Source organism: Meles meles, chromosome 3 (assembly GCF_922984935.1).
Source record: "Meles meles chromosome 3, mMelMel3.1 paternal haplotype, whole genome shotgun sequence".
Taxonomy (NCBI): domain Eukaryota; kingdom Metazoa; phylum Chordata; class Mammalia; order Carnivora; family Mustelidae; genus Meles; species Meles meles.
In genome coordinates, this window is record NC_060068.1 from 101,793,537 (window position 1) to 102,370,252 (window position 576,716).

At 39.6% G+C, this 576,716-nt stretch overlaps 2 protein-coding genes, 1 long non-coding RNA gene and 1 pseudogene across 6 annotated transcripts; 3 read left to right on the forward strand and 1 right to left on the reverse strand.

Moving 5' to 3' along the window:
- Positions 1-34,296: 34,296 nt before the first annotated feature.
- KCTD16 (potassium channel tetramerization domain containing 16) lies at positions 34,297-296,033 on the reverse strand. 3 transcript variants are annotated; one of them, XM_046000218.1, is made up of 3 exons: positions 295,798-296,033; positions 293,912-295,063; positions 34,297-34,751 (listed from the first exon to the last, which is right to left on the reverse strand). In XM_046000218.1, the coding sequence occupies exons 2-3, from the start codon at positions 294,741-294,743 to the stop codon at positions 34,297-34,299; spliced, it is 1,287 nt and encodes a 428-aa protein (XP_045856174.1). In that variant the 5' UTR covers positions 294,744-295,063; positions 295,798-296,033. The 3 variants fall into 3 exon arrangements, with proteins under 3 accessions (XP_045856174.1, XP_045856173.1, XP_045856172.1); XM_046000217.1 differs by having other exon boundaries at positions 293,912-295,059; positions 295,444-296,033; XM_046000216.1 differs by having other exon boundaries at positions 295,444-296,033.
- Positions 296,034-324,334: 28,301 nt separating this feature from the next.
- On the forward strand, positions 324,335-324,463 carry LOC123939409 (annotated as a pseudogene).
- A 6,166-nt stretch (positions 324,464-330,629) lies between these two features.
- YIPF5 (Yip1 domain family member 5) lies at positions 330,630-343,824 on the forward strand. 2 transcript variants are annotated; one of them, XM_046000316.1, is made up of 7 exons: positions 330,638-330,774; positions 330,878-331,001; positions 331,277-331,396; positions 338,137-338,309; positions 339,155-339,300; positions 341,327-341,508; positions 342,851-343,824. In XM_046000316.1, exons 3-7 carry the CDS (start codon positions 331,287-331,289, stop codon positions 343,011-343,013), a joined length of 774 nt encoding a protein of 257 aa, XP_045856272.1. In that variant the 5' UTR covers positions 330,638-330,774; positions 330,878-331,001; positions 331,277-331,286; the 3' UTR covers positions 343,014-343,824. The 2 variants fall into 2 exon arrangements, with proteins under 2 accessions (XP_045856271.1, XP_045856272.1); XM_046000315.1 differs by lacking the exon at positions 330,878-331,001 and having other exon boundaries at positions 330,630-330,774.
- Positions 343,825-343,981: 157 nt separating this feature from the next.
- LOC123938706 lies at positions 343,982-347,872 on the forward strand. Its single transcript, XR_006817763.1, has 2 exons — positions 343,982-344,810; positions 346,214-347,872. It is a non-coding gene; the product is annotated as an uncharacterized LOC123938706 (long non-coding RNA).
- The last annotated feature ends 228,844 nt before the right edge of the window (positions 347,873-576,716 follow it).

Sequence of the window (576,716 nt, forward strand, 5' to 3'; positions counted from 1 at the left end):
TCAGAGACACTTACCAGCTAGCTGTCTGCCGAAGCACCAAACCCCAACAACAGAGATTTGCCTCCAAGCGTCTTTGACTACAAATTCTACACCCTTTCTGTATATCTCCCTATGTATTTAGAAATGCTCTTGTTAAGCTGGTTCATCAAAGACTCAAGCATCAGCCAAGATGCATCATTTGAAAATTAAAATTTACAAGCTGCTGTCAGCTTCAATTAATATCCTACGCCAAGCTAGTAAGTCTAACTTTCAAAGCTACTGGGGAAAAAAAAACAGCTCTTCAGCTTACGAAGTCCCTACAAGAGAATATTTAGACACAAGATCGAATACATGAGCTCTACAATAATAAACATATTGAGGAAGGATCTCTGCAAACAATATCTTGTTTTCTCTGCTTTTCAGAATGTCCCTCCTTAAATGTCTGGCTCAGTCCACTTCAGTTATCCATTCCATTTAGATTAGCTGCTCCAGTGAAAATCATGACAACTATTATGCTAGATTATATGCTAATAACTATGCAAATATTCCCTCAGAAAAACAATAAAGTTTTCCTGAAGATTTAGGATAGAACTATTATAAAATAAAATGTGGAGAAAATGAAGATCATTTAACTCCATGGTGGTGAAGCAGTATTTTTTATCATTTAAATATCTGATCTGGGACTTGTGAAGGTAAGACATAAAAAGGCTATTACTCATATATCAACAATGAAATAAAAAACAGAATAAACATTGCAGCATTCTGTTAAAAATATAATGATGAAAATTTTGACATACAGAACTTGTAACAGGATATATACATCGGCGGCCTACAGGATTCTTGATTGCAATACCATGTCTTAACTCTGTATCTGCAGACATAAGGTAAATATTTTATAAATATTTGGCAAATCAAATGAATGGAATTTTAAATAAAAGCTTGTAATATCTGCAAGACAAGGAGATATTTAAGGTTCAAAAAAGCACATTTCTTTTTCTTTTTTTTTTTGTTCACATTTATGTATTTATTAAGTAATCTCTACACCCAATGTGGGGCTGGAACTCATGACCCCAAGATCAAGAGTCACATGCTCCACCAACTGAGCCAGCCAGGAGCCCCTCAAAAACTACAATTCAATACACAAATTAAATAGAAGACTAAAAACATCTAAATTCTTTATTTGGGTCATGAGAAGTCAGAATACTATGATGGGTAAAAAAATAATTAAATTTTAGAGTCTGAAAAATCTTGATGCAAATCCTAGGACCACCAGTTAACATACATAAATTTTTCACAAGTTACTAGGTCTTTTCTTCATTGTGTGTAAAATGAGAAAATATGACCACCAAATCCTGGCCTCCTGAATGTCTAAGGATTGTGTGGACGGGTCACCCTGGGAAACCCATTGACTTAAAATTCCAATTTGGAAAAGCTGCTACACTGGACTACTTACTTATTTCTGGAAATCATGATTTAATTAAAAGCAGGCAAAACATATTGTATCATTTTGTGACTGCTACACCAAAACCCAAGGAGAAGCCAGCTGGCTTTAAAAGTATAAATGATGTAACTAGAAACACTTTTCTTAGTTGCAAAAGTAATTAACTTCAAGGTCACTTCAGTTAGTTTATTCTCCAATACACCCATCCCTAATATAACAACGTCCCATTAAAGGAAATCCTAGTCTAACCTGAGATTCTGTGTGACCTTAGCCTTAGATCTTATCCACTACAAATTTTATTGTCAAAATTCCAGAAGGAACTTATTATAAGGTAACATTTTTTTCACCTATAAAATAGTCCCACTTCAGAGGCAGCCCCCAAAGATTTTACAGGCTTATCACTGAAAAAGGAATTGATTCCTAAGACCTACAGCCACACCACTAACATCATAGACAAAATAACCATAAAAAACAATAGGCAACTGAGCTAAGTTGAGACAAGCTAGGGAAAAGGATTCCTATAAATTCAGTAAAACATCTTCCTGCTTCTATTACATCTATTGGAGAGAAAGAATGTTCCCTGCAGTAGCCCAGAAAATAGTGGCTATAAACAAAAAGATAGGGCAGGTTGAAATTGGACTCCATGGAAATTCACTTAATGACACTTCAGGTTATTTTCAGTAAATTGGCAAATGTATGAACTCAATCAATCCTTAACAGGGGACCGGATCAAATAAGGAAACACCAGTTCTTGACTTTCATTAATAACTCATGAGAAAGCTTTTTAATGGAACATGTTACTTCCAAGTCCTTGCCTCACTGACAGATCTTCCTTCTGTTTTTTTCTTATCCTAACACTATAGCAGTTAGCACCTGTTGAGCCCAGCTCCCTGGGCCTGAGCTGCCCCTGAGGGGAAAGAGCAGCCTGGGACACTGCCAAGCAAGCAGCTAGGTGGTCTAGCTGATTCCAGCCTAGTGAGGATCACAGTAACCAGCCTGCCTATGGCTCCTGTAGGTGCCTTAACAACTCCGTTAAGGACTACAGAATGCCTTAGAAAACTCCTTTGGGTTTTACATTGTGCACACACCAAGTGAGGAATTTGGGGGGCTAGACTATCTGAGTTGGGATCCAATTCCACTCCTTATCAGCTACTTGAAGTTGAATTAATTTCTTAACCTACAACATGCCTCCATTTTCTCACCTACAAAAGAAGACCTTGTAACTTCATCCCTTGGGGCTGCGGTGAGAATCAGGGGAGACGATATATTCCAGGGCTGAGCGTTGTGCCTGGCACCCTGTGAGGGCTCAACGAGGGTAAGATGCTTGAGGTGGCCAGGGTGGAGGCCATGACAGCAGAGGTGGTGACAGGAGTAGGAGCACTTAGTAGAAATACATTGTAAACGCCATGTGGGCACAAAAAGAGTCAAGATCTAGTCAGTAAGATGAGGACCCCAAGCCTCATTCATTCAAACTTTTGAAAACACTAAGGATTTTAAGGATATCGCATAGCATTTGATAGGCTGTGACTTAGTACAGTGGTACTTAGTCTCCATCTCGAGAAGATAATGAAGACTCCGTGAACTGACTGATTTTCTATTACATGCCACATATTTTATTTTTTTATTTAAGTCTTGAAGACAACCCAACAAGGTACTATCTCTACTTTATGAATGAAGAAACTGAGGGTCAAAAAATGTGGTTTTCTCAGGGCAACAGTCGTAGGATACAGTAGAGATCAAGTTCATAGTGAAGATCATCTGACTTCAAATCTGCAACTATTCCCACCAACCTGCTAGTTACAATCCTTACTATACACAAGCGTGCCCGCTATGAGGCTTGCTCACAGTAGTTACTGAGTGAGTGCAAACTCCTCTCCCTAACCCTATGTCACCCTGGGTGGGTGCCCACGGAGGACTTGCGAAATGGCCAGATATGCCCAACACAATTCACTGTTACCATGCAGGACTTTCCTGATATTGCAGAAATGATTTCTAACTATCTTTATCTCTCTGACATGTTACTTAGTATAACTTAAAGTTATTTTAATATCTACCTACTTTATTTTATATTTACTCTTTTCGTTTCCTTCCCAAACTAGAATACAAGCTCTATGAGGTCAGAGACTGGTCCTTTGCCCTCACTTACACCTTTAAAAATCTTGGTTGGGGGGCACCTGGGTGGCTCAGTGCGTTACGCCTCTGTCTGCAGCTCAGGTCATGATCTCAGGGTCCTGGGACCGAGCCCCGCATCCGACTCTCTGCTCAGCGGGGAGCCTGCTTCCCCTGGTTCTCTCTGCCTGCTTCTCTGCCTACTTGTGATCTCTCTCTCTCTTTCTCAAATAAATAAAATCTTTAAAAAATATCTTGGTCAGGTAGGTGAATACATTTTTTGAAACAGCATTTAGACACCCATGGTGATTTTTTTCCAGGTAATTTATATGGAACACTCTAGCTAGACTATGTGCCACAATTTAAAAATCTTGGTTGACTTCTGGCCCCAACAGAAAAGGTGAGGAATTCTGTAATGTGCTCATAAACTATAGTTTAATTAGAAACCTCCGTCTTGGCAGTGGCTTTTTGAAAATAACAGCACACTTTCATCTCCCTAATAAGTGAGAATCTTTCACTGATTCAGCATGACACACCAGGCAGCTTCTCACACTCATTTTTTTAGGTCAACAGGCAGGGCAGAATTGCATACACAAGCCCCACTTCGTATTCGTTCACAGTTCACTCGCATTATTAACACAGTTGGTTTTCAGCCTTTGGCCTTACAGGGAGAAAGCTATTCCTTTAACATCACTATACCCGGGCTGTGGATTTAGAAAGAATATCTGATAGCATACACAGACTCTCTCCCTGTGGATCCATTTTGACTGCAAGCAGTCAGTTTACTGCATATTTCAGTCAACTTGATAGAGTGCAAGTAGGTGAGTATTTTCAGATGATTCATCAATATCAACTGATGCTTTCTTGTCACACATAAACAGCCTGTGCCATGAATCAATAGTGTGTCAGCAAGACTGTCACAATCCCCCCTAATGTGTGTGCAGCATATTGACAGCAGATATATTACCGTGAATGTCTGCAAATGTTAAACAGCTCAGCTATTTATGGGCCACCACTCCGAGCCTTTTTACAAAGTAGGGCATTTGTTCCGGTGACGGCCAGGGAACGTGACTGAGGCTGGTCTGCATGCGCACCGGCAGACGGCTCCATTCCGTCCCATTCCAGCTGTAAGTTTTTGTTGAACCAATTAGCTGAAATCCATCTAGGCTGTGCGGCTTTGATTACACAGCTGTGCCCAAAATGGCACATTGATGTTTTCATTCACATCAAAGTTATACAATGTCCTGGACCGGGACCCCAGCATCAGTACTCTATATATCTCAACACAACAGGACACCTGCATGCCAAGTGAGAATGCTTTCCGCTCAGATTTCTGGGTCACATAGACTCTCCCGTACGGGTTCCTGTTGCCAGAGCTATCAGGATGACAACTCTAATCCAAACAGAGAAGTCTTCCAGAGCAGGTGGAATCCTGGAACCTGGGTTGACAGCTCCCACAGCCTCTCTAGGGGACAGTACCATGCAATCATTTACAGCTTGGGCTTTCAGATAGGCTAATCTTATTTCCAGTCCTTTCAGTTACTACCGATGTGATCCTGAGCAAATCATTTAGTCTTTGTTTCCTGCTTTTAGAATGGGGTTCACAGTAATAGAACCTGGCTATTAGGAGGGCTTAATGAAATGCTACATGTAAAAGAGTCAACCCAAAGATTGGCACTAAATGTCTTTTCAAAATGTGGTGAGTATTATTAGAAAAAATGAGCAAGATTAAAAAAGAAAAAATGAGAAGGCCAGATTTCAATGAATTGTCCCACTGAAAGAATGAACTGGTGGGCTGCCTGGGTGTCTCAGTTGCTTAAGCATCTGCCTTCAGCTCCAGTCGTGATCCCTGAGTCCCAGGATCTAGTTCCAGGACCAATTGGGCTCCCTGCTCAGTAGGGAGTCCGCTTCTCCCTCTCCCTCTGCCCCTCCCTCTTGTTCTTAACACACACACACACACACACACACACACACACACACACACAGACACACACTCTCTTTCAAATAAATAAATAAAATCTTTTTAAAAACAAAGAAAGGGGCGCCTGGGTGGCTCAGTGGGTTAAGCCGCTGCCTTCGGCTCAGGTCATGATCTCAGGGTCCTGGGATCGAGTCCCACATCGGGCTCTCTGCTCAGAAGGGAGCCTGCTTCCCTCTCTCTCTCTCTCTGCCTGCCTCTCTGCCTACTTGTGATCTCTCTCTGTCAAATAAATAAATAAAATCTTAAAAAAAAAACAAAAACAAAGAAAGCTTGAACTGGTAATGTTGTCCTCATGTGCAAATGAACATATATGCCTTGACTTTATGGGATAAATGCAATCTCCATTCTATTTGTACAGATATTACAATTTTTAATGTGCTTTAGAATATTAGTAGAGCAAAGAATAAAACCCTTCCAGAATCCAAAGCATGAAAGCTTGTTTTAATAGCAACTGCCAGCTGATTGCCATTTGATACCAATTGGTAAGTGTCTTCTTTATTCGCTTCTATACCTTCGTTAACATATAGACAGAGCCAAGGGGTGCCTGGGTGGCTCAGTGGGTTAAGCCTCTGCCTTTGGCTCAGGTCATGATCTCAGGGTCCTGGGATCAACTCTCACATCAGACTCTCTGCACAGCAGGGAGCCTGCTTCCCCCTGCCTCTCTGCCTACCTGTGATCTGTCTGTCGAATAAATAAAAATCTTTATTAAAAAATCATTAAAAAACAAACAAAAAAACAAAAACATTTAGACCCAAGAAAGAAATAAAGCAAACAATAAACTACTTCTGCAAAGGTCCATGCTCCTTCGACACCAAGCTTTTTACCAAAATTATAAATATATTCTTTTAAAAAGCAGGCGAGAGGTGCCTGGGTGGCTCAGTGGGTTAAAGCCTCTGCCTTCAGCTCAGGTCATGATCCCAGGGTCCTGGGATAGAGCCCCACATCAGGCTCTCTGCTCAGCAGGGAGCCTGCCTCCCCTCCTCTCTCTGCCTGCCTCTCTGCCTACTTGTGATCTTGGTCTGTCAAATAAATAAACAAAATCTTTTTAAAAATTTAAAAAAATAAAAAGCAGACGAACACACTTACTTACCTCAAGAACACTCTGAGATAAGTACATGAGGAGGTAATGTTCCCTTTCCTTAAGGGAAAGGAGCAATGCTTACAAAAATGACCTGCCCAAATGCGTAATACTACACTTACAGCCAAGCCAGAGGGGGACCTGGCAGAGAGGGACCTGCTCCGGGTTCCATGCCTCTGAGGGACCTGAGTGATAAAAACACATAACTAAATTTAAGGTTGCAGAGGCACTGAGGCATTTAGAATCCAGCACTCATGCATGGCAACCTGTGACCCCAAAGCTCCACTCTCCTGATTGATACCGTTCAGGCCAAAGAAACAGCTCTCTCCACCTCTCCTGCCCTAGTCCCTCTAAAAAGGCAATTATGTCCCAAAGCTGTGAACGTCTGTGGCTTCCTGCTGCTGGTGTTAGAGACAGGCTGCTTCAGAGGGAAGGTGGGATTTGAGCAGCAGAAGTGCTTAGGCAAAAGGAAAGGCAAATTAATTAGCTCATCAAATCCTTTCTCTCAGACAGTATGAAAGCAGTAGATTCCTGCATTACAAAGTATCCTTTCCCTAGAGCTGAGTCCATTTACTCACTTCAATTCAGAGTTCCAGAGGTACTTGGGAATTAGGGCAGTATTCCAAACTGGTGGCCTAAGGAAGATTGTGCCATATTAAACAACTCCTATTTCTGCTGAATTCCCACAGCATGCTGCTGGCACTTCCCTTGTCAATTAGATGATTGAACACTAGAATTGTAAACAGTGTAATTAACATAAAACTATTTAATAAGAGGTAATTGCATTTTCAAAATGTAATTAAAATTAAATTACAACTTTTTAATTTAAATAACTGTATTTTTAAGCATTGATGTGCATTATTAATAACTTGAATATTCTTTTAATTTTCACAATTTTGCCTGATTTAGAAAAAATTAATTTTGAAGGCATATGGAAAATATTTTCATAGTTCATGACTTTTTTCATTTATTCTAATTTACTTTTTGGAGGAGAATATAATCAAATTGTGGACATTTTGGATATAATCATACTTTTTAACCTTTAAACAATGTCTATTACAGAACAAAATTATTTGGAAAAATCTTGATTAGAACAGCACTGCTAAAAAACAGAAATGGAAGGAAAACTGCCAAACTCATTCAATGAGGCCAGCATTAATTGATCCCCAAACCAGACAAAGACCCCATTAAAAAAGGAGAATTACAGGCCAATATCCCTGATGAACATGGACGCCAAAATTCTCACCAACCAATAGGATCCAACAGTACATTAAAAGGCTTATTCACCACAACCAAGCGGGATTTATTCCTGGGCTGCAAGGGTGGTTCAACATTCGTAAATCAATCAATGTAATAGACCACATTAATAAAAGAAAGGGTAAAACCATATGGTCTTCTCAATTGATGTAGAAAAAGCATTTGACAAAGTACAGCATCCTTTCTTGATTAAAACTCTCCACAGTGGGGGCACCTTGGGTGGCTTAGTGGGTTAAAGCCTCTGCCTCCAGGTCAGGTCATGATCCGAGGGTCCTGGGATCCAGTTCCTCTCTGCATAGCAGGAAGCCTGCTTCCTCCTCTCTCTGCCTGCCTCTCTGCCTACTTGTGATCTCTGTCTGTCAAATAAATAAATAAAATCTAAAATAAAAACAAAACTCTCCACAGTGGAGAGAGAGAGGAAACACACCTTAATATCATAAAAACTATCCACAAAAAGCCCACAGCAAATATTCACAATGGGGGAAAACTGATAGCTTTTCCCCTAAGGTCAGAAACATGGCAGGGATGTCCACCATCACCACTGCTATTTAACATAGTTCTAGAAGTCCTAGCCGCAGCAATCAGACAACAAAAAGAAATAAAAGGCATCCAAATCGGCAAAGAAGAAGTCAAACTCCCACTCTTTGCAGATGATATGATACTTTATGTGGAAAATCCAAAAGACTCTACCCCAAAACTGTTAGAACTCATACAGGAATTCAACAAAGTGGCAGGATATAGAATCAATGCACAGAAATCAATTGCATTTCTATACACTAACAATGAGACAGAAGAGAAATTGATCCCATTTAAAACTGCACCCAAAACTGTAAGATACCTAGGAATAAACCTAAACAAAGAAGTAAAGGATCTGTACTCTAAAAACTACAGAACACTTTTGAAAGAAATTTAGTAAGACGCAAAGAAATGGAAAAACATTTCATGCTCATGGACTGGAAGAATAAATATTGTGAAAATGTCTATGCTACCCAAAACAATCCACACACTTAAGGCAATCTCTATCAAAATACCAGGGGGCACCTGGGTGGCTCAGTGGGTTAAAGCCTCTGCCTCCAGCTCAGGTCATGATCCCAGGGTCCTGGGATCCAGTCCCTCTCTGCTCAGCAGGGAGCCTGCTTCCCTCCTCTTTCTCTCTGCCTGCCTCTCTGCCTACTTGTGATCTCTGTCTGTCAAATAAATAAATAAAATCTTAAAAAAAACAAAAAAGAACCAACTTAAAAAAAAATACTATGGACATTTTCCACAGAGCTGGAACAAATAAATAATCCTAAAATTTATATGGGACCAGAAAAGACCCTCAATAGCCAGAAGAATGCTGAAAAAGAAAAGCAAAGTTGGTGGCATCACAATTCCAGACTTCAAGCTCTAGTACAAAGCTGTATCATCAAGACAATATGGTATTAGCACAAAAACAGACATACAGATCAACAGAACAGAACAGAAAACCCAAAAATGGACCTTCAACTCTATGGTCAACTCATCTTCAACCAAGCAGGAAAGAATATCCAATGGGAAAAGGACAGTCTCTTCAATAAATGCTTTTGGGAAAACTGGACAGTCACATGCAGAAAAATGAAACTGAATGATTCTCCATATACAAAGATAAACTCAAAATGGATGAAAGACCTCAATGTGAGACAGGAATCCATCAAAATCCGCAGGCGCAACCTCTGTGATGTCAACTACAGCAATTTCTTGCTAGACATGTCTCCAAAGGCAAAGGAAACATAAGCAAAAATGATCTATTGGGATTTCAGCAAGATAAGAAGCTTCTGCCCAGCAAAGGAAACAGTCAACAAAACTAAGAGGCAACCTCCAGAATGGAAGAAGATATTTACAAGAGACACATCAGATAAAAGGCTGGTATCTGAGATCTATAAAGAACTTAACCAAACTCAACACCCAAAAAACAAATAATCCAGTCAAGGAATGGGCAGAAGACATGAGCAGACATTTCTTCAAAGAAGACATACAAATGGCCAGCAGACACGTGGAAAAAATGCTCCATATCACTTGGCATCAGATAAGTCCAAATTAAAACTGCAATGACATACCACTTCACACCAGTCAGACTGGCTAAAATTAACAAGATAGGAAACAACAAACATTGACGAGGATGCAGAGAAAGGGGAACCCTCCTACACTGTTGGTGGGAATGCAAGCTGGTACAGCCACTCTGGAAAATAGTATGGAGGTTCCTCAAGAAGTTAAAAATAGACCTACTCTAAGACCCAACAACTGCAGTACTGGGTATTTACCCCAAAGATACAGACTTAGTGAAACGAAGAGGCACCTGTACCCTAATGTTTATAGCAGCAATGACCACAATAACTAAACTGTGTAAAGAGCCAAGATGCCCATCAACAGACGAACAGATAAAGAAGATGCAGGATATATATATATATATATACATATATATAAAATGAAATATTACTCAGCCTTTGGAAAGGAGGAATACTTACACCATTTACATCGATATGGATGGAACTAGAGGGAATTATGCTGAGGGAAATAAGTTAATCAGAGAAAGACAATGATCATATGATTTCACTCATGTGGAATATTCTAAGAAACAGCACAGAGGAACACAGGAGAAGGGAAGGAAAACTGAATGGGAAGTCATCAGAGGAGAAGAACCACGAGAGACTCCTCACTATAGGAAACAAATCAAGGGTTGGTGGAAGGGTGGTGGGTGGGGGATGAAGTAACTGGGTAATGGACATTAAGGAGGGCATGTGATGTGATGAGCACTGGGTGTTATACGCAACTGATAAGTTATTAAACACTATACTGAAACTAATGATGTACTATATGTTGGCTAACAATTCAAATTAAAAAAGAAAAAAATAAAATAAAAAATCTTTAAAATTAAAAAAAAAAAAGCATTAAAAAAAACCAGCATTGCTAGTGCTTTGAAATAAATTTCCTGAAATAAATCAGGGAAAAAGGTTGAGGGAATGAGTATATAATAACTTATTAGTTATGCATGTCTTTATTACTCTCTCACATGTTACTGGCCTATTAACAAAACCCCAGATGTATGCAATAATAATTAAATCCCATCCTCTTTGGTATTTTGAGGACTTCCAGTCATACAAAAACTAAAGCTTTACACATTTTGACATTATCATTATGGAAGTGAAGTTAGGATGATAGAATATATTTTATTTAACGGCTTTTAAGCTTGATTTATTATCTTTAAACGGTAGACACATGGCACACTGACTTCTGTGTACTCTTGCTCCAGGCTTTATAAGCATGAGGGGTGGGTCTGAATGTACAGTTAGTGACTAATTGCCTCAGTGAGGCTCAAACCCTTCAGATCAGAATTCAACACAACCACACACACCTACTATGTGCACCTAGCTAAAAAGCTAGGTGTTTTTTACATTGTTGTACATACAAAAGTCACAGTCATATAGTGTCCAGGCAGGGGTCCTAGGGCTGGCAGAGATCCTTAAGGCCAGTCTCTCCCTGCCCAACCCATGAGACAGAGGTTGGGGCAAAGTCAAGGGCTCCCTCTTTGTAATGGACCAAGAGCCCACGTGGCACCTGGGTTGCTCAGTCATTTAAGTGCCTGCTTTCCACTCAGGTCATGATCTCAGGGCTCTGGGACTGAGCTCCACATCGGGCTCCCTGCTCAGCAAGGAGTCTGCTTCTCCCTCTTCCTCTGTGTGCTTGCTTTCTCTCTCTCTTTCTCTCAAATAAATAAATAAATAAATAAATCTTTAAAAATGAACCAAAAAGGACCAAGAGCCCAGAGGAAAGGTATATTGCTTTTGGTTCAGGTGACAGTAAACAAAGTCCCATCAGGTTCTGGCAAAAAGAGGTCCCCCCCACACACTCATACCTTCCCCTCTGAACTACCCATCCTCATTTTACCACTATCTTTAAAGCAAAGTAACGTGTTCTCTTAAACCCCATATTTACCAAACCCAAACATTCAAACCCATGTGCCAAAACTCCAGGAATTTTTTTCACGATGGCTGTTGTGCCCTGCCTTCTTATGAATTTGCCACTAAAGTGCCAGTGTGGAACCTAGATTTGGAACTCCCAGCCTTGAGCAGAGGCCCAGCTCTCGCCTTGATCTACACCTGGGAGCAGGTCCTCAACTCTCTGATCCTGGCCAAGCCTGGAGCAAGCTTGTAAACTCCAAAGGAGGTAGTTACAGGTACAGCTTCCACTCAATCTAAATGGAACCAAACCCTCTGGGTGGTCTTCCTCTAGAGCAGTACAGATGCTAAATAGATCCTAGGCGCCCAGGGATCTGCTCTCAGAGGGACAGCTAATCAGATAAACAAACACAGTGTTAATACCTGCTAGCATATTCATGAATTCGTTGCTCCCAAGTAATATTTGCATTTTAACAAGAGCCTTGGAAGCCTGACAGGAGGTGTAATCCTGAGGTTGGGCCTTGCAGGCCAACTGAGAGGTGTTGGTGGAGGGGTGGCGCTAGTGGGATAAAGGAGTCTAAAACCACATGTTGCCTCCATAAGCAACTAATGCCTCAGTGTCCCCACACTTAAGTTCTCCCCTAAATGTACTGCCAACACTGAATTATTCATCCTCCTAGACTGGGATCATTTACTCTAACAATTGAGAATCTCTGGAGAGTATTTCGAAAGCCTGATAACCAAGGAGAGAGGCAACTTTTGAGGTCCTGGTGGAGGTACTTAGTTGAGTGTCAGGGTTACTGGGGCCATTTACCTGCCGCCTGCCTGCCAGCTTGCTGAATGGGACACTGAAGCCAGGCAAGCCCGATCTCTGTCTTGAGGTCAGGACTTCAGGTCCTAAGCAAGTGGAATCAGTCAGAAAAAGAGAAATCAGGGGAGTTTGTTTTTTTTTTTTAAAGATTTTATTTATTTATTTGACAGAGAGAGAGATCACAAGTAGGCAGAGAGGCAGGCAGAGAGAGAGGAGGAAGCAGGCTCCCTGCGGAGCAGAGAGCCCGATGCGGGGCTCGATCCCAGGACCCCAAGACCATGACCTGAGCCGAAGGCAGCGGCTTAATCCACTGAGCCACCCAGGCGCCCCATCAGGGGAGTTTTTATTCCAAAAAAAATTATACATTCGCTTTGCAATTGGTAGCTAATAACAGTGAGTGAATTTCATTTCTAAGCAGTCATTTCTCACAAATAAGAGGACATTCTTTGAACATGAAAAATGTCTAAATAATCATAATGATAAAAAATAATGATCAGCATTTATTAAGTGTCTATTATTCTTCTGAAGCTGTGTGCATTAAATCAATAAATCTTCACACAAAAATCTATGCGTCATCTATTTTACAGGCTGAAGAAAGAGGATCTATGGAAAAGTGAAAAATAAAAGCCATCAGGACACTTAGGCTGCAATCCTGGCCCTACTACTTTCTAGCTGTGTGATATCGGGCATGTAAACTAACCTCTCTGACTCTCATATGTAATATGGAGGTACCAGTATCTACTCCACCGAGCTATGATGGAGACTAAATGAAAGAAAATTATAATGGTATCTGATGTGGGAAACAAAAGCAGAAGACAAATTATTAAATTTCCTTTCTCCCTATAGCCCACTGACAAGGCCTTGAAACCTGCAGAGTTACATTCCTCTAGAGACTCAATCACCTCAGTGTAGACACTTTGCTGTGGGCAAAAGGCAATCCTAGCCCAACTCCCTCCCCAACCACCAACAGAATCCTGTAAGTCTACTTTAACATATAAAAATTCCTTTAGAAATTTCATTATTTCTAAATCCCCAAGATATGTGTTGGGAATCATCCCCCAACTAGATGGCCCTCTGATATATATTTGACAGGTCCCATGACTAAGGTTTGATTAGAAGGTAATAAATGACCTTTTTCCAACAAGAGCTCGTCCCTTTAAGGTCTTGGAAACTTTGCTTCCAAAGTTCCTTAGGGATTTACACTATGCCTAATCCCTTCCCAACTTGAAAGTAGATAATGGGCCACTCCTCATGACCCAGGTACTGCTCATTCTGCCCATGGGTCCTGTCCCCAGGCTTTAATAAAATCACCTTTTTGCACTAAAGGCATCTCAAAAATTCTTTCTTGGCCATCAGCTTCAAACCCTAATGTCTTTCTTATATCAGTATTTAGTAAATAACAGATTCATAGTAAATGTTAATTTTATTTCCCTCTCCTTTGTCTCACAAACAAGGGGAAGAGAATTCTAGAGCTAGTAAAGGACTCCAAGTCTCCCAGTGAGTCCTGTGTGTTGCCAAGAGAATCTAGTTCCTGATCATTGGCACCATTCCGTTTCCATCACTCCTCACTGTCTGCTCCTGCTCAGCATCATTTCAGCTGATGGTTCTTCTCTGAGGTTCTTCCATGTGGCCTCACAGGGAGCTTGGGCACTCTCTGCCAAACTGCCTCTTTGGGATAATCAAGTTATTTCTTTCCCACAAGACCGCCATGGCTGGTAATTTTTTTTTTTTTGCCTAATTTGGGCATATCTTAAATGTTATGTGTGTGCTCCCACTCTGCAACCCCGTGCCAAGCGATTTGAATAATGTGGGTTTTGTGCCCCAAATCACTGTAGAATGAACTAAATCATTAGCTGCCCTTCATCAACAAAATGTCCTTGGGGATTAACAACATTTGTCAATGGATGTTAATCTACATACCTGTTTGGAAGCCTGAGCTGAAACTAACAGCTCCCCCAACACACACACACACACACACACACACACACACACCCCTCTCACAACAGCAAATCAACCTCAGCAGTAGTGACATTTTGGACTTGAGAATCCTTTGTTGTGGGGGGACTGTCTCCTGCACTGCAGGATGTTAATCAGTATTAACTGCATCTACTAATCAGTATTAACCCTGGCATCTGCTCACTAGATGCCAGCAGCAAGCACCCCCTATCTTAGGGTCTCCACTGTCTCTAAACATTGCGAGCGTTTCCCGGGGTTGGGGGCAGAGGTGGGCAATATTGGCCCAGCTGAGAACCACTGGCTTACAAGATTTCACAGGACCTTCTGACCACTTGTCCACCTGCCCTCCACAGCCCAGTACTGAGGGAAGATGGGGGAGACATGTGTAACCAATTGCTTCTTTACTTTGAAGCCTTCGGGTATAGGCTGACCTGAGACCACAGAACAGTCCAGTATCAAAAGAAGACTCCAGGCTTTTGTAGGAGAAAAGCAAGTCTCTGAAGGCCAGGACTGTGAGAAAGCCAAAGAGAGCATCCTAAGGGGATGACCTGCCGACACATCAGCCAAAGCTAATCTCTTCTTTCTTCCCTTCCCTTGATAATGGAGCGGGAGAGCAAGCCAGCAAGTGGTGTGGACAGTCAGTCTAAATGACAGCTCAATTTCTTTAACAGTAGAGAGTTTAATATAAGGGGAGGCATGCAAAGGGAAATCAGTGAAACAAAATAAGCAAGCAAAAAAAAAAAAAAAAATGAAGCTTTCAAACCCCATTTATTTTACTGAAATAAAAGATCCGCTTCAAAAACAAACCCTTCCTAAACAAGAACTACATTCTAACAGAACTTACCTCTGTGGGATGGAATTGCACTGGTCCTTCCCATCCTAGGTCACACATTTTGATCTCCTAGGGTTTTATTTTAGTAAGTACACATTAAAGGGATTTAGGAGAAAAGAGGGACATTTTTAAAAGAAATGAAAAAATTAGGGAGACAGTTATCAAAACTATAGTAGCAATTGACACTTTTTTTATGTCAAATGTTCTAAAAATAGGAGACATTTTATAATGTTTGCTAAACTATTGAAGTCGATTTCTTGAGCACCCACATCAAAAAATTGAACACAACAGGCCTTCCAGAAGCCCCCCATGTGGCATCTCCTGCCCCCGCCATCTGCTCCTCCTGAATGAAAACCACTTCCCTGATGTCTAAGAGCAAAGCTTATCTTTCTTTGTTTAGGATATTGCATAATGGAATCATCTAATATGTATTCTTGTTTGTATCCAGTCAACTAAGGAATGGCATTTAGGTTGTTTCTAGTGTGGAATTTATGCTGATACTTAACAGATAATGCTAAAGGGATTTCCAAAGTAGCTCTGCTATACTTAATTCTCCTACCAGCAGTGTATGAAGAGTTCCCATTGCTTTTCATTCTTACCAGCATTTAGGATAGTCTTTTTGGTTTTACTTTTTTTTTTAGATCAATAGTATTAATGAAAAATAACCCTTCACAAAATTCATGTATAATCATATCAAAATATGTTGTAAAAAGGAAATGAAAGTTGAAACATAGTATTTGTATTCTCATTCCTGTAAAATCAATGCTACACATAAATGATTATATATGTTTTAATACATTATATTGTTTATCATTTATTTACATACTTTGTAACTAATTTATTCTTAATAAATATTTTACCCACATGAATTAGATCTATATATCTTTGTGTATCTATCTACATATAAATATGTAGCTATGTATAAACACAGCAAAGACAGTGGAAGAAAGGATAAAATGTTACCTCTGGTTATATCTCATGGTTGCAATTACAGATACCTTTTATTGTCTTCTTTATGTTCATATTTAGCTGCCAAATTTTTACATTGAACATCTTTTATGCAAGGTAAGAAACTGTCAAATATTACTAATCAAGATTTCTGTACTCCAACATGAAGTGTAATTCCACCCACAGGGGTACTGGGTCTTTTTAATTTCTGCTACACAACTCCACAGCACCTAATTGCATGGTCCACCAGAGCCATCCACTTCACACACATCCCTTGACCTTCACCCTCTCCTCCTTGCCCCCAAGGCTCTCTCTACACATCCTGCCAAGCCTTACAGACCCATGCTCCTCAAACCTCAAAGTGCTGAAACTCAGATTCTGACTTAGGAGGAGTGTGTGGGCATGGCCCTGAGACTCTGTGGTTCTCACCTGGCCCTCGGTGCTGCCCACACTGCGCATGCATGGAACAGACTGAGGAGCAAGTGTCCAGAACTCTTTTTCCCTTGCCCTCCCAGACTCTTATTAATTCCAACTGCTTGCTGCCTCTTTCTGTCTTCCCTCCCCCACCCCACCCCACCTCTGACACGCCCCCTCCCGCAGGCTCCTCTGGGAATTTCAGAGCAGAAGCAGCAGTAATGACCAAAGCAGGAAAAGAAGTGGGAGAAGGAAACTTTGATGAGGTTAGGTCAGTGAAGTTGGGTCCATGAGAAACATCCCAAGGTATCATACCTGTAGGAAATACAATTATTTGACCGCATGCTGTTTGCTCTATTTCCCATGTTGCTGTTTGCTCTATTTCCCATGGTTTTTAAACAAATACCCCTGGAGCTCAACACTTGTGTTGACTTCCTCTGGTGCTGCCCTGAGGGTTGTGGGAATACCTTTGGGTCTCCCTGGGTCTGGGTTTTGTGGATTTCTGCTTGGGTGCTTCCGCTATGTGGGGACAAAGAAGATGGAATCTACATAGCCTGCATGTCTTCAGAATCATCAGTTTTCCCCCAACTCAATAAGGAGATACCCCTTGTGTGTTTTTGTCTTTGACTGACATTTATTAGCAAAAGAGTACTAAAAATATGGGAAACAGTTGCACTGAATATGTTCCTGTGTTGTCTCGTTAACTTTTATTCTGCTCTATTTCCAGCGACTCCTCACAGCCTCATAAATACTAGTGTAAGGTACTCGACAACTAACAGACCCATGTGAAGTTACGTTAACGGTGGATAGAAAGGGGAAATGGTGCAAACTTTGCAAAAACCCCTGACCTTTGGCTTCTGCCATCAGAAGCTTTAGATGAATAAGTACGCGAACTGCAAACCTCAAGGTTGAGTCAGGCTTAATCCCATGGCGAACATAGAAACAGGGCTTTGAAAAGGGACGCACAGGTAGCAGTCCCTGAAGAGCAGACCCAGATAAGTATCATGCTATTCATTTACTCCAGCAGGAAAAAACAAACAAACAAAAACCTCTCAAGCCTCCAGTTCATAGTCCTGAGTGTTATTTTCCCTCTTTCCCCCCTCATACCCTCTCACATGTGTCAGTGCAGGTGCCAGAGAGAGTCCCGTGTCCATCTCCTTATTGAAAACGAAGATGTGACAGTTAATTTCTGGGTCCCGAGGTACACTCTTTCCCGGGGGGGGGGGGGGGGGGGGGGACATTTGGATGCCAACTGTGGTGCTCCCATCTCCAATACCCATTCGTTGACGGTTTGTCCACCATGGCCCATCCTTCCCCATCTCTCCGGGTGTTAGGAAAAATGGAAATTTGCACTGGACTTGCTGGGACAGAGTCTGTAGCTCTGGGTCTCACAGGAGATGAATCATTAAACCTGGGCATGTATGGAAATCAGCCGTAAAAGGGCTTGGGTACCTATGCCATCCCCCGGGAGGTCTTCTGACGGAGGGAAGAGTGAGGACAGCCCACGCAGTCACAGCAACTTTAGAACAACACGATCTGGGGGCGCCTGGGTAGCTCAGTGGGTTAGGCCTCAGCCTTTGGCTGGAGTCACGATCTCGGGGTCCTGGGATTCTGGAATCCGGCTCTCTGCTCAGCGGGGACCCTGCTTCCTCCCTCTCTCTCTGCGTGCCTCTCTGCCTGCTTGTGATGTCTGTCAAATAAATAAATAAAATCTTAAAACAAAAAAAAAAAAAGAACAACACGATCTGAAAGGATCCACCTGCATCCACCATACCTCTTGTCCTTTGTTCTTAGAAGACCAGCTGTTTTCTCTCAAAGACAGTCAGAAATGGTTAACTTGGAGGAGCCATCAAAGCCTCTAATCTGGCCCATTCATAACCTCAAGTTCCTAGATGAGGTAGATGAGCCCTGGGCGGACCACGGGCAAACAGGGCACATGAAACACCGCCTCCAAAGCCCTCTTCCGCGCTCCCTCCAGCGCGCCCGCGCATAAGCACGCACAAGCACGCACAAGCACACATGCGCACTCACACGCACACGTGGGGGAGGGGCAGAGACCTTACGTAGGCTCCATGGCCAGCGTGGTTCCTGACGTGGGGCTAGATGTCAGAACCCGGATTTTATGACCTGTGCTGAAATCAAGAGTGGGTCGCTTAACCGGCCGAGTTACCCAGGCACCCCTCTTTCACGGTTCAGCTGAGGAAACTAAGGCGTAGAGAAAAGTGTGGCAGTGGGGGTGGGGTCGTCAGATGTATCAAACATGTTTACTGTGTGTATCAGACTTTTGAAAGGCAAACAGAACAAAAAGAGAAATGCAGAGATGCAGAAGCAGAGACACCAAGAGGGATGAAGGGGAAAAAAAAGAAAATAGCTTTTTTTGTGTGTCGGGAGGCACATGGCGGTTTGGTGATGTTCTGTCTTGGGACGTCGGATTTAATTGTTTCACTTCCACCAGGGATGGTGTAGGCCTGGACAGCACGTTTCGGCCCAGGTCCTTAGCAGAGAAATAGCAAACTCATTTCAGTGTAGGCTGCTATCTTCAAGTTACACAGGGTAATTTGTTTCTTACTACCCTGAACATAGGGGATACGATGAACTAGAAGAACGGGGAATAATAGGCCAAAGACCGAGTTTGGTGCTCAGATTTCCTTTGGGTGCATCCACGACATGGTTGCTAAGACTAAGCAACAGCTCCATGGGGGTGAATCTGGAGCTCTGTGGGATTCTGAAAATTTGGAAAGCCTGCCCTCCTGAGCCGTTGCTGCGGACACATTGCTATTTTTAAGGCTTGCAAGGTGAGTCCCACTTATTAAAGTGACGGTGTTCTGCCTAGCTGGGAGCTGTTACCCACCCCCTACCGGGATAAAGGCCTATGGCGACTTGTCTCTGTGGCAGCTGCCATTAGGGCTGAGATTGACAAGGCTCCCATATTGTGCTCCTCCCCCGGGAAGGAACGCTGCTTTTAGGTTGAAATTGGAGGGGAGGAGAAGTATTGTCTGAGAAGGTGGTATTTTTCCCTATTTTAGTGCCCTCATTCCTAAAGCTGTGATCCTTCCGATCGAGTCCTGTTCAACTCAATTTGTCAGAGGGATGAGTTTCTGGACAGTGGCTGTATGTAACTGCTGGCTCTTTGCAACTTGAGAGCTAAGATGTAGAAGGAAATATTTCACCCAAGTCTCTCCAGAGAGCTCAAGGCGGACTCCTGATTCACCATCAGTACATTCCTGGCTGGGTCCTCACAAACCCTCTTTTTTACACAGGTTCCCCGGCAAGCAGAGAGAGCAGACTCATGTCCTCACGGCCCACATTGTAGTGCTTCTAGGGAGTGATCTCTGGACCCTTGATTTATGGAGAGCCTAGCTGCTGGACTAGGCAGAACAATGGTGACAAATAAATTCCTTGCTGTTTCTCATTCTTTAAAGCTGTAACCTATAAGCCTGCAGCTGACTTTTCCTCTTGACATTGATCCTTCACTTGTCTATATTATTTTGGAACAGTGGAAGCAAAGTCTGCCCTGCAGTGTGCATTTAATGAAGTTTTTGGCTCTACTTAAGCAATTTCTGAGGCAGTGATGGTCTTTGACTTTACAGTTTTTCAATACAGGGGTAGTCCTAAGTTTTTTGGAGGAAAGCTCACAACATCTTACATAATAATTTCTGTAGGGGGGTGGTTCCGGGCTGGCTCAGTCAGTAGAGCATGCGACTCTTGATCTTGGCATCGTGAGTTTAAGACCCATGCTATGGATAGAGATAAGTTTAAAAAAATTTTTTCATAGGAAAATCTCCCCCTCCCCAAACCCTTCCATTACTTTGGTCTATCTAAGCTCTTATCTCTCTGCTGGGCTGAGGGACAGCATGGTCCACCATCTGTGTTATAGCAGTGATGATCTATAATAACAGCATGGGGGGCCCAGGCAGACCCTGGGCCTGCCACAAGCCATCTGGCAGGTGACTAAAACTAAGGAAGGACTGCTGACACTGGGATCTCATCTCTGCTGCTTGGCTTTTGGTATCTCATGTGACTCTTTGGTTCTATGCAGGATGGTTGCTGTGAATTTAGGAAAGTTTTTTTCAAAATAACTCCACTGCTTTTGTCAGTCATCTCATGAGAGTGGTTTAGGAGGACTGTCCCAGCTTGAGGTCATGGATGGGGTTCTAGACCCAGCACCACCATGCCTTGATCACATCCCTTCCTCTCTCTGGGGCTCAGATTTCCCTTCTACTCAAAGAGGACATGGGTTAAATCAGCATTTCCCAAACTGTGTACCTCAAAAGTAGAAGTGTGGTAGGCAGTTAGGTATTTGTGTGAGGCCCCGGTCCCACAGGAAGGGGGCGGGGAGGGAAGATGTTGTGCCAGAGATATCCCAGACCTGCTGTTAGGCGTACCCTGCCCAGGTGGCCAAAGGAATTCCAATACGAAAGCCACAGGACATACACTAGCATTGTGATTAGGTCTGCCCCCTCCTGGTGGGCTTTCTTAAGGGATGCTAAGTAATAGAACCAAAGAACTTCACATGGGCACACCACCACAAGGAAGGAGTCTTCTTCCAGGACTAGTTATCAGGAAGGTCAAAGGCCTGTCCTGACAGTACTCCACAAGGAGCTGGTTCAAACCACACAGACCCAAGATGGCAGACGTCGTGACAGGAAACCCCTCACCAAATTAGGAAGAAAGGTGTGAAAACCTGCTTCCTACCCCAAGTAATGAATATTCCATCTTCTAGTTAACAACTAAAAACACTAGGATGAATTGTGTTGGGGCACTTGAACCTCCACCGCTCACCTGTGTTGTGAGTGTACTCTGTAAATTCTGCTTGCTCATGCTGTTTAGTCTCTTGACTGAATTCTTTCCCATGAGGAGAAGGCTAAAGACGGGAGCTGTACTGCTCAGGTGGTAACAGAAGCATCTTTAGTGAGAGAAGTCTGGAAGATTCTCGGTTAAATAAAGTTTGGAAGTTCCTTTACTGCCTAACTCCCAGAGCTTTAAATATGAGAAAGAACATTTTAAAATTACAGAATGGGATGTGTAGAAAGTTGTATTCCCCAAACTACATCATCTAGTTCCCGTTCTTTTTTCAGCACATATCATGGGGCAAGTGTTCTGCTGAATACCCTTCATAACAGCAAAAGAATAAATTGTTTCTAAAGCCTCTCCAAGTTGTAGGATTCTCTTTTTTCCTTTGTATAACATCCCCTGTTCATTAAAAAATATTGTGCTATATAGGCAATGCCATAAAAGGCTGAAGAGGAAAAAAGAAGAAATATATAGACATATTCAGAGAGTTAAAGGCAAACTCCTCTTTAAAATATGCATTTTGGATAATAGCAATAAGAATGGATAGGGATTATTAAGTAGGCATTTATGTACTAAAGACTGTATTAAAAGCTTTACTTGTATTATCTGATTTAATTCTCACACTAACCTTAGGAAGTATCCATAATTTTTGTTTCCTATATACAGATAAGGAAACTGAGGTTTAAAGAGGCTTGATAAATAATGTGAAGCCACCCAATTAAGAAGAGGCAGAGGCAAGGCCTCCACTCACTGCAATCTCATTCTAAGAATTTTAAATAACAAGTCACAGTCTCCTTCCTTGTACCCCAACCCAGCAAGCTGCCACAACAAACCAGAAATAAACTAATTGCAATGGTAATTACCTTCCATTTAAAATTCTTCAGTTAACATGAAATGATGTTGAATCATCAGTCTCTTATATCTACTGAAAATAGATATGTATATAACAACTAAATGTTACCAAATGATTTATTATGATTGGTGCTAAGTTACAATGTATATGAAATGGAGTCATTTATGGAAACACATAAAAAATAGTTGCTATTTCTGTAATTATATTCACACAAGAATCTGAAATATAGTTTCTGGTCTGCCTTTTAAAATATATCCACAGAATGACTTTTGTAGTCTTCACCACACAATTTTACAATACTGATACTGCACCTGTATCATTTACCATACTAGATGAACTAAACAGAATATGAAAGCAGATAATAGCAAATTAATTTTTTATATCATCAATGATTCCAAAGAAAGTAGTTTCCATTGGCAGTGAAAATAGATGGTAGTAATTAGCATTGTAGATATTGCATACATTGATATGTATGTATATATTTATATGTTGCCTAGGGTCATTGTTCCATTAATAGGCAGGTGCCTTTTAGGTGGACCAATGGTTGCCAAAATGGTGCGCAATTCCATTGGGACAATTAGTAGTACTATCTTTTAAGTCTCTCTCCCCCAAACAAATAGGTAAGAAAGTAATACAGCAGGCTAAAATCTACAGTGTTACATACCAAGGTAAAAACAGTTACTGAGTTATTAGAGTCACAGTAGTTTATGTATATTTGCTATTCACAGACCGCAGACTTTTTGCTGGATAACCGAGCTGCTGGAAATTGACAACATGTAGACATGCATTTGTGAGTCCATAATTAATGATGTTTATACTGTAATAAGCACATTCATTTTAACACCATTCAGTAAACAGATTCCTTTAAAGTTTGAGCTAAATCTGCTATCACAATTATACACAAAAAGAACCTGTAAACAATTTGACATTACACTTATGTACAAGCGAACTGCATTGGAAAGGAGAAGAGGTAATTTCAGTGGGTGTCACTTGGTATACATCAGTGTGCAACAAACTGACCCAGTCATCAAGCACTTGAATGAGGTCAGGAAAAAGTAACACGAGCAAGGCCCCAATAGATCACCACTTGATGTTAGTACCAGCAAAATTCGGACTCCTCCATGTTGACCATCACATTCAAAGCATCAGTAATGGATGTAAGAGGAGCTTGATAATCCCTGGCAAACTATGTTTGGAGATCTCCAGGTAACCTCATGAACAGGGTCTTTATTTGTAAGTGTCGAGGGTGGTACTGATAATATTTAAACAAGTCCATTTACTTTGGACAAATTATTTTATTCTTTAGGTTCAACCCAGTGCTCTGCTGGTTCTGAAAGATGAGGGGAACAAGAATTCAAATGAGATCATGAGTTCAATTCCTTCAGCCAACACAAAGATTCTTGTTTCTACAGAGTACCTTCCTCAAAGGGAAGCAAGCTGGACTCCATCACTAATCTAAATGGTGACTCATTTACAGCAGATCCTATCAACGGCTTTCACTAGGACTCTCTGAAATGCAAGTCCCCTAGGTTTGTGTTTCTACATGTTTTAAGAAGGATACCACTCCAGGAATTCATGAATCCATTTCCTTAGAACAGAAACATGGTAATCAGGGGTTTTGGCACCCCCATTTCTCCACCCCTCTTGATTTACAAAAATATGTTAGTCCATCCTTTTGGACACTAACCAGACTATTTTAAGCAAAATTCTCCTAATTCAACACTCTCCTTATTTATTTAAATAAATAAATGAGAGAAAGTGATAGGGGAATGTAAAGCCAAGGATGAAGTGTTTTCCCCCTCTACTCCAAAAATTTGGGGAAAAACAAACCAATCCTTCTTCAAGTGTTCTTAAACCTAATTAAAGCATCTAGTTGCTACATAATTGATTTTCTTTCACATCCTCTCAAGACCACATCTGCAGGGAGCCTACGGAAAAAAAAATAATGGCCATATTTAACTATTTTGCAAACGCTTCTGATTGTATGAGCAAACCTGACAGGTCCCTGGGAGAAGGAATCTGTGCTTGGACTAGTAGCCGGCTTGTCCCTGGACTCAGAGTCAGACTGCTTCTGAGGGTGTGGATTTTTGTGCATACAAACTGACCCCAAAGAGCACCAGGGAAGCTCTGTTTGCATAGGTTGACTAAAAACAAGTTTCACATTCTCCAAAATATGCAAAGCACATGGTTATGAATGAAAATATACCTTACCATATTCTTTTAGAGTGCCCCAATTTTAGTCATTTGGCTGTTAAGGTCTATTGGATGCCAAAACATAAGCAATATTGTTTTCATTTAACTGTATGTTGTTCCTTCTCTGAGCAGCTACTTTGGTGTCTGTATGAACAGGCTTACTGGGTTATTTGCAGGAGCCTAGAAAGTGTTTGGTTATTATTACGTGCCCTTAAGCTTTAGTATATATTTACAATGTGCATATTATAAATTATTTACTATAAGCTTTAAAATAATTAAACAGATAATTAGCTCCACCTACAAACTGTGTAGGGTCACAGGAACCCCCATGAATGATGAAGTGAAATCAGGAAGAAAGAACAAACCAACCAATAGTAGGTGAAGTACCATTAGTGTAATAACCACTGAATTTGTGCTTTCACAGACCTACGTTTTCTTATTCTTTTCTTCTTAAACATCATCATATTCATTTGGTGGGTTGTTTTGTTTTTTGTTCTTTTGTTTTTTTTTCTTTCCTTTCCTTTTCTTTTGGAATGATCATGTTTGAAAACACATAGTTTGAAATTCCAACAAAAGGTTGAAATAAGAAAGCCAGTTTTTACAAGTTTGGCTTTTCCTTAAATGCACTTTTGTTTGGTTTTGTTGAACCAGGGTATTCTAATCATATTTTCTGTATCATAAATATATACACTCATAGTGGGAGAAAATTTTGAAAAACAGAACTATATTAAACTATCTACGAAACCCATTATAAATAATAATAACCCCTCCAACTCAAAATCCCAGTTTCAAACTATGAGATTTATGTGTGTATTTATGTATGTATAGATATATATACATTTAGATAGATGTACACACATATATACATATATACATGAAATTTATATATAAACACATACATAACACACATGTGCATACATTCTTCATACACGCACACACACATATCTCAGTGCAGTTTCTTTTCTGTAGCTGCCGTTTTTTCAACTTAGAACAGTAATGATGCAATGCTGGGGGCAGCCAATCATGTTTGGATTTCTGACCTGTCTTAAACAAACACCGATATTGTTCAAAAGGCCAAAAGGTGAAAATAGTACATGCACGCACGTACACACATGTGCACGCACAGACACCTATTTTATCTCTCATGAAATTTGACCTGGTAACCTCTAGCCAGCACAGCAAGCGGGCATAGGTGCCACTGTCCTAACTTGGAATCTATCATGCCACGTGGATATGAATACTGATACACATAGGATATCGGCATTCACCAGACACTTGTTCTGTAACATTATTGCCCCTTGATAGGGCTTGCGTCATGAAGTACAGTCTGTAGTAGGCAAAACTACCCCTCCAGACGTGTCTTTCCTTTACTTCCTAAGGAAATGCATGTCTAATGGAGTCTGCAATTTAAAATAGCTAATGACTTTCGGGAAGGGTGTCTGGATGGATTCCTCCTGGCTACCTTTTGGTTAGAGTAGCAGAAACCAGAAACAGGCGAAATCCAGATAATAGAGACATTATATCAGGAGGTGGTTAAGCCATCAGACGTGGAGTCCAATAAACCCAGAGGAAAATCTGGCTCTGCCACTATCAAGTTACGTGCTACTCAACTTTCTGCGTCTCATTGACCTCTGTAAAAAGAGGAGAGTAACAGGCCCTACTCCATTGGGTTGTTACAGGATTAAATGAGATAAGGCATGTAAATCACTTATTAAGAGTTTCTGGCACACATTTCTTATGTGCACACATTCCTTAATATACATTATTTATAACTTAGTATTTAAATTAGAAATCTAGAATGTGGGTCAGAATTACATACAAAAATAATGTAAGTCTAGGATTTGGGTAATCTGAGTTCAAGTTCTGTATCACAAATTTGATTCCCTAGTTTATAATGCTCACGACAGTGACCTGTAAATGGTAGGCATGCAACAAATACCCGTCAAATGAATGTATAAACAAATGAATGAATGACTTAATGTCTCTGAGTTACATTTTCCCTTGTATAAAATGAGGATGTAAGGTTCTGACCTTGATTCCTTCACTGGGATGTTGGTACGGTAAGTTAAAAGAAAAATGTCAAATATTTAAGACACCCACATGTTTCGTATCTTAATGAAGTCAGTATATACAAATTATATAAGGCGGCTGCGTAGTCAAGGTTTATTCTTAGACTTGTCACATCTTTGAAAATAAGGGCATAGGACCACCTGCGTGAGTCCGACAATAATATTGTCCAAGATCTAGGTGTCATCTTTAGTGAGGGGATTTTGAACCTAAAGAAACAAAGTATACAATGAGCAGTTCAAGAGGATGAAATCATTGGCCTATTCTTGGCACTTTCCCTCCTTTTTCCTGTTTCATTTCTGAGAACCTGTTATGTAGGATTGCTCAGCTTGAAAAAAATCCCTAATCAGGTCACGTGAACTGAGAATACTCCCAAGACACTTTCCACACAACACATTTAGTTGTAAGTTTGATGACTTCACTGAAGTATCATTTTTCTGAGGCAAAACGCGACTGACACAGAAGACCACACACCTGCCCCATCACTACTGAGACCTCTCTCTCTAAATCTCAGCATTCACATCTATATAAAGGGACAAATGTATCTAATCTCAAATAAACCCTGTACTGATTTAAGGTACTACTAATTACTATTGTGCCATTTCATCCTGTCCTTGGCCCAGATGTCTTCTCTCTACGTGGTAATAATGCTTTGGAAAATTAGAGCCAACCCTTAACTCAGTGCTATTGACATTTTGGCTTGCAAAATTATTTGTCATGGGAGCTGTTTTGTGCATTCTGGGATGTTCAGCAACATCTCTAGTCTTTACCCATTAGATGATAGTTAGCACCTCTCAAGCCGTGACAATCAAAATGTCTCCCGGTATTGCCAAAAATCCCCGGGGCGCAAAAATCACTCCTGAATGAGAGCCACTGCCTTAAATACACATAACCCACACAAATCAGAGAAGAGTGTTTCCTGAAATTGGTTCTGTCTCTCGCATACAAGAATAAACCACTGACCACTGGCTGCAATTGAGAAAAACTGCTAGTGATCACTGTAAATTCTATGTATATTTTAGCTTTCATGCATTCTTTTTCTTTCCTTTCCTTTTCAATTTTTTTTTTTGAATAAATGCCACTGCCACTAGGGACTATATGAATAAAAATGGGTTTGATTTTTTTACCCAGAAATCTGTAATGCTTAAATTTCACATCAGGAGACCAACTTCACTCCACCTTCTCAAGCACTGACACCCACAGTAGAGACAAACTATTGTGCTGAATTAAAAGCTGTGAAACTTTGTAACCAGACCTCTCCCACATGTTCGCACAGCATTACCACGTGCATTAGCCACTGACCCGACATCGACCTAAAAATGGCATGAGTGTGCGTACACACTCACATCCACTCACACAGAGGAGCAAGTATAAAGCAACTCTTCTCCACTGCTTTCTTGTGCATCAATCCTACTTGTATTTGTGATGGATGGAGCCAACCAACAGCAGCAGAGAGAGTCTGAAGGGATGGTAGTTTTAATTGTGCAAATGCAGGTAAATTAGCTAAAGGTCGATTCTAAGAATACACTGACAAGATGGAAGGGGTTGTTGGAAAAGGGAGACACTAAACCCTCTACTTGGCATGTAAGTTCTTTTAGGAGGCTGATTAACAGGAAAATCACCAGTCCTCATTCCAGGACAAGCCCCTTGAGAGCTGCAGGACCAGGGGACGTTTTTCTTTAGCTTTTTCAAAGTAGATTCCCTAAATAAAGCAAGGGTGACAGTCTAGAAACTAAAAATTCTTTACCCAGTAAATACCACTGTTTGTTCATAAACAAGAGGAATTTTTCAAAGGTTAGGAAACTGGGGCAATAAAGGGATCCCACTTGGGAAGCAGAGGAGGGAAGTAAGCTAAATCAAATTTAACATTTTTAAAAAATCTTGGCCAAATAATCTTAATTAGCAATTCAGGTTTATTAGTTTAATTAGCCATTCTTCCCTTTCCTGTGACAGTCGTCTTTACTAAAATATTCACTGAGGATCACCACAAGCATGTATTTAAGCCACTCATTCTCTATTTCTCATATCATGTGGGAATTTGATATCTGCCTAGTTATTCTGTTATATGCATAGAACCAACTGGATCATTGAAATTCTCCAGAATCATTTCTATCTGAATAGAGTATGGCCTTCCTTTCTGGCCAGAGTGGAAAAATAAAGAACTTCATCTCCTTCTTGTCACTGCATATGAAATATGACCACTATTTTGAATTGACTATTCCTTTCCTTCTTTTATATTTCTCTCATGGGTGTTGCTTGCAGTTTTTAGTTAATATTGGAGTTCAGCATCCTCAGCTATCTGAGAGTTTCATAATCCTGCATGAGTCAGATTGGACAAATTTAGTAATTCAATGACTCAGGAGTTTATTGGTGAAATACAGCTAAATTCACTAATCATTCCATATTAATTTTGGTGGTGTTTGTATGTTCAGTTAATGGAACCACCTTTGGGGCCATACACACCACCACTAAGTTATGGATCGTTCTCAAGTTCCTCTGACTCACACTATACAAGGCCTGGAAATGAACAACTCTCCTTGGGAAAGTTCATATGTTTTCCTTCCTTGATGGATATCATAAGGATATATCTCACTCAGAGATGTGCTCCCATCTACCCAGAGTACCCATAGGTAAAACTATATTGATGCAGGTTTTCAGTTTGTCCAAACTGGAAACCAAAATAAAACAAAATCCAAATGTACAAATACACACAGAATGGAAAGGTGGCTGACAGGAGGATGAAAGGACAGAGGAATCATGAATCTCCTCTGCCCTGGTCCTGGGATGCTCTTCTTTGGGCCTTTCCTCTTAATGAATAATGCAAACTCTGGCTTCTTTGTAGTGGAAAGAAAGTGAAAGGAAGCGAGAAAAAGTGAGCCTCTGCACAGTCAAATCCTCAACAGCAGGATTTCTTAACGGAAGGTCCACAGACCATTTCATCAAAATCATTAGAGATGGTGGACCACAATGCAGATTCCTTGGCCCTGCTCAAAGTTTCTGAATGACTCTCTGGGACTAAGGTAAAGGCATCTGCATTTTTACAAGTGCTACAGATGATTTTTGTGCACGGTGAGTATTGAAAAACACTGCTAAAAAGTTTGCAATGGGGCTCACTACAAAAGCATCTCTGTTCTAATGTATGTTGCAAGATGAGAAATATAGACATTTCAAACACAGAAGCTCTGTGGTTGCATCACAACATGGTGGTTATTAAAGTTTAAGACTCTTTTCTTTCGGCAGGGGTGGAGAGCAATAATCATTTCATCTAAAACCAGAGAGATGAAGGCAATATAAATCAAACCCATTCCAGCAGGTTTCATTTGGTCTAATTTCTCTGCAGATATTAATCACTGTACAGTCCTATACAAATGACATTAATGCCATTTTAACTCATAATACAGAATACTCACTTTGATTCCTTCTCTAGTGTATTATTTTGACAGTATAAATGAAAATATATAAATTGAACAGTGGGCCATCAAGATTGCAAGATGCCAACAATACCAAGACATTAAAGAGAGAAATGGCCCATGCTAAACCTATAACCGAGCATGCAAATTGTTGAAAACATTTATCTGCCACAGAGTCACCAAAGGAAAAAAAATAACTCTCTTCATTTTTCCTATGAAAATGGCTATGTCAAGTGGAGGTGACAAAGAATTCTTCCTAAAAGTCCACAGAAAGACTCTTATTCATTCTAGCAAAGGTTATCTAGGAAGACCAAGGTTATTAAGATTCCACAACATGATATCTAGTGGCAGAAAATACCAGCGCTCAAGCTCTCTGGGTTAAATCATTATGGTAAATACAAAGTTGGAAGATTAAATCTGTAACAAAGGAAAATGTCTAAGAATCAAAGTTTGGCTCCTATTATGGGAGTTGGTGTCAAGCAATTTTGCAAACCACCATATATGCCTTTTCTTTTTGTCACTGGAGCATGTTTTGCTTGACAGAGACAAAGGACCATCAGAAGGGAATCTAAAGGCCAGAGAAGCAGAAGTAATCCAGAAGCACAAGGAGTTGACAGCGAAAAGGACCCACCATGAAGAGCATGCATCTGTGCCTAGGAATGAAGCTGCCTCTGAATCACACAGGGGCACCTGAAAAGTGAAAAATCCCATTTGTTTTCTCCCTAAATTGAATCAGGTGGGGGTAGACATAGCTGTGGAGGAATAAAGAGCGAAGGGAACACATGATTTGTGCATTGTTCCCTTTTATTTTAATTTGCCATGCATGCATTTCCAGTCAGACAGCTGCCTACAATCACAAAGGGTAACACCACTGCATATAGCGGAGGCCACTTCACTGAGTTGATTTCGTGACTACATCTCAGTGCAGCTTTTTCTTAGTGGTGGAGGGAGAGCACACCAACACAGCAATCTCACAGTTTTATTTTCCTCTCTTCCCCTTTTCCTGCTGAACTGTTTTTGATAGTGGGTAGGAGGACTTGATAAATATATTCCTGACTCCAGGAGATCCACATACCTGTAGAGAATGACCTCCCAATGTCACCGGATTTTAGCATTGCAGGATTTCCCAGCAGGCCACCTAATTCAGGGTTCTACATATATGATTCCTCATTCATCTGATCCATCTGCTGCTATTAGTTTGTATCCGCAAATTATGACCCCATCATAATCAATATTCAAGAAGTGAACCACACATATGGTTCTATCCATAAGAGAACTAAAAGTTCTTAAAACTTTTAAGCTCAGGGAAATGAGCATGAATCAGGATTAATAGAGCACTTAATCCTTTAATTCACTTCACTTACCCAGAAATCGTTTTCAATGTGGTAAGCCACCTACACCCTACTTGATAACTTCACTCAAACTAGGACTGAATGTTTCCACTGACTCCTCCTTAGAGCTTTTTACTGACCAGGTCTATATTCATCTCTCTACCAACACCCACACAAATAAACACCTAGCTGCTGTCTTAGCTATCTGGAATATTTGGGTGGGTGTCCGTCTAGAGATGGTCCAGATTGAAAATGTTAATATTGTTTCAATCAGATTTCCTACCACTAGTTTTATTCACTAGAGGGTATAAGGAATACCTAAGCAGAAAAAAATTCATGAGAGGTCAAGGGACAGAAAAAGTATGCCAGGAACATCGTCTTTGTAGTATTCGGGTTCCTGTTTAAAGCAGGCAGTGGAAGTAGTGGGTTGTCTGATATCTTCCTCCTTCTTTAGTTCTTACTAGTGTATCTCTATCTTAATACCATTAGAGTTAGGTCTGAAATTTAAGGAAATTGGAACTTGGCCACTTTATGCAGATGCCAGACTCCAATAAGACCACAAGCATCATCTGACCTATGTAAGTTTAAAGATATTTTATCTATCTTCAACTTCCTTTTGAGCCATTAAATTTTGTGATTTTTGCAGGATTCTCTATTAACAGGATGATGTGGTATTAAGAAACATTGAAAGGAAAGAAGACATATTGGTAGGGCCTTAAAACTATGCTCTAGTTAAGAACAAATGCCTGCTAATATATTAACCCATAAAAGAACACCACTTAAATTCATAAATGATAATTCTCTTGACAACTCAACTTCCCAAATGAACTTTCTTTTTCACTCAAGTAGACCTTTAAATTCCATTTGAGCCTTAGGATCAGAAAACATCAGCTGAGTCTGTGGCCCAGATATAAGGATAAGTATTTTAAAAATTCAGGAAGATACCCATGTACTCATGGTCACTCATAACAGGAACCAAGAGAGAACCTCCTACATAACAAATGTGCATCAACAAAATATTTCAAGAGGAAGCAATTGGTTATTATATTCCCTCCTACAGACATTATCTAGTTGCCTTCATTACCTGTCACACATATATACATACACACACACACACACACACAATAAAAAAAAATTAAGAGTGCTTGGCACACAAATAATGCTTGACAAATTATTTTTTAAGTTCCCACTGAAATGCATGAGGAATGCTAAAAACAAAAACGGGTTTTTAATCTTCATTTACCACAAGCCTATGAAAAGAGCTATTGGTACATGTAGAATACAGAGTCATACGGATAGATGGCTATTAACAGTTTCTGTTTGGCTGTGTCTATACAGGTCAAAGATGTATTCGAGAAAGATAGTTTAGAAAGCCAAAACCTTAATTCTGAAGCTTTAGTTATCTAGTTGGGCTTTTCACAGACATCAGGGAAATGACAGCCAAATCATAGTACAGGCACAGCCAAATCCCAAAATCCCACAGACAAAACTGGCTACAAGAAAGTAACAACGTGGGGCGCCTGGGTGGCTCAGCGGGTTAAAGCCTCTGCCTTCAGCTCAGGTCATGATCCCAGGGTCCTGGGATCGAGCCCCGCATCGGGCTCTCTGCTTGGCTGGGAGCCTGCTTCCTCCTCTCTCTCTCTCTGCCTGCCTCTCTGCCTACTTGTAATCTCTATCTGTCAAATAAATAAATCTTAAAAAAAAAAAAAAAAAAAAAAAAAAAAAAAAAAAAAAAAAAGAAAGTAACAACGTAGCACTGTAGTTGTAAAAAAAGTCATGAGAAATTATTAGGCGGTGTGTGGAATACAATTCCCTCTTAAGGAAACAAAAGGCCGGACCCTTATCCAAGTACTGTGTGTTGTTCTTACTTCCACAACTACACAGGAATGCAGAGAACTGAATGTGGGTCACATGAAAAGACCACACCATTAAAACATGGGTAGTAAGTACTCTGAAAACATTGAGAGATGGAAGGTAACTCAGCTCAGGGTAGAGAAGGCTGAGTGTGGGGTCACTGAGTCATAATTTTTGTGGATACGAATGTTTGTTTCTTTAATACAAAGAATGTTTTACTAAGCTCTTCTCACCCTCTCCTAGTGCAGAGAAAGAGCAAAACTGTAAAATGGAGACTGAGGGTGTTAATTTCAAAATAAGGAAGACAATTTGTTGATGACCAGGGTTACTCGATGTTGGAAAGTGTTACCAAGAGAGGCTGGGAAATCTTCCCAGGAAGGTTTTAAGAAAGGAGCAGAGGCTTATGTGTGTCTAAAGAAGTCAAAGAGAGTGCTGCTGGGAGCAGGGGTGTTCCCCTTAGTATATCCAGGCCCCGGGGACATGTGTGCTCTGTGTATGTACAGACATCGTTGTGCTTGTATTGCACAAATACTCATGCATACGGCATCAATATAAACTGGCACGTAATAGATTTGAGTGAAAAGTCATATAAATCTGCCATTTCCCCCCTTACCCCATAAACAAAAGGGAAAAGGAAAATTAAAAAACCCAAACATATGCCATTGGGCCAGATCTCTTTCTACCACATTCTCATTCAAAGGAGGGAGGTAGAAGATGAGAGAAAAACCCAGTTTGGGATAAAAGACTCCCAAAGCCTCTCAGCTACTCTTCAGTAGCCGGCTCTCATTTTACATAAGATACTCAGCACGTGGTATCCAGTAAACACACAAACAAACAAGGAACCAAAAAGAGATTTTTCTTATCATTCCACATCTGGAAAGAAATCTACCCTGTGGATTTAAATGTTAAGGTGAACTAGGTCAATAGGCAGTAGTATATCAATGGGCTACTGTGTTCTAACAAACATATTGTTAGTTGTTACTTTCCTTTTTGAATACGAATTTCAAATTTCGTTAGGAGGTTTATTTCCAAATGGTGACACGATTCCTTTCTTCTCCCACCCCCGGCCCTCCCCTATAGATGATACTTCCGTAAAAGTTCAGATTGCCAAGGATGTTTTCTCTCAGGGAACCTATCTGGGATTTTGATCTTTAGGAAATCCTGGATGCATTTCTCCAGCTCTTCCTCAATTGAGAGCTTTTCCTTAACAGCTTTTTTTTTGCTGCTCATGTTCGACTCCCTGGAGCCTGAAGTCAGAGTCCGGAGCAGATCGCTTTTCCGCCGCATCTCGGACTGTTGGATCAGCTGCACGGGTCCCTTCTTGATGGGACGGTCCAGAGTCTGGATGTTGGTCTGGCGTGTCACAGGCCCACAGATGACCGTCTCCTGGGGAGAGCTGGCCTCAGACTGACTGTCACAGCTGGAGGTGGAAAGGTCGTTGCAAGATGTGCCGCTCTCCCCTTCTTTGTCACCTGTGGCGTTCTTGCAGCAGCAGTCGCAGTGGGAGGGTGACCACCTCGAAGGCTCACCTGCAAGCAAGCACAGCACCCAAGGGGTTAATGCCAGCCAGCTCAGCCCAGAGGAGCAGCACAGCACACACACACACACACACACACACACACACACTCACAAGTATCCACAACCATATATTTACAAGAAGTGGGGTGGCACACAGGATGGGCAGCAACATGAGCACCTAAAAGTCAAGTGCACTGCAAGAAGGAAGTTCATAACTGCATGCTGGGCTTCAGTTCAGGGGCACTGCAGCCAGCTACTTAGCTACACCATGTACCAATCTTGTCACCTTGGCAGTCCCCTTATATTCTCAAAGCTTCTGTCTCTTCCCCTGGGAGATGAGGATAATCAGTTGCCTACTTCCTAGAGTTGTAGAGAGGGTATAGATAAATCAAGTGAAATTCTTAACAACGTACATAGCACACAGTAAACTCTCAATAAATGCTACCTGATTTTACCATGGCTGGTGTTAAGCCTGGATCCAGAGCTCCACGTTATTGCAGTCCAGTACAACAACAGCAGTCTACAACAGGCAGGGAGGGCTTACTCTGTGCCAGCCCCCAAGTAAGCTCTGTGTACCCATCATTTCATGGGAGCCTCATGATAATTCTATGAGTAGCTCCATTCCTAGATTTCATACAAGGAAACTAAGACCCTGAGAATTTAAGAAACTTGCCCTAGTTTGCACATTTTGTAAGTGGCAGAGCTGGGATTTGAATCAGATTTCCCAAATACCACAACCAAAGCAACCAACCATTTGTTTTTTTCAACTTGTTGGAGGGTAAAATTCCTGCTTTTCTTTAAAAACAATGTTCAGGGTTTAACTTCTCTCTCTGAAGTGTCTGTTTATCTCTCCTCAAAAATATTTATCATTCCCCCTCTGAATTATGGTTTTGTTTTGTAAGTGCCTCTAATATTGCACAAATCACATTTTGTTATTCTTTTTCACTTTATTCATTTCCTCTACTCACCATGAACTCTCCGAGGTGGGCACAGTCAAGTGTCCATTGTTGTAATTCCAGCAAGTGGCTTAGAGTATGGTGTAGAAACTCAGTAAAAGGCTGTATCCTTCTAGTAACGTTTAAGTCCCTGGATTCAGCCACACCTGGAGCTGGTCCTGTCAGTGGACTTTTAAGTTACATAATCCACTATCTTATATTTAAGCCAGCTTGAGTACCTCTCTCCCTATTCCCCTCAGTTTTGATTCACCACACTGTAATCAGCTATTTGGAGGCAGACCCATTTTTCAGATAGACAGCTGGTGGCTCCCTGAGCTAGAAAATCCACAATTACGGCACAAAGCAAGTTCCTAAACATAAGTCACTTCTCCCAGCCTTCTATCCCCTGAACATTCAGTCTTCTTAGGTCATGAACTTGATACTATTTACTTATCATACATTATATGGTAGGGTATTTCATATAGTTCATTGCACTTACGCCATAAAAAATAAAGGAAATGAATCCCCTTTATAATGCTAATATTGAGGACAAGGATAATGTAGTATCTACATATGTTTAAAAGGAGACCCAGTTTGATTTATGCTTACTCATAAACAATGAATCACATTACAGTAAGATCCCACTTTACTGGCACCTCTAATATGGTCAAAGTAGAGGAAACCTAGAATGGAAACTAATAGGAAAGTTAGATCCTGTCTTCTTGTTAAAGGCCTGTCATCCATATACTAAATGATTTAAATATTTATGGAAACTTACATATTTTCCAAAAGGAGTAAAAAGAAGCCCCTATAAATCACAACTCCAAAATTATCTCTAAAGTATATACACTCTTTCAAACCACTTTTTAAAATGTGACTGAGTAATCATTGTATTTATATACCCATTAAATGAAATGCAATAATCCAATTAGCCAAAAGGAATCACCACAGCAATAATGTCCTACTAATCCCTGGCTATTACCAGTAAATATCTTCCATGCAACAGAGAAACTGCTCAACATGTACTAGCTGCTGACTGCAATAGGAAATCTTTTCTCTGCTAGTCCAGATTCTGAGGGTATCATTTTTCTTCTTCCAAAGGCAGAATCTGCCTCTACCTCTCTAAACCCAGCCATCCCTAGACTAATAGGACTTGATGGAGAAATGGTTCCAATGCATTGGGTCAAAACAAGGTAATCATATCAATCCAGACCTGGTCTAGTTTGATCCTTTATGAGAAAAGTTCAGAAACTAACCTAAGCCTTAAAAAAATAGAAGAAGAAAAAGTAAGGAGAGGAAAGAGGAGACAAACAGAAAGGAGAAGAAGACATATCTGCTGAGATATGCCTGCGCATTACCTTAAAACAAGATGACGAACTATTTTGGCCATTACCCTGCTGAACCAGTAGAAAGACAAGTCTGTGTTTTTCTCCCCAAGAGTTACCTTCCCCACTATAAAGTCATTTCATGACTTAGGAAAACCTAAGGCTTTTCTAAAGGGCAATTTAACAACACGAACACCATCATGGGAGGGAGCCCTGTGCATGTTTCTGTGAAAAACTGCACACAATCTTCCACTGCATGTCCAAGGCAAGAATGCAGAGCAGATGCAGCTATCTTCCCTGAACTGCCACGATGATCATGGGTTTAAATGTCAGCTGGGATCCTCCAGCTTCCAGGCTAATAGAAATATCACTTTCTACTTATTCTAGGAGCTATCACTATTAAAGGGAAATTGAACAACTTAATTTTAGTGAAGCCTGTCATACTACAACATGTTTCAATATTTTATGAGAACATTTGAATGTTTTAACATTTTCAGCAAGACAATTCATAAGAAGGCTTCTGAAGTCCATATATTAAATCAAGGAAAAGATGGTATGAATGCAGCTGGAGGTCCTGTGTGAAGAGTCATCATGAAATTTAAAAACAGTCAAATGTGAGAAGATAACCACTCCGTTTTTTTGGGGGGGGGGCACTGTCTGTCTCATTACCCCCTTCCCAAGAACTGGACCAGAGCAGAGGTTTGAAACCATAGCAGAGAAGTAATGTGTGTGGGCTGTGGACCTGTTCGCCCTTGCAGCCGCACTGACATGTGCTCACCAGTCCTGGCAGATGTGGAAGGAGCTGTGAAGGGTCAATTCTGTAACTCAAGGTATTCTAGAATCTCCCCAATTATAGCAAATTATGATCTCATAAATACCTTGGTACTTCAAATTACAATATACTTTTGCTCCCCATCAGCTGAGGTTTCAATACTGACTGGAATAATTTTCTCCATTTGAAGAGAAAACAGGTTACAACTGATTAGCCAGATGTAGGAAAAAAACCATTTCATCCCAAGAAAAGTCTCATTTATTGATATTAAAAGGGCAAAAAAAAAAATCTAATGTCTTTTGAAGGGTTTGTTAACAGGCTAATGGTCAAAAAGCATAATAGCTCTACTTTATTTTTAAATAAGCCACTGCTTAATTTGTTGGATATTATATCATTTTTGGTGCCTGGCACATAACAGAGGTTTGATAACTGTTTGCTGAATGAATGAATGACCCAAACACACGTGTTAAATTGTATCAAAATCATAATGCAGCAGCACAGATTGCGGACTCCAGAATCAGGCCCCACAATTTCTCAGTTTGGATAAAAAATACTTCACCTCCCTGAGCCTTAATTTCCTCATCTAAAAAGTAAGGCTAATAATAGTATCTCTTGGGGTGCGTGCGTGGCTCAGTGGGTTAAGCCTCTGCCTTCGGCTCGGGTCATGATCTCAGAGTCCTGGGATCGAGCCCTTCATCGGGCTCTCTGCTCAGCAGGGAGCCTACTGCCTCTCTGCCTACTTGTGATATCTCTCTCTGTCAAATAAATCAACAAAATCTTTAAAAATAATAGTAGTATCTCCCTCACAGAGGTTTTAGAAAAATGAAACGAGACAATTAATGTAAAGGTGTTTCATGGTTTGAAGCACCCTATAAATGTTCTATTCATTCATACCTATTTGCTCTACTAAAAGCCAGGCACTAACCTACATAAACCACACAAAGGAGGAGGATGTTCAACAGGATTTGGTATCACTGATGCTGACACTAGACTCATCAAGAAAATGTATAATGACATTTAGTAATGCCTGGATTTGCTGTGGGAGCGGAGAGTAACCACAAGCACATGCAGTGTCTGGCACATAGTATGTGACCAGGGGATAGTTTTGGAAAGAAGTTTCCTTTACTGCACAGTGCTTACAATTTCACAAATGGATGAGTCTACTGAAATAAGAATTTGCTTGAAAACACACAAAATAAATTTAAACCTAGAGCCAGGAATAATCTGTATTTTGGATTAAGGGGGGAGGAACAGGACCGTAAATCGCCCTAAGTCCTTAAAGCCAAATCTTCCAACATTTTACAACTCTGAAAAACTAAGGACCAGTCAGGCAAGTTGTATGATTGTACGTGGCCCCTTTGGACCATAGTCCTAACTGCAGATGTCCCTACTGATAAAGAAGGAAAAAAGGGGAAAGACTACAGAATACTTCTCCCCTATGAAAAATTCAAACCCAGCTGAGTGAAACATGACTTAGCAAACTCACAAAGTGCTTATGCATTTTTAAAAGAGGCAGCACTGCAATCTACCCACACTTCAAATTCTCCACCTGCTAATGGTTGTGAACACAATGCACATCATTTACAGCAACAGCTGGGAAAACTGCTTTCCCCTGTCTTCTCTGTCAATGATGTAGGAGCCTGCCAGTCTGGGAGCTAGGTGGCCAGATCTAATTTATTGAGGCTGCTGAAAGACTTTCTTGGTATCCCAGCTGAAAAGTCAATAATGGCCAAATTGATGTTTTTATAATTCTGCTAACCTTGGAGAAGATATTTCATAGTAGAGATTGGGAATAGGCAGGCTGTGCAAGTTTCTGAGAAAATACATTTTCCAGCTTGATAATCATCCTTTCTTGCTTCCTTTCCACTCTTGGACATTTGTCCTTGGATGGGCCCAGCTGGGGCTCTTCATTAAGAGGTGGCAAATTTGGGTAAGAGCAGACGGTTAAAATCATTCATGCATCAGTCAGGGCCAGTCGAGAAAACAGGCATTGTACCTGTAATCTTCATAGGGAGAATTTAATATAAGGAATTGGTAAAACAGGTACTGGAGGGGTGAAAAAGATGCAGAAAGACTGCAGGAGGCAGCTACCACTTCTAGGGCTGGGGAGACAAATCGAAGATGGGGTTATCAGAACCTGGAAGCTTGCAAGAGCCACCATGTGGAGGTTGTGCCCAGGCATCCAAGGAAGGCACGTTGCCTGTAGATCCTGGTATCTCTGAAGAGCCTGGCTCTGCAGGGTACAGAACAAAACAAAATTACAAACTGGGACTAACTACTTCTGGTAATAAAATAAACAAATAAAGGCTGGGTTGATGCTGATGAGCAGTATGCTGACAAGGAGTCCCTCCTCTGCTCCTGTCCTCTAGCCTTCCTCTTGCAAACCCTGTGACAGCACAGCCCCCAAGGGGAAGCCTGCTGGGCCAATGCAAAGTGTGGTTAGCTGAATCCCAGCCCCAGCATCACAAGGCAGAATCAAGAGGTGGATTTGGGACTGAGAGACAACAGCTTAATAAGAGTGTGCTGACCCTGCCAGGGATGGGAAAGAAAAGAAAGACAGTTCTTGACCTGCCAGAACCTGTGCTCAGACACAGGAGTCGGGAAATGGAAACAACAGAAAGCTATCACTGAGTTCAGTTCCTGCCCTGCTGCCCTTTCTTATACCTTAGGGTTTTGTATTTGCTCTCCTTCTGCCGCAAACAGTTATATTTCTGATATTCACCTGTTTAGTTCCTTTTTGTCCTCCAATGCTCAATTTAGACATCTCTTTCTCAGAACAGCCTCATCTCTATCCCCCACCCCAGTTGAAGCCAGTCCCAATCTCCAGCTTACCTCTTCTGCACCATCAACATGGGTAATTATGGAGGTGTTCTACATTTATTTGTTCAATGTCTGTTTCCCCACACCTGACTGTAAAGCCTATGTTTGTTCCTTTCTGGCAAACTTCAAGCCACATACAGACTAGGGTTTCGGGGCACATTGTAGTAGATGCATGACAAATGAATGGGAGAGGAGATGGATAATGGTACAGAAAATAAATTTTGGTTTAGTGTGTGTGATAGAGACAGTAAACCTTCCACACACACAGAGGAAAGAAAAATCTTGACGTGCAAAGGTAGTTAAAATGGAAAATATTTAGACATACCACTAGGCATGTAACAACAATGTGCTGACCAGCATAGGTAACAGCAGGATCCACAGGCATATCCAGAATTGAATCAATGTATATATGTGCTTCTGTGTATACACACATATATAATTTTTTAACTGATCATCAATTATTTTATTGACACAGACACAGAAAAAAATCCTTAGAGGCATTATACAACTTAAGTAAAAATTAACTTTCCTAACCATTCTATCATGGGTCTCTATTCATACCATTTTCCAATTTGGTGATGCTCAGTCATACCCTCCCAGCTCAGAATTTTCAGTTGTGGGGTTTCCCTCTGAATAAAGTAATGTGATGGTGTGCTGTAAGGCAGGACATCCTGAATTCTGGCCTCCTGGCCTACTGCCTTGCTCTTCCAATGTTCCTGGATAACACCCCTACCTCATTTTCCAGGTACTTTTTGCCCTTTTCTTTCTTTCTTCCTGCCTACTGTATTTCCTCCTCCTAGTCTCAGCATTTCTCTGTTAAGATCCTACTTAGTTACTCTTGCCCTCAAAGTCCTCATTGCCCTGTTTCATAGGCAAGTCCCACAGCCCATCCTGATCCCTTTTCCTACCCAGGGCCTCTAGCATGGCCATTCCCTTTTACATTTTTCTTTACTGATTTTTCATAAGTTCGAACTAGGGGCCCGAACAACTCCTCCCCCTATAATGCCTCTCAATCAACATCTAAGGGTCTTCTGTCTCTTAGAATGAAATGTGTATGTCATTATTATAGGGGTTGTTTATCCCCTTTTCAGTAGAAACACCCCCCCCCCTTTTTTTAAGAAAGAGAGCATGAGAGGGGAGAAGGTCAGAGGGAGAAGCAGACTCCCTATGGAGCTGGGAGCCCGATGGGGAACTTGATCCCAGGACTCTGGAATCATGACCTGAGACAAGGCAGTCGCTTAACCAAGTGAGCCTCCCAGGTGCCCAAAATACCTTTTTCTCCCTTTTGGGAACTACCTCTTCCTAACTCCATGTGCTCCTGAAGGGACCGTCACCCATACTGCCATGCCTAGCCACAAGGGGAGGACATCTGACCCATGTGTGAACTTCCCATGTTTCAACCATGGGACCCAAGTTGTGTGAACCTGAGTCTTCACTGAAACTCAGCCACTGGAGTTTATGGGTAATATATATTCTATGATATGGGCTGTTGCCAAGATAGGGGAATGTGAGTTCACTGGGCACCTTCCCTACAGGTTGGCAAGAGGACATTCATGCACAAAGAAGCCAAGCAAGACAGGCAAAGCTGAGCATAGTCAAGAGATAGAACTGACTGTGTCTGTGTTGTCTCAAGTCGACCCCATTCCTAGGCTTATAATTTCATAAACCAGAAATTCTCTTTGCTTAATCTAGTATGAGTTAGTTTTGTCTTAAATATGGTAAGAGTCTTGAACACAACATCACATTCATATAACTGATGTCTAATTTACCTGTGTCATTCTCTAGCACTTGCATAACTCTAGCACTAACGTTGGCCAGTTCTTTAGGGGCAAGTACTCCCACATGGCTAAACTACTTTGTAGGTAAATAGTTTCTTTAGGGAATGGTACCTCTTCTCTACACTAGTTCCAACAAAGTTGACTAACACTCTCAGGAGACGCTCAGGCTCTCCTGCCACCTGTTGTACACAGTCAATCTTGGAGTGGGTAATAGCTATACCTCCAAAACCAGACACTTAGCATAATAATAATAGATATAATTTATTGAGGGTCCCCTTTGTGCTGATTATAGTGCTCAGCACCATATATAATCTTCACAATATTATATGAGGTGGATGTTCTTCTTTCCTTTTTATGGAAGAGGAGATTGTAGGTCAAAGTGGTCAATTACCCAATCCAGTTACAGAGTGGACAAGTGACAAACTGAGAATTCCAATTCAGATATTTTAGTACAAAGCTTCTGCTCTTTTGGGGGAATAATATTCAATACCACGAGAGTTTTCTATCAGAAATATTAAAAATTCTAACAGGCCCAAAAGGTGGAAGTGTTGACTTTAAGACATGATAGCCCCAGTGATTTCAGCACTCAGTCACTTTCAGAGGTAATCAGCTAACTGAACAACTTGAAAATCCACAGGACTGTTACCATTATGCTTATATAAGAAATCTTAATTCTGTTCTCTGAGCTGACTAGAAAGAACTGAAAGCGGCAAAATGGAGGATGAAGTGTCCCGGGTGCTCTTCCTGATGTGTGGGCACACTGTCTCCCTCCACTATGCATCAGTGCCAACACAGCTGCCCTGGTAGCAGTCAGCAGTATCTCAAGTATGTACCAAATTCATACAGGAAACAAACCCTTTGCCAGTTAATTAAGATAGAATAGTTACTAATACTGCTTAATGAATTTTAAATAACCAACCAATATGCAATACTTTCTCAAAAGGGAAAAAATAAAAACACAACAATCTATCGTTTATTGGCAAATGCAAACCTAAACTTCTATTGATCCTCCTGGTAGAATTAAAAAAAAAAAAAAAAAAAAAAGCCAAATTAACCCAGAGAAGTTGTTTACAGGCTGGAGAACCCTGTGAATTTATGAGAATCACAGATAATATAAAAGTGTCTTAAAGATATTTATAAGTCATAAACTACTTAAAAAGGGAGTTAGGTTGGCCAGAAAACTTTAGTCGATGAGAAGCACAGCCAGCCATGAGAAGGATCACTTGGATGATGGTGCAGAGCTCACTGCAAGCGGGCCCACACAGAACCTTGGGGTGTGAGACCTGGAAAGGACCTCAGAGGCTCCTGAGTACCTCGTTTTATAATGAGGAGAAAGAAGGAGCCTAAGAGTAAGTGTCAAAGCCAAACTCAAGTCTGGAGCCCTGTCTGAGATCTTGCCGGAGACACAGCTTGGAAGGTGTGGCGCGCTAAGAGCAAAAATCACCTCCAACTTTTGAGGGTTTCATATCTGGACAATCTTTCATCTGGGGTGGGAAAACTCGCAGGAGGAATCCACTGCTGAGTACAGTCAAGATGAGCACAAGGCAGAAGAGTCTGGAGAAAGCAGATTCCTACCATATGATCACACACCTAATGGTCAGAGAGAGAAAAATGGTAAAGAGAGAGAGAAATGGTGAGAGAGATAGACAGAGAGGCAAAGACAAAGAAGGAGGGAGCATGAATGGTACCTCTACCTGATGATAATGTAGACCTGTGTTTGCATCTACCTCTGAGCCAGACACAGGGCCTGGCCCTTTACCTGCACCATCTCACTGAATCATGATAACCAGTGAAGAGACTTAAGGAATTCCACCACCTAATTCCCACTTCCTGAATAGGAGGCTCCAAGGGACCACACTTCCCAGCTCTCAGGAAGACTCAAATTCCAGAGATTTACTCAGAGTCAACATCTCAAAGGCCTATTTTATTTTTTATTTTTATTTTTTTTAAGATTTTATTTATTTATTTGACAGATAGAGATCACAAGCAGGCAGAGAGGCAGGCAGAGAGAGAGAGGAAGCAGGCTCCCTGATGAGCAGAGAGCCGATGCGGGGCTCGATCCCAGGATCCTGAGATCATGACCTGAGCTGAAGGCAGAGGCTTAACCCACTGAGCCACCCAGGTGCCCCTCAAAGGCCTATTTTAAAGTACCTGTACCCACAGTGTGAGAACAAGTCTGACACCTCAGTGGAGTTAATTTATCACAATGCTTGGACTTGACAGAGGAAGCCTAGGAATTCACAAAAGGCATTAATGAAAAACAAGAACGTACCACGTGTCATGTGCAATGCTAAGTGCTTTACAAATATTTTACTCTAACAACAGTCTAAGGCAAGGTTTCCCATTACTGACATTTGCACAGAATAATTCTTTGCTCTGGGGGCTATCCTGTACATTACAGGATCTGTATCAGCAGACCATCCCTGGCCTCTATCACTACTCTCTACTCCCTTCTTCAGTGAAGAACTAAAAACCTCTGGGTACTGCCAAATGTCCTCTGGGCAGCAAAATCACCCCTAGTTGAGAACTACTGTTCTAAGGTAAGTAGTAGTCTTATTTTATGGTAAGGAAATGGAATTCCACAAATTTGACTAATTTGCTCATGAGTCACAAAGCTAGTAAAAGGTGAAACTAGGATTTGATTTTTGGTAGATCCGACTCCAAGACTATTACTTGTTCCATTGTTATACTCTGATGCTCCTATGAAACGCTGCTTTTCTGAAAGGAGCTTACTGAGCAGAAACAATCCTTCCATTCACAGTAAGTTCCAAAAGAAGCCAAATGAAAGGAAATGAAGAAAACTGAGTTGCCTTTTAACCTTTCATAAAATGGAAAAAACACTTCATCTTCACCAGGCTATGTTCAGATAACAGAGTAAGATTTACACAATTTAGCAGCTCTGTCTGAACGTGTTATCTCTGCTAATTGGCCACTGGTTCATTACTATTCTTTTCACTAGGATTTCAAAATGGGACAATGGTGGTTCCATCCAAAGACTTTCCCCACACAGCTACAGCCTATATTAATAATCATGTAATGATAAGAAACAAAGTTAAATTGAGCATTTAGTACATTCCAAGTGTTGTTCTATACTTTCCTTGCAGAATCTCGTTTGAGATTTAAAACACCCCTATGGGGTAGGCTCTACTGTTACATTTTACAGAAGAGCTAACTGAGGGATAGAGCTGGTAAACAACTAACCTCAATCTTCAAGAGACAAGCTGAGATGCAGGCTTGGAATTTCCATAACAAGTCAGGCAGTAATTAAAACCCTGTGGCTTAGAACTTGGGCTTTAGAATCAAAGACACCACAATGGGGCACAACTCTGCTGGTGATTTGCAGCTTCCTCATCTATAAATGTTAGAAATAACAGTACTTCTCTTGTAGGATGAGAATTAAATGCTATTTGTCCACAGCATGCTTACAGTGCCTAGAATATATTCAATCCCCGTCAAATAATGTTTTTTTTTTAAAAGATAAATTATTATCTTGATACCTAAATTGGCAATGTTGATAGCAGTCACAGTCATGAATATTTAAAAGGTAATTTCAATAATGGTAACTTGATAGGTAACTTACTTCTACTTTTCTTTGTTTTCCTGTTACTTAACCCAGATCTCTGCTTTCTAGTGTCATTATGGGCTGTTTACCAAAGCACTGATCCCGTTTGCACAGATTGATAGTATTTAGGAAAACATCACTGAAGAACAATTAGTAGGTAAGTTCTCATCCCCATAGCTCTGGGGCAAGAATTGCCATATGTGAACTGCAGTGACTCTAAGGGCAGTAAGAATTCCTGAAAGAGGGTAAATCCTCAAAAGAGCATAAAACAGTTAATGGTAGTTCACTGTTACACCTTTATATATGATTTTCCTGTTTCTTTTTAAAAGATTTTAGGTATTAGAAAGAGTTTGTGTGAAAGAAAGACTGCACATGAGCAGGGGGAGGGGCTGAGGGAGAGGGAGAAGGAATATCAGATTCCCTGATAAATGTGGAACACAACCAGGGGCTCATAACCCTGAGATCATGACCTGAGCCAAGATCAAGAGCTCTGTGCTCAACTAACTGAGGCACCCAGGCACCCCTTCCTGTTTCTCTTAAGTCATAGTAATTACATACAAATGCACAACCTCATAAAATTGCCCAACTCACTCTTCTGTGATGGGGAGAAACATCCTTTAATCACAGAGCCCCCCCACCCAAATCATGGAACCCACCATTACCTCCATGGTTAATTCACTTAAAACAGTCTTTGAAGTGGTTTACAGGTATATCCAATATAAATGAAAGCAAAAGCTACCAACATTAATTGGCACTAATGACTTTCAGACAGTAAGGGATGGAAAACAATTCTCCCTCTGATAATCATAGGAAAATAAGGCTGAAAGAGATCTGAACTCTACATTTCTTAGTCTCTGGTTATTAAATATATTCCCTTTTCTTAACTGATCATCAGATCTGCGACAACACATTCTTAATTGTTTACATTTGGAAAATGGCTGGAAAAGAACTTTTTAAAAAGAAATCCCAAACAGGGGTGCCTGGGCACCACAATCAGTTAAGCCTCTGACTCTTGGTTTTGGCTTAGGTCGTGAGCTCAGGGTCCTTTGATTGAGCTCTGCATGGGGCTCTGCACTCAGAGCAGAGTGTGCTCAAGTTTCCCTATCTCTCTGCCTTTCAAATAAATGTGTGTGAGAGAGAGAGAGAGCACGAGAGAGGCGAGCTTGAGCTAGGGGCAGGAACAACAGGAGAGGGAGGACTCCTAGATGAGCAGGGAGCCCAAAGGGGGACTCAATCCTAGGACCTGAGATCATGACCTGAGCCAAAGGCAGCTGCTTAACTGACTGAGCCACTCAGGTACCCAAATAAGTCTTTGAGAAAGAGAGAGAGAGAGAGAGAGAGAGAGAGAGAAACAAAAGAGTGGTAGAGGAGTCCAATTTCATTTTTTTGCATGTCGTTATCCAGTTTTCTTAGTACCATTTATTGAAGAAACTACCTTCCTCATGGAGTATTCTTGGCTCCCTTGTCAAATGTTAGTTGACCATATATATGTGCAGGTTTATTTCTGGACTCTTAATTCTGTTCTTTTGAACTATTAGTCTATCTTTATGCCAATACCATACTGTGTTGTTGTTGTTTTTTTTAAGATTTTATTTATTTGACAGAGATCCATGTAGACAGAGAGGCTGACAGAGAGGGAGTGGGGGGAAGCAGGCTCCCCGCTAAGCAGAGAGCTCCACTCGGCGCTCCATCCCAGGACTATGGGATCATGACCTGAGCCGAAGGCAAAGGCTTTAACCACCTGAGCCACCCAGGCACTCCTACCATACTGTTTTTTGTTTTTTTTTAATTAATTTATTTATTTATATTTGCTTATTTACAGCATAACAGTGTTCATTGTTCTGGCATCACACCCAGTGCTCCATGCAGTACGTGCCCTCCCTATTACCCACCACCTGGTTCCTCAACCTCCCACCCCACCGCCCCTTCATAACCCTCTGGTTGTTTTTCAGAGTCCACAGTCTCTCATGGTTCATCTCCCCTTCCAGTTTCCCTCAGCTCCCTCTCCTCTCCATCTCCCCAAGTCCTCCATGCTACCATACTGTTTTGATTTCTATTGCTTTGTAACATAGTTTGAGGTCAGAAAGCTTGTTCTTTTTTCTCAGGATTGCTTTGGCTATTCAGGATCTTTTGGGACTTTATACAAATTTTAGGATTTTTCTTTTTCTTTTAATTTTAATTAATTTATTTTTTTAAAGTAAATTCTACACCCAGTATGGAGGTTTAACTTAGAACTCCAAGATCAAGAGTTGCATGTTCCCCTGACTGAGCCAGCCTGGCATCTTGGATTTTTCTTTCTATTTCTGTGCAAAAATGCCATTGGAATTTTGACACAGATTGCCTGATCTCAAAATGGATTAAAGACTTAAACATGAACCCTGAGACCATAAAACTTGGAGAAGAAAACATAGGGAAAATCTCCTTGACAACTGGTCTTGGAAATGATTTTTTGAATATGACACCAAAAGCACAAACAGCAAAAGCACAAACCACTAAGTGGAACTATATCAAACTAAGAAGCTTCTGTACAGCTAAAGAAACATTCAGCAAAATGAAAAGGTGACCTATGGGATGGGGGAAAGTATCTGCAAGCCAAGAATATGATAAATGGTTAATATCCAAAATATATAAAGAACACTTATGACTCAATAATTTAAAAAAAAAACAATTAAAAAATGAGCAGAGGAGGTGAATAGACTTTTTTCCAAAGAAAATATACAAAAGGCCAACAAGTACATGAAAAGGTGCCAGAATGAGGAAAAGGTTGGTAGCTAGGGGAAGATAAAGGTAATGAGTTATATCTCGGAATTCTTATGGGCCTCTAGAAGATCCAAACTGATAAAGCCTGATCTCTCTCCTCACAACACTATTTTGAATTCCATTTTTTCCCCATGCTTCTCCTCTAATTCCATAAAGATGTCTGTTTCAACACTTCCATGTGACATGCTTGCATCCATACAGTTGTACAGAGTAGCTTGGTGTAAAACAGAAAAGTGACCTCAGCAATATGAATGTAAGATATTTTACATATTTTATAAGACATTCAATTTTACTCTTCTGTTATTCTTGTCTTTCATTAAAATATAAGTTCTTGGAAAGTAAGCTCCCATTTGAAAGAGACTTCTGGCTGAAAATTATGCTCATTCCACTCTGACAAAGATTTGAGAAGAGTCATGACTTAGCAGGAGATAAATTATGAAACCTACTATTTGTATAATACTTAATAGATTATAGAACCACTTTCATTCATTATACCTCATTTGATCCTTGTATTTATTCAATCAGCACTCAGCTAATATCTGATGGCTCTCAACCAGAAACTGTCTAAGCAATGGGTTCAGACCTACCACAGGGATTCACATTCTGATAAGATAGATAAACAATAGTCAAGTTAAAGATAATAAAAGTTCAGATAGTGTTGAGGGCTGCAAAGAAACGAAGACAGGATAATATAATGTAGAGAGTTGGGGAGAGAGGGTTGTAATCAACAGATGGAGTGGTCAGTTGGCATCTCCAGAAAAGGTAACATTTAAGCAGAGACCCAGCATCCAGAAGAGTCCAGCCTGTGAAGATCATGTAGCTGTCATTATAGGCAAAAGGAGCTTTGAATGCAAAGGTCCTGAGGTCGGAATAAGATGGCATGTGCAGAGAACAGAAAGGAAGTCTGCATGGCTTGATTGTGGTGAGAGAGGAGGAAGTATAGAAAATGAGGTTAGAGAAACAGACTGGGGCCAAATCCAGTAGGACTGCAAAGGCTACAATCAAAGAGTTAGGGTTTTATACCAGGGCATAAAGATTGATGGGTTTTTGTTTTTTTAGAAGACTTTTTTATTTGAGAGAGAGAGTGAATGAGAGAGTCCACGAGAAGGGGCAGAGGGAGAGGGAGAACCAGGCTTCCCAATGAGCAGGGAGCCCAATTTGGGACTTTATCCCAGGACCAGAGATCATGACCTGAGCTGAAGGCAAACACTTAACCAACTGAGCCACCCAGGTGTCTCACGATAGATGGTTTTAACAGAGGAATTACATGACTTTAATTCATCTTTATTACAAGCTTACTCTTCTTGTTCTCTAGAGGATGGATTAATGGTGAGCAAGAATGGAGGTAGGGAAGCCAGTTAGGAGGCTATTCCAGAGTCCAGGCAAAAGATAACTGACTTCTAGGAGTAGAGGTAGAGACCAAGTACTCTATGACATACATTTCTTTATTCTCACTGAGGCTCAGGAAAGCAAAGAGTCTAAGCTGGGTATAAGAGCAGAGAATTTTTCTGTTTATAAATTCAGTTCTTCCCCATTATGCCATGATTGTGTCAGTAAAGACATCCCAATACATAGGTTGTTGAAATCTTTCACAAGTAATCTGTTTTTGACAGAAGATGTTCTCACTGTCTCTAGCCCTATCCTGTGTATCAGTAGACTTCCTTGGTTAGTCCTTCAGCTGATCTGCACCTGCTGGGGTTATTTGATTGACTTCACAAACTGGGAGCCTGGAGTTTAATTCTACAATCAGGAATCATTATATTGTTTGTAAACAATGACAGACTATGATAAATATGCATTCTGGTTAATTACTTCCTTCCCATGTGCCATCTTCACTTTCTCATTTCCATCATCCTGTCACATCTGAGTACCTGATTGTGCTTTCCCTATCAGAGGCAGAGAGAGAATAACTGCAAACACATTGAAATGCAGGAAGACAGCTCTGTATCCTCTGGGTTGTCAGAAACAGGAGCAAAACCTGGAGTTCAAACACCAATGAAAATTAACAGATTTCAACATGTTCGGCTTTATATTATTCCTTTGGTTTGTGTATTTCTATTCAAGAAACAAGGTTCCTAATATATTTCCATTACATCCCAGCCCATGAAGCTGGATTAGTAAAAAAAAAAAAAAAAAACAAAACAACAACAACAACAAAAAAAACAGTAAACCAAATTGCATTAGCATCCAAGACATTTGGCATCTTTCTTTTTTCTTTTCTTTTCTTTTTTTCTTTCTTTTTTTTTTTAACAGCAGGACCAAATAGTAGTTACTAAACATTTTAGGACAGGGTTCCTTCATCTACAGAATAACAGCCTCTGCAGCAGAATTCTTGGAACAGAGGAAGAAGTTGCCATATGGTTTATTAAATACCAACAATTCACATATGGTAGAGTATAGGTGCTGTGTAAATCAAGTGGCAGTTTCATATGGTAGTGAAGAGCTTGGGCTGTGACATCTGACAAATCCCAGTACCAATCACACTTCTACTTACCACTTATGTGACTTGTGCAAGTGCCAAACCTCAGTTTGCTCACCTGTAAAACAGGAGCCATGGCAGTACCTGCCTCATGAGGTTGAGAAGTAAATGCAGAGTACTTTCCTTGGTGTTTGGCCCGTGAACTAAACATATTTGTCATTGTTGTTACCAGTTATTATTATTATTACAGATAATATATTAGCAATATATATTATTACTAACTGCAAGTAATTAATAACTACCAACCTATTATTACTAATTATTACATATTATTCCTTAATCTGTTTCTCTCATGTAAAGAGAATGAATTATACATACAATATGAGTTTTCTTTACCTATCAATGGGGCTGACTCTTCACCCAGTCCTACTCTATTGAACAGAAGTCCCACTGAACTTCCCCACAGATGAAAAGATGGCTGGCCAACATTTCAGAAGGCCTCGAGTAAAGGTGCCTCTGTTACATGGGAAGGTGGCATACTATACTAGCCATGGTATGAGACTTGTGTCCCAGGCCCTGATCTGTCCCAGGCCCTACCGAGTTATAGAACTTTGGCCAAATTCCTAAAATCCCTGTATTTTTCTCATTCCTACTTTTGACAGTATTATTACCCTACTTACACCTTGCTAGGTTCTTTCTCTCAAATGAGAATATTCATGAATATATTTTACAAAATTATAATAATATCACAGCATATAAATTTGAGGTAAAATTTGTATCTTTGGTGTTACCATCATTCTCACTATCAGTCTTCAGGTTGATCTCATTGGCACTGGATTATTCTCCCTAGCAGGACAGGAAATTCTTGACCCGGTATTTGAGCCTCTCCTTAGTTTAGTCTCCTTCCATTGTCCATATTTACTCCTTAGTAAAATACTCATTGACAACTCACATTGTCCTGTTACCTGGATAATTCATCAGGGAAGAGTCAGCTTAGTTGTACCTCTTCAGAAAGTCTTCTGATTTCTACCATAACCAACCCTGGTGGCCCTAGAAATTGAGTTACTGACCTCTCTTTTGTCCTCTCACCTTTCACCTGGGCGCATCTCTCTTGCACTTACAGCACTGTGTTGTACTCTCTGAGTGGATCCTACATCAAACACAGGGGCCCTCACCAGCAGGGGCCATCCTCATTCATCTTCTATGCCCACGGAAGAGCAAAATATTTGGCATATAGCACCACCCTACACTGGTCACTTGAGTGAGCAAATAAATGAAACACCTTTTCATCAATGAGGCTATATGACCACAGATTCATGACCTATTTATTATATTTAAATACATACTGTCTAGCAATCATCACCTTTTCATTACAAGTTTGTATTTCATATGAGCGTAACTTCATTTGTTTTCCCAAATACGTCACTGGTAGCTTAAACTTTTTGTCTACAGTTATGTGCATTTTATTCATAAAATTTCTGTATTCTCCTTCTCTCTGATCTTCAGAGACCAATTATGAATAAAAACAGTTTGTATAGCATAAGGTATAAGAGAATGTTGAGGGAAAGACAATTTTAAAGAGTTGATCTTTTCAAATATTCATCGTTACAGTTATTGTAAGAGGTTGATTTTCTTGTTTGTTTTTACATGCGCCAGGAAAAAAGAGATGTGGTGTAGTCTCAAAGACAGTGTTGCCAACATGAATTCAAAAGCCTAGATCTTCCCAGCTAAAAATGTATCACTCAAAAATGTATTCCCCAGTTAAATGAAATCATTGAATCACGCATTAAGGAAAATGAATAGTAAGCCTGAGACCATGGCAATTTACCTTCCTTAACTGAATGAAAAACATGAAGGCAGAAGAAGTCTGATACTCAAACTGCACTATAATATGCCCCCAGTCTGAGTGTGTGCGTGTGTGTGTGTGTGTGTGTGTGTGTGTGTAGGGGGAGGAAATGACTGCAGAGTCATATCACAAAGTGACAGAGCAAGTCAGAGAGGAAAAAGAGTACATATTGAGTTGTGTTTTCAGTTATAGTTAATTTTAGTTAAAAGCATGCAGAGCTTATCTTTTAAGTTAAAGTTTTAGTGATAAAGATAACAAAAGAGTACATTATTCTCATGCTATCCCTCTTGTTCAAAATCCCAGCAAAATTATACTTTCTTTTTGTGTATGGAAAGGGAAATATATAAATAATTCAAAATAATGAAAATATATAAGGAATTTAAAATTGAATGTATATGAAGAATTATATTTGCCTTTTTATTTATTTATTTATTTATTTTTAATCACTACAAGCCTGGTTTATTTAGTTGAGATTCAAAATGGTAACATTTGCTCTGTCCTGAAGGGACAAGTACCACCATCATCAACATTAATTAAAATACTAATAAATACAGATAATATTAGAAGTTGTCTACAGTTATGATTGAAGAAGGAGTATAAAGCAGCCTGAAATACCATCTTAAAATGGCTTCTTCAATCTGCTGATATCAGATTGAAAGCACAGGTTTTTTATCATGTCTTGTGATGGTGTATGTGCCTTTTTAGTTATACCTAGAGAAAATGCTTAAGTTCTAAAACTGCAATCATGTTCCTGTTACTTGAAGATGACATGTGTACTATATATGAACTGCTATGGACAGAAGATCATGCAAGTTTGGTACAATCTGAAAATGGCATACTATGAGACATGGCAATGGTTTACAGTTTATCTTTTTTTTTCTTTTTCTTTTTTTTTAAATTTATTTATTTTTTCAGCGTAACAGTATTCATTGTTTTTGCACAATACCCAGTGCTCCATGCAAAACGTGCCCTCCCTATTACCCACCACCTGTTCCCCCAACCTCCCGCCCCTGACCCTTCAAAACCCTCAGGTTGTTTTTCAGAGTCCATAGTCTCTTATGGTTCATCTACAGTTTATCTTTAAATCAAGACAACATTTTTAACACATGTAAACCCTTTAATGTTGGGCATTGGTTTCCCTTTTGTGATGCTGTTGAAGGAGAATCAGGTATGGACTCAGGGCACCAACACAACTCTACATGGAGAACTGCACCTGTATTCAGATATTCTCAGAGTGATTCACTCCCAATTTATGGAAGTCCCTTTCTTAAAAATCATAGGCTGTGAAAGCCTCCACTTCAGTGTTTAACTGCTCTCTTTGAACATTGCTGGTCCTATTTAGAAACATTCTTTCTCCTTCCTTCACCTTGTTACTAATCTTCAGACCACTATAATCCCTTGCTCCCCACTAAACCATCCTCCCACTTCAACTCTCTCCATCATACTACTGGTTCAATTGATCCTGCCTTCATGCCATTGTTCAGCCAGAGGGATCACTGGAGGTAGGACATGCCTCCAGGCCCCACACCAAACTCATTTATTCTCTGACTCTTCCCTCTTCTTGGTCTCCAAATTATCTACCACCGTGATCTCTACCACAGTAATAGAATATTCTAATATCTAGTAAAATTAGGTATTACTGCAGAAATTGAATGTGCTTCCCTCTTGCCAAATGGTGCTGGGGAACCACTCCAATAACCAATTAAGTATGGAAATGTATTCTGGCTAACCAGGAGGAGGAGTCTCACTTTCCAGGGGAGGAAGTCATGTAGAAGGAAGTTGTAGAAAGTTAGATGAGACTCCCCACTGACCTCTCTCCCATATGCTCCAGGCTCAGAGGTGTGCACACTCCTTAATGGTGCCATGCTGAAGGAAAGGAGAAGGATCTGCTACAAACTCACATGGAAAAGCTAGGGGAAAGGCCACTCCAGATAGCAGGCACCCTGTGACCTCTTGGGGCTTTCCAGAACACTAAAGCTTATACCAATCATCCCAAAGCTTAAGACCCCTGATATACTTTAGAATATAAGCTCCATGAGACCCAATGGTTTTAATCTTATTCATTGCTGTATCCTCAGGGCTGAAAAGAGTATCTGCCCAAAGTAGACACTAACCCCCAAAATACCAACTGAGTAAATCAGTGTACTGCACTAGTTTTGGCCATTATATATCTCCATCACCACATTCCTACTCTAGGAAACTGCAGGTTGAGTAGCCTCTTATAGCTCTAAATATCCTCAAAGGAGTCACCAAGTATTTAATGATACCTTCTTTTCTTTGGGGGTAAAACAGAATTAAATAGTAACTTTTACCTTAGTAAGGATAAACAATGATCCGTGTGCACCTTTCTCAGAAATATGTATCCCACATAACTGCAACAAAAGAAATATCCAACATTTCTAAAGCTTGCTTGAAAAATATGCTCAGAAGTTCACCTACTTGCCATGTAATGGTTGCTACTGAAGATCATAGAGAGTGGTACTAGGGAATCAAGTGCCTCAAATGAGGTAATGGAGCTCCAAGTGGATGTTACCAGAGCAACTAGGAAGGAGGATGAGAATAGGTCGCCACCAGCTTGGAGGCAGATGCCTGGCTGTGAACAAAATCCCTGAGGGGATTTGGTCCACAGTCCAAAGTCCACATTATCTCATATATGTGAAAAGAAAAAAGAGGAAATCAGAAGCAGATGGTTGAAACTGCTGTGATAACTTCAGAATGTGGTAACCTCCAAATGTGGTACTATAGTGTTGGGATCTATAATAAAGGGCAGCACAATCATCCCCTGGATGGACTCTACATTTTTTGAACATAGGTCTGTTGTTCTTTGTCTGTTTACTTGTCACTATGAACATCTCTCCATCAAGACTATGAAGTTCAGGTGTAACACTTTCTTAAAAGGAATCAAAATGTAGTCTAACCCAGAAAAAAAGACATATCCCAAACTCATGAAGGGGAAAAGGAAACCCACACACCTAGGATAGCATAGAGAGAAAGACAGAAGGAGCTTCCTTCTCAAAATTGAGTTATCAATGAGGGATCTTTATATATGAAAGCCCACGACTTCTACAGAAACTGTAATGATTTTTTTAAAAAGCCTCTGGTACCAATTAAGACCCCAGCCACAAACTTCAACAACTTCTATGAGAAAATATTTTCCAGATTAGATATTTATGTAATTGTCAATACTTGGCCCATATTCAAAATGGGCCCTAAAAACTCCTTAATCTTCTTAAAATGCTGGCTGAAAGAAAAACCAACATTTCCTGGATATTATCATGACAGATGATAGAGTAGTATTAATAATAACAAGTTTCCTATAAACCACAAAGTTAATTTACTCTGTGTCCATATGACAAAAATAAAATAAATAAATAAATAAAAGTTGATACAGGTACCTTTGGTTCTACGAAAACTTTAATTTTATGAAAGATATGGGTAACTTTCTTTAACTTCAGTTTTATTTTTTAAAGATTTATTTATTTTAGAGAAAGAGAGAGTGCACAGCAGGGAGGGGCAGAGGGAGAGGGAGAAAGAGTCTCAAGCAGACTTTGCACTAAACCTGATGCAGGGCTCCATATCATGATCCAGAGATCATGACCAATCTGAAATCAAGAGTTGGATGCGTAACTGACTGTACCACCCAGGTGCCCTCTTAACTTCAGTTGTGTGTTTGTTTGTTTTTTAAAGATATTTTTTAAACTGAAATACAGAAGCTGGCAATTGTTTGCATGGGGGAACTTCCTGAATTCTAAGTTATGTAGCAAAATAATGCACAGCATAAAGATTTAAGATAAATACAGAGTTGACATATGTGTGTATGTGGCCTGGGGTCTACTGATTCACTTTTGATTTCTCCAGTATGGCCAGAACACTAGTTGGAACAATGATGTTTGTCACTGAAAGAAATCTGAGAGGTCAATCCTCCTTGATCCCAGTACATATCTCATCCCCATCAGCTAAATTTACTGAGTTTGGTTGGGCTTAATATTACAGGGATAGCTTTTCTAGGAAGTTATACTGGAGTCAGAGGTGGTCACCTCTGAGACTTTACAGAAATTAATTCTTGTAAAGGTTGGTATAGTTTAATATCTTGGTCCCAGAATGAGGGCAGGCTAAAATCAGTAGAGTAGGTAAGTACTACAGGATATGCTATTAGAATTTTGATGGCAGCACCCCTCCTGTTCTGCCAGAAATACTTCTTTCACTGACTATTCAAGAATTCAACCATGATAAAAGTAATAACCCAAACAATAGTTACTCAATACTCAAGGATTTTATTAGTGGATTTTATATAGCTATCATCACATTTTACTCTTCATCCTGTGAAATAAATGATACTTCCTTCCATTTGCCAAATTAATAAATTGTGATTCATATTAAATAAGGAACTTTTCCAGGGTTCCACAATTACTGTGGACTTAGACTGGGAGCTTCTGACACTAAATCCTGTCATCAGTTCTCTTAAGGCATTTTGTTTTTAAGAACTTCCTCTGAAAATCTACACAGACCATAAAGACATCATGAAGTGGTCAGCAGACAGACAACTCAGGGTGAAACAGCTTCTTTTCAACATCAGGGTGAGAGGAAAACTAGAATGGGATGTATTTCACATCTGTTTTGATGGTGAGGGGAAAGGTGAGCAGACTAGGAAGCCAAAACATGCTGGTTGTTCCTGCAAGTGCTGAACTCAACCTTTATGCTGTTTCTATCATCACAACGATGAAAGGCTGTGGGGTTTCATTGTGGTCCAGTTTTGGCAGCTGATCTGGCAAATGGACAAGCTTAGCTAGTGATTTTCAAATGCTCAAAGTGGATATCCTAAAGTAAACCCCATATTTTAAAAACTGGATACTGCACATTCCTGTAGCAATGCTCCCTCTCCCCTCCTCCCCTCCCTGCCCTTTTCCTCCCCTCCCCTTCCTTCCTCTCTTTCTCTCCTTTCTCCACCCTAGCACCTCTCTCTCTCTCTTATATTGTATTAACAAATAATTAGGTACAACTTCCATGTGACTCATTCCCTTTCTCCTCTCTCTGCCTAGAACAGTTTCTTCTGTGTCACTGTATCAAAACTGCCACCCTTAAGTCTGTATTTAGATTTCATTCTCTTGATTCACCTATCCTGTTTCTTGAGATGGGTTAAATTTTCCATAGTATGTTCAAGCTCAGATTATCTAAGAATTTGCCACATGTTAAATCTCAGGATTATGCTATGTCCAAAGCTCCTCAATACTAAAGTACCTCTTGGAGGATAAAAGAAACAATGTTTCTAAATATGGAAGGGGTGCATCTTTCTAATGGCTGTGGCCAATGGGTAAATACTCAGAACCAGTTAAAGGATTAACTAAGAAATAGGAGAGGTGTCCATTTGTAGCACCAAAGAGAACAGACCTAGAGAAATTAACATGCTGAGACTAAAACATTTTCACTCCTAAATCTAACATCTTTCCCTCTCTCCCTCTCTCCCTCTCTCCTGAATATTCACACTACTAAGGGAGAGGTGTGAGGTACTTCTCACAGATAATGAGTAAGGATGCTCAAGAGAAGTTTCTTAGAATATCTGCTTCAGAGCCACGGCATTGAAATGATGAAACTCCAGTTCAAAACTGCCTCAGGAAATGCAATGCATTCATGTTCCAAGTACAAAGCCCCTCAAACTCACTTTGAAAATTTGCTTGGAGTCTAAATAAATCAAACTGAAAGACTTAATTATGAAATCCCAGAGCTGGTCATGAGGATAATAAAGTGCCTGGGTTTCTGTTTCAATAGATGTGTTAATATTTTAGCAGCCCCTAACTGCCTGTGTTCTATTTCACAATTCATGATTAAAGTTTGATTTCAATAGAGATTCAAAACAAAAAAAAAAAAAAAAGTGAGATCTGTGTTTCAGTCCCTTGTTAGTGCACTGGTTTGTCCTTTCTAACATGTAATTAATGACTCCCTCCTATCCATTATCTCTCAGTGGGGCAGAACCAGCACAGTCAGACCTGAGCCAGATGGGATGGCCTGATCCACACCATACCAAAAACAGACACAGAATCACCAGTTGGCCTATTCTGCATACTCCTGCGCCCTCTACCCCAGGTATAGGTTGGAGAGTCAGATGATTTTGATAAATTAACTACCCTGCTGAAAAAAAAAAAAAAATCCTCTCTCCTTTAATTGAAAATCATAACTTGAGACCTCTACAGAATTGAGGATTGAACGGAGGCAGGTTAAGCTGCTCTGAGAGACTCTTTAGTTTCGCTATTCAGATAAAAAATAAATGAAGAGTAACAGATTCTACAGATCCTTCAATAGAACCTTTTAAAAGGCAACCTCTATTATTTTAGTGGGAAAGTCTCAAACTACACTTACCTTTTTTTTTATTTTTTTAAAGATTTTATTCATTTATTTGACAGAGATCACAAGTAGGCAGAGAGGCAGGCAGAGAGAGAGGGAGAAGCAGGCTCCCTGCCGAGCAGAGAGCCAGATGTGGGGCTCGATCTCAGGACTCTGAGATTATGACCTGAGCTGAAGGCAGAGGCTTAACCCACTGAGCCACACAGGCGCCCCATACACTTACCTTTTTAAAATGTACATATACATATTCACTGTAAGGAAACTGGGAAAAAAGTAGATAAGAACACTGAAAAAAGTTAAAACAACCTGTGATCCTATCACAAAGAGGTAACCATTTTTACTATTTTGGTGTGAACCCCTCCAGACTTTCTATCATCATCTGTCCACAACTATAAAAGATGAATCTATGGCATTATTTTGAACAACTTCATGGTAGTTCACTGGCTGTACTGAAAGTTTATCTTCTTTCAAACCAAGATAAGTTGTTTGGTGTCTACTGGGACTTAATGTGATACAATAAAATCCATAAGGAAAAAAATGGTTTCTCATTTTTCCTAAGGGTGGAAGCATTAAGAAAAGGAGATTTGATTAACAGAATATGGAGACAAATCAAAATCTTTAATCCAGGGCTTAGCCTTTTAGAATCATGATTTAATCTAAAACAGGAAGGCCTCTTAGAACTGTCATTTAAAAAATATGCCCACTCTTGTCTCTGATGCTGCTTTAATGCTACCGCTGATAAGAATCCACTCCTCACAATATCAGAGCCAGACCAACCATATTTTAAAGTGGCAGGTCTAATTTCCAACTGCAGCCTCGGTATTATGAATATAAATCATCACATGGAGAAGCAAACATCCAATACGGGTCCTGGTCAGCAACTCATCCTTCTCAATAAACTTTCCAAAGAACAAAACTCAGTCTCTAGGAATTCCTGGAGATAACCAGAGACAGCTGAAGGCTCACCTCTGAGGAAGAACTGGTTCATAATTTCATAATTTCACGCAATTAGGGTTCAGCAACGGGCTCAGTATGATGCAAGAAAATCTAAATTAACAGTGAATCATCCATTTTTCTTCCCTAATGTTAAGACCATATACCTGTAATAACCTTTAGATCTTTTACCTACAAGCTATATGGTGTTGATCAGGTGAATAGCCATTTTAGGTAGGAGTAATTCTAGGCAGGGGCGCCTGGGTGGCTCAGTGGATTAGGCCGCTGCCTTCGGCTCGGGTCATGATCTCAGGGTCCTGGGATCGAGCCCCACATCGGGCTCTCTGCTCCACAGGGAGCCTGCTTCCTCCTCTCTCTCTGCCTGCCTCTCTGCCTGCTTATGATCTCTCTCTCTCACTGTCAGGTAAATAAAGTGGAGTCTTTGAAAAAAAAAAAAAAAAAAAAAAAAGGAGTAATTCTAGGCAAAGAGAATAGGATAAGTAAAGAGACAAGAGAAGCAATGAATTTTAACACTGTAACTAGTTTGATATGACAGATAAAAGGATTATTACTGGGCTTACCAGTGAATATCAACATGAAGAGTTAGAGAAATCCAAAAGAACTAGATTAGACTGTAAAGGGCCTCCTAGCCAATGGCTCTCAAGCACTGGAATCACCTGGGGAGCTTTAAAAAATGCAGCCACTTGATCCCACCCTCATGATTTCTAATTTAATTGGTCTTGGGTACAATCTGGGCATCAGGATTTCTTTTTTAAGATTTTATTTATTTGAGTGAGAGAAAGAGAGAGCACGAGTCGGGGAGAAGCAGAGAGAAAAGCAGATTCCCTACTGAGCAGGGACTCCAGCACCATGTGGGGGCTCAGTCTCAGGACCCTGAAACCATGACCTGAGCCAGTTACCTGGTTAACCAAATGAGCCACCCAGGCACCCCTTGGTGTCAGGACTGTTAAAAGCACTCTAGGTAATTCCAATACAGAGAGAGTTGGAGAACCACTCTTCTAGGCTATGAAAAGAAACATGGATTTCATCTAAGGATAATAAGAATATACAAAATCACTATTTTTGAAGTATGTATGTATCATATTTAGATTTATGTTTTCAAAGAAACTGCTCCGCAGGATTTGGGGGAAATGGCAAAGGTGACAGCATTATTTTTTAAAAATGTTTTAACATTATTAATGTTAACATTAATAATGTTTAAAATATTTTAAACACTGTGAATACCCCCACACACAGAAAGAAAAGGAGAAAAAGCAGTACATACAGTCAGTTAATTTATAACAAAGGAGTCAAGAACACACAATAAGGATGGGACAGTCTCTTCAATAGTGTTGGGGAAAGTGGACAGCTACACACAAAACAATGAAACTGGACCCTCTACCTTCATGAACAAAAACCAACTCAAAATGGATTAAAGACATATTTAAAACGTCAAACTTCTAGAAAAAAAATATAGTGCGTAAATTTCTTGACATCCATCAAGGCACTGATTTTTTGGATTTGACACCAAAAGGAAAGGCAACAAAAGTAAAAATAAATAGACGGGACTATATCAAATGAAATTGTTTCTGCAAAGCAAAGTATACCACCAACAAAATAAAAAGGCAACCTAGCAACCTAGATAGTGGAAAAAATTCTTGCAAATCATATATCTGATAAGGGGTTAATATTGAAAATAAATAAAGAATTCACAAATTCATGGCCAAAAAAAAATGGATTTAAAGATGGACAAAAGACCTCAATAGACATCTTCCCAAAGACATACAAACGACCAACAGAAGATGTGTTCAACATCACTACTTATGAGGGAAATGTGAATCAAAATCACAATGAGCTGGTACCTCGCACATGTTAGAATACCTATCATCAAAAAGACAAGAGATAAAAAAGTTCTGGATATGGAGAAAAGCTAATCCTTGCATATTACTGGTGAGAATGTGAAAACAACCACTATGGAAAATAGTATGGAGGTTCCTAAAAAATTAAAAATTGAACTACCATATGATCCAGCAATCCCACTTTTGGGACTATATCTGAAGGAATGAAATTAGGATCTGAAAGAGAAATCTGCACTCCAATGTTTACAGCACCACTATTCCAGTAGCTAAGATATGGAAACAACCTAAGTGTCCACCAGTGAATGAACAGATAAAGAAAATGGATATATATAATATATAGTATAATTCAGGATTATTCAGCCATGACTAAGAAGGAAATTCTTCTGTTTGTGATGGCACAGATGGACCTGGAAGACACTGTACTAAGTGAAATAAGTCAGACAGAGAAAGACAAATACTGCATGGTTTCACAGATACGTGGAATCTAAAAAAAAGTCAAACTCATAGAAACAGAGTGAGGAAGGGGTTATCAGGGATGGGGGTGGGCTGAAAAGGATGAAATTGGAAAAGGGTTATTAACTTTTAGCTAGAACATATATAAAGTCTGAGGATCTAACTTGTAACATGGTGACTATAGTTGTTGTTAACACTATATCACGTAAGTAAAATTTGCTAGGAGACCAAAACATAAATACTCTTTAAAAAATTAAATTAAATTAAAATTTTTTAAGATAATGTATTATTTGTTTTAGGGGGACAGGTCTGTGAATCATCAGTACTACACAATTCACAGCACTCGCCATAGCACATACCCTCCCAAATGTCCATTACCCAGCCACCCCATCCCTCCCACCCCTCCAATCCAGCAACCCTCAGTTTGTTTCCTGAGATTAACAGTCTCTTGTGGTTTATCTCCCTCTCTGGTTTCATTTTGTTTCATTTTTGCCTCATTTTTGCCTTCCCCTATGATCCTCTGCCTTGTTTCTCAAATTCCACATATCAGCGAGATCACATGATAATTATCATATGGTAATCATATAATGTCTTTCTCTGAGTTATTTTGCTTAGCATAATACCCTCTAGTTGCATCCACGTCATTGCAAATGGCAAGATTTCATTTTTGATGGCTGTATAATATTCCTGTGTGTGTGTGTGTGTGTGTGTGTGTGTGTGTGAGAGAGAGAGAGAGAGAGAGAGAGAGAGATCTTCTTTATTCATTCATCTGTCAATGGACATCAAGGCTCTTTCCATTATATGGCTATTGTGGACATTACTGTTATAAGCATTGGGATGCATGTGCTCCTTCAGATCACTACTTTTGTATCTTTGGGGTAAATACCCAGTAGTGCAATTGCTGGGTCACAGGGTAGCTCTATTTTCAACTTTTGAGGACCCTCCATACTATTTTCCAGAGTGGGTGCACCAGCTTGCATACCCACCAACAGCATAGAAGGGTTACTCTTTCTCCGCATCCTTGCCAACATCTGTTGTTTCCTGACCTGTTAATTTTAGCCATTCTGACTGGTGTGAGATGGTATCTCATTGTGGGTTTGATTTGTATTTCCCTGATGCCAAGTGATGGTGAGCACTTTTTCATGTGTCTGTTGGCCATTTGGGTGTCTGCTTTGGAGAAATGTACCTTCATGTCTTCTGCCCATTTCTTGATTGGATTATTTGTTCTTTGGGTGTTGAGTTTGAGAAGTTCTTTATAGATTTTGGATACTAGCCATTTATCTGATATGTCATTTGCAAATATTTTCTCCCATTCTGTCCATTGTCTTTTAGGTTTGTTGACTGTTTCCTTTGCTGTGCAAAAGCTTTTGATCTTGATGAAGTCCCAATAGTTCATTTTGCTTCCCTTACCTTTGGTCATGTCTTTGCTTCCCTTACCTTTGGTCATGTTTCTAAGAAGAATTTGCTGCAGTTGAGGTCGAAGGGGTTGCTACCTGTATTCTCCTCATGGATTTTGATAGAGTCCTGTCTCACATTGAGGTCTTTCATCCATTTTGAGTCTATTTTTGTGTGTGGTGTAAAGAAATGGTCCAGTTTCATTCTTCTGCATGTGGTTGTCCAATGTTCCCAATACCATTTGTTGAACAGACTGTCTTTTTTTCCACTGGACATTCTTTCCTGCTTTGTCGAAGATTAGTTGACCATAGAGTTGTGGGTCTATTCCAGGGCTTTTTTATTCTGTTCCATTGATCTATGTATCTGTTTTTGTGCCAGTACCATACTGTCTTGATGATTACAGCATTGTAATAGAGCTTGAAGTCCAGAATTGTGATAACACAGCTTTGCTATTCTTGTTCAACATTCCTCTAGTTATTTGGGGTCTTTTCTGGTTCCATATAAATTTTAGGATTATTTGATACATTTCTTTGAAAAAGGTTGATGTATTTTGATAGGGTTGCATTAAATGTGCAAACTGCTCTAGGTAGCATAGACACTATCACAATATTTATTCTTCCAATCCATGAGCATGAAATGTTTTTCCATTCCTTTGTGTCTTCCTCAATTTCTATCATATGTATTCTATAGTTTTCTGAGTACAGATTCTTTTCCTCTTTGGTTAGGTTTATTCTTACGTATCTTATGATTTTGGGTGCAACTGTAAATGGGATCAACTCCTTAATTTCTCTTTCTTCTGTCTTCTTGTTGGTGTATAGAAATGCAACTGATTTCTGTGTGTTGATTCTATATCCTGACACTTTATTGAATTCCTGTATGAGTTCTAGCAGTTTTGGGGTGGAGCCTTTTGGGTTTTTCACATATAGTATCATATCATCTGCGAAGAGTGATAGTTTGACTTCTTCTTTGCCGATTTGGATGCCTTTAATATCTTTTTGTTGTCTGATTGCTGAGGCTAGGACTTCTAGTACTATGTTGAATAGCAGTAGTGATAGTGGACATCACTGCCATGTTCCTGACCTTAGGGGAAGAGCTCTCAGTTTTTCCCCCATTGAGAATGATATTTTCTGTGGGTTTTGCATACATAGCTTTTATGATATTGAGGTATGTACCCTCTATCCCTACCTGTGAAGAGTTTCAATCAAGAAAGGGTGCTGTAGAGAGAGTCAAGTATCATATGGTCTCACTTATTTGTGGAGCATAACAAATAACATGGAGGACATGGGGAGATGGAGAGGAGAAGGGAGTTGAGGGAAATTCGAAGGGGAAGTGAACCATGAGAGACTATGGACTCTGAAAAACAACCAGAGGGTTATGAAGGGGCGGCGGGGGTGGGGGTGGGGGTGGGGTGGGAGGTTGAGGAACCAGGTGGTGGGTAATAGGGAGGGCACGTACTGCATGGAGCACTGGGTGTGATGCCAAAACAATGAACACTGTTATGCTGTAAATAAACAAATAAAAATAAATTAAAAAAAAAAAAGGGTGCTGTACTTTGTCAAATGCTTTTTCTTCATCTACTGAGAGTATCATATGGTTCTTGTGCTTTCTTTTATTAAAGTATTGTATCACATTGATGGATTTGCAGATGGTTAACCAACCTCACAGCCCAGGAATAAATCCCACTTGGTCATGGTGAATAATACTTTTAACATACTGTTGGATGCTACTGGCTAGTACTTGGGTGAGAATTTTTGCATCCATGTTCATCAGGGATATCGGTCTGTAATTCTCCCTTTTGATGGGGTCTTTGTCTGGTTTGGGGATCAAGGTAATGCTGGCCTCAAAACATGAGTCTGGAAGTTTTCTTTCCATTTCTATTTTTTGGAGCAATTTCAGAAGAATAGGTATTAATTCTTCTTTAACTGTTTGGGAGAATTCCCCTGGGAAGCCATCTGCCTCTGGGCTCTAGTTTATTGGGAGATTTTTGATTACTGTTTCGATTTCCTTGCTGGTTATGGGTCTGTTCAGATTCTCTATTTCTTCTTGGTTCAGTTTTGGGAGTTTATACATCTCTAGGAATGCATCCATTTCTTCCAGATTATCTAATTTGCTAGCATATAGTTGCTCATGATATGTTCTTATAATTGTTTGTATTTCTTTGGTGTTGGTTGTAATCTCTCCTCTTTCATTCATGATATTGTTAATTTGGGTCCTTTCTCTTTTCTTTTTGTTAAGTCTGGCTGGGGGTTTATCAATCTTATTCTTTCAATGAACCATCTCCTAGTTTTGCTGATCTGTTCTACTGTTCTTTTGGTTTCTATTTCATTGATTTCTGCTCTGATCTTTACTATTTATCTTCTCCTGCTGGGTTTAGGCTTTATATACTGTTCTTTCACTACCTCCTTTAGATGTAGGGTTAGGTTGTGTATTTGAGAACTTTTTTGTTTCTTGAGAAAGGCTTGTATTGCTCTGTACTTTCCTCTTAGGACCACCTTTGCTGCATCCCAAAGATTTTGAACTGTTGCGTTTTCATTTTCAATTCTTTTTTAGATTTCCTGGTTTGCCCATTCATTCTTTAGTAGGATGCCCTTAGCCTCCATGCATTTGAGTTCTTTCCAACTTTCCTCATGTGGTTGAGTTTGGTTTCAAAGCACTGTGATCTGAAAATATGCAGGGAATGATCCCAATCTTTTGGTACCTGTTGAGACCTGATTTGTGACTCAGGATATGATCTATTATAGAGAATGTTCCATGTGCACTAAGAGAAGAAGGTGTATTTTGTTGCTTTGGGATGAAATGTTCTGAATATGTCTGTGCAGTCAATCTGGTCCAGTGCATCATTTAAAGCCCTTATAAGGTTCCTTGTTGATCTTTTGCTTAGATGATCTGTCCATTTTAGTGTGGGAGGGTGTTAATGTTCCCTACTATTATTGTATTATTGTTGATGTGTTTTTTTGATTTTGTTATTTAGTGGCTTATATAATTTGCTGCTCCCATGTTAGGGACATAAATATTTACAATTGTTAGATCTTCTTGTTGGACAGACACTTTAAGTATGAGATAGTGTCCTTCCTCATCTCTTATTATAGTCTTTGGCTTAAAATCTAATTTGTCTGATATAAGGATTGCCACCCCAGCTTTCTTTTGATGTCCATTAGCGTCGCAAATGGTTTTCCACTCCCTCACTTTAAATTTGGAGGTGAGTCTCTTGCAAACAGCATATTGATGGGTCTTGTTTTTTTATCCAATCTGATACCCTGTGTCTTTTGATTGGGGCATTTACCCCATTTACATTCAGGGTAACTACTGAAAGATACGAATTTAGTGCCAACTGCACTGCCTATAAGGTGACTATTACTGTATAATGTATACAGTATATACTGTATATTGTATACTGTATATTCTGTGTATATATATATATTGTATATACTGTATATTATCTCTGGTCTATGTTACTTTTAGGCTCTCTGCTTAGAGGACCCCTTTCAGTATTTTTTATAGGGCTGCTTTGGTGATTGCAAATTCTTTTAGTTTTTGTTTGTCCTGGAAGCTTTTTAATCTCTCCTATTATCAATGACAGCTTAGCTGGATATAGTATTCTTTGCTGCGTATTTTTCTTGTTTCATGCTCTGAATATACCATGTGAGTCATTTCTGGCCTGCCAGATCTCTGTGGACAAGTCTGCTGCCAATCTAATGTTTCTACTGTTGTAAGGTACAGATGTCTGGTCCCAAGCTGGTTTCAAGATTTTCTCTTTGTCTCTGAGATTTGTAAGTTTTATTATCAGATGTCAGGGTGTTGGCCCATTTTTACTGATTTTGAGGGGAGTTCTCTATGCCTCTTGGATTTTGATGCCTGTTTCTTTCCCCAAATTAGTTAAGTTCTCTGCTATAATTTGTTCCAGTATACCTTCTGCTCCTCTCTTTCTCTTTCTTCTTCTTCTGGGATCCCAATTATTTTATTACTTCATCTTATGGTATCATTTATCTCTCAAATTCTCCCCTCATGATCCAGTAGTTGTTTATCTCTCTTTTTCTCAGCTTCTTTATTCTCCATCATTTGGTCTTCTGCCATTTATCCTAGCAGTAAGAGCATCCATTTTTAAAAATTGCACCTCATTAATAGCCTTTTTGATTTTGACTTGGTTATATTTTATTTCTTCAGAAAGGGATTCTCTCGTATCTTCTATGCCTTTTTCAAGCCCAGCTAGTTGTCTTTATAATTGTCATTCTGAACTCTAGTTCTGACATCTTACTAATGTCCATGTTGATTAGGTCCCTGGTAGTCAGTACTACTCTTGCTCTTTTTTTTTGAGGTAAATTTTTCCCTTTTGTCATTTTGTCTGGAGAAGAATAGATGAATGAGAGAACAAAATGCTAGAAGTGTAACAATGAACCCAGAAAAATAGACACTAGACAAATCAGAAGAAACCTGAAACGGGGAGAAGAAAGGAAATTATATATATATATATATATCTGAATGATTAGGCTGGTGAGCAGAAGAGAGCCACACACTTGATTTTGGGTATATTTTGTTCTGTTAGAAGAAACTGCCTTCCAAAATTTAAAGAAAGAAAAACATATATATATATATAGATATAGATATAGATATATACACACACACACACACACACATACACACACACAAATAAGAGTAAATATGATGAAGGGATGGAATATGAATATAAAAATGAAAATTTAAAAAGATTTTTAAAAAATGAATTGATAAGATATTGGTTGAAAATGGTAAGAAGAAAAATTTAAAAACAAGGAAATTGAAAAAGAAAAAAATAAAGAAAATTTAAGAGATTAACTCTGAAAGACTAAAGAATCATGAGAAAAATCCATGAATTCTATGTGCTGTATTCCTCTAGTGCTGGAGTTTTGCAGTTCTCATTGATCTGTAAACTCGGTCTTGACTGGATGTTCTTGCCGATCTTCCGGGGGAGGGGCCTATTGGAGTGATTCTCAAATGACTTTGCTGGAGGTGAAATTGCACTGACTTTGCCAGGGGCCAGGCTAAGTCATCTTTTTGGGTTTGCTCTCAGGAGCTTTTGTTCTCCGAAAGCATTCCATACAGCTTCGGAGGACCAGAATGAAAATGGTGGCCTCCCAGTCTCTTGCCCTGGAGGAGCCGCATAAATATTCTCACAGAAAAAGGGGGGGGGGGGTGATTATGGATGTGTTACACAACTAGTTGGGAGCAATCCTTTCACAATATATACATATATCAAACCACTGTGATGCATACTTTAAATATCTTAAAAATTTTATTTGTCAATTATGTCTCAATAAAGTTTAAAATAAAATAAAATCCAAGAAAAAAGAAAATAATGGAAGAAAAACTCACGGACAACATTTATGACAAAACTAGCTGACAAGGTATTCTTGAAAGTAACAAATACAAACAGGAAGGTAAAAACTACCTATAGTTATAAGGCTTGTATGATAATGTTATCTGTGTGGAAAGAGGAAACAAGGTGTGACCTAAAGAACTTGAGAACAGGAAAGTCCAAAAAGAGCCAACACACATGCACTGGAAAGCACAATGAGCCATTTGAGACCAGTAGCAGAAACTGGGAGAGTACCCCCTCTCAGTACTTGAGGAGGGCCCACAGTATAGACTGAACAGACTGGAGCAGTCTAGCTCCTTTAAGCCCTAGTTACTGACCTACCATGACTTCTTTCTAAGACAACTCCTACTGAGAAGAAATTGCTCGGAGTGGAATAAAAACAGAAGAAAACAGAACAAATAGAAATGAAAAAAGAGGAAAGTGCTGGCCAAAATGAGAAGGAAAACATAGCCAGGAAGTCTCAGAAAGTAGTGACCACATTTTTCAAGGTTATACCAAAAACAACAGAAAAGGAGTTCTGTAAAATTAGAACATCCATGAATCTCACCTTATTCTGAAAGGTCAGGAAAGATGATTTTCCATAAAGATAAACAATACAAAACTGTTGAACTCAAATTCTACATGAAGATAAAGAAAGGTGAAACTAAGTGACAGAATAACAATTTTTATAAGATATACAGAGAAAGGAGCAGAATAACCTCCCTGCAGACAGAATTGCACGCCAGAATGACATGCACATAAAGAAGATTAAAGCTATAATTCACTGTTTCAAAATACAAATACATTAAGAAACTGATATAGGAACTAGTAAGACTGGGGATTTTGATAACAGTATTAATGAAAGAATTATAAATTAAAAAATAGGGGCACCTAGGTGGCTCAGTCAAGCATCTGACTCTTGATTTCAGCTCAGGTCATGATTTCAGGATAGTGGTATCAAGTCTCATGTGGGGCTCCACACTTAACACAGAGTCCACTTATCTCTCTCCCTCTGCTCCCTCCCCCCCCACATTGGCTCTTTCTCTTTCTCTCTCTCCCACTCATATAAATAAATAAATAAGTAAATAAAAGCTTTAAAAACTAAGTGAAAGAATAAATACTTTTTAAAATCAAAATTAAGCTAGATAATACAAAAATATAACAGATAACATTCTAGAAATAAAAAGGAAAAAAGGATACTTACAAAAATTTCAAAAAAAGGAAGAAATCAAAAGGATTCTAGAGAAAGTGATAAACACATACTGAATGCAGGCTAAAAAAAAAAAAATCAACAAACAGATATTAGGCATTCCTAAAGAAGAAAACTGAAGCAAGGAACAGTGCAAATGTTAAAAATTGTTAATCTAATAGAATCTATTATTTCAGCATGCATTTATATCTTTAAGGCAAAGAAAAAGCATGTGGCTTTTCAGGGAAATAATATTAAATTATCATCATATTTTTTGACAGCAATGCTTTATGCAAAAAGAAAATGGAACACCATATATATTCAGGGCAAGAAAACATAGGTCAAGGATTTTTATATCTAGCAAAATAACTTATATAGGTTTAAGAGGCAGAAACTGTTATCAACTGTAATAACTATGGGGATATTCTTCTTCTTTTGAAAGCTTTCTGGGAAATATATAATGCAACAAGATTTAGCTAACCAAAATGACTTGAGAGGTGTCAAGATAAGGACTTCTGGTTAACATTAAATACATATTTATTTGAAGGGGTAGTTTATTACTGTGTCAATTTAGCTAAGCTGGAATTGTGTTTTCCAGAATTCTTTTCTTTATATATTTCTAGATTAAATCTATGTATAAAAAAAATTTGCATTAAGATTTATAAAGCAGAAATGAAAGAGAAACCATTATTCTGTGAATGTCAGTACAGGATTCCAAGTTCTACTACCACTTGACCATATAGTTATCCTCTGCTAGCTCACCTTATTGGTCTCTAGCATCAGTCAGATCCTAAATGCTTCAGTTACTATCAAATACCCTTCTTCAACTTCTGTAATTCCTCAGCTAATCATGTGTGGAACTCTTTGGCAAAGGGTACCAGTCTCTTCTAAAGATCACACATTGTTGGCATTATAGGTAATGAGAAACAGATATGAGACCCAGATTCTCTTTATAGGGCTGCACTTTTCCCTTATTTTCCCCTGCTTCATGTACTGTGTTTCTTCACTACTGATCTACACCAGCATCAGACCTAACATTGGAATCAGAGGAACAGCATCCAACAGAATTTTTCACCAGCTTTCACAATTATATAAAATCTAATCCATAAGACCCATCCCTTACACCATACCACCTGGAGTTGTCTGCTTCAGTGATCAAACTCTAAGTTACACACTTATAGAACTAAAATTAAGTCTAAGAGGAACAGAGTATAATATGCACTGGTTATGTGCCATGATTTTTGATATGGAACAAAGGAGATCAAATATCCTAGAGAAGAATCAAGTAAAAAGCCTATAGCTTTTAATCTGAATTAGAAGTATCAATATGAATTAATGAGGTGTTTTATCTTTATATATGTATCTGTATTTTAGCTCTGTCCACCAAAGAGACATAGACACAGGCTACCCCAGTAGCAATGAGTATTCTTAGTACCCAGATTGTGATCTTTAAATGCCATTTCTCACAAAAATAAAGTAAACCTTCTTGGAGAGGATTAATTCCAGGTTCTGATGTAGGAAATATACAAGATGAACCTGAAACACCTCATCATACCTGACAGCAAGTAAATGGTCAATGACTATGAAAGTCATGTTAAAAAGACTCAGCAGGCAAACTGAAGATGCTCCCATTGAACAAATATAGAATAATTTGAGTGTCACAATGATAATAATTGCAATATATGTGAACCCATCAAATAAGTTTAAATCCAGGAGGTGATGGTAATTTTAAAAAATTAGTAACTCATCAAAAGGGAGGAGGACAGGGATCTAATGTGTTATTTTGACACCAAATATGTATAATGGGAGTACCAGAAAGAAAGAAGAAGGGACAGAAAAAATATTTGAGGAAATAATGGCTAAAATTTTTCCATATTTAATTAAAAACAATAGTCACACATCCAAGAACTCCAATAGACTTCAAGCAGGACAAATACGAGATTTAAATCAAGACATATTACTATAAAAGTGTTTAAAGGCAAAGACAAAATGTTGACTGCAGTGTGAGAAAAATGACTCATGTGTAAAGGAACTCAGTAAGGTTAACAACTGACTTCTCACTAGAACAATGGAGGTCAGAATGCAGTGGGAAGCCATAGTCTAAGGGCTGAAATTAAAAACTCAACAAAGAATCCTATACCCAGCAAAACTATTTTTTTAAATGAAGGCAAAATAAAGATATTAAACAAAACCTGAGAGAATTTGTTGCTAACAGATCTTCCACACCAGAAAAACTAAAGAAAGTGCTTCATGTTAAAAAGCAAATGATACCAGATGGTAATTGGAATCTGTATGATAAAACAAAGGGTGCTCCTAAAGGTAATCATCTAGTAATTACAAAAGATAATATGATTATATATTTCATTTCCTTTGTTCTCCTGACTGATTTAAAAAGCAACTGCATTAAAAATATGAATATAATTGTAATGTGGGGCCTTTAATACAAAAAATGTAATATATTTGACAATAACAGCATAGAGAAGACTGGTTAGAACAAAGCTGTGTTGGAAAAAGAAAATGAAACCAGATGGTAACTGAAATCCAAAGAAAGTAATGAAGTTAACCAGAAAAGGTAAATAAGAAGGCTAATATAACAAACTCTATAAATATACACTTGCTTTTTTTTCTTCTTTTAGCTTCATTAAAAGATATGATTATGCAAACTAAAAAGTGTAACAATGCATTGTTGGGTTTATAACATATTTAGACATAATAGTATATATTAGTTTAGCGTACAATAGTAACTACTCAAAAGAGGTGGCAGAAAATGGGAGTTATACAAAAGTAAAGTTAGTATATATCTTTGGAACTGAGAATAAATCTGAACTAGATTCTGATATGTTAAAATGTGTACTAAAAGGCCTCTAGTGGGGCACCTGGGTGGCTCAGTGGATTAAGCCTCTGCCTTCGACTCATGTCATGATCTCAGGGTCCTGGGATCAAGCCCTGCATTGGGCTCTCTGCTTGGCGCAGAGCCTGCTTCCCTCCTCTCTCTGTCTCTCTGCCTGCTTGTTATCTCTCTCTCTGTCAAATAAATAAATAAAACCTTAAAAAAAATGAAAGGCTTAAAGCAACCACTATGAAGATAAATTTAAAAATTATAAAAGGAATGGGGCGCCTGGGTGGCTCAGTGGTTTAAGCCGCTGCCTTCAGCTCAGGTCATGATCTCAGGGTCCTGGGATCGAGTCCCGCATCGGGCTCTCTGCTCGGCAGGGAGCCTGCTTCCCTCTCACTCTCTCTGCCTGCCTCTCTGCCTACTTGTGATCTCTCTCTGTCAAATAAATAAATAAAATCTTTAAAAAAAAAAAATTATAAAAGGAATTAGAATGTTACACTAAAAATTTTACTTGATATAAAGAAGGCAGTAACAGAGAAAAATATTTTTTAAAAATACCTGGGACATATAGAAAACAAAAAGCAAAATGGTAGATATAAATCCAACCCATACCAAAAACATTAAAGGTGAATGGTTTAAACAGCACTGTCAAAGGCAAGGATTCTGAAACTGGAGATTAAAAAAAGATCTGAGTATATGCTCTGTTCAAGAGACATATTGTAATGCAAAGATACAAATAGTAAAAAAGTATAGATAAAGGTATACCAAGTAAACAACAGCCATAAAAGAGCTGAGACAGCTACTCTGTCATGAGAAAACGTATTTTACAAGAATATGAAAATAGTATTATCCTCATCTATAATATGAACATTCTAAAAAAATCCTTCTCAAATAATGAGAGTAGACTTTAAAACAGATAAAAATTATTAGAGATGAAGAAGGATATTTCATAATGATAAAAGGACCTAAGGACCTTGGGAAATGTAGCAATTATAAGCATATATACAATGAAGAGCATAGTCCACAAAGACCTGAAGAGAATTAAATTGAACAATAACAGTTGGAGACTTCAAAACCCACTTTCAATAATGATTAAAACAACTAGAAAATAGAAGACTTAAGCAACACTATACATAAATTAAATATTTAAAAATCTATAGAACATTCTACCAACAGCAGCAGAATGTATTCCATGATTACATTTTCTGAAATGCTTATAATAGGCAAATCTATAGAGACAGAAAGATTAGCGGTTACTTACATGTTGAGGGTGAGCTAGATTTGGATTTGAACTAATTCCTAATGGGTAAGGATTTCTTTTGAGGGGAGACAAAACGTTCTAAGATTAGAATGTGATGATGATTCCACAACTGTGTGAATATATTTTTAAACTTTGTATCATATGATGACTTGTATGATATGTGAGTTATATCTCAGTAAAGGGTTAAAAATCTAATATAATAACTATAAATGAAATAATAGAATTATCAGGTTATCATTTTACAAATCAGAATTAATGAATAGAACGTAGGCATTAACTGTCAATGGCTACTATTCACAAAATGGGAGACAATCAGATATGTGTCTCCATCATCTAGACAAGGAATTTTTCTCTGAGTTAGAGCCAGTCTCTGGTTCCAGCTGCTATTTTGCAGAGGATAGAAAAGTCCATTGAATTACAAGTTTTGCATTCAGCCACATCCAAAACTCAGAGAAATTCCACAGTTTATTTATTTTTTTAAAGATTTTATTTATTTATTTGACAGAGAGAGATCACAAGTAGATAGAGAGGCAGGCAGAGAGAGAGAGAGAGGGAAGCAGGCTCCCTGCTGAGCAGAGAGCCTGATGCGGGACTCAATCCCAGGACCCTGAGATCATGACCTGAGCCAAAGGCAGCGGCTTAACCCACTGAGCCACCCAGGCGCCCCAGTTTTTTGTTTTTTTTTTTTAAGATGTTATTTGTCAGAGAGAGAGAAAGAGAGCACAAGCAGGAGGAGCAGCGGGCAGAGGGAGAAGCAGGCTCCCCACTGAACACGGAGCTGGATATGGGACTCAATTCCAGGGACCATGACCTGAGCTAAGGCAGATGCTTAACTGATTTAGCCACCTAGGCATCCCAGAAATTCCATAGTTTAAACGGTCTGAATTTTCAATGGATTATTTGTAAGTAAAGGAAGTGATGGAGCAATAACTATATAAACATCAAGGAAATAATTAGTATAAAAGTTAGGGTGGCAGTTACTTAGAAGGGCACCAAGGAGTTGTGTTTGGATTGAAGTACATGGAACATGCTTCTACACTAACAGTGTTCTATTTCTTGACCTGGTTGTGGCTACAAAAAAATGTTTGTCTTGGAATACTTCATTGCCCCACATTCTGTTTTGCATAATTTTCTATATCGATGGATTTTTTAAAAATAATTTTATTAAATACATAATTACTCTGGTTGGATGGTGGAGAATAGATTTTGGATTTCAGCAAAACAAAATTAGAATTAAAAAGAACAGATAGGAAGCTAGTGAAGAGACATGGGAAGTTAGGGTATTTATGTAGCTATTTAGAGACAAACTACTGCGATACGGCGACCAAATGAAGTGTGTGAGAAAGAGGTAGAAGAAAACAACTTATGGATTTATGGCTCCAATGAGCATGAGATAAAAAGCAGAAAATTCTGCTCCACTCCTATAGCCTTTGATCATTGATTTTACCTGCTCAATGGACATTCCAATTTGGCCTGATAACAGAAACTGATTTTTCTTGGTGATCTTCACTCTCAGGCCACAGGTTTCAAATGACTGTCTCCACTTGTGCTCTAAGGAGACCCTGGGGACAGAGGACTGGCTGATCAAAGCATAATACGCCACACCACAGTGATGGGTACAGTACGGGCACATTACCAAGCTAGATTTGTTGGAACTGAGAGAATGAGACCAACTCTTATTCTCCTAGAGTAGGAGGTATAAAGCTATAGATATTATTACTGCGGTAAACACAAAATGATAGCGTGCCAAGGAGTGAAGCCAACACAGCAGAAAAAAGAGAGACAGACACACAGAATCCACATGTATGCTCATACTGTTAATGACATTGATTTGGATCCAGTCAGATCTGAAGATAGGCTATTTCCCTACTTTTTAGTTATGTGTGAGCCGTAATATTCCAATTACTACTTTTTCTTTAAAGAGCATACTGAGTTGGATTTCTATCAATTGAAAATGAAAATATATTAACTAATACATTAACTAAAATATATATTAACATTAAACTGTTTCCAGAGTACTCAACCATGTACCTGCTCCAGCCCAGCACTGGCCAACAGAAACAGAATGTGAGCCACATGTGTAATTTAATGTTTTCTAGCCTCCACATAAAAAAAAATAAAAAGAAATATGTAGGATTAACTTTAAATTTTTTTAAAAAGTTTTGTTTATTTGACAGACAAATCACAAGTAGGCAGAGAGGCAGGCAGAGAGAGAAAGGAGGAAGCAGGTTCCCCACTAAGCAGAGAGCCCAACACGGGGCTCGATCCCAGGACCCTGAGATCATAACCTGAGCGGAAGGCAGAGGCTTTAACCCACTGAGCCACCCAGGTGCCCCTATAGGATTAACTTTAAAAATATGTTTTATTTAACCTAACATACATATGTATATATATAATTTCAACATGTAATTAATATTTTAAAAATTATTATTAGAATACATTCTTTCTTACTGAGTACTCTGCAATCTACTGTGTATTTTACTGTTACAGCACATCTCAATTCAGACTAGGCTCATTTCAAGTAATCAATAGCCCTATGTGGTTGCTAACTATCTTACTGGGCAATAAACTCTAGGTCATTCTCTACCTTTTCCTGCCGAAGTCTTTCTGCTTTATCCTGAATTTCATGCATCGTATTTTGGAATTGTCAGATAACTTCAATGTCAAGTGGTCCAAATTCTCATATTACAGATGAAGAAAGTAGTAACAGCCCAGACTGATGAGAAAAAAATTAGTTCCAAGTTGAAATTCATAAAAACAGTAAGAAAAAACAACTATCAGCACCAAATGCACACTATGTTTATTGACACTGGTGGGGTAGGTTTGTTAGTTTTTGTGCTTGTGTTTGGCTATTCAGTATTATCTCCTTCCTAACTGGAAAAAATAATGATATTAAAAGAAAATGTGTGGTGAGCTTACTATATGTCAGATACTGTTCTAAGAAAATTATACATATCAACTCATTCAATTTTCAGAATAATCTTAATGAGGAAAATATCTTAACCAACTTCATTTCACCTATGAAGCACAAATGGATTAAGCAGTGGAGCTAGAATGTAAATCCAGGACATCTGGATCCCAGATTCACACTATTCATCACTGTAGCATTTCTTCCTTTATGGTCTTGTTTGAGGTAGCAGTATGTTTGCAACTATAGAACCCAATTGAAACAGTTACTCTTTCTCTTTGTTGCTGGTAGCCTGAGTATGGGTACTGAGCTTGGGTTTAGCCAACTGATTACTCTCACTCAGGAATGCAAACCTTGGCGAAATGGCACAAATACAAAGGATATGTGAGAATTTATTCACAGTAGAAGCCAATGGCAGCAACTGGGGTATGCTAGCCAGACTGTGCCTATGGCCTAGCCTCCCAAGAACCTGAAATTTTGCTTGTTTCCTAGACTAAATCTATACCCTTCTATTTATCTGAGAAGTCACGGTGATACCCTTACAATAAAGCTTTTTTTTTTTTTTTTTAAAGATTTTATTTATTTATTTGACAAGGAGAGAGAGATCACAAGTAGACAGAGAGGCAGGCAGAGAGAAATGGGGAGGCAGGATCCTGGCCGAGCAGAGAGCCCAATGCGGGGCTTGATCCCAGGACCCTGAGATTATGACCTGAGCCGAAGGCAGAGGCTTAACCCACTGAGCCACCCAGGCGCCCCTACAATAAAGCGTTTTTGCTTAAAACATCCAAAGTCTATCTGTATTATCTACAATCAAGAATGTTGATTGATACCAATAGGAATCATTTATAAACTATTTATAAACTATTATAAACATTTTATGCAGGAGGAAACTAACTGTTACAAAGTTAAATACTCTGCCAAGTATTGCCTAGGAAGTAGTTGGCAGAGTGGAATTTGGACCCAGACTTCTAGTGTCTTTATCTGTTAAAATGGGACCAGATTATAGGTTTCCTGATTCCAAGATCAGCTTTTTCCCATGATGCTAACTCCCTAAACTACAAACAACAGACTTTTTAAAATGAGGACAAAGGAAAAAAATAAAGTATTTTGGGGGTTCTTAAATATGGTTCCTAAAAACCAAATCCTAAGGGGAAAATGTTCAACACTCTGTGGGAAGAGTACAAGAGATATTCAGGGAACCAGATAATCATAATAGGCGTTTGGCAGTCGACTCTACCTGCCACTATACCAGGGCTGCCTGTCCCAAAGTATAAACACTCATTAAAGTCCCACAGGACTTCAGCTTTAGTCCAAAAGAAAGGAAGATTAGAGTCAAGCTTGGACAGCTTCCACTTCAGAGTCACAACTGAACAACTCACCCAGTTAAAACCAAAATGGTTTCCATGGGGAGCCAAACGGAGCAGCTCTACAAATACTCATCTACAAACATAGTTGCTGCTTGCCCTTCGCATGTGTGAATGGCTGAAAGCAATGTCTCAAGCAGTGGAGTCAAAACTACACACACACACACACACACACACACACACACAGCACTCATGAGCATACAATTATACAAAAACAATAACCATCACACAACAAAATCACCTCTATTGATTCTAGCAAATGTGTGGGGAGAAGGGAACTCTTTGCTACTATTAACAGATATGTAAATCAACACAACAGTTTTGAAAGGCAATCATCAATATTCATCAAACTACATCCATAGATCCTTTTTTTTTAATTTTATTCATTTATTTGACAGATAGAGATCACAAGTAGGTAGAGAGGCAGGCAGAGAGAGAGAGGAGGAAGCAGACTCCCTGCTGAGCAGAGAGCCCAATGCGGGACTCGATCCCAGGACCCTGAGATCATGACCCGTGCCGAAGGCAGAGGCTTTAACCCACTGAGCCACCCAGGCGCCCCCATAGATCCTTTTCTTAGCAGTCGCCTTTCTGGAAATGTGGAAGAGTATATGTACAAGGATACTTTTTGTAGAATTTTGTTTTTAATGGTAATAATGTAAACATCCATCAAAAGGGGACAGATACTTACAGTACTTTCAAATGTTGGAACATAAAGTGACTTTAAAAGAACGGGATAGGGGCAGCTCTTTCTGTACGTTAGTTCACTGAAACCTCACAACAAACCTATGATGGTGATACTTTTTTTAATCTTTGCTTTATGATAAGGAAATGAAGCAAGTCAGAGAGAGGTAAAATACATTAACCAAGGTCATAGCTGCTCAATAGAATGGAGAAGGTGAGGGGGCCAACTCTCAGCTTTTCCTTGATACCATTCCACAGGGTTTTATTTTTCTTCAGTGAATGAGCATTTTTTTAATGAAGCTGGGGAAAAAAGTAAGAAAGAAAAACAATACCATGAAAATTTTTCAAAGAAACCAAAAACCTAGGGACCAACAGATCTTACAGTCACTTCTGGCCACCTCCCCACTGACCCCATAACATTTCTCAGCTTCTTTACTCACATGCATCCCTGTTCTACTTTGAAGTGACAGAAAGAACTCCGTTCTTATTTCCTCAGAGGTGATCCCACCAGCTAATAGCCTTCATCATAGGAAAGATGCATTGATATTCAGACTAAAGATCCTTTGCTCAGTTGAATCCCACAATGTGCATTACATTAAAAACGCAGAATAGAGTGTTTTATGTGACCTACTGAATAATAACTACCACTGTGATCCAACTGTGTTATGACACATAATTTAGGTACTGATCAGGCCAATATTCTAATCACTTCAACTGGAAAGAAGGAGTCAGCTTTGGGATTAACTCCTTGTACCATATCCAAAAAGGGTATAACACACAGCATTAAATCAAAACTGATTGAAAAACAGGGGTGTAAGTAAATGAGATGAAGCATGGGGCCAATGGGACTTAATCTTCCCTTTCTGGCCTTTTAAGAAGATTACTATCCTTCACATCAGCAACAGTATTCCATGAACTACATATCCCTCTGTCACTTAACATCCACATGGGAATGTTTTTATGTTGTCTGCAAAATACAACCAATTTAGATATCTGTTCTTGCATTAACCATAAATACATGACTACTTTAACATCAAGTAAAGGGAAATCACTTCAAGGGAAGTCACTTCTCAGCTGGGGAGTGGATTTCAAGTTTTGAAAGAAAACTTGAAATCCACTTCTGAAAGATCAGCCAGAAGGGTAAAGATGCCCAGATGGTCAGCTCACTCTTTAAGGTTAATTACATCAGAAGAGTAAACATTCCTTTAACATTTCTTATTTCCCAGAGATAAGCAGACTGCCACAGGTGAGTAATCTCCGAACTCAACAAACTGACTCAGTGGAGAGTTTTGTTTCATTGAAGAAAGCAATTAGCTTTTAGTGTGCTGGAAAGTGGGAAGCAATTTCACAGATTAGTAGAGCTGCGGGCTCTGTCTGCTGGTGATGTCGGTGTATGGCTAGACCCACTTCCCACATTCTTTCTGGGCCAGCATAATCAGCAGATGATAACACGACACACAGGGCAGCTGCTTCCACTGACAGGCTCTTAATTGACAGAATGCATTATCTGGAAAACCTGACAACAGCAGCTACATTGAAAGGCAATAACGTAAACCACTGCATTGTTTTTCATAAGCAATAGGGAGGGTGTGACACAGTATTCACAGCAGGAAAGACAAAGTTTTAAGGACTTCAACCATCATCATTATTGTAGACATGTTACCTCTATCAGGCTTGTGAGAAGGAATGAGGACACATAATAACAGAAACTGGAGAAGCTTATCCTTCCCAATTGGGAAGAAACGCTGGGTGCCACTTCATATGCTGTTTGTTATTCATTTTTAAATAAGAAGAAATAACCATAGCGGTAGAAAACAAATGGTCTAGAACCCTCATTTGGCTTCCATACATGTTTTAATTAGGTGACAGCTTAAAACAAAATTCAAAAAGCCTACAAGCCAATTTTTAAAAATTAGGAGATATTACCTAAAAATTCAGAGTCCCAACTTTTCTTGAAACTCAGGAAATCTGGTCCCTCTGGATCATTATGTGCTCATGCAGCAGCTGGCTAGAGAGGAGTGATGCCTGCTCCCCAGTTCACCACAGTCTGCGCTACTCCCCACTGCTTTTCAATACCAGAGATGAATGCTGGTTGTATTTTAACACTACACTTGACCATCACTGCACTATTATTTCCTAATAGCAGAGAAATATTTCTCTGTACCCAGTATTTCTCTGTACAAAGTGGGAAAACAGAAGAGTAGCCAAGAGAGCCAAGTAATTTCTTTTTTTCACTCCTGACCTGCTATGCTCATATTTATGACTAGTCTGGCCTCTATAGGTGCTTGAGTTTGTGACACCTGCTATAGTTGGTAAGAAAACATGAGAACAGGCTTTCAAAGTCATACAGACTTGGAAACAACCCCTGGTTCTGCCACTTAATATTGTTTGGCCTTGAATAAATCATTTGATCTCTTTATAAATCTGTTTTTTCATGAGTAAAATGGAAACAATTATGGCAAGAATATATACCCTTTATGTCAACTATAAGATTAACTATATGTATGTATGCGTGTATGTGTGTGTGTGTATACACACACATAGGTGACAACATAAGAAATGACAGAGAAAGAAAACTGAGGTAATTTGGGGGGAATTGGGCTTGACTTACAAGATACAATAAAATTAGATTAGCAGAGGAGAGCAATTTATTTGGATGAACTACAGTGGCTTGGTAATCTAGTTTTTCTCCCAAATATCCAGGGGCTTTATAAGTATTTATATAATCAAGATTTGTTTTGGAACTTGCCACTATGGTATAAACGTGATCTGATATAAAGCATTCTCGTTGGCCCACGTGGACCACTGACCAATTACAGTCACTGATGCATTGAATTTTTTTCCAAAGGAATCATTTCAGCAAGTCCTGATAACATGTGTGCTGGAAAAGGATCATTAAAATGTTAGGTAAAAATCACTTCTATTTCTAGTGGCTACTAGCTACGTGACTGAGCAGTTCACTTCTCTGAATCTGTGTTTTCATCTGTAAAATGGGTGTAATAATTGCTTCTTTTTTTTTTTTTTAAAGATTTTATTTATTTATTTGACAGAGAGAGACCACAAGCAGGCAGAGAGAGAGAGAGAGAGAGAGGGAAGCAGGCTCCCCGCCGAGCAGAGAGCCCGACGCGGGACTCGATCCCAGGACCCCGAGACCACGACCCGAGCCGAAGGCAGCGGCCCAGCCCACTGAGCCACCCAGGTGCCCCTGTAATAATTGCTTCTTAAGGGGTGTGGTGAGGCTCAGTCAGCAAATGTCTGTAAAGCACTTAAAGTTCTTTGCACATAAAAGGAGTGGGACACATTTACCTTTATTCTAATGATTCATTTGAAAAGAATCCGACTCAGATTTGAAAAGAAAAAAAAATAAGACTGGTTTTATTTTTAAATGAAAACGAGTAATTTCAAACATTGATGAAATTGCATTACAATGATCTAAATGTGCATATTTTTAAAAAGCATGTATTTGCAGGGTGAATTAGAATAATAGAAAAAGAAGGAAGTTGCCACATCATCTATTTCATTTTTGTTGAATTATGGAACAACTTTCACAGGATTAGAAAATGAGCAGCTTAGAATGATCAACATATTGAAAAAACATCATATAGGAGATTTAGCTGTGATTCCTAAGACATATGGTTTGGTGTTAACATTTCCCATTCCTTCATGTATTGTGGTGTACAGTGCTCTGCAAAACATTTCTAGGCCCAGGCAATTTTCCCATGATTCATTCAAGCAGGAATAATTCAAGTGAATGAGCATGTATTAAGTATCTGTTGTATACAAGGTACTGCATCAGAATAAAAACAAGAAATGAGCTTTTTTCCTCACGCTACCAAACCCTCTAGTACAATGTTTCTCAAAGTATAATCCTGGGACCCTCTGCAGCAGAATCACCAGAAGAATGTTTTACAAATGTGTATGTTTTGCCTCTTTTCACAGACTCAGGAATTCAAAATTCTGCGAGCTAGACCTGGCAACCTGCTTTTTAATACACCCGGTGATGTGCACGATCCCTGAGGCCAAAGAATCAGTTATCTATGGATACCAATTGGAGCGAAAGAGCTAAACTCCATTCCATTAGCAAATGGTGCACTGGTATTATTTAACTACACACTAGAACTTTAAAAGGATTAGAACTGATGCCAACCTTAAGTCATTCATCCAACCACCTCCTTTAAACCAAGCCAAATCTCTTCACCCTTCTAAAATGACTGACTACTTACCTGCTATCATACTTCCGTGACTGGACCAGTCACTTAAAAAAGAAAAAAAAAATGCCTGATTTTCTTTCTACTAAACAGACTAAACATGATGTCTTTATATGTAGGTGGGCTGCTACTTAGTGTTGACACAGGCAACTTCATTTAAATACACAATGAGTTTTTTTTCTAATTTCACAATACATAATGAGAAATGTTTTGACATGATGATAAACTAATAATGCATTTAATATCAACAATCCTGGAAAGGTTCCTCGGGGCTACATGTTTGGTCTTCAGAAGGACTAAGAAACCCCTCAAATTTCATATAGAACATGGGTATTTATGTTCTTTGGTAGGACATCCGTGGCTATTAGACTCTCAAGGAGGTCTATGCATCAAAAAGCAGGTGCAAACCACAACAAAATGAAAACTGGGAAAGCAATATGCAGAAAAGTCATTCCAGAGATGTTGCCAGTATAGATGGAGAGACCCTCTGGAGGTATGAGAGTCTGGACCAGTTTCTTTATATTCTTCCAAGAAGGAAAAAATGGCTCATCTATCACATGGAAAAATCCGGGCAAACCAATTTCCACCAAAGCATTGCTGATAGCTGATGGCTTAACATGTTACCTGTTTCATGGCTTGAAGTCCCTTTCACTGAATGCAGACACAACTCTTCTTACTGCTAGTTAATCAGAATTATCCCATATGATGAAACAATTTGCCATCCCTGATTTAATTCAATCTCTCTCACTTTAGGGATGAGAAGTTTTAGGTTCAGAGAAGTAATACAACTTGCCTGAGGCCAAATCGTAAGCTGGTGTCAGAGCCAGGTCTAGAACTAAACTACATCTGCCACAGACAAACTAACAAACACTGAGAATGCATTCCCTCACCTCTTCTGAACCCAGCCTTACCCCTTCCCTTATCGTTCTATACAGTGTTCTCTGCCATCTCTGTTTTCCAGCAATTCCCATTTCAAATTTTTCATCTCTTTGTTTTAAGGAAACAGTGGGTTATATCTATGGAATATAACATAAAATTAATTAGTAACTGGAAGAGAAGCATGTTTGCAAAATTGGAAGAAAAAAATGAGACCTCTGGTTTCACTGTTTTGCTTTATTAAAACACACACACACACACACACACAGAGGCTTGCACAAGGACCACATTCCCTGGGATACTGACTAGCTGAACTTGTATATTTCATACTGTATTTCCCAGTTTCCCCCACTGCTATCATTTTAGTCATCTTACAACCTCGTGCATTTGTTGTCCTATAAAAGCCAGGCCTATGGAGTCTCTCCTAAACCCATTTCCTTCTTTTCTCTTTTCCATTTCTCCTTCTTTCTCTTTCTTCTCTCTCTCACTTTTTCTTTGATATCTAGATATTAAAGTTATTTGTGAACATATCTTAGATGCCTATAAAGGATATATGTTCCCCAATGGCAGTATATATCCTGATTTGCCTTATGCACCTTTGTATTATTTACTTTAGTTTTCTTCAATTATTGCCTAGAGGAAGTCTGTCTACATGCCATCCCTGCCATCCCTACTCCAACCTTTTCCTTCTTTCCTTGGAGAATACCTTTTCAACTCATAAATATGGCTATCTTGCCAACCACCAATCACTATACCCTGCCACCAGCCAAAGACAGGTGTGTGTCTCAGATCTGGCCAAGCACAGCCTGCCATCACCACTATGACACATGACTGGTTAAAGGGAGGTATATATATATATGTGACCCAAACTGGACCAGAGTCCTTCACAAGATTGTTAAGTTTGGCTGTCAAATCTTGGCTCTACATCTTCGGTCACTCAAATAAAACAGTGTTAGTTCACTGCCTGCGGATTCCTTTGTTCAAGGAGAAACATCCTATAGCTAAAGAAAATGATACAAATTGCAGAGGGACAAAGCAGCCATAGGGAATCCAGCTTTCTTCTCTTCTCTACATTCTGTAAGTTACACCAGTTTCTTTACAATAAATTTTATCTTTGGCTTAAGTAGGCTCAAGTTGGATTTTTGACTTTCAACCAAAAGTTCCTGACAAATACATTCATTACACTCATAATCCCTTGCCCTAAGTAAATGCTTAATGAAGATTTACTGGGGGGGGGGGGGGTATTCCAGGTCAGTCTATTCTATTGGTCTTATCTCTGCTTTCTCAGACTGTACCTTTTTTCCTGCCCAATACCTGTCTACTCTTCTGTTTTCTCCTTTGGAGAAGCTCTTTAAGTGCCACCTGCTATAGACATTCTCATGCAAGATGTCAGAGCAGGCAGTATGCAGCAGAATACCCAATCCTGAAAAGACATTTCAGGAAAAAAGAAATATTATTCCTGTCCACTGATGTCAGAAAACAAAAGCTGAGAAAAGGGCAGGTGAAGACACTGGGTTCAGCTTAAGAACATCCAAAACAAGTATTTAGGAAATAGCATCTGCTCCGCTCACTGGCCCCATCTCTTTTTCCAGAACTTAACTGTTGCTCATTCAGCATTCCACTGTGTGCATGTCACTGGTGCATTCTTCCCAACTCCAAAAAAAGTGCCTTGGAGATTATCTCACTTTGGAAAATAATCACCTTTTGGCTTCCATTGTCTGGACTTGCTATTTCCCATGCTATATCCCAACAATGGACTCTAATGATTGAAAACAATATTGCTCATTATTCATAGTGTACATAAAGAAGAATGGCTTGCTTTGAAATTTTGAGATAAGGTAGTCCTTGCAAAATACCTATTTGATTTAAGTCATTCACTCAGGCAAACATGGTTCCTGGAACACCCCGCTGAATGACACAAGAATTAAAGTCTTGTGATGGATGAGGGAGCAAGATCTAATTGGTGCTTTAATAAATGTATTCTGACTTGGTAATCCACCTAGATTTATCAACAGAAAATGTCCCTGTCTAAATAAAATTACCGAGTTATGGTGTAAAAACAACGACAAATGCCTTGTAATTGGCTGTTACACAAGTGCTGGCATTGAGAAGACATACTGGTATGCAGAATTGTTTTCGAGATGCTGAGCAACAGAAAAGTAGGAGCAACAGGTGGCTGACCACCATTTTCTCTGTTTCACATGGTTTTGAGTCAGAAGGGGTAGCAATGCATGAGGTAATTGTACTTGCAGTACAGAGCACTGGAAGCTATTGTCACCTAACTTGGTGTCCTTCCACAAGGTCTAAGAAAGAAAAAAGGACCTACTAAATGTATAAATGGAGTAAGCACATCCTCAATGCTGCTATATATCAAAGAGTTGGGAACATCCCATTTGGGGGTATATATTCATTTTTGTAACCTACTTTTCTGACTTAGCATTACACTCTGAGTATCTTCCGTGTGATTATTCTTTTTAAACATGTCTTCATTTTTTTAAAAGATTTTATTTATTTATTTGACAGACAGAGATCACAATTAGGCAGAGAGGCAGGCAGAGAGAGAGAGAGAGAGAGGAGGAGGAGGAAGCAGGCTCCCTGCTAAGCAGAGAGCCTGATGCGGGGCTCGATCCCAGGACCCTGGGATCATGACCTGAGTCGAAGGCAGAGGCTTTAACCCACTGAGCCACCCAGGCGCCCCCATGTCTTCATTTTAAATGGTAACATACTCTTCTACAGAATACCCATAATCTCATTAATAAATTCCCTATTGTTGGGTATTAGCTTGATTTCTCTTCTCCCCTCATTATATAAGTTCCTTTATCATTTATTCAGTAGACAAAGATGATGGGTGAATTTTACTTGTAATGTTGAATAGTGCCACTCACTTCCCCAACCAGACATCCAAATCAAACACATAGGACTGTACTATTTAGAGACAGAACTGAAATGGACCTAAGCCAAGCAATAAGAATAAATAGCACTTGCTGAAATTTTTCAGTACAGCCTGTTGTATTTTTCACGGAAATAGGGAGAACATAAATACTTCCATTTGTGGATCTGTTTGAAATTTTTAAAATGTGGATGTTCTAACTTTCAAGCTGCCTGTGTAAGTGGGAAGATTAGTACATGGCATACCACTCAGATTCCCAAATCAACACACAATCAAACAGAAACAGTTAGATGGAAATCAACAGCTCAGAGAGCCTGGTTCTGGCTTCTCTTACACAAACACTAGACCACAGCTCCGATGATTATCTGCTCAGCAAAGTTAATGGCACTTTCAGGTTTTACATAGCCAGACAACTTGTTTCTAGTCTCATATGCCCTGCTTTGTCACTCAGAAAGCAGAGATTTTAATGACTTTAAGAGTCAGACAATGTGATGAGTAGACAACGGACACTGACTAAAATTCTACCAAGGGACCCATTCCAGGTTTTAGATTGAAGCTTCACCACATATATAGACAAATGTCTTCCTACCCAGGGTTTTTATGGCTCCACCATCTTGGGGCACACATGCCTTTAAGATTAAAGGAGATAAGATTATCCAAACCTTATTCAAGTTTTGTCCACTTATTTTAGGAGGCTCCAGGCATCCTCCAACAGAGTCTCTCTCAGTTACTTCTTTGGGATCCCCAGGGTTGACTCGGGGGTCCAGAATGAATCTATTAATAATTTTCATCTTTATCACTTGTACAACCAATATCCATGCTAGGTATGGTAGCTCTGGATGGCCCCAAAGTGGGAGTTTGTGAGAGCAGCTCTAATGTCTGTGCAAGGACAGAGACAGGAGAGCAGCTCTAATGTCTGTGCAAGGACAGAGACAGGAGGCTGTCTCTCCATTTCTCTGCCACACTCTCCCACTTAAGTCTTTGAAAACAAATCCCTTCGGCTCTGGCTCACACTCTTACTCCACTGACATTCAAACCTAGTCTAAGTAGTCAGGGGGACTACTTATGATATGTCATTCTACCTTGTTCTAAATCCTAGTCACATACAATACTTCTTCCTACTCTTTTACACACAGCAACCGCCCTTATAAGTCAACTCATGCAAGCAGATGCCTCACTGATTCTCAGACCAACAGATTCATACACACCTTAACTATAAAAAGTTTGGGCTCAGAAGGACACCCTCTTAATACACATCATCTCCTTGCAGGGAGAAGTGGAGCTTAAGAGAATCATTTGATTTCACTTTAAGATGAAATGCTTTATCTGATTTTGAAAATCTAAGTCAGGAAACACCCACATTAAATCATTTGGACTTAGGGATTAAAAAAAAAAATTCCTCCCGTATATTTTGAATGAGATTTTTCCAACTAAAAACAAGTAACCAAGACATGCCCATACTTGCTCTTGTGGCCTGCCAAATGACAGCTGGGGAATGGTCTGAGAAACTGGAATACAAAGCAGAGCTTAAAACCACTAAGGTAGAGAAGGGGCAGAGAGAAGCTTGAGATGCTGAAAGAAAGAGATCTCATCACCTCTGCCCAAATCCCTTCCATCGGTTTTTAGATGACTTACATCAAGCATGAATTTCACATTCACATAGGTAAATCCAAACCACTGTCATTAGTGAAGGCTCCTTAAGGGTTATCAGTGAGCACAGAAAGCTGTTTTCACCCCAGTCTGTCTCCTTTGATAGGGTCCCTAAGAATACTGCCTTCCAGGATGCATTAATATTTCATATTATCATATTATTACTATCAGTATGTGTGTATATACATACATACACATGAGGATGTGCTTACTCCAGTATGTGTATATGTATACATACTCCAGTGTATGTGTGTGTGTATATGTATACACATACTGGAGTAAGCACATCCTCATTGGTGCCATGTATATATACATACACACATACTGATAGTAATAATATGATATCATATTTATTTAATATGATATATATATATGATTATATACATATACATACACACACACATATTCATTCTAGGATGCTATATGCCAGGCATTTTCTCTTTGTATGTTAACCAGTCTTCACTGGAGGCACTGCCCATATATACACAACTATGTATGATGCATTGGGCTCTTGAAGTACAATCCCTTCCCAAAATGGGAATTAAGGGCATGTCCCTCCCTAAGAACACCCAAGTATGGATTCAGCTCTCAGTCACCATAAGGAAACTACAGCTGCCCTGTTTTAACCATGGTATCTGGAAGAGGAATACATGTACCCATTTTAGGAAGTCACTTTGGAACCACCTTCCATTCCTCCTATCCTCTTATCTCCCAGATCCCATCAGTCATCAAGGCTTGTCAATAAATATCACCATAATCTACCTCTTTTCTCTCTGTCCGCATTGCCATAGCCCTTAGCTCAAGCTATGGTATCTTTCACTAAATGACTGCAGCAGCCTCTTAAGCAATCATGTCCTCTTCAGCCCATCCTCCACTCTGTAGCCAGATAATGAAGAACAAATCTGGCCAAGATATAGTTCAGCTTAAAACCCTTCAGAGGATCCTCAATGCTTACAGGATGGAGTCTGTACTTCTCAGAATAGCACAGCTGATTACTGCCTGGCCTTTGCCCTCTACCAGCTATGATCAAACCATAGCTCTGGTCACTTCCACCTCTCCTTGCTCACTCCTATAGATCAGGTACTGTAATACCTATAGATCAGGTACTATAATTTCCAGAAATTCCACGTTTTCTTCCATCACCAGGGCTGTGCATACACAAGTACCCTCTGACTGGAATGCCTTTATCACCTGTTTCACCTCTCTTAGTCTTATTTATCACTCCACATGGACACAGGCCAGTCCCCAACTGCTTTCCTGCTTGACCACTCCAGGATGGGCACATATGAAGATAACATTAAATAGACTATGTTTTAGTTGTGTGTTTACATGTATATGTATGCTGAAAAAGGACTGGGTTTTATTTATTTATCTCCAGAGCCTAGGTCAGGGCCTGGGAGGTTATACCAGATAGTTGGCCTGCCATAACAGAATACTGTAGACCAGCTGGCTTAAGCATCAGAAATTTACTTCACAGAGTTCTGGAGGCTGGCAAGTCCAAGATAAAGGTACCCACAAGGTAGGCTTCATTCTGAGGCTGTCTCTCTGACTTAGGGCAGCTGCCATTGCCTGCATGTTCACGTGACTTCTACATATATGCACAGGGAAAGAAAGAGAGCAAGCTCCTCGGTGTCCCCACCTCATGTCCTCATCTACCTCTAATTATCTCCCTAAGAACTCACCTCCAAACACCATCAAACTGGGAATTTGGGGTTCAACATAGGAACTTGGGGGGGGGGGGCACAAACATTTAGTCCATAAGAGAGATGTAAGGATGTTCCATAAAATGTGATGATTAATTTAACAAATGACATCTTTGACTAAATGTCCATTTTTTTTTAAATAACTAAGTACAATTATCTACTCAACCACAGACCAGTGGTTCTCAGGGTGTGTGTGTGTAGAGTGTATTTTGCACCCCCCCCCCAGGAGACATTTAGCAATGTCTACAGGTATTTTTGGCTATCACAACACTGGGATGGGTCTGTTTACTGACTTCTAGCAAGTTGAGGCAAGGATGTTGCCAATCATTCTATAATGTACAGGACAGCCCCTCACAACAAAAAATTATCTGGTCCCAAATAGTGCCAAGGCTGAGAAACACTACACTAGAATATAAGAACCGAGGCAGGAAATTTATCTTCTTCTCTACAATATCACCAGCATCTAGAACAGTGCCTCGTTCATGACACGTGCTCAAAAAGCATGAAATACATCAACGAATGAATAAAAGCACATGGGAGAATTGCACAAAAAGTCATTTGCCTTCTGTCTTGGTAACTCCTCCTCAGTTACTTCTACAGTGCTTCTCGCTCATCAGTTATCCTGGTTGCTTTTACCTACGTTTTTGCTATACATCCATTCCTACCTTTACCTGGTTCAGGGGTCATAAATTCTAAGGCTTCCCTGACGAGAATGGTAGTAACTAGCCTCATGAAGCTATCTACTTTAAATTTAAATTATTTAAAACTAAATAAAATCAAAATTTCAGTCAATTTCCCAGTCACACTAGCTACATTTCAAGTGCTCGACAGCTACATGTAATTAATGGTTACCAAATTAGATAGCAGACATACATTTCCATTTCTGCAAAAAGTTCTCTTGGACAGTGCTCATCTATAGGCATGAAGTGGGTTATTCCCCCTTCATCTTCATAAATAACAACTAGAAATAAAACGCATTTTACTTCTCCCTTTAGGACATTATCCTGACTGCAGCAGAGAAACAGGAAGAAACACAACGTTTGATAACGGTGGGGGAAACTTTCCCATTCAAATTGGACACAAACAAGAGAGAAATATGATGAATTGCCAAGGGTGTATCTTGTTTACCAGAGGACTATTCTACTGGCTGAAGATGGGAAAATCAGCAAATCCCTTTGTGACAGAATTTCTTACTTATTTTTGTTGCTCTGGTCATAAGAAAAAGAGCAGGTAAAGTGGGCTAAAGGGGCATTTTAAACCCAGCAAATGAATTCAGAAAAAGCTTCATGCAACAGAGTGCCCTACTAAGCTTCCAGAGTTTAGTTTGAAAGGCAGTCTGAGATTTAGGCATATTAGGGAGTCAAAATGCAACAGTGTAAGGTTTTTTTGTTTTGTTTTGTTTTGTTTTTTTGTTCTCTGAAATATACTGGAAACTGAGCAAGAAACACATATCAAATGGACACAACGGAAAAAATCTAATCAGGACTACAAAGAGCAGTATTTTAAGTGTCAAAGTGTCTTGATTTGGTTGTTTTTTAGGCAGATCCCTCCAATTCTACTAAAGAGCAGGAAATAAGAAGCCAAGACATGACTAGCTGTATAATTAAAGACACTGTGGTACAATGGAATGATCGTGAGCTTTATAGTTGAAGGATCTATGTTCCAAAGATGACCATGATATTAATGGACTATATGAGCTAGTATCTATGATTTCACCTCATGGTACCTCTTCTCTACATCAGAGTCATTATTCTGTAGGATTGCTGTGCAATTCAGAAATCATAAATGTAGATCTTTGCCAGCATGGTTTAGCACACAGAAAGTAGCAAATGGAAGGTATTTTTGTCATTAATATATTTAACTTCTCAGTTTCTATTTCCCCAGTGGTTAAAGAGAAACAGTAACCACTTTCCTCTTTTTTCCCAACATTGTGAAAAGGAATAACAGAAATAAAATACTTTAATTCATATGTCGAGGCCAACTGACTTCTGGCAAGAATGCCATGACCATTCAATGAGAAAAGCATATCCTCTTCAACAAATGACACTGAAACAATGGATATCCACATGCAAAAAAGTAAAGTTTGACCTTTCCCTCACACAATACACAAAAATTAATGCAAATGGATCACTGACCTAGTATGTAAGAGCTAAGACCAAAACTGTTATAAGAAAGTAAGGGTAAATCTTTAGGTTCTTTGATTTGGCAACAGATTCTTAGCTATAACACCAAAATTACAAGCAAAAGAAAAAATAAGTTGCAGTTCATTAAATTAAAAACTTATCCATCAAAGGACATTATGAAAAAAAAAATGAAGATAATCCACAGAATGGGAGAAAATATTGTGAATCATTTATCTGATATGATTTAGCATCCAGAATATAAAAAGGACTCTTACAACTCAATAACAAAAAACCCAAAACACCCAATTTAAAAATGAGGAGATGATGTGAACAGACATTTCTCAAAAAAAAAAACAAAAAAACACACAAAACACCAAACATACATGTCCAAAAAACACATGAAAAGATGTTTAATTTTTACTAGCCAGTAAATGCAAATTATATGCAAATCTGTATCACAGTGAAGTACAACTTTATGCCCATTAGTGTGACAATAACAAGTGTCTACAAGGATGCAGAAAAACTAGAACTCTTGTGCATTGCTGGTGGGGATGTAAAATGGTTTGGCCACTCTTAAAAACAGTTTGATGGTTCCTCAGAAAGTCAAAAATAGAATTACCATATGACTCTGCAATTTTTCTCCTAGGTATATACCCCCTAAAACTGAACATGTATATGCAAATTCATAGCATCTTTAGTCACAATAGCCAAAAGGTAGAAACAACCCAAATATCAATCAAGGGAGACTATGGATAAACAAACTGTGGTACATACATGTGATAGACTATTTCTCACCCATAAGAAGGAATGAAGTACTGATACAGGCTACAATGTGGATGAACCTCTGCTAAGTGAAAGAAACTACAAACCAAAGATCACATATGGTATGAGATATCCAAAACAAATACATCTATAGACACAGAGTATAGATTTGTGATTGACAGGGGCTGGTGGGAAGGGAAAATTAAGGACAGACTGTTTTTTTGTTTTTTTTTTTAAAGATTTTATTTTATTTATCTGACAGAGAGAGAGAGAGATCACAAGTAGGCAGAGAGGCAGGCAGAGAGAGAGGAGGGAGCAGGCTCCCTGCGGAGCAGAGAGCCCGATGCGGGCCTCGATCCCAGGACCCTGAGATCATGACCTGAGCCGAAGGCAGCGGCTTAATCCACTGAGCCACCCAGGCACCCCAGGGACAGACTGTTTAATTGGTAAGGAGTTTTACTTTGGAGTGATGGAAATGTTTTGGAACTAGACAGAGATGGGAGTTGCACAAAATTATAAATGTACTGTCACTGAACTGCTCACTTAAAATGTTTAATTTTATGTTATATAAATTTTACCTCAATTTTAAAAAGAGTAAAAGAACTTTGTCATTTATAAAAAAAAATGCCAATTCATTTCCTCAGTGGAGAGGCACTGACTTGAACCAATAGTATCTAAAAAAAAAAAAAAAAAGATTTATTTATTTTTTTGAGAGAGAGAGAGCAACACACTCACGTGTATAAGGAGGGGCAGAGGGAAAGTATCCTAAAGCAGACTCCCCACTAAGTGCGAAGCCCACTGTGGGGCTCAATCCCACAACCCATGAGATCATGACATGAGCCAAAACTAAGAGCTGGACACCTTACTAACCGAGCCACCCAGATTCCCCTTGAGCCAGTAATACCTTTAATAAAAATACCTCCATTTTGTACTACCATAGGTGTGCATCAACCAATCTTCATAGCATTCACCTTGGGAGACTATCTCAGAATGATGCTGTAACTTATCCAGGTTTGGGGAGAGTCCAGAATAGACATGGCTGACTTTGGGGCTACTGTTTTCTGTCTTTTTATCTTCCAACTCGAGCATAACTCAATTTACCGGAACAGTGAACCTCAATAAGGAAGAATGCTTGCCTACACCTGTATTTCTCTTCTCAACATTTGGGTTAAGGAAAAAGCTAACTATTTTGGAGATGTACAGCCTGAGTTTGAGTTTTGCTATTGCTTCCTACTGATCATATAACATTGAGGAAGTTACTTGGTGTCCCTAAATCTTAGTTTCCTCATTTACATAACAGAAGAAGTAATAGCACCTCCCTCATAGAGTCTGTTGAGAGGATTAAAAGATCAAGTGTGTAAAAGATGGCATAGAGTATGTGGCTAGTACCTAAGTGATATTTATTATTACTATTATTAAAATTCCACCTACTTTCATTACAAGAGCATCTATATAATCAAAAACTGTCTAAAAAGAGCTTTAATTTCTTTTCACTCAGCAACCAATTGTTCTGTATCACAAAAGTTTCCTTTAGGTCTGAGGTGTGAAACAACTGGGATATTTATTTGAATATCATGAACTTAACGGATTCCAATCAAAACAATGCTTCTCAGCATCATTTGTACTACTTACTTTAAAAATTTTTATAGCTAACAGCAGTAATTTTACATTTCACAGACACTTCAAAATATATTTTTAATTAATCCTCTTAATTACCATGAGAAATGGGGTGGTCTAGGATAATTGGCCCCATTATCAGAGAAGTGCTAGCCCCAAATCAAATGGTAAAGAGTTTATCCATGGATTAGGATTCTTTCCACTATTCCTCAAAGCTTGCTTGGGGTATGTTTCTATGGACACGTTTTCTGTTACAAGTGGCAGAAAATGCAACCCCAACTGTCTTAAATAACAAGGGAATTCACTGGCTCAGAGTTGCTAAGACCAAAGGAACTCTGGGTGTGGCTCAAACAAAGCCACCAAATCCAAGTTCCTCCCCAGCCCTTGGCTCTGACAATAACCTCACCCTCAGAATGCATTTATGGTATTATGTTTGCCAACAGCTCAGACCAACCAACACTCAGATTTAAGATTAGCTCAAATGGAATGGGTGCTTTTGACCCTCACCAGTGTGTTTCAATATAACTAGTTCATATGTCTAGCCAGTTATTGTGGTCACAGGAATACAATGTGCTGACTGGCTAGATATAAATCACAAACCCACTTTTGTTGCTAGTGGAAAAGTGACTTCAACCGAAAACACATGGACAAAGCTTTGGAGAGGGAGTGATATTCCAGAAGAAAATTGGTGTGTCAATAAAACCCATGAATGTCCACTGCCCTGTGATAAATAAAACCTTCCAGATTTAAAATGATTGTTTTTTATACTGAAGTCCGTGTACCAGCAAGATTCTGATATTTATACTGAATTAGGCAAAACTCATGTATTAAGTGTACACTTTAACGTAAGGCCTAGGGATTCAATGATGTAGAAGACATTTTCTCTGCCCAAATTAAACCTATAAAGTGAAGATTTGGCTTAGATAATTTCCTGTCTTCACACTACTACTGGCTCCAGATTTCCCACTGCAAAAATAATGTGAAATACTTTGCAGGGATACATGGGCCATATACTCCTAGTGTACACTGCAGCATAGAAATGTCATCAGTTTCTATGACAACCTATTTGGGTTCTGAGGGTATGTAGCATCATTCATACTATCAAATAGTAGATAGATTATTTTACAATACTCTATAACATTGACCCCACAAAGAGGAAAATATGGAAGAAATAACTAGAGGGACATTGAAGAAATGACAGTTTAAAATACCTACATTAACACCATGAAAAGTTCAGAAGCAGAGAAAAGTTTTTCTAAATGCTGACTTCTGTAACTTTCAACCATATGGATGGCTTTTAAACACCCCCAAAATTCACATAGTTACAAAATGTTTCTCAACCACATTAGCCCACTGGGGACACTTACTTACATTTAATGTTATGAATGGAAGGGACCTACAAGGTCATTGAGGCCAATCCCTTCAGCTCACAGATAGACTGTGAAATTCACATAGAAAAAGCAGCACCCAAGGTTCCACAGACCAAGTGACATACCTCAAACCAGAAGGTGGCTCTCTAGATTTCTTTACCAATGTTCTTTCTACAACACCAACCAGTTACACTCTGTAACTCTGTAACATTCTGTAACCAACCAGTTTCACTCTGATGACCTGTCCATTCAAGGGGGAGTATTTACAAATCTTGTAAATTATAAACTATATGCTCATTCCAAAGCTTATGTTGTAATTTCAGATCACAGGAGTTCTCCATCCTGACCATGCCCTGAAGATGTGATGAATGACTAATACATTACAGTAAGTACCATTTTCCTAATAACTAGATGATTCTCTTTGTTTTACTCCTTCTTATATTCTCTGATCCTCGCCCCTTCAGGGGGTCTTGCAGACTTACCAAGGGAAGCTGGTAACATTCTTGACAACAAACATTGATAGTAAATTCCTAAAATATCCATGTAAACATTTTGCCCAAAATTAATAAAAGATATACCAGGCTAGTTCATAAAAGAATGAATTACCAGTTATCTTCAATTTATTCATTTAAGAAATGGGATAGAGTATGTATTAGTTTGTGAGGACTGTCATAACAAAGTACCACAGACCAGGTAGCTTAAAAAACTGAAATATATTTCCACAGGGTTCTAGAAGCTAAAACCTGATACTAAGACGTCAGCAGGATAGTTTCTTCTGAGGCCACTTGTCCTGCAGATAATTTTCTTAACCTCTGTTTTCTCATGGTTATTTTTTCTTCCGTGTCCTAATCTCTTTTTCTAAGGACTCCAGTTAAACTCCTTTTTCTAAGGACTCCACCCATATGACCTCATTTAACCTTAACCTCTTCAAAGGCTATCTCCAAATAAAGTAATATTCTGAGGTAACTGAACGTAGGAATTTGTAGGGGCGGGGAGCATAGCCCTCAAACACTCAGTCCGTAGTAGAACTATATTTCTTTATCTTAAGAAAAATGTTTGAAGTTATCAGAATTTTACAAATTAGCACAAGAAAGCTTTTTTTTTCCCCCCTGTTCAAGACATGATCAAGGCTTTGAGGGGGAAAAAAAGAAATTCCTGAAATGTCATTTCCCCCACCATGTATGTACTGCCTAGTACCCACTCCCCAATACCATGACAACATGGGCTGAGAACCTGGGGAATATGACACAACAGACCAAGCAGGATAAAAGCCAAATGTCACAAAACTAATGAATAAGCACATGTTATTGGGAAGGGGCACAGTCTGAAAATCCACTTGTGTTATCTGGAGTTATTTTCTATATTCCACAAGGGAAAAAAGGAGAAACTTTCCTACAAACAGTGCCCTGGAATGATCTCAGTTAAGTATGAGGTTATGTGAAAGGTATTATAAAAGTCAAATGAAAGAGCAAGGCAGTACTCTCTTATAGAAATAGACTTCACATGTTAACGTCATAGAGAATAAGTAATTTAACAGCCACATAGACCAATTTATCCCATTCTGGACGTTGTGTCTGCTAAGGCATTAAGGAAGGTCCCCTTTAGGAACCAGAGAGCCAAACAACCTGAGATGACCTCTCCTTTGCTTTGCCAGATCCTTGTGCTCAGCTACATTTCTTAGTCATCTCCTTGTAGGCTCTGTTCCTGCCACTCTAACTACAAAGCTTACTGAAACATGTCACATTCTCACTCCCCTACAGGTCTTCACACATGCTAGTGCCTCTTCCTGGTACACCCTTCCCTTTCCTATCCTTATGTGGGCAACACTACATTCCTGGTCTTGTTTGAACTGTCAGTATCACAGAATCTCCCTGGTGTCTCATATTTGCATTAGGTGTTCTGCCTGCGGGCCACCATCAATAATCCTCCATCGTGGTACTTACCACTATACTCAAATTGGTATTGTTAACTGTTGACTTCTTGGGAATGTAAAAAACCTGAGGCAGAGAAAGTCTTGGTCATTGCTACTACCCCAAAGCCTCACACTATGCCTGATTCTCAAAGAACAGTTGTTGAATGAGTGGTAATCACACAGTTGTCCTAAGAACTACGTCAAAGATTCAGTCATGGAAGCTGTTTACAAATATAAATATGGTATACTTTTGTGTAAAAACTCTTCTATGTTCATAAAGTGAAATAGAATTCATTGGGGGCACAACCAATGTAAAAACTTAAAAGTCAGATGTGAAACTAAGAAATCTGGTTAAATTTTTTCATCTTACAAAAGGTGGCACTGAAGACTTGAGGGTTCTAGAAATCAACACAACTGAATAATGGGAGAGATGGAACAGACCATAGACTTCCAGTTCGTTCAACTATTTGGTAGTATTAAGCACATTTATGCCCCTGTCATTGGGGATATAAGGATGGATAACAGAAGTAAGAATCTCATCCTCATAAAGCATCCCAGAAAGTATGTTCTGGGAGAGAAGATAGAGAATAAACATGTAAAACAGGACCCCCCCCCCCCCGCCCAAAAAAGATAGACAACAAACACACACACACACACACACACACACACACACACACACACACAGCTTGATGCTATACAAAGCAGACAAGGAAGGTCTCTCCAAAGAGGGTACATTTGACCTAAAGTTCAAGTGTCAGCCATGTGAAGATCTAGGGTGCAACAAAATAGGAAGATTGGAGCACTGGAATCAAAGAAAATGAGGACAGTGGGAGTGTAAGAAGAACAAAGATAATTGTGTATGATGAGGCTAGAGCCATAGACAGGGGCTGTGGCACTTAGGGCTGGGAAGGCCAGGGTAAGCAGTGTGGATTTATTCTAGGTGCAGTGGGAAGCTCTGAAACGGACGGAGTAATGTGACTTGTGTATCCCCACCTCATAGGTTGTTTTTTCACTGAAGTATAGATCTTGCTTTATTCTGACATCACTGTTGAACTAGTAAATGAAACAAGGGTGAAAAACTTTTAAGTATTAATAGAGCAAATGAGCCAAGGATTCAAATAGGAAGGTTTTGTGTCTACACACAAATATGCTTGTGTGAAAATTAATTGTGAGAACAATTTGACTGGAGCCTAGGTGCTTAAACTATACAGTGTGGCTTGGCCTTGCAAATTCCACCAAGTTATGGTATCCAAAAAACTGTTCTGATGAGGATGTTCTCTGCCAGGGATGTGCAGAGCCAGTGACTGTTTACAAAGATTATTCAAATACCAGCCCTTCTGCTCTTGGCTTTATGTTTTATCCTAGCTAGTCAATGTGCAGAAGAAAAATGGTGAGAAAAAGCAGCTGAGATCTTAACAACGGCCCTAAACATATCTGGTCACTCAAGGCTCTAAATTTCCACTTTATATTAAACATGAATTCTGTGAGTTTAAGTGATGAATTTCTAAATATATCCAAACTGAAACTATTTTCTGTCTTATCTTTTCTAATATTTTCAACCCAAAATTTGGTGGTGGAATGGGGGAAGAATATTAGCAGAAATAGGATGAAAAGTTTAAAGACTCTGATAACCCTACAACATGCCATTTTCCCAACTGCCTTCCTTCGCCCCACCTTTTCCTATAAAGGCATGAACTTTACAATGAAATGCCTACGCATTCCTTTCCTAGGCTTTGCCAAAAGTCTTCCTCCTGTTTATTCACCTAACCCCAGGCCCAAGGGATCAAAGTCCTAGCATTAAAGATCAACCAAAAACACTGTTCTTGCGACCTGTTTGAGATGGTCAAATAGTGTTTACTGAGAAGGAGTGGCTGGTCAGTTGGAAGTGGATCAGGAATAGGATTTCAGCCTCCAAATCCCAGACAATATCAAGTTTGAGAATGACCAATGAGTTACCCTGCCATATAGTTACATAGGGACACAGGTGGCAGGTAAAGGAAAGCTCCTGGGAGAATTCTGTGTCTACTGGCACATCACGAGTTTAGCTGGAATCTCCCCTGCCTCACCCTGCTGCCTTCTTCTGTTCTCATAGCTTTCACCCTCCATCACCATCAAACCTTTCTTGGTCCTCTACTGGTTGCTACTGAATGGGTGGTGTTGGCCCGGTTTTGTGAAACAGGTGCCTGCCTGATTATTTGCACCAATGTGATGTATGTGTTATCACGAAATGAGATGAGCCATAACTAGTGCATCTGGACCACAGGATAATAAGGAGGGGGAAAAAATCTTGCCTTTTGACAGCTAGGGAGAAAACTGTCACTTATAAGTGTAGATTCTTAGATTATTGAGGTAAGGCCTTCAAAAGATGCCCTACCACGGAGGTGATTTTTAAATCCTTTCCTTAGTTCAACTCAGTAATAACTATCTGAACTTTGAGGACCCCCCCCCCCCCCGTTATTTCCATATTGTAACAAACTAATGTCCTTCAGTGACAAAAGATTTGAGACAAAGTGAGGAACTAACCAATTGTGCCTCGTGATGGTAAAACAGCAATCACTGCCTGTGAGCCACTGCTCAGGGCTAGAACCTTTGTCCAAACTAAAACGCTATGTGTTTAGTGCAAGTTTGTTTTTATTAAGCTGAAATAGCTTTGAGAATTCTCAGGGTGCTTACTAGTTGTCAAGTAATTCTCACTGTAGTCTGGCACAAGGACTAGGATAGTCACATTGTTTGTTAATGCAAAAAAAGCTTTTTTTGCAGGGTACTTACAATGTACTTCACCAGAATGAAACAGAGGTCAACAATTTTCCTACATTTTAGCAAATCTGCCCTGTAAACAGAATCAAGATCAGCTTTGTTTTTTATCTACTCCCTTGAATACTCAAAATTAACTATGACTGCCAGTGGGGCTTAGTACCACCAATAGCTTCAGAGAAGCTACAGGGGAGAGATAAGACTCACAGCAGGAGCAGAGAACCCTACTGTCTTGGGTCTTTCCAGGCATCCTACTGGAGAACCCCACTGCTGCCTTCTGCCATCCCAATCAATAGTGTGAAAAACAGAGCTGTTCACCAACAAAAGCCCAATGAAGCCCGCATCACCAGGGAAGCAGCTTCCTATGGATGAGACACTTGCTAGAATGTGTGGCCCTGGAGTTGCAAGTTCACAGTTACTTGGTGAGCTGTGAAAAGTAGAACCTAAGTTCCCATCTTAGCAGGATGAGGCTTCTCATGTGTTACACAGAAAGGAAACTAAGACAGGGGTCCAAAGAAGTCTTCAGGCACAACGAAGGCTTATTTTGTGGAAATAGTTACCGGCAGGCCACCATCTCTACTGAGGACAGAACAAGAGGAATGAGGTTCATGCTGTGACAGCAGGGATTAAGGCATCCTGGAAAGTAATTTTCTAAACATCACAGGGTCCTAGGAAAGTCTTTTCAGCTCACAATATTCTCACTGGCCTGACTTCACCCCACTCTCTAGCAAATCGTGCTCTGTAGGAAACTATGCTTAAACTTTCTGTTGATTTTCCCCTAATTTCCAGAGCACATTTTACAGAGAAATATATTAAAATAAAATGGGTTTTATTTAAAATGGAATATTAATGTTCAGAGGCAATTACAGTAAGATGGTTTAAAGTTTGGCCTTTGGAGTTAGAAAAGTTGTAGGTTCAAATTCGTAGGTTTTATTATTTTATATCCATGATCTTGGGCAAATTACTTAAGCTCAGTTTCCCAATGAGGAAAATAATAATAATGTGTAAAGGGCTTAAGAGAGCACCTGTTATATAAAGTACTTAATAAATATTAACTAAGTATTATTATTACTATTACTATTCATTTCTGAACTCTACTCATGATACAAAGAAAAATCTGGCTTAATTTGTTCCTGACCAAGAATGGAAGCCAAATGCCTGAATTCCCTGACAGTTCTCTGTGTCCTTATCAGTTCTGTATCTGCTGAAGTGCAGAGAAGTTCAGCCATGAGAGTCCTCCTCCAATCATGTAGATCCAGGAAGACACTGCTACTTTTTTCTCTAGCACAAGTTTCCCCACAAACATGATGAGGATCAAGCAAACCTGTCACCTCTTTACGACAGTGAGATTCTTACATCAGTACTCTCAACATGCAATGATGGCCAAATTCATTGTTGTGGTTTCTCAGCAAAGACTAAGGCCCATTGGTTTTGCCCATTCCATTTTCATCTATAATTATACATTTCTGCTTTTCTCTTTTTATAGCATGCCCACCTCTGCCACCTCAAATGTATTATGGTCTTAGTATTCTTGTGACACAGACAGGAAAAGGAGTTACTATGTACAGATTACATTTGAGGGATATTCCCCATTATCAATATTTATCAACCAGATCATACAAAACTCCAAACTGACAAAAGTGGAGTATTCATTGAATATGAAGGATAGTCAGATAGCCACCTAGAGTGTGGAAAAGACAGAATATAGCTATTAAAATGATGATAATAATACTGATATTAATTGATAGTTTATTGAATGTTTATTACTATTGGTGAGGTGAGGATCTTCTCCACATGCTGTTTTATGTTTCCATATCAGTCCATAGGGAATAGCATTTTTTTTCCTGTTTCCAATGGATGATGGATTGTTGTAAAAAAATTTCTAAACATTTTTTCTATGTTCCTCTCTTTTCCCAGAAAGAAGTGTTATTAAATGGATCCAGTAGATCCCGAGACATTTTTCAGACCCTGTTTTTAAGTGCTGTATCTGAGTGCCAGATATTGAAGATTGGACTCTACTCTGCCTTTCCAGGGTATATCCCATGCAGTAAGACACCAGAGGGATGCCCAAGGCCTGCCACCCAGCCCTAGCCCCTTGTTTCTCATACTATTGAGCTCAGTGCACATGCACGTGGTAGAGTAAGTGACCCCAAATTTGCCCTACCACGTTAGGATTGGGTGGGATATTAGGAAGTCTTATTTATCTTCATTTCCAGAACTACCAGTTATGCTTTGGTACTACTTACCAGAGAGTCCTTCATTGAGAGAGTGGGACAGGAAAGATTAAGCAGTATGTGTGGTAAGTGGGACAGGAAAGACTGTGTGGTAATTGGGCTGAATAATGATCTCCCAAAAATGTCTATACCCTAATCCCCAGAATCTGTGAATATGTTGTGTTACACAGTATGTTATTTTCCTAGGGCTACCATAAGAAATTAGCTTAAAACAAGGGAAATTTATTCTCTCAAAGTTCTGGATGTGAGAAGTACAAACTCAAGGTGTCAGAAGGCAATTTCTTCTCAGAGGAAGACTACTCTATGCCTCTCTTAGCTTCTGGTGGCTGCTACAATTCACTCCTTGTCCCTCCTTGAGTTATGGACATGTCACTCCAATCTCTGCTTCTGTAGCCATATGATTCTCCCTGTATGTCCCTTCTGTCTCTGCATCTTTGCATGGCATTCTCTTCTGTGTGTCTGTGTCCAAATTTCTCTTGTTGTATAAGGATACCAGTCATCGGATTATGGTCCACTCTCACCCAGTATAACTTCACTTTAACTTGATCAGAAAGACCCTATTTCCAAATAAAGTCATATTCACTGGTACTAGGGATTAGGACTTCAAAGTATCTTTTCAAGAGACACAATTTACTCCACATTACATGTAAAAAAGACTGCAAATGTGATTAAGGATCTTGAGATGGAGAAATTATCCAGGATGATCCACATATGCCCAGTGGAATCAGAAGGGTCCTTATAAAGGGAGATCGGGGGGTCAGAGGTCAAAAAGGAGAAAGCTATTTCACTATAAATGGAGACTGCAGTGGTACAGCTATAAGCCAAGGAATACTAGCAGCCCCCAAAGCTAGAGGAGAAAAGGAACAAGCTCTCTAGAGGGATTATCTCATGATCTCTTCTAAACAACCTTTTGCAACAGGTACCCTTATTATTCCTAAAAAAAAAAAAAAGTGAGAAAAATGAGGTCAAGAAATAATAAATAACTTGTAGCTAGCAAGTAATGGAGTCAGAATTTAAACTCATATCATTTTGACTCCAAGACTTACATTCCTCACTATCAGTAAGGCATACTCTTACTCTATTCATCTGTAGTCAAACAGGTGACTTCACTGGACACAGGACATAAAACTTGGTCTACAAATGCTGCAAAAGTGCCACACTTGTCATTTGTCCTTATACAAGAGAAGCAGCCATGTTTAGCCCACCACCTAAGGGGAGGTGGTGAACCAAAGGTCAAGTAAACATCTTGTTGCCACAAATGCTATTGTGAGGTAATCAATCAGTCCAGTAAATCTTTTGAAGCCAATGAGAAATCAGTAGTGCCAGTATCCAACTGGCAGAAGAAGAATAACAGTCTTGGGCACTGCATGCGCCAACAGATTCTGGCTTATAAACCGAACTGACCTTTCCTTCCAAAAACCGAAGATGAGAAAATCATCCTCTCTTTTCCATTTATTTGGACTATTCCTACGCTGGAAGGTTGTCCGGTATAGACTGTAGTAAGCTCCATGAGGGCATTATGTCTGATGCTCACTTCTGCTATCAGGGCCTAACAAAGTCCCAAGTAAATAGGTGCTCCACAAATATTAGGTAAATGAAGAGAATACGAGTCAGCTATGCTTGGATCCATATATCAGTGTTAATTTGAGTAATTCACTTCACCACACTTAGCTTAATACCATATCTGTGAGGCACAGATTTAAAATCTGGGCAGCAATGACTTTGTCTTATGGAGTATTATAGAAATCAGCAAGATCTTCTGTATATAAGTTATCTCTTAATAAGTACGCATAACTGAGTTAATTGATGAAGGGATGGATAAATGGCTGGTAAAGGTAAGGTGGATACATTTTTGTTGCCCCAAAGTGATGATAATATTGCAAACATACTCTGTCTGCAAAGTGCCCAGGAAGTTCTGCATCCTCCACTTGTCAATGCTGCTGGACTCAGATGGCCACAGCTTCCCCAGGGGGCCAACAGTTAGGCCATATTTACATGGAAACAAATTAAAAGTATGATTGGAATGATTTTATCTCCTTTTCACATTGGTTTGTGTGTCTGTGTTTGTGCATTTTGTGTGTGTTTTTTTGTGTTTCAGCTGAATATAGGAAGAAGTATAATCCTACATCATGGAAAATTGAAAAGACAATGCAAGCTTGGAATAGTTCTCCTCTGGAAGGGTGCTCATTTCCTTTATTTCCTATCAACATTCTGTTAAGAATTTCATTGTAAACCCCCATTATGAAAATCAATGTATAATACAAGAGTTTAAGCGAACCCACCTTTAGTAGGAGTGTGAGTATGATGTAGAGGTCAGAGCAGCAGTCAGAGCCTGGGCTATCACTAAACACCTTAGTGAAGGACTAGGGCATTTTGCATCTTTGAATTTCAGCTCCTTTAGCTTTAAAAGGAGGGATTCACACTTGACCTTCACCTTGGCTTACAACATTCCACGATACAGCCTCTACCTACCTTTCTAAACTTTGGCCAACCACTCTTCCCTTAACTCACTCTGCCCCAATCACATGAACTTTTTCTCTGTTCTCACACACAAAGTTTTCTTACAGCTCATGGCATTTGTACTTCTTGTTTCATCTGCCTGGAAATGCTCTTCCCTCAAATTTTCATATCACTGGCTCCCTCTCCTCCACCAGGTCTCAGCTCAAAATGATTCCATACAGGGAGGTCTTTTCCAGTTGCCCAATTTAAAGGTGATATGTAATTACTATCACATGATCTTGGTTTCTTCCTTCCACAGTATATATGGATATATAATACCCTCTTGATATTTGTTTTTTACTCTTTGCCTCCTCTCTTTAGATTATAAGGTCCACATAGGTAGGAACCATTGTCTGTCTTGCCCATCACTGAATCCTAACACCTAAAACAGTGCCTATCATACAGATGGCATTGAATGAATAATTTCTAAGTTTCCCTCCATAAGTAATGTTTTCTACTATGTTAAAATCCACTGCTATTGGGGTGCCCGGGTGGCTCAGTTGTTAAGCATCAGCCTTAAGCTCAGGTTATGATCCCAGGGTCCTGGGATGGAGCCCTCCATCAGGCTCCCTGCTCAGTGGGAAGCCTGCTTCTCCCTCTCCCACTCCCCCTGCTTGTGTTCCCTCTCTCACTGCCTCTCTCTCTCTCTCTCCATTAAATAAATAAAATCTTAAAAAAAAAAAATCTACTGCTACTCATTCCACATCTCCTCCCCGCAAGATCTGTGACCAATAGTAAGAGTAGATAAACACACTGATGTCTTATAGGAGGGTTCATGTGGTAGGAAGTTCCCAGTAGCTGTGCTCTGGACAAGAGATTCTGATACAAGTACTATGTTTGGAACTCCATGTGATCAGAGAGAGTCCCAGGTGGCCACTTCCTTCCTCCATCTCAGACTGTGGATCTCTTCCTTATTTCAAACCAGTAAGGGTATCACACTTATGAGTCACACAAGGTGAGCATCTCTCAAGGAGGCCTCTCTACTGCTCTTCCTTCTTTACTGCAAGGCTCTTGTCCCATCCAGCAGGCTCCCATACCCATAGGAATTCTATCTTGATTCATCCAAACTACCTTTGCCTGTTTGAAACAGAACTGAGAGACTCTTATTATAAGCCAAGGGTGAAAGGGCATCATATAGAGAAGAAAGGGCATCATGCAGCGGAAACAATCAATGTATTTAGAAAGTAAAAATATTTAAAGTGAAGAGACACCAAGATCATAGTTATGTTTATTTTATGGCTATGGCATTACGGATGGGGGATGTGGGACCATAAGTTAAAGGCAAAGTGAAACAAAGTATTTGAACTCAAATTGACAGATTCTCAGAGGAAAAATTCTAGCTCCCAGAATTCCTTCATTCTTTTCTCTGCTATCAGAGGTACAATCAATTTGAGATCTTTTCTCATATGGAGATTTAGAAAATATAGGACTGCAGTATGCATTTGGCACTAGAAGAGGGGTAGAGGATGAGAAAATGAGATGAGTTTAAGAATATCATAATAATTGTTGCTATATTCACGACAAACTCATTTCTATGTATGAAATGCTGTTTGTTCATCTGCCTTATCAATCAGGCTCATGAACATTACAATAAGTGCATTTCACGGACTAGACTGGCTATTAATAAAATATAGTTCAACATTTCAATAAGATTTCAAGAATGAGGAAAATGTTCATAAATTTTCATATATATTCAATTGATTGCACCTCAACAAATGCACTCGTAATTGATATGGCAGCCCCCAAAATGGTAAAACATAACCACTTTGCTCACTGAAAGCTGCTTCTATTTAGAAATGATCAGAGAGAACAAGTTATAAAACCCAAAGAAGCCTAATTACTGTCTCTGGCTCTCTCTGCTTCTCCCTCAGTCTGTCTCTCTCTCTACATATATAATGTTCAGAATTTGCAGTAATATTAGATTCTTAAAATTCCGGGGGGAAATTTTTCCATTTAATGGTGAGCTGCTTATAACTCAAGGAATGGAGGAAATAGCAGTGACTTAGATATAACTTGGGGGCACAACATAATTTCATGTGAATCATCTTATATGTTAGATAACTCTGATAAATCTGAACATGTAGGTCATGAATGTTCCTAAGGCTCAATACGCACAGTGATGGTATCACTTTAATCTTCAGATTCCCCCAAGCACCAGGCATCTTGTTCCATACATAGTAGGAGTTTAGTCAACATTTGCTTCAAGAGAATACGAATCAGCACCCTGTTCCTCTGTATTAGCAAACTTGCTGTCATTCCTCTCTGGTACCTACATACAGTGGAGGTGCACACTGGAGATCTTAATTCACTGGCACCAATTGAGAATACCATATTTTACTTTTATAGCAAAGGCCTTAAAAAGTTATGGTATGTAGGCATAAATGCAAGGAACTGCAGAAATATAACAACAAAAAAATGGTTGTTTGGATTGCCAACCTTTCCTAAATCTTGAAGAAATAAAAATATTCTGATAAAGTAGTACAAATAAACAGTTAAGGTAGGTAAATCCATGTAGGAGTCTCTCTCCAGGATGAGTTTACATAAATGTGTACATATCTGTGCATGTGTAAAACAGTCAAGAGTATTTATACCAGGAGCTTATTTGTATTAACTACTCCAAACTTTTTATGGAAGGAGGCATTTTCACAACTAGTCAAGCTTCAAAATTTGTGAGTAAATTTTAAAAACAACTTGTGGATGTAAGATAACTAGTGTTTTTAGAGCTCAGGCTGGAAGGACTTAATGAGGAATTAGCCATGAAGTAAAGCAATTACCACTTTCTCTTGACAACCTGCCTTATACTCTGGCTATGTATATTAGCACGAGTTTATAATCATGGTAGACTGAAATAAATCAGACTGGACAAAAACATAAGAAGACTGAGGAAAAGAAGGATTTAATAAAACTGTTAAAGTATGTATACTAATAACAGATGCGGGCAGCTCTCCTTTTTACTACATAATATGTTATCACCATTTCACTCTAAGTATGAAAAATATTAGTAAACACATTACTGAATATTTTGTATTCTGTAAAACTATAAATTGGCAAAATACTAACTAAGTACTAGAAAATACAAAGTGAGCAAAATACACTTGATTGGATTGCTCTAGAATTTCCATTGTTTACAAGCACAAAGTCAGTAAGTTCACCAGACAGGCCACTGGATTTGGGTATGAAGAATGTAAAACGATCAAATCCATGGTTTCATAGTTCAGCTATTTTGATTACTTGTTCACCAAACCAGCCCAACTGCATGGTAATGTACTATTGCGAGGGGGAAGGTTGGGATTTAAGGCCCCATGGGACATGTACTATACAAAATGTACATTTTATTTTTTTGGATCATTTCAAAGGGAATCTGAGACATATTCTTACTGGCCTGGGGAATGGGTTCTTCTTCATGGACCATTTGCCTATGTCTCCATCATTTCCAAAATAATACAAGATAAATATTTCTATAAAGTAAATCCAACAATGCTAAAAAAAAACAGCAAATAAATAATAAACAAAGTACTGTACTTGACTGGAAGATGTTATAAGTCAGTTTACATTTCAGATATTGGAAAGCAGGCTAACTTTTCATTCATGCAGGGACACTGATTAACATGAAACCTATCTTGAGCCTGTTTGAAGGAGACAAAGAGATGCTTGGATTTTTTTTTTATTTGCATAAATATTAGGTTTGAGCAGAAAACCTAATGTGGAGTTCAGAAATGACCAAATGTATTATTTAGATAAGTCACCTATAAACAATCTCAGAAAACTTCTGTGCTTATCTCTTTAAATTGAGTATCTGACCCTCCATTACCAACTACACAGGAAAAGTATCAGCTAAGTTTTAATTTAGTCTACAAATAACTTCCTATATCCTTCCCAAATCAAGATTCAAATATGTCATCTGAATTTAACTATCTAAACACAATCATCATTGGGATGTAAATCATTAGTTTTGGCCAAGGACCTCAGGTGACAGCTATCAGACACCAAAATGAAGTACCAAACAAAAATTATGTGTTTCCAAAATGGGTGGCCCAGGTGGGCTTTATGACTCTAGGGCTCCTCACTTTCACCAAAGGAATAAAGATGTTGAACTAAAAAAGAAAGAGAGGACTTTTACAGTAATTTATTGGATAAAATTACTGTCATGTGGCTACCTTCTTTCCTTAAAGGTAAGGGAGAGGTGAATCCTTCAAGGAGACTACCTGGAGAACTTGATAAATCCCTAGAGTTTGAGAGGCAAAGTGGACTGGTGTATGACTTCCCATTTCCTCCTCCTGCTCCTTTTCCGGGTCCTTCCCCTCTCCCACACCCAAGTTCTAGAGCAAGGTGGGCAAACTTCCTCTACAAAGAGTTAGACTGAAAATATTTTAAGCTTTACAATCCATGTAATTTCTTCCATGTTGTAGTGCAAAAGCAACCACAAACTATACATAAGTGAATGGGTGTGGCTGTGTTCTAGTAAAACTTTATTTTTAAAACAGCAGACCAGAGTTGGCCCATGGGCCATAGTTTACTAGCGTCTTAACTAGAGGTTGGCCGATATCTTGGGCAGCAGAGCCAGGAAGAGTGGCTGCGGCCGTGTGGTCAGCCTACTTGATTGCAGATCTTAGGCAAAGATATTTGAGGGTTTCCCAAGGTCCAGATTAGGACCATACTGGGAAGACAAAGCCAGCCTGGAACAGTTTGAATTGGGCCCAAAGGGCTACCTGGGAGGGCATTAGAACTCTAACAGGGAAACTATTGTGGAGAGAACTGCCAGAATGGAAGGATGCAAGTAGGGTGTGTACGCAAGTAGGAGGGTGTGAGTGAGGAATAAAGAACCCTACTAGAGGTTACCCTAAAGCCAGCCTAGCTGGGGTGGAGAGAGGACCTAGCAATTGCACTGAGACCTATTTGCCCTTAAAGTGTCCATAAGATTTTATTGCCTCAGAATACCTCGAGGAGGCCTCCCCATGACCTTTCTGCTCAAGGCAGGGAAGATATTTCTTCAGTGGATACCTTTTAAAGGAAGCTTGGAAAACAAAAATAAATTGGCATTTTGATTACATTTCTCAAGTAATCTGGTTCAATATAAAAGATACAGAAACATCCCCTCCCCAATGGTTATACTTGAGAAAAGAAATTGATAACTGGAACAACTATCTGGGTTATCAACTCAGTTACATAACACTCCCATGGTTGTTGCACCAATTCTCCACTGTCTGCTTCAGTTTAAGTCAGCTTCTCCCATGTTAGCAAGCACCAACATCACCTGGAGGGCTTTTTAAGACACAGATTTTTGGGTCCTACTCCCAAAGATTCTGATTCACTAGGACTGGGGTGGGACCATAAAATGTGCATTTCTAATAGGTTCTCAGGTGATACTGATGCTTCTGGTCCAGGACTGCACTCTGAGAAAGTGGTTTCACCCAAGCCTAGTTTCCAATTGTGACTTGTCATCTCAGGTACAGGACCTTCCAACATTAGTTGGACACACTATAATCCTTTAGAGGTTCACAGGGATCATTAGTCACTTTGGTTCAGTTTTCAGAGAACAGCTATGGCTTCAAAATTATTCATTTGTTTTGCCAACACCATCTATCTCTTCTGGTATCATGGGCAACTTTTCTCAAGGAACCTGGATTTTTTGGCTTTGACTTTCCTTTATTCACATATAACATGAAGGTAGTTGCCTGCCAATATCAAGCATTTTCCACAACATCACCAATCCATCCAGTGCAAGAAAGGATACTGAAAGGAGTTTACTGACATATTGTCTGACATTGTCATGATCCATGAGTGGCAGAAAATAGACACCAGTGAGTAGGCAGATTTCCATCTGGCAAGAAGATGTCTGTAATGAGCACCAATGTGAAATAACAGATAGTAATAGAAACTAGAAAGTCGATGGGAAAATTAGTTTTCCTCATTTCACATCTGCACGACAGGGGGAGCTGCCAATCAAGGTCTCCAGAGAGAGAGGCTTATCTGGGTTCCCAACCACATGCAAAGCCATGTTCTCCTAAGAACCCATGCAAAGCCATGTTCTCCTAAGTTTAAAAAAAAAAAAAAATCATGGGGAAAAAAATAGAATCAGTCTGTTAGAGAGCTTTAAACAAATGTGGGGCTGCGAAACAAGCTGTCACAAATTGGCACAGAGAATGCAGAAAATCAATGTGAAATGAAAGCTGCGTCTCCCAACAAAATAAAGCCAGCAATTAACTCTTCCTGTCCTTGCTGCAGCCTACAAGCCATTTAAACACCAGAACGCAGGTTGGTAGGGAATGGGCCAATGCTTTAAATACAGAACCTACTCTCTCCTAAAGCAGGGGTGAGTGAATGAGTAAGAAATAGGCATGCAGGTAGCACGGAAGAACCAACCTGGCTTTCATATATACATATCTAGATATATACAAATATATACATATTTTTATATATATTTATATACACATGCATATATAAATATATGTGTAAGTAAATATGTATGTATATGTATATATGTATGTACTCACACACACACTGAATGGGCACAGGAGACTAAGAACAGATTTTTTTTTTTTTTAAGATTTTATTTATTCATTTTAGAGAGAGAGAGAGACAGAGAAAGCATGAGCAGGGGGCAGTTAGAGGGAGAAGAAGTCTCCCTACTGAGCAGGGAGCCTGACACCGGCTTGATCCTATGACCCCAAGATCCTGACCTGAGCCTAATGCCAACATTTAACTGACTGAGCCACCCAGGCACCCAAGAACAGATATTTCTTATGCTTGCTGCCTAGAATGAGCAGAATGACACAGGAATATAAAAGCATCTCACATAGTCTCAATATTCACCTACATAAACATACTAATCCACCACTACTTCAAAATACAAATTAAAGGGGTGCCTGGGTGGCTCAGTGGATTAAGCCACTGCCTTTGGCTCAGGTCATGATCTCAGGGTCCTGGGATCGAGCCACACATGGGGCTCTCTGCTTAAGCAGGGAGCCTGCTTCCCCTTCTCTCTCTCTGCCTGCCTCTCTGCCTACTTGTGATCTCTCCCTGTCAAATAAATAAATAAAATCTAAAAAAAAAAAAAAACACCCCACAAATTAAAGAATGTTAAGAATTCAGACTTGCTGTATGTTTGGGTGTTCAGCTGTAATTCTGTCTTAAAGGACATGTAGATGATAACAAATAAAAGGAGACAACTAAAACAATTACAAAAGTGCTTAATGGCACTCATTAAAAAACCAGGATATTGATATATTTCACTAATGTTTCAAGAACAGCGCTCTGAATCAGAATGTAAAAACAAGTGCAACAAAGATAAGCTATAGTTCTACCAACAGAATTCAAAAGGGTCATTCATTGGAATTACCAACATATTTGTAAAAAATGGAAACTAATTAGTATGTTTATATGTAAGCACCATACCAGTCAGGACACTTTCTGCTTCAGTAACAAACAACCTCCGAATCTCAATGGTTCAGTACACAACAAAGGTATACTCTGCTTACACTACTACATCCAGTGTTGGTCAGCAGTGAGACTCTGTTAATCATTGTTATTCAAGGGCTCGCAGTGATGGAAACTCTACGTGGATATGTATTTCCACGCACATCAAAGAAGAAAGAGAGGAAACATAGAAACTCACACATCAGTTCTTAAACTTTCTGTCCAGAAATGACACAAGTTCTCAGTTTCATTGATCAAATTAAGATTTAAGAGCTCATACCTGAAAAAGAAATGAGGAATAAAATCCTACTGCATTCCCAGTAAAAGAAGAGGTAGAAACATTCAGTGAACAGCACCAATGACAACCTCAATCACTCCCACTTCTTGCCGGTACCCCTGCAATAAAACTCTTAACCCATCTACCTGTTTCCACTGCAGGTCCATCTCTAACCTATTCACATAGCATCCAGAGACCATGAAGTTTTTTATTTGTTTTTTAAGACAAATTTTCTGCCCTTATCAGTCTCGTGTTTCAACACCTTTTTTCCCCCCATAGACCTACTTTTTTTTTTATTTAATTTTTTTCAGTGTTCTAAAATTCATTGTTTAACACCTTTCAGTCACTTGGCATTGAACTTACAATGTGACTAAGTATCTTAACCATGAGTTTACAAGGCTTTACATGATCCAGTCCCTGGCTACACATATGATTTCCTCCTTCTACTCATTATGGATCCAGTAAAAGCACTTCCCACTATCCACCTCATTCACAGCCACACGGCCTTCTTTAAGTTTCCTGAATTTATGAAGCTTTGTCCATGTGCTATTCTCTCTGCTATTTCTTTGTGACCTGGCTTATTCCTACTCATTCTGTCAACATCAGGCTTTCACTCACTATTGTATCTAGCTCACAGATCTTACTTTTTTCTTCATAGCATTTAACATGTTTTTAATTATAAATTAATAATTATGTAGTTATTTACATATTTATTTAATATCTCTTTCCCCTCTGTAAATCCCCCAACAGAAAGTATGTTTTCTTCACTTCTAGACACAGCACTTAGCATACTACCTGCCATACAGTAAGCACTCAACTATCACATGAATAAGTGAATTAGACACACTTTTGCTGATGTCTAATAAAATCAACAAATCAGTTAAAACATGTGTAGCAAAAAGCCCTAATCTGGGATTTAAAGTAAAAATCCAAATGTTAGAATTAAACATGACTTTTTAATCTTTGTCTACACTCCAGAATTTAAACAGAAGATTCACATCCAGTCTGACAAATGATCCTTTGAATCCACAGTAGGTAGGTCAGTTAATGAAGTTACCATATCATAGCAAGATACTAGAAGCTGAGAGAAATGAAGAGACCTGCCCAGAATCATACTGCTAGTATAAGAGGCAGAGCCAGAGGTGAATTAAGAGACTTCTCAATGTACATCTGCTTCACTCTGCACACGCCACCCTGTCTCTCGATTCAAGAAGGTCAACCTTAGAAGTATTCATGTGGGACAGTGCTAATGAAAGAAAAATTATTAATATAACATATATATTAGATTCTATATAGATATACAGAGAATGACCTTCAGTCTCACTAAACATTTCAGAATTTGTGCCCAAAGGAACTGGTTGGGCAAAAGAAGAACTTCATCAAGGGTTCAGCTTTATAAATATGTCTCTCCTTGATATCTCTAAGGATTTAGATCATGCCAAGATATATTTCTAAGAAGTCTTTAAGAAATATCTTTGGTATTTGGTAGGGGTTACATATTAAGCTATGACCACATTTATTCAAGAAATATATTTTGAGTACCTATTATATGTCAGAGGCTGTGCACAATGCAATATACCAGGTTACTGGAATGGTCAAGGGGATAGGCCTACTTTTTAATGGGAGCAAGGATTAACAATAAAAGTGCAAGATAGGCTGAGTGGAATCCCATTGGAGAAGACAGAGACAAGAAGTGACTGAGAAGTAACTGTTGGGAGTGGGGGTGGGAGGAGGCTCATAAAGGCACTGGCCACCTTGGAACAACAAGAAGAAACAAGAAAGGAATGGGAAAAGGGAAAGGAGGATGAGAAATGTCACAACTGTATCCCAGATGCAACAAACCAACTTGAGCCTGGTTTGAGAAAAATACTGTTATAGCCTGTCTGAGTTCTTCTCATGAATTTATTTAATGATGTGATGACTGAATTTCTGGCTACTGTACAATTAAGCTCCACTCCCAATTCCCAAGGACAGGTCCTTCCAGTACCAACTGGAGCTAGACCCCATTTCCCTCTTTCTTCTCTCCCAAGGATTCCAAATCCAACCTTCCCCTTTTTAGTTTGAACACATCACCATTTTCAGTGCCTACTACAGGGTGCCCCAGTGCATGCTGCTTCATGTTCTCAAAAAGAAATCTAAAATCACTGTTAGGTAGGCCTAAACCTGAGTCAAAGAAATCCACCTGACTGGGCAGATAGCCATGATAACTCATATACACAGAAAAGGTGCTAAATAGATTGGCTATAATTCCATTCACATCCATATAAAAGAGCTGCATAAAATATTAAATGTGTATAGCCACTTACCTCAGAGATAAATGATAAGACTCATTAGTCTGGACAAAAGAATTTTTTAAATATGAGATTAGGTAATGAATATCCTCAAGAGGCTCTGTAGAAGATAGTGCACATTCAGAGATAGTCTACAAGCTAGAATCCAATTTTAATTAGGTCATTGCTTCAGCAGTAACCAAGACCTTTGGAAGAAAGAGAAACTATTCTCTCTCACAAGCAAGGAAAGGATCAAATCACTTCTGAACCTAAAATCTTCATAACCAGAAAGGGCAACTTGATACAACCAAGAGAATTTTTTATCAGCATGCCTATACTTCACACTCTATACAAACTTTTTACAATTCTCCTGCCTGTCCCTGACTTTACAATGTCTGCTTCTGCCTGTTGTTTATTTGCAATTACTTGCTCACAGAGCAGAATCATCCATCTACCCTGCAACCCACTTAGTCTACTGCGACAGGAAACCCCAGAAGGAATCTGCCTATTGGGAAGGTGGAAAGGAAGTTACCCTCACAGAGGTCCTCCATGACCACCATGTATGGAAAACCTGCATTATGTCCATTATTGACTACCCTACTAGTCTTTGAACTAGCATTATTTCTCTCTATGGCATTTCTATCCTCCTATACTCATACACACACACACACACACACACACACAAACACACGCAAGCACACACACACACACACACATACACATACATTTTTTTTTAATCTATTATATCTACCAGAAAGAAAATTTTATGAGAATGAGGTCTTCGTTTAGTTCATCAGTGGGGTTCTCTCTGTGTTGACCAGTGAACCCCAAACACAGTAGGTGTTCAACAATTATTTGTTGAATGAATAAATGTTTTTCCACAGGTTGCCTCCCAGTATGGGTGGGAAGAAAAGTTAGTGTTACAGGCTAAATAAAGTTTAGAAATAATTTCATTCTACTCAAAATTACAAAGGCTGAGGGACACCTGGGTGGCTCAGTTGGTTAAGCGGCTGCCTTCAGCTCAGGTCATGACCCCAACGTCCTGGGATCCAGCCCTGCATTGGACTCCCTACACAGGGGGAAGCCTGCTTCTCCCTCTCTCACTCCCCTGCTTGCGTTCCTTCTCTTGCTGTGTCTCTCTCTCCCTGTCAAATAAATAAATAAAATCTTTATAAACAAACAAACAAATAAATAATAAAGACTGGAAAATGTAAAGAAAGACCTTTGCATGGTGTGCACAGACAGCTGAAACTGCATGAATTAGATCTCTGGGGTTAAAATAGAAACCGGCTCCTGCAGTAAGTGATGGCTCTTCTTATGGTATCCAACTCTCAAACAGTCCTAAAGTTGAGGATAAAAATCTCAAGAGCATGTATTAAATCCACGACAATATTCAGAGTGAATTAATGAAATAAAAGGTGAAAATTGATAATGAAAGGAAAACAATAGTACAAAAGAAGTTCATTTATTTTAAAAGCTTGATTTGGCTTGCAGGTGGGAAGGGCTTTACAGATGTAGACTATCTTAATCTGATGAGCCTGGGGTTGTCTTTTGTGGTAACAAAAATACCCCCTACAGTTTATCAAGTACTCTCGCTTGCACTTACTCATTTGGATGTAATCTGAGCTTCCACGATTAGTTCTAATTCTATGAGGAATGGTGGGGGGGTCTTTTCCCCCCAAATAAACTTTCAAAAGCATTTTAGGATGTGTCTATTGTCATTCCTTTCTTCCCTCATCCACTATGTAATAACTGAACACCTCTTAGAAGAACCACATTAAACTCATAAATCTAGGAGATATTAAAAAATGAGGATATCTTCCCATGTCCTTTGCAAACACACATATTTATCCATTTAGTAAATGTGTACTGAGCACTTACAATGAACTACACCATCATATGAGGAAACACAAAGTTCAAAGTAAGATGTGTAAATGAAAGTACAAATGTGACGTTATACCATAGTACTACCACAGAGTGGTCAACAGTGAGCTAAGAATACTAAGAAATGTATGTACCAATCTCAAGTCCCCAGTTACCAGCCTTTTTACAATGCCTAGAAATCTCCAGAAATATATGCTCAAGGAACACCTCTGGCCACGAATTTCGCAGAAGTATTCGAGGTTTTCTGGGATTGGTTACCAGTGCAACTGGGATACTTCAGTGGTAGAACAGCCATTCAGAATATGGGAGGTAGCCACTCCAGACACACACTCAATTCACTACATAGGGCCTTTTACAATCAACTGAGAAGGAACGTCAACAGCTATTCAGGCCTGTAGAAGAGAAGAGATTAAGAGATTAATAAATGTTGCTCTTAACTGAGTCTCTCTGCCAATCCAGTAGATATATTCATTGTCTCACCTTCTATGTACTATCTCTCAGTAGCAGCTACATGACGTGAGAACATTATAAGAACAATCATTAAAATCCCAAACAATTACTAGAAAGTGCAGTCTCACTGTTGACCACCAATATTTTTTTTTTTTTTTTTTAAGATTTTATTTATTTATTTGACAGAGAGAGATCATAAGTAGGTGGAGAGGCAGGCAGAGAGAGAGGAGGAAGCAGGCTCCCTGCCGAGCAGAGAGCCCGACGCGGGACTCGATCCCAGGACCCTGAGATCATGACCTGAGCCGAAGGCAGCGGCTTAAACCACTGAGCCACCCAGGCGCCCCACCACCAATATTTTTAATGAAGAACAGATGGCATGTGAAACTTCTGAAAAACAACTTTAGCCTTTTTAAAATAAAATACCCGTACATGATTTGAGTGTTAGCAACATTCTGCACAGCACTGAGCGCTACTCATAATACAGGTGATTGTTTTAGAGGCAGACTCTGTACTCTTGCAAACTTGGGATTGAGATCAAGAGCTGATTCTGTCACTTCTAAGTGACTGGATAACTAATACATGAACTCAGCAACATATGGTGGCCATATTTCCATTGTGGGAATGGGAAGCAGAGAAAATCATTCCATAATGATGGAGTGGCATGAAGCAGTCTAGAGGAAATACAGTGATTTGAGACGAAAAGATCAAATACATGATGCTATTTGGTCCATCCCACCCATAGTCAGTGAAAGTGCAGTAATATTCCAAACAAGAAAAGGGAGCTACACCCAGAAGAAGTAGAAGTGGGTGTGAGAGAAACAAGAAACAAATCCCTATGTCTTGATTCCAAGAATATTACTGACAACTATTTAAAACTTAATATGGAAAAATAAGTAAAAAATTTATAGGTCATGTTTCTGATTATACTTTTGTCATCAAGTTTTCTGGATATTATGCAATATATTCTCTTCACTGCAGTCCTCAGTACCTATGAGTAAATGAAAATACTTTTCTGAATTTCTGCACCTTATATTTTGCCTTATATTTTATTGAAAGGCTATACACTCAATCAACATTTCCCTTTGGTGACAGCTATAATCAAGGCAAATAATTTTAAGCTCAAATAGTATTATTTCACAATGAAATGTGAAGGGAATCATGATTCATGAGTTTGCTGATTGTTTATTCCCAGCGGCAGACATCACCCCCGTCAGCCACAACAAAAACTGCAATGCCTCACTTACCCATGTGTCAGGCTTCCAGCAATGAGTCCAAAAGGGAATGAGCCTCTAAACAGCCAAAACAGACACCACAAAATGTATACAAGCATTCCATGAAAGGTTCAACTTACAATTATAGTGAATCTCACTTCATCTTATTTTATACACCTATTTACTTAGCCATCCTGAAACTTCGAAGAGTAGTCAAGTTACCATCATTAAAAAGCAAAAGCTTGGGGCGCCTGGGTGGCTCACTGGGTTAAAGCCTCTGCTTTCGGCTTGGGTCATGATCCCAGGGTCCTGGGATCGAGCCCTGCATCGGGCTCTCTGCTCCGTGGAGAGACTGCTTCCTCCTCTCTCTCCCTGGCTGCCTCTCTTGCCTACTTGTAATCTGTCTGTCAAATAAATAAAAATAAAATCTTAAAAAAAAAAAAAGCAAAACCTGGAAGACAGAAATATAATCTCAGAAACTGGTCACAATTACCATAAAAGTCTATTAGCTTAGTAGCATTTAGTCTCTACACTAAATAAATAGTGCTACAAATATTAGGAACATCTGGGGCACCTGGGTGGCTCAGTGGGTTAAGCCGCTGCCTTCAGCTCAGGTCATGATCTCAGGGTCCTGGGATCGAGTCCCGCATAGGGCTCTCTGCTCAGCAGCGAGTCTGCTTCCCTCTCTCTCTCTGCCTGCCTTTCTGTCTACTTGTGATCTCTGTCTGTCAAATAAATAAATAAAATATTTAAAAAAAAATTAGGAACATCTAAAGAATTATTGGATGTTCGTCAAACTTATCCCGAGTTATCAGAAAAAGTTATATTATATTCAACACATTTTGTCTTAAGATGATAGCAAAATGGATACTACACATTGAAAGATTTATATTCCAAGTGGAATTTTGTTTTAAAGTTACTTGGAGAATATATTTCTGTTGAACACTTTATTATGATGCAGTAATATATTCAGAAGTAATGCAGCTAGTGCTCCTGTTTCCAACAGATGTTCAACAGAGACAACAGAGGAGAAATTTCAAGCATGGACTACCCAATCTTCTTTTCCATCCTTTTCCTCTCTCCAGTACTTGGAGAGAGCCCTTCCCTTGGACTCCTCACCAGCTTTTCACACCTGCAAGGGTGCTGAAAAGTGCATAGAACTTGTATGTCCATTACAAGGAAATGATGGGGACCCATTTTGAAAGGTCTGAATACATTCAGAAATGATCCACCGTGTGCTACTTGATCAGCATGGAGGAGCATGTGAGAAGGATGTGAAACACAGAAACTTTCCATCTTAAGCCCTCTCCCATTTTATTGGTTTCTCCTTCCAGTTTTTCCCTGGGCAGGGGTGGGAGGGGTGGGGTGGGAGTGCTATTTTCAGATGGTCTTAAAGGCAGATGACGTAACTGGTACCAAATACAGGATGAGAAAGATAACCCTAGCATGATAAAGTCTTTGAACATTTCTAAGGCATGACTCTCATTCAACTCTGCAATGAAAAATTACCAGTCACCATTTACTTTGCAAACACTGATCTGATTTGGGACTCATGTGCTATTGTAAAGTAAAAAACAAAAACAAAAACAAAAAACAAAACAAAACAAAACAAAACAAAACTCCCCTGAGAAAATATTGCAGTTTTAGGAAAGCAATGTTTTCAGCTGCTGTAATCATTCTAATTACTTTAGAATGTTTCCTTTTTTCCCCCTTCACCCTCTAGGGCCTTTTTGCCTTCAAATCAGCTATAGAAACAAAGCAATTTAGCACAGTAAAAAGCTTATTAACACATGATGCAGTTCACTGGCATGAGAAAATGCTACGGAGAAAACAAGGAATCTATCCCATGGAAAAAAGTTAGATCTGAATATTTCAAATAAAAGAAGCTGACCTGAGGAGTGAATAACTCAGTAAGATGTGAGAAGAAAGGTCAAGACGGCAGCTCCAACTGCAGAGAAATATCAGCAACATGGGATGGAAGATGGTCATTTAATTCCTCAACTCACCCAGCAAATGCAATTTATAGCCAAGGTGGGCAATTTTCTAAATTCCCATCTATCATCTAAGAGAGTCCCCAGGTTCTCTTCAACAGTAGTTTCTTCTGCTTTTTTCAAACTCATCTGTATGACACCAGGGAAGGTGAAACAGCCCAATTTATCCTTGGAAAGTGAATTTGAAGGTTTCTGCTTCTCTGCAGAGGTAACAATAAGGAAGGGTGAGGGTACATGCCAAAGCTATCTTATCAGAGTCCAGTCAGAAGAACAACATGATGCTCCCTACCAGAGAATTCTGAGGGTTTGGAACAGAAAGAAAATGATGAATGGAATAGTATGCAGGATGTGCACAAGTGAGACAAAGCATATCCAATTTAATGATGACTTCATTGTCAATCTTATTTTCTTGACCCAACTAGACTGTACTAGGACAACTCAGTGCCCCTCCAAAATACAACATGAATAAATCTCAAGTCAAAGATAGAAACATCAATGGTCTTGCAGTGGATACAGAGATCCTTTGAATCAAGACTTTGTCTCCTTAAGAATAATTATTCATTCCTTCATTCAGCATTTGGCTTTTGTGCATCTACTGTATGTTGGACATGGTGCTAGCTCTGGATATGTGAACATGAACAAAATAAATTGTTTTCTTGGAGCATGTAGTCTAATATGGGAGGAATGCTATAAATCTATTCATTATTCATTCACTCAATGCATGTTTATCAAGCAACTAAATATAGTAAGCTCAGTAAGAGGAGTCTAAGTATTGTCAGAGGAGAGGAGTGTGGGACCAAGGAAGACTTCCCAGAGGTGCTGACATCTGAGCAGCATTATAAAGGTGAATTTTACATTACGATGAATGGCATCCTAGGCAAAGGAAACCACACTTGCAAATGGATGTGTGCATGAAACTGGCACACTGCTGGGGCATAAAATGTGTTTGTGAGGAAAATGAGAAAAATTAAATATATAGACAACTTCTGTGATATAGTGCTTATCGGTGCTGGAAACACTTCAATGACTGGTTTATTCTTTTATCTACATTTTGTTTGATTTGAACACAACTTCCTTGGCATATTTCTGAAAGGAGTGATGAGGATGAAGTTATAACTCCTGATTCACACAAGCTAAAATTCTTGGTATTAGACACTAACCACAGGGAAAAAGCAGAGGTACTATTATTTGGTGCATTTTATAGAGCCTGTCTTTGCAGAACTTTAAACGGAAGGGTGAATAGTCCCACACTGATATTTTCTGTTATACCTGTACAAAGAAATCTATCTGAAAAGCTGCCAATAGTTTTATCTCTGAAAATAAAATAACAATATTCAGGATTGTGGGATGTTCTCAAATCTCCCTAATGAACTCCTTGTCCCTTATCTATCAGGATGATCTCTTTTTAGGTATCTTCCAAAGGAATCTTCCAAAGCCTCTCTCAATAACACACACTGTTTTCTCATGGCCCTTATGGTCACAAAGTTTACTACTGAACACTTAGATTTATCTTAGCATAATTCTACTTCCATCTCAGGTAAGTTTCTCTTCTTCCAGGACATGAAAGATTTCTTTAGTTACCAATATCCTAATTTCATCCAAAATCCAACCCAGTGTATAAACACAGCCAAAATAATGAAAGAGCTTCCTCCCCATGACTTCCTTGTCATCAGTGGAAACAACTGAGGCATGTGGCCACAGAGGCGTCATAAAAATGGGACACCTAATGGGCACATGCCTGTCTGGAGGATTTTAGGATAAACTGAATCTACTTTTTGAGCACAAAACATACTGAGGGCAGAAAGCTCTTCTGGCAATACCTAAAGTATGTATCACTCTCTCCCTGGGTGGTAAATGACCATTCTCTCTGAAACCAGGCACCTAAGAGAAAGCCTGCAATTAATATAGCAAAATCCCATTTCATGGACACTTGCATTTTCTCCCATGATGAATGTTAGTCGGAGAGCAATGCATGTAAAAAGTCATCTAAGTCAAAGCAATCATGTGTCCTTATGCATTGAAGTGGAGAGAACAGGCCAAATAATACATTGGTCCAGCTCAATCTGTGTCTGGCACATTGGCTATTTACTTGAATAATTTAAAACATAAATCTGTTCTGCTGCCCAGACCAGAGCTAAACCTTAATGAAGTTAATCTGCCAGCGATGACACCTGTGAAACGATTTTAATGCACTTAAAACATTTATTTAAATTTCACATTCAAGTAACAAAGACATAAGAGATGACACAGTCAATAAAGTTGGATTCCAAAGATGTTTTAAAAAAAGGAAAAAAAATAGTACAGACTGGCTTTAGCATATCTGTACACATCTGAAACTAAGTAATTATTTCTCTAACTTGATTACAAAAATGAAAAACCACCCTGTTACAAGTTAGCTACAAGCTTTCAGTAGAACAGGAGTACATAATGGCTCAGAAGTGGTACCTGAGAAGTTAAAAAAAAAAAAGATAGATTTAAATCATATAAATCACTTATGAGTAACCTGACAAATAAAGGAAGTAGATTTGGTATATCTTTTATTTGACTATATATTGATTTATCCATATACATATCAGTCTTATTTCACTCCTGTGTCTAGAATTCTTTAGCTGTAAGTTCTTCTATTGCTTTTCACTACAGATTTTTCTTACAGCTCTAAACAATTTCCTGTCTTCAGCCCTGTGGCTTGTAGTGTTCCTTGCCCTGGGGAAGAAGAGGAAAAGCAAAGGAGGGAAGACCATATGTTTCGAAATTCAAGAAAACATCCTTAAAAAATCTCAAACTAAGCATGGAAATCTGGATAGATGTGAGTGGTTTAACTTATTTAAAACTTTTTTCAAGGTTAATGCCCCCCCACCACAGAGTCTATGTGATGACATATGTGTAGGCAAGAGGAGACACACAGGCACACACACATACTTCCCCTAGTTGCAGTGCAATGAGGCAAGGAAAACAAAGTATAAAGAAGAGATGGGGGGGCACCTGGGTGGCTCAGTGGGTTAGAGCCTCTGCCTTCGGCTCAGGTCATGATCTCAGGGTCCTGGGATCGAGCCCTGCATTGCACTCTGCTCAGTGGGGAGCCTGCTTCCTCCTCTCTCTCTGCCTGCCTTTCTGCCTGCTTGTGATCTCTCTCTATCGAATAAATAAATAAATAATGTCTTTAAAAAAAGAGAGAGAGTTAGATGAGAAAGACAATAACTCAGTTAATTATACAGAATCGTGGCATTGTGGAAAGAGATTTACCAAGTGTGAAGGGAGGGAGGGTTTTGTTAATATTGTTCTCTTTCTCATGTCCCTACTCATTTCTGAATCTGGGGACTGAGTGAACCCTAGATGACATTTTTAGCACAATATCCTGTAGAAGACTTGTCAGCAGGACAAGCACTGTGAAAGGGTTGACCGGTATTTAGATAATCTTGCTAGAGGCCTCAACTTAGGGAGGGCTTCTCCCCTCCCTTCTTCAACCTGCAGAATCTTAAAATGCGTGTAGCAGGTTAGGTAAGTTTAGAAAAGAAAGGGTTAAACCAAGGGTCATAAAGCAATGAACTATGGACTGACTCTGGCCCCAGAGATACAGTTCGTTTTTTTTTTAATTATGCAAGTCTATTGAATTAGTAAATATCACATAAAGTTCCTGATTTGCATATTCTATTGAAAAGCGGAGTATCTAGCTACAGTAGCCAAATTCCCTGCCTGGTATCCAACAGCTCAAGTTTAGCATCAGCTTTAGCCAGGACATAAATTCAAAAGATCCCCACAGTCTTCACCACTCCTTTTAGTCTGACACTCAGCTACTTCACTCATGTCTGTTATATCCAAGATCTCCATAAACACTTAATTGGAGGATGTTTGCATTTAAGATGACCAAGGAAACTCAGGGGAACATAAAAAGGAGAAGTTCAATAGTGGATGTCTCTCATGAACAGAGAAAGGCTCTTTGAAGGATGGCCAAAACTGGTGCACAAAGATTACAGGCATATAAGAGCAGGACAGGGAGGAAGTGAGTTGGATAAGAAGAGAAATTATTCCTCAAACTCCACCACCACACCTGATACTACCCCAAATCTGAATGGGCAGGTATATGCATGCAGTAAGGCATCCAACAAAGGATATTCTGCTGGATTTACTCTGTGAGCTCAAGGGGCTAACAGAAGGACTGCTTTATTAGGGATGGCACAAGTAGCCCAGCACTGTGGTCACACCATACCAGTTGTCTCTATTTTGTTAGTGACAACAGTGAAGAAGATGGTGCTTCCTAGTTTATAGACTTTACCATCTCACCATCCTTATAGGCTTCTACCAGAAAACCAAACAGACCAAGAATATTGTAGGACATTTTTAACTGAAAAGTAGCCCTCACAGAAGGATTCATATCCTACTGTATAATGCATTGCATTTGGAAAGATCTCAATTGATGATACATGATTCTTCTCTCAAGAATCCCTGGCTACTCCGTAAATCAGGATCCTTAACTCATTCTACCCTGTTTTTTCCTGTGTAAACCAGAACCCTCTCCTTGCTCTCACTCCTTTATTTCACAGCATAGCATCCTTCTTCTAAATGACACCTGGGTACTAATCTCACGCCTGGATTCCAGAGGCTCATTTCTCCCCAGTGGAGGTCTTATCAAAACATTTTCTCAGCAAGGTCCAGCTCTTACTATAAAGGAATCACTACACCAACTATCAAGATTATAACATTTTCTCCATATCATCACACATGGATCTAGTATATTTCTGTTCGATAAAGACTGTACCTTCTATACACACATATAAAATGAATGCTCTTGGAAAGATGTATCAGCAAGAAGCTAAATCATAATGAAAAGAAGAGTACTGGGATCCAGAGGTCCCAAAAAATTTATAACGAGAGGAGTAAAAAAGTAAAAATGAGTCAGAATGAAGGTTTAGCTAAGAAAAAAGGCTTCATGTGGCAGTCCTCTAATATTGGCCTTAGAAAGCACGTCTCAGGGCTCCATTTCTCCATTTTCAGATGGGAACACTATGGCAAAGTTCTTGGTGACAAAAGAGAAGCTCACACAACTGTCAGAACTTCCTCTCTCTCACAAAAGAGCCGGGGTAGTTGTACTCCATAAGCCTTTCCGATACCCCAGCCCCACCTTGGTGGTGGTTCCACCATCACCTAGAAAGTTGTCCTCTTCTGCAGACCAGCATGGCATTGTCACATCCATGTCCCTGATCAGGGGAACAGAGAAAGACAGGAAGTCCAGGTCAAGCATTTTGCTTTTAAGCAAGTTACTTTCTGCTACATGTGCTTACATTTCACGAGGGAGAATTAGGTCACATTTCCACACTTCTCTGCAGAGAAATATGCAACTGTAGGCTCCCGTGAATCAGCTGAAATTCTACTGTAATGAAAAGAAAAAGGGACAATACTTTGGAAGAGACTGGGAGCAGACTGCTCTAGATCTCAAGAAAATAAGATACTTACTAGAGATCCTGTGCTATTCTAACGATTTTAACATCCTGACCAAGGATGGGACTCTTGTCTCTGTTATCTCTCTCCCTGAAGGGCTAAGCAAAGAATACAATAAATGGACGAAATGAGACCTCAAGCAGTGGAAAAAGAGATTCTAAATTAAATCCTTCCCTAAGAAGGTCATAGTTGGCTGATCTGATATAGTCAATGTTCTCCCCAGGAACAAAGCTGCAATGCATTGAAGTTTGCTGCACAACTGACCTGAGAGGCATTGCAACAGATGCAATATGGCTAAGGAATGACGTAGAAATCAGTGTGGAACAGGAGATGAGAGCAGTCCTAAGTGAAAACCCTTGAGAAGGAGGCTTCAGAGGTTTTGTTTTGTTTTGTTTTGTTTTAATTGGGTAGAAGCTAAGAAAGTAGAGTAAAAATAAACCTGTCCCCAGTGGAAAGGGCAGCACGGAAAAGAGATTATGGTAATGAAGGCTACAGGCGTATCATTCGCATTAGCTGAGTAGAACTTCATCAGGAAAAACAAAAAGCTATTTTGTCTCTTGGGAGAGCATGGAGACCACAAGATTGGCCATAGGCCACTGAAAGAAATAAGAGTCAAAAGTGTTATCATCTAATAACCCCTTGCTTTCCTTTCTACCACACATGGGCAAATTCCAGTTCCACTGGCAAGGAAATGAAAAACTAAAGGTTGTCATGTGGAATCTCATTCTAGTAAAAGAATCTGGATCTATAAAGAAATTTGAATTATTTTACCTTCTGCCTTCCATCTAGTCTGCACCACAACATGTAGCAGATGATTCTATATTACCTTGTGAATTTTTCCATCATTTCAAATACGATATGGAACTTGCTACCCAACTCATCTTCACATTCCTCCCAAAATGCTGGATTTTAATGCCTTCAGAGGTCGAAGTTACTTCATTATCTCTCCCATGTCCCAGCAAACCTAGAAGAATGCACTGGGCATCATCCACCACCATCTCTTTCAAAGCATCAGGTCCTGATTTTACACAATGCTTCCGATCTCAATCATTCCTTACTGGAATCCCAGCATTTCATTTTTGAGATAATTGTCACTTGGAGGGCTGAATAATGCTCCCTCCAAAGCTGTCTACGTTGGAATCTGTGAAACCTGAGGATGTGTTACTTTACATGGCAAAAGAGACTTTGCTAATGGAATTAAGTTAAAGATCTTGAGATAGGGAGATTCTCCTGTATTATCCACATGGGCCCAAATGTTACAAAGATCCACATAAGAAGGAATCAGGAGGGAGAATGTGATTTAATGACTGAAATGGCCATTGGAATGGGACAGCCAGAAGCCAGAGGCCACCAAAAGCCACCAGAAGCCAAAACAGGCAAGAAATAGATTCTCCCCTGCAGCCTCCAGAAGGAACCAGCCCTGCTGACACCTTGACTTTAGCTCCTTAGAGACTCATTTTTGGACTTACGACCTAGAGAACAGCAAGAGAATAAATTTGTGCCATTTTAAACCACTAAGCATGTGGTAATTTGTTACAGCAGCAATATAAAACTCATACATGTAACCTCCCAATTAGCAATGTAATCACATGGGCGTTATAACTAATCTTATTATACCAATTATCACATATAAATAAATCAAACAGGAAGATACGATTTGCCATCTGTAAATGCCTGAGCCAGCAGCTTCACATTTACAAATACTTGCTAAAGATGCTTACAGAACGGGATTTCAAGCATCCATTAAAAAGAATGAGACATAGCTACAAATTTTGACCATGTCCATGCTGTGATGGAGATGCTATACCAGGAAAAAGATAATAGGCAGCAGCATACATACAGGAATTGAGTATATATCTTAAATGGCTTAGAAGGATATGCACCAAACTGGCCAGCATGGCTATCTCTAGCTGGTAGGAGTATAGGATGACCTTCCTTTTTTTTTTTTTCCCCAACTCTATACTGGCCTATATTTCTTTTTAAAATAAACGTTTATTATTTCAACAATCTGAAAAATGCATGTAGATTTTCCTGTCTTGGACAAAAGCCAGGTTTTATTTGCCCACAAAGATTTAACTTAGCACATGATTTTCTAGGATTGATGTACTTGTCAGCCCAGTGTTGGATTCTTCCAGGACCCCACATGTCAAGGTCCTTCTGTTTCTTTCTTTCTTTTTTTCTCTTTTTAAAAGATTTATTTATTTATTTATTTGACAAAGATCACAAATAGGCAGAGAGGCAGGCAGAGAGAGAAGAGGAAGCAGGCTCCCTGCTGAGCAGAGAGCCCGATGCAGGGCTCGATCCCAGGACCCTGGGATCATGACCCAAGCCGAAGGCAGAGGCTTTAACCCACCGAGCACCCAGGCACCCCGGTCCTTCTGTTTCTATCATGTCACTACTAAAAGCATCACCAGGCTGTTTCATGGGAGAATTGAAGGCAAACTGAAGCCAGGAGTGCCAAAGAATTTAAAATAGGAGCCTCCATTTTCTCCCTAGCCCAGTTCTATCCCGTTTTTCCATATGTTGGTCCATGATACCACCATCTACTCAGCTGCCTAAGCCAGAGTGTCTACATTGTCTTTAATCCTCTCTATCCCACACCCCATCATTCACCAAATCCTCCCATTCGATCCTCTCAGTTTCTCTTGAATCTACTCTTTGCCCTCCATTCCCATCATTGTTAGTCAATTTAGATCAGGTTACCAGATCATTTCTTCCCCAAACTAAAGCAAGACACTTCTAGCTGGGTTGATCAAGTATAAATGGTGCTCACCACACTTGCCTCCTTAGAAGCAAAATAAATGAGGAAATAAAGTCATTGCTTCTTTCTTATACCTCCTCACAGGCTCTGTATTCTGGGCCAAGAGCCCCCAAAGGGCCTGGCACAGATTTTAGTGATCTGGTACTTCCAATATTTCCATCTTCTTTTTCTTACTATTCCCCAAACAGACCTCTTGGATCCAGTTGTTAGAATAACAGAGAACTTCTCCCACTGCCATACTTTGAAACATGGAGTTTCTTTGGCTTCTATTCCCATTTGGTCTATCCAGTAACATCCCTTCACCCTTTAGGTTTGGACACAGATGTTGGCTCCTCTGACACTTGAGTTAGGCCCCTTTGTCCCTAAACTCACAGTACCTTGTAACATATCACAGCTGTAGCTGTAAGCTAGAACATCTGCTGTTGTGTTGTAATTAACTGTTTATGGAATCTGCAGCTCTGTCCCTATCCAACATATGAATTCCTGATGAAAACACTACATTCCATTTATTTATGTATCCCTCAGCACATGGCACAGTGTCTCGCACAAATGGGCAACTAATAAATGGCTGCCAAGTAAACAGCTAAGTTTTATTGGAGGCTTACTCTGTAGAAGGCAATGTGTAAATATTTTCCAACTGAATCCTTACAAAAATCCTATTGGATATGTTAATACTCTTACCTGCTCTTCATAGATAAAGAAACTAAAGCACAAATGGGGTTAAATAAATTTCCCAAAATTACCCAGCCAGAACTTGCATGGAAAATGAGACATTCTGACTCTAGGAAAATGACTTGTACATTGAAATGAACAAATGAACAAATCAATGAGCGAATGCATGAATGAGTACCTCCTGACCTTTCCAGTTAGTGTTCAACATGTATAACTCTAGCTTAATTCTTAATCTCTCAGTGAGACAGCTGTGTTCAGTTCACTGTACTTTATTATTTCTTGCTTTGATAATGGAGTGAGAAAAGTGAGGAGGGATGTTATTAAACAGAGCATAAGGTAAGAACCCACTGACAGCTCATGGGAGGAGAGGAAGGGGAGATTTGGGGTTATTAAGGAGTGTTTTAATTATTCATTAACAGTAAGTTGTGGCTCTTGCCTAGCAGCTATCCCATAAATGGTGTGACAGTAAAAAAGAACAGCAATGTTTTTGATCAAGTATTTCTTAAATCTAAATTAAGACAGCCTCCAAGGTGATTTTAATTCCTCACCACATTATTAACTTCCTGGGAGTTTTTCTACAAACATCAATACCATGGAACCTAAACTACAGAGAATGTTTAATTCCAGCAGAGTTTGCTAACTACTTGGTGACATATATAGAATCAGCAGCTTCTGGTTGCTGTGGTTAGTGCCCAAGAATGTGGAACATTTAGGGGCACCTGGGTGGCTCAGAGGGTTACGCCTCTGCCTTCTGCTCAGATCATGATCCCAGGGTGCTGGGATCGAGCCCCACATCAGCCTCTCTGCTTAGCAGGGAGCCTGCTTCCCCCTCCCCCTCTGCCTGCCTCTCTGCCTACTTGTGATCTCTGTCAAATAAATGAATAAAATCTTAAAAAAAAAAACACATGGAATATTTAAGAACCTTCCCTGGTAGATATGCAGAAGAAGCAGATAATAGATCCTCATCTTATAAGAGAGAAACAGAAGGCCTGAGAGGCTGTCATTTGGGCAAAGTTGCTCAGAAACATAGTGCTTGACTCTCAATTCCCAAGAGTCTTGAACTACATGTCTCTCAGTCACGGTAGAATCAAGCAAACAGGGACAGTTTCCATTATGCCATACCATCAAAACTGCTATTTTAGACACGTTTGAAAAAAAAATTATTTCCAGAAACACGTCAGAAGCCTAAACCACTATACAATACAGAGAATTTAGGTCAAGGGAAAAGTAAATAGGAGGCTAGTATTATCCTTCTTGTCAAAGCAGAGCAAAGCAGGAATTTAGGGTTGCAGTTCCCAAAAACCACTACAAACTGTCTCATACCTCAAAGGAAGAACTACAAAGTTTCCATCACCAAACAAAAGGGAAAAAAGGTTAGGGTCAGTCAGAACCAGAGAAGAAACTCTAGTAGAATGCTCTGCTTCCCAAATGATGGAATCCATGAGGAAATGGGCTGTCCTGTTTTTGCTATTAGGACTGTGATGGATAGCTGATGGAATAATGCAACCCTTTCTAGTTTTTCAGGAGCATTTGTATTTTCTTGAAAAAATATTTGTTTTTAAGTCTAATGGAGGTAATGCCAGTGAGCAAGGGAGTTGTTATAGGTCATTAGCCAGCTCACCTTCGATGTTTATTGCCTTGTAAATACAATTTACATTCCCACAAGTAAGAATGTGTGTGATATCTATTCTCCAAATAGATGCCTAAGAATTAGCTGCAGATTCTTTGTTCTTTTTTTTAAGATTTTATTTATTTATTTGAGAGAGAGAGAGAGAGCATGAGCAGGGGGTAGAGGGAGAAGCAGGCTCCCTGCTGAGCAGGAAGCCCAATGTGAAGCTCAATCCCAGGACCCTGGAATCATGACTTGAGTTGAAGGCAGACACTGAGCCACCCAGGTGCCCCTCAAACACCCTTTAAACAAAGTTTTACTAGCAAAGGAATGCAGAAATCCAACTAAGGGGGCTGTAGGAAGAGCAGCTGCCTACTCTGAGCACATTTTCTAGGAGCAGCTATTCAACTATTTACAAATTTAAAATCTGTAGCATGTTATAATGGTTCTTAAGACTAGGTGATGGAACAGAAGAGGGTGTAGCTTTAAAGCTAAAGCATGAGACTGGCAGAAAAAAAGCTGAGGTTTAGAACCCTTCTCTGAGTTTCTTCTCCATCACATATTAATATAGGGTCTGAGGCTTAATTCATTTTGTCTATGTCAACATCAGCATCGGGGTTAGGACATGTGAGGAGGCATCACAAGACATACGCAGTGGTCTGAGCTTTGACATCACCTCTCTGTGAGACCCTGAAGAAATCATTTACTTCTCCGTATTCCAGCTTTCCTGTCTGTAAAGTGATGATGTTGGTCAGGTCCCTTCTGGCACCAAGATTTTGTGAAGACTACTGTTCTATCAAATGGAGCCAAGGTAAATTCTGCCATTGCTAAGTAAATAAGTGCACGGCCTCTTTGCAGGTAAAACAATTCTGGAAGCCATAGTTACTCTCTTAGGCCAGTAAGAATCACAATCATTTTTCCTGCAGTCTGGGTAGAACTAAAAGAAAATCTGAGGGCACCCATATCAGACATGAATGATCTCAAACTTCTCTGGCAGGGGTTTTTTACATCCTGTACTGTGGCTCCTGGCAGCCCTGACATCGCCACCCCCGTCCTCATTTTATTCCTCAAGGGACTAGGATCTTTTTCTCTCTCATCTTCTCCTAGTGCCTTCTTTGGAACTAACCTGATCTACTGAGAAGTCACACTAAAGCAAAGATTCCCAAATATCCATCACCCACAAACTGCCTTCATATTATCTCCTTATCTTTGTACTCCCTATATATAATTTATGAACATAATCACCTGTTTAATATTTTCTTTTCAATGGGCACACTATGACCAACTTAGTCTTACTAGAAATCATATGCCCAATGTGCTATGTTTTCTTATAATTCATACTAAAAATACATAACAATAAAATCAAATGTTCATTGGTGAATCACCTAAATTATGTCACACACCCCCAGGGGTATGAATTTTATACTTGCAAAATGTTTTATTAGAGTATGAATAACAAATGCCTTTTACCAGGGGTATTGGATTTAAGATGGAATGGAAACTCCTAACATCTTTTGAGCTAAGTGCTATTCTCTTACAACAATATGCTTTTTGAAGGTTTCAAGGGAAGGATGGAAAAGGTAAGAAAACATTTTAAAGGACATTAATCTTAAACCAAAGAAATGGAAAAATCCCTTAACCGTGGCCCCAGCCAGTTTGGAGGCAAGGAGCTTTTCTCCACGCCCCTGAAATAATCATATCGTAATGACATGATAATAATAAAAGGAATGGCTGTGTTGACTACTGCTAGGATTCAGAGAACTGCCCTATCTTCCTTTCTTTGATTTGTATTCCTGTCTGCACCACTGGCTGCCATATCATACAGAGGACCTGAGAAACCTTTCTCATGCTGGCCCTTATTTCATCTTTAAAAACAAACAGTAGCGGGGAAAATAGCCAAACCAAACTCGATGCACTGTGTCTCTCAGGCTTCAGCACAAAAACCCCATTTCATGCTTCGGAGCCTTGACTATGACACGGTGCTCAGGTTTTCAGGCAGGGTGGGCACTGGGGCCCCAATGAGCTCCTGCCATGAACTGAGTGAAGCTAAACGGGCCCTTGGGGCAGTCAGCCACATCCTGCAGGTGCACGGCTGCCGTCCGGCTCCTCTTCTCTCCCGATAAGCAAGCAGAGAAGAGGTTATATGAGCTATACACCTGGCATAATGGTCCGTGGGACTGTATCTTCCAGGATGGTGGGGGCAGCTCTCAATTCCATATGGCTAAAGTTTAACATCCCATTTAGTAAAAAACCTGGGTTTGGACCTCTTGCAGGTACAGCTGGATTCTGCCAATTACCGAACTCTATTATTTTAAACCAGTTACTTAGCTTCTCTGAGTCATAATTTCCTCATTTGTAACTGAGAGACTCAAGAGTCTCTCCTTCCTAGGGCCCCTTGATGACTCCGGTGGCATGACTGGAAAGCCCTTAGCACGATGCCAAGTGCACAATGTAGTAGTTTCTATCACTGCCCTAAGTAATTACCAGAAATGCAGTAACTTACAACAACAGATACTTGTCTCCGTGTTTGCATGGGATAGGAGTCCAGGCAGAGCATGGCTCCAACTATGTTCTCTACTCAGGGTCTCACAAACCAAAATCGAAGTACTGACTGCACTGATTCTTTTATGCAGTCTCCTTGAGAGAATCCACTGCCTAGCTCATTCTGCTGGTTGGCAGAATATTCAGTTCCCTGTGGCTCTAGCTCTGAGGTCCCCATTTCCTTACTGGCTGTGAGCTGGGCCACATTCTGCTCCTCGACCCCACCAGTATTCCTTCTCCCCTTTCCTGCTCCAGGCAGCCACAATGCTGCTGGGAGTCCTTCTCAGAGCCCCGTGTCTGCTTTCTCTTCTATGTTTAAGGGCTCGTGTAATTGGGCCCACTTGGATAATCCATAATAACTTCCTTATTTTAAGGTCAACTGATTAATAACTTAAATATCGCTGCAAATTCCCTTTGCCAGGTAACACAGTATTTAGGAGTGTAACATCAGACGCAAAGGTCACAGGGGCCGAAATTCTACCATCATAATTATTCCATGTTAATTATCAGTCATACGCTGGCTCTAATAGGTGCACAGTCCATTTACTATGACTTCCTATAAGACACAGAGATTAAAAAACATAATAATAATCTCTCACTTTGATTTTTACAATAGCTCCTGAGTAGGGGAGGTAACATCATTATCCCCATGCTACAGAGGTTAAGATGTATTAGCATTTAGGACCTAAAAAGATTCCAGGGTGTGGTGAAAAAGACATAGATTTCTTTTGTTGGTGGGGGTTGATTTATTACAAGAACAGAAGGGCTGTGGCCTCCTTGGGGGCACACAAGATGATTTCTGAGACTGATGCATAGCAGTGTCTGTCACAGAAAACCAGATCTCTCAGTCATGGTTCTCCTGGTTGCAAGCAGTGGAAATCCCCTTGATAAAACATAAACACAAAAGAGGAAAATGTTTTAAGACTTATTATTAAGGGTACAAAGGCATATCATATAACCTATAACAAAAGACTAGACACAGGAACAAGAAAGCCTCAGAAATCCCTGTTGGCACTCCTGCATGGCCACTCACCTTTGAATATCTGTTTATCCTTTACTCTTGGCAAATCTGCCATCTTGAAACCCCTGTACCTCCTTCCCCCACAAATTCAGAGTTTACCTGACTATAGTTCAAGTGCCCAACTTGACAAAGGGCTTCCAAGTTCAGATTCTAAACAGGAGAGGGTTAGTTAAGTAGCTGCCCGTCTGTGTTATAATCAGCTATAGCTGAAGCAGCACAGTCATGCCAGGTGAAGGACCTGGAGGACAACTCCCCAAGAGGCAGAGACCATGAGCTGGTGGACACTGCCAAGAGCCTTAGCATTCTTCACAATATAGCCAGAACCCCAGGGACCCACTCTCCCTATGTATTTTCTGAGCAATCAAGTCTCCTTGCAAGTTAGGACCTGACCGAGTCTGACTGCAGACTGAGTCTGACTGATGGGGCATCCATCTGATGAGGCAAGAAACTTGTGCTGAGTAACCTCTAGGTGACAGGCCTACTTTGTAGCCAGCCCACATGTGGCCATTGTTGGTTTGCACTCTCTTCGGTCACTTGTGACTAGGTGGAAGGACTGATTTCCCTCTGGACTCACAGTGTAGACGCCTAGGTTATGCCAAAAAGACCTCCCTCAGGCTCTTTCCTAAACAAAGGGCCACAGATACAGCAGTATTTTCAAGCTTCATCGACTGCCCACAACTGAAGCTGGGTCATTACTCAAGGTATTGGAACTCCAAATTTCTTACTCTTTCACTTCACTCTCTCAGAGAAGTGACTGGAATTCACAGAAACATCTCACAAATACATGCTCTGTTTATGACAAATAATGAGAGCTAAGGATGTCAGGGGACAGAAGACTTGCTTAAGTAATGTCTGGCACAAAAAATGGTGCTCTGCCCATTTGATATCCTTGCACTTTGTGGGATCTCCAGCTCAACAGGACACTGAAGGTAAGTCTTCTAGGCAGTAGTGAAATCTGTACCTCAGGGTACTCAGAATTAGAGATGTTAGCATAGCTTCAGTCACAGGACAGCTTTTACATGACTAATCATAAAAGTATTAATTGCTAATCTTCACTGAGCATTTACTACTATCAGGTACTTTTCTAATCTGTGTAAATGTATACATGGGGTGTGTGTGTGTGTGTGTGTGTGTGTGTGTGTGTGTGTTCCGAAGTAGGTAAAACCTGTATATGTAATTTATAAAGTATACCTCCTTCCATCCCAATCCCATGGTCCCTTCCCAAAGTCCTCCTTTGTCACCAGCATCTTGAATATCATTCTAGCAATGTTTGTATCCACAATCATAGATCAATAGCCCATTATTTTTATACCTATGGCAGGATAATACTCATACATTCCTTCACCAGTCTTTTTTACTTAAAGATGAGAATTGTTTAAACTTGGTATATACAGATGTGCTTTTGTCTTCATAACAAATAGCAAATACAGAAATAAAATTTTAAAAATAAGTTGCCTAATAAGCTTTAACTACTCTACTCCATTGTCTATTGATTGTAACTTGATGCAGATGAACACATTCATTTATATCCTGAGAAACTCCACAGTCTGATTGCTATTCACAACCCCCTACCTTTTTTTTTTTACCAAGATTTTATTTATTTATTTGACAGAGAGAGAGATCACAAGTAGGCAGAGAGGCAGGCAGAGAGAGAGGAGGAAGCAGGCTCCCTGCGGAGCAGAGAGCCCGATGCAGGGCTCGATCCCAGGACCCTGAGATCATGACCTGAGCCGAAGGCAGTGGCTTAATCCACTGAGCCACCCAGGCGCCCCAACCCCCTGCCTTTTATCATTAACTGCAACACAGGGATTTTTCAAGGAAGTAACAGGCTAGAGTAACCCTAAGCAACTAATAAAGAATATTGATCTTTATTGGTTTTGTTCCTGAAGATGCATGCTATTTGTATCACCTGCATTTCAAATGGGAATAGGAAACAAGTAAGAAAAGAAATGTTCACCTGGCAAGGGCTTAATTAGTCTTTCTCTTCCTCTTTTTTTTTTTTTTTTTTTTCACCAACTAGAGAACAAAAAAGCTCCCTATTGATTTAATTAGAAGTAGTGATTGAATAAATAAGTAAATATTAAATAAAGTGCACATTTGTAAAACATAAGACAATTTGGATGACCAGCTTGAGTAAATTAATTATCTTTTCCCCACCCCCTCCAGTACCAAATAAATTAGCAGCTATAGCAAATCAAAATGTCTCCAAGGGAAATCGAAACTCTCCAACAACACGGAAGTTTGGGTATAAACAGGGTTGTCCCAGGAACTGTTAAAAATAGCAAATGGAAAACCTCCTAGGAATGGTAAACTCACTGCTGTGTTTGTGGTAATGACAACTTTTCATCAAGGAAACAAGGGAGATGCAGGGGGAAAAAATGAGGTTTTGTTCTCAATTACCTTTGCACCCAATTTTGAAAGCAGTCACTAATGATAGCCACTAAAAGAGCCAGAAGTAGGATGGAAACCATTCTGCCCAGATTGCTTAAAGTAAAAATAAATAAATAATACATCAAAATAGCATGGAATTTGTCTTGATATGACTGCAGGGCTTCTGATAACTAGCCAGCATCGCCTACCAAATGAAAGATTCATCTGTTTATCTCCAGTTGTTTTCCTTGGAACAATTCCTATCCCAAAATAATTATAAAGCAATTACTTGCCAGTTTTCACTTTATTGGTTACTACTTTTACTCAAAGAATAGTAATTACTACAAATTACTACATAATTACAGTACATGGTTATCTGAACAGTCTTAACTGTGCCTACGAATGATAAATTATAGAGTCAGTGTTGCTCTAATTACATATTCTATAGAGCATAAATATGTCATGACTGTGTTGTTACATATTAATAAGTGCTTCCTTATTTTTCAGAGCCTAGTACAATAAAATGCCATTTGCTCCACTTCCTTCTGGTAATCTCTAGAGTCATGCCCATGGCTGTGCCTGGCATTCTGGAAGCCAATGGACTACAGTGTGCTTTCAGTGTTCAGCTCTCAATCTCATTCAAGTACACTCACTAAGGCAGAGAGAAATTAAAAACTGAGGAGTAAAATCTGTTTCTAACCCTTCTTTTTAGCGTGTCCTTTTTGATGGAAACTCAGCAGCAGTGGCTTATATTCAAGAATCGCAGGTGCAGAAGCTTAAAAAAGTGCCACCACAGCCTTACCTACATATAATCACTGCACCCAAAATGACTGGATTCAAAAGCAGGAGATAAGCTTAGACTTGGTTTGGGGCCATTAATTTGTTATCTTTGTTCTTATAACATTATTTTGGTTGCAAAGTATTTGGAATCAAGTATTTGAGAACAAAGGGTTTAGAAATACAATCTTTTAACAGATCTTTTAAAAAATTTTTCTTTTAAATACAGGACTAGATTTCATAAAAATCTGAATTGCATGAAATAAGTATGTACCACCAAAATAAATCAAGCCCATCTAACTGCATTATATCTGGTTACTACACATAATTCAATTGAAGGGAACACATGGAGAGAAAGAGCTTCAAGGAGGCAGAAGATGGAGGGCAAGAAAATGGTTCTCCCACCAGTTACTGATGATCTCTGAGAGGCACCACACAGGGACTGATCCCAACATGCACATAAGAGGTGGGGATGAAAAGCAAGTAGAGAGCTTAGCAATATGCCCTCCTAGTCTTGGCCACACAGCCTTTTCAGAGGCAACTTTTCTCTGAAACTCACTCCTTTCCAGTTGGTCCCAATGCTTCTGGAGCAGAGATCTGCCAACTTGTCAAGTATTCATGTTGGAGGGAAGAGCCTATCATAAAAGGGCAGGAAAAGGAAAGGACAGAGAACATGTGTGCAGAGATCAGAGCTGAAGCCGCTGAAGCCACAGGGGCCACCACAGCAGGAGGGTGATAGGATAAATCAAATAACATACTGGGGGCTACCCTCCCCGAAGACTGGTTTGAGGTCTGGATTCAGTTCAATACACAGTAAGCATTTTTTAAAAATTAATAAGTAAATGAATGAAAGAGGGTCATTATAGATGTTTTTAGTTAAAGAGCAAAGTAAATCAAAGAATGAAAGGAATTAGGAAAAGAACACTTTTTTTCTTTTTTTTTTGGAAAAGAACACTTCTAAAGAAACTATTGTTAAGTGTCAATCACTTTACATACACAGTCTTCTCAATCTTTGCAAGAACTCCATATGATAGGTATTACTGTCCTTTAACTGATACAGAAGCTGAGGCTAGGACTGATTAAATCCCTTTGCTAAAATCACACACTTAGTAAGTGGCAGGACTTGGATTTGTACTCAAGTCTGCCAGATGCCAACAGTTCATTCAACCCTGACACTTACATTCAACAATTTCAGGTAATACTAAAAACTTCTTATGAATACTTCCAGGTGCTTTACACACATCATTTTATTCAATACTATTAAATAATTGTATTAAATAATCAGCGATAATTCTATTTTTATTCCCAATCCACAGATGAGGAAAACGTGCTTTTAGGAAGTGAACTCTGGCCCAATATGATATAGCAAATCAGTACTAGAGCTGGGATCTAATCCTGTTTGAATGAGCAAAGCCTGTGTCCCTCACTGCCACCCTCTCCTAGTCTTACACCAGAGATTCAAAGGGAAAAGGTGATTTCCTGCTCAAAAGAGGTTGATAATCCAGTGGAGGAGCTCTGGCCTTTCTACAGTAATTCATTGAAATTATATTCAAATGGTAAATGAACACATTTTCCTCTCTTTGTCTGCATCACCTCATACCCCACTGGGTGTGCTGGGGGGCTCACCTCCATACTCCCAACGGAGCACCCTGGATAGGGATTTGTCCTCTTTGCTTACTGGGCCCTTATATTTATGAGGTCTAACATTTCAATTCTTATTTCTGTACCTGCAGGGCCATGCAGGGGACCTGGCTGTACCTGGCTTTGGAGAGATGAATGAGTAAATAAAGAATAAATGAATGAATGAATGAATGAGTAAATGAACAGAAATGGAACCCTACACTGGAAGAGACTTCAGAGAAAATTTATTCCAACTACCTCATCTTACAGAATTATTTCCTTAGATTCAGAAAAATGTTAAATGATTTGTCCAGAAGCAATTTCTAGATAAATATGTAATGCACACTCACACACACACATAAACACATAGACACACACACTAATAACTAGCCTCATAACAAGAACAAATTATATAAAATGAGCCTCTCTTGGGACTAAGCTTTAAACAGATTTTTAATTTCTTACAGGTTTTTTAGCTACATAGGCCACAGATTGTGATGAGAACACACCCTAATTTGGAAAGTGTTTTGTATCCATAATGAGATTTCTAAATGTTATCTGTTTTTAGTATATAAAGATATTCTGAGTAAAATATTTAGTGTAATTTTGGCACTTGTCATACAGTCTTTCCTCCTTCTATACCCCAAAAGGATTACATAGCCCGAGGTGGTAGTTAGCAATGAAGGGGTTCTGTGTATTTGTGTATTTTTTACTCATGAATTTTTTTTAAAACATGCAGTTTATGCCTTAGCAGTGAGAAATTTCTGAAATCACGGAGAGACTTGAAATGGAAGCAATACCTCTGACTAGCAACCTTCTAACTTACCATCCAAACCAGAACCGGATACATCTGAGAGTGAAAGGGGAGGTTATCAATAATTAGGTCTGGCATGCCCAAAGTGTCTCAGGGCAAATATTCACCCTGGAGACATATACAAAGCAATGCTAAATAAGTTTTCAATGAAGGTAAGAGGAATGGTTGAAAAAAAAAAAAAAACAGGGGGAAACATTTTTGGTATGAAAAATGACAGGGACAGAAGTTTTGTGATTTGGCATCTCTGAGGAATTTGAAAATCTGATGGGAATCATAGACCTTCTCCTGCAGACAGCGTACATATACACAGATTTTGCACAAAATTTCGGGGGTCCATAAATTCCTTCACGTCCACCCATAGACTCCGAGACTGTCAAATACTACCTCCATATTAAGCATCCAGGTTCTAAAATGAGATCTCTCAACCTTGGCACTATTGACATCTAATGTTGGATTATGCTTTGCCACTGGGGGCTGTCCTATGCAATGTAGGATGCTGAGCAACAGCTCCAGCTTCTACTCACTAGATCCAAGTAACAGCATCCCAACTCCATTAAGACTCTCCAGGCACTGCCAAATGTCCTCCAGGAGGTACACAGCCCCCACGTGATCACTCTTCTAGAGGCAGGAGCAAGAAAATCTCACAGAGTAAGGGATAAGAAGTGGACATAAATTATACTGGGCAACACAGACAAAATCAGGTAATAATGATAATAATAATAATGATAATATGAAGCAGTGAGCCACAAAAATTACAAAATTTCCACCTTTGATTTTGTTTATGCTGCTAACTCATAAGGCTAATGACACCTACTGAGGAGAATCTGGCTCCACTGAAAATACCTGGGCTATCACCTCACGTCACCATCTGACAGGTGTTGAGCAGAAACAATTCTGCTAGAAACATTCTGAAGTGTTTGTAATGAGGAGAACTTGTAACCTAAACTGTGAGAAACATTCTGGGAGGCTGTTCCATTTATAATCAGTCCTACAGAGACGGGGCATATTAAGCACCTGCCCAAGTGCAGTTTCCAATTCAGTAAGTATTTATTAGGCGCATTGCATCCTTGGCAGGCTCTTCTCAATTGGAAAATGAGCAAATGGACACACGACCTCAAAAATCCTTTTAGCCATAAAAATGTTGTGATCCTATTAATGTGTATGACAGACACAGAGATAAAAATACAGATACAGATACAGCTGTATCTCTCTTTCTAAACCTTCTGAGCCTCAGTTTCCTCTGAATACTGAGGTCAGACAACTACACAGCAAGTCCAAATGTGCATTTGCAGATTAGCACCTGGAGACCTCTAAGATGCCCCCGAGGAATCTGTTAAGGGGGTGTGGGGGTGGGAAGTAGGTAATGAAGTAGGAGGCAGGGGACTGCGGTATCCTTTGTCCCAGTGTCCCGCATTTACAAAGAGCCTCATGTGTTAACTCTTTGCACTATTACTAAGTGAGATTATATATACAGTCATTCCATTTTGAACATGTGTTAAAATAATAAGCTAAATGTAAGCATATTAAAAGACAGAGATTTGTGGCATTTCATATTCTAGGAGCTTCAAAAAATGGGATTAGCTTAAACTTCTCACCCCCTCTGAGTCTCTGCTTATTATAAAAATAAGTATGCCCAAGTCCTACAGGTTTTACTTCAGTACATCTGGGGGGAGCCTAAGACTCTGCATTTTAAGTTCAGTGGGGTTTTGTTTTGTTTTGCTTTTTAATTTGCATGCCCAGCATGGAACCCAACAGGGAGCTTGTACTCACAACCCTGAGATCAAGACCTGAGCTGAGATGAAGAGTTGGATGCTTAACCAACTGAGCTACTGGGTGTCCCAAGACTCTGCATTTTAACAAGCACCCCCCCCCCCAACCCTGTGATTCCAAGTAGATGCCCAGGAGCACCCTTTAACAGGCAGGGTCTTAGCTAAAGAGGAGGAAAAAAGCTATCTTCCCCAGGATATTAGACAAAGGGGAATACAAAGAATTGTGGGCAACTTGAAAAGTTAAAGCTACATTTCCCTTTTCTTCCTTCTCCACCTAACAAACTCTAGCTTATTCTCCCAGGCTCAGCTCAAGTATCACCGCCCTGCAAATCCCTTGGACAAGTCCCTGTTCTATCCATTAATACAACATCCACTGAGCTGCAAGCTTCTGGAGAGACAGAGCATACCTCAGTTATGTCCTATTTATATTGTGCCTGGCATGAGAAATATTCAATAAACTTGATGGCTTATAGTGTTTATTTTATCCTTTTCTTCCCAATTACAATTTGTCCTCAAAGATTCCAAATTTCCAGAAAAGGCCATAGATTCTGAGTCTCATCACATAAGGTTACACATTGGAGCAACAACTGAGGAGAGGGAATTGCCAGCAAGGTCACATGAGGACCACCTGGGTTGCAGATTTCTCACATCCTCACCTCACTGAATGGACTAGGGATCTCTCTAGAGAGTCTTTCTTTAGAGCACTAATTCCAATCATGAGGGTTCCACCCTCATAACCTAATCACTTCCCAAAGGCCCCACCTACGAATACCATCACCTTTGGGGGTTAGAATTTCAAAAGACGAATACTGTGGGCACACAAACATTCAGACCATAGTACATACATATTTCACTGAGTAAGACTGTAGTAGATTTTAACCATATTATGCGGGAATTATAGAAGTATAAGACATAGTGCCTGCTTTAAAGTTTTTGCTATCTTCTTAGTAAAAGGACATTCACATATGAAACAAGAGAGCAATAAACTCAGAAGAACTGAGAACTTAATTGTGTTCTACAAACTCCCTAGAAAGAGGTCAACAAGGGCTAAGATTTTTCCTTTCAATGTCTCAGAAGGTACAGAAATACTTCTCTCAAATGAGCTGACCTTACTAGGCTTCAGCTGATTTAGAAAAATAGATAGGATTTTAATAGAGAGAACAGAACAGGAAGGGCATTCTGGGCAAAGGGAATAGCTAGGGCAGGGTAGGGGAAGGAAGCTAGAAACCGGCATGGTGTATTCCTAATACATGCCTAAGACTGGCCTAAACAAACTAGAGTAAAAGAAAGGAAGAAGCAGAATAGAGAATGATTGTAAAGAACCAATTGTCAGAAACTACAGAAAAATTACAGGTTAAAAAAGAAAAGAAAGAAGAAAAGAAATCATAGGTAGGAAGCTTGAGAACAGTGAGTAGACACTGGGTTGCATTGCTGCCCACTAACTTATGAAATGAAATCAAGGCCTACAGAAGATGAGAGACATACTACGTGATGCAGTATTCTGGCTAGTCCACCATGTGTCCACTACTTGTCCCTTCCCAATGGGTGGCACTCTTCCAGAAGCTTCATATTTCCTAACATAAAAATTTACTTTGATTGTGGAAGGAGCTGAGATGTTCTTCAACAGATGAATGGATGAAGAAGTGGTTCGGCGCCTGCGTGGCTCAGTGGGTTAAGCCTCTGCCTTTGGCTCAGGTCATGATCTCAGGGTCCTGGGATAGAGCCCCACATTGGGCTCTCTGCTTCGCCCTCTCTCTATGCCTGCCCCTCTGCCTACTTGTGATCTCTCTCTTTCTCTCTGTCAAATAAATAAAATCTTTAAAAAAAAAAAAAGAAGTAGTTCATATATACAATGGAACATTACTCAGCCATCAGAAAGGATGAATACTCACTATTTCCACTGACATGGAACTGGAGGGGATTATGCTAAGTGAAATAAGTCAAGCAAAGAAAGACAATTACCATATTATTTTACTCATATGGAACGTAAGGAATAGCATGGGACACCACCGGGGAAGGGACGGAAAATTGAATGGGAAGAAATCAGAGAGGTAGACAAACCATGAAAGACTCTCGACTCCGGGAACCAAACTGAGGGTTACAGAAGGAAGGGGATGGGGGGATGGGATAACTGGGTGATGGGTATTGAGGAGGGCACATTTTGTGATGAGCGCTGGGTGTTACACGCAACTAATGAGTCGTTGAACACTACATCAAAAACTATGATGTACTATGCTGGCTAATTGAATTTAATAATAATTTAAATAAATAAATAAATAAAATAATAATTTAATGATTTAAATATCAAATTAAATAAATTTGTATAAATTTAATAATTTAAATAATAATAATAAATAAAATTTAGTTTGAAAGTTAGTTTGGAGGATATTCCTTAAACATACGTAGCCATCTTCCAAATATTCCTTTTACAAGCCTCTGAACTGAAGAGCAAGAACATAAATTGGGGTTTCATTTTTCTTTTTTGATGTTGTTTATATTTTTGTTTTGATCTGTACAGTCAAGGCCATGTGCACAGCAAAGAACCAGAGAACAACATCTCAAAAAGTATGTTCAATATCATTATCATCTTCCAATCTATAGAACAGGTAGAGAGCAGGCCACGGACATGAAAACAGTAGGTTTATTTTCTGACTCCAGAACTTTCTAGATGTGTGACATTGGGCAAGTCACTTAATCTCTATAATTAGGTTCCCTCATCTATAGTATCAGGTTGATAAAATCACCCAGCTCCTAGGAATGTTGTGGGGACCAAATAGGATAAGGCCTGTGAAGTATAAAGTACTTAATAACGAGCTTGGAACATGCTGAGTCCCCGGTAAATGTTAGTTAGCTATCATTTGCTATAATACCTTCAAATATACCATATTTTAAAAGAAAATTTGGAAGATACGTCCTAGGGTATCAGAATATGTACTGCTTTTTAAGTCTCATATGAAATTCATTTAGCAACTCACTTTGCTTTCTGTTTTTTTTCTTTTTTTAAGATTTTATTTATTTATTTGACAGAGAGAGAGATCACAAGTAGGTAGAGAGGCAGGTAGAGAAAGAGGGAGAAGCAGGCTCCCTGCTGAGCAGAGAGCCCGATGTGGGGCTCAATCCCAGGACCCTGAGATCATGACCCGAGCCGGAGGCAGAGGTTTAACCCTCTGAGCCACCCAGGCGTCCCCTCATGTTGCTTTCTGGTTCACATGGAAAGTTCTTTTTTATATTAACCAATACATAGACTGAGTACATGCTTTAGACCCAACAAAGGAGGAATCCCCACAAAGGGCATCATTTTTTTCAATGAGTGTATTCCAAATTTTGCAATCATATAATCTAGAAGTAATATATTTTAATTTCAACATATATTAAAGTATTGTGTTTTATATTTTATTACTGTCCATATGTGTGATTACATATGGCAGGTAATTTTTGCTGAGTTTGGGAGCACCACAGGTCTTAACTGGCTATAGGTTGTGGGGTGGAGAAGGGCTAGGGATGACCTCCAGGGGTACCATAAAGTCCCTGTAAATTAGGGATGCCTAAATGGGTCCATAGTTATAATTAGATTTTCAAAGGATTCCATCATAATAAAACTTTAAGATCTAATTAACAAAACCAATAAGGGAATAATAAAATCAATAATTATATACACATACATTAGAGTAACCAGCAGTTCTTATAATTAAGTAGATCAATATGACTAATAAAAAGTCTGTGATATATTGTGAGAAAAATGAGTTAAATAATTTTTTTAAGTTGCAGAATGGTGCTTATGATACATAGTTCTGATATATCCTAAACACATGCAGTGTTTCTAAGCAGGCATCATATATAGCAAATATAACATGTTTCTATAAAATAAAGTTAAACTGTGTGTATATGTGTATGTATATATGTGTGGGTGTATGCCCATGTGTGTACCATGTACATATTTTAAAGTGCTTAAAAACATATTACAATGGTTAATAATGGTTATCTTTAGGAAGTAAAACTAATATACGAGGCAAACATTTTTTTTAAAGATTTTGTTTATTTATTTGACAGAGAGAGAAATCACTAGTAGACAGAGAGACAGGCATAGAGAAGGTGGAAGCAGGCTCCCTGCCCAGCAAAGAACCCAATGCAGGGCTCGATTCCAGGACCCTGAGATCATGACCCAAGCAGAAGGCAGAGGCTTAACCCACTGAGCCACCCAGGTGCCCCAAGGCAAACATTTTTAACTACCTTGTTTTCTCAAAGTAAAAGTTGCTTTTTCTCCATATTTTAATATCTATGAAATCAGAATTTACCATATAATCAAAAAATGAATCTAATTAAATTCTCTTTGCTCCTTTCCCCCAGAAAGCTCTTAATTATATATGATAAGTCTTGCAACTGGGGGTGAGTTCAAGTCAAGAAGATATAGCAGGCATATATTCCCAAGTTGCTTAAATTGTTTCCAAGGAGCAAATATTTGTCGTGTTTTTTTTTCTTTAAAACAATGAAGATAAGTTTCAAGGTCCTTACTTTTAATACATGCTGTTCAAATGAACTAGGTCACAGAAATGTGTATCCACCTATAGAAATCCAGTATTTGCATATATTTGCATATTATTCAGTATCATTAAATGCCAGATCCTTACATCTAGGAAAACTCTCCAGTGGTAAAATAGTACTGTCATGAAAGTTGGAGCTAGAGGATTTTTTTCTCCCACCTCTCAATAACTTCACATGATACAAATACGTGATAATACCACATGTGTCATTACAGAGTTCCTAACAGTATGTGAGGCACTGGTCTGAGCACTTTCCAAGCATCATCTTATTTAATTTCCACAATAATGACATAAGTTTAATTTATTACATCCAATGTACAAGTGAACAGACTGAGGCTTAGAGACTGAAAATGATGCTGAGTCCCATAACTAGCATGAAGCAGTGGAAGGAATCATACAGATGTCTGCCTGTCCCCAAAGCTTCATTTTTAACCAGTGCGCTGCTCCCTCTCCACCTCTTCTAGCTCCACTCCTTTGACCAAAGAAATCGTATACATGTTATCTGGAAATAATACACTGTGTTCAGCTGTGACGGCACCAGAATGTTCTCCAAACAGGGGAACAATGGGCAATAACACAGGGCAGATCAGTGTAAGGAATTTATTCAAAGATCTCTCAAACGCTAAGGTGCTGGCTAGGCTCTACTTCCCCCACAACGTACCAGGATCTGACAAGGGCCTTTGGGGCAGACACTGTTTTCAAGGGTTCCCATAGGTTTGGCACAGCAGGTGGCGAACATTAGCTCTGGTCTACATCTTATAAGATTTTTTTGTCAGCCTTGCTCCTATTTAGATTACCAAGGTTTGTGCAGCCTAAAAGGAATATTACCTTCTTAAAAGCTAAGTGGAATGAACAAAGTCTAATTAAATGTGATTTGCTGGTTGATTCAGTATTTATTAGCAGAAAGCTCACTGGCTTCAGAAGTGAGTGTTGGTATCAGTAGAGCAGAGGATATTCAGAGAGGTTAAAAATAAATGGCTGGAAGATAAGGCTCAAAAACCTGTTAGTGCCAAGTTAGATGATTTATTTCCATAAATCATTCCAATGTTCAGATTTCATGTGTTAAAATAATTCAAAAATAATTTCGCACTGCCTTTTGATCTGAAATCATAGCAAGCACTGCCACTGAAGCAGATGAAAAAGTAAGTGTCTTCATTTCTTCAGAAATAGGGCACAACTAAATTGCTCTATCGTAAATTTTACATCCACAACTCAGTGCTCTGTAGGGACTGCGCTCAATTTGCTAGGTTTTGCTACCACGGAAACTGAAGAGCAATTAGCTATAGGACTGAAAACCTGGAATGAAAACCTTGGGGATAGAAAGGACAATCAAAAGAATTTCCCAAGTAGCACCAGTTTCAGGAGTAAGAACCAGAAAGACGGTATGTGTGTCATAGGTATGATAGGAGAGGGTTATCATCTGGCACCTCCAATACCGTTATATTTGCTCAGCTATCATCCTCTGCCTGCATTCCTTCTCTTGCTACCCTTAAAGTTTTCTAAGATCTGCAATTCCTTCTTATTTTCACCCTGTTTACCTTCCCCCTATCCCTGATACCAGTCCCCAAGCCAGATGGAATCAACAGCCCCAGGTTACTTATTTGCATTTTTTGACATTTTTGTATTTTTGAGTAGACACGATCATATATGCTCCTGCTTTTAAACATTTGTTGGCTCCTTATTAACTACAAAATAAAGCTCAAGTGCATTAGCATGGCATAGACAAGGCTTTGTATTTGGCCTTGTACTCTCTTTCCAGTCACTGCTCACTCCTATGTCAAGCCACTCCCTCCTCTCTAAACCACTCTCCAAACATGACACACCCCTTCATGTCCTCAGATCATTGTTCATGTTATTCTTGCTGCCTAGGATCTTCTTTTCCCCACCTCTGCTTCTGTGTCTGATGAGGGCCCAATGTCCAAGGCCCAAGTCCAATGTCAAGTCCTTGGAAAAGCTTCTTGGGGAAGACTTAAATGGACCCTTTCTTTATCCAAAGGGCACCTTAACCATTCACAGTTATTGTGTTTGTACATCATATCTGTTTGTCAGCCAGTCTGAGTAGTGCCTCTGATCACCCAAGAGTGGATGGCCTCAGAGATCCACCCACTCGGATCACCTATTCCTATCCAGTATTGCGCTCTGCATAGGGTGATTAAGATACGCTTATACTTGAGTGAAAGTGAGAGAGATGAAGTCAGAGACAGAGAAGATAAGGATTCAAAGTCTTTTCCATAAAATACTTTGAATGGAAGTAATATGAATTGATCATAAACACTCTCCCATTATCGGTCAGATACACACACTCTATTCCACTTTGCAACCTACTTTTAAAGTATATTTTACTTCGGTGGCACCCAGATCTTAAGTTTAAATTGAAATACAATTGCGTTGATTCCTACCAGTTAGTTTTTCTTACATACCTGGATTTAGGGGCAAGTGTATTTAGTATGGAAAATTTGTGCATGCTTCATGACACTGAGAATTCTCTAAAAAGCAAAAATATCTGAGGGTCTCAGCATAAAGTAGCCACATATAGTAGAGGGGACTAATATAACTGCCGTCTGTGGAAATACCTGGAGAGTGGGGAGGGGGGGAAGACAGGGAAAAAACAAGACAAGACAAGATCTCTATTATTTTTTTTTTTTTTTTTTTAAAGATTTATTTTTTTGACAGATAGAGATCACAAGTAGGCAGAGAGGCAGGCAGAGAGAGAGAGAGGAGGAAGCAGGCTCCCAGCCAAGCAGAGAGCCCGATGCGGGGCTTGATCCCAGGACCCTGGGATCATGACCTGAGCCGAATGCAGAGGCTTTAACCCGCTGAGCCACCCAGGTGCCCCAAGATCTCTATTATTCATGCAGGTTTACCTTAGAAGAAAAATACCATATTCCAATTAAGATGTTAACTGCTTCATGCTGCAAGTAGTGTTTTCTTTTCTGGACATGCACACCCAGGGCTCTGAGTACCAAGATTAAACAGTCAGTGTAGTGGCTAAAATTAAGAAGTATTCAGGGTGCCTGGGTGGCACAGTATGGTAAGTGCCTGCCTTTGGCTCATGGTCCTAGGATCTAGCCCCACATTTAGCCCTGCATCGGGCTCCCTGCTCAGGGGAGTTTGCTTCTCCCTCTCCCTCTGCCATTGCCCCTGCATATGCTCTTGCTTTCTCTCTATCAAATAAATAAATAAATCTTAAAGAAAAAAAAGAAGTATTCATTTACTGGAGGTTTTTTGCAACAAAGAGGGGCAACATGGGGTCAAAAAACTCTCCTACTTACCAAGGAATTTGAGATAAATCATTAACTGTATAATTCAGACTTCTCTTCTGTAAAAAGTTAATACGTCAGTGTGTTATAAAACTGAGAAGCCTTCACCCTGTCTTCATCCTTCTACAGAATTTCTATCAGCTACCTGCATCTAGGCTACGCTCCTTTGTAAGCTCTGGACACTGCACTTCCAAGAAAAGATATTGAGGCTGGTAGGTATCCCTCAGGGCTAATGCAAGAAGGGTCTGCCTTCTATGAATAGGCCTGTGGACCAAAATAAGCACACAAACACAAATCACTATTTCTCAAGCTCCAGAGAGCTACAAACAAAATAAAATAAAACAACTTTGAGATTCCAGACTCTCTAAGTGGTATTTTTTGAAACTTGTCTTTTGATATGAATTAAAGTTTTTTAAAAAGAAAAAGCATGTTCTAAATTATTCAGAATGTCACCTCTTGGTAACTGACCAGGGCCAGATGACTGATAATGGCAAAAACAGATGCTATAGGGCTTCTCAAACTGAGAAAAGAGACCATTTATTTGGGTTCCTCAAACTCTCAAATCTGAGGTGTTGTTTGTACACTGAACAACAGGTTACAGTAACAGGATGAGGAAGACAGGTAGAATATTTGAGAAAAGCACTGAATTCAAAGTCAGACACATAGGCTGGTGATTTGGATCAAGGCACCAACCTAGCGATTTGAGACAAATCAGTGCAGTACAATCCCCTAGAATTATTTTCTTTCTTACCTATAAAAACGGGGATAGGGATGGGGATGATGATGATTGTGACAGTTATAATAATATTGATAAAAAAGCTACACGTCAAGTATCACATGTGTTCCCATACATGCAAGTGCTTTGTTGTGCTAAGAAAAGAGAACACTGGGAGCAGAACAAACATGCCCGGGGGAGATGCTACAGGAGAGGAATCAGTGAAGGGATCTGCTGAGGTTGGGGTGGGAGGAGAACAGATGGAGAAGGTGGTAAGACAAAAAAGATACAGGCATTGGAAGGTGGATAAGTACATGAGTCAGAGAAAAGAATTAAGTTCCTCTCTCACCATAGATACCAGAAAAGGTTTAGATGAAGAAAGTAGGCTAGGCAGCAAATATCTCCTGTGCTGCCTGTGCACACGTGGAGTGTGAGAGGCTAGAACATCGATGGAGCCACTGGGCAGAGAAGACATAGCAGCTCAATGGAGGACTGACTGGCATCTGTCTGGCCACTCCGCAGCCTGGTATATGCTCTCAGGGAGAAGCAGTCCTCCCAGAGGAGAGTTCAGAGAAGCCTCTGTCCCAGGTGTGGCTCTGGAAGGGACACATATTCAGGAGGAAGCGCACACTCAGCACACTCAGGGGATCCTGAGAAAACTCAGTATGGGCCTTTACAATTGCAGTTCCCTCTGTCTGGCATCCTCTTCCTTCAGTTCCTCCCAGGTATGGCTGCTTCTCATCCATCCTTCAGGTCCAACTCAAAGGTTCCCTCCTTAGAGGCCGTCCTAATCACTCTGTCTGAGGTCAGCCTCCCCCCAACACCCCTGGCACATTCCACATTTCCTTCCTGGCACTGATCATAATTCGAATATAAATTGCTTTTACATTTTCTTGTTTAAAGGCAGTCTCTCCCACTAAAACGGTGCGGTCTAATATAGAAGCCATAGCCTTGTATGGCATTTAAATTTCAATATATTAAAGTTAAGGAATTTTCAAAGTTCAGCCACTCAGTTGCACTATCCGCATTTTGAGTGCTCAGTAGCCATATGTGGTTAATGGCTGCTATACTGGACAATGAATCATCCCTTAATCTAACTGAATTGGAAGGCAGCTATGCTCACCACTATACCACCAACGCAATCTAACTGAATTGAATCAATCAAATCACATTGCAATATCGCCTTCATCACAAAAAGGTCCACTGGATAGCGCTGATCTAGAATGCAAGTTTCCAGGAGCAGCACCCTCACCCACTGTGCTCACTGCCAAGAGAGTACCTGCCTTAGATAGGTGATCAGGAAATATCTCCTGAACAAGAGAGTGAAAGAATGAGTGAGGATGGCCCCAAAGTCTTATATCCGTACCGGGTAAGAATAAAAAAATAATGTGGTTGAAGAAAATAGGTATGCAGCCTGAAATCACCCAGGAATTCTCAATATCTAATCTGTATGCAATCTATGAAAATTAATGTTTGACATATGTGTTATATTGCATTTTCTGCTAATTAAACATCTTAACATAATACAACTTAGCAGCCAGTCGCATAGTTCAGATATTCCCAGGAAATCTCTGGAAGGAAGGCGAGGGCAATAATGTATTATTGGAAAACATCTATGAAATGACTTACATAAGAAACTGCATGAAACCAATTCAAAGATCCAATTGTTACACAAAAGTACACTATTAATGGGTGCCAAAGAATGACAGAATAGCACTTACATTTCCTAAGGGGCTGGTCATTCTCAGCTTGTTCATTTAACAAATACATGAGGATACGCTACAGGAAAGTGGGAATGCCCTGAAATCCAACTCTACCTCCTACTGTGCTGAAGAAATAAGGGCTCAGAGTTGCGGAGATCCCTTCTCAAAATGCATTCGATTAACCAGTTAGTAGTGGGTTCTGATTGTTGAAATTCAAGATCAACATGTAAATACTCTTTTGAAGATGTTGTTTGTTTGTAAAGAAACTAACCCACTCTAGCACAGAGTCCTGTTCATTGCATATGTTCAGATCTCTGTTGAAAAATAGAAGGTTCTGAGCTGTGCCCCCAATTCACATCATGGGATGGACTAAGGCATCAGGAGGAATGCTTTTTTAGAATCCATCACCTAATCTCTGTTGTGTATGTCTGATCTGAAAAATATTGTTTCTCCTCAAGTGAGCAAGGTGCAATCGTGTTATTCTATCCACCCCTGTTCCACCCAGACAAGAAATCAAGGATGCTGTCTGTTCCTGTTATCCATTCACAAAAGCCAACTAGTCATGTTGATGGAGACATGTGGACAGAAGCATGTTTGGTGGTTCATGCCTCAGAGCACCATCATTTAGCTCCTGGAGTTCTAAGCCAAGCTCCTCCAAGTCTGCCCTGCAGATCCTGACTTGTAGCATGGCCCTAGGACCCCATCTACCCTGCTTCAAAATGTCTGCTCAGTGGGGGGAACAGAATAGATGAGATTTACCCAAGCCTCCTGCCACCCCTTCATTTAATCTTTGGTGCTACCCTTCTTAACCAACAATTTTGTTCTGTTTGGGATTTTTATAAAAGCCATGAGTCAAAGTTATCTTACCAAGTGTTGACTTGGGGATAAGCATTAAAGCAGAGGCCCAGGTGATAGGCACTGCAGACTGACAGTGGATCAGACACATGTTTTAATTGTAGTCATCTTGTTGTGCATCTTGTCTGTACCTTGGGCATTAGCACAGTATTTGATATGGAACACTCATCTGACAAATATCTGTGGAAGGTAGGAAGGGAAGGAGAGGGCAAGGGGAGAGAGAAGGAGAGGGGAGAGAAAGGAAAATAGACAAAAGGGCTTCCCAACTTTGGGAGTGTCAGCTATTTATTCAAGTCTTTGAAGACACTAGATCACACCTAACAACACCATGTATTTATTGAGTACTTTCTTCCAGCACTGGATCAGACATCACGGAGGAGTAAAAACAGAAAAACAGAAACACTCAGAAGAATGCTTGGCACACTCTATGAGTTCCATAAATGTTGGGAGATTGAGGAGATGAGCAAGTGCTTGGGCAAGGCGGGGAACAGGAGGGGAGAGGTGGAGAGAAAGGAAAGGCAACACACTGGGGAAACTGGGGGAGGAAGGGAGAAAAGGCAGCAACTGAAGTTAATTATGCAAAGAGATGATGTAAAGCTAATTTTAGAGGCTGCAAAGAGCAGTGGGTTTGTAGAAAGACAATCCTGGATTCTGAACTCCTCAGTACTTACGAAGTATACAAGCTCTCTAAGCCTCAGTTTCCTCATTTGTAAAATGAGAATAAAAAGAGCACCTGATAGGGGGTTGCTGAGAGGATCAGATAAGATAATGCTCTCTATAGAGGACCTAAAGTCAGTGTTCACTCAACAGTAGATGGCAACACTCACCAAATGGGATGCTAATCTAGGTTGCTCACACTTGTTTTGTGGATGTGTCAAAGCATTCTTCTTCTCAAAATCCCAGGGGTTAAATAAATGTAGGCAATCTCTTTTCAATGTGTCTCCAGAACACAATGCTAGCAACTCTCTTGTTAACGATCAGGAAATCCATTAGGGCTTTGTAAGTGCCTCTTTGCCCTGGTTCCAAAGGCCATAATAAAAATGAGGGGAATCAGGATCATCCCAATGCATCTCAGGCAGCAGCCCTTTGGCCTTCCACCATCAGAATTCGAGACTATATTTCCAGCTTATTTCTCATCCTTCCTATACCTCAGCCAGCAACATCACTTGAAGTAACTGGTTTTCATCCTATGTTTCCCCATATGCTTGGGTATTCCTATGAAGAAGTCTGGGTTCATGTCATTTTACTGCACTGACAGCCTCTCTCCAACCCTTATCTCTGTCACCTGGTCCTTAAGTCCTTCTCTCGTTCTCTGAAGCCCACAGGATTTTTTTCTTTCCATAACAGACATTCCACTCACCCAAAAAAGAATCACTCGTGCCTTTTCAGTACTACTTATTGTAATTTTTTACATGTCTACTATGTACATAACATACATACACATACACTTTTCAACTTATTTAATTATCTTGCCAACACAACAAAGTCTGGATGAGGCTCAGAAAACTCAAGCAAGTTGCTTAGGGCTACATAGCTCTAGACTAAGACAGAGACTGGATTTGAACTCAGGTCACCCAATCTCCAAAGTCCATGCTCAATCTACTTTGTCATGTTATTATTTAACATGCACATTTATTTCTTATCACTTAAAGCTGCTGGAAGGCTGCTTTTTGGACATGGCAATTTATCACAGTGATTTGATGCAGAAGATTCTTTTTTTTTTTTTTAAGAATTTATTTATTTATTTGACAGAGAGAGAGAGATCACAAGTAGGCAGAGAGGCAGGCAGAGAGAGAGGAGGAAGCAGGCTCCCCGCTGAGCAGAGAGCCCGATGCGGGGCTCGATCCCAGGACCCCGGGATCATGACCCGAGCCAAAGGCAGAGGCCTAAACCACCGAGCCACCCAGGCGCCCCGATGCAGAAGATTCTTGATCAATGTTCATTACAGCATGAAGTAGAACCATAAGCAGCAAAGGTAGGACAGGGGAAAAATGGTGAGAAGGTCACAGTTAACTTCCTCATCTCTTTACCATCCATTAAAAACTCAGGTGTTACTTCCCTCTGATACTCAAACTCCTAAAATAATGATTTTATATGCATTTACATAGTTCTTGATTTTGGCCAGGCATGGTTCTAAGCACTTTGCTTTTACCAATCCTTTTAATCTTCACAAGAGTAGATATTATTATTATCATCCCTATTCACATTCTACTCAAAGCCACAAAGTGGCAGAGCCAGGATCTGGACACGGATAGTTTGACTCTAGTGCACTTATTCTCACCCACTCTTCCTTTTTTTTTTTTTTTTTTAAAGATTTTATTTATTTATTTGACAGACGGAGATCACAAGTAGGCAAAGAACCAGGCAGAGAGAGAGGGAGAAGCAGGCTCCCCACCAAGCAGACAGCCTGATGGGGGGCTCGAACCCAGGACCCTGGGATCATGACCTGAGCTGAAGGCAGAGGCTTTAACCCACTGAGCCACCCAGGCACCCCTCACCCACTCTTCTCTCTAAGAGTTGTTGTCTCTCTAAGAAGCTGGCACCTGAGCAGACAGCTGGATGATGATAAGAAGCAAGCCCAGCCAAGACTTGGGGGGAGAACACTGCAAGGAAACAAACTGTTAATGTCTAGAAATGTCTAACATGGCATAAAGTTGTTAATACCGACACCATCTAAAGGATTTATTAAACTTCAAGAGAAATGTGAAGATAGATAAAGACAACCAAAATAGAAAAGTTATAAACAATGTACATAAAAGAAAATATAAATATTAAGTAGGAAAAATATTCATGTTTCCTATTAATCATAAAATTTAAATTAAGGCAGCTTTGTGGTCTCATTTTACACTTAATACATTAGTAGAACAAATAATTTTAAAGCTGGAGCATACTACTGGGAAAATTCTGGTGATATTGGTATGTTCACACTCCTAGTGACATAAGTCTGCACTACCTATTTTAGAAAGTGAAATGAAAATAATTATTAAGATCTCAAAAGTTTTTCACAGGCTTTGCCCCAATAGTTCTACTCTATGACACTTATCCCAGAGACACCATTCTGCAGCAAACAATGCAAAGATGTTCATTATAGCCTAGTTGATAATCACATATATTTGAAACTGAAATGTCCAAAATTAGCTGACAAGCAAGTGAATTATGATGCACCAACCAATGCAGTACTATGTTATAGTCACTAAGAGAATAACTATGAAGATAATGAAGAAATGGGAATAATGTTTATGAACATTATCCAAACAAAGCAAAATATAAAGTTATATACACAATAATGATTACCAATATGCATTAATGTGAATCTTGAACAGACTCTTCTCCTCTCCTGAGTGTGATGTAACTTTGAATTCCCCAAACCTCAGTAAACTTCCATATACTTTTACAAATATGAGGGGCATATATAAGTGGGTATTGTTTTGATTGTTGGTATGATGTCTTTATCAGCATAAGTGGGGCATGTTTCATAGGGAAGGAAGGAGCATATGAGTGGAAATGGATTTATAACATGTGAATAAGCACTTTCTTGGAACTCTGCTAGAACAGTTTGTCTTTTTCATCTAGAAGAAAGCATAGAAACAGACTTACCAAGTGCCTACACTTGAGACCTGGCAACTTCTTTCATTTACAGAAGTGGGAAATTCCCAGAGTTTTAAACGAACACTCTGGATATAACCAGTGATGACCTCTGGGTCATCAGTCAGGCATGGGACTAGGGACAAAGGCTTCAGAATTATTTTCAGGCTGAGAGAAGCAAAAGATGACATTAGGGGAATCCACAGTGACAGCTTGCTTACTTATTCACAGCATGAAAATGCAGATGCTCTTACTGGCTTTTGAGTTGCCTGACTCTTTCACAACCTGTTCCAGTCTTGGAGGAGTTGATTTTGTGCACAATTGTGGACTGGGGTTCAGGCTTGCATACACCTTCATGCTTTGCTCACTGCCCATACTGCTGTTACAGTGCCAGAGAATGAGGTCAGCAGCTGTGCCAAGAGCTTGTTCATTCAGCATCCTGGCTCCTCTAACACTGGCAAGGAGGAAGAAAAATTAGAACTTTTCCAAAGCAGATTTTGTAGCAGCTCTGCTTTTGCAAGGGCCAGTGCACAAGACAGCCTGTCTGCCTGGATTTGTCAGTGTGGGGATGCCATGTGGTCTCACAGGAGGGTCCTTGCCGCAAGATGGGCACTGGACACTGCCTCAGCTAGTCCTACTGGAAAATAGGGGCAAACCCTGAATAACATGGGTACTGAAGCATTTTACCTTTTTAACTTTTACTTAATGATGGATTTGGGGGTTCTTGAAATCAATGGCTCACATGTTCTAGGCAACATCTCCATTTTCTCCATCAGACCCTTCATGATTTGCACCCTGCTTGCCTCTTAACATTCTTCTCCCATTGTGTCTTCATGCTCCAGCTCTATCCTGCACCTGCTATGGACTGCTCATGCCTCAGCGCTCTGCAAACACTGGAATGGGCTTTCCTACTTTTGTCTTTTCTTATGGTTTACTCTCTGAGGAGCTTCTTCTCATTCTTCATGACACAGCTCAACTGTCACCTCTTCCATGAAGCCTTCCTGGACAAAGCCCCTGTTCCCTACACCCGTATCAAACCAAAGTCAATTTTTATTATAGCCCTTTGCCATGCGCATCATGTGTGTGCGTGTGACTACATTTGAGACCTGGCTGTGTCTGTCTGTCACTAGAACACGAGCTCCTTTAGGACAAGGCCTGCCTTATAGATGTTCCTATCCCCTGAACTTCCTTCATAGTAGATTTCCGAAAAATGACTATCAGACAAACAAGTAAGTCATTTTCATACCTGTAGCTCTGTAGTCTCCTCTCAGTAGCATCATTACCCTGCCTTCCACCCATGGCTATAAGTTATTTACTTCCTTTAGGTATGGGCCACATTTTTTCTTTCTCATTCATATTCTTACCTCTTACTTTTAGCAGTATGCTGTATACTGTAAATGCTTAACAAAGATTAGTAATACCATCACAACCTCGGTTTAATGCAACTTAGTACATCATGGGAATTAGTTACGGGGTCAACAATTAAGGGAGTGCAGAAACTTCATGAGTGCTACCATGTACAGCATGAGAAGAGTAATTAAGAAGGCAGAGTCCAAAATACTAATTCAAACAGATATATGTGCCCATATGTTTACTGCAGCATTATTTACAACAGCCAAATTATGGAAGCAACCCAAGTGTCTACTGATAGATGAATGGATAAAATGGATAAAATTCCATAAAATGGAAATATACAATGGAATATTATCCATAAATTATCCATAGCCGTAAAAATGAATGAAATCTTGCCATTTGTAACAACGTGGATGGACCTATGTGAAATAAGTCAGTCAGAGAAAGACAAATACCATATGACTTCACTCATAGGTGGAATTTAAGAAGCAAAACAAATGAGCAAACAAATAAAAAAGAGACAAACAACAACAAAAAACCAGACTCTCTCAAATACAGAAAACAGGTGGAGGAGTCAAGATGGCAGAGAAGTAGCAGGCTGAGACTACTTCAGGTAGCAGGAGATCAGCTTGATAGCTTATCTAAACATTGCAAATACCTACAAATCCAACGGGAGATCGAAGAGAAGAACAGCAATTCTAGAAACAGAAAATCAACCACTTTCTGAAAGGTAGGACTGGCGGAGAAGTGAATCCATTATCACCACTGCTATTCAACATAGTACTAGAAGTCCTAGCCTCAGCAATCAGACAACAAAAAGATATTAAAGGCATCCAAATCGGCAAAGACGAAGTCAAACTATCACTCTTCGCAGATGATATGATACTATATATGGAAAACCCAAAAGACTCCACTCCAAAACTGCTAGAACTTGTACAGGAATTCAGTAAAGTGTCAGGATATAAAATCAATGCACAAAAATCAGTTGCATTTCTCTACACCAACAACAAGACTGAAGAAAGAGAAATTAAGGAGTCAATCCCATTTCAATTGCACCCAAAACTATAAGATACCTAGGAATAAACCTAACCAAAGAGGCTAAGAATCTATATGCAGAAAACTATAAAGTACTCATGAAAGAAATTGAGGAAGACACAAAGAAATGGAAAATGTTACATGCTCCTGGATTGGAAGAATAAATATTGTGAAAATGTCTGTGCTACCTAAAGCAATCTACACATTTAATGCAATCCCTATCAAAATACCATCTGTTTTTTTCACAGAAATGGAACAAATAATCCTCAAATTTATATGGAACCAGAAAAGACCTCGAATAGCCAAAGGAATATTGAAAAAGAAAGCCAAAGATGGTGGCATCACAATTCCAGACTTCAAGCTCTATTACAAAGCTGTCATCATCAAGACAGCATGGTACTGGCACAAAAACAGAAAGACACATAGATCAATGGAACAGAATAGAGAGCCCAGAAATAGACCCTCAACTCTATGGTCAACTCATCTTCGACAAAGCAGGAAAGACTGTCCAATGGAAAAAAGACAGTCTCTTCAATAAATGGTGCTGGGAAAATTGGACAGCCACATGCAGAAAAATGAAATTGGACCACTTCCTTACACCACACACGAAAATAGACTCCAAATGGATGAAGAACCTCAATGTGAGAAAGGAATCCATCAAAATCCTTGAGGAGAACAGGCAGCAACCTCTTCGACCTCAGCCGCAGCAACATCTTCCTAGGGACATCAGCAAAGGCAAGGGAAGCAAGGGCAAAAATGAACTATTGGAATTTCATCAAGATCAAAAGCTTTTGCACAGCAAAGGAAACAGTTAACAAAATCAAAAGACAACCCACAGAATGGGAGAAGATATTTGCAAACGACATATCAGATAAAGGGCTAGTGTCCAAAATCTATAAGGAACTTAGCAAACTCAACACCCAAAGAACAAACAATCCAATCAAGAAATGGGCAGAAGACATGAACAGACATTTCTGCAAAGAAGACATCCAGATGGCCAACAGACACATGAAAAAGTGCTCCACGTCACTCGGCATCAGGGAAATACAAATCAAAACCACAATGAGATATCACCTCACACCAGTCAGAATGGCTAAAATTAACAAGTCAGGAAATGAGAGATGCTGGCGAGGATGTGGAGAAAGGGGAACCCTCCTACACTGTTGGTGGGAATGCAAGCTGGTGCAACCACTCTGGAAAACAGCATGGAGGTTCCTCAAAATGTTGAAAATAGAACTACCCTATGACCCAGCAATTGCACTACTGGGTATTTACCCTAAAGATACAAACGTTGTGATCCGAAGGGGCACGTGCACCCAAATGTTTATAGCAGCAATGTCCACAACAGCCAAACTATGGAAAGAGCCTAGATGTCCATCAATGGATGAATGGATAAAGAAGATGTGGTATATATATATATACAATTGAATACAATGGAGCCATCAAAAAAAAAAAAAAAGAACTCTTGCCTTTGCAAAGATGTGGATGGAACTAGAGGGTATTATGTTAAGGGAAATAATCAGAGAAAGACAATTATCATATGATCTCACTGATACGAGGAATCTGAGAAACAAAACGGAGGATCATAGGGGAAGTGAGGGAAAAATGAAACAAGATGAAACCAGAGAAGGAGACAAACCATAAGAGACTCTTAATCTCAGGAAACAAAGTGAGGGTTGCTGGAGGGATTGGGGGTGGGAGGGATGGGGTGGCTGGGTAATGGACATTGGGGAGGGTTTGTGCTATGGTGAGTGCTGTGAATTGTGTAAGACTGATGAATCACAGACCTATACCCCTGAAACAAATAATACATTATGTGTTAATTAAAAAAAAAAAAAAGAATTTCTGGCATCGGGATGCCTGGGTGGCTCAGTAGGTTAAGCAGCTGCCTTGGGCTCAGGTCGTGATCCCAGGGTCCTGGGACTGAGTCCCACATCGGGTTCCCCGGTCAATGGGGAACCTGCTTCTCCCCTCTCCCTCTACCTGCCACTCCCCCTGCTTGTACTCTCTAACAAATAAATAAATCTTAATTAATTAATTTTTAAAAACTATCCAAGCCTAATTAGAAAATAGTGAAGCAAGAATCAGCTACATTAACTTCTGTCAATTTGTCTTCCAGGAACTTGATACGATAATTAAGATTACTTAAAAAAAAAAAAAAAGAATTTCTGGCATCTTTTGGAGTCTTTTTTTTTTTTTAAAGATTTTATTTATTTATTTGACAGAGAGAGATCACAAGTAGGCAGAGAGGCAGGCAGAGAGAGAGAGAGGGAAGCAGGCCCCCTGCTGAGCAGAGAGCCTGATGCAGGGCTGGATCCCAGGACCCTGAGATCATGACCCGAGCCGAAGGCAGCGGCTTAAACCACTGAGCCACCCAGGCGCCCCCATCTTCTGGAGTCTTAGTAGTCAGGACAATTATATATGCTCTGAGTATAAGGATTATTCTTTAACCCTAAAAGGCATAACAGGGCTTTCTTGCTTCCTGTATAGCAGTTAAGCATAGTGAAATTTTCAGTTTAAAAATAAGCTGAATCCATCTGCACTAAAGCATTTTTACAGTTAATCATATTCCATTGCTCTTCTATTCTAGTTAACTCTGGGACTTCCCTACTGCTCCTTAAAAAGAGAAAGTCCTCCTAGGATGTTGTTAGGATTACCTCAGACTCTTAATGATATCAATGTTGATGAGTGACAGTTACATTGTACCTTTAATGAAGAGACCTCAATGTCTTCAAGAGAAATGGAGAGGCTATCCACCACCCTTAAGGATACATCACATCCCCAGTTACACATTGTGTGACAGCTGATAACTCTCATTCATCTTGCCCCTGGGTAATTATATCCTCCCTGCTGTTCAACCTATGCTACTGTAACCTGTGTGCTTAAATGGAGACTTGAAGTCTTTTTGCATATTCAAGTAGCAATCACCACATTGCAGAGGGCAGCTAAAGACCAATTTATTGACATTTATATGCACTAAAATCCATTTTGCTGTGTATTCCTGAAACTAGTCCAGTGATGGTGCTATTATCTGGGGTTTGACTATTGCATAAGTTTGAGGAGCTCATTCTAGTTTAAAGAAAGAGTAATGACAGGACCATGCCAGCATCAGTCAACAACACCTCAAGCAACTGAAATAGTACCATGAACTCATTGAGGATTCCATAAACTCTTCTAAGCAGCCCAAAGGAGAAACCCTTAGATGTAACTCCATGCTTCTGCACATGTTCTCCTCTCTTCTTAGAATGTCCTTTCTCTTTCTTTGCCCACAACACTTTTTGGTTATTTTCAGACCCAAGTTAAGGTACATCTACTCAAGCTAGTTCTCTATGGTTTTCCTCTTTATGTTCCTACACCACTTCATTCATTCCTTGGTTATTAAGCATCCCTCAGTTTACTGCTAAGTTTTTTGTTCCTATGTTGTCTAACTCAGACCATGAGCCAGGGAGCAGAGCACTGGAAGGCCAAGTTATAGAGAGGCTAAAAAAGTATGGGCTTCTGGATCATACCAGCCTTTGAATTAAACTTGGGTCTACCACTTAACTGCTTATCTTGGATGTAAACCTTAATTACCTTCCCTGAAAAACAGAGACAATAAGAGAACCTATATCATAAAAGGCTGTTAGGAATACATGTTACAATGTATCTTTTTTAAAAGATTGTATTTATTAATTGATTTGAGAGAGAAAGAGAGAAAGCAGGTACACCAGGAGGAGGGGCAGAGGCACAGGAAGAAAATCTCAAAGAGACTCCCTGCTGAGTTGGAGCCTCATACGGGGCTCAATCTCATAACCCTGAGATCATGACCTGAGTGAAACCAAGAGTCAGATGCTCAACCAACTGGTCCATCTAGGTGCCCCAATGTTAAGTGATCCCCACTTTACCTGACATATCATAAGCTAACATCAGGAAATATTATCTAATATTGTTATGGTTCTTAAGAGTAGAAATTACATTATTCACTTGTGTATCTACTATAGTGTAATGCCTAATATACAGAGAATAAGCAGCAAATTTTAAATGAATAAATGAAGACATACATGAACAATCCTGTAAGAATCAGATTATTTTTATAATCCAGGTAAATAAAGCCCTAGATGTTTTTTTTTTTTAAAAAGATTGAACTATCTATGTAGATTCATCACACTATTCCCATAAATTGAATATCTAAAATGATTGACTTTATTTTTCACTCCTGATGTTCAACCTACTTCTTCAGACTTGGTTGATTTAGATTTGAAGCAACTATAGCTTTGCTGGTAATTTTTGAAGCCATAAACAGTAACACACACCAGAGATGGAAAGCCATGCATGAAAATCTCAACCTCACACCACTCAGCTTCTCTGAACTACAAATGCCCTCATCCCAAAATAGAATAACTATAAATTACACCTACCCCTTCCTAGGGTTGGTGGATTGAACATACGATACACACAAAAATATTTTACAAATTTGTGAGACCTATGCAAATACTTATGTCTGTGTGTTTATTTATTTGACTGATCATTTATTTGTAGAAGCTTATTTCTTGGCACCACCTGAAAATTCCTATCCAACTTCACTAATATCCACATTCCTTCAAATATATCTAACAGATTGATTCCAGGCCACCAACAAAATCTGTTGCTGTTTTGGTGCATAGCAGAGCTTTGTGATTTTCTGTAGTAAAACCCAAGAGGGCCAATAAAATGTTTTCATTGATTGCAGTGTCAGTTTTAGATGCTGCAATGGCTCTGAACAAGAGTCATCTTTTAGCACTCTGCTGTGGATTTACTTTTTATGGTCCTGGGATCTAGTGGGTAAATCTGACTTCTGCATTAACACTAACCTGAAGAGACAAACCTCTCAAGAGGACCATCTCATCTTTATGCTTTTCCAACCCTTGGGCCATAAATCCTATCAGACTGCAGAAAGGAGGTATCCTAAAGATTATGGTGGCACAGAGGTGCTCTTTGAGCGAACCAAGCTAATAAAAATTAAAGTTCAAAGTCACTGGGTAATCTAAGACACTCATTAAACCTGTACTGAGGCAGTCAGGACTGATAAGCTAAATAGATATCAGCCTGGTGAAGAGGGAGGAGAAGGTAAATACCTCCAAGATTCACCTTGTCTCCCCCGGGTGTCAGCTCTAGGGGATATACACAATATTTCAAATAAATGTGCTTTGGAAGCACTGTAAGTTTTCTAAAAACTGCTCTGAGTGTCCAGGCTGGAATATAGATGGGTGGCATATTTACAGATCATTCACTAAAAAATTGGGTGCAGATTAAATGTTACTGTGACAGACCATATGAACTAAGAACGATTGGCGTCAATGAATCAGACAACAAGAAATCAGATGCTGGTGAAAAAAAAGGGCAGAGGGCAGCAGCAAAGGCTCTTAAAGCCATAAGACTCAGAAAGAGGTAAACTCTTTTTACAATGTACAGGACAGAATGATCCCCAAAAAGACCCTGGCAAAGGTCTCCAGCTGTCAGGAGGAGAGGGGAGTAGCTGGGAGTAGCAGGACACACACTTGAGACCAAATGATGGATGGCCTTGATGGTCACATAGGAGAGTTTAGAGTCTGTTAGGCCCTTAGGATCCATAAACAGTTTTCATGGGCATGATGTAATACACGGGAGAAATCACAGCAGGAAACTGATGTTCCAGCACTCTGTCTGGCAGTACATACTCACTGCTTAGGACAAAGAAGAGCATATTCACTCCTCCCTTCCTGTTCCCACCCACACACAATCACCCAGAAGCACATCTGCTGGCCCAGAGGATGGTCCACTCTGAAAGAAAAGACATATAGACTGTATCTGGAATCATCCTTTCTCCCTCTTCCTGACCCTCAAAATAAGATTAATGAGGACATGGCTTGTAACTGCCCAGTGAGTTCACAACCACATTCACATTTTTGCATGAATTATCAAGCTTACCTGAGTGCTGCACTAACATGTGACTTTAATATTACTTCCGACATAACTCTGCTGTGTTAATACAAGCTAAAATATGAGCAGAACTTTCCATTCATCATTTCTTCATTCTACTAATATTTGTTAACACTGCAGTACCTTCAGGGAACAAGAGATAAAATGTACCATCCTACATGCAATTTTCAAACCTTCTAGGTGGCAAGAGAGAAAAGTAAACTAATTTCTATACATCATGTGATACTGATATAGTGTGACACTGAGGTCAAACTTTATAGTAGAGTCAATCTACCAATATTAAATAGGCACATGCCCTCTGACCCCGAAATCTCACTGTTTGAGATGTATCCTAAAGAAATATTCACAGAAGTCCACAAGGCATGATTCTTCATTGCAGTGTTTCTAAAAACAGAAAGTTGCAAACAATCAAAATGTTTCTAATTGGGAGCCTGCGCAATTATAAATTATTTAACACCCATAAAAGAATTAGTAGGCAGCTGTAAAAACAATCTGAAGGCCTATATTTAATAGAAATATATCCAAAATACAGTAAATAAACAACAGTGAAAAAGATTGCCTGAAATATATTTTTGTGTGATTTTTAAAAATCCATCTTTACATTTAGTTACATGTGTATCAGCTATATGCAAAATTTCTGTTTTATGGAAAAAACTCAAGAAACTGTTAACAGTGATTATTTGTAGAAAGAGGGGATAAGGTAAGGATATAAAAACACTAAATACAATTCATTATTTAAAACTACAGTGTGGGGGCGCCTGGGTGGCTCGGTGGTTTGGGCTGCTGCCTTCGGCTCCGGTCGTGGTCTCGGGGTCCTGGGATCGAGTCCCGCGTCGGGCTCTCTGCTCAGTCCCTCTCACTCTCTCTGCCTACTTATGATCTCTCTCTGTCAAATAAATAAATAAAATCTTTAAAAAAAAAAACAACTACAGTGTGGCAGGTGGATACAGATCTACAGTGGATGCCATGGAAACATGGAAGAATTCTTGAATTCTAATGGAAAAGAGACAGGGAAGTCCAACAAAGCTATCCAAAAAAGGTTTCAGTTGAAAAGAGAACCAGCCTTGTATTTGGAGGAGCAAGCAGAAAGGCACAAACATATTCTAGAAGAACTATTTTGGGGTAACTTTTGAACTTTCTAAGCAAATAGTATATGTTACTCATAGCAAGGTTCCAATTGGAAACAAAAAGCTTCCAAATTCCATAAATCGCTAGAGCATGAGCTCTTAGCTGTAGGTCATCAATGTCATGCAGACTAAGAAATAACTGTACATTTCTGTCTGAGGAAACACTATCACACTGGACCTAGAGGCAAAATCCCCACCACTGCCAAAACTGTCATCATTGTTTCTGGTTCTAAAACTTCTGCTTCCATAAATAAATTCAAAACAGATAGTTTAATTCCCTCATTCTATTATGCTCAGTTTTCCTCAAACCTCCTCAACTCCCTCAGATCTCCTAACAATATTGAATTTAATGATATCCTAAGCACTTTAAAACTGTCAAAGATTGGCTATAACATTCTTCTTGGAAACGTAAACACAACTTACTTGTTTTGTAGAATCTATTATTACTGAATTCAAATTTTTAAAATATATATATATATTTTATTAAAGCCCATGAGGCAGATAAAGAGAGCTGGATATTTTTTTCCTTTCTGTGAGTGAATTTGAACTGATTTTCAAGCCAGATGAAAGTCAGGCTGAGAAGCATCCATAAGAATCTCTTTCCTGTCATCCACAATCAAGAAGAGAATAGTGGGAGGTATTGAAACTAGGAGGCATGATATGTTATAAGGTCAATATGATCTGTGACACAAGTGGTTCCATTTCAATTTTAATACTTGAGTTGCATATATTGAGTGGAGTTTGATAAACTGGATGGCAAAATATTTTAACTCATCACAAAGTAGTATACTTGATAGCAAAGGCTTTATTATAAACATTTAAAAAATTACAGTATAGATAGATGTGTTTGTTCCTCTATCAGATAATTATTTTCTATTTTTCTCCTAGCTGGCTCTGACATCCATCATCTCTAATCACACTGATATTCTATATTTATTGTTACTTGCTCAAAGTCAATTTACTTCATGGACCTTATTCTCATAGATATGAGCATCTATCTTAAAGAGAATGTTTTTGAAGGGAGGTATCCCATGGCAACCAATGGGAAAAAAACAGTCACATATTTGTACCATTTGGTGTCTTCCTTTTAAAAACTGCAAAACATTTTATAAAATACAATTGCCTTCATGAATGGCCTTAGTTCTATGAAAGAACAGGGTATTTTACCACATCATTAAAATAACAATATTAAAAACAATTTTTATTGAGTATCTTATTATCATTAACTATTAAACACTTTCTGATAGCTTTTTTAATGAAAATGAAATGGAATATACATAAAGACATTCATAGGTTGCAAAGTCTCTACATGAATTATTTTATTTGTTGAACAAAAATTTACTGAATGCCTACCGTGTGTCAAGCATTATTCTAGCAATAGAGATTTGGCAATGAACCAGTCACAGTTCCTACATTCAAGGCCCACACAGGCAAGGGGAGAAGGGAAACAAACAAGTCAAGAGGCAGTTATGACACAGCATGGCAAGAGCTTTAATGGGGAAGGTATTTGGTGCTCGGGAACCTCCCAGTCAAAGTGCTTCTTCAGGATGTGTTGCCAGAGAATGCTTCTTAAAGGCAGTCATATCCACGCTAAAATCTGAAGAATAGTGACACTCAAAAGGGAAAAGAGAATGAGGAAAGAAAGAAGTATTCCAGTTAAACAGATGAGTTTATTCAAAGGCCTAGAAAGGGGAGAACACATCATTTGGAATTCAGTGTGGCTTTAGTTTGCAATCTGAGAAGGGAGTAGGAGGGAAGTGGGGAGGGAGCATGAAGAGATGGAAATACAGAGCATGAAGGTCTTTGAATGCTGTTGAAGGTCGGATGGTATCCTGAAGGCTAAGAGCAGTCACTGTAGGATCTAGATCTCACACTAGACAGAGGGAGGTTCGCTTGCAGCCAAAGAGGTAGGGAAGTCAATCACAGAAGTCTTGGCAAAAGAGAGTGGTGGGGGGGCGCCTGGGTGGCTCAGTGGTTAAAGCCTCTGCCTTCGGCTCAGGTCATGATCTCAGGGTTCTGAGATCGAGCCTCGCATCAGGCTCTCTGCTCCGCGGGGAGCCTGCTTCCTCCTCTCTATCTGCCTACCTCTCTGCCTACTTGTGATCTCTCTCCGTCAAATAAATAATATATTAAAAAAAAAAAGAGAGAGAGTGGTGGTATGGACTACTGTAGTGGGGTGACGGGGGTGGGGTGGGAGGGGAGAACCATGTGTGCATGCATGCATGTGTCTGTCTAGTGTAAATCACTAATCATTTTTCATCCAAATAATCGAAGTGAAGAGATCTGCTCTATAAAATACTACATTTGCACCCAAGGACAAAACATAAAGACTATCTTTTTGGTGAGTGCTTTAAAAGTCCATTTGACTGGCACTGCTGGAAAATGCAATCATCAGATTGCTTCATAGTAGAAATTAAACATGCACATTATCTCTCAGACTGATCAAAAAATACCCGTTGGGGGTCTGGAACCCTTTAATTCCGGTGCGGCAAATATAAGAGATGGGAGTGGGTCAAGTGAGATGGAATACAGTATTGTCTTCTGAGACCATTTCTCCATAAAGTATTTCCAAATTTCAACTCAGGGAAAAAGCTGACTTTGGAAGCAGGTGAAGAACAAAAGTCACCAGACTTGTTTGTCACTAATGCAGAAAAGCAAATTAAAGCTCTAAGCTACTATTCTGAATCCCCAAACACAGCCACTTTCATTTTAACAGGAGTGAGGCCCTAAATAATATACTACATGAAGACATAATTATAAACCATTAGTGAAAAAATTAAAAGAAAAATAAACCATTAGTGAAGCAGCCCTAACTATAAGTCACAGGTACAACTACTACAAGATCTTTCACTACATATAGGAGAGACTAGAGCACTATGCTGCAGGTAAAGGAATAAATCCCTGGTTACTTAAAGCTTTGAACCGAGTTTCACAACTAAATATGACAATTCTTGTCTCTCTAAACTCCATTCATGATGTATTGAGGAGAAAATTAAGTATTAGTAACAGAAAATAAAGAATTAGGCATAATGCAGATATGCTGAGGTTCTGTCAGCAGTGGTCATCTGGGAACATGAAATATCAAAAAAGGGACTTTCAGTTACTTAAGATTTAGACATAAATGGCAGTTATACAAAGCCCAAAGAAGAAAGTAAATGCACAGAGGCTTAGTAAACGATGAAGAAGTAATCATAACATAAGATTCCAACAAACATGGCTGTTTTGCCCAATACAGAACCTGAAAATAAAAGAACCAATAAAAAGGTTCTTGGTCAGTGCAGTGATAATCAGTTTTGTGGGTGAAACTTAGTTTACCACTGTCACATAGCATAGAGCAATTGTTCTCAAAGTAAAAACCCAGAATCAAGCTCAAAGTACTCCAAAAGATGCCAATCCTTTCTTCAGTTCATGAGGAAATGACACACTCTTCTAATTAGTTTTACATATAACTAAAGATGACCTACTAATAATCTACTTTGGGAAATAATTAGGAATTAATAAAATATGGTATTTATAAACAAAATGAACTCACTATTAGTGTGAGCTGAAGGTTACAAATTGGGCTGCAAATTGCCAAGTTCCTCTTCTGCACACATACCTACAGACAGCTGCAAGTTCCATACTTTTAAAGTGGAACACTGAGCTGTCAGTGTGCCAAAATACTTACCGAGTGCTTAGTATGTGCCAATGATGGTGTTAACCATGGGTGATACAATTGTAAATAAGAATGGCATTGTCTCTGCATTTGTAGAGTTTAAGATCTTATTGGGAGAGCACATCAGTGTTGACTGAGTTGGTCATGATTTTAGCTGACATTACTCCTGATTTTAATTATATTAAAAGTACTATCTGTTAATCCTTTTTATTATCAACACAGGTTATTGTTTACTGATGTGATGCAATGGTACAAATTTTTTTTTTTTTTTTATGTCTATCCTTTTTATTACTAACTTCATTTCAGAAATTTGTTTTTCAGCCCTGAAACTTCCAGGTGGATCTTTCTTTTTTAACTAGATTTCAATTGCCAGTGAAATTCTCTTTCTTGTCTTCTCTGCATCTCTCCTGTACTTTCTTTTTTTTTTCCATTTTATTTATTTTTTCAGCGTAACAGTATTCATTGTTTTTGCACAACACCCAGTGCTCCATGCAAAATGTGCCCTCCCTATTACCCACCACCTGTTCCCCCAACCTCCCACCCCTGACCCTTCAAAACCCTCAGGTTGTTTTTCAGAGTCCAATGGTACAAATTTTAATGATGAGACTGGACCTTTGATTTTTAAACAGTAAGCTAATTAATGGTCAAATATAAATCACTCACACTCCTAATTCTAAAACTTATGTTTTGTTCATAATCGACCCATTCTACTCCACACTCAATGTGCTTGGTAAAGAAAAACACATTGTTTTCACTATATTCTTTCCCCCACTGGTGAATGGCAATGACTGGAGCAGAGGGCCATGAAGACCTTTACTCTTCAGAGTTGTCCAAAATATTTGAGAGACACCATTGTGAAGAAGAAGGAAGTTATCAGGTTCTGGCAATAGCTGTGTCATTCTCAATGGTCCTGAATCAACAGTGGGATAAAGAACAGTGATTCCTAAATCTGAGTGACCACTGGAATTCATTTCATAAACATGCAAATTCAAGGGCCCTGCCATAAACCTACTAAGTCTAAATCTCCTTGCAGAGAAGTCTGGAGATACTCATATTTAACAAGCTACCCAGGTACTTCTCAAATGCTACATTTTGAGAAGCACTGAAAGGAAAGTTCACAACATGGACAGAGAAAATATGTGACTAATTTGAATCCCTAACTGCCATCTAACAATAACGTTTCTCTCACCAACTTCTCATCTGCCCTCACAGATCCTCATACAAGACTGCTCTGAGTCAGGCTAAAATAGGTCATGGAGTCCTACTGGTATATTTTTGTTTTTGTTGCTTGTGCTTTTAGTGTTCTATCCAAGAAATCATGGCCAAGATCGAAGTCATGAAACTTTTCTCCTATGTTTTCTTCTAGAAGTTTTACAGTTACAGATCTTAAGCATTTAATTCACTTGAGTTGGGTTTTGTGGATGGTAGAAATATCCCATTTCATCCTTTTGCATGTATATTCAATTGTCCCTATGCCATTCATTAAAGACATTATACTTTCCTAACTGTGTATTCCAGGCACCCTTGTTCAGGATCAACCGATTATATATTTATGGTTCTGCTTCTGGTCTCTCTATTCTGTTCCATTGGTCTGTAAGTCTGTTCTTAGGCCAGCACCATACTAATTAACTAATTTATTAATATTAGCTTTGTAACATTTTGAAATGAGAAAGTATGATGACTGCAGCTTTGTTTGCTGAAGATTGTTCTGGCTACTTGAGATCTTTGTGGTTTCATATGAATTTTAGGACTGTTTTGCCTATTTCTGTAAATAATGCCATTAGGTTTTGACAGACATTGCCATGATTTATAGATTGTTTTGGGCAGTATAGAAATGTTGAACAATACTAAGTCTATCAATCCATAAACATGGGATATCTTTTCACTTAATTGGTTTCTTTGATTTCTTTCATCAATGTTCTAAAATGTCCAGTGTACAAGTCTTTCACCTTGTTAAATGTATTCCTAAGTATTATATTCTTTTTGATGCTATTGAAATTGGACTTTTTTTTTTCCTTTAATTTATTTATTTTTTCAGCCTAACAGTATTCATTGTTTTTGCACAACACCCAGTGCCCCATGCAATACGTGCCCTCCCTATTACCCACCACCTGTTCCCCCAACCTCCCACCCCCGACCCTTCAAAACCCTCAGGTTGTTTTTCAGAGTCCATAGTCTCTTATGGTTCGCCTCCCCTTCCAATTTTTTTTTTATAAACATATAATGTATTTTTATCCCCAGGGGTACAGGTCTGTGAATCGCCAGGTTTACACACTTCACAGCACTCACCATAGCACATACCCTTCCCAATTGGACTTCTTTTTTTCATTTCCTTCTTCCGTGTTAGCAAGCAGAAACACAACTGATTTCTGTTAAGTCAGCTTTTGCATCCTGCAAATTTGCCAATTCTAACATTTTTTGTGGAGTCTTTAAGGTTTTATACACATAATAGCATCGGGAAAACTGAATATTCACATGTGAAAGAACGAAACCATAACCTTATCTTGCACCATACACCAAAATCAGCTTAATTGTATTAAAGACTACAAGACCTGAAACTGTGAAACTTCTAGAAGAAAACACAGGTGGAAAGCTTCACAACTTTTGTCTTGGCAATGATTTCTTAAATATGATACTGAAAGCACAGGCAATAAAAGCAAAAATGGACAAATGGAACTATATCAAACTAAAAAAACTTGTGTAGAGAAAAAAAAACAGTACGAAAAGCTAAACTATAGAATGCAGAATATATGAAAACCGTATATTTGATAAAGGATTAATATTCAAAATATATAAGGAAATCCTACAACTCATTACCAAAAAACAAAACCACAAAACAGATATTTTGCTTTTTTTAAGGGGCAAAGGACTTGAATAGACATTTCTCCAAAGATGACATACAAATAGCTGACAGGTATATGAAAAGATGCTCAGCATCACTAATCATTACAGAAATGCAAATCAAAACCACAATGAGATACTACCTCATACCTGTTAGGATGACTAATTACCAAAAAATTGTAAGATAACAAGTGTTGGTGAGAAGGTGGAGTAGAAAGCTGGTGTATTGTTAGTGATAACATAAAATGGTGCTGCTACTATGGAAAATAGTAGGGAGAGTACTCGGGAAATTAAAAAAAGATCTACCATATGATCCAGGAATCCCATTTCTGACATTATCTCCAAAAGAACTGATATGATAACCTCAAAGAGATATTTGTATTCTCATGTTACTGTAACATTATTCACAATAGCCAAGACATATAAACAACCTAAATTTCCATTAGTGGGTAAATGGATAAAGAAAATGTACATACACACAATGGACTATTACTTAGCCTTAAAAAAAAATAAGGAAATCCTGCCATATGCAGCATCATGGACGAATGAGCATCACTTATTTCACCTGCTAAGTAAAATAAACCAGTTACAGAAGAACAAATACCACAGGATTCCACTTATGTATCTAAAATAGTCAATTTCAGCCACATGCAGAAGAATGAAACTGGACCATTTCCTTATACCACACACAAAAATAGACTCAAAATGGATGAAAGACCTCATTGTGAAACAGGAATCCATCAAAATCCTTGAGGAGAACACAAGCAGCATCTCTTTCACCTCAGCCGCAGCAACTTCTTCTAGAAACATCACCAAAGGCAAGGAAAGCTATGACAAAAATGAACTAATGGGACTTCATCAAGATCAAAAGCTTTTTTTTAAAAGATTTTATTTATTTATTTCTTTGTCAGAGAGAGAGAGAGCAAGCACACATAAGTAGGCAGAGTGGCGGGCAGAGGCGGAGAGAGAAGCAGGTTCCCCACCCAGCAAGGAGCCCCATGCAGGACTCTGGGATCATGACCCAAGCCGAAGGCAGCGGCTTAACCAACAGAGCCACTCAGGCATCTCAAGATCAAAAGCATTTGCACAGCAAAGGAAACAGTCAACAAAACCAAAAGACAACTGACAGAATAGGAAAAGAGATTTACAAGTGACATCAGATAAAGGGCTAGTATCCAAAAATCTATTAAGAACTTAACAAACTCAACACCCAAAGAACAAATAATCCAATCAAGAAATGGGCAGAAGGCATGAACAGATATTTCTGCAAAGAAGACATCTAAATAGCCAACAGACACGTGAAAATGTGCTCACCATCACTCGGCATCAGGTAAATAGAAATCAAAATCACAGTGAGATACCACCTCACACTAGTCAGAATGGCTAAAATTAACCAGTCAGGAAATGACAGGTGTTAGTGAGGATGCAGAGAATGGGGAACCCTCCTACACTGTTGGTCAGAATGCAAGCTGGTGCAGAGTATGTAGGTTTCTCAAAAAGTTGAAAATAGAGCTACCCTATGACCCAGCAATCACACTACTGGGTATTTACCCTAAAGATACAAATGTAGTGCTCTGAAGGGGTACGGGCACCTGAATGTTTATAGCCGCAATGTCTACAACAGACAAACTATAGAAAGAACCTAGATGTCCATCAATAGGTGAATGGATAAAGAACATATATATATATATTCTTATATATTCTTTATCCATTCACCTATTGATGGACATCTAGGGTCTTTCCATAGTATGTATGTATGCATATGTGTGTGTGTGTGTGTGTGTGTGTGTGTGTGTGTGTGTGTGTGTGTTGGAATACTATGCAGCCATCAAAAAACCTTGAAATCTTGCCATTTGCAACAACATGGATGGAACTAGAGGGTATTATGCTAAGTGAAATAAGTCATTCAGAGAAAGACCATTAACATGCTCTCTCTGCTACGAAAATTTTGAGAGGCAGGGCAGGGATTCCTGTGGGGCAGGGAGGGAAAAATGAAACAAGATGGGACCAGGGAGAGAGGCAAACCATAAGAGACTCTTAATCTCAGGAAACAAACTAAGGGTTGCTGGAGAGGGTGCTGGTGGGGGAGGGAGAGGGTGGCTGGACGATGGACACTGGGGAGGGTATACGCTATGCTGAGTGCTGTGAATTGTGTAAGACTGATGATCTACAGACCTGTACCCTTGAGATAAATAATACATTATATGTTAATAAAAAAAATAAAATAAGTCAATTCATAGAAATAAAGACTAGAATGGTAGTTGCCAGGGTCTGGGAGCCAGGAAAAATGGGGAGGAGCTATTCAATAGGTATAAAGTTTCACTTATGCAGGATAACAAGTTCTAGAGATTTGCTGTACAACATTGTATCTATAGTTACACCGTACTGTGTAACAGTACTGTACAACTGCTGTACATTGTATCTATAGTTATACTGTACTGTGTAACAGTACTGTAACTGTACTGTGCACTTACACATTTGTTAAGAGGACAGAACTCATATTAAGTGTTCTTACCAAAATGAGTACACATCTTTGAATAACAAAATTAAATTAAATCAAATTAATGTAGGAAATGGAATGCTTTGCCCAGAGAGCTAGTTAGCTACCTCCTCCTCTTTACAGTAATGTATTGCCAATCTAGTTTTATGGGTCAGCTTCCTATGAATAGGCTACAAAGAATAAACTGACAAGGACTCACACTCTTAGAAGCAGATATACTTTATTTCTGAGGAGCAGATATACTTTATTTCTGAGGAGCAGATATACTTTATTCTCTTAGTTAACAAATGTTTGACTGTGTTCTAAGCTAGCTTTGTGCTAGGCACTGTATTTAAATTGCAAGCAAAATCAGACATGATCCTTGCTCTCACATGGGAAAGACAATCACTGATTAAATATTCATATGAATAAATGCATAATTGCATACTAACAGAAGCCCTAGCTATAAAAGGAATGCAATTTTATAAGCACAATTCTTAGAAGCCATATTAAAGAAGATTTACTAGACTGTCAGGTCAGTGAAGTCTTACCTGATTAAGTTATTCTTAAATTGAAACCAGAAAGATGAGTACAAAGCAATGAGATGAGGTGAGACATGGGAAAAGTAATCCAGAGAGCAGGAGTACTGAGTACAAAGGCTCAGGAACAGGACAGAGAATGATGCCTTTGATGTAACAAAAGAAACTGAGACAGACCTAAGACTGGGCCAAATATCCTGAGTGATATAAAATTAGTCATTTCAGATCATTTGTTCAGCTGTAGTCTCTAAAAATAGGACCTATGGCTAAAGGCCCCTAATAGGCTTATTCATAAAGTCTTCATGTTTGTTACTATTATCATCATTATTATCATCACTAACAAGTGCTGGGCACTTACTACAGGCCATGTACTCTGCTTAGCACTGTGTGCAGTTTATCCCACCTGATGTTTACATGAAGTCCACGATATGTTATTTCCATTTCATATACAAGGCACTATGAACTTAAGTGATTTGCCCACATTCATATAGCTACTAATTAATAAGCTGAGATTTTAATAGGGCTATTCTGATCCAAGTCCATGCTTTAATCACTATGCTACACTATAGTGATAGTATTTAGAAGAAAGACCTAGTATGTGTGGTGGCTGTAAAAATGTGCCAGCTTCAGGGGAAAAAACTGACCAAGGATCTCAGTTGCCACATTCTGAAATCCATCACCGTCTGCATGCTATAGAATCAATGTCTGAGTACCCCCCATTAAGATGGTATGTGAAAGTGGGGCCTTTGAGAGGTAATAAGGTCATGAGAGCAGAGCACTCACGAATGGGATTAGGGCCCTTATAAAGGAGACCTGAGGGAGCTCCCTTGTCCCTTCCACCATGTGAGGACTGAGCAAGAAGACAGCAAGCTATGGAGCAGAAAACAGGCTCTCACCAGAAACCAAATCTAGTGGTGCCTTGATCCTGGATTTATTAATCCCTCAAATTGTGAGGAATAAATTTTTGTTGTTTATGAGTCACCCAGTCTATGGTAATTTGTTAGGGCAGCCGAAACAGTCTAATACTGTGTTTGTGTACCTCAAGTACACTTTTCAGGGGCTGCTCCCAGCCCAGGAATGAGTACAGCAGGCATACTAGAACTTGATAATTCCTAGGAAACATGTGATTTCTCTCACACCTGACTTTGGCTTGACAACAGTGGACAGCCTTCAAAAATCTACAATAGGACACTTCTACCCAATCTACCTTATTTCCTTACCTTGGGGTCAGCTTTGCATCACAGCCCAATTATACTCCCAGCCTTTTCTGACTCCCTTCCCATTTTCTCTCATGGAGCTTGTTTCCCTAATGAAATTCATACACATTTTATCCTGTTCTAGTGTCTGTTTCTTGGAGGACACAAACTAAGATGGTGTTCAGTAAAACATATATATAATCAAAAAAAGCTGATAGAAAAGGAAAAGGTCCCAAGGCTTTTTAGCACTCTCCCTAAGCTCATACCTCCTAATCTCAGTTGATCAGAGGTACTAAAGTTACAGATTCTAATCCATTTATTTTCAATCTAATCCCTATCAATCTCAATCTTTCTGGGAGAGTTTCAATTTATACCTACTACCACATCATAATATTACCTCTCTTTCCTTGTTGAAATTTCATCTAATGAAATGATGATGTCTAATGAAATGACGATGAAATGAAATGATGATGGAGTTTATGGGATATGAATGAAGCAAGACTGGCCAATGGATTGATGGTGCTGAAGACTGGTAATAGGTTCATAGGAGTTTATTATTCTGTTTATTTGTTATATAGATTCAACATTCTCTATAGGAGAAAAAAAAGTGTCTGATTTGGATAAAAATTATATGGTCACCCTACCTCTAATCCAGGCCAACTAATCTGTTCTACTGGTAAGAATGGAAACTCAGGAGTACCCATGCAAGACCCAGGGCCTAGCACAAAGCCATTGCCATTCTTGGAAACTAATGAGTTAAAAAAAAAAAAAAAATCCACTTCTTTTTTTAAATCTTTAATGTCTTCTTATTGCCACAAGGGTTAGAAACTCAATCACGGAAAAATACAGAAGTACAGAGAAAGAAAAAAAAAGAATATTTTGATTGTTTACCAGTAAAAAAACAACAGTACATGATTTAAGACTTGGTTGGATTTGGGGACTTAAGTTGTCATCAGGAATGGTCTCAGGCCTCCCTCCACCCTTTTTTTGTATCATGGTAGATTTCCCTTTCATGATGGCAGGATGAATGTCAGTTTCCCCAGTTTATGTCTCATGTTCTCTGTATATCTTTCTCAATCATTCTAAAAAAGGTTAGGTTTAGCTCTGATTGTACCAACTTATGTTACAGGCCTCCTTAAGCCAATCACAATTCCTAGGAAGATGGAATATGCTGATTGGTCAGTCCTAGCTTGAGTGTCCAACAATGAATGTTGAAGACTATACCCACACAGACTAAGGGAAATGGTTATTCTGTATCAGGGTGCTACTATAAAAAGAAGGAAATAGATGCTGGACAGGCAGATAGAATTGACAGTAGCCTTCTCATCTGCCTACGAATCAATTGCTTAATCATCATGGAAGTGAGAGGCAGGACCTTTTTTTTTTCAGATGCAGAAACATGACTTTAAGTCTACTCAAGAACTCAAGATAATAAAAAATTCTACTTGTAGAATTATTCTCCTCCCTTGAGATTCATTATAAGTGATAAAACTGCACAAGATTTATATTGCCTCTACCCTTTCTCCTTTGCAAAGACTCTGTTTTGATTTACTTGTATTTTTTAAAAATAAAATGAAACTGGATTTGTACCTCACTAATTAGGTACAATATACAGCAAATTGTGTAGCAAGGACAGAGTTAATAGCAGAATAAAGGAAAGGTTTTTCAATACATGTATTATTCTTTTTTCCTCTGAGAAGACATGCTTGAAACTGAATTTTAAACACTTCAGCACTGGTGAAACAAATTAATAATGGCTCAGACACCGAGGTGTTGCATATTATTCATGATCTTGAAATTATTAATGTAACACTAAGCCATTATTACCACATATTGCCATCACAGTAATTAACACATCTTATCTAATAGAATAAAGCCGTCAAATCAAACTAAGAAGTAATTAAGTTACATAACTACACAGCTGAGGCAGAAAGATGCATGTCAAATGAATTAAAAATTGCAGCTCACCTAGGTGGTTTTGAATAGCCAAGCAGGGTGATTTGTTATTTACTTCCTACTTTACCATTGATAAGTCACTTCACTGCATTATGCCTCAATCTCTATGTACTATGAAGAAACTAGAATAAAGTGATTACTAAACTAGTATCCTTAAGAATTACTGAGGCAGGGGCACCTGGGTGGCTCAGTGGGTTAAGGCCTCTGCCTTCGACTCAGGTCATGATCCCAGCGTTCTGGGATCGAGCCCCACATCGGGCTCTCTGCTCTGCAGGGAGCCTGCTTCCTCCTCTCTCTCTGCCTGCCTCTCTGCCTGGTTGTGATTTCTCTCTGTCAAATAAATAAAAAATTAAAAAAAAAAGAATTACTGAGGCAGCTTCTGAAAAATCTATATTCCCTGGTCTCCCTTGGAAACAGTAATTCAGATGGCATACACTAGAAACCAGGTATGTATATTTTTTACCCCCAGGTGTTCTGAAGTCTGTGAGATCCATGAGCCACATTTTGAGGAGAAAGAAGATTTTCAAAGGTCCCTCTAGTCTTAATGATCAATGATGTGATCACTGCCTTTCCCAGAAATACTAGAGAAGTTTTTGTCAGAAGTTGGCATTTCCTTCATATATGAAAGGCCCATGATCCCCCTTATCTACTTACAGTCTGACCCCTCTCTTCCCTAAAACAAGCATGAAAAAAAGTAAAAAGCAAAAGAAGAGAAAAATAACCATTTTCAGCTTTTAAGAAATGTCACTCAGTTCTGAAATTATTCCAAACCTTAACACTCATGTCCTATCAGAAGTAGTAAATGAGTCACACAGAAGAAATCATAAATGAGAGGAACAATTTATAATTTTAATGAAACTAAGAAAACTCTGTAATGTATTCTTCCAAATGCCTCTTCCCTTTTAGTTCTCTAATTTCACAGAGTCTGGATTACTTATAGAGAAAGCACAAAGTCTGAAATTTAAAAAGATTACAATTGTGGTAAATTAGAAGCTAGTGGTATCCTGAGATTTTCCAAAGATCTGAGAATGGCTTTCAAGAATGTAACCAGGTTTTATTTATCAGATTGTGAGACTTAATCAATATTTAGCCCATTCTTACTGCCCTGGCTAATAGATCATTGTGCCTGGCACAGCACAGACACACTATAAATATAAAGCAAAAAGTGGGGAGGGAAGTTTTTAGTCAATTTAAATGTATAACTGCTCATGAGTAAAATGGACAAAATGAGTTATTTTTACATTCATACATAAAATCACCAAACAAAAAAATAGTATAGTAATTTTAAAAGTCTCTTTTATTTCACTCTGAGTCTTCACATGCACCTTTGACATTCATGGCTTGGTGAACATCAGAGCCTTTTTTGGGTTAAGCAGCACAGCTGTCCAAAGCAGTGTCATCACTGCCATAAAAGCTGTTTGAGATAAAATACTGTTTGGGTCAGCATATGAAGAGCTCCCTGGAAATCTCGGCTTGAAATGTGACATAATGTTCTCACAACACTGGCGGTGACACTGAAGAGGAGTTCTAGGGGTTAAGGGTAGAAGCAGAGACTAGAAGGCTTATCCAGGGACCTCCAAGACTTCACAGCATGTGTGCTGTGCAACCAGGCAAGCTCCAACATAATTTACCAAAGGCACCAGCTTGGCAGCGCACTCATCACCACAGAGCTAACTGAGCTAACCTTTAACGTGTTGGCATATTTTTACCACCCCAGGGAACCCAGGTGGAGCTGGAAATAAAAACCCCATTTTAACTTTTAAAATCTATTATCTAGGAATTCACAGACGTAAACTTGGGGTTTGGTAACAAGGGAAAGGAGACCTGTCACCACTAGCTGGGTGACCCTGCGTAAGTTACCGTCTACGCCTTAGATCTTTCGTCTATAAAATGAAGACAAAATGGCAACTTACAAAACAGAACCAAACAGCATATCGTATAAATACTTCTGGCCGAGTGACTGGGCACGAAATCAGCATGTAATAAGTTTTAGCTACTATTATTATTTGTATTACTCATTCGTTCCATAAATATCTACTAAGCACCTACTACGTATAAAGAATTTTACCGTATCACAGTATTTCCACAATTTGGTTATTGGAATATTCTCAACTAATTTTAATACTATTTTCTTACATTTTCCTTCATTATTTTTTCCCTTTTTTTTAATTGAGGTATAAATGACATAACATTACATTAGTTTCAGGTACACCATGTAAAAATTTGATATTTGTATACATTGCAAAATGATCACAACAGGAAGTCCAGTTGACATCCATCACCACACAGAGCTATTAATTTTTCTTCTTGTGATGAGAACTTTCAAGATCCACTCTATTAGCTACTTTCAAATTTAAGTTTTTCTTTAAATTGACTTTATTTCAATACCTACTCTAGTCTCCTAAACATCAAACCTGCGATATCACAGGTTTTATATGCCAGTTTTACTTTTTTAACACACATAAACATAACCAGAGTACAATTAAATATTTGTAAACGGTTATCCATAAATCACCTAAAATCATCAGTAGTGGGTGCAATTCACTTTAGAAAATATAAAGACAGTCTCTCTCTGTCCTCAAAGAGCTTTTCTCTTTGTCAAGCAATTCTGCAATCACATAGGGCAGGCCTAGGAACTTACTAAGAAGTATTGAGGGTCCAGCTGTCAGGAAGGGCCAATGAGATGCAAGTCCTGATGGAAACATGACTGCAGAAAAATAGTTCTGAACATGAGCAGGATTCAAAAAACTTAAGAGGAGAGCACAGGCTTTCCCTTAAGGAATCTGAAAGTGGCAAGGTAATGCAATTACCCTACTCTAACAGAGACTATCTGCTGTGGCACTCCAAGAATCACATTACGCATGCAAACCAGTACCTGCTGAGAATACACTACTCCTGATGTAATAATCCCATGCATTTCTTGAGCATCACCTGGCTGTCACACAGACAACTCCTTACTGCATTACATGATAGTCTCACTGGCAATATACTGTGAACAGGGTACCATCCACATCAACCAAGTTAGATCAAAGTCTCTGATAATATATACAGGAGATCTTTCCCTCCATCCTAGCTGCAAAGTACTAACGAAGACATGAGCAGGTAACTCAGGGCTATGCCTTTGATCCCTCTTTCAAGGCTAGAAAGAGATTTGCAAAGGTGGCCACTGCAAGAAGCTTCCTTCTTCAATCTCCCCTATCCAGGGCTGAAGGCAAGCACTGCAGCCAGGGAACACATCACAGCCACAGCCAGAGAACATTTATGTCTTCCAGTCTCAGCATGGTAGGAGACTGAGTAGAAAGCATGCTTCCCCCAGATTATCTGTTCACTCATTTCAGCAAATATTTGTAAGCATTATTATTTGCCAAGCATGGGGATAGACCCTAAGGAAAAAGAGATGAATAAAACCCCATCTCTGCCCTCCTGGATTTCACACTGTAGGAAGAGCAGACCACAAGCCAAAGTGTAACTGCAAATTACACACATCTGGATGATGTGTGCTCAAATAGAAATACAAGGTAGAGTGGGAGCCAGGCAGGGAGGTCAGAGTGAAGGAACCCCTTCACTCTGCTTCAGGAGTTAAGTCCAGGAAGGGATCAGAAAGAAGAGAGCACAAGCAGGGATATGAAGGGATATGCTTAGTGGGGCAGGGGAAGAAAAGATGAGGGTGCACATGCCTAGAAGAAACAAGTACAAAAACTGACTACAGACAACAGCATGGCAGAATCAAGCATGACAGGCTGTTTGGGCTACATGGAGAGGCAGGACCAGATCATACAGGACCTTATAGGCCATGCTAATAAGGATGGGCTTTCTCAGGATAGCTGGGTGGCTCAGTCAGTTAAGCCAGTGCCCTTCGCTCGGGTCATGATCCCAGGGTCCTGGGATAGAGTTCCGCATCTCTCTCTCTGCTCAGCAGGGAGCCTGCTTCTCTCTCTGCCTCTGCCTGCCACTCTGCCTGCTTGTGCACTCGCGCTCACTCTCTCTCTCTGACAAATACATAAATAAAATCTTTTTTTAAAAATGGGCTTTCTCTCAGGAAAGAAAAAAAGGCAGTTCTTAATCCTAGATTTATGCTATTCATTTATTCAGTTCTGTTTCAATTTTATAGTGTCAGCCCAATCTCCCATCCTGGGGAATTCACTATATTCGTTAATGTTCATGTTTTGAGGACATGGTTACCACAATTAATTGATATTAGAAAGGTATACAAACTTCATACAAAAGATGCAAAAAAAAAAAAAATCCACAAGAAAGAAATACCTAAACCGGCTTTGATAAACACCCACACACCCTTAGAAGTATGGGGCATGGAAAAAAAGAACAGATTCCTTTCCCTGAGTAACTTCTGCAGGGTTGCCACTCAGCATGCTTGATAATTCCATTGTAAACAAGTTCTCTTAACTGAACTTGACTTTACCAAACTTTACCTCCTATAGGCTCTATTTTGCTCTGCAAAAGTACAGACTAGTGCCCAGGGCAGTCTCTGAGGGCTTAGAGCCAGTAAGCCCGAGGTGTCACTGACCTCACCTGATCCACTGTTTGCTTACCAAGAATCAGTGTCTTTTGTCCCCAAACTGGTTAAAGCCAGTTTTACATTTGTTGTTACAATGACCTAGTTTCTTTTAAAATTATACAAACTGGTAAGATAGAAAAAAAGAGTTGCCTCTATGAAAACTAATTGCTAAAAAACAAACAAACAGAACTTCTGAAGATTTTACCACCTGCTATAAAGTTACAACAACTGAAAATTCTATTATGGGTATGGTTTATTTTAAAAAGGCAAAAGCAAACTGGTGTGGCTATACTTCAGAAATGGCCTTGTTGTTACATCAATGCTTAGGGAATTAATGCATAAATGATGTACACTTTATGTTAAAATATTATGATGTGTACAGTTCATCTTTTATGATTACTTCCTTTAATGTTTTGAATAGGATCCCCAGTGATGAATCCTAATCTTGGTTTAATATAGCAATTAGGGTCTGGCTTTGCCACTGACTACCTACGTGGTATTGTACAAGTCACTTTAACATTATATCCCTCAGTTCCCTCATATCCTAAACTGAGAAATAATAGTATTTACCTCACAGAACTGTGAATTATGAGATACACTTGCTAATGAGTCCAAAAGCTTATCTTGACCCACAGCACTTAACAAATGTTACTTTGATTTTCAATATCATCATAATCATCTTATTTGGGATGAGGTCATTAGAGCCTCCATTTCTAGTTTCTATAATTCTCCATTATTTACATTTTTACAGTAAGCAGTATATAATTTATGCTTGGTAAGAAATATTGTTATATTTTGAAAATGAGCATGGAAAAAGAAAGTTCTCTTTAATCTAGATAAATGAAGATGTTCACAGTACATTAGGAAACTGTTTCAAAAGGAGGAACAGTAGGAAATATAACATATTTGCTGTTTTGAGCTAGTTGAATTTGTTCAGGGAAGATGTTCCACAGTAGGATTTACTGGAATAAAGGTTCGGGAGAGAATGGTTAGAGGAAACTCTAATTAACGTCCTAAAGTTAAAGTTAGGATGTCAGAGGCAGCACACTGCTCTTTAGGAAAAACATGTTGGATCACTGTGCCATTTTATAGCTTTTGTCTTTAAAATACCTTTGACTATTAGAACCCCAGAAAGACAACACAACATGCACACCAATGGACCCCATAAATGACAATGGCTGGACCTTTCCATGAGCCACAAAGACTACCACAGTCTTTAGAATATACCCATGCTGGAACACCTTTGTAGTTTACCACAGATTTCTAGAGAAGCTTTAGTAGGTCAGAAGACTGGGCAGGAAGGGGAGACTCAGAAATGAACAAAGAGGTGTGGTTCTATCCTTCTTTATTATCCCATAGATTTTTAAGGATGAGGTTGCCACAATTTCAGTATTCTATCAATTTTTCTGTGTGAGCACGCACATGTACCCTTATGTACATACATAATCATGCATGTGTTAAGAACACTTCAGCAGGGGTGCCTGGGTGGCTCAATCATTAAATGTCTGCCTTCAGCTCAGATCATGATCCCAAGGTCCTGGGATAGAGCCCTATGTCAGGCTCCTTGCTCAGCAGGAAGTCTGCTTCTCCCTCTCCCACTCCCCTGGTTTGTGTTCCCTCTCTCACTGTCTCTCTGGCAAATAAATAAATAAAATCTTTAAAACAAAAAAAAGAACAGTTCAACAAATGTAACAAAAAAGCTTTGTGTATTCACATAAAACAGTGGCTTCTCTATTTTTAAAAAACTAAGCAAAGAACACAATGTTTTTTTAATACATAATCCCTACATCCTTCCATCCTGCAGTCCTCCCTGCCTTTAACCCCTTGCTCCTATGAACCAAGCCTTAAAGGCCTACCATGACTAGCTGGATGATGAAAATGAGACCTGGGCACAGGATGCTCTCAGAGCAGTTTGGGGTTCAGTCTCTAGCAACAATTTCATGATCAGGTTGCCTGACCAACCTTTCCTAAGCCAAAACAGAATGCACACTTTTAATTGTTTACCAGGTGTATCAACTTTGAGAACAGCAGATGACATATCCTAAAAACTTGTGTGAAAAATTTCCTCTGCCCAAGCCTTCATTACTCTCAAGACAGTTATGCTTTATCACAATTTATTGTGGCTGGGCATTCCCCAATGTTCCAAAGAATTCATTTCCCCCAGTTGAAGGGAAGGGAAGGGAAAGGAATGAGGGAGGGAGGGAGGAAAAAGGCAAAAAGGCAAAAAGGCAAAAAAAAAAAAAAAAAAAAAAAGAAAGAAAGAAAGAAAAAGAAAAAGAAAGAAAAGAAGAACATAGTCTTTCTAGTACCATCCAAATACTCTGGGGTCTGACTATAATATGCTAATAACCTGCACTGGTTAACAAACTTGCTAACTGCCAAACCTCTTTTGTTCCCAGTGTTTTAAAAGTAAGAGGGAAATTATTCAGATAATTCAAGTCTCTTGTGTGATTATTATAAATGGGTCTTTAACTACATAGTGCCAGATATTAGGCTGTCAAAATCGGCTATTTATGTCTGGATGGTCTTAAAACAAAGTAACAGATCCCTTTAAATCTCAGTTTCCGGTCTGTAAAATGCAGAAATAATAGCATATACCTCAATGGGTTACAGTGACAATGAAACAAGGTAGTACATGCCAAACACTAATTCTAGAGTCCTTTCAGAAGGAAAATATCTGACAGTATCTGGCATACTGTGGGCTCAGTAAATGTTTACTACCACCACCACAACCACTACCATTACTACTGAGAGACAAAAATAGTTCTGGAGGCTCTGAATATTCCAGATTGACTACCCACATGGATCAATTTTATCACATAAATTTTCAGCTTGCCACGACAAGGATGTACCATAAAGAAGGCAGTCAACACTCCCTGGTTTCCAAGTAGGGAAGCACAGTACTGTTTATAAAATTTACCTTTATCTTAGTTGGGTACCATCAAATTAAAGTAAAAGCACTCATAAATATGAAGCAGTTGCTCCTGTCACCATAATTTGAAAACAAACAGTAGGTACACTTTCTAAATTTTGATCTACCCCTCTGATAACAGAACTCAGTGATGGGTTTCATATTTTCATGTGTGATCACAGGTGACAATCTAAGGCTCATTCATGCACCAGGGACCCCAAAGCCATCAAAGTAAAGAATGTTCACCTATAGCTTAAGATGCTATAAATAGGCTGTGTTTGACAAAGTTTTGTTGGCAGCAGTTGAGATTTTATGAATGGTTACATCTAGCAGCAGATGGACTCTATAGGAATCTGACCCATCAATGCTAAGGTGCTTTTTTTGGTTTTAGTATATTTAATATTTCTGCTTACTGTTCTCTACTGATCTCTCATCACAGACACATAAAACAAAACCTCAAACATGCCCACTCACTCCCACCACCAATTAAAAAACCATGTTCCACCAGCTTTTCTCAGTGTCCTAAAAACACTCTGAACAGCCTGGAACTACATCATTATACATTGTATATCTTTTCTACTGCGTTCCTCTCTTGTTAGTCTAACCTTCTGCTATCATTACCACATTTACCTTTCCCATCTATACTTTTTGATGTAAGGCAATTGGTGGAAGTATAGTTATTAAAAAAAAAACAACCCTTACACACTGCTTAGGAGACACAAAAGTAACAGCTTTCATTACCACATTTACCTTTCCCATCTATACTTTTTGATGTAAGGCAATTGGTGGAAGTATAGTTATTAAAAAAACAACAACCCTTACACACTGCTTAGGAGACACAAAAGTAACAGCTTTTCCTAAGAGTCAAAACAAGTTTCCTTTGCTCTGTCACTTCCTCTCACAGAAGGGGAAGTTACATTGTCATTGTGTTCCCACAGCAGTTCTAGATTCTGTGGGAAGTACTAGGGAAAGAGATAAATAGGAACCCTCCACACCCCTTCCCACAGAGGCTCCTCTAGCACTGTGCTTACATGCACTACCTTACACTCTTCCTTTGTGAAAGATACCTCATTTCAGGGAGAAAAATCAAACCAAGACTTCCCTCTTCTCGTCTTGTGTGCTCATTCTAAAAAAAAAAAAGAAAGAAAGAAAGAAAAGAAACAAAAAAGGACTGCAAATCGTATTCCATTTGAGGACATATAAGTGCAGTGAACCAAGTGAACTAAGCACCTAGAATAGCCTTGGCTCCCTTCCACAGGTAGAGGCAGCTCCAGAATTTCAATATAGAAAGACACAGGACAGCAACCTGATTGGGAGGGGAGGTTAGGGTGGTGGAGCTGCACTGGAAGTCACTTTTTTTTTGCTTAAATTGTGCATGTTCAATCAGGGTGACAAGTGCTAAGGATGGAGGATGATGGGCATTACTGATGGGGCTGGGCATCTGTCCAGGAGCTTTTGGTGCAGCCACTGTGCACATGGCAGAGGGACATGTGGAAGCAGAAGCCCCAGTTCCTACCTTGATTGACAAAGATAACCAAGTCACATGCATCTCCTTTTTCTCTGCTTTGGGATGATTTGATACAGTCTTAATTATAAGAGAACAGACAGCATCTGTTTTTGTGAGCCATCTAACAAAGGGCCTAGCATCTAGTAGGCTCTTTATAAATATCTGCAGAAGGGAGTCAAATCAGAGAGTGTCAGCAGAAATCTGACAAGTGGTTTTAATCACATATATGTTTAAAAGTTTTAAAAACTGGGGAGCCTGGGTGGTTCAGTGGGTTAAAGCCTTTGCCTTTGGCTCAGGTCGTGATCCCATGATCCTGGGATCGAGCCCCGCATCAGGCTCTCAGCTCAGCGGGGAGCCTGCTTCCCTTCCTCTCTCTCTGCCTGCCTCTCTGCCTACTTGTGATTTCTGTCTGTCAAATGAATAAATAAAAATCTTTAAAAAAAAAGTTTTAAGAAGTAAAATGGCAATGCATTTTCATAGAAGAAAGATTTGAAAATGTTTATTTTTTAAAAAGATTTATTTATTCACTTATTTGACAGAGAGAAATCACAAGTAGGCAGAGAGGCAGGCAGAGAGAAAGGAGGAAGCAGGCTCCCTGCCAAGCAGAGAGCCTGGCACGGGACTCGATCCCAGGACCCTGAGATCATGACCTGGGCCGAAGGCAGAGGCTTAACCCACTGAGCCACCCAGGCACCCTTGAAAATACTTATTAATAGAAACATGCAAATAGAAATCATCTTTTAAGATTTGAAAGTCATTTCTCCCAGATTTTAACATTTTGTAAGATCAGAAGTGATTTCCTTTTTAATATCTATATTTTTTGGTCTTAAAAAAATACTGTTATATAGGGACTACTCATACAAAAACTGGATGATGTATAATATTTTCTTAAGGCATATAATTTTTCAAAACATCTTTCTGTTACTTTTGGTGGATATCCTGCCTGTCTCATATACATGTATTTACATTTGTATTGATAGTTGTATCTATTTTTACATATCTCTGGAAAACAATCAGCTCTTTGTTAAATAACATCATAAACTGCATTCCCTTTCAGGAACCAAAGTTCTTTTATGTCATTTTTAATGGCTTCAGAGCACTCCTTGTAGTGAAGACTTCACTGTTAATTATTCTTGGATGATTCTTGGATACAATGGTTCCCAGTCATAAATAATACTATGATGAACATCTGTAACTACATCTATATATTTTCACATGCATCTCTATGTTTTTAGCATACTTCCTGGAAGCAGAATGTCTGGATCAAAGGTAGGGAAATTTTAAAGGACAATAATAGTCCTTTCACTGAGTGTTAATTATATGCTAGGTATTTACTAAACAATAAGTCAGGTAATTTTTACAACAATCCATGAGTTAGATACTACTATTGTCTCCACTTTACAGATGGGGAGGTGGAGTCTTAAAGAGAATGGCATCTAAAGAGCCTCTGGCAAATCTCAGAAGACCAACTGATCTGGCTTGCCCACATCTACACCAATCAATGTAAAGAGAGTCAGAATTACTGTACTTGACTTGGAGTGGGAAAAGGCACCCTGCAGTGGGTGTTATAATACACCTACAGCACTATTTTAAAAGACCACAAGGCCACCACTGCGGTCTTGTGAGGTAGAGTATAACCTGGCACTGTGGGAAATGTTCTTTTCCACTCCCCAGAGCTGCCCAATGGGACTGATCATTAGGTGGTTGCAGGAGCAAGAGCAAGAGAAAGAAACCCTATGATCAGAGCATTTGAGTTCTGGTAATTCTCGATTTCCTACCAACCAATTCAGCTACATAAAGTGGGAAGGGAAAAAATCCAGACAACTCAAGAAGCTCAGCTCTAAGCTTATGGAACTCCTCTGTATTGGAGAGGTCAGTCATATGAATCAGACTTAATTTCCAGTTTTAATCATTAGGTTTTTAAGTATTTTTTTTCAAAAAACAAAATTTATATTTCCATTGGCTTAAGAAAAAAGCACATTTGGAAAGGAAGGAACAATTTCATAAAAGACCAAAAAGATTTCACAAATTATTTCTTAAATATACACAATAACACCATGCAGAAATAAAAATAAATTAAATTGCACTAAAAAAATTTAAATTGCACTGTATATGAATTTTCCGTCCTCTCTCCTCCCACTCAGTCTTCTGCTTCCATGTTATTCAGTAAGTTCTCCCAAATCAGTGTGTCTCTATATCCCACTAACCACACCCCAAAATATCCATTTCTCTTAGGATTTCCTTGGGAGTATCTCAAATTTAGGGCCAGCATGTGAGTCATTTAAGAAGCCATGGCTTTATGTGTTAGCTAAGCAGATGTGTAGCCTCCAGGCTATGCCTCTGAGGTCTCTCCTGCCATCTGTATCCAGACCTCCAGCGGATTGAGTACTAATATTTTGGCCCAAAACAGTAACAGAAGTTTGTCTGGTCTCATGACTCTGTCATCGGGATTACAAATTGACCTGGCTCATTTCCCAAACTAACAAGGTTTGGAAGACTCAAACGTTACCAATGAAGACGTCATTCAAAATATGCCAAGAATATGTCAACCCACATCACACCTCCTGGGTTTTACAAGAAATCAGCCTGACTTTGAAGCACTATTATCTTTTCTGCCTGAAAAAAAACCTCAGGGGAGATATGAATGCCCTAGGTATTCAGTCAAGAGGATGTTACTCTGGGTGGGTATTTTCCATCCTGGAGTTGTAGGATGTATTGATCAAGAGTTTCAAATTTAGGGTGCCTCGGTGGCTCAGTGGGTTAAGCCTCTGCCTTCAGCTCAGGTCATGATCTCAGGGTCCTGGGATGGAGCCCCGCATGGGGCTCTCTGCTCAGCAGGGAGCCTAATTCCTCCTTTCTCTCTACCTGCCTCTCTGCCTACTTGTGATCTCTCTCTCTGTCAAATAAATAAAATCTTTAAAAAAAAAAAACAGTTTCAAATTTAGGTATTCTAAGATTGCATAAAGTGTTCTGGGCAGTTTGGCATAGAACTATCTATTATACAGTACAATAAAAGAGAATGTATTGATTCTTTCTAAGATCTCACTCCTCTCATTACTAATCGGTTTATTTCAGAGAAGAGACAGTGTGAACTGTGTTCAGAAATCTGACTAGTCCATGGGGTGCCTGGGTAGCTCAGTGGGTTAAGCCTCTGCCTTCGGCTCAGGTCATGATCTCAGGATCTGGGATCGAGCCCCGCATCCGGCTCTCTGCTCACCAGGAAGCCTGCTTTCCCCTCTCTCTCTGCCTGCCTCTTTCCCGACTTGTGATTCTCTTTCTGTCAAGTAAATAAAATCTTAAGAAAAGAAGAAAAAGAAATCTGACAGTCCATCAGAGCAGACAAGAGTAGAACATCAGGATCTGATAGGCCCAGGTTAAATCCCCAATACTTGCAATCTGTGTGACTTTGGCCATGTTATTCACTCTGGCTCTCAGTCTCTGTGAAAAAGGGACAATGAAAGCCATCTCAAAGACTTAGTGTGAGGAGTTAGTGAGACCTATGTGAAAATTGCCGAAAGCAAAAGAGGGCTCAATACAAGTTAATTCTCCTCCTTATTAAAATACAAGACAGGTCAGCGGGGGAGGTTATTACACTTTGTCCCTTTTGGCTTTGACTTCTTCTTCTTCTTCTTTTAAGATTTTATTTATTTGACAGAGAGATAGAGAGAGCATAAGTAGGCAGAGGGGCAGGCAGAAGGAGAGGGAGAAGCAGGCTCTCCACTGAGCAGGGAGCCCGATGTGGAGCTTGATTCCAGGACCCTGGGATCATGACCTGAGCCGAAGGCAGTTGTTTAACCAACTGGCCACCCAGGCACCCCTCTTGTTTTTTTAAATCAAGTTTCTTTCTTCTACCCTTCCCCACACAATTTGATAATGGAGGCGGATTTATCTATCTTTATGTCTGACTGTTTATCCATTAAGTTGAGTCAGCCTCAACAAGAAAAATAGAGAATGATACATAGAATGATAAAGAATAACAGAGATTAGGCAGATAGGTAAATAGATCGATCATATATGCAGATACCAATATACAGATATAGATATAGATCTTCACAAATGATAGGTGAGGGCATTATGAGTCATACCAGTGCAAGATGGGATTCACCAGACCCCAATCCCCCATCAAATGGAACTGGATGTTGAGGTGACATCAGCCTGGAATATCTGGATGTCCTAGCAATTAATTCAAGCAGCCCAATCACAAAAATCAACACCTGCCCACCAGCCTCAGGCAGGCTAAATTTTGCCTGGTTCAAATTAGAATCTGCCCACTGAGCCAACAGAAATAAAGCCAAGGGACAGAAAATTTCCTCAGAATATATGCTTACCTGATTGGTTGGTGGTAGCCATTTTCAGTGCTATGTGTGAAGCTATAACAGGGAACCATTTTTGATGTGGGACTAGAATGTGACCGTGTATTTTAAATGTGCTGATATGGGGTGGGGCGGGGGAGGACTGCTATGATAGAAAGGAAAGGGTCAGGTCTTGAGTGAGCAGAATAAAGGCAGTTAAATTTCTGGAAAGCCTAATCTATTTTTCTAGCTATTAATAAGGCTGCCTCGCTCCCCCTCTAAACCTGTATCTCCTATTATTCCCTTCAGACTAATAGGTATACAGCAGTGAGCTTGCGAGATAGGAAAAGTCTGTTTAAGAGCCCAAGCCAGGCAGACCATCTGTCAGCATGATTAATGTGCTGGTTAACATTCAGTTGTCTTTCCTTAGCATGGCGAATGCATCCAACACACCACCTTTGTTCAGCTACCGCATGGCTGGGCCAAGACCAGCAATGCACTTCGATCCTTAATGACACTGTGGGGTTCTTCATCTCCCCAAACCTCTATTAGGCAACCTTCTTGGCTGGAATTAGAAAAGGAAGTTGGTAGCAAAAGTGGCAGCTGCAGCAACAGCAATTGTGACTGGGGCCATTCTGTGAAATCACCTTAACATAAATACATTTTTAAAATGGAAAGCCTGAGGTACCTGGCTGGCTCAGTCAGTAGAGCATATGACTCTTGACCTGGAGGCAGTGAGTTTGAGCCCCACGTTGGGTGTGCAGATTACTTTAAAAAATAAATAAATAAAATGGAAAGCCTATTTCATCCACATCAATTCAGCATGCATATACTGAGTACTGAAAGTCAGGATTATAGACTTTATATAGACTATATAGACTATATAGACTTTATATAGACTATAGTTTGTTGAAAAATCAGAGAGAAATGGGTTCGAATTCTGCCTCTACCAACTGCAAACAGTGTAAGTTTGGAGAAGTTACTCAACCGCTCTAAGTACAGTGGCTTCCTTTAATAAAGACTGCCTATTAAAATAATGTTTGTTGAGTTCTTAGCACACAGCATGGCATACAGTAAATCTCAATAAATGATAATTATTATTGTAAAAGCATTGAATGAATACTGGGGGGTACATCTACAGGCAGACAAAATGTTATCAAAGTCCCTAAGGAGTTAAGTGAAAGATGCCAAAGTAAACACTTTTAACTGCAATAATGCAGCTGTGAACAAGGCCAGGCTCTAAGAGTTATAAAGACCATGATGGCGGGGCGCCTGGGTGGCTAAGTGGGTTAAGCTGCTGCCTTCGGCTCAGGTCATGATCTCAGGGTCCTGGGATCAAGTCCCTCATCGGGCTCTCTGCTCAGCGGCAAGCCTGCTTCCCTCTCTCTCTTTCTGCCTGCCTCTCTGTCTACTTGTGATCTCTCTCTGTCAAATAAATACATAAAATCTTAAAAAAAAAAAAAAAAAAAGACCATGATGGTAACTCAAGGAGAAGAGATTCATTCCAATTTGAGAGACTGAGCAGGTTTTTATGGAGGCAATCACACCTGATCTGAGATTTCAAAGATGGACAGAAGTGAAAGAAGTGGAGATGAGAGGAAAGGTGCTATAGACAGAGAAAGCTGCACCACCAAAGAAAGGCATGGGGGGGTGGGTAATGACAGAGCAACAGAAAGTGGACTTGTAAGGCTGGTGTGTGGTTGTCGACATGGCCAGAAAGGTGGGCTAGAGCCTAATTAGAAATCTTTGAATATCGTAGAAAGGAATGGGGCTTTATTCTGTAAGCAGTGGAAAGCCATGAAACATTTCAGGGTAAAGGAATTATCTGCCAAGAGGAGAGCAGAAGGGATAGAATTTTTCCTTGGCTCTGGTAGGTATTAAGAATAACTATGTAGGGGCACCTGGGTGGCTCAGTAGGTTAAAGCCTCTGCCTTCGGCTCAGGTCATGATCCCAGGGTCCTGGGATCCAGCCCTGCATCAGGCTCTCTGCTCAGCAGGGAGCCTGCTTCCCTTCCTCTCTCTCTGCCTGCCTCTCTGCCTACTTGTGATCTCTGTCTGTCAAATGAATAAATAAAATCTCTGGAGAATAAAAAAAGAATAACTATGTAATTGAATGGATTTGCCTACCACACAACAAGAACTTCCCACAAGGGAGAAACTCTGACCTCCATAAATAATAGCCAGAGTATCCAATCCTATTCTGGAGACTTTAGAAAGGTTTGCTAGCAAACAGGCAAGATCCTAAGGGAAAGTGGAATTGTAGTTAAGATTCACTAATGCTAACAGTTGGTTCCACACTCAAGGCAGGTCCTCACAGGCCAAGTCAAGCAGAGAATTGAGGAAATGATGTGAGCAATTCAGATCAAGGAAAGTCACTTAGTCCTTACAGGCTTATATATTCAGAAGAGTTTGTAAAGCCCACAGCACAGTGAAGCCAATCCCAGTAGCAATCACTGGCATGAAGTGGGTTGTGAACTTACTCCATCCAACCTACTCAAAGCTCCATCAGTGGTAGTCAAAGGTACAGAAGCACAGAGGGTAGGACAAGACTCATAGTGGCTATGCTGATGGGCAGGGGCAGTAGGGATGGTTCTGGTAGGTGTCCTGTCACAGCAGCCAGGGTGCAAAAGCACCAAATGCTATGACTTTCTCTTTCCCTAAAATTTCCACTCTAATCAAATACAGACCAGAGAATATTGAGAATGATTCAGTAGATCAAGCTGCTGAATTCTGTTCCAGCCCTAGAAAAGCACAATACTGGATCCAGTTACAAACTCCTAGCAAGGGGGTGGGGCACTAAGGTCTCTCTGTAATCATCACCTGCTGTTGACACAGATAATGACAATGATTATAGTGATAAAGCAGATTTATTGTGGTGTCTATTCAGTTCACAATAAACTCTACTTCTCCAAGCACTACACTGATCATCTATATTAGTCTTCCAGGGCTGCCATAACAATGTACCACAGCCTGGCTTAAACAACAGAAATTATTGTCTCGCAGTTCTGGAGGCTAGAAGTCCAAGATCAAGGTGTGAGCAGGCTTAGTTTCTCCTAAGACCTCTGTCCTTGGCTTACAGATACCCTCCTTGTCTTCACATTGTCTTTCCTTGGTACACATGTGCCCCTGGCCTCTTTCTGTCTGTCTGCATCCCCTGTTCTCTTAAGGACACTAGTTGTATCAGATTAGAGCCAACACTGTCAATTTCATTTTACCTGAATAACCTCTTCATAGGCCCTACCTCCAAATACAGTCATATTCTTACATACTGAGCGTTAGGGCTTCAACACAAATTTTGAGAGACACAATTCATCCTATAACACCACCAATGCTGGTAGATTCTCCTACCCAGTAGCTCCTACCTTACCCTGAGATAGTTTATTGGGTCAAGATAAATACTTGCCCCAGGCAAGACATAATAGAATCTCTATCCTGGGCAATTAGGCTTGGATTAAAGAAATGGTCACTCAGTTCATTATCTTGCTCTAAGGGGTTCTAAACACAGTTTTCCACATGCCACGTGAACCACACAGAAATAAAAATGAGGTTTATTAGTTCAGAAAAGGACAGCTCAGGAAAAAAAAAATTCGGATACTCTCACTGGTTTTGAGGTTTCTGTTTTCAGTACCTCAAGAAGACTTTCAGCTCTCATGTTGTGTGAGATCTATCTGTTATGATTAACGGATGCAAACACAAGGTGATGGTGGTTGGGAAAAAAAATGGTGAAATCAATCAAGGCAGGACAGACTGAACTGCTGAAAGGTCCCTCCTTAACTTCAGAATAACCAGATTAATCACTTACCTTTTCTCAATATATGGCAGTGTCTCTCAGTAGATTCTTATAGCATTTATCACCCTATAACATAAAATAATATTCCTCCTAATACACAGTCACAGTTCCACAGCTTTTATTTAGGTTCACTTATTCTGGCTAAGGTCTTCATTCACAAATAGAGAAAAAACTACATTCTCAACATGAAAATACATCCTGTCCCTGAAGAGTAATTAACCCAAATTCTCTTCTCCAGACTAATCAATTCAAATGTCTTTAGCCTTTCATCCAAAGAAACCCTTTTTCATTATTTTAAACTCTGGGTGCCTCTCAGCTTCTTCACATCCCTTTTAAGGGTCACTGACCACATCTGGATTTCCCCATAATGAGGGTCAGACTAAAGCTAAGCACAGTGGGACAATGACTTACTGATGCTGTGAGACGTGCCTTTTGTGCTGCATTTCAGGATTCTGGTGCCTTTTCTGCACAACAAGAATATTCACACTAGCGATTCCCATTCCACTTATATTTAACGATGACATTTTGGTCTTTTTTTATTCTATCTAAACTAAGTCAGGTTCTATCCTCACATAATTTGCTTTGTTCTTTTTTTGCTGAAAGTTATTTCATTTATGTCTTTCATTTCCTTGTTTATTTATCTTCTGGAGAACCAAAAAATTTAGACCAAAAAATAAAAGGGTTGGTAGATCATAAAATCTGTAAGTGGTAAACTGACAGCTATGGCCAAACATTGCCCCTAGAAATACTATCCATAACAGGATATTTTTAAGTGTTTAAGGCTTTAATACCTTTAGGCCAGGTGACATACACTCCAATTGCCCCAGACCTGATTTCTACCTTTTGTCTTATGTTCTTTTCCCAGGTCTCTAATGGCATTTGAGTTTAAACTCCTGAATTCAACCAAGTCATATGAAACAGAGGGTGGGAGCTGGAGAGGGGAAATGACTTCCCAGTATTACCAAGCTACTTGATGGAGAGCCTGAACACCAACCTGGAGCTCAACATTTTCCCTTTCCAACCTACTACACCTATACTGCTTCATTATAATGGTGGGGCGGGGGGTGGGGAGTGCCCAAGAAGGAAGAGTTAAGTAAGGAAGAGTTTTAGGTATTTTAACCAGTATTTTTTTTTAAAGATTTTATTTATTTATTTGACAGAGATCACAAGTAGAGAGGAAGGCAGAGAGAGAGAGAGAGGGAAGCAGGCTCCCCGCCGAGCAGAGAGCCCGACGCGGGACTCAATCCCAGGACCCCGAGATCATGACCCGAGCCGAAGGCAGCGGCCCAACCCACTGAGCCACCCAGGTGCCCCTAACCAGTATTTTTGATGACAACCAAGCAGATACAGATCACCCTTAGACAACACGTATAAAAAGCTCAATCACTTTTGGAACTTTTATCTTTGACAAGGAGCTGAAACTTGAACCATCCCCATTGCCCTTGGCACAGAAACACCCAGAGTTCATTTCCATCTATGAACAACTGATCTCCACCTGGAGGTCCTAGAGAATCTTAAAAGTGCTAATCGAATTTCTGACAAATCATAATGGACTTAACATACATCTCACAGGCCTATAAAACAATGCTTTACAACCACTCTAGAGAAGAATCACTTCCAAGACTCAGGTAACTAATAGCTGGAACATATAGAGGGTTTGCATCTGAAATAGGATTCCAATGACATCTGCAGAAAACAATGGGTTAATTAGAGAAAGCCAGCTACCCTGATGTGGGGACAAAGTTTGCTGACAATCTTAGGTCTCCTTTCTTTGACATGTCTATCAAGATTGCTAATGACCAGCAACCATATGCCTTGTGAAAGGAGGCACTAATGCTCTAATGATGCCAATTATATAACTGAATACTAAATAAAACAGAAGAGAGCAAAACCCATGAATGACAGATAGAGGTCATTAGATTTCCCCTCTATGATATAGAAATGATTTCCATATTTCCCAGTATCCCGCTGCTCATTCTACAGACTGCTCTTTTCCTCTGGTTGTAGCCAACCCAAAGTGATCCACATTAAAAGAGACAGAACAGGGGCACCTGGGTGACTCAGTGGATTAAAGCCTCTGCCTTCGGCTCAGGTCATGATCTCAGGGTCCTGGGATCGAGTCCCGCATTGGGATCTCCGCTCTGCGGGGAGCCTGTGTCCTCCTCTCTCTGCCTGCCTCTCTGCCTGCTTGTGATCTCTCTCTGTCAAATAAATAAATAAAATCTTTAAAAAAAAAAAGAGAGAACAATGAAGAAGGAAGAGGTAAAGGAGGTTTTTAATCATTCTGCCTGTATCAAATTATCAAAAACATTCTATCCTTCATACACTGTGGCATAATCTCTCATGTTATTTGAGAACATACTTTATACACCAAAGCAACTGCTTTTATTGAGTATAAGAATCTCAGGCCCAGAATCAGAAAAACAGACTGCTTCACACTTAAGTTATTCTTTCTTTGCTATTGTATTTGAAGTATGATAACTATTCAGGAAGTCAGAGTCATTTGGTCTGATTATAACCAGAAAGGAAAAATCAGTGGGTGAAGATTTATGATTTTCTTAATTGGTCCAGAAACAGCTTGGGAGTAAGAGAAGCTGCAAGACACAAAAACTATACTCTAAGTGTATGGTTCTTCCACATACAAGGATGGAACCAAGAGCAATGGTGAAGGGCCCTCTTTCACTCTCTGCCATAAATCCTCCTTTGTTTCTGTCCTTTACAGTTCAAGTCATTCAAAAATATTGACTGCACACTTACTGTGACAGCATATATTCTTGTTAATTAACCCAAATTCTCTTCTCCAGGCTAATCAATTCAAACGTCTTTAGCCTTTCATCCAAAGAAACCCTTTTTCATTATTTTAAACTCTGGGTGCCTCTCAGCTTCTTCACATCCCTTTTAAGGGTCACTGACCACATCTGTGTGCTTTGGGCTCAGAAAAGCTGGGTTGGAAGCTCTTCTATCTCTAGCTATTTCCATCTAGCCAAATTACTTAAACTGTGCCCCAATTTCCTCACTTTTAAAATGAGACAGTAATAAAACCTACCTCAAAATGACCATGTAAAAAGTTAAGTGATAAGACATCTCCAGGTACTTAGAAGAGTAAATGCACAGAGTAAGTACTCAATAAATGAAACCCATCACTATCATTAGAGACAATCATAGTAAAATAAAATGAAATAAGTAAATGATTTTGAAATTTTTTGTTTTCACCTCCGTGAATCTTAGAAATACCTAAAACTTTAAAAGCTACTATTTTGGGGGTGCCTGGGTGGCTCAGTGGGTTAAAGCCTCTGCCTTCAGCTCAGGTCATGATCCCAGAGTCCTGGGATGGAGGCCCCCCACCCCAATCAGGCTCTCTGCTCCGCAGGGAGCCTGCTTCCTCCTCTCTCCCTGCCTACTTGTGATTTCTGTCAAATAAATAAAATATTTAAAAAAAAAAAAAGCTACTATTTTGAAGATCCCAAAACATGAGATTCTGATGGGCCAACGTTGGGCCACTTTGCTGCCAAGGGAATTATCCAGACATTTTTTATTCATGGGTGTGATTCACAGAGTGGTAATTTCTACGCTAAAAATGAAAGAACTTTATCAAAGGCAGCCTATCCACTGGGTCTGGACTATATTATGCAAGTACAATTTTTAAGTAGAGGTGGGTTCCTAATCTATTTATAAGGCCTACTGCATATATAGAAATACATGAAGAACAAAGAAAGAGACCAGCAAAACATAACTTACGCTTGATATTCCCACAAGGAGCTTAGGGTTTTGCCAAAGAGTCAAGATACACACTCCTGTCTAGTTCAAGAGCCTACAATTGATCTTACCTCTCGCCTTACTTCTTTGTTGCTCAACCTCCTTGGGGCTCTGATCAAATCATTTCTCCGCCTCAAATTCTTCCTTTAGGAAAAAATTCCACTTCTTCTAGCATTGCTGTCAAGGTCCTTGACAATCTTACTAATTCCATTTTCCTTGCCTCTTGCCCCGCCTTCCTTACCATGTACTACTGTCAAATTCCCTACCATTTCCTGAATATAGTTTAGACTTATTCTGTATCTGCTAGATATTCCACTTGGCTTATCTTTCTCTGCATAACCTAGCTAACTTCTGCTTCATGTTTAAGATGGAGTGTCTAATAACGTGAAACTCCTCTGGAGAATTCTGCTTTACCTAGCCACACTGATAGTAATTACAAGCTTCGATGGTGATATTTTTCACCAGAGTATCAGGACTGTATCTCCTTTATCTCATACCCCGATAATTACCATGATGTCTGCCATGGGATGAATGATCAATAAGTACTAATTGAATGACTCAATACAGAAAGTCAACTATAACTTACACATTACATATATATATATATATGTATATATTGACTTATTATATATATATATTATATATAAAATAAGTTACATTGCAAAATACTTGTGGATTACAAGATGCTTCCCACTACATTATCTCAGTGAAATAGTACAAAGTAATCTGTGCCTTATTAAATAGTACAACTGGTAAGTTGTAAAAAGTGGTATTCAAAATTAGCAGCAGCATTCAAGGAAGGTTGCATAGGTTGGAAAAAAGAGATATAAAGCAAGGATTTGAAGGATGACTGTGAAGCAGAGATGTTTTGTGATGCCCGACACAAAACATCTAGATCTATTTCTGGCAAGCTAGTAACTCACTGTATCAGGAACAGGCTTAATTCCCTACGCTTTCTGAATGAATCTATATCTTCTTTGATTCAATGCTCTCCCATCTGAGAGGCTGAAAACTGTTTTGACAATAATACAAGCATGCATTTAGATCATACAGAGTGTGGCCAAGTGGCTCCATTAATATCAACCACAGCCACTAGGCTTGATGGGGTTAGAAGCACTGGAATTCTCTTGACCATGAAAGAATCTATTGATTTCTAAGACAGCCAGCCATGAATGATTCCTGACCAGTTTTTCCAGGCTACAGTTTCTCCACCTATAATAGAACTTCAGTTTGTACTGATAATACCAGCATTATAGATTTCTTATTTTTCTTGTGAGATAGATAAATACATGTCATTATATTTTTGTTTGTTAAAAATGAAATTCTAATGTTCCTATTATGTTTTAGTGACAAATGCCTTTTCTTCCCATCTAATTTCCTCTCCCCAAACCCTTGGTCTCTATTATTCTAATCCCAGCAAATGCACATTATCCAAAATACTAGGCCAAACAAAGGACCTGGCTGTAAAAAAAACAAAAGTTTATCACTTCTCAGAATTTGTAAGGTTGGAAAGAAAACATGGAACACTTTCTATTTTTCAGTAGATGATTCCAGTGAATCAGATAACCCTTTGACATGTGCATGTTTTCCTAGAAAATGAATTTGTTGAAATGAAGATACTCATATTTGATCGCAGGTTTTCCAAGGTCACTCTCCATAAAGATACTCATATATCCTAACACCATATTAAAATCATATATTGTAGTGATCAGGACCAGCTATGTAACACAAAACAAGTTACATAACCTCTGTAAACCTCTTACCTACTCAATGAGAGTAATAGTATAACAATAATGTCAATATCAAAAGCTTACATAGGATTCCATGATTTGATTTGTGTGCAATACTTAACATGTCAAGTTTTGGCTATCATTTTTATCACCTCTCCCTGAACTCAAAACAAAACTATTCTTTTTTATTCCAAAGAGTAGAGAGAGCTGCCTCCATTCCTCTTGTGAAAAAGCACTTTCCTTTTTTTTAAATTTTTTTAAAAGATTTTATTTATTTGACAGACAGAGATCACAAGTAGTCAGAGAGGCAGGCAGAGAGAGGAGGAAGCAGGCTCCCTGCTGAGCAGAAAGCCCAATGTGGGGCTCAATCCCCGGGTTCATGACCTGAGCCAAAGGCAGAGGCTTTAACCCACTGAGCCACCCAAGCGCCCCTGAAAAAGCACTTTCAAGCCAGCACAGTCTTGGATGGATAGAAGTCTGAAAACTCCCCTGTCTGCCTGGTACTTCCTCATGCCCACATTTCTGAGACTTCTGTCTGTCACACTCTGGTGTCCTTGGTCCATGACTGATATCAAGAAAATGGGCCAAGGGACACCTGGGTGGCTCAGTCGGTTAAGCCAGCTCAGGTCATGATCCCAGGGTCCTGGGATCGAGTCCTGCATCAGGCTCCTTACTCAGCAGGGAGCCTGCTTCTCTCCCCACCTCTGCCTGCCACTCTGCCTGCTTATGCGTGTGTGCACACTCACTCACTCTCTCTTTCTCTCTGACAAATAAAGAAATAAATAAAATTTTTTTAAAAAGAAAGAAAGAAAGAAAATGGACCAAGACTTCCCCTCCAGGAAGTCCTCCTGTTAAACCACAGCCAGAAATGGAATTCTATTCTACTTTGCTCTGTAGAAAGCAAATAAAAGTCTCTTACCTTCCCCTCACATGCCCTGCTTTCCAGTGAACCAAAAGACAAGAGTCTTGGCCTTCAAAGGAGGTAAATGGAAGTCCCAAGTTGACTCACTTAAGTACACATCTCTCTGTTTGAGCTCTATTTGTCCTAAAATAGTAAAAGATCTGAGAAATAAAGGCTTCCAGTTATGGAATGGATAAGTTAAGGGAATAAAAGTTACAACATAAGGAATATAGTCAATGATACTATAACAGCAGTGTAACAGGACAGATGGTAGTCACATTTGTGGTGAACATAGCAATATGTACAAACTTGTTGAATCACTAGGTTGTATACCTAAAACTAATATATATATATACAATTTAAAAAAATATGAGTGAAGAAGTCCTCACATTAAAAACTTAAAAGGTAAAATAATATATTTGACACAAACAGATCTGGATTGTCTTACCAAGTCTCTAGTTTCACTGATTGGTACAGCCCTCTAAGACATAATCAGCAGTACTATTCCCGAAGTATAGGGCACTACCTGACTTCTTTCTGCAATTAAGTGTCTGTCTGAGCACTTTCTTTCAGACAGTACACAAAAAATAAAGTGATAAAACTAATGGTGGATGTAACTAATTCTTCTTTCAAACCTAGAGGACAGCTGGTACAGTTAGGCAGATGGCAAAAGAAAAACAAAACCCAAATGGAGTGCCCATTTACATGAGCAACATTAAAATAGCGTATGAAATTTTAAAGTAAAGATGAATTCATGTTTGTATGGTCATCATTACCCACGGGCAGAATGACATTAAAACCACTGTGACAGAGACAGAATCACTGGGATTTCTTCCTTCCCTCAATTTTTGGCAAACTATCTTTACATAGGTCATAAGGTGTAATTCTAATTCACCAAGGCAGAGGTGGTGGATCTTCATGACGAATAGCAAAGTGGTTTTCATTCTTGGTCCTCTCTGTGGAAGGGAATGAAAAAGCTTAAAGGTTTTGCCAAAGTGTTAGTGACCCATTGTCTAGGATCTCTAGGTAACATCAAATAGCTCAGTGACAGGAGAAAAGAAAAACACATTGCTCCATCTTATTTATTTATAACATTCTGTTTTGTTCCTTGCCTTTAAAAAAAAAAAAAGTCTGCATTAGCCTGTTCCATTACTAAGACTTCACTGTACTGATCAAGATATTGGGTGAAAAGAAAAAAAATGAAAGAAAACTAGAGAGGCTAAATTGATATGTGTAACAGAGAGCTGCATCTGAAGAAGGAAGACAGGAAAAAGGACTCAGAGACACAGGATTTGGGGAAAGACCCAAATACAGTGGGGAGCAGCCTGATAGCAAGGACTGTAAGAGAGATGAAGATAAAGAAGTGAAGAAGAGGTGCCTGGGTGGCTCAGTGGGTTAAGCTTCTGCCTTCGGCTTGGATCATGATCCCAGGGTCCTGGGATCGAGCCCAGCATCGAGCCCAGTATCGAGCCCTGCATAGGGCTCTCTGCTCAGCAGGGAGCCCGCTTCCTCCTCTCTCTCTCTGCCTGCTGCTCTGCCTACTTGTGATCTCTGTCTGTCAAATAAATAAATAATCTTTAAAAAAAAAAAAAAAAAGAAGTGAAGAAGAGTTTTTAGCTTTTTTCAGTGGCATGCAAAACAATTGCCCTGTACCTGCTCTAAGAGACTCCTTAAATTATTAAATTTTGGATATTTGTATACCCAAAGCATTTGGATAAATGCTTGTTTGGATATTGGTCTGGTGTTGCCACTGAACATTAAAATGGCTAACACAGTAGAAAACTATCTCTGAAGGAACTATGTCCCCATAAGGCATCCTGAACCTGGCTGTAACTGTAATCACCACACTAAGCACCTACAACATGATGTGACTTCACTATCACAACAACCAGGGAGGGACCATACCTAGGGGGGTGTGTCCAATATGCCAACACCATCGTTTTACCCTCCTCCTTGCTGGAAGCACTGGCCTCCAATTACAAAGTCTGAAAAAGCTGTTACAAGCGTTCACTTCCTAAGCCTTGCTTGCTGCTTGGCCATGGAATGTGATGTTATCCTGGCCAGTGCGATCATAAGAGAAGTAAGCTGGGATCGTGTGGAGGCAACTGGAAAAGGTTTTACTCCATGGTAAAGGGGACTCACTAAAGTAAGACTCTTCTTCATCGTATGTAGTATACCTGCAAATAATGTCTGAACCTCTGCACTTGACTTGGGACCATGACCAGAGGCATGTCTGGCATGGTCAGTGAAATATGAAAAGCACCTCGGTCCTCAACTGCATCACTAAACAATTCTGGACCTGTCCTGTCTCCTGAATTCCTCTTAAGAGGTCATAAATCCCTTATTCTTTAAACTTGTTTAGACTACATTTTTCTCTGATTTGTAGCCAAAAGCATTCTTATTATTGGATTTAAACCATCTGTTGGGATTAGGTGATCTGAAACCATGTAAAATTTTAGAAATCATGTCCCAAAATTAGGATATTAGCAAATTCATTCCATTATATTTGGTATTTCAATCAGTTATCCTCCTCTGACTCCTGAATACATGGATATGGAATCAGTCACTCACATATATAGATTTTATTCTAATTTAATCATAAGAAAGTCAACTCATTTGGGATTTCTGCCCTGGCAAAAAAGGTGGGAAAAGAGAAAATAGAGAGGGAGGAGAACCATAGAAAAATGGGAAATAATCTTTAGCTTTTTTTTTTTTCTTGACTTTGACTTCTCAAAACATATGCTTCTAAAGGCTTTTCTTTTTCTATTCCTAGGTAGTTCTGTTTTGTTTTTCTTCCAAGCAGTCAAATGCTCCAGAGGATGATGAATTCTCCAGCTGGTTAGTTACAGCAGTTTACAAGTCAGGTACTTAGAAGGCAATGAAATTCTCTAAAGAATTGTTCAATTTTCTGGAGGATTTCTACAGCACAGATACAGCTTTAAAGTTTTTTCATTTTTACTGTGTCTGTAGAACACTTTTACTTTTCCAATCCACTGGCCCCTTGGAGAACCTGAAAACAGGAGGAGAGCATTAAATGCAGAACATTTTGGTTACCAAATACTCTGTTTGAATGGGAACTGCCAACATGCCTCCCTGTGATAAGAAGTTGTTTCTTATATAAGCTCTCTTTCTCAGTAGTTTACATAAATCTGTTGGCTCGTTCATTCATTCAACCTGTCAGTTACCAAATACTTACTGAACACTTTAGCAAACACTGTTGGTGTCTCCCCAGATTTTCTTTTACCATTTCTGAGTTCATTCTACTTTGATGTACCCCTGCCTCCTATTTCTGCACCTATCACTGTTCTTTGGAGAACTTCCCAAAGATGACTAGGGTTGTTGAAACCCCTAGGAGCCTGAAATCCCTAGAAGTTTATGTCCCCATACTAGTTTTGTATTGCTGCTCTAATAAATAACCACAATTTAGTAGCTTATTTATTTACAAATTTATTACCTTACAGTTCTGTAGCTTAGAACTCAGACATGGCTCTCACTGGGTATTGCCCGGCTGTATTTCCTTTGGGAATTCTTTTTTTTTTTTTAAAGATTTTATTAATTTATTTATTTGACAGATCACAAGTAGGCAGAGAGGCAGGCAGAGAGAGAGAGGAGGAAGCAGGCTCTCTGGCGAGCAGAGAGCCCAATGTGGGGCTCGATCCCAGGACTCTGAGATCATGACCTGAGCCAAAGGCAGCGGCTTTAACCCACTGAGCCACCCAGGCACCCCTCCTTTGGGAATTCTTGGGGAAAACCAATGTTCTTATCTCTTCCCAGCTACTCAAAGCCTCCCACATTCCCTGCCTTACAGCTCCACTTGTGTATCCACATTCAAAGTCAACAATATCACTTCTCTCTGACCATTCTTCTGTTTTCATATTACCCTTTCAGCTAGGAAATGTTCTTCACTTTTAAGGACTCATGTGACCAAACTGGGCCCCTCTGGTTAACTCAGAATAATCTTCCTATCTGAAAGCTGAAACCCCTAATTTTATCTTCAATTCTCTTTGACATGAAGGTAATTTATTCACAGGTTCAGGGATTAGGGCATGGAAATCTTTAGGAGCCATTATTCTGCCCACCATAGTCCCTCCTGATGCCCTTAGACAATGACTGACAGTACAAAGATTGACAGCTCTCTCACCTCAGGTTGGGACTGCTCTGAAGGGTAATTTATCCTACAGAGACTCCTGAAGCATTGTTCACCTCCACTTAAGTTTGCTTGAATTCCACCCTTCCTTGGCTTCTTCTACTTTCTTGCTCTGATTTCCCAAATTTGTTACAAGTTTCTCCTGGAAGAACTTCCTTAATTAGTTATTTGCACACAAATCTTATCTTCAAGTTTGCTTCTGAAGAACCTTCCCTGATAGAAGAGTCAGATATGTGCTAAGAAATATGCTAACCACAACAGTGACTGGTCAGGAGACTTATAAGCTAACAATAATATTTAAAAATATCTACCATTTATTGAACACTTGATACATGTCTGGCACTTATCACTTCCTTGGATAATACTGATTTGCATAAATTTACATAAGAGGTACTATTATTACCTTCCATTTACACGTTAGCTCCAAAAACTCGAACATTATGCCTATCCCTAGCAGTATGCATAGTGCCTTCCATATAGTATATGCTCAATGATGTAAGTGAATGAGGGATTGTGTAGTACAGATAAAGAAACTGAGGGGAGGAGAGGTTAAATTAGCATATGTATGTCATAAACAGTGAAGCAGTGATTAGAACCCAGTTCTGCCAACTCCAAAGCCCATACTCTAACTGTGTTATTCTGCCACCTAAATCTACCTGTTCAATTCAAAAAGAACGCAAGGCTGGGACACCTGGGTGGCACAGCCATTAGGTGTCTACCTTAGGCTCAGGTCATGATCCCAGGGTACCCTGGGATCAAGTCCCATGTCCGGCTCACTGCTCAGCAGGAAGACTGCTTCTCCCTCTCCCACCCCCCGACCTGTGTTCCCTCCCTCACTGTGTCTCTCTCTGTCAAATAAAAAATAAATAAAATCTTAAAGAAAAAAAAAAAGAACACAAGGCTGAAGATTCTACATAGAAGAAATGAGGAAAGGTTTCTTTCCCTATTTCAAATCCCATCCTGAAGTGGAAGTTATTTATAAAAGGATTCCTCTACATCTAATAGCCATTAAGACTTTGATCAGAAAAGGCTTATTTATGTGGAATTCTGTCAGTTGTGGACAGAGTTGCAAAATTTGAATCAGATAATCTGATAATGTAGCAAACAAAAATTTCCCCATAATTAAAAATAAAGTTCATGTGCAAACACACCCACACATACCCAGAGAGTGAGGTATGTGGGAATGTGAGGTCACTGAACATCTGTATGAATCTTAGAAAGGATACATCTTATGGGGTGCCTGGGTGGCTCAGTCAGTTGAGCTTCCAACTCTTGGTTTCAGCTCAGGGCATGATCTCATGGTATGAGATCAAGCCCTGCATCAAGCCCCCCATTTGGCAGGGAGTCAGCTTGCCATCTCTCTCTCTGTCTATCCCCCAGGCTCATGCTGGCTCCCTTTTGCACAAGTGTGTGCTCTAAAATAAACAAATCTTTTTTAAAAAAAGAAAAGAAAAGATACAGCTTACACATCAATTAAAAAGTAAGGGGCATTCATGAAGAAATAATTGATAAGTTGGATATCATTAAAATTAAAAACCAGGGCACCAGCCTGACTCAGTTGGTGAAACAGGTGACTCCTGGCCTCAGGGTCATGAGTTAGAGTCCCACCTTGGGTGTAGAGACTACTTAAAATTAAAAAAAAAAAAAAAAAATAGATAAAGATTAAAAACTAATGCTCTGCAAAAGACAACCTGATTAAAAAATGGGCCAAAGACCTAAACAAAAACTTCATAAAAGAAGACACATGGCTGGCAATTAAGCATATGAAAATGTATTCATTATATGGCATCAGGTATATGCAAATGAAAATCACAAGAAGATACCACATCACTACACACCTATTAGAATGGCCACAGTCCATAACACTCACAACACTGCATGCTGGCCAGGATGCAGAGCAACAGGAACTGTTATTCACTGCTGGTGGGAATGCAAAGTAGTATGGCCACTATGGAAGACAGTTTGACAGTTTCTTATGAAACTAAACATATTCTTACACATACAATCCAGCAATGGAGCTCCTTGATATTTACCCAAAGAAGCTGAAAACTTACATCCACATAAAAACCTGCACAGGGATGTTTACAGAAGCTTCATTCATAACTGCCAAAACTTGAGAGCAACCAAGATGTCCTTCAGCAGGTAAATGGGTAAACAAACTGTGGTACACCCAAACAATGGAATATTACTCAGCACTGAAATGAGCTACCAAGCCATGAAAAGACATGGAGGAACCTCAAATGCATATTATTAAGTAAAAGAAGCCAATATGGAAAGGCCACATACTGTATGATTTGAACAATTCAACATACTGGAATGGAGACAGTAAAAAGATCACTGGTTGTCAGGAGTTGTGGGGAGAGAGGGATGAACAGATAGAACACAGAAGACTCCAGGGCAGTAAAAATACTCTGTATGATACCATAATGATGGCTATATGATGGCTATATGGCAGCATGCATTTGTCCAATCCACAGAATGTATAACACAGAGTGAACCCTGATATAAACTATGGACTCTGGGTGATTATGATATAGATTCATTACTTATAATAAATGTACCGTTCTGATGGGGGATGTTGGTAATAGGCAGGTTATACATGTGGAGGCAGGCAATACATGGGAACTCTCTGTAATTCCTGCTCAATTTTGTTGTGAACCTTCAACTACTCTTAAAAAAAAAAAAAAAGGCCTTCATCTTAAAAAAAGAAGGAGCACTGAACTACAAAGTTATCAGCATATCATTGATGGGTATCAATTGAAAGTAAGTTAATAGCTGTTTAAAAAATTCATGATTATCTGCATCAGTTCACTCTTTTATTATTTCCCTCTTAGTGTCAGCAAAAGCAAAATATGATATGACTTATTGGTCTTCATTCAAAAATTCCACAGTTCTAATTTAAGAGGATGCAGGGTTTATATTCTACTTAAATTACTAGATAATCTTCTAAAAAACATTTAACATTATATGCAAAATGTAATTGGCTTCTTGTTTAATCACATAAAAACTGACTAATGAAATGAAATGGATATTTCGTTTTATTAAACTATGCTTCTGTGGTTAGTTTATCATTGAAATTGGCTTGGACTTAAGGGGAATTGATATTCCAGATGCAGTCTGCTAAGCAGGTTACCATCTTATCTGCGTAATATGAATGTTTTTGAAGGTCTCTATAGATGGATCAAGTTTCAGTCAAATTATAAGATACTTCAGAATAAAATTTCAGCAATGGATAGAGTCAGGGACAGTAATGACATAGAAGAATAAAACTGCAGTGCATCTTTTTAAGAACAAACCTTTATATACTGCATGGAGCACTGGGTGTGGTGCATAAACAATGAATCTTGGAACACCGAAGAAATAAAATAAAATTTAAAAAAAACCTTTATAAACAAAAAATTAAATTTCTAGAAAAGCCACAATAAAAAAGGATAGAAACAATACAGACACATACACACTTCTTTGAATGTTCATAAAAGGAACAAATTAGGGGAGCAGCTAATTGTGGAGGTTTGAGGCATCACAGTACACATTTCTAAAAGCTTCAAAGACTAGTGTAAGACTGCAAAATCAAACACACTGGAAAAGAGTCGCACACTATCAGAGAGGAAAACCTTGGAGAGAAGGGACTGCAATGGAAGAGGAAAAGGAACTGGAGAGATCAGAGAACAGTCTTAGTCACATCAAGAGTAGGATTTGGATATAGTGAGAACTGTACAAGTGAGGCCAGTGAAGAGGAATAGCAAACTCCTGATGAGTTAAGTAGCAATGCACTTGGGACTTGGCCTTTAAAAACTCCAAGCTTCTGTACAAAAAGGCAAAGGATATATGCCATGAACATCACAGTATGAGGCCAACCTGGGCCCTTGGTCACTACAAGGGCAGCATAGCTGTCTTCTAAAATATGTACAACCCAGGACCCAGACCACCCTTTGGATCCGGACCCCACAGAGGGTAAATGCTGGCAAAGATATGGGTTTCTCAGAGAGATGGAAAACTAAGAACTTACTATTCTTTCTGATTGCTCCTGCCTGTCAGCCTCTTCTGCCATTCACCTCTCTGTATTGATAGCTTTCAAATCCCTGACTTCACAGTGAAAACTCCACACTGGCATCTAAACCTCCAAGACTTCTACGGTAACTCAAAAGTATCATCAAATTCACTCTTGCTCTTTCCCAACCAAAAGAGCACCCCCTGGGCTGATCTCTATTCCTTCCATTTTGCTTCTTGTGTAGTCCAGATCATTTCTTCATCTTAAATCCTAATGGCAACCATCTTTGATTACGACTCTTCCTCTCACACCTGGACCACAATTAATTTCTAAATGAGTTTGACCCTCTTAATCCATCCTAGGTAGGATAACAAGATGCATTTTCCTAAAAGAATGATTCCACCAAACCAGACTCTGTTCTTTAGTACCCTGGACTGACCAGGCCTTCAATACTAAATCCCTTACCACAGCAAGGACAACCTCCCCATGTCCCAAAATACCATTCCCCTGAACTTGGCCTATACAGACACCACCAACATCCCTCACAGGCCCTGATCTCATTGAGCTTACATCCAAGTGTTCCTATTTTTGTGCCAAATATCCCTTCAGCAATCTGAAGAAGGGTCCATGAACACCTTCTCATATTAAGGTTTTTAAATGCATAAAATAAAATACAAATGGTCACAAAGGAAACCAGTAGTACTGAAAAATAGTTAAAGTTTCCTTTTAAATCTATACAAAAATATATAAGCACATTCACTGATGCATTAAATAGCAAGATATAGCAGCAGTCTAATAATTACCCTAATTTTGAAGAAGTGACCTTAAACAACATTTCAACAATCTAAAACAATTGACACGATAAAAATATATATATATAAGTTCTACTAATGCCAAAATCAGAGATACTGCTAATATTACAATGACTGGTGGCCATCATTAATAACTAAAATAAATATTCGGTTAAAGACAGTTGTTAATAAAAATATAGATGATTTTTTTTCTAAGTCCCCAGACCTCATGGGTTTTATCTCATTTTAATGTCACTGATCTAATGATTTTTAGGTATCCCTCAAAGGAGCCCTGAAAAAAAAAACAAAACTTCCCTAAGAAAGTACACTGAGGTACAGAGGGAATGAACCATAAACTTTGTCTGGAAGAGCCAAGGAAGACAAATGATCTGAGCAAAAATTCAGAAAGTGTGGAGGTGTGGAGGTGAGGGATATTGACATGAGAAGATTTTGGGGTGCTTGAAAGAAATGATGGTATGCAACTAGGAGATTAGTAAATTCTGAAGACCTAATTTATAACACAGTATAGTCAGTAATACTGTGTTATAAACTCCAAAGTTGCTCTAAGACTAGATATCAATTGTTCTCAACACAAAAAAGAAATGATAATTACGTGATGTGAAGTAGGTGTTAGCTAACACTTCTTTTTTTTTTTTTTTAAGATTTTATTTATTTATTTAACAGACAGAGATCACAAGTAGGCAGAGTCAGGCAGAGAGAGAGAGAGGGAAGCAGGCTCCCTGCTGAGCAGAGAGCCCGATGCGGGACTCGATCCCAGGACCCTGAGATCATGACCTGAGCCGAAGGCAGTGGCTTAACCCACTGAGCCACCCAGGCGCCCCAACTTCTTTAGTAATCATATTGTAAAATACAAATGTATCAAACCAACACATCATATACCTCACTTACACAGTATTATATGTCAATTACATCCCAATAAAAAATAAAAAATAAATTTTAAGGATTCTTAATAGTCTAGATTATAAAATGTACAGTAAATAAAAATATTGTTTTATTCTTAATTTAACCTGAAAAAAAAATGACCAGAAGACAAAGATATTATAAACTTAAGAATGCCAACTGAGGAGCCATCAAAGGGTATTAGGCAGTCCATCCTCCTCATTCTGTTTCTTTGGCTCTGAGCCCCACTCATCCTATCTTTGCTATGTATATACTACTTCATCTAGACTTAGACCTAACATCTCCCTTCCCTAAAAGTCTTCACTGACTGCACAAACTCTCAATGTTCTGAATTATTTTAATATCCTCTATCGTTACATCTTTGTATCCACGTTAAACTATGCTGGAATCAACATCACTGCAAATAAATTAGCAACATTTATCATCCTGTGGCTCTATCTGAACAGAAAGATAATAAATAGATTGGCATGAGGTCAGAGTTCAAGGGAAGCTGCAGGCAAGGATGCAGATACTTCAGGGGTCATTTCCAGGGGCATTAGCTGAAATCCTTTAAGATGAAAACTATCTTTCCTGACAGGCATTAGAAGAAAATAAAAATGGCACTTCTTTGAAAGCAAATATCTTGGTTACACTGTGCAAAAGAACAAATCTCGCATTTGTTTATATGGCACATCACTGATGGGTGCTCAGAAGAAAAGATCTTACTGATATAAAAGAACAAGAAATGTTTGGAAAAGAAGTCATTATGGAAACTGCTTCTCCCTGGACACTCACTACTCTAGTAATTATGAGGCATTCAAGCACACTACCCAATCATAAATCTGTTTAAGATGAGCAAGTTGAACAATACCTATGACTGCAAAAGGAAAATTCCAGTACAAAAAATAATAATAACCTTAAACAATAATCTTAATGGTTATGTTTCAGTGTATCTCATCCAAGTCAGTCCATGCAAAAATTTTTCCATAAAGAATATTACAGATATTTTTATTATTTGGTTTTATATGTTTCATAAATGTTCATTAAAAGATAAAATGTTTCTGCTGGTGAGCCATCAGACTGCTGACCTTAAAATAAGAGAGGTTAACATCAAAATCCCAAAGAAGTTCCTCTTTGGGAAAGCAATCATCTGGTAATACATGTTCTCAAATGTTTTCAGGCCCAAGTTTTTCTTCCAGTTAATGGTCCTAGAATCTAGGGTCTCAATCAATTCCAGTAGTTTTCTTTTCTTTTTAAGAAAAAAAAAAAAAAAGATTAAAAGTTTCTATTTGGATTTTCTTTCTTTCCTTTTTTTTTTTTTTTTTAAACTTTTGGTAGCTCTCTTAATTTTATGGTATAAAGTGTATTTCTAGAAAAAAGCTTAAAATATTTATCCTATTGGAAGTAAGGCTCAGTATTAAAGATACCTTATTGGGTAACCACAATTTGATAATCAATTAGGTCTTCAGGAAGGGGTTGCCTCTATCTTACCTGATCCATGGTGAAACAGAAACAGGAAATATTATTACCCTCAAGTTACAGAAAAAGAGATTAAGGCTCAGTGTTGCTAAGTGGCTTTTTTCCTTTTCTGAGATCTTTGGCTGAAGAACACAATGGAGAAAAGAAAAGCATCAGGATAGAAACAGTAGAATGTGTGTGGCAATGCCCAATCTTGGACGAGAAGTATCCCTTTTCTACCAGACACTATTTCCTAGGCAGATAAAGGAAGGGTAATGTGAAACCAGGGATAAGCAATCTCTACAGACAGGTGAAAATATTAATGATAGGCACCTCATGGCTTTAAACCTCATTCCCCTTAAATCCTTAGCAGACAGGCATTGGAGCTGATCCCTGAAATCAGCTTTAGTGGAATGTAGGAACATTAGACACCTAGAGTTAAATGCAGTAAGGTGCCAATTCTGGCACATTCTGGTTCCCATAGGAAGCTGGAGGAAGAGACATCCATTAAATGAAAGTTTTCTTCATCTTCCTAAGCACCCTGATATACTATCACCATTAATTTTTTAAAGGAACCAATAGTAATGCCATGAACAAAGGGGGAAAAATGCACTAATGAAATGCCCTTTCAAGGATTTCATTTTCAAGCCTCCCACATAACCAGCACACTCTCTAAAGCCATAATGTGACTTACTGCAGAACTAGAGAAATTATTCTTTGATTTATTGACTACTTTAAAGATATCCCTTTTCCCTCACCTGGATTCAGATGTCAAATATGCTCACATCAGAAGCACATGACATACCCACAAACAGCCAGGCTCCCAAACCATCCAACAACCCAATCAGTGAGGCCACTGGCTGGCAGCATCACGGCAGGCTGCCAGCACTCCCCCGATTACCAAGCAACACCTTCTCATCTAGTCCAATAGACTTAGGACCACCTGCTGAGCCCTATTTAATTAATTACTGCTGTTACACCATCTCCACTTGCAAATCTGTAAATCTAGTTAGTCATATTTAAGCAACCTGCCTGAGACTTTACAACTACAAACTGGCACAATCAGAACTGAAGCCACTCTTTTCAATTTCCATGCCCCCCATTCTTTCTCTAGAGCAGGGTTTGTGAAGGCCTGACTTAAGGATCACTTGTAAAGGGCCACTAGAGATGGCCCTTAAAAATGTATGTCCCGGGGTGCCTGGGTGGCTCAGTGGGTTAAAGCCTCTGCCTTCGGCTCGGGTCGTGATCCCAGGGTCCTGGGATGGAGCCCCATGTCGGGCTCTCTGCTCAGCAGGGAGCCTGCTTCCCCTCCTCTCTCTCTGCCTGCCTCTCTGCCTACTAGTGATCTCTCTCTGTCAAATAAATAAATAAAATCTTTAAAAAAAAAGTATGTCCCGAAGCTCCACCCCAGACTTATTACACCAGAATCTGCAGGGAGAAGCTACTCATCTGTACCCCTGGGGGGAATCTATGCAGGCTGAAGTTAAAGAAGAACTGCTGTAGATCTCCATATGGTATTTCAGTTTGTCAATCAGTGTAAAGATTCTGGTTCCAACAGTATCAAATACTGTGAAAGTATAACCTTGACAGCTGGTCTAGGGATTAAAAGTATCGAATCTGACACCAGACGGCATGAGTTGGAATCCTGGCTCTGCCACTCATGAATTGCTAATAATGGGCAAATTACTTAGTCTCTCTGTTGTCTTAGTTTTCTCAACTGTAAAATGGAGCTGTTGTAAAGTATGGTGGCTGTGAAAATGTATCCAGACTCCAACCACAGCAGGAGTAATCAATTAAGCTATCGATGACCTGGGCAGCTATCCTGTGAAATCCACAGCACTATGGGCACCACTGCCCAAACTCCCACAAGCCTTTCACCACCCTCAGCAGAACACAGGAAGGATGTTAAGGCAAGTCTGTTTCTAAAAGACATGGGACTTCTTTCAAAATAAGACTAGCTTATTTTTTTTAAGATTTTATTTTATTTATTTGACAGAGAGAGAGATCACAAGTAGGCAGAGAGGCAGGCAGACAGAGAGGAGGAAGCAGGCTCCCCGCGGAGCAGAGAGCCCAATGCGGGGCTCGATCCCAGGACCCTGAGATCATGACCTGAGCCGAAGGCAGCGGCTTAATCCACTGAGCCACCCAGGCGCCCCAAGACTAGCTTATTTTGACTCAAAGACTCCCTGCCCATGTTGCCTACCCTTCCTCAGACTGTTGCCACCTTGGATACTTCCACCAAACCTTTCTTCCCCCTCACACTTGAGGTGAAACTTGCTTCACAACCTGGAAGACCTGTTAGCCTCTCGCTGCTCTCCCCCATTTTATCTCACAGACATCTCTCCTAACAAAACATGTGCCTGCTTCATCCTGTCTTGACATCTGCTTCTGGACAAGGATGGGAGACTACCACAAGGATAAGGTGAGGAAAATCATCAAACAGATTTAGAATCAAACTGTGTCCAAAAGGGATCTGACATAAGATCACCATTACTCTCACTACTGCTACTACTTACTGCTGTTATGATCATGATCATGGGAGGTAGACTGCTCCTCACCAACCATGCTAACTAACTCACAGTGTTATCATTAACCCAATTCTGGGTAACTCAATCTATATAAAAGGACTCTGCAGACATTCTTAAAACTAAGAATAGAGGGGCACCTGGGTGCCTCAGTGGATTAAGCCTCTGCCTTCGGCTCAGGTCACGATCTCTGGTTCCTGGGATCGAGCCCCGCATCGGGCTATCTGCTCAGCAGGGAACCTGTTTCCCCGCCTCTCTCTACCTGCTTCTCTGCCTACTTGTGATGTCTCTCTCTCTGTCAAATAAATAAAATCTCTAAAAAAACAAAAAACTAAGAATAGAAATGATCATTATTCCTCCTTATAAGACTACATTTTGGAGTTATATTTAAAGGACTAACTCTAAGGTACAACGCAGATGTGCATTTGTTATATCATCTGTTTCTCTCACCACCACCCTATCCTTAGGGACAATGTCTCATTCATCTTCACAGCCCCACACCTTTCACAGTGGCAGGATCATTGTGGGTGTTCATAACTATCTGTCAAAAGGAAATGTTAAATTGTGCAGCTCAATCTAAAGCTTCCCGTTTTAGAAGTAGAAGACTATTATCTGTTAAGTGATTTATTTTCCATCACAAAGCCTAGAGCCCTTTAAAACTGGACACTTTGGGGGTGCCTGGGTGGCTCAGTGGTTTGGGCCTCTGCCTTTGGCTCAGGTCATGATCTTAGGGTCCTGGGATCAAGCCCCGTATCAGGCTCTCTGCTCAGCGGGGAGCCTGCTTCCCCTCTATCTCTGCCTGCCTCTCTGCCTACTTGTGACCTCTCTTTGTGTGTCAAAAATAAATAAAATCTTTAAAAATAAATAAAATAAAATCGGACACTTTTATAAATTAAGTACAACCAAGTCACAACGATGCCTCTCCTAGAGAATCAATGGGTCATTCCAGACCTATGACTACACTTACAACTCATTCAATGTGCAATCAAATCTAAGTATAAAGGTTTTTTTTTTTTGAAGGGAAGAAGATATCTTCACTCACACACTGTGATGTATATGTTGCATGATTATGATCTCAAATAAAGTAGCCAGAAACATAAAGAAATAAAGAGAGCTATCTAAAAACAAAACAAAACAAAAATCTCCAAACTTCCAAGTTTCATATCATACTAGGCCTGGCAGTTGGCAATGTTTCAAAACAAAATCAAACATGTTATTGCCCAAAATACCAAAGAATGATGCTAATGATTAAAATCCTTCATCAGAAAATTAGTGTCACCATTAGGAGAAGGCTTAAAGGTGGAAAAAATTAGTATGATAACCATTAATCATATACTTTCCACTCAGGCCTGTGGGTGAAATACAAAAATTCTGTGCATCTAAAAACTGTCCTACCTATTCTGAATTTTGAAGACTTGGGCAAAAACTTACAAACGGATTGGTCCTTTAATAAAAGGTGTGCTGCCATGTCAGGTCATCAGAATACCAATTATAAAATACTATCATTCAAAACCATAGCCTTATGTTTGCAAAATAGACAGCAATGTGTAGTCCAATTTTTGAATTAAAATACAAATGTTTCTTTCATGATCAAGTGGTGGTTTTATACTTACAGGGTGAAATAGCACACTGGAATGTATATATTATGAAAGAGTTTTGGGTAGACCCCAGTGAAAAATCCATGCTATATTTATTCAGTGCTTAGAAAAACAAAAAACTTGGTCAGTGAGTTCCAAAGTATATTATTTGGACCACACCAATCATACTGAGGTCCCTTGACTTTAAAAAAGCCAGAGATAGGGAAAGCTCAGGAGGATGGATGGATGGATGGATGGATGGATGGATGGATGGATGGATGGAGAGATCATTAAGAAAGCTGCGAGTTAACTTTACTTCTGAGATGCTTTCTGACAGTTAAAGATAGCTATGCCAGCTACTCTACATGTCAGACTTCGAATAAAACATGAAAGCATTTTTTTGGTTCTATTTCTTTTTCTTCTTATCCCAAAGATGGTTAAGGACTAATTTTAGGCTCTCAGATTTTCTCAATTGTTAAACAGTCACCCTACCGTTTGTAACAGGCTGAGAGACTTGCCTAAAGCTCTCATCTCTTAGTTCCCAGGAAATTTTCCTTTTCTGATGCAGCTGCCACATGCAATCACATACCACTCCTTGCTGAGACCTTCTTCCCACCCTCCTACAAACTCCCCTCTGATAGGGAGAGACTCAATCTTTTGGGAAGCAGTTTTGCCGCCAAGCTTCTCACCTCCACATCTCTGCTGGCAACTGAATGGTGGTGGTGATTTCAGTAAGGTGCTCCTTTGATGCTGTATTTCTGATGATCACTTAGGGATTCAGGCTGTGACACTCAACCCTGAACCCCTACTAATCCAGTTTATGGTGAGAGATGTAGAAGATGGAAAAGCAGCACTTATAACTTTGAAAACACCTACCTTCTTCTTCCAAATTCTTCTTCAACCAATGTTCTGCTTTTAATTCTTAATATTTTTTCCCTTAGCTATAAAGATGTTGACATTAAAAAGTGCATCTGACATATTTAACTTGAAAAGCAATCTTTCTAACTCGAAATTTGTTCCTTATTTTTTTATAAAACAAAATATAGTAGGTAGCAATTAGTGACACACACAAAAAAGACGCATTGGTCTGTCTTTTGTATACGCCATTCAGTATTACTGGTGAATGACATTTGCTACACATGTCAATGCTAAAATCAGTGACTACAAAAACTCAGCACAGTCGCTTACTCCCCTGGATTGAAGAGAATTGTTACTGTTGGAGTTTTAGAAAATCAGCCTTTAAGCTTTCCTTCTCACACAAGGTAGACTTCTAAGCCACACTGTGAAGTAGGAAATGGTTTCTTTTCACAGCTTTCTACACTTCTTTAAACATTGCCTACATCGTGGAGAGCTCTTGTTTTGCCTTTTTAGAATCAATGCCTTCTTCTTATATTCACAGGACCTCAAATTTCCTGGAGGATTTGCTCCTTCCTTACTTGTAGCCTGTGCTCTATCAAAGGCTGAGCCCACTTCCTGGTTCCAGACCTAGACTTGGAAAATCAGAATAATAATCATTGGCTCAAGGATGGGAATACAGCCCTGTCCAGGACAATCAGAGTAAATCTTCAACTTGGAATTACAATTGTGAGAAAGATCCTGGAGTTGCTTTGAGGAAACATTATAAATCTGAAATTAGTTGTGACCTTACCACATCATGGGAAGAATGTGTCTAAGAATGAAGCCATGAAAATGAGGAAGACAGATTCCTGGCTGCATAATTTAAGTAACTAGATTTAGCCACTTCTGAAGCCATATTCTTAAGTATATTTATTTTTTAATTTAAGCCAAATAGTATTAGATTTGTACGATCACAACCAAAGGAGTAGTTACTGATAAAACCTAATACCTATTGATTTATATCCCCCAGGTAATCCAAGTTCTTATTTGACCTTCCTGGGTTCGGGGACACATATTTTCATGCCTGACCAAGACATGGTCTTCAAAAAGTGAGTCTCTAGGATTCCTTTTTATTTCTGTCAAGGAATTTTAGTTCTCCATTTTTGTTTCTGTTCTTGATTATGATATATGCAAGTGATTATCTATTAAAATGGTGGAAATTAAGGTATAATTGGCTGAAAATAATTGGGTGTTGTACTTGCATTACTTACATATGTTTAAAGTAGTATGTAACATGAGGACTTCAAGGAGAATGGAACCAGCTGAGAAGGAATTTTTTTTTTTAAAGATTTTATTTATTTATTTGACAGAGATCACAAGAGGCAGGCGGGGGGTGGGGGGAGCAGGCTTCCCGTTGAGCAGAGAGCCCGACGTGGGGCTTGATCCCAGAACCCTGGGATCATGATCTGAGCCAAAGGCAGAGGCTTTAACCCACTGAGCCACGCAGGCGCCCCAAGAAGGAATTTTTGACCCAAGTGACAGATAGTGAAGGGAAAGTCTTCTGAGTTGTCCATAGTAAGGATTACAGTGCATTCATGAGGTTATGGTTCCAGCTAAGATGGAGTTAGCTCACTCTATACTTCTCTCCCTCTGATTACAATTTAATTTTCTGAGCAGAAAACATTAAGCAACTATCTGATTACACTAAAAGTAAATAAAAGAACTGGAAGCATGACCAATATGGTACAAACACTGCTGGTTTTTTCCCTCCCCTATCTACCAGCTTGAACTCCATGATATTCTAATCTCAAGACCATGAAGCAGGTGCAAACAGAAAACACTTTAGAGGCATTCTCTTCTCTCTCTTCACGGGTAGAAAACCAGGAAAGGGACCCTCTGTGGGATGGATACTATGAGGGGAATGCTAGTTTATATTTTTTATTCTCCTGTGTTGGCCTAAGTCGAGGCTAAACTCCTCTACAGATGTTTAGATGATCTGAAAGGCCATATTTCTCTATGATCATAGGAACTGGAAAAGAAGGCCTCTGTGTGCTCAAAAGTCTTTCTTCCTACTCTCTTGCTCCTCTGTTACCAAGTCAATCATAGGAGGAGCTACAAAAAGATACGACAAAGACTTCAGAACAAAAAAATTATCAGAGATAAAGAGGGATATTACAAAAATTATTTTAAAAGGGTCAATACACCAAGAAAATATAAAAATTCTAAGTGTATCTGCACCTAATAACATATTCAAAATACATGAAGCAAAAATGAATGCAGCTGAAAGGAGAAACAGGCAAAGCCATAATTAAACTTGGAGACTTCAGCATTCATGTCTCAGTAATCCAAAGATCAAGCAGAAAGAAAACCAACAAGGATACAGAAGTCTTGAATAAGACTATCAATCAACTTGACCTAATTAACATCTGTAACACACTCCAGACAATAATGCACAATACATGCTCTTTTCAAGTACACACGGAACATCAGCAGGATAGATCATAAAAACAAACTTTAACAAAAATTTTAATCTCAGTAATGCAAGTTATTTTTCTCTAATCATAACAAAACTGAGCCAGGAATCAATAACAGAAAGATATCTAGAAAATCCCCCCAAATTTGCAAGTTAAACAACACACTTCTAAATAATTCAGGAGCCAAAGGAAGTTAAAAACACTCTGAATTGAATGACAATGAACACACAACATATCAAAATTTATGGGATGCACCTAAAGCAGTGCTTAGAAGATAACAAACAGCATTTAATGATTGTATTAGAAATGAAGAACAGGGGAGCCTGGCTGGCTTAGTCAGAAGAGTTTACAAGTCTTGGTCTCAAGGTCATGAGTTCGACCCCCAAGGTGGGTGTACAGATTACAAAAAAAAAATTAATAAACTAAAAAAAAAAAAAAGAAGAAAGAAGAAAGAAAAGAAAAGAAACAGCAGCGCCTGGGTGGCTTAGTTGGTTAAGCATCTGCCTTTGGCTCAAGTCATGATCCCAGGGTCCTAGGATCCAGACCCTCATCCTGCTCCTTACTTGGAGAGGAGCCTGCTTCTCCCTTTGCCTGCCACTCCCTCTGCTTGTGCGCTCTCTCTCTCTATCTGACAAAGAAATAAGATCTTTTAAAAAAGCAAGAAAGAAAGAAAAAGAAATGAAGAACATTCTTTTGTTGATAATCAAAATTCTGCACTAAGAATAGCATATAGAATTTAAAGCAAGCCAAAAGAAGTAAAAAATAAACAAGAAAATGGAAAACGGAAGAAAAATCAATGAAACCAAAAAGAGCTCTTTGAAAAGATAAACTTCATTGATAAAAACCTCCATCCAGACTGACAAAACAGAAGGAAGACACAAATTACCAATATCGGAATGTATCACTATGGACATCACAGGTATTAGAAGGATTATAGGACAATGTTAATATTAACTTTATGGCCATAAATTTAACAATTTTGATGAACTGGACCAGTTGAAAGACATGCTACCAAACTCACTCAAGGATTAGATAACCTGAATAAGTCTATATCTATTTTTTAAAGAACTTTAAATCATAATTTAAAAACTTCCAACAAAGCAAATTGCAACAAAAGCAAAGTGAAACAGAAAGTTTCACAGATTAATAATACCAATACATCACAATCTCTTCCAGAAAACAGAAAAGGAGAAAATACCTACTCAATCCCTTTTGTAATGCCAGCATTACCCTGACAACAATCCAGACAAGGGCAATATAAAGAAAGGAAGACTAAAAACTAATATCTTTTATGAATACAGACATAAACATTCTCAACAAAATACTAGAAGTCAAATCCAGCAATATATAAAAAGAAGCACAGACCAAGACAAAGTAGTCTCTCCCAGAAATGCGAGGCTGTTCATGATTAGAAAATAAATCAGTGTAGCGCATCATATTAACAGACTAAATCACATTATATCAATAAATGAAGAAAAAATTTTTGAAAAAATTCAACATCCATTCATGATTAAAACTCAGTAAATGAGAAATAGTAGGCTGTACATCCAATCTAGGGCTTGAACTCACATCCCATAGATCAAGAGTCACAAGCTCTATTGACTGACCGAGACAGGCATCCCTTAGCAAATTAGAAATAGAAGACATTTTTCTTAACCTGAATAAAGATCTCTTTAAAAACATGTAGCAAACCTCATAATTAATGAATACAGAATGAATGTTTTTTCCCCTAAGACAGAGGAAAAGGCAAAGGTATCCACTATCATCATTCCTATTCAATATTTTAGTAAAGCCCTAGTAATTGCAATAGAACACAAAAGAAAAAAATATACATAGATGTTGAAAAAGAAAAAATAACATTGTCTCTACTCACAGGCACTATCACTGCCTAGATAGAAAATTTCAAAGCACCTATCAAAAAGCTCCTAGACCTAATACCTGCCCGCATGGTACAAGGTCTACACACAAAAATCAATCACATTTCTCTACAGTAAGCAATGAACACTGGAAAACCAAAACACAATTTTTTTGCGTGTGGTATGGTTTTTTTAAAATTTTTTATTTATTTCTTATTTTTTTATAAACATATAATGTATTTTTAACCCCAGGGGTACAGGTCTGTGAATCTGTGAAGGTTTACACACTTCACAGCACTCACCATAGCACATACCCTCCCCAATGTCCATAACCACACTCCCCCTCTCCCCACCCCCCATCCCCCCAGCAACCCTCAGTTTGTTTTGTGAGATTAAGAGTCACTTATGGTTTGTCTCCCTCCCAATCCCATCTTGTTTCATTTATTCTTCTCCTATCCCCTAACCCCCCATGTTGCATCTCCACGTCCTCATATCAGGGAGATCATATGCTAGTTGTCTTTCTCCAAATGACTTACTTCACTAAGCATGATGCCCTCTAGTTCCATCCATGTCATTGCAAATGGCAAGATTTCATTTCTTTTGATGGCTGCATAGTATTCCATTGTGTATATATACCACCTCTTCTTTATCCATTCATCTGTTGATGAACATCTAGGTTCTTTCCATAGTTTGGCTATTGTAGACATTGCTGCTATAAACATTCAGGTGCACGTGCCCCTTCGGATCACAATGTTTGTATCTTTAGGGTAAATACCCAGTAGTGCAATTGCTGGGTCATAGGGTAGTTCTATTTTCAACATTTTGAGGAACCTCCATGCTGTTTTCCAGAGTGGTTGCACCAGCTTGCATTCCCACCAACAGTGGAGGAGGGTTCCCCTTTCTCCACATCCTCGCCAGCATCTCTCATTTCCTGACTTGTTAATTTTAGCCATTCTGACTGGTGCGAGGTGATATCTCATTGTGGTTTTGATTTGTATTTCCCTGATGCCGAGTGATGTGGAGCACTTTTTCATGTGTCTGTTGGCCATCTGGATGTCTTCTTTGCAGAAATGTCTGTTCATGTCCTCTGCCCATTTCTTGATTGGATTGTTTGTTCTTTGGGTGTTGAGTTTGCTAAGTTCCTTATAGATTTTGGACACTAGCCCTTTATCTGATATGTCGTTTGCAAATATCTTCTCCCATTCTGTGGGTTGTCTTTTGATTTTGTTAACTGTTTCCTTTGCTGTGCAAAAGCTTTTGATCTTGATGAAATCCCAATAGTTCATTTTTGCCCTTGCTTCCCTTGCCTTTGCTGATGTCCCTAGGAAGATGTTGCTGCGGCTGAGGTCGAAGAGGTTGCTGCCTGTTCTCCTCAAGGATTTTGATGGATTCCTTTCTCACATTGAGGTCCTTCATCCATTTGGAGTCTATTTTCGTGTGTGGTGTAAGGAAGTGGTCCAATTTCATTTTTCTGCATGTGGCTGTCCAATTTTCCCAGCACCAATTATTGAAGAGGCTGTCTTTTTTCCACTGGACATTCTTTCCTGCTTTGTCGAAGATGAGTTGACCATAGAGTTGAGGGTCTATTTCTGGGCTCTCTATTCTGTTCCATTGATCTATGTGTCTTTCTGTTTTTGTGCCAGTACCACGCTGTCTTGATGATAACAGCTTTGTAATAGAGCTTGAAGTCCGGAATTGTGATGCCACCCACTTTGGCTTTCTTTTTCAATATTCCTTTGGCTATTCGAGGTCTTTTCTGGTTCCATATAAATTTGAGGATTATTTGTTCCATTTCTTTGAAAAAAATGGATGGGGTTTTGATAGGGATTGCATTAAATGTGTAGATTGCTTTAGGTAGCATAGACATTTCCACAGTATTTATTCTTCCAATCCAGGAGCATGGAACATTTTTCCATTTCTTTGTGTCTTCCTCAATTTCTTTCATGAGTACTTTATAGTTTTCTGCATATAGATTCTTAGCCTCTTTGGTTAGGTTTATTCCTAGGTATCTTATAGTTTTGGGTGCAATTGTAAATGGGATTGACTCCTTAATTTCTCTTTCTTCTGTCTTGTTGCTGGTGTAGAGAAATGCAACTGATTTCTGTGCATTGATTTTATATCCTGACACTTTACTGAATCCCTGTACAAGTTCTAGCCGCAAAACACAATTGTTAAAGCTCAAAAAAAATCAAATACTCAAGGATAAATCTAACAAAATATGTGCTAAATCTGTTTCTGAAAACTTTAAAACATGGGAGAAAGAAAGTAAAGAAGAATGTGAATAAGTAGAGGGACATGATGTGTGTGGAGACTGGAAACCTTGGTATTTTAGGACTCTAATTTTCCCCAATATTTTAAGATTTTGATTTTTCTCAAATCTCTCCCAAATTTAATCTAAAGATAAAATCCCAACCAAAATTCTAGCAGGACTTTTTTTTGAGATACTGAAAAACTGCTTCTGGATTTCAATGAAAAGGCAAATGAACTAAAGCAGCCCAAACAATTTTAAAAATTAAGAACAAAATTAGAGATCTTACATGCTTTGGTAAAACATATTATAAAACTACAGTAAATAAGACAGTGTGGTATTGATGCAGTGATAGTTGTATAGATCAATGGAACAGAGTACAGATTTCAGAAATAGACACACAAAAAATTGGTTTTTGACAATAACGCAAAAGCAAGTCAGTGGAAAGTATAGTCTTACCAATGAATGAGGATGGACGACTGTATATACGTAAGCCACAAAAAAAGACCTCTAATTATACATCATATATTAAATAAAAATTAACTCAAAATGGATCCTACAGGGGCACCTGGGTGGCTTAGTAGGTTAAGCCACTGCCTTTGGCTCGGGTCATGGTCTCAGGGTCCTGGGATCAAGCCCCATGTCAGGCTCTCTGCTCAGCAGGAAGCCTGCTTCCCCCTCTGTCTCTGCGTCTTGTGATCTCTCTGTCAAATAAATAAACAAAATCTTTAAAAAAAAAAATGGATCCTACATTTATAGGGAAAGCACAGAACTATTACACTTAGACACCAACACAGCTCTTTGAAAACTTAGGTTAGGCAAAAAGCTCTTAGATATGACATCAAAACACAACCCATAAAAAAAAACTGATAAATTTGACTTTATCAAAAATTAAAACTTGGCTCTGTGAAAGACAGCAGAAAAAAAGACTAACTACACAGCTGGAAAAAATAGCCACAAATCACATATCCAACAAAGTACTTGTAACCTGAATATATATATTTTTTTAATTTTAAAATTTAACACAAAGGCAACATATAAGCCAATTTAAAAAATGAATCAAAGATTTTAGCAGGCATTTCCCCAAAGAAGACACAAATGACAAGGCATGAAAACATGCTTAATGTCATTACTTCTTAGGTAAATGCAAAGTCACACTATAAGGCAATACACTACAAACATTAAAATTGCTAAAATCTGAACATTGACAGTAGCAAGTACTGGCAAAAGTGTCAATAACTGAATGTCTTACTCTGGTGGGACTGCAAAATGGTACAGTCACTCTGGTTAACAGTTTGGCAGCTTCCTATAACATTAAATATATACATACTATATAACCTAGCAATCCCACTTCTAGTTAGTCACTCTAGATAAATACAATCTTATGGTCTCACAAAAACTTGTACACAAATACTTATAGAAGCATAGTTTGTAATCACCAGAATTCAGAAACAACCCAACCACCCTTCAGAGGGGTGAATGGATAAAGTAACTGCAGTACATCCACACAAGGGAATGCCACTCAGAAACAGAAAGGAATGAACTTCTAATGTACTAAACAACATGAATGAATTTATTATTTTTATTAACATATATTATTTTCCCCAGGGGTACAGGTCTGTCAATCGTCAGGCTCACACATTTCACAGCACTCACCATAGCACATACCCTCCCCAATGTTCATAACTCAGCCACCTTATCCTTCCCCCCAACCGCCCAGCAACCCTCAGTTTGTGAGATTAAGAGTCTCTTATGGGGGGCACCTGGGTGGCTCAGTGGGTTAAGCCGCTGCCTTCGGCTCAGGTCATGATCTCAGGGTCCTGGGATCGAGTCCCACATCAGGCTCTCTGCTTAGCGGAGAGCCTGCTTCCCTTCCTCTCTCTCTGCCTGCCTCTCTTATGATTTCTCTCTGTCAGATAAAAAAAAAAAAAAAAATCTTTAAAAGAGTCTCTTATGGGGGCACCTGGGTGGCTCAGTTGGTTAAGCAACTGCCTTCGGCTCAGGTCATGATCCTGGAGTCCTGGAATTGAGTCCCACATCATGCTCCCTGCTCAGCAGGGAGTCTACTTCTGCTGACCTCTCTCCTCATGCTCTCTCTCTCATTCTCTCTCTCTCTCTCAAATAAATAAATAAAATCTTTAAACAAACAAAAAAAAATTTTTTTAAAGAGTCTCATGGTTTGTCTCCCTCCCAATCCCATCTTATTTCATTTTTTCCTTCCCTACCACCCACAACTCCCACCCTCACTCTCAAATTCCTCATATCAGGGAGATCATATGATAATGGTCTTTCTTTGATTGACTTACTTCACTCAGCATAATACCCTCTAGTTCTACCCACGTCATTGCAAATAGCAAGATTTCATTTCTTTTGATGGCTGCATAGTATTACATTGTATATACATACCACTTCTTCTTTATCCATTCATCTGTTGATGGACATCTAGGTTCTTTCCATCATTTGGCTATTGTGGACATTGCTGCATAAACATTCAGGTGCACATGCCCCTTCGGGTCCCTACATTTGTAACTTTAGAGTAAGTATCCAGTAGTGCAATTGCTGGGTCATAGGGTAGCTCTATTTTCAACTTTTGGGGGAATCTTAAACATACTATGTAAGTGGAAGTGGTCAGACGTAAAAGGTTAGATTATCTATGCTTCATTTACATGAAATCCTGGAAAGAGTACTACCATTTCAGAGATTCCTAAGTTGTCAGAGGTTAGGGGTAGAGGTCATATTTGACTACATGTGGGAAACATTTAATTTTATTGGAGTGATGGAACTGTTCTGTATCCTAATTGTGTTGGCGAATTTGTCAAAACTCACAGAACTGTATACTAAAAAGTAAAGTTTTAAAAATCTGGTTTATAATGCTGACCTTGACACTATCTTGCTAAGTGATCATGGACAAGATACATCTCCTCTTTCAGATCCAATTTTCTTAAATGGAATATGAAGATGTTGGTCTAAGTGCTTTTCCAAGTTTGGCTTTCTGTGATTAAAATTACATCATACAAAACCCTGTGTAAGGGTGCCTGGGTGGCTCCGCTGGTTAAGCGACTACCTTCAGCTCCAGTCATGATCCTGGGGTCCTGGGATCGAGTCCTGCATGTGGCTCCCTGCTCACCAGGAACCTTACTCTCCCTCTCCCTGTGCCCCTCCCCCTGTTTGTACTCTCCCTCTCTCTGTCAAATAAATAAAAAATCTTAAAAACAAAAACAAAAACAAAAACCTGTGTATTCCCTAACTGAGCTTAACAGGTACTCTACAAAAAGAAGTCATTTAGCTGTTTACAATTTTTCCTTCAGCAAGGATTCCAATCAGTTCACTGGACCATTACCATGATTGCCATCATCATCATCATCATCATCATCAACTTTGAGCTATCGACGTGGCCTGAATTCACCAGATAATTCACTACTTCCAGACTATGAGGCCCACCAAAGAACACAAAGAACTACACAACTGCAAATTATTATTTCTGATCTACAGCAAACTTTTCAAAGAGAAATGAAACACTTAGCAGAAAAACAGTGAGTTTTTGACCCTTCGGGAAGAATAGTGAATCTACAGATAAACAGCAACACTGAATACATGATATTAAGTCCATCACTCAGAGCTCTGCTTTATGCCCTGTCATTTGCACCATGGATAAAACCCAAGATACGGTTTGCACTGTGAGGTAATTTCTTGTGATATTGTTATTTTTTTAATCACACAGATTATGGAACAGAGTTGCAATAGGGAACAAAATCTGTCTTTTCAGGAATCCAGAACCTACAAGTCAGAAAAGGAATGTTTCTGTATCTCTGATGATATAGAAGGCTAGGAGAAAGGGGCAAATTCTTAGAAAATTAGGTTCAGAGTAACTGCATTTCTAAGGATCTACCCTACTATGAACTGAATGCAAAAATATTCCTTGCAGCATTATTTTTAATCGTGAAAAATTATAAGTAATCTAAATGTCTACCATTAAGAGATTGGCTAAATAAGCTATAAATCACATGATAATACAACAAGCAAATAAATGAATTAAAGCTATAAACATCAAAACTGACACCCCCCTAGGACATACTGAGACAAAATCATTTTTTAGAATGAGTTTTAAACAACAGTTTAACAATAATTCTATATATCATCTATATAGGCATGTATAAGCATTTTGAAGGGTACATATGAAGTTCACAATAGAGGTTAACTCCCAAGAGAAGAGGAGGGTAATGGGTTTAGGACAAAAGAGCCTTTCAGGAAAATGTATTCATGTATTATTTGTATGACTAAAAATTACTTTTTTAAAAGATTTACTTATTTATTAGAGAGGGAGAGAGAGAGTGCATGTGCACAAGCATGGGGAGAGGCAAAGGGAGAGAGAGAATCTCAAGCAGACTCCCCTCAGAGCATGGATCCCAATGTGGGGCTTGACCCCCAGACCCTGAGATCACAACTTGACCCAACAGTACAACCAACTGAGCCACCCAGGGTCCCTCCATTAAACATTATTTTTAAACAGAGGATCCAATAAAGCATAACAAAGAGACCTATGGCATCAGGAAAATTTCCCAAGACTACTTAGGTCTGAAGGACAAGACACCAGGAGCATTTCAAAGATGAAATGCTCAGCCTTGCTAGAAGGGCTCTCCTCCCGGGCAGCCTATTTTAGAATATTAACCTGAGTGCTACATTTTAGGGACTAGTAGAAATCACACCATCCTGAAATGATCTCTAACATTAAATTTTCAAGTCTTTAATCTCACTCCCACCACCCCCCTTACTCACAACCCACATTCTTCATCACCCAGTGACCCCAAACCACAAAATGACACATTTATTTTTAAATTCAGAGCGAATTAAAACTAATTCTGTTTTTAAGAATCCCGTAACACCCCCTGGAATAATTAGAAGGACCCTGCAGTGTCACAAAAGCAGAATTGGAAAAGCACTGGCTTGTAATGTTGCCATGGGGATCTGCCTCCTGGAACAATCCAGCTCTAGGAAGAGCAGGAGAAAGGGGAGAAATCTCAGAAGAGCTGCAAATAGGGCATGGCAAGGTTGCATAGTAAATAATACAGTGAGTTAGGAGCTTTGCCCACCCTTCGTCCAGCCACAGGACACAAGAAGGAAGAATGTGGACTGTGTCCATCTGCCAAGAGCCCACTCTGTTCAGATCCATTTCGCAGAATTAAATGGAGGAGGAGGAGCAACTGGGAGGTGGGATTGTTTTCCTCTGGAATTGTCCAGATTCCGTCGCTGACTCCGTGATTATCATGCAGGGAGCCTAGAACTCAGCTTTCCTCTATGCTGTTAAGAACACCAGACCCTCTATGGAGGTGTATTCTGTTTCCCAATTTTAATTTTAGCATCTACACTTCAGCAATTTGCATTTAAATGTGTTATCAGAGAACTTCCAGAAATCTTTAATAGGGAGACCTATTTGCATTTTAATACGCTGTTAAAGAATTTCAAAATACCTTTTTTTCAGTGTGATACACATTACCAGAGGAACGGCCACCCTTAAAGAAATTGTAATTCTGGGTACAATTTAAACGGAGCTGGCTTTCAGAAGCACCGTGACTTTGTTGGACTTTGTTGAAAGTTCTTTGTAAAACAGAGAGTCCAAAAGAAAAAGGAAACCTGATCTGAAGGCCTCAGAGGTAAAATGGATACTTTCCAGGTACAGAAATCTGGGCAACAGTGAGCAGGGGGCGGTTAGTTGTAAGAAAGGAAGATCTTCTGAAGAAGGAAATAGGAAGGTAGAATTTCCTTTGCTGTCCCTTGCAAGTGCCCCGCTCCACTGTTTGTTCTCTGCTGGGGCGTGAAGCCTCTATTCAGAGACAGGTGGAGTCCCAGCAACGTACCAAAAAATGTTTTTGACCACTCTTCTCATTTAATACTTGCACAAGAGTAACTGTGACCCTGAGTGGACACTTCGGTGGCTGTCGATTCTGGTGAAACACTCATTAGGTAATGATCTCATGCCCAGCATAATAAAAAATATTAGACATCTCAAGTCCTCTGCTTCCTCATCCTCAGTGACTCTGGGTTTCTACGCATTAGCATGGCATTGCAAGCCTTCTTGACACTACCCTCTCCCTATCTTTCCAATTATTATTTGCCTCCTTCGATGGTAACCTACCTACCTTATCCTTACACGCCTTGGCCCCCTGAAGACTTCTGACCACAAATGCCACACACTGAGCTGTACTGAAGGAGGAGCGGGAAGATAGAGGAGAAGAAGGGGAAGAGCTAAAAAAAAAAGGAGGAATAATTCAGAAATTCTAACTCTTGAAAATCTTAACATTTTTCTTCCTAAAAATCCTATGGGGTTTAAAATAACGAATGCCTCCTTTTATTTAAGGAAATTGCTTTTGGAAGCCTCCAGATAAGTTTATTTTGCAAATGGTGCTTTAATAGTATTGTTAAAAAAAGGGGGGGGGGGGCGCCTGGGTGGCTCAGTGGGTTGAGCCTCTGCCTTCGGCTCAGGTCATGATCTCAGGATCATGGGATCGAGCCCCGCATCGGGCTCTCTGCTCAGCAGGGAGTCTGCTTCCCTCTCTCTCTCTCTCTGCCTGCCTCTCTGCCTACTTGTGATCTCTCTCTGTCAAGTAAATAAATAAAATCTTAAAAAAAAAGGCGAGAGTCACTGATGCTAACTAAGCCCCACGGCCCCGAACCACGCCTGAAGCGCCGCTTCTGCTCCCCCGAAACGAAATCTCCAGTCTGTCAACCGGGACTCGCCCTCGCTAGGTCGCCTGCCTGACCTCGCCGTGACCAACCTGCGTGTCGTCGGGTCACGCGACGGCTCTGTTCCCGCTCTCTTCGGCCGCAGATGACTTTCCTGCAGTCCAGCCCCTCGGAGCTCCTTTCCACCCGCCAGACCGGAAGTTACCGATTCGAAGCAGGTTTTGTCCGCATGAACTCCTCAGTCTGTCACGTGCCTCAAGTTTCTCTCTTCCCGGTCCCAGAGACAGAAGAGGGACCCCATGGAGCCCGGAGCGACCAGCAGCAGCCAGGCGCAGGCACCCGAGCTGCCCCTGGAGCCCGCGGGTCCTCGAGCTTCTCGCGAGGTAGGGCACGTCCCCATCGGATCCCGGCTCTTCAGCTTTTACCGCAAAGCTCTCAGCCTTTACTGGACCATTTCTTTCTCCCAACTGGACTCAGCAGCTGGCCGCGGTCAGACTGGGCTTGACTGGAAACCGGATGGGGTCTCCCGCCAGACGCGTCCGACTTCAAAGCCGCACGACGTTCGGGCTCACACACGTTCCGACTTAGAGAACTGGATGGGGTCCCCCGGCAGACTGGATCCGACTTCAAAGCCGGGCGACGTTCGGGGTCACACCACTGGGTCCACGTCAGACTGGGTGCGACTTAAAAACCCGACGACGTTCGGGGGTCATACAGGTTCTGGCTTAGAAACCGGACTGGGTCCTCCGTCAGACGCGTCCGACTTCAAAGCCAGACGACGTTTGGTGTCACACTGGTTCCGGCTTAGAGAACCAGACTGGGTCCCCCGGCAGACGCGTCCGACTTCAAAGCCGGACAATGTTTGGGGTCACACAGGTTCCGGCTTAGAAACCGGACTGGGTCCCACGTCAGACCGGTCCGACTTAGAAGCAGAACTGGGTCCAGGGAAGCACTGGGTCCGACGTGGAAACCAGACCGAGTTCAGGGTTGGACCGAGTCCGCTTTCAAGACTGACTGGTTCCGGGGCCCGAGCGGGTTCCCTGTGAGGCCTCCGGGGAGAAGTTCTGCTTGAAGCTGAGGGAGCAGGGGAACCTCACCAAAGATAGTGTTGAGGTACAGGGGCCGCAGGGGGAGCTTTCGCGGCAGATAAGCTTATCCGTTTATAAGGCGCCCTACAGAAGAGGGTGTCTCGCCCAAGTACGCAGCCTGGAGGCTGGGCGGAAACGACTTTTCCTCGGCGGAAGTGTCTGGCGACCAGGCCGAGAACGCGGGGCCTCACGCTCACTCCGGAGTCAAGCCGGCAAGGGTAAGAATTCTCACCAAAGGACGCTCTTCTGTCTACCTGCGGCGCCTGGTCCATAGGGGAGGGCAGAATTTCCCTTCGTCCCTTCCTTTCCAAATCCAGATGGCGGGCGAGACAGAATGTGGAATAAGATCCTGGCCCTGTGACTTGGGAATTCCCTTCCGAGGACGCCCTGGTGGTCGCTCTCTCTCCGGAAGGGTCAACTGCCGCCCTCTTGTGTCTCCTTCTGTGTGCTGAGAACTTAAATTGGCTCTCATGGGGCTGGACGGAAGTGTGGGTTGCGCTCCGCTGGCGGGTGGGGTCCTGCCAAGGGTCGGCCCCTCCCCCCCCCCAATTGTTTAAGTCTTTATTTTGGTTCTCTCCGGGAGCAGCCCTGGATCTCGGGAGGACAGTATCCTTTGCACTCTGTTTGGGGTTGCCCAGGGCTGCCAGGAATATTTACTGTTTGGGCCAGCAGAACCCTAACGAGAGGTTCAAGAGGATTTTCCAAAAAATGGTTCTGTGCTCAGAAATTGGATAAATTGGAAGAAATTGGATAAAATGGTTCTGTGCTCAGGTTACAACAGATTTGTGAACTCAGCCAAGCACAGTGGTGGCAGGGCCTAGCTGCTACAAAGAAGACATGTTTTAGACAATACTCATGTGTATGGGCAAAAAAAACTCGAGGACTGTATTTGTGACTAATTGTATAACAGGTTATTTTAGTTTCTGTTCTGTGGAAAGTGTAAAGCATTCCAACAAAGGGTTTTAATGTAGATTTTTTTTTTGCACCCATGCTGTTGATTGCTAAGTGTAATAGTCTGATCATGACGCTGAATAAATGTGTCTTTAAAAAAAAAAAAAATGGTTCTGTGCTCAGAAATCGGATAATTGGAAGTTCGGAGCCTGATGGGGTTTCTTCTGTAGGTCTTCTCCCCTAAGCTAAAATCAGACCGTGTCCAGAGGGGAGGCAGAGCCTTCTGAAGCCGTGGCGGAAGAACTGACTGAACGTGGTAAAGCAACAGCGTAAATCGCGAACCCGGAGTCTGTTGATTTCCATCTCCGTTCAAGATCTTCGGTCATAAAGCAAACTGAAGAGAAGCTGATGTTGGATGCAGGGGCTCAGTCTCTGTATCATGTGACCCAGGGCAGTCTCCAGTACATAGTTTAAGGGGCGCCTGGGTGGCTGCGTTGGTTAAGCGTCTGCTTTCTGCTCAGGTCACGTCCAGGAGTCCTGGGATGGAGCCCCGCGTGGAGCTCTCCTGACCAGTGGGGAGCCTGCTCCTTCCTCGCGCCTCCGTCTGTGCGCGCTCTCTCTCTCAAATAAATAAAATCCTTTTTTTTTTTTTTAAGCCAGTTTAAGGTTGTTGGTTTAATTGAAAAAGACATGCCTTTACAGCGCTCAGCATTACATATTCTACTTTTATTCTACTCAGGTTTACTAAAAGCCAAATAAGCTCATGTTATCTCTGTCACATAATTTGTCAGCAAGAAAGATAACTGAAGATGATGGCTAGCTGTTTAATGCCTCGAGAAATTTTCATGAGTAACCTAAACATAACTGTTAATAAGTAAATTAAACAGATGTAAGTAAAATAAAAGTTTGTAAATGAAATTTCCACACTAACTGTACTTTATGGTATATCTTAAAAATAGTTTCCAAAATCCTCTTGGTAACTTGAAACCTTAGTTATACTGAGATTAATTAAATGATGGTTATTCATTAAATATCTGGATCATTTCCAAATAAAACAAAATATTGAAATATTACCTACTGAACACAGATTTATCTACCGCTGGCTTATACTTCCAGAGGAATTAAAGATATTTGGGTCTATTAGTAAACATGTTTGATGTCCCACTGGAAAGTTTACTGTGAGAAAGAATATACTTCTAGAAATTACACAGTGTACTTACAAATGTTCCAGTTCACAGAATGCTACTGTAACAGACAGTCCAAAACTGTTAACTTCTTAGCTTTCACAAGGAATTAAGGATTCTAAGGGTTGAAACTTCTAATCAATATGTAATTAAATCTGCTTAGAAATAATCACATGGGACAGAAAGAACTGATAAAGATAATTATAATTTTTATAACTTTTTGTTTGAAACATTGCCGGTTCCTTAATGTTTTGTCTTTCCAGATTTAAGGATAACTTTTCTCTTAAGCTACCTGTGACTAGCAGCAGTTTGGTAAAGTATACCTTTGTAAACAAAGGTGAAACATTTACTTTTTCTTCCTATCTGATCCCTCCAGGATTCAGAAACTCTTAGGTATTCTTTTCATGGGAATATAGTTATTTGCATAAACTCAATAAGAATCTATTCTCCTTTAACAGGACACAATTGGAAACACTGGTTATATTGCCAACACCTTGGCTGGAATGCCATTTGAGACTCAGATATGACCACTTAGCTTTAAGGAATGAAGGCTGACATTATGGAGCCAATAAAGCCCTTTGGAAAAACTACCTGATACCTTGCTTACGAAGGTTCCCAGCAGCCTTACCAAGTAAGTAGAGAAGTTTCCTGGCAGGCCCAGGAAATATAAAATGTTTGTGGAACCTCAATAAGGGAAGAATTTACCCAAATATATAGGTATTGAAGGCAAAGTCTGATGGCTAGTCCTTGGCTTATTTCCTAACCTTGAGAGACTTTAAAGAGTTCAATCTGAGATTCCTCATGAAAAGTTGTAGGAAAGGGATGCCTGGGTGGCTAAGTCGGTTAAGCAGCTGCCTTCATTCGGCTCATGTCATGATCCCAGCGTCCTGGGATGGAATCCCACATCAGGCTCCTTGCTCCACAGGGAGCCTGCTTCCCCCCACTGCTCTCTTTGCCTGCCTCTCTACCTGCTTGTACTCTCTCTCTCTCTCTCTCTCTCTCTGACAAATAAACAAATAAATAAATAAAATCTTAAATATTTTTATAAAAAGAAAAAGAAAAGTTCCAGGAAAGCAGACTTAAAAAGAGCCTATATGAATAATCACTGTTCTTGCTGAACTTACGTAAGTAATATCAGGTCAAGTTTACTGCAGACAAATTAGCTTTACTGTGTTACTCTTTGGTAAAAGTGGAGTTGATTGTAGAGAGAAAAATTATGTTTGTACCTTCATCTGTATTTAAATTCTAATCCTGCTAATTGTCTTTGAGGTTTGTTACATACCTGTAAACTGGTTTGGATACTGAATTCCTCTAGCTTCCTCAAATATCTGGTTATGACTCTCCAAACTTATGTTGCCAATCCTCTCCCACCCTCTGATTGGGAATTATGAAAAAGAAAGACTGCCCTTGAATGCCCTTGGAATGGATGATACTAGGTCCTTCTCACTACACAGACAGTAGTCAAACTTCAGGGACTTGAACTTATGGTTCATATCTCCCAATTAAAAAGGGCTCTTCCTGACTCTTGGAACTGTATGCCAGCTGGAAATCTAAAATTAAAATAGACTAGGAAGGTTTCTCCTCAGAAGCAGACGGCATCTTGAGGTAGGCAGCTTTCCCAAGATCATGGATCAAAATGTTCATTCCCAGTAGGGAACCTTTCTTCTTTTCCTTTTTGCTACTTGCTTTGCTTCTTTGTTAATGCATAGGAAAACAATGCTCCTTAATTCTTGTACCCATCCCTGAATATGCTGATAAAGCAAAGCTGCCCAACAAAATCCCTAAAGTCTCTGATCAGACTTGTTCTTTATAATAGGATATCCCTTGATTATCTTTTAGCTGAGCAAGGAGGCGTTTGTGCTGTGGCCAACACCAACAGCTGCCCTTGGATTAACATTTCTGGGCAAGTTGAGACCCAGCAATATGATATCACTGAACAAGCCAGTTGGCCCTTCAATGGGGTCTTTCTTTGACTTATTTGATTCTCATTAGTTTGGGTCTTGGAGACCAAGGCTTCAAAGTGTACTCCAAATATTGGAAGTTATCCTGCTTAGAATAATCGTTAATAGTCTTCCTGGTGCACTGAATTCTCTCAGAATGCATGTTCACAGGCATCTCTCACAAAGCAAATGATCCCCTGATGAAAAGAATGTTGGAAAAGGAGCAAAGAAAATGACCAACTTAAAGAATGTGAACCTAGAAATGAGCAAAGGGAAAAAAAGAGAGACAAACAAGAAACAAACTCAACTATAGAGAACAGACTGATGGTTACCCGACGGGAGGTGGGCGGGAGGATGGGTGAAATAGGTGATAGGGATTAAGAGTCCACTTACCATGATGAGCACTGAGTAATGTATGGAATTGTTGAATCACTATATTGTGTGCCAAAAACTGATATAACACTGTATGTTAACTATTTTGGAATTAAAATTAAAAACTTAATAATAAAAAAAAAATGTGAACCTGAAGCTGTAACTTGTGAATATCATACAGAGATTCCACAAAAAATTGTAAGAACCCGAGTTTAGCAGCGAGTGAAACAAATGCCTTAAATTTTGGGGACAGCTCTCAGGTAGCCTGAGAATCTGATTAAAGAGGGAAATTGTTGAAAACAAGGAAACAGGCCTGCCCAAAATAGAGTCACCTGTACTAAGTCCTATAGCACAAAAGTGATACATAATTACAATTTTGGCTTTCTGAGAAATGGAATCCTTAACCAGTCAATCAAGAACTGCCTGATCAGTACTAGTTAGGTAACATGCCTGATAGACCGCTACCATCCCCTAAAGGAAGGTAACCTTGAAATTACCAACCTACTTTTTGCCTAGGATAATCTCCTTGTTCCTGCTCTCCCTTATGCTTATAAAGGTCTTTTCATTTTGTGGAGCTCTTCTCTATCTGCTAGATTGCATTCTGCCCAATTTGAAACCATTTTTGTTCAAATAAACTCTTAAGCATTTTAATAGGCCTCAGTTTATCTTTTAACAATTCAAACTGATTTTCTTTTGAGCAGCAGCAAAGTAAAAACTCAAAGTCCTATCAGCTCAAATTGATCACCATAGATTTGTCCCTGGAGGAAAAGAAAGGAATCTAATTTTATAAACCTCCTTTTTGTTTTGCCTCTTCCACTGATCAAGTGAACCCACTGTTGGGATCTCGTATGGAAAACCTAGGGTACAAAAGGACAGCACCAATCTGTTAAATTCAAACTAGTGATGGAAAGCAGATGGAAAACAGAGAAGCTGATATGTCCACAGGTTCAGCGGGGGCAACTTCAGGAAGCACGTGTGCACTTACTCAGTTAATATTTGCGGCATGCCAGGTAGAAGAGCTTCACACAGAAAGTGTGCTAAAATGGAATGACTTTGAGCAGCTGGCTTTGTCAAGTGCTTCTTGCGCTCCAGCCCTGCCCTAAGTGCCTTCCATTTATTCATTTGCTCAATCCTTACAGTAATCTTATGTGAGAACAGTTACTATCTATAGTTAATAAGCAAGGAAGCTGAGACACAGAGGGTTCAAGAAGGTGCTTAATGTCACACCATTCATATGTGGTGTAGCTTAGATTCAAACAAGGGCATCTGACCCAAAGCCCACATTTTTACCACTAAATCAATCCTGTCCATCTTCTCCAAGGATTCACCATCTTTGGCAAAAACTTAGAATCTCTCTCTCAGTGATAATGGGAGTTTTATGAATCATCCACATTTTCCTGCCTATTTCACCTTGTGACCAAAGAAATAGATTTTACTATTAGTGCATGTAAGGTATGTATGTCAAGAAATGCAGATCAGTGAGTGAAAACACTATGAGGGAAATTCATGCTTAATAGGGAGCAGATGGCCTAAAATATCTTTGTCATAGGACAGGGAATATAAGTCAGCAAAGAGGTTAAATAAAGAATTGATTTAATGACTTCTTCCTGAAGATGAGCACAGTGTCCAACTGCTGATATTAAAGAAAAACAACAAACAGAAATCGTGAGAGCTTGGCTGGGTTCATGTACTTTATGCATGCTGCCTGTTAAGCAGGACACTGAAGCTGAAATTTTACACACGAGGTGGGCAATCGTAACAAACTCATTTGTGTGTTACAGATATTTTTCCAAGAAGGGGGAAAAAAAAAACGACCTACGTTTGGAGAAAGCTGTCCAGTCAAAGCCGTGATACTCTTCTATTAAGAACTTTTTAAAGTCCATTAGATGGTCAGGCTTTTGAGGAAATTGTGCAGTTCTTGATAAAACATTACCGAGTGAATTATTTATAAAGCTGCAGTAATCTGCAAACTCTGGTGAACAAATCTTTTTGATGTCCTCATCTCCTGGAGGGCTGTTCTGCTGCTGCCCTCTGCTCCCTTCTGCAGGGATTCTGGGCTCTCTTTGCCTAGGGCTGCTCAGTCACCTCAAAAGGTGGCACAGCTGCCAGAGAGAGGCAGAGGATGGGAAGGAGGTTTCAAATCAAGATGCCCCTCTGAGCCCTTTAGTGCCCCCAGCTGCCAGGTTGCTGGGAGAGGTTAGGCAGCGACAGAATATTGAAAAAAATTGACTCGCACACATGAACACTTGTCCCATATGTGTGTGCGTGTGTGTATACACACGCACACACATTTGGTGGTGGTTTTTTAAACAGCTTAATAGTGTTGATATCTGTCGCTCACCAAAGGTTCTTCCCAACCCTTGAGAGGAAAGCCATTGGGAAAATCTGTTTCACAATCCCAGAAACAAACATGGATCCTTTTTTTTTTTTGGAGTAATGTTACTAGGTCACACAAAAGATTCTAAATATGCACCATTGGAGTTTTCCTTCTTCATATATGAAGCCATTTTTGAGGCAATATAACTCTTTCCATTCAATAGGAGGGGAAAAAAAAAAAACCTGAAGCATTGGCGTCAGACATATTTAGCTTTGAAACCTAATGCCTTCATTGTGTGAACTTGGCACATTCCTTAACACTTCTGAGCCTGTTTCCTCAATGAGACAATGCAGATAATATTAATACAGTTTTAGCTGTTGTGAGAACTGGAGTTGGTATAGTAAATCATAGCACATATTACATCTTGGGTGTTTAGAAATAGAAGCTATTTTAATGATGGCTTGTTCATTCAACAATATTTAAGAGTCTTCAGGAACTGAGCCCTGTTTCAAGCACGGAAGTTACAGCCAACCTCATGGATTCCTAGTCTTTCCTGGGACTACAGTCTTTAGAGTTGTTAATATTCACCAGGTGAAATGAACTGGAGTTTATTTCAAGATGATGGGTTGTCCTCTTAGCTTCATCATGTTTCCTGACAAAGTACTATAACAGATCCTATAATCCAGCCTCTCTTACTTTATATAAAACATCAAAATCGAGTGATGGAGTTGTCATTCTCCTTCTAAATAGAGAAGTCTTTAGTAAGGGAGAGGAAAATGAAACTTGCAATGGAACAGCAGGCTATTATATTGGTGTGGAGTAGTTATTGTTGCTGGTTGCTACTGTGGTTTAACCATGTTGCCTGCTTGTGATTAAGGAAATAATGTTACATCATGCTAATGTTATGCTTTGGGGAACAAAATGTAAATAGACATTTCCAACACGTACACCATTCTTATAAGTAGACAGTTGTTTTCCTGCACCTGTTGGCTTGGTATGGCAATAGAGCCAAAGCCATTGCCTCGTGCTGAACATTAGAACACAGCTCAATCTGCCATAGTTTTAGTCTTCCCTAGTAGGAAGGTAAGTTTGCGAAAAGCTGAAAAGTATATGTCTCTGGCAAGTAAGAAAAGCAGAGGTTTAAGGGCATGATTTCCAAAAGGAAGCTTACTCATCTTATTATAATTGATTGAAATTGTGTGAAATTATGTATTAAAGATATATGTTAAGTTGATAATATTCCATGTATATATTACGTGTATATAAATTTTAAGTAAATTAAACTTTTAAGTACACAAGGGAAAGTTTGATACTTAAAGTGTTTCTATTGTTAATTGTTTCTAATAAACAAAACCATAACCTTTTCATTTCTTTTATGTAAATTCAGATTGACATACATATTAACATTTTGAAAATCAAAATCGTTAATTGTTTCCAACAGTACCAAAAAAAAAAAAAAAAAGGCAACAACTCACATATCAAATGTGGTTTCCCCTGAAGTGTAGTATTCTGTATTTTATATCTTTACACCATTATGTCTTTTCCAGGATCATGTTTCCATAATAAACATGCATAATGTTCATAATGAGAAAAATACTGCAAAACTAAATAAAACAGAGGTATATGTACATATTTATTTTCCTAAATTACTTTAACTTAAATTAATTTCATGTGAATATTTTTTAGTAAATGTGGACCTTCAAGATAGCCACAGAAACAAGGCTGGGAATCATTGCTCTGTTCTAGTTTGCTAAATGTTAGTCATTTGTTACATCAACTCCATGGTTTTTGCCAAAATTTCTGTATGTTCTTGGCATATATATTTAAGTCTTACATTTTTTACTTCAAAAGATTCATTGAAAAATGAAATTTTATATTCTAATCCTACCTGGAAAATGATCATTATTTGCCATGAAGGAAAAGAAAGCACAAAATAAATATAATTAATGTGGTAATATTAAATTCCAAACAAATACCATTTCCTGCTTAAAAGCTCTTATCCTGAGGTTTGTTCACTCTTCATTAAAAAAGTAAGATTAATGGGCTAGAGGAGGTCAAAGATAATCTACCACAAAACTGAGAGATTATCTTTGTAATAATTAGAAATGCTAAAGTAGTATTGAACATGGGATTATGTTATGAAATGTAAATCTATATTATTAATCTTGATGCCCTTGACACCCACAAACACTTCCTATGCTGTTGTGTCTCACATGCTTTGAGAACCATTGGTCTCAATTGGCCAGGGCAAATGCAGTACTAGTGCCTTGGAAAACACCTCTAGAATTACAGAGTTCATACTTTTGCCCGTAATTCATTAAAGTGATAATAAAGTGACCATAGATCCCAGTTCAACACATCTATGCCAACTTTATACTGTTGTCCCAGCATAATCATTCATCACATTCTCTTTTGCACTCAAATGTGTCCTAATTTGGGATAATCCGTTATATTCTCACCAGGTTGATCATTCATCTGCCTATCCTTTTTCTTTTTTTTTTATTAAGATTTTTATTTATTTATTTATTTATTTGACAGACAGAGATCACAGTAGGCAGAGAGGCAGGCAGACAGAGAGAGAGGGGGAAGCAGGCTCCCCACTGAGCAGAGAGCCCCATGAGGGGCTCAATTCCAGGACCCTGAGATCATGACCTGAGCCGAAGGCAGAGGGCGCCCTTGCCTATCCTTTTTTTGAGCACCTACTCTGGACCGGGCTCTGTGAAAATCGCTGAAGTACAAAGGTGAGTAAAATAGTTTCCAGCCCTCAAAGAGCTCACAAACAGAAAATCAGGGCAAGGGAAGCATTTAGTGACAATACAAGTAATAAAAGGTCATGCATAGGTCTGTGCCTTGTGCTGTAGGAATCACAGAGAGACAGGGCAGATGAGACAGGAACACTGCAGCTTTCTCAGTGAAAAGACCAGCTAACCCATTATGTAGGAACTGTTGAATCAGCTCTACAGAAGCAGGTCGGTCTTTCCCTTTTAAGATAATGTTTTACTTTGTGTTCATGAGTGTTTGGGAAACGGTGCGGTGAGGATGAAGGTGAGAATGAAGGAGGAACACAGAGTTTCCGATACATATTTGTTTCTTCATTGGTTAGAAGGCATGAGAAAGCCTGGCCCATAATTCATTACAGTGAGTATCAAAGTGACCATAGATCCCAGTTCAACAGGTCTAGTCCAACTTTGGTGGGTGAATCTTATAACGTGTAGAGAGAGAGAAAAATATTTCAGAGGAAAGATAATCTCCACAATTTACTAGTTTTAAAATATAGATCATGTTATTAATCTGCTTCAAACCCTTCATGGGTTGATCACTGTTGTCGGAATAAAATCCACTCCTTCCCATGGTCCACAGGCTCTGCCCTTCCTCTGAAGCCACACCTCTTGCTGTTCACTTTAGTGCACTAAGTTTTGGTCATCATCCAATATGCCAGGTTCTTTCCCTGGAGCTCTTGCCTTTATTTTTGCTTCCCTTCTGCCTGGAGCACCACTCTTAAGACTCTGATTTATCTCATGCTCCAGGTCTTAGTTCAGATGTCACCTGCTTAGTTAGAGACACCTTCCCTAGTCCATCCACTCCTACCTACCTCACCTGGCTCATCATGTTTATCATCTTCATAGCACTGACCAGTATCTGTTTCTTGGTTATTGTCTGTTTTTCCCATGAAGGAAGGAGCATGACTGTAGTATTCCCTGTGTCAAGGACAGTGAGAGGCAACAAAATAAGAGATTAATAAACATTTGTTGATTGGATTAATAGAACAGTTTGGGAGGAAAAAAAGAAAATATTGCCAAGTACTTATTTAATAAAAATAATTCATAAAGAGCTTTAAAAAAATGTTCTGTCCCCCCAAAATGGGGACATATAAGACAAGAAAGAGAAGGGCTAAAGTCTGGGTTTCCAGGTTTGTGGGAGCTTGGTGAGGTTGAGAAAAGACCAACTGGTAGGAGCCTCATTATAACGATTAAAAATTATTCACCCCTCCAGTGGTACTTGCCACAGGATACAATAGTCTATATCTGCAATGAGGCTGCAAAGTATTTTTGCAATACACTTTGATACACTTTGAATATCCATTTCCAGATTACACAAAGGACTTCTCAGGTGACCTTGAGTAAACCATTTTGGTAAGTTTCTGTGTTACTTAAATGAGCTATCTCTATGGAGAAAAGAGATGCAGCTTGTTAATTTACATTTGTAAAGATACTTTGAAATCTCTGGATGAAAGAACTGTAGGAAAGTGTGGAGAGTGAGGTAATATGCTGGGTCAAACTCTACCCTTTTCTAGAGGCAGACAGGGGCAGTCCTCAGGACACTTAATGGGAGCCTCTAGCATATTATTTTTCAAATTAATCTTTTAAGAAAACACCCTACTTTCAGTACATTGAGTGTTTTAATCAAATGTATAAGTTATTATTCTAATAATTATTTCCTTTAACATATCCCTCCTAAAGTCCCAAGTTTGTGTAAAGGGAATTTTTAGAGGGATTGCCTATGAGGTTTTCCCTCCATAACACTTTGTGTTTGTTTTTTTTTTTTTTTCATTCTTACCCTACATTAGTGGCATTTGGTTCCTAAGCATGAGAGTCTCTGTTGCTGAGCTGATTGGGACCCAAATGAGGTCATTTCATCAATTCTAGACAGATGTTTACAAGTTACAGTCAGAGATTAAAATAAGCTCAGGAAGGAGAAAAGAGAATTTCAAAGAAAGCTGCCAGTCTATGAGTTAATTATATCCATTTATACGAATTATATTAATAGTTACTTAAGAAATAATTCCAATAGAATAGAACATTTCTTAGGATAATGATCGCGTTCAGCAAGGCAAATACAGAGTCAAAGGGAAGACATGAACTATAAAACTGTCAAGGCAAAAGACAAGCTTAAAAAAACAGAAACAGGCAACCACCTCTTCTAGCATGTTACACTGACTTATACTTGTGATTGTGCCCAAATGATCACATGGCTTTCTTTATATTTTTCTTCACCTTATAATTGTGTTTCTTTGGGAGAGAGGTAGGCATTAAATAATTTTGTTACTCGCCCTCAGGAGTAGGAAGGATTCGCCTTACTGCACCTTGCTCTTTCTGAAAGAGAACCAAGCTCCTTGACCCTTTCAGTGGGTTCAGACAAGATATTTGCCCTTGGCACTGCCCCTTGAGATGGGCTGCAGATCTTGATATTCTTTTTCTGTTCATCATATCTTTTTGAGATTTTATTTAGCTCCTTCACCTTTGAAATGTCTTCTTCCTCAGAAGATAGCTCATCACCTTCTAGCTGCTCAGAGGCCATGCATAGCTGGATTCTTTCCAGGTCGAGGGCTGCAAGTTGTCAGTTACCACCCATCAGCTCATTACTGGGTGCATCCTAGACCATATCCATGATTCTGGTTATGTGAATACTGTGCATCGAGCCACAGGAGAGGTTACCCACACCCAGCCTTAGTGGTCAGGATTTCTTCTTGTCTTCTCATACATGGATTGTATGAATGGAGTGGGGACAATCTCCTGGGTGCTCTAAGTCATATTTCTCCTTTGTCTGCCAAAGTTTTCTCAGCTTTTCAACTAGTTATCTTAACAGATGCCTGTCACTTTCTGCGGGCTGGAAAGATGGAATGCACACTCCCTAGGGACTATTCATAAACACCTGTCCCACCCTCCAGTTCATCACCTTGACAACATAGTATTGAACATTATGACATGATAGAAAACAATTGAACTACTAAATTCCTGTGGGTAAGGCATCCTAAACAAGCACTAAAATACTATAAAGAGAGTGTTGGGTATTTTAAAATGAGTAACTTTTTGATGACTGCAGGATTTTCTCTAGCTTTTGACAGGACACCTAATTTTTTCTGTTTGATTGGCAAAGAGCCTGATTATCTTGACTTAAATGAAAACAACTCAGGATGTCATCACCATCTCCTACTTAGCCAGCATCAAATATTTATTGAGCATCCACTGAGTATAAATCATGTTATAGTATATACGCTAAGAAAACACATCCCTCTCTGCAAAGGAAGGCATTCTTTTTTTTTTTTTTTTAAGATTTTATTTCTTTGTTTGACAGACAGAGATCACAAAGTAGGCAGAGAGGCAGGCAGAGAGAGAGGAGGAAGCAGGCTCCCCGCTGAGCTCCTCCCATCGCTTATCCGATGTGGGGCTCCATATCCCAGTTCCCTGGGATCATGACCTGAGCCTAAGGCAGAGGCTTTAACCCATTGAGCCACGCAGGTGCCCAGGAAGGCATTCTTTAAAGGATGAATCCAAACAAATGGGAATACCCAATTTTCAGTCACTTATCTGAGCACAATACAAATAGACCAGAGTGGGGTGTATCGAGAAAGCTAGTTACCAGGTCTGCACCTGGGTATGTATCATGTCCATCTATTGGTTCTACAAGTTGTCTCAGAATCCCCCACATTCAGAAATGGCATCAAAATCCTGAAAATGAAATACAGTATGCCATTTATTTAGAAGAGCATCTCACTTTGATATTCACCAGGCAGCATCTGTGCTTAGGTCTCACCTGCTAACCCATTAATTATTCTCATAATGATAAGCATAATACCTGCTTCAAAGGTTCACTGAAAGTCTTCAGGCAGGAATGTGGCATGGCAAAAGAGTGGGGCTTTGAGACAGAGAGACTTGGATTTGAGTCCAGCTTTACCACTTACTTCCCGTCATCTCTCTGTAGGTAAATGACTAAATCTTATTTCTGTTTCCTCATCTCTGAAATGGATATAGTAGCACTGAATTCATGTAGTCATGCAGGGGAAATGAGATCAGGTGTTAAAAGGCAGACAGCTGTAGAAAGCCTGAAAGTAGTAAGTGCTCAAGAAATAGGAATAACTTTCTCACTTCGCTCCTATTGAACTGAAATCTGTGTGTCAGTAGATGAAGAACACAAAGACTTTTAGCAACTGTGATCAATTTCTCCTCTGAAATTTATGCACGTTGCGTCAAGGTCAATTTTCATTTCATGGCGACTGTGTACAACCATGTATTATCTCTTGTGTTATTTATTGTTTTAATCACACAACTCTTTAATTACATTCTTAACCAAACTAGGTATTTATCTCCTCGGCTGAATGAAAAGTCCTTATGCACAAGGCCTATTAACACCTTGTATATATGTACTTTTAGGGTATATGTAGAGTGTTCACTATATATTTTTCTAGTGACTAAAACTTAAATAACATGCTAAATACCTATGATCAAACCATGATACCATAATTTTTTTTTTACATTTTTAAAATTTATTTGACAGAGAGAGAGAGAGAGACATCACAAGTAGGCAGAGAAGCAGGCAGAGGGGGAGGGGGAGGCAGGCTCCCTGCTGAGCAGAGAGCCTGATGCAGGGCTCGATCCCAGGACCCTGAGATCATGACCTGAGCTGAAGGCAGAGGCTTAACCCACTGAGCCACCCAGGTGCCCCTACCATGATTTTTTTTTTTTTTTGAGGGCTTGAACTATCATGTACAGGTACTTGCTGAAGGTTTGATATAGGTAGGACCTTGTCTTCATAAAGTAGTTCTTCCCATCTCATTGGCTGGTATGTTTTGATCTTACAAATTTTATCATTCCTAGGATGTAGTATTATGTCTTCTTGTACATAGAAAATATTCTATGTATGTCTGATGCATTAGTGAATACTATTAGACAGTATCAATGTTGGTGGAATTGAAACATGGGAATATAATTCCATGAACTGAGAGGGATATACATATAGTCATGAGGAAAATATGGTTATAAATTATCTAAACAACTTCAGGGAATCTAAGTCTTACAGAACTCTTCCAGCCTGGTGGGGCTGAGATATGATACTGTGTCATCCAGGTGAAGTTGGTCCCAAACAGCAGACCATTCATCGTGACAAGCTAAGTCCCAAGAATCTAATAAAAAAACTATATTTAAACCTCTGCTAAATACTCCCTGGGGTAAAAAGAAAATAAACAGTTGTTTGAAATTATTTTAGGATTTGCAAACTTGAAACAAACATGTTGGTGCTAATTGTTCGCTAGTTTTAGGGGTCCTCAAGTGAGTAAGTCCTACCTTGCACCTGAAAAGCAATTAGTCACCCGACTCATGAACATTTATTTACCTTACGGTTCCATGAAATTGTGGCTCTGTTGTTGGTGGCCATGGGAGCATTTTGGAAAGTAAACAATTCCTTAAATTCAGTTGTTTAATGTTGTGCTTTGTGGAATATCAGGGTAAATAATGCACACACTCCCACCCTCTAAGAACTTAGTACTTGGTAGGGATGCAGATATATGTACAAGTAACTCAAATATAAAATAGATGATAAATGAGACACAAAATGTATCTTAGTAATTATGACTTACATATTACTTTACAAAAGGCAAAATTTTGGCCTCACTATTCACCTTGCATATTCTGATTTCTCACTACTCCCCACTTGAAAAGTTTATTAATAGCTTGAAGATTTTAAGATATCAATAAACACCTTTTCAGGTTCTGTATGGAAGATCTTGGTCACACTTACCATCTGAGCCTCTACATAAATAGATAATATCACTGGTGGCATATTAGTCACATGCAGTAGTATTAAAGTCCTAAAATTTCCAGTAAACAAGGAAGTTCCTCTAGCAACATGATGAACAGCCCCAAAACAGCCACTTATGATCCTAGACCGTTTTGGACTTCTTGTTGCTTTGGCAGTTTCTTAAAAAGGTAGTCCTTTCCACCCAGCCTCAGGGGAACTCAGGCAGACAGACTCTCACTATTAAAAGACTCCTGGGGGACTTTCTGGATGTCTCAGCTGCTTGTCTTCACTGATCTTGTGTTTCTTAATGTAGCACAGGAAATAATGAACTTGTGAATGTAAATTTATTCTCTGTTCTTATAAGCTTACCTAGGGATGATTCTGTTTGTGGAACCCCAAACAGATTTACCCCAAACAGATGTTCTGACAGTCTTTCTCTGAGAACCAGACTTTTTAACCTCCTTGATTTATTTGTTTTGTTTTGTTTTTTTCAAATGGAAAAAAAAAAAGGCCCCTACACAAGTCAATTATTTTGGCCAAAGTCACAGTGTTTAGAATGATTGAAGAGTTTCTTTGGTTTTAGACTCCAAATAACAGGAATAGAATGTAGAATATGATGTTTGTATGACTGCAATGAACCATCTTGTACTTTTTTTTGGGGGGGGGTGGGTCCAAATGATGTTGTTACCTATTCCCATAGGTGATTTCTGTTCAGTGAAGAATAGAGTTGGAATTTAGGAAAGGAAAATCTAGATCTGAAATGCTTGGATTCAAACCCAGATAATAGCAACATAATGGCCATAATCATATTTTATCCAATGGACACTTAAAAGCATCTCTGTATAATTTCTGGAAACAAAAAATGGATACAATATGGGCCTGGCATTTACAGTATTAATATCTCCCAACATGATTGCATATGATCCAGGAACCTGCTTTTAGGGATCTAATTCTGCCAATAAATATCTGGATGACCTCACCAAATCACTTAATTTCTCCAGATCTCCATTTTAGCATCTGTATGAAAGTGAGACATTCTCTAAACCTCAAAAATCCTATGACTGTTTTAGGATTTCCTCTTTGCTGAATGTTGGTAGTTTTATATGCCCATCACTTGTCTGAAGCAAAATGAAATGGTTTTAGAATTGAAATCACTTTGAGCTCCAGGAACTACATTTTACCCAAAGTCAAAGGCGACCTGGCCTCTTCACTCAATTATCAGAAAGTAATTGGGGTGAGAGTTAATACATTCAAATGGAAGGAATAAGGTATTATGGTCCGATTGCCAGCTTACTCTCCATCTCAAGGAAAGTAAATATAATGCATGTTGGAAGATACATTTGCCAACCAGATTGGTTTTCACAGAGACCTTCCCAGGCCTCAGATACACTGGTCAGTAGATAACAGGTTGTTACCTTAGAGATACCCATAATCATCTACCTACTTCTTCCTCAAATCCCACATGGAAATCAATGTGATGGTGATTTAGTAAAATCGCACAGACAACAAACCTCTTTTTTCTTTTAAACCCCGAAGGAAAAAAAAAACACAGGAACTTTTATATGACAAAACTGTTTCGTAAATTTCCCACTATAAAACAAACTTTCAGATTCATTAGCATTGAATTTGGTCTTGGTGCACGTATATTTTTCCCCTCTCTTAGAGTCACTTAATCTCTCAGGGTCAAGTACTTTCAAATAGCCACTATTTCAAATTGTAATAAAACACACTTTTTTTAGTAGAAGAAAAAGTCTGCTATAAATCCCTCTCCTGTGGACAGGCAGAACATCTTTAGAAAATGAGAGAAAGATGCTCAAGCAGTCCTCTAAAAAAACCAAAACTCTGATTCTGTTATTTTCTATAGCCATAGGCCAGCAACAATTTCATTTTTGAACAACAACAGCCAAAAAAAAAAAAAAAAAAAATTGGGAGAGGAGTCCAAGGAATTATATAAAGTTGTTCCCTATTTTTGAAGGCAGAATAAATTTAATAAATAAGCAATCAGCTTGATGAGCAAACTTGTATTAAAGACCTGCTTTGTGCTAGTCACAATTCTGGACTTCATAAAGACATAAGAACACATGAAGTATCATAGTCCCCAATATGAGGTTCATTACACAACTCTCACTATTTTCATAGACGTTTGAGGATTATCATATTTTTTTAAAAAGGACTTACTGATATCCAGATCCCAATACTGTGTGACTAGAAGAGGAGTGGTACATAGAGTATCTGTCTGTAATATATAATGATACAGTATATAAATATATGATACCGGTAGATAGGAATCTACTTGTAAGGCACGTTATGGGAGGAGAAAACATGCTAGCTTAGGGATAAAGATGACAAAGAAAAGGAGTTCAATGTGGCACATAGCAAGATGACCATACATCTTCAAGCATAGACTATCCTGGATATAGCCGTGATCCCTTCCCAGAAGGATGTACTATATTATAAAACTTTACCCTGTTTAGGAAGAGAACTAGAAATGGCAGGTGTGGCTTCAAACAGTAGGTCGTAGAAATGATCTACTGAGTTCCTATTGGTTATTGACCAAATTAATTCCTAATCTGAGAGACATCCACTCAGCGAGGAAGGAAAAGGAGGGAGTGGGGAGGAGAAAAACAATACAAAACAAGGTGAGAACAAAGAAGCTGCTAAGACTATGCTTGCTATGCTCTAATCCCTGAGTGAGGGATAGAGATGGACGAAACAGACACATCCTCTGCCCCGAGACTTGCCTAATGTAGCATGATCTCGTTGCATGTCTTTTCCAGCAAAATCTTCAATTAAGATTTTGACGTGAGCCTCCTCATCACCCGAAATCTGAAGAATTCAATGGACTGACTCTGTGTCATCTGGTTGAACCCCACTGAGAGAAAAACTCGGCTGTGAGGCTGCAGATGCTGTTGTCAGCCTAGCCCACACTCATCAAAGGTGAATACCTTGGCTCATTGACTTTTCCTAAGGAAGTGACATTCCTACTTAGTATTCACCTACTTGGAGTTTTCATGAAAACCATTAAAGCTACCTGTGCAAAGTCTGTACCTAGAGAAAAGTGACACACTGAAAATTAATAATGACAGGCAGAAATTAATAATGAAAAGGCAGAAAAGGAAAAAAAAATCAGGGTTTACTCAGATTTGGCTTTTGGTAGCTTTCTCCATTGTGCTGTTCATTAGATGTTGTTCATACAGCCTTTTGCTCACCCAAATAAACGAACACTTGGATTTTAAAAAGAAGATGAATGGGATAGTGGTCTCTTTTCCATTTGGAAAATAAATTAGTGCCAGCATTTTTCCAAAGAAGGACCTCATTGTTTGCTTAAGTTATTCAATGTACAAAAACTCATGTACCTCCAGCATCTTAGGAATAGATTTACTCTGCACTATCTGGATGTATCACAGACCACAAGCGCCAATGGCAGGGCAGTGTATGGAAGTGGTATCTGCACATACCACTTTGCATGCTTAAAATTACCTCCAGCTAGACATTGACTGAATAAATAATGGTGGAAATTCTTAGGAGAAAAACCAAATGTTTAGGGGTTGGAGAAGAGGTTTTAAATATCACATTTCATGGCTGTCTTACTCAAAATACATCACCATGCCCAGTTTAGCTACAAAATAACACTGAAAGTATTGTCTTTTGTTTCTGCCACTTGCAAATTAACTACTCTGTTCTCTTCACATAATAGTAATGATAACCATTTAGTGTTTTCCCAGGCTCCCAGCGACATAATGAACATGTCCTATTTCATAATGCTCCCCATAAGCCTATGATGCAGGTAATATTATACAAATGAAGAAATTAAGGAAGAGAGAAATTATGTAATTTTCCCAGTATCACGCAGTAATAATCAGGTAGTTTGGCTCCAGAACTCCCTATTAAACAGAATACCATCCTTCACTACCTGACCCCATCTGTTGATTTAAATATAGAATCTTTAATTTGTTACTCAAAACACTTCAAGCCTTACTTTAATCAACCCTTCCAGATTTATCTCTTGTATTTCAAAACTTCTCCACACAGATCCCAGACTCTGGCTAAACTGGGACTGGCCATTTCCCTAGACATCCTGAATATTCCCATTTCATGTTTTACTCATAGTATTTCCTCAATTTAAAATGCAGTCATTTATTAAGGGCAGAGGGAGAAATGAAACCATTTAAAAACATATATAGATATATAATAATAAGGCTAACATTTATTGACCAGATACTATTTGTCAAGAACTATATTGATCCACTTACACAAATATATAATGGATTCAATTACATGTAATAATACATTATAATGGATTCAATTACATGTAATAATACATATACAAATTGTTAAGTCAGTGTTATAGAAGAGGAAACCAGGTCTTAGGGAAGTTAAGTATCCTGTCCAAAACAACCCAAATGAAAGTCAACAACCTGAACTCCAAGTCAGTGTGACTCTAATGACCAAGATTTTAACCATTCTAGGCTGCATCTATTCCAAATTCTAATTTTCATTATAGTTGTTTGAGCATAAGTTTTATATCTTCCTACTAAACCGCATACTTCTTGGAACAAAGGCTAGATTCTGTATATCCAACCCTTCCCCTACTCCTCCAAAACACATAGATTTCTGAGCACAGTCAGTCATAAGCAGAGGCAAACTAAGGAAGTGAAGTAAGGAAGGGCAAAGAATTCCAAAGTGTCAACTCTGTGACTTCTGGACTATTGAATCCTTGGGAACAGTCTGCCTCCCCTGCCCCTTGAAGCATCACACCTCTTAATTGGGCCTTATTTTTGCCCCTGGGTACACTGTCATGGAAGCGGATTATTGCAGAAAAAGTCTGTATGCAGTGGGTCCTCTCCTGAACAGCTCTGCCAGAAATAGTCACAGCCCCTCACCTCGCTATAAATGCTGTGGTAAGTGTTGTGGTTTGTGAACACATGGGAACCAACCATTAATCCAGACTTCTCAGAGACTGCAAAGCCCCCAGAGACTTTAAAATCAGGTAAAAATTCTGAAAGGAGCATGTTCTCTGGAAGTTTTTGTATTCCCAGTTATATTCCCAGTAGTCTTAGAAATATGTATATAAATTAAAGAAAGTTATTTAAAAATTCTAGAGCCAGAAGATATTAATAAATTCTGATTTGGGTTCTAAAATGGGAAAAGACTCTAGTCAGCAAAATTTGAGACCACTTCTAATTTTATCTGACCCATTTGGTTACACGCTGCTGCTTGTGACAATATCAGTGCCCATGGTATTACAAAGAACTAGAAAGGTGTGTGGACAGAATGCAGGATTCAAAGTCAAGAGGCAAGAATTCAAGGTCAGGTCAGACTGTCACTTAAAAGCAGAGAAGGCTGGTCCCTTGAGCCTCATTTTCACATGTAAATTGGAGATAGCCAGATCTACTGACTTTGTATTATTAATACACAAACCCCTGTAAAATACTTTGCAACATATAAAGTCTAAAACTTAAAATGCATTAATCAACGAAGGGAGGCAAAATTGTAGTCAACAAAAAGACAATATGTGATACATGTTTTCTATTTGATTATAAGAGAAAATGGATTTTTTTTTTCTCTCTACCTCCTCCTTTTCTTCCTAACTTTATTCACTCAACAAATATTTGCTGATGCCTAATATGTGCCAGACGTTTTATTAGGTGCTGGGACTACAGTAGCAGACTATTCAGATAAGATACCTTGGGGGAGGGCATCGATGCATGGGTAAATAAATAAATGAATAAAATGTGAGGATGAGAAGCACTATGGAGACAATGACAAGGATTCTAAAGAACTGTTTGAGAGGGAAACACAGAGTCTACACTCTGAATGATCACAAAGAGTCTCTGGTGCAGAAGAAACAGAAAACGTGAGAAGAATATTCCAGAAAGAGAGAACAGCAATTCCAAGTTCCTAAGACTGAAATGATCTTGGCATGTTTGAGAGACAGAATCAATGCCCCTATAGCAGTAGCAAAATGAATGAAGAAGAGGGTATTTCAAGATACTTTGAACAGGTAATACATGTAGGAAGGGCCTTGGAGACTGTGGCAAAGAATCATATTTTATTCTAAATACAGTGAAAGCCATTTGATAATTTTAAGCAGGAGAGTGAGTTAATCTGCCTTGCATGGTCAAGATCTTTGATAAGATCAAGTAAAGAGGTAGAGTCTGTTAATATTATAACACTGAAGGGTTTTTTTTTTTTTTGGTTAAGAGAGGCAGGCATTATTTAGCTTTTGAAAGTTTCTTCCACTGTAGAAATTAATGGACATCTCAATCTCAACATTCAAAAATTGAGATTTATTTCTAGTAGTCTTCCTCTTTCAGAAATGGTAATTAAATGCTTCCAGCTTTGGGACGAAAACCATGAGGGCATCTTGGGCTCATCCAATTCATCAGCGAAGCTGGAGACTATTTCTCACCTTCTTCATTGTTGGTACCAAGGCCCAAGTCATACACTACCCTGCCCACATAATTGCAGTAGCCTCCTCGCTGGCCTCCCTGCTTTCCACCTTGTCTCTCTCTCTCTATTTCCAACACAGCTGTCAGAGGGAGTCTGTGAATACGAAAGTCAGATGCTATTACTTCTCTATCCAACATCTCAAATCAAAATCAGGGTCCTCACAATGTCGTATAAAACTTGACTCCGTGTAGTCCATTTGCCTCTCTGCCTGCCTTTCCTGCCAAGTTCCTGCTTCAGCCACAGGGGCCTTCTTGTTGCTCCTTGAACACTCATGCCTGCTCCATCTCAGGCCTTTGCACTTCTGGCCCTTCTGCATAAAATACATTCTGTAGATATACACAGTGACTTCTCATTTGCCTGTTTTGGGACTTTACTGAAATTCCATCTTCTCAATAAGCTCATCTTCAACTACCCTCTCTAAAATGACAGCACTGACCCCAACACTCCCTTTCTCAGCTTTCTGCTTTTCCGTAGTACTTACCCACTTCCACCATACCATAGATTTCAGTTATTTCTTTGGCTCAAACCAGAATATAATTCTCCAAACTAGAATGTAAGCTCTATAACAGCAAGATTTTGGTCTGTTTTATTCATTGCTGTGTCCTAAATAATACATAGTAGGAGCTCAATAAGTATTTATACCTCAGATGAAGAATCTGAAATTCATAAGCCTTCACCTGAGGTCAGTCACTGATCATGGAAATAGCCCAGGCACCATTCTCCAGACCAAAACTGGAACCCTGGGAGGATTGGGAGAGGGGTAGTGGGCAAAAAAGATGGCAGGAAAATTAGAGAAGTGTTAGGAAGGCCTGTGAGAGAAGGCACCCTTGGATGTCCACCGACAACAACACTGATATGGTAAGGAAATAAAGTCATGTTCTACAACATCTCCTAGACTTTATGTATATTCATGATCAGTAAGCTTGGTTTGTTTTTATTGGTTTGTTGGTAATGTATTATATATAAATTATCCTGTGACAGAGGTAATAATACTGATCATGACCATGTTAATAATGGCTAGAATTTATTGAAAATTGTTACAATTATTACTAATAACTATCCCACAATCAGCTTAAAACAACCATTTATCATATTCAATCATAGATTCTACAAGTCAAATTCAAATGGCATACTGGAAAAGTTTTTCTGTGCTTCAAGATGGCGGGAGCCTCAGCTAGGAAAACTTGACTGCTGGGAACTAAAATCAAGTGAAGGTGTCTTTATTTACACAACTGGCAATCAAGGTTGGCTGTTGATTGGGACACCAGCTGACCTTTTGACCAGGCACCTACTTGTGGTCTATCCATGTGCCTGGGCTTCCCCAGCGTAACCAGGATTTTTCCATGGTAACAGTGCTCCAAGAGGGAGTATCTCAGCATACAAAGCAGAAGCTGCAGTGCCTTTCATGACCTAGCTTTGGAAGTCACAAAGCATCATTCCACCATATTCTGTGGCCAAAGTAATCACAAGCCACAGAGAGGACACGAACCTCAGCTCTTGATGTCAGAGAAGCTGGTCACATTGTAAAAGGACATAGGGGATGGGAGATATTGTTGCAGTCACCTCTGGAAACTCACAGAAACTACGGTAAGCATTTTACATAATTATGTAATTTAATTATCATAGTATCCCAAGTTAGATAGTCAGCATTATCCGAAATTTAAAGTAAAAGAAAACTGAACAGTGGGAAGTTCAGTGATTTGCTCAAGATCACATTGTGGACATCTGGTATTCCTGAGAGCCAGGTGACTGTATCATTCCAGAGTTCATGCTCTAACTGATACATCTTCCTCATGGCCAGGGGAGTCTCAATAAATGAAGTGATGTGGGTATGGGGCAATAACTCAAAAGTCAAAGGGACTAGAAAGGGGAGATGAGTAGGAAAAGAAAAAGAAAATCAGTAGGGGCTATGGTACAGTGATGGTACCTGGTCAATGTTCAATTATCATTTACTGATTTGATGTGTTTTACTTAACAGGATATGGAAACAACATAGACAATCCAATTCCTCCAATTCCTCCTAAGTTAACACAAACCAAATATTTAAAATTTGATTAAAAAATCAAGCACCATCAAAGTTCCATACTATCCATTTCATTCCATTATATTTTAAACATGTTAAAGAAAGAATCCGATTGTTTGAGTGCTCTCAATATTTTCCTCTTTAAATGTTTAGTAGATGTAACTCAATGTCAAATTTGGCTTGATTTTATCCTAATGACTTCTGAAAAATAGCTACCATTTATTCATTGAGCAAATGGAAGTAGTCTGATGATTTTTTAATGCTACCTGGAATTACAGTCAGTGCCTTTTCAATAATGTTCTCCTGGGCATAAACTTACAGATCCTGCTTGCATTGAAAAGTTCACATTAAATTACTCTTCTCTGTGAACATAATGGTGGAAAATGGAAGAGTCAACCAGCTGATAGGAAGCCTGCTGGAGACCATCTCTCTGCCCACATGTCACCTGATCTCTGGAATACAGCATCCCCATAATTCTATTCCCTAGCACATTTCAACAGCTCCCCCAATGTCCTTGTGATGAACAGCAGAATACTCACCATGGCCACTAAACCCTGCAGGATCGGAACCTCGCATGTCTCTTAGCCCCACCTGATGTCCCACTTCCTTGTTGCCTCTATTTTCCAGATATTCTGAATTTCTTTAATTTCTTTGAACATGTCAGTCTTCCTCTCATCTCAGGACTTTTGCAAATGGTAGTTCTTTGAACTCCCTATCTATACTTTAAGTCTCATAGCAACCATCACTTGCTTGAGGCCATTTTCCCAGATCTCTCTGACCAGCTCAAATCCTCCATCTCCCCAAATATGCTCTTAAAGCTCAGTCATTTCCTTCAAGGTATCCATCACAGTGTGACTTCGCATTTATTTTAGTGTGCTTCATTGATTAATTTCTATCCCCCTCAGTACACAGTAAGCTCCTCAAGGACAAAGACTGTGCATATTTGCTCTGCAATCCTCACCATCTAGTACAATGCCAGGCCCGATACTTAGTAATTACTTATTAAATAAGTAAATGGAGGAATAAATGTTAAAATGAATGAATAAAAAATCATAATACAGGTTTCTGAGGGTCTCAATCAGCTTTCTTAAAACAATCATCATTACAGTCTTCCCATATCCAGAGCTTTCTAATCTTATTATCTCCACAATCTGATGGCAAGCCAAGATAATATTAATAATACATAATTCACATATGATTTTCACTTTTAAGGAGTTTCACATTAACTACTATATTTCATTTGACTTACAGATAAAGAATAGTAAGTTCAAAATGCCGCAAAAACACAAAGTTAGAATTCTAATCATACCACCAAGACTCCTGGCGGAGCTAAACAAGGAAGGTGAGGAACTGGAAATTGGGACCACTTCTGAAGGCCCATTGGGAAAGATATCTTAAAATAGAGGTATTTCTTCAACCCCAAACAAAACTCAGATTTAATTTACTAAAAGGGTGATTTTGTTAAAGCTGAGATAGATTGGGTCATGTATCTATCTTGGTAGAGAGCATACCTGATAGAGAAGTGTAAAAGTAGAAAAGAGGGCACATGGTGGCTCAATCAGTTAAGCATCTGCCTCTTGATTTCAGCTCAGGTCATGGTCTCAGGGTCATGAGGTCGAGGCCCATGTTGGGCATCATTGTCACTGAGGAGTCTACTTGAGATTCAGTCTATTCCTCTGCCCCTCCCCACCCATGCTCTTGCTCTCTCTCAAAAACAAAACAAAAGAAAACAAAACAAACCCACCAAAAAAGAAAAAAGAGAGAGACAGGAAGTCTATCAGGTCAGTTCCTGGCTTAGATAGCAACTGTCACCAGTTTCTCCTTTATGTACCTTATATTGTACAAGCAACCAACTTAATATAGATACTGCTAGTCTTGATTTGCCTATGTAATGCAGTTTAGCATCCCATTATGCAACTGGCTTTCAGGGTTTCCTGTGAATACTCTTAGTCTCACAACTAAAATAAAAGTTGGTAGGAACTATATTTAAGCATAACTCTGTGCTCCACGCACAAGGGCCTTATAGATCATTTGACCCAAAAACATCTTTTACAGATTCCATAGGGCACCAGTCAATCCCAAAAGAAATGAATAAGAAGCTGAGTACAGATTTTGATACTGTTGAGTTAGAAAGACAAAACTTGGAGTCCTAAGTCCACTTAAGGATGAGGAGCCCTAGAAACTCTCCATGCTTTGCTCTGGGTACCTCATCAATCTTCACAACAGTAGAAGCCCTGATTCAAATCATCTCAATCCTTGAATTTGAGTTAAGGTAATCCAGGACTTCTGTTGACTCTAGCCTCTTGCTAGAAGCAAAAATAAACCCTTTCTGGAGGAATACCATCTTAGAGTTCACTTTACCTTAATAGTTTTTTCAAATACAATGTCTGGAATTCAATAAAAAAACAACTAAACCCAAGAAGAAATAAGAGAAAGGGATCACAAACCAAAAGGGGAAAACAGACAAGATCAATAAACTCGTATGGGATCCAAATAATACTGTCATGAGATACAGACTATGTTTAATATGTTCCAAGAGATGGTACACACAACTAAGAATTTTGATGGGGAACTGAAAACTACCTAAAGGAACCAAGTAGAAAAACATAACCAAAAAAATCTGATAATCAAAATTAAGTACCCAAAGATTTTTAATGTTTCAAGTAAACCTAGCTGAAGAGTTAGTGAACATAGGTCAGAAGAAAATATCCAGAATAAAACATGCAGAAACAAAGGGATTTTTTTTTTTAAATAGAGAAGAACCAAAACAATATGGTCACACTGCATTTTTAAAAAATAACCTTACTGAAGAGGGTGGAGGAAAAAGGTCCTGACCCAAGTAACACTCGAAATGAAGGGAGTCTGTAAGACCAAAAGCTGAGGAAACGGTACATAAGCACTGTACAGTTGTATCCCATGGGGTACAGGTTAACGATTCTGAATTGATGCATACCAGAACTGAACAGTTAAGTAAATGGACAGCAGATAGCAGGAACTGGTTCTCACTGTTAGAGTTTACATATAAGCTAGGGGAGGAAGCTAGAGTGAGCCACATAGTAATGGATTAGAGAACTAGAGTCATCAAAATGAATGCATATTCAGCTTAACATAGTTATAGATGGTTACACAATCTGCATCATATTATATGTATACCATATAACATAAGTATAACATAAGTGTGGTATACTAACCACATATGTATACATATCACTTGGATGATACCGACTAGAAACGGTATCACCCAAGTGGCGTGAAGCACACCAAGCACCCAGATCTTGATTTCTAATACCATTATCCAATATAAGAAACCAATCGTCTTCATAGAAATGGTTGATCCTGGGACTGGAATAGGAAATATTCAAAATAAGCCTGGGAGGAATTTATAGATTTATAGAATGCCAAAATAATGAAGTGTTCACACACACACACACACACACACACAGAAATACACAAATAAAAAACCCACAAGGCTGGTGGTATGTCAAAGGAACACAAAAGCCAAATAAAAGAATTCCCAAGGGCCAAAGCTGGGAGAAATTGAGTAACAAACTAAATAAAGTATAATGCAAACTTGCACTACAACTCCCAGAATAAAATAAATGTCCACAACATAAATAAATGATTGAATAAAGAAATAAATGGGAAAGAAGAGACAAATCTGTGCAGAAGAATTCCAAATAATTTATATAGGTATTCTTCCCTTGAGAAGAAGCATAACTCTTTACTCCTTGAGTGTGGGCTGTGCATGGTGAATTCTTCTCAAAGAATACAGTGTGGAAAGGGGGGGAAAAAGCACAACTTTATCATGGAGAAACCTGATAACCTCAACATAAGCCAATGATCAAGGTTAAGATCAGAGTGGTAAGTCATGTTGATAGTGTGTACTCTTCAGATGGCATGACAAAAATGGCAGGTTACCTTGTGTACTTTATCCTAAAAGCCCACCGTCCTAACCTAATCATGAGAAAAATATCAGCCGAGAGGAGCCTAAGGAAATGAGATGACCAAACATAATCTCGAATTCTAGAACAGAATAAGGACACGAGGTAAAAAGCAAGGGAATCTTAATAAATTATGAACTTTAGTTAATAATATTGTATTACTATTGGCTCATTAATAAATGTGGACTCTATAAATAATTATAATGTCTCATGAGATTTAACATACCTGTAGAATTAAAATATGTGACAATAGCAGAATATTAGATGGGAAAGTGACAAATGCATTACCTAGGGTGAAAAGTAATTGTCTATGGTTCATATTATTTATCTAGTAATAATAATGATGATGATGATGATGATGTTAAAATGGTGTCATGGTGAAATGCCTATCATTTTCTATGAAAAGTCACCTGCTAAGAACTGTATTGTTTTATAGACAAGACTAACGTGACTCCTGTCTGTAAACTAGAATGTTGGTAAGGAGTTCCTGGTCTTGGAAGTACAAACAATGCATCTTGCTTTCATATCTTTTAATACTTAAAATAGCAAGCTTATAAAACATAAAAGACATTTTTTAAAATGTGGTCCCTTTTAAAAAAAAAAACTCTTTAGATTGCCGGCTTTTCTTCTGAATTTATAAATTTGAACTTAACAGTCTTCAGAGAAAGTGGGTAAGGTGGGGTACAGTTGTATACTGATCCTCCCAAGAGCACAATGAAAATCTTAAATTCTCAACTGCAACATGGTTGCCATATCATATCGTAGAAGTGGCACCAGTTAAATGAAGCAAGACAGTGAAATGAGATTCTTTTCACATTTCATAGAACACAGGGATTTGTGGGGGCTTTTCGTGGGGGGTAAATACTGAATGTAATATTTCAATCATACCCGAAAGAACATGAGTTAATATTTCATAGCTAGTTAATCCACTCATTCAGAAATGGTAATGCAAGTGTTCAAATATTTATGCTTCGTAGGCAAAACATGGTACCCTGAATTATTGTATTGTGCTCTCTTATGCCACTGACTTACAATTCATTTCAGATCAGGTAACCAGAAAATCGCTGCATTCAACAGGGGAGCACCAGTGATAAAGTCTTTATACTCACAGTCCTTTCATTTTTATTCACACACAAGCCTTACTTGCCTCCTTGAATAAAATTAAAACATCAACCAAAGTCAGTGATTAAGAAAGAGATTAGTGTAAAAAGTAGCATGCCTTTAATTGATCTGATTGCAATTTCCTATCTGTGTGTAAAATTCAAAGGCTCTTGTGAAAAGAGTGCTTCTACTGTAATATCCTGTTATTCCCAGACATGAGTGCCTTTAATATAATCTTTCCACCTCAACCATAATGAAAGTTGCATGTCTGGTTTTCAACCCCATCCTTTAATGCTCCTGAAAAGTGTTTTGAGGACATGAGTAAGGTCAGAGAGGAACTGCATTATTTGGAATGTTTTTTACTCTTTTAGTGCCCTTCTTTCCACTATCACTATCCCCAGGCTATCAAGTCAGAAAACCATTTCAGACAACAGCTTAGACCCTAGAGTAAATTTCAGAATTAAGAGGACCTCAAGGACCATGCATGACTTGACAGAGGAATCTGTCCTTTTCTACACTGTAGCAACTTCAAAGTATGCACAGTGAGGTGGGGGAGCAGAGCTCATCTCTTCCCATGTCCAACGCCTGGACCCCAACCTAGTTCTGTTGTTTTCAGAGAGGCGTTTCCTCTTCTGTCTCCTCACTGGCTGAAACAATCCAGCAGCATTGAGGGACATTTTAAAACCATATATTGTCATCAAAAACTCTTGGACATGAGACACACCTCTAATGTCACATCACCTCTCCTGTATCCTTTCCAAGAATGCATAATCCCAGTCTAATCATAAGAAAACATAAGACACATTACACAAAATAACTGGCCAGCAATCTCCAAAAGTGTCAAGGTTCTAAGGATGACTTAGTGGCTCAGTTGGCTAAGCTTCTGACTCTTGATTTGGCTCAGATCATGATCTCAGGGTCATGAGATCAAGCCTGGGTCAGACTCTGCACCGAGTATGGAGACTGCTTAAGATTTTCTCTCTCCCTCTCCCTCTATCCCTCCCCACCCCTGCTCCTGTGCATAGGCACTCTCTCTATATATAATTTTAAAAAAAAGTGTCAAGTTTCCAAGACAAGAACAGGCTGAAGCGCAATCACAGACTAGAGGATTCTACAGAGATGTGGCAACTAAATGCACTATTGCAACCTGGATTGGCTGTTAGAACAAAAGAAGGACGTTAGAAGAAAACTGATGAAATCCTACTAAGTTCTGTACATCAGCTAATTGTATTGTACTACAGTTAATGTCTTAGTTTTGGTACACGTTCTATGTTAACATAAAGAAAGGCTAGGTGAAAGGTACTGAGACTTCTTTTTTTTTTTTACTACTTTATTAGATGTAAATTATCCCAAAATTTAAAAATTAACTATTAAAAAGACAAAGAGAAGAAAAGCCACCATATATTGTGATAAGAAAAGGAGGGAGAAAAGAAAGAAGGAAGAAGGAAGGAGGGAAGGACAGAGGGAGGGAAGGAAGGACAGAAGGAAGATTCTCATTTAAACAGATATTCAGGAAGTTTGAAAAATGCTGACAAATTCCTCAGTGGATGTGAGTCATTCATTTGAAACCTTTCCAGCGTACACAGAGTCAGAAAGTGGCGTAATACAGTGGTTAATAACACTTTAGGGTAAGTTATAGCTTAGTTTAAAACCTGGTTTGACCATATATCAGCATTGGCTCTAATGACACATTACTTTATCCTCTGAAACTAGGTTTTCTTATATGTAAAATAGGGATGCAAATAGTACCAACTTCATAGGTTTGTTATGAGGATAAAATGGAGCCATACACATAAAGCTTTTAGCACATGTCTGGCATATAAAAAGCACTTATTAAATGGGAGCCATTAATATTAGCTCAAAAACTGGCACTAAAGGTTAATAATTCCCTCATTCCATTTAACCTTATCCAAATCTTGTCCATCCTCTAAATGCCAGTGAAACCTCAATGTCTTTATAAACCTATGATAAGCTCTCTAACCCATTTTGCTTATGATGTGTATACTCTGTAGTTACCATTCATTATCATTTTATGTGTGGTGCTCGTAGTCCATCAATTAGACTATATGATCCTTGATTATAAAGACCACCTTGTTTCTTCTTATATTTTCCTTGGCATTAATGTCAATCACATAGTCTATGATTATGCTATTTTTCAATGTTTCTAGGGGAATCAGGTACCACCATGAATTTAATCACTGGTAGTTTAGACGCCTCTCAAAACAGGAGTTGAGGAGGTAAACATATCCTCAAAAGCCCTTTAAAAGAGAAATAAAAAGTCTTTGATAATCTTCTTCACTCCAAATGCAAACTAAATTAGATTCTTCACCACCATCTCTGGGGTTCATATCATGTGTTTTTCTCTTGTAAAGAAGGCACGTATTGCATGGAGCTCTGGGTATTACACGCAAACCATGAATCATGGAACACTCCATCAAAAACTAATGATATACTGTATAGTGACTAACATAATACAATTTTTTAGAAAGGGGGAAAAATGTACTTTCAGATAAAGTCTCTCAGGGACTTCCATAGACACATTTCTTTGGCTGAAATCCATTCTCCCAAGAAATTTACCCCAAATTCTTAATAACATCCACATTCAGATACCATGACCACAGACAACACCAGAAAGAAAAACATCATTTCTTCTAACAACTCCCTTGTATAGCATAATGGTTTCTTAAGTGCTAAATGGTTTCTTAAGTGCTTTTAAGTGTTTTGTTTTAATTGATTCTCATAAAAACTCTGAGAGGCTGTCTAGAAAATATTATTATCCCCAGTTTGCAGATAAGACAACTGAGGCCCAGGCTTGCCCAAAATCACACGATTAGGAAGTTGCAGTTTTAGGTCTCTTGTCTCATCCATCGAGCATTTATTGAGTGTCTCCCATAGGCTTTCCTGCACTGTTTGCTCTCCCACCTCACATGCTTGCTTCTGTCATGGCATTGTGCTCATCGGGAAGGATTACAGTCATCTACTTAATCTACTTAATCATCTAAGTCCTCCCAAGCATCTGTCTTGCCCCAGCTTTATTCCTAAGAAGACACTCAATAAAGTACTTGTGGAATAGATGAATGGGGACAAGTAAAAAATTGGTGCTAAAGGATATGCCAAAAAGAGCTCAAATTAATTGTTTTGGATGAATGCAAATAACATCATCCCTTTTGAAGATCTCATCTTATAACCCATCTCTTCCCAACAGAGAGACTGGCTGTTGGGAGATAACATACTGCACTCTTGGGAAGGAGAGAAGCCAACAAGACTAAGCGATCATTGGAGAAGCATGAAATGAAGTCTGGTTACTATCACACTCTCTGTAAAAGCTTGTTATATCTAAGTAAGTTTTAAACTTGATTTTGCCACATTCCCTAGGCAACTCTACCTTCATCCAAAAAAAAAAAAAAAAAAAGGATAGAAGTGACAACTTTTGACTTGAAGTTACCAAACTAAAGGGAATTAATGCTCCTAAATAAAAGCAAGATGATCTCATCGACTCTCAGGATGGCGAAATACTGAAATAGTTTCCTAAGGGATTGAAAAATCAGCCCCCAAAAATCTTCAAGAAGACGAGGGAAATCTATGTAACAAATTCATCCTCATGAGCCTTTTCCAGCCACAGCAGCCTATGTCTTACTTCTCTTCCTACCCTACATTCTACATCAATATTATTGCTCCTACCTCCTTCATTGCAACATCTCCTTTTTTCAATTCATAGCCATTTGGTGGCACAAGTCCTACCTTCAGATCTAGAACCACGAAACATTTGTGGAACTTGTGGTTTTTCAGAAAGTTGGCAGAGAGTTTGCTCTCCATAGTGATGGCATCAATTTCCCTCTGTGGGAAAAATGCCAGTCACTAGTAACAGTATCTGGTGCTAAGCAACGGGAGCGGTTCCAGGAGGCTGTGTGGTGTCTGGAAAGAGCACCAAACAGTAATTCAAAGACACCATTCTGGCCTTGACTCTTACAAACACTTCAGTGTAACCTTGGATGAGTCAACCAGTTTCTCTGATGTTCTATTTTATTTTCTCATCTCTAAGGTCACCGTGGGCCCTGCTAGGTCCTGTGTGCTAAGTTCTGCTGTGCTACTGACAACTTTTACTGGGGATGGAGCAGGGTGGAGGTATGAGATTTGGAACTCTTGACAACCAAAGAGCTTTGTCTTCCAGACTAATTAACAGTGTGGACTGTTTTTTCTTTTGTTCCAGAAAAAGCTGGAAAACGAATAGAACAGGTTGGGAAGACAATCTGGGTGAACATGGAAGAAAATATGTATCAGTTAAAATCAAAGACCTTGCCCACAAAAGGATAAAGAATAAGAAAAGTCATTTGTAATCACTAGAAAAACAAAAGTCACCAAAGAAAAAATATGCATAGTAATTTATATTTAAACTGCTCTAAATAAAAATAACCACCAGATAAGTTCAGTGTTTGGACCATCTGTATCTGATAAGCATAAGTTTAAATCCTGGCACCATCTGCTCAACTGGAATTTAATACCGTATCAATCTGCCAAATCACAATTATGATAGCAAGGACAGCAGCCTCATGGCGTGTGATCTAAATAGTGACCATTCTTTAATAGGATGAGAAACCAGAGCCAAACCAACTTGGATAGAAATTATTTTAGTGCTTTATGTTCACCCTGATTAAAACCAAATAGAGGCATGTAATTGGCAGAGCCAGAAGCAGCCAAACTCTCAGAGCAGGAGAAACATTCTGGGTAGGGTGTCAGAATATACAAGAACCTAGCACTAAAAAGAAGGAACAACCAAGGTAGAGAATCAAAGTAGAGATTTAATACTATATCTGTCCATCTATGGAAAGTTACTCGGACCTAACCACCTGACCTACTGTCATAGATTAGTCATAGGGCATTTTTCAGTGGGGAGCAGGCAAGCCATTAAAACCTAGTCCAGTACGGAGATAGTGATTGCCAACACAAGAGATCCTTAAATTTCGAGGCTTTAAAATAATCTCATACACAAATTTTACAAATGAGAAAACTGAGTCCCATGGGGTTAGGCAACTTTTCCAGGTCACCATCCAGATGGTAGCAGAATAAATCTTTCCCCCTGAACCAATGCTTATCCCATGATGCCTCCCCCAGAGTCCCAGCAGATAAAGACATTTACACAGATCCTCCTCTTCTTAAATATCGTCATGTGATTTTCAAGCCACTCATATTTTTGCCTTTCCTAAATTTCTCCACGTATCTTACTATACTAGAACCAAGTTTCTCTAAGATAGAATCTTTCATAATTTTTACCTCTATTTCACAAAATATGAGTTATTCATACTTTATACTATCTCTACATCACAATGGGAGAGTTATATCCATAAATTTTTTTTTTTAAGATTTTTACTTATTTATTCGTCAGAGAGAAAGAGGGAGAGAGAGCGCGAGTGAGCACAGGCAGACAGAGTGGCAGGCAGAGGCAGAGGGAGAAGCAGGCTCCCCGCCAAGCAAGGAGCCCGATGTGGGACTCGATTCCAGGGTGCTGGGATCATGACCTGAGCCGAAGGCAGCCGCTCAACCAACTGAGCCACGCAGGCGTCCCTATATCCATAAATTTTAAGTAAGTGTAAGCACAGTCTCTATCATACTTGATTCTAGACATACCAGATGAACAACCAGTTCCATAAAACTCCCTAGAACCATCCCTTCAAAGCTCTGTGCACATGCTGTTTGCACCTGCTCTTGCTTCCACCTGAGTGGCCCACCCCATCCCAGAGCTCAGTAAATTCGCTGAAGCTTCTGGGCTAATCAGGAGAGAGAGGACTTTAGCTTAGCCTTTCTTAGCTATGGGCAGGGAGGCTACATGCTGGGAGAGGCTCTAGGACCTCCAAAGAATAGGGAAACAGGAGACTTATATCAACCCAAAGGAACAAATTGTTAAAAGGTTGAAATCACTTAATCAGTAGGCTAAGCTTTGTGCATAAAACCAAGATAATTGCCTATGCAAAGTGATTCCCCCCAAAAGCATAAAGTGAGAACATTTTATTCCATCAGCTGGGTGTGTTTGTGTACTTTCATGGGTTGGAAATGGAGCTCGCCTTTAGTGAGGCTAGTGTGTATATTTCCTGGCAATCATTTATTTATTGCTCATTGGACAGCTTTTAGCTTTCATCCTAAGAGACAGTGATGTATTTCTGTTTTCATTAGGAGAGAGAGGAAAAGGCTGAGGTCCCTTTAGGGAGAGATCGGTTTCTGGCACATCTTATTTTTTATTGTAATAATTGTCTGGAAAAGGGAGGGATTATAATGAGATGGTTTATATATGTATTACGACTTCTTAGTACAGTGCATTATAGTTTGTTGAGTGTTCTCCTATAGACATCATCTTATTTGAGCCATACAACAAGCCAGTGAAGCAAGTACTTTTGTTCCCAGTTTGCAGGAAAGCCAGACTCAGTTTGCCCAGTGGCTTGCCTTGGCTCACAGAGCTGGTAAGTAGCACAACTGGGGTATGAAACCCTAGCCTGATTCCAAGTCTCACATCTTTTACTAAATCACCCACCACGTTCACTGGTGTTAATGGTTTGAGTGAAGTTCCTTAGAAACTACCCCACTGGCTCAGTACATCTTATGTCACCCAAACAACTTGTGATCCCTGGGATGGAGAAGAAATACGTGGTAAATGTAAGTGATTCAACTGGGGCACCTTGGTGGCTCAGTCGTTAAGTGGCTAAGCATCTGCCTTTGGCTCAGGTCATGATGCCAGGGGTTCTTGGATGGAGCCCCATATCGGGTTCTCCCCTCGAGGGGAGCCTGCTTTTCCCTCTCCCCTTGCTTGTGTGCTTGCTCTCTCTCTCTGTCTCTGTCAAATAAGTAAAATCTTTAAGAAAAAAGTGATTCAACCAAGACAGACTGGAGAAAAAAACATTAATAAAATAAAATGTGTGGGGCGCCTGGGTGGCTCAGTGGGTTAGAGCCTCTGCCTTTCGCTCAGGTCATGATCCCAGGGTTCTGGGATCGAGCCCCGCATCGGGCTCTCTGCTTGGCGGGGAGCCTGCTTCCTTCTCTCTCTCTCTCTGCCTGCCTCTCTCCCTACTTGAGATCTCTATCTGTCAAGTAAATGGATAAAATCTTTAAAAAATAAAATAAAATAAAATAAAATGTGTAAGGCTTTTATATATTATACTTCTCACGAGAGAGTTGAAATCTGAACTTTGCTTGTGGAATGAGGCTGGTGAGCACCAGTTTTTGAGATAAATGGCCCGAGTCTCTACTAAATAGGAAGGTTTGAAGAACTCATCTTGACTTGAAGTTGGAACATCCAAAGGCAACATCAAAAGCAAAAATAACACATTCCCTTCCCATTGCTGGGACTTGGCCGCTGGAATGGCACCTGTTTGGCATCACATGAGTGGGGAATGAAAAAGCTTCTGTACAGAAGCAAAAAACAATAATTGAAGATGAGATTCTTTACAATAGATCATCCTCCTACTGTTTTGTTTTGTTTTTTAACCTAAGCAGAAAATATTATAATTGTTTTAAACCTTGGAGATTTTTGTCTAATAAATACGTGGGGTCCTAGGTGTAAAACAGATGCTGCAGAGATTCAATGGGGAGTACTCATTAGTGTGGTTTAATTCCTCCTCTTCCCCACACCAGCTCTGATGCCCGAGCAGGAGACGATTTATCACAACCAGATTAAAACTGGCCAGCACAATGCAAACACCTGGGCAATTCTGCCTTATCTTCCTAGGTAAGCTGGTTCTTTTATGTTCATTATCTGTCCTGTTTACGGAAGATCTAAAGTATAAAACAAGAAAAAAGCTGGCTGTAGCAATGGGTTCCATTTAACATACAAATAGTGTAATAGCACAGTCCTTTGGGGACAGGACTATGATGGACAGCACCTGAAGCCATTATCACTAAACTCTTTGTTTTTTGCAATAAAATAAAAAGAGGTGGGATGGGAAAAGAAAAAGCCCTCTGAATAAGGCTGACATGCAAAATTCCAGGCATCTCTTCTTCCTTCCTTGTCTCTTCCCCAAGCTTGGGAAGAAAGCTGTGATAGACTCCCTGCAGGTTGTAAAATTCAGATGGGAACAGTTGACCTTGATGGTATCAAGCCCTCACAATGTAGATTCCAACATAATAAAGTAATGAATTTAAAATGATAGCATCAGAATTTCTTCTGGGATGGAAGGAAAATGACAAAGATCACAGCCTTCACATCCGCCTACAAGAACAAAAGAAAGACTTTTTTTAAACTTCAACTTTCACATTCACATTCTTTTATTTAACAGTTGATGTGGTTTCCTTTATGAGACTCAAGGCTCACTCATGCTGGAAATATGGCAGGTACCTGCAAAGCACTTACCAAATCCAGAAGACACAGTTCTTTACTGAATGAAAAACAATCATTCTGCCTGAAACAGCATCCATGTTTCTAATTTTGCATTAAAAAGTAACTACAGGGGGCACCTGGGTGGCTCAGGTCATGATCCCAGGGTTCTGGGATGAGCCTGGCATCGGGCTCCCTGCTCCACCAGGAGCCTGCTTCCTCCTTTCTCTCTGACTGCCTCTCTGCCTAGTTGTGATTTCTCTCTGTCAAATAAATAAAATATTAAAAAAAAAAAAAAAAGTAACTACGGGCAGGGGGCGCCTGAGTGGCTCAGGTCATGGTCTCAGGGTCCTGGGATCCCAAACCCCGCATTGGGGCTCTCTGCTCAGCAGGGACCCTGCTTCCCCCTCTCTCTGCCTGCCTCTCTGCCTACTTGTGATATCTCTCTGTCTGTCAAATAAATAAATAAAATCTTAAGAAAGTAACTACAGGGGTGCCTGGGTGGCTCAGTTGGTTAAGCTTCCAACTCTGGATTTTGGCTCAGGTCATGATCTCAGGGTCCTGGAATGGAACCCCACTGTAGGGCTCTAAACTCAGCAGGGACATAGGATTCTGTCCTTCTCCCTCTGACCCCACCACCCCACACTCACACTCTTCTCTCTCTCTCTAAAAAAAAAAAAAAAAAAGCAACTACAAAATCTCAGAGTCTACTGATGAATCTATACATGATGTCAGTGAGCAACAATGATCCTTAAAATGGGACCCTGTAAAGCTTCACTTTGCAAGACAGTAACCATTTAGCTACACGTGGCTAATGAACATTGAATTATGGCACATGTAACTGAAGACCTTGATTTTTGAATTTTATTCAGTTTTAATTACTTTAAATTTTAAAAACTGAGGCAATGAAAAATATGTAGAAATCTATTGAAATGATAATATTTTCATGTATGGGGTAAATAAAATATTTTACTAAAATTCATTTTCTTTTTCTTTTTACACTTTTTTTCACATAACTACTAAAAAAGTTTTCAATTATATACATGACTCACTTTATGTTCCTACTGCCTGGAAGACGGTAGACTCTCCCTCAGGGATAAAATGTACCTTGGATCTAAGGGAGGAATCTATTTTATATTTCCTCAAAAGATGTTTATTTTCCAGGAGGAAAAAGACTGTGATAGCTTGGACTTCTGGTAGCACAGTCATGTGTCATGAAGGCTGAGAGCCCGGGCTCTAGAAACCTGTGTCTCAGGTCCGAACCTCTCCTGTGCTTTTTACTAGTTGTGTAACCTTAGGAAAGTTGCTTAACCACTTTGAGTGCATAACTTTGAGTGTTCGGATAGTGAATGGAATATATTCAGCAAGTAAGTGCTCAGAATATATCAGCTATTTATTACTATTGTTATCACTAGCAACAATTCTACAATACTATGGTTGTTATTTGAAAATTATTAGGAGATGACCTAAAATTCCAAACATGAATTTAAGGAAAATTCTGATCTTATCACATATATGAATTTGCAAGGGAATAAGGGAATAATATCACATATCACATATATGAATTTGCAAGGGAATAATAGTCTATCTTTTGGCAAACCACCAAGTAGCAAAGACATTCATAACTTGAGACTAGTTCCTTCTTCTTAGAGAAGGGTGAATGATATGATAGGCAACCTTTGTCTTTTCTTCGTGTGGTGCTTCCATTTCTGAACCACTCTTGACAGCAGACAGCAATGAAAGTATAGCAGAGGATGGAGAGGGACTTTTTCAACTTCATAGCTTAGCCTAATGCACATCCTATATAGGCAGTATTCACGGAGAGTGATTTAAGCCTGTACTGCTGTGGCTCTTCCAACCTAAATTATAGGAATGCACACCACTGACTCTATCACTAGATTAAAGCGTAGGATGAAAGATGAGTCACAGAAAAGGAATTACAATATTAGCACGAAATAGCAATTTAGGAGAACATACTATTTGTATGTGAATTTGCTTATCAATCTATATCCACACTAGAATATAAGCATTATAAGAGCCCAAACTGCATTCTTCCTGAATCCCTAGTACTTAGAACATATATGGTAGTGAGTAGGTGCTCAATAAATATTTATCAAACACATGAATGAAGAGAATCAGTAAGTCACAAAGCTTAAAGGAAGAAATGTATGATAATGGTGCAAAAAAGTATACCCCAAATCATAGATAACCTTGAAGTGTTCCATAAGCATCAAACAACAGGATATGAATTTTGCTAACACTAAATTAATAGTGCAAACAAAAAGAAGACACTGATGAAAATGTCTTGTGATTCCTTGGTACCTACAAGTCTCTACAGCATCTAGGATCAAGTCCAGTAGCTTAGCATGTCAGGTAAGGCCCTTCACCATCTGCTCTATCTGACCACTCTAGACAGGGCCTTTGATGCTCCCTGTTCCTAAGCTCAAACCATGAGGCTCAGAAAACAAGCCATGTAGCCGTGTTCAGTCTCATTTCCATGCTTTGGCATCTGCTAGTCCTCCTACCTATAATGCTATTCCTTGCATTGTCTGCCCTAAAGCTCCTCAATCTTTATACTTTGCTTTAAAACAAGGCCACCTCAGGGAAGATCCTGGTTCATTCCACAGTGAATTGAATGTTTCCTCTTCTATTGTTTCCCCATACTTGAAACAATTCTATATCATAAAAAATCCCATATATCATATATAACCTATCCCTTCAGTCAAGTATAAAGATCTTGTTGCATCAATCAAACCACAGATTTATATCTTACATGATAGACATTCCCAAAATAAAACAATGTCTTTGAAATACAGTTCTCACATTGTACACCTTCTTTTTTTTTTTTTTTAAGATTTTATTTATTTGACAGAGAGAAATCACAAGTAGTCAGAGAGGCAGGCAGAGAGAGAAGAGGAAGCAGGCTCCTTGTGGAGCATAGAGCCCGATGCGGGGCTCGATGCCAGGACCCTGGGATCATGACCTGAGCCGAAGGCAGAGGCTTTAACCCACTGAGCCACCCAGGCGCCCCTGTACACCTTCTTTTTAAAATTGATTTTTTTCCCTCTCTAATTGAAAACTCACTCAGCTCACTTAAATCCAATGATATGCACGTGCGGTTCTTTGCCTCTTTCAGCATGCCTAAAGATTTCCACCTCTGTTTCAATTATAGTAAATTTATGAGCTATATGCTTCTTATCACCAATATCAGCACTTTCATTCTCTATTCTCCACTCATTCTTTTATCATCTAATAAGGGCAAGACGCACTAAAATACTCCAATAATGATTCAAATACTTTCTTACTGGCAAGGATGATAACACAGTTGCAGTTGAATTATCAGCTGCAATTTCATAAAATACCTTTCATCCTTGTAGCCCTGCACATGGAACACCGCCCCACGGTGATGTTTAGTAGGTGCTTAATGAATCTAAGTTGGTGAGTGACAGGTTTGGTAGGCAAATGACCCAAAGCATTTGCAAGTTCTCAGCCCCCTTAACTAGCCATGGCTTAGAGGCAGAGAACCTTCTCTCTGTAAACAACCAGGCACAGTGGGTGAGATAGAGGAGTCTTACACACTAGATTTAAATCCCAGGGCTGATGCCTCCAAAATGGGGATCTTGGACCTAATTCCCAGCCTCAGTTTTTCTTTGTACAATGAGGGTAATGGAGTCATTATGAAACAGAAATAACCTTAGTCTTGTGCTTTCAAGACAGCACAGATGATCTCTGAATACTCCCAACCCCCCTCTTCTGATGATCACATCTTCCACCACCCCTCCAGCCACATACTTTCGTGGTCATGGCCCAAACTGCATCATAATCAATTTCTTGAGCCCCTGTAAGCCCAATTTCACATGTCCCATCATCTCCTCCTGGCTTTCCCACTCATTTTCTCCAGTCCTGGATTCCAACAACCATTTGACTCTCTAGGGACTTCAGCCCATTAACCTTATACCTTTTCATTGTCCTTCATTTCCTTACTGAATATCTTAGTAACTTAAATTTAATAACCAGCTATTTTAATAACTGTCTTGCATACAACTCGTCTACCCCCACTTTGCAAAACCTCACACCCAATGGTTAGGATCATATCTGGGGCTGCTCCCTACCTGCACCCATACAGCTGGAGAAAAATGCACAATCATGTTAAATGGTTTCACTTTAAATTCATGACCACTTGCTTCAAGTGAGTCCTTAATGCTCCTAGTCAATAATACATTCCTCTAGTTCATTCACTCACCACCATTTTAAATAACCATTTTATACTTTCTTTTCTCTCTTCAAACCTCAAATACTTCCTTCCCCATCCTCAGTCTTGAAGCTTCTTATTTTACTGAAAAAATAGAAGTAACCCAAAGAAGCATCAGTAAGTTCTGACAAAACATATCAACCATGTCTATACCCATATATTCTATTACTATTTAACATATATATTTATTATGTGTATATATACACATATATATTTAATTTTCATACATAGATACATGTATGCATGTATGTGTGTATACATTTACTATTACTATATCTGTTACATATTCATACACCCTATTACTCTGGATGAACTGACAAGGCTCATAACAAAGGATAAACTCTATGCACTCAATCCCATTCCTTCTTACTTATCCAAGAATATCATTCAAGCTATCTCTCCTTTCTCTCCTATATTCTCTGCTTTTTTTCCCTAACAACTGGATTCTTCCTATCAGCATGCAAGTATACTGTTTCTTCTACCATCTTTTTAAAAATCCTATTTTGATCTCACTTTCTATATTACTAATTTCTATCGTTCACTTTATAGGAAGGATCTGTACTTGACGGACAATCCAAGGTAATTTAGTAATTAAAAAAGCATTCAGTCCTTAGAGTCCAGATGGACTTGACCAGTGCCTAAATCCTGATTTTAGTATTCACTAGCTGTGAACCTGGGTAAAACTCTCCCTAGGTCTCAGTTTTCTCATGTGTAAGATGGAAAAAATAATAATCCTCATGCCCTAGGGTTGTTCTGAAGAGAGAACGTGGTAATATCTACAAAGCACTTATCACGGTCTTTGCTATGTGATTTAGACCCAACTTTAGATTTATAATTAACGTTAGAAAAGAGCAAACAGTTAAACGAAGTCAATAAAAAACTGTTAGAGGGGCACCTCGGTGGCTCAGTGGGTTAAAGCCTCTGCCTTCGGCTCAGGTCATGATCCCGGGGTCCTGGGATTGCCCTGCATCGGGCTCTCTGCTCATCAGGGAACCTGCTTCCCCAGCCCATCCTGTCTCTCTGCTTGCCTCTCTGCCTACTTGTGATCTCTGTCTGTCAAATAAATAAATAAAATCTTTTTAAAAATTATAAAAATTACATTAAATTAAATTAAAAATTGTAAGACATGGGGAAGAGCCAAGACTTTCATACTTCCCCATCTCTAGGGTTCTAGGATTTTCATCAAGGTTTAGAAGGGAAAGGGGCTAAGGAGGCTGATTTGTTGTCGATTGTAACCTGACTACTGTATGTGGCCTGGCTTTTAAGGTAACATAAAGCTATTAATAATATAAACTACTTAACCACAATTATATTCTCAAGTAACTCTCCCCAAAGTAAAAACTAGGAGAGCTAAAAGAGGAGCTCATTTCAGTACTTTTTATGATTTAAACAGTGTTCTGAGTTCGTCATAGGTTCATATCTAAATGTCCCTCTTCTCTGGGGACAAACAATTGCCTGTCAGGTCACCTGGATTGGTCTCGTTTATGACTACCTCACTCATCTCAGTTTTGCTATCGATTCTAGAACCAGAACCTGCTGATATGCCTTTGTGTTTTTTACTTTTAAGGATTTTATACATGTATATGTATACTTTTTTTTTTTTGCTTAAGTATTTAGGAAGACAAGGATAAATCCTTCTTATTTCATTTCAAATGTTTTTGACATCTTTTTGTACTATGAAATCTTGTGCCTCTTCATATTTGTGGTACCTAGGAAATCAAGTTCTTAAAAATAATGCTGTGTAGGAGTCTCTGGGAGAAGTGATTGTGTCCCAGAAGTTCTGTGTGGGTAACTGAGGACAGATTCGCAGATTTCAGCCCAATCTGGTTTATTTTTTAAAGCTGTATCATGAGGGAAATCATGTTCTAAAGACTTGAGATTCGAGGGGGGGGAAAGAATGGGAAATCATCCCTGTCCAACACCTTCTGCCATCCCACCCCCTCCTGGAGGCTGTACGTGGGTTCCTCACTTAATCTGGGGAGATGGTTCCCTTGAAGAGCTGCTTTGGGCTCTTCAAAAAAGATAGCACTGCCATCTGGTACTTCTGTGGTATGGCATGACAGTCAAGAGTGTGAGAACCGGGGTTGGGGCAACTGGGGTTTTCATTCTGCTTGTCCCAATTATTAGATCCCGCAGCAGCAACTTGGGTCTGAGGGGTAGAGAAGTGAAAATTCAGCCTCATCACGGACGCTTGATCTCCATCAGCCTACCCTCCCCCTGTTCTTGATATAAACAAATGAACTTCTCTCAAACTTAACACTCCTTGGTCTTCCTATGCAGAAGTTCTGAAGCAGCCATTAACAGTGACCTTAAGGAAGTTGAACTTCTCAGAGCCCCAGTTTCTTACTGTAGAGTTTTCAAGAGGATTAAATGAGAAAACACTTGATGTGAACCTGACACAGCAGAGTTCAAATACATGTCACTGGGTATGTGTGTTTTCTTTCTTTCTCCTCAAGAGGACTTTAGCAGCAAATTAAGGTAGCAATTATTTGATTACATTTCATCTGGTTGTTTGGAAGAAAACTTGTTTTCCCATAAAAGGAAGCAAATTACCAAGGCAAATCACAGACTATAAACAATATGAAAATATAGCTATGATAAAAAGAAAATGTTCCTGCTGTTTTTATACAGAAGAATATGGCTGGTATGAGGTATTATTTCCAAACACCCTCAAAATAGAATTTTTGCTTACAATTAATTCTCCATGTCAGGACAGAAAGCACCATTTCAACCAGAGATCTTTCCATAGCCCCTTTAGCTCAATGGAGAAAATATACACTACATTGATCTAATGGAATAATATACTAACTTTAGGCTTTCCTCACAGTAGAGAAAACAATTGCAAACTTCCTAGGTAGAGCACATTTAAAGTTGGTTGTAAAAACTGTTTTCCAGGCCTTCTTTCAATACCAGTGACTCCCATCACTTCTGTTGTTGCACAAAAATTTAATTTAAAGTAGCTAATTTAATTTAAAGTAACTAATTAAGGTAGTTATCTTTCTTTCTCTGAAATATACCAAAGATAGAGGCAAATGAATTTATTTTTTCTCTTTACTTTTTCTAAAGAGTGCCTTTCTTCAGTTCATCTTTCATTTACACTTGTCCTGAGAATGAAACATAAGTCAAATGAAGATAAAAGAAGTAGAAAATACATAGCTAAGAACCGGACCAAATATGTAAAAAGAAAATTTTACAGAAGATGATAATTCACCATTTGTTTAGAATGTCCAGGTTAGAATTTTCAAGCAGCTACATGGACCCCTGGGTTTCCTGGAACTGCCCCAAGGGCCACCAGGAAGAACAAAAGGCAGAAAGGGGGAATGGAATGCGGAGGAATGTCCTACCGCCAACTCCCACTTAAATCAGAATGACGCCACTCTAAGAGATTCTCTATGTTGGCTGCGACGTAGGACTTCAGTTAAAGCCTGGGGATTCAAAGAGAGGAACGGAAACACAGAATCATGAGATCCTGCATCCCTCAGGATGCTCTGATTTTATAAATGAAGAGGGTCCTCTCCCTGGTGTGAAAGATACACTTCAAGCTCCCATCCAGCATTACAGTTTATGGGGCTTCAAAAAGGGATTTGTGTTTATCCATGAGCCAGTACCTTCACACCACACATCTGTGATCATGACGCAAGTGGAGATCAGAATAGACCTCACATATGTTGACTCTGTGCTACTCCACCGTAGACAATAAGAATGCGAGTGCTTGCTGCAGTGCCATTAAAATCCATTTGCACATTTTGACCATTTCTAAATGCCTTAGCAACTTTCCAAATGAGCAGATTTCATCTCTCTTTTCTTAAGACACCCTCCTGATGTTCACTCAAGCAAAGATATAATCTGTCTTCATAGCAATCTATTCAAGCAACACAGCTGCTTTACGAGAGTCATACTACCCAACTGTCAGTGTCCTATGAGACAGTGAAACAATTCCCTCTTCCCTTCACAAAGCCGAGGGACCTGAGTACTAGAGAGACTAAGCAACTCATCAGAGTGAATTTCCACTCTTGCCTCCATTATCCAATCTCTCAGGGTTTGCATTCAGTGCCTTCTGCTTTTTCACTTTCCTTCATTTCTACTCTACTAGCCAGAGGTGATATACATACCACAAGCACACACACACACACACACACACACATATATTTTTTTTTTTCCAGTTGCCTTCACCATGAGAGGGAATCTTACTATCATAATTTTACATGGTGGGGTGAAGTGGATAGAGAAAAAATAACTTCTCGAGTGCCTACTCTGTACTAGACTCTAGGGAAACAAGAGCGCTCCTGCCACCAGGAAGCTTACAGCCAACTGGAATCACACGTGTGAACAGTGCTATGCTGGAAACACCGTGCTGAACAGAGAATAAGGAGGACCTCTTGTGCTTCAGCTGGGATGTAATGGAAAGTCTTTCCAAGGAAAACCCACTAACGCTTTAGTGAAGGACTCAGAAAGTCAAGGAGTTCAAGGAAAAGTGTTCTGGGGAAGGCGACACAAGCACCCTCTTCAGGCGGTGGACAGACCGGCCTGCGGAAAGAATTGTCCAAAGGCCAGTGTGATAGATCACTGCAGATGGACAGACAAGTGTCTTCAAGGGGCAGAGGAGGCGAGCTTATGGAGAGAACTAGAAGAGCGGGTGTGATATGATGTGTTTTTCCTTCCCCCAAGGTCAGGAAGTGTGTGTAGTAATAGTTCAGAGGGAAACCAGTGGGCAGCAGCGTGATTTTCTCTGTGAGCGCCGGCAGGATCAGTTCTAATGGCTCCATATTCTCTCAGTTTCTTCTTCTAGGTCCAAACACATCTATTTTTAAGATGAACTAAAAGAGCCTAGAGATGAGGTACCTGGCTGTTGATGAGACAAGCTAATAAGATGGCCTGGCCATGGCTTCATCCTCACAATACTGCAAAGAGAAGCTCCCTTATTCCCCCTTTTACAGCTGAGTGTTCTGAGGTATAAAGAGACCAAGATACTTGCCCGAAGATGCCCTGCTAGGAAGTGACAAAACAAAGGTTTTTACCCAGATGGTTCTGATACCATCAGTTTATCAACCACATTTTCACTGTCACTTAAGAGAATGCGCCCATGCTTGGAAGTAAATGTCAGATAAAACCAGAAGCAAATCTTGTTCACTTTACATTTCACATTCTCTTTTTTGAAAAAAATGTGACAGTTATGAATATATTCATTCATTCGACAAACGCTTGTGATCACCTCCTATGTGTTCCCACTGTGGTAGTTATTAAAACTAAGTTGTACATGAGACAGACAAGGTAACTCAGTAATCCTGAGATAAAGTTAAAATAATAATAATAAACGACATATACCATGTTGAGAATCATTATAAAAGGACATTACGGACATAATTGTAAAGTATCTTTAAAATCAATTGTTAGGGGCACCTGGGTGGCTCAGTGGGTTAAGCCTCTGCCTTCTGCTCAGGTCATGATCCCAGGGTCCTGGGATCGAGCCCCACATCAGGCTCTCTGCTCAGCAGGGAGCCTGCTTCCCCAGCCCACCCTGCCCACCCCATCTCTCTGCCTGCCTCTCTGCCTACTTGAGATCTCTGTCTGTCAAATAAATAAATAAAATCTTTAAAAAAATAATAAAATCTATTGTTAGTCAGTGAAGGCTACCATTTGGCTTCTGGTTTTGCACATACACTTTCCCAAGACAAAGGTTTGAACACAAAAGGGAACTGAAGAGTTTTTTAGGATATTGGTTCCTGGACTAACTAAAATCACTCACACAGCTATCACTGGAAAAAATCTAATGAGATTGCTCTAATGAGAAATGAAATGATTGCTAGTGATCTTAAGGTTCTGCTAAGCCATCCTAGGATATAATTTTTATGACTCAGCCAGCTAGTATCTTAAAGTCAACAAATGCATTAAAGATTTAAGCATTTTCTCCTCTCCAAGCAATAAAATAAGCTCTGGTTTAACTTTCTGATGCCCCAAGTTCAGCTTAGGAGCTCCTTCTCAATTTTCATATTCATTGACTCTTCCTCATCATACTTGATCAAAATTGCCCATTTACTAGTCTAATTTCTCCCTAAACCATATGCTCCATAAGAGCATTGACCATATGCTTCTTGTTTACAGCTGAAACCCTGGAACTGCGTGAAGTCTCTGGTGCATAGTAGGTGTTCAGTAAATATTTCTGGGGGAGAATTATATGGGCCAACCATCCAAGAGATGTCTAGGAATCCAACACACACAAAAGCAAAGGGCACAGCAAAGTCACAGTGCGTGCCATTTACTCACATAGCCAGAGCACATAGAACAGAATTTTGTATAAGTGACTTAGGCTAGACCTAAATCTGCCTGTTAATGAAGGCCATTCTCATGAGTGGATGTCAAGATCTGTTAGAAAACAAGATTACACATCACTACATGCCTTGTCTGTGTGGAAGGATGTTGATGAAAGAAGGTTGGACATGCGGCAGTTTCCAGTCAATGGGGATTGTGCATATTATGAATCACTTCCCTAGCACATTGGGGAAAAGTACTAGAAAATCATTAGTGTGAGGATGTTATGAATCAGGATATCAGTTCTTTGTATACAGATAGGATATTTCCCCTCTCAATTGGACATATACCAAAACAAAGAGTACTACTTTATATAAAACAGACCCTCAGTAAGTGAGAAGAAATCAGATCTTTTCAAACAAATATTTTACATTACTGAGCATCGGAATGACTAAAAAGGGCCTTCATGATGTTGAGAGTATCACACATTATAGCCCCAGTCATTACTGCTCCAGGCCACAGTTTTTCACCCAGAAAAGCCAAGCAAAACTGCTCATTTTTTAAAAATGAAATCTAGCCTGTACTTTAAATACTTTTTAATTATTTATTTATTTATTTATTTATTTGAGAGAAAGAGAGAGAGAGCATGAGCAGGGAGAAGCATAGAGGGAGAGGGACAAGCAGGCTCTGTGCTGAGGGCAGACTCAGACCCTGGGCTTGATTCCAGAACCCTGAGATCCTGATCTGAGCTGAAATCAAGAGTCAGTTGAGCCACGCAGGTGCCCCTGCTCATTTTTTAATGCATGCTTTTCTTACACAAATAGAAATGAACACTTTTCTATTACAATGCAGCTCACCAAAACTGTACAGCTCCACACAAGTATCCCTCTATTTAAAGAAAAAAGATACTTCACCTCACTGGCTAAAAGGCAAATTAATGAGAACTGAATCCTATTTTATTTTGCATTCCAGGACACATTTGCAGGCACATGCCCATAGGAAAGTTTTTCCACTTGACATAACTGAATGTTTACGCTGTAACACAATGAGCCATGACTCCCAACCAGGGCTTGATGTGCTTTCCTTCCTGCACCAGCTCTCCCTCTGTGATTAGGGGATTTGCTGAACTGCAACACTTCCCCAGGTCTCAAGCCTCCACATGGTTTTCTCACTGTATACTTCTACCCCATGAACAGCCATATCCCTTGCCCGTATCCCAGTCCCTAGAATGTCTCTGCTGCTCCAGGCTCCCCTTTACTGGAAAGTCACTGTTACCAGAGCCTACCTCCCCTTTTCTCTGTTTAGTTGCCTAGTACTGTTGCTCTGGACAGTCTATTGTCTAAAATACAATATACAACAGCCCTTTGGCATCTTAAGTGCCCCATCAAGTTATGTATAATGGGTTGCCTTAATTTTCACCAGTGTAATTAATGGACAGTCACATTGTATCAAGTGTACTCAGAATAAAAGGTCGGTATAAATTGAGGTGGGGAAATGGTAAGAATTTTTTACTTTGGAACGTGACTGATGAATGAAAGTGGAAAGTATCAATTTCTTCCCATGGGCAGCTTTTGAGCAGGTCACATGGCAACAGCCCGAATTAGCACTCTGATTTCTTTTTAATGCCACACAGTGCAGCTACTCACAGTGTGGAGCAAAATGTCTTGTTTTCATTTTTGGAGCAATTTGAATGATCCTATCATCAGTGGCATGCTCAATAACCATATTCTGCCACCATGAAGGAGAATATTGTCTAGGTTGAGATTCATAAACGGTTATTCTAACTCTGCAGTGATGGAATATATAATTTAAGTTGTAGTCTTAAATTTCAGTTCTCTCTCATGTTATCCTAGGTTCTCAAAAGCCCAAGTTGAAAACAAGACGGAGGGAAAGGCACTATTAATGACATCCACAATGGAATAGCCGGGGGGGGGGGGGGGAGTCAGTAGAATTTGAAGCCTTTGGGGTGTTTACTTTTTTTTTTTTTTTTTTTTTTAAAGATTTTATTTATTTGACAGAGAGAGATCACAAGTATGTAGAGAGGCAGGCAGAGAGAGAGGAGGAAGCAGGCTCCCTGCAGAGCAGAGAGCCCGATGCGGGGCTTGATCCCAGGACCCTGAGATCATGACCTGAGCCGAAGGCAGCGGCCTAATCCACTGAGCCACCCAGGCGCCCCTGGGGTGTTTACTTTTATGCATATTCAGATTCAAGTAAAACATACGGCTTGAATTTCCTTTTTAAAAATCCGTTTGGGGTGGAGGTAAAGAAGTGGTTAAGCTGCTGCCTTTGTCTCTGGTCATGATCCCAGGGTCCTGGGATCGAGTCCCATATTGGGCTCCCTGCTCAGTGGGGAGCCTGCTTCTCTCTCTGCCTCTGCCTGCTGTTCTGCCTGCTTGTGCTCTCTCTCTCTCTTTAACTAACTAACTAAATAATAATAGAAATATGTTTGGTACCTGGGTGGCTCAGGTCATGACCTCAGGAGCCCCATGTTAGGCTCCGCACTCAGCAGGGAACGTGCTTCAGGATTCTCCCTCTCCCTCTGCTTCTTCCTCCTGCTCATACACTGTCTCTCTCTCTCTCTCTCTCTCTAAAATAAGTAAATTTAAAAAAGAAAAAAACATTTCTAGATGTGCATTTCTGGGCAAAGTGTCCAAAGGGAGGGCCAGAAAGTATCAGGGGAGCTATTTAAAGAGAGCAGCTGTGTCTCCTGCATCCGGTATTCGCGGCCATCCTGGTAACGAATTAGACGTTCACCGCGTGGACTGGGCACCAGGCACTGTCGTAAGCACTTGACGTATAGCGGCCCGTTTGACTCTCAGAGCAGCCGCAGGAGGACTGTTGTCCTCACCTCCATTTTGCAGCTGAGGAAAATGAGGCACAGAAGTAAAATAATTTGTCAGTGATCCCAATAAGCTAGGGATTCAGATTCAAGAAGTCTTGAGCTCAAAACCCAGGCCCTTCACTTCTGCTGTGTCTGGCATGAAGGGGCAATCACTAACGTTTATGGGAAGGGAGGGAGGAGGAATTGGAATACTTTAGCCAGAGGAAAATTTAGACAGCCTGGTTGGTCTCTTAATATTCTTTGTGTTTTGGAAGAGCTCTCTTCCTCCTGGAGCTGCTTTCTCAATTTTGGAACACTTTTCTGAATCCTGAGTCTTTCCTGGTTTTTTCCTTAAACCCTGGCTGTGCCCAGCTTTGATTTGCTCCTGCTTGGATGAACCAACTAAAACGAGAGCACAGGGGTCCTGCTTCTGCTAAGTGTTTTTCTCAGTCCCCTTGAGCTCAAATCTTGGTGCAGGTGCTAAGAGCACAGAGTCTTTCCGTAAGATTTCCAATTTGTATGTAAAGTACTTATCCCAGTGCCCAAAGCACCCAAAGGAAATTTGGAAAAACTGTTATTATTATTATTGAAAGCACCATCACTCCATCACTGATCTCTCATTCTTCTGTTAAGAGATAATGCAAATGGTGTAGGCAAGACAGTGGTCTCTATGACCATAATCAAACTCTGCAGTGGGCATTTATTTCTCACTCTTCTGGAAAATATTAAGGAGTATTTAACTACAGCTATTTCACATACTGTACCACATATTGTGATGAACATGACAGACACGTTTCCACCTTGACAGAGTTTACAGATAATGTGAAAGAGACAGCTAAATAATCAAGTTTAATACAATATTATTTGTGCCAGGGTAAAGGAAAATAAAATTGTCTGGGTCAAAGATAAGGGGTGCCTAACCAGATAGAGTGGGCTAGGAAAGGCTTCCCAGAAAAGGTAATCTCTAGATTGGAACCTGAAGATTTCGTTCATCAAAATAGGTGGAAGCAGAATTCCAGGCAGAGAGAAGATCACACACAAAACCGAAGAAGCAAGTGCATAACAGCATTCAGAAACAGAAAGAAATTGAGTATCGCTGAGATTCAAAATGCAAAGAGCAAGAGGGCAACAGAAGATTCTGGGGACGGAAAGAGAGGTCATCTCATGAGGGGCTGTGATTCCTGGTTAGGAGTTTGCATTTAACTCTATGAACAGTTGTAAGGCAGTGAAGAACTTTAAGCGGGAGTGACGTGGTCAAGCTCACGTTTTAGAAATCTCACCATTTTTTGCGATAGAGAGAACAGATTCAAATGGGATAACACTGAATTTGGGGTAGGAAGGACAATTTAAGTTCCTCTGCAGTAGTCTAGAAAACTTTTGGGAGAGATCGAGAGGATATAGCCACTGGTTGACCCATGAGCTGGACAGAGGCAAATCAGAGACTCCTCAGTCCCTCCCCTATGTTTGGAATGTGCTTTCCACTTGCCTTCCCTGCTCCCAGAAGCTGCTCCAAGGACACAGCCTTGTGACAGTGATATGGTATTAAGACCATCTGAATGGTTTAGGTCACCGAACCCCATTAAGGTTTCTATATAAGCTTTTAAGATTGGGCAGATGGATGCAGAAATCTGTTTTGTGGCTGCCCAAAACAAGTCTTATAAGTACATTCTCTTGTTTATTCAGCCCACTACTACCAGTCTAGAGAGCCCTGACTTTTCCTTCAGTCTCTTCCTGCCCTCTGATACAGAGCTGGTTTCAGATTTCACTTGGGATGCTCCCAGGGTTCCATAGCAACAAAAAGCAGTGCAGGTGGTCTGGGCCAGGGTAGCATCAGTGGTGATGGAAAGAAAAGGATGGATTGAGAGAGATAAAGAACCGGTAGGATTTGTCATAGGTTGAGGAGAAGGAAGAGTCAGGAATGCCACCTTGGTTCCATTCTTCCCTGGGGAAATGAGTGACTGATGATGCCAATTACTGTGAGAAGGAACACAAGAAGACAGGAAGTTTGGGGAATATAGGTGATGAGTTCGGTCAGTGGAGTTGAGCACAGCTTAAAGAATCCAAGAACATAAAATGTGAATAACCAGGAGGGGAACTTCCCCACCCCAAATGATTCTTCTTCCCAGTCTACAGGACGTAGTCTATAGGACCCTTGGCAAGCTCACTGCACCCAGGATGTTAGCCCATCTTAAAGATAAGAATAGCAAGGGAGGGGTACCGGGGTGGTACAGCCAACTCTTGACTTTGGCTGAGGTCCTGGTCCAAGGATCATGAGATCAAGCCCTGTGTTGGGCCCCGTACTTAGCAGAGTCTGCTTAAGACTCTCTCTCCCTCTTCCTCACCACCCGTCCACTCTCTCAAATAAATAAATCTTTTTTAAAAAAGAAGAAGAACAGCAAGGGAATAACAGATAGTTCTTGAATGACTGGGAAGAAAAATAGGGGTTTCTTTTATGTACCTTTGCAAATTAAAAATTAAAAATGGACTTGCCTTGGGTGAACTAGATAAAGGGGATTAAGAGTACACTTATCATGATGATCCCTGAGTAATGTATTGAGTTGTTGAATTATTATATTATAAACTTCAAACCTAATATAATGCTGTATATTTATTATGCTTCAATAATGTAGAAAAATGGACTTGCCATCACTTATAAAAATTTCTTGCCAGAAATACTACACATGAGGGGCGCCTGGGTGGCTTAGTGGGTTAAAGCCTCTGCCTTCAGCTCAGGTCATGGTCCCAGGGTCCTGGGATCAAGCCCTGCATCAGGCTCTCTGCTTAGCAGGGAGCCTGCTTCCTCCTCTCTCTCTGCCTGCCTGTCTGCCTACTTGTGATCTCTGTCTGTCAAATAAATAAATAAAATCTAAAAAAAAAAAGAAAGAAAGAAAGAAAGAAAGAAAGAAAGAAAGAAAGACTACACATGAATCCAATGGAGTCTCTAGAATTTAGAATAAAGATCTAACAAATTCACAAATACAGGGTTCAGGAAAGAAATGTTTTAATGACATCCCAAAGATCATAGAGATGGATCAGTAAAACCCCAAAAGCTGAATATTGAACATGGCAAACAATTTGGTTTCTTCAAACAAATAAATTGACTTAAAAAAAGGAAGGAAGAGAGGGAGGAAGAGAGAGAGAGAGAAAAAGAGAAAGAGGAAAGGAGGGAGGGAAGGAGAGATTAAAAGAGATTTAAGAGGGGTGCCTGGTGGCTCAGTGGTTAAGCATCTGCCTTCGGCTCAGTTCATGATCCCAGAACTGATCAGCCCCACATCAGGCTCCCCGTTTGGCAGGAAGCCTGCTTCTCCCTCTCCCACTCACCCTGCTTGTATTTCCTCTCTCACTATGTCTCTTTCTGTCAAATAAATAAATAAAATCTTTTTTAAAAAGTAAAATAAAGAGATTTAAGATATACATTTTGCTCCTTCATTGCATACAGGGTAAATGCAATATATTTTTTTTTAATTTTGAGTGAAAAAAGAAGCAGCAATCGAAGATAACAGATAGACCTTATTTGAATCTTGATTTAATAAGCCAACTTGAAGAAAATACTATAACAAAATCAAAGAAGTTTTAACATCAATAGATATTAAGTGACACTAAAGAATTACTAATTATCTATGTGATAATGGTATTGTGTTGCATTTTATTTTAGAAACATACAGTACTGTATTTGTGGATGAATGAAGTGATTGATGTCTGAAATTTGCTTCAAAATAATGTAGTGCAGACAGAAGGAGAAGTCGGTAGGAATATATATAAAACAAGATTGCTCTTATAGTGTTAATTGTAATTATTGGAACTGGGTGTCTACATTTGGATGCATTTGAAAATTTCTGTATGAAGTTTTTTTCACTGATTTGCCAAGAACTGCACTATTTGAGGAAAGCTATAGCAAAAAACAAAGAAAGAGAGCAACAGTCATGATACAGAAACTGAGCATCCATGTATCCATTCCTGAAGAACTTTCTTCTATATATTGGATGCACACTCTCTTCTGTGCACAGTCATTTCTCTTCATTGTTTGTGCTTGGAGGGGTTCCAAATGGACTTTTGTGACATATTCTCAGCTATTTTCTTTTCTAATTTCTTTGATAAGACCTAAACCTCATGAGGCTATCAGGGACATGGTCTTCTCTTTCCGGTTGTCTATATATATATATTTTTTTAACATATTCAGGTACTTAAGGGCAATCTCAGAGACCTCCCCATTCTGCCCACACACTGACACTTCTCTTGCTGCCAAATTCACTCAGTGATGACACAAACCTAGGAAGAAAGTACCTGAATCGCACAAGGGACTGGGCTCAGGTAACAACATATCTTGTTTGGCATGAAAATGAAAATACTGTAGTAAAATATTTCACTAGCATGCTTATACCACTCCTATATTGAGACCAAAGCTCAAAGTACAAAACCTTAAAGAGATTAAAAGAAATTACATCTATACACCTGCTTTTTGTCATATTACCATTTCATATCTACCCAAGCATGGGTCCAGTTTAACCTCATGATGAAACCTTATATTTGAATTGTGCTGTATTTTTAAATTATACATTAAGAAGCCTTATGTCTTAAGAATATTCTTTGTGGGATACTAAGTCACCTGATCTACAACTATCAAAAGGTTTTTTAGGTACCAAAACCCCTGAGAAAACTACACCATGCCTTGAAAGTATTCCAATATATGGCAGAAGAGAATGTTTATTGACAATGGAGAGAAAGAACAAGAAAACAGGACGAAATAAGTCTCTAAGGTGGAGAAGATGGAAAAACAACACAGAAAGAAGAGAGGTCGGTGGTGGCAAAGACCAACCTTCACCGTTTTGACTACATTGCTCTCCTGCTTCATTTTAAACATACCAACATCGCTTCTCAATGAGCAACAAAAATAAAAGTTATCATTGCTATCTTTCAAATAACCAGTAGAAAAAGAGCTAGAATCATTTCAGGATGGCTACATTTCTACCTGTTAAGAACATACCCTCTTACTGAAGTTTCTAAAGTCAGTCTCGGCAAAGTTAATGACAACAGCCACGACTGCAGATCTCTTCCCAATACAAGGTCATGCAGTTGAATTCTGAGAACTCACTTTCTGATTGACTTTTCTCTAACACCCTTTTCTCTAACACTCAACAGCCCTGAAGTACTGCATACCATGAAAATTTTCAAAAGGAAACCTCATCATGGTAGAATCCAGATCCCAGAAGGGGAAACTCTCACACCCTACCACTTGTCATCAACTGTAGACCCAACAGGAAGAGATAGACCTTACAAGTCCATATCACTTTACTACCCCCACAGGAGGAAGAAGGGTGGTCTCCTTCCCCAGTAACAGCCCAGCCAATAACAGACTGTCACAACTGAGCCAATGAAAAGCCACTGTACTGGAGACTCCCAGTTCACTCCAATAGGCTTTTCGTTTATAATAGCCCTGCTCAATCCCGCCCCCCCCCCCCAACAAAAAAGAGAATTTCTCTCCTTGGTTTTTTGTTTTGCCTATGGTTTTGCGTTAACTTGCTTATCCTGAATTGCGATTTTCTACTATTCCCAAATAAATCCGTTTTTGTGGTAAAATAACTAGCAGCTTAATTTTTAAGGTTAACAGTACGTAAAACAATTCAGAGAGTTTTGTGGAAACAACCTTTAAATTTAAGTAAGTAAAGAGAAGATTAAAATGCACTGACAAGCAGCAATTTGTTGACAAGGCGATGAGTTGGTGTCTCTCTTATAATTCACAGAACTCAAGAGTGTATGTTTTGGGAGTATGCATCCTATGAATTAAACTCCCTACTTGTCATGTTATCACAGTAAAATTAGAGGCAAATTCCTTTGAATTTGAGTGTTTCAGGCATTTGTCTGAAGTAACTCACTAATGAGTAGGATTTTAAAAATGTGTATAGTTGTCTCCAACCAAGAACAATCTTCTCACTCTCAGGCATTGGAAGGTGGCTCTAAATAGCAGGTTCATTTATTTCTATGCACCTGTGATTTTGTTCCTAAGTGGTGTGAATAGCCATTGAGTATCCGGTTCAAAATCAGGACTTCTCTTTTCCAAATTACTCAGCTCCCATTACATTTATAGGTGAGTCTAGAAGGCATTCTCTGATGTTTATGATACTGCTTTCTATATAATGTTTGAAGAGAAATGAGAGGTAATTATTTAGCTAGTGGGGTGGTAGAGAAGAAAGTGGACCTTCTCATTGTTTTAAATTAAAACAAAGGACATACCTAAAATGCCTTGTGAGGCAATCCTAGCTATATATTTTTTTAAGGTTTATTAATTTACTTGAGAGAAAGAGAGTAGGGGGAGACGGAGCAGAGGGAGAGAATATCCAAGCAGACTCCTGCTGAGTGCAGAGCCTGATGTGGGATTTCCTTGATCCAGTGACCATGAGATCAGGACCTGAGCTGAAACGAAATGTTGGGCACTTAACCAACTAAGCCACCCAGGCACCCCTAGATATTTCTCTTTCTTTCTCTCTTTTTTTTTTTTAGATATTTCTTTTCTATGTTACTACATCAGTCATATTTTCCTGGTTGCTGATAAGTGAATCATAATGCGTAGCATCTCACATATCATATTTTGGTAAGCAATGTAGACAAACACATTTCTTATTGCCCTCTAAAACACATACAGGGGCGCCTGGGTGGCTCAGTGGGTTAAAGCCTCTGCCTTCGGCTCAGGTCATGATCCCAGGGTCCTGGGATCGAGCCCCACATCGGGCTCTCTGCTCAGCAGGGAGCCTGCTTCCTGCTCTCTCTCTGCCTGCCTCTCTGCCTCCTTGTGATCTCTGTCTGTCAAATAAATAAATAAAATCTTTAAAAAAAAAAAAAAATAAAATAAAATAAAACACATACAAACACCTGTTGACTTTAACTGTTCACAGTTCCTATATTAACTAAATAGTCTACCTAATGTGACATCAATTCTAGGTCTACATTAAAATTAAATGAGGCAGGCGCCTGGGTAGCTCAGTTGGTTGAGCGACTACCTTCAACTCAGGTCACGATCCTGGAGTCCTGGGCAGGGGGATCTGCTTGTCCCATTGACCTCCCCCCTCTCATGCTTGCTCTCTCTCCTTCTCTCTCTCAACAACAACAAAAGATTAAGTGAGGCAAGAATCTAACCTGTTAATGATTGACAGAGAGATTTTGGTCTTTCAATTTCCCTCTGGAAAACTTGGATGAAAATGAGGCAAACGGAAAGAAAAGGGTCTCTCCCCATGACTCAACCACCCTGTGCAATGTATTCATTTCTCACTGTTCATTTTTTACTGTGATACATATCCAGGCAAAATGACTTTGTATTATCCCCAGGTTATTAGAAGAGTCTGATTGCTTGGAGTTAATGCCTTGGATCTAAGTAGTGTGTATATACCATATAATTTTTTTTCAACCAAGGAGGAAGTTGAGTTTCTCTGTGAAGAGCATCTTCTTTTGTTGGCCGGTTGGCTGGTTGATTGTTTTATGCTTTTGTTTTTATTTTTTAATTTAAGGGTCTGGAGATGCTCCTGGGGACACATGCTGCCCCTTCCAATCTCACAGGTGATGGTTCCAAGTGCTCTGGTGGCACAATGCACCCCAGGGCTCCATGCTGGGCAGCACAAGGCGGGGCTGGGCAGGGCTAATGCTGGATGAAGAGCATCTCTGCGGAGTCAACTCCCTGCTTTAGAGCACCTCCCATAGTTTCAGCCCATTAACCCAAGCACAACAGCTTGATGAATTAATGCTTATATAGGCACAGTTGGCAGCTTCTAATTAAATAATTATGGTTAAACGTCTGCACAGAAGCTGTTATGCACCCTAGAAAGCCAGCTGTCAGTTTTATTGGTCCTAAGACAGAGGAAGAGTTAATACTTAGCTCCGAATGTTAGATACAGAGGGAAGTATGTCACATGGAATATACACGCTGTGCAATATGAAGTTGCATTGTGTTTGTGCTAGCCTGTCCATGAGTGATGGAGAGCAAAGGGTTCCTCAGCAACCTCTCAGCAACCCAACAAAGAAGGAAGCAATTATATGATCAGCAGAGCAGAACCTGTTCAGAGCAATATAAAGAGGACATAGTGTTAGATGGATGAGTCTTTGATGAACACACAAATGTCACTGAGCTAGCAGGCAAATACATTTCAGGTTCTGGGTCTCATTTAGATGAGCAAGTGGTCCTTTTGGGGGGCAGGGGTTATAGTTGGTATGTTTTGATTTACTTGCCCAAAGTGTATTAAGCTATTTTCAAATATTAAAAATTGGAGAACAAGGTAAAGATCACAAACCTAGATTTGAACTCTTTCTAAGATGCAGTTTTCCAAAAAGTTAGGAACAGATATTTGTTCTGCAGAATTACAGATGATGTCAGATTCCTTCACAGAAGGCTAAAAAGCTAAAGTCTTATCTCCACACCCAAAGAAAGAAAGCAAGCAGAATCTGGTGACTAAGCTCCAGCATCAAGGAAGATGCAGATTATAGATAAAGGCCATTGATAGGGTTGTTGGATCAAATAATGCTTCTTATTACACATCAAGACGTTCCTGAACTGATAGCTGACTTCATTTTTCTCCACAGGCTGTCCTTTCCACACAATCTATATGTCCCCACTTCTAAAAATCTAAGGGGTGATAACCCAGCACAGAACAACCCAGATTGCCACCAGCCTCTTTACCACGGATCCCAGCACCATCTCCAACATGAAGAAACACAACCATAGGCAAAAATCAGTCCCTAAAAAAATCTTAGACATTTTAATCCCCCAAATTTATGGATTTGCCTTAAAATAAGAAGAGAGGAAATTGAATGCTAACATGGAAACATTTCTGATGCAATTCACTTTACCCAACTCCCGGGCCCTATTGAAAATCCACTGTTAAACCAAGCACGAAACTTTACAGACTGATTTACTGTTCTCCCTTCAGAGATCAGTGGCTTATAGTTTATTTAGAGTGACGCCATTTCATAAAACAAACCAATCTGAAGCATAAGTCGTCATTTAAGCCAATGGACTGACCTCTAAGGAACGCCTACTTAAAATGCTCCAGAACAAATGTTTCCATTCCTTTTTTCCCCTCTGGTTTCCTTTTATGTCAGTAATTCTATCACCTCAGGTGTCTGAAGATCTCTGCTTGTGATTGACAGTTCGGAAAGATCTAGTTCCTTTTGGATGGGTCTTAAATGAAGTTCAGTTTAATTAAGTCTGCGGTGCAACTCAAGTCTCAGTACAAAATGCTAAAGAACCAAACAGCAGATTTGTAAAAGCTTATAAAGGCAAATTTCAGATGCGGTGGGGGAGCCCGGGGGTCTTTTGTCAGCCTATACTGCCATCTATCTAGCCGAGACCACGTCATTCTGTGCAAGCCATTTGTGTTCTCACAGCCCCTGATGAAAGCAAGTCTCCAGCAACCAGCTTTACAGATCCCAAAGTTGACAGTAAAGAATGGACAGCACTGCCTCATCCACTCTGAGTCTGCCAACCTCCCATGGACCAGCCCGCAAGTTCCAACCATCATCTTCTCCTCACAGTTCGTTATCTGGCAAACAGACATGCATGTCTGCCTCCAATCCCCATATTACCTAAGCCAATACCAATTGCATAGGCCTTTGAATATTCTCTGATGTCACTGATAAAACAGATAAAAGTTGCCTTAGATAAGATGTGAGACCTGAATTAGAACCTCTAATACTCTAGCTATTAAACTCCTATACTCAGGAGTTTAAAAAAAAAAATCCCAAATAGTATTCTTTAGACACTGACTGAACATCTGTAAAGAGAATTGAGACAGATCAAAAATCAAAAGAACCCTGTGTACTTACGGTAGAAGACATATTCAGTGTAGCTTGACCAGATCTTGTCATCTGTATACTGGTTGACAAAAGATGCTGTCACTGAGGAGTTACAGGCCACCATGTGGAATCCACACTCTGATAACATATCAAAAGCCCTTTCCAGATGCTTGAATTTGAGATAAAATCTGGAGGTGTATCTTTCTGGGGCTCGGTCAGGGTCTCTGCTCTCATTCAAAGTTTCTCCAAAGACCTCTTTTGCCAAGGAAATCCTTCCACAAACCAAAATCCGGGGAACTCTCCGAAACTTGGCATCTGCCTGCCCCTCTCTGCCCATGGTGCAGGACCCCCTGTAGCCCACAGTAATGAAGCCCCATTTGCGGTCCACAGGGAGCACTGAGGAAGGAGGGCAGATTCTCGTGTCGCTTCCTTGGGAGGCATCTTCGAAGTCACTGTGGCAAAATTCGTCTGGGCTTTGCTTGATATCATCAGGGGTCAGGAGTTTGACCAAGTCTGGGAGCTGGAAGTACTCCGCTTCCCTTTTCAGTCTTCCCCTTTCTGGAAAGTGATCAGGCAGGACCACCTGCCTGTCCCTGAGATAGTCCAGAATATAACGGAACAAGAATCCATCTCTGTCAATGAAAAACCTTCCTTTGGAGTCCTTGGCTAGATCGTTAGCCGTGTCTCTCTTTGGGGAAAACATTTTCCACAGGAGGGAATGAGGGATGCTTATTAATGTGGAATGGCGGGTGAAATAAACTTGACCCCCAACATTCAGCTCCACGACCTCAGGGAAGGAGTTGGGAACTGCAGCCCCCTGTTCTCGAGGATAATAACGACTACAGTTTCCACTCAAAGCCATTGTCCCTTTCTTCTTGCTCTTCTCCTATTTTGATTTGAAGGTGCAATCCAGGGGAGTCACAGCCTTATCCTTTGCATCAACTTGCCAAACAGGGAGAAGGAAGCTAACTTGTTAAAAACGACCTTCTCTTACCCCAGCTTTTTTCCCCAAGAAGGCAAAATTCAGAAGAGTCCACAGGTGAAGTGATGCTGCAAAAGTAGTTTCAACCCCGGCTGGTGGTGAACTATTACTTCACAGAATGTAATCAACTCATCTCCATCCGATCTGTCCCAAGCTTGGTAGGCAAGGCAGGCCAAGTCCCCAGTTACTCCGTGGTCTGTCTAAGGGAAAAGAGAGAAAATTATTTCCTCAAACCCAGCATGAGTCAGAAAAAGAGACACCACTGGAGAGAGGAGAGGGAGGGAGAGGGAGGGAGGGAAGTAGGGAGGGAGGGAGGGAGAGATTATTTTACATAAGCAGCCCAGGAACTACTGATTTCAGCCATTCTTCAACTAAATTGTAGCTTCTCTCAAGCTATTTTGTGTCTACATGTTTATCCATACGCCTCTGTCTCCAGCAATTAGTATTAAAAATATTTGTACTGGTATTTCTGCTTTAAGAAGGAATATAAGATTTTCAACTTTTAAAAGGGTTTTTTGTTGTTGTTGTTCTTTTTTTTCCTCCAAGCTGGTCTGGTAAAGCAATAAGTCACAGAACTTACCTTAGTGAGTGCTGGAAACCCAGCTCCTGTGAAGAGATACCCATTTGCAAAGCAAGCAGAATCCACAGCCAGAGTCTGGAGCTTGTCACATCCCAAAGAGTTAAAGGACAGAGGTATCAATGAAAAGTGCCAGAGAGATGTGCTCTTAGAAAATAATTATATATAAATATTTATATAAATGTATATTTGTATGTATGTATGTAGGTATCTATTCACTCCCAGTCTCAAGTTGAAACAAGTCACAAAAAAAGTTAAAGCGTGATGAGAGGTGGTTGGGTTGAAGAAGCAAGGCAGAGAAAAATACCCAACCAAAGCTTCTCCAGTAAAAAGGGGAAGGAAAAAAAAAAATCAAACCTTTAGAAAGAATCCTTAAAACAGAAGAGAGTTGGAAGAGGTACTGGGACTTAGAAGCTTTTCGGAAAGCCCAGCAGCAGGAAGAAAGACAGATGTGCCCCGCTGGGGTCCCAGGTAGCCACCCCACCTGCCGGCAAGGGCAGACGGACTCCCATGTTCGCAGGCGGGCGGGAGCCGCTGGGAGCGCGGCCGCCGCAGCGCAGAGGGGCCGCGGGGGGCTCGGGCTTCTCCGGCGGCCGGCGGAGCTGGGTGGTTCCACAGTTCCCAGCGCAGTTCGGGGGCTGTTGTTTCAGCGGCGCAGGCAAGATACCATCCAGGGAAATGACTATTACATCATCTTAAAGGAATACGGCTTGGAGAAAGCGGAGGCAGCTCCGAGTCACGTCGTCCTCGCTGACAGGTCGCCAGGACTGCACGGGGACGCCGCGCACCGGCCGTGACACGCGACTCCCCTGCTCCCGGCTCTGGGCGGGGACGCGGCGCCGCGCAGCCACTTCCCTCGGCGTCCTGCCGGCGAGTCTGTAGTTTGCCGCGGCCTTCGCTTCCCCTCTTCCTCCTGCTTTTTACACCTCCACCGCCGCCACCATTCCCCAGAAATAACCCCCCACCCCGGCGGTGACAGGAACACAAGGGATTTTGCATTGGAAAAATATACAAACCAACCCTTGGCACAGACACTGAATTTCAGCTGAAGGGCAAATTTCCCGTCCACATAGGCTTATTTTAAAAAGAAAAAGAAGAAAGCACACCGGAGGACCCCAATGTTCAAGCTACAAAGTGGCTCTTCCTTAGAAGCAAAGGGCATTAAACCGTGTTCTCCTTCAGATGCCCTCTTCCCCGCCCCCTTCTTCTCCATCCCTGTGCCACCCCACCCCCAGCAAATGAATAAACAAATACAGTGTCTCTGGAATGAATGATATTCTTTCCAAAGAATACATGAGGTACTGGTACCCGCAGAAAGCCCACAGCTGACATCAGCAAGTCATTATCTCAGCTTACCTGTAAGAAATTGTTACCTGCAGCCTTTTTCTGGGGCTGTGTCTTTACTGAGCCTCTCTTTGGACATGCCCCAGTCCCCTCCCACCTCATCCCAAGAGGACTCTGGTGGAGGACACACCCGGCTAAGAGATATTTTACTCCTATCCCAGAGGGCTTCCTTAAGTGCATCATTAGAGTTTCAGGAAGGCATTTCCAGGGCAACCTAATCCACTAACAAAGTGCTTCCAGTTGATCCTGCCAGTCAATAATGGCCCAGCCAACAGTTTACAGTAAGTCGACCATTTCTCCTTTAAAATGCCAGTGTCTGAGGACTCACCCTCCTAATCAGAATATAGCATTTCATCTATGAATAATACATGTGAGGCACACTCCATCCCAAATAACTCCTTTAAAAAAAAAAGCGAAAGCCAAAAATGGAGATGAAAGTATGAATTAGATACATTTTAAGGGATTATGTGTTTATTGCCAACTCTTGCCCCAAGAATTAGATTAAAGATAGACTCGGCAGCAGGATAAATTAATTTTTAGTTTAACAGTCTTTTCTTTCAATAAGTATCAGGTTACTGAACACATAGGGAATATTAGCTAACACTCCAACACCTGATTATATTTGACTTTTTTTCTTTAACTAATGTATTAACCTGTTATGGCCTTAGTCATTGGGATTTTCAAACTGGACCAATCAAGGGAATGTTTATTATTTGGTGCGCTTATATCGCCATCTAGCGTCTATATGCTATCAGTGCAGCTCTGTAACTGACCACTTACCCCGGCCAAAAGTTAGATTATTTCCTGCTTTAAAAGTTTGTTGTGTTTTTTAAAAAGATTTTATTTATTTATTTGACAGACAGAGATCACAAGCAGGCAGAGAGGCGGGCAGAGAGACAGAGAAGAGGAAGCAGGCTCCCTGCCAAGCAGAGAGCCCAAGCAGGGTCCCGGATCCCAGGACCCTGAGATCATGATCCAAGCTGAAGGCAGAGGCTTAATCCACTGAGCTACCCAGGCGTCCCTGCTTTAAAAGTTTTTATGTTGGTTTAAGTATGACCAGACACACACTGTTCACCATGATGACAAAATAAATATTTAGTTGCCACAAAACAAAGGGGAAAAAAATAGATATCTGAGCCCATGCCCGAGTAAGTATTGGCCTTAGTTGTAGTTAGAAATAAGCAAACATTTCATTTTCTTTTTAACAGAATGGGCCAGTAAACCATAATAGTGTTGGAGTTTGGGTATTAAAATATTCTGAGGACAGGGGTGCCTGGGTGACTCATTCAGTTAAGCATATGACTCTTGATCCAAGCTCAAGTCTTGATCTCAGGGTCATGAGATCTCCACACAGGGCATGGAGCCTCTACTTAAAATAAATTTTAAATATTTATATATATTTGTAATTTATTTATTCTGGGGACAGTTTGGCAGGAAAGTGAAGATTGGGAATAAGAAAATAAGAATAAGAAAAACCAAAGGAACTTGAGAAAATGGAAATTACCATCTCATCTTAGAGATATATAAACTGAGGACCAGAGAGGGAAAGAACTTCCACAAGGTCACACAGCTGTGGAGTAGCAGGATGGGGTTTAGATCACCGCTTACTCATTATAATCAATTTTTTGAACTGCTTGTATTCTAGAATAGGAATGGCGAGGAGGCAAATAAAAAAAAAATTTCAAACCACGCATTTGAAGAAAACCCAGCAATTCATTTTAAAGAGTTTTCAATATTAAGTTAAATTCAAGTCTAGAAGATTTTATAATTTAATTGAGAGGATTCTGAATTTTGAAAATGAGGAGTTCTATCTCTTTATTGGTCAGGGTTCCAAAGGTTAGGCTACCTTTTTTTTTTTTTTTTTAAGATTTACTTATTTATTTTATATATAGAGAGAGAGCTTTCCTACATGAAGGAGAGTTGGGGAAGGGCACAGGGAGAGAATCTTCAAGCAGACTCCCCACTGAACCACTGAACCTGGAGTCTAGAGCCCAAGGTGGGAGCCCCATCTCCAGACCCTGAGATCATGACCTGAGCTTAAATCAAGAGTCAGGTGCTTAACCCACTGAGTCACTCAGGCGCCCCATGTGCATATTTACCTTTTAATCTACCTGGAGCCTCCAGAAATCAAGAGTGCATGGGCCTCTGTCTCAGCTTTTGAAAAGTCAGGCATTTGGTTCCAGATTGGCCCGAAGCCTTTTCAAGCTGGGGTCTACTGGCCTGGGTAACCATCCTCTGATGCATACATTTTCTTGTTCCTTTAGTCTAGGGGATGCAAACAAATGAGAAGTGAGATTAAAAAGGTAACAGGCTCGAAGGAACAAAGCAATCCACCATAGAGAGAGATTTAAATAGTGCTAGAGTAAGTGCATGTGTCTCAGGGAGGTTGTCAGTAAGCCCAGCTGCTTGGTGCCTTAACAAGAGGCAAGAAGCCAGTTCTAGGCTGTAAGCGTATTCCTGTCCTCCGTGTCAGCAGATAACAAAGCTAGTGTTATTGTTCTGTTCTGGCAGCTCTCCGCTGAAACATTGTGGGATCCTCCACTTGGCCCAAAGGCTGAACGTACAGCAACAGATTTCTCTTAGGGGAAGAGAAAGGGAGAATGTTTCATCCATAATAGTCAAGACTATAGCACATTTGGATACACCATGGGTAGATTATGGAGTTGATAAAATGTGTCTTAGCCTCTGCTTCCTATTCCCTACTTGCACACACCCCCATAGCTGAATGCTGAAGAGTGTATTCTCAAAAGGACAGTTATAATTTTGGAATAATGCGTTCACTTTGCACATCCTTGCCTCCTAACACATCCTTAAGTTTCCTCTCCCCTGGAACAGAGATAGCTTTTATGCTGACTGTCTTTGTTATCAGGGAGGGAGTGATCTCATAAACGTAGACTAAAATGCCATACATTCATTGTGTCGCATGCCCCAAGGTCTCCCGCATCATCACTGTCATCCTAACACAGGTACTGTTTGTGGAGGGCCAGCCCTCAAGAACTCACAACAGTCACCATCCCTCTTCCAACTCTGCCTGATGGCTGTGTGACATTAGAGGAGGGGCTCAACATCTCTGAGCCAGGGTAAAATGAAGATAAGAGAAAGACCTGCCTCCCAGGCGTGTTGTGCAGATTCAGTACCATGATGCATGTAAGACCTGAGCATGTTGTCTGGCCCTAGGTCTGTGCTTGCAAAATACCAGCAGTCTCCGTGACGGCTGTGGAAGTAACTGCGTTTGTCATTGGTAGACTGAAGCGGAGGCATAAAGAAGTTACAGAAAATGCCCAAAGACTGAAATTCAGTTCTACTTCCAAAATCTTCACTCTCCTCACTCTGCAGGTGTAGGTGAAGATTGTTGCTTGTTATAAGCATATGTATTAATAATGTGAGTATTTCAAGATTTGCTGGGGGCGATGGGGTGGCAGAATGGGAACTGAAAATAGCAGCACAGTGGTTAGAAAAGAAAATGCCACTGTCTTTCATCCTACAAGGTTCCCTTCTCGGGACACTTTCATTCACGCCACATGGATTTATTAAGTGCCTCTGTGTGTCCAGCAGAGTTCCAAGTACTTAAGCTACAAAGCTGAATTCGATAGTCTCTGAACACAAACACATACAAACACACACACACAAAATCGTCCCCATGGAAGGCAAAGATGAAAAAGTTCTAGATTCGTGAGCAGACAGGTGTCTGCAGCTGTTTTCAGCTTTGGGTCCTACATAGTCCACATATGTTTCGAACAGACCACTTAACCTCAGGGTGACCTCTGCTTCCATATCTATAAAATGAACCTATCTCCCTTTATAGAGTTACTGTGACTGATGGCAAAATAAAGATAAAATACAGCTGCCAAATCGTCAGAGACCTGCCAGGCAGTAATTTGCTATATAAGAGACAGAGCAAGAAGGCAGCAAACAGCGATCTCGTTAACATAACGCCTTGCAAGAGAGAATTTGGATTAGATCTGCATAATCTTCAAGCTGGAAGGGGAGACCCTTTGTGGTTACCCACTGTTGCCTCAAATCCACCTCCAAGTTTTACATAACAGCAAACGTTCAATCTAGACATTTCTCTTGGTCTCTCCTGAAAATAATCTTGAACTATACTCTCATAAAATACGTATAATAGCTAAAGATGTTCATACCAGCGTGATGCCTCTGAATGGAAGTATGTAAAGTTCTTCCAAGGGAACCGTTATTTTAAGATCTGAGCTTTAAAAGAAGTTTATGCTGATCTGAACAGAAAGTAGTGCTATTCGAGTATGAGATGGTGTTATTGACTGTATTAGCAGGGGCTTAAGGTTTTTGATGTGAGCATGTGACGGTGGAAAGAGGGTACACATTTCTGTAGTAGGTGTGGGTGCATGGTCACCATTTAGGTTTCCCTTCAAAACAGAATTATTTTTATTTTATTTGTTTGTTTGTTTGTTTGTTTTTGTTTTTTTGTTTTTTTTTAGAGAGGTAAGGAGAGGGGCAGCAGGAGAAGGAGAGAGAGATCATCATAACACAGATTCCACACCCAGTGCAGAGCCCAATGCAGGGCTTGATCCCACAACGCAGAGATCATAACCTGAGCCGAAATCCAGAGTGGGACACTTAACTGACTGAAGTCACCCAGACGCCCCTGGGTTTCCCTTCAAAACTGGGAAGTTTTTCTGGAGCACGTGGTCAAAGTTAGGAGTACACTGTTTGGTCACAGGGTTGTGTAAAGCCAACCCACAAACATGTGTACTTAGAAATTGTGATCTCCGCAATGTGGAACACAGACTGGGTGGGAAGTGAAGGGAAAAATAGAATATAGCTGCCCAACTACCCAGCAACTGATTCCAGCAAATACACAAGCGGTATTTTAGAAATCACTATTAAAAAAAAAAAAAAAAGAGGTCTACTCTTGCCTCTCCTTGCAGTCCTTTCCCATGTATTATTTGTTGTATTACACATTGGTTTAGTCTTCCTTACGTTTGCTATATATTATGTAATATATCTCTTGACAAAGGAGTAATTTGTAGGCCAGTAATCGTCAACCATTTACCTCCTACGTAGGACACCCATTTTTCAAAGGACATCTTTGTCATTGTTCCAAAATATGCAACAGATCCAAGTGGTATCAAAACAGAACAGGGGCACCTGGGTGGCTCAGTGGGTTAAGCCTCTGCCTTCGACTCTGGTCATGATCTCAGGGTCCTGGGATCAAGCCCCACGTCGGGCTCTCTACTCAGCGGGGAGCCTGCTTCCCCCCTCTATCTCTGCCTGCCTCTCTGCCTACTTGTAATCTCTGTCTGTCAAATAAATAAATAAAATCTTAAAAAAAAAAAAAGAACAAATTTAGGTCTTAAGTCAAAAATGTTTGTTTAAAAAAAAAGCAACTGGTCAGAAATTGCAATAGTATGTCACTGGTCTCTAGAATGCATTTGCATTTTTTTTCTGAATAGTTTCATACATGCATAAATGGAATTTATTAAACACCCTACAACGACTTGCAGGGAGTAGAGCTTGAAAATCCCCGTTATAATGGGAAGGAGCGGGTGTTAGATTCAGGCAGAGTCAGGTCTGAAAGAGGTATGTAGTAGCTCCAGGATCCTGACCTAATCACTGTGCCTCTCCCAGGATGTTCTCTGCATGTATACATTAGAAATAAAAGTATCTACTCTGCAGGATTGATGTGAGGATTAGAGAATGTTCTGAAAGTGCTTGGAATACAGCAATTGTTCAATAAGTAATGGGCAATGTGATTATATTTATGCTTGGTTTGATCACCTCTTGTGTCCCTCTTCCCTCTCCTCCCTGCACCTATGCCCTGGGTCTGTGTGGGCAAGGGGATGGAAGTGGTCCCACATTACTCATCCATGCTGGTGATGTGACTGGTCCCTTTTCTGAAAGTCTGCTTCTTCCTTCAAGCAGGGGAAGAGAGGAAAGGAAAAGGATACTGGAACCCTAAGCACACTTGTCCTTGGAGATGGACAATTAGTTGATTTAAAAGCATACTCTCCAGCCTTAGTAAGTAGCTGTGCCTTTCATCGGATGATGCATGGAGGAAAGCAAATGAACAGGCTGGCTCGTTCAAAAGATCTCACAATCGCTTTGCAGTGATTCAGCACAGTCCCTCTGGTGTAGCAATTGTTTGTAGAAGGCATTTTTCACAGCTAAATCCAAACATGTCAGTCTCATAGGTTGAAATGAATCTTACCAGGGGCATCTGCAGATGGGGCACAGCAGGAAGACAGAAGGACAAAGAACGAATAACAAATGGAAGGATTTCATTCAAGGAACAACATTGAATTGTTTTATTAGAAGACTTGAGGAGTCAAAGCCCCGGGGATTTCATGTATGCTCTGAAACACTGTTTGGTATCCAGAGCACTTTCCCCCTGCTTTTTGAGTGACATGCAAGAAATCCACTGGGCAGGGATCATTTGTCATTCATCTTGCTCTCTGACTAATAGCACAGGAGTTCCTGTTTTGAAGGGGCTCACTACATCTTTGTTGAATTTAATAGAAGGAGCAAGAGTGTATCCTCAAATTGGCCCAATAAAATAATATGTTAAGAAGCTGACAGGGTCATATTGGAATGAGCTGTTGGTTGGGAATATAAAACAGTTGATTTCAGTTTCTTCTTTTTTCCTTTAAGATTTTATTTATTTATTTGAGAAGGAGAGAGTGAGCGAGCCAGAGCCCAAGAGCAGCGGGAGGGAGAAGCAGACTTCCCACTGAGCAGGGAGCCCGACTCGGGGTTCGATCCCAGGACTGTGCAATCATGACCTGAGTAGAAGGTAGGCACTTAACCGACTGAGCCACCCAGGCACCCCTGATTTCAGTTTCTTCACCAAAACATTGAGTTTTCCATGCGAGGAGGGATCTGTTCATTTGATCAGGTCCCAGAGAAATCAACTGCCTGCAAAAAAACAGCCTTTCTGAACTCACCACTGCAAATGAGTCATGTGTGTATCCAATTTGGAATCAAACTAGACTGAACAAAAAAAAAGAGCCATTTAAAGGAACACCCCAGCAAGAGAAAGACATAACAAAGTTTTCAGTTTCAAAATTTCATTGAAACCACTTTCTTAAAATATCTATGTCGGTGCCTGCGGCCAAACAAATTAATAAAATTAACAAATGAAACTTATCCAGACTGCCAGACATTTTCACATACATTATCTCTTCCAGTTCCTACAACAATTTTCAACTGTTGGCATTGTGGGGAGAATAAAAGAACCTCCAACAGGTTGGGTTATTGGCAATAGGTCACACCAAGCCTGTCTGACCCCAAAGCCCCCTTTTAAGTACACCAAACTTACTCAGCCATATAGTTCCTTTTATTAAACACCCTCAGTCCATGCACAATATTTGTATTTGACATCACACGGCACAACAAGGAATTCCTAGTGCAGATTCCCACTATATTCTAACTCTGGTTCTGTGCCTGGCACAGAGTAAGCACTCCCTAAGTATTTGTGCAAGGACTATTAAAATTAAGAAGTGATGGGGCGCTTGGGTGACTCAGTGGGTTAAAGCCTCTGCCTTCGGCTCAGGTCATGATCCCAGGGTCCTGGGATCGAGCCCCACATCAGGCTCTCTGCTCAACAGGGAACCTGCTTCCCCCTCTCTCTCTGCCTGCCTCTTTGCCTACTTGTGATCTCTGTCTGTCAAATAAATAAATAAAATCTTTTAAAAAAATTATAAAAAATAAATAAAATTAAAAAATTAAGAAGTGAAGGAATGAATGAATTCATAAATAATGAATGAATAAATAAGCTACCATCTGGGACAAGGGTATCCAGAAATTTTGGCTGGATACAACAAGAGTCTGATCTGATATGGCATCTCCAATTTTCTTTACTCCTGAGATGTTGGTTTCAAATGGAATAATGATTTCAGAGATGAAAAATAAAAAGTTTGCATCTCAGCATAGAGAATTAGCCCTTAATGAATCCAAAAGGATGAGTAATACAAATTTATATGTTTATGTTCCAGAATTTAGAAGCTTTTAGAAATAAGAAACTGCTTTTGGGATAAGACTCTCCCTCAAAACAATTTAAAAAAAAAATTAAGTGCCTTGATGCTGGAAAAAAAATACGATTTACTTCAAAAAAAAAAAAAAAAAACTTGAAAAGATACCAGGGAATTCTAATCCAGCCACTTTATGTGTCAGTCACTTTGCATCCTCCCAAAAAGGTATGTGGCATGAGGTGTGTGGTTAGAAGGCCTGGTACAAGATTTTAGGGTCTACACCACACAATTCAAATGTGAGTTGGGAAACATCACGCTTTGCTGTACAATGCAGATTTGCAGTGCTTCTGCCAAAGAAATTGTATGTTACCTTTATAGACCATGATCTGAACCTCAAGCACATCTCCCAATTACCCTAGGGTCTCTTGAAATGACAGGCTGGTTTGCAGTCTGTGTTTCCAATGGCTGCTGGAGGATATCAGGCAGTTATTTGAAATGGAGCCAATGTCATACATCTTCCTGAGATAGCTGGTTGCCATTCATCTGGAAAAAGAATGCCGATGAACCAATGGGGTGACACAAAAAAAGATTTATGTATCTGATAGAAACTGGATTCAACCTGGTGTCTCCCAACCAGCCCCTTGAATTTTGCACATATTTAAATGAGATTTTAAAAGCAGTTATGTTGTTGAAGTGCAATCATACTAGACACAGAGGCTGAGATTACCCCCAAATGGGATATTAGATAAAATCATAAATTCAGGTGAAAAAATTAGATGCATGGGCTAGGGATGAAGAAGTGATGGATTCTTATCTGCACCAAAGAGAGTAGGCAAATACTCTCCTTACATTGCCATTTTGCCCACGGATATTTATGCCTGTAAGTGTAAAGAAAGAAAGAAATTGCCAGTGAAAGTAACCAATAGAGGCCAGGCTGAGAACATCAGTGCCTCACAATAATAACTCCCTCCTCCCGAAAATTTCACCTGCAGAGCCACTACCTAATCAGAGCCAAGCAGAGTCCTTCCCCAGACACCCAATTAGTCACAACAGCTGAGGTTGAGGGAGCCCAACAAAAGCAGCTTTCAACTCCTTTAAAATCCCTCTCCTGACTCATGTCTTTGATCTTCTTCACTTACTCATATATTTACATATCTGTGTGTACACAGAGCTACGTGAGACCCTGTAGGAGAGGCAAAGATGAATCAGACATGAGTCTCACCCTCAACAAGCTGATAATCCCGTGGGGCCATTGAAAGGAAAGCGCCATACGTCCAACGTGGAGGTCGGTTATGGCAGCCTGGACCAAGCAGTGATTGCTGTGGAAAGAACTGGAAGGAGCTCTACGAGAGAGGCACGGTGCAAACCAGAACAGAGCCATTTTGTGAAACTACAGAACATCATGCCTCGTGCAAAGTGCCCATTCATAAAATATAGATGGACTAAAGGAAGTGCCACCTTGCATCACTACACATTTACTGGGCACTCATTTAGAACGCATTTAGAACTGCCCCAAACTGGACTGATTCATTAAGAGTCCTGATGGTCTCAGAAATATTTTATATGTGGATATAAATGTAAGCCCATTATAGCACTAGTCCCTACAGCTGATTTATATTTGGTTCTCAGCCAACAAAGACGAAGAGCCATTTGAGGAGCCTGTCCCCATTATTTATTTACTCCACGAGCTCCCTCTTTCTGCCATGATTTTTGTGCCACTGGACCGTGGTTCCAGATGACTGACAAAAGGCATGTAAGTGATGGTGCTGCAGATTCTATAAGAGACCAAGGAGGCACCTGGATGGCAGCAAGCAGGCCTCACTGCAACAGCTCCAAATGCCTCCAAGGACATAGTCTATGAAACCCAGAGCACCAGACAGATGTTGCTTGGCAGAAATCCTTTGACATTCTGCAGGGCAGCATGAGCCTCACCGCTGCCTAGAAAGATGGGCTAACAATGGTACTGAGGATATAAAAAAGACACATGAGGCCAGAGGTGTATCAAAACTTCAGGAGACTAGGCAAGGAAGAAGGGCCATTGGTGAAATGTGACCACAGCTGCACCGCCCCGTGGTATCGTACTGCAGGAATCTGGAGACCACCAGCTGAACTAACCTGATGGTTTCCAGGAGCAGGCTCCCACCATCAATGGGATGGGCGTCTAGTTAAGACTGGGGGATGGACGTACAGGAGGATCCAGAGCACTGTTTTATTTCAGATACCCCACAAGCCTGGTAATTAAGGATATCCTGAGGTCTTGGGAAAGTAGACCGTCTGTAAGCAATAGCAGTTCTTTAAGGCAATTGTGTAACACACAGGAGATCTAATAAAAGAGTAAGAGTTACTGTTGTTCAGCACAAAAGGACAACCTCAGAGTAATTTTGGTTACCTTTCTTAATGCAAAAAAAAAAAAAAAAAAGGTTTGCCTGATTTGTTGACCTAATATTCACAACTTTGGGATGGAAAGGGAAAGAAACTTACAAAGAAATACGGCAATAAACTTTAAGGGCTAAAAACAGTTATTCCGTATGCAGGGAGGCATTAGTGGTTCCAAATATGGGCTTTGGGATCGGGCTGTTCTGGGGCCAAATTCCAGCTCCATCATTTACCATTTGGGAAAATTATATCACATCTCTTGTCACAGTTTTCTCATCTGTAAAATGGGCACAAATCATCATTCCTTATTAGAGATTTTGTGAGGATTAAATAGGAGAATGCATATGGAGTGCCAAGTTCATCGCCAAACCCATAGTGGGTGCTCAGGAAATGTAGCTTTTCTTCATGCTCTTTCCCCCCTAAATTGTTTTAGATTATACACTGCCTAGATCAGAGGATAGAGGTTCATCATTAAGTTTACCCAGTTCTCTCTCTGGATACCCCTCGGAGTTGAAGGGAAGGAAGCAGAGCAGTCTCACGGATGGCTTCAGCGTACACAGCCTCTTACCTGGAGCTATCTGGGGCAGGTCAGAGGGCAACATATGGCAGTGCTGTCACGCTCCTTGCCGGAAGAGCACAGTCACTCTCTACCTGACAAATTGTGTCTCCAACCCAGGTCCCATGAAGCACCAGCCCTTGCTCCTCATTTGTTAGATGTCACCTGTACCAGCATGGTTTCTTATATACAAGGATCTTTAGACAAAAATCTGTACATTTTTAAAGTTCTCTTCACCCCAGATGCTTTGCCCCATTGGCAAAATTCAGTCTCCGTGGACTATCATCACAGTGCAAATGACTCCAAAATCTAAATGTTTAGCTTTGGCCTCTTTTCAATTTCTACATACCTACTGGCTTTTTTGCACAGACCCAACACATCTCACACTCAAGGCCAAAGCCAAATATCTGTTTGCCACTCCCATCCATTATATTCCACCAAGTTCTCCTTGAGTTAATGTCATCACTGGTCTTCCTCTACTTTCCAGGTGAAAACCCATTACCTCTCCTCCCCTTTCCATTGGCTCCTGATACCCAATAATCAAACTGAGCCAGTCTATCTCTTCTATAATTCTTTCAGGTGTCTCTTCTCTTCCACTTGTCCTGCCCTTCTACTTTACCTTTTACCCAGATTCATATATTCAACAAATAATCACCAAGCATTCACTATGAACCAGGTCCAGCAAACCCTGTGTTGGGGACCCAGAGATAAACAAGGTAGACCAGATCCTTGACCTCACAGAGCTTCCATCTTGAACAAGTAAGCAAATAAATGAGAAAGATAATCTCAAATAGTGATATGGGTTATAAATAAAATAGAACCAGGTGATTTGAAAAGAATCTCTTGGGCTGGGAGTGGGGAGACAAAGAGAAGAGGATGAAATACTATATGTTGGGACTCACTGAGGAAGTGATAGTTGAGCTGAAGCAAGAAGACAACTTGTTTATGTAAAGTTCTGGGAACAGCATGCTCTAGACAGGAGGAATGGTATGAACAAAGGCTCACATATCTGAGGTCAGACTTATGTCTTGTTCAGGAAACCAAAAAAGCCAGCAAGTTAGAGCCAGTGAGCAGAAATGAGAGTATAGGTCTGAGAAGCAGAGAGGAGTCAGCATTCTGGGCTGCACGCACACGGTAGGAGCATAAACTCCATTCCAAGTATGATGGCAAGCCACTTGTTTTTAATAAATCAGAGTCACATTTCATTTCATATTATTATTAAAAGTGTGCAGTTTCTTTTTAAAAACATTCAGGTGATTAACATATAATGTGTTACTAGTTTCAGAGGTAGAATTCAGTGATTCATCAGTCTTATATAACAGCCGTTGCTCATTACATCACATGCCTTCCTTAATACCTGTCACCCAGTTACCTCATCTCCCCACCCACCTCCCCTTGGGCAACCCTCAGTTTTTTTCCTATGGTTAAGAGTCTTTCATGCTTTGTCTCCCTCTCTGATCATGTCTTGTAATAAGTCACCTGTTTTTTGAAGTTGTCTTTGGCTTGCTGTGGAGATAACAGAATATAGGGGAGCAAAATTGGTTGTCTGGCAATGAGTTAGGAAGACAGTTACAGGGATTCAAGTGACAGATGCTGGTGGCTGGACTAGGCTTGAGAGAGGATAAATGAGGAGAAACTGGTAAGGATTTTGGTTTCATGGTGCAAGTACTGGTTGCCATGTTACGTGTGGATCTGCTCATGTTCTCCTTCTATCCAAGCTTTTTCTTCTCGGTTCATTCAACACAAAGCTGACAGTGTCAGGCTTCCAAAGATGCCATCCTTTGCTCGCAGAGCTTAATTGGCTCCTGTTGTTTTAGAATAAAGTCCAAAGTTCTGGGTGTAGATTCACAGCCTTATGTTATCCAGTCTCAACTGCTTTAGAGATATGTAAATGGACTTGCATGGAAAGGGGACAAGAGTTACAAAGCAGTTCAAAGTCATTCCACAGTGCAGAGGAAGTGGTGTCGGTCTTTGGTATGTAAAGAACACCTTCCGTGGCTCTATAACTGCTCTTAGTCTGGGAGGCATTAAAATGAAAGAGTCCCCATGCATCGACCAGTGGTGACATTTAACTTCCAAGGGAAGAAATAGGGAAGTTTTAGGAACTAGAAAAGATTACAGAAGGTCTTAGAGTACAAATAAATAAAGGAATTGTGTTAGGATTTTGTTAATTTTGTTATGATTTTGTACTTCATTTGTTCCCCTGAAATATAATATCCGTGTGTGTGTGTGTATGTGTATCTGAATTAATACCTCCCAACGAAATTTAGCGGTCAAGAGAATGATCAGAAGAGAAACGTTGAAAGAATAAAATCATGGCTCACACTGACCCTATGAGTTCCTTTCCTTTCTGCCTTAAGCAAGCATTTCTTGGAAACTGATAATTTACATCAGAATCTTGAAACCAGCCTGCAGAAGTCGCCGGTACTAACAATCCAGAGGAACAGAAGGGGGCAGTGTTATCACTTAGTGATAACTTGCTTGGGCTTAAGGCATTGAGAAACTGCACTTTACCCTGAGTAACCCTGGTGATTTACCTACCATCTCAAAGGGAATCTCAGTGTCCGTTGCTTGTTTCTTTCACTTGGCAAGTCTCCTGCCTGAAAACAAAGTTAAGGATGAGTTTCCCCAGAGAGTGACCACTTCTCCCATGGGTCTCAAGAAATACAAGCCCAGCTCTATGTGCACATTAATTATTGTTTTGCCTTTTACGGAACAGATGGTGAAAAAATTCATCTGTACTGACTGTATGAGAAAAACAAGTTATATTCAAGTTATCAGTGTGCCTGGGTGGTTCACTCGGTTAAGTGTCTGCTTCAGGCTCAGGTCATGATCCCGAGGTCCTGGGATGGAGTCTGGCATCAGGTTCCCTGCTCAGTGGGGAGTCTGCTGTTTCCTCTCCCTCTGCCCACCCCCACTTGTGCTTCTCCCTTTCTCTGTCTCAAATAAATAAATAAATAAAATCTTTGAAAATAAATAAAATGTTACCCTCAGACAGGCCCTAAGGATTTTTTTTTTTTTGTACTGCTGGGACAATGGATATATTCAGCTGTAGACCGAGAGCCCCACTCAGAAACATTCATTGAGTATCTGGTTCACACAGAAAACACAGAAAAGAGTCCCCACCTTTAAGACAATTTAGCACACAAGTCTGGAGATAGCTCAGTGTGCGGAAAAGCTAGCAAGTACCCCCAAAAGACAGGTAAAAATTCTTGAAGGAATCTGAGGAAGAACTCAGCTGACTGTCTCCACAGAGTTTAAAGCGGAGGAATGGGAGAGAAATTGGACGAAATATCCTGGTGAGGCAGCATTGTAATTGCACCTTGGAGGACCGTAGAATCTAGAAAAAAAGGTACCGTACAGAAGATTAAAAAAACAAACAAACAAACAGTTGAAGGAGTGTGTGTGCCTGTGTGTGTGTGTGTGTGTGTGTGCAGGAGCCTAAGCATGGGCACAAGCAGGAGTATGGAAGCTGGGAAAGAACAGGGCATGATCCGGTTTGGCTACAACAGAAGGGACCTGTGGAGGAGGAGTGGGAGGACTGCTGAGGAGTTTGCACTTAAATCTCTCCACTGGGAGTAGTGACTGAGTTTCTGAGCAGGCCTGACAGGAACAAGTTTCTCAACCACAGCCACTCCCACAAAGTGAGGGAGGGCTCATCCACCCCTGTCCTGCCTCCTCCCTTGTCCCCTCTTGGAGGGGGCCCCTCCTGCTCAGCTCAGCAATTTCCCCCCACAGCCCCTGCTGAAGGCTATGGCTTTGACATCAAAGTTCTAAACTTTTCGGGTTTTGTAACAAGCAGCAAATATTTTTCTCTCCCCACCCCAGTCATGGAGGAAAGAGAAATCAAGGTAAAAGCTGCTCTATGACTATTTGGCAAAGTGAAGAAATGCGCCCATTTAGGGCATGACATTGAGCGACGGTCAGCAAGACTCACCTAAAGAAGAGTGAAGATGCTTTAAGTGTGTTGTTGTGTCCATGTGTCCACTCATTCATTCATTCATTCAACAAATATTGGTCGAGCATATTCTATGTACAAGGCAGACATTACTCTAGGCATTAGTGAACCCCAAGTAACCAAAGCTCCTTCGTGGAGTTTACATTCGAGACTATAATCAAATAAACATAGCAGTTATCAGATGACAATGAGCACAAGATAAAAAAGGAGGGCAAGGAGGATATCAATTACTATGTTGCAGGGGAGGGGCGTCAGTAAGCAAAGAGGGTAGGGGTGACAAGGAGAGCCCTGGGAGAAATGTGCCCTCTTTGGTAGTTTAAGCCTAAAAGACTTCTTCCTAGCAGGTGAACTAGAGTAAGTAGTGATATTCAGCCATCAATACTAACGGTAATAGATGTAATAGTAATGCCTATTATTATGTATATAGAGACTTTCACTGTGCTAAGCCTGGTTTCACTTATTCTTCACAATTAAGCAATAAATATCATTAGTGTGACACTTTTAGGTGCAAAGGAAATTGAGGGAAAGAAAGGAAGGAGGGAAGGAAGGGGAGAAAGGCAGAAGGGGAAAAGAGGAAGGGGAAGGGGGAAGGAGGAAGGGAGGAGGGGAGGGGAAGAAGGAAAGAGAAGGGAAGGGAAGGGAAGGGAAGGGAAAGGGGAAGGGAGAGGAAGGGAAAGAAAAGAAAAAAAGAGAAAGAGAGAAACCAAGGCTCAACTAAATTATGTAGCCTGCCCCAGTCATCCTATTCATATGCACAGAGCATGGATTTGATTGCAGACAGTCTGACTCCAGAGCCTGCACTCTTCACCCAGACACCGGATTGGGGTACAGATATAAATAAATCGTGGAATTGCTCATAGTCTGGTAAGAGAGACAGACTCATAAACAAATAATCCTAGCACAGTGATAGGAGCTATAATCGAGGTATAATGGAGTTAAGGAGACACAGAGGAAAGAGTGATTAAGTGCCTGACCATGCGTGGGGTGAGGGGGGTCATCAAACTGCAGACATTTCTGTCTATGTAATTCATGACTCTCTCTGGGCCCACTTAGCCACAACGAATCTGCAGTTCCTTCCCAAGCCTCTTTCTGGTGGATTTCCCCCATCTGCCTTCACAGGCTGTGGTTTGTCAGCCTCATCCTGCACAAAGGAAGTAGTTCTGACATAGGGGCCACACGAAGTCTTTAGAACCGTTCTGGAGAAGGAAGAAAAATAGCCAGGTAACAATTTACCGTTAACTACCTTCAGAGGTGGGTGAGGAACGTGACAACCAGGTGAAGTAAGGTGAGCTCCCCACTCCATGTTATAATGGAGGAGGAATGGGGCTCTCCACCCAAAAGCCCCCAAGGTCATGTGCACTGTACAGGCAGCTGAGAGCACAGAGCCTCAGGCAGGAAACCCGCATCCCCTTACTAGCATGATATCCCTTAAACATCCCATTCTTAACCTCGTCTGCTGATAAACTTCACAAAATTGATGAACCACCCCCCCCGAAATTGTATGTAAAATTCTATGTACCTCTTGGGCATTTTCTAGAGATTACTGACCTCATACACATTTTGAAATAGTATGTGGTCCCCCAAGGAGGCGCGGACCTACGTATTAAATACATCCAGAGTTGTTACTCCAATAGATTGAAGTATAATACAGTCTTATTTACAGGCATCATTCAGAAGGCCTGAAAATTCTACGTGAATGCATTGATACCATTGTTATAAATCATATTCATCAAAATTCTTGCAAATTAGTGTTGCCACTAGGTCCCCACTTCATGCTTCAGGGCTGGTCCTTGATTATACTGTGTACAGTAGAACTTCTCTCTTCCTTTTGGCACTTCTGTGTAGGAGGATTAGCTTTTGAAGGCTACAGTGTAGTGTTGGTTCTCAACCTTGATGTGTACCAGGGTGTGGAAGGGATGCAATGTTAGGTTAGGAAAGACAGTATCACATCACCCTTCTCGTGTTTTCAAGTCACACACACCCTCCCACCCATCCCTTCTCTACCCCCTACCCCTATTCCAGTCCTTTACTGATGCTGCCCAATGACAAACATGCCACAGGCTGAAATGTCCTCTTTAAGAACTATCACTTTGGGTTACCTGTCCTCAGAGGTCAAGAAAAAAAATATGGGATAAGAAAACTCACCTCCACATGTATAACTCTAAAGTGCACTGGAAAAACGGACTACTGAACCTAACTTCATATTCTCATGGACCTGCTATTGGAAGGCACTGGGGAAAAGAAAATCTAAGATGAGAACTTGGCATTGGTGATTCCCTCCTTCTAGATAACTGTGAGTTTGGGAGTGACACAAGGCAAATATTACTAGCTTTTCAGAAGTACTAAAGGAGAATTTGCAGACAAGGATCTATCTCATTGACAGAAAAAGCCAGATGGAATCTTAAAATGTGGACGTTCATTTTCAACCTAAACGTTTGCCTAACCGGCTCTACATAAAAGCAGCCTTGCTGTTGTGATAAAGAGTGAGAAACCTAGGACTACAGATGATCAGAGCCTCCGTCCCCCCTTAATGAGAAACAAGCGCAGATACGTAAAGCATGTGTGCGCCTAGCATGTATGCATAAGCTGGACTCAGAGGAAAGTGCGCGGTGCACGAAACCAATCACATCCACTTCCGGTGCGGTGGAAGGGGTGGTTAGGGAAGCAATGACCTGTGCAAATATCCGTTCCTGAAATCACAGCCTGAGGTAGAATCGCTGCTGACAAAAATATTACAAACAGACTCCTGGTTGGCTCTCCTCCCCTCACACTTTCAGCACAATTAGAGGCATGTGGAACCCGTAGGATCGTTTTTCAAGATAAGCCTAAAACTTCTACAGAAGATTTAATTAACAACCTGACTTGTGCTATATGAAGCATTCCAGAGATCAGCTGCCAAAAGAAGGAATTCAATAAACAAGTAAGCAATTACAAAGCCCTATTTCCTGTTCGCCTTGAGTCATTAATGATTCAGTAAGGACATCACATTCCACATCTTGCCCCATTTTTTATTAATAAAATTTAAATCTGAAGAAAAAAGGGAACCCAAGCGATATTTTATTATAGCAATCAAAATAAGGAACAGCTCTCTCTCCCTCTAAATTTTATATGAAGAAAACATTGACATCACAACTGCTGTCAGAGACTTTAGAGTAAGACCCTACTATTTCTCAATCTCTTCTTGTTTAAAAAACAAAAGTTTAAGAATGAGATGGAAATGAAGATGGAAATGTCACTTGAAGTGCTTTCAATATGCATAGTAACTTATTACAATAATGAGCCAGGACAATGCATTATGTCACTGACTGGTAGAAAATCATCATGAGTATTTTGCAATATCCATAGCTAACAGGCTGGAAAGAAAGTTAGTCTAAAAAATAAAATGGCATTCATCAGATCTCTCAAATAAACATACGACGATTTGTGTTTTAGGAACCATTCGTGTATGTTTCTGTGCATCTGGAATTTAGGAACTGAAAAGTCCTGAGACGTCTTTTCACCATCAGATGGGTGATTATTGGACTCAGGTTTGTCTCCCCCAGGGGCACTGAATGCTCTCCAAGACAAGAATCATATCCATTTTTGTTCATCACTGGAACCCATAACTGGCATCAGGCACAGTGCCTGGCACTGTGTTCAACAAACAGTCATTGGATGAGTGGCTATATTGACACACCCCCATTCCAGGTCTGGTTCTTTCATTTTTCAGCTGAGGAAGTTGAGGCCAAGAAAAGCTAAAATCCTCATATTACACATCTAGTGGTCAAACTGGCTTTAGAATGACCCTCCGCCTCCTTCCAATTCATTAAGAAGAACTGCTGTTTTGTGCAATTTTTTATCACTCCTCACAGTAGGACTGTTCTAAAGGAAAACAGAATCTTTTATCTTAGTCGTTGTTGGAAAGATAGTAGGATTTTAACATATCTTTGGAATCTTGCCTTTGACACTTTTTTCTTTGAGAGTGCCCTGAGGAGAAAAATGGGGGCACTAGGAAGAAAACTTAGTCCTTGCCTCAGCAAACGGTTTAAAAACTCCTTTTGCTTTCTTCTAATAGGGGAAAAGTTTTGAGAGAGACACTGCAGCTATGTTTTTTGGGTTTGCTTTGTTTTGTTTTGTTTTTTTAAAAAGATTTATTTATTGTTTGAGAGAGGGAGCATGCACCAGTGGGAGGAGGGGCAGAGGAAGAGGGAGAATCTCCAGCTGATACCCCCCTGAGCATGGAGCCCTAGGTTGGGCTTGATCTCATGACCTTGAGATCATGATACAACCAAAAGTCAGACACTCAACCAATGGAGCCATCCATGTGCCCTAGAAGCTATGTTATTTTAAAAACTGCAAAACTAAGTGCTACTCAAGTGCTACTCAAGTTCTTCTGAATAAAATGGTCACTGCTTATGATGATGACTAGTTGTGAATAATAGTTTGGATAATATTTTAAAAATTTTTCAATCACATCCCCTTAGATTCTGAACAGGTACAATTAGTCAAAAAATTCATTTAAATAGGCTTGATGCTCAATGTGGAGCCCAATATGGGGCTTGAACTCACAACCTTGTGATTGAGACCCTGAGATCAAGACCTGAACTGAGATCACGAGTTGAATGCTTAACTGACTGAGCCACCCAGGCACCCCCAATTTTCTTATAATCAGTGTCTAGCACAAACTCGGTACAATAGGCTACATATTTATACATGTATACATGTATTATATATTTATAAACTTTAGATGCTAGTATATGCCCTAATTGTTAGGTGTAAGCTGTGTTGGCCAAAGGAGAGCCCCTGATGTCTTTCCTGAAGTAAGTATCAGGCACTGAAATTTGTGAGCTTCAATTTCTATACATGGCAAGCAAGCCCCCTTATCATGCAATTGGAGAAGAACCCCGGAGCCAGTCTGCCTGGGTGAGAATGGTGGCTGCACCCCTTATAAAGTAGATCACTGGGGGCAAGTTACCATGTTCTCTTCCAGGTACACCCAGGCCCTATGCACCTCAGTTTTCCCATCAGTAAAATGGGTTAATAATAACATTTGCCTCACAGAGTTCTTGTGAGAATGAATCAAGCAACATATGTAAAGTACTTAGGACCGTGTTTGGTGTATAGTGCCCACTAAATGAATGCATTTTATTACTCAATTATAAGCAAAATGTTTTTGAGAACAATAATTTTGCCTGTGTATTTGTTCCAAAAGGCAGAAAAACAGCCTCCCTGCCCCCTCAATGTAAATGAATGTCTAGTAATACTTTGTGGGAACAGCCCTCCCTCCCTCCAAGTTTCTGGAGTGCAGGTGGTGTTTATGCCACCTTTGTTCCAGTTGTGGGCATATGACTCACTTGGGTATTTCATATTCCCTGCCACCATGATTCACCAGCAACGGGCATGGAGTGCAATCAGAGCCAAAGGGATGTGACTTGACGGCATTTGCTGAGATCACTGGGGTTTATAATACTGTCGGAGGCACCGGATTCAAGCATACCTGAAGCTAACTGTACCCTGAACTTGCCATCCATGGGGACAATGAATTCCTTTTTACAACATAAGCCATTTACATTTCTTCTTTATTTTATTTTTTTTTAAAGATTTTATTTATTTATTTGACAGAGAGAGATCACAAGTAGATAGAGAGGCAGGCAGAGAGAGAGAGAGAGGGAAGCAGGCTCCCCGCCGAGCAGAGAGCCTGATGTGGGACTCGATCCCAGGACCCTGAGATCATGACCTGAGCCGAAGGCAGCAGCTTAACCCACTGAGCCACCCAGGCGCCCCGACATTTCTTCTTTATTATCTGTGATCCAAGTCATATAAACTTATATAGAAGAGCTGCCTAGGAGGATACAAAAAATGTAGGTGATATAAAAAGAGTGATATAAAAGAGATTTAGTGGGTACCAGAGAGGAAAAATAATGTGGTTAAGCACACAGACCCTGAAGGCAACTGCCCAGGTACAAATCCTGGTACTAGACCTCAGCAGCTGCATGACTTTGGACAAGTCACTTACTTATTTGTGCCTCCATACCATCCTCTGTAAACTGCAGGTAGTGAGAATATCTACCTTCCAGGGATGTTTTGAGGATTAAGTAAGTTAGTATAGGTAAGGTCCTTAGAACAATGCCTGGGATGTAACATGTGCAAATGGGACGCAAGCCCATTTTTTCACTGTTATTCAGATCTTAAATAAGTGGTGGCATAATGTACCAAAGAAAAGGTAGGGAAAATGGCTCTTATGTCATGCCAGCTGAGATTTTTCTGTATACAAAGGAAGAAACTGCTGAATTAAAAATGCCTCTTTGTACTTTCCTGAATAGACATTTCTTCAAAGAAGGCATACAGATGGCCAACAAGCATGTAAAAAGATGCTCAATGTCACTAGTCCCTAGGGAAATGCAAACCAAACCCACAAGATATCACCTCACACCTATAGGAATGGTTACCATCAAAAAAACCCCAGAAAGTCACAAGTATTGGGTGGGATGTGGAGAACCTGGAATGCTTGTGCAGTCTGGGGGGGAATGTAATGAGCGTTCACTCTGGGAAAGAGCAGCATGGTTGTTTCTTAAAAATTTAAAAAGCTAAAAGTAAAAAAAATAAAAATTACCATATGATCTAGCACTTCCATTTTTCAGTATAATCCAAAGTTATTGAAATCGGGGTCTGAAACAGATACATGTACACCCATGTTCATAGCAACATTATTGACAGTAGCTGAAAGGTGGAAACACACCAAATGTCCATCAGTGGATGAAAGGATAAATAAAATGTGGTATACATGTACAATGGAATGTTGTTCAGCCTTAACAGTAAAGGAAATTATTTATTTATTTATTTATTTGAGAGAGAGAGGGCACCCACCGGGAGGAGAAGGGCAGAGGGAGAGGGAAGGAATCTCAAGCAGACTCCACACTGAGCATGGAGCCTGACACAGGGCTTGATCTCAAGACCCTAAGATCATGACCCAAATCTGAAACCAAGTGTCAGCTGCTTAACTGACTGCACCACCCAGATGCCCCAACAGTAAAGGAAACCCTGGCACGTGCTACAAGACTGAAGGACATTGAGGACATTGTGATACATGAAATAGGACAATCACAGAAAGATTCATGATTCCGAGTATATGAAGTATGTAGAGTTGTCAAGCATCTAGAAACAGAAAGCACAATTGAGGTGGCTAGGGCTGGAACAAGGGGTAATGGGGAGCTGAATGGATAAAGAGTTTCAGTTTTGCAAAGTGACAACGGGCTGGAGATTGGTTGCGCAGCAATGTGAATACTGAACTGTAAACCTAAAATTTGGTTATGATGATACATTTGATGTCATGAGTATTTTTCTGTAGTTAAAAATAAAAAAATTTAAAGAAAAAGAATTCTTTAAGTACCTTCTGGTTACCCTCTAGGTAGCGTGGTATCTGATACAGCTGGAACTCACTGACATTGAATGAATAAATGGATACTACTGGAATAAGCCTAATGACAAAACAAGTGAGGGTGAGAGAGTTTAAAGAGCGGAAATATTTGTGGAGTAAAATGGAATCAAGTGTCAAGGGCTATGTGAAGATTTATTATGTGGATGAGAAGACAGACTACATAGTAAAAAAGTATAAGGCAGGGGGTCTGTAGATACTGGTTCCAGTCTTGACTCATTAACTCGTTTGTTTTTCTCATTCATAAAATATTTACTGAGCACCTACAACTTGCCAGCCACAGGCACTGTTCATGTGCATCAATGAACAAGACTCTCCTGCCATGTGGGGCTTATTTCTAGTGGGAGAGGACAGCAACATTGAACTTCTGGTTCGAGCTGGATGTGTGACATCAGACAAGTCCCACAAGTTTTCTGGGTCCTAATTTCCTCATCTGTACAATGAGATGCGTGTGTCGGGGGGACAAAGTGATACTTTTCCTTCTCACATTCCAAAGGATTTGAAAACTACATGTAAATATGGAACAAGGACATAGGAAACCACTAGGGGGCAAAATGAACACCGCATAAACATTGTACTGATGTAAAATGTGAGAAACAAAAACATATGATTTCGTTCATATGTGGAATTTAAGAAACAAAACAAATGAGCAAAGGGGAGAAACGAGAGAGAGAGAGAGAGAGAGAGAGAGAGAGAGAGAGAGAGAAGCCAAGAAACTGATTCTTATGTACAGAGAACAAATTGATGGTTCCCAGTGGGGGGTGGGGGGGCGGTGTTGGTGATGGGGATTAAGGAGCGCACTCATTCCCCGTGAGCACCTGGTAATATATAGAAGTGTTGAATCAATATATTGTACACCTGAAACTAATATTACACTGTATGTTAACTGAAATTAAAATAAAATTTTAAAAGAGATTTTTAAAAAAGGAGGCATCCTTTTTGCATGAGAAAATAAGCAAAGAGTGAATGTTGCATATTATCGTAGGTAGGGAAAGAGCTCTACAGAATAGTTATCCCAATAACTATTCAAATAACTATGCTTTATTCTATGAATAAAGTAGTTGATTTAGAGATCATGTTTGTCTGAGAAATAACAGCAGTTAAGAAGCAGAATGCTTGATTATTAATTGAAAAGCATCACTAAAATGCATATAATAAGACCATTTCTGCAAGACCACAAAATACCAACCTTTTTTTTTTTAAAGATTTTATTTGTTTATTTGACAGAGAGAGAGAGATCACAAGTAGGCAGAGAGGCAGGCAGAGAGAGAGGGGAAAGCAGGCTCCCCACCGAGCAGAGAGCCCGATGTGGGGCTCGACCCCAGGACCCTGAAATCATAACCTGAGCCGAAGGCAGAGGCTACCCAGGCGCCCCCCAACCAACTATTTTCAGTCTTGATGTAGCACTTTACCCTTTATTAGATGTGAGGATCTGATATGTATTTAGAATTCTTTCACTTCTTCATTGTTACCAATGCCTATCAGTCTCTTTGATTACAAAAGCAAATGTATGGTCTTTTTTCCCCTTGTATCCCACTGGGAAGTGGTAGTTTTAAAATGTAAAAAATATTTTTGACAGTCTTCTTTCAAAAGCTGGAGCTTAATTCCCTATTCCTTGGATATAGGCTAACTTTAGTGATTTCTCGCCAATAGCATGTGTTAGAAGTGACACTGTGTGATTTCCAAGGATGGTGCAGAAGGAGGAATACATCTCCTGGCTGACTCTATCTTTCAGGATGCTCTTCCTCAGAACACAGCCACCGTAATCTGAAAAAGGCCATGTGACAGAGAAAGGCCGCATGTAGGTATAGTGGCTGAGAGCTGCATCAAAGGTCCCAATCTGAAACTAGCATCAGAAGTCAGACCTGTAAAGGAACGAGCTCTCAGATGATTGCAAACCCTAGCCTTTAAGTTCCCCAGCTGAAGCCGTGTGGAACAGAGATGAGCTCTCCTTGCTAAGCACTGCCCCAAATTATAGATTTGTGAGGAAAATTAATGTTATTATTGTTTTAGGCCATAAAGTTTTGAGGTGTTACTTTTTCAAAGCAATAGAGAACCAGAACAGGAGCTAGTTGTCTTTGGGAATATGGCCCAATAATTTCATAAAAATAAACTGTCTGATACTTGACTCTCTCTGCTTGACTTAATTCACTCAGCATAATTTCTTCCATAACAAATAACACGGAGGACATGGGGAGATGGAGAGGAGAGGGAGTTGAGGGAAACTGGAAGGGGAGATGAACCATGAGAGATATGGACTCTGAAAAACAACCTGAGGGTTTTGAAGTGGCGGGGGGGGGGGGGGGGGTGGGAGGTTGAGGAACCAGGTGGTGGGTAATAGGGAGGGCACGTACTGCATGGAGCACTGGGTGTGATGCCAAAACAATGAACACTGTTATGCTGTAAACAAACAAACAAATTAAAAAAAAAATAAACTGTCTGAGTAGTACATCAGTGCTTCTGTGGGTTCCAACTGGAATGGACCCACTCCCACTTGCCCTGAAAACAATAAAAATATGCTCAAGTTATGCTATCACTCAGTGCCAAATCTCATGTGCACTGACGCTCAGGACTACGGAGTCTTGGAGACAGATCAAGCCTTGTCCTTCTGGGCATCATTATCACTGACATCCATTGGCAGGTTACTATAAATGTTCTCCCAAGCAGCCCATCTGCAAAGAGACCTTTTACTTGGTCTGGACTTTCTAGTTCACAAACGAGGAATGGCAAGCTTGGCTGGATAGAAACTCAGTAACGACTTCATCAAGCAGGAAGCCCTGAGGAACAGGAGCATTTCTCCAGGTGGGCTACTGAAGATGGCTAGCTTGCAGCCAGTCTGCAAGGAAGATGAGAATATTGGGCTTCTTTGAGCTTAAAAAACCAGAAGGTAGAAGCAGAGTCTGTGTGTCATTTATAGTGACTGGCACATGTTAGATTCTCAGTAAATATTTGTTAAATAAATAAATATCACAAACACAGCATTATTTAATGCCTTAGTGTTAGAACACTAAATGTTACATCCTAATAGAGCATCTGATGTAAGGAAATGGTTACAATGACTCCTTATTCACCATCTCATCTTCATTCATCACCTACCATCTGAAAAGTCACAGAAAGGATACAATGATGAATCTGACACTAACCAGATCAGTAAAATCGATCAAATTCTTTGTTCTGAGCACCTATTCATCCTATCATTGAAGGAAGGATTGGCAGAACATATGACACTCGACACTGGACAGGTGAGATTGACAGCAGCTTTTTCATCACATTTACCCACAGCCCTCATGAGGAGGACACTGAAAGCCATGCAGAGCCATGAGGGGTTGGCACACAGGAATAGAGTGAACCAGCAGGGGCTATGAGGGACAACTGTAGTGTCAAGAGGGTGGGGTGATTCTCAGCTTTCTATGGGGGTATCTGATTGGCTTATAAGAAGCTCATAGGAAGGTAAAACCAATTAGGTTGGAGACCATGTTGGGTGGAGCTGGTGTGGCTGATGGGGGAGCTAGCAGGTGTGGAGCATTTCCTGCTAGGTAGGGGACACATCTGGCAAGAGAAAAGGAAGTCAGTGCTAGGCTTTTGGGGCCCCATGAGGGTCAGAATGGTCAAGACAGCACTTGAAATTTAGTTCTTATAGTACATCTCTTGGCCTTTGATCTTCCCTTGTAGAATCAGGTGGTGGGAAACAAATGATCTCCAGGCTCCCATCAGTTTTAATTCTAATTCTCATTATGTGAAGGCACTCAAATGAGAGGTCACTCTCAGAGGCACTTGCTGCACTGATTTGTCTGTGAAGACCTGTCTATTTTTGTCGATGTTGGAGATATCTCTGCAAATTCAGGCTAATCTCCTAGGGCCCTCTGAAAATGTTAAGGTGAAGTTGAAGCATTTTATTTCCAGTGAGTGGGAAGGGGAGTACATTAGAACATTTAGCACAGAAGTCAATTTTGGCATTATCAAGAACAGCTCTTAGAGAGTCCAGGAAAGAAATGATATTTATAGGCCCCAAATCAACTATTCTTTTAAGTAATATCAACTTTTTTAAAGTAAAAATGTTAGCAAGAGTTAAGAAATGTTTATATTTTCTTCCAGAGGTAAAAATTCATTATCTCAGCCAGTATGGGATTTGTGAGTCTTATTAGATGCTGCAAATTTAGGACTACAGGGGAAGAGTCAAAACCTCTTGCCTGGGGCGCCTGGGTGGCTCAGTGGGTTAAAGCCTCTGTCTTCAGCTCGGGTCATGATCCCAGGGTCCTGGGATAGAGCCCCACATTGGGCTCTCTGCTCAGTGGGGAGCCTGTTTCCTCCTCTCTCTCTCTCTGCCTGCCTCTCTGCCTACTTGTGATCTCTGTCTGTCAAATAAATAAATTAAAAAATCTTTTAAAAAATAATTTAAAAAAAAAAACCACCTTGCCTGCTTAATTTCAAACAAAAAGGAAAAAAAAATGTGTTTGTCTTTGACTTCCAAACCTAAATTTGCATTATTTAATAAAAACTGTAAGTTTGGGGCACCTGGGTGGCTCAGTGGGTTAAGCCGCTGCCTTTAGCTCAGGTCATGGTCTCAGGGTCCTGGGATCGAGTCCCGCATCGGGCTCTCTCCTCGGCGGGGAGCCTGCTTCCCTCTCTCTCTCTCTCTGCGCCTGCCTCTCTGCCTACTTGTGATCTCTCTCTGTCAAATAAAATCTTAAAAAAAACAAACAAACAAAAAAAAACCTGTAAGTTTGGGGCACCTGGGTGACTCAGAGGGTTAAGCCTCTGCCTTCAGCTCAGGTCATGATCTCAGGGTCCTGGGATCAAGCCCCGCATCGGGCTCTCTGCTGAGCAGAGAGCCTGCTTCCCCCTCTCTCTCTGCCTGCCTCTTTGCCTACTTGTGATCTCTCTCTCTCTGTCAAATAAATAAAATCTTTAAAAAAAACCTGTAAGTTTGATTTCACATGCCTCTGTTTCAACATAAAATTATCCTCATCTCAGGAAAAGAATTTAAGTTAATGTTATCAATAGTCTTAGTAACAAAAGCTATCTAAGTACATAAAAAGCATTATGGTTAAGAGAGAGTCATCTGCTCTAATAGTCATAAGAGTAACTGTTCTCTGCTCAGAAAACATGTGTTCTCCAAGATTTAAGAAAGAATTAAAGGAAGTAGAATAATAATGAAAAGAGTGTGCTGCCTACAGGTTTCAAGCTAGGATGCTCTCCTACTTGGCCACCTGGCCCAGTGACCTATTTCTTATTCTGGCAAGACACCATGATTATCAAGACATTAATATGAAATAAAATAAAAATAAAAAATTAAAATTCCAAGCTTTGCGCAGTGGCAGTATCGTAGCCAATGAGGTTTATCCGAGGCGCAATTATTGCTAATTGAAAAAATTAAAATTCTATAGTTTGGGCATGTGTCCTCCAAAGAATGTTTCAAATTTACATTTAAATTTATCTGGCTTAAAGCTCCCAGTTCAGCAATATCTTGTGTTGGAAATACTGTCTTGTAACAAAATAAAGTTTAATATGACTGTCTTTACAACAGTAAAGAGTTAAACTGTAATGAAAAGCTATGGTTGCTTGCAATGTCTAACTGAGGGCATCATGAAGAATTCTAAAAGAAAAATATAAAAAATGAATTGCCTAAGGGAAGTTTCATGTATTAAACTTACAGGCATTTCTAGGCTATTCTCTTACTGATGATAATAAAACCTGATCCCTCCATCATTTTAAGAAGCATTATATTAAATTTTTATGGCAATTGGTTTAGTAGCTAGGACACTGCCATTTTCCTTCTTTGCAAATAAACATATTTTCCACAACATAAGTCATCTTATGCACTGTGTCCTGATAAACTCTGTGCTATGAGAAGAGGAGAGAAAGGGAGATTAAGCAGAAAGATGAGCACATTTTCTTTAATGTTTGAAATAACATGAAACACACCAAGAAAATAAAATATGAGTACCACTGTTCAAAATTTTCAAGTATGACTGCTCTAATGTATTAAACCAATAGTACCTGACATCAAAAGGTATGTGTGAGAGTAAAATGTACAACACGGACAAGCCCAATTGGAAAAATATAGGACAGAAGACGACAGAAGCATACTTCTAATATACTCCATAGGATCAAAAGGCAAATTATAAAACAATACAAAATCTGCAGGGAAGCATCAGAGTGAATGTATATAATTAATTTCGGAAAGAGATAGTTTGTTCAAGGCCAATCACAGCCATTCCTCAAAGTCCATTTTGGTTGCTGACAAAATCCTACGGCTTCTATAGCTATATAGATGTAGCAATGACCATAATAAGTTCAAATATCCACTGAGTACTTACTATTTAGGCATTGATTTTGCAGGCATTATCTCAAACAATCCTTGCAGCAAGCATGTAAGATGAATACTGTTATCCTCTTGCTTTTACCCAGGAGAAAAGTAAGGCACAGAGACTTTGCTAACTTCACGGCGAGTAAGTGGGAGAGGATGTAAATACAGGCCATCTGGCTCCAGACAAGCTCCCTTAACCACTATACACTATTAATTCAATTACATGATGAATAGAAGGTAAACTTGAACATGGGATAATTTGTCATGTACCCAATGAGAAGATTACAAAAAATATTTTTTGTCAATTTGAATATATACACATTTGAGAATGTAGATACAACTATCAACTAACTGCAATTTTAGTGTGTGTGTGTGTGTGTGTGTGTGTGTGTCTATATATATACATATATATGTGTATATAAAAGACTTAATATATATGAAATCACGTTACGTAAATTAGCATACTCATTAAAATATTGCCCTTCTTAACAATTTTTTTATTATGTTATGTTAGTCACCATACAGTACATCATTAGTTTTTGATGTAGTGTTCCATGATTCATTGTTTGTGAATAACACCCAGGGCTCCATGCAATCCATGCCCCCCTGAATACCCATCACCAGATATTGCCCTTTTTATGTTCACGTTATGTAACACAACAATACAGACTAGTGGTTTAGCACAAGGACTCTGGAGCCAGACTGGGTTCAAAGCTCAGTTTTAGTATTTCCTACCATGTAATGTTTGACGAGTTATTTAACCTCTCTGTTCTCAGTTTCATCATATGTCAAGCATATAGTACCTACCTTGTCAGGATGTTGGGAAAAGTAACTGAGTAGAAACATATGAAGGACTCAGAGCAGTGCCGGGCACATAGTAACTATATGCTGGTGTTAGCTCTTACATTTTTTCCTAAATGCTTCACTCGCACCTTTGGCAGGAGGGGTCTGCTATTACCAGCCTAGCCCTCTGATGCTGCGTTATACAGTACCTCCCCTTCTAAGTTGTTTGGGATACACAATGTCCACTACTGCCACTGAAGTTCTTACTCCAAACCACAATATCCATTCACCTAATATTAGAAATGCTTGATTTGCTATTTGAGAGGTTGTCAGATCTCTACAATAAAAATACAGCATGGCTTTAAAAATTATCTTTAAAACCCCTGTTGTTGGTTTTGTTTTTGTTTTTGTTTTCTTACAGCATGCGGCACTTGGAATTTCACATAAAAATCCCAAGAATAAATGCTAAAATGGGGTTTAATGCCTTTGCCTTTAAAAACCCCAATTTGGGGACGCCTGGGTGGCTCAGTGGGTTAAAGCCTCTGCCTTCGGCTCAGGTCATGATCCCAGAATCCTGGGATCGAGCCCCACATCGGGCTCTCTGCTCCGCAGGGAGCCTGCTTCCTCCTCTCTCTGCCTGCGTCTCTGCCTAGTTGTGATTTCTCACTGTCAAATAAATAAAATATTAAAAAAAAAAACAACCCAATTTGTCTGAAAGCATCCAGTGTTGTTCCAGGCAAATCTGACTTCCCAAGATAGTAATTTAGTGTTCCAAGTAAAATAATTGAAATAACAGAAGCAGAATTTGAGGAGGAAACTCATTTCTAAGGGATAAAGGATAATTTGGAGGAAATATAATTGTCATATTTGGGAAATGGAGTTATATCATTAATATTCAGGGATAGTGAAAATAGATCTTGGGCATTTACATTGGTTTTTACCACAATTATTAGGTTTCATTATGCAACTTGACATGATAAGTACACAGCTGTCAAATCCCCACCTCATTTGGTGCTTGTGGATATAGCTGAGAGTAGGGGAAACTACCCATGCTCAAACCAGAATTTTCTGACAAAATTCCCCATGACATATTTACTATAAAACTGAGGGGGAAAGAAGCCAACTCTAAAATCTAAGCACAATTTCACTGACATCCTAAAAAAAAAAAAGAAGTTTTCTGTGTTTATGAAGTATGTAAAAGTGTTACTAGTATGACTGTCAAACTAATTAGAAGATACCACTCATAATTAGAATGTTATTATTATTTTTATTATTATTATTTTGGTCACAAGTTTGGTAACTGACAAATTAAGTCCCAGGGACAACTGAGCCACTGTTACAAATCTTCATGTTCTGTCCACTCTTGACTTGGTTAAGGCTTTCTCCTCGTAATGAATACAATTCAGTGACTTTAACAGAAGTCAGCACATTTGCCAAGTACTGCAGTTTGCTTTAATATAACTCTCCAGAGACTGTCCTGAAGTGGGGGGATGCAACACCGAAAGAAAAAAAAAACACTTTTTCCTCCCAAAAGAGAGGTCTACCTGACTAGCCACAAAATTGTTATTCTCCAAGGTTCTCTGCAGGTTGCCTTGGTTTACACTTCAAAGTCAAACAATGTGGAAGATTTAGTCATGTAACTTCATTTTTTTTGCTTGTGTTACTGAGTAAGGGACAGGTGAGGCTAGGTAGGGAGAGACAGGTAGGGGGGCTATGTGACTAGGCTCATGCAGAAGGGTACATGGCTCACAAAATCCCAGATGTGGAGAAATGTTATAGACAAGATATTAACCAGAGGGAAGGGAACACTAAGCCCCCAGTGACAACCCATTTGGGACCCCTTTCCCTCTACAGAGTTTCTTTTTCTTTCCTTTCTGTTCTCACCTTTGCTTAATACTTTCACTTCATTTCACTCTTTTGTGTCTGTGAGATTCATTCTTCACGTCCATGAGACAAGAACCCTGCAACCCTGCAACATTATCAAGTGGGACAAGGGTTAGCGAAGAAGGAAATCCAGTAAATAGGGTCATTGTTTTCACAGACAGAAGTAGAATTTCAATAACATCTACATCTAACAATTCATTCCTAATCAGGTAATATTTTATGCTCATAATCTTATATTTTGTTTAAATTTGAGAGTACTGGGACGCCTGGGTGCCTCAGAGGGTTTAAGCCTCTGCCTTCGGCTCAGGTCATGGTCTCAGGGTCCTGGGATCGAGCCCCACATCAGGCTCTCTGCTCTTCAGGAAGCCTGCTTTCTCCTCTCTCTCTGCCTGCCTCTCTGCCCACTTGTGATCTCTGTCTGTCGAATAAATAAACAAAATCTTAAAAAAAATTTTTGAGAGTAGTACCTCTTTTGATGGGAAGAAATGGAAACATGAGAAGAAACAAGAGACTCAAATTTTCTTTTCACCACAAGATCACTAAGTAGATGAATAGCTTATTGCATATTGTCAATAACTAGAATCTCAGCTGCATAGGTAACGCGTCTTAGAGAGTATAACCATATAATTTATCAAACTAGGATATTTTTGATAGCAAAAAAGGGACAATGTTGATAATTATGCTGGAGAAAACAGGCATAAAAAGGGACAATGTGGAGGCGCCTGGGTGGCTCAGTGGTTTAAAGCCTCTGCCTTCCACTCAGGTCGAGCCCCGCACCCAGCTCTCTGCTCAGCAGAGCTCTCTGCTCTCTGCCTGCCTCTCCGCCTACTTGTAATCTCTGTCTGTCAAAAAGGGACAATGTGGCTGACTCCAGAAAATCTGAATACATGGTCATTCTCCCAAGAGTTGTTCAGATGGTACCCACATCAGTAAATTCTAAAATGACTTATAAAAGTTGGTAAATTGAATTATTTGATGAGCTAGTTCAGAAATTTCCTGATGAAATTAGCTGCCTATTCATCTCAAGAATACATTCATTGGTTCTTCAGTTTGTTATGTCCTTTTCCTATTATTGTTTTTGTTTGGAGGGGAGTGTGGAATTTTGTTAATTGGTTGGTTTTGTTTCATTATAGCGTGTAAGTTGAAAAAAACCTTTTAACCAGTGAAATTTTATCATTCCTTTGGAAACTGGTCCCAGAGCAATGGCCTGGTTTCTTTTGTAAAGACCACGGGATTTGGGGGCCAGCATATAATGCAAGGGCTCATGGTATAAATACCATGTATTAATACATGGTATTAATACCATAAGCTCTGAAGACAGTTCTACTCATTGGCTAATTCCGTGGCATTCGGAGTTAGGACTCCTGCACTTTCGGAAAGTGATTTAACACTCTGTGGTTTAACACAGAGCCAGAACAATCAAAAGGAAAGAATCTACTTATGTCACTCTTTAGTTCATAACCTTCAGTGGTTCTGCTTTGTCTTTTAGAACCAAAACAAGAATCCCACAAGGCACTCTCTGTTCCTGGTCCTTACCTGTAGCCCTCGCCTCAACTCCTACGTGGCTCTCCTCCATTGTCTCTCCAAACATCCTGGCTTCATTTAAACCAGTTATTTCCAAAGTCTGATTTTATCCAAGAGACATTTCTAGTTGTCACAAGGTGGCAGTGGGAATGGGGGCTGTGCTGCTAGCATCTGGTTGGTACAGGTCAGGGATTTTGCTAAACATCTTACAGCTAATAAGGCAGCATCCTCTGTCTCCTGCCCCGCCAGAATCATTTAGATCAAAATGTTAATAGTGCAAAGGTTGAAGAACCCCTATCTACACCTTTTCTGACACCATGTTTTCCTTAATCCCAGGCCTTGCACACCCTATCCCACTGCCTGAAATATTCATGCTCTTCCCCTCCTCTTTCCCTTTTTCTTTAATAATTCCTTTTCACCCTTTGATCATCACCTTTTCACAGTGGCTTTCCGGATTTTCCGCCCCCGATAAATATTAAACTCTTTCAAAAAATTACATAGGACTTAAGAATATTACAGTTTTACGTATACTTTTATGTGTTTGTAACCCCACCCTAACGAATCCCAGGTGAGCCGTACCATTTAGCTTGCATTCATCATAGTAGCCCCAACAGCTAGTACAGCGAGGTGAGTTGTCCTGTATCACTGCGTTCAATTACTAAATGAACATTTAATAGCCTCACTTACAAAATAAGAGTAATAGAGTAATCATCTCATTAGGTTGTAAGGAGAAAATAATACACATAACTCTGTAACACTGCGTAGATCACACTGAATCCAGAGAGACCGACGCTCTGTAGTTTGTGGACAGCAGACAGGCTCTACCTGCTCAGCATCAACACTTGCACGATCTCTTCCAGGACTCGCGTCTACAAATGATTTTCCCTCCTCTAAATAGTAACCAACAATTGCTGCGCCTGCGCTTTTCTGACTCTCTCGCGAACCAGGCTACCGGAAGTGTTTTCCTTTTTCTCATTGGCCCGCCACTGGACTGATTTCGTCGATACTGCGCAAGCTCCACAGCAGGTTTCCTCCTTCCCGGGTCCTCCCCGGCTCCGCCCCGTGTTCCCCCTGGAGGGGCACAAATCTGCCAACACGCCTGCGCGAACGGGCGCGCCCCGGAAGTAGTTCTTCGGCCCTGTGACACGTAGCAACGGAGTCTGTTCAGGGTCCTAAGCGTTATTGAGGGGTTTTGAGGGGTTGCTGGACCTGCTGGCGCCGGTACCGCCGCTTCCCGGTTTGGTGAGTGTCCCGGGCTTGTGGCGCACTGTTCGGCTTCTCTTCAGTGTAGTGCAGCGCGGCTTGGTTTGGCGGCCCTTTCGCTTAGACCCTCACTCCCTTTCAGGCCCTTGGTTTGACGCGACCCCTGTACCTCAGGCGCGGCCTTCCAGGAGTCTGCCCTTTCCCGGAAGGCCCAGGCCTTATTTTGCAAGGAGACAGTCGCACTGTCAGCGGCAGTCTTCCCAGAGGTGAGGAATCGTCTTTGTTGTTATTTTAGACTTCCGTGGAACCAGTTCTCCCACGCCCCTTCCTCTAACCACGGCATATCAGCTCCGTGAAGTGGAGGTGTTTTCCCGGCTCTTGGAGATCCTGTGCACCTCCCACCTGGATCTGTCCTCCAAATGCCGTTCCCCCAATTCCAGAAGAAATAATTTAGTGCCTTCTGAGGCTTTTTGCTTTGTACCGAAACGAATTCAGTAGGACCTTGGGTGTAAACACTGTTTGCCATTTTTTTCTTTTTCAGATTATTTGCAATGGCAGGGTTTGATAACTTAAACACGGATTTCTACCAGACGAGTTACAGCATCGATGACCAGTCACAGCCGTCCTATGACTATGGAGGAAGTGGAGGACCCTATAGCAAGTAACTTGTCAACTTTGACAATATGTAGCCCAGACTGAATGAAAGCCTGTATCCTTATTGTTTGGTTCTGCCTAAAACTGAATGTGTCACCGTGTCCCTTGTCAGGAATGTGATTCCTCATAATCTTCCTTCCTCTCAGAAGATCTGTGACACTGGTTTGGTTTTGACAGGATTGCCCTATTCAGAGTTTGGTATCTTCTGCGGTATCTTCAGGTGTGCCCTGAGTGCAAAAGGAGATGTTAAAGTACTGTTTCCTAGTAATAGTGTTTCTGCATCATTTAAGATAGGGATATTAGCTTCAAGTATCTAGAAGATAACCTAAGCGATTTCGTCTACGGAACCAGTTAAAAATTTGAAATCTTGTGATGGCTAGTTTAAGAGTGAAATCAACCCGAGTTTCAGACCTTACCAATGTTAATTCAGAGGGCTTAGTGACACTGTTTAGTATTGTTAGCTCCCTGTTATGAATCAGCAGGTGATTTTTTTTTTAATAGCAAGTGATAATCATCTTTATTACTGCTCATATTGAAACCTTATGGGCAGTACACACAAGTTACCAGTTGCTGACAGTCCCTGCCAGAGGGGAACTCAAAACCTTCCAGCCCTGAACTGTTAAGAACAAAACAAAACAAAAAACCCAGATTTTTTTAATAGTCCCTGGTGGTAATGGCAGAAATACATTAGCTGATGCTATCCAACAATCTCCTCTAAGACATAATATTTTTCGTTTCTTAGGACCTTAAAGGTTATCTCGTCAGTCATTTCCAATACCAGGATGGCTTAACCTTTTTTAGATGGTCCAGGACCCCTTCTGGAATCTTACAAAAATGAGAGACCTCTTTCTGAGACGTAAATGCGCACATTCAAATGCCCACATAAATACCCATATTACTGCACAGTTGATGTGCCTTCTGATGTTCGCCTATGAACCCTGAATTAAAAATCTCATGAAAGTCTCCCAGGATGAGAGCAAGGGAAGGTTTTGTTTTGAATCAATCTGAGAGAAACATGTAGCAGTAGAACATGTTTGAATAAATGAATCTGAATGAAAGTGCCTAAGAATTTAAAAAGCAAAGCAAAAATCAAATTCAGTCTTCAGTATGGTCTGTCTTATATAAGTTGCATTTTTTATACCTTTTGACCCCTTGAGTCTGCTTAATTTGATATATTCTAAGCCCTTTTCCCCCCTAAAACCTAACACATTGAACAGTGGGAGTGAGCATGTGAAAAATACTATAAATCAGTTTTTTCCTTCAGTTAAATTATTTTATATACCATCAGGGATTTATCTTCTTTGAACAGTTAATTGGGCAGAATTGGAGAAATCTTGTTGTGAAATTTCCATTCATTTATTTAATTAAGAATGTTTTTTGTTTATTTTAATCTATATGTGAGAGGCAAATGAATGAAAGATTGGCCAGAGTGCAAAGGGCTTTGAAAAACCGATCTCTGTATGCAGTCCTGTTTTTAACTAAATGATATAAGACCCTGCAGAACTATTACATTTGGATCACAGTCTCCTAGGTTTATTTATCTCTGCCTTTCTTTCCTGTCCTGTCCCTGTTTGCATCTCTTAAATGTGTGACTTATCTTTTCCTTCCAGATATCATCCTCTCATTTTAGATTTCCATAGGAAGGTTGTTTAGATATCCTTTTGCTAAATATTCTCCCAGTTCCATTGCAGCCAGATCATGTGCCAATAACCATTGCTTCAGTATGATGAGGTTTTTTTGTAGTTGCTTATATACCCATTATTGCCAATTAACAAATATGAATTTATAGATGAAGCCTAGGAAAACAGGAAGCTTAATGTATTGGCAGTATTAATTGGGTTTCATTTGTAAGTATCATTTATATATTCTTATAACAACAGCAGCAGCAACAAAAAGTAAAAGCCCCTTTGATCTTAATCTGTTGAGTTTTATGATTACCCTATTGGATAGGTCCCACACTCTATGCTAGATATGCCTATAAAATGCCAACTACATATTTTTAAAGTATTTAAAGCCAGTATTTTTTCATCTTTGACTTAACTATAAGAACCTATATAGAATACAATGTTGACTTAGTCTCTAAAGATTGTGTCTACCACAATGTATTCTAGTTTAAACCCAGCAGGAGCAAGCCACCAAATTTCCTGACCAGATCCTTCCAGAAAATGAAAATAGTAAAATTCTATGGTGTTGTTTTTCTCACCTTGCATCTTAAAGAAGGAATGATGGTACCACTTTTGAAGCTGTCATTTGCTTGTAGTAATTCTGTTCCTTACATGACATGCGTCTATAGGAACAGTTCTACAGGATGGACTGCAGACCCTAGAGGATCCTTGAGACCGTTCAGGGGGTCTTTAAGGTTAAAACTATTATTATAACAATATTAAGACACTATCTACCTTTTTAGGTGTGTTGACATTTGTACTGATGTTGTAAAAACAATGACTGGCAAAACTGCTAGTATCTGAATATGAATCAGACAAGGGCATCAGATTGTTCTAGTAATCATTGTATTCTTCATCAACACACGCTTTCTGGGGTGTGGAGGGAACCAGTTTATTTGAGGATGCCCTTGATCAGGGGCTACTGGGTGGCTCAGTCATTAAGTGTCTGCCTTCAACTTGGGTCATGATCCCAGGGTCCTGGGATCGAGCCCTGCATTGGGCTCCCTGTTCGGCAGGAAGCCTGCTTCTCCCTCTCCCACTCCCCCTGCTTGTATTCCCGCTCTTGCTGTGCCTCTTTATGTCGAATAAGTAAATAATTTTTTTTTAAAAGATGCCCTTGATGAAGCAGTAAAAATTATGCTGCTATTAAATCCTGACCCTTTAGTACCCACACATTAAAAATATTCTCTGTGTCAAAATGGGAAAGTCACAAAGGCCCTCTGGTTCGTACTGAAGTACAGTGATTCTCTCGAGGAAAAGCCCCTGTGCAGTTTGAATCACAGGCTGTATCAGCTGTTCTCCATGAAAACCATTTTTATTGGAAAGAACATCCTGATAGACAAACTATGGTTATTTAGACTTGAGTACTGGGCAGATATTTTCTCAAAGATGAAATAATTGAGCTTTTTACTCAAGAAAGAAAACTGACAGTATGTGTAGCCAGTGGTTAAATTCAAGTTTTCAGGTAAAAATGAGGATTTGGGAAAACTGTCCATTACTATGAACTTTTCACCTTTCCAGAATTAACCGTTTTTCTGATGAAATCATTGGTGACATTAACAAAGGTGATTGTCCTATGTTTATACTTGATATATATGTTTTTATATTAAACATGTCAGTGTTTGGAAGAGCTGAATCACCCACACTAGTATTTTCTAAGCAGTGAATGTTAAAAAATCATACATAAGTAAAGCAAGTATCCATTCATAAGGCAAGACAAATGAGTGTATTCTAGTATAAAAAGTTTATTAGTATTGTTCCATTTTCTGTGTTGCAACTTAAGTTTAAAAAACTGCCACTTTGGATGCCTGGGTGGCTCGGTTGAATAACTGCCCTCGGCTCAGGTCATGATCCTGGAGTCCCAGGATCGAGTCCCACATCGGGCTCTCTGCTTAGCAGGGAGTCTGCTTCTCCTGCTGACCTCTCTACTCTCATGCTCTCTCTCTCTCAAATAAATAAAATCTTAAAAAAAAAAAAACAAAAAAAACTACCACTTTGAGTAATCTGAAAAGGTTGTTAAGTAGTTTTCCAACTGTTTGTCTGCAACACTAGATTTTCTTCAGCTGTTTCAACTAAAGTTGAATGCAAAAACAGATAAGAACAGTATTTTCTTTTTAAGATTTTTTTTTTTTTTTTTTTGACAAAGATGACAAGTAGGCAGAGAAGTAGGCAGAGAGAAAGGAGGTAGCAGGCTCCCTGCTGAGCAGAGAGCCCGATGCGGGGCTTGATCCCAGAACCCTGGGATCATGACCTGAGCCAAAGGCAGAGGCTTTAACCCACTGAGACACCCAGGCGCCCAAAGATCAGTATTTTCTATTAAACCAGATGTTAATGAGATTGTCAAAAATATAATGCAGTGCCACTTTTCTCAGTAATTTTTTATAGTACTTTTTCATAAAAATTTTATGCTGATATGTAACTGGTTTATTATTACTTTGAATTAATATTTTAAACATTTCTGTTTTAATTTCTAATGTGATAAATAATGACAGGTATAGTCCACATAAATTAAAAAAAAAACTTTGGGCTTCCCAATAATAAATTTTAAGTGTATAAGGGGATTCTAAGAGCAGAGAGTTTGAGAACCACTGGTCTGTACCATTCTTCTTGGTTTTCCTTTTGCATACACATTCATATTCTGTCTGTCTGTCTCTTTTTTTGAGAGAGAGAGAATAAGATACAGTCCGTTTATGCAGATTGTAGAAGGCTCCTGTATGGAGCCTTTCTAGCTGGTTCATAAACTCAGAGGTAGATTATGATATATTCTAACAGATCAACCAAACATCATATTATACTAAATAAAAAAAAATTCTTGTCCTAGTTCATTTCAGCCATCTAGTCCTATTGCTTGTGTGTGTGTGTCTATGTGTAAATAAATGGAAATCAACATATTTGCATATAAAAATGATAGGGGAAACGTATATATGGAAAAAAGATACTATAGCTCTGTCCATAAGGTAGGATTTGGGGGTGATTTTTATTATAATTGGTGAGAGTTTGCCACTGGAATAAAAGTCTAGCTTTGTATCCTGGCCCACCACAGTCAAATCATTTTCATCCAGATAGCAGTTTCTACATCTTTAGGATGGGAAAGATGATAAAATAAACCTCCTAAAGTTGTAGTGAGGTAATAGGATATAATTCACATTAAACACTTGACACAGTAATGTTCAAATAGGTTATATGTATTTTTGGAAATTTTTGGTAGTTAATATGTAACTATATGTTATATATAACATTTTAGAATGAATTAATTTTAATAAGTAGTAAATATACAACATTTTTAAAAGGTGCAGAAGATTTTAATATGAAAATTAAGTCTTCCACTTCCCCCTGCTTCCAGATCCTTTTACCTATATAATTATATGTGTTATACTATACTACATTATACCTAAATCTATGTAATTGTATGCATTATACTTAATGTTTGTACATGTATATAAAATACATGTATACAAATATATACATACAGATATATTCTAAAAAGTGCCATCACAGTGGTACATACAGTATATACTGTTCTGAACATTGGGTGTTTTTCGATTCTGCCCACTGAATATTTTTTGATTATCATTCCTTATTAGTACACATAAAAGTACCTCATTCCTTATAACAGTAGTAATCTATGCCCCTATTACAATATATTTACTATTGTTTGTATTGTTTTTTATCTTTTGCTATTAAAATAGTGTTTCATCAAAGTCTGTATTACTATATAGCCAGAAAAATAAGTAGCATTTTTTAAAGCTTGGATTGGACTAGCATGATAATTAAATCTTCAGAGTCCCATTGGGCTCTCCAGAGGGCTGTGTATAGTTGAAATTTTGCTATTACTTAGATTTGCTTTTAATCAAGATGTTCAGTTAATTTAAAAATTAGATTTAATTTTAAAATTTCAATATTCGTGGCAGTCATTAGATTTTATATTTGTCAATAGGGAACTATAAAATTTTTAAGGGTGATTAAACTAACGGATCTTTAAGACTTCTCATTTCTTTTCAAAAATATCTTTTAAAATAATTCTGTATTTGTTACTGTGTAATGAGATTACTAATTACTAATGAGATTAGTCCATTGATAGGTAAGCCATATTTTTTTCCCAGAACATGATAAAACAGGTTTTTGTTTTTTTTTTTTTTGAAGAGTTTGTTTATTTCTTTGACAGACAGAGATCACAAGTAGGCAGAGAGGCAGGCAGAGAGAGAGAGAGCAGGGAAGCAGGCTCCTTGCCGAGCAGGAAGCCTGATGCAGGGCTCTGTCCCAGGACCTTGAGATCATGGCCTGAGACAAAGGCAGAGGCTTAACCCACTGAGCCTCCCAGGCGCCCCGATAAAGCATGTTTTTAAAGCTACTTCTTCAGCATCCTTCCGTTCCCTATTGTTTTCATCATTAAAATAGCCTTGGTAAAGCCTCTTTTTCTACAATGCAGGGTTTACTTTAGTACATATCAAATGAGACAGTAGTTGTACACCTTCTTTGAAGACTTAAAAGTGCTATTCAAATACAAGGTGTACAATGCAATAATGTTTTGTTATATTTAGAAAGCTTTCACAAAAAGAGGCTTGAATTTTTTCCGTATGTATTTGAAAGTGGTCATGGTTCTTAAAGAGATTTACCCACTTGCAAAAAGTAACTTACTACAAAGAGTCAGGAAGAATGATGACATTCGATGGAGATCCAAACTACAGTGGTTACATAGCATGTAGTATAGTCTGTCATGTTATGCTTTCATTTCTAGTCTTAGGCATCAATTGTATTTCACGGTTATCTTCATATTACATATACTTACTGAAGGGGGAGAAATAGATAAAATTCTTAAGTTTTCATTTGTTGACCACCTAATGTTTAAAAGTTTCATAGTTTGTAAAATGCTTAAGCACTGTGTAAGTGTTGGTGTCATTAGAAAGATTATCTAAAAAACACGCTTAACATTGTAGATAATCAGATCATCTTAGTTATCATTTCAGCACCATTTATGAAAACTGGCAAAGTAGCTATTCTAGGGAATTGCATGACTATGACTCTGTAGCTCTCAGAGATACACTGTTGACATAATTCTGAGAAATGTAACTTTGATTTACAGACAGTATGCTGGCTATGACTACTCGCAGCAAGGCCGATTTGTTCCTCCAGACATGATGCAGCCACAACAGCCGTACACGGGGCAGATATTTCAGCCTACTCAGGCATATACTCCAGCGACACCTCAGCCATTCTATGGAAACAACTTTGAGGATGAGCCACCTTTATTAGAAGGTAGGATTGGTTGCAACAGTTCGTAGTATTTTGTAGTGTCCATCTGGTCAGTGAAAATAGATCTTAGTTTGGAGAACTTGTCCTTTCCTTTTAAAGAATGATGGTACAGAAGAAAACAGATATGAAACCACATTGAGGTACAGAAAAAAACAGATATGAAACCACATTGAGCCATAGGGGACCAGAGTTTTTAATAGATCTCTATAAAGTAATAATTATGTTAGTATGTGAGCATTGACTTTGACTTCACATTAATGATTAAATTCTGTCAGTGGAAGAAATGAAAGGAAATAACATGGTAGTGGTTATTTTACATGGAAGAAGCTGGCAAAACCAGTAATAGCACTGAAAAGAATGGCATTTTTCAAACTATTCTAAAACCCATAAAGCAGTAGTTCTGTACATTTTGAGGGGGGTTGGATACCCTTTCAAAGTCTAATAAGAGCTATGAATACTCTTCCCAGAAGAAATGCACAACTGTGCATAGAAACATAGTTTCATATACAGTTTCATAGCATTTCCAGGTATTCCTGAAGCCCCAGGTAGAGAACTCCTTACTGTTAATGCTGTCCATATATTCTTTGTTACGCAGTCATAGCTGAGAATGTCTTGTTTTTTTTTTCATATCCATACACTTTTCTATACCAAACCAGAAATAGGATATTTGTGGAGTAAACCCCATAGTGAGTGAAGACTGGTATTGAAGACTAATCAAAATGTCTCATATTGCTAGATTCTCTTTTGATAATGAGTGCTTCATTTTTTCTCCTGTTGCCGCACAGATTCTGGTAAACTAAAGGTGTGTCACAAATCCTAATTGACTGTCTTATTTTATTTTCCTTTAGAATTAGGTATCAATTTTGACCACATCTGGCAAAAAACACTAACAGTGTTACATCCATTAAAAGTAGCAGATGGCAGCATCATGAATGAGACTGATTTGGCAGGACCGATGGTTTTTTGCCTTGCTTTTGGAGCCACATTGTTACTGGTAAGATTTCAGTTTCAACTCTAAGTGTGAGATTAGAAAACAGTCTCTCAGTGTCCCCCCAGGAGCCATTTTTGAGAGTCCATTTATATATCAGATCTTGAATGTATTTTGAGTGGTATTAGGTTGCTGGAATATTATGTACCCATTCATCAATTCTCCACTGATAATAAATGTCATATAATTAGAAATAATTTTTTGTTTGAAGAAAAGGTCTAAATATTAGGGAAAAAAAACAATAACGTGTGGCTTTAGTCCATCATCAAAACTCCTTCTTTTTAGAAATTGACATTTTTTAGCCTGTTGCTCTTTTATTTATGTATTTTAATGATAGCTTTTTTTGTTTTTTAAAATCTGTGGACTTTGTGCAGTATTCTATTACTATAGTGGTTTTGGTTGTTACTTTCCTATATATTATTTTAACTTCTAATGAATTGGAACATTAAAGGACAAGATGTCTTACTGCCTATCTCCTACCTCCCTCCGAATGTTAAAGTATATTGGAAATGAATAGTTGTAAAGATAATTTGCTAATATATGTTGTATTTTATCTTATGTCTCTGAATTAGAAAAGATAAATGATGTAATGGATAGAAGATGGGATTTTTTTTTAAGATTTTATTTATTTATTTGACAGAGAGAGAGAGAACACAAGTAGGCAGAGAGAGAGGGGAAGCAGGCTCCCCACCGAGCAGAGAGCCTGATGCAGGGCTTGGTCCCAGGACCTTGAGATCATGACCTGAGCTGAAGGCAGAGCTTAACCCACTGAGCCACCCAGGCGCCCCAGAAGATGGGATTTTTAGTCAAAAAATATGGGCATTAGTTCAGTGCTCCTGCTTTGTCCTAGAGCAAGCTGTTTTCATCTTTCAGCTTCCTCTGATAGATAATTTTGTGATTCCCACCTCACAAGGATTGTTTACAGATTAACCAAGACAGGTTAAATGGGAACATTGAAAAATTTTAAAGCACTGTATGAGGTTTCATTATTACTACTTTAGTGAATTCGTTGGTGAACTCAGCTGAGCCTTTTGAAACTTCTACACTCTCAAATATTTATAAATACTGAGTCTAACAAAAATGGCAAGAATTTTTTCATGTAACGTAGTCTTTAGAGGCATTCTCATAATTGAGTTTTGTATGTCCAAAATCTGACAAACCAGGAAGTTCTTGAAATCTTCTCTGTGGACTTATTTTCATCACAGTATGACCTAAGTACAGTGTTTGTTCATATATCTTGACAGAGTACTATGACAGCAATTTACCTAACTTATACTGTCTTAAGTCTCTTCAGTCATATCTTTAACAAGAGCATAATTAAGTTTTCTTTTGTTTTTTTTTTGTTGTTGTTGTTTGTTTGCTTGTTTGTCAAAAGACTTTATAAATCCACCAACAATTTGGAAAAATAATGAAAGAAAAATGTATCTTCCATTATGTTTCTCTTGCATGTTAATCCGTTTTCTCCTCTCCTCCCCATAGAACCACTGTGTCCTGCTAATCCTGCCTTCCTTTCACTTAGCTCCTTTAACAGCCATATAAATGAATGGTGAAATTGTTTCTGCTGTTACAAAGATTGCGACTACATCCACCAATGAGAATAAATTGCTTTGGGTCAATTTTGTTGGTATTAGGTGCTTTCAAGTGATGTTAGATATTGTCCAAACATTCTGCAGGGGTTTCCATCTTGTCTCTGTAGTTTATTTGCTTAAAATCAGCTAGATTTCTTTTTAGAAATCTACTACTTAAAGGTGATTGTACCATGATTTTGTATCTTTATTTGTGGAATTGCTTAAATACTAACTGGAAAATGAAAAACCAAATATCTGTGTATTGGGAAATAGATACTTAAAATTTCTTGAGAAAGATATAAAAGCCAATCTGTGTTTTACTATTCTGCATAAAGAATAGATGCCTCTACAGATTTTGATGCTCACAAATTGAGTATTTTCTTACATGTACCATTTTAGGTGAAATAAGACCAGAAAGAATTTCCTTTCTTCCCTTTAATGTATAATCTCTTCTTTATCCACAGGCTGGCAAAATTCAGTTTGGCTATGTATATGGGATCAGTGCAATTGGATGTCTAGGAATGTTTTGTTTACTAAACTTAATGAGTATGACAGGTGTTTCATTTGGGTGTGTGGCAAGTGTCCTTGGATATTGTCTTCTTCCCATGATCCTACTTTCCAGCTTTGCGGTGATATTTTCTTTGCAGTAAGTACTGAATTTTTATTTTGGGGATTGATTGACCAATTATCTGTAATAGGATTTATCTCATCCAGTTTAACATCAATCACTGATTCAGCAAACATGAGATATAGGGCCTGTTGTGAATGAGGGTTGTACTATATGCTTTTCAGTGGTGAGCAGTAGAACTGAGAATAAATTTTAAAATCTTTTATACCATCTCTGCTTTTATTTGTAATAAAGAATTTGACTTTTGTGTTTATTTACCAGTGTCAGTAAACAAACTGAACAATGGTGATTGTTAACTAAAATACTACATGAAAAGATCAAGTTGTTAAAATGTTACTTACCATCTTTAATATTTTTTAGACTATATGATTTCTTAAAGATGTTGGGCATATGCCAAGTGAATGAATAATAAACACATACTCTGTGTTTGGCAGCTTTTAACTGGAAATGAAACATTCTTTTTATGGGAAGAGGCTGTTGTTACTAGCCTGCCATTCTCAGATGTGCTTGTAAGCAGCTTTAAGTATTAATTGTTAAATAATATTTTAGGTAAGGTTAAAAACAAAGCTGTAAATTCCTGCTGATTAAATTCTTTTCTCATGGCCAGTGTGCAGATTCTCTCTCAACAGTTCCAGCTCCTCCGTGTGGCTAGTGCCGGGCACAACCAACGATGTGCTGTTGTTACGCTTAAAAAGTTAAAAGAGAGGTTGAGGGGAAGAGCAGGTATCAGCTGTCTGATACTAGAGATCTGACAAGATGATGGCTTCACAGTATTCTTGCTTTGTGTAAAAATGCTTTAGATTTTCAGTGTAGAAACTGTTTCACTCTTTTCATTTGTGGAGATTGGTACATATATATTTGAATTTTACAAAAGAGATTTTCTACCAAAGCAGTATTTTCTAATCAGGGCAGTTTTGCTCTTAGTGTTATTAGGCAGTGTCTGGAGATAATTTTGGCTTCCGTAACTGTGGGGCATACAGAGTGCTACTGGTACCTCATGGCTGAAGGCCAAGGATTCTGCTAAACAGCCTAACGGTGAACAGCCCTTCCCAACAAAAGTACATCCATCCAGGTGTCAGTAATGCCAAAGTTGAGAAGTCTAGGCTAACAGGAGCAAAATGTAATTATAAATGAGCTTTTTCTCACTTCATTGAATGTGGATGTGAATAATTGAGCATTAAAAAATTCACTGTGAGGTACATTATTTTAACATTTGAAAAAAAAAATCTTGATCATTTCTGCAGATTTGTGCAATGTGGATTTAAAATGCTTTTCTTTAGAATTGGTTATTGTATTCTTACATAACTAATCTCATTTACTGTCTTTTTTCCTCCTCCCCGTTTCTCCTTGTCGGTTACAGAGGAATGGTAGGAATCATTCTTACTGCTGGAATTATTGGATGGTGTAGTTTTTCTGCATCCAAAATTTTTATTTCTGCATTAGCCATGGAAGGACAGCAACTTCTAGTAGCATATCCTTGTGCTTTGTTATATGGAGTCTTTGCCCTGATTTCTGTTTTTTGAACTGAATTTATCTGGCATGTGGACATCATTGGGCCAAAAAGGACTTGAACTCTTCAATTGGACCAGCAAACTGCTACAGTGCAACTCTCATGCAGACCTAACATTTGACTGTTGGAGCAATGGAAGTAAATATGTATCTTTTGTTCATTTTTATAGAACTTTTGAATACTATGTTGGATTTATCTGCAGTATGACTAGCTTTAAGTATTTGTGCTTATACAGATAAGATTAAGAAGTGCTATTTCTCTCCTGTTCCTGCAGCCTTTGAAAAACAAATTTTTTCCTTGCAAATTATATTAAGATGTTTTTAATAGATTTTTATCAACTGTGGGAAACTAACCACAGAACTAATAATCTTTCTTAGAAACAACCCAGTCATAGTTAAGAAGACACGAGACGTATTGCAGAAATATTTTTCCAAGGGATTAGGAAAGAAAAATTGCCTATATTCTCAAGTTAGATGCACTTGGAGCAAAAAAGTGATCCCAAAGTAGAATTTTGTAAGTTTGCACTTCCAAAATTTGACATTCCTTTAAATTATCTCATGGAGTTTTTGCTAAAATTCAAAGAGACAAGAAGTTCATAGTCTACTTTATTGTAGACAGGAAATGTGAACACCTGTTAAGATAAGCATTAACTAAATCGTAGTGACCCAGACTGGCTACATTTATGTTCATAGTTGGATCTTCATATTTCCTAGAAAATCACTAACCTTTTTTGAAAAAAATATTTAAAATGTCACAATTTCAGTACTGCAGTTACCAATGTAAAATGCATTTGATGCTTAGTAATTAAAATTTCCCAATTTTAACTGCTGTTGAGTTGATTTTTACTGTTTTTGGTATCACATTTTCTTTAACTAGTTTCTGTTTTTAACTTGTATTCCTGATTTAGCCTGAGTTTTAAGAACAGAAATTTTTTAGTATAAAAAACATTAAATATGAGAGATAAGTCAGTATAGCTAGGAAAAAAAAGGGATTAAGTGAAAGGCAATTTGAGTTACAACATTATTTCCTTGTATTAAATTTATTTGGCTAATGTCATGCTCGCTTGTCAGAGAATCTGTGGGGAAATGCTGTGTCTTGTATTTTGATCATTGGCTTTTTCTGAAAAAACTGCCTCTGATTTTGGACAAGTTCGGTTACACTTATGAGAAAGGTGCCCTGTGGGGAGGAAAATGTTGCTTTTTTTTTTTTTTTTTTTTTTTTTGGAGCAACAAACTGATGTTTATTGTTGGTTTTAAAAGGTAGTGTTCAATCAAAAAAGGAGGTTACATTAATAAAACACATTTCTTATAAGATCATGATTTCTAATCTCTGGAATCATGTAAATTCGTTTTTCTTCATTAATACTTATCTAGGAATACTCTCAGTAATAATTCGTTTCTGGCTGGGTTTTCAAACTTACCAAAGTATTTTAGAATATTTCTTACTGTAATCCATGGATAGTATTTTTTTTGCCTCTTTCAGTTCAGTTTTATAAATACTGCTCTTGTTAAGGCAGATATAATGAGTGCCTTCTGTTAAATGAACAGGGTAGATGATGCTTTGGGAATTAAATTTTCTCACTGTTGAATAATCTCCAACCATTAATCTTCAGTCAGATTCCCCAAATTGTTTTCTTATTTTTTGCTTCTCCTACCCCCAAGATGATAACTTTTAATTTAAATCAATGTTGAGAGATTTTTGTCGTTATTTGTCTTATTTAACTCCAAAGTGATTAGGTACAAAACCATCTTATATAAACAGTTGCTCTATCAAAAACAGCTATACAGTGGAGTTGCATTTAATGCAAGAGGTTAGTTTTAGGGGCGCCTGGGTGGCTCAGTGGGTTAAGCTGCTGCCTTCGGCTCAGGTCATGATCTCAGGGTCCTGGAATCGAGTCCCGCATCGGGCTCTCTGCTCGGCAGCGAGCCTGCTTCCCTCTCTCTCTCTGCCTGCCTCTCTGTCTGCTTGTGATCTCTCTCTGTCAAATAAATAAATAAAATCTTTAAAAAAAAAAAAGAGGTTAGTTTTAGAGTTTGCTTGATACCTGAAGAGTCATGTATAGCCAAAGTCTCCCTTCTTAAAGTTTTCTTATGGGCACCTGGGTGGCTAAGTGGGTTAAGCCTCTGCCTTCAGTTCAGGTCGAGATCTCAGGGTCTTGGGATCAAGCCGCACATCTGGCTCTCTGCTCAGCAGGGAGCCTGCTTCCCCCCCCCCCCCCCGCCTGCTGCTCTGCCTACTTGTGATCTCTCTCTGTCAAATAAGTAAATAAAATCTTTTTTAAAAAATACAATGTATATAGCCATATTTATGCATACCTTAAAAGCTGAAAAACATTTCAAAAAGTTATATATGCTGACTTTTTTCTCTGGCATTGTAGTAGATTTTTGTTTCCTCAGTGAAGTTCCAGGAAGAGCATCTAGCTAGGGTCCATTTTGTACCCGAAACATACATGTAACATTAAATATGAGAGATAAGTCAGTATAGCTACAAGCTCACTTAGTTATTGTCTCTGAGTAACAAACTCACTATGAATGGATTTTCAGGATCTCTCAGTCAAGCTTCAGTGTTATTTATTTATGTATGCCTTTATGCCAAGGACAGATAGTTGCTTTTATGTATTGCATAAATGTGTATTTTATGACTTTTTAAAAAAATATTTTATTAGAGACAGAGTGAGTGAGAGAGAGAGAGATTGAGAAAGCACCAGCCGGGGAGGGGCAGAGAAGTAGACTGTCCGCTGAGCAGGGAGCCCAACATAGGACTTGATCCCAGGACTCTGGGATCATGACCTGAGCCGAAGGCAGACACTTAACTGACTGAGGCACCCAGGTGCCCCTATTTTATGATTTTTAATACCATGTCATATTAGCATGTTTACCAGTGGGTGCTTTCAAGAGCTATGTGACCAGACTTGTAGGAATGGGCATTCTTTCTCCAGATACTGTTATAAAGATAGTGCAAAATTCTGTAGATCTTAAAACGCTGTTGCCACATACTAGGCATCCAATCAAAGAGGATTTTTTTTTTTAAAGATTTTATTTATTTATTTGGCAGAGAGAGAGGGACAGAGATCACAAGTAGGCAGAGAGGCAGTCAGAGAGAGGGGGAAGCAGGCTCCCTGCTGAGCAGAGAGCTCCATGCAGGGCTCGATCCCAGGACCCCGAGATCATGACCTGAGCCGAAGGCAGCGGCTTAACCCACTGAGCCACCCAGGCGCCCCTCAAAGAGGACTTTTAAAAATGTATCTAATGACCTATTTTTGGGTAGAATTTAAGTACTGTGCATTTGACTTTCCAAGTTTGTTTATAACCTTAATGGGTATTGCTCAACTCAAATACACTCCAAATCTAAGTAGGATGATTATCTCTGAAACTCAAATTATACAATTATTTTTGTGTAGTATTCATTACCTATAAAAAAGGAGCCTTTCTGAAATTAGACATTTTTTTCCTTGTAAATGGAAGAATTTAGAACTTTGGGCAAAGGGTGAACTATAGGAATTGAAATCTTATCCAGTAGAGTACTCTGACCTAGTAATCGTGGAAAGTTGTAGGAAGTCAGGACCACATTTGGAGATCTGCTTGTTGTCATATAGAGCAGAGCTAATGTAATGACTCAGACAATTTGCTTAATTTGCCCTGCAGGAGAAATTTTATTTATACGTTTTACATACATTTATACATTGTATATACATTATTTTATTTATACATACTTGTGTATATGTATAATATTACACATACTACATATATACATATACACACGCGTATGTATGTACATATATGACAAGGTGTTTAGGCTTTCATAAAGTATTTCCAAAAGTTTTGCAAGAAATATAGAATGGTACAGATCATAGCATGAAGTGTACCAAAGAATAGCACTGGGTTTTTCAAAACTCCTAGAGCAGGCTTCTACCTAAAAATAATGCTCCAAGCTAAATCTGTCCTTACAAACTATGTGCTGATTCATTTTGTGATATCATGTAAAATTCTAAGTACTGGTTACCAAATGATCTCAATTTTTTTTTTTAAGATTATTTATTTATTTGACGGAGAGAGTACAAATAGGCAGAGTGGCAGGCAGAAGGAGAGAGAGAGAAGCAGGCTCAGGCTCCTCACTGAGCAGAGCGCCCAACTCGGGGCTCAATCCCAGGATCCCAGGATCATGACCCGAGCTGAAGGCAGCCACCTAACTGACTGAGCCACCCAGATGCCCCATGATCTCAATTTTTATAAGTTCCAATTTATTTGGAAATGAAAGCTTAAATGATTTCTTAAGCAATTTCACCTAAGGATATACTTGTTTTAAAATAGGAAGCTTAAGAATAAAACATTCAGAGTTAGGCAAAAACAAAGTACTTTTTCAAAGACTTAGAATAATTAACGGGAGATTTGTTTTTCTTCTTAGGATGTATTTAGGACTTGGGGAAGGAATGGCAATAACAAGATACCAAGGTTATTTGTGAATCCCATAAGGAAAAATTGGATCGTGTGCTTTTATGAATAGATAAGAATGATCTATCATTAGCTTGTTAAGAATACAGAGTTTATTTCCAAACAGCCTGAGTAAAGCCTGTACAATCTGTGCTATTATTATTATTGTACACCACCAATGAAGAAATAATGGATTCAAACTTCAGTATGGTGGCAGAGTAGAGTTTTTTATACTGAATTCATACTGAAGTTTGAATTTTAATACATAACTATTACCTGAATTTCAGTAAGCTGATTTGTTCATTAATAACTGAGTATTCATATCTGGGCAGTAGGTAATATAAAACATTAAATATTAAATTATTTCTAGGGATTGGCAGAGTACTTAACTAAAAGTGTTTTATATTAGCAAATGTATATCTCAGGACAGTGACTATGCAAACTGAAGAAAGAAAGCTAGTAGTATGGAGTTAGGATTTTTACATCAAGGTAAGAATACTTCTACCCCTTTGCACCAAGTTCCTACTTTAGTTAATGAAGAACATTATCTACTGATGGAGCACAGTGTCCTGTGTTTGTGAAAATAAATTAAAATGATTACATACTCAAATGAGTACTAATTAAATACAGAGCTGTTCTCCTAATTTAAAAGCACAAATACTTTCTTGAGCACATTAGGTTCTGAAGATCAGATATTACATTTTTTGTGAGCCTAAATAATTAGGCTTACCTTGCATATATAAATTTGGTTTATTTCTAAAACTACCACTAAATCTGATAGCCTGTGGGGTGATTAGTTATGCATTAAGGTGTTTAAAATAGCTTTTCATCACTAGCAGTACAAAAAGAATCTTAAAAATGAGAAGACAAGGAAATGTGTAGTAGATACATTTAAGATAGTTAAAAATTTATATACCTACTTGGCTTACTCTGATTATCTTAAAAGTAGAGAAGCAATATGGTTATTTCATTTTTTTCTTCAGGTAAATATATTTCAGGATTCCTTGTAAAAGTTCATGTTAAATTTGCTTACAGTTTTCAATTTTGTGATTTTTGTTAGTGCTATAGGTCTTGATAGTCCTTTCTTTAGGCAGCCAGTGGTCTTAAAAGTCCTACTATGTTACATGTTTTTTTCAAATAGGAATGTCTTTATTTTCTTCTCCTGTTACATGCCATCATTTTGATAAAGAATAATACCTCTATGCAGCAATAGAAAGGAGTGGTTTATGATAAGATATCTTAATAGGAATGACCCTCAAACATTATGCTAAGAAAAAAAAAGCCATATATGAAAGCCCACATATCCATTTATGAATTTCTAGAAAAGAAATCTGAAGGGACAACAAATTAGTAGCTTTCTGGAAGTAGAAGTGGGAACTGATTGCTCAGGAGCAGGAGGGAGCTTTTTGAGTGCTCATAGTTGCCCAACTATGTTTATTAAAATCACTTAAGTGTACCCTTAAAATGTGTTAGATTTAGTGATACGTTAATAGTATGGAGGGTGAGAATGGGAAGTAGAGCAAACGTCTAGCCATCTGTATTTTTAGAGTTCAAGAGAAAAGGAGGAGGAAGAATCCTAATATAGATATTAATAGAGGATAAAACAATAAACAAAAGAACTCTTGACCAGAGGGGAAAAAACCATCTAGATACCAGGAAGTGAGATTATTGCCCCCTCCAAATTTCACTCCCCACCTAACTCCCTTCAGGTTGATTGTTTTTTGTTTTAGCAGGTCACATACAGGAATCATCTTCTCCCCTACCTTGTACCCCCAGTGACTTGTTCCACATGAATACACATGTGCACACTCCTTTTTTTTTTAATTTTTATTAAATTCCTATAACAAAATCCATTTTATTAATTTGGTGGTTTTACTGTATTCACAGTTTACAACCATCATCACTAATTTCAGAATATTTCCATCACCTCACAGAGAATCCCCATTATTCTCACTTTCCCACCTCCCATAACCTTGGCAACCACTAAATAATTATTTTCTGTCTGGATTTGCTTATTCTGGACATTGTGTAAGAAGAGAAGCATAAAATGGGGCCTTTGTTTCTGGCTTCTTTCACTTAGCATAATGTTTTCAAGGTCATTTTTTTTTTTTTTTTTTTTTTTTAGTCTGTTGTGGGCATCATTATATACGTTGAACATTGAAATTTTCTTCGTCCTTTTTCCTGGCTGGGTATCATTTTATTAAATGACCAGAATTCATTTGACTTCCGCAGTCCCCTATTATCAGACAGTTAGGATCTTGGTACATTTTTTAAAAAATTATAAATAGTGCTGCGTTGGTACTGACATCTTCCATTATGTCATATTTGCTTCTTATAGTGCTCATGTTAATAATTACTTAAATGCAGAATTTAAATTCTGAAAATTTCAATAATTTTATTCCCTAGTATTCTGTTTAGTGTGAGTCTAGTTTTTGATTTGTTGAAGCACGCAAGTCACATCTATGTTTATATAAGCACCAATCTGTGATTCTCTATTACCTCAGCATTTTTATGCTACTCTTAAGCAGTGGAATGTGAACACTGGTAAAAGTATCATGTCACGTGCACACCTCAGATTATTTCTACATTAGAAGGGAAGACTTCATTCAAAGTGAGCTGCCTTTTTTTCCTTGCCCATTTAGAAGAGTCAGTCTGACAGTGTCCTTTTAAGGTACGTAGCTTTTTAAAAAATGTTCTGAAATGTGCCCATTTTTAATTTCTCCTTCAGTGGATCTTTGTGCTCATCTAATTTACTTATTTCAGAGCATCCCTTCTATTTAACTCAATTAGGCTTTAATTGCATCAGTACTCATCTTTAGAGAGAATATCAGATATATGGTATGATCTGACAGTGACTCTGCTCAAACTAGGCCTTGTTACCCAATTTATTCCTATTTCACTTCCCAGGAGTTAAATTTTATCATGATGGCAGTTAAAAAAAACTAAAATCAGCATCTTTACTTCAGACATCTGCAGAAATCAGTTTGTTACATAAATTTTTATTGCACTTTAAGAGTGGAATTACTTAATAAAATGATTTAAAATGCTTTCCTTTTGCTTGGTTTTTGTTTGCATGGGGTTGTTTGTTTAGAGGGTATTTTTTGCTTTGGTGTTGTATTTATAATATTTTACAGCTTGCTTTTTTTTTTTTCCTAAGATCGTATTTATTTATTTGACAGAGAGAGCATGAGCACAAGCAGGGCGAGTAAAAGGGAGAGGGAGAAGCAGACTTCCTACTGACTAGGGAGCTCAATGTGAGGCTCCATCCCAGGACCCTGAGATCATGACCTGATCCGAAGGCAGAGGTTTACCTGACTGAACTACCCAGGCACCATATGCCTTGCTTTTTTAATGCAGTTAAAAAAAACACTATTTCTGAATTGTTTAAATGTACATTTTCATCACTGCACAAGCAGTCCTGTTGAACAGCATCTTCCAGCTTAAATGCCAATTCAGATACTCCTTGCATGTGTATGTCTGCCAGAAGATACGCTTAACCCAGGCTCTCTTTTTACCATCTCTTCAGACTGTATGTTATTCTGATGGGTATAGGGTGCAGTCTTCCTTGGGTTGCATGGCTTTGGCTTTTCCTATTAAAAATTCAATCACTTCTATGGTTTAATAAAAGATTAAACCGAATCTACAATGAGAGGAATGTTGTTTAAATATGGCTGTCCTTGATCTTCTACTTTGGACCAAAGTTAGAATTTAATATTTGACATCAGAATTGTACTGATTATCTGTTTTTATTCATATCACAAAAATGAGAGAGAATAATTTATGAACAAACCATGGAACCTCTGTCTTAACCAGGTGCCCCTGGAGGAAGAACTGGAGCTCAGCTGAGAGCCTGAAAGTCAAGACTGAACAGAAGGTGATAGCAGGGAATCTGGGGCCCTAAAATAATCAACAGGGGGATGTTTGGAGCGATTGTGCTAACGTGTTAGGAAATTTGTTTTCTACTTATACTATGTTATATGAAGAGCGATATAAAATTTTTAGTATATCAAAATATAGCCTCTTTACATTATTGGTGTTAAAGCCATAAGTACTAAAAGTAAATCAAACAGCAGAAAGGTATGTTAATCTTGTAAATCAATTTTATCAAGAAAGTCTAATGTAAAACAGTTTTTCAGCATCCAGACTACATAGGCAATTCTTATTGCAAAACTTCTCATAAATTCATTTTAGCCCTAGGGTTGGGAAATTTCTCCTCCTCACTAATTAATTGCTCATGCTGCAATTAGAGCTTCAGTCTTCTTGCTCTTTCTTTATTGGAGACAGTCTCAGATCGCCATCCTCTAAGATGAGCAGGGAACCTGTGGTCCTTGGCCAAAATCTGGACGACAGTATCCATTCACTGCCATCCTAATGCTCTTCATTTCATCTGCCGCCTTCTTCCACTAGGCTGGGTGCACTCTGGCTGCTGGTACTGCTCCAAATGTAGTTTTTTCCACATTGGCAATTATAAAACTCAGATTCAGAGCAGAGATGAAATAGTAGTTACTATTATATACTAGCTATATTACTATATTATATACTAGCTATAAAAAATAAGTAGTTTATCAACATTTTAAAGAGAAACATATCTAATTCCCAGGGTACGGCTTCTGTCCCTGCCTCTCTGTCTCTCTTCTGTTGGTGCTGAGTTTATTCCAGTTCTAGTTGACCCTGATACAGAAATGAGATCTGTTGCATTTGTTGTGCATATCGAAGTTTTATGTTGCCTATTTTCAGTTCTTTAACAAAAAAAGTAACATTGCCTCTCTCAAAGATGGGGAAGATATACTTGATCTCTTTTTGCAAGTGATACAGGGAAGAAATAAGGCCCTTCCTTGAAGTTTTCCTGGTGCACTGACTGGGGAAATGCTTCCCTGCTTTGCTCAATGAGCTTGTCCCATTGAGTGCAGCTCCAAATTATTAAATTCCTACTGTGAACAAAGTCCTGCTTTTGGTTTCCTCCTTAAAAGCTAAATATTCTCTGCTTTAATGCTTTTACTCACAATTTAACTTTCTTCTTTTGATTGCTCTTGGATTCTTCTCTAAATCTTTCCCAGATTCTTCACGTTTCTTTAGTAGTGTAACCCAGCTCAGGACGTGCAGATTTCATGCACCTAGTGACAAGTATATAAACGGTCACCTGGCACTGTGTGGTTAAGAATGGCATGTTTCATGTGTGCTTTTTAAAATAGGGATCTTTAATTGTGTTATGACATATGCAGAAAACATCTCAGATATAAGTGTCCAGCTCATGAAGTCTCACAAAGTGAGCATAGTCACATGACTGGATCAAGAAACAGGCACTTAGAGCATCTTAGCAGCCCCTCACAGGCCCTCATCCATGTTCTTTCTGTCCTCCCCTGCTGAGTCCGATTTTATGACCACTGTGAGAGAGTATCACAATCCTGGCACTTTTTTGTGTGTGCTTTTGAACTGCGAGCTGAGAGTGGAAAATACATACATGAGCACTAGCCCTGCTAATAATTGGTGAGACTTTGATTGCATCATTTTGTGCTTTAATTTTCTCTCTGTAAAATGAAGAACTTGTATGAGATTTAAGACATTTCACTTCTAAAATATAGTGTATAATATATACTGTTATATATGTTATATATAGAATACATAAATATGCATATAACTTTTGGTAATAAAATCTCATCATATTAAAAAAGAATATATTGGCATGGGAAAGTGTTCCGTGTGTGTATGTGTGTGTGTATATATATATATATATTTTTTTTAATACATATATATATTTTAAAATTTTATTAGCTGTATGGATTTATACATAGACGTATATACAGAATATCTTTGTTTTTAAAAAAATGAATTATTCACCTAGCAAATATATTTTATTAAGTGAGGGAATTAATGACTAGATGCTCTCTTTTTTCAGAGCTCTTGAATTGATTGGAAGAAGTTTTAACTATAGCTTAGAAAGAAAACGTGATTTGCCCTAAAAACTCCTGATGTAATTTTTAGCTTTTAAATATGTTGTCTTTTTAATTTATTGCATTAAAAAATATCAAACAGGCACGTCACCCATAGGCCAGAGTTTGGTACTGTACTGTTAGAGTAATCCTTTTTTGGGGGGTTTGTCAATGCCCCCCTCAATCTTAAAAAAATAGGCTAATTCCCTCCAAGGGACCAAGGACTTCCATCTATATTAGCACTGACTTCCTGTGGATAGCATGATTCTTCTCGAGAAATCCAGGAGCCATTTCCATAGTTCAGTCACTAAAATGTCTTGAACAAAATAAAAGCTGTGCTACTCTTGAGGTCAGCAATTATGTCTATTTCAGCAACATGGAAAGTGCAGGAAAAACCAGCATGGCTCTCACAAGGCAAAGCCAGTAAAGGAATAGGAAGGATTTTCTCTGGTTCTTTATTAATAAAATTGATTTTTATACTTAGAGTAACATAGAATAAGATAAAAAGTATAATATAAGGGGTGCCATGGTGGCTCAGTTGGTTAAGCAACTGCCTTCAGCTCAGGTCATGATCCAGGGTCCTGGATTGAGCCCCACGTGAGACTCCTTCCTCAGCAGGGAGTGTGCTTCTCCCTTTTCCTCTGCCTCCTACTCAGCCTGCTTGTGTTCTCTCTCTGTCAAATAAAACAAAACATATATATATATGTAATATGTATATATTATATATATCATAAATATCCGTGTACCCTACCTGTAGATCAAGATGTAAAAACATTAAATACAGTTGAAATACCCTGTGTCTGTTCTAATTGCAGCCCATGTCTTCCAGCAGAGTTACTATTATTCTGAATTTTAGTCTTATTATTTTCAGCTTTCCTTTGCATCTTAATATATCTGTCCTTCAACAATGTAGGATTATCTAGCAGATTTTTTATGTAAATGATATCACCCTGTTTTTCCTCTGTGACCTGCTTTTTTCAGTCCAAAGTTTGTGAGATGCAGCTGTGTTCATACTTCACGAATGTCCATTTACTAGTATGTGGTATTTCATTAACACATTGCATGCAAACGCAGTGATCCATTTTCATGCTATGAACATTAAGCGTGTCTCCAGTTACTTGCTTTTACAAACGGTATATAAGCAATCCTGTGCCTGTCTTGTGTACGTGTGCACAAGGTTTTGCTTAGGGACGTCTATAGGGTTCAGGGGGTCCGTGTTTGCCTTCATGGCTTGCGTCTCTCTTATCCCAAAGCCATAAAACCAGGCTCCATCTTTTATTCTAAGCACGTTAAAGTTTTGCTTTTCACATTTAATTTTTTTTTTTTGGTCCACCTGGTATATGAGTAAGAATCCGAATTTGTTATTTCCCATATATTATACCAGTTGTTTCATTACCATTTCCCCAACAGTCTGTCTAGGAAAGGGATGGTGAAGCTAACCATAAGGCACTTTCTAGGTTAGTACTAAAGAGAATGGAAGGAAAAAAGGAGCAGCACCCATCCCACATTTAAAGACAGGTATCTTTAAAATGTGTCTACCTTTTCCTTCCTCCTTCAGCCTGATCTCTGATCTCACCTACATGGAATTGGCTTCATTAGTATGAGATACATGAGTTAGAGAAAGCAGTGCCTTGGGATATTGTTACTTTGATGTCCTAAACCAAAGCTCTCTAGACTTCTCTTGTAAAAGGCCAGATAATAAATACTTTAGACTCTCTAGGCCAAGAGGCAAAATCAAGGATAATATGTATATTGTGTGTGTATATACATATATGTTCATAATATATGTATATATGTATATATGGTATATGTACTGCTCTATAAATATCAAAAAACAAATTTCCACACAATTTTTGACAAAATCAAAAATATAGTAATAATTGGGTATAATTTTTGATAATGCAAGTCTACTAATGTGTGGATTAGAATTCTTCCTGATTATCTAGTTTATTCCTCCTAACAACTCTTATCAGGTAGCTATTCCTACCTACATTTCATTCACAAGGGAAATGAAGTTCACACAAGGTTGCCCTGAGACATCATTCGAGCCTAACTCCAGAGCTTGTGCTCTTAACACTGATAGAGTTTTCATAGGGGAATCGATGTTAAGTTTTATTTTTTTTTCTTTCATAAGTTCATTTTAATTTTTTCAGTATTTTTTATTTTATTTTTTTAAACTTTTTTTTAAGTTTTTTTTTTTTTTTTTTTACTTATTTCTTTGACAGACAGAGATCACAAGTAGGCAGAGAGGCAGGCAGAGAGAGAGGAAGGGAAGCAGGCTCCCTGCTGAGCAGAGAGCCCAATGTGGGACTCCATCCCAGGGTCCTGGGATCATGACCTGAGCCTAAGGCAGAGGCTTTAACCCACTGAGCCACCCAGGCACCCCTTAGGTTTTATTTTAAAGATGAAGAAATGGAAGCACAGGGGTTCAATAGCTTGGACAAGGTAATAAAGATTGCTGTAGGGCTCTTGGTGTATAATTTCAAAGCAGTGTTCTTTCTCTTCTGACTACTCTGCTGCTTTAAGATTTCCAGTAATCTCAGGGATAATGACTGCAATTAATAAAGCAGATCCCAGGGGTGCCTGGGTGACTCAGTAGGTTAAAGCCTCTGCCTTCAGCTAGGGTAATGATCCCAGGGTCCTGGCATCGAGCCCCACATTGGGCTCTCTGCTCGGCGGCGAGCCCGCTTCCCCCCCTCACTCTGCCTGCCTCTCTGCCTACTTGTGATCTCTCTCTGTCAAATAAATTAATTAATTTTTAAACAAGCAGATCCCAAATTATGGTACCATTTTAATTGAAATGTTTTAATACAGAAATCATAAACTCTCCACATTTTTTTCTTTGTAATTATATAAGTTGTAAGCGGACATATCAAAAAAAAAAACAACAACCCATAAAATACTGAAGGGTTTCCTGTGAAATGTAAAAAGTAAAATTTCATTTTTTTATCCTCTTCCATTTGTTCTCTCCTTATTTCTCTCTTATCTTTATTTTTCTTTCTTTTTATCTCCCTTCCTTTGGTGTGTGTGTATTATAAGAGCTGCTCAGAATAGAATAAGCAGTACATGCCCAAAAGTAGAATTTAAATCCCAGAGAGATAAAAGTGCTGTTATTGACCCAATGCAGTAGAAATCTTAAAACCGTTATACAGTCTTTTAATGGGTAAATGGGTTTTAGTTTCCTGGCATCAAATCAGGGTTCAACAATGTTTACTGAATGGCTAGTATTGGTAGATTCTGAGAGTTACAAATGAAAACACCTACTTGTGCTCTCAGGGAGTTCACAAGCTAATGAGATTCTAACAAAGCAAACTTGAAAGTCAAGAGAAAATCTAAGTAAATTTATCCAGGGCAGAGACTGTGTCATAATGGGTCTGGCACCTTAGATCCTTTATTAAGAAAGATACAAGTGAGTTGATATCAATTCCCATTTGAGTGATGCATTGATAGGCAATATATCTGATTAACTTCAACTTGAAGAGAAAAATTGACAAAAGTATAATCACTATTTGCATTCTTAACTTCAAGGATGCATTTAAAACTGTGTTGCACTATGAAACCAACAGCTAAAAGGTACTTGTCACATACCATGTACAGCCCCCTGCCAGATGTGTCACTTTCATGTCTTCTTTAAAGATCACAACAATCCAGTGAGGTCGGTATTCTTATTATCACTGCTTTAGACTATTTTAAAGATTCAGAGTATTTGTTGCCCATTTGTTGCCCAGCTAAAAATGAGTATAGCCACAATTTGACCTAGAGAGCAGTTATGTAATCTTGAAAAGATGGTAACATTTGAAAAGAATTCATGTTGCCTTATAATTTATTTGCAATCCTGAGGGGAAACTAGAAAAAATAAATCATATGCATGAAACCGAACTGATAGATAAATTAAAATTTTGCCTCTTCTCCCAAAGGACTTTTTTTTTTTAAGGGCAACAAATCAGAAGCTGACTTTTCTCTGAGGTTTGGATTAGCGAATTTGGGTTCAGTTCTGAAATGAACTGGAGATGTGTTCCTCTAGTTCTAATTCTAAATTCTAGATTATGTGAGAACATGAAGCTCTGACCCTCCCAGGTGTCATGACTTTGTTGAGAAGCCTCCTGGAGAATTCCTTTGGGTGCAGCAGTTTTGTGTATATGCAGTTATGTGTATGTTTTATGTGTTCCTCCACTCGGAAGGCCCAGGCAAAAGTGGATAGTATTTGGGAGAATGGAAAAGAAAGAAGGATAGTGTTTGGGAGAAGGAAAAAGAAGGAAGGAAGGAAAAGAAAGACAAAACAGAGGAAGAAAAAGAAAAAGAGGGAAGGATGAGGGCAAGAGAGGAAAGGAGAGGGAAGAAAGGAAGGGAGGGAGGGAGGGAGGGAGAAGGGGACAGGAAAGAAGGAAGGAAGGACTGACAGATGGACCAGATTCTACCCCTGGCTCTGCCTCTAACCCAGCATATAGCCACTTCACTGAACTCAAGGATCCAAAAAGACCATTTATGTGAAATGGCTTTACAGAATCCAAAGAGCCACACACAGGGCACTCTTTTTAAAATAACAAGCCTCGCTAATACATGCTCACGTGCTGGCTAGGTTAACCTGTGGTTGGGGGAAAACCAGAGCATGAGCCAGGTGCTGAAGCAGAGAGCTGGCCTGTTCACACCAAGGCCAAGAGTAGGGTAGTTCAACTGTTTTCGAAAACCTCATGCAAAGTCGCCCTGTTTAAAATTTGTATTTGTCAGAAGAAAATAAAGTGGTTTAGAGCCCAGGCTTTCTACTCTGACCAATTAGAACTCAGAAGTTAGCTTCCCCCGGTGGAATCTTGTGGGAATGTCCTCTCCGAAGCTCATTTGTCTCATCCGCAGGACAGGGGAAACAACAGCAGCTGCATAGGATGCTCTGTGGATTAATACGGCAAAGGAATGTTTAGAACTTAATATAGTGCCTTTTAAAATGAAAGCTGGCAGCGGTCATATGTGGAATATATTTGTACGGACAGTAGTAGTCTCAGCAATAGTGGTGCCCCAATGTCATGAAGAAACTTGGACGATTTTTTCTTAACATTGAGTATAATTTCTTGGAACCTAATTTGGACGTATTGTTGCTGATCAGTGGACCAATGATCTTGCATGCAATTTTCAGTTGCTTTTACTGACTGAGGGCTCTTGACCATGGCTTTCATTCTGTGGATCTGACTCATAGAGTTACATCATGTTTGCACCTCACTGCAGAGATCTTTTCTTTCTTAAAGGATTTTATTTATTCATATGACAGAGACAATAAGAGAGGGAACACATCAGGGGGAGGGGAGAGGAAGAGGCAGACTCCCCACAGAGCAGGGAGCCTGACGAAGGGCTCCATCCCAGGACCCTGGGATCATGACCTGAGCCAAAGGCAGATGCTTAATGACTGAGCCACCCAGGTGCCCCTGCAGAGACCTTTCTTAAAATTCACTCCGCATTTGCATATTAGTTAACATTTCCTTAATGAGATGTATCCATTTTGTCTCAAAACAAGGGCCTGGTCACTCAACTTGGTACCTCTGAAATGAGTTTGATGAAATCTGCTATTAGAATTTTCTTTGTTTTGTGGAGGTTAATACAGTTGAAGAATAACATGAATGGTTAAAAGTCCTAAAACATAATTTGAAGGAGTGTCAACAAACCTATATTTATCATAGTGGTACTTGGGCAGTATCTCATTTCCACTTAACTTCAGAGCTATAAATAGTTCTAATTTGTTTTCTTTGTACACTTAGTGGATTAATTACAGTAAAACAAGCCAAGTGATATTATTGTAGCAATTGGCTAAACTTGACATAAACACGATAATTAAAATGATTGCTTTTTAATTTGTCCCCTTTTTAGGAGTTTAATGAGCTGAATCTACAGTGTTAATCTACAGTGTTATAAAAGTTAAAGAATTCAATTTGAGAATCACTGGGCTCTTCTATCAATGTGTTCTCATTGTTAACAGTGGATTTCAGTGCTGCTCAATATTGTTGGGAGTTTCCTTCAGAAAGGAAACACCTGGGTCCTGCTTCCATGAGATATCTGCTTAGTAAAAAGTGTATTGTTTCCATCATACCTACATCACCATGTACTAATTACATGTTTCCATTCACCTATCCAAATTGATGCTACTAACACACATATATGAAGATGAACACATACACACGTCCTTGAAAAAGGATGAAAACGAGAAACACTTTTCTCTGCCATCAGTAAACGTCACATATGTTTATTTCAACATGTCCTCCAATAGGCTTTTCGGTGCCTCAGCATTACCCAATGCAATGATTGTGCTCCCCTGGTCCCCTATTCTATCCCTTGTTCCTAGATGTCTGATGACATCTGGAAAGATACTGCTTTTGTTACTGTACAAAAGGAGGGCCACTGGGAAGCAAGGAAGTGAGAAAAATGGTAACTGCCAAAGGTCTAGTCCTTTCATCCTAAAAAGGTTGCCTGAGCCACTCTTGGCCCTCCCATTATGTTCCTTCATGATTTGCCAATTAACTTTTCCCAGTGCTCAAGGGTCACTGATCTGGACAGCATCCTTTGGTTTCCCCTCCCACTGATTCCCAGCAAAGCTGTTATAAATGCACTGTACTTCCTTTTTGATTTTCCCTTAGTGGCTAGGTTGCTTTGTGAGAATTCGATGCACAGGTTTAAACAACCTCTTTACAAAGCAGAAACAAAGCAAAAATAGAAGGGAAAAAGTACACTCAGATGGGCTAGAATGAAAGGAAACGTCAGCTGCAAACTTTTTAATTGAAGTACCTGGATTTTTGTTGCTTTTAAGAACTTTAAAACAGAGCACACCTGAAAGATGGGGGTATTTTATTCCCTCTGTGTATCTCAGAAGGATTTTCCACTTCATATCTGACTTTGAACAACTCTCCATATAGTCTTCATTTAAAATGTCAAGTAAGTTCACCTGGCCTTTAGTAAATATGGTTTCAACCAGCAACTGGAGAAGCTTATTCCCTGCAAGTTTCTTCAGTGTTCCCAACACTTTTTGAAATAGTGACTGCTCCTCAGAACTCAGTGCTGGGCCATAAGTTGTCTGTCTTTACATCCTGTTTTCCAAGGCAGTTTATTTGCTCTTACAGATTGAACTCTTGCTTCCATGTTAGAGATATCCAAAACTATATCCAAAACACTAACCCCTCACCTTTGCTCAAATCCCTTTCATTAGCTGCCTGCTGGACATTTCTTTAAGTTGTCCTCTTATCAGTAAACTTGAACCCAACGTGAGCACCGTGATTGGAATTCATCTTCTCTCTTCCTCTCTCCTTGGTTCTAAAAGGCTGTCTCTACACAATCCATAGTTCCCCCCTCCCTGTTCATCTCCATCTCCATCTTTCTCTCACAACTGTTCCAGTGATGAACAAGCTGTAGTCATCGTTATTTGATGTCCTCTCTCCCCAGCTTCTTACATCCGTGCATGGTACTGCAAATAATCATCCAGGTTTGCATAAACATTTCTTCAACCAAAGATATTGGTCTATAGGCACTGTAATAGGCACGTGGAAGAGCTGACATTGGCAAAGAAATTGCCGTGGCAACCATCATAGCAATTGCCCTGAATTATTACAATACTTTCCTAATTGGTATCTTGGGAGCCAATATCTTTCCATCTCCAATCCATCGGGCTACAGAATAACCCTTCTAAATACAACTTTGATAATGTTTTTCTAAAAATCATGTATTTAGCTAACTCTGTTATAGATATGCTATGATTAAAACCTTGAGGACTCTTCATATAGAACATCATAGTCACTCAGTTGCGTTTTAAATCATGGCTGTGTGTCCAGTAGAAAAGTGGAATACCATGTCACTTTCTTCTGCCAGCCACATTTCCTCCCAGCACCTCAGCAGACCAGCTCCCTTGGGGATGCGGGGACAGGGGCTTAGTCTCATATGGCCAGAAGCAAGAATCTCTGTGGAATATTGGAGTATCCAAACCAGTGAAGTCCATGGATTAACTAACTTCCCAATTGAACAAGTTCAGCACCATTTAGTGCCAAAGTGCTCTGCCCGTGCCTATTATGCCATTTGTTTATCCAAAAAATACTTATGGCCTATTCGTCAATCCGTTAGTGCAGGTTGACCACACTCTGGTCTCAGGACATCAGGGAAAACCTCCCTGATTAAATGACATCTATTTCTTTATGTTTAAAATACAACCTCTTTTTATGCTCACAGAAGCAATACACATGTATTATAAATCAAAGAATACAAAAGTATATGAAGTAGAAATTGAAGGTCCCACCTATGATCTCCATGCCCACAGATTGCCAGATGGAAGGAGAGAGTGTGTTGCACTGACATTCTCACTAAAATTCACAGTCTCCTTGGCCATTTCAATATATCCCTCCTTTCTCAAATTTCTGTAACAAAAGTAGAAATGAAAAACCAATCCAGCAGACTCATTTTATCCTAAATTTCTGCTCCCAGTGGCAGCTCCAAAGGTATGAGAAAAAGCAGTAGTAGCTAGGGAGGGCACGCGGGACAGTTCAGTGACCCCCCCTACACCAGTCTCGGGATGACAGTGGTTACCACTCACGGCACACACCCAGCGAAGCCTGAGCTCTGCTAGCATGGCTGCTCTTTGACCACTAGGTGGTTCTGTAACCTATCTGATGCACTCCCCGCTTGCTGGCCGAGGTGAAGAACAGAAACATTCAGGGTAGGATTCGTGTCTCCACACCATGCCCAGTTGTTTCTATCTTAATTTTCACCCACTCCTCTGTGTGTAGATAGAACTTGGTCACGGAGTCAATATGCGCACTCTCACCAAGGCTGTCGTGTGTTCCCTGCTGGGGAAGAGAAGAGAGCGATTTCCTCCAGCAGGCCAAGCTCAGCCCGTGAGGCTGCAAGCTGTTCTCGTCTATGGAGATAAGAGGAACTCACAAGTACTCTGTCCTGTTGCAGCAGGAGAGGAGATCTCATGTTTCAGGGATGATTCCACCGCTACTGCCTTTATTCATTCAATGCACACTCACTGGTGTGCCTATTCTTATATTCAGGGAAACTTGCTGGGTCCAGAAAAGATAGAATGAGACTGGGGTATCTAGTATGTGGGAGCTTAACAGTCATATCAGAGCAACAAACAAGTTGCTTGCCCAATACCCATCCTCCTTCTGGACCTTGATTTTCTTCTCCTTCCCTCAGTCCATGGGTACAGGTATTGGGAGACTCTGACTTCCCAGAGCAGCGTGTGACTGCACTATGGCCTGAGCATTGCGTCCCTGCTTACCCTACTGGTGCGGAGATGAGTATGTGGTCTGATCCGAGGAGATGCTACCTGAGGGATTTTGCTGGGACTACTGAGAAACAAGCTTTTTCTTCTGTTGTGCTGGTCTTGAACTTGGGATTATATAAGCCTGAATCTGTTGGCAGCCATCTTGCCATCACATGAAGTCTGAGATGAAGCTAGTGTGGAGGAAAGTGGTGTGAAGAGATAAAAATAGGATGGGTTCTGATGATGTCATTTGAGTCCTTAAATCAAAACATGCCTGAAGCTACATCTACTCCTGAAGTGTTGGTAGATTTCCACTTTGCTTGATCAGATCTTCTGTCACTTGCATCAAATGTATTTAATGCTATATAATATGCATAGTAATAAATAACTAAAAAATAACAATACAAGGTGATAAGTGATATGATAGAGGTTAGTACAAGCTGTTATGCAATAAATAGGAGAGGGGAAAGAATAGCTTTCCTAAAAAGTCCCTTTATTTAAGGACTAAATATGGAGCACTGTATTTGTTTACTAGAACAGCCATAACAAAATACCACAGATTTTGGCTTAAATAACAGAAATTTATTATTTTTTTTTGCTTGTCTGTTTCTTTTCTGGCAGTCCGGAGGCTAAAGTCTGAGATCAAGATGTTTGCAGGTTAATTTCTTCTGAGGCCTCTCCCCTCAGCTTGTGAATGGCCATATTCTCCCTATGTTTTCACATGGTCTCCCCTCTGTGCCTGTCTGTCTGGTTTTCTTTTTATAAGGATATCAGTCATACTGCAGTAGACCCCGTGCTAATGACCGAGTAACTACCTCCCCCCCCAACCCCACATAACTATCTCTTTAAAACACTCTACCTCCAAATACAGTCACATTCTGAGGTACTGGGAGTTAGGACTTCAATGTAGGAATTTGGAGGGGATACAATTTGGCACATAATGATCATCCAATTTGGATACAAAGACAAGTAAAAATGGGTTATTGCTCTTCTTTTTAGTTATTTATTTATTTAATCTCTATGCCTAATGTGGGGCTTGAACTCACAACACTGAGATCAAGAGCTGCATGCTCTACCGACTGAGCCAGCCAGGTGCCCCTATTGCTCTTAAATCTATGCACAACTGACAGAAACAATCATAATACAAAGCTAAACAAATGAAACATGCATTTATTGAACACACTTTTAAAAGCTGTGGATTTACCACTGAAAATAAGACAGTCCGCCGGTGAGTTCACTACTACCGAAATGCTATGTTAACATGGTGGTAGACATTTCTGAACTTTGAGGAAGAGGTCACTTCCATGTAGTGGGGTATTTGAAAAGCCCTCTGAACAGTGGGTAGAATTTTGGTGGAGGCAGCTGGGATAGATGTGGAGAGCTCTGGCAGTGTGACACATTTACCCAAACCACCCAGATAGACTGAATCAGTCACTGTTTACCATCTCTTTCCATTTTCTTTCCTGTGTCAGTGCATCAGATCATTTTCAGACTTTGGTAAATGCTTTTATTTGAAAGGCAGCTGTTAACATAATGTTTTCTGGTCCCCTTGATTTAGATTGTTCTTCCTCATCTTTATTCCATTTCTGTCACTGTTAAAAGTTGTAAAATGTTCGGGACTTTTCCCTATGTAGAGGCTAAGGAGTAAACCTGCCAGAGGTTCATGGAGGATGACAGATGACATAAGACTCCAGGGTAAGAAACGAAGGGCTGTTTATTACTCATGGCCTTTTCCTGCATCGTGAAGAAGGTCAGTTGATACTTGCACATGAAATGATGTGTGTCATAGGAGAAGGGTCTAGCACTTAGGGAACCCAGATCTTTTCTAATAGGCAGTAACCGCCTGCTCCTATGGGAGATAAGGCTGTTCACTATACAAATATCCTTTGAAAGATAGTCCAGAACAAATGGGCAACCAGTGCCTTCCTTGCAAGATGTGAAGAAACCCAAGAAGCCCACTGAGAATTACCTTCTAATAGTCATAAGCAGCTTTGGCCAAACAAATTTCCTGGTGCTTTTACAACAAATAAGTCCCAAGACATCTATGTGTGAAAAGAATGTCTCTTTAAGTCTTGGATTTAGACTCTGGTTTTTCTTGTTTCCATTCTTCTACGGTTTTGATCGAGTCTAACGGCCTATTCTGAAATGACCTCTATCCATTATCTGCGATTATATAATGCTCTAAACTTTAAGCTTAGCTACTCATTACATCCTTCTTCAAATTTCTCTAAAATATGGTAATTGATTTTTACCAGGCGTTAGCAAATCTTGGCCAGTGAACCAGAAGATAGCTTTTTGCATTTTTAAAGAATTGTAAGAAACAGAAGAAAACAAACAAACAAAAACATGAACAGAGCCTGTCTGTATGTGGTCTGTGAAGCCTAAAATATTGGCTTGGTGGCCCTTCACAGAAAAGGTTTGCCCACCCATGTTCTAAACCTGTGGAAATGCTGCAATAATTGAGCAATGTCCTCTTCCCTCCCCACCATTCCTTAACTTTTTAAAAAAGGTAAAATCATGGAAGGGTTAGGTCTAGAGTCGTTATTGAATCAGGCAAATTTCTCTGACAATAATATATTACATTTCATTTCCTTCATAACAAATGAGATTTTATTTTTCTTCTCTCTCATATGTCTGTCTTACCATCGCCTGTCCTGTACCTCAAATGCAACAGCCCATTATGATAACAACTAGTTTTTATCGCAAGTTATATGTTTCAAGCAGTGTCCCGAGTGCCTTATGTCCGTGTTCTTGCTCAATCCTCAGTGACCCTTTGAGGTAGTCACTGATATCTCAGCAAATAGATTAAACAACAACAACAACGAAGGCACAGGTCAGTTAATAACCTCTCCAAAGTCATGCAGCTTCTAAACAGCAGATGGGGACACCTGGGTGGTTCAGTGGGTTAAGCCACTGCCTTCGGCTCAGGTCAGTATCCTGGAATCGAGTCCCGCATTGGGCTCCTTGCGTGACAGGGAGCCTGCTTCTCTCTGTCTCTGCCTGCCTCTCTGCCTGCTTATGCACATGCGGTCACTCTCTCTCTCTGACAAATAAATAAATAAAATCTTAATAAATAAATAAATAGCAGATGAAGAAGTGTGTTTTACTGCTTCTGTTCAGTAGTAGTGTCTTCCTTCTTGGGAGCAGTGATCTTTTGTGGTAGACGACGCCGGTTATCACCAGGAGGTTGCATTAGAAGCTGGTTGGGTTGGATTAGGTACAGGACCAAAGACGAGGGACTCTTTATTGACCATTCTTTATGTGCCAGGACTCCTGTTACACCATTTAAAAAAAAAAGTCACTTTGCTTTATCCTTGACGACAACAATAAAAAGGCTTTTTCCGCTTTTATACATTGAAGAAAATGGAACTCCAAGAGCTCATGAAATTTGCCTTACTAGAACTAGAATTCGAACGACCATTTGTCTGAGTCAAAATTAGTCTGCGAAATTATTGCCACATCACTTGGAGGAATAGCTGCCCGAGGGCCTGTATGTATCTCCTTAACCAGTATGATTAATGGCGTAGGCTGGGTTTAAGCTAATGTTTGTAAAGGACCCACTGAGAGGCAAGTAGCATGGCAGATGTTACTGATACGGAGCACAAAGACGACCCAACTGCTTTCTTTTTTACAAATTCTTGCTAAGACGTTATAGCTTTGGGAGGGAAATTAACGAGTGTTTTTCAGATGCTACATTACTTAAAGCTGGCTTTCTTACATTTGGGGATCTTCTGTTTGTTTTCTGACAGTCAGTGACCTAGAGTTAATTAAAAACCGGATTCCCCACCTTGCCTTGGAAGGTAAGTGGATTATTCAGGGTGGCTAATTTTCTTTGGAAGTCATCAGCCATTTATAAGTATTTTCTTTAGAAAAATTCTGTATTGCCATAAACATGTATATATACATGTCATCAGGTAGATGCATGTAAACTCCATCTCGAATCATTGACAAAGTATTTTATTTATTTTCTACTTTATTTTATTTCACTGTCTCTGTATTCCAGGCAAGGTCTAGATGTTCATGAAACATCAGTGATTGAAATAAAATTTTAAAAAATGCATTTATCACCTCGACTGATAACCTCTCAGTTCAATCATGAGAAAATGCCAGACAAAGTGAAGGACATTCTACAAAATATCTGACTAGTTTGACTAGTATCCTTCAAACTTACTAGGGTCATGAAAAACAAGGGAAGACAGACAAACTGTCACAGATGGGGAGAGATTAAGAACCAGGATGACTAAATGCATCGTGGATCCCGAAGCAAAAAGAGCACATTAATGGAAAAGTTGGAGAAATTTAAACAAAGTCTGCAATCTAGTTAATGGTCTTGTGTGGATGTTAATTTCTTTTTTATTTTCCTTTTTTTTTATTATGTTCTGTTAGTCAGCATATAGTAAGTATATCATAAGTTTTTGATGTAGTGTTCAACAATTCATTAGTTGCGTATAACATCCAATGCTTATCACAGCATGTAATTTCTTGTTTTTGATCAGTGTTCTGTGATTATAAAGCGTTCAGATTAGGGGAATCTGTGTACATTGATTCTCCGTACTGTCTCTGCAGCTTTTCTGTAAATCTAAAATTATCTCAACATGAAAAGTATTTAGAAAAACCATGCCTTTACAGAGATCAAATTCTGGTGAGACAAGTAAAATAGACCAACTACAGTAAGTAAACTGCATGTCAGTATAACGACTGGATGATTTTGAAAACTCAGACTTTCTCAATGGCCAAAGTTTCACTGAAAAGTCAGAAATGGCTGCCAGAACAGTGACATGGAGAAAAGCCTGAGTGTGTGACTGTACAACCTTTCGTTACAACCTCAGAAAGAGAAGAAGTACAGGATATTCAGTCCTAGAAAGAGCCCTTGGGCTGTTTCACTCATTGTGCATTTTTAGACTTAATTTGAATTTTTAAGGAAATATCACATGAAAATATTTATCTCTCCTACTGAGTTGTGTGGCATCCCTTCCATTTTGCCCAAGACAGGTGCCTCATTCATCTCCCCGCAAGACCTGGACCCCTGGGCACGGCCCTCGGGATTATTATCCCTATTTTCCAGAAGGCAGCTCAAGCCTGGACGGGGAAGTAACATTGTCCGGGGCCACACTGCCATGAAGTAGTCAAGCTGGAATCCAAAATCTGTGTTCAATACCGTACTATGCCATTCTTTCCATATACAGATACATCTTCGAGACTGTTCAAGCGTGGTCCCAGACAGCAAATCTAGGGATTCTCTCCCTGCCACTTTCACTATGATCTGAATATGCAGCTTTTCACTATCGCTGTCTCCAGCAGACTCTGGCTCAGTGGCGGATCTCCATGGGGAAGCCCATCATCACACACCCTGGGCTAGTCCCTCCAGGTTGTGAGGAACCCTCACCCCTAATCCTATAGCCCTTCTCTGAATTAAGGACCGGGACTTTATACCACCTATTTTTCTCGCAGGCCCTTTTATGTGCATGGCTTGGTTGGCTATAAATCAAATGGCTAAAGGAACAGTGTAATGACAAATAACGTCTCATTACTACGTTGGTGGCGCACCTTGAAACTATCCTAGAGAAGAGTAAAGGTTCAGGTCTAAAAATTGGGTCAGTTTGTTATAGTCAGTCCTCAGGAACATCAAGAATACATAGTATTATTCAGTGTATTTTGAAAAGTTTGCATTTTTTTAAATACAGAAAAAATGACACAGTCTTTGTTTTAGGTAGAATTAAAAAAAAAAAAATCTCCTGGAATATTTGTTAGGGAATGACTGGTACAGCCAGTCTCCAAATGGCTTCTACAGTCTTCCTGGTTAGAGTGGCATGTGGCTGAAGTATACACAGGCACACTTCAGAAGATTCTCAACCCAACCTTCCATTCCCCAAACAACTGCAATTTCTTCCCCACCTACTGACTGATTTCTGAGAGCCTTTTCTGCGTACAGAGTCTTTCAATCTACAATGGGACTTAATGTCTAGAATGCTAGTGCCCCTGAGAGAGAGAGAAAGCACCTGATTTAAATTCACCTCAAATTCTAAATGGAAGCTATTAGATCCTTTACAAAGAAGAGAAGAGAAATAAGGAAAGTGAGCTTTATGGAGTCCAAAGAGCAAGCTGGGTGCTGCCTTCACTTTAAAATATTGTCTACGTCTGCTCTTACAAAAGGTGATATTGCCTAAGAGCATCTGGATGGTAAGCCCACTGGTGAGAGTTTGCAAGGGTGTCTGGCAGCATGTTCTTTGCTAAAATACAGCAATAGTGTGCAAAGAAAGCTTTTCCAAGTGTGAGAGGTCCACAAGCCCATGTGGCATTAGTCACGAACCCTAGAGAAGCCTCAGATGACAATATTGCTTTTGTAATTGTTAATCCAGAAGAATCTGTGAGCCTTAAAAATAAAACTGCCTGTTATTTCGCTAGCAAAAATGGGTCTATTCAGGAATAGCGAAGTACAATCTGGGACAAGCAAGCCATGGCAAAACCATAGGTAACTCCAACAAGCAAAGGAGAAGAACATTATTTTATGGGGAAGAAGGCAGAAGATGGGAGGAGTTGTTTTGAACGAAAGTCCACTGGAGAGAAGCAAGAATTCAGGGTGATGATGGTTTCTCATTGGCTGGGTTACAGGAGTAGTTGACTACTTGTGGAAGATGTAGTGCATTATATTTCCCTGGTGGGGTCTGTCACTGGTGACTTTTCCTCTCGAGTCTCTCCTCTGAGGGCTCTGTAATTGACAATTCTTCTGTAATGGACGTTGGGTGGTTCAGCTCACCCTCGCAGGATCCCTTTCTAGTATCCTGAGTCCACTTTAGTGAGGTTTTCCTTTTAACGATTTTCACAGATTTAACTGAAGATCTTGCCAGTGAGGGCCCATCACAACTTGGAGATAAGGATAGGGAAGAGAAACATCTCTTAATCAGAGTTACTATGAGTCCTTTACCTTCAATTACATCACCCCCCTTGCTGGTTTCCCTTGGCGGCTAGAGGAAGCTAACTTTCCCATGGCCTACAGTGTTCTGCATCAACTGACTGCAGCTCATGTGATGGTCTACCCCCTCATAGTTACTCCTCGTTCCTCAATCACTTGACTTCTTTCCTTTGCTTGGCGCAGTCTCTCCGTTGTTCTTCTTCCTCTGGGCTGCTTCCATTCATCCTGCGTATCAGCTATCAAATACCACTTCCGCAGGGGAGCCTTCCCTCACCTCTGGAAATATCCTCAGGCCTTGCAGTCATGTATGCTCACACCACCATGCCCTTCTTCATCACTCTTGGTGTAACCATCCTTAAGTCATTACTTACATAATAATATGTAATCATTTGTTTAATACTTACCTCTATCATCAGATTTAAAATTCCAGTGGAACAGGGACACTGTCTACCTTGCTAATTGCTAAGTATTGCCTATACAGATCCAAAACAGTGCTAGTGCATAGTAGGTACTCAATAAATACTTATCAATACAGATACTTAATCAATACTTAAGCTAGAAAGTCCCTAAGCATGTCTAATTCAAACTCTTAATTTATAGAGGAAGAAACTAACGTCTAAGTAGGTCCATTGCCTTGCCCAAGGCCCTACCCAAGAGCAAAACTGGAGAGAGAATCCACATCTGTTCACCTCCCCATCGCCTGCCAGTATACTTTCCTGTCCTGATGGAAAGTTCATACTCTAGTGATTCATCACACTGGAGGGAATAGCAAATCCTGGCAAGTTCTTCAGGACCTTAATGAATTTGCAGGTTTGTATTTTATTTAATATCCACTTCAGTTAAAATGAGTCCGTAGTCTATTTGTTTCTCCATTCCTCCAGTTGCTGGATCAAATGTTAATTGTCAGGAAGAAGACATAATATGGCAGTTTGGCAAGGTTCTGTTGAACTAACGAATGTTTAACAGGATCACAGATGGAATCATTTGCATATGGGAGGGATTTTTTTTTCCCAGGGTTTTGTCCCAATTAAAAGTTGCAAGTTCAAACCAGGTTACCAGTTCCAAAGAATAGAAGTTAGAGCCTGAACACATGTTATTCTTTCTTCAATATATTCACCTCTTGCCTTTCTCACATTTGACAAGCTGAAAACTATTTAGTAGTCACTGGGGCCTTGAGTAAAACAGAATAGCTATAAAGCTCTTTCCTGACTGCTCCTGAGTACTGGACAGGCAGCCAGTTTCCAAGGGCCAGCGAGAAGAGACATTATTTCTTTTGCAGCCTGTAGTCATAGCTCATTTCAGACAAACATCCAGCGCCTTCCTTATGCCAAGCAGCGTGTTTAGTGCTGGTGATGCAGAGATGAATAAGGCATGGTCCCTGCCCTTGAGAAGCTCCAGAAACGTAGGGGAAAGAGGCACATGATCCTTTATTTCCTGGACAAAGGGCTAAGTGCCGGTATGGAGTTATAAGGAGGATGCTTGGCGAGGTTGGAAGAGAGGTTACAGAGAGTCCTACTTTTCTGACAAGACCCATAGATTATCCCAAACTTAAAGGACGAGTGGGAGTTACCCAAGTAAAGAGAGTGGAAAAGGGTTTCTAAGCCAGAGTTAGAGCAGAAGCACAGGCAGGGATGCTATGTGTAAAAGACAGGCTCACGGAGCTATCTCAGAAGAGAGCATGCTGGTAGAATAAAAAGATTACCGCTGCTAATAAATAAAACTGTTTTGAACCACCGACAAGCCCAGTCATCTTCGGGGCGTGTTCAATCAATGCTTCCCAAAGTGCATTTGCATCCCATCTTCGCAATTCTTGTAATGGCATGCAGCCCTTTCTAGTCTCCACTTAATAGCCTTCATTCTAAGTAAGATTATCCGTTACATCAGTGGTTTTATCTTTCAGATGTATTTTTCTAATCCTTATTAAACTATGTGCACAACTATTAAAAAATAAAAACGGGTGCCATCTGGAATCATCTTAAATACAACCAGGAGCATGCATACACTCCTCACTTTGGTTAAAAGACTGGAGTTGGACTAAGAAGAGGCTGACTAATCCAGCCTATGTTTTGCCAGATCACTGGATTGATTTGATGAGGGAGGGTGATGGGGAGTTGAACACAGTGCTGAGTTCAAGGCATGATCCTTACCCTCAAGGTGCTCAGTGACAGTTTGATTCCTTTTTTCTGTTAATAAATTAATAAAATTGCTAGGTCTGAATGTTTGTGTCCTCTCAAAATTCATAGGTTCAAGTCGTAATGCCCAGGGTGATGTGTTAGAGAAAGTGGGGCCTTCGGGAGGTACTCAGGTCACCCGTGGGACGAGCGCTCCTACAGAAGAGCCCTCTTCCACCAAGTGAGACTCTAGCCTAAAGTCTGCAACCCGGAAGAGAGCCCTTACACGATCATGCCGGCACCCTTGTCTCGGACTTCTAGCTTCTGGAACTGTGAGAAATCAACTTGTCTTGTTTATAAACCACCAAGTCTGTGCCATTTTCTTGTTGCATTTCAAACAGAACGAGACAAATGAGAACAGCAGTGGTAATAGCGGAAGCTGCCATCGGGTGAGTCCCTGGTATGTGTTAAACACTGCAGTTGGCACTTTACATTCATTTGCTTAGGTAACACTTACCGGCCTCTATGAGATAAAATCTAATGTTATGCCCATTTTAACAGGCTCACAGGGGCTAAATGCCTTTTCCTTTGTTTAGGAACAAAGATAACAAAAACTCTGCCCTCTGAAATTAGAAGAAAGTTCCTTCCAGAACCCAGAGGTCAGGGCTTTGGTCTGAATTCAGCCACTGGTTGACTGTGGACTTCAGAAGAGTTTCTTATACTCCAGGCTCTAAGTCCCTTCTGTGGAATGTTGACATGGGGTGATCTTTAGTTTGTAACCTGGAGACTCTTTCTAGGTCTGTTTCCTTATCGGTGAAGCAGGGCTAATAATTCCAACTTCATAGGATTATTTTGAAGATTAAAGGCCAAAGACTGACACATGGTAAAAATATGGTAAATGGGATTATAAATAAAAAGACTGTTCACTGCAATAATCCTGATCATCTTGATAATCACTTCAACAATCTTCAAAATGGATAGTTCATCCACCATCAAATAAGAGTGAATTAACTCTACCACCACATTGAAATGAGTATACTAGTTGCTTATCACTTTAGGCAGGTCAGTTTGCATCCTCTATGCTTCTGTATCTTTTTTTTTTTTTAAGATTTTATTTATTTATTTGACAGACAGAGATCACAAGTAGGCAGAGAGGCAGGCAGAGAGAGAGAGGAGGGGAAGCAGGTTCCCTGCCGAGCAGAGAGCCCAGTGTGGGGCTCAATCCCAGGACCCTGGGATCATGACCTGAGCTGAAGGCAGAGGCTTTAACCCACTGAGCCACACAGGCGCCCCATGCTTCTGTATCTTTAAGTTAGACACTAAAAACATGCCCTTCACTGGTGTGATAGTTGACCTCTAAGATGACCTCCACAAGTCTACATGCCCTTGAGGTCTCCTTCCCCACTGAAAAGGGCTAACTTGTGTAACTAAGATACTGTGGAAATGATGCTATGGACTTCTGAGGCTAGATCCTAACAGACACTGTGGCTTCTGATGTGCTGTCCTGGATGGGTCACCAGGACACTCAAACAGCCCTATGGAGAGGTTCACGTAATGAAGAACTGACATCTCTTGTCAGCCAGCAAGGAACTGATACTCTTTCCAATAGTCATGTGAGTCAGCCATCTTGGATCTACCAGCTTTCATCAAGCCTTTCAATGACTGAAGTCCCAGCCAACAACCCGAGAGCAACCTCATGAAAGACCCTGAGACACAACCACCCAGAAGAGCTGTTACCAAATTCTGGACACAAATTCCACAGTAACTCTAAGATATATATGTATTTGTTGTTCTAAGTCACTCTGTTTCAGGGTTATTTGCAAGCAACAACAGATAGTTAAGACAAAAGAATCACTGCAAAGATTAAAGAAAATACTTTAATTGAAAGCATTTAGCCACATTGGTCTGATCTAATTCTGGCCATCAAGAAATTGTGAATGTTCAAAGAGAAGGAAGAAGGAGGGACAGAGAGGAGAGGCATGAAGGAAAGAGGAGACTCTTTGTACCAAGATCTCTCAAAGAACATTAGCACAAGATTTCACGTATTACTCACCAAGTTTAGGGGCTCACTCAGAAGCAGGGAGGATGGAAGCAAGAGACATGCATCTGCAAATACATCAAACCCACCAAAAGCCCTTTCATGCTCAGAAAATCCAAGGCAATTATTTGGAATAGGTCTCATTTGGAAAGCCAAAGCTTCATCTCACCAGCCATTTAGCCTTGATGACTTTTGAACAATATAAATTATTATAATAATTTTCCACTTAGCAATGATATTCAGGAATGGGCAGTGTTACTATTCTTGCTTCCCTGTCAAAAATAGGCTTATTTTCTTGCTTTTTAAAAAGCACACTCTAGGGGCACCTGGGTGGCTCAGTGGGTTGGGCCTCTGCCTTTGGCTCAGGTCATGATCTCAGGGTCCTGGGATTGAGCCCCTCGTTGGGCTCTCTGCTCAGTGGGGAGCCTGCTTCTCTGCCTCTCTGCCTGCCTCTCTGTCTACTTGTGATCTCTCTCTGTGTCTAATAAATTAAAAACAACAACAACAACAAAAAAACACACTCTATACTGTGGGCCTGAATCTGGAACCCTATGAAACCTGGTTAATTCTTTATCACTTACACTGTGCCAGTTTCTAAAAATGCCTCTTTGGAAAGCAGCTGAAGGATCTCATGCAAAAGATACTTTGCTCAGGGTGGGGAGGAAGGCATTGCAACCTCCCTTACCGTTCTGCTCTGGTTCTGCTCTGGTCTCTGCGGGGAAACCCAGTGCAGTGCCTGGTTGGCCCTTGTCTATTTCCTCCATGTAAATACCAGCCTGGTTTCTGGTCTGGGAAATACCATAACCTGTCACTGCATTTGTTTAGGAACCCTAGAAGCACACTCCATGGGTTCTAATCCCAACCTCAAAATTTACTGGTTATGGTTATTTCACTTGGTTATTTGCAAAAAAAATTTCCCATCTGTACTACAAGGAACTCATAGGGTTGTTACGCGAAACTACTATGTGTGAGGCATTGACGAAAGTGCTTGGCCCATAGCGAGGGCTATATAAATCCAAGTCATTATTACGAACCCCTCCCTAGAATGTAAAGTCCTCAGAAACAGGTTTTGTCTCTCTTCTTCATATTTCATATCACTGCCCTAACCCCAAGCGCACAGCCTGGCCCATGTGAGATATTTTGTTACCAGAAGTTAAAATGGAAACCTAGATATGGCTACTCTCAAGAATTTCCAAAATTGGGATGCCTGGTTGGCTCGGCAGGTTAATCCTCTGCCTTCAGCTCAGATCTCAAGGTCCTGGGACCAAGCCCTGCATCAGGCTCTCTGCTCACCAGGGAGCCTGCTTCCCCCCCTCTCTGCCTGCCTCTCTGCCTACTTGTGATCTCTCTCTCTGTCAAATAAATAAAATCTTAAAAAAAAAAAAAAAGAATTTCCAAAATCTCCACCATGGGAGATTTCTCAGTGGTCATTTTTCTTTTTGGGTTCTGCCTGCTGCCACTTTCCTCAGGCCTCTCTCTCCCCTGATGCAAGGGCAGAATCATACATCTTGTTGTTTACTCATGCACAGCGATTTTAGCTCTCAACTCCACACAAAACTATGCTCCAGTTCAGTCTTTGCATATTCAAAAGCAGGACTTTGGGGGATAGAGATGCAGGTAAGGAATATACATAACCATTAGTCCTCAAAAGCATATGAATGTAGTTCCTGCCCTAAAAGGAGGTGGCAGTGCCCTTTGAGACAGCATTCTTGTCTTCCCTTTATAAATAACTTCTTTCAATTAAACAAATTATTATGTTAATGAAAGTTACCTGAAAATTAGAAGTTACGGAAATATGTGTTAGAAATATTAAAAAATATAGATTAAATTCACCCACAGACCCATCCCATAATATATAGAATTACTGCCAACATTTTGGTGTTTCCCCTGTTTTGCTTTGCTTTTTTTTTTCTCTGTGGCTTTGCTGTTCCTGTGAGCTCTTGTGCACAAGCTCGCATGGTCACATGTGCAGGTGGTGGGTGTTTGGGGGGAGAGAAAAAGAGGGAGGGAGAGAAGGAGAGAGAAACAGCAGAGGTGTAACTAGCCATACTGCATCACGCCCTTCTCCCTCAAAATTCTGCTTTCCAGAGCATGCAGTCTTCACTTTTCCATCCCACAGAGACAAGGCGCACTTCCTCAGTGAGCATCAGACTGAGGTCGCCGCCTTAAAGGAGAACTATCAGATCCCCAAGTGTGAACCTTACCACTTACCCACACAGCCTCCATCTATTCCGACTACTGATTTGTGGAGCATTTAAAGCGGCCCCTCAGGAGCGGGTTAGTGTATAAACCCCGCACAGGGGCCTCATGTTAAAATTGCAAAGCTTTCCCTTCCAAAGGCTCCCTGGGTGTTGCAAAGCCAAAAGGAGGTTTATGGGATCAAGTGTTACCCTTCCTCCTCATAATGACCGTGCAAACTAAGGAATGGGTTTTTACAGCTCAGGCGAATTACTTGGCATTAACACAGTGCTCCCAGGGGAATAGTCTGCTGCCTGTCCATGTTCATGACCTTTGGACGCCTCCCACCTGAGCTCTGGCTGTTTGTACTCCCACCTTCACGCACACCACATGGGAACTCGGCAGCTCTCAAGGAGACGGACTTAGCCTTCTTGGATCACCATCATCCTGGCTTTTTTCAGTTCCTTGAACAACCAATTCTTTCCGACCTCAGAACTTCACTCGAGGCTTTTCTTCCATTCAGCTGCTCTTCCAGGTCAAGTGATCTAAAGACTATCCCTAGGTCACCTCACAATGAAAATATCACCATGTCCGAGGACCTTCCCTGACCTATGGACTCCATGCAAAGTGGTCTCTCTTGTTAGTCTTTCTTCTGGCACTTGAGTTTGCTTACTTGTGTTTTTTCCCTTCATTGCACTTATCAACATTATCCAATATTTATCCGTTTGCGTTTTTATGCTTCAAGTCTGTGGGAGCAGGGATACTCTTTGGGCAGTCACGTTTAATTAATTAAACATGTTTAATGTATATATACTTTCGTATGAATAGGTTGTTTCAAAATATATATTGTTTTGTGTGCATGTATTTTTAATGTATGCAAATAGTACTTGGTTATAGAACTTATTCTGTTTTCTCCTTTTCTTATTTCCCTCACTTTTTCTCGTAATACGTGTGTGTGTGTGTGTGTGTGTGTGTGTGTGTGTGTGTGTGTTTTTGGCTGCTCTGTAACAATCGATAGTGTGGTTGTCGCATTTCCTCACTACTCCTCCCAGGGATGGGCACCTCTACCTGCCTGCCACTGTACACACTATTTCAATGAAAACCCAAAATGTGTCTTTTTGTGGACCTGGGAATAAAACCCACTGGCCCTATACCAGCATTGCTGGGTCACTGGGTTTAGGGTTTGTGTTGAACGAAATTAACCAAGTCGGGTCAAATTTCTTCCGAAGAGTTGCAGGGGTCAAACCACTGCACACTCCCCACCCCCAACGAAATATGGATGTTCCTATACCCTATATATCTTCAAGATTCTCTCTTTGGCAATATCCAGCTTCTTGATTTCTGCCAAATTAAGGGATATAAACTTACATGTAGTTGTTTTCATTTGAATTTCTCTTGTCACCACGATTTTGAGCAGTTATCATAGGCTTGTTAGTTGTTGGAGCTTCATTTTCTGTAAATTTCCTATTCATTTGCCCATTTGAAATCTTTTTCTCCCTGATTTCATGAGTTTCTTCTAGATCCCCCAACACACATTATAAATGCCTTCTCACATTCTGGCAGCCTTCTATTAAATGCATCCTTGGTGTCATTCTCTGACAGAAATTCAAGCTTAAGTAAAATTCATCATTGTTTAAAACTTGGTAGTTTATTCTTTTATGGGTTTATTTATGATGTCTCTCTCCTATGTGTTGGTCTCACTTCTTCTGCCATGCATCTTCCCTGCCATCAGAGAAGAGCGCTGCCAACAGCTCAAAATGACAGTGCACAGTTTTGGAACTAAACCATCAAAAATCCTGAGACTCGGGCTCATTTTCCTCTCCTGAATCCCAGGCTCAAGCAAGGATAAGACCTGCTTATTCCTGAAGTCAGGAGGACAGTGGGCTCAACACCACCGAAAACATGGATGAAGAATTGGAAATGAAGTGGTTTCTAAGAGGAACATCAAGGTATCGTTTTCAAAAGAGGAGAAATGAAATTGGGCAGACAAAGGCAATAGATGTCCAGTATACAGGGTCACTGCCTTTCTTGATGCCCATCAGATCAATTAGTATTCTCATGTTCTCTAAATATCTTCCCTAGTCTCCATCCCCAACACCTTTTAAGCATTCCATAGCACCCTAAACCCTTCTGCTTATTCTCAGGGATTTAATCCCTGAAATGGGTAATCCAGTCAGGAAGGGCCAATGAAATGACCTAGACTACTGTTTTCCCAACGAGGCTGAGCATTAGAATCATATCAGCTTTGAAAATACAGACTTCCAGGGGTACCTGGGTGGCTCAGATGGTGAAGCTTCTGCCTTCGGCTCAGGGCATGATCGAGGCCTGCACTGGGCTCCCTGCTCAGCGGGGAGCCAGCTTCTCCCTCTCCCTCTTCCTGCTGGTCCCCCCACCTCTCTGTCAAATAAATAAATAAAATCTTAAAAAAAAAAAAAAAAGTGCAGACTCCTGGACTTGGCCTCAGAACTGCTGAAATAAAAATTCTGTTGAGCAGAAACCTGAAAATTGTGTTTGAATACCTCAGTTGCCAGTCCAGAGATGGAGAATCACAATGAGAACCACAAGCCCCTTGTATTTACAGATGAGGAAGCCAGAGCCTGAGGACCTTCCCCAGGAAAATGCAGTGAACTTGGGGTGCCTGCTCTATTCAGGTGGTGTTGCAGTCTGTGTGGGTTTTCTTGCTGCTACACATTGAGCTCTATGTGGACTCTTTGGAAAAGAGGCTGGTGAATACAAATACAACCATCTCTGGGTTTATCATTCAACAGAAAAGCTCAGGCTCCCACCTCTATGCTTTATGGTACTCAGAAATGCTGCCAGGCCCTGCAGCCACGGATGCACAAATCCTACAGTCCATACCAACTCTGGCTACAGCTGCCCTGGACCTCCAGAGAATAACCTCCTGATGCCTGCCTTTCTCCTCAGCCTCAGGTGTCTGCCACTCCTGACTCAGATCTTGGCCCTGTCACTCAACTGGTGTGTGACTCGAGGTGATCTGTATGTTCTGTCTCACGTGCCGTGTGTACCTAAGAGGCTCTTCGGGAGAATGAAATAGAATAGTGCCTTTCCAGCATAAGCCCAGAACCATGCTCAAAGGAAGTGCTCAGAGAACATTGAGGAGTAGATATTACCAAGCCTGTCCTCCTATGTGTTAGTCCCTGTGTGGAGTGATGGGGCATAGAATTGAGGAAAGCATGGCTTCTGCCCTCTCAGAGCTTCATCCCAGGAGGCTGAAAGATTAACATATAATGAAGTCTTAAATTGCAGTGTCCTTGGCCTGGCTGCTTAACCTGTGGAAAATGCAGACTTGGCTTGGGAGCTGTGATCCCAACTGGGGCCCTCATGTCTGCAGCAGGGACAGCTGGACAGTGGTCCTGGGGCAGATGCCGCACCTCCATGTTGACCTGACCCAGGGTTCACCCCACCCCCCCCAAGCCCAGATGGAAGCAGCCAATCAGTACCACAGGGGCTTTCCTCCCACCTCACAGACAGACTGGTTTGTTATCTTTGCTCTAGAAGACCCCCACCCCACCCGCCCATTTCCCCTCCTGCAGAGTCTAGGTTCTGCTTGGCTTAAACTTCCTCATTTCTCTTTCCTTAGTTCCTTCTTCTGTAGAGTTTTCCCAGAGTTAAAATCAATGTTTACTGGGGATAGCGTAGAAACACAAGAGAGGCAAATTCTTACGACCTGGGGGCTTAAACAGAATTTCTTATGAGATGACAGGGAACAACTTTTATTTTATCAAACCACTATTTTGATTCCTATAACATGAGAACACCACGCACAGAAGCAAGTGATCTGGCTACTGACCGAGCCTTTCCAAACACCCAGCATCCATGTCTTCGCACACCTTTTTAAGTTTCTACTTATTTATGGAATTTCTCATTGACTGTGAGAATGGATCCATTTCTTTCAACTTTGGTTCATGTATTTGATAGGTGAATATGTGTGTTTCTGCAGTGGAAAAATATTGGAAATTACCTGGTGTGTTGTTCCTCGTGCTTCCTGGGAACCCCTTCACTCTCCCCTAAGTTGGCCACAGGGCTAAGAGATTGCTTCTAGAAGAAGCAAACACAGAACAAAGGCTTTTGAGTTTTTAACACTATGCTTTTGCATTTCAGAGTATAGGATTTGAGGGGGAAATCAAGCGTAGGGATGGTAGGAGCAAAGCTTCCTTAGCCTCCCAGATTAGAAAGTTGCTCAAATTAAGGGTAAGTGAGGAGGAGCAGGGAAGTAAGGAAGCTTAGATTCAAGTGGATAGCTAAGAAAATGGCTCTGACCTGTCCCCACTCCTCCTCCACTGCTGTCCGGGCGGATGAAATTCTAGGAGTGGGGGCGAGAAAAGGCTAGAAGATTTGGGGGATCTGAGAGAAGAGAGTCAGCCAGCTTCCGGTTGTGCCCTGGGAAAAGGTGAGACTGCAGGATAGAAATGCTTACGTTACTTCCAGGAAAATGGACCCAATACAGAAAAGGACAGAGCTCTAAGCATGGCTTGGGACGAGCCAGCGGTTTCTCCCAACACACCTGGCAGGGCTCAGGAATCAGGGACCACACCAAAGGAGCCCTGTGCCAGGAATAAGTGCCATTCGAGGGCCCCTGCTGCACAAGGGGCTGAGATCTGTGAGGCATCAAAGAAGAAGGGAAGGTGGGCACACAGAACATGCCCCACAGCGACCGGGTTCTACACCTGCCCCCCGCAACGGAAACCAGATATCACCTTGAAAACCAGATATCACCTTGTATCACCAGATACACCCTCAACTTAAGTGATACCAGAACTCTGCCCTCCTGATGGAAAAAGGCTCATACTAGGAATTAATTAATAAAAAAATAGTGTAACTTCTCGCACACACAAGTCTGTGTCGGGAGATTCTGGCTTACTGCACTTGGTGGCATTTGTGAATTTAGGTAACCATGATAGTATTGAGATATTTCTTTGGTAAATACCAACTGTCTGGTATTTCTTTATATTGCATAGCATCTATCATGGGGCTGAGAGCAAAGAAAGAGACCTGTGTGCAAACGCTTAATGTTTGCCTGTTTGTGTGTGCATGTGTGGAGTCTATGGATTCCCTTCTTAAAATGATGTTTTTAAATGCGTTAAAAAAATTCAGGATTACAAAGGAAGCCAATTGTATGGAAATACAGTTATCAAAATATTTTAAACACAGATTTGTGATGTAGTAATGTATGTGGTTCTTTATTCATGCATTAAATAACAAGGTCTAGCTGCAAGTATTATAAACATAATACTGAAGTTGTGCTAAGTACAAATGATAAAAAGAGATACCAACAGGGGCAACTGGGTGATTCATTCAGTCTGTCTTCAACTCAGGTCATGATCTCAGGATCCGGGGATTGAGTCCTACATCAGTCTCCCTGCTCAGGGGGGAGTCTGCTTCTCCCTCTCCCTCTGCTCCAACCCCCACTTGTGCTCTCTCTCTCTCTCGTTAAAAACAAACAAACAAACAAAGATACCCACAAGAAGTAATATGGTATGAAAATATCTGTACTGATGACCAAGTCACTGATTTCATAAATATTGTTGTGACTTATTACCTATATGCATAATTGAACAAAAGAGTAATTTCTGTTAGAGGTAAATGAAAATACAGAGGTAGTTTTCCCCAACCAAGTTGAAAGACCTCCTGGATTGTACCCATAATCCCTTGAGGTCTGCAGACCCCTGTACCATGTATCTACTTCTCTACTGACAAGACTTAATCTGAACCTCCATTTGGCAGAGAAATGTTGGGGTTTGCAGGGATTGGTAGGACCTCAGTTTCCTCTAACAAGGAGTTCCGAGATCTTCAAGGCAGACACTTGACAGGTCCCTCTGCAATGATTATCATCCAAGAATATCATCTCCATGAATATGGGAGATCATAATCCTAGGCAAAAGCTGGAGTATAGTCAAAAAGTAGGCATACCCCTGGGGATAAAAATACATTATATGTTTATAAAAAAATAAAAAATAAAAAATTAACCAATTAAAAAAAGAAGTAGGCATATTGGCCAGGACCTGATTATTGGATTAAAACTAATTCCTGGCCTTGTAAGCATGATAAGCTTCTTAATGATGAGATACTATGCTCTCTGGTATCCCCAAGGCAATAACTAGAACATGGTAGAAGTTTGACAAATGCCGTTTGAATGAGTTAATGCATTGATGGGTCATGCAAGAACACTAAATTTCAGTGTGAGGCAAGGGGATGAGCATCAGGTGTAAATTCCTTAGTAGTGACCTTGGCAAAGAGAAAGAGCTTGATTAAGATCAGTTGTTGTTATTTTTACTTTAGAAGGCATTCTTTTTGTATTCTAGTATCTAGCCCTGTAACCTTAAAAAGCTAACGTAGCTTTGTAAGGGATCTGTTTATCTCTAGGGTTTGGAGAGGGATTAAGTAAGATTAATGGCACAATGTATATGAAGTGCATTTAGCACAGGGACTGATTAATCAGTAAGCACTCAATTGTTGTTATTAGTAGAGCTAATGTAATAAATATAATGGTTTGAGTATTAATATGATTATTAATATTAACAAAGCACAGTGAGTCAAATGTAACAATGTATTAGTATCACATGAAAAACATTAAAAAAATACTTATTTATCAAGATGTCACCGAATCAGAATCTCTGGGGAGAGACCTCAAATCTACCCTTGGACAAAGCTGGCAAGGGATTTGAAAAGGAAACCAGACATGGAAACTTGGAGCTCTGAGGGGAAACTGGGTCATTACTGTTAACATGTTAAAATATTTTTATACGAACAGTGACCACTTGTCAAGATTTCCTATATTCATGACAGACTACATGAATGCATTTAATGTATTCATAAAAGCACTACAGGTATGAAAAAGCAAGTCCCAAAGATGGTGGGCTTTTGGAGGGAATGGAAAACCTAAGTAGTGCTGAGGCAAGATTGTTCAATTGGATATAAAACTGGGGAATCCTTTAGGATAACAAGGTCATCAATTTCTGGATCATTATTTTTTCTATGAGACAGAAGAGAAAATCATTGTACTTGATCATTTTTCTGTAACTTAACAGAGTTATAAAATATCTGGTTCCTAATTGGCAGTATATAGAAACTCACAAAGAAATTTGATTCCCTGAGTAAAAGCTCATTGTGGGCTCCATAATTGCATCTGCAAAAATGAACCGATCTACTGAATTGATTTCCTTCATTTAAACGTCTGAGGTGCTGGGCACCTGGGTGGCTCAGTCAGTTTAGCATCTGCCTCTGGCCCAGGACAGGATCCCAGGGTCCTGGGATCTAGTCCCACATTGGGCTCATTGCTTCTCCCTCTGCCTGCTGCTCCCCTGCCTGTGGCCCACCCCACTCCGCCCTCTCTGCATCAAATAAACAAATAAAATCTTAAAAAAAAAATCTGAAGTCCTTCCATGTGCTCAGCTACAAAATACAGGCCACATTTGTATTTAATGTGATGTTTTAGTACTGAGAGGTAGGGTAACAATTAATCCTACTGTGCCAGCACCCACCCCCAGCAAAGGTTACTGCGAAATTTTTCATTAGTCTTCTTGTTCCAGTGCAAACTCCCTTTAGTTTTCCTGTCCCACTGTGATCTGAGGCGTGACCAGAGACTTCTGTCCTTTACTCGTCACCACCACCTGCCTGTTGATGATGTCTGAAATCCTCCCATGTAACATTTATTTCCGTAAGCCTGTACTCTTTCCCTAAAGTCCTCTTTTTTTTTTTCTCCCTTTTATGGAAAATACCCCAAAAGGGAACATTTGGGGGAATACAACAGCAGTTGTTGAAAATTTAGCTCATGTCTGTAGGTGATTCCAGCAGACAGTTAGCTTCTTTTATTGCCTTACAGTTCGCATTATCTCTCCTCCAGAGATGTAGAGAAAGCAGGGTAGGAGAAAGAATCAGCAGGAATTCTCTGGATGTTATGAATCTATCTAATACCATGAGCTAGCTTTAATCAGATGGGGAAAGAAGCTCAGAATCTGGTTGCTTCACAAAGATGTCTTTGATATATATTATAGCAGACACGCAGGGTTTGACTCCTCTAGTTTCACTTTGTCAATATGTTATCTCTAGTGTAGGGCAGGTCAGGGTAATAAGGACCATAGCAGGTACTTAAAAGGAGTATCTGAATACTTTGGCTAGACACATCATTTCGTCTGCCCATCACTGCCACACTTACCTACTGTTCACCATATTTTACCTGTCACAGTTGGTTGGTCTGGGAGAGCCACATGACCTAAATTCGCCGATCAGGACACTGCTCTGGGAATTTTGGACTAGAGCTTTAGATAATACAGCCATCCTACTGGAGGTGAGTGAAGCTGAAAGCGATGAAGCTTGGAGAATGTCAGTAGCCATGGTTCTGCTCTGTGGATAAAGCCTATAGGGAGTAAGAAAAACAAAAGGTGGGGGGCCTGGGTGGCTCAGATGGTTAAACATCTGCCTTCCGCTCAGGTCATGATCTCCAGGTCCTAGGATCGAGCTTGCGTTGGGAATCCCAGCTCGGTGGGGAGTCTGCTTCTCCCTTTGCCTCTCCCCCTGCTTGTCCTCTCTTGCTCTCTCACTTTCTCAAATGAATAAATAGAATCTTTAAAAAAAAAAAAAGAAAAAGAAAAAGGAAAGGTATAAAGAAAAAGCAGAAATGGGAATTGGAGAGAAAGCATTCAACTATGTATATAACCCCAGTTTTAATGGAGTCCCATATTCATCCACTCCTTAGGTTCCACAGTGTCCTGGCAAGGACACACAAGTGCTACACGCTGCTCCAACCCAGGCTAAGTCAGTGGCAAATGCCTTTAGAACAGGAAGCCGTCAAGGTCTGTTACATGGTTGTTACTCAGTAAAAAATATATAAAAAAGAAGTTTGGAGATTTTTATCAAGTAACAAGAAGACAGCGTTTCTAATTCTTCCCAAGGCCCAGAAGGGGCCAAAAGAAGACAACAAGCCAATTTCACGAGTGAGAGCCCAACAGTAAACCCATTGAATTTCTCCATGACTCTGCCTTGCTTCCTGAAGAAACAAACTGGAGGAATATGTGCGGTATGAAAATGAACCTTGAGTGACAAATTATTTTAATATTGCTCTTCAGTTGGGATAAAGGTGACTATAGGCTTGCAAGCTTACCTTCATCTAGTTCCTGTTTAGAGACACCTGAATCATAGCTGCCTCTTGCTACACCAAACAACATTATGGTCTCATCCTAGAATTTATCATTTGTATAAACATGGATGGGCTCGTTTCTCTAGCACGGTAAGCTTTCCCTTGAGTGTACTGTTGATGCACTCTGAGAGGGCTTTGCTAGGAGACTAAACACTCTAACTTAATCTTAGAAGTTTGATAAACATCCAGAATTTGCTGGATTCAAATTTGAGGACATAATTCAAACTCAAGGTGGAGAAAGTGGTCTCTCCTTTCCTTGAATCCAAAATGGGGCATTGTCACACTTTCTCTGGAAAAAGGATTTTTTCTACTCTTCATTTACTGTTCATATTTATTACATGAAGACTGGTTGCAAGATGTTGTAAGCAATTTGCATGTATGAACAAATTTATTTCTCACAACATACTATGAAAGTAGGTACTTTTTTATTCCCACGTTACAGATGAGGATAGTGAGACTCACTTATTATGTGTCACAGGTGGGATTTGAACTCAGGCTGTGCATCTTCAAAGCTAGAATTTTTAACCATTGTGCAATATTAATTTTGCTAGATGATATATTAATATCTAATATAAGATACACATATTTGCTGTTGTGGCAAGCAAAACAGCAAAGAGCCTGTCCTCATGGAGAGTTCTCACAGCTTTGGAAAGGTACTTCCTGTGTTGTGTTACTTGAATTCAAAATAGAGGAGAAAACTGGACGTCAGATGGGCTCTCAAAACTGTCTGTTGCTCTAGAGAGCCAAGAGTGAAGATACAGGTCTGATTTCCAGTAACAATACCGTAACAACAACAACAATAATACTAATGATCATTTGTTTTCTGTTTTACAAAATGCTTTCACATCTGTTTTCTTATGTTTCCATCCCCCTGCCCATTTTCTTGTTTTATTACTCTGCACAAGCTCCCAGACAGAGCTAATGTGAAGTGTTCATTAACAGATCCATCACACAGAGGAGGAGATTAAGAGTTAAAGAGAGAGCCACCCAGGTGCCCCTGTTTAATTAAACTTTTTCATTGTGAAACCATTTTAGATTCACATGCAATGGTAGGAAACAGTATACAGAGAGATCACATATATCCTTTACCCAGACTACCCTAATGGTTCTTAAACTGTATATGTAATGTAAATATGTAAATGTAATATGTATATTAATGTAAACATTAATCGGCATTTAGTCAAATATTTGAAAACAACTTAAACATGAAAATATAACTTAAAAGTAAAAATATTAAACAAATAAAAAAAAAAAAGAGTTAAAGAGATTAAGTGACTTGCCCAAGTCTCTGTGACTGGAAAGTGGTACTCCTGAGGTTGAAATCAAACCTTTGACCTAGAATCTTGTGTTTTCTCCGAAACCTTCTGTTGCTAGGATAAAGAGTACCTATCCACAAGAAAATGATATTACAGAAGTGCATGAAACAAAGTTACTCACCTTTCTGTGGAGCAAAGAGAATCTCTCCCACTGCACTGAATCGAACCGTGCCAGAGCACAGAGCACAGACAAGCACCCTTTCAGAGCCTGTGGGTCCCCAGAAGGTCTCCTGGGTGCAACAGAAGTTCACAGGACAACAAAGGACTTAGAAAGTTTGTGGCATATCATGAGCCACGAGAAAGAAAGAAAGGAAGGAAGGAAGGGAGGAAGAAGAAAGAAAGAAAGAAAGAAAGGGAGAAAGAAAGAAAGAAAGAAAGAAAGAAAGAAAGAAAGAGGGGCGCCTGGGTGGCTCAGTTGGTTAATAGACTGTCTTTGGCTCAGATCATGATCCTGGGGTCCTGGGATCAAGCCCCACATTGGGCTCTCTGCTCAAGCAGGCTCCCTCTCCTTCTGCTGCTCTGCCTGCTTGTGCTCTCTCGCTCTCTCTGTCAAATAAATAAATAAAATTTCTTTAAAAAAGAAAGAAAGAAAGGGAGGGAGGAAGGGTGGAAGGAAGGAAGGAAGGAAGGAAGAAAGGAAGAATGGAAGAATGGAAGAAAAATCTATTCGTCTGTAATCTGGGGATCTTAACCTTAGAGGAATTTGGATGGGCTTCAGAGGACTCATGAAATCCCTGAAATTTGCATAAAATTTTATGTATTATGTGCATTTTCCTGGAAATAGGGTCTGGATTTCATCAGAATCTCAAAGAGATGTCTAAGCCAAAAGGTTAAATATCACTGGTATTAATTATAAAGAAAGAAGCAAATGTCATGGAAGAAAATTCTCCCCTTTGTGACCAACGTGGCATATTGTTGATATGTTCTTGGATTGAAGAATCAAGATCCATCATGTTTGATATGGCCGGGTTCAGAAAGACTATTGGGTCCCTTTTTTGGCATCTAAGAGGAAAATCAATGAGTTTTATTTAAGACTATGCTGAACAGAGAATTCCTACAAGTTAGGTCAGATTTTAAAATGAGATAGTAAGATTTTGATTCTTCAGAATTTGTTTATTTCATATTTCTAAAATAGGCTTGGGGCCCATCTATTTGGAGGGTTTTGGGCAGTCTATTTCAGAGACACAAGACTGGACATAATGACTTATGGAACTATCCTTCGCAGTCATAACATAAAGATTCCTAGTAGAGAATGCCCCTCAGGTTGGGTTTCTATACAATGAATTACATCTTGTCGTTATGGTAACGAATTCTCTAAATATAGCATGAAGGAAAAAAAGAGTTCCTCTTACAAGGCAACATGAAATTGTTATGACAACTAGTTTTAAAAATAAGTAGATTAATGCTTGTGATTTTCATCTTTTTTTTTTTCATAATGAGTTTTATAAAGTCTTAGGCATGAGTCAGACTTTTATCCTAACTCACAAATACAAAACCAAGCAGAAACAGAGGAAAAGCACTTTGAAAAAGTTTCTCCTTTAAGGGAAGAATAGTTAAACCAATTACATTGTGTACGTATGATAGAATACAGACTAACATTAAAATGCACGCTTTGTACGTATGCCTAGAGAAGATTCTGCATGGGACACGCCCCATGATGAACCAATGACCTCTACCTCTGAAACTAATAATACATCATTATTAATTAATTGAATTTATATTAAAAAATTTAAAAAGTGTTTAGTTCAGGGGTTTTTAGTATATTCACAGAATTGTACAATCATCAATACAGTCTAATTATAGAAATTTTCACCACCCCAAAATTAAACCTTATATCCATTGGGCATCTTTATTCTTCCGGATTTCTTATACCCAGTCTCTAGGACTGAACTTCCCAGAGTGAGAACTAATAATTTCCTTTTAATTTAGTTCTAACTTTTTGTGCTTACAATAAAAAGTAATGTTTATATGTGTGTGTGTGTGTGTGTTTTAATAAAAATTTGAAAAAAAAATGAAAAGAAATTCTTTTAGCTTTCTCCCAGTGTTTCTTGATGGTACCTGTGTAAGTGTACAGAATACCTGTCTCATTATTAGAAGGTATCACAACCTTCAAATTAATATTTTTCTTTTTTGTTGTTTTGTTTTGGAGTTTATTACCATTCCTTACTCACCTGAGAAATAATTCTCATGTATCAAGTGCCAATTCCAAAATTAGGGCTTCTGTGAAGTTGGAAGAATTGTCTCCCCCACTCCCCACCCCTTCCCGGCTCATGTAGCAATTTGGCTTTATTTCTTACTTACTTTGTGGTCGGCATTACTTATTATCAACCCACAAGCCATCCTATCCTTCTGTCTTCTAACCAGAACTCGCTTCTGTTAATTTTGTGTGACTCTGTTTGCCAGGGGAGTCTGATAGCTTCCCTGTCTCTGGGGAGAGAATCTTGACTGGTCCCAACTAACTGGTCATTCATTCCCTGTTATTAAAGATTGAGTTAGAAATAAGCAGATGACCTAGCCATTGTTAATGAGAAATAAGGGGAAGTTTTCTTAAGGGGTTTTGGGAAAACTTTTTACACCCTGACCTAAGAAGATTCCCCTTCAGACTTTGGATAGAGCTTTGCAAAAAAGTTATGTTCAGAGCTGCCACAGCTTTTTTGTAACCAAGAGGGAATGAGCCAGAAGAGACAACATATAAATGATGCCACAGCAAAAAGGTAGAAATCACATAGTCCTTGATGAAACTCTTCTGTTGCAGAATTAATCAACACTAGAATTTACCAGTAGACTTCTCATTCTATAAAATATTATTTATGACACATGAGTTCAGACATAATTGCATAGATTTTACCCCATGCCAGGGTACCCTGCTACTCTCTGCTAACCACCCTGTGTGTTCTGATATAGAGAGTCTTTGCCTAGACAAGGAGGCATCTTCATCTAATTTTCACAAAAGCACAGAATTAGCTAGTAGAAATTGCTTTTGGTTGAATACTGTACTTGAATGCAGTACTTCCTTGCCATGAAAGTGTCCTAATCTGATGCACCATTCACACATTTTCTTGTCATTTGTTGTGTAACTTGTATGCCACTAGATAGTGAACTCCATAAGGGGCAGGAAAAATGGTATGAATCAATCCATATGATTTGGCTGGCACATATGTAGATAAAAATAAATGCTTAAGGACCAAGGGGGGATGGGAATGTTTATATTATCCAATTAGTGCTGTTAGAGGCTATGCTTACAAGATGTCAAACATCTGGATACTTGAGAGTATCTGATTGGCTGACTGAATGTTTTTATCTTAATCTGGGTTTTTTGGCATCAAGTAATATAACCCAAGGTTAGCCTGCAAAAATCAGGGGCTCTTATTCTTTTATTTTCAGATGTGGTGAAATGCTGAACTGTCATGCAGATAGATGAGTGATGACTATTTTACATGCTGTCATCCTAACTCCCAGGGAATTCCCTCCAGGGGAGCATGAGGCAGCCAAAAGACCTTTGGGAAAGCTTCCCTTATTCCAGATGTTACATCTATGACAAGATGTGTTCTAGTGTGTTATTGAAGGCACAGACTCTAAAGAAAATTCGGAAAAAGAAATTGGTAACTAAAATCCAAGTTCCTTCACAGGATCACAGGCATCTGACAGATGTTTAGGTGTCAGAATTATTGCTGACTTTTTTCTCTTCCATTACCCTTCTAGAATTTTCTCTCTAGACACCTACTCTTCAAATTGTGTGGTACATAACCATAAAGTAAAAAGAGGGTTAATCAAAGAAGCTTAAAAGAGAATGGAAAGCATGCTCATTGTTTTTCATAGGCTTATCACACTTTTCCCAGTTCTCTGGGCATTTTGATTTAAAATTATAGTTTAGGGATATTTATAGATATAAACTCATTTTTTTATCATGTCAAAATCAAATGTATATATAGTTTTAAATACACTAGATTATCATATTACCTTTCCTCTTTGAGTTTCTATTTTGAGAACTTAAGTTCAACCTTTTAACATTTTTTTTTCAACCTTTTAACATTTTAGAGTTGACAACAGGGAATAGTATAGGATATTGTCATTATGAGGGCATTTTTATACCATATAACTCAAAGTGACTTAACCAAAATGACAATTATTAGCTCATAGATATGAAGTGATGCAGGGGTAAGGCTGGCTTCAGTTACAGCTTTATCCTGGTCTCCAGCATGTCACCAGGCTTTCTCCATTGCTGTGATTCAGTTCCCAGGTTTTGCATAATGGCAAAAATGGCTACAACTGCTCCAGATCCTGTTTACTCTCAAGCTCACGTCTAGTGAAAAAGAGAAACTGCCTCTACCCAAAGATTCCCAGCCAAAATTTCACTGCATTTCACTGGTCTGTTAGGTTTGTATGATTGTGCCTGAATCAATCACTGTGATCATGAACATAAAAGGCATTAAGTGGCTTAAGTCATTTATTCCACATTTGAGCTGGAGGAAGAGTGAAACACATGTCTTGAGGTTAGGGTAGGGGAAATCCCCAAATTCACATTTGGTCCTTTATCTAAAATAAACACACATGGACTTGGGACAAGAATAAATGTCCATTCAGGATTCACTTTAAATTCATTTTATTTAAATATATGAGAATAAAGGTTTAACAAAAACAATGAAGCCTAGAATCTACTACCCAGCACAATGCAGAGCATATGTTAGTCCGCCGGGTAAATATTCGTTGATGAATGAATAGATGGATAAATGAGTTACAAAAAAAATGTGTCACACACCAACCCATGTGTCCTCTAAACTCCAGGGAAAGTAGCATGTTTTCTGCAGGTTCCTCTGAAAGTCCCCCTCTTCCAGTTGTTGTAAGATGAACACCACGTGCAGGCCCATCCCCTTCTACTAACGGTCAAGAGCAGGGGCCAGGAGCATCGCCTTTTCCACATTTCTCCTAAACTTCTTTTTTACCCTGGAGGGGGTGAGGGCTAATTTCAGGGGCTTCTTTGCCAACCCGGTGGGGAAACTAACTCTTAGCTTTTATTCTTGGCCTTTGGGGCACTGGTCAGAATCCAGATAGAACATTCCAACGTGGTGTTAAACATAGTTCAATACATCCACACATATAGAGGGAAAAGCCCAAATAGAGAGGAAAAAAAAAAAAAAGAATAGAAATAGAATAGAAAATAAGGGGGAAAAAAAGAATAAAAAGACAAAAAAAGAAAAGATGGCAGAGGCAGAGGGAGAGCATATAGATGGCGCCTGTAGGAAAAGAGAGGAAACAAAAAGGAAAGGAAAGGAAAAGGAAAGAAAAAAAAGCCTAGGGTCCAAAAGAGAGAGAGAGCGCATGCGCGCGCACACGAGGAAGAAAGATGGCGCGCGCCCGCCTGAGGGAGGCGACAGGAGAGCTGGAAGAGAGCGCCCTCCGCCTGGAGGCGTCTAGCTGTGTGCTGGATGAGACGCCCTTCCCTTAGGTGGGCGCTGGAAGGAACAGAACGAGCTCAGGTGACCTATAGTGTGGGCACCTCGGATCTAGCCAGCCGAGAGCCACTTCTCAGGCTTGTGGGTCTGGAGGCCTCAGGGCCCTCGCTTTGTAAAGCTTGACTTTGAGGGAGGGGAGTGCTCAGGTGCGGGTCTTCCCAGATTGGTGCCTGCGGGGGGCTTCAAACCCTACGCTCCTCAGGGACAAGCTCCATGTTTTGACTTCTCACCCACGGTGGGCCGCCTCGCCAGGCAGGGGGCTCTCATCCTCTCTCGCCGGCTTTGACTAGCGGCAGTGTGGCGGTGTCCCCGGATGAGCTGAGCCCAGCGTCTTCCTCGCCGGCCGTCTTGAACCCGAACCCCTCTTTCTCCCTGTCCTTCTCCCTTTTCCTCTTCTTGAGCTGGGACGTCCATCTTCTCCTGCCCCCTGGACATCGGAGTCGCAGGTTCTCAGGCCTTTGACGCTGGAATCCACACCAGAGGTCCCTCGGTTCGCAGGGTTTGGGATTCAGTTTGATTGTTACCGGCCGCTTTCCCGGACCTCCAGCTTGCCCTTGGCAGATTGAGGGTCTTCTCGGCCTCCTGAACTAGGTGAACCCATTCCTGTCATCAGTGTCCTTTTACGTGTTCAGTTGACCCTTGAACGGCACGGTTCACTTGTACATGTATTTTTCCCCTACACAGTACGAGAATGTGTTCTATCTTCTTTGATGTGTGAACGCCCTCTTTTCTCTACCTTATTGTGAGATACAGTATATAATGCTTGTACAAAATATATATTAATCAACTATGTTATCCGTAAGGCTTCTGGTTAGTAGTAGGCTATTAGTAGTTAAATTTTTAGAGTCAAAGTTTTATGTGGATTTTTGTTTGCACTGGGGCTCAGCACCCCTCACCCTGCCCCTTGTTCAAGGGTCAACTATATATGTATATATATATATGTTAGATAGGTTGGATAGTTGGATAGATATATACATCTATCCTGTTGTTTCTGTCTCTGCAGAACTGTGGCTAATACACTGCCATAACAAATGAAGACAAATGTAGTGAATTAAAAACAACACTCATCTATTGCTATTATTACTTATTATCAAGCAGATCTGGCTGGTTTCTGTGCTTTGATTCTCAAAGATCAGAATCAAGGTGTCAGCAGAGTGCATTCTCTCTCCTAGCATCCAGAGGAGAATCTATTTCCGGGCTCCCTGGTGTTGACAGAATTTAATTCCTTACACCTGCAGCCCTGGGTTCCTGTAAACTTGCTGGCTGTCAGCTGGGGCCTGCCTCTCTGAGCTGCCTGGGCCCACTCCTCATGCCGAGGCAAAAGCTTGCTAGATTTCAGAACCAGCTGGGGTGTCAAATCCTTCCCATGCTGTGGCATTTCTCAGGCTCCTCTTCTGATATTAAGGGGTCATGGAATTACATTAGGCCTGTCTGATAATACAGGATAATCTCCTCATGGTAAAGCCAGCTGATTAGCCCCCTTTATTCTTTTCTTTTCTTTTTTTTTAAAGATCTTCATTTACTTGACAGAGAATACAAGTAGGCAGAGAGGCAGGCAGAGAGAGAGGAGGAAGCAGGCTCCCCACCAAGCAGAGAGCCCGATGCGGGGCTCGATCCCAGGACTCTGGGATCACGACCCGAGCCAAAGGCAGAGCCTTTAGCCCGCTGAGCCACCCAGGTACCCCAAGTCCCCTTTATTCTATTGCAAAGCCCTTTTGTCCTATTGGAGGGAAAGCCACGGACACCAAAATCCTGCCTTCTAGGACTTGGTACATGTTCCCTTATGGAACGGGTGTGGCAATTTTTGCCGCCTCCAGCCTCATATGAGATTTACCCTTTTCTCACTCTCCCCAGGCACGGGTCTTACTATTTAACTAATGAACATTGCAATAACAGACTTCCCCTTTGATAGGTGAAAAGTCTTCTCAGGGTTTCTTGAACTGTGTTTCTTAGATTACTAATGAAGTGGGATTTTAAAGAAAATGATTTTTTATTTTATTATTTTAGATTTTATTTATTTATTTGACAGACACAGCAAGAGAGGGAACACAAGCAGGGGGAGTGGGAGAGGGAGAAGCAGGCCTCCTGCTGAGCAGGGAGCCCAACATGGGGATCAATCCCAGGACCCAGGTATCATGACCTGAGCGGAAGGCAGATGCTTAAGGCCTGAGCCACCCAGGCACCCCTGAAGTGGGATTTTAAAGGGCATTTTGTGAAATGGTCCATCAGTGCAGTTACACAGAGGTCCGTATGGACATTGGGCTGTCGTGGTGGAAGCATAATGCGATTATTTCTCTGCCCCGCAGCCTGGTATGGAGGAGGAACAGCTGGGAGTTGTAGCAGGAAGCCAGAGCAGATGTGTAGCCATTGAAGCAATCAGGAAGTGACCTCCATGGTGAGTTCACAGGGACCCTTGCTGGTGTGTGTTTCGACACAAACCGCACAAACCCCTGTCTTTTTGTTTTAGTATCTTGTGCCAAATGTGCCATAACATACTGCACAGATTATTTATTTCTCACTTAAAAAAAATGATGCCAGATTCAGGTTGCTTTCAAAACAAAAAAAATGTGAGAACCAAAAAATTTAAACTGCTCAATGATGGTTGAAGAAAAACGTATTGAGAAGCCAGAGCAGAGCATGGCTTCCTGATGGTCTGTCATAAACCTGGTAAGATAAATAAATGCACTGAAGCAAAGGCCTGTATTTTTTTTTTCTTTAAAGATTTTATTTATTCAGTTGAGAGAGAGGCAGAGAGAGCACAAGCAGGGGGAGTGGCTGAGGGAGAGGGAGAACAGACTCCCTGCTGAGCGGGGAGCCCAACATGGGGCTCCATGCCAGGACCTGGAGATCATGACCTGAGAAGGCAGATGCTTAACCATCTGAGCCACCCAGGTGCTGCAAGTCCTGTCTTTCAGACATACAGTTAAATCTCTGAAAAAACAACAACAACAAAAAAACAAACAAACAAAAAGAACTATGCTAGCATCTTGATACTCAATTCACAGAGACTAGGAAACTACATATAGATTTGGATTTTATCTACATAATGTAGTTAGGGAAGTTTTGGCTCAGATGACCTGGATTAAGTAACATAAAGCTGATGAATAGAAAGCCCTTCCTTTGGCTTTGTTTGTATGGACAAAGGGAGTGGAAAACTTGGCCAAGGCTGTGATATTAAACTGTGCTGATAAATTGTCTGAAATATCGGACCAAGGTTCTCCACATGGCAACAATATATATACTTTGCCTTTTAGCAACCACACAGTTTGCATTATTGTAACTAATTCATGCACAGACCATATTCATTTGATTCTGTAATTCTTTACTTAGAAAAAAGGTAACAGAAAAGTGTATACAAGAATGGTTAATCTTCTGGGGGTGAGTAGTGGCCATAAGGGGGCTTCTAGATTGCATGTAATGTTCTTCTTCCAGAACTGAGTACCAGTTATACATATATATTCAGTTTGTGAACTTGTATACTTAAGCACTTATGATATATGCAGTTTCCTAAGCTTATAATTAAATAAAAAATATTTTTAAAAAGACGGGTGTATGGTATTGGTGGGAGATTAAGTTTGAGAACATTTTTAGGGTGGCAAGATCTTTAAAATTACAAGTTGTTGTAGAAAATAATTGCATCAATTCCAGAGGTTACAAAACGGTGGTCTGTGTGCCATATTCAAACCCCAAGATGTTTGGCCCATGGATTTAAATGAAGAGTAAATTGATCGTGAACCGTTAAAAATAGCAGTGATTTACGTCAAAATTTAGGTTATGGGTTTACTTTGAAATGTTAACAGCCCTTGTAACCCTGGGTTATGTTGCCACATGGCAATAATCTGCCACAACAAAGGAAAAGCTGCCTCCTAGACATAAGACTAGAGCTTTCCACTTTGCCAGTCTCCAGCATTCCCTGTGGTCTCTCTGACAAAATTTGTGACCTCTTTTACCTGTCAGTCAATCTGATTGAATGTGCAGTTACTGATATTTTTCTGGAAAATTGTAATGGGCCATACAAACCCAGATATTGTGTAGCTTTTTGATGAGGAATGAGATTTTGTTGACAAAGAACATGGTGAGGTATGGATTTGGTTGTTAAATGGTTAACCACATCAAAGAGGTTAGTGTGAGTGGAGAATCTGAGACTCTAGATCTGTCTAATTTATTCTTTGTAGACACAGGCGGGGCCTTCATCGCATGGATGAAGAATGGTGCAGCTCACCATCCATATGTTCTGAAGACCGCTAGGTGCTGCTTTTGAACTAAAATCATAGGGATGAATTCCAAATGAACCCAATGCATATGTTTGGAACAGCCATAAAAATAGATTTTCAGGTTGCAGCTGTGGTCCTCTTATTAATCACATCTCAGTCATGGGGGTGTAAGCCTCACTTAAAAATGAAGTGAGGCAAGGCTTGGAATTGCTGTTTTGTGCGGGTGTAGTCTGGAGCTGTCTGCCCACACGGATGACTTAGAAGGGGCAAACTGAACTGGGATGACTGTGGAAAGAGCGTCCTGGGGAAACTGGCTGTAGACCCCTGCCTTGTCTGTGGGAAGCAGGGAACTCAGGCATGCAACCTGAAAATTACTTAGGGATCCTGCATGTCAGCAACACCAGAAAAGCAGTTATGACCTTTGGGGTGTGAGGATGACCACACACATGTTGGCCATCACTGTTCTTGCCACAACTGTTTCCCAAAGAGTCTTTCTAGCTGATGTGTGAATAGGTCCCAGTTGCTGTCTCATTTACAGAAAGGGTGACTGTTAGAATTTGGCAGATGCTGGCAGATGTGACTAGAAAAGTTCGCGAGTCCTGCGAGTCTCTGGACTCTAGCTATTTTAGAGCTGGTGACATTTTCACCATCCAATGGCATTGGCCTTCCTGTCCTGTCTTGCTTTTGAAATTCTGTGGATTTTATAAGTGTTTTTTAATTTTGGAGCATAGCTAGCTTTTTAGTTGTAGATTGGGCCTTCTCTCAATGGTTCCAGGGGTTAAAAAAAGGGAGTAGCCTATAATACATCAGTACAGAGTTCCATCTTGTCATTTGGGCCCATTGTCTGAGAGCCCTCACTGAGCAGAACAGAGAAGAGGCTTCATTGAAATAAAACTTACAACTGGGGAGTTTTCATAGCAAAGTCCTGACTCTTGACACCCCTTAGGTCATTTAGACACAGAGAACCAGGGAACCAAGAGAACCAAGTCACTTTCCTATAGTCATAGGAGCAGTTAGCAGCAGAAGGGAAATAGAATTCCAAACCTTGGATTAAATTGGGCTCCCTTTTACCGAGTAAAGTAGAGAACCAGAACAACCATCTAAATAACTTTGGTCAAACAACTGACCATTTGGAGTGTGTCAAGATGACAAATATTTCTACAAAAAGTAAAAACTTCTATGTATAAAAATACAAATATTTCCAAATAGCAACATCTTTGGTGTCAAGTATACCACAGCAATTGCTTTTTCTTATTTCTTTCTGTTTTCATGTCCAGGTTAAGTGCCCATTCTTTGCATTCCTCTATTGCCAAAAACATTCTTCCTCCACCCCTAGTTAACAGTACTTCCTACCTTGTGGGAAAATGGTTCGTTTACTTGTCTGTGGCTCCACTAGTTGTAAGTACTAAAGGCATGCAGCACAGTGGTGTGCAGAGCTGAGTTGTAGCTGCTCACAAAAACCAATTGTGAGGTTCTTGAAACTTTGCAAGCCAGTTCACAAGTTGGCAGCTGGAAATCAACCATTGGGAAATATTTCCACCACAGAAATTGGCACATGGTACAAATCAGGGCTCCCTCCACCTCTGCAGAACCACTTTTCAACTTTTACCAGCATCTGGTCAGAGACCTTATCCCTCTCACCATTATATCCTCAGTTGTGCCTGGTGCACGGTAGGTGCTCAGTAAATGTCAGAGGAATGAATGATGCATAAATGAAAGGGTGAATGAATGAAGTTGTTTCTCAGTTATTTCCCAGGGCTGTTTTCCAATTCTTTGAATGTTAGAAAGGGCATTGCATGACTCTCAGCAGTTAGAGGGAGAAACTGGAAATCCTTGGCTATTGGGGACAAGGGGATCTGGAGTTAAATCCCCACTCTGTTATCAACAGTAATGAATTGTGAATACATTATCTTTATTCCCTGAGCCTCTGGAATTTTAATCCTGTTCTATAAAAAAAGTATAATAATACAACTTACAGTGTTGTAATGAGGGTTAAAGATAATGTTGTATAAGGCACCAGCATGTAAACATACAAATACCTCTGTGCTAAATCACCTCCCTAGATTCATGGCTCAATTATCATGCCCATTTTCCTGCAGTCCCAAGATAGTTCCCATCACATGCTCAGCCTTAAAATATTCAAGGCGCCTATGATTATTCAAAATTCTTTGTTTAGTTATTGATTGTAAGTCTTTTGTGAAGACAGTAAGTTTCAGAGACCAGGGTTCTGGTACCTCTCTGGTTTGCTGCTGTTGTCTCCAGTGCCTTGTATGGTAATCCTCAGTAAATATTCCTTAAATGAATAAATGAGTAAACAAACAGATGAATAAATGACATTCTTATTTATTAGAAGATTGGCTACAGCAGGGGTCAGTAACTGCAGTTCACAGACCAAGTTCAGACTGCTACCTGTTTTTTAAAAAATAAGTTTTATTGGGATATAGCCATGGTTGTTCACTAGTGAATTGCTCTGGTGACTTTTACACCTACTGGCAAAGTTGATTAATTGCAGCAGAGACTGTATGGCCTATAAAGCCAAAAAGATGTACTATCTGGCCATTTACAGTAAAAGAAAAAGGCACAGCTTTGCTGACCTCTGATCTATCAGATCATCTCTGAAAGGTACTAATTTAAAGCTCAGAAAATTGAGGAATTTTTCTCAGCATCCCTAAATCAATTGGTGGTGACAGAGCAGAGAAGTGGGTCTCAGGGCACTGAAGCATAATGTCCTAAGTGAGACTACGACGAGGAAGGCATCGACCATCTCTCTACTCCAAGCAAAGCAGCTCTACCAAACAGATGCTTATCTGTACTGTTTCAGCATATCTCAGTGGAGATCTCTCTGAGTCTGGACGATGATTATATTTTTCCATAGGTTTTTTTATTTTTATTTTTTTTTTAATGCTGGTACCAAAGGAAAATATGGAGAGCTTCCAATAGAGAGGGTGAAGTTTGAGATGGCAGCAGCGTTGCAAAAACATGCCGGCAGAGCTCCAAACTCTCATCAGGACAGCAGTATCTAATTATTACACTACACTTTGAGAAACCTGATATTATGCAAACAAACTCCAGCTGCATTTTATGACAGCGCATACAATTTTTATAAAAAAAATTTAAAACCCTTTTTATATGGAAAAATAATTCTTCTCTTGCAGTATTTAGAATTAACCAAAGATACAGTATAATAGAGTCTAATAACTTAATTCAGTACAAATGTTGAAGCATATTGAAATGCTCTTTGAGATAAAGGAAAATTCTGTTCTTTGTGTGTATGACACAGAGGGCAGAATTTTCTGTTGCTTGCTGTTTGGTGGCAGTGGGAAGCTGCAGAATCTGTGGTACCAGGGCGGCAGTGGTGGGGAGGGTCCTGCATTTCAGGGCAGCAATATATGATTTGAAAGTTGAGGCATAAGGAATCAGCCAGGTAAGGAAAGTTGAAGTGTGTTCCAGGCAGTGAGGACCCCCTTTGCTAAAGCTGGAGCAGAGGAACAATGTGGAGGAAAGCTTGTGAAAAAGCTACAAATAGAGACTGAGGCAGAGACAGCTCATAGTTACTATTGAGCACTGACTTTGTACCAGGCACTATTTTAAGTACTGTGCATGTATTAACTCATCTAATCCACACAACCCACCCAATGAGGTGAGTACTATTATTATCCTTATTTTAGAGGTCAGGAAAACAGAGACAAAAATTAATGAAGAAAAAAACCCACCAAAACCTTGTCCAATACCATATAGTTCAGGAGCGGCTGAGTCTGAGTTCCAACCCAAGAATCTGGCTTGAGAAATTTCACTCTCAGCCAGTGGGACTTGCTGAGCTTTGATTGTTGTTGTCCTCAAGAGCTTCCTTGTAGGTGACTCTCAGATGAATCTATGGACAGACGAGTAGAATTAATAAATAAATTTAGTAATATGACTGGATAAAAACTGTATACATAATTATATTTGTACAGCAGAAAAGAACAAATTGAAGACAGAAGTTAAAAAAAATTACCATTATTGGCATGCCTGGGTCGCTCAGTTGGTTAAGCATCTGCCTTCAGCTCAGGTCATGATCCCAGGGTCCTGGGATTGAGCCCCACATCGGGCTCCCTTGCTCAGCAGAGAGCTTGCTTCTCCCTCGGCCTGCTGCTCTGCCTACTTGTGCTCTCTCTCTTTCTTTGCCAAATAAATAAATAAAATATTAAAAAATACCATGTCAAGGTCACTAAAGTTGTTTTCTGGGTTGTTGAGAAAGACAGAGCTGAGAAACCTCTTGAAGTATGCTGGGACCTCCACAAGTCCATCAGAGCTTTTCCCCACATTGGGGAGCAGGAGGGATATAGAATGATTCTGAGATGTGCAGAAAGCTGAAATTGTGCCTAGAGAGTAACGAGAACACCCCAGGGACCCCTAAAGCTGGCATCCTGGCTGTAGGGGACAGTGAGATCTTTCTTAGCTTAGAAAATTGGTGGCTTAGCTCTAAAGCCTAATGAAATCTCTGGCATCTACTAGGCCCAGATTCTAGGCCTCATTGAATGGAAAGTCTCAACCATTTTCCTAGCGCATCTGAATCAGTTGTGAGCTGAATCTAATGAAGGTGGAACAAAACTAGACCCAAGTTTACTACAGCTGGATTCCTCACTCCCCTTACTGGGAGCCTCTCAGAAAGGATATGGCCTTTTTTAGGAATTAATATTACCTCTGTTTTTACTATCTTTTAAAACATAAAAAATTTGAGACATGTAATAGAACAATGAAATTCAACCCATGGTCAAAAGGGAAAAAAGGAATAGAATTAGACTCAGAAATAGATATAGTGTTGGCATTATCAAGCTGGAACTTTAAAATAATTATGATATATATGTTAAAGGATAAATTGATTAAAAAGTAGAGGACCAGACATATCCATAAGGGGCTATATATCTAGAATATACACAGAACTGAAATAACTCAAGACCAGAAAACTCCAAACAGTCCAATTTAAAAATTGGCAAAAGACATGAAGACATTCCTCCAAAGAAGAAATGGCCAACAGACACATGAAAAGATGCTCAACGTCACTCATCATCAGGGAAGTACAAATCAAAACCATAACACCTCACACCTGCCAGAATGGTTAGAATAAAAAACACAAGGAACAACAGGTATTGGTGAGGATGTGGAGAAAAAAGAACCCTTGAGCGTTGTTGGTGGGAATGCAGAACAGTGTAACCACTGTGGAAAACAGTTCCTCAGAAAATTAGAAATAGAGTTGAGCTGGTAATTGCACTACTGGGTATTCACCCAAAGAGTATGAAAACACTAATTTAAAAATATACATAAACCCATCTTTATGGCAGCATTATTTGCAATACCCAAATTACGGAAGTAGCCCAAGTGTCCCTCTACAGAGGAATGGATAAAGAAGATGTGGTGCACAAGCATGTGTGTGTATGTAATGGAATATTACTTGGTCATAAAAAGAATGAAATCTTGCCATTTGCAATGACATGGATAGAGCTAGAGAGTATAAAGCTAAGTGGAATAAGTCCATCAGAGAAAGACAAATAAGATATGCTTTCACTCATATGTGGAATTTAATAAACAAATGAATAAAATTAAAAGGAGTAAAACAAAAAACCAGACTTAACTATAGAGAACACACTGATGGCTACCAGAGGAGAGACGGGTGGGGGGAAAGGTGAAATAGATGAGGGGATTAAGAGCATACTTATTGTGATGAAAACTGAGTGATGTACAGAATTGTTGAATCACTATTTTGTATACCTGTAATTATATAATGGTATGTTCACTATACTGGAATTAAAATTAAGGGGAAGGTATGTGCTATGGTGAATGCTATGAAGCTTGTAAACCTGGCAACTCACAGATCTGTACCCCTGGGGCAAATAATACATTATATGTTAATAAAAAATAAAAAAGTATTTAAAAATGTCAAAGAAAAACCTCTAGAAAGAAATTTAGAGAAATAAAACTCCATTTTATAAAAAAAGGAGGACCAGAATTATATGCAGTGATCATGAAGTAGATGACTAAATATTATAAAGATGAAAATTCTTCCCAAATTGTTGTGTAGATTCAGTATGATAGCAAATGAAAATACCAGCAGACACCACAACAGACCAATAGTCTGATAGAATAGAATTCACACATGTAGACATGAAATTTATGACAGCAGAACTCTCAGACACTGATAGAGAAGGTGTAGTTTAGTTCAGTCTTTTAGTAAAACAGTTTAACATTATCTAGAGAAGCTGAAGTTATATTTATTCTATGAAGTAGCAATTTCCACTTACAGGTTTATTCTTAAGGTTGCCAGATTTAGCAATATAAAAAACATAAAATGCAAGTTAAATTTATATTTCAGATAAAGAATAAATCTGGAGTATAGTTATGCTCCATACAATATTTGGGACATACTTATAGTAAAAAATTATTGTTTATCTGAAACTTAAATTTAACTAGATGTCCTGCATCTTATCTAGCAATCCTAAATATATTCCTCAGAAACGTGCACAGATACACAAGGAATATGGACAAGGATGTTCATAGCATTTTTTGGAATCACCGAAGCCTGGAGACAATGCCCATCAGCAGTAGAATGGAAAAGTAAGTTGCGGTAGATTCACACAATGGAATATTATGCCACAATGAAAAGACATGAACACTTGCTAGACACAACAGTGTAAATGAATCTTATTAATGTAATGTACAGTAAAAGGAACCAGAGACCATAAGCATCTACTATGTAATCTCATTCTCATTTACAGGCTCTTCAAAAAAAAAAAAAAAAAAGGGAGAGAAGTCAAAGTGACATTTAGGAAGGTATGCTTAGGTAGTAAATTACAAAGAGATTTTCATCAAAGTCAAGATAGTGGATCCCTTTAAATGGAAGGAGGTCCTCTTTGAGAAGGCCTAACTGGGAGTATTCTAGTGCTGACAGTATTCTGGTGTTTACCCTAGATGGTGGTTACACTGGTAGTTCATTTTAGGCAGATTAAAACTAAGGTGTAAGAATATAAAACCGGGGCGCCTGGGTGGCTCAGTGGTTTGGGCCGCTGCCTTCGGCTCAGGTCATGATCTCAGGGTCCTGGGATCGAGTCCCACATCGGGCTCTCTGCTCGGCGGGGAGCCTGCTTCCCTCTCACTCTCTCTGCCTGCCTCTCCGCCTACTTATGATCTCTCTCTGTCAAATAAATAAATAAAATATTAAAAAAAAAAAAAAAAGAATATAAAACCTACCTCTTTTTGGAATAAGTGCTTTGTAGTTCTGCTCCTTCTCTATCCTGAGATAAAATTCATAGATAATATAACTTATTTATATACATAGTATTAACAATAGCAAGAAATTACAATGTCATAAGTACAATATAAGGAAGAAATAAATGTAATTTATTATGAAGCACTGTGTATTTTAGTATGCATCACCCTCAGGCCTATCATTGCTTGACGATGTAAGGAAATAGTTGGATGCTTACCTTTGTATACTGAATCACCATGCATATAACAGGGAAGTTGCACTGACAACTCAAATACCATCAGTGTTTGCTGAAAGCTGTTATTTTTCTGAAATGCGAATAGCTCTAGGTAAAGTTCTGGAGAAAATAAAAAAGTGAAAAAAACAGGGGAACCTGGGCGGCTCAGTGGGTTAAAGCCTCTGCCTTCAGCTCAGGTCATGATCCCAGGGTCTTGGGATTGAGCCCCGCATCAGGCTCTCTGCTCAGCAGGGAGCCTGCTTCCTCCTCTCTATCTGCCTGCTTCTCTGCCTACTTGTGATCTCCATCTCTCAAATAAATAAATAAAATCTTTAAAAAAAAACCCAAAAAACAAAAAAAAACCTCGATTTCTGTGGTAGTTGTACTGCTAGAAAATTGAAAATTGCTTTATATCAAAAACAATGCAAAAATAACCTTCAAATTTATGTGGAAAAAAGTTTGTGTTAAGCTAATTATAAATGAATTTCTCAGCTATAGTATTATCCTTTGGGAAGATAAGAAACCATGCAGATCTTGGGAGAATTCTTCCTAATGCTGAAGGGTTGAAATTGGCTGGGTGTTTAGCATCCCCAGCCTCCCCAAAGGCAAGGGGTGACCCCCCATCAGTGTGTAACCAAAACACCCACACAAATTTCCAAACACGCTTTAAAGAACTATATCAGCTCTGTTCAGAACTACTGGTCCAAGTCTTTGATATTGTGATAGTGTTAGAGCCACCAGAGGAGCTACAGAATTAGACTCCAAAGTTTCTTTAAACAGCTTTGGTTTGTTTCCTTTCTGAAAAAGATTCATGAAAACAACAGCAGAACACACACAATTATCCTAGGAAGTAAATAACCATCTGGAGCTTAATCTGGCGGCCCTAGCATTCACTTAGAGAACTCAACCCTCATTATCCATTTAAACTTTTTTAATGTCAAAAAAAAAAAAAAGAGGAGAGAGGGAGACATAGATGTACTGAACAGTACGTAAGGTCAAGACCATTCGTTTAGGGAACTCAAAAGAAATGACACAGCCCACCCAGTGCTATCTCAAACCAACCAGTGCCTGGTCAGACTTACACTTTCCTGACGTTCTTGTTAGAGTCTCAGTTGGTTCTCACTTTTTTTCTGGAGGCAGTAGTCATCAGGGTCAACCACAATCCAACTACCAGGGGGGATAAAGTTCCCCTTTCTTACGGGCATTCTGAAGGCTTTTAACGTGGAAGAGAGAGGGGAAGCCTAATGGGCTCTAGAACTGGCTTGTAGCCTCTAAGAAAGTTTAATCCTTTGGAAATTTGTTACTTATTTCACAGACACTCTGAGCTAGAATTTGCTGCCTCTGACTGCAGTAAACAGTACACATGCTTGCGCAGTTGAAAATCTACATATAACTTGTTACTCCCCCAAAACTTAACCACAGATAGCTTATACAGTTGACAAGACTTGCTGACAACAAAAACAGCCGATTAATACATATTCTGTATATCATATGTATTATAGACTGTATTCTTACAATAAAAGTCAGCTAGAGAGAAGAAAATATTACTTAAGAAAATCATGAGGAAGGGATGCCTGGGTGGCTCAGTCAGGTGAGCATCTGCCTTCGGCTTGGGTCATGGTCCTGGGGTCCTGGGATTGAGTCCCACATCAGGCTCCCTGCTTGGCAGGGAGCCTGCTTCTCCCTCTGCTTGTTCTGCCTGCTGTTCCCCCTGCTTGTGCTCTCTCTGATAAATAAATAAGTAAAACCTAAGGATAAAAGACCTCAACGATTCCATGAGATGGAATCTATCAGAATACTAGAGGAGAACATAGGCAGTAACCTCTTCGATATCAGCCACAGCAACTTCTTTCAAGATATGTCTCCAAAGGCAAAGGAAACAAAAGTGAAAATGAACTTTGGGACTTTGTCAAGATCAAAAGCTTCTGCACAGCAAAGGAAATAGTCAACAAAACAACAACCCAACAAAACAAAGAGGCAACCCACGGAATGGGAGAAGATATATGACCGTACAGACAAAAGGTTGATATCCAGGATCTATAAAGAACTCCTCAAACTCAACACACACAAAACAGATAATCATATCAAAAAATGGGCAGAAGATATGAACAGACACTTCTCCAACGAAGACATACAAATGGCTATCAGACACATGAAAAAATGTTCATCATCACTAGCCATCAGGGAGATTCAAATTAAAACTACATTGAGACACCACCTGACACCAGTTAGAATGGCCAAAATTAGCAAGACAGGAAACAACGTGTGTTGGAGAGGATGTGGAGAAAGGGGAACCCTCTTCCACTGTTGGTGGGAATGCAAGTTGGTGCAGCCACTTTGGAGAACAGTGTGGAGATTCCTCAAGAAATTAAGAATAGAGCTTCCTTATGACCCTGCAATTGCACTGCTGGGTATTTACCCCAAAGACGTAGTGAAAAGAAGAGCCATCTGTACCCCAGCGTTTATTGCAGCAATGGCCATGGTCGTCAAACCGAGGTAGCCCTTATTAAGAAATTGGAGGAAGTAGAACTATAAGCTGTTTACTGCATGCATTTTTTAACCTGGCTCAACCCCAAAGCCAGGTCTCCCTCAGTCTCCTACCTTTGTTTTCTATGTGCTGACCTGACAAGTAACATATTTCTCCATTATTGGATGCTTATATCTCAATCTCTCTCTGCCTCTTGTTGCCCACATTTTGCTGGCAAGCGTAAATCCACCTAGAAGAAAGAATTTGAAGGGGGATGGCTTTAAAACACAAATAATCCCCAAGGGAGAGAACTACCTTCATGATCAATGAGACTGATATCCTTGTGACCACATTAGTCCCCAAACCTTAAAATGATATTCCCTGCTTTACTGACACCTGGACACTGAATCATGGACCTTTAGAGTTGGGGGGAATTTCAGGTTCATAGGGATGACAAAGAGTGGTCTGAGGGTCACCTACATCCCAATCACTGAGGGAGTTTGTTCTGGATAAAGCTGTTGGAATCTGATTCCAACAGTCTGCACTTTGTAGATAGATGCTCCAAGGGGCTCTTTAGAAAGACTTCCCTTTATGAATGGGAGTGATGCAGTGACTTCTCACACAGCCAGTTATTGTGGAGGCTGAACCAGAGTCAGAGTATCTGAACCCTAGCCTGAGGCTCTTTTTTTAGTGCCAGGGCTTGTGGCAGTGAAGTGCCAAAATAAAACATATCAAGTTCTTCTCCCTTCCCTACACCCTTTCCACTATTTGTGTCTTAAGGTAGAATAAGCAGTGATTATAAAGGACAAGAAGAATGTTATCCTTTTTCCTAGTGTGTGCCAAATATTTTCTTCTCTAATGAAGTCCATATGAAATTTGAATTCTGCATATTTCCTTCCCAGATGAGAGACCACCCTGTGCTCCACATCTCTATTAGTTTCCATACTGGAATCTGGAAGGAGATCTTTGGTTCCACCCCTGCTATAAGCTGAATAGGGCAGCTACTGGCTGTGGGTGGTTTATGGGCCATGGATTGGCCATGTCTTTGGGAGTGAATATTTCCCAGATAGGTTGTGGCCTCTCCTGTCTTCTCTTGCCTCTGTCCACACCAGCCCATGAATGTGACTTGCAGTGGAAACAGATTGGCAGCCAAGGCTGATAAATTTCCTCCCACAGTCCCATATTCATGCCTCATAGAGACAGATACTGGCTGGCAACCAAGCTATTAAAAAATAGAAACTTGTGCCTAAAAGATCAAAAGTTACCAGAACTTGGGGTAATTATAAGAATCCATAGAGCTAAGGCACTTTGACAAAGAGACAGGTCTACTATAAAAAGAAAAGAAATATGGGGCACCTGGATGGCTCAGTCATTAAGTGTCTACCTTCGGCTCAGGTCATGATCCCAGGGTCCTGAGATGGAGCCCTGCATCAGGCTCCCTGCTAGGCGGGAAGCTTGCTTCTCCCTCTCCCACTTCTCCTGCTTGTGGTCCTCTCTCAGTCTCTCTCTCTGTCAAATAAATAAATAAAATCTTAAAAAAAAATTTAAAAAAAATAAAAAGAAAAGAAATGGCCCTGAGTGAGAATGAGGAGTGCTAAGGTCAATAGCTCCACTGCTCACTGATTCCATATGTCACTACTGAGACAGTCAAACCCTTCACAGCCCTGCCTCTGTGGGATTCATGGAAGTGCTGTCTCAAAGAACTGGTCTGAAGAGAAATGAACTATCTACATGCAGGGCTGCGACTGCTGAAGGCATGAAAGGCATGAGGAACTCCACCTATAGGCAATTAGTACACATCCACAGGGACAGGGATCTGATGGAGGCAGGGGATGAAATATATTGTCAACTTGCTCATGGTTGGGGGATTGGTATACCTTTTATATAAGGGCATTTGTTTTGTTCCAGGATGAAATTAGAAATTAGATTCCTATTTTAATACATTTAATAATAAACCATTGTTGGGCTAATTGTATATCTTGTAGAAATGCTGGAAATGGATTCATGTTGCTAAGATATAATACTGATTATTTTATTTTATTTTTTTTTTGTAAAGGATAGTAGCCTTTCCTGTCTTAATTAGATTAACTACAGTGATCATCATCATCCTTAACATTTATTTAGCACTTAGGAGGTGTAAGAAGTACTTTACTTTGATTATCTAATTTGATTCTCATAACCATTGTATGAGGAGAATGGAATAATTATCCTCATTTTCCAGAGGAGAAAAGTGAGGCACAAAATGGTTAATTCACCAAAGTTACATATCCAGTAAGTGGAAAAGTTGGGACTCCAACTCAGATAATGAGAGTCTGAGACCCATGTTCTTAATCTACTACACATTATTGCTTCCCTAAATCTACTGGTAATGTGTGTGAAATAGTGGTGGTTTGAATTCTGTTCAGTTGAGCATCTTTATTTGTTCATTCATCCATTCATTCATTCAGTAAGCGCTGTATAAGTACCATTTCAACGTGAGACCTTAGGCTTTGTTATGAAGGTGAATAAGACAGTTTCCGCCCTCAAGGATCTCACTTTTTGTTTTTTTTTTTTTGTTGTTTGTTTGTTTTTTAAGATTTTATTTCTTTATTTGAGAAAGGGAGCATGAGCAGGGGGGAAGAAGTAGAGGGAGAGGGAGAAGCAGACTCACTGCCGAGCAGGGAGCCTGATGTCAGCTGGATCCCAGGACCCTGGAATCATGACCTGAGCCTAAGGCAGATGCTTAACCAACTGAGCCACCCAGGTGCCTCAAGGATCTCACTTTGTGAGAAGAAGACATGCATCAGAATAAATTATTATGAATGGAATGTGACACTATAATAAGCATACCTATAGGGTGTGTTTGGTGAGGAAAAAGAGAGTCAGGGAAGGCATCCTGGAGGAAGCCATTTTTAATCTAGATTCTGAAGATAAGGAAGAGTTTTCTAGGAGAGTTGGGGGTAGGAGAGGGAAGAAGGAGCTCAGGCAAGGAAAAGGTTCATCAAGCGCCACTGCACACAAGGTGCTATTGTGCTGGCTTTTGTGGGGGCACAGAGCCCAGTATTCTACTCTCTAAGAAATAAAAATCAAGGATGGGAGTTGCATCACCAAATACAGAATAAAAAGTATGTTCACAGGATGATACAAACAAAACTCTCTGGAAGTGTAGGGAGAAGGAGCTCTTATTTCCAGCTCTGAGAGAAGGAGGGGGAAGCTGGAGAATTTTCCACGAAGACCAATTTGAATTCAACTTAGAAAGATGAAAAGTTTTTCAAAAGGAGTAGAGGAGTGAAAGCAGGTGGGCTATTTAGGGAACAAACAGTCTGGTCTCAATGGGGAGGAGGCGCATGGATCTTAGCAAGGGCAGTGGAGGAGCATGGTGCCGATGCATGGGAGACCTGCAATGCCACGTGAAGAGTTTTGGAACTGTGTGGGCCCTCTTTTCAAGGAGAGGTATTGCTAGGGAAGCTACAGTTTGTCCTAGATCACTCATTTCTAACCTGCTTTAGCTACAGAACCTTCCTTTCAAGCAGTCTTAGAGAAAGCCCTAAGTATAAAAGAGTTAAGAATGAGGCTGCTCTGGTTGGCTTGGGGCTTAAGGGGCTCAGGCTCCAGATTGCCTCAGCATCCACCTCAGGTTCTATGCAACATAACTGAAAATCATCCTGTAAATGAGAGGTCTGAGTCAGAGAATAGCTCCATTCCTAGGCTGAATTCTTAGATCACCATCAGGCACATTAGTGTCATTCTGGCAATAAGGCAACACTACTTGTGGGTTTGGCCATTGGTACTGATCTGATTTGTACAGAAAACGACCACTCACAGCTGACCAGTGATCAGGGAAGCTGGAAGTCCATTCACATAGATACTCACATGCTGAAATGAAGCATTTGCACACAGCTCTTCACTGCTTAGAGCATTCCTGTCTTGAGTCTGTCTCCTACTAAATGGAATCCCAGAGGCTTGAAGGAGTTAACACAACCTCAGAATTACTTCCCACAGAGAAACTTGCCCACTGGGAGAATCTGGCTGCATGCTGAGGATTCACTGCCAGAAAGTGAAATGTGAGACGTCACTGGATCTATGCACCTGGATACCCTCGGGAGAAAGGAGTGAGGGAAGGGATATTTCATTTTCAGAGTTTCCAAAAGCATATCCCAACAGGTCAGGCTGCAAGAAGAAACAGTGATCCCTGAAAGAAGCCAAAAGTGGCCCATGACCATCAGAGAAAAGGACCCCCAAGAGAGTGGGTCAGATAAAATACAGGCTACCCAGTTAAACCTGAGTTTCTGATAAACAACAAAAAACTTTTTAGTATCAGTGTGTCTCAAATGTTGCATGGGACATACCTATACTAAAAACAACTTTTGTTTGACATTCCAATTTAATTGGGTGTTCTATATTTCTGTTTGCTTCATCTGGCAACCCTATACTCCAGCTGCCTCCCCCACGGAGATATTCCCCCTCTCTATTCACGCTTGAGGAGAACTGCAGCCCAGTTTTTGGTTCAGGGGCTCACTCCAAACCCCATAAACATGAGCTCAAGCTTCTCCACACCACAATGGCAGATGGCTCATTTAGCCAAGGGAAAGGGGCTGCACCCTCCAGAGCCTCCATGCTTCCCCCAGCATGTTCCTTTTGAAGTCCTGGCAGATTGGTCAGAGGCCAACGGGGGGTTCACAGGGTACAGGATTATAGGGGCCTACTGCCTGATGAATAAATGTTTACAATAACCACATTCCCTTCTTGAGTAGCTGGGGAGTTTCCATCAGAACTGCATTGCCATTAGGCAAGCTGTTTGCTTTTTTGTTAGAACTAAGTTGTTGGTGCATTGCTGCTACAAACAAAAAACATCTGTGGAGAGCCCACAAACAGGAAACTTTGGAGGGGAAAGGGGAAAAAACTTACATTGCCTGCTGACCCCCTTTATGCATGTTTGAAAAGGAAGAATGTAAGTTAAATCAACAACCTTAAGTACAAGTACAAGCTAGGATCAGAGCATGACAAAGACTGAGTGGCATGGAGCAGGGATTTTTGCCATAGTTCCTTTTTTCTCTAGGTGGGTGCACTGGAGAGAGGGTTAGCAGCTTCTGCTAGCTCTAATTTCCCAGGGAAGGTGTCAGCTGCCCAAATAATCTTTCTGTTGTCCAGCTACAGGTGCAGCTACAGGAGAGGGAAGCCATTGTAAATTATAGATGGTCTGTTTCAGTGGAGCTTCCAAACACATAGCATTCTGAGTCAGTGCCAACTAGAGTAAAGCAGAGAAGAGAATATACATGACAAGTTTCCCACAGAGGAAGCCTTTGGCCTTCACATGTGTAGGTGATAGAGATGACTTTCAGTGTTCTGCTTTACTCTGTGCTAGAAGGTTGAGAAATCTTTAAAGAATTGATGTATAGTGGCCTAGAAACAAGAAGGTCCAAGAACAGAAGAGATATGGCTAGAGAAGGGGAAGCAGGTAAAAAAATTTACTCTCCATCTTTTTCCTGAGAGAAGGAAGAAGAGTGGTGGAGGGAGGGGATGGAGCAGGAGGGAAGGGAGAAAGGGAGAAGCAGACACACACACCCCTATTCCTTGGTTTAGAGCCAGCTTGCATACTTCTCAGGATTTATGTGTCTAGGGGGCTATATAACTCATCCAGAGGTCCTGGCCCTCCGTGATTTCTTTAATAACCTAGATTAAGGAAAAAGTAATTCAACTTGATTAAATTACCAGTGGAATATAAAGATTAGAAACAAGAGTAACCTCAAGTAATCTTAGGAATGTGTCCCAGATAGGTGGTGAGGATAATTTGAGGTTATGGCTTCTGCTTGGCAGTGGAATAGAAAAAAAGAAAAAAAAAATAGAAATGAGGAGTTAGCACAAAAACAATAGTAAAACAAGGAACAAAATGGCAATTAGTACTTACCTGTCAATAATTACTTTAAGTGTAAATGGACCAAATGCTCCAATAAAGACATAGGGTGACTGAATGGATAAAAAGCAAGACTCAGCTATATGCTGCCTATAAGAGATTGACTTTGCACCTAAAGACACATGCAGACTGAAAATGCAGGGATAGGGGACACCTGGGTGGCTCAGTAGGTTAAGCATCCAGTGCTTGATTTCAGCTCAGGTCATAAGCTCAGGGTCATGGTTTTGAGCCCCATCCTTAGCGGGGAGTCTGCTGGAGAGTCTCTCTCTCCCTCTTACTCTGCCCCTACTCCCCCTCCCCCAAGTAAGTAAACTATGTTTTTTTATAAAGTGAAGGAATGGATAATATTTATCATGCAAATGGAAGTAAGAAGAAAACTTGAATAGTAATACTTATACTTACATCAGACATAATAGACTTTAAAACAAAGACCATAATAAGAGACAAATAAGGACACTACATATTGATAAAGGGAACAACCCGGTAGGAGGCTATACCAATTGTAAATATCTGTGTACCCAACAGGAGGGTTCCTGAAGGCATAAATCAATTATTAAGAGACATAAAGGAAGAAATTGATAGTAATACAAAGTGGTAGAGGACTTTAACACTCCACTTGCATCAATGATAGGTCACTGAGACAGAAAATCAGCGAGAAAAGAGTTGCTCTGAATGACACATCAGATGAATGGACCTAACAAATATATATAGAATATGCCATCCCAAAACAGCAGAATACACATTATTTTCAAGTGCACATGGAATATTCTCCAGAGTAGATCACATGTTATTCCACAGAACAAGTCTTAATAAATTAAAAAAATATTGAAACTCTATCATGCATTTTTTTCCCACAATGGTATGAAACTAGAAATCAATCACAAGGAAAAATCTGGAAAGAACACAAATACATGGAGGCTAAATAACATGGTACTAAACAATGAATGGGTCAACCAAGAAGTCAAAGAGGAAATAAAAAAATACATGGAGAACAAATGAAAATGAAAACACAACTGTCCAACATTGGGCTACAGCAGAAGCTGTTCTGAGAGGGAAGTTTACAGGAATCCAGGTCTACCTCAAGAAGCAAGAAAATTTCAAATGACCCGACCTTACACCTAGAGGAGCTTAGAAGAAAAACAAGCAAAGCCCAAAGCCAGTGGAAGAAAGGAAACCGCAAAGACTAGATAAGAAATAAATGAAGAAGAAGAAAAATGACAGTGGACCATTAGGAATTCTGATAGAACAGAGGGTGAGATTTAACCAAGGCATATTCCACATTCCTGCCATATCATGTGATTGATTAACCTGTGATTCGCAAAAGTCAGTACATTAGAGACCCCTGAGGAATATGTTAAAAAAAGAAAAGAAAAGAGCAGTAATTCAGGGCTCCGCTCTCAGGTTGTGTTTGTGAAGGTAACTCTGGTGCAAGCAGCCCAGCAAGCCTACTTCAAGAAACAGTATTTACCATGTGTCTGGTCAATTTTTGTCCCCAGGCTATCACGTAAGGCACCCTTCCCGGCTCCTGGCTCAAAGGAAAAAGAACCAATACGGTGTTTAAAAGTAGAAGTTTGGAGGGCACCTGGGTGGGTCAGTTGGTTAAGCATCTGACTTCCACTCAGGTCATGATCCCAGAGTCCTGGGATGGAGTCCTGCATTGGGCTCCCAGGTCTGTGGGGAGTCTGTTTGTGCCTCTGCCCCTCCCCCGGCTCATATTCTCTTTCAAATCAATAAATAAAATCTTTAAACAAACTAACCAAGAAGAGTAGGAGCTTAGGAGTCAGTCAAATTTCAGTTCCACTTCCAGAGTCCGACTTGTTTGATGGTATCTCTGGTAGTTAATTACCCTCATCACCCTTCAGTCTGCTTTTCTATAAATTTGGGATATTATTAACATATGCTACAGTACAAGTCTCCTCAGGGGATTACAAGGATAAACTGAGATGCCACTTGAAAGGATTTAGCAGAGTCCTCAGCCAAACAAATGTGACCTGCTGCCCTCACTGTTACCACTACTATTATAGTCACCATGACTGCCACTATCAGTAATAATTTGTCCTTTTATTATGGACGTGTGCTAGAAAGTGAGCTTGCAATTTTTAATTTAATTTTAATTTTATGTTATTCTCATAATCAGTGTATGGGGCATATATTCTTCTCATCCTACATATGAATAAACAGAAATTATATAGCCTGATTCACATAATTCAGTAGGACTGAGAAGAGCTGTAACTCTCCTGTTGGTGGGAATGTACAAGGGTGTAGCTGCCTTGGAAAAACAGAAGTTCCTCAAAAAATTAAAAATAGGACTACCAGGAGTGGGGCCACTGTGTCTTATGATAGTTCTATTTTTAATTTTTTGAGGGACCTCCATATTGTTTTCCACAGTGGATGTACCCATTTGCCTTCCCACTGATAGTGCACAAGAGATCCCCTTTCTCCACATCCTTGCCAACATTTGTTATTTCTTGTCTTTTTGATGATAGGCATTCTAAGAAGCATGAGGTGCTATCTCACTGTGGTTTGGATTTGGATTTCTGTGATGGCTAGTGGTGTTAAGCACCGCACCCTTTCATGTACCTGTTGGCCATTTGTATGTCTTTGGAAAATGTCTATTTGCTTCCTTTGCCCATTTCTAAAGAAAAAAAATTGGGGGGGGGCATTGAGTTGTATGAACCCATTTTTTTTTTTTTTTTGTAGTCTCTTGCCAGAATGATGGTGAGTATAACAACATCAGTGTTTTAAATGCAAGAAACTTCCGTAATTTCTTATGAGATTCAGCATCAATTCATGTTTTTATTGGTCAGTTGTATTTCTTCTCACTTGGCTGTTCATTTTTTTTTCTATGTTGTTGCCTTCTAATGATTTATGTGTATTTTTAAAATTCTGGTATTTTATGTATTTCTTCAGGTTTTTCATGGCTTTTAATTTTTATTTTATTTTAATTAAATTCAATTAGCCAACATATAGGACATCATTATTTTCAGATGTAGAGTTCAGTTATTCATTAGTTGCATGTAACACCCAGTGCTTGTTAAGTGTCCTCCTTAATGCCCATCACCCATTTACCCTATCCCCCACTCCCCTCTGCTCCAGGAACCCTCAGTTTGTTTCCTATAGTTAAGAGTCTGTTATGGTTTGTCTTCCTCTCTGATTTCTTCCCATTCTGTTTTCCCTCCCTTCTCCTATAATCCTCTGTACTGTTTCTTATATTCTACATATGAGTTTCACAAATGAACTTTAAAGTTAATTTATGATTCACTTTTCATTGAGGAATTTAAATTATCAGCCCATTTAATAGCTACTGAGATTTTATATCTTTCTAACCCCTAAATTTAAAGAAATTATGATTTTTTCTAATATTTCCCTAGTTTTATCTTGAGTCCCTAAAGAATTTCTATTTGTGTATAATTCTTGATACAAATTTAATTTTATTTAAAAAATTGATAATTTTCTCAATGCCATTTTAAATAGAATTTCTATATCCTTGATATAAAATATTACATTTATTTTAATCCAAATTCTTTTATATACATGGATTTCTGTTCCATGCCATTTCTACACTATTTTAATACTTTAAGTTTAATTTTTAAGTTAATTTTAATTTTTAAAAATGTCAGAAAAGGTAAGTCTTCCCTTCTGTTATTCTTTTTTTAAAGAAAATTTTGTTAGATATTCTAATTTATTTTCTTCTCCAGATAAATTTTAGAATTGGCCCATTAAGATTTTTTTTAAACCTCTAAGGTTATTATTGAGAGTGAGTTGAATTTGTAATTTTATTTTGGGAAAATTGGTTTCTTAAATCCCACTGAGGGAAATGATATGTTAGTCTACTTAAATTTTCCTTTTTATATTTAAGTTAGGTTTTATAGTTTTCCTCCAATAGGTTCTTATGTATTTCTTGTTAGGTTTACTGATAGTAGTTTAATAAGGTTTTTCTGCCGTTATGATTGAGATTTTTAAAGTCTATTGTATTTTCTATTATTTTCTGTTGTTAAAAGGAACACTACTAAAATTTAAGTATTGCTATAGTACCTGGTCGCCTTTTTGAACTCATTTATTACTTCTAATACTTAGCTGATTAACATTTTGTGCTTTATTAGAAAAATAATAAATATATATATAAATATATTTTATATATATATAAATATATATGCTATTATAATAATTATAATAATATAATTATTATGTCACATGTTGGAGATATGGCCCGGTCTGTGCCCACAGAGACTTTGCATTATAGTGGAGGAAGATGAGTCATGAGCAAGGACCCAAATACATAAGCACAGTAATATTAGTACTATGCTGGAAATAAAAGAGAAGAGTGTTAACAGTGTCCTATCCTACTCTAAGAAGTATCACTAGGGAAGTCTTCCCTGAGATGACGCTCAAGAGCAGAGACTCAGTTTATGAAGAGCTTTCCAGGCAGAGTAAACAACAAACACAAAGTCCTTAAAGCTGGAAGAAGCTTGGTAGTCCAAGGAATAGGAAGTGAATCTAAGTGACTGGGGCACAGTGGATGAGATGGGAGTTCAGAGGTAGATAGGAGCCAAAATAATAAGAGGATTTTACGGGTGTCTGGGTGGCTCAGTGTGTTGAGCGTCTGCTTTCGGCTCAGGTCGTGGTGTCATGGTTGGGATCGAGTCCCACATCAGGCTCCCAGCTCAGAAGGGACCCTGCTTCTCTCTATCCCTCTGCTGCTCCCCTTGCTTGTGCTCTCTTGCTCTCTCTACACCCCCCACCCCTGTGTCAAAGGAAAAAAAAAAAAGGATTTTAGGACAGAACAAGGAGTTTGGATATTATTCTAAGTGCAGATTAGGAGTTATTAAAATTGAGAGCCATTAAAAGATCAGAATAGTGGGGAAAAAAAGAAAAAGTCTGATTTATGTTTTAAAACAACTGTTCAGACTGTGTGGAGGAAAAGCTTCCAGTGAACAAGAGTAGAAATAAGTGGAGCTTGTATGGATGAGTTGAGAGATGTTGGTGTCTAGAATAGTTTGACAGCAGTGGATGGAGAGAAATGGACACAGTCAAGACCCACTACGAAGTAGAGTAAATCAAATTCACTTTGCATTTAATGGATAGGATTACTAGGCTTTTGGCTTGAGTACCTGGGTGGATTGTGCCATTTACTGAGATAACAAACACTGGAGAATAGTGGTCTGAACAGGGGAGAGAGAAGATTAAGGGTTCTGTTTGGGAAAAGTTTATTTTGAAATACATAGTTGACAGCCAAGTGAATATGTCAAGTAGATAGTTACATGGATGAGTCTGGAGCTCAGGGGAAAGTCAGTCCTAGGGATATCAACTTGGAATTCAGAAGCATGTAGATAGAATTTAAAGCCATAGGATCAGATGAAATAATATAGGGAGAGAATATAATTAGAGAAGAAAAGAATCCACTATCAGACTCTTGGTCATTGTGGCATTTAGATATCAGTTACTGGAAGAGGAGATAACAAAGGAGCCTGAGAAGGTGAGAGGAGGAATAGCCACAGAGAGATGTAACAGAGGCCAAGACAGGATGAAATTTTGAGGAAGGATCTCCATCAAGAATGGTGTGAAATAAGTCAAGCAGAGAGAGTCAGTAAGCATCCTCATATTTCATTTGCTTTAAGAAATAATTCTACCACTTGACTACTAAATATAATATTTATGCTTATAGTTTTCTGATAAATGTGGTAAAGCAGATAAAGGATATTTACATCTCCAAGATTGATTCATATTTACTTGGGATGGTTCATTTTGGCATAAACTACATGATGATGCATCATTTTCTTCTGATGTACATCTCCATTTGAGTTGCTAATATTTTATTTATCTTTAAAAAAATCTATATTCATAAGTAAAATCAGCATGAAGTGTTTTTGTATATATGCTAGCATAGGTAGATTTTAGTTTCCTGACTACACAATTCTATAAAATGTCTAGAAATAGTCCCATATTTTTTAAAGCTCCAAAACATTTTTTCAAGAAAGTGAAATTCTTTGTTATGAAAAAAAAAAAAGTCTTCTAACTGTTGTGTCTCATGTTTTTTTTTTTTTGAAGAGGTTATCAGAATACATCTTTTGTTTCTATTATTATTATTAGGCTGTTCAGGATTTGTACTTCTTTTGTAGCCAGTTTGGATCAATTCTTTTCCTAAAAAATATTCATTTCATCCCAATTTTTTTTTTAAGATTTTATTTATTTATTTGATAGAGAGAGATCACAAGTAGATAGAGAGGCAGGCAGAGAGAGAGAGAGGGAAGCAGGCTCTCTGCTGAGCAGAGAGCCCGATGTGGGACTCGATCCCAGGACCCTGAGATCATGACCTGAGCCGAAGGCAGCGGCTTAACCCACTGAGCCACCCAGGCGCCCTCATCCCAATTTTTAAAAAAAAGATTTTATTTATTTATTTGACAGAGAGATCACAAGTAGGCAGAGAGGCAGCCGGGGTGGGGGGTGGGGGCGGGAGGTGTGTGTGTGGGGAAAGATGTCAGAAGCTGGCTCCCTGCTGAGCGGAGAGCCCGAGGTAATGCAGGGCTTGATCCCAGTACCTTGAGATCATGGCCTGAGCAGAAGGCAGAGGCTTAATCCACTGAGCCACCCAGGTGCCCCATCATCCCAATTCTTAAATGTGTTTAAAGAGTTAGGGGTACCTGGGTGGCTCAGTGGGTTAAACCTCTGCCATCGGCTCAGGTCATGATTTCAGGGTCCTGGGATCAAGCTCTCTGCTTGGCAGGGAGCCTGCATCCCCCCCCTTTCTCTGCCTGCCTCTCTGCCTACTTGTCATCTCTCTGTCAAATAAATAAATAAAATCCTTAAAAAAATAAAAAAATAAAGAGTTATACATAGTATGATATAATTTTTGAAATCTCTGTATTGACGTTATGTCCCCTGTTTCATTTCCACTGTGGTTTATTGGTGTCTTCTTTCATTTTCTGTTGGTTGGATTTGCCGAAATGTTACTGTCAAGTGAGTTTTTATTTTGTTGAATAATTCTAACTTTGTAAATTTGAGGTCTAAAAAAATATTTTATTTTCGCCTTTTAGAGTTGGTTATGTTCTTTTGGTACTTTCTTGCACTAAATTCTAGTTGATGTATTTTCCTTCTTCCTAGTTTTCTAGTACATGCATGAAAAACTTTACATTTTCCACTGAATACCAGTTGGACCATAGCCCACAGATCTTGACATCTTTTAAACCAGTCATTAAAGCAAAGAGCTTCTAATTTTAACTTATATTACCTCTTTGGGACTTATTTTGAAGGTTGATTTTGCTTTTCAAGTTGGTATCTTTTATTTTTGTCATTTTTTTGTTATTCATTTCTTTTTTAAATGATTTTATTTATTTATTTGATAGAGAGAGAGAGCACAAGTAGGCAGAGCATAAGGCAGAGGGAGAGGGAGAAGCGGGCTTTCCACTGAGCAAGGAGCCCCATGTGGGGTTCAATTCTAGGACACTGGGATCATGACCTGAGCTGAAAGCAGCCGCTTAACCGATTGAGTCACCCAGGTGCCCTTGTTATTCATTTCTAATTTTATTGTGTTATGTTTAGGGAAGACACATTTTCGTATTTAAAGATTTTTGTGGTTGTCATTTGGGTTTAATAGGCAATCAGTTTTTGAAATGTGTTTGATCTATATTATAAATCATTATAAATTCATTTTCAGTATCCAAACTTTAAAATATTTATTTCTAAGTTAGTTTAAGTTTAATTCAAATATATGTTCTCACTTACATTTCTGAGAATTTTACAATAACCTTTAAAGTTGCAGAATTGAACTCACTGTAGAAAAGTCATTGTGGAGGGGCGCCTGGGTGGCTCAGTGGGTTAAGCCTCTGCCTTCGGCTCAGGTCATGATCTCAGGGTCCTGGGATCGAGTCCCGCATCTGGCTCTCTGCTCTGCAGGGAGCCTGCTTCCTCCTCTCTCTCTCTGCCTGCCTCTCTGCCTACTTGTGATCTCTGTCTGTCAAATAAATAAATAAAATCTTTAAAAAAAAAAGTCATTGTGGAAAATTATAAATAAGAAAAAAACCCATTCAGAGCCCTATGAGCCTAGAGAGAAATATTAATATTTTGGCATTTATTTTCAAAACTTTTAGATTTCTTACATAGTAAAGATAATGCTATACATATACACTTGTATCCTGAATTTTTTTCCTACTTAGTCTCAATATTTCTGCATATCAAATAATTATTCATAACTACCATTTTAATAACTAAATATTTTGTGATAAGAATCTACTATGATTATAAAGATGTTACACAGATTTTTCTATTACAAAGAGTTATATAGAATATATCTTTATAATCTTTTCTACACTCAAGATTATAGGATGAGTTTGTAAAGAAGAAATTAAGTCAAGAAGTATGAACATTTTGTACTTACAAGACTTATATGTAGAAATCTATGCTTTCCATATAAAGTCAGACCACTAGATATCATCATCTTTAGCTCTCTGCTATCTCTGTCTTCCTCAATCTACCTCCACTGCTTTAATATCGAGAGAAAAATTGTTTGTATATTGTTCCAGACCTTTCTGCATATGTTTACATTTTGTCATCATGTCAGTTGAACATTTGTGTGTGTGAGAATATAGGCGTATATAAGTGCATAATACACATTAAGGTTATACATTTTTTACATAATTTGGAGATTGTGTATATATGTATGTGTATGTATGCTTCGTCTTAAAGTTTAAGAAAGTATGTGCTAGTTCAAGTAAAAAACTTCCACATTTTCAAGTGCCTAGTGATTGAAAATATACCCTCAGAGTATATTTGAACTCTGTCATTTTATCACTCATGTTAACAAAATAGTAAACTTCTCTGACCTCTCCTTCATTATGTGGTAAGTAATTGTCAAGATCCTAGTTCCTTTCTTTATCACGTTTGAGCACTTGTGAAAAGGCTTGCTCATCTTCCTTCAATTGTCCTTTAATTAAAAGAGGCAGGAGAACCTGTTACAGAGGAGGAATAACTTCTCCTTGTACAATCAGATCATGTAAGAGCTGGACAGCTTTAAGCGCCTGTACCTAGGACACAGGTATTCCTTAGATGTAAAATTGGAAATAAAGATATTCACTGGATGACTGATGATGGAATACTAAAATGCATGTCTACTTTCTCACTTTGGATTGATGTTTTTGTTTTGTTTGGGGGTAACCCCCCAAATACATAAGTAGTAGCTTGAGTAGCAAGGGTTACTCAGTTTACATTAGGCTGCAAGTTACAGAAAACCTCAACTTAAATTGGCTTGAACACTAAAGAAGATAGATCATATCTTCTAACAAGAATTTTTGAAATAGCTAAACTGTGGAGTTGATTAATCTGGTGACTCATGACATCACTGAGAGCCCTTCCTTTTGCATCTATCCTCAGCTTGTCCACTGGGTCCTCAGCTAGTTTCTTGCCTCTGGTGTCAATATGACCCAATATGACTGCCACAGTTTCAGGCTCTCATGTATACACTGAAAAGGTCCAGTAATGCACTAATTCTTGTTGTCAACTAACAAAAATCATTTCTCAGAAACTCTCTTCCTGAGTTTTGTTCTGGGCTTATTGGCTTGCCTCACATGTAGATCTAAGTCACATGATTAACATAGACCAATCAGCAGCCATTCTCCCTTGAAGCAAAGTAGATTAAAGAAGGTGGATATTTAAAAGACACCTGGGTGGCTCAGTTGTTAAGCCTTTGCCTTCCACTCAGGTCATGATCCCAGGGTTCTGGGATTGAGCCCTGCAGTGGGCTCCCTACTCTGCAGGAGCCTGCTTTTCCCTCTCCTGCTCCCTCTGCTGTGTTCTCTTTCACTATGTCTTTCTCTGTCAAATAAATAAATTAAATTAAATTAAATAAAAAAGAAGGTGGATATTCAAACAAAATCAAGGTGCTATAGGCAGGAAGAAGTTGAGAAAAGGGAGTGAATATCAGATAGGCATCCATTTGTCTACAAAACGTCCATATTGTCCTATTAATATTTAAAAATCAAGTAAACTACAGTGATATCCTTATAACCAATTAAATAAATATTAAAATATAAGATATATTATTAATTATATAACATATGTAGTCTATACTAAAATCTATTAAATAAACCTGCTTTTAATTCTAAGTCTAGATGATAAACAAAGGTATATTATCTTTAGGAAAGTTTATTCTTACCAAATATTTAATTATCTCCATTTAAGTGAAAAGTCATGTTCTTCTCTGGATTTAAAAACTCAAGTCACACTTTAAGATGTCAGAATTATCCTCCCTTACCAGAATTAATCACAGTAACATGAGAATGTGGCCAGGTTGAAAAACAGTTATAATAAATCATGTCCATTTATCTGTAACACTCTTTGCATCTTTAAAGATTGCAGAGTGTTCAACTTAATAGTTAGAGATGTATTTTTAAACCCCTTTTGATAAAGTTTTTCTTCCTCTAGTTTTATGTGATCGTACCATAAATTTCTGATGATGACACCATTGTAAGCTTCATCATATATAAGGCCATTAAATAACCTAAAACGTTAATGAGTAAGACTTAAAGGCTTACTTGTGAAGAGGAAATAATCTACCTCTAACACAAGGCAGTCGGACAGTACATGGCTTAGAAAAGATTGAAGTGTATAATCCATCAAAATGTTACCTTCTCCCTGAAGGCCTTTTAAAGGGAGAAATGATAAATTAAAACCCGAGGTATCCCAAACATGATAGGACCTGAATATTTGATTTAGTTTCAGATGATAGAGGGGATGATGAGTGAGTCATAAACTTGAGAAATTTGACTGCTGGGTAAAGGAATTTTGTATGAATTTTTCATATGGCCATGAATCATTATCATGGTAATGGTTTTTAGAGAATCAATGTTGTTTGTGCCATATCTTTATCTACTTGTTGGTGGATGGTAGGATAGCTATTCTGCTTTGTTTCATACTTAGGGAATCTCATTCATTTCCAGCTTTTGACTCAGAAAGAAAACAGAAATCCTGGTTTTTGGATTCAATAAACTTATGTGCATGTACTCTGTGTATGCTGAATAGTGCTGTATAAATATCATGAATTACACTTACTAAGTTATCTGGGTGCTTTTCTCAGAGCAAATAATGTAGTGAGTTAAAAGGATATAAAAAATCTCTTTTCTCCTTAGCAAAGGATTCTACTATTGAGTGTTAAGTGGAGCACAAGGAGTAGATCCTGTGCTTCTTTATTTCCTTCACAGTTCGGGCTTCATACATTAACCACTCAGTGCATACTAGTATTGAATGAAGATAATTTAGGTGGCAAAGAAGGTACCCATTCTGCTCACATTTTGTGTGAATTTCTAGAAGTTACTACAGATCCCCTAAGCCAGGGATCTGTAAAGGGTCAGATAGTAACTATTTTAATCTTTGTGGGGCATATGTTCTGTCACAACCACTCAACTCAGCCATAAATAATATGTAAAAAATGGGTGTGGCTATGTTCCAATAAAACGATTTTACAACAACAAGGGGTGGGCAGAATTTCCCCAGGGGCCGTAGTTTGCTGATTCCTTTACTAGGCTATAACAACCCAGACTGTTCTTTGGAGATCCTTTTAGATGTTCTTTCATAGCAACACTCTTCTTAGGAAGGTGTTAGAGCAGGTCTCATGGCAGAAATGAGGCAATTTCAAAATCTTACAGGAAAAATCTGTAGGGGACAATATTGCCAATTAGAAAGGAAATTTTAACTATATCTCTAGTCAGTGAGGGCTTACAGGCCAGCAATGAAAATATCTGAACATTCCTATGGCATGGGCTTTTCTCAAACTAATGAAATTAACTGACATAGAATTGGGAAGAGAGAGAGGAGGAGCAAATATCATGGTAGTGTACCCACTGGCCAAGAGCAGTTACTATCTAGCTATTGGCAAAAGGGAAAAACATTTCTATCATCATCAAATAGAGAGATAGATGGATAGACAGAAAGATAGACAGGTAGATAGATATCCAGCATATTTTAAAGGACACATTAGCTATGTAATATTAATATTTTAAATTCAATTTTTTTATTTTCTGTAGGAAAATTGAGTTAACTGATAATCTGAAAACATGATACAGTAGATCTCAGTATCTGTGCAGCATTTGGTGGGTTTCTCCACCCCATGTGTAGTTAATGTACTTAGTGTCATGGGGAGACATGTCTTCCAGACAAAAACAGCACAGAGCAGCTGCAATGAATCATATTGTAAATTGGAAATATGAAAATCTATGGGCCTGGAGTCAGACAAATCTCGATTTGAATCCTGCTGTTTTGCTTCTTACTGGATGAGTGGTATTGGCTGAAATAATTAACCTCCCATGGCCTCTAACCCCTCATCTGTGAAGCAGTCATGATAACAGGATCAACATCACAGAGTTGTTGTTAAGATTCCGTGAAATTACTGCCTATGAAACTATTAGTACAGGGCCTGGCACAGAGTAAATACTCAGCAACTGGTAGTGATTATGGTTACTGATTAGAAAATCCAAATACTGATGCTAGATCTATCAGTGACTGCCTATGTGACCTAGGGTAAGTCATTTCTCTCACAGGGACTCTTATTCCATATAATGAGGGACTATGTAACCCTTAAAGTTCTTTTGGAGGTCTTAAGCTACTGTGAACATTTGAGCAAAAGCCCTTGCTGCTCCTCAGATGAAGTGGAAAGAGACCATGGATGGGAGCATTGTGATTTAGCTGTGGGGGTGTGGGCGTGGTTCCGGTAAAGCACAAGGTTCCCTGCACTACACAAGTTAGCTTCTGGGGACATAATATTCCCTAAGAATCTATTGGCCTTTTCAGTCTCTACTATCTGTTGGTATTCACTTGTGCATAGTTGTCTTCTTTTATTTGAATCTTGTTCCAAGTCAGATGTATTTGGAAAGATGGGAGCTAAGCCATAAGGGAGGTTCAGAAATAACTGAGTACAGGACCCCAGCAAAATAAGATCTTTTCTTTCTTATGACTGAGAAACCAGAGATGATGTGACCACTAAATAATTAATGATCCCAGCTTCTATAATTCAGGGACTTTGGAACTAGATGGATTTGGGCTCTGCTCTAGGCCCTGCATTTACAAACTATGTGATCTTGGGGAAGACACTTTTCTTTATAGGATAATTATAAAATAGGAATCCATATTTCATAGGATTGTTGCAAGGATTCATTGTGATTACTTTTATGCAAATCATGTACCACAGAACCAGATCATAGTTCTTGGATTCTAAATCATGTTTTCATATTCTGAAATGGGAATGTGTCTTAACAATTGATGTGCCTAATAATGTTTCCTTTTTTGGTCTTTTTCTTTTTTTTTTTTTTAACCTAAAAGATGTTTACAAATTAATGGCACTCTAGAATCAAGAAGATTGTGTAATAAATAACCAATAAAATTAGCTTCTGTCATTCTAACCTTTATGATGAATTTTTTTGTTTCAATTTTCTGTTCATACAAACAGTGTTGTATTTTTGATATGGGGCACTGATATTGGAAGGTCAAAATGATAGGAAAAAAAGTCACTCAAAAATACAGACTTAATAGTAAGTTAGCTAATACAGGTATCAATGATTTCTTTACACTCATCATCATTGGATTGCTCCTAAAGAATAAATCACTTGTTCTAGTTGTATTTGAGCAAAGGGACATCTCCAACAAATTCTCTCTTCCTTTACCTTATCAATTCAATACATTGCCTCTTAAGAAACTTTTGCCACCCTTTTGTTTGCTTGCCGTTAAATACAAAACCCTCATTTGCATTCAGTATAATTTGCTTATTTTTCAGTTGGTTGCGTAACACAGACTGGTCTCTCTTTACAGGTCAAATCTTGTTTCAGAAATAAATTAATGATACTGTTCTAGCTTGGCTTCCTCCCTTGACCTAAGGTGTCACTTTCAAAGTATTACCACGACATTACATCTATATCCACTAATTCCTCAGAATTCTAGTACTTGTAAATCTCATTTAGACTTTCATTTAATTTTGCTTTATTTTTATCACCACCATTTATATTTGGAATCTTGTGCCTTAGTGGTAATGTCAGCCTATCATGCTGCTGTTTGGTCAAACTCTATGAAATTACAATGTGCAGCATTAAATCAGGGCAGGAAATGATACTGAAAATCACTTAAGTCAACTTCTGGCATCTTGTTAGCACAGGCTGAGCCTCTCTACTCTTTTTGTCCCTGGTCTCTAAGTCCCAGGACTGTGGAGGCAATCACTGCTTCCTCACTGAACTATCAATGAAGTAGGAAGCATCAAAGGTGATTGCCATACTCATATCTTCATCTGCATGGCATCCCCTCCAGCAACATGACCATTACTACCTGGTCACAGATTACTTTTTTTATTTTTTTAAAGATTTGTTTATTTGTTTGACAGAGATCACAAGTAGGCAGAGAGTCAGGCAGAGAGAGAGGAGGAAGCCGGCTCCCTGCTGAGCAGAGAGCCCCCTGCGGGGCTCGATCCTAGGACCCTGAGACCATGACCTGAGCCGAAGGTAGAGGCTTTAACGCACTGAGCCACCCAGGTGCCCCCACAGATTACTTTAAAGAATAAATCCTCTTCATTTAATTTATTGAAGTATAGTTTGCATACAGTGAAATGTTCAGATCTTAAGTATGCTGTCTAATCAGTTTTTTTAAAAGATATTTATTTATTTGACAGAAAGAGAGAAAGCACAAGTAGGTAGGACAGCAGGCAGAGGGAGAGGGAGAAGCAGGCTCTCCGCTGAGCAGGGAGCCCGATGTGGGACTCAATCCTAGGACCCTGATCATGACTTGAGCTGAAGACAGTCACCTAACCAACTGAGCCACCCAGGCACTCCTGTTTAATCAGTTTTGGTAAATACATATACTTGTGTAGATTATGCCCAGGTCAAGACACAGAACATATCCATCAACTCAGAAAATTCTCTTTGTCCTTGCCCAGACAGCCTCCTTCTGGAAATAACCACTGAGACTAATGTTTAGCGATATATGGTAGTTTTGTATAATCCAAAGTTTCATATAAAGGGAATCATATGGAATGTCTTCTTTTGTATCTTGTTTCTTTCATTCAGCATATTTTTGAGAATGACTCATGTTGCAGACATTAGTGTTTATCCCTTTTTATTGCAGAGGAGTATTCCATTGTAGGAATATACCTAGTTTACTAATCCATTCTCCTATTGATGGGCAGCTAGGATGTTTCCAACTTGGTATTATTATGGAAAAAGTTGCTGTGAACATTTTCATATGGCTCTTGGTATGCCTCCCTTTTCATTTATCTTGAGTATGTAGCTAGGAGTGGAATTGCTGGATCATAGAGTATATATATATATATATATATGTTCAACTTTTTAGGAAACCGCCAGTTACCTGAAGTAGTCATTCCCTTTTTATACTTCCACCAGAGATGTATGAGGATTACGATTTGTTCTGATATTTGACATTGTCAATATTTTGCAGTTTAGCTATTACAGTAAGTATGTATTTTCAAGTGTGTATTGAATTTGCTTTTCCTGGAGACAGATGATGTCAACACTTTATCATATATGTGTTGGGCATTTGCATATCTTCTTTATGCAAAAATTGTAAACAAAAATATGTGAGTTGTCTTTTCAGATATTTTGTCCATTTTTGATTGCATTGTTTGTCTTATTATGAAGTTGTAGGAGTTCTTCATATATTCTGGGGAGAAACCCTTTGTCAGATACACTTGTGAATATTTTCATGTAATATGCAACTTGTGTATTTTTTCTTTTTTTTTTTTTTAAATATTTATTTATTTGACAGACAGAGATCACAAGTAGTCAGAGAGGCAGGCAGAGAGAGAGGAAGAAGTAGGCTCCCTGGTTAGCAGAGAGCCCGATGCGGGGCTGGATCCCAGGACCCTGAGATCATGACCTGAGCTGAAGGCAGAGGCTTTAACCCACTGAGCCACCCAGGCACCCCAGCTTGTGTATTTTTTCAATGGTGTTTTAGGAGCACAGTTCCTTTAGCTTTTTAAAAATCAACCAAAGGCCATAGTTTATGTAAAGTTCACTCTTTTTGTTGTCCATTCACTCAGTTTTGACAAATGTACAATGACATATATCCCCATTATAATGTCATACAGAACAGTTTTACTGATTTCAGAAAAATCCCTCATGCTTCACCTCCCTCCTCCCAAAACCCTGGTAATCACTAATCTTTTTACAAGAGTACAAGATTTCACAATCTTTTTGCAAAACTTTGTCTCCATAGTTTTGCCTTTTCTATTATGTCTTGTGGTGGTATCATTGACTATATAGTCTTTTCTTTTTCATAACTCCTTTTTTAAACATGTATTATCTTCTGCATTCTAAATAGTAATCGATGTTAATTGATATTGTCATTTTTTATGGAAAGTTTGTTGATAAAAACATGAAAATTTTCTATAATTTTTTAAATTGGCATTTTGAAGGTAATGGAGAAAGATTCCATGAGGAAGAAAAGTAACTGGCCTTAAATTAACACTCATCATCAGTCAAATCATCAGTCAAACAAATCCTAGGAAAGGCAAAAGAGCCTTGGCACTGAGATGCCAGCCCTAAAATCCAACATAGATTTGAATCTTGGCTCTTCCACTTATTAGACATGTGACTTCAGCCAATTTTTTAGCTTCTCAAGGTCTGTCTCTTCATTTTATCATGAGGATAATAATAGCATGAAATAAGGTTAAGTGAGAAAATAAACGGGAATTGCTTAACAGCCATCTAGTTACTTCTTAAGGAAAGCTATGGTTATTATTAGAATCATAGACCATCCGAGTCTCATCAGAAATGCACTCAGATTAAACACTAAGAACAGCACTGGAGACTCAGTCTCTAGAGTTCTCGGTAACATCTTTCCTCAAAGGTGAGATTTATTAGTACTTGAGGTAGGTTTTCCTCATCTAGGGAATTGCTTCTGGTCTCCAAAAAGTGCAGGGAAACAGAATGACAGTGATGGGAAATTGATGGCATTCAGGGTGGTAGAGGAGGGTATTAAGGCACTTCTTAGGATAGGCAGGCATGGTGATAGTGTTCCACTCAGTCGGCTATGTCCACTGCTGCTTCCACTGAAATTTTGGAGTAGGGGAAAGCAGAGGTGTTGCTGAAGGCTTACAAAGAAAGAGATCTTCTTTGTTAGAGGTAGTTTTTTTAAGAAGCCACTAAAGGAGCATTTTGTTTGGGGGCCTTGTTTGAACTTGTTTGGCACTATCTACAAATGTTGAAGTTTAAGTGCATGAGCAGAAGTATTTTGGAAATTCATTGTGAGTCCCTCTAAGGAACTTTCTTGATCATCCATTTTTGCTTGGACTGCTACTAATATTTAAAGATATTTCGAAGTTCATAAATACGGTGCATTTTTAAAATGGTCTAAAAGCAAATATATAGGCTCATCTTAGAGAGTACCATTCCTGCAATTGTAGGACTTAGCCTGTAATATCAGGCAGTTGTTCCTTTACATTTCAGGAAAGAGGCTGAAAGTATGTAACTCATTCTTGTCATCTAAAACCTCAGTCTCCAAATTCTTTTGATAACACATGACCGACTTCTAAAAAATAGGCTATGCACATTATAAACTAATTTACTGATAAATTATAAATTATTTAATGTACTACAGTATTATATAATAATGCAGTATATGTTTCTAATCTATTGGCACTAAGGTATTGTATATTTAGAAAATACACCAAGTACATAATAAGGGGACAGTAAAAGTGACATAAATGCTATTTAATATTAATTAATGTATTAATGTAAAAATAGCCATCTTCTTCTCCTTAAACATAAAATCAACAATAATTTAGAGAGAGCAATGTCATTGATTATACATCATTATTTTCAAGAATTAAAAAAGTTTTGGTTTAGTTCTGTGTGATAAAATTCATTGTTGGGGTGGTTTTGTTTACTCCAATTTTCTACAGTTCCTGTCATAGTTGAAAACAACTCCAAAAGGTTTGTAGAACAAAATGGAGTGAACATTATTATTGGCTGACATTACCAAATCATGATACACATATGGATCCACTAATTAACATAAAAATTTTTATTGAAATTTGACCAACAAATGTCTGACCATTTATTATATTAAGTAATAAGTAGATTTAGTTGAAATAAATTCTTCAATTGAGTGACTTTTTAAAAAAAATATTTTATTTATTTATTTGATAGAGAGAGAGTGTGTGAACACACAGGCAGGGGGAGTTGCAGATTGAGAAGGAGAAGTAGGCTCCCTGCTGGGCAGGGAGCCTGATGTGGGGCTCCATCCCAGGACCCTGGGATTATGACCCGAGCCAAAGGCACTTAACCAACTAAGCCACCCAGGTGCCCCAAGTTGAATGATTTTTTTTACAACATTTTTGAAAAAAATGGCAAGAATGAAATAGAATGCCTAGATTAAGGATAAAAAATATGGGAAAATATTGGGTGAATTCAAACACAGAAGGTAAATTCTGTATAGACAACAGGAAGAAGTGTCATGTGTTTCCTCCACAAACATTACAAATAAACAGTTTTAGGTGTACAGATACTCGAATTTTTAAAGAAACTTTGCTCACATGTGTTTTCAGCCAGTAATCACTTAATACTGAAAACATTTCCAACCATTCATTTTCAAAATGTTTTCCCATAGCCTGAGTTTCTTTTGAGAAGCAGTCATTTTGTCACCAGTCATTAAAATATCAAATTGTACATTGAAAGGGCAAATTGAATATGTGGTTGATGAAGAGTTTATGCTGGAAGGCCAAACAAAAGAGCTGTCCTCTCTTCATACTGAGCCATCTCTGTCAGTGTCCTAACTCATCTCTCATGGTCTCTGAGACATACAGTCTTTTCCACAATAGTTACTCTTAAGGCATTTTTAGGTAGAATTGGTCCCTATTAGGAGGAGATTCTTGGTGTCACTTTTTTTTTTAATCTTGAAAGCTGTCCTCTTTCTGGGCATCTTATTTTTTTTTTTTGAAAACTTGATATTTCAACTGAAGAATTGGAAAAACTATTAAACAAGTTGAAGGGAGCTGTTTAAGAAATTGAAAAATAATTGTAAACAATATTGGGTAGTTGTGACTTTAAGTTGTTGTGTATCAGTTAAATTTTTGTGCTCTTTTCCCTGTGTACATGGTAGTCCTCTTTTTCCTCCAATAAAACTTTCATTTCTTAAAAAAAGTTAATGCTAGGAGAAGGAGAAATTTCAGTTTCTCCATTATTATACTTGAATTATTGATGTTATCTTTAAAATTCTGCCTCTTTACAAAATGGCTATTTGTCTATTTCATAAGGGTTAGCTTAGTTCAAACACTTTATGGTTCAGAAATCCATCTACCCAGACCAAAGTAAACACTACTTATGAGACATTAGACTGACCAAATGAAGATGCTGGTGTTTATCCATATGATAAATATTAATAAGGCTTAGTTTCTTTTTATTTTTATATAAAATAAACATAAATGGAACTTCTAATGTTTTCTAGAATTTTCTTCTCACTCCTTGGATCATCTTGTACACTCCCTGGAGCCATTCACTTCCATGTGTGGAGATCACCAGAGTAGATAACTACAGAGAAACAAGAAGTGTACCTCATTCTGAAACACAGGTCTCTCTATTGAACTGGACAATGGCTTGGCACCTTCCATTAAGAGTATTCCTATTCACACTTCGAGAAGTTTTGGTTCCATATCAAGAGTCTAGTTTCATGACATCATGTTTATAATATTAATCTAATTTGTTTTTCTCCATAATTTATGAAAATTTTAGCAAAGGAGAGAGTTGCATTCCAACATGTGCTGGGAGGGATCAGAGGGATGAATGCTATCAGTGAAGTTTCTCAGAGATGAGGTGTGTGTGTGTGTGTGTGTGATTTGATGTTTATATCTAGTACTTTTTTCTGGTGAGATTCTGTATTCTTGATCCCTGGGCAAACAAAAAACATTTTGTTTTTGTTTTTTTGTTTGCTTGCTTTAAAACAAAAACAAAAACAAAACAAACTGAGGAAAGGGTTTAGAAGCAGTTAGTTTCTTCATTACATAATTATGTCACTCTTTTTCTTAAATCAGGAGAAGCACGGAGAACAAATTCCATATAACCAAAGAAACTATCCTTTGCAGTGTAAATTAATGGTTAGAGTAACTGTGTAGTTTTATGTTTCAGCTATGGTTTATTTGGTCTTCAGGGATACAGAGTCTTTGTGTGGGTTCTTTACAAAGAAAATTACTCCAAAGGGTTCATGCCAACAATCTAAGAAAGGAAGTACTGATATAACTAAGACCATTCCTTATCAGTATAAAAGTAGGTGACTTATACATCTTTATGGTTCAAAGGAACTCTTACAGATGAAGAAAATGAGTACCAGAGGGATGAGGTAATTCCCTCTGGCTCACAGAGTTTGCTAATGGTAGATAGGACTGGACAAGGTCTTTTGACTCCAGATCAGTGGGTTTTCTCAAGAATGTTCCACTAATTTTGTTTTGTTTGTTTTAGTATTTACTTATTTATTTATTTAGGTATTCTCTACACCCACTGCAGGGTTCGAAGTCATGACCCAAGGCCAAGAGCCGCACACTCTTCCAACTGAGCTAGCCAGGCACTCCTAATAGTTATTTAGATAGGAAAGTATACACATCAGCTACATTTTGGGTAACATGGAGGCATGAACAGGTATTTAATTAGGATGAAGTAAAGAGTAGTATCTCTGGCAGGACCAAGTGCAAGGAGCTGTACACAGCCATCTAGTCCTACTAGGAAGAGTTTCCAAAGCAGTGATAATGACCAGAGAAAAACTACTTCATATATACAACACAAGATAACATCCCAGAAATACAGACAGGGAACTGAAGTGCTTTGTTTTCTTGGAATGTCCATGCTCTGATCTGTTTTGGATTAGCAATGTTACTGGAGTTAACTGCAAAGGCACAAGGTGATAGAAAACAGATGGTTTTGCCCTCGCTGTGTTCTAGACCCATTCTCTTAGGGTTTCCTTCTCTCTCTCTCTTTTTTTTTGGAGACAGAGAGAGAGAGAGATCCAGAGAAGGGGGAGGGGCAGAGGGAAAAGAAAAGAGAAAATCTTTTTTTTTTTCCAAAAATATTTTTTTTTGTTATTTATTTATTTATTTATTTGTTTATTTTCAGCGTAACAGTGTTCATTGTTTTTGCACCACACCCAGTGCTCCATGCAGTACGTGCCCTCCCTATTACCCACCACCTGGTTCCTCAACCTCCCACCCCCCCACCCCTTCAAAACCCTCTGGTTGTTTTTCAGAGTCCATAGTCTCTCATGGTTCATCTCCCCTTCCAGTTTCCCTCAACTCCCTCTCCTCTCCATCTCCCCATGTCCTCCGTGTTCTTTGTTATGCTCCACAAATAAGTGAGACCATATGATACTTGACTCTCTCTGCTTGACTTATTTCACTCAGCATAATCTCTTCCAGTCCCGTCCATGTTGCTACAAAAGTTGGGTATTAATCCTTTCTGATGGAGGTATAATACTCCATTGTGTATATGTACCACATCTTCCTTATCCATTCATCCGTTGAAGGGCATCTTGGTTCTTTCCACAGTTTGGCGACCGTGGCCATTGCTGCAATAAACATTGGGGTACAGATGGCTCTTCTTATCACTACATCTGTGTCTTTGGGGTAAATACCCAGCAGTGCAATTGCAGGGTCATAGGGAAGCTCTATTCTTAATTTCTTGAGGAATCTCCACACTGTTCTCCAAAGTGGCTGCACCAACTTGCATTCCCACCAACAGTGGAAGAGGGTTCCCCTTTCTCCACATCCTATCCAACACACGTTGTTTCCTGTCTTACTAATTTTGGCCATTCTAACTGGTGTCAGGTGGTATCTCAATGTAGTTTTAATTTGAATCTCCCTGATGGCTAGTGATGATAAACATTTTTTTCATGTGTCTGATAGCCATTTGTATGTCTTCATTGGAGGAGTGTCTGTTCATATCTTCTGCCCATTTTTTGATATGATTATCTGTTTTGAGTGTGTTGAGTTTGAGGAGTTGAAAAGAGAGAATCTTAAGCAGGCTCCACACCCAGCTCAGAGTCTGACTCAGGGCTTGATCTCAGGACTCTGAGATCAAGAGTCTGATGCTTAAACAACTGAGCCACCCAAGTGCCCCTAGAGCTTCCTTTTAATATAAGGATTAAGTTATAAAATGTAGAATGTCTATATGCATAATTGTAAATTTATGCCTTTAAACTTTTTTAACCTTAAGAGATATAAAATGATCAAGGACTGCTGAGGTTCTCACATTACCAGCACTTCTCTTCTCTAGTTCCTCTGACTCTGCGCATCATGGCTGCACCACACACTGGCTGGGTGAATGTACCCGCTGCTCCTTTGCAGCTCCAGACCACACCTCCACTGTGTCACACCCAGAGTGGATTGACTTTTCCTTTATTATGGTGATAATGGCTTTTAAAAATGGATGTTCATTCAAAAGACTCTTAAACCTCAGTTCATTGTTTCATTGGTTTCCATACTTAGACTCTCAAGCAAATAACCTTTTCCTTTGGTCTCAGATGTTTTCTGAAGGTAGGCCCAAGATGACCAGTGAATTTCTAGGAACATATTGAGGATGATCTTTGTTGCTGAATGTCTTTTGTTTATTTAAGAAATAATTACTAAGCTCATCTAGGCAATTACTTTAAATAAGAGGATATCAATTCAAATAGGTATGGTTATATCCTGCTTTCTTTGAGCTGATAGTCTGGTGGAGCAGGCAGACAAGCAACAACCTGGTAAAGGCGATTCTGGGGGCCATCTGTGTAGACTTTCTATAAGAGAACACAATCTGTCACTGAGACCATCTGAAGGAGCTCTGCACCAGGTGATTCAGAAAAATTCCATTAACCCTCTGAAGATATACCCTCTATGGAAACCTGTTTGGCTTGTGGTAAGAGGATGTGTGTATGGTACTCAAGATAGAAAACCGAGGTAGGCAAAGACAGGGTCGTAGGCATGGGGACACTACAAGTGGCTGGATTAAGGAATCAGGGAGAAAGCAGGCATGATCCCAGAATTTTAGATTGTTTCCAACTGTTGGCCTAAAGATCCTTCCTAATCTGAAGATGGATGGGTTTTATTTTTAAAGTAGTTGCAAACTTTTTCTAATTGGATGATTTCATATAAAAATCCAGATTTCTGGCTCTGAAAATTTGGATGAGATGTTCGTCCTCTTTTACTTTCCCATGTGGCAGCAATCTGGGTAAGCTCCACAGTGGCCGCCCTCGAGGATGGGAACCCCTCAGGAGCTGCTTCTCTCTAGTCCTTACCAGGACTAGATCTGTTCTCGCCAGATTGATTGCCTAACCCTGAATTTGTGTCACCTCCCTTCTAAGATTCATGTTCCCTGGTTATTTGGAGTAAAACACTAATCTAGGTATTGCTGGGAAAGAATTTTGCAGATGTGATTGAAGTACCACACCACTTGATCTTAAGAAACAGAGGTGACCTCGTGGGCCTGACCTAACTGCACAAGCAGGACTTGTACCCTTGCTGCTTTGAGGGAGAGGGGATATGCAGGTCGTATCTGGGAGCATAGATTAGACTCTGGCTGACAGTCAGTAAGAAAACAGGGACCTCAGTCCCACAGTCACAAGGGACTGGTGTCTGCCAATAGCCTGAATGGTCTTAGAAATGGGTACTTCTCCAGAGCCTTCCAGCCTATACCTTGATTTGGGCTTTGTGATAGATACCTTGAGTTGAACCAGGCCAAACCCATCAGGACTCCTGCCCTGCAGAACTGTGAGAGCTGTTAGAAAAATAGATTTTGTTTATACCCCTACATTTGTGATAATTTGTTAGGCAGCAATAGAAAATTAATACATGGATTGTGAAATCAGACAAACATGGGTGTGCATCCAGGATCTGCCACTTGCTATCCGTATGAGCTAGGGAAATTTCCTTAAGCATATTTTTTCATTAGTAAAGTGGGGGCACGAATACAACCCACCCCATAAAGTTGGTAGAAGGATCAACTGAGATAATACATTATAGAACAATTAACCTGACACACAGTAAGTTCTCAATAAATACCAGCTCTTAGTAAACATTTCAGTTTCCTGAGTACCTCAATAAAAACAGAATTTTTGAAAAGTCTTAAAAAGCACTTCATCCAAGTGGAGAGAAGATCAAATTGCTTGCATGTTGTCGAAAAGACCAAACCTGCTGATTTAAATATTTCATCACTGTTTGTCCCTTGTGGGATCATTTGGCCACAGAGACCCTGTGAGCCTATTGTCGGAGGAAAAATCCACACTTGCACAAGGGCTGAAAACTTCGGTTCCTATTCCCAGTCCTGTAAATAGCCCAGGGATCTCGGGAACCTCTCTGGGCCTCATTTTGCTCCTCTGTGCAATGAATTTCAACTTTCTAAGTTTCCCAGGGCCTCCTCACTCTCTTCTATTTTGGAAAGTTATAAATGAAAAGATAGGAGAGGTGCTGCCTACATTAGAGAAACAACTGTATGTTTTTTGCATCTGAAAGCTGGTAGAGGGGAAGTCCAGAACACACCATCAGGCACTGGGGACAGAGTCTCTTCCATTTTCATTGGTGGTTGTTAGCTTCCCATCTCTTCATACTTCCTAAGAGTTTTTTGTTTTTGTTTTTGTTTTTTTTTTCTTCCTGAGAGTTTTGAGAGTTGAAGAAAACTTCAGTGAATGGCAGAGTAATCCATTGGTTGAAAAGAGTGCTCTTCCAGGATTTGCCAAACATTCATTAAGTTAGCTTCTCATTAATCTGTACACAGTAAAAATTACTTCCAGAATTAGAAGGTAATTATGGCAAGATTATTAGTAATATCCACATCTTGTTATTTGGTGTATGCCTTCCCACTTTATGAAATCTGTCTTTGCAATTCTCATTCCTCAGTAATCCTCACCAGGTTTTTTTTTTTTTTTTTAAAGATTTTTTTTATTTATTTGACAGACAGAGATCACAGGTAGGCAGAGAGACAGGCAGAGAGAGAGGAGGAAGCAGGCTCCCCGCTGAGCAGAGAGCCCGATGTGGGGCTCGATCCCAGGACCCTGAGATCATGACCTGAGCCGAAGGCAGCGGCTTAATCCACTGAGCCACCCAGGCGCCCCCTCACCAGGTTTTATTTCAGCTAAAGGACAGTGATGAAAAATGCCAAATCTAGCACTGGTGAAAAGCTTTGTAGATGAAAACAGTGGCATTTGAGACCATTTATGCTGCTTTTTGATTCTGAATGATCGCTGGTTTTCATGTTTATTCAGCAAAACTCCTTAGAGACCTGTTGGAAAGGGCACATGTTCCTGGATAGGGAAGAAAAGCCACTCTGCTCTCTAGAACAAAAAGAGGGGCAGAGAAGAGGTCATCTGCAAAATCAACTTTCTGCTGCATGTGACATACCTACCGGTAGCTTATTAATAAAGAATCAACAGAGGAGATGAGCTTTGTTTTCGAAACAACTGCTGGCTGTGTGCCTTTAGGCAAGTTACTGGACCTCTCTGGGTCTCATTTATAAAGTAGGTATGAGCTGGAAGAGTAGACTGTCCTAGCAATCATTCCTTTTTAAAATTTCCTCTGCATTATTATAGTGTAAGGAAATTCACCTATATTCTTTTGCTAAATCTAAATAAATCCCTTTTGTCAGGGTTGATAAAAAAATCCACTATTAGTCATTATTGAGGTAGGTTGGTGACATGGGCAGCATTCAGCAGTCCTCCCAGATTAATGCAGTCTGAAAAATATGGGGAAGGGCCTCTGTTCTTCAGCCCATTATGCTGCCACTGGAATTTCTGTTGTCCACATGGAGCATTCCGAAGTGAGTAGTTACTTTACTCATGACATCCATGTGCTCATTGCCCAGCCTGGCTCTAGGAGCCTGCAGTGTAACTCCCAGTACCACAGAACATGAGCTTAGGACCCGGGTAGCCATGCCCTGTCCCCACCCTGCCTCTTCTGTTGTGTGATTGCTGATTCCCATCATTCTTCACATCGCTGAGAACCCAGCCTCTTTTCCTGTGGTCATATTACTTTGCTTTCTTCTAGTGTTGGAGCTTCCCACCTTGGATCAAGCCTGCTCCGTATTTCAGTAAGCCTAGGCTAGAGACCACAGTAGACTCAAGTGTGATGACAGACAGCAGCAACCACTCGGTCTGGGGGAATGCAAGATGCACCATAGTGAGAAGGACCATGGTGAACTGGTGAACGCATGCCCATCTAAAGCAGGAAGCGCTCTTCCGTTCCAGGTGATTCATGTCACTTGGGAATAAAAGTCCATAACTGTAGGTTTTCAGGAAAAGAAGAAATCCAGATTTTTTTCAGGTGAATTTCCTAACTTTAAGATTTTGGAGCAATTAAAAAAATAAAAACATCAGGAAGGCTAAGCAGACCACAAGTGGTGATAGCCAGTTGGTGACTGTATTAATTTGCCAGGCTGCCATAGCGAAGTGCCATGGATGGGATGGGTTTAGCAACAGAAGTGCTGGAGGTTACAAGTCTGAAATCAAGATGTTGGTAGGGTTGGTTATTTCTAATGGCTGTGAGGGAAGGATCTGTTCCAGTCCTTTCCTCTTGGCTTATAAATGGTCATTTTTATATTTACTTGGTGTTTTCCCTGTATCTTCACATTCTCTACCTCCTCTACAAGTCTCTGACCAAATTTCACCAATTTATAAGGCCATCAATCATTAGATTAGAGCCGTACCCTAATGACCGCATCTTAACTTTACTAATTACATCTGTAAATTCCAAATAAAGTCACATTCTGGGGTATTGAGAGTTGGGACTTCAGTGTATGAATTTTGAGGAAGATAATTCAACCTATAACAACTATAATAACTTTTGAAACAAGTTACTTTTTTTAAAAAATTTTTTATTTATTTCTTATTTTTTTATAAACATATAATGTATTTTTATCCCCAGGGGTACAGGTCTGTGAATCACCAGGTTTACACACTTCACAGCATTCTCCATAGCACATACCCTCCCCAATGTCCATAACCCGCCTCCCCCTCTCCTAACCCCCCCTCCCCTCAGCAACCCTCAGTTTGTTTTGTGAGATTAAGAGTCACTTATTACTTTCCTTTGTCATCAGGAGACCCAGTCTCCAGTACACAAAGGATTAGTTATTGGGGGTCAGAGGGTGAGAAATGGATCACGGAAAAGACAGACATCACTCGTTCTTCTGATGTTTGTCTCGGTTCATTCTTTAACCAGGTTATCCAGCACAACATCTAACCCATAATATTCTTTGTTAATACCTGTTGAATTGGAATGAGTTGAGTTGATTAGAATTGAACACACACACACACACACACACACACACACACACACAAAGGAGAAGAGGGGATGAACTAGAGGTGATTAGAGGCCTTTAAAGATGCTCTTGATGGGAAAAAATTTGGAAGGGGAGGTGAACCATAAGAGACTATGGACTCTGAAAAACAACCTGAGGGTTTTGAAGGGTCAGGGGTGGGAGGTTGGGGGAACAGGTGGTGGGTAATGGGGAGGGAACGTTTTGCATGGAGCACTGGGTGTTGTGCAAAAAGAATGAATACTGTTACGCTGAAAAAATAAATAAAATGGGAAAAAAAAAGAGAAAAGAAAACAACAACAAAAAAAGATGCTCTTGATGGGAACTGAAAGACACCTTTGGAGTAGGATAGCTCAGGCAGTTTGCAGTGAGCATCAGTTGTGTTTGGCATGGAGGAGGCAGTTTACTGGCTTAGAGGAAAACACATTCTCATCTGGATAGAACTGGGGGGGGTAAGGAGGCGAAAAGACTTCATTTATCAACACAGAACAAAAAAATGAATCATACGATTAAAAATGGAGTGATAGTACTATAGAGGTTCATGTTCATTTTATTTTCTCCTTGTCTCTCTGTGTTTGCTTTTTGATGTGTATTGGTAATTTTCTCTGTATCTGATGAAGAGTGGGTGGACTCTGGGGACAAACCTAGGTGCACATCCTGCCCTCTCCCCTTATTTGCTGTGTTCCCCTGGCCAAGAAAACTAGCTTCTCTGAGTCTCAAATTTCTCATTTGGAAGGACTCCATTGTGCAAATATTTGGTTGCCTTTGATTGGGTTCTGGTACCTATCACAGGACACAATGACAATACTTCCTTCTTGTTTAGATCAAGTCCTCCTTCATTTTTTGAACCAATTTATCAGTTTGGGTTTATTTTATATTATGGAGTATAGTCAGGCACCAACCTAAACCGGCTTGAGTACAAAAGAGGAAAAAGGCAGTTTCTTTGCTGATACAACTGGGAACCCAAGAATGATTTCTTTCAGGGGCTCAAGTAATATCACCAGAGTTGGGTCTTTCTCTTTTCATCTCTCAGCTCAGTTAGACTCTGTCTGGTTTTATTCTTTGTAGTGGAAGTAGTTTCAAACTCAGGACAGTCTTACAGCTTTGTATTCAGAATAAGAGATAATCTCTCTTAATGGTGCTAGTAAAAAAAAAAAAAGAGAGAGAGAGAGAGAAAGAGAGAGACAGAGAATGAATCCAGGAGACTTTGATGGAGCTTCAATTACATGTCCTTTCCTGAACTCATTACTGTGTCCCACAGGTTGCAGGACTCTGATTGGCTGAGCCTGAGACACATGATGCCAGGAGCAGGAAGAAGTGGGCTAGTTATTGACTCCTAAATGCACTGAAGAGGTAAGAATTGATTCCCCCAAATAAAGAGATGCTGGGCAGATGAGAAAATAACTACTGTTGTGTATAAAGCTATATGGCTTAATTCAAGTTATTTATTAAATGTTCTAAGAAAATGTTCAGCCACTGGTTGTTTTAGATTTGTAAATAACTCTCACCGCAGTGTTGATATTTTAGCTGGACATACATAGCAGACTGAAAATTATAAGCTCCTAAAGGTGAGTAACTATGTGTTGTTTAAAACAAATGCGTGTGTGCATGCACACATGCAACACATCCACACACACGCATGTCTCACATCCCTAAGTAAGGGTTTTAATGTCTATGTAAGTACATTCAAGCACTTCAGTGTGGTGTTCACGGCTCTTCCTGAGATACTATAAAATATGACCTCATGTAGCTGGGGTTCGGAGATTGAATCCTGCGTTGCAGCTTGTAATATTGGGATATGGGGACTTCTCTGAACCTAGGTCAGAAATGAGTAAGTCAAGGAGTAAGGCTAAGAGAAATCTGACCTGTCCAGGTATTTCGGACCTAAAGGTAGCTGTAGAGAGGTTCCCTAGACATCTGTTTGCATGAAAGCTAAGATTCCTCTTGGAGAAAAAAAATCAAAACCAAAAACTAAAATTGCATGCCCCGCTGGGCAACATATGTCTAGACATTTTTGGGAGAAGTGTGCGCAGGGCAGAGAATGCCCTCAGGAAAGAATTCCTGCAAACAGGAAAAGGACTTCAGTACTGCCAGCTGTAGGCAGCAACAAAGCCTTATTAGTTCTTTGTGTGATGAGAGGTCTTTCTGTAGCATGGGGTTGTCCGCCAGATCACCCTCCTGTTCAAGCCTCCCCTGGGTGAAATATGAGTTTTTTATTTTTATTTTTTTAATTTTTAAAAATTTTTTATTTTTTTTAAATATGAGTTTTTTAAATAGCAGGGCAGCTATAAAAAGTATTAGGCAGCAGGTGCTCTGGTCTTAACATCACATGCCTAGCTCGCAGAGAGTAATCAAGGCAGAGAGCTGTTCCCTGTACCTCCCAAGAGATGCTGCACTGTGTGCTCCTTTGTTCATGGAGCCCAGGAAAGGTCCTGGTGTACCCAGAGGAGCAGCAGCGGTCATGGGCAGAGCAGGGAATTGTAAGACCCACAGAGTCCTGGTAGCCCCAAGGGACTTCTGGGGAGTAGCATTGGTGCCCTCTATGGAATAGTGGTGGCGTCTAGAAGGAGCCATCCTCCCAACCCCCTTACTGCCTTGTACAAAGCAATTTAGCTCTGCCCTGGTGCCTACAACCTCATTTCCCCTCCCCCAACTCTTAAAGATATCTTCAATTGTTTGATCATTATACTGAATGTGATGATGATGTCAATCAGGAGTCTGAAGTTAGAATAAACATATATGTCATATATATAATATATATTTGTATATATACACCCTCAGTCCTGGGGTAGAAGTACTGAAGAGTGAATTTTGAGGTTGTTTATGTGTATAAATAATTGTTTTCTTCATACACACACACACACACACACACACACACACATACATACGGAAAAGACTCAATGTACACCGGAAGTTTAACTCTGGTGTATAACTGTCTCTAGGTGGTGAAATTATGAATATTTTTTTCTTTTTGTTCATCTCTTTTATTTCCTTTTCTATATCTTTTTTGCAGGGGAGCTTATCTATATTATCTCAATTTGCTGTAATTGTTTTGCTTTTACATTTAAAAATAAAGACCTGGGGCGCCTGGGTGGCTCAGTGGGTTAAAGCCTCTGCCTTTGGCTCAGCTCATGATCCCAGGGTCCTGGGATCTAGCCCCCTGTCGGGCTCTCTTCTCAGCAGGGAGCTTGCTTCCTCCTCTCTCTCTGCCTGCCTCTCTGCCTACTTGTGATCTCTGTCTGTCAAATAAAAAAATAAAATCTTAAATAAATAAATAAAAATAAAGACCCATTTTAAAAGCAAATAAGAAAACAAAACCAAAAAAAAACCAAAACCCATTTCCTTTCCATTGTTAGGCACCACTGTTTGAATCTAACCCTTCAGTGGAGAAGTTTCTTTCTTCTTCCCCTCCACCTGCCTGCCAGATAATGAGAAACTTGCAGTCCTCAACTGGGGCAGCACCACTACCTCTGCAGGTGCTGAATTAGCCCTCGACAAATGTTAGCTGTCTGTTGAGTGTACCCAGCCTGGAGCCTTAAATTAGTCACACAATGGTTCCAGATCTTAATTCCATTAAATTTAACAACTTTTGATTGAATGTCCAAGGGCTACGCTGAACCAGGGCCCTTTGTATATACAAAGATGTAGTTAATGATCCCAGTAGGTCATGCCTGAAATAAAGTGTGAGCCCACCTTCCTCATTTATGTATGACACATTGGTACTCCCAACTCCTGTCATCACCCGACTCCAATCTAGGTCCCTAAGTTCTGTTTATTGCCTGTCCTTTTGAGTGGGCTCATTCTCTCTCCTTCAGAGATCGGAACTGGCACTGCATACGATGTGCAAAATAATCTGTTGCAAGGAGGGATGGAAGCATTAGAAATTTAACTTACATTTTGTTTCAACCTAAAACAAAAGTAAAATGAATTTTACCAGTATTTCGTACTGGTTGACATACCACCTTAACTGGGTATGTATTCGAGGTCTATCACTTGTGGTGCTGGAGGGATCCTAAGGGAAGAGGATTTTTAATCCAGGAGGAAGTTGATTAACACCTTCTGTTTTAGTTAGCTTAGTTGCCATAACAAAATACCGGAGGCTATGTGGCTTAAACAATAGGAAATGATTTCTCACTGTTCTGGAGACAGGAAGTCCAATATTGGGGTGCTAGCAAGGTTGAGTTCTGGTGAGATTCCTCTTTCTAGCGTGCAGAGAGTTATCTTCTCACTATATCTTCATGTAGTGAAGAGAGAGTAGAGAGAGAGAGAGAGAGAACGCTCGGATTCCTTTTCTGGTAAGGACATAATTCGATCCGGGGAGTCTCACCCTCATGACTTCTTCAAGGTTCCCCTCCAAATACCATTACACTGGAGGTTAGGGCTTCAACATATGGACTGTAGGCACACCCACACAGTATATCACCCTAAATGCATTGGCTTTCAGTTTTCACACTTTATTTTAGTGAATTTGAGATGATGTGGTCTGGCTTTCTATCATCACTCACAATTGAATACTGGCCTAGAAACATTCCTGCTGTAAGGAATCTCTGGATTACTGATATTATGAAAAATCTAAACAAAAATGAGAAATCTGCATCTCTGAATTTCAACTCTTAGTCTGAGTCCTTTTATAGACACAGACATTGATGACTGAGTGGTATAGATAAAGCCTATATATATATATATGACATTATCAATAGGGTTTTCCTTCAGTATATTATCACGTAAGTTTTTGGTGTTCTGATATTCTGGTATACAGTGTTTTTTCAAGTATTGAAACACTGGTAAGAGGGGGTGGTTTTGAGGGATCCAGTACAATTACTTTTTATATTAAAAATCTAAAATCTATATTATTTCTGTCTTAAGATATTCCTGGAGAGTTATAAACTGCATTAAAATATCAAGTCAGGGATGCCTGGGTGGCTTAGTCTGTTAAGCATCTGCCTTTGGCTCAGGTCATGATTCCGGGGTCCTGGGATCAAGTCCTACATCAGGCTCCTTGCTCAACAGCAAGCCTGCTTCTCCCTCTGCCTGCAGCTCCCCCTGCTTGTGCTCTCTTTCTGACAAATAAATAAAATCTTTAAAAAGAAGTTTAAAAATAAATAAATTTCAAGTCAAAGAAGAAGCTGCTTAGAAAGAGTCTGCAGTATCTTCAAAACTTTCAAGAGAAAGAATAAAGTAATAATTGGTAAAGTTTCTATTGAGAAACTTTTTCTGGTTCAAAGACTTTCTGAATAAGTGGAAACTGAATTAGTAATCCTAAACCTGACACAGTTAACTTACTCTCTATTGGAATCTCAGTATATATGATGAAACTAGAATAAGATGAATCAGAAATGCTTTCTTTAACAATGGGTATAGTTTAGCATCATTTTAAAGCTTACATTTCTTTTTAAAAAGTTTAATATGCCCTCAAAATAACAGAAGAACAGAGGAATACTGGAATAGGAAGGAGTCAAAGGAAAATATTTGGTGTTCACTTATATCTCTCTCCTTACCATTTCTCAGAATTTCTCCAGGAGCTGAGGCAAATTGCTGCTAATTTCTCACACTTTGGACTGCATTCTAAAAAAAAAAATCACATATATTCCATTTTCAATTTTCATTATATTCTATTAGTTTATATTTAATATTTGGTTTATTTTTTCATGATGCTTTATTTTTTCTTTAAATTTATGTTTGAATAATATATGCTTTTAACTTTTTATAAGTTTGCTTTAACTTATTACTTCTTAATACATTTATATTTTTATATTTTTGAAATATGGCAAATACTTAGCTTTATTGACTTTTTATATTATGATTTTTAAACCTATGAATTGAGAAAATACCTAAGCGAATACCCATGCTTTTATAATATGCAAAATGAGTACAAAAATGCTTTATTATCATTTGACTGTTTTCTACGTTAAGCAGTTGGTTAATAAAAGTGTAAAACCATCACAAATAGAAAGATCTTAAAATTCTGGGTATTGTTTGGATGCTTTAAATTTTTAATATTTTATAATGAAAGCAATTTATTAATAGTTTATTCAGAAAATTTTTAATTAGATCTATATATTGAAGATGGGTGCTCAGTAAGATTTTAATGGGGAGTACAATAAAAAAAAAAACCTTGGAGATGGTTTACTTTAAAACTATAACGTCATCAGGGGATTTTAAAAATTAATTAATTAAAGATTTTTTTTTTAATTTGTCCACGAGAGAGAGAGCGAGAGTGAGAGCAAGTGTATGCATAAGCAGGGGGAGGGACAGGCAGAGGGAGAAGGTGGCTCCCCACTGAGCAAGGAATCTGATGTGGGACTTGATCCCAGGGCCCTGGGCTTAACTGACTGAGCCACATATGTGTCCCTATTTTTTTTTTTAATTTGATTAACCAACATATAGTACATTAGTTTTGATATAATGTTCGATGATTTATTAGTTGTATGTAATACCCAGTGTTCATCACATCATGTGCCCTCCTTAATGCCCATCACCCAGTTTCCCCCTACCCACCTACCTTTCCACAACCCTTAGTATATTTCCCGGAGTCAAGAGTCTCTCATGGTTTGTCTCCCTCTCTGATTTCTTCCCATTCAGTTTTCTTTCCCTTCCCCTATTGTCCTCTGTACTATTCCTTATATTCCACATATGGGTGAAACCGTATGGTAAGTGTCTTTCCCTGACAGATTTGTTTCACTTAGTATAATACACTCCAGGTCCATCCATGTGGATATAAATGGTAGGTATTCATCCTTTCTCATGGCTGGGTAATATTCCTTTGTATATATGAACCACGTCTTCTCTATCTGTTCATCTGTTGAAGGACATCTTGGCTTCTTCCATAGTTTGGCATTGCTGCTATGAACATTGGAGTGCATGTGCCCCTTCTTTTCACCATATCTGTATCTTTGGGGTAAATACCCAGTATGCAGTTCCTAGGTCCTTGGGTAGCTCTATTTTTAAAGTCTTGAGCAGACTCCATACTGCTTTCCAGAGTGGTTGTACCAGCTTGCATTCCCACCAACAATGTAAGAGGATTCCCCTTTCTCCACATACTCCCCAACATTTGTTGTTCCCCATCTTGCTAATTTTTACCATTCTAACTGGTGTAGGGTGGTATCTCATTGTGGTTTTGATTTGTATTTCCCTGATGGCAAGTGATGTGGAACATTTTTTCATGTGTCTGTTGGCCATTTGTGTGTCTTCTTTGGAGAAGTGTCTGAAGACAGCATGGTACATCATGGCACAAAAACAGACACGTAGGTTAGTGGAATAGAATAGAGAGTCCAGAAATGGACCCTCAATGTTATGGTCAGCTAATCTTCAACAAGGCAGGAAAGAACATCCAATAGAAAAAGACCATCTCTTCAGTAAATGGTGCTGGGAAAGTTGGATAGCCACATGCAGAAGAGTGATACTGGACCATTCCCTTACACCATACAAAAAAGGTAAACTCAAAATGGATGAAAGACCTAAATGTGAGACAGGAATCTATCAAAATCCTAGAGGAGAACACAAGCAGTAACCTCTTTGACATTGGCCATAGCAACTTCTTGCAAGACATGTCTCTAAGGGCAAAGGAAACAAAAGCAACAATGAACTATTGGGACTTCTTCAAGATAAAAAGCTTCTGCATGGCAAAAGATACAGTAAACAAAACTATAGCAACCTATGAAATGGGAAAAGATATTTGCAAATGACATAACAGACAAGCAGGCTGGTATCCACAATCTATAAAGAACTTATCAAACTCAACACCCAAAAAACAAATAATCCAGTCAAAAAATGGGCAGAACACATCAGGGGATTTTTTTAAAAAGAAAACTTAGCATTTGGCACATAAACATGATGAAAACTGTCTGAAGATCTGAAAAAAATATTTTTGAAAGACTTTGAGAGTTCCTAAATTTATTTCACTTGGTTCAAGTCATACTTTCTCCTACTCAATGTTGATTCCTCCCCCGCTCCCCATGCCCCCTTTCTCCACTTAATACTAGCTAGACCCAAAGAAAGTCATTTAACTACTTCCATTTTCATGGCATCTTGTAACATATTCATTCAGGTCATTACTGGAAGGATAAAATGAGAAAATATTCCTTGGCTTTTGTTCAGATGTTTCAACTGTCTGAATAGCCTTCCCTGAATATCTGGTCTATGAGCTCATTTGGCTGAAGGCTTCCCTCTGTCACAGGGTGCATGTAATAAAACTATCAGAGAGCAGATAGAGTCAGTGCAAACACTCATTGCTCTGTGTTGCCTTAAACAAAGAAACAGGGAGAGCCTGTATTCCTAAAGAATAGAGAATTATTAAGATGTTCTCTGCTTTGGGAAATGTTCATTTGCAGATGGAAAAGGAGCTGATTTCTGGCATCAGGTACAGATGACTTATAGCCTTAAGTGCCAAGAATTTATCACATACATGAAGTCCAGCGCCACCCTTACCCACGTTAATGTCTGTAACTTCAAAGAGACAATGAGTCCCTGCAGGGAAAGCAAGTACTTTAATTACATTGGCAGTCCTGGATTTTGTGTTGAATCCCATCCCACTGGGCATGAGTCTTCATGCAAACATGGGAATGGTGGCCCTGATTTGTCATTTCTAATGGTGTGCTTTTTCTGTTGATTCGCAAACATTGTCTCCATTCTTCCTGTGGAAGCCTTCGAATAGGACTCACACTTGGACCAAATGTAAATTTGGATCATGACTAGCTTGAGTGTTGAGAGAGAATTTGGCACAGTGCCTTGCAAAACCCATGAAGCTGTAGGACAGACTGCTTTTATCCTTAGCATGGATCAAATCTAGAGATGAGAAGAAACATGCCTTGCAAGAATGCTTTTCTAAAACATTGCTGGGGAGAGATGCAATTGAAGGGAAATCTGACATGTGACTGGAATAAATTAGGTAACTTACTCCAATTCATAATCAGAAGCAGTTGTCATTTCATTAAAGTAGAAAACCAAGGAGGAAGTTGCTTTGTTCTACCACATGAATCCTTTGAAGTTAAAATCATCTATACCTGCAGATAAATTCCCAAAAGAGACAACGTGTTACTAGACCTCTTAATCGCAATTTAATTTTGTGCTTTAAATTTAAGAATCTCTTGATAACGGTGAGAGGGAACAGGAGAGAATGGGAAAAGTGAACATCTAAGAAAGCAATTAACTAAATAGTATTATAAAGTATGCAGTGAATCTGATTCATAAATGTTTTATGGTCCCAGTGCTAATGGTTTCATAAAGTTGTGGCTCATAGTTCCAGTAGAGGTAGATTCTAGGTTGAAATAATGTTTGGCAAATTGAATTGACCATAGGTGAGTCTCAATTTCTCAGGGATTATGAGATATCTGTAACTATACACACACACACAGACACACAGACATTTTGTCACGTAACTTTACATCCAGACAGTGAAATCGAAATGAATATAGATAACTATTGTTTAAAAAACACACGATACCTTATTTACCAATATATTTTTGTTAGCCTTATTAAGCATGTCTTTTTATTCTGTCTTTTTGATGCTTTCTCATCTGGGAGCCTTGCTAACCTTGAGGGGACAGCCTCTCACAGGGCTAGGGAAGTCCCAGAGATAGCAAACCACTTGCCTGTGAGTATGCCTTTCATATGCAACCTGTCCAGTGTGGAACCCAGACTCCAAACTACCAATTTGATAGAGCTCTTCTACTCCCGGACAGTATTACTCTGCCTTAATCATCCCAGGGCCAGATAAATAGAAACAATCCCTACACAGTAGAGCCTGCTGAATTTTTTGAAGTCACTTATCCTAAACTTGCTTACTCTGTCTCACCAGTTTCTTTCTGAAGAAACCACAAAGGCTCTTGCCATAGAATCCCCTCTCCCTTTGCCTCCTGACCACGACTAGTGCTTCCCACTCCCAACACCCTTGGCATGGGTGCCCCCTCCTCCTGGGATCAGTGAGTGTAATAAACTGTCTTTTCAATGGCAGTAATGAAACCTACATTTTATAAAACATAGACTGGTGATATTAATGTTTCCTTTGTTGTGAGGGACTAGATTTTCTCAAAAAAGGTCCCAATATAAGTAATAAAAATGCTGAATGAAATATAAAAACATACTTTAAAATGCATGGCTGGCTCACTAGAAAGTAAAGAAAAGCCAAACTGATGAAAAACCTCAATTCCTACAGTAACCAAACTGTTGGCAAGGATACTGTCAATGGATAGGGTATCCAGCAATCTCTAGTGCCTAGATTTTCAGCTTTAGTTGGCTTTATGTAGGAGGCAGAAGGAAGAACCTAGAGGTTGCACAAGATGGGAAGTTACTCTCATAAAACAGGGACTCCTCAAAAGTTGCATTGCTGGATAAGCTAGAAAAGATAAAACCCCACAAATCAAGTTAGTCTTGGCTTTGGGAAGGGGAGAGGGAATGGTTTATGGTTAATGGTCTCTCTTGAGGATTCATAATATTAACATTAATATTAATATAACCCTGATCATAAATAAATTTGGGGCTGGAATTTCCTCGTGTCTTTGTGTCCTATCAAAACCTCAAGTCAAGAAATTTGTTTAGTGGTTGTAAGTAGGAAGGATATCCAAGTGTCTGTAAGAAGCAAATGGAAATCATTTCTAGAGAAATTCATCTCCAACCTTGGTCCCAGAAATTTCCCACAGATAGAATTCCAAGGGACTTAAACTCACATGAGCACACACGCAAAAAATGAAACACTTGAACTAGACGTCTGCTGTCAGAGCCGGAAGAGGAGAGTGTTGAATATGCTAAAAATGAGTTAAGTGATTTTTCAAAATAAAGAGCCTAGGCTTGATGATGCTTGAACTTCCTTTAATTTCCACAGTTCAGATACCTGAAACACGAAACAGTATGGAAAAGAAAAGAATTGCTCGAAATGCATAGCCATGTAAGAGCTTGAGGGTGAGGTTGTCAGGAAGATGGCACAGAGTTGCTGGCTTAGCCTTGATATTGTCCAGTCTCTACCTGCAGGGGGACAGGCATGGTGTATGGTCATCCTACTTATGGCTGGGACAGTTTAGTCAGGATGACTTCTGGAGGAACTTGAGGATTCCCTTTCAAATTCTCTCTGAAGCTTCAAAGGACATCTCTTTACTACCTGAAGCCGTGTTACGACTACAGAGAAGAACAGGAGATTGTGCACAACAGACCATTTTAGTAGTTCTGTGCCAAGTTCCCATGCAGCTGGAGAAAGTTGCTCAGACATAGAAAAGGCCATGGGCCTTAATTCTTCCTCTTCCACCTTCTCACATTGGCTGTCTCATCAAGGTGTTTCTGCTGTGACTGTAAGTTATTGAAATCTGCCGCTTAATATCTCTGAAACTACGGGCAAGTCACTACACCTCCCTGAGCCTTGGCATCCTCATCAACCAAGTAGGCATGCTCATGGTACTCACCTCCTAGTATTGCTGAAAAGACTAAACAAAATAACCACTATAAATTCCATAGCAGAGCTTGGCATGGTATGTGTTCCATAACTGGAACAGTGTCATTACCTTCCCAGTTGGGGAAGATAAAATTAAGAGTTTAATAAACACATCACCCCATAGGCATGAGAATGATCAGATCATCTGTAAGTCTGCCGATACAACTGGAATATCCAGAAACTTTGGCATGTTGTTAGTATGCACAAAAGGCTTCGAGCCATATTTGAGAAAGGGAGTGTTGAGCTAAATCAAGTTATATATTTGTTTATTTATTCCATAGCAATTCCTTTTTCCAAAAAATATTTGTAATAACTTAAAAAGAAATACAGATAATAAAGCAGGATATGAAATTCAGTGTGGAAAATACATTTCAAGAAGAGAATAAAAGTAAGAAAATAAAAATATACAGTATATGACACAAAGAAAAATTTGTAATATAGTCTTATATTTCTGGTATTTGAATGCATTTCTGTTGTTATCGTTAAGCCCAACAAAATTCATTCTGAAACCAAGAAAGAAGCATAATCTGCAGCAATGAGTACTTACCTGCAGCAACCAGTCCAGGAAGCCAAACAACAACCTCCATAGCAATCAGTCCTGAATGGTCCAGACTTGGCCAATAACTGACCACTTCCCTAATTTTTGTCTGCTTCTAACATAGAATGAATCAGAGAGTCAGTTATGTTCCCCTATTACACAAGATTCCCCACTTCTAGGTAGCCTGCCTCTCCATGTCACTTGCCCCAGTGAATGCATACCTGAAGCTTTCTCTTTTTCCCCTCGAGGCTTTTCCACTTCTCTGGCTGCCAAACACCATCAGTGGTGGCTGGCTCCCTATGCAGCAGGTTCTGAAGAAACAGATTTTGCTTGTTCTAATTTGGATGGTTTCCTTTATGTCCACATGGACAGGGCCTTTTTTCCACGAGAGCATGTTGTTATGGACAGTGGGCTGCCCAGAACTGTGAGCTGCTTGCACTTTTCTCTGCCTCCACCTCTGTTCCTTCCACTGTTCCAGCAAAGCCCCATGCCTCAACAGGGTGCCCTCTGCCCTGAGTCATTCAGTTGAAAATGATGGATGTAGTAGACATTCATGGAGAAGCAGTTGGCCCTAACATTTGTTCCTCTCTTTGTACTGTTTTCACAGTCCCTAAATCTGATTCTAAGGAGAAAATTTATTATGTAGTAAGGTCATAGGGATTAAGTATAATGTAAAACAGCATTGTATAAAAACATAATCACAATGAATTCTGTTATTTTAAGACCATGTTTAATGGGACATGTAATGGATGTAAAGCAATGTTTCTGTTTTCATAATTAATTTTAAAAAGGAGATTTTTATAATACCTATTCTCAAAATCACAAATTCTTTTGTTCTTCAAACGTACATAGGTTCCAGTAAGACATTAAATGAACAATGTATAACTAGTTTTCTAGAGTTGCTTTTGAAGAGTTCTCTACTTATTTGAGCATTATTAGATAACTTAAGAAGACTTTGGTACAATAATCCCATTGTTTTTATCTTGAATTGTTGGAGTTAGCATTTTTAAACGGACTGTCTACCTGTACCAAATTAATTTTCCAGGCTTTCTGCAGTCTTGCATATCCTTTTATTTCACATCCCTCATCTAAAAATTAAGAAAAAAAGTGTCATTTTATCGTCAGTGCATGGAGAGGATTGTTAATTAAAAGAGGAAATTTCAAAGAATATCCTTTAAGTACCTTGCTTGCTTTGGATTGCATTTTCCTTCACTGCTTAAAAAATCATCTTATTGCTAAATCTCACCAATCCTACAGGACATTTTTTTTCACATTTTGACATATCTGGAAGACAGATGTGTTTTGTAAGCAATGGCATATCTTAGTTTATTTGACTGCATTTTTTACTGGCCGGTGATTCACAAAATAATGGCGTATGGAAAATCGATATATCTTAAATCCAGTGAAATATGACGGCAGACTTATTTTGCATTATTATTTTGGAATTCTAAAACATATAGGTAGCACAGAAATTTAACAGTGCCTGAGTGAGGGCACCAGCTTTCCAGTTGTGTCCTATGGAGCTGTAGGGTTTCTTGTGAGGAAAGCAGCAAGTATGTCATCAGGGGAGTGGTGTGGTCCTTTTCTTACTTTTCCAACAAATGGGACTTCTCTATACGCTTCCCTGAGATAAGAGGCTTTGCTGGAATTAAAACACAATATGAGTTTGACAATCAGTACCCAGGGAGATTGACTCTCCTCAGCAGAATAAAAATAAGGGTTCCTCCTTGAGTTCCTACTGTGTGATAGGCCCAAAACTAGATACTGTACATAGAGGGCAGGAAATTTCTACTTTGCAGAAGGTACTACTTTGAGTTTTGTGGTCTTAGTTCCAGAGTAACATTTAAGCATTAGCTTAGTTCTAGAGTACACATCTTTTCAAACTGAACTCTCCCATTTCTAGCAGGTAGTCGGGTTTGTGTTCTGTTTATACATGGGAGGTTTGTGGCAGGGCCAGAAGCTCTTCCTGGTTCATGTAAACATCTCAGCTCCTTAAAGATGGCGCTGGCTCTGTTCCACATCCACACACCTGCCCAGATTAGGAAGAAGTCTAGGTTTGTGTCCAGAATTGTAGTCCCCTCTTTGTAGGTAGCCTCAGAAGATGGCTTGACTCCAGGTATACAATGGATGGTGGACTCCAGACACAAACTCTTATTCTCTATAGTAAGGTGACAGAGATTTTCTCCATGACCAAACCTTAGTCAGGCTCTTCTTAGTCCTTTGCTTGACTTGGCCAAATCTGGGCTTCTGTCTCTGTCCTTATAGAGTCCAGTTTTAGCAAGAATCCTGCTAAGTCAGTTTAGCCAGAATCCCTAGTTTTGAGATCTGATCTGATCCAATTCCCCATCCTCCATCAATCCCCTGGTGATATCTAATCACCCTGGCTGGACTCCAGTAAGAATCTTGGTGGGTCAGTGCAATAAGAATTACCTTATTGTCTTAGTAATTTTTCATCCAACAACCACTGACCCCACTCTATTCCTTGATTGTGAATCCCACTTTCTCTTGTCATATTTGGAGTTGAGTCCACTCTCTCTCCCCAGCTATAGAACCCCTTTGTATAGTCTCTATCCCTATTACAATAGTCCTGAATAAAGTATGCCTTGCCATTTTAACAAGTGTTGGGATGTGTTGTTTCTTTGACTGTCTGTGCCCCAGGAGTGCCAGGACAGAGCAGAGCCACCAGACCTGCAGAGACAGGGAATGTCTCCTTGGTGCCCAGAAGAGGCAGAAGCCTAGAGGAGTCTTTGGTGCTTTGACAAATGCAGGACGATGATAGGAGAGGAGATGCCTTGGAATGGCTGTGCTTGAATTTCACACCAGTCTGGTAGATAAAGACTTGGAGAAGATTTAAGTTAATTTAAGGGGAAAAAATACATACTTCTTGCATAGCAAAATTTGGGTCTGCAAATTTATGTCATGATTTTATTCCATTCACCTTCACAATGTCTGAAAAGGTTAGTGTTATACCTTGTTTTACAAATGAGGTCCTGAAGACTTAGAAAATCTGAGAAAAGATTGGCCCAGCTCTTCAGTGTGAGCCAGTCAGTGCAGAACACATGAGTACCAAATGGAATAACAAGGAGACCATATGTTCTGGCATAATTATTTAATTTCCCACTTGACAATTATTTCCTTGTATAATCATTCCTTAAAGGTGTGCTTTCTGCTTGCTTTCTTTTTAAGTGTATTGAGTCATTCAGGAAAGGAAGTCTGCACTTGGGGAAATATTCTCAATTATGCCCAAAATATCTGAATACAAAGTAAAAAAAAATAAAGGAAAACATTCAGCTTCATCTGAAGGAACGAGAGCCCTGTAGGCATCGTCAACATGGGAGAAGGATGAAAGACATTAAGTTGTGGTTTAGTGTCCTGCTTTGTGTTTTGTCTTTTTTCTTTTCAAATCCATCTTAAGATGGAACCTCAAGATTTAAAATGGACAAAAATGAATGGGATCTTTGGGCAATTTAAATTTGACTGAGGCTGAAAATGTTCTGGCGTTTGTGCAATCTTTGAATGTCTTGGAGCTCTGCAGGTATTCTACATAAACCTGCAATTAGTTTTGGAAGGAGGAAGCTAATGGAAGGGCAGTAGGCTAGTGACAAAGAACAGGAACTCTGCAGTGGGATGGGCTAAGTCCAAATTCTGTTTCTGGTTTTCAGGGATAAGTTAGATAATGTGAATAGCGAAGTGCTAACAGATGGCAGCCTACAGTTTTGTTTAACTGTTTAGGAAGACTGAACATAAGCTCAGGAGCCCCAGTTAGACTCCTCCACTTAGCAGCTGGGTAACTTAGGGCAAGTTATTTAACATTTAAGCATCAGCTTTATCTTCTGCTAAACAGGGATCATAACAGAGTCTACTTCATGGTTTGACGTGAGGATTAAATGAGATGGTGCATATAAATCTCTTAGCCCAAGATCCCCACACAGTAAGCGCCCAGTAAGTGGTTGCCATGACAGTAAGTGTTTCATGAAACTGCTGCTATTCCTTACACCCACAAGTCTGTAATTAAACTCAGGCAGTAACCATTTTCTCTTCTTCCTCCCTTCCTCCTCTTCGTCTTTCTCATTCCTCCCCTCTCTGCTCCTCCTTCTTCCAACATTTGAATTGATCTAATGTCATAGTTCTAGAGTACACATCTTTTCAGCCTGAGCATGAAAAATGAGTGTTTCCCAATCTTTGTCTAAATTCTCTTAGAGAAAAAAAGCTCAGAGCTGGTGGAGAATGACTAATTATTATTCACAGCTGCATAAAAACTGGAAGGTAAATATTGGCTTTCTAGATGCAAAGCATTACATTTCCTCCAAAATTTGTGTAAAGTGGTTTTCCACCAAGAATATAAAATAGATGATTTTGTTTTGAGAGCATTTATTATTATGCAGATTAGAGATTAAACACCCAAATATCTTATTTGCTAATTCGCCTTTCATGAGAAAATTAGACATGCTAAAAAGTTCTCATTTTTAGAGCAAAGACTCTTTTAAATTCTCAACTCAAAAGGTCTACCATTGTTGAAAGGATATTTAAATCCCTGCAGATATTTCCTAAAGTCTTAAATAGAGATGAAAAGTGTAATTCAGCCTGCAGTGCTGCTGCTTTATGACAAAGCACTATGATTTCTTTCTCGTTTCTTCATATATATATATGCTGGTGAGAGCAATAATTAATTTGTAAAATGGACAAATTGAAAGTTCAGGTCTAATGAGGAATTTCAGTGCCATGGAGCAATCATAGCATTGTGTTTCCTTATCTTTCTTAATGGGTCTCAACTTCCTGTGGCCTTTGTTGCTAGGAAACTAGTCTCTCCTGAGTTGAAAGCCACCGTTCTGTTATTGTTGACTCTGTGGAGTCTGAAATGAACCAGGTGTATGTATCTTGAATCCTTCAGATTCAGTGATGTGCCTGTGGATGATGGGAAAACCCCTGGAGCTCAACATTTTCTGTAGAGCCACTGCTTAAAACCCCATGAGTAAACCAGTGCCCTTTATAACTTCCCTCTGGAAAACTACATTAGCCTATGTGGTGTGAAGTTACGTCTCCTTGAAGTAGAAAGATGAAAGGAAGGGAGCTGTGGTCCCACATTTCCACACTGCATTAAGGTGCAGGCCACCTTACGAGCCCTGATAGGTGCTCTCAGAGTTAGAGCTTCAAAGTAAGTGTGTATTCCTAGGCAGGTTGTGTTCCTTCCATATAGTCCTAATTGTATTCGCAATTTAAACCCAGAATCTGAATGCATGCTAGAGGCTTTTAAGCATCCTCAGTGGTATTCAAAGTGGTGAAAGTGACCAAAATTTTTTTTCAAGATGAGTTACTATGTTTTGGGAAGATGCCTTGGCCTGTGAGAGAAGATAGTAAATGTAGTTTTGCAGCTGTGTTTTCTCCACAACCCAACTTAGAAATAGAGATTCTCCTTAACAGCATTTTGATTCTGATGCAATTTTGAGAGTGTACATTTAGAGGCAGAAATCAGGTCTGTAAGATGCAAATTATCTGGTGACAGAAGTAAAGGTTCAAGACTTGAAATCTTGTTTGAGCAAAAATGGACCGTCAGCCAGTAAAGGGATGAGATTTAAGAAGCCCCTGAAGAGTCTGAAGACTGGCTGACTCTGTTCTTTGAAGCTTTTCTGGTTTTTCTTTCCCACCCTATTATGCTTGTGCGTGTGTGTGTGTGTGTGTGTGTGTGTGAATGTGTGTGCGTGACTCCACTATGTTTCAAGCTTGAATTGAGCTAATGTTGTGTAAGTTGTATAATGTTGTATAAGTTATATAGCTCACACCTCTTCAGCATGAACAAGAAAAACAAGCATTTCCACGTCTTTGCCTACTATCCTTGAGGGAAAGACTCACTTTACCTTACCTTGATCTCTTCTTACCCTAAGCATAGTGTCTTGCATAGAGACTAGATGGCATCTACCAGTAGTTACAGTTACTCTAGTGGCCCTTCAGAGGGGCTCCAGTCCTGTCTAAATTATGTCCCAAATTATGTATCTCTGTTGTTGTCAGATGAAATTAAATTGGTAAAAAGAAAAACCCAACATAGACACATGCAAATAGCTCATAACACATAAGCCATTTTCATATGATTGCATGAGAGGTATTTTCAACCCTTGCTGTTGTGATAGAGTCCCCCTCAGTAGCTGGAAGAAGGGCACCTCATCTTTTGCTGTGATCACTCAGAGAGGTCCTGGCAGCTTTGTGGCAGCTGGTCTAAAGAAAAATAGTGAAGCTGAGGGGACACTCAGCTGGTTTAGAGGACCATGGTGGCAGTATGTATCTTCTGTTCTGGCTTCTGCCATAGATGCTAGTGCAAGCTCATTCCCAGCATTCAGAATAATGCTCCTTAACCAAGCCACCAGCTAGCTCCTAGATGCTGGGTTCAGACAGACAATTTCAGGGTGCCTTCATCTCATGGATCAGGAGTCCTGAGGATTTTCCTTTCTCCTAGCCCCTTCCCTGGGGATTGGGCAAAGTCTCGTCTTATATCCCCCAATCCAAAGATCTCCGTCTGCTCCCTTGCCTTGGCGGGCGAGCCATTTGCTCATCCTCCTAACATACCCACTCTTTAAAGGAGTTCTACCCTCAGTGACTCAAAAGGAAAGTTACTCTCCTAAAGGCAATTTGCTAAGTTCTTCTGAGGAGTAACTGAGATATTTCTGAGATCTATCTTCTGCGTAAGAAAACAGAACTCTACCAGGGCATCATTCCATACTAAATAAGGATAAAAACATTTTCCCATTTCAGAAGCTATGTCTGCCTTTTAATGACAGGATATTCACAATAATACAGTGTTTCTTAGCCAACGAATGGGCTTTGGAAACAAGCCTTTTGGGTTCAAATTGTACCATGCTGGGGGACATGGGCAATTACTTTACCTCTCTGAGACTCAGTTTCCTTGCTTATACAAATAGCAGTGATAACAGTATTCACCTTATAAAGATTACCGTGAGAATCATATGAGGTAATGCATATTCTTAGCAGAGAACCTGGCATAGAATAACATACACAATAAATAAATCATTTCTGTTACTGTTATCATCATTATACCTAACAGTATCATCCTTCAAGCACTTTCCATGCATGCACCCAGCTAACTGTTGGATACTGGGGAGGAAGGATGAATGAGGCTGCTTTGGAGGAACTCTCACCTTACTGGAGAAAACAGACATGCTCAGAGTTAGGTATAGTTGTATATCAGTAGACTAAAGAATATACTGTCATCAGAATCTTGAGGAAGGCTGGAGATAGATATTCAGGAAGGTTCCACAGAGGAGGGACATGTGATCTGGGTGTTGAAAGAAACATAATGAGAGGAGGAAAAAGTTTTTGGGCAGTGGAGCACCTATAATAGAAATAAAAGACGCTTTCCTGCTGTATTTGGCAACTTGTAATGGCTTGATAATAACCTTGAACTTGGGGTGCCTGGGAGCAGGGTGTGGTTTGGAAGTGTGAAAGCCCAGAAATAGAGGAGACAGGTCTTGATGTATTTTCTTCCTCATACTTTCTGGGCTCTTATATGTACGAGGACTGACAGCTAAAAGTGTAATCTAGATTTGATAGTTTAGTTCTTTGGCTCTAACTAGTAGTAGAGTTGACAGGCTTTCATTGAGATTGTGTTCTCAAATATTGGGAAAGATAATAAAGATTTCAGGTAATTCTTTTAACAAATATACCTGAAACCTACCCCTCCTCAATTCTTAGCATCTTTCAGAACAAAATCTGAACAATCAAGCTTGAGCAATCTGGGCTTTTGTTGTTGTCTTGGGTACTAGGAACTTGAGCTGGGTATTTGTGTTAATCTGCCTAGGAGCTGGGCTGCGTTTAACACTTGCTGTCACTCTAGGTGCAAGAGGTTCAAATTCTTGTTTGTCTCTCCCTTGATTTTGGGCTTCCCTACGTACTTCTTCTGAGAGAGAAAATGTATCTTGCAGCTCTTTGAGCTATAATCCACTGTTACTATACCGGAGCCCTGTTCCTGTGGTGACAAGGTATAGAGAGGAAGAACTTCCATAATCTTATAATGAAATTACAGTCTTTCAATAGATCTCTGTCCTTGAGCTGTAACTTTCATACGTGTATCTCCAGAGGAGTAACTTTCTTGCCCTGCTTCCCACACACATCCCGGAATGCCGCATTCCCATTCTATTTTCTTAAAGCCTTCTCCTGTGTTGACTATGATTCCCTCCTTTCCCCACCCTTACCTGAGACATAAAAGCTAGGAGGAACGCTCTTCCCCCAGTGGAGGACATGCTGGCCACATCTTTTCCTTGGAAAGTAGGCTTTTGTTACAGAGAAAGCTCTTGAGAGCATTTCACCAGGATTACTGCCTGCCCCCTTTCACTATCCCCCAACACATGTCCACCAAAGCTCAGAGAGGATCTTTCCTGGCTCTTTGCTATGAGAATCTGTGGTGTGGTTCCTATAGGTAAAACTCAGGAAAGTTTGAGGGCCCCTCTGAGACTAGCTCCTCTGTGGGACTGTTTCTCATGATCATACTAGTATAGACTCAGTCTTAATCAGTTTATCAAAGTCAAAAATTAAGTGTTCCTATGAGTTTGTGGTTCTAGTGGCTTCTGCCCCTGGTAAACCACTCTGGCTGTGAGTCTCTATGTGCCTATCTCTCTATATTTCAGAGTGGCTGTTTATCCTTCAACTTCAGTTCTCTGGCAATTTCAGAAGTTACTGATCTTTTTGCCCAACTTTTGTTGTTATTGTGAAGACAGGAGTGATAACCTACAAGCTCTTTCCACATTGGAGCTGAAGTGAGAAGTCCAAGTTGGGAATAAAAATAGTTTCTATGTCAGAGTTCTTTGAGGAAGATTCAGTGAGGTAGTACAAGTGCTTGGCATAGTATCAACAAGTGCAGAGTAAATGTTGAGTAAATTTTTGCCATTATTATCATATCAAAGAAGATTTAAAATGTATTCCTATTAACATACAACAAAAACTAAATGTTTTACTACAAATGCATTTCTTTAAAAAAATAACCTAAAATAAAAGAAGCTCTTTTAACTAGACTACATGAATCCAGCCAAGTAGTACAAGATTAAAATTGAATACCATCCAAAATCTAAATTATACCTCCAGTTCCAAAAATACACAACAATTCAGTCTGGTCATGCTTCATTTATCAAAGCATGCCTGCCATTGGAAATAAACATTTCAATTTCTATGATCCAGCAATTATTTTTTAGTGTATATTCTGTATGCCAAGTATTATGTGACATAAAATCAATTTTCTCTTTGCTCCTTTCTGGAATTGTTCAAAGCATAATGTGAGTGACAACCAGGTAAGTAGCTAATTGTAATACTATACACTGAAAGCATGGATAAGGATATAGCAAGAAATGATATGGCATGATGAAGGCAATCCTCTGAACTCAGTCTAACTACATTTAAATCCTAGTTCTGTGACTTAACCCTGCAATGAGATCTTGAGCAAATTGTTTAGGTTCTCTCTGCCTTGTTTCTCTCATCTATAAAATGGGACTAATGAAACATATATTACAGTTTTCAACACAAGTATAATGCTTAGCACAGATGCTGGAGCAAACTAAGTGCTTATCAAACTTAGCTCCAACAGTTAGCTGCAAACAAAATGCTGTGAGGAAGAAAAACTTGAGCTTGATGACAGGAACTAAACCTGGTTTCTCAAGCTATCTCAAATGCCTGGCACATTGTAAGTTCTCAGTGTTAGTCAAATCAATGAATGATTGAAATGAATGAATGAATGAATGAGTCATTAATTCTGCAGGGTATTATGGAAGATGTCCCAGGGGAGCATTTGAGCCTGGTTTTGTAAGATGAAGAGTGTTTCTCCAAGTAGATAAAGGAGGAAAAGAATTAGGGGGAAAGATAACTGTAGTGATAGAAGAAACTGGGAATTATACAGTGTGGTCAGAACTCTTGGTGTAGAGGGCAGTGTTACCCATTCAGGAAACAAGGAAGTCCCAGGAAAACTCTCTTTGACATTTTGCTTTAGAGCTGAGAAATAAATTTTGAGTCAGTGGCTCCAAAAGTCTTAGTCTCCTTTTGTTAAAGTCATCCTCCCCCTCCAACCTCTCCCGGCCCCCAACAAAAAAAGAATAGAAAACAAAACTAAACTGAAGAAAATAGGTAATGGAATCAGTAATTAAGGACTATGTTTTTTTTTATTTCGATACCCTTTTTGAAATGGAAAAATTATATTTTTATGTAGGCAGTTAATTCTACTTCTGTAGTTTTGCCATCTCAAATACAGGTAGGATGCTGCTAAAATTCAGATTACCAGGCTTTCCACTGGACTTACTGAGTCAGAATTTCTAGGTATGTGGGCTAAGAATCTACTTTTAAACACGTATCTCAGTTATTGTGTTTTCTCACTGAAGTTTGAGGTTTGCATGCAAGGATATCAAACTCAGTGTTGATTATTTCTGGTAACTTGGCATTTGTCCCTGCTGTTTTCTCTCACTGGAATACTTTTCCCCACCCTCTCTATCATTTTACATGCTGTTTTTGCCTCAGCATTTATTCTCCTGGTGTTAGCTTATTTTTTATTCAAAATTTATTTTACAAGTAGGGCCTATCATGGACCAAACAGAAAGATGTTCTTTATCTTCCTTCTCTGAGTTAGGTATCATTCTTGTGTTCTACTATGGCACCCTGTACTTTCCACTCTTTTAATACTTAGGATACTATCTTGTAACGACCTGCTTCCATATCTCACTTACTATAAAATATGTTCCATGAGAGCAGGGACTGTATCTTATTTTTGTTGTCTCCCTAGTGCCTACCTTGCACATTGCCTCACAATTCACTGATACTCTATAAGTACTTGTTGAATGAAGAAGGAATGCATGTATAAATGTTACCAGTCAGTGATTGCTGTGTAACAAACAGTTATAAAAATCCTGATGGCATATGACAGTAAGCATTTATTTCACTTATGCATCTACAAGTTATCTGAAGATTGACTGATCAGATGCAGTTTAACTGGGCTTAGTTCCAAGCTGTAGGTTGGGTGTGCTGCCTGTCTCTCACTCTGCTTAGACAAGCAGGCTAGCTGGAACATGTTCTCCTAGGGGCAGAAGGCAGGATCACAAGAGAGCAAGTAGAAGCATATTGTGCCTTTTAAAGAATAGGGTTCAAATTGGCCATACTCTATTGGCCAAAACAAGTCATTGACAAAGGATGTAGATAGAGGAGGATCAAGGTTTGGGGCCAATAACTCAATTAGTCACATAAAAATTAATAAATGGAGTATTGAGTGAAGAGAATTGAAGGGAAGGACATGTAGCTTTCCTGTAATTCACTTGCTGACATGTGTTAGAACACCCAGGTCTCTGGAGAAATGCAGTGATGGTACGGAGCTATTCTAGGAAGATCTAGCCCAATTGCCATTTGGGGATTCACTAGAAGTCATTAAGTTCACATATTGTTTTTAAAAAAGCTAGGTTTTTAGAATTCTGTAATAGTGGCAACCAAGTGCTTGTTACCCCAAACCTCAGAACCTCTGCAAAAGTGCTTGAAAGTGAAAATACAATCCCAGCCCAGATCCTGCTCTGTTTTCTCTTCTACCTGGTTGGGACACACTGGATAAAGGTGAGAGGTTTGGGGGTGAGCCTGTAGGGAGGGAGCCTGAATATAGGACCTTGTAGAGGCCCTATTTTTAGGACTTGTAGGTTTTCATAAATTATTACTGTTTGTTGAAAGCACTCACATCAATATTTCCTTTTGATTTCAGATTTGTTTTTAACTATGTCAGATGATAAAAGAATCAAGCTTCATGTGTTCCCAAGGTGAATTCAGGTTCTCTTCTATGAAGCTTCTTCCTGGCCAGTGGATATTGTAACTCCTCCAAGTCCCTGTGACTGGACTTGTAACACTACAGATTTTCATAGGGAAAGCAGAAACTCAGGTCAATATTCCAGATGTTTGCAATGATTCAGATGGCCGGTGTGATGGCAGGGCCTATCCAGATGGTTACTGAATATTTCATCTCTTGCCTGGGTGTTGGCTGCCATCTGTACACCCAGGCTTAGAACCTAACAGGGCATCAGTCAATACCACATTGTCTGTTAATTAGAGATTTACTTGAGTACATTTTGTCCACTGGGTACCTGCTGTTTCAGTAATCTTCCAGCCAGACACATTTACCTGAATATTCATGGTCACTTAGAAGGCACTCGGCACTCACACTGACTAATCATTTAATTCCTCCTACCTACCCTTCAGCATCTGATCTTGCTGCCTATTCACTTTGCTTTTATTATTTTCCTTTTCAAATTCTAAAACTCTCTAGAGAGAATGCTACAGAAATCGCTTGGTGGTTGCTTGAACTTATATGTTATCCATGTGAGCAGTTTCTCTTTGCTGGTTAATAAAGACACTTGGCACACCTTCCTTGTATGCAGCATGCTAGTCTCCTGCTATCCACTATTAGTCATCTGTCCTCCACTGGGGCACCTGTAAGATCTTTTCCAAATCCCCTTAGGAAAACCATGCAGTCTTTAGCCTGGCTTAAGAACAACCCAAGGTCATATCCTTGATCTCCTTTTTATTTTTGCCAAATGTGCTTTCTCTTATTTCTTTACTTCCAAAGTAGCATTTCTTCTCTGGCATCTAAACCTTTGCGCATTCCAGGACCCTGTTTTGCCTCCTGTATCAAATCCCTCTGAGATTAAGCCTCCTTTGCTCAGAGATGATGTCCTGAAAGCCCCAAATGAGGTGAATGTGTCTTATCTACACTCCTACAGTATTCTGGCCTCTCCATTACATAAATCACCTCATCAGTAATAATTTCTTGGTGGTCTTCCCTCTAGATTGTATTATCCCACATGTCTGTAACCATGTGTTCTAAATGCATATCCAAGTATCTGACACATGGTAGGCATTCTATAAATATTGGCAAATTAGCAAATGGAAATGAAAGCAGAAGTTTAACTTGGCAAGTTTGGGATCAGTGTAATAATGTACCAGCATTGAATTGATGTTTCAACTGAATCAGTGACTCAAAATCAACAATTATTTTCTTGAATGTGTCTCCTGTTTGTCAGGCACTGTATGGAATACAAAAAAAAAAAAAAAAAGTGATATTTAGTCTCCTTTCCCAAAGAGTTTATCTAGTTAAAATATTTGCTAGATAATGAGCAAGATAACACTGTGTAGTTTTGCAAAATTAATCTGTTGGCATAGTACTATTAGTGACCAGAGGAATGATCATTTTTCATCCTTTTCTTCCTCCTGTTGATTCCACCATGACTTTGGCTTATATGGAGATTTAGGATGTCAGGTCCTTGTGCTTTCCTTCTGGAATCTAGGTATTCTTCCATTTTAAGGAGTAATTGGTTCTTACTTGCCATTACTTGCTTCCAGAATAACATGCTGTCTCCAGCCAGCCCAGGTATTCCATTTTTCTTGGAAGTGTAGCTACAGGACAGAGGAGAGAAAGGGGAAGTTTCTCTCTCAGGCACATGGTCCTGAGCTGTCTGCCACTTCCCTCTTGGATTGAAGATGACTGGGAGATGATTTGAGATAAGAAGGAATGGATTGACAACAGGTTTGGAATTGCCTCCTGAAGCCAAGCACCAAGCCTGGGGAGAGGAGAGAACAGTTTTCCTGTGTGTTCAGTAGGGCATATGGTGTGGTATAGTGCCACTGATGAACTTGGTCACACCTATTCTGCTGGTCTGGCACTTGCTTAATGTCCTACCTTTGAAGTGTTATTTCTTCAGCTTGCCTCCTAGGTTAAATTATCTTTTTCCGGTCAGGTTAACATTTAACATCTTCACATGAATTGGTTTTTCGGGTTGATGTGTAACTAAAGATGAGTGTAAGTTTAGATTCAGATCATATTTGAGATATTTTGAATAGGAGAAAAGTACTACAAAAAGAAATATGTCACAAAGGGCATATATGGGGTATCTATGATGGAGTGGGGAAGGGAAGAAGACTGGATGCTGCCAGAATAGTTATGGCAGCTGTGGTGTGATAGAAAGAGCAGTGGGCTTATCAAATGGATCTGGAAATCTTGGTTTTGCTACTAACCTGCTGGATGATGTTGGGCACATCACACCTCTGAGCCTCAACTTTGCCCTCCATTAAATGAGATGGGAAGAACATTTCCTACTTGAAAGGATGCTGGTGAGGTTTATAACAGAAAATGTGAAAATTTATAAATGATAGCACATGAAGTCATCATGAGGTATCACACTGGTGAAGTAGTGAGTTGATGGGCTCAGGAACCAGAATGCCTGGATCTGCACTGTGGCTGTACCACTCACCAGCAGCCTGACCTTGAGTAAGACACTCCATTTCTTCAACTGTAAAATGAGGATGCTAAGTATATTTATTTCGTAAGACTGTGAAAATTGAACAGTACATGTAAAGCTTTTAATCCTGAAAGACTGAGTGTTCAGCTCAATAAAATTAAAATGTGATGGTGATGACGATGACAATCAGAAGGTTGGTAATAGTAATGACCGGGAGCAGGAGCATCTAGAGGCATTGAGTAGTGAAGAGCAAAGTCTCAAGATATCCAGCCAAGTTCAGATTCTGTTCTATCTCTCTTAGAATGAACAAAATGCTCCATGTCACTGTGCTTCTGTTTGCTCACCTGCAGAAGAGGGATCAAATAATGCCTACTGAACAGTAATGTTCAGAAGGCTAACATAACTCATATTTAGCACATATAAATACTCCGTACATTTTGGCTATTATTATTGAAAGGTTATTGTTAACAGAGATTCTGAGTTAACAGGACAGAGGAAAGGTGGATGTAAAAGTGTGGAAAATGAGAAGATACGAAGGTCTTCCCAACCTCCTCTACCCTTTGGTCTTAAGTTGGCACAACTTGTGCCTTGTTCTATTCTTTTTCTGCTCCTCCAACTCCTTGTTGTTCATTTAGGTGACATATTTTGAGTGTTTACTATGTGCCAGTCATGGAGGTTAACACTTTCTGAGGACTGTCTCATTTAATCTTCCCAATATCCCTGTAAATGAACCATGAAGCCCAGAGATACTTAGTTTCCTGCCAAAGGCCACAGAGCTAAGAAAAGAACAGAGCTCAGAGGAAGAATCCTGGCCTCCATAGGTCTTCACACTCCCTGTCCTTCCACATTTCTATGACGTTGGCAACCCTGTCAGGGCCATCAATCTGGCCTCTCCTAGTTCAGAATTCAACAGTGGTGTTTTCTGCTCATTCCCCCAAATGGCTTGCGGGCTGTTAGAGATATAAAAGCCAGATGCCTAAGTTTGAATCTTGCTGAGAACCAAGGGATATGCTTATGTTGACTGTAATGAGTAAGGCACAAGAGTTGTTCTATTACAAGGCAGAAGTACAGTTTTCAAAGGAGTCCCCAGATCAGATAGCTCTGAGTTCTCTATAACATTGCAAAACTTCAATATATCGGGGCGCCTAGGTGGCTCAGTGGGTTAAAGCCTCTGCCTTCAGCTCAGGTCATGATCTCAGGGTCGTGGGATCGAGCCCCGCATTGGGCTCTCTGCTCAGCAGGGAGCCTGCTTCCCCCTTTCTCTCTCTGCCTGCCTCTCTGCCTACTTGTGATCTCTGTCTGTCAAATAAATAAATAAAATCTTTAAAAAAAAAAAAACTTAAATATATCAAGTCTGTTTCTCAACTATAAGATGTGAATAATAATACTAACAATATCTGTTAATATATATATATATAATATATATAATAAGTCCTGGGGACTTATTATAATCATTGAATGGTATAATATGAGTCCAGTGTTTTTTCCTAGTATTACCAGCATTTACGAGACACACGTGGCAGGACATGGCGGCAGTTCTTTCCCTACTCTGGCTGGATACTCACATGCAAGTGGAAATAGTATTACACAGTCATTAAGTACAAGGCAAAATAAATAAGCTCTGTGGTCTTCAACATCGTTTTAGGCTTCTTTGTATCTCAGCTAACTCGTCTCATAATACTACCCCGTTTGTAGAGTTTCTGTGAAAATTTCAGGAGGTAATGTCTGTTTCAGAGGAGTTTTGTTAAATGATTAATAACTCTTACCTTTTGGGGTACAAGACCTTCTTAGGTGCAAGGATGTTTATCTTGGGGAGTACTAGTGAGAAGGTATGTATGTGGGGAGGAAAGTATTGGAATTTCTTTCAGAAAAAAATATAAAGAAATATTCAACCTCTGATATTCAACCTCTGACATTCAAAATAGGATTTTTTAGCAAGGCTTGAATTGTTTCCTGGATATTGGCTGAAATACTACCTAAGGGACTGCTTAAATTATTATTCCTGAGCTCCGCATAGAATTGGACCACAGTTATTTGTTCTTCCTGACCAAGGCATAGGGCCTTGGAAGGAACACCAGATAAGTTACAGATAAGTTGAAGAAGCTATATTTGCTCTGCACATCTGGTTTGAAAACTGCATTAAATTTGTGCCTGGGACATAGTAAATAGTTACTGGAACATAGTAAATCATTAAAATTATTAATATGTGTGCTGTCTAAATTTATAATAACTACAATGAAAGTATGCAAAGCAAAAAAAAAAAATGGTGCGTTGTCCAAAAACTATTTATATTTAACATTTTCTGGTGACATGTAAGGAAAGGAAATCACATTAGGCTGAGAGCTCATTATGAGCAGGAGGTATGCCTTATTCATCTTTGTATCTCCAGCACCCAGCGGAGTCCTTAGAATAGGCACTCAGTACACCAATGAATTAACAAATTACTTCACAGGTGGGCATACCAAGGCCCAGTTCTGCAGAAGCAGAACTACCAACGTACACAGCTTACTGAGGGTGGTATCTGGCAGTTATAACAACATCATCAACAACAACAACAACATCACAACCCCTGTGTGTGGCCCTAAGTCTATGAACTAGTTGTGTAACACTGGCCAAGTTGTTTAGCCATTCTTCACACAGTTTCTTCTGTTTGCAGAATAGAAACAATTATCTACTGAGCTCACAGGTTGCTGTGAAAACTGAATGAGAACATTGTATGTGAAAGCAAAAAGTACACTAGAATATGAAATAGGTTTCTTTTTCCCAAGAAACCTTAAGATGAATAGGCCACCTGTGGAACTCTAGAGTTGGCTATTGTTTCAGTCCCAGAAGGACAAAGGCATTCTAAGAGATTATTTCATTATTCTTCCTTGCCCACAGTTGAGATAAGATATGGTTTGAATGACACCTGTTTTTACTTTTGTTTTTCACAATATCGAGTGGTTAACCCTCCAGAGAATCTATGAACTCAGCTAGCGAGTGTGATTTGAAATCCTTTTTCTTATTTTTAGTCAAGACTGTATTCTTATTAAAAGTTCCTAACTTTCTGGCCTTGGTTGGCTTCTTTTGACACCAGAATAAAATGAATTTTATGACTTCATGACAAAGCCAAGCATCTATTCTTGTAACTTCAGTCAAAAGCAGATGAGGCAATTCGAACAAACTCCAGTGTAGATATTGGCTCAGACCTCCCTGACATCCTATAGCTTCTACCTTCTCTACATCTGTGGCTTAGCCATACCTTTGCATAGGAACATGGACAAGGAGTAAGAGAATTCAGAAATTTTCACCATAAAGCATAGTAAAAATAACAGAAGATCTCCAAAAGCTACCCTAAAATCAGTACATCAGCATTAATGAATCATTGCTACACCCCCATCCTTACTGCCCAGCTGTGTTACTGTCTTCCTTGAGTCAACTGTCCCTTCTCATCAACATCTCTCCCAAATACAAGACTTTCTAAAGCCGATAGCTCTCAACTGATCTCTTCCATGTACTGGTGATTCAGGGATACCACCAATTATTGTTGTATGGATTATTAATTTTTTTTGGCTTTCCAGAATCCATTTTTTTTCCCCTCCTTTTGAGTTTCCTTTGGAGAACCTCTCATGTATTCCTTCTTAGTTCCCACAGTTTTGGTGGGCTTGATGCAGAAGTAGTCCAGGCTGCCTAAGTGGGCATGGCACCTGGGTCTAAACTAATCAGCATCTTTCCTTTTGGCTCAGGGTTTGGTTCAAAGATGGATGTGTGGCCCAACTTTAGCCAATAAAAACTGTATCTTTTTTAAATTGTTGGGAATAGAAGAGAGAAGCATTACCTCTTTTGCTATGTTTGAATCTGGGAGGATTTAGGCCTAGAGCTGAGATGTTACCATGTGGAGTTAGAGAATAAAGTCTGCATAGGGTGGGAGTTGGGGAACATAGCCAAGAGATAGAAAGAGACTGTGTCACGGTGATCTTCAGTCTTCTGAATCTAGTCGTGCATGAAGCCATTTGTTTTCGCCATTACATAAGTTAATGATTTTCCTTTTATTTTTTTTTTATTTATTTATTTGACAGAGAGAGAGATCACAAGTAGGCAGAGAGGCAGGCAGAGAGAGAGGAGGAAGCAGGCTCCCTGCGGAGCAGAGAACCTGATGCGGGGCTCGATCCCAGGACCCTGAGATCATGACCTGAGCCGAAGGCAGTGGCTTAATCCACTGAGCCACCCAGGCGCCCCTGATTTTCCTTTTAAATTGAGAATTTGAGTTGAGTTTCCTGTCGCTTGTTAGGGCACTCAAAGTTCTGTACCCCGGGAGACCTCTCAATCCGAGGCAAACTGGGTTGCTTGGTTACTCTGTTTGTTGTCAACAAAAGAGCTCAAGCTGATACACATGCATATTATTTCTTTATAGTGGAAGTTATATGTTATTGCCATGCTGCTCATTGATAGGATATTGAATTAAGTGCCTTGTATGACATGGGGGCAGAGTTTGGTACAATTCGATCTAAGAAGAAGAAGGCAAAACAAAGTCAAGTCATGCAAGAAGGATTGCCTCTCCATTGGAACCTCCAAGGATTTTGCCTCTGAGTATCTAAAATGACAGGGTCAAGGCAGTAAAGAGTTCTGGGCAATGGGCAAGAACCGAAGGGTTGATAAGGAATGGTAATGTTAGTCCCGTAAATGTATTTCTGTACCCTGCTAGACCATTTTTTCCTGTACTCTCTTATTGTAATTAAGACTGACTCATTTTAGTGTTTCTTTAAATCTTCTCATTAAGCCATTAAAAATTCTGATTTTCAAAACTGTACTATGACAATGAAAGGATACAGAATAATGAACTTGTATAAATACCTTAAATTCTGTTCTTAATTTTAAGGCCCTTGAAAGCAGGCATAAGTTTTGCTTATCTTACATTCTCCTTCCACACCAAATCCATTTTGGACACAGGTGGCAGTCAACTCTTTTTAGAATAAATCTGAACCCTCTTAGGTCATAGTAATTTTACTTAAAGAATTTGAAGGAGTTTAAAACACTACTGAATGTGGATTCTTTTAAGTTATTAAATTCTTGGGATGTTTTGAATAGGCTGGATCACATTTTCAAGGGTCAAGTTATCTAATGGGAACTAGAAATGCTGCAGATGATTTTTCAGTATTTGATTCTTAATGTACAGAGAAGGTTTGTGTGTGCAACAAAGAAGCATTTCAGAAGCGGTAGATTTGTTTGATGCCAGTGGGGGTGAGAAGTGTTAGGTAAAGGAATTATAATAAGCTTTCTTTTTTTGGAGAGAGGAAAAATAAAGATGGCTAGAGATCCACAGAGGAAAAGAGAAATATGTCACTCTATAAAAAGTCAAAGATCTCTCTTTCTATTCTTATCAGGGTGAATAGATGATTCTGAAGCTGAAAATCAGAGTCTATAACCCTGTGACTACAGGGTTATTTTATTTTTTATCTTCACTGGAATTTAAATGAGCCCAAAACTTAAAACTTTTAAATTTAACCTTATATGATATTTAGATTTAAGAATTTCCATGGTATTATACACACCTACATAACTCACAGAATAAGACATTTATATTGATAAATGAACAGGATTATATACATCCATTCATACAAATGCATGCATATAAATACATGCATATGTTTAGGAGAATTTTTAACAAATGCCTATAGATAATTGTATTTTTTTCTTAAAGATTTTATTTATTTGACAGAGAGAGAGAGCACAAGCAGGGGGAATTGGAGAGGGAGAAGCAGGGTCCCTGCTGAGCAGGGAGCCAGATGTGAGGCTCCATCCTAGGACCCCAGGATCATGACCTTGGCCAAAGGTAGATTCTTAACCGACTGAGCCACCAGGTGCCTCTAGATAATTGTATTTAAGGGCTTAACAAAATACAAATTCCATTAGTGTGACTCAGTGGTATTGAATTTCTCTGTAATTCCAGTGACTCACTCAAAGGCCATGGAGACTTAGGGTCCGATAATTCTACTTCTCGGGTTTTAGGTCACATCAGAATTTCACATCAGTTTACACAGAGACTGTGCCTTCTTCAAAGATGTATGCCCTCTAAGTTCTTCTGTACAAGCAAGGCTAGTCATTATTCCCTGTGTACAGTCCCTTCATATTGAACCTGTCTTTGTCTCCTTTCCAAGAGTACTCTTCGTAACTGGGAGCAAAACTGGGATGGCCTACTTAAGGCCCTGGGTTCTGTGCTCAAATTCTGGTTCTACCGCTGTTATTGTTAGCTCTTTTCCTTTCATGTCTTTGTCTCTATAGCCCTCATGTGACAAGCCAGGTTAGTCACAGTGACCAATTTGGGGCTGTTATAATTTAATGAGTATAGTGCTTAGAACAGTACTTACCGTGCAATGAACGTTAGCTCCTGCTAATATGTTCCCAACATAAACCCCCTTTACCGCAGAAAATTGGACCAGGAATGGCCACCTCCCTGGGAATATGAAATTGTCATGTGGTATAGCATGACCTGATCTATGACCTAATCCAGACCTGATCTATAAAAATCTGAATGGGGATCTCCATGCTTGAATCATGAATATTGATAAACAAGCAGAGAAAGCTTAGTTTGAGAGGACATTAATAGATGCAAAATATTATACAAAGCATTTTACATGTATTAATTCATTTAATCCTTAAAACAATCTCCATGAGGTAGATACTATTGCCACATACCATTTCACAGAAGAGAAAGAGGCACAGAACAGTTAGGATTCAAACTCTACATCCGAAGTCCACACTTTTATTTAATGAATATGCTGATGTCGAATGAGAGGGAGAGTAAGTTGACTAGACCGAGGAGTACAGGAAAAGCTGAGGTGAGAGCCTCTGCCTGGTGACTGCCTCCTAAGGTCCAGTCCCTACTTATGGATTCCGTGAGACTCTCTTACAACAGTTCAAGAAATGTTCTGCTTCTGTTTTCTCTAGTTTGAATAGCTTGCTCTTATTGGCCGATTGGTGACTCAGACTCTTTCTGCTTCATGGTGAATGGGGTCTGAAGTGACCAAAGGCATGTCATACTTACTCACTTAGCAAAGTGCCTCTCACAGTCTTCGAAGTTCCTGCAGACCATCAACCAACCCCCCAACAGCGGGGGCTAGAGAAAGAGCTCAGGTCCTGACATCAGTTCAAACTTTGGATGAGGATCCATCCAGTATCAGAAGGAACAAGAGGTGGGTCATTGCTGAAAACAAGCTGAAATAGCTCCCTGCACTTGAGAGCTAAGGTTTACTGTAGACCAGATGGTGCCAAGCTGCAGTGGCTACGTCTCAATGTCACCTCAGATAATTTGCATGCTAGTTTTTTGGCTCTCAAAAATATTCTCTCAGTGCCAGCTTTCACGGTTGAAGTAAATGGATAGCTTGAATTGGGCAGAAGATATTTTAAATTAGGAAATCAGTCATCTCCATGGTGATCCAAGTCACCAAAATAGGTCAGAACCAGACTGTGTTTAAAAAAAAAAAAATTGCTGGGAAGTCAGGGGAAAAGGAGAGAAGCAGCTGTGATGTCCCAAAAAGAAAGAAAGAAGTAGCCTATTTGTTTTTCATATGAAATGTGCCTCACTGAAAACCTTAAAGAATTGAAAACATTACTTCCAGTGACCTGACTACCTCACAGTGGTGACACATGTCGTTTGAAGAAATGCCAGGAGGGAAGAGGAGAAAATTACATTTGACCTATCAGATGTAGGTGGCCATTGAAAGTAAGGCACTGACACAAAGGTCTCTGAGTCCATACAGTTTGCTCTGGTTGCCCCAAGATTTTACTTCATTTCTTTAGTTTTCTCTCAGCTTTGCTCAAGTCCTGGATGCACTAAAAAGAGCCAAACTCCAGGCCTGCTGGCAGCGAGCTGTGCTTCATTCCTCATGTGTGAACTCAGTTTCGGAATGAATCCCTCCCAGCGGAAAGAAACAGTGGAAAATTGTACAGCTCAGTTCGTGTACAGATGAAGGAGGATGGACTGAGGGAATCTGGAATAACAAGATGGATTTTCCCTTGCTAGGCTGTTTAAAAAAAAAGATCCATGGCCACAATAGATACCAAGCACCATTTTTCCACTATGTGTCTAATCCTTTTAATGAACAAAACTAATTGGGAGAATTATGAAGATATCAAAATGTACAAATCCAGGGATTGTTAAGCTATGGGTGAATGCTACCTGCCCCAGTGTGAGCAAGCATTTTTATTTTTATACCTGCCACACTTTGTGTTTCACTCTTACTCCCTGATGTTTCAAGTTCCCAGATCCCTCGGCTCATTATTTTCTCATCTTCATTTTGCCTTTCACACATTGGATTATGTTGCATTTGGAATTAGAATCAGGAGAGAGAATACAGGATGGAGGGAAGAATTAAGGTGTGTTAGAGGATGTGTGGGGGAGAAAATGAGCCTATAGACTGGAGAAGAAGGACCCAATGGACTGACTTTGTAGGCGTATGACCTGTGCAGTCACCTAGAACCTTGTCCTTAGAAGGGACCCACTCTTGGTTTAATGCTCTGCTATCATCATCTTGAAACTTGTAATTTTGAACAAAAATTCTCACATTTTCTTTTTGCACTGGACCCCACAAATAGGTAGCTTGTTTTGAGGGCCTGTCGAAAAGGAATTCCCAGTGAGATATCTGAGGAGCAATGGGAAGATAGCAAGTATAAAGGTGTTCTAGAAAATCATGGGGAACAGGATTGACATGTAAGTCCAAGTTGCCAACTCATCAGGACTGAACTCCCTCAAGCAGAAAAATGAAGGCAAGATGGAAGCAAACCAGGACAGTGCACATGGCCTGATTGGTCCAGCCAATCACCTGCTTCTTCTCTCTTCCTCTTCGACAACATACCAACACCTTCAATTCCATGTAAAAAAAAAATGAAATTCCTTTGGCTCAAGATTTTTCTGCTCTCAGAAAAAAAAAATGCAATATAATTAATCACAGGAATCATCTGCATTTATTCAATCAAAAGTGAACTCTTTATTGTTTATCTCCTATGGCAAGTCATTCTGTTAGGGAGTCTGGATATACTAGTGAGCAAGGCATACAGAAACTACACTCAGGGAGGTCACATTCAAGTGGAGAGATAGAAAATAAGACATGTAAATAAATACATAAAAAAGATAATGTGTGATACTGATAAGTGTCACATAAAAGATAAAATGGTAAGTAGGCTCAGGCAGGTGGCTTTAGGGTAGCCTGGTATGGCTTCTCTGAGGAGATGGCATGCAAATTGGTAGCCAAGTGAATAGAAGGTAAATCTGCAAAGATCTGGAAAAATAACACTCCAGGAAGAAGAAGGCTCTGAGAAGAGAATCAGCTTGGTGTGTTGAGGGGGCAGAGAGAAGGTCTTTGTGGCTGAAAGCTAGATGGTGGAAAGAAAGAAGAAACATGAGACCAGAAAGTCAGTAGAGGTCAGATCATCTTTTAGTCCAGAGTGGCAATTTAGATTTCATTCAAAAATTAGATAGGGTGCCTGGGTGGCTCAGTCAGTTGAGCATCTGACTCTTGATTTCTGCTTGGGTCATGATCTTAGGATGATAGAATTGAGCCCTGTGTTGGGCTCTGTGCTCATTAGGAAGTCTGCTTCAGATTCTCTCTCTCCCTCTTCTCTTTTCCTGTTCTTGTTCTCTTTCTCTCTCAAAATAAATGGATCTTAAAAAAAAAAAAAAAGGAAACCATCAGAGAATTTTATAGTAGGGGAGTGATGTGATCTGATTTACATCCTTCCATTTAGAAGACAGGCTATAGGGAGTATACTAGAAAGAATAGAGGCAGGAAGATGACAGAGGCCTTGGAGTGACCCAGAGGAAAGATCAGCAGCTGAAACAGAGTGGGGGTAGCTTGGAGATGCAAGCCGTGGTAGGATTCAGGATTCTGGAGAAGACCTGACAGGGCTTCCTGATGAATTGGATATAGGATGTTAGGGGAAAAGAGGAAATGCAGGGTTAAATGAGGTCAGAAGGTGGGGGCCTACTCCAATAGAACTGCTGTCCTTCTAAGAAGAGGAAGAAACACCTAGAGCATGCACACAGAGGAAAAAAAGTCTATGTGCAAATACAGCCAGAAGGTGGCCATCTACATGCCAGAGAGAAGTTCAAGGGAAACTAAACCTGCCAACACTTTGACCTTGGACTTCAGCCTCCAGAACCGTGAGAAATAAATTTCTGTTTTTTAAGCTCCCCAGTCTGTGGTATTTTTTGGTGGTGGCCCTAGGAGACGAATACAGCCTATTGTACTCATTACTGTGATTATGTAATTTAATGAAATATTACATAAAATAAATAATGCAAAAAAATGTTTTTATGCAAAATTAGCTGAATGCTTTGGAAAGACATTTTAGCAAGTTGCTAAAAAAGTTGCTGTTCCATTGTTATGGGCAAGGCAACTATAAAAGTTGGGAGAATTTGTAAAAGTAGGACAGTGACCTCACATCATCTTTAAATATCTTTCAGTTCTCACTGTACTTAAAAAAACCAAAACTAGAATTCACAGAAGATACAGTGTATGCCAAAGGTGAGCCAGAAATGCAGTCTTTGTCCTGCAGAAGATTGGCAAATGAATAAATATGTATATGTTAGAATTATGTTAATGATGCCCAGATTTAATTAGCATTTTAAATTTATAGATCAAGTTTGGCTCTCAATCGTGTCAGCTAAGACATTCGCCTTCAATTATCCTTCACTTAAAACAGAAGAAAAGACATAGCCTCAAAGTACATGAGAAGGTGAAATGAGATAGGATCCAGTGCATGAGAGAGGTGTTCTCTTTGATGGAAGCAGGAGCGCAACTTCCATTTTCATAGGCATATATGGAATGTATGTTGTAGGCAGGTTGGCAGAATTGAGAGTGGGAGAATGAGACTCTTTGACCATTTCTCTCTACAAAATCTGAGGCAAAGTCATAAACAGAGATAGGAGAAAAGGTATGGGATTTGAGGAAAAAGAAAGTATGAAAAGCTATCTTGAGTGGAAAAACTAATTTTACTAGAGAGATTCATAGAATCGTCTTTCAGTATTGAACGCCCATCTGAGATTCATAATTATCAATTTGAAGTGAGTCTAGTTAGTATGGTTATCTAACATCCTCTAGTAAAATGTATCTGTATAGGAAACAATGTACCTTTAAAGTATAATTGAGTGTAGTTATGGTTGGTGTTTTCCAGGCAAATATAATGGAAAGAATGAGGTAAAAAAGTGTTAGAGATTTTTAAGGAGATTATTTTTGTGGTGCATCATGGGATTTGGGCTGGATAAAGAAAAGGCTTAGGACATAAAGGTGTGATGTGATAGAGATAGAGATTGTAATATGATAGAAAACTCACACAGTTTCTGGTCTTGAGAAATCTAGATAGTGACCATGTGAAAGGACATCTGAAGTGAGGTAGAGAAACAATCATTTGAGCTAGGGAACTAAGACACCAAAATGGTAGATGGGCCCTCATGTGGAGGCTAAAGCCTCCAGTCATGATGATGGAAGGAGTGCTAGAGGAAAGGAAAAGTCAGGTGCCTGAGTCATGGAGGAATGAGGAAGAAATACGAGAAGTTTAGAATGTAACAGGACTAGCAGGATCAAGTCTGAGTGTTATAGTGTGAATGACTTTTCAATTCGGAGAGGAAATTTCTATTTGGCAATTGAGAGGGGAGCATGAGAGCCCTACTGTCCTGGGCAGTGTGAGAAGTGCCCCTTAGGACTGAGGACCAAGCCAGAATGCAGAGGCAAGGGAAGGAAGAATTGAGGATAAATTTGTCCCCATGTGGACTAGCAGACTAGTGCTGTTTAATCATGCATATGTGTGCATGTGTACATGCATACATGGGCACACAAAGGTACTCTGCACAGGTGGCAGATCACAACTGATGGACCTAAATAGTTCCCGGGGGAGTGAGGGTCCACTCTAAAATCCCATCCCCAGAATGTCTGCTTCAAAAGGATGATGTAAATCTTCTCTGAGGTGGTGGTTCTAAGAATAGATGGGAACGCCATGTTTTGCTGCTGAAAGCAGAGCATTGGAAGGTTTCTGAGTCTGAGCCCAGTTTGTGGTCTTCATCTCCAAAGCCTTTCTTTGCCCTCAGCGTCTTCCCACGGTGCCAATTGGCATCTGTGTTAGGCCACATTCATAAAATGAGAAGAAATGTGATGCTCTGAAAGCAAATGTGGTCACTGACTGGGAGCCCTCAACCAGAAAATTAGAGCCCACGGTAAAAGATCTTAGGTAAGCCTAAGGGACAGGGCCTCCATGTTACATTTAGTGTGGAATGCTACCCAGGGCAAAGGACAACAATTCGGAGAGAAGTGTGTAATTATAAGTATACAAAGAAAAATTTAAGTAGAAGCCTGGAGACTCTAGGCAAGTTAGTCAACAGTTCACTTTGGAGAAACTGCCTAAGGTTCAATGTATAACAATTTGGGTAATACAGTTTGGTGTTATTAACAAACATGGCTCTTTTAGCAATTCTTTTTGAACTGTTAGATATCATCTTGTCAGTGAAGGTGCCAGTGATTGGGAAAAGTGAAGTACCAGGCCAGTTTTCGTAAGGAAAAATGACCCACAAGACTGTTATGTCTGCTATATTCTAGAATGGGTGTTTGGGATGAGCTTCTCGAGTATATGAACTGCTAAAACCCTCTGTCTTTAGTATTATGAGTTCTCAAGTTAGGTGACACGTAGACAAAACAACTGGTTAATTTCACATTTTACTCCACATCTGTGGCAATACACAGGGCCAGGAAAATTTCATCTACTTGGATGGATTGGAAATACAGTGTCAACATACAAGTTCCCAGTGTTGCCTTCTCATCTATCAGAGGAGTGGTTGAGCTAGAAATTCTTTAAAATGCTACCCAGCCCCCAAATTCTAGGATTCTGATTCACTGCAATCCCATTGCCCAAATTTGCACATTCTTGCAAATCAAAGGGAAGGGGAGAGATAGCTTAATGAGTGTAAATTTAAGGAGAGAATGAAGAAGGCATTTGCATTTGTGTTGCCTTAATGGAGTATGAATGGGGTCTTTGCAGAAGACAGATCCAATCCCATAGGGTTATTGTCATCAAATGAGATATTGTATATAGAGACTGAGGCTTAGAAAGAAAATGTGACTTTTGTTGATAATGAGCTAGAATCCACCGCAAATTCACGGTGTTCTTTGGGGCCAAGGCAGAATCCACTCTAGCGAGTTTAAAAAGTAATTTATTTAGCACTTCTAGCTAACACACAGGCATGGACATGACACAGATGGGGGAAAGTCTTGACTTAATCTCTGAGGGCTGCAGTAGACTCCCCAGTGTTCAGTGCATGGGCCCTACCTAGAGCCGCTTCCTCTGCTGTCCCTGGAAGCTGGCCTCCACTGTTACACCAGAAGGAATTTCTCTGTGCCTGTGTCTATGTGTCCCTAGCATCCAATCCAAGTCATATATGGGAGCATCTGATTGGTGAGTCCTTGTCACCTGCCTGTGGTCCAACTGCAGGAGAGATTTTGAAAGTGAATATCCAGTCTCTTGTCTTAGAGAGGTACAGACTCAGGTGGGCAATTATTCAAACACAGGGAGAACATTCAAAGGGTGCTGGAATCCCCCAAATAAAACAGATTCCACCTCTATACAGTACTTTGCATTGGTAAAGCTGACAGATTACAAATAACTTGTATTACTTTCATTTGGTTCTTTGGAAAAGGGTAATAGTGAGAAAGAAAGACAGTAGCCTCCATTGTTCCAGAAGGAGAAACCATTTTTTTTACATGTTTTTTTAAGGGTTTTTATTTACTTATTTGACAGAGATCACAAGTAGGCAGAGAGGCAGGCACAGAGAGGGGAATGGGAGGGGGAAGCAGGCTCCCTGCTGAGCCGAGAGCCTTTGGGGCTCCATCCTAGGACTATTAGATCATGAGCTGAGCCTAATGCAGAAGTTTTAACCCACTGAGCCACCCAGGTACCCCAGGACAAACCATTTTTTAAGTGTGGAAAATTTACAAAGGTTAAGAACTAGATGTAAAACCCTCCAGCTAATGAAGGCAGAGTCACTTAAAATAAGCTACTCGGCCAAAAGTCCTTGATTTATCATCATTATTCTCTCACTTACAAAGAACTTCTGGGTCAAAGGTCCTTGATTTATTGTCACTGATACTCTCTTTACTTAGATTGATGTTTGCTGTTGATTATTTACAGAGTATTTGCACAGATATTATTTACAAAGAGTATTTACAAAGATTATTAGGGTGCTATTTGCTATTGATTATAAAATGATTACTTATAATTGACTATTATTTAAACACTCTTTAAAACTATGCATTATTATTATATGAAAAAATTTAGAAGTGAAACAAAAATTCACCTGAATTCTCACCACTCTGAGATAATCACTGTTAGTACACATTTTTAATCATAAAAATTGGGATCTAACTATATGCAGTGTTTCAGTTCTTGTTCATACTCTTAAAATACCAGGGACTGGGGCGCCTGGGTGGCTCAGTGGGTTAAAGCCTCTGCCTTCGGCTCAGGTCATGATCCCAGGGTCCTGGGATCGAGCCCCACATTGGGCTCTCTGCTCCGCGGGGAGCCTGCTTCCTCCTTTCTCTCTGCCTGCCTCTCTGCCTAGTTATGATTTCTCTCTGTCAAATAAATGAAATATTAAAAAAAAAATACCAGGGACTTTTTTCCATGTCATTGAAACTCTTCCAAAAACAATTTAAATGACCATATAATAATTTCATCGCACAAATCAAACATAGGTTACTGAAGTGTATGTTAGTTGTTGGGCACTTGTCATTGGAGTTTTGATATTATAAATAACTGTGATAAATATCATTTTTATGTAAATTATACATCATATGTATAAATTGATATATTTTATATAATGTGTATTTATATATACATATATACCTGTATATATAAAATCATTGATTACTGCCTTAAGTTGGAATCTTAGAAATGCAATTCCTAGGGTAGGTCACACTCTACAAACTGATTTGATGTGTGTGAGTGCAATTGTTTCTCTGAAAATTCAGCCATACTAGGTCACCTTGATTTTTAGTCCTTGCAGAGGACTTGTTTTGTTTGCTTGTTTTTGTTTATTTTTGTCTGAGTATTTTTGTTTAAGTTTTTTCTTTACCTAGGTAATTACCAATATTTGCTGAGATTTAGCTAGACATAGACTCCATATCATTATTAAAGGGTTATAGTTAGAATCATTGGCTCTGGAACCAGACCTCCTGGCATCTGGCCCTGGCTTTGCTCTTTGCCTCTTTGACCATGGGCAAAGTTAGTTAACCTGTGAGTCAGTTGCCTTCTCTGTAAAGTGGAGACCATAATTCTGCATAGTCGTGAGTATATGAACTTCAATATGAATAAAATGTTTAGACAAATACCTGACAGTAGATGCTCAAGAAACCTTTCTGATTACTATTATTCACCATTTTTCTATGATGCCATTCCATTTTTTCTCTCATCTCTGGAAGTTTTCCTTTACCCACAATTATTTGTTCCTCAGATTCATACGCTGGAGTTATTCATTCTAGCTGGCTTCTTGAGAATCCCTGCAATTCTCAGGCATCTCTGTTCTTTTTTTACCCCGTACACCACCTACTTTTTTCATCCTTTAATCTTTTTATATATTTCCCCTGCATCCTCAGAGAGCATTTCTAAGTGCATCCTTCACATTACTGATTCAACTTTCCTTCCTGACAAGCCTGATTTCACTATCTCTAGTGAAGATTTTGATGATATTACTACAGTTTTGGTGTCCTGGCAGTTCTTAATTGTATTATACAGCTGTCTTTTCATCTCCGCTCATTCTCTTGGTAACTTTCTGCTGCTACTCGTTTAGATCATGTCTTCTAATGTCCTATTAATGAAGTTACATGATAATCAAAAATTTTCTTTGGAATTCCTTAGAAATAGTTTTTAGACATCTGTTCTTCTCAAACATCAGGGTGGTTTTTACTTTCCATTGTTTTGAAGTATTTTTTTTTTAAAGATATTTATTTTTTTGAGAGAGAGAAGAAGCAGGGGTGGGACTGAGGGAGGAGAGAGAATCTAAAGCAGGCTCCCCACTGAGTCACCCAGGCACCCCTGCAGTATTTTTGCATAGAACCCTGGGTCTGTTTTAGGTCCTCTTTATTCATTCTCAATCAAGAGGAGATCTTTTGGAACATGGCAGTTGTTTGTGGGAAGATTGCATGGATTTCCCTTGTCCTTACCATTATTCCCTTGGTTACTGATGAAACTCTATTCTAAATTCTTCTAACTTGCGACTCAATTCCAAGTGTCAAATAACCAAACATTTAGTGTGGCTCTGTTATCTGGGGATAACATTTTCTCCTACATACACTGTCTGGTCCTTGATAGTCTAACCCAAATGCACTACTTAAAACCACAATTGTTAGCATACATTATTCTTAGGGTTTTTCTATCTTTATAGGAATGATATCTCAGGATGCAACGTAACAAAACCAGTCCCAGCCATTCCATTCTTGCCTGTTATTTTATGAAAGTTGTTTGCAAATGGATATAGAAACATGGGAGAAAGGATGATCTTCAAATGTAGCCATGCATCAAAGGGTGACTGGCTTTCCATCTGGTATAGATTCCAGGTTTTTGAACCAGGTAGAAGACAGTGGTGGAAGGATAGTTCTTTGTACCATCTTTCTATAATTGAAAAGTCTGCTTTAAGAGGTAAAGTATGGATACAGTTTTTCCTAACTGAGTTTTCTAAGCCACCTCCCTTGATCTTAGGTATTGTGGAAAATCATCCTTGAGTCTAGCCATGGCCTTCCTTTCAGTATTAGTCTTTAATGTGGCTAGTTTTCTTTTCTTTTTTTTTTTTTTTCTGTCTTCTTAGGTATCGTAGTAGGGAATCAGGATAAGTTGCATCAAGAGTTACTGGCTATATATACTTTTTATAAGTGGAGTTCTCGCATTTTTATCTTTAAAATGTTTAGTGTAGGGGTGCCTGGGTGGCTCAGTGGGTTAAAGCTTCTGCCTTCGGCTCAGGTCATGATCCCAGGGTCCTGGGATCGAGCCCTGCATTGGGCTCTCTGCTAAGCAGGGAGCCTGCTTCCCCCCCACCTCTCTCTCTGCCTGACTCTCTGCCTACTTGTCATCTCTGTCTGTAAAATAAATAAATTAAAAAATAAAATCTTAAAAAAAAATGTTCAGCGTAGGGAGAGGGTGGTGGGGTTATGGACATTGGGGAGGGTATGTGCTATGGTGAGTGCTGTGAAGTGTGTAAACCTGGTGATTCACAGACCTGTACCCCTGGGGCTAATAATACATTATATATTTATAAAAAATTAAATATTGAAAAAAATAAAATCCATATTGGAATGAAATTAAATAAATAAATAAATAAATAAATAAATAAATAAAATGTTCCGTTCAATACTTTTCCTAAATAACAAGCACCTTGTGCGGCAGTATCCTCTCACTCTGGGGTTTTACCTCTTTGCTACTGTGTGGTCACATTTAGCTCTGTCTCCTATTTGTCTCTTTGTGTGTCATCTCTTTGCCCTCAGGGTGTGAGTTCCTTGAGGGCAACAGTGTTGCCTGGGTCATCAGTATTTCTGCCCGCCTGAGTTGCAGAGAATGGTGCTCTGGAAATCTCTGGTGAGCAATGACAGGGGAACCCAGGGAGGCTCTTCATGGATGCAGCTAAAGAAAAGATTGGGTGTCAACTCCCCTAGGGTCATGCTAAGGCATTTAAAAGCCATTCAGTCTAACATAATAGCAAAAATATGTATTATGTTCCTATTAAATTCAAGGTATTTGGGGTTCCAGAATGACTGCACCTTGCCTGCTACTCTCTCCAGTCTGGATAGAATACAGCCCATGCATGAGTAGCTCTAATAGAGGGCAGACCATGGTCATGCTTTATTGGAGATTCAAATAAAGCATAGAACTCAAATGAACTGGATTATTCCCCTTGCTCACCCAACAAACACGCATTCAGGACCAGTTCCAAGGCAATGTAGTAAGCACAAGAAATTCTCCTAATTCTGAGAAGCAGACCATGTCAGCAAGAGCCAAAAGACTGTACTTGGTTTGCCTAAATCATGGAGAGCAGCACCCACATTCTTTTTGTAGTTACCCATTGTTGGGAAACCTTTGTCCTGGTTCCTTAACCCACAATTAGGCACACAACTACAGTTCTGTAGTCAGGTGTTGGCCTTAGTGTATCTATTGTCTAGGCTGTTCTTTATCTGCTTTGTACTCAGTTAAGAAAATACCTTTTCTTTTCTGGGCAACAGTGTTGTTCACTACAGGAGCAACTAAGGTGCCACCCAGAGCATCTATATTTGTATATTACTGGAAATAGTATGTGCTTTCATAAGCAGTTCTTAGTTTTAACTGACCTTTGTTGCTGGAAACAGCTTTGCCTATTATACCAATGCTGTAATTTGCTGTATTTAACACTTAGCTGGCTGACTGTATGTATTTCTTTCTAATTAAAAGATAAAGGATTTTTCAAGGGGCCTAATTCTAGTTAATGATGTAATAAGAAGGAGTAAGGTAACAATATTAGGGAACGAGGCATATGAATAATATAGTAGTTCTTAAACATCCTGCATGTTTATAAAGGAAGCAGGAAGTGGTGTGTTACCCATTTTAAAGATCAGTAAACCAAGATACAGAGCAGGAAAAGGTACAGGTTGTGAGTGAGTCAGTAAGTTAGAGAAATGAGATATTTCGAGGACATAGACAACTGTGTTGTCTGTTACAGGTACCACACATTCCTTGAAAGACAAGGATACACAGTATTCTAATAGTTATAGTAGACACCAACTTGACTGACCTCTTAGGCTAGCCAACCTCTGTACTTTCCATACATTATACCCTTTAATTCATGCAATAGTGCTGTGATGTAGGCATTATTAACATTGGAGTGGTGACCAAATGAAGCCTTAAAGGTAATTGCCCAAGCTAACGTACCTAGTTTGTGGTGGGATTGGTATTTGAATCCAGTTTTGTCTGACTTCAGAGCCCATGTACAGTCTAACCACCATGTGGTGCCATCTTGAGACCATCAACTCTCCACCCTTCATTTTACTTCCGCCAAATCTGTGTCCTAGAAAAGTTGTGGCACAGCACATTGGAGATCTCACAAAGTATTGGTGAGACAGGTGGAAATAAAGCTGCAAATGTGCTGCCTTCCAGACTGCGCTGTTGGTGGAGAGTAAACATGATCATTTTCTGTGGTAGGTGGGTGCTCCAATCAGCACTGTTTCACTGACAGGAGTGCGGGGTATCTAGCATTTTTACAGAAGGATTGTGGGATAGCTCTATCTTGGAAAGTCAGTTTCAAACTTTGTCAGCTGTTTGAAATGGAAAGATATTGGTAGTTGACAAAGTGTGACCTGCTAACTTTTTGATGCTGAGTCTGATATAATTTCTGAATAGCAGTGGGATTACATCCATCAATCTTCAGATAAACATACACATCCCTGAGAACTCTCTGTAGTGAAGGGGCTTTGGATTTGGGGACAGAAGACTGGGGTTGGAATCCATTTTCCTTTTTTGTCTGGTGAGCTTGGTTATATGATTAAACCTCACTAGTTTTGTTTTCTCACCGTAGCATAGATATAGAATTTACAGATCCCTGACTTATGAAATAGTTAAACAAAGGCAGATGAAGAGCAATTTGCAAACGGGAAAGGATATACAAATGTTAGTTTCTGTTCTTAGTAACATTTTCCCTAATTTAAAAAAATATTTGTTTTAACTGTGTTTTTTCTACTCGTAGTATTTATTCATTCATTCATATATACATATACAGTTTATTAAGCCATCTACCATCCCTCACAGTGTTTATGTAAGAATATATCAAAATTAGGAGGCACACTCTAACTACCTGTTTGACATCTATTGGAGATCTCAACTAAACATATCTAAAACTGAACCCCTGATCCCTGCCCTAAACCTGCCCCCACCTCCCAACTTCACTTTTCCCCTCCTCACTTGATAGCAACCCCATCCTTCCAAGTGTCCAGAATAAAACTTTTAGAGTCAAATTTGACTTCATCTCTCATATCCCACATCTCCAGCCTTTCGAGAATTTTCTTAGGTGTCTTCAAAATATGTTGAGAGTCAGAATGCATCTTTCCACATCCACTGCTGCTACCCTGGTCTAAGCCCCTGGAGTGGGTTGAGTTGTGCCTCCCAGAAGGATACACTTATATCCTAACCCTTGTACCTATAAATGTGACCTTATTGGAATAAGGTCTTTGCAGACATCGCTAAGTTCGGATGAAGGCACGCTGGATAGATTGGGTCCTAAATCTCATGACTGGTGTCTTTCTAAGAGAAAGGAGGGGGAGATATGGAAACAGTAACAAAGACACAGGGAGGAGACAGCTGTGTAATGGTGTGGGCAGTGATTGGAGTGATGTGTGGAGCCACTAGAAGCTGGAAGAGGCAAGGAAGGATTCTTCCTTGCAGCCTTGAGAGGGAGTATGGCCCCGACAATACCTTCATTCTACAGAACTGTGAGAAGATAAATTTTTGCTGTTTTAAGCCACAAAGCTTGTAGTAAACTGTAATGGCAACCCCAGGAAGCTAATACATCCCCTCTTATGCTTCCATGAATGCAGTAGTGTACCTCACTAGACTCTGTGTCCACCTGTATTCTTACATATATTCTCAACACAGCTAGATGATCCTTTCCGAAGCCTAAATAAGATTATGTACCTGTTCAAAACCCTCCAATGGCTTCTTATCTCAGAGCAAAATCCACAGTTCTTGCAGTGGTCTTAGAGATTCAAAGCATCTGCTATTTCCTTCTGGTCCCCCTCCTTCACTCTGTTCCAGCCACCTGGCTTCCTGCCTCCTTGTTTCAAACACCCAGCTGCTCTGCCTCAGGTCATTTGCACTTGCTTTTCCTTTGGTCTCGAGGAGCATATTTAACCACATGCTCAGGCATGGAGCAGTTAGGAAGAATGCTGGAGGCTCTCTGCTGTATGAGGAGTCCATCCCTCAATTGTCTACTGCCTGGGGTGATGGTTATACCAAACAATACAGACATTTCATTATTTTAGCATCATGTTTGGCCTCACAAATCCTCTTGATTGAACATCAGCTTTGGCTCTACCATATTTTCTCCTTTTCTGGAAGCCCGAAGAGTTTAACCTCTTCAGATATTTGTTCTAATGCTACCTTTTCAGTGGGTCCCACTCCAAGCACCTCATTTTAAATTGTACTCCTGTACTCCTCTACTTTCTATTTCTTCATGAAACTTACTAACAATCCACACACACACACACACACACACACACACACACACACACCCCACTCCTTATTTATCTTATTTATTGTCTATTTTGTGCAGTAGAATGTAAGCTGCATAGAGACAGGGTTTCTTTTGTTTTGTTGCTCTGCTTTGCTTTGATTTTGTTCTTTTTTATCCCCTGCTATGTTCCCAGCATCTAGAACAGTGTGCCTGGCACATTGCAGACAGTCGGTGAGCATTTTTAAACACCTGAATAAATGCTTTCAAATAGTTTATAGTATGGCTGTATGTGCATCTGTGAAAACATTCAGGGTCTGGAGCAGCCTGTATGTATAAGAGCTACTGTTTTCAGTACTCTCATCTGTAATGTTGGAGCCCAAGCCATGAGAAGATGCTCCTCTAGCCCTCCTCTCCCATCTCCCCTGACTCCAGAGAGCTAGTTTAGTGTGGTGGACCCAGGATGCGCCCTCTCCAGCAGCTCTCTTCATTTTTATAATTGTGATGAAAATGGCTTTTGGGACACAATCCCAGCATCCTCCTGCATGGCAAAATAGTTTTATTTCTATTTTGTCAGGTAAAGTATCATTAACAATTTGCCTTGTTTTGACAGCATAGGGCTATAATTAGTTTCTGCAGGAAAATGCACCAATTAACACAGTGCTTGCTTCTTGGCATGAATCTAAATGGAGACTGGAGGAAGCTGACTGAGAACATGTAAAAAGAGTTCATTGACATTAAAAAGAAATCCACCTGCTTGTGGATTAAGAAAGCTATGTGATAGTTTAGTTACATCCTTTTTTAAGGAAGAGTGTCCCCTCCCTGTGTCAGCTCCCCAGCGTGTTTTCATTAAGCGCATCCCGCCTGTGATTTCTCCCTTCTATGAAATCCCTTCATATTTATATTACCACACCTAGCACTCAGAAATAAGTGTTAGTCTTTTGTTATCTTTGGTATGTTATCTAGATCTGTTAAACAGAATTTGGAATTCTGTGCGTAGATAAAAGATAGATGGAGAGATAGGGAGATAAGGAGATATATAGAGAGAGACAGGGGAGATAGAGATCTCTAGGATAAGTTTAAATGAAAAGATTGTTTTGAAGGTACCTTTTGTGCTATACAAGTGGGAAAATAGAGATATATATATTTATATTTGCTTATACTTGGATAAAGTAGCACTGGAAGGTAACAAGAAACCATTAATGAAATGGTTATTTGTGTGGGTAAGAGAGAACAGAGAGAATAGGGATGGTATAGGAATGGGGTTCTCTGTGTATAATTTTTTAAAAAGTTTTATTTATCTGACAGAGAGAGACAGAGAGCAGAAGCAGGGGGAGCGGGAGAAGGAGAAGCAGGTTCCCTGTTGAGTAGGGAGTTAGACGCAGGGCTCTGTCTCAGGACCCTGGGATCATGATCTGAGTCGAAGACAGATGCTTAACCAACCGAGCCAACCAGGCACCCCTGTGTATACTTTTTCATATCATTTTGATGTCTGGAGAAGAGATGTATGTCACCTACTCAGTGTTTTGGCTGCTGTTTTACAAATGACCATTATGCTATACATAAGCACAATCTAACACAATGCTGGTGAGACCAAGTGTTCACTAAGTGAGGTTGATCGCATGTGGAACTGTAGGGCAGTTGTGTTAGTATGTCAAACCCAGCTTGGCTGCTGTACGTTCACGTGAGCATGCTTCGACAAAAGGCGAAATTGTGTTTGTTGAGATGATCTTTTCTCAGCTTCCTCTCATGCTGAACCTTCCTTTCACTTCAGTTCTGTAGAATTACAAAAAAGCTAAAATGTTATGTTACATTCTTCCTCCTATAATAATAGTTAGCAGGTATACAGTGCTTCACAGTTTAATGGCCTTTTGTAAAAATGTTCTTTTGGACAGTTACATGTGAAGCCCATACTTTTGTTCCCATAGTCTAAGCAGTGGGGTGTCTTGGGTGATCTGGGCCAACCTTAGAAGAAATGTGCAACAAAGCAGAATTGGTTAAATGATGGATTCTGAATCAGAAAGACCCTGATTAGAATCCCAGATTCACCACATGTTTACTGTGTGAGCTCGAATAGGTTACTTACATTTTCTGAATGTTTGTATACTCACCTATAAATTAGGTATAAGATTCCTACCTACTAGGATTGTTGTGAGAGGTAAGAGAAGTTGAATATATAGTATTATCTCTCATTTGTGTGAGTACCCAATAAATTTCAGAATGACTTGTTATTATTCTTATTATGTATTTATTTCCATTGCATCTGGAAGGTTTATCTCCCCTTGCCACCCCAAATATCTCCTGCCCCTTGGCACAATGGTTGTTAAGACATTAAAGATACATTACTTTGGGTTAAGTATATACTCTTCCTATGTGTTCTCATTAACAATGCACATTTACTTAATTTAGCTTAACTTTGATAGCTTTTCCAGGATGAGTAGCTAAGAGCAGGTAACAAGTGCAATGCAAACTGGGGCAGTCAGGAAGAATAATTTCAGAGCATGAACTTCTCCCCAGAAATAACAGATAAGGAGGCAGAGCTGTAGGAGTGAAGGGAATCTTCACAGTCAGGAAATTAGACATATGGGAAGCCCTGGGAAGCAGCAATGAAAGTTAAGAAGAGGGCAGAAATGGGCTGGAGGGCCTGAGAGAGTCCTACTCTCCACACCTGCCCGGCTACTTCATAGACACTATACCGTGAACTTGTCAACTCAGACCCTTGGCATGTCCGTCTACCTGTTGGAGTATATTGTGAGCTTGGGGCTTGCCCATGGATGCTAGTGGGTGTTACAGTGAGACTGTGTAAATTACATTCAGGCTTGGAGCATGAATATGATGTAGCAGATTAGTTCATTAGGATAGATTGGAGCAAAATGAGCTTAAAAGCAGGAATAGGTATTGAAAACCGATGTCCTAATTCAGGAGTGAAGTAAGGAGGCCAGGTAGAGGATGTATTTGCCTTTTTGTTGAGGGTTATGCACATCTGGGGCCATGTTTCTGCATGACCACCAATTCTGCATCCCAGTACTGATTCATTTTTGTCACCATCTTAACAATTTTCACATAATAGCTTGGTCTAGAAATCATTTCATTTTGTTATTTAGGATGGATAACTTATCCCCTGTTTCCCACAATTAGTTCAGTTATTAGACAAGCAGATATCTCCCTTCTTGAGCCCTTCCTGATCAATTGGAAACAAATATGGTAGCCTCTCCATGGTAGGTGTACACCCCTCCTGTGATTAGGATAAAAGTGAGTTTGGCACTGAAGGTTAAAGAATGACTGCTTCTGATCTACTGGCTTCCTGATTAACAGCTGAGTTCTCAAACGAATACATGTTTCGGGGCACCTGGGTGGCTCAGTGGGTTGAGCCTCTGTCTTCGGCTCAGGTCGTGATCCCAGGGTCTGGGATCGAGCCCCACATCAGGCTCTCTGCTCAGAAGGGAGCCTGCTTCCCCCTCTCTCTCTGCCTGCTTCTCTGCCTGCTTGTAAACTCCTTCTCTGTCAAATAAATAAATAAAGTCTTTAAAAAAAAAAAAGAATACATGTTTCATCAACACTGACTATCTGTGACTCAGAGCAAGGAGGTCTTCATGGAGAATGGTCCTGATGGTTCCACTTTCTAGTTCCAGTGTTCAGAGAGTTATGTTATACCCTTATTTCTATATTCTTTATTTCTCTTTATAGCTAAGTGCAGCCAATTCCTCATAAGCCACTAAATGCATCTCACATGGTAGATTTGAGCTCCAGAATGGCTTTCCTTCTTCAGATCATTTCTTAGATATTAAACTTGATTTGAGAGAAGTCAATGCCAGAAATAATCAACTGAGTAAATCATGTAGTACACTTCAAAATCAAAATGTAAACTTGGGGAGAGATGCTTTTGACTATGTGTCATCCAAGGCACTGTTGTCTTCTCCAACATGAAACTGAACATAACACAGTTTGGTAAATGCGTCCGTGTGTATCCTTTTTCTCCACAAATATATATATTTATATATAATATATATATTTCTCCACAAATATATATATATCCACAAATATATATATATGTGTATATATATATTATATATATGTATATATATATACATATATATATATATATATACACATATATATATAGACTTATTATTTGCAGACTTCTGGGCTTCATCTTGAAGCCTACTCTAATCTCCTTCTCCTCTAGAGAAGTAATTATCTCATATAAGATTCCTTCATCCTTAATTAATTTTCTCTCAATATTTCTCTTGTTTTAGTTTGTTATATGTGTATTTTTATACTGTTGGACTACGACTTCTAGATTTTTTAAGAAAAACATAGATGTCAGATATTATCCACTCGGACCTTCTTCATTTCATATGTGCATTATGACAATAGCTAGCATTAGTTGATCAACTTTTGTAATTTAAACACTTAATGTCTTGCATAGAAGAGGTACTTAATAAATATTTGAATTACGAGCATTTCAGTTACATTAAAAAAAATCCCCTTCTCTACCTGCTTAGTGGTATGCTCGTAGTCTGCCAGGGGACATAAAACGCCTTGTAGTAAGTCCTGTAGGTATGGTACATGTAAAGTTCATTGGAAATTCAGAAAGAAAATGGCTCTGAGTGGCTGGTCATAGATGGTTTGTGGAAGAAGTGGTTTATAATCTAGAAATATATATGTGGGAAAGAGGGGAGAAAAGAGGGAGATAAAGATATTTGGGATGAAGCAGACAGCAGATAATGATATTTGTCATAGAGAAAAGGAAGCCCAAATGTATTATGTGTGTTGTTCAGTTAAATGGAAACTTGACTAATTTAAAACAAGTATGAAATATGACAAGAAAAATAATTTAGGTCCTAAACACATTATATTTTATGAGGACAGTAGATAATTATTGAGTTTGGATCAGGAAAATCACATCTAGAGAACTAGGTATATAATATTCCATGTTTTAAGAAAGTACAATGTTGTAATTTAATATTTTGAATTGCACTATATTGTCACTTTTGAAATTCTTCTGGTGCTTCTAGTACCTTAACCCCCTTGAGTAATCCTTGATAATCACCTAGGAAAGTGAAAAATTTATAAATCTATGCATTCCCAAAATTTGGGCAAGAAGAATTTCAGACAGAAGGAAGAACAAGTGCAAAAACCTTACAGATGCTTGAGAAACAGATTTAAAAAGAAGAAGAAGAAGAAGCTATTGATAGGAATTGGAGACTTATACTTGGAAATGGGAAAGAAGCAGGAAGTACAGTAGTGCCTTCCTAACAGGGACTAGCTGTTTGGCCAGAGGGCCAGCGCCTGCAGTTTTGGAAGGGAGTATCTGGTTATCTGGGCTCTGGTCACCTCTCAGTCTCTTGGCTGAGTCAGAGTAATGAGAGGAAAAAATCCACAAGAGAGGGCTTTCAGGGCCTCTTGGGAGCTGCTTCTGTTGGTGACAAGCTGTACATTTACCATTTCACCACAACAATACCCAGCGAGGAAAATTAAAAACTCTGGTGGAAGCTAAAACATTGTGAGGAAGAGGGAAGAGCTGCTGAATGCCCTGAAAAGAACAAATACCCACTTCGAGGGGAGAAAGGTTCATGCTTTCAGCAATAAGAAAATACCTAGTGGAAGGTGGCTAGTAGAGAGGAGTGGAGTTGAATGTTTTTTGGTTTGTTTTCTTTCTTTCATTTTTTCTTTTTTTGAAAGGTGCTATTACTCAAGAGTCACATAAGAACATTCTTGACTCCCCTGCTTGTCAGTACTCTCTCAGTACCAGTATGTTCACATTTCCAGTGAAGAGACATAAAACATGTGTTCTGAACTCATAGACATTTGAAGAGTGAAGATAGAAATTTTGAAGAACAGAGAGGCGTTGAATAACTGGAGTTCAGAGGCAATTCACAAACAGTGAGAGTAGTGTGAGAATATTATAAAATCATAAACCTTGGGTGGATTGTGGGGAATGCCTGTCCAGAAAAGAGCCAGACGATGTGCCACAAAAACCTGAGAACTTGACCATATCTGCTGTTTTCTGTTGCACTGCTCACGTGTGGAAAGGGCAGGATTTTTATAGGTGTGGCAAAAACTTAATATCTGTTCCCGAGGAGGACATGGAGGAGTAGAGAAGAGAGGTACATCAGTTGGTTGTTATAATGCATTGTGATCATTGCAGTAGTATGTGCATGGTGTATAATGTAGCATGAAAGAAGCAACAAGTAACTCTTATAGGGAGAGAATGGTCATAGGTCAAGATGAATGATTATTAACCAGGGTGAATGGCTGATGGGGGAAGACCATTTTAACAGAGGGGAAAAAAAACTAGGCATATGGTGTTAGGGGTATATTCTGTAAATACAACACAGTGAATTCAGAGGACTATTAAGACAGCAGGCTGGGACCCTGGCACAGAGAACTGGGTGTCAAGTTTGGAATTGAGGGAAAAGACATCTATTGCTACATTTCAGAGTAATCCCTCTGGTGGAAGTAGGAAGAAGGGACTATCGAATTCTACATATTTCTTATTAACAGATGTCTTCTCAGTGGGCCATGATTGTGTCACACACCCATTGCCAAACCAGTCACTTGCAAGGGGAATGAAAAGGCTGTTATTGGCTTAAAATAATGAAAATTCACAGGGTCTCCCCTGAAGCACATGGTCACTTACCACTTGAAGTAAGATAGAATTTTTTTAGCAAGAAAGGAGGCCGGAAACAGTTGTCAGGTAGGGAATGTCATCCGCTCCAGAAGTCAGATAGACCTTAGTGACCAAGTGCCTGTTAGGGGTGAGGAGTAAGAGACCACTCCTAATCTGTGGTTTAGACCTCTCAAGTCTAATAATAAGCTATATAGACATTGTTCAGTAGGCTTACATTCAGAAAATGGACTGTATTAGGGTACATTCATCTAGTCTTAAGGAGTAAAGAAAGGCCTTGAAATGTGAGTTTATCTTCACTGCTCTATGGAGTCAGGTCTGTTTTGAATGAAAGCTGAATATTCACTAAATTGTTGCCCAAAATTGAGCACATTTGGAAACAATATGTGCATATCCAATGGTTTGATCTCATTTGTCAATAAGGTAAACATAACTATGAATGCCAGCATTAATACAAAATAAAGTATTCTGCTTGGAAAGAAATTCTTTCTAAGGCAGAACAAATTTGAATTTTCTCCTATAGAAGGTCTCTCAATAAATATTCCGCATGTTATTTCCTCCTTATAGACTCACTAAAAAGTCTTAAGCTTGAGAGTTTATTTACCATGACCATGGATCCAGAGTTCTATTTCCAAAGCAGTCAATTTTTGCATTCTCATCAGAGCCACTGAAAAAATGAGCTGTAATAAAGGTATATTAGGTCTCTCCCTACAGTGGGAGGCCTGTCTATTTCTAGAAATACGTTGCTATGTTACAAATGCACTATCCTCATACTATAGGCAGGAAGACAGTGGTTTGAAATTAGCCTATACAAAGCCAATAATGGGAAATAATAAATCTGAGCGTTCGAAAAGCATCAGTCCCTGTTCACAGTTTCCTTCTCTCCCTTTTCAAATAAATATAATTTTTCTCCCTTTATACTTTTTTCCTTTTCTTTTTTTTTCCAGAGGAAACAAACTCAATGTTCCTAAATAATTTGACACAAGAGAACCTAGATGATAGATTAAATTTCAGTTCATAAATCATCTTCTCCTCTGAATTTTCTACCACATGTCACATAAAAATAAATAAAAATAAAGATTATCTCCAGCAACATGTTAATTTCATTGCATGGTGCAAGTAGTACAAGGGACATTCTGAATATTGATTCATGTTGGAGACAAATTCCATTTAGAGTAAACAGCATAGAGATATTTGACACTAATTTACAGCTAGGGTGTTAAACCTTTGAGCAAACACTGAGCCCTGTAGGTTAAGATTTCTCAGTGACAGCCTTGAGTACAAGGAATGTGTTTCTGAAGTAGAAGAAAAAGAGACTGGACTCTGCTATATGTCTGACATAGAAAAAAGTTATAATTTTATGGTTTTTCAACCTACATCGCATTATAATCTGCTTTGTCGAGTGTCAGGTAATCTTCCCAAATATATTCAATGTGGCATTTCTATTTATAGGCATAAAGGTACTTTCATCCTTCAGCAGACATTTTCTAGCTACCCGCTGTGCAATTTTTATCCCAACAGCATATAACCCCATATCTATGGCAACAGCCTCTGTTTGGTCTTCCTGGTCACCTTCTGTCAGTCATCCTGGATCCATTCTGTATGTCGTTATTATGGGACAGTATTGATCATATTACTCAGATGCTTTGTTCCTTAGTGATGCCCGTCACCTGCCAGATAAAATTGATGCTCCTCAGCCTTACATTTGTGGTCCTCTGATGTAGAGCTCCAGTCTAACTCTCTGCTCTATATCCTGTGTTATTTTTCTTTTATATTTGCATCAGTGCTATCACTTGAAGAAGGGATTAATTAACCGGCCCAAATGTCTGCTTCTTTGAGGACAACTTATAAATAGAAGACCATGTTTCTTCTTTAGTTACATGTATAGTCTTCCAGGCTCAGTGTATGTTCTTCCTTCTGCAAGGAGGAAATTCCCATCTCAAATCTAAGTTTAAAGACTTATGGAATCTCAGCTCTTAGATATAGCATTTCCAAGTCTTATTTCCCTAACAATAGCTTATAGAAGCTCCTTATTCATGAGTTTCTTACTCATAGCCATCTTTATGTAACATATATGGACTTTGAGCAGAGAAGAACACTGAGAACTCATTGTGTCTTGAAGGTAAAAATGGTTCCATGTCACTCTTCTGTTAATTTGGTAACTGACAGAAACTGTAGAATTCCAAGAGATATGCATGCACATACCAAGCTCACTGACCTCACTGACCACTTTTCGTGGAAAAATACGATGCAGAGGTTCATGTAGACCTGGGTTAAACCTGGGTCTACCACTACTGCTTATAAGATCTTAGACAAGGTTTTTTGTTTGTATGTTTGTTTTGTTTTAAGATTTATTTATTTGAGAGAGCATTTGTGTGCTCATGAGCTGGGGGAGGTGCAGAAGGAGAGAGAGAGAGAGAGTGACCCAGGACTCAATCCTGTAACTCTGAGATCATGACCTGAGCTGAAATTCAGAGTTGGACCCTCAACTGACAGAGCCACACAGGCACCCCTTGGACAGGTTTTTTTGTTTTTTTGTTTTTTTTTAATACATTATCAACCTTAGTTTTCTCACAGAGGACTGGTCATTGAAACTATATCGTTGTTATAAAATGGTGATGCAGTTGATCAACACAGGCCAACTAAAACATTTAAAGGATATGAACTATATTTATGGAAAAAGAAATAGAACATTATTTACTGACAGGGGACAGTAGGCTTCCAGTTGGATATATTGATTTCTTAGGTCTTCAAATCTCCATAGGTCATAAAGATTGCTAAAGATTCTACCTCCCCCAAGTGAGAAGATTCTGGAAAGAATGAGCTTTCTCTTATCATTTTCGTAAGAATTTATGTATCTTCTCACTTGATTCTTCTACCCTGGTTGTGTATCTGCTACCCACTAGTTATACATCACAAGTGCTAAACAACATCAAGACATTCTAAAGTGTTTATTGTGATATTAGGTGGGTCATTTTCCCTTGGATATTCTTGAGTTCTCTTCCTGTTCTAATAATGCCTATTTCATTTGGTAGATGAAAGGACTAAGTGAGATAATAAATATAAAAACACAAATGTGTCGGGCACAGACTCGGTGTGGCTAAGTGGACCTAGGTGGCTCAGTCAGTTAAGCATCTGACTCTAGGTTTCAGCTCAGATCGTGATCTCAGGGGTTGAGCCCTGCGTTGAGCCCTATGCTCAGCTCTGTGTTCAGCTCAGAGTTTGATTCAGATTCTCTCTCTCCCTCTTCCTCTGCCTGCCCCACCCCACTCCCACTCCCGCACTTTCTATAAATAAATAAATAAAATAAAAAATAAAATAAAAATAACGTAATAATAAAAAGATTCTTAGCTGGAATTATTATTTTAGCTTTTGCACATTATTTTTTCCTTCAGTGGGGAAATCAAGCAGAATAATTTAGAATAGCATATCTGAATCTTTTATCAAGTGGTACCTCTTTTTATTTCCCCCATGTCTTACCATGACCAATGGGGACAATAGGAGTTAGAAATAATGTTTTCCATATTAGAAAAGATATATTAATCAAGAGGAGTGTAGAATTGGTATCAGCTTCATTAACCTCTGGAATGAACATTCTTTTTGTTAAGGTAGAGCCAGAAAGGGGTGAAGAAAGGCAATAAAGGGAGAGGCAGTTGTGATATTGTAATCTATTATAAGAAATGTATATTTGTCTTCATCCCCATTTCTGGCACAGGGCTCCTAAAATTTGGAATTTCCTGTGATGAGTGCCACAAAAGTGTCTTTTGTTATATTAATGAGGTGACTTTTGGACCACACCTAAGGATGGGGGCTGGTTGCCAAGAGAACCTGCCATATGATTAGCAGGTTAGAACTTTGATTCCCACTCTCCTGACCTCTGGGAAGAGGAAAGGAGCTGGAGGTTGAACCAGTCACCAATGGCCAGTGATTTAAGCCATCATGCCTATGCAGTGAAGCCTCCCTTGGGCTTTCCTCCAAAGGAAAAGGACTGGATTCAAAAAGCTTCTGGGTGGGTAAGCATGGGGAGTTTTGGGGAGAGTGGTATGTTGGAGTGTGGTAGCTCCTTGCCCTTTCCCCATACTATTCCTTATATGTCTCTTCCATCTGGCTGTTTCTGAGTTATACTCTTTTGTAATAAACCAGTAATCTAGTGATGTAAAATGTTTCTCTGAGTTCTGCGAGCTGTTCTGGAAAATTAATCAAACCCAGGGAGGGAGTTGTGGGAACCCCTGATTTATAGCAGTCAGTTAGAAGTAGAGGTAATAACTTGGTCTTGTGACTGATGTCTGAAGGAAGAGGGCGATAGCTTTGTGGGATTTAGCTCTTAACATGTGGGGTCTGCTGCTGTTTTCCAGGTAGTTAGTGTTAAAATTGAGTTGAATTGTATGATACCCAGCTAATGTCTGGGAATTACTTGGTGATGTGGGGACATCTTTTCCCTAACCCCCCGCCCCCCCCCATACAGACATATGCACATTGAAATTGGTATTACAGCCCTTCACCAATCATTCGAAATCTGTAGCTATTCTGTCTGGTTGTTGGAGAACTAGCGGAATTTAAGAAATAAAACAGATGTACATAGGGGAAGGGAAGGAAAAATAAAATAAGATAAAAACAGAAAAGGAAGCAAACCATAAGAGATTCTGAACAATAGGGCACAAACTGAGGGTCACTGGAGGAAAGAAGGGTGGGGGAATGGAGTAACTGGGTGATCCGCATTAAGGATGTAACACTGTAACACTGGATGTTATATGCAACTGATAAATTACTCAACTCTACTTCTGAAACAAATATTATACTGTATGTTAACTAAGTACAATTTAAACAAAATATTGGAAGAAATGACACAAAACAAAACAAAAAACAAGTTCTCACCAAGCAACATGTAGTATTAGCCGCCTCCCATATGTTCAGTGTTTTCCTGAATTCTTTGAAGGAATAAGAAAGAAAGTAGATGTTATGCTTCTTCCTCATCATAAATATGACCTTTTACCATTGGGATGCTCAAAGCTCAGCTTTAAGTATGGTTTTCTTTCTTCTATACCTATACTCACAACTTGGGTGAGCTAATCCCATGCCATGACTTTAAATACCAACTGTATGCCAATGATTCCCAAACTTTCTTCTCCATCGAGACCTCTCTGCTGGACCCTATAGTTATATGTCCAGCAGCCTACTACAGATCTTCATCATGAGATTTAAAAGATTTCTCAAATCTGACAAGGAGTTTAGTCATAATTAAATTCCTCTTCTCGCCACCCCTTCCCCCAGGCAGCCTCATCACTCATGACAAAAACCTATCCCACTGTTACCTCTCCCTCTTAGTTAGCAGTAACTGCATTCTCTGGTTACTAGGACCAAAAACCTTGGAGTTGTCATCCTTCCTCCAAGACTCCCAAAATACTTTGTTATAAATCCTATTGGATTTACCTTAAAAATGTGTCCAGAAGCTGACCATTTTTCATTATGTCCACTGTTACTGCTAAGGTCTGAATTCCTGGGTTGCTGCCTTGTCCTCTTAACTGGTCTTCCTCTTTTTTTTTTTTTTTTTAGAGAGAGAGAACATGAGAAGAGAGAGGTCAGCAGGAGAAGCAGATGCCCTGTTGAATAGGGAGTCTGATGTGGGACTCGATCCCGGGAATCCAGGATCATGACCTGAGCCGAAGGCAGTCGCCCAACCAACTGAGCCACCCAGGTGCCCTTAACTGGTCTTCCTATTGGTAGCCTTGTTTCCACCTCCATGGTCTATTCTCAGTTCATGAGAGAGATGCTCTGAGACCATAAGGCAGACCATGTCTGTTCCAAATCATGATGGTTTCCCATTCAGAGGAAAAGCCAGAGTCCTTATAATGTCCTCTGGTACCTATGTGATCTGATCCAATGCTTCTCTAATTCATCTAGAACTTCTCTACTCCTCACTTGTGCTGAGGCACTCCACTGGTGCTGAGGCGCTCCACTGGTCCCACCCTCTTGCTATTTTTTCAAGCACATACAATCCTTCAGGCCTTTCCCTCTACCTGGAGTTCTCTTTGCCTAGATGTCCGCCAGATGGCTACTCTCTTGCTTCCTTTTTACATTATTGCTACAGTGTTACCTTCTCACTGAGACCGACCCTGATCACCTGATAATCTTAAAGCAAGGACTCCACATGGTTAGTTTAATCACAGAATTTTATTTAAATACACAGCTAACCTGCTGGGGAAAAAAAATGAAAGTAATCTGACCTTTACTCAATATGATCAAGTAAAACAAAACAAATCAAAACAATAGCAGCAGCAAAAAGATGGAGTGCATTCTTAAACATCAACACTTTTTAGAGAATCTTCTTTTTCTGTCCTTTTCAGTCTCAGTCACTCTCATAAACATCATGGATATTCCAGTTTTCCTCTCCACCTCATTCTGTCTTCCTCTCTGGAAACAGTCATATGTATTATATATAGTACATATTTTTTCCCACTTTCATGTACTCTTAACTGTTTATATTTCCTTATCTTTTTATTTTATTTTATTATTATTATTTTTTAATTTGTTTGACAGACAGAGATCACAAGTAGGCAGAGAGGCAGGCAGAGAGAGAGGAGGAAGCAGGCTTCCTGCTGAGCAGAGAGCCTGATGCGGGGCTGGGTCCCAGAACCTTGGGATCATGACCTGAGCCAAAGGCAGAGGCTTAACCCACTGAGCCACCCAGGTGCCCCTTATTTCCTTGATCTTTACTCTTTAGTATATGAAGCAGTTTAACACCTTTGTATTCCAGTTTTGTATTTTGGTCTGCCAATTTTTTGACCTCTGACCTCCAAAAGAAACCCCTGGTCCTCACCTAGGGAACAGGAATCTTCACTCTTGGAGAAGGAATATTACAAACTTTCATAATTTATGAACCTTCCTTTTATCCCTGGTGGGTGAATATCAAAGGAATTTTCATGGGTTATGTGAGAACTGGGCTGAACTTTGAAAGCTGGGTAGAGTCACTACAGGCCAAAGGTAGGGGACCCAGGTAAAGAAAAAAATGCAAACGGAACGTAATGGGATAAGGTAGAAGCCCACGAGGACAACATGATAAATGTGAAGGACAGGGAAGCAGGTTGATATATAATTGATGTGGATGAGCTAGAATGATTCTTAAAGCCCGGGAAAGAGCTTCCAGTGGGGAAGATGGAAGGTATTTGACTCATGCTTTACTTATAGTAGGAATATTGTCAATTGAATTGGTATCAAGGCAATGGTAAAGGTGGTTCACTGATCATTTACAGCATTTCATGCACCTCAAACCTGCTGCTTCCCCAGGCTTCTTGATTTCAGCGAATGGCAACTTCATCATTCTGGCTGCTTATGTTTAAAGCCTTGAAGTTATTCTTAACTCTTCTCTTTAGCTCATAATCCTTATTAAATTCTTTAGAAAATCTTGTCTTCTTTACCTTCAAAATATACTAAGAATACACTCATTTCTCATACTTTCTCAACACCTGATCCAAGCTATCATACTTGGGTCTGGGATTATTGCCATGGACTTCTAAATGATCTTCCTGGCCCAGTCTTGCTCTCCTTTGGTTAATTCTCATCATTAATAGATACACTTTATATTTAAATATAAGCCTGATCATTTATTTCTCTGTTCACAGCCTTCCAGTGGCTTCCCATCAAGATTACATAAAAGCCCAAGATGCCATACACAATCTGGCTCTCTGACTGCATTTTCTTTCACCTTCTCCTTACTCTACTCCAACCACATTAGCTTGTTTGTCATTCCTTGAATATGCTGAGTATGTTCCCATCTCAGGGCCTTTGCACCTACTGTTTTCTAGGCCTGAAAACACATGGCTCAGTCTCTCACTTCCAATCCAGTGCCACCTGCTTAGGTAGGTCTTTCCTGACCATCCTATATAAAATAGCATGGGAATGTCCTATCTGCTGCATATCTCCCATTCCTCATACCCTGCTGTATTTTTCTCCCATGGCACCTCCCACCGTCTGTGAGAGATTACATATTAACTTATTGTGCTAGATTTTCTTTTGCCCTTCCTGATTCACTCTCTACTCTTCTGCACTTACTCTGTGCCTTGGTAGGCTCACTATAGTCTGGAGAAGATGGACATTCTGGCCCCTGGCCTTCTATATTCTGGTACGGTTCAGCCAGTGGTGGGTCCTGGTGGGAGATGGGATCATGGGAGGAGGGCATGGTGGAAGTGTTAACTCCCTGTCTCCCTTTCTGCTATGCCTCTTTTTGGTCCTGTCTCTGTTTCTTTTCCCCCACACCTCCAACTGGACAATGCTCTCCCTGTTCATAGCTACAGGTATCTCTCCCTGGGTTCTTGTGGCTGCTCCCTTCCTCTAATCCCTGAGGCCAGAGAGGTAGCAGCTCTCAGTTGCTTAGAGCCCCGGGTACTTCACCAGCCTTGTTGGTTTCCCTTTATCCTATAACATTTTTTCTAATCAGCCTCATCAAACTCTCACCAATCAATTTCCCTGCTTGACTGAGCCATCTGTTTCCTGTGGAGACCTCAGTTAATATACTTGTTTATTGGTTGTTTCTTCTGTTCATGTGTGTATGCACAGACACACATAAATATATGGTTACTTAAGAGTAGGGATTTGGGGCGCCTGGGTGGATCAGGGGGTTAAAGCCTCTGCCTTCAGCTCAGGTCATGATCTCAGAGTCCTGGGATTGAGCCCCGTGTCGGGCTCTCTGCTCAGTGGGGAGCCCGCTTCCTCCTCTCTCTCTCTCTGCCTGCCTCTGTGCCTACTTGTGATCTCTGTCTGTCAAATGAATAAATAAAATCTTAAAAAAAAAAAAAAAAGAGTGGGATTTTGTGACTAGAACAGTACCTGGTCCTTAGAGGGCAACTCATAAATTTGTTGATGGGTAGATAATGAGTGAATGAACATATTTCTTTTTTCTTCTTACAAGAAACCAATGAGATAGAAATGATTGTCTCCATTTTCTCAATAAGGAAATTGAAGTTCAAAGAGAAGTAATTTGCCCCAGATCATGCAGCTAGTATAAGACAACACTGACTGGGGGAGGGGGGGGCGCCTGGGTGGCTCAGTAGGTTAAAGCCTCTGCCTTCGGCTCAGGTCATGATCCCAGGGTCCTGGGATCGAGCCCCACATCGGGCTCTCTGCTCTGCAGGGAGCCTGCTTCCTCCTCTCTCTCTGCCTGCCTCTCTGCCTAGTTGTGATTTCTCTCTGTCAAATTAATAAAATATTAAAAAAAAAAGACAACACTGACTGAAATCACTGTGCCGTATTTGCATTGCTACCTTTCATTATTTTTTTCACTAAATCACATAATACTTTTCCTATTGCTATTACATGAAAGGTTGTTAATTTTATTATCCTCGTTCTGTGGCACTGGATTATGTCACATAGTTTGTGAATTCTTCAACTGCTATGGCAGTTAAGAAATAGTCACAGAGAAAAGCCTTAGCCTTTAGCAAGCAATAGAAGGCTTAATGACCCATCAACCAGTAGAGAAAAGATATTTTAAATCTAACACATATATTAAATCCAAACCACATGTAAATGTTCTTGGCTGATAAGGCTGTTTCCCCAGCATACTCTTAGAACTGCTTCAGCAAAGTTGCATTAGGTTTCCAGTCACATGAGAGAATGGAATCTGGGCCAGAGGAATAGCTGATTTGGAGCCAACTAACAGGAAGTGCTTTCAACCCCAGATGAGTTTGCTGATTTAAGACGGAGAAGGTCCTAGGTCCCACAGTGAAAAGCAAGGGCTCTAGTCCTTGTTTTATGCCAGGTTAGCTGACTCCAAATCTGTAATCTGTGCTCCTTTGGAAATTAAGTATTCTACCTACTTATGCCTCTAAAACCTACCCAAAACTGCTCTTTTCTGCTCTTTTATCCTCCCTCATAACAACTATAAGCTTTTGAAGGTTTTGAGGAAGGATGAAGAAGGTGCTAGTAGGTCTTTTGAAGGAAGTACATGAAGAAAGTCACAAAAACCAGGAAACTATGGTGCATATAATTTCCAAATGAAAATAAGCAAAAGATCCTTATTGTAAAAGGATCTTTTAGGTTCAGACTACTCTTGTAGGACTTGAGTATTTCAAACCCCTTAAAAATGGACTTTTCTTCTCTCAGTTGTCCTGTGGGAATTGAAGGACTCATCATCCCAGCATCTTCTCCAACATAAGAAAAGCAGACTAGAGGGAGGCTACCGCCAGTCACTTGACCAACAAACCCAACAGGGCATCTGTCATGCCTCAGGTGATACACAGTGTGCAGATGATTCATTGGTGAGTTAGACATGCTTACACCCTATCAGACATGAAAACAGACATGAAATAAATAAGTTACTTGTGAGCGTGCAAAGGGCGATGATGAAGAACTAAAGAGTATTGTTAGAGCTTATTAGAGGGGCAGCTTATTTGATAAGCAAAGTCAGGAAATGTCCTCGAGAAGAGTGAGCCTGGGAGGATGGAGTAGTTGTGGGAGGCTATGGACTGTGCATATTATATTAATAATTATAAATGCAGAACTATCCCAGGACCTGGAAAATGCTCAGTTTCAGTTATCATTGCCATGTAACAATCTACTCCAAATGTCAGTAGCCTGAAATTACAACTGTTTATTAATTTTCATCATTCTAGGAGTTGGGGGAACTCCACTGATGATTATCCTGCTCCACATGTTATTTGGTTTCAGCTGTAGTCGTCCAGAGGCTCCAAAGGGCAGGAAGACCTAAGATGGCTCACTCAGATCTCTGGTTCCTTGGCAGGGGTAGTGGGAAGACTTGGACGCAACAGGGATGGCTGGGACAAGTGAGCCTGTCTGTCCATGCAGTTCCACTGGCTCTTACTCCAAACAGCCTATCTGTGTGGTGTCTCCGCCTAGACTTCTTAAATGGTACTTAAGAGATCTCAAAAGTGCAGAAATAGAAGCTTCCATGGTTTTGTAAGGCCAGGGTGGGACTCCAGAATAGAGCCACTGTCGCTGCATCCTACTGGTAGAAGTGAGTCCAGTGCCGGCCCAGACTCAGAGAGGGAGAGGACCAAATGCAGTATGACTCTCAGAAGTGTGGGTCATTAGAGGGGCATCATCTTCAGAGATTCCTTATGTGCTCAATAATATGTGCTCCATAATTTTATTTGTAGTCATGGAGGCAGGGGGAGAAATGAGTAGGGATCAATCCATGTGGAGTGAGAGGCCTGAGCAGCATCTTTGATGATTAGAAGGCACATGCACATAAGTCTTGTTGAAGGACCAGGGAGGGGTACACTCAGAGGGAGCATGGAGAGAAAAGAGATACGGATGAGACTGGTGAGTGAGCTGAGAACAGGCTGAGCCTGGAGCCTGACTCCCCCAAGCTTTTCAGTTATGTAAGCCAATCATTTTCCTTTCTCCCACTGCCAGTTTGAGCTGGTTTTCTATCTTTGAATCAAGAGGCCTGACTAATGGTAGGGAGGCAGCAAATCCTGCTGCCCAGGAGAGGAAGGCCCTGAAGGTGACCTCACCATTGAATACAAAGCCATTTGGAAACAGCCTGTTCTGTACAAATGCAGAGCATTATGATTATCCCTGATGTGCAGACTGTACACTCACCTTGAGTAGGATAGAATCTGCCCCTGACATCAAAAAGAGAAAGGTCTGTGGGTGGATGTTCCTAATGGCTTCAGAAAGCCCTTTCCACATGCATAATTAACTATGACAGCCAACCATGGCTAGGTATTCCTGCAGAAACTGGTCAAACATTTTAAAGCCTCTTCTCAGATCTCCACAATGTAAATTTACTTGTGTTGGTTACACTAGCCACAGTTTTCTGCTTTTTGAATTCTCAACCCACTGCCTTGAGGATTCTTCTATTACAAGTTTGCTGAGCAAATTCAATAAGATAATTTATGTAAAATGCTCAGCATAGTACCTAGTCACAATCTAATAAAGCCCAAGGAAGCATAAATTGCCCTTTTTTTTTTATTGTTGTCTGATCTTATTTCTGGAATCACAAGTGCTTTGATGAATGTGGTTTAAAAAAAAATGCCTGCTTTTAGGCCCCCAAAAGATTACAAAGAAAGGGAGAGCTAAATCTGATGGGAAGAGAACTTGTCTAGGGTCCCCTTCCTTGGCTAACCTGAAACTCGGAGCTAACCATCATTTTAGATATGCAGTCCTGGTGGAGGTTGGAATGGAGGTGTGTTCATGTTATCCCTCCCCAACACCTGTATTCAGGGTTCATATAGGGCTTTGGAAGCAGTGGCAAAGGTCCTTAATGAGGGCTGCAGGACCCACACTGGTGGCCTGACTCCCTCTTGTCTCAGACTGTATGTCTGTGCCTTGCTGCCTCCTGCCATATGTCCTCTGCACATGAAGTATCTCACTTTCACCACATTCAGATCTCAGCTCAACCTTTACTTCCTCACTGAAGCGTTCCCTAGTCCCAGTCTAGGCCCATTTGCATTCCTACACAGTGTCCTATCACTTCAACGCTTCCCTTCAAACTCTGCATCATGGTTTGTTAATGTTGGTCTATCAGTGCAGTTCTTGGATAAATAATGGACTCCCTCACTTGATTAAGTTTCATGAGAGCATGATCCAAGAGATTTGGTTTGTTTTCTTTCCCTTTCTCTTGCGCACCTGACACATAGTATGTGCTCAGCAAATGCTGATTGAGGAGTTGGAGAGAGAGAATGATGGATGCTTTCCATTGGGATTAGGAACTGAACTCATCAGTTTATTCAATCAAGCCAGGCCATCTCTGAGACATCATTGAGTTCCCAGAGAGATAGGTAATAATTCTAGGACACCAAGCAGGGATGGCCATTGCTCTTTATCTAACGCCTGAATCAATTGATTGCCCTTTGGGAATTGATTTCTTTTCGGGTGTTTCTCTCCTTGGAAGATGGCCTCTCCCAGAGGAGCAGTTCTCACTTGCAGGAGACATATATACAGAGGCTAAGGCTTTTTTTTCTTTTGCCAAAGTTTGCAAAACAAGGTCCCCTCTACACTCCATACAACCTTTATCTCTTTTCTAAAGCTTTTTTCTGAAAATCCAGAGGAAGAGGCAATATATAAAGATTAACAGACACTGGTTTAAATATACTGGCTATCTCAATGAGTCCTCATTTGTGGTTGTACTTAGTTGCCTACTTGAAGGTAGAGGCAATGAAGTGTAGGGATTTAAAAACATGCACTTCAGGGGAGGTGAGACTGAGTCAAACCTAGAAGTTGGTATTTACTTTGTGCAAACTTAGGCAAATGAACTTATTTGCAGTTTTGTCATTCAAAGATTGGAGAGATTTACTTCATAGCATTGTTAGGTGGATTGAGTGAGACACTGGTTATTATGAAGCACTTGGGGCCAGACACACAGTAAGAGGTCAGTTAGTGAAGGTTATATTATTGTTCTTCTGGATGGTTTTCTCTTTCATACAATTGCCAAATAGTGATAAAGGGCTTGTGAAGGGAAATAATTCTCTTCTAGGCTGAAAGAGACATTTCTCCTCAATCCAAGAAGACTTTCCATGGATAAACTGGAGTTGTTATTAGCTAAATTAACCAAAGTCTTTGCAGTCACCATATCCTGAGCATTCCAGTATAATCTTAACTCTGCTGCTCTTGTTTTTCATGGTTAGTGGAAGATTTCTTCTGTTCTACCAATGTCTGATGATTCAAATCACGCTGTTTTACATCCAAGACTTTGGTGATTCTTCTTTTTATTGGAAGCAGCACATTATTATGGAAGCCTCCTGGGTTGGACTCATAAAAACCCAGGGTTAAATTCTAAGCCTGCCACTGGGTATCTGTGTGAACCAGGACACATTGCTATGCCTCTCTGATCTTTAGTGTACTACAGGGGATGGATAGAGCGAAGTGAAATGAGGTAGATATAGTACCTGCCCTAGAGGTACTACAGGTCACCTAGAGGTACTATAGGTCACCTAGAGGTGACCAGACTATCCAGGTATTCGTGGGGGCTCTCTGATTTCCCTTTATAGATACATTTTCCCAGGGTAAAGCTACCTAAGGAAGAATGATATGAATGAAGTGCTGGGCCAAAACTTGTCTTATTCTCCTTTTGCCAATGATTTGATAGATGTGTGTGACCAGAACAACTTCTAACTTCTTTGAGCTGATTACTCCCATGTATAAAAGGGATTATTCTTTTATTTGTTTATTTTTTATTTATTCATGAGAGACAGAGAGAGAGAGAGGCAGAGGCAGAGAGAGAAACAGGTTCCCTGCTGAGCAGAGAGCCTGAAGAGGAACTCGATCCCAGGACCCCCAGGATCATGACCTGAGTCAAAGGCAGACGCTTAACCATCTGAGCCACGCAGGCTCCCAGGAATTATTCTTTTAATAAATATCTCATTGAGACTAATTTTTCTCATCTCTCACTTCAAGATGGACCAGGACAGAGAAGAGGTTATGGTTATTATAAAGTCATACAGGGATCAGAGTACCTCTCTCTTATGTAACGCCTAGGTATCAGGCTCTATAAAATTTCTCTGCCTGCTTATGGCCAAACCTCCAAAGGTTCATCACCTTCCCTCCATCATCCATGATTAGTCAAAGAATTCACTGCCAAGTGCCCACTTAGAACTATGTGGCATATGCTCTGGTAGAAATGGGAAAAGATATGGGTTAGTAGGGAACAGCCAAGGAAACAGATAACTGCAGCATAGGATTGCAACATAGAGTGGTAGAGATTGTGATGGGAGAGGGTCATAAGGAGGGGAATGAAGCTATGAGATTGAGTGGATGAAGACAGAGGACATTGGATCTTGAGCTCAGACTCAAAAGATAAACACATGGCACAGTAGTTTTGCAAATCTCAAATGAAAGGTAGCAAAGGCGCAAGCACCGCCTTTTTTAACAAGATTTTATTTATTTGTTTGGGGCAGAAAGCAAGAGAGAGAGAGCAAGAACGAGCATGAGTGGGGGAGATGGGGGGCACAGAGGGAAAAGCAGACTCCCCACTGAGCAGGGAAGACTGACCTTGGGGCTGGATACCAGGACTCTGGGATCATGACCTGAGCTGTAGGCAAAAGCTTAGTGACTGAGCCACCCAAGAAGGAAACCAGCAATCACCCTTCTAAGGAATATTCCTAGTATATAATAATTGCCACTTTTTAAAGCATTCCAGGAGGAATCAGATCTATAGAGCAAGGGTAAGAGTAGGCTTTGTTTTTTATCTCGCTGGTTTACCCATTCAGAGCAAAGCTAGACTATTTAGAAAAGCCAAGTGGAAAACTTTAATGATTTGGCTATTTTATTCATTGAGATACAAATTTATATATATTTGTATCTTTATATATTTAGAACACAATATGATTGACCTCCAAATGCATGGACTATTTTCCAGGAAGTGTTCCTTAATTGGACATTTTTCTTCAACTTTAAGCATACACCTAGAAATATTGTGTGATCAGAAATTATTTGCTGTTTGTTTCCTTTCAGTAGGCAGAAGTACAAAGAATGTAAAACTCCAGACTGTTATAGTTTTTCCAGAAAATGTAAAAAATAAAGCCCAACTTAATTCCCAATATTCACAACTTAGTTTCAAGATCCAGGGGACAAAATGTTCTCATGACAATGGCTGAGAGAGCTCCGTGTGGGCCACACATTAAAATGCTTCAGTAAATCATCAAATATGAGTGACCTTTTAGCAGGAAAGAAGCTCTTGTACAGGAGGCAGAGACTTTGCTATCCCAAAGTCTCAAATTAGTCAAAGAACACAATTCTAATAGTCACTAATACAAGTTAATGTGAATTTTTTTTACTTCAAATTTGTTTATTTTTTTACTTTTGTTTTATTTTTTCAGTGTTCCAAGATTCATTGTTTATGTACCATACCCAGTGCTCCATGCAATATGTGCCCTCCTTTTTTTTTTTAAGATTTTATTTATTTATTTGACAGATGGAGATCACAGGTAGGCAGAGAAGAGGCAGAGAGAGAGCGGGAAGCAGGCTCCCTGCTGAGCAGAGAGCCCGATGTGGGCCTTGATCCCAGGACCCTGGGATCATGACCTGAGCTGAAGGCAGAAGCTTTAACCCACTGAGCCACCCAGGCGCCCCTGTATGTGCCCCCCTTAATACCCACCTCCAGGTTCACCCATGCCCAACCCCCCTCCCCTCCAAAACCCTCAGTTTGTTTCTCAGAGTTCATAGTCTCTCATGGTTCGCCTCCCTCTCCAGTTTACCCCAATTCACTTTTCATTTCCATCTTCTAATGTCCTCATGTTATTCCTTATGTTCCACAAGTAAGTGAAACCATATGATAATTGAGTTTCTCTGCTTGACTTATTTCACTCAGCATAATCTCCTCCAGTCCTATCCATGTTGATACAAAAGTTGGGTATTCATCCTTTCTGACGGCTGCGTAATACTCCATTATATAAATGGTATTCAAATTGGCAAAGAAGAAGTCAAACTCTCTCTTTGCAGATGACATGATACTTTATATGGAAAACCCAAATATACTCCACCTCCAAATCACTAGAACTCAAAGAGCAATTCAGTAATGTGGCAGGATACAAAATCAATGCACAGAAATCAGTTGCTTTCTTATATACTAACAGTGAAACTATAGAAAGAGAAATTAGAGAATGATTCCATTTACTATAGCACCAAGAACCATAAGATACCTTGGAATAAACCTAACCAAAGAGGTTAATGTGAATTTTTTTCAAATGCCTCCATGATGATGTGATAAATATATCTTGCAGGAGATGCTTAACTGTTCTCAAAAGGTGGTCTGTGGTCCTAACTCAAATTTAACAATTATTTATTTAGTTCTTTACAGATACTATCGTAGGACTGTGAGATACAGGAATCAGTCAAAAAGACCAAACTCCTGCCTTCATGGAGCCTACATTCTAGTGCAGAGAAGCTAAAAATTAAGGGCAGACATAATAAGTAAGTAAATAATAGTGTTTATTAGAAATGGAACAGGAAAAGGAAATTAAGGATGTCAGAGGTATGGGGTGAGGGCTGCTGTTTTCAATACTGGGATGGACTTTATTGAGAAGGTTGTGTTTGAACACAAGAAAGGACAAGAGGTACAGATGTCTGCAGAAAGGGCACTCTGGGGAGGGAGGATAGTCGTAAGGCAGGAATAGTAACGCCTGAGACAGAACAAGGTGGGAGTAGAAGGAAATCATGTCGGGGAGGTAATGGCAGGATGGGGCAGATCATTTAGGACTTTTAGACTTGAGGTAGAATGAGGAGCTAATAGTACATTCTGATCAAGGAACTGAGAGATCTAATGTGTACCGCATATGACTCTGGTTTCTAAGTAGAGAATAGAATATGGAAGTGGCACCTGGGTAGCTCAGTCCGGTAAGCCTCTGCCTTCGGCTCAGGTCATGATCCTGGGATCCTAGGATCAAGCCCCACATGGGGCTCCCTGCTCAGTAGGGAACTTGCTTCTCTGGCTTCCTCTGCCCCTCCCCCCGACTCATTTGTGCGCTCTCTCTCTCGCTCACTCGCATGTGTCTACGTTCTCTTTCTCCAAATAGACAAATGAAATCTAAAAATAAATAAGTAAATAAATAAAAGTATATGAAGGGCAAGATGGAATCAGGAGACCAGTGAAGATGCTGTTGTAGTGATGCAGTAATCCAATTGATGATTCAGCCAGGGTAATAGATCGGTGATTAAAAATGGTTGGACTCAGAATAGTTTTGAAATCTTATCAATGCCAATTGGTGATGGATTTAAATATGGGATATGAGGCATCAAGAATGAGTGTCATGGTTTTGTCCTGAAATGGGGGAACTGAGTCACCTTCAGTTAAGATGGGGAAGTCTGTGAGTAGAGAAGAATTTGAAGATTTTGAAGGGGTACATTAGTAGTTCAGTTTTGGACAGGTCAGCCTTGAGATGTCCTTTAGATTTACAGTTGGAGATGTAGAGTAGGGAGTTAGATATGTGAGTCTGGACTTCAGGAGAGAGGTTCAACAAAGAGCTTAAATTTAGGGATCTTTGGGAGCACCCGGGTGGCTCATTCAGTTAAGCATCTGCCTTGGGCTCATCATGATCCCAGGATCCTATGATTGAGTCCCGAGTTGGGCTCCTTGCTCAGCGGGAAGCCTGCTTTTCCCTCTTCCTCTCCCTCTGCCTGATGCTCTGCCTGCTTGTATTCTCTCTGTCAAACAAATAAAATCTTTAAAAAGTAGAATAACAAATTTAGGGATCTTTGGCATAAAGATGGCACTTGTAGTCTTGAGATTGGAAGACATTACAAAGAAAAGGAGTATAGAGAAGGAAGAGGACAAAGGACTTTTAACATAATTTTATGTGTATTATTTTTCTATTGCTGCAATGACAGATTACCACAAATTGAGCAGCTTGAAAAAATACACATTTATTATCTTAAAGTTATTTCTATATGTTAGAAGTCTTTCTCAAAAAGTTGAAAATAGAGCTACCCTATGACCCAGCAATTGCACTACTGCACTACATCTTTTCTTATTCCTTTACACACATTTACCTGCAGATGTATGTGTATGTACACATTTATCTTTTATATAGATGAGATCATACTATTTTTTTCCCTTATAATGATGTCTTAGAGATCTGTTCATACCAGCACAAATAGTTTTACCTTATTCTTTTAAACTATGGTATCATAGTTTGCTAGTTCCAATGAACCATATTGAACATTTAGGATCTTTCTTTCTGTTTAACTGTGTGACCTTAGGCATGGTACTTAACCTCTCTGGGCTTTAGTCTCCTCACTGTAGAATGGGAATAATAATTTTACATAACTCATAGGTTTGAGTATGTTTTAAGTAGGTAGAACCTATAAATCACTTAGAGTGGTGCCTGGATATAGTAAGCCTTTAAATAAGGTTGACTGTTATTAATGTTACAAACAGTGCCTAAGCAAGCATCTTTATACATATTTCTATACATATGTAATTAGTTTTTTAAAATTTTTTTTTTAATTTATTTATTTGACAGACAGAGATCACAAGTAGGCGGAGAGGCAGGCAGAGAGAGAGGAGGAAGCAGGCTCCCCGCGGAGCAGAGAGCCCGATGCGGGACTCGACCCCAGGACCCTGAGACCATGACCTGAGCCGAAGGCAGAGGCTTTAACCCACTGAGCCACCCAGGCGCCCCCATATGTAATTAGTTTTGCAGAGTAGTTTCCTAGAAGTGAAAGAGCTAATCATAGTGGATGTGTATTTAAAATTATCTTTGCTTTTCAAAAATCCTTCCCCATTGCTAGTCCTATCAGGATTATATGAGGATACCCAATTCCCAGTATCTTTATCAAAAAGGACACTGAGTCATTTGGAACTACTCACAAAGTTTGGACACCTTTTCTATATTTTGATAATTCTACATATTGGAATCCCTCCATTATAAAGTAGAACTCAAAAACTATACTTCCCAGGTTCTTTTGTAGCTAGGAGATTGCCATTTAGAGGCAATCACATGACACTTAGATCAGAAGAGAATTATAGGAGAGACTTAGCTAGGCACAGGGCATCCTACTTTGTTGGTGCGGGGGTTTGGCAGAGACAGTGTGATTCAAGGTCCAGGATGGTAGTGGCTCTCTCATTAAGATGGTTCTAAAGCCTGGCTCTGAGAGCTACTCTGGAACACTTAGTTTAGAGCCTGTTTCTCCTAATTTTCAGAGCATCTAATAATCTTAATCATTTTTATTTCTGTTGGAATTAGCTACAGTAGCTTCTGTTGTCTGCAGTTAAGAACTCTGATAGAATCATAAAAACCTTAATAAGTGGCATATTCAAATTTTTGCCGATTTTATAGGCAAAGTGTATTTCATTCTTACTCATATGTGTGACTCATAACTTCTCATATCCTTTAGGGGAGGTTGGATCTGAATGGATGTTATCCGTGCCATAGTTTTGCCTCCAAACCAAGTAGCAAGCCTATAATGGCTCCTCCCCTTCTTTAGTATTCCTTTAATACATTATTGTTACTAATAAAGTTTTCTGAATAAGTGGTTTAAAGCTAAGGTGCTAATAAGTAATTTGAGTTCATGGAGATATTTTAATTTCCATCTTTATCACATTAAATAATTTATAGGTAAATACTTATTTTTATCTATGATATTCCCACAGTTCAGGGAGATATTTTTCATATAATCATTTATAAGGAAGTCTAATACTTCTTTGTTTATTATACCAAATACAATGTTATAATGAATGCATTGGCATGGCATCATGTCATCCATTGTTGAAGAGCATGATTTGCTAATCTTTCCTCTTTCTTACCTGGGTAAAATCTCCCTACCAATATTATAGGTGTTTACCAAGCATGCAAAAAATGAAGTATATTAGTATGAAAATCAGGAGACACTGTTTAATGTTGAATGGGACAGAAATCTATCATTTTCAATGGTAAAATCATTTCATAACTCTTCATAAATTAAGAAGTAATGCTCTGAAGCCACTATGGAGAACAGTGTGGAGATTCCTGAAGAAATTAAGAATAGAGCTTCCCTATGACCCTGCAATTGCACTGCTGTGTATTTACCCCAAAGATACAGATGTAGTGAAAAGAAGGGCCATCTGTACCCCAATGTTTATTGCAGCAATGGCCACGGTCGCCAAACTGTGGAAAGAACCAAGATGCCCTTCAACGGATGAATGGATAAGGAAGATGTGGTCCATATACACAATGGAGTATTATGCCTCCATCAGAAAGGATGAATACCCAACTTTTGTAGCAACATGGATGGGACTGGAAGAAATTATGCTGAGCGAAATAAGTCAAGCAGAGAGAGGCAAGTATCATATGGTCTCACTTATTTGTGGAGCATAACAAATAACACGGAGGACATGGGGAGATGAAGAGGAGAGGGAGTTGAGAGAAACTGGAAGGGGAGATGAACCATGAGAGACTATGGACTCTGAAAAACAACCAGAGGGTTTTGAAGGGGCGGAGGGGTGGGAGGTTGAGGAACCAGGTGGTGGGTAATAGGGAGGGCACATACTGCATGGAGCACTGGGTGTGATGCCAAAACAAACTGTTATGCTGTAAATAAACAAAAAAAAAGGGGGGGGGGAGAAGTAATGCTCTGAGATACAATGGCATGCTGTTTTTCCCAGTCATATGTGCAAATATTTTCAGAAACCCAAATCAAATCAATATTTACCACTTAGAATTATTATTTTAAATTTAATTTTTAAAAGAAAAAATAAATAAGTCAGTGTCTTAGCTTATGTTATCATAACAAAATGCATGGACTGTGTGGCTTAAAACAACAGAAATATATTTTCTCACATTTCTGGATGCTGGGAAATTCTAGATCTAGTTGCCAACAGATTCGTTCCTGGTAAGGGCCCTCTTCTTGCCTTGCAAATGACTGTCTTCTCACTGTCTTTAATTAACCAGGAGAAATTGAGAGAGAAGGAGAAAAGAAGGGGGAGAACCCTCTGGTCTCTTCCTCTTATAAGAAAGCTAATCTCATGATGAGAGCCCCATGCTCATGAATTTACCTAAACCTCGTTACCTCTCCAAAGCCCCACCTCAAAATACAATCACATTGGGCATTAGAGCTTCAACATATGAATTTGAGGAGGGACACAAACATGCAGTCCCTAGCAGCTAGATTTTAAGCTGCTAATCCTGAAGAAGTTTTTGAATTTACCCCAAGCTGACCAAAATAATTTAAGTCCCTTAACATCACTCTGCATTTATTTTCACAATGTATTAAATTAGAGCATCTTGGTAAATGCACCTCAGTAACAAATGTCTAATTCTTTACTCAACGTTCTTATTTCTAAATGAAATAAATGATTTACTTTACATGCATCACTAGACCATCTGGTTCCATGCAAGGACCCAACACAGAATCAACTAATCGTCATCCATGTTTATTCATCACTCTTAACTCATTTTCTTACAAATAATGAAAATCTTAGATCTTTAGCAAACAAACAGTCTTCACCATTAGTTGAAAGTTTGACCTCTTTAACTCTATAATAGAACATGACAAAAGAGTCCAGCAAAATATATACCTAAGAAAGTTAATTACTAGTAAACTTCATTGTGCCATTCCCATTTTACTGAGACTGAGAAAGCAGGGCAGAGTATGGATTTTAAAGAGCACCATGGAATTAGAAACAGTGGTCGGTATATCAGAGACATGACTTTGTTGCTTAAACAGTTAAGTTCAGTTTGCCAAGGGCATCCCGGTAATCCTTTCTTCTGGGTTATTTCCCTCCCAGTCTTCCAATTCAGGGTCACCCTCAGGATTTGCTTTCACCAGAATTTTTGAGCTGACATTTAAGCTACCAATATGCTGATGGGGAGGAAAACATAGCAAAACTCCAGAACAATAAGTAATTTGAACAATCTAATTTTTACTTGAATCAAAATTATATGCAGAAATACCAAAAGCCCAAAGTATTAGAAAAACACTGTAACTAATCTTTTAACAAAGACCGTGCTGGAAATTATTTGGTGGTTCTCTTAACTTCATGAATATGACCACTCAGTATTCAAAGCTACGTCCTGCTCAATGTTTACCTTAAACATCACTTTTCCTGACCACGAGGGCTGATTCGGTCCTCCTTTTCTAGACACCGCACAACACAATCCACTTCTTGTATGATTGTTTGTAATTATGTGCTGTGTGATTATCCAGTAAGTGTGAAGAGGAACAGTGACTTTTCTTGTTTTCTCAGCACATTAATGGTTCTCAATAAAAATTTGTTAAGTAAAAGAAAGGGACATTCTGGAAATTCTTTGTAGCGCATCAATTTTACTCAAAGATTTGGGGTGTTTTTAAATTAAAACAAGAACAGTTGTATCATGACATGAAGTACAAAATGCATGTGAATTTTCAAAATAGAATTGGAAACTTCTCCCAGTGAATGCTTGCTTTCCTCTGTCATTAATGCTATTTCAGAGGAAAATTTAAGGATGTATTGATGTGGTGGGTTTGAGTGTGAGGCTCCAGTGATCAGGTAGTTGAAGCCAACCAAGTTTAGATATTTCATTATGAAAGGAGAAGTGACTTCCTCCCTTCCATGCAGAAAACAAGAAGAGGCAGAGTAATGAAGGGCAAAGTGTGTCTTAGCAAGTTATTTTAATGCCTCAAATTTTCCAATTGTAAAATGAAAGCATTAGATTGAATGTTCTCCAGTGGCTCCTGAAACTCTTTTTTTTTTTTTTCCTACTATCATTATTCTTACTCCCACAAAGGAGAAAAAAGTAGGATAGGAGGGGTCATGATATTTCTTTTTCCTTACTTAAGCTTCTAAGTGTTACATTTGTCTTTTGAATGACACCTTTAAACACTGTGTAGTTGGGTTTCTTTACCTCTTCATGAACTTGTAATCCCATTCATATGTCTAAAAGGGAAAGAAAAGTAGATCAATATCAAACCACAGAAGTACGTTTTTATGGATCAGCCACTCAGATATTACCAGTTGAGATCTTATATATTTCAGCATCACAACCAGATGTAATGGAAAATATTGACTTGAAACACTACATGGAAAGAGGGAGAGAATTTTGTAACATCCCTCCTGCTATCTCATCTGTTCTTTCTTTCTTTCTTTGGGCTTGACATTTTATCTTCATATCAGAAAGTTTTGCAAGACTATGAATGTAGTAATTACTATAACATTAATGCAATCTCTCGGGTGGTTAGATTAAACAGCGGCTTTGCCTCTGTACCAAGCAAAGATTATCTTAATGTAAATAAAAGAGAACAAGTCATCAGTGTGGTGCCCATTACTGATAAAAAAATAAGTGGTTGATATTGCAAGCAAAGGAAACTAACATAAAACAACAATTATACTTGTCAAAGTCTGTGTGTATTGTCTCACAATTGTTTGATTCAGTAAAGCTCTATGAAAAGAAAGACTTGTTTTGTTCTATTATAATCAAATGCATTTAATATATATCTGCTACAAATGGCTTTGAGGTATCAGAGCTGGTTATGTTCTGTTTTTTGTTTATAATAATAAAAATGCCTGCCAAAAGCTACTATGATAAATGCTATGCACAACCTAAAGGCTGGCAAAATAGGAAATCTGAACTTCTAAATTCAAAAATCAGACAACTTGAAACGTTAGCAAGTCTATTAGAGACAGGAACTCTGCTGCACTGCTGGTGGGAGTGTGAAGTGGTACAATCACTTGGGAGAGCAATTTGGCAATTATCTAGCAGAGTTGAAAATGCAAACGCCTACAAGCCAGCAGTTTCACTCCTGGGTATATACTCTACAAAAACAGGTACATGTACACAAGAAGCCATGTTTATAATAAAAAAAGATGGGAGCAGGGAGCACTAAACATTATTGAAAAGGTAGTACGTAGAGTATGATATAGTTAAAAAATGGGATATGATATGGCAGTTAACATAAAAGATTTTTATGTATTTAGCTGGATACCATGTTTAGCAAAGAAAAAAAAAGGGCAAATAACAGAATGCACCATGTATAATGGACCACTTTTGTCAATTTAACAATCACAAACAATAATATTATATTTGGTTTCTGGCTAACTAGTAAACTATAAAAACATGGATTAGAAGGATACCCATCAAGTTCCAAAGAGAAGCTGTCTGGGAAGGGGGAGAAGGAGAGAGGAACATGGGACTGGAGAGGGATACAAGATATTTCAGAATTTTCTGTATGCCTTATTTTTCCCTTTACGAAAAACAATTTTAAGAACACACATATGGCTGAATGTTAATATTAGTTAATTCTGGAGTGAGGACACATGGACATTTTTATACTATGTACTTTCCTGTATTAATTGCTTTTCGAATAAAAAGAAAAAAGACTTTAGTCACTTTTGGTCTCTCAGTGCAGCTGGAATACTGTATTTCTTGAATTTAAGGAACCACGATTCTATATTTAAATTGTTTAATACACTGTATTTTATTCATTTACAGTGTTTATACTGGATGAGTAAACTAGGGGCTTTGGAAAGGTTTCCATGGAATTTCAGTTTAACTAGGTCCATTTATATGCTTGGTAAACGTAGGCAAAGTAAAGTTTTAAACATCTGTTTATACAAGGTACACAAACCAGAAAGCATTTTCTTTGGTTTGTCCATATTATCCTGTGCCAATATGAATATTAGCATCAGTTTACAGGATTTTTTCCCACTGAGAGATTCAGGGTTAATGTTGCTATGTAAATGTCACGTGAATCCCATTTTGGAACAATTCATATATCCACACAAAGTGCGGAAATGAGACTTTTAGTCCAGAGGGTCTCATTTAAGTATAAACAATGGGAAAATCATTTTTCATGCGGTGGAGTTTTAACTCCCTCTCTCTTGTTTCCTGCCTGTGAACATTGCCTGGCTGAGCCCCAGGGCAGATGTGGACAGTTACCTAAGACTCTGTAAGCAGCTGGAAGAGGCAGGGGGATGGGAGGGAGGAGGAAATGAGCTTTCGCTGAACCCGGACTTGGGTTCAAAATCTGACTTTATCTTTCATTGACTCACTGTGGGACTCAGCAGACCACTGAATTCCAGCTGTACAGCAAGGATGTGGAGAGCAATACCTCCCAGACTGGGTGAGGACTTCATGATCCCGTGTGTGCAGGGCAGCGCATGAGTAGAGGCTGTTACATGTGTTGCTGTCCTTGCTGTCTCCACCACAACCTAGAGGCACTGAATCCCTGTTTCCATTTAGCAGATGCAAAACCACTTCTACCTGGAATGGACTGGGAGAAGTTTGTACTCCTTGGATGCTCCTGCTGCTGCCCTATCAAGGGATAAATGGCAAGAAGCAGCTGGAGCCCTTGTGGAGTATTATGAACGAGTCTTACCAAAGTTGGGTTTTTTCCTCTGTATTTTTTCCTTTGTTTAAGTTTGTTTGCCTTTTTTCTTCTACTTCCTTGTTACTCTTTTAAGTTTTTGTTTGTTTTGTTTATTTTGGTGAGTAGGAGGGTGTTCTGTGTTACCAAGGCAAAAATGTCCCCCTTGTTGTTCTATTTCTCCTTCATTTCTCTGTGTCCACTCATAGTTTTATCCTCCTGGCTCTCACCTTTTCTTTCTAGTAAATGCTGCTCATATTTCAATACAAAAGATCATTTCTTTCATTTATACTTAAGGTTGAAAGAGCAATCTGATAGGTTTGTATCTCAGATAATTTTTAATAATAGCTTAAGTCCATGATCTTTTCCAGAATAAGGGCAGTAGTTGTCGTATTTCAATAGTGACTTTTCCAAAAAAATTTTTTCAGTAGTGGAAGTCCTCAGATAATCTTTATGAATTGCTCGTCCAGGAATTTCAGTATTGGGAGAGGTTGGCAAAATGGCCACTTTTATGCAAAAAGCCTTAATTACCCACAATTCCAATGTCATGCAGATGCCCAATTCCTGCTTTGAGATTGGCCCTGATTCTGCCTTCAACTCAGGATGACCTACAAGTCATCACCTTTCCTTGTCAAACCCATACCAGACCTTACTAAGTGGCCACAGCCCCTGGTTTTGACCAAGAATCCTTCCCAAAGTAGCCCTCTAGGGAGCAACTAGCCCTCTTAGCTGATAAAGAAATGGAGACCTATTTGTCCTCACTGGCTTAAAAAATGTTTTGTTTTGTTGTCTTTTCCCAGTTGTGGAAAGGGAATGGAAAAGTGGATCATTTAAAGAAGAATTAGAAAATAAATAGGAAATTATGGGTTCTTCTTTAGTTTTCTCTAGTAGCCCCAAACATTCAGGACTATAGAAGGAACTTAAATATGAAATGAAGTAATACAGTGATACATAAGTAATGTTGGAATGGACATTATAATGACTAGGAGAGTGAGAAGATTATCTTTGTTTTAAAAGATAACAGAAAAATTATAAAGCCATTTTCTCTTCCTAGTGGTCTCCTACGATGTTTTAGATTTATTTTAAACTAGAAATAGGAAACTATCCATAGCATGATGTCATGCTGCATTTATTTCTGGCCTCAGCGGTTGATCATTCGGGAGACACTCATGATATCTTCTTGGACAGCATCAAACTGTGCAGTAGTTTTTGGGCCCAGCAAGAGAGAGCTAGATATGACTGAAAGATACACATCTCTCCTTTCAGGTTGGATTTGGAAAGTGGGCCCCAAAGAAGGAATCTCAGATGATCTTGAAGTTTTGAGTCTCGGTATCTTGGGAGAACAGTGGGCTCTGATAGACATAGGACAGTCCAAAGGAGAAAACAGCTGTTATGGGGGACAGAAAGAGTTCAAGTTAAGATTTGCTGAGTCTGAGGGATGTCAAAATGGAGAACATCCTTGCATTAATATAAAACATTTAATTATATATAGTTGAGATGATTCACATATATATATAGTCTTTCATTTTTCAATATAATAATGTCTATGAGAATTTTCTATTTTTATTACCAGTATAAAATATTTCATTATAGGTATGCATCTATCAGAAATAAATATTCCCCAATTTTAGACATTAAAAAAAAAAATGGAGAACATCTTGCGAGTATTTAGCGCTACAGACCTGGCCATTGAAAGCCTGGGGATAAAGATTTGTAAATCATTGTCCTTGAGCAGATGGTGGAAAGGAGCATTGACCCATTTCAACTTTATTTATTATCTGAAAGGTATATTGAAGGGTGCCAGAAACTGAAGAAAGGCAGATCTGGTTTCCACTGAGTTACAGGGATTATGACAAAGTAAGAAAGAGGCAGCTATAGAAGTTTTGTATGGGGAAGGGGAGGTAATTTTTAAGTGGGGGATCTGGTGGTGAGATGGGATAATGAGCTTTTGTATGTAGAAGCTTGCAACAGATTGAAAAAATAGTTGCTCATATCGCTTCTCGGCCTTTTGGCTAAGATCAAGTGTAGAATAAGAGAGAGAAATGATGATGAGGAGGGGCCTCCCAAGGAGCTGACACAAATATATTGATGAGGTAAAAAGGGGTCCGTTTAGACAACTGAAACCACTCGGGGTCCACAAGAGCTATACTTCATTTCTGTGTATTCACATAAAATCAACAAGTCACTGAAAGAAATGATCAGAGAGAGCATAATTGGACATTAGATTATGTGTAAAACATTTAATAAAGGCATTTCAGCCAGTTCAAGATTTGCTTGAATTTTTTAGTTCTGTGGACCCTACTCCTAGTTGAAAAAAATAAAATTGTGTTTATTTTGATGGTAAGGTGACATACCTTGACCAGTGTTCCTTGGCAACTCCCAATATTTACCAAGGACATTTAGCAATCTGGTAATGAAAACACATGGAGATCTGTGAGATTTATTCCAAACCTGGTAAGAATTGTTGTAAATCTAAACCAGGTGATTCCAGCACAATGCAAGTCATTGACCCTTTCGGGCTTTATGAGACTTGAATGTTGAGGAGGTACTCGTGCAGTGGTGACTCATACTTGGGGCAGATTATGTTAAATGGACTTTCCTCTTTAACATTTTAGACACTAGCTATAATTATAGCAATGATAAGAGTGATTTCAGTTAACTCCAGCTGTGGTCAAATATATTTTACCTTGTGACTGAGAGCATGCCCATGCATGTGCATGCCCACACATAAACTGTAACCACAGTTTTATGAAACAATTCTTAATTTCTCCATATGTGCCACAATTTCCTATTTTCTACTCTATTTCCTTTTCTTAAATTTGTCATGATTCTCTAAATTGATTTCACAGCCCAGAATAAATCATGACTCAAAGTTTGCAAATCATTGAGATGTTCAGTGATACTCTCTTATTTTATGGTCTGCTTTAATCTCTTTTTTTCTTAGTGTCTTATGTACTCTCAGAACTAATAGTCAGTTCTGATCCTTAGTCTCAGCACATGAGAAGCTATATTATCTCCCCAACTGTAATGATTGGTTGTACTGAATGGATATTAGCTTGGCAATAGTGTTCTTACATTTAGGTGCATTTTTTGTTTGTGTTTAAGTAGATATCCTTACCACGATGGAGTTAGGGCACAAGACAAGAAAACAGAAGAATTTATTTACAGATGGCTTAGTGATTACTGTGATTTAATTTTTATAGATGACTTCATGATCATTAAAACATAACATGATAGAATTTTGTTGGTAAAAGACCTCTAATCCCATAGCCTCATCACCTGCCCTGATTTCATGTCCATGACCCAGACCTGGCTAAGGAGTACAGTCTAGATATTTGGTTAGTGATTGGTTCAAAAATAGCCTCTTCACCCTGTCAGGCTAATTAGATCCATTCTGGTGACTATGAGGAAGAAGTTCTTTTTCCAAGATTGACTAAAGGTGATACAGAGCCCTAGACCCTGGCAGCCATGTTTGCTACCAAGAGGGAAGAACCTGCCTGAGGATGGAGCCAACACAAAATCAAACAGAGCCAAGGGTTAGAAAGCCTGAGAATCATCCCTAAGCATATCATTTGAGCCTGAATTTTTGGTTGTACCTGAAGCAAGACAGGTCTCAATGACTGCCACTTATAATCTACTGTCCTGATTAAGAAGAACAAGAGGAGTGAAGAAAAATTGGTATCTGTAGTTGAGTGGCAGCATCATAGGTGATTTTTATACTTTGTTGTTGATTTTTTTTTAAATAATATGGATGTGTTAATTTTAGAAAGAGTCAAAATTAAAAGGTAGCATTCCTCCAAACGCTCTTGGAAAGTTGGACTCTGAGTCAATCCTATTTGGAAATAATATTCAAGCTGCCTCTCAAATATTGTATTTATAAAATTCTGAAAAGATCTAATTTTATAGTTTGACCACACAGATTTTTCCTCCTTGGTTCCAGCCTCACTGTTTCCATGAACTACAGTCAACAAATACTGGAACTTTTGTTATCTCCCCAGCAGGCATTTTCCAGAGGGCACTTTCCTGAATGTTGTGGAGAAATGTAAATAAAAGCACTAAGTGGAATTACTAGTGTCTCAAATAAACAGAAGCTTGGGGGTAAATGTCTTAACTCAGACTTGGTCCTGGGAATACAGAGGAAGAGCACTCAGCAATTACCAGGTTTCCCCCCAAGTAGGGGAGCATAGTGTAGGGGAGCAATGCAGGGGTAAGGCAAGAGCCCATGGTTCCATGGTCATTTCCATGTGCTTGAATCATGTATGTTTTTAACTTTTTTTAAATTAACATATAATGTATTATTGCTTCAGGGGTACAGGTCTGTGAATCATCAGTCATACACAATTCACAGCACTTACCATAGCACATACCCTCCCTAATGTCCTTCACCTAGCCACCCCTTCCCCAACCCCCACACCCCCCTGCCCTGCCTCTCAAATTCCTCATATCAGAGAGATCATATGATAATTGTCTTTCTCTGATTGACTTATTTTGCTTAGCATAATACCCTCTAGTTCCATCCACGTCGTTGTAAATGGCAAGATTTCATTTTTTGGTGGCTGCATAGTATTCCATTGTGTGTATGTATGTATGTATGTATGTATGTATATATATACCACATCTTCTTTATCCATTCATCTGTTGATGGACATCTAGGTTCTTTCCATAGCTTGGCTATTGTGGACATCACTGCTATAAACATTTGGGTGCACGTGCCCCTTTGGATCACTACGTTTGTATCTTTAGGGTAAATACCCAGTAGTGCAATTGCTAGGTTGTAGGGTAGCTGCATTTTCAACTTTTCAAGGAACCTCCATGCTGTTTTCCAGAGTGGCTGCACCAGCTTGCACTCCCACCAGCAGTATAGGAGGGTTATTTTGAGTAATTATGATTCCTGTGCACTTGCAAGAAATAATACAGAGTGATCACATATACCCATATACCTTCTGTAGTCTTCCCCAGTACTAACATCTTGGATAATTACATAATATCACTATGGGGAAATTTACATCCTTCAATATTATTTTGATTTCTCCAGTATTACATGGACTTGTGTGTGTGTGTGTGTGTGTGTGTGTGTGTGTGTCTGTATTTAGTTCTGTGCAGATGTATCATGTGTAGATTCTTGTAGACTTATAATTACCACCACAATCAAGACATAGAATAGCTGTATCACAAGGAACCTTTTTTTTTTAAGATTTTATTTATTATTTGACAGACAGAGATCACAAGTAGGCAGAGAAGCAGGCAGAGAGATAGGAGGAAGCAGGCTCCCTGCTGAGCAGAGAGCCCGACGTGGGCCTCGATCCCAGGACCCTGGGATCATGACCTGAGCCAAAGGCAGAGGCTTTAACCCACTGAGCCACCCAGGTGCCCCCACAAGGAACCCTTTTATAACCACACCCATTTACCATGCATCCCCCAACCCATGGTAACCACTAATCCATTCTCTGTCTCCGTTATTTTGTCATTTGAGACATATTTTTAGTATGTTTCTCTTATTCTAGAATTATCTAGATACTTGAATGTGAAGTTTAGGAATGCACTTAGAGCAGGGCTATTCCTTCCACTCTCTTTCACCCTCTCTTTACTTAGAGAAACCTTTTAACAGCTATCTGTGCAGCCTGTTAATCGAGAGATGGTGGAGGTTGCAGTGTGTAGTAAGTAAGGTGGCTCTGCAGTGTTCTAACTTCATGACGTCCAAACCTCTGCCCCCTCCTAGGTTAAATGGGGTTAATACTTATAATGATCTCACAGAGTAGTTTGAGGTTAAAATGAAATAATGCATGTTGAATGCTGCATGCTGTTAATTAAAGAGAGAACCATGAATGACACCACCTTGCACAGTTATCACACAACCACACAAAACCAAAATTTTTAGACATGTGTTGCTCCTAGAGGGCTGGAATCTTCCTCTCCCAGATTTTAGTTATTGGCCTTAATTTTATTTCCCTATGTCTCCCAGAATAAATTGTATCCTTATTCCACCTTGTTCTACAGCATTTATCTCATGTAAGCTAAATCCTGTGCTCACCTCTTGTCCAAGCTCCATTTTCCTTAAAGTGACCCCCATATGATTTCTTGAGGACAGAACTGGGTCTACTGAGTCTGTCTTGTTCACCACGATGTCTTTATCACCTAGCAGAGTGCCTTGCCTGCACTTTGTGCTCAGATGTGTTTTAATGGACGACATGCTTTAGCATTCCTTTGTCTTCATGGGTTGTATTATTCTGAGCACTCACCATTCAGCTACTTTCTCTTAAGTAATGGTACAAAAATGGCCTTTATTAATCCCTCTCTTTAAAAACAAAGGTGAGGGGCGCCTGCCTCGGTGGCTCAGTGGGTTAAAGCCTCTGCCTTCAGCTCAGGTCATGATCCCAGGGTCCTGGGATCAAGCCCCACATCAGGCTCCATGCTCAGCAGGGAGCCTGCTTCCACCTCTCTCTCTGCCTGCCTCTCTGCCTACTCATCATCTCTGTCTGTCAAATAAATAAATTAAAAAAAAAAATAAAAACAAAGGTGATAAGGTGTATCATTTATGAGCTCCAACAAGAAATGCCAATATATTGTGTTATTTTGAACATGAGACAAAGAAATAGACCTGTACAAACTTTTGGAGCTAATGTCGTGGAGTAATAGAGGACATACTCTATTTCCAGATAGGTTTCTAACCTTGTTTATTAAGTCATAGCTAGGTTTTTTGGCTGACTAGTTTGTCAGGTAAACCACTAGATCTTTCCATAGGAGTAGTCACTATAGCATCAATCATTTCTCCCATGTTGGTTAGAATTAAATCCAGTGAAACAACGCCCCATCTAGCTTCCTCTCCTTTTTGAGAAAAGGAATTATCATCAAACCAACAGCAGGAGTATCTGATGCCCCCCTCCCATGTGAGACTCCAGCAGAAGCTTAGAAAATTAAGTCCATCTCTGCCCTATCTTCACCAATACTACCCTAATTCAGGTCATCATCGTCTCAACTGAAAAGCTGGCAAACAGCCTCCTAACTGGTCTCCAGGTCTCCTTTCGTGCCACACTCTGACACTCTTCTCCACACTGCTGCTGGTATGGTCTTGCAGAGCAAAAAAATCCCAAACATTGTTTCTTCCTATGACTACAGCCTAAGCTATCATATCCTTCTCATCCCTTATTTACTCTGCTTTATTCATTTCGAATGTCTTGTAATACTTTAATGTGCTTGTCTTCTATTTCATCCTGTGATTTTTGAGGAGGTGTCATCTGCCTGAAATAATCTTCATCCAGCTGTAACTTGTCCTTCAGCTTTGATGTTACTGGTGGATAAGGTCTTCCCTGACCCCAAGTGCAGGCCAGGAGGATGTCTCAGGGTCCCTGGACATCCTCCCCATTACAGCCCTCATCATGCTGTGTGGTGTTTGCTTGTTCCCACTGTAAGCTAGGGGTGGGTGTAAGTTAAGGAGGGATTCTGTTTGCTTCATTTTTGAAAACTGAAGGAATTAATTGTTAAAATATTGTGACTCATCTTTATATGATGAATGGGATGGATGGGGGGAATGTTTGGTATAAACCTATAACATCCTAAAAATTATTCCCATTATAAGTATTTTTCATACACATATATTATTCTTCAAATTTTATTTCCCAAACTAGTTTTAAGAATCCTTTCTGTCATATAAACATTTTGAATATGATACAATTTCTGATGCCTTGTGGGCTTTCCTTAAATGGAGTATGAACTGTGCACTATCTGCACTTTCCAGTCCAATTATAGACTTTCTGTGGTTGTCAGCTAGATATTTGAACACATTTCTCCTATAGCATGAAGATCCAAGGCATTCTGAGTTTGTGGTTAGCAAGAGGAATTGTGACTTAAAACATACATCACTCCCAAATGGAACTGAAACCTTCAGTGTCTCATTTATTCTGTAGTAAACAATTTTGTTTTCTAACAAGGAAGAGTTGCCATCCAACTCATTCTAAATTTCTATGTATATTTCTTTGAAAACAGAAAGATTTTGTGGGTTTTTTTTTTTTTTTTTTGGACTACTTTTCTTTGATGGTGTGCCCAGTACCACAAAGTGAAATTAGACACTTTTTAAAAAAGTCTCATTTCAGCTTACATTGTAGCAAAATTTCACATCCTCTCAGAGATGAGTTGAAATACCTCATCTCCTCCTTGGGGATCTTATTTTGTCCTATTAGATGAAAGAACTTAAGTGAAAAGAAATTCTCATTTTCTTTCATCCCTGGTACTTTATGGGGCGAACAATAAAAACTTTACAGATACTTGGACAGACAGACAGACAGACAGACAGACACACACACACACACACACACACACACACACACACACGTATTTACTGCAGTGTAGCTTGAAAGGGCAAAGATTTGAAAACCAGAATGTTCATTAAAAATTAGTTGAATATATTATAGCACATCTATACTATGGAATATCAATAACCCTTAAAAAGTCAAGTTAGACTCATATCCACAAATAATGATTTTTTTTGAGTGAGAAAATAAGGCTTCAGAATAATGTGTATAATATAATTCCTTCTGAGAGCAGTATGGCAAGTTGGGGGAAATTCTCTTCCTGTGGGGGAGATAGAGGGAGAGGAAGATTGGTGTGCAGGTTTGAGAATACTGATAAAAGACTGGAATATCCTAAGCTGTTAACACTGGGAGAAAGGTAGGATTGGAAAAGGCCTATTTCTTTACACATCTTTGGGATATTTCATTCCTTACAAATAACATAATATTTTTTGGAAATAAAAAATCTAATGAAAATTCTAACAAAAAATAAATGGTCAAGAGGAAGCGTTAAAAAAAAAAAAAAAGAGAGAGAGAAGCCACAAAAACCTGGGCTGTCAGGCTATTTATTCTGTACTCTACCAGTAGGATAGGATTCCTGCAGTCCGTGCCAGGGGCAGATACCTCAGACATGCAGTGAAGCAGGAAGAGGAGCGAAGGGGGAGAAGAAAACTGTGGCTGAGAATGTTGAAGAACGACTGCAGATTTTGTCAAGATTTACAGGCTGCTGAGAATGCCGGCCATAATTTAATTCATATGGGCCGAGCACATACTAGGTACAGGGAGCTATGGGGGTGCTGCAGATAGGACTGTGAGCAAACGCACAGTCACTCTTCAAGTCTGTAACTGATAGGATAGAGGTAGGGCTCAAATGAGATAGGAGTTGGAGGCACTGGTCCAGATCGTCATGGCAGCAAGGAAGCATTCAAGAACAATTTCATTATGGACTAAAGGAATAAAGAAGAAAAAGAAACCACTATACTGAGTTAAATTGCCAAGTCCTTTCCTGGTTTTTACTAGGATTTTTTCATCTGAAGATTTATTGTCAATCCCCTTTCTAAGCAAATAAAATGTTCAACATAAATCAGACTATAGGGATGCCACTTGAAGAGAAGGTTGGCACAACCACTTTGCAGTAAGTTTGAGAAATGTCCTGGTGAAAGTGTGTCTAGAAACCACACTAATACATTGTAGAAGTATAAAATGAGGCCGTTTGGTGTCCTGCTAACATTCTAGTCTAACTGGGTAGTGAGTACATGGTTGCTCCTTTTACTACTATTTCTTAAACTACACATACACATTTCAGATACTGTAACATCATACTCATGAAAGCCAAAACAACAAAGAAGTAAATTATTTTTGAGCAAAAGTTAATGTTTCCATAATGTATTAATTAAATTTGTTTATCAGACTTTCTTGATGATATGTAGCTATAGATGTTCATTTTTCTTCCCCCCCCCCACTAAATAACGCTGTTTCCACCACAATAATTCATTTAGACAAACACAGCATGATTTTGAATGAAATTTCATGGAAATTTTAAACAAAGAGCAAACATTTAATATTAAACTGAATTGATACCATGAATCTTTTAATACATATATACAGATAGTATTTTGTTTTAGCGTTAGCAGTGATGAGAGAAATGATAAATATTCTAACAATGTCAAAAAGCTTTGAATATTCAGCATTTGCACAAGTCCTAACTGCTTTCATTTTCTTTTGGAGTGGGGAAAAGGTTGTCAGACTTTCTGGAAGAAGTGATCAACATTTCCTTGAGAGGTATTTAATGCTGGACACACAAAATATACAAAATACCATGTGTTGACAAAGCCAAGTTCATTGCTTGATGCAGTGAGTAGAACACCTCTCCACAGAACTCTAACAGTGTCTCAGAGAGAGAAGGATGGAGTTGAGATACTGATTTGAGATTTGAGATCTCGTTTAAGGTGGGCTGTTTCATGCAGGGGTCTAGCTAGGATTGGGTCAATATCATGATAAAATAATTTGGGACTTGTATAAACAGCAAAGGGAGAATGTTGAGGCCAGGTTTTCAGAGTCTCGGGCTATAAACTGTTAGTTGATGCTTTCTATTCAGTAAGTTGATTAGTCTTCAGTTCCTGGAATGATCAACAAGGCTGGTTGCAACAATTTTCCTCCTGGGCAAGAGTCTTCTGGAGTAGTAAAATTACGTTGATGAAGATGATGGAATAGTGAAGTCTTGTTAATAATTGCAGGTAGTAAGCTGTGTGGAAGATTTCCACTCTCAGTGAGTAGGAAGTCAGAGACATAGGAAGGATCCACCCATCATTGCTCCCACACGGCTAGAGCCTTGGCATCATTTCACCCACTGCCTTTGTAGACTTGCTCACTAATGACAAGAGAAGGCTGAAACTGCACTGTCATTGTGTGTTTTGTAATCTGACCCTTTCTCTAGGCCTCCATCTGGTCCCGGTTTCAAAATTTCTAGGGCTGTGCTAAATCATCCTCTTGGTGTTTTCGTTCTCTGACTATAGGCAGGTGGAGATGGTGGTGAATAAAAGCAACAACCCTGGAGTCAGGTGCCATAGGTTCAAATGCCACCTCTCCCACATAGTGTCAGTATGAGCTCTTGTCAGGTGCCTAACTTCTCAATGTCCCAATGTTCCTATTTCAATAATAGAAGTAAGACTAGTCCCGATCTTGTTGAGGAAACTAAAAGCACATTAACTCATGATGACTGCTCATATTTTTCTGGTTGTTGTCATTACTCTTCTTATTTTCACCCTGTGGTGTCAAGAGGTTAGACCACTTAAAATATTTAGACTAAGAGAATTTTAACCTACATATTAATTAATCTAGTATATGTTCCTGTGCATTTAAATCAAATAGAAGAATAGCCAAGCATATAACTGAGAACTCCTCATGTTTAATGTTATTAAGGTAAATATAATAGAATAAAATATTAAAGTCACTAGTTTATATTTTTAAATGATACAAAATTATGAAACAGTTTTGAGACTATTTATTTCAGTCCTTATAACTTGCTCTCAGGCATTTAATTGCTATGGGTTGAAAATATGGTGAACTGGTCTGGTCTTTTTCTTCTGTCGTGAAAATAAGGTTGCTTCTGTCTGATCTTAACCAACCAGATTTGGACAGTAGAATTTGGCCAGTTAGTCAAATTCCTTTCTTATTTTGCACCCACCACTCTGGAGTCCAGCTTGCAATTGCACTGTTGTTGACTTGTGGGATCTCTGCATCTTTCTTCCTGCCCTAGAAGGGGCTAAAAGAGCAACATGGGGGACTCTGCTGTTGGCTGGGCATTGCAGTCAGGCACCATGGCCTGGCTTGCTTTCTGAAGTGCACAGAAAGCATTGGGAGGGGGCGTGGAAAATCAGAATGGGGGTAAAATGGAAAGTGAATCACATTTTTGGAAGAGCTGGCTCCCTGCAATAGCTAAATTTTAAAGGATGCTCCTACTGGCCTGGCATAGACTCTCTAATTCCATGTATTTATAGTGAGGTGTAGAGGCTGGATTTCTGCTGTGAATTGACTGAAGAACCATTGTCACCATTAAGAATGAAAACCAGCTGAAACACAAAGTGTCCAGTGGTTCTTTGTGTATGTGATTAGGCTTTATTCTCATAGATGTATTAAATAAAAGTTGAAAGAAACGTACAGGTATGGTTTCTTATAAACCATAAAGATAATTGATGTAAAACTTATCAAGTAACTCGATTGTACTATTATAGAATATCGGCAATTATTTAGTTAAATCTTCCATCCCAAGCGGAAATCACATCTATAGCGATTATCCTGCATTTCGTTGAACATTTATTTCTATTTTTTTAAGCTTTATTTATTTATTTGAGAGAGAGAAAGAAAGACAGAGACAGAGAGTGCATTAGCAGGGGGAGGAGCAAAGGGAGAGGGAGAGAGAATCTCCAACAGACTCCTTGCTGAGCATGGAGGCAGATGTGGGGCTTGATGTCATGACCCATGAGTTCACGACCTGAGCAGAAACCAGGAGTCAGACACTTAACTGACTGAGCCACCCAGGCACCCCTATTTCTACTTTTAGTAAACTGAACATTTCATAAGCAGCTTTCACTCTTTTGGGCCAGTGTAGGAAAGTTCTTCTTATATCAAGATGGAATTTATGGCTAAACAACTTCTACCCTTACTTCTACCTCTGCTTCCTTGAGCTGCACAAAACATTTATAATCTCTCTCTAACTTGATTTCCCCTCAAAAACCCATTCCATAGATAATTACTGAATATGTGTTTTATCCCAGGATGCACAGAGCTGGGAGACTAAAACAGAAGTGGCCCCTGACCTCACAGGGTTTGGGGGATAGCACCTTATTTTCATCAAGCCTCTTATTTTTCAGGCTTACCATAAGTAATCCCTTTTCATAAATCATAAATTCATTAATTATGAATTCATAAATTCATAAATTAATCCCCCATATAACATATTTCTTACCCTGAGGTCAAACATGTAAGGCAAGAAACATAAAACTGTATACATTCTCCAGATGTGGTTGAACTAGTGCAGAGCACAGGGGCATTATTAGTCGTTTTCTCTTTGGATCACTAATAGCATTGAAAGCAGGCCTCATACACATCTCAGTGCTCAATACATATTTATGAAAGGCTGTGGACACTCCACTCTTTCTCATGTGGTCACATTGGTCTTAGGTCTTCTATTAATTTCTCATGATGGATACAACCATAGATTATGCATGATTAAAACAGATGCTTGGGGAATAAATAGTGAACCACATGTGACTTAGAAGTGTCTTAAGAAGTTTCTTAAAGAAGAAATTAAATCCACCTTAGGAAATTCCTTTGAAAATATTTGCATTCAAGTGAGTCTTCTGCAGAGTAAAGTGAGGTTTTTAATCTAAATGATGAATAATGCTTTCAACTAAAATGATGACAATATCTCTGCCTTGGTATGTGATTCAGGATAGATTTGTCTACTATCTGTTGAGTGCACATGGTTGTACTGAACTAAAGTCAGGTCAAAAAATTTAAAAAAATATGTTCACCTACTCACTTTGGATCTGTTTTAGGAACTGCTACGTTAACTCTCTCAAACTTTAGCACCCACTCTCTTAGACTACACACACACACACACACACACACACACACAGAGTATTGGATATAAAGATATTTCCATGCATTATTTCCCATGCCTAATTATGCCTTGAAGAGTAGTGTTCAAAGAGGTCAGAGACTCCCAATATAAAAGCAGTTGCAAATGCCTCATCTGAGTGTGACCAGCAATTAAAGGCAGACAACTATGAAAAGGATCTCTGCTATGGTAATGTGAGTCTCTTTTATTGATCTCAGCAAAAGACTCTTCTCTACCTCTCTATTTCCCATCCTGGTGCATTGACCACCAATTTTTAATTCAGTCCTTCTTAGATTTCCCAAGCAAAAGTACTTGTACTTGCGAATCTTAGCTTTTTCGAGCAATAATGTTTATGCTTCGGATTCTTATTCACTAGCTTTTATGAACTTTTATTTTTTCCCTATGGTGAATATTATTTAGTTTCAATAGTATTTTTAACATCTTTAGAGCTCTAAATAATTCATTCTGACTTCAGTAGTATTCATGACACCTTGCAATATAATGTCTATATAAGTATTTATTTATTTGTTTGTTTTTAATTTTTAATTTTTTTTATAAACATATAATGTATTATTAGCCCTGGGGGTACAGGTCTGTGAATCGCCAGGTTTACACATTTCACAGCATTCAACATATCACATACCCTCCCCAATGTCCATAACCCAGCCACTCTATTTGTTTTGTTTTTTTTTTTTTTTTAGAGAGAGAGAGAGGGGAAGAGGGAGAGAAAGAAACTTAAGCAGGCTCCATGCCCGACACGGAGCCCAAAGCAATCTCATGACCCTGAGATTATGACTAGAGCTGAAATCAAGAGTCAGAAGCTTAACTGACTGAGCCACCCTGGTTCCCTGTCTATAGACTTTTTAAACAACATGTTGATTCTTCTCTACCAATCATTTATAATATTGGCAGAACCAGACACCGCTCACCCAGCAGGATCTGCTAAATGTGTCTCAGTCAGTTGAATTGATGGTCTGTTCTCATCCAGGGAAATTTGAACTAACTTTAACATCAAATAACCAATCCATCCTTTACTGAGTTTATCAAAGCCCCTCACCCCCGGTGACTATTAAGATACTCTCAGTTAAATGGGCTGATCAAATCAAAGTCCACTCGTGTAGGGCCTACAGACATGGTCTGTGCTGAAATGATACATTTTCAAAACCCAGAAACAAGTGCTAGGCAAGCTAGGGAATAAAATGAGCTTTTGCGCTGGAAGTCTGTTCCCTCTGCAGATTTGTCTTAGAGACATAATTAGTGTGGGAAATACTGCATAGAAGGAATTCTAGGTATTACAGCACAACACGTAGTCTGACCAACAGTGTAACTCCACCTGTTAGATAATAATCAACATTATCATTTTAGGAAATAATTTGTCAAAAAGACAAAGTTTATAACTCTTCTGAGTTCTGAAAAAGATATCTCAGTGAAAAGAAACCAGTTTTAAAATTTCTTTTAAAATTGTTGAATAGCTTTTTTTCCCTTCACTCAAAACTGGATTATTATGAACCAAGGTATGTCAGAGAACTTACTCTGCTTTTGATCTTCCACACACTTGCTCCCCATTCTTTCAGAGTAATATTTTCAATTAGCTTGTGTTATATCACCTCTAATACATCAGTTTTATTTGAGAGATAATAGATAATAGCTTATCTTATTTTACCTTTCTCATTTCTAGTTCAGTTCTCTTTTTAATTCACTATTTGCAGTTGCTGTTTGTCACAATAAAGCCATAACTCTTATCATGTAAAAATGAGGATAAGCCTAATTTCTGATAAACTTGAATTTAGATAAATATACTTTGCTTTTAAAGCAGGCTGTCCATGCGACCGAGTGCTTCAGGCAGAGACACACTCACATCAATATTGATGCTGACAGTAACTGATGGTACCCTTGAGCGGGAGGGAAAAACTAGTAGGAGATTGAGGCTCTGTGCATATTTTCCATATTAACTCACTGCAAGGCTCCAACCTCATATGAGTGGCAGGACAAGCCTCTTTACAGAAGAAAAGAGCACATTCAAATTTGTTGTTAGTTCTGCAATAACTTGAGAAGTCGTCTGGGTCATCACTTCATTTTGCCATTGGCAAAACGGAGGCCCGAGGAGGAGAAGTGATTTGTCTTGGGTCTCATAGCTGGTTAGAGACAGATTGGGACCAAGAACCAAGTCTCTACTCTCCCAACACATTTTCCACTACCTGGCTTCTGGTAAGGACAATTACCCCTACCTAAGACACAGTGTGAAATTTTTCTTTCTTACAGCGCTGTTGCCCATAAAGGCCCATGAATTGGGCTGGCAGGTTAGATGATCTTTATAATATAAGAATAAGATATCAAAATACTTCCTGCATCACTCATACCCTGGCCTTTAGTGCACCAATCCTATTGAAAACAATGTTTTTCTAATACCTCTGTAGGCAATGGGAGGAGGCTTAAGTAGAGAATAAGAATGTTGCATGCAAATTTCTTCAAGTCTTTCCTTTGGGTTTCACCAAGAAGTCCTAATATCATATCATTCCTAATATATTAAGTGATTGACACTCATTCCCTGCTTTGTGAACACTAGATGTTGATCAGATTTTTCAGCATTGTGTGCTCCTTTATAAATTCAGATAGTCTAAACCTAAGGATGGGCTACCATTAACAGTTATGAAAGGAAAGCCTTTGGGATTAGAGACTGAAAGATGAAGTAGACTTCCTGTGGCACAGAAGAACCAGAAAAGTTTCCTCACCCTGGCAGTTCTACTGGAACATTGCCAGGCTGCTTTGTGAAGTTGCGGGTTGACGAGATAACTAAAGAATTTCAGTAAAGCTACCAGAATTATCTACAATATGGCAACTCTGACCCGCCCCATTACATATGTCATTGAAGACAGAATGGCACAGCTCTAAGAGCAGGCTGATCTGGACTCAGAGCTCAGACCCATTGCCTATCATCTTGACCTTGGACAAATGACTTAAGTCCTAACCTCAAAATCAATTTTTCAGTCAAATGGAGATAGTAATGCCCATCTTGTCAAACTATTGTTGAAGGAAATAATGTGCACAGAGCATTCACAGGTCTCATACCAATTGTCTGTTAAAGGCTAGTGGCAATTGGAGCTTTTCAGATCATCATCTAAACTGACAAATTTCTCCAGAATCCTAAATTCTCCCCATTTCTACAGATAACAGGATACATGTTAATATTTGTTAAAGCCTCTGTGTTTGGCTAAGGCTATCCCTAAGTTTTCTTCTGTTTCTCTCATAATGTAGAAATAATAATGGTTATAAGAACACTTTAATCCTGATCTAAGCCAAGCACATTTAGATAATCTAGTTAATCTAAGACAGATGTGCAAACTCAAAAAAAAAAAAAAAGGCAAAACCAAATCAGTACCTAAGAAATTAAATTTACTGGTATAATAAAAAGCAGTAAATAAATAAAATTAGTTGCTTCCTACAACTGGTCCAGTTGTACTGCTGAGGAAAATTTCTGGTGGCAGCAAGAAGGAACAATTTGTGAGATTTTGTTTGATATCTCCCAGAAGCACAGGGCAGAGATCATGGTTTAGATGCAGACTCTGGACTTAGATCTGAGACCAAGTGGTGACCCTGCCAATTATTAGTTATGATCATGAACAAATTAATTGCTCTTCCTAAGCCTCATTTTGTCTTGGTAAAACTAGTGTAATAAAAGTATTTACAGGGGCGCCTGGGTGGCTCAGCAGGTGAAGCCTCTGACTTCAGCTCAGGTCATGATCTCAGGGTCCTGGGATCGAGTCCCGCATCAGGCTCTCTGCTTGGCAGGGAGCCTGCTTCCTCCTCTCTCTCTCTCTGCCTGCCTCTCTGCCTACTTGTGATCTCTCTCTGTCAAATAAAAAAAATCTTTAAAAAAAAAGTATTTACATTTTAATTCTTATGTGAAGGTTAAATGAGTTGGTCCTGATAAAGTAGATAGCATGTTGTCTATACTTAATAAACAGTAGCTACTATTTTTATCAACCCATATACTCCAAATTTTATAAAATCTCCTTAGAGTATGGAATGCAGTTCCATGATCAAAAGGCACATTCGCAGGTTACCAAATCAGTCAATTAATTGTTTAGCAGAGTATTTCCCTTCTGTTCTAATTGTGTCTTTGGCAGTTTAAACAAAGAAAAACCCATGACCTGTTAGAAGTATTAGAAAACTGGTATCACAATGTTCATAGCAGCAACGTCCAAACTGTGGAAAGAGCCTAGTTGCCCTTCAACAGACGAATGGATAAAGAAGATATGGTCCATATACACAATGGAATATTACTCAGCCATCAGAAAGGATGAAAACCCAACTTTTTCATCAACATGGATGGGACTGGAGGAGATTATGCCAAGTGAAATAAGTCAAGCAGGGAAAGTCAATTATCATATGGTTTTACTTGTGAAACATAAGGAACAACATGGAGGACATTAGGAGAAGGAAAGGAAAAGTGAAGGGAGAGAAATCGGAGTGGGAGACAAACCACAAGAGACTGTGAACTCTGAGAAACAAACTGAGGGTTTTAGAAGGGAAGGAGTTGGGGGATGGGTGAGCCTGGTGGTGGTTATTAAAGAGGGCACATATTGCATGGAACACTGGGTGTTATATGTAAATAATGAATCTTGGAACACTACATCAAAAACTAATGATGTACTGTATGGTGACTCACATAACACAATAAAAAAGAAAAGAAAAGAAAACTGGTATCAATAGAGCACCAAAACAGCTACTTAAATTGATGAGCTTGATCAGCCAAATGGTAAGTTCACTTTGAAACCAAAATAGGAACTGCACTAAACGTGAATAGTAAACTTGGTTTGAGCAGTCCTCCAGTTTGTTTGACTGATAAAGACCACACGATTTTTTATTTTGTCTGATACTTGAAATAGAAACTCATCTTCCCTGCTTCTCCTTTTGATTGGCCAGTCTGGGTATGTAAAACACGATGGCTTTATATTCCACTCTCAAATTCTGTGGGATTATAAAAAATTCTGTGCAATATATCTAACCACCATCAGATGCACCCACCCCTAAGGACATTGTGGATGGTAATCAGGCTGTGTAATGCATAAACTTATTCCCATCTCTCTGCTCAGTGTGTCTGTAAGGAAGTCAAGCTTATAAGCTGGGTCACATAGTACATGAAATATGGTTAATGGTAACCCCAGCCTTTGCCTCCCTGACACTGGTCCAGGAAACTGGTCCCTTCTTTGCAGAATAGGCACAGCACAAATGCTTCCCTTCCTAGGGCCAGTGATTCCTGAGGGCAGCATAGGAACTGTGTCCAAAAGTGAGAAGATAGAGGGGAAGGTGGTGCTCAGTGCTGCCATCATCCCCTCCCTGATTCAGCCTCTTCAATCTACTCTCCACACTGCTGCCCAAGAAACTACTTTTTTTAATTACATTTTTTTATTTATTTCTTATTTTTTTTATAAACATGTAATATATTTTTATCCCCAGGGGTACAGGTCTGTGAATCGCCAGGTTTACACACTTCACAGCACTCTCCATAGCACATACCCTCCCCAATGTCCATAACCCTCCTCCCCCTCTCCCATCCCCACCTCTCCCCAGCAACCCCCAGTTTGTTTTGTGAGATTAAGAGTCACTTATGGTTTGTCTCCCTCCCAATCCCATCTTGTTTCATTTATTCTTCTCCTATCCCCCTAACCCCCCATGTTGCATCTCCATGTTCTCATATCAGGGAGATCATATGATAGTTGTCTTTCTCCAATTGACTTATTTCACTAAGCATGATACCCTCTAGTTCCATCCATGTTGTCGCAGATGGCAAGATTTCATTTCTTTTGATGGCTGCATAGTATTCCATTGTGTATATATACCACATCTTCTTTATCCATTCATTTGTTGATGGACATCTAGGTTCTTTCCATAGAAACTATTTTTTTTAAATGCCAACTAAAACCCCTTTATTTATTCATTTATTCACCAGACACATGTTTACTGAGCATCTCTACTATGTGCTAGAGGGTTTTCTAGAGGCTGGGGATTCACTGCCTAGGGATATGTATAAGGTTCTCTCATGAAGCTTCCATTCAGGAGTCTGACTAAAAATGAAGCAAATAAACTAATAAGTCAAAAAATAATTCCACATTTTGATGAGTGCTACATACAATATATTAATGTGATAGGTAGTTACTAGGAGTAGTGGTAAGAAATGGCTAAACAAAAGTTTATAGTGACTGCTTTGAGGAGGTGGCATTTGAACTGAGATTGAGGCAGCAAGGAGCCACCCATTCCAAGAACAGCAACCTCCAAGAAAGGACTGATTGATTAAACATTTTATTTCAGAGAGAGAGAGAAAGTGAGCATGAGTGGGGGAAGGGGCAGAGGAAGAGGGAGAAGCAGACTCCCTGCTAAGCAGGGAGCCAATGTAGGACTTGATCCCAGGACCCTGGGACCATGACCTGAGCCAAAGACAGATGGCTAACCAACTGAGCCATCCAGGTGTCTCCCAAGAGAACATTTAAAATGCAAATATTATGAAATCATTTCCTTGCTGAACATCCCTTGGCTCCCTCCCTTTACTCTAATGATCAGGTTCAAAGTCCCACAGGTGACGCTCTAAATCCTTCCTCACTTGAAGCCTACTACCTAGAGAGGCTCGTGTCCACCTCACCCACTTATTGCAGGCATGCCGCCCAGTATTAGGTTCTTCAGTACCCCTGGGCATTCACGGCCCATTCTCTCTACACAGAATGCTTTCTTTTTCTGCACCCCAACTTTCTCACCAGCTAGCCCCTACAGGCCTCAGTATAGCCACTTTTACTTCCATTGAAAGCTTTCCTGATTCTCCCAGACCAAATACGGTTCGCCCTTAGCCATCTGTATTTCTTTGAAGCTCTTATTACACGTGTGATTAATGAGGTATATACGAAATTGCTAAATATCCATTTCCTCACCAGAATGTAAGCACCATGACTGTCTCTGGTTCGCCTCTCTATTCTCAGCTCCTGGTGTAGCTCCTGTTTGGTTTAGCACCCAGCACGTCACTTCTCATCATGCTCCACAAGAATGGGCTAAGTGGATGAAGGAATTAATGAAGGGATGGAAGGATGAACAGTGCACCTGGAGAGGAGTCTCCATCTGCTCTCCCAGACGCAGACTTTGCAGGTAGGACTTAGACATAGGTTTGATTCCTGGGGTAGGTTTGTATCATGGCAGTGCAGTTATGCATGGAGCCTGGAAGCTGAGTAACTTTGTATTCAGACCTCCTACCGAACTTTGCTCATGGATCCCTTCAGCTGTGATCTGATATGTGTGAGAGCCCTTCTGTCTCACTGGGAGAACCTCAACTCCCTTGAGACCACACGCCAAGCAAGATTCAGGTTTTTTTTTTCCCTCCCTGGCACCTAGCGCAGAGATATGCACATAGTAGGTACAGAAACATGCTTCATAAATATAGTATAAGTGACAAAGTTGTTTTCTCTGTACCATTGTTTGGACAGAATAGCAGTTCTCCCACCTGGTCCTATACTTTTCATGTTCTAGTTACCCCATTGCTAACCTGTTAACCTTTTTCCTTTCAAGTCAGGCATTAAATGAGACCCACTCTGTCCCTCTATTGATTCAGCTACAATGTTTCTGAAGCCCTTTTAGGCCTTGGGAAGAAAGGAACAATCTAGAAAAGTACAATTATTATGAATATTATATCTTTCTTTCAAATCTCCTTGAATGTAGCTTCTCAGAACAAATCCTGTAAGCATATTGAATATAAATTTCAAAACTTATTACGATTTCAAGACAACTCCTTATTCACTTCAAACCATTCCATCTTGTATTAATATTTATTTTTTAATTCAGTTGGAGGCATTCCTTTCTCAACAAAGCCAACTAATTACCTGAAAGAATCATAACACTTAGAAGCTCAAGTATTAAGAAAGGAATTCAGGTTAAAACACATTTGTTGCCTACCTATTGAAATACCCTAATAACTGTGATGAGAGACTGCATTTACATGGCATTGTATAAATCAAAAGAAAAATGTGCTGTCTTAACAAATCATTGTGAAAAATCATGACTAAAAAAGAAAAACACCCAGCGCATTTTAGACTTCATTTACCATCTTGTATTTGATATTAAAAAAAAAAAAAAAGTAAGTTCTCAAGTGGGCAAAAGTGCTGTATAGTTATTTTCCAAATTGAAGAATAGAAAATGAACAAATCTTGGAGGAGAAAAAAAATGCAAAAATAAAATGAAATTGTAAAAGTGATTCAGTGTGAGTACACACACACACACACACACACACACACACACACACACCCCTGTTCTCACTATGGGTAGGATCTGATCCCAACCCCTGCTACAGAAATTCACCAAGTGGTATGCTAAATGTATTCTGCTGCTTTCTGCCGGAATCCAGACGAAAACTCCACTTCTTTTCTGTTTTGCTCATTTAAACTGTGGCCGACCTCAAAAGGATCCCAGGAAATGGTAAGACCCTGAACTTGAGCTGAAAGAGGGTGGATGAAAAAAATCTTTTTTCCACAAAGATCAAGGAAAGTGAAAGAATGGTTTACATAATCAGGCTCAAACTCTGCTTTATTTTCAAGTTCCCCTCTGCTATCTCCGCTTACATTCAGCATGCAGGCACATTCTCATTGTGAGTGGCTGCCAGCAGAGGGTGGAGTGTGGACTTTTGACATCAGGAGACCACTAAATTGCCCAAGGTGACTCCTTGATGGCAAGTCCTGGCATAACACTTAATATCAGTTCAGGGCTTGCAAAGAATTCCATTGCAGCATGCACATTTCACCAGTAGATGCAGGGATCACAAAGCTTTTTTTGGGAAAAGCAAGGTTATAATTATCAGGGAAGCTCTGTTACTGGCCCTTTAAATCGAGGAATAATACATCTGTCAAATGGAGCCCAGGGAGCCCAGGACCAGTAACTAAAGTCCACCCCTCTGGGTGTCTCTGCTATGTATTTCAGGCCAAGAACTGATTATGATTATGAAATAAGGGGAAGGGGAGGTTATAGAGTGCTTAGTAGGCATGAACTAAGTACTTTTTTTTTTAAAAGATTTTATTTATTTATTTGACAGAGATCACAAGAAGAGAGGCAGGCAGAGAGAGAGGGAAGCAGGCTCCTCACAGAGCAGAGTTGGGGGGGTGGTGGTGCGCGGCTCGATCCCAGGACCCTGAGATCATGACCTGAGCCAAAGGTAGAGGCTTAACCCACTGAGTCACCCAGGCGTCCCTGAGCTAAGTGCTTTATGAACACTTTCTCATTTAATTCCAAAATGGTCCCATGTAGTAAATTTGTAGTATCCCTGCCTTCCAAATGAGTGCACTGAGGCTCCATTAGATAAGTTGCCGTAATTCATCCCTAGAGCAGTGCCTTCATATATATATGCCCTTCTAATATTTGTAGAAGGGAGGAAGAGAGGAAGAGAGAGAGGGTGGAGAAATCAGATAAGGGGACCATTATTGTAAACAAAATGAGTGAGGAAAATTTAGAGCAATGGTAAGAGGATCAGAATGGGGCAGAGATTCGTAAGATACTTGAAGAACTAGAACTATAACATTAATAAAAACATACTTATGCAGCATTTGCTATGTGCTAGGTACTGTTCTGTTTTACTAATACTAACATTTAATTATTTAGTTAGTATGTGCTTTACTTATGTTGAAACATTAAATTATTTACTTAATTACATTACTTATATTAACATTTAATCCTTGCAACAACCCTATTTTACAAATAAGGTCGAGTGTGTTAGGTCAGGTTCCCTACAAGCAGACCCCGAAGTGGCTTTTCTTGTGCAAGTGATTTATTGAGGAAGTGAGAGAAGCAGGGGATATTGTGAGAATGCTGGAACATGAATAAAACCACAGGTTGAACTGATTTGAGGCATGGGGGCTGGACATTTGTGCCCTTCATCAGTCAGTTGTGTGTAACTGGGGGTTCAGGGAAGTTTCTGGAAGAAGGGCAGCGGTGAGCTGTTAGCAGCCAACACTTGTCATCTGCATCCACATCATCATAATCTCACCTGGGGTATGGCTGCACCTGCTTGTAATGGGGATCTGGGTGAGGCATCCCCAGGGTCCACTCTATCAAGTGCTCTGCCTACAGCATTTGGTTAGTGCCAATGCCCTTAAGCTTGGTGGCCAGAGTATGCTGCCTTCTCTAACCTTATCCTCTGATTAAATCACAGAATTGTTTCAGAAACTCATTGCTCAGACTTTGTACTTTTTCTGTCTGAGGGGGATGAAGTGTCAGGAATAGAGAATAGAGGCAGTGTATTTAAGGAGGGAGGTCAGGAAGGCCATCCCCCTTAAGTAATGAGTGGGCACAGAGAAGGAGCCAGGGTTTTCTCCTTAAAATGCAAATTTGATCATGCTAATCCTGTTTTAAAGAAACAACAACAGCTCCTCACTGCCTGTAGAATGGTTTCCAGTGGTTGCCAAAATCTGACCCTAGTCAACTGACTACTTTTTCCAGGTATACATCCATACCCTTTAGGTCCTGCCATATTGAACATAGAACTGCTCACCAAGCCTGGAACAGGTCATGACTTTCCTTACAGTTGTCCTTTCTGAGCATACTTCCCTTTCTCAGTACCAGTTACTTCCATGTTCCCCTCCTATCCAACACTGGAAGATCTACTTACTCTTCAATGCTCAACTCCAGTACTACCTCCTCCTTCATTGCTGTTTTCCTCACTGTCTTCATTTGGAATTAATCGTCTTTGTTTTATGCCCCCTTCGTGATGTCTGTAGGTACTTCCCATCCACATATCACAGTGTGTCTTCCACTACAACTATATATTTCCTTATTAGATGACAAAATTCTTGAAAGCAGTAAAAGAATCTGGGTTCTTTGAGTTGTAAGAAACAAAAACTCAACTCAAACCAACTTCAGGTAAAGAGATAATTTGTTGGTTCCAAGAACATGGAAGTCTAAGATGAGTGGCTGGCTTCAGGCATGATGGACTTCAAGAATTAAAATGATGGGAGGTTTCCCTCTCTCAGCTTTGGCTGTGTTCACATGCCAGTAAATATGGTTGCAGCAACTCTGAGTTTGTCATTTTTACAGCTAGAGTTTCCAGTGAAAGAGCTGAGCCGTTTCCCCAGCAACCACATGAATTTTTGTAGCTAGTAATTCCAAATAGAGTGAAACTCTCTCCCTAGGGCCCTGTTGGTCCTGCATTCATTGGTGCCCACTCCCAGACCTGCTGTTTACCAAAATCACGTGGATGGATTATCAAATGGAAACGAGAGGTTCTAATGCCACATCACAGAGTAGAGATGAAAGACAAGAACACTCAACACATATCCACTCCAGGAGACAATATTATTGCCCCTGAAAAAAGAAGGTGTTTGGGAAATTACCAAGAGCAAAGCAAAGGGGAAGAAAGAACAGTAAGTGGAGAATGGGGGGAGGAGGTAGTATAAAGGGATCCCATAATAAGCTTGACCAACTGGCAACTTGTAGAAAAGTAGAGAATGAAGCCTAAGGTCTGTAGGTCAGTGTCTTTGGGAGTTCTTGTTCTGCAGAGAGCAATAAAAAGCTCAGTTCTGTTAAGTCAAATATTCATACTTTACAGGGCTTCAAAATAAAGAATCTCATAAAACTTTGCAGATATGAGAATAGTCAGAGGGACTTTGGCTTTAATAAGCAGTTAAAATATATTCTCTTCGATTTAGGAACCTAATAAAAAGTACAAGAGCTCACAAAAGCAGGAGAAGAGCCTGTTATATGTTTTCCTTGCTTTTCTCTTTTTTAAAGAACTGATTTTTTTCCTGGCTTTGAGCTGTTTTGTCTTTGTCTTAATTCAGTGCATTTAAACACTGCTCTTAGTCACACTGAGACATGGTCACAGGAAGGGAAAGCTGAGCCTTTGTACACAAAGATGACACCGGTGACTCACTCTCCTCACAGTCTGGAGGCTCAGAGCTGGTTTGTGAGGAACAGAGAAATGCCAACCCAGCCTCTTCTGGACTAACAGAACTCTTTTATGACATAGATCACCTGGAGGAGGATGTTTTCATCACACACATAATTGGTTGTATGGAGACTCACACTTGGAATTTGGACCCTGTCACCTTTATTATTCAAATTTATAAATGTCAGCCTTTTCTCTGCTGTCATATGATGCTGGGATGTCACTGTCTGATGATGAGTTAAAAACGGTCAAGGCACAAGAGGCATCTTCAGGGTGCCCTTTTAATCTTCATCAAGTCCCCCAAAGCCAAGCTAAATAATCAAGTGTCTGAGACAACCCCCTTCTTAATTCATCGCTGCCCCCAAAACCTCTTTATTTGGATATTCTAGAGTTGGAACCATGTTTTTTTTGGGAATTCTAGAAAATGACATAGTATTCCCCTTACTGCAGCTGTGTTTTTGAAATCATATTCCTTGTGACTAGAGCTTTGCACAGAAGTAGAGTTTAAGTACATTTTAATTATACAATACTTCTTTAGAGTAACCAAGAGCATCTTTCACAGCTGATTCTCAATAGTGTAGGCCGTTAGCTTCTTTTTAGAAAGTTCACCTTCACTTTGAAGAACTGCTTTCCCATCTCAGCCTCAGTTTCTTAGATTTGTTATCCAAAAACCCTTGTCGGGGGCCCTCAAACTTAAGAGACCGTAGAAATTCCCCAGAGAATTGGTCAAAACTGCAAATGTAGACTCAGCATGTCTAGGGCATACTGCCAATCTGTAATTTTAGCAAAGTGCCTAAGTGGTTCTAATGCAGCTGATGGCAAAGTCAGCACCCCACTTTGAGAAACGCTGGTGCAGTCATTAAGAAGTAGGGCTTGGCATTCAGATAGAGTTAAGTTTTGGCTTAGGCTATAACTAGCTAAGTTCACTGAGCTAATTACTTAACCTTTATATGTCTCAGTTTTCCCTTCTATAAAATAGGAACATTAATAGTTCCCAGGTCACAAGTTGGGTGGAATCAATGAGATTATGAAATCACTTAAACTTAGTGCCAGGTGACATATAAGTGCTCATTACAGTGTACCATTAAGACTGTGATTGGTACATAGTAGGCACTCAGTAAATGTTTGTGGGATATTGAATGGAGGAAAATGACATTACCACAGATAGCTTTCCAGGGGGGTATAATGCTGTCCCAAGCCTTGGTTATTACAAAGGGTCCATGACAGAGAGAGAGAGAGAGAGAGGCTGCCTTTATAGGCTTTAGAAATGGGCTGCTCAAGAAAGAAAAGACTGGACTAAGAAATGAACTGGTCATTTGAGGCACCAAGAAACATTCATTCCAAGTAATTTCAGGACAGACTGTTTCGAATATACCATACAAATATAATTTGTAACTCCCACTTCTAATCACCTAAGACTAGACTGAAGTAGAGAAGAGGGTTAAAACAATTTTTGTATCTGAATTAAAATTATAAGGGTGGGGTGCCTGGGTGGCTCAGTCGGTTAAGCATCAGGCTCTTGATTTTGGTTCAGGTCATGATCTCAGGGTCATGAGCTCAAGCCTTACATCAGCTCCACACTCAGTGGGGAGTCTACTTGGGATTCTGTCCCCCCCCCCCCCCCCGGCTCTCCCTCAACTTGTGCACTCACATGCTCATAAATAAATAAATTAATAAAATTTTTTAAATAATTGAAAGGAGTCATAATACTATTCACATTAGGAAGAGACCATGCATTGCAAATTTAAAATATAAATCAGAGAAACAAAAACCCCTGGAGCATTATCAGAAATGGCATTGGAAGTAATGAAGCTAATGGAAATGGTGATCACTAAATAGTGATAATTATAATGGGCTCAAAAAGTGCATGACACTAATTTGAAGTTGTGTGTATCAGGTTTTACAGCAGTTCACTGACTGATTTTCTTAAACTCTCAGGGATTATTAAGATTGTAAGTATTTTCAGTAGGTGGCCCATTATAATTTACTCTGGTTCTTATTTATAATTACCATGTATTAACACTTACCATGTGCTATGCATTTAAATGCTCATTATTTTAATTAGCATTCACAACAACCCTGTAAAATAGCTTGTCAACATCTCAATTTTACAAATTATGAAATGAAACTCAAATCTCAAAGGGGTTGTTTAACCAGAGTGAGCTAGAGGTGATGGAGATGTGATTTGAGCTCAAGTGTCTCACAGCCATGATGTCCTTCTACTATACTGCACTGTCTGTAGGTGGTGATTACTGTGTACCCTTCCCTAATTAGCCAGATGTGACTGTGGACCTCTGTACTACACCTGGCCGACCCCACACAATAGCATTTCTCTGTAGGTTTCATCTGTATCTCCTTAGGATGGTTGATTGAAGTAGATAGTTGCCCAGTTTATACATGGCTTTGGGCAAATTACATAATCTAATTAGTCAAAAGTACATCTAGTGACCCAGAAGATCTAGGCAATAGGAAGCTTTGATCTGTGGCTGTTATTTTTGTACTTCCTCATTTATATTGAAAAAAAGTGATAAAAATGATTTGGACAAGCTTGTTCATGATAAGAATGACATTAACCATAATAATGGTTAACCTATGTTAAGTACTCAGGTGGTGGGCATTGTAAGCACATTATATGGGATATCTTCTTTAACTCACCCAGTACTATGGCAAGGTGTGATCTCCATTATAAAGATAAGTAGCTATAGATTCAAAAGCCTTAAGTGACATGACCAAGGACTCAAAAGTGTCAGTGGCCAAGCCAGAACTGGAACCCAGGACAAAGGGTTTCATGGTTTTGTAGGCAAAGATGGAACACAAATTAGTATAACTAGCCAGGAAGGGGCCATGGCAAATGCCAGATCACATGCATGTTTGCAACGATGGTTGCTCAGATCCAGCATTATGAGGCTGTGCTGGAATGTAGTCTTCTGACTTTTTGCAAGTTAGTAATCTGAATATTTTTTATGTGAATTCTCTTAATTTTAAAATGCCAGCATCTATTTGTTTCAGTTGTGTCTCTAAATATTTTGAGTGCCCACAAGCACATGTGTGGGCTAAGGCTGGGTTCTGGGCCTCCTGGATGAGAGCTTGTGCTCTAAGCCTTCAGGCTACAGGAATTCCAGAGTCCCTTATGTCATCTTTGCAAGTCGCTGTTTCCAGCTCTACCATTTCTTAGATCTACAGCTTCCCTTTCCTTCAATAAATGAAACGCCATTCTCAGAACTCTCTCTTACCCAGAGCGAACTTCTACTGCTCTGGACCCAAGGTTGATAAATGCTTGAATCCATGAAGGGACAAGGGCCAATGTTTTATTAAAAGAAATATATGGTGCCCTTTGAAGGTTACTTGCCTTTTTGCTTGGGAGAGATTAAGCAGGTATACTTTGAGGGGCAGAGTTTCTTCAAAGTTTGGAAAATATGACCATACGTATAATATCCTTACGTTTTTCATTTTCCTGAAGGCCATCTGCCTCCTGTTATCCTGATGCACCCAGTCATGACAGCAGTGCTGGTGCATGGAAATTGGCTCCAAATAGGTTTCCATATTGGTATCCAAAACCTTGTTTTTATTGACAAATTCTCCCCTTGGGGATTTTTCCTCCGACAGCTGGGCTCCCAGTGTGCCTAATCTTCATCCCATCTTCAACCAAAGCAGGAGAGGGAAGCTCCACGGGCTTAAAAAGGCTGAGCAGCAGAACTTCATGCATTTATTCCCCTTCCCACTCATGTTTATTAATATCTGGGCAGAAATGTGACAGTGAGAAGTTTTGATGTGCACAAGGAGCACAGCTACAGCAAATGAGCATTCTCCTTTTAATATAGTATCAACCAAGTAGGCTGTGCTGAAAAAAGGAAGGAAAAGAGATCCTAAGTCTATCTGTAGGCGAGGATTTTGATCCTATATCTATTTTGCACAAAGTAACTAAGTGTTGGCTTGAGTTAGCAAATAAGCTACAAAAGAAGGTAGAAAGCTAAGGGTAGAACAGAACCTTGCTCTAAGTCTGGCCTATAGATTTATAAATGCCATTTCTCTTTGGAAACTAAGAGTTTTTTTTGGTGACGGATATATGCTCTTTGAGAAACAGGATTTCAGTGGATTCTTAAGACTTACAAGGAATTGGAAAAAATACCTTAGTTATCAGAGTAATCATTTTATGACTAATGGGACAAAAGGTAATAGTCTGAGTACCTGTAGACCTTCTCCTCTCCTCTACCTACAAAAGAGTAGTTTGCCTACTCTTTCTCTTTCCCATCTTCCACAGAGGGTTCTCCCAATTGTCATGCTAATTTGGGAGACTTGATGAAGGGGAATAAAAGCAAAAAACAACCACACAAAAAGCACAGAGGATCTTTCCCTCTCTAGAAAATCCTAAGTGGTAGGGTAATAATCTACTGAGAGCCCTTCGTGTGGGAAGGCAGAGCACAGAGATGAATAGGTGGTCATCAGAGGGACAGCAGAGGTTGAATGGAGTAGATAATGAGAGAGATGATTCTAGATTGCAGGATGAGATGTTCCAGAGATGTCTGAGTCCATAGAAGAGAATGAATGATTTTAATAATATTCCCATTTAAGTTGCTTGAGAGATGCCCTAACACTTAAGAATTCCTATTTGGATGATAGCACTTTGAATTTCAGATTTTGAATGGACTGAACCACATGGCTCATGGCTTTAACAACATGGCTCATGGCTTTAACAGGGTTACAAGTGTAAATGGCATTGCCTTCTTTCCTCTCTGTCAGACTTTCTAATTATTTCCAAAGAGTCATGGATAATTAACCCAGAAGCACAGACCACATGACTTTTTTTTCTGAGACAGAGGTAAGGGGCCCTTTCAATAATACCATTCCCAGACTTCAGAATAATCTGCCTCTGGGAATCTAGGGGTCAGCATTTAGTAGTAATTTGGAGTTAGGTGTGATCTTGTCAGGGTGACAGGCACCAAGGTGACTCTCTAAATCTCTTGTTCGTCCATTTAATGGACAGTTACTGACCGCTTAGCTTGGATCAGGCATATGTTCTTAGTTCTCAGGGTATAATAGTTGACAAAAACAATTACTCCTCTCTCACAGAGACTACACTTCTTTTTACACATATTTTTTTCCCCTAAAGAAAATGCTCCCATTAAGTAGGCAAAGAAATGTGAGGGGCAGGTTACGAACTTGATTTTTAAGTAATTGAGAAAATTAAATCATATCTTGGAATCCTTTTGTAAGAATTATAGGGAAATAAGGGTTCCACTAAAGTATTCCTTCCTTTATCCAACCTAAAATAACTAAACTCAAAGGGAATTAACAACATGGAGCCTCAAATTAACGGAGCTTGGCATACTTCCAAGAATTGCAGGAAGACAGGGTCCCTGATGGCAGCTCAGGTCCATCAGCCCACAGCTGGGTTCCTGCTGAGTCGGTGTATGCTTTGGGCAAGTCGCATAACCTATAAGATGGGGTTAATAATAGTACCTACCCCATTAGGGGTTTTATGTGGATTAAATGAGCTAATTCATGTGAAGTAGTTAGCTCCGTGTGTGCCAGAGATTGTGTGCTCAATTATTATTATTATCTGTTCTTATTCTTTTGTCTCCTTGCCTTTACAGAATGGGCTAGAGGAGTTCAGCTCGTAAGGCAAAACTCTTCACAAAAGAAATGAAAAAAGTCTATAGCTGAGGCAGCCTCACAGACAAGTGAAGAGATGCATTGAGCAAGTCAGATTATGATATGTAAGGCTGGCGGCAAGTCTGTGTGAGGTTTAGAACAGGTAAAACGTCATCAGAGTGAGAGCAGACGCTATGGTTTCTCCACATAGCATGCGTGTATGCCTGTGTGTCTGTGTGTATCTCTACAACCAGGGAAACAATTTTCTGTTAACCACAGCTAGCTCTGTGACTGCCAATGACAATTTTGACAACTTGCATTACCAAGGGGTCAGTAAGACCCCACCACTCCTGACTCCGGGGTCCAGGAGCTATTTCCAGCCCCCAAATTCAGAGAAGTTCCCTGGATGGAATGCACGCTGAGCTGACCAACATGGGCAAACAATGCAGCCTGCTGGTGTTGAGCCAGCAAGGTGATTTCCTAGCAGAGGCCTCATTTAATGAACAAGCCCATGACATCTTTATACACTAGAGTCTTTCCAGTGCTTGGATCAGCATCTAAATTTTCAAGCCAAATTTTCTCTAGTGTTTTCTTTGAGGGTGATGGTGGGCAGGCATCAGTCATTCCAATCCCTAAATTTGTCTCCCACCTAATATTTAATGGGAGTATTGCCAGAGTTTAAATCAAGAGGCAGAAGGTTTTATTGCATGATTTCTAAGATTGTCTAATTCTGGTGTTCTCTATGAAATTGTAGCTTCAGCTTAATCATCTCAGTGTTCATATTTTTGAGGCAGAATTTGTCCTCATTTTCTGTGCCACTCTGCTTGTCACCAGGAAGCAGGATGGTCCAGTAAGAGGAGCAGAAGGAGGTCTGGATTCAAATTCGTGTTCTTCAACATCCTGGTTATTTGATGGTTAGTTGCTTCCAGTCTCAGTTTCCTTATATGTAAAATAATATCTATCCAGCCATGAGGCTCTGAGGATTGGAGATAACCTCTGTAAACTCACTAAACTCCCACTATTGCTATGATTTATTGCTTAGAGTCTTTTCCCTTCTGTATATCAGCTTTTTCTGTCTTATTTCCTCTTGAAACATTCTTTCAGTGGCAGCATGATCACAGGGACAGCAAACAGCAGTGATTGTGACCATGTGCTTTGAAGCCAAACGGCCTAGTTTGACCACAGATGAGCATTTTACTGTGTGCTCACTTGTTAGCTTCTTGTGCCTCAATTTCCTTATGTAGCAAACGAAGAGAGTAACAATCTACTTCAGAGTTGTCACGTGGATGACATGGATGCCACAGGCAGAGGGTTTAGAAGTGTGAGCTAATACTCAGGAAATAATACTTATTTGTGTCTGAAAATCATCTAATGTTGTACCAGTGCAGAGTCATGAACCAGTGAAGTAGGAGGGAAAGGTGAGGCTGGGTGGGCAAAGCACCAGAGAAGGCAGAGAAGGGAAAGCCCATCTGCTCCCATGTTGCACAGCCATCCTGACAATAGCAGAGGAAGATCTCTCTCAGAGTTCACAGGGCTTCACCTCACTTCCCGAGGAAAAGGATGGTTCCTTGCTCACCTGTGTAGCCTTAGTGACTGGCACAGAGAAAAAACTCAGGAAAGAAAATACTGGAATAAGTAAGTCTATAAGGCAGAAAAGGAATGTAGAGCCTTGAGTGACTGCCAGGGTATCAAGCCCTCTGACTTATTTGGTGACCTTAATAATTACAAATGGTAACACACACAAAGTAACATAAAGCCCTTAACAACATGTCAGTAGGGGACTAACCACCAAGCCTGCTTGCTCCAGGGGATTTATTTCCAGGGCACTCTTCAAGACCATTAAAATACCTGGCAAGGCCCAACTAAACAGGACATCTGGTCAACTTAATAAAGCATATGTTCCTGGGCGCTGTTCAACACAAGTAACCTGATCCTCTTGCTGCAGCAAGAATTCTTTTGAATCATTTTTCTGGCAGCAGGGTGTCCTCCCCAAAGGTGGGACTATTATCCATGTGACCTCTCAGATCCATTTCTCCCCTGTAATGCATTCAGTGACCTCCTCCAGTGTGAAAAATGGTATCCTTGGGCTTGAAAGGGTTCCCCCCACCCTGCTCCTCCTTCTTCATCATGAGTCATCTGTTTCTTCTTGTCAGTAGGATACTGCCCTTGTTCATTCCTGAAACACCCTTATAAAGAAGGCAGTAAGGGTATAAAAATAAACCCTCCAGAAGCAGAAATGCCTCATTGGGTATCTGCCTGCCTGATCCAAAGGCCGTTTTAATACTCCCCCATCAGCATGGCCATGGGGAAGAGACTTGTTTCAGATGTCAACTCTAAAGTCAGACTGCCTCAGTCCACACCCTTGCTCGACACTCGCCAGCTGTGTTACCTTGGGCAAATGACTTGACCTCTCAGTGTTTCCATTTTCTCTGTGTCAGCTAGGGGTAAGAATAGTACCTACTCCACAGTGTTTAGGGAGGACTGAATATAAGCAAGGCGCTACATACAGCAGCTGGTACATAGTAAGAGCTTAATAAATTGCATAGAATATTTGCTTCCAAGATCACAATAAATTTTGGTATTGAATATATATATGCGTGAATAAATATAAACTAGAATCAAGTGATTTTATAAAACTGAAAGTAAAAATGTTCGATGGCCATAGTGCCCATCCCATCTCTTAGTTCCTTCCTTCCCGTCTAGTGAGTCACTAATGTCAGTAGTCAGTTTGGAGAAGGAAATTCTTCATTTGTTTTGCTAAAGAAAATGTCATTCCTCTAAACCACTCCAAAATGAACTAGAATTTCCATTTTCATTCACCTTTAACTCTGAATCATTGTCTGTTTCCCCTGGTGAGAGGTTGATTCTTTGAGTTAGGATATAGAAAGAGAGAAAAAGTAAGTTCTGTGACAATTTAATTCTTGTTTTCCAATGTGTCCTCAAATAATGTGCCCTTGCCTTCTTGCCTTGGCACCCGGGTGTTGATTGGCATAGAGCTGTTCCTAATGCTAAGCTGTCAGCATGCCAGTGTGGTTTGTGCTGCCTTCCCTAGCTTTGAGTTGCTGCTAAAGGACATTTCTGGAAACCACTCACCAAGTATTGACATCTGTGAATGGAGAGAAAAAAATAAATAAAAGTATAATCATCACCTGCAGAGTACAGTACACTGATATGAGATTTTGTAGGGGAAAGATAGAATTACATTTTATAACTCCGTCTAGGTCCTTCTGATTTTACATTTTTCCTTCTTCGAAGGGAATTTGGCAGGAGTGTTTGACAGTGATGATTAAAAAGTATCTGGCACCCATTGTCAGGTGTGTTTCTTAAGCACGTAGGTGGCGTAGGTGAGCCATCTGCATTTCCTTGGGTTTCTGCTGCCATGTGCACCAAGGAACTAAGGCTGAGAAGAAGTGGATGGCTGAAAGTTCCCAGCAGCAGGAGTGGATGCAGAAAAGCATGGAGACTCCTAGCACTGTTTTCCACAAGGGCAATATGATACTTTCCCTCGGCTCGAGTGCAGGGGAGAAGATGGCACAGGCTCTTTCTCCGAAGGTGTGTTCCCTGGCAGAGAAGCCCACCATCAAAGAATACAGGAGGGGTTCCTCCCCGAGTGGTCTGGCAGACACATTTTGTAACCAGTTGTGGTGCCAGCAGTTTGTAGTTGCCTCTACCACGACAAATCCACTGTGATATTAAAAAGAAAAACAGCCTGGCAATGTGGAAATTATCCCATCTCGAAGTATTTCCCAAAACAAGAGGCTTGATTTGCTGCCCAAGTGAGAGCGACAGAACTGATTAATCCTTTATTCCAAGTGCCATCAAATTTCGGTTGTTGATTTTTAAATCTTTTATATAAAAACGCAACATTGTGGCTATTTAAATAGCCCAAGTGAAGTGAAGATTTGGCCATTGCATAGCACATTTTAGTGAGCCGAGCTAAGAAGAGAAGAAACGGGGTCGTGCAAGGTAAAGAAATCTATTATCCCTGAACTTTCTGGATTGGCTCACTCCATGGTGAAACCACTTCTTTTCTGCTATAGTAACTCATGCAGCCATCTGGATTATTTAATCTACATAGACAGCTGGGCCAGACACTTTTAGATGCAATATGAAGTGTTTTTTTTTTTTTTCAATCTGCATAATCTACGAGTTTGAGATTAACAAGAGAATTTCCAGTTCTTTCCTCATTTTGTGCCATGAGGAGCACCCCCATGAGGAGCATCAGGAAGGGAGGGGGTAAGGAAGAGGTTTGTATCTTTAGCCATTGAAGACTTCAGCTGGCCAGGGGCATGGTGCCTTCAGGTAGAATAGCTTCATGTGTCCAGATGCTGTGGGGCCTCAACATGCGCATGCTTGCTTTCTTCTTTCAGCTGTTCCTCCCCACATTTGAGTCCCTGGAGTTGTGGCTGCAGAGGTGCAAGCTCAAGAATCATAAGGCTAAGGAACTACCAAAAGGCCCAGAGCTAGCAGAACCCAAGAAGAGGCCGGTCTACCTGGTGATAGTTCACCAGAACTTTCAAAGAAAGAAAAACAATGAAAGCTAGTAACATGGAAATCCAACAAACAACTAACTAGTTGTGCAACCTTGGGCACTAACTAGCTCTCTGATTTGGGGGCAAGTTAATTTAATGTTTCTGAGCCTCAGCTTCCCATCTATAAAGTGAGCCTGCTGTTGGTATCCCCCTCCCAAGGCTGATACGACAATTCAATGAGAGAATCCATGTCAGGTGCTTGCAATGATGCCTGGCATCAGAAGGACTCGGTAAACAATAATGATCGGTACCATTTGTTGAGCATTTACTATATGCCAGACACTCTTGGAACTTCTTAAATTGAAACTCTTATGACAACCCAATGCAGTAGTTACTGTTATATCTATTAAACAAAAAGAAGAACAGCAATGGTAACTAAAGGGCAGATGATCCTTCTGACACAAATCACCCATCTGTTAATAGACAACTGTTTGACATGATGGCTGATGAGTCAGGGCTCTGGGCTCAAACATCCTGGGATTTATTCTCAGTTCCTCTATATCCAGGTGACTTTGGTCAAATGACTTAACTAATTCCACCAAGTCTCAATTTCATTATCTGAAAAATGGGACTAAGAATTGTATATAACAGGCTGTTGTGACGGTAATTCATCAATATAAATGAAGCATGTTTAGCACATAACTGATAATACTCAAGTTGAAAATGGGGGTCATGATTAGGAACTCACTGAATCCCCAGCTGCTCACTTACTAGCAGGTTGACCTTGGGCAAGCCACTTAACTTCTCAGGTTGGATCTCCTCATCTGCAGGATGGCGTTTCTGCTGTGAGGACTGAGTGGATTAAACCATGTAAAGTGCTTACTTGGTAAATGTTCAATAAATAAATGAGCATGCTTATAGGCATGAAAGTTCAAGGAGACAGAGGCTGGGTGCTGAGTGGTGGCCAGACTAAGACTGAGTTGAGCCACAAATTCAATGCACTGAAACACTTAGTGTGGCAGGTGTCAGACTAGGCTCCCGGAATATACCCATAGACACAGAAGTCTCTGCTGTCTGGGAGAGCCATGAATCTGGAGGGGTATATAGGTTAGGAAGCATCTAACTAGGACGCGGTACAAGGTGTTACACTAGAGAAAGGCAAACAACAAGGAGGAGCCAAGTAAGAATGAAAGGAGCAGTGGCATGTATGTGGGGGAATGGCATGAGGCTTGAAGGAAGCAAAAGAAAAAACCAGGTAAAAATGCTGTTTATTGATCTACTAAGGCACCATGCTATATTAAAAGAAGCCAGATGCCAGCAAATGCGAATGATGACATTGTAAAAAATTTGAGGGCTAGCATGGGCTATATAAAATCAAAAATATTATGTTCTTCCCTTTAGTCAACTCTAACAGCAGGGTTCTAGGTAATCCTTGTTTTCTCAGATTTAACTTAGCTAAGGTTGTCTGGGTTCCAAGCTAAAAACATCCAGCTCTGCTCTGCATTTCTGTATTAGGCAAGACTTTTTTTTTTTGGCAACGGGCAGAAACCTACTCAAACTCCCTTACGTAAAAAAGAGAATTTATTTGCTTACTTAACTGCAAATCCATGGAGGTTTCTAGCTTAAGGCACCTCTAGGGCCTCAAACTACACAACCATGTGCTCATTCTCCCTCCTTCTCTTTCAGGCTTTTTTTCTCAGGCAGGCTCTTCAGATGGGCAACCCCTAAAGGGAGGCCCTTTTTGCCAATAGCTCCTATAGAAGTTATCAGTATATTTCATTGCTTTGGGCACATGATCATCCCTGACCAATCACTGACACCACAAGGGTGGAGTGTTCTCATCGGTCATGCCCAGGGGTGCATCGTCTGGAAGCTACCCGGTAAGCTCAAGGATGCTCCAACTGAGGGAACTGAGAGCTGGAGAAAGGTGGTTGCCCAAAAGAATGATGAGCCCAGAGAACGTTTGCACTGCAGTGCCCTTGAATGGAAGATGGCAGGGAGAAGAAAGTAAGGAGATGGAAGGGAAAAGCCTCCATAGGTGCAAAACCAGTATTTCCAGACCCATTAACTCAATCTCAGATCTGAGGTCACTTGCGTCATGGATCGAACTCTTTTGAACTTTAACATTATCTTTCCCCATTTTTCTTTATTCCAAACCTTTTAATACATGGTTACATCTCTTGTACTTGATTTTCATAGATAGTTTCATAGTCATACAATGGAAAATACATTTGGCCAAAAAATATTTCGTAAAGACATTTCCTCTGTACCTATATTAGCACAGGTCATGTGTGCTTAGGGCCCGTACGCAGATTGCTTTTGGTTCTCAGTGCTGCATTTGTTTGGACCTCTTACGGTGTTTCCACTGAAGGGTGATTGCCATTTGTCTCCAATTCATGGTGGCTTCTGAAGGGCCTTATTTATAACAAATAAACTTGCACATGCACACACATACACATACGTGCGCACACACAAATGCATACATTCCTCATAGAGGAAAGGGAAAACTTTCAGATCAGATATTGAGTGCTGGGGACTCTAACCTGGAGTTTGATACATCTTTCTCTGTCTCTCTTTTTCCCTCTTCCACTGAACAAAGATGTGTTTACAACAGAAGTAAAGATTCTAGGATATGTGGACTTATTGTCCTTCTGAAAGAGAATATTTGGACATGTTTTCAGCTTTTCTCTGTGCGCCCAAACTTCTTTTTATTTTATATTTTAAGAGTTGGCTTTGATTCTTCAAATAGCACACCTGTTCCAAAGAAGGGCACTGGACACCAGAGAAAGCTTCAAAAAGTAGAACTGTAGAGCAGAGCATAAGTCTTTATTCTCACTTACCCTTCTGTTATCATTGTTATTTAAAAGATCCTCATCCCCAAGACTAGGGCCTGTCAGCTGTCACCTTGGCTGCCTTCGTGCTTGTTTGTTTGATGGTAGATGAATGTAACGTGTCATCAAGTCCCAAAGCTCCATTTTTGTGCTTGTTCAAGACCCTCTGCCTCATGATCCTTAACCTCAAATAGTTCAAACTTTTTTTAAAAAAAGATTTTATTTATTTATTTGACAGAGATCACAAGTAGGCAGAGAGGCAGGCAGAGAGAGCGGCAGTGGGGGAGAAGCAGGCTCCCCGCCGAGCAGAGAGCCCAACGCGGGACCCGATCGCAGGACCCCGGCACCATGACCCGAGCCGAAGGCAGTGGCCCAACCAACTGAGCCACCCAGGCGCCACTAGTTCAAACTTTTTTTAAAAAGCAAAATATTTTTGGCAATTTTGTGTGAATCTATGAATCTTGTCCTAGCATTTATTTTGTTTTATTTTACTTCTATTTTTTTAATTTAAATTCAGTTAATTAACATATAATGTGTTATTTATACAGGTCTGTGATTCATAAGTCTTATATAATACCCAGTGCTCATTACAACACATACCCTCCTCAATGTCCATCACCCAGTTACCCCATCCTCCTACTCCCTCCCCTCCAGCAGCCCTCAGTTTGTTTCCTGAGAATAAGAGTCTCTTATGTTTTGTCTCCCTCTCTGTTTCATCTTGTTTCATTTTTTTCCCTTTCTTCACCTGTGTTAGTTCATATGTAAAAATTGAAGGGGCTAAGCATACTTTGCACATGAATCCACAAGGGGAGTGACCTCAGAAATGTCAGTCATGTGCTTAGCCAGTAGAGTTCCCCTAGAAATTCCCCTTGGATGTATGATGCCATGTGTAAATTTTGTAGCGTCTGTTGGCTTGTAGGGAAGATTGCTGAGGTCTATCCTAGAGTGATCCTGACTGACTTATGCATGTGAATTCAGCTCCTCTATGAGGCACTGTATTGAATACGTGCACTCCAGGCAGTTGTGGCCAAAATGTATTTCTCCTGAATTTCATCACTGTAATTCTCCACTCAGGGAGTCGGTTGCAGAGCAAAGAGTAGCTGAACTGATGAACAACTCCAGGACATTCTCCACAAGACAGTGTTTAGACAGGTTCAGAGCTGTGCATGGGGTTCGTCATGTGGTCAGACTTCTAATGGTTGTCTAGACACTTGGTCATCCAGGCTGCCATTTGTCTCCAATTCATGGTGGATCCTGAAGGGCTTTATTTATAACAAATAAACTTGCACATGCACACACATGCACATACATGCACACACACAAATGCATACATTCCTCAGAGAGGAAAGGGAAAACTTTTAAGGGATTTCTATAAATGATGTTCTTTAGTCGACATGGTGCTTCCCGTGGTTCTTCAGGCTCTGTCTAAATGGTTTAATGTTTTCATCTGGTCATCAAATTTCCTGCATAGAGGAGAGCTCAAACATCTTGTTTGGGAAAGACTCTTGCAGCTGTGCAAATACAGTCTTCTTAAACATTAATCCATCTGTCAGGTGAGATTTCCTTTTTCAAATAGCAAGAATTCCAAGTGGGGAGGATTAGCATCTATGCTATAAAAATTCTCATCTATTCAAAGCTAAGTTGTAGTAATAACCATTTAGGATCCTCTGGGAATTTGGATTCTGGGTTTTCCTGGGAAGCAATGGACAGTTCGCTTTAAGCCACTTGGTCAAAGAATTTCAGCATCATCTTTAATCCTGACCCACTCATTAAAGTGTTCCCTAATGATTCTAGGCCTTTCTCATTTATTCGAAAACATTGGGTTCTTCTCGTGTGCCAGCCCCAGTGCTAAAAGCTCAGGAAGCAAAGATGAATAAGAATATCTGCAGTGGGGGCGCCTGGGTGGCTCAGTGGGTTAAAGCCTCTGCCTTTGGCTCAGGTCATGATCCCAGGGTCCTGGGATTGAGCCCCGCATCAGGCTCTCTGCTTAGCAGAGAGCCTGCTTCCTCCTCTCTCTCTGCCTGCCTCTCTGCCTAGTTGTGATTTCTCTCTGTCAAATAAATAAAATATTTAAAAAAAAAGATTTAAAGAATATCTGCAGTGAAGTGAAGAACAGGTATTTGAAAACAGGCTTTGTGATACAAGACAGAATAATACCCACCAAAAAGGAGTGGGATGAACTTTGGACAGGAAGTGTGTTTCAGGAAGGCTACCTAAAAGGGAAGATAACTGAGCCTGGGGATTAGGAGTGGTGAGGGGTATGGACTTCAGACAGAGAGGCCTCCATATGCAAAGACATCAGTACGTGAAAGAAATGTGAAAATGTAACTCTGAATAGGGCCCACTAGGTAACTTGGTAACTTGGGAAGACCTAGTAGAGGGAGCACATGACAAGCTTGATAGGAGTCAAATCATGCAGGATCTCTGGATCATTCTAAAGTGTGGAGCCTTTGAAGGTTTTCCATCAGAGGGGGTAATTTGAACAGGTGTGCCTTTCTGAAAATTGACATCTGGCTATCGCATGGAGGATGGAAAATCATGTTCTATTTACTTTCTGTGTCAAATAATTAGTAATTTATATAGCTTCTCTTCTTTATGAGTCTGTTCCAGAGATGGCAAATATGTGCTACAATCCCCCCTCTTCCTGCAACCCTGAGAAATGTTGCTTATCAGTTTTAACATCTTTGTTACTAAATCCAGATACAGAGTAAAGCTGTTTTTTCAACCCTAATATTTACTGCCAACTATTGGAGCTGGAATTGAATTGAGTTGTGTTCTTCATACCTGGCCTATTGCTCACAGGGTCTAATTTTTCTTCTTCTTTTTTAAGATTTTATTTACTTATTTGATAGAGAGCACAAGCTTCGGGTGGGGGGGCGGTTGTGATGGGGCAGAGGGAAAGGGAGATGCAGGCTCTCCAATGTGCAGGGAGCCTGACTGACCACAGGGCTGAGTCCTAGGACCCCAAGATCATGACCTGAGCCAAAAGCAGACACTTAGCTGAACAACCGAGGCACCCCAAGCCTCATTGTTCTTTACTCCATTTTGATTGCTGCTGTACTCATACACTTGCCTGTCCTCAGTATAGGGCATCTTGTTCCAGTAGAGCAGGATCCCTTTCTTTTATTTATACTCTCTCACCTTCAATGCCTCTGGTTCTTCGCTTTCTCTGGCATGGGGGACCGGAGTCCATTGTGTTTCCCAAACCCAGCAGACATATAGCAAGCTCTTCAGGGGTCCTCTAGATTACCATTGGCTTGGCTTGAGGTAAAAGAGAAGCAACCACCCACTCCTGTCATGGGCTGGATTTCGTGGAAGCTGATTTGGAGACAGAATTTAGTGTAGAAGATGATTCTTTGTTTCTTAATACTCCATGGAATATATTCGGTATTCTACAGATGTGAATTAAGTTATTCTGCATAACTTCAAATAAATACCAGTCTTATACTTTAGTAAGTACTCTGATAAATGCTGCAAAATGAAGCACAGTTTGCATGCCCTGTCCTCAATGCCTTGGTTTGCTCTAGCAGTGTAGGAAAGAAGCATGTAGCTGCTGTTTTCCTGTGAGGGAAACCTATTTTTTTTTTTTTTAAGTACATACATATATTTTGCTTTTTGTTTTTGTTTTTTTGTTTGTTTGTTTTCTTTTTTTTTCCCAAAGATTTTATTTGACAGAGAGAGATCATAAGTAGGCAGAGAGGCAAGCAGAGAGAGAGGGGGAAGCAGGCTCACTGATGAGCAGAGAGCCTGATGTGGGGCTCAGTCCCAGGACCCTGAGATCATGACCTGAGCCGAAGGCAGAGGCTTAACCTACTGAGCCACCCAGGTGCCCCTGCGTTTTGTTTTAGCACAGGTTAACTCTGACAGTCTAAATGCACCCTAAGGATATGAGAAAGTGCTAAGCCAGTTGATTTCTGAATAGCGTTGAGTGGATCAGCATTAAAAACTTGCTTATTCACTTTAACACAAACCTCACAGTATGTGTACTCTACTGTACTAGACATAACAATGCAAATATAAATTTCAATAATATGATTTAAGTGCTGTTATAACAAATATAATATTTAAATACAAATCTACAAAATAAAAATAAAATTCAGTGCAACTGCAAAGATAACGTACAGCTATCTTATGTATAGCACACTGCCTGTTCTAAGAGGAGGCGTGTGAGCATCTTATTGCATAGAAAAAGCGGGATATAACTATATAGCTCTCAGTGCATCCTGATGAAGGCATTTTTTGCTTGGCTTTTAAAAAATTTAAGTTAGATGCTAATCAGAAAATATTTTGTATTTTTTAAAATTTCTTTTCGTACATGGTAAAGGCTTATTATTTCCCCAATAGTGGTTTAAGCATCATACAAGGTTAAATTTCAATAAATGAAAGTGTAGCATCACAAACGTAAAGAGCTGAAGCTAGAGTATCTACATTCAAAATTAGCAATAAATCTGATGCACGGTCATTTCAAGTCAATTTGAGTCGCAGGAGACCAACGAGATGAAACAAGGCCTCAAGTAACAATGTTAATGCCATTTACAAAGGAGAAAACAGATACAAAAACCTTCAAAGCCTGACATCCCTTGGCATGTGAGAGAAAAAAAATCAAATCAGCTGGAAGGCTCATAACTACAAAGTCTTATTACCCTACACAAAGCTCAGGTGTTGGCCTTGAACATAACTTCAAAATACTTTCATATATATCCAACTCAGATCCCTTTTGTTGATTTGCTGCAGTACAACTTATGTCAACGTCTTTTGTCCTTAAGACAAAACAACTCTTCAAGCAGTACTGCAAGTACATCGCTAAAAACCATGAGCTATATCTGAAGGGATTTCTTTAGGAAGAAGAGAGGGTTTTTTTTTTCCCCAGTGTGTAGTATGATTCTTAAGGAGTGCCTGTGGGATCAATACCTATGGAAGGGAAGAGCTAGAAGGAGGTGCACAGCGGGAGAATTACAACAGCTATGGGGTCTAGTGACAGCCTCAGCCAAGCCTGCAGGAAGCTTGATCGCTTCCAGGAGCCTTCAGAGTTGTGCCAAGGTGGCTCATCCTGCATACACCTGCATCTGCCAGTCACTGGATGTGGGCTGGCCCAGGAAGGGGCATGCCCTTGACTGAGGTAATGCTCTGCAGCTGAGACAAACCCAAAGACATTCTCTTTGCTTCTCCAGCCTCTCCATCTCCAACTGCTTTCTGAGCCAGAGGGGAGCAATCACTAAAGCTGGTAGAGCTAGTTTTAGAATTTCTTAGCCTGCCCGGAGAAGGGCTTTAATTACAGCTTTGTTAATTTCTAATTTTCGTTTCCAGATTTGGGGCCCTCAGCTAAAAACTGATGCCCACAGTTTCATTTTATCATCCTGCTTCACTCAATAACTTGTTACACTAAATAGATTGAAATATCTGGGTGGTAAATATCATGATTTGTGTTCCTATAACACCCCCAGGCTTAACAGTTATCACAACCCAGATGTCAAATGGTTTTTTTCCTGTGATTATATGATACGCCCTAATTTGGGGTTTGAGAAATACCGTCACTATATGCAAAGAACTTAATATAAGACTGGGCACCTAGGTTGTACCCCCACACCTTTGGTGCTGTTTTTTTGTCTTAGAAGATGTAACTGAGCTAATCAGTCAGTTTGACTTAATGGCTGCTCTCAGTGCCCGTGGCTTCCTAAATGCTTCTGTAAGGAGCCTCATCAAGGGTAACTTCAGGTCTCTCTGCTTGCAATGATCATTTATCCTAATCTGTAGGGAAGCCTGTTACCCCCTTTCCTGTGTTCTCAGGAAAATTAAATCCAGTTAAACAGTTCACTTTAGTTCTTTCTGTTGACTTCCCCAGGTGAATTCCTATGCAGCACTGGGGTCATAAAAAGCCATCTTTCAGAATTAGGTTTACCTTGCAATTCTACTATTACCAAGCCAAAAGGAAAAGAAAAGCAAAAGAAAACAAGAGTAAATAAAAGAAATATACTAGAAAATAGACTGCTGGCCTTTATCAATATCTAGAATTGAAGTCAGGAAGTTTTTGTTTCAGGTTCAGGCTCTGAAATGACCTTAGATAGGTTACTTCTTTCCTTTGGCTGCCTTGGATCCATTATCAATAAAAATTATGAGACTGGATGAATTCAGTTCCTGTAATTCAAAAGTTCCTGTAATTCTGGAAGGGAGTTTCCTGAGATGTGGTTGCCTTGCCGAGGATGGAACACCAGGGCTGACAGGCAGGCAGAGGAATAAGAACTGGAAAAATGATGGGTAGGAATGACCAGAAAGGTAGAAGAGAACCAGATAAGTGTAAAAACCCATGAGAGCAAGAAAAGAGGATTTTTAGAAGAAAAGACTGGGGCACATGGGTGGCTCAATCAGTTGAGTGTCTGATTCTTCATTTCAGCTTGAGACATGATCTCAGGGTCATGAGATTGAACCCCATGTCAGGCTCTGTGCTCAGCAGGGAGTTTGCTTGGGGTTCTCTCTCTCCTTTGCCCTCTGCTCATCCTTCATCCCCACTAGCATATGTGTGCTCTGTTTGTCTCTCTCTAAAGAAAAAGGCGGGGAAGGTTAGTTAACAGTGTCCAATATTCTTTAGAGGTCAAATAATATAAGGAATGAAAAGAAATGGATATTTAATTTAGTGACCAGTAAGCAGGTTGGAGAGTTATTAGATGTGAGGGTAGAGAAAGACATGGAAGGAAACACCCCCACAATAGTATTACCATTTCTCTTAGGGGAATAGGAGAGAGTTGTAGAATATTAACTTTTTTTTTTTTCATTTTATTTTATTTTTTTCAGCGTAACAGTATTCATTGTTTTTGCACAACACCCAGTGCTCCATGCAAAACGTGCCCTCCCTATTACCTACCACCTGTTCCCCCAACCTCCCACCCCTGACCCTTCAAAACCCTCAATGTCTACAATAGCCAAACTATGGAAAGAATATTAACTTTTTAAAAAACACCTATGTATTATTTGACCCAATATTTTTTTGTAATTTGAAAAAATCAGAACACAAGAAATGAATGAGAAGTGGAAATGTGGAGACAGCAGGTATAAGCTGTACTTCCAAAAGGTTGTCTGATGCACATAAATGTTTTACATGAGATTTTGTGCCAGATAAAGGAGCCAAAGTGAAAAATAATTAAAAAAATTTTTTTATATTTGAGTCAAATTTTACCATTCCACCACCATAGGCTTTCTCCAGGAGTCTTCTCCAACAGGAAAAAGGAAGAGCAAGCTGAGAAAATAGGATCTGATAAATGATAAACTTCTCAAGTGACAGAAATCATTCTGGAGGCTGATTGTGTACCAGTAATAGACTTGTCCAGACAGACTTGGAACTTTAAGTAGGGTTTTTGGAACCCTAAGCTGGGTTGGTTTTGCATTATTGTGGCAGCCCTCAAATATAATCTCAGCGTGCTACACCTCAGAAGAGCATGGTGCAGAGGGGAGTCCACAGCCTCTCCTCAGCCAGTCTTTTTGACTGCCTGGTATAGCTTTGGAAAGCTCTGCAGCTTTCCCTTTGGATGACATGGGATCCCTCACTCAGGCGCAGATGCTGGGCTTAACCCATAAAGCCAGCTAGGGTAAGATGTCAAGATAAGCAGAAAGAAACTACTACCATAAGCCATGATTTTAACAGGGTCTTTTGCATAGACAAAAAAGACTTGGCATTTTTTCAGTCTCCTAGGACAACTTGGAAAAAACATTTTACTGGGGGGAAGAAACCCTTTGAGATCAGGAATAAAAGACAGTACTGTAAACTTGGCAACTGCTGGAGCTTTGGAAAGAATGAGACAAAAAAGCTGGGAGGGAAAGTGGCAGGAGGAAGCCCCTCCGGAGAATTTCCTCATGTTCTTGTAGTGAAATTATTGAAAATCATTTCTCTAAAACCTCTGTTCCATGCAATATGAGGTAAAATGTCACTCTGGTCACCACAGTGCCTCACATCATCTGAGATATCTCCTTTCTATAGGAAACATTCTTCTCATCACCAATGAGCCCACATACTTTGGGCTGAAATTTGTAGTGTTCCAAGTAAGGAAGAAGTTTTTTGGACATATTCAAATAATAATCAATACAACAAATGAGAACCAGTATAATGAGGAATATAAAGAGTGTAGAATTAGCACAGTGAATGGCTAAAATGAGGCCATCCCTCCTAGCTGCCTACTTCACAGCAACAATAAACGCTGTCAAGGTTGACCACCATATAAGCTTTCCTGGCTGCTACCTCTCATTTATATAGTACCCAGACTTTGTTCTTCCCCCTCTGCCCCATGGGAGGAAGATGGCCCCATGGGAAGAGATGTCATCTTTCTACTCAAGGCTAACTCTTCAATCTATCCTTTTCTGCCTTTTTCATGGACTTTGCCCTATCCCTGACTCCTCCACTGTTTTGTATCCTTATCTTTCTCTTTTTCTCTATTCAGTGTCAACATATTCAAGTTACCTCCAATGATTTCTACCCAGTCCAACCCTGAAATTTCCAACCATGCTACACCTCCAAGTTTTCTCCCTATCCTTTTTCAGAACCAGACTCTCTTCCTTTCCTTCCTTTTCTTTTCTTTTTTCTTTTTTCTTCTCTTCTCTTCCCTTCCCTTCCTTTTCTTTTCTTTTCGACTTATTTATTTGAGAGACAGAGTACTAATGGGGGGGTCATGGAGGAGGGGCAGAAGGAGAAGGAGACACCCTGCTGCGCAGGAAGCCTGACATGGGGCTCCATCGCTGGACTCTGAGATCATGACCTGAGCTGAAGGCAGATACTCAACCGACTGAGCCACCTAGGCGCCCTCAGGACCAGACTTTTTCTAAGATTTCTTACTTCTCTAGTTTCCCTCTGTCCATTCACTTATCAGTGAATCCTACACCAAATATCCAATAACAGTACTATTTGCTCAAGTCACCAGTGACCTCCTAATTGCCAAATGTAGTGAATATTTTCAGTCCTTAGTAATGCCTCTGTGACTTGAGACTCAATCATAATTCCTTCTCTGCTTCTAAATTATTTATTTATTTAGGAGGTGCCCAGGAGCAGAGGGAGAGAGTCTCAAACAGACTCCATGCTGAGGATGAGGCCTGATGCAGGGCTCCATCTCATGACCCTGAGATCACAACCTGAGTTGAAACCAAGAATTGATGCTTAACCGACTGCGTCATCTGGGTGCCCCAGTTCCCTCTTTAAACTGTCCTTTTTTGGATTCTGCGCCATCCAAAAAACCTGGTTGAACTCTTTATGAGAACTCTTAATTCTTATACACACCTCTCTTTCTCCATGTGCCATGTCTCTGGGTAATCTCGATTCCAGTGACTTCAAACCTAGATGTGCCTGCCTACTGAACATATCCCCTGAAATGGCTCATAGACTGTTCAGATCCAGTATGACCAAACTGAGCTTGACTGAACGTGACACGTTCCACAGTAGCTTCCTTATCTCATTAGATAGCATCCTTGTTTCCCCAAGTTCCTTAACCAGAAATCATCCTTAAAACTTTCTCCCTCAATTCCTGTCCTAATTCTTTCTTCTTAATAGATGTCCATTCAACCTAGCTGCCTGTACATGCTAAGTAAACTTTCCAGTCCAACCACTTTTTTTCTGCCCGACTACCATCAGTGTATTTCTCCTGGATTATTACAATACTCTCCCTGCTTCTCTCCCTGCTTCTCACTAGTACATGACACTTTAAGTAAACCACAATATCATTTTAAAAGCTCTTTAATATCTGCGATCTGTCTAGATACCCATTCTTAACTATGCTCCTCTCCTGTTTTCAGCAGTTAGGTGATTTTGAGTTCTCCCTGTCCTGGGATTCTCCATGTTCTCTATAGCTTTTCTTTTTACTTTTTTGTCTCTGGTCCTTAGGACTCCTTGCTTCAGGTATGATCCCACCCTGCCCCTGTAGGAATTCAAGTTTGGGTAAAGAGGGATATCACCCCAACTCACCTCCATGTATTCCTTTTGACATTACTCTCCCACATTTATCATCATTATTTAATTGTCTCATCTTCTCTCCTGGAGTATAAGCTCAGAAAGGGCAAGAATCTTATCTAACTTGTTCTCCACAATGTCTCCTGGGATGAGTACAATGTTTTATTTATTGAAGTTGGTCAGTTTGTTTCACACAGGGTAACTGAGTGAAAACATGAATGTTTTGAAATCTGTTTGCTCATGGAACAATGGTTTTTGGTCCAGGTCATTCTGCAACTAAAAGAAAATAATGGAAATATTTTTTCATTTTTAAGAAAAACTAGGGAATTTTCCCAAGCTCAAAGATATGCACCATAAACCTTTCATCCCTGCTACCAACCAGGCACATTCTACATTCGGCAAAGACCCTTGAGGTCTGAAGCAAGTCTGAACGTCCCAGGTTGTTCTTCTTACCTTACTTCCTCTCTTCCCTGAGTATCTTCTCTCCTTGCTCAAGCCCACCCCTGCACCTAACCCCCAATACAGTGGTGCATACTCTGCTCTGCACAAAGGCATCCAACCAGGAGGGCCAGTGAGAGTGGAAATCCAGCCTCAAACCCTGGCTCTGGTGCAGGGCTGCAGAGAACCCAGAGGAAGGGACACCTTATTGCAATTTGTGTACCCAGGGGGGTACCTTTTTACAGTTCATGCAAAGCCTGCCCACAGATGGCCGGGCACCACTGTGTCCCCAATTTCTTGTTCTCTCAATTCCAAACTCACCTTGATCCATAGAAATAGCTGAAACAGTTATCTTCAAGCTGGCTCTTCTCTCTCAGTTTCTAATGCAGATGGTCCAAAAGATTGATCTAGTTAGCCAAGAAGAAGCCTCACTGTTTCAACACATTTAAATTAGTCCCAGTTACGTGTTTTGGTTATGGATTAAAGTGTGACCTCCCCCTCAGCATTTTTCCCTAGTAGTTTTACTAAAGAAACCATTTCTGCCTTTGCAAAGGCAGCCAACAATTTGTCTACTGCTTTGTGGGGTCATCTACAAGTTTTATATAATTTCAGGGGTGGGATATGAGGAGTAGTGGTGACCTAAATGCGGGGAATGTAGCTCAGTGACCCCGTAAATTGGGAATGTGCCCAGTCTGCCTTGAGAAGGCATCTAACCATAACTTTGTTTTTCAGTTCACTAAATACAGTATAAATTATTCAGTTATTTTTCTTGATCCAGTAGACTTTCTGTTTTTGGATTGTTTAAATGCATTTTCTAAATTGTGCTTTTTGGGATGTTAGTACACATTGCATGGTAGGGGTAAAATGGTACATATTGGAGTTGAGAAATGCTTGATTAAAAATAGTCAAACACCTTTCTTTACAGTGGGATTTATTGAATACTTTATTTTTTAAAGATTTTATTTATTTATTTGGCAGAGAGAGTGAGGAATAATGAAGAGTGTAGAGAGCATAAGCAGGGGAAGCAGCAGAGGGTGAGGGAGAAGAAGAAGAAGCAGACTCCCTCCCTGAGCAGGGAGCCCCAGGACTTGATCCCAGGACTCTGGGATCATGACCTGAGCTGAAGGCAGAGGCTTAGCCAACCGAGCCACCCAGGCAGCCGACTGAATACTTTATTATACAAAAATAAATTATGAATCTCTGAGGGTGGGGGGCTTTTGTATTACTCTGTTTCTAAACATACTTGGCCATGAAACTCCCTTCAGAGTTTACCTCTTCAAGGACTGTGTTCCACAGAACCCACCCTGGAAAGCATTGGTCAGAGTGTTACCTTCCAGAACTGCTTCTGCAACATTCTCCCCGCCCTCTGCCCCTGGAGTTCCTAGACAACCAGCACCAGCAAGCACACACACCAGGCACAAGAGGGTTTTGTGTTTTTTTTTTTCCAGTCACCATAGTAATGAATCAAACCAAATGACATTTTTGAAAGTTTTATTTTTTAAATTAAATTTAATTAATTCAGTTTTAGAGAGATTGAGCATGAGCACCCATGAGAAAGGAGCAGGCAGAGGGAGTGGGAGAGAAGCCCAAGTAGGTTCCATGTCTGATGTGGGCCTCAGTCTCATGATCCTGAGATCATGACCTATGCTGAAATCAAGAGTCAAGATGCTTAACCAGCTCAGCCACCCAGGCATCCTGGAAGTTTAATTTTATTAAAAACTAGTAATTAGTTCTCTCTGTGTGATGCATGGAGACAGTTTTGTGTACTCAGGCATGAATGAATCTCTAACATGTAGATGGATCTAGAAGGATTATGAAAAAAAAAAAAGACACTGTATTAGGTAGGACATTTTTTGTTTGCATATTTGTTTTCAGTTTTAGGGTTTTGTTTTTTTGTGCCCTGAAATTCACCATTTTGACTGTAACAGCTTTCCCTTTCCCTCTACTAATTTGGAAAACTAATTTTAGGATCACTTCTAGACTTCTGGTTTATAGTTTTCAAAGTTTGATACGTATTAGAATCTTGGATAGGGATAGAATGGGAAGTTGGGGAGGGTAATTGGGGAAGGTATTTGACAGTAGTGGTTTAGAAATTTTGATGCCCAGCCAGACCCCAGAGCAACTACATGAGAACCCAAGAGTTTGGGGTTCAATTCTGTCCCTATACACCTAGGTCCTTTTACACTTGATAGTTAATTTTATGTGTGAACTTGTCTAGGCCAGGTACCCTGTTTTTGTTCCAACACTAGTCTAGATGTTGTAAAGATATTTTTTAGATGTAATGAACATTTAAATCAGTAGACTTTGAGTTAGATTACCCTTAATAATGCAAGTGGGCCTAATCAGTTGAAGACCTTCAGAGAAAAAACTGAGGTCCTCCAAGGAAGAAGGAACACTGCTGCTAGACTGTCTTCTGAGTTGAGCTGCAAAATCAGTTCTTCCCTGACTCTACAGCCTGCTGGCCTGCCCTGCAAAATTCAGGCTTGCCAACACCTATAATAGTATGAGCCAGTTCTTTAAAATAAATCCATCTCTCTCTCTCTCGCTTCCATTTTCAATTTCTCTCTCTCCTTCTCCTTCTCTCTACACACACACACACACACACACACACACACACACACACACACACACACTTCTCCTTTGGTCTTGCTTTTCTGGAGAAACTTGAGTTATTATACAGTCTCATAATCAAGCATCTTACCTATTTTTACCAGAATTTTGACTTCTCTAACTTTTAGCTGTGTCTGTCTTTTCCATTATAAACCATGAATAGAATAACTGTTTTTACAAAGTAACATACTGAATTCACCCAATAGGACCCTTTATATTTGGGCAAGGAGAATAATACATCTTTACTTGACCAAATTAGTTTCTAAATTGGCTTTACTCTTGCAGTTAAATGTATCATGTTGATCTTGAACATTTTTAATAAGTAGATTTATATTAGCGACCAAATGTTAAAATTATTTAAACTTGAAAGGTCCACTTTGCAATGAAATGAAATGGATTCTGGTGGATGTTAAGGAGCTGCCAATAAGGATTAATTGAAACTCAAATGTTCTTTATTATTTGTTAATTATGTAATTGTTATTCATCCAACCGTCTTGATTTTCCATGTTAAATAATCATGCTTGTGTTTCACCCTAGCCTTTCTGTTTAGTTAACTGATTAATTAAGAATGGGGATATTCTGCATTTATTAACATTCTAATGGGCAGATTGATTCCCTGTAGCCCAAACATCTACATATGTTCAGTTTTTGAGCTCAGCTTTATCTCCTTTTAAGTGATTATCATTTTTAATTGCAGATACTAGAAATTAAAAGCCATGCTCTTAAACAACTGGTCCAACCAAGCTCATTAAAATGCCCCTTGAAGATCAAGTGCGAGTACAAGTACTAGAAAGGAATCACACAGGGCCATTGCAAGATATAAATCATCACTAGCTAAGGACTCCTGTGGTCTAGCCATTCTTGTCTTTGAGTTCCCAAGAGCCAGCAACTTTGTAGGAGCATCTACTGGCCTGAGGGTTACACAAATCTAATTCTTTTTTTTTTTTTTTCTTTTTTCTTTTCTAAGGGGTTTGGAATCTAAAACCATTGCCATTTATGAAATTGAAGTTCATCAAATACTAAAAATTAGGTCATTGTCTTTGACCCAAAGCACATCAGCCATATTTTAATGAGTCTCTGGAACATGGGCTATGAGGCTTTCCATTATATTCTATTAACCACTGCAAGTCAAATAGTAGTAAGAAGGTCCTTTGTTTCCCTAATGGGAGAAAAACTACTTTACTCAGTAGAATAGGTGGGTAGAACAATGGTTAACTGCTGTTGATGGATTAAAGCCTACTTTCCATTTGAAGAAAGGGCCCAACTGGCTACATAATTTGTGTGAGTCCCCTGCAAAATGAATGCTGAACATTCAAACTGCACTCATCTCCTTTGCTCACAAGAACATTCTAGGTTACCTCCGTCTTCAGTCACAAAACACAGATTTGAGATTAAATTGTTAAGAATTTCAAGACAGTGAGAGCAGAGCATTAAACCAAGGGTGGGTCCCTGATGCTGGCCCTGAGCCCAAGACAGAGTAATGTGCACAACTTGTCATGGTAGATTTAGATCTCAAATCTAGATCTTGGATTTGGGCTTTTAACAATTGCTAAGCCAATCTAGTGCTCAGGAGTATTCTCCCCTCCTTTGGGTTGACTGGAGGGTGTGCATTTACTCCCACCCTCACCCATCACAGAAACCTCTCTCTTCCTTGTCCTTCCTGCCTGTCTAAGTTTAGGGTTGCAGTTTCATCCCAGGACACATACCAAAGACTCAGAACAATTAATAAGGTAAGGAAAGAAAAAAGAGAAATAAAACAAAATCAATACTTGAGAATCTTAGTGTATGAGTTAGGGGACAATTAATAATATGGGCTTTTTAAATAAATGTGGGAGTGTGTTAGTTTATTTTAGAAAGTTTATTTGAAGATCATCTACATGTTTAAGTAGGTCAGTAATAAGGATGAAAAGGGAAAGCTGTAAAACTACTGGAGAAAAGAAAATGATTTGATTTCTCTCTTTGGTTTCCAGAGATATAGAACAGGGAGGTTGACCCAGCCCTCAAATCTTGTGTTATTTTTATTTTACACAACATAGCTGCTAGGTGTCACACAACATAGCTGCTAGTTTGCTCCATGATTTAATGCCTTCTGTGCATGTGCTAAGCTATTCATTAGATTAGGATTTCTTTTGGATTTAGGTATCTTCTCAGAAGACCTTAGACTTGTCATTCTAAAAGTAGTGAATTGGGGCACCTGAATGGCTCAGTCAGTTGAGCATCTGCCTTTGGCTCAGGTCATGATTCTAGGGTCTTGGAATTGAGTCCCACTTCAGGCCCCTTGTTCAGTGGGGAGTCTGTTTCTCCATCTCCCCTCCTCCCCTGACTCAAGCACATACTCTCTCTCAAATAAATAAAATCATTTTAAAAAAATCAAAATAAATAAAAGAAGTAAATCAACATATATAATACTTTTAGCCTGTAACTTTCACTTTTTTAATTTTATTTTCCCACCATTTATTCATCCATTCAACTATGCCAGGCGCTATCCTAGGCTCCAGGGATATAAGTCAGGTGGTGAGGTATTTTTTCTTATAGAGTACATTTTCTCCTGCAGGGGGACAAACAGTAATACTCAAATCCCCATGACACAAGAAAACAGTGTCATGAAGAAAACAGAACAAGGCTAGGGCTAGGCAGTGCCTGGTGGTTACTTTCAGCTATGCCAAGGATGCCTGTCTGAGGAAGCAACTTTTAAGCAGAGATCTAAAGGATAAGAAAAGGTCAAGGATCTGGGGAAGAGCACTGCAGATAGGCAACGGCCTGCACCATGGGCTGAAGGAGGTACACAGATAGTTTCGGAGCTTTTTGTTTTCCTACATACAATTTCTCCCCAGAAACCTCATGATGTCATCAGATCTGGGAGGGCTTCTGAAGTCTTGGTGGCCACTCTTGAGGGAGTATGGATTTACACCTACTCACTTTTTTATTTTATTTTGTTTTTATTTTTTTAAGTAGGCTTCATGCCCATTGAGGAGCTCAACACAGGTCTCAAACTCAAAACCCTGAGATCAAGACATGAGCTGAGAGCCAGAGTCAGATGCTTAACCCACTGAGCCACCCGGGTGCCCCTACACCTATTCATAGCTTCCTGTCACTCATTATGTCTTCAAAGAATCAATGGATAGAAGGTTAAATTATCATAACCGTAAAGAAAGTGTGGTTAACAAATGTTAAAAAGTTACCACAGCACTTCTCTTCCTATTTCTGTAGTTCTCAAGAAATTGTATATGATTAAAGAAGTTTAGTATATCTGTAAGGCTTCACTCCCCAAATGTGTATATGAAACCAGCGTGTCAGGTGAATGCACACGTGGATATGCATGTGTGCGAGTTAATAAGGTTTTGATTCTGTTCAAACAGAATATAAAGATTGGCCATTTATCTCTTCTTCCCATTCACCCTCATCCCTGTCTCTCTCTTGTTCTACTTATCTCTCTTTCTTAGCACTGTATACATCAGGACTAGGGATGTTGGAAGCTGACGATGATGAGCGAGGGTGGCTGAAGAGTAAACAGAATTGTCACTGGAGAAAAGTGATTAGGGTCGGTTATAGTGCATCTCATGACTCCTTAACAAGAATGGGGAAGTTGTTATAATTCCATTTGCTTTTTAGATAAAGTCAGTGGAAATATACTCTACAAAGAAAATTCAGGAACCTGGTACAGAAGGAAAAAAACCCCGTACATATAGAAATTTCATTCACTATAATAATTGACTCACCATTTCCAGTGTCCCTCTGGTCTAGTTCTATTCAGTCTTACTCAGAAATCCACATGTTTCGGACTTTAGTCACTAGCTGCAGTTGCTGGAGACTGCCTGTAGGAAAGTGTGAATCCTTGAATGAATCGCTGCGATGAACTTCACATAAAGCTATGAGCAACCAGCCCTAGAACACAGAGCGTGATGGGATGTTTGAGTTTGAAATGTCCTTCTATAATATCTTTGGACAACGCCCTGTTTTACAAGTCCCCCAGAATAACCACTGTCTACTTAGGTAGAATTGAGAACTCGTCAGAGGAGGTCGCACGTGGCAGTCAATCAGCACGGTTTCATGAGATGTTTTAAAATCTTCAAGGTCTTCTGCTTCATTGCTTGTACTGATAAACTGAGATATTACTAGGAGTTGAATCACTCTGGTCACCCTAGGAAAACTTTATGGCATTATGATATCATCAGAATTCATCTCTCCTCCTTCTTTAAACCATGAAAACAGGCCTACCTATATTCTGGATACTCCCTGCTTGCCCCTCCACATCCCCCTTCCCCACACTGCTTTGTGCCCCAGGAAATGGGCCCCGGTTCACAGTCACAGCCAGACTTCTCTGCCCTTGCTTTCAGGCCAGGTTTGGCTCATATAGTATGTATTAGCTGGAGATAAGAGAGTTGGGAGAGAGAGAAGTGTTGGGGTGTTTACTCCCCTGTTTCCTTTCCTTCCTGTGCCACAACTTCTGGGGAAAGGAACTTCTCTTGTAACTAGCTTAGTCTTTCTCTGTGATGCTGTAACTCCTATATCCTTCCTGGCTGGCAGCAAGTAAGCACAGCCCTCCCCTGCAAGACTGGGGCGCTTGCTATCCCTTCTAGGTTTCCCTCAAACTGTCATACATTTAGGAGCAGTCCTTTTGCTAGGTGCTCTTCAATTACCCCCATCTTTTTCCTATTAGAATTCTGAATGACATACTATTTTATCTCAGGCTATTAACCCGTATGTTCCTGACCCATAGTAGGCATATATTTCAGTGAGGACAGAAACCCTTTTGGGTATTTCAAACTGGAAGGAATTGAACACAATGGAACTGAACACAGCAATTTACAGAATCTTTGGAGAAAGAACTTAGGAAGGAAGGTCAGACAAAAACCTTGTTGGCTTTCCTAAGATCATGAAACTGGACATTTCTCTAATAAATAGCCATCAAAGCTCCCAGAAGCATCTAAGTGCATGAATCACATTAGAATGCCCCAAAGCTCAAATCAGCCAACTTCCTGCATATGTGTCTGCTAATGTTGGAGGAAACAATAGTTTCAGCTTCTCATCCACCTTCCATGTCTTAGACGGTGCCACTCTTTAGCAGGGTCTCACTAAAAATCTTCCTTTTGAGGGATTTGGAAGAATATCTTTCCCTGGGTTCTTCTGGGAGAACAGAGAGTACAGACAGGGGAGAGAGTGATGCTGAGCTAGCAACAAAGATTCTGCACAACGAGCACTCAGTAGATATTGTACTTACCTTGGAAAACTTCCTTAATACCCTGTGCCTCAGTTTCCTCATCATTTAAGTGATGGAGACTGATAATAACTAATACCCATCTTAAAGTGGCCAAGTACAGATTAAATAAGTAATATAAAATACTTCTAAATGATTGAAAAAGAACAGCTTAACTTTTTTCATGCCATGCATCCCTTTTGGCCATCTGGTGAAGCTTATAGATGTCTCTTCTCAGAAGATAATGTTTTGTAATTAAAAATAATAAAAAGGATTCAAAGGAAATCAATCATTTAAATGCAATAGTCAAAAAATTTTAACTATGATATTGTAACACACACATTAAATAACAAAATCTAGTGGCAGGTCTTGTAGCTACCGCAATTTCAAAGAAGTGTTCAGCGTTAATGATATAACACTATCTACAGCATCTGACCAGTGGTATGAAAATATCTGAACTCTCTTGGTGACAAAATCATTGGGACTACTTACACCACTCTGATTCATTTCCAACATCTATAATTGAATGGCATACTAAATTTCAGAGAGGCTAGTAAAAACGAAATATATTTTTTTCCATTCATATCCACGAGATTTCATAATTAGAAAAGTTAATGCTCCCAGTAGAAATTGTGGAACCCTCTTAGAGAGCCGGGAACATGGAATGATCCCCCTTGAAGCTCACCCTTTCCTTTGGGTGCACAAGCCTCTTTGTCCTTCCAAAGATCTGGAGTGGAAATCAGCCCCCCCGCCCTTCCTACTTCCATGGGTTTTCTTATCCCACAGGGCACACTTCCCACAGAGGAGAGAACTTTTTTTTTTAGATTTTTTTTTTTAATTTATTTATTTGACAGACAAAGATCACAAGTAGGCAGAGAGGCAGCAGAGAGAGAGGAGGAAGCAGGCTCCCTGACAGAGAGCCCGATGCAGGGCTCAATCCCAGAACCCTGAGATCATGACCTGAGCCGAAGGCAGAGGCTTTAACCCACTGAGCCACCCAGGTGCCCCAGAGGAGAGAACTTCTTGAAAAAACTAGTCACCGAACAAACCAGCTGACAAAATTTTGGGTGGTATCAACAATCATAGGAGAGCGTTCGGACACAAATGGGAACACTGTATACAATGCAAACACTGAAGCCAAACAGTGAAACATGCAGAGCAGAAAAAGGATCCAGAAATCCCCACACATAGCTCTAAGATAATGGTTACAATAGGAGCTCACGGGAATAACCCAGCTTGAGTGTTGGACACATTTGGATTGCAACCCTGGCTCTGTAACTGAGGAACTCTGCCTTGGGGCAGATGACTTCATGTCTCTAACCTCAGTCCACACCTGCAAAATGGAGACAATAGTACTAACCACAGAGGGTTACTGTGAGGATTAAATCATGTGAGCTATGGGAAAGGACTCAGTACAGTGATTGACACTGAATAAGCATTCAGGGAACGTTAACTTTCAGAAGTAGCTCTGCTATGTAAATTCTTTCCTGTCTTGTTTCTCGGGTTGGGGGGAAAAGCGTCCTATATAGCCTTCACCTGCCAAAATGTGCTGCTCGGTT

Excerpts from the sequence above, each read along its gene's own strand:
- KCTD16 (XM_046000218.1), bottom strand. The coding sequence starts at position 294,743 with ATGGCTTTGAGTGGAAACTGTAGTCGTTATTATCCTCGAGAACAGGGG. Across the intron at positions 34,752-293,911 it reads CACTGAATATGTCTTCTACC|GTGAGCCTTCGAGGTGGTCA; the intron begins GTAAGTACACAG and ends GCTTGCTTGCAG.
- YIPF5 (XM_046000315.1), top strand. The coding sequence starts at position 331,287 with ATGGCAGGGTTTGATAACTTAAACACGGATTTCTACCAGACGAGTTAC. Across the intron at positions 331,397-338,136 it reads AGTGGAGGACCCTATAGCAA|ACAGTATGCTGGCTATGACT; the intron begins GTAACTTGTCAA and ends TTTGATTTACAG. Across the intron at positions 341,509-342,850 it reads GCGGTGATATTTTCTTTGCA|AGGAATGGTAGGAATCATTC; the intron begins GTAAGTACTGAA and ends TGTCGGTTACAG.